Source organism: Antedon mediterranea, chromosome 1 (genome assembly GCF_964355755.1).
Source record: "Antedon mediterranea chromosome 1, ecAntMedi1.1, whole genome shotgun sequence".
Taxonomy (NCBI): domain Eukaryota; kingdom Metazoa; phylum Echinodermata; class Crinoidea; order Comatulida; family Antedonidae; genus Antedon; species Antedon mediterranea.
The window spans coordinates 12402916-12890502 of NC_092670.1; the positions used below are offsets into that span (position 1 = coordinate 12402916).

Here is a 487587-nt window from a genome sequence, read left to right on the forward strand (position 1 = left end):
AAAAGATGAAAATACGACCTTTTTTATTTAACTGGCCATATGATGACGTCACAACATCCGATTGGCAACATTTTAACATAATTTCGTATCTACAATCCAATAGCTTCCAGAAAAAGTTTTAATCGTGATTATCACATTTTATTCTTACGAGCTATAACAGATTAAAATTTACTGTAAAGATGAAATTGATGCCACACGTGATTTCAATTTTTAGGCATGATGACGTCATAAAAATTAAAATATTTTTCACTCATGCGAAAGATAGTTGATTGACCTAGACAATATCAAAATCGGGGTGAAAATGGAAAACGGATAAGTGGAGATGCGCTCTATTCAATGTGATGAGCTATGACGAAAGATACAAAAATCCTAAATTTTATATTCGCGTGGCCATACGATGACGTCACAATGTCCGGTTAGCCATATTAATACCTGATCCGATATCTACAACTCATCTACTTCCAGAATATGCCATCCACAAAAAGTTGACCGTCTAGTTTAGAAATTACGATTGTTTAAAAAAAGGCATATTTTAAACGAATTTTTTAACCTTTTCATAAAAAACGCGCGCAAATTGTCCAATTCGACGTGCTCGTATGACGTATCTTTAAGTCGAAATTGTTAAAAATTTGGTAAAATTACATGAAAAGGCTGGAAAAACATAAATCGCGCGAAAAAAATACGTTTTCAATGCTACGTGCGCACCGCACACGTAAAAATGTGCGCACGCGTGGGAATTTTTGACATGCTTAAAACGACATGAAACGCATAGAAAGTTGATTATAAATTAGTTTCGCGCATTTTGAAATTTTAAATGCGCGTGCGCGCGTAACTTTGTGTAAAACACGCAATTTTTTTTCAACAGAAAGTTAGCGCATGATATAAATTAAACTTTTGCAAAGTTTCAAGTTGAAATGTTATTTGGTTTTTGACATATGTTAAATACGAGAAAATCGTTAAATCGCGCGTACGTCACGTTGCGCAATTGTAAACATCATGAAAAGCTTCGCTTGACGACGTTACATAAATGTCAAAATGTTAACATAGTTAACAAAATGTTATGTTTGCAAGTTTCAGAGAAAAGCGTTACACAAAAATCATACAGAAAGAAAGAAGAAGAACTAGACATGTAACTCGTCACTTTGACGAGTTTGGTTATCCGCCGCGCAAGTGGTGCAACATTAACATTAAGGGGATAGGTTGAGGACAAAAGGAAGTGTTCACGTTGGCATTATGACCTGAACTGAAGAATATGATATGTTGTTATTGCTGAATTTTATCTATATATAAATTCATATATAGTATACACAGGATAATCTGTATCCATATCACATACAGTGTAGAATATGTGAACTTACGGGACCCGCTATTTATTGCAATTTTTAACATGTTGACGGTTTTAAAATGAAACGGGAAGGTAGCAATTCCGAAAGGAAATTATCTCAGCAACAACGTATTAGCGTGTAGAAGAAATTTGAATACGTGAAATATTGATGCGCGCTCTTTTAAATGTAATGAATTATGACGCAAAAGATGAAAATACGACCTTTTTTATTTAACTGGCCATATGATGACGTCACAACATCCGATTGGCAAAATGTTTACATACTTTCGTATCTACAATCCAATAGCTTCCAGACAAAGTTTTAATCGTGATTATCACATTTTATTCTTACGAGCTATAACAGATTAAAATTTACTGTAAAGATGAAATTAATGCCACACGTGATTTAAATTTTTAGGCACGATGACGTCAAAAAAATTAAAATATTTTTAACTCATGCGAAAGATACTTGATTGACCTAGACAATATCAAAATCGGGGTGAAAATGGAAAACGGATAAGTGGAGATGCGCTCTATTCAATGTGATGAGCTATGACGAAAGATACAAAAATCCTAAATTTTATATTCGCGTGGCCATACGATGACGTCATAATGTCCGGTTACCCATATTAATACCTGATCCGATATCTACAACTCATCTACTTCCAGAATATGTCATCCACAAAAATTTGACCGTCTAGTTTAGAAATTACGACTGTTTAAAAAAAGGCATATTTTAAACGAATTTTTTAACCTTTTCATAAAAAACGCGCACAAATTGTCCAATTCGACGTGCTCGTATGACGTATCTTTAAGTCGAAATTGTTTAAAATTTGGTAAAATTACTAGAAAAGGCTGAAAAAACATAAATCACGCGAAAAAAATACGTTTTCAATGCTACGTGCGCACCGTACACGTAAAAATGTGCGCACGCGTGGGAATTTTTGACATGCTCAAAACGACATGAAACGCGTAGAAAGTTGATTAGAAATTAATTTTGCGCATTTTGAAATTTTAAATGCGCGTGCGCGCGTAACTTTGTGTAAAACACGCAATTTTTTTTCAACAGACAGTTAGCGCATGATATAAATTAAACTTTTGCAAAGTTTCATTTTAAAATGTTGTTTGGTTTTCGACATATGTTAAATACGAGAAAATCGTTAAACCGCGCGTACGTCGCGTTGCGCAATTGTAAACATCATGAAAAGCTTCGCTTGACGACGTTACGTGAATGTCAAAATGTTAACATAGTTAACAAAATGTTATGTTTGCAAGTTTTAGAGAAAAGCGTTACACAAAAATCATACAGAAAGAAAGAAGATGAAAACTAGACATGAAACTCGTCACTTTGACGAGTTAGTTATCCGCACGACAAATGCCACGAGCACGTCATACGTTGGAATATTGCACACAGAAAAAGATTATGGCATTATGACAAGAACTGAAGAATATGATTATGTTGTTATTGCTGAATTCTGTTATTTTGTGTCATATAGTATATACAATATAATCTGTATACATATTACATACACTGTAGAATAGGTGAAATTACGGGACCCCCCGTTTATTCCTATTTTTAACATGGCGACGGTATCAAAATGAAAAACTAAGACAGCAATTTGGGAAGGAAATTATTTCAGTAACAACATATTAAAGTGCAGAAGAAATTTGAATACGTGAAATATTGATGCACGCTCTTTTAAATGTAATGAATTATGACGCAAAAGATGAAAATACGACTTTTCTTATTTAACTGGCCATATGATGACGTCACAACATCCGAATGGCAACATTTTTAGATGATTTTGTATCTACAATCCAATAGCTTCCAGAAAACGTTTTAATCGTGATTATCACATTTTATTCGTACGAGCTATAACAGATTAAAATTTACTGTAAAGATGAAATTAAAGGCACACGTAATTTAAATTTTTAGGCATGATGACGTCATAAAAATTAAAATATTTTTAACTCATGCAAAGGATAGTTGATTGACCTAGACAATATCAAAATCGGCGTGAAAATGGAAAACGGATAAGTGGAGATGCGCTCTATTCAATGTGATGCGCTATGACAAAAGAGAAAAAATCCCTATATTTTATATTCGAGTGGCCATACGATGACGTCTAAATGTCCGGTTAGCCATATTGATGCATGATACGATATCTACAACTCATCATCTTCCAGAAAACGTAATAAAAACAACTTTTACCGTTTAGTTTAGAAACTACAACTGTTTAAAAAAAGGTATAATTTTGACAAATTTTGATGAATTTTTGAACTTTTTCATAAAAAAACGCACATAAATTATCCAATTCTACGGGCTCGTATGACGTGATTTTAAGTCGAAATCGTTTAAAAGTTGGTAAAATTACTAGAAAAAGCTGGAAAAACCTAAATCACGCGAAAAAAAATTGTTTTCAACGCTACGTGCGCACCACGCGCGTAAAAATATTCGCGCGCGTGGGAATTTTTTACATGCTCAAAATGACATGAAACGCGTAGAAAGTTGATTAGAAATTGATTTTTTACATTTTTAAATTTTAAACGCGCGTGCGCGCGTAACTTCGTGTGAAACATGCCATTTTTTTTTCACAGTCGGTTAGCGCAGAATATAAATTTAACTTTTGCTAAGTTTCAATTTAAATTGTTATATGGTTTTTGATTAATGTTAAATACGCTAAATTCGTTAAAACGCGCGTAAGTCATGTTGCGCAATTCTGACGTCATTCAAAAATAAAAAAGCACAACTTCACGTGAATGCCCATATGTTGACAAAGTTATGAAATGTTAACTGTACACGTTTTTGAGATATGCTCTGCACAAAAATGACAGAAAGAAAGAAGAATACAGAAAAAAAAAAAAGATGATGAAACAGGACAGTTACAAGGAGTTATCCGCTCAATGCGGATAACTAAAAAAGATGATTTCGTACAATCACAAGAGGTTATCCTGCAACTTCGTTGCGGATAACCAACTAGACATGTAACTCGTCACTTTGACGAGTTTGGTTATCCGCCGCGCAAGTGGTGAAACATTAACATTAAGGGGATAGGTTGAGGACAAAAGGAAGTGTTCACGTTGGCATTATGACCTGAACTGAAGAATATGATATGTTGTTATTGCTGAATTTTATTATTTAAATCCATATATAGTATACACAGTATAATCTGTATCCATATCACATACAGTGTAGAATAGGTGAAATTACGGGACCCGCTATTTATTGCAATTTTTAACATGTTGACGGTTTTAAAATGAAACGCGAAGGTAGTAATTCCGAAAGCAAATTATCTCAGCAACAACGTATTAACGTGTAGAAGAAATTTGAATACGTGAAATATTGATGCGCGCTCTTTTAAATGTAATGAATTATGACGCAAAAGATGAAAATACGACCTTTTTTATTTAACTGGCCATATGATGACGTCACAACATCCGATTGGCAACATTTTTACATAATTTCGTATCTACAATCCAATAGCTTCCAGAAAAAGTTTTATTCGTGATTATCACATTTTATTCTTACGAGCTATAACAGATTAAAATTTACTGTAAAGATGAAATTACTGCCACACGTGATTTTAATTTTTAGGCATGATGACGTCAAAAAAATTAAAATATTTTTAACTCATGCGAAAGATAGTTGATTGACCTAGACAATGTCAAAATCGGGGTGAAAATGGAAAACGGATAAGTGGAGATGCGCTCTATTCAATGTGATGAGCTATGACGAAAGATACAAAAATCCTAAATTTTATATTCGCGTGGCCATACGATGTTGTCAAAATGTCCGGTTAGCCATATTAATACCTGATCCGATATCTACAACTCATCTACTTCCAGAATATCCCATCCACAAAAAGTTGACCTTCTAGTTTAGAAATTACGACTGTTTAAAAAAAGGCATATTTTAAACGAATTTTTTAACATTTTCATAAAAAACGCGCGCAAATTGTCCAATTCGACGTGCTCGTATGACGTATCTTTAAGTCGAAATTGTTTAAAATTTGGTAAAATTACTAGAAAAAGCTGGAAAAACATAAATCACGCGAAAAAAAATCGTTTTCCATGCTACGTGCGCACCGCACACGTAAAAATGTGCGCACGCGTGGGAATTTTTGACATGCTTAAAACGACATGAAACGCGTAGAAAGTTGATTATAAATTAATTTTGCGCATTTTGAAATTTTAAATGCGCGTGCGCGCGTAACTTTGTGTAAAACACGCAATTTTTTTTCAACAGAAAGTTAGCGCATGATATAAATTAAACTTTTGCAAAGTTTCACTTTAAAATGTTATTTGGTTTTCGACATATGTTAAATACGAGAAAATCGTTAAATTGCGCGTACGTCACGTTGCGCAATTGTAAACATCATGAAAAGCTTCGCTTGACGACGTTACATAAATGTCAAAATGTTAACATAGGTAACAAAATGTTATGTTTTCAAGTTTTAGAGAAAAGCGTTACACAAAAATCATACAGAAAGAAAGAAGAAAAATAAAAAGTTGATGTTGATGATTTCGTACAATCACAAGAGGTTATCCTGCAACTTCGTTGCGGATAACCAATAAAAAGTTGATGATGATGATGATTTCGTACAATCACAAGAGGTTATCCTGCAACTTCGTTGCGGATAACCAATTATTGTATATTTATTTTTTGTAACGTCTGTTCACTATAATAAAGGAATCAATATATTTTGGACGGTCTGAGGTACCCCCGTGACAGATTTGACCCCGTTATAATATAACAGTTAATAGATATCTATTTTAGTAGGTGCAATATATCACGGACTTTCTAGACTATTAGGTACCCCCGTGAAAGATTGCACTTGAAAAATCGATCTAAGAATGTTAATTATTTTAACACTAAACCACAATAGTTCAATTTGGTCAGATAAGATGGACATACCGCATTGTACCTATACCACTAGGATCTCGAAAACTAAACACTGTCTTCAATCAAATAATTTAATTAATAAATAATAATTCTTGGTTCTCCCCTTTTGTCATTTTTTTGCAAATGGATACAAAATCCTATGCTGAAATAGTGTATCACCGTGACAGATTAAACCCTACAGTAAATATATACATTAAGGGATACAATATATTACGGGCTGTCTACCCCCGAGACAGATGAGATTGGACCCCTTATATTATTACATTCAATAACTATCTATTTTATGGGGTGCAATATATTACGGACTTACTAGAATATTAGGTATCTCCGTGACAGATTACACTCCCTCTATATTATAACAGTTAATAACTATATAGGGGATAACATATATTACGGCCTTTCTAGAATTATTAGGTACTCCTAGCTACGAGCCTACATACAATATAAAGATGTCCGATTCTGTTAATGAATGTAGGTTGTGATTAAACTATAAATTAATTATTTATTAATTATTATTAGTACATTAAATTACGATATACTGTTATTTCATCGAGTTATCAAGTTCTCATTGCATACGTTTTGATTTGAGCATAGAGATATTATAGTTCACTTTATAACATCTCTATTTATTTGAGGGAGGGAGGCCAGGAGTGTCATCCCTTAGGAATGTTAAAATTTGATGGATTAGAGGATGTAGATTTCAAGGGAAAGGAGGTCGGGGGCAACAGGGGACATTGCATAAACCACGAGGAATGTAAATAAGGCTAAGGAACGGAAGGAAATCAAAATATGGATAATGCCCTACAAAAATGACAGGTTGATGAAACTTACCCACACTGTTTTGTTTGATTGATGGGTACGTACATACGAATCTGTTTCTTACAATTTGATTGGTTAGCAACCCCTAATTTGTTTTGCTAAATCTCTATAAATACAGATTAATTTATTAAAAAGTAGTAAAAAAAATGGTTGTTTCTTACACCGCATGCATTGCTGAAAATTTCGATATAAACTAAATAAAATAATTTAGAAGTTTGTTTGCTACCGTACCAGTGTGAAATTGCAGCACAGATGGCTACACCTTTCAGTAAGTAATGCTGTAGGCCTATTTATCCAATTTCTTATAATCAAGTAATAGAAACTGAATTTAGATAATATTCAATTGCTTTAAATATAATTTATCTTATATAAATTGATATTAACATGTTCCCTGTGATGAATAATATCATAAAAAAATGTATTTAAAGATACATTTGAGCATTTACAGGAATTTTCCTTAAGAGCTTGGTTTTTATAAAACGTATTTATTTTCTTTAAATATAATTTATCTTATCTAAATTGATATAAACATATTCCCTGTGGCCCTGTTTCTGCTGCCAAGAAAATACCGTATTTTATACGGTATTTTGTGAATACCGTATAGGCCTATAGACCGTATTTTTTTGGCTGCAGAAACTGCGCTCATAAAAAAATACCGTATTTTGTATACCGTATTTTCCCCACAAAATTTGTGGATAAAATACGGTATTTACAAATTTATACCGTATTTTTTGTAACTTTGGCCCTGTTTCTGCTGCCAACTAAATACCGTATATTATACGGTATTTTTTGAATACCGTATATATACGGTATATTTTTGGCAGCAGAAACTGCGCTCATAAAAAATATACCGTATTTTGTATACCGTATTTTCCCCACAAAATTTAAATACGGTATTTACAAATTTATACCGTATTTTTTGTACCCGTTTCTGCTGCCAATAAAAAATACCGTATTTTTTTTTTTACATGACAAAAGGTCACCATTCGTGTTTTTATTTTCTGTCGCTGTTAGCTGCTTTACACACATGTATAGATATATTCGGCGAAATTGTGGAGCGAATACGTCACAGTTTTACTAAATAAATGTGTGTGGGGAAGCTAAAATGTCTGACCAACTAAAAGGTAATAAAAGGGACAACCACATTTATAAAGACATTTCTAAAAAAATAAAGCAGGAGTATGGAATAAACTTGTCTCCAAAGCAAGTAAACTCAAAGCTGAAGAGCCTGCGAAAGCAGTACAACATTGCAAAATACAATAACTCGGGGAGGGAACGAATTAATTGTCCCCATTACGATGTTTTCTGTGCTCTCACAACATCTCTATCACTAGGGCTAGGCTGTTGAAAGTGAGACGTAAAACTTCCTTTATTTCGACTTTTAATTATCGATCAAATAAATGAATGGCAATTTGGGTAAAAAAGATGAAATTTAACACGACCACCCAAGAAGTATTGTTAGCAGAAACGGGGTACTAAAAAATACGGTATAAAAAATACCGTATTTTATACCGTATTTTTATACCGTATTTTGAGCAGTTGCAGCAGAAACAGGCCCTTTGATGAAAAATAATTGTTTTTAATAGCTGAACACCGGTTGAGCTCAAGTACAGCATCATAATGTTGAAGACAGGCTGATTTTCTTTAAAAAAAAAAACTATTTCGATAGATTTAATAAACGTTTATACAATTGTATTGATTTGCGATGAATGGAACATTCCAATCCCTCAGTCTGTCAGTTTGGTTTAACACAAGTAGGTAAATTTATGAGCCCTTAAGTATAACACATAAATTTATGGGCCCTTAGAGAATAAACTTGCAATAGTGGGACAATACTGTACTGTAAATATATATTAACCATTTTCTGTCGTCATTTGCATCGAAAATTTGCTTCTCAACGTTTGTATTATAATTAATAACTATAAAAAATATAAACGTCGTAGTGGTGTATTGTTACATACTTTACTATTTCAATTGACTATAAAAGGGACAGTTTTAACAAAGTATTAAATCGCAATTGTTTTACTGTATTTAGTGGTATATTAAATATTTATAGGCCTATAAAACATGAAACAATATTTCGTTACTTCACATCCTCTTCCCAATCCCTAAACATAGGCCTACATACAAAACACACATTTGGTTTATTTTAAGTCCAAAATTTGGACTCATTTTATGACAAGTTTCTCTTTCGGAAGTAATACCCAGGGTGCTAATTTTAGTTGACTACATAAATCATCGTGTCTATTTATTCGTTTTCTGACAATGTATTAGTCCGGTAGTACGTACATTATTTTAAAGTCGCCAGTTTTTTTACGCTGAAATTACTGTGTATTCCAGAACCATTGTGGACACGCCTCAGATGGTACGCGAGCGAAGCGAGCGTACAATCTAGTTAAATATAATTTATCCTATCTAAATTGATTTAAACATGTTCCCTGTGATGAATAATATCATATTCACTCAATAAAAATGTATTTAAAGGTACATTTGAGCATTTACAGGATTTTTTCTTGAGAGCGTGTTTTTTGTTGAACACGTATTTAATTGCTTTAAATATAATTTTTCTTATCTAAATTGATTTAAGCATGTTCCCTGTGATGAATAATATCATATTCACTCAATAAAAATGTATTTAAAGGTACATTTGAGCATTTACAGGATTTTTTCTTGAGAGCGTGTTTTTTGTTGAACACGTATTTAATTGCTTTAAATATAATTTTTCTTATCTAAATTGATATAAACATGTTCCCTGTGATGAATAATATCATATTCACTCAATAAAAATGTATTTAAAGGTACATTTGAGCATTTACAGGATTTTTTCTTGAGAGCGTGTTTTTTGTTGAACACGTATTTAATTGCTTTAAATATAATTTTACTTATCTAAATTGATATAAACATGTTCCCTGTGATGAATAATATCGTATTCACTCATTAAATATTTATTTAAAGGTACATTTGAGCATTTACAGGATTTTTTCTTGAGAGCGTGTTTTTTGTTGAACACGTATTCAATTGCTTTAAATATAATTTTTCTTATCTAAATTGATATAAACATGTTCCCTGTGATGAATGATATCATATTCACTCATTAAATATTTATTTAAAGGTACATTTGAGCATTTACAGGATTTTTTCTTGAGAGTGTGTTTTTTGTTGAACACGTATTTAATTGCTTTAAATATAATTTTTCTTATCTAAATTGATATAAACATGTTCCCTGTGATGAATAATATCATATTCACTCATTAAATATTTATTTAAAGGTACATTTGAGCATTTACAGGATTTTTTCTTGAGAGCGTGTTTTTTGTTGAACACATATTTAATTGCTTTAAATATAATTTTTCTTATCTAAATTGATATAAACATGTTCCCTGTGATGAATAATATCGTATTCACTCATTAAATATTTATTTAAAGGTACATTTGAGCATTTACAGGATTTTTTCTTGAGAGTGTGTTTTTTGTTGAACACGTATTTAATTGCTTTAAATATAATTTAACTTATCTAAATTGATATAAACATGTTCCCTGTGATGAATAATATCGTATTCACTCATTAAATATTTATTTAAAGGTACATTTGAGCATTTACAGGATTTTTTCTTGAGAGCGTGTTTTTTGTTGAACACGTATTCAATTGCTTTAAATATAATTTTTCTTATCTAAATTAATATAAACATGTTCCCTGTGATGAATAATATCATATTCACTAAATAAAAATGTATTTAAAGGTACATTTGAGCATTTACAGGATTTTTTCTTGAGAGCGTGTTTTTTGTTGAACACGTATTTAATTGCTTTAAATATAATTTAACTTATCTAAATTGATATAAACATGTTCCCTGTGATGAATAATATCATATTCACTCAATAAAAATGTATTTAAAGGTACATTTGAGCATTTACAGGATTTTTTCTTGAGAGCGTGTTTTTTGTTGAAAACGTATTCAATTGCTTTAAATATAATTTTTCTTATCTAAATTGATATATACATGTTCCCTGTGATGAATAATATCATATTCACTCAATCAAAATGTATTTAAAGGTACATTTAAGTATTTACAGGATTTTTTCTTGAGAGCGTGTTTTTTGTTGAACACGTATTTAATTGCTTTAAATATAATTTAACTTATCTAAATTGATATAAACATGTTCCCTGTGATGAATAATATCGTATTCACTCATTAAATATTTATTTAAAGGTACATTTGAGCATTTACAGGATTTTTTCTTGAGAGCGTGTTTTTTGTTGAACACGTATTTAATTGCTTTAAATATAATTTAACTTATCCAAATTGATATAAACATGTTCCCTGTGATGAATAATATCGTATTCACTCATTAAATATTTATTTAAAGGTACATTTGAGCGTTTACAGGATTTTTTCTTGAGAGTGTGTTTTTTGTTGAACACGTATTTAATTGCTTTAAATATAATTTAACTTATCTAAATTGATATAAACATGTTCCCTGTGATGAATAATATCGTATTCACTCATTAAATATTTATTTAAAGGTACATTTGAGCATTTACAGGATTTTTTTCTTGAGAACGTGTTTTTTATTGAACACGTATTCAATTGCTTTAAATATAATTTTTCTTATCTAAATTGATATAAGCATGTTCCCTGTGATGAATAACATCATATTCACTCAATAAAAATGTATTTAAAGGTACATTTGAGCATTTACAGGATTTTTTCTTGAGAGTGTGTTTTTTGTTGAACACGTATTTAATTGCTTTAAATATAATTTAACTTATCTAAATTGATATAAACATGTTCCCTGTGATGAATAATATCATATTCACTCATTAAATATTTATTTAAAGGTACATTTGAGCATTTACAGGATTTTTTCTTGAGAGCGTGTTTTTTATTGAACACGTATTCAATTGTTTTAAATATAATTTTTCTTATCTAAATTGATATAAGCATGTTCCCTGTGATGAATAACATCATATTCACTCAATAAAAATGTATTTAAAGGTACATTTGAGCATTTACAGGATTTTTTCTTGAGAGTGTGTTTTTTGTTGAACACGTATTTAATTGCTTTAAATATAATTTAACTTATCTAAATTGATATAAACATGTTCCCTGTGATGAATAATATCATATTCACTCATTAAATATTTATTTAAAGGTACATTTGAGCATTTACAGGATTTTTTCTTGAGAGCGTGTTTTTTATTGAAGACGTATTCAATTGCTTTAAATATAATTTTTCTTATCTAAATTGATATAAACATGTTCCCTGTGATGAATAACATCATATTCACTCATTAAATATTTATTTAAAGGTACATTTGAGCATTTACAGGATTTTTTCTTGAGAGCGTGTTTTTTGTTGAACACGTATTTAATTGCTTTAAATATAATTTAACTTATCTAAATTGATATAAACATGTTCCCTGTGATGAATAATATCATATTCACTCAATAAAAATGTATTTAAAGGTACATTTGAGCATTTACAGGATTTTTTCTTGAGAGTGTGTTTTTTGTTGAACACGTATTTAATTGCTTTAAATATAATTTAACTTATCTAAATTGATATAAACATGTTCCCTGTGATGAATAACATCATATTCACTCAATAAAAATGTATTTAAAGGTACATTTGAGCATTTACAGGATTTTTTCTTGAGAGCGTGTTTTTTGTTGAACACGTATTTAATTGCTTTAAATATAATTTTTCTTATCTAAATTGATATAAACATGTTCCCTGTGATGAATGATATCATATTCACTCAATAAAAATGTATTTAAAGGTACATTTGAGCATTTACAGGATTTTTTCTTGAGAGCGTGTTTTTTGTTGAACACGTATTTAATTGCTTTAAATATAATTTAACTTATCTAAATTGATATAAACATGTTCCCTGTGATGAATAATATCGTATTCACTCATTAAATATTTATTTAAAGGTACATTTGAGCATTTACAGGATTTTTTCTTGAGAGCGTGTTTTTTGTTGAACACGTATTTAATTGCTTTAAATATAATTTAACTTATCTAAATTGATATAAACATGTTCCCTGTGATGAATAATATCGTATTCACTCATTAAATATTTATTTAAAGGTACATTTGAGCATTTACAGGATTTTTTCTTGAGAGTGTGTTTTTTGTTGAACACGTATTTAATTGCTTTAAATATAATTTAACTTATCTAAATTGATATAAACATGTTCCCTGTGATGAATAATATCGTATTCACTCATTAAATATTTATTTAAAGGTACATTTGAGCATTTACAGGATTTTTTCTTGAGAGCGTGTTTTTTGTTGAACACGTATTTAATTGCTTTAAATATAATTTAACTTATCTAAATTGATATAAACATGTTCCCTGTGATGAATAATATCGTATTCACTCATTAAATATTTATTTAAAGGTACATTTGAGCATTTACAGGATTTTTTCTTGAGAGTTTGTTTTTTGTTGAACACGTATTTAATTGCTTTAAATATAATTTTTCTTATCTAAATTGATATAAACATGTTCCCTGTGATGAATAATATCGTATTCACTCATTAAATATTTATTTAAAGGTACATTTGAGCATTTACAGGATTTTTTCTTGAGAGTGTGTTTTTTGTTGAACACGTATTTAATTGCTTTAAATATAATTTTTCTTATCTAAATTGATATAAACATGTTCCCTGTGATGAATAATATCGTATTCACTCATTAAATATTTATTTAAAGGTACATTTGAGCATTTACAGGATTTTTTCTTGAGAGTGTGTTTTTTGTTGAACACGTATTTAATTGCTTTAAATATAATTTTTCTTATCTAAATTGATATAAACATGTTCCCTGTGATGAATAATATCGTATTCACTCATTAAATATTTATTTAAAGGTACATTTGAGCATTTACAGGATTTTTTCTTGAGAGTGTGTTTTTTGTTGAACACGTATTTAATTGCTTTAAATATAATTTTTCTTATCTAAATTGATATAAACATGTTCCCTGTGATGAATAATATCGTATTCACTCATTAAATATTTATTTAAAGGTACATTTGAGCATTTACAGGATTTTTTCTTGAGAGCGTGTTTTTTGTTGAACACGTATTTAATTGCTTTAAATATAATTTAACTTATCTAAATTGATATAAACATGTTCCCTGTGATGAATAATATCATATTCACTCATTAAATATTTATTTAAAGGTACATTTGAGCATTTACAGGATTTTTTCTTGAGAGCGTGTTTTTTGTTGAACACATATTTAATTGCTTTAAATATAATTTTTCTTATCTAAATTGATATAAACATGTTCCCTGTGATGAATAATATCATATTCACTCAATAAAAATGTATTTAAAGGTACATTTGAGCATTTACAGGATTTTTTTCTTGAGGGCGTGTTTTTTGTTGAACACGTATTTAATTGCTTTAAATATAATTTTTCTTATCTAAATTAATATAAACATGTTCCCTGTGATGAATAATATCATATTCACTAAATAAAAATGTATTTAAAGGTACATTTGAGCATTTACAGGATTTTTTCTTGAGAACGTGTTTTTTGTTGAACACGTATTTAATTGCTTCTATATATAAATTATGGTTAATTCTGACATAGGCGAGCACAATGCAAAAACTTCTCTACAAATCTCCGCCTTTGATACCTACCTTATCTATCCGAGATGTACCGCGAAACGTAGATTTGATAACATTAGTGTGCACGCCGACGCTATTGTTCCATATTTATATCTTAGGAAGATATTATAAAGAGTTTTTTAACAACATTTATGATTTCAACATTGGATTTTCCTCTCAATTTCAATTCTTCCCGGTCAAAGTAATTTCCGGGTTTAAGATAAGTTCACCTTAGTTTCAAATATTTTCTCTCATTTATACACAAGGGAGCAGTTAAAATAATAGATTTGACCCTAAAGGTGACTGGAAACAGGCACTTTCCATCAATCAATACAGTGTCCCTTTGGAAGACGAAAAAAAAATTGGCCATTAATGATAACCATTTCAGTTTTTTGTTTATTTTAAAACATACCACACGTGTGTGAAGGTACAGTAGTTAAATAATAGGAATTATACTGCAAATTAATAAAGATCAAATTAAATATACGCCATAAAGAATCAGAATATATTGTGGGGAATAGTATTATAAAATTACATAGGGAGATTTGATAAGACATTTTTCGAGTGAAATCCCGATAGCTGAGTTTTATTGAGTAAGCTTGCAGGAATAACTGTAGGCTATCTTCCTGTGTCCCGTTAGGACCGAGATGTCTGCCCATGTTGCAAGCCGTAATGTCTTCTTTCTTGGGCCCACTCTGTCACGGCAGTTAGTTTCAAAAGATGATTAAATTAAATAATGTATTAATAATTATTAGGATGGTATTCATTTGAATAAACGCCTCTCCAATAAAACATCACTTTGAATAATAACCCCCCCCCCCCCCCCACAACCCAACTATCTAATAAACGTCCATCCACATATTTATAATAACACAATTATACTATTTGTAGTAGAATTCACCGCACTGTTATCTGCAATTTACCAAGCATTTGTTATTCTTTTTTACCACTTTTCATATCTATGAGAGGATTTCATTTGATTATAAATGTTACCATATTATATTAGAACTAAAAAATTTAACATATATCCCTCGAATAAGCACCTCCCTCAAATGACCTCCGCCTCCCCAAAGGGCCCTACCAAACAATAAAAACTATACTTTAAAATGTTATTAATCATCTAAAACACTGTGAAACAAAGTAGTTCAGTTTTACGAATGTCAAGCATTTTCAATAATGGTAACCGACAGAAAATGTATAAGGAGAACATTATCATTCCGAGAACCATCGTCTACACTTCCTAGAGGGGGAGCGAGCGAAGCGAGCTCACCCTCTAGTTAAATATAATTTAACTTATCTAAATTGATATAAACATGTTCCCTGTGATGAATAATATCATATTCACTCAATAAAAATGTATTTAAAGGTACATTTGAGCATTTACAGGATTTTTTCTTGAGAGCGTGTTTTTTGTTGAAAACGTATTCAATTGCTTTAAATATATTTTTTCTTATCTAAATTGATATATACATGTTCCCTGTGATGAATAATATCATATTCACTCAATCAAAATGTATTTAAAGGTACATTTAAGTATTTACAGAAATTTCCCGTGAGAGCGTGTTTTTATATAAACAGTATTTGTTTATTTTAAATCTACTTTGATATTAATGTATACATGTATTATCATATCCCGTCCAGGTGTAGTCGTATTAGATATACAACATGCTATTAACAGCGTTGAGCGATGCACAGAAAATATTCACCCAGGATGTTTTGGATGGCATTGTTCAATGTGTTCGTATACTAACCTGAGATGGAGAGTTAAGAACCATATTAAAAGCGTTCACTGGGGTTCTCGGGTTGAGTTCGGTGGTAAGTAACATTATTGTTCTTGACCTTAAGTAGGAAAAAGATTGTGTGCGTTTCAAAGGCATGTATTGCACTTTATTGTAGTACAACGTATTAATGATAATTAATTGATATATCCACTTACATTTGCAGATTTTCATTCTCTTCTATGTAAGTGTAAATCTGACATACGGACGCACTGGCACTGTCCGCTTTGCTTGCCAACGTACCGTGCATTCATAAAGCCAGGTCATCTACAAATGCACATAATTCGTTCTCATAGACCAGAAAGCGAGGTAAAGAGATTTGCTTTTGGTAAATTAGTATACACATCGGTCACTAAAAAAACTGAAGATAGCCAAAGATGCTTGTTTGAAAAAGATGCACCGGTAGAAGAATCGTTTCTAAAGGAGAACGTTTGCGATGCCATAGCCCCAAAACAACCGTCATCCGTGAAAGAAGTTGCTTGTGATGACTGTGGTAAAATAATGTTTAAAAAAAATTTGAAAGTACATCGTGAAAGAGCTCATGATAAGAGACCGAATCACCATTTAGCCCTTCTGTCAACTGTATGTGTTGACCAAGATGAAGGCATTTTTTCCGTTAAAAAAAATGAGAAATCTGGTCATCACATCCATGTCGCAAAAAGAACAATTGCCGGGAAAGATATGCCAATGAATCTGTTTTGTGAGGTGGAGAAATGTATGATGTCAGCAAATCTCGCTCGTCACAGTGGTATAACATCATTCGAATGCGTACACCTTCTATCGGTTGCTGGCAGCGAACCTTATCGACAGCAAAACATACTAAATGAGAACAAGTTACAAGAGCTATCTCAACTACATTCAAAAGAAACATTGGATGCTGCAGCTTCCTTGAACAAAGCAGCCAGAATATGTGAGAAATGCAGCGTATATCCAATTTCAGAGCTGATAGAAGATAACCCTTTTTTGTTTTTTTTTCAGTTTATTGCCCTACAGTAAGCTACTACAGTAGACTGAAAAGAATAATAGTACATTATAAGGCGGTTGATAATTCATGGCATTGTAAATGTCCAATGGGTGAGCGGTCATGTATACATAAAGTCCTGTCAAAGTGGTACCTGCTAGAAAGTGCTCCGGAACTGTTGAAAAAAACTCCGATCACAACAACGCAAACGTCAAAACCAAGAACCAACATTTATCCTCCATCAGATGCAACGAAAAGAAACATGGTATCCTACTGGTTAAACAATACCAGCAAAAGAATACCCTATCCCGTTCCAAAGGAGATTACACAAATCAACGTACATTCCCTTGGATTGGACTTTATACCGACAGAAGTAAGATGTACAGAGTGTCCAGGGAACCCAATGCTTGGACCACCGAAACTCATAACACGACACGCTGCAATCATTACCATGCATGGAATTAATAAAAGTAGGTTTATAGTTACATATCAATATAAATCTGTAATAGAAAAACACCAAATATATTGACATGTTCGAAAGGGATAAGGTATTGTTAAATACAGTATAACAATAATAATGTAGTATTAGCAGAACAATACAAATATATAAATTTATTCATTTAAGATGTTAGATTGTACTTCAAACAATGCAACTTGTGTTCATTGACTTACCGATACCAAGAGTACACAGACGGAATTCATAATTACAACGACAACTGGTTAATATCCTTGCACCTACTTGTGTTTTTACGCCACAGTCAGATGGTAAGTTATCGTTTATCATTATTACCACCACCATCTTCACAACCACAAATAGCATCTATTGTTTTGGCCTACCTCAATTGGTTATAGCGTCGGGTTCGAATCTCGATTGGGGCGAAGTATCACCCAGTATGTATCTCTTTTTTTTCAGAGTCACACGGCTGCCGGTAGTGTCCTTAATGCTTTAGAAAACACCATAAACGAAAAACTACCATCAAAAGTATTACTACGTGGTTTGGAGCACTTCGAAGCCTTAAGTGACCGGTCTTATAAGTTTACGTGTGTTGCATGTGGTATTCATCCCCCTATCCTTATAACGGACTTGCAGAAAAAGGCATGTTTTTCATTGGATGGTAAGTTCATGGACTGACTATTCAGTAGGCCTATATCATTAGCAATTTAAAAAAAATGTGTGTAATCCCCGCCCAGTCTCATCCCACAAATATAAATGGAGGATACGTATAAGCAATTTAATTCAGATTATTAGAAGTAATACATAGCAAACCACCTTGAAATTGTAGTTTCAGAGTTGGAGCTGCCGGACCTTACAGATGAGAGCGACTCCGTTGACATTGAAGACTTTTGGACGAACGTAAAAAAAGAGAAGCTGATGAATGGGTTACTCACAGGTTAGTGTTTTTTTTTTTAATTGGATAAAATAATCAATGTTTGATGTGCTTATGCATTTACTTTAAACAAGGCCATATAGATGGCTGCAGTCGCGTGCTCATTAGTGTTTACCGACCGACCGACCAACCTACCAACTGACAGAAATTACTGAACATGTTTAAAAATGTTGAACTGTTTATATTTTTTTAATTTACACGTGCGTAGCCTGTCACTTTTTACGTGTTCGTATAACGTAATTTCGAGTTGAAAAGTAAGTCAAGAAAACAGAAATCGGGCAAAAAGAGTGCGCAATAACATTTAACGCGCAGTGCGCGCGCAACAATCTGCGCACTCATGGCAATTTTGTAAACGCTTAAAATTGCCTGAAGCGTACTCTTATTTCATCGAAAATAAATTTTGACAATTTTTAGCGCGCGTACGCACGCGTTACATACGCTACGCACGTAATTGTATTGCCATATGATGATTTATGCCCTGAAATTTATGAGTACCAAATTTTATTTAATTGTGATTCATGGTTGTGAAGATATGATTAAAACGTGATTTTGTTAAATCGTGCGTAGACCGCGTAATTTTTTATTGCGCACCGTGAAAACATAACCATACCGATTCCTGGCCATAAGGAATAATATACTGTGAAAATTGACTTAGCTAGATTAAACTGATATCAAGATAAGGTCAGAAAGCGATAAAACGCATAGTGATACCGGACCGACAGACCGACAGACAGACCGACCGACCGACATAGTGAACTATAGAGTCGCGTCCACGCGACTAAAAACATATTGAACGCATGTGTTTCATTAGAACGGTTGTTATAGCTATTTTATAACGTAAATAACTTATACTAAAATTCATCTTACAGAGAACGAACAAAATCCATTTACAGTCAAACCTGCATATACAAACTGGGCTCCGTTCATCGGTAGGCGAACCCGTTCTGAGAAAGCTATTAACACCGAACATCGAAAGGTTGTGCGCGACACCTCTCAACTAGAAGTTGATTGCAGGGAAACTTCTGAGGAACGACTTTTAGAAATGCTACATTCACGTCATATAAAGGCATGTTTTGTTTGAAAAATATACAAAAAAAATACAACATGAAAATCAAATTACGCTATTTTCTGGCCCTTTTTAATAATGTATATTATATCCTATATACAAAATGTAGAATAAATGAATGAATAAAAGTTAATAAGTAAGTAAATGTTTGAATCAAACGCGAAATAAGCATCAGAACAAAATAGTTTTTGTTTAAACACATCTTTTACCTCACAAATAGTCAATACAATAATCAACAAAAAATTTTTTTCAAACGATTCTTTTTTTTATGTCTTATGTGGGTTATTCCTACTTTTATTTTATTCTCTTTTAAAATATGGAAGTAAATTGCACGTAATAAATAAAATCAATTGGTTTTATAGGCATACATTTTTTTCATTTTTATTTATTTAATCATATTGAAATTTTTTTTATTCATTTGTTTTTCCTCTTAACTTGTTCCTCTTTTGAGACATCACCACGATGATTCATTTCAAACGATTCTTGTAGGTTAACCAAGTGAGGGACTTGTGCAGGTTATGTGGTGTGAAACCTACCGGCTCAAAACACGACATGGTTCTGCGTATACGGGGAAAGCTGCCAAATGACAACGTGTTCAATAAGGTGTTTAGTAGGGTATGGGGCGCCTCAGGTAAACAAGTTTATTTATTTTATTAAACAACAATTATGAAATGTGAAAATCTTAATCCGATACTAGAAATCGGGTGGTAGACTGTCTGCGCTAACAACATTGAGTGAAATTTTACCACAACTTACGACATTTCATTTATGAAACCCGAATATGATGTATCTTCCTTTCAATTTTACTCATTAGGTGGTTGGCTCTCTGCAAGTTGTCCACATCGGATCGTATATGGTGTGAAATTTTTGCTCCGCGCTGAAAGTCCAAGGGATCACGTTGACTTACTTATGTCGTTGGCTAAACAGCCAGCGATTGTTGTATGCGATATGCCTCAGATGGTTTCGAGACATGGAAATCGTCGTACAAACGGAGCAATGTTTTACCCAAATGACGGGAGACTTGCAGAACCAACAGAGGAAAACATAAATGCAGCCAAAGAGGGGACACTGCAAGTTCATCTACAGGTACTTGATGATGTATATCCCAAGATGAATTCTACAACAGTAACTGTAGATTCAAAATCAAAACTTTGTCTCTTCGATACCTTTCACCAATTTAATTCCAAAAAAGAAATCGAAATACTCAGAAGAGTTGGTCTGTGCCCTCAGTTAAAAGGACTGCTAAATTCGCAAGTCGCTGAACAACTCCACAGATCAAGAGTAAGAGATGTGCATTTCCTAAACAGCATGAACGCATCAACGCACATATTCTCTTTTCTGAACATACTGGATGGCCACAACACGTCACTAAACAAGAAGTATATTTTGAATATGGAGAAAATGTTTAAGAGGCAGATCATCATCGACGACTGCAATAAAGCAGTCATAGGAACACAAAGAGAGGTACGTTTTTGCAAATGCTGAAGCGGTTTTTGTCTTGGTAAAGTGCCGTGATTTTGTAGAAGAAATTTGCGTTACGGATTGGTCTTGGATTGAATAAAGAAATTAAAAATAAGGAAGTTAAAGTATTCATTTTCGATTTTCATGCAATCCTAAAATTGTGTATCACTTTGTCAGTGTTTAATGGTGATATTTTTGTTTCAGCTATATCAATGCCTACTACCAGTATAGAAACAGGGAAACCCACAGAACAGGTTAACGCTTCTCCCCTTTCTGGTCAGTTAAACTATATTTATCAATTAGTAAAAAGGTTTATCAAATTCAGTTAGTAGCGTATAGATTTACATAAACCACAATGTTGTGATGTTACAAATGAAATACAATAATTTTGAATTACATTGTAGAAACTGGAGAGAGTGATGTACATTCTGAGGATTCTTCAAGTTGTTTTTACATTCCTGAAGAATATATAAACGGTAACAATAAATTTATATAAACTATTAATAAAGCAAAAGGTATGATTAGAACGATCGTGTAAATGTTGAAATACCAAAAAAAAAAAAAAAAACCCCTTAATATACAAGGGAGCGTGCGTATACATCGAACTCTGGTCAATTAATCAAAGGTAATAATGTAATAAAAACAATTTTAATTGTAAGTGAAAGTTATGTCTATAGTTTTATATTTCAGATGATGTTATATCGTATGAGGTAATGACCGACGATAATGTAATGTTTCCACCCAGTTGTGTTAGCGATGTGACCATCAACAGTAACATGTCAGCTTTAAATGAAGAATGTAAAGTTTTAATTGTTGTTTTCCAAAATAATGTTTTTATACAATATAATTATAATAACAATTCTTTTCAAACGAAGATGTTTTCTTAATATGGCATGTATACACGGTGCCGATATTTAAATTAAATTGTTTCGACTATCCATTTTAGATGATATTGGAACTGATACCGTTATGATAACAGACGACGTCGATGTTCTTTCCGATTGCATCGTAAATGAAACACCTCAAACAAGGACAGAAGATTATGAAATCCTGTCGCTTGGAAGCGAAACAACGGCATCAATAGACGACAGTGACACTGTTGCCGTCAATTCAATGCCAACAACACAATTTCATCACGTCATTGACTCGCTTCCAGAATCTTGGGACGATGATATGAATGGTAAGATATTTTCTTTAAGATACTACTTCTACTACGCAATGATAAACTGTATGATGATATTTATATTTGTTTTTCCATTTAACAGCTTATGTTGAAGAAAACCTAAGTATAATTGATGCAATAAATGCGTCTCGTAAGACTGCATCAGATGAATCGAACTGGGTAGAGCAGTTAAAAGAAAAACTTGTGCAATGTGGTTTAAAGTTGTCAACACCGGCAACACCAGGTGATGGAAACTGCCTTTACAATGCCCTCGCATATCAAGCCAATACCTTTTTGAAATGGACTGGTGTCACGCACATTGATTTGCGAAATTCGATTGCTGAATTCCTTGAGGCACACAAGACACAGTGGCAGGTGAGTTTCGAATGCTATGCACAGTCGAGGCGGCTTATCTATTCAAATATTATATACATCTTATCATTTAAATTAAAATGATTTTAATTGCAGGAGAAAGTAACACAAGACATTTTAGATATGAATTTGACGTGGGATCAGTTCATCCGTAATGTAAAGACGCCTGGTGTCTGGGGTGACCAGATTGTTTTAACAGCGGCTGCTTGGATGTTACGGTGCAACATCAAATTAATATCGGCAACATTAACAAGAGAAATATGTCCTCCAAGTAAAACTAATCTACCAACCATTCACTTGGGTTATGTCACAGGTCTACATTATACGTCAATAGAACCGATAGGACAACATAACCTGAGGGCTTGTCCACCAAAGGTAGGTACACTACTATGATAAATTTCTGTAGTACCATTAACATTAATATAACATTCATACATAGTAAATTGGTCCATTGGATTGAAACATGTTGATAAAATAGCATATGCACGTACAAACATATAAATAGATTGACGAATTTTGAATGCTGTTGAAATAATAATAACGTTTAATTACAGAAACGGTTTTCAGATAATTGGGTGTGTGGCACAACTATTTCTAGTTGTACCCAGAAAAAGTCAACCAGGTAGGTACAGTGTATATTTCTCTTGTACGATTATCATCTCCTTTATTACACTATATTGTAAAATAACAACAATTGATACATTTTTTTTCAGAAACCATTCAAAAATAACTGAAGATTACATACTTTCAAAGGTGAGCAGCAACATAATTTCATGTGAATTCATTCAAATTTGTAATGAGAATGATTGAAGATAAACAGCATTAATTTATTTATTTCAGTTTGAAATTACAAGAAAAAGAATTCTTGAAATTATGCAAGGAAATGTTACATGTGCAAAGTAAGATACTTTATGTATAAACTATGATATATATAGCTGTAAAAAATATTAATAGCAAAATATTACAACAAACATTGCAATTACCACTGTATAATTAATATTTAAACAAAGTTAATGTAGGTAAATTATTCAGGAATTTGACCTTTATAGAGCTCGACACGACGAATTCCTGGAGAGTCCCCATGAAGTTAAACTTCGAGAAAAAAATATTGCTGGTTTTGCCGAAGATGTCTTTGAAGATGAGGTAAGTCTATGGAAAATATATAAGTTTTTTTTTTATTGATATACATACTGTACGTGTAAATAAATGATAGGCATTATACAATGTTTTGGTTCAATAGTAAAGATCATGTATGTCTTTTTCAGGCATATGATTTTTTGTGTGTGCATCTATTTAAGAAGATGTGTTACAAAACCTACACAGATGTAAAGTAAGTAACCACTTTTCCATACTTCAATACAATTAATTAATTCATACATTTTTATTAGTGCACTGTAACAGTGACTTTAATTGAAAAATAAAGCTCAGTTGTTGTTAAATGAAAAGTACTATGTGAATGGTTTGCATGTGTTTACTGAGTAGTAATTGCTCTTCTTTTAAGGAAGCCTTATACGTCTGAAACGTATACAGCAATTTATGGTTTACCAAAAAGTGCAGCATTGTATGAATTCTGCCGGCAGTCAGATACTTTGTGAGTATTGCAATAATATAGTTTTAAAAATATACATTGTTACCTTCCAACATTCTAAACATATTTATAATAATGTGAAAATAGATCAGTACATTGATTTTTATGTTATAATTCAACAACACATTAATAATAATAAACAGGTATAAAATTAAATTCATACAGTAGGTTATATAATAATGATTCCTTTGTGTTTGTGTAGAATTTTAAAAAGTATTTCCATCAGTTAAAGGTACTGTTCATGAATATATTATTATAATTATGCCTAATCAGCAATTAATTGAAATAAAATACCTTTTTTTCAACAGTAACACATTTAATTATATGATGAATGTTGCCTATAAAGAAGCTGCAGTGTATCTTGTGCAAACAAAATTTAACATTAAATATGAAGAAGCCAACAAGCTATGCAAGGCAACAGAAGTTGACCGCTCCGGTACACCTGTACGAAGATAAAAAAAACAAATGTATTAATATCAACAAGGAACCAGACTACCCAGAAAACACAATATATTGGCTGATACTCTTTGTAATTGTCCAGTATCTTATTTTTTCGTGCTTTTGTCTTGCTTTTTCCACAACATTTACACATAACAATTCGTAATCAGCATTTAGGTGAAGTTCTGCACGCCCAATGAAAAAATGTCAATGAATTATATATAATTATAAATATATCCACTCAAATATCATCCTGAATATATGTTTTATCTTCTATTAATTTTACATTTAACTTTTATTTGTAAACTGTGTGTATATTATTATAATTTTATCATCCAAAAGAAATTTAAGAAAATAAGTTTTTTAACTCTCTTTTCAATTACAGACCACATTTTAGTGGTCTTTAGTACTAGTAGCTTTGGTCTCTAATCAGAATCAGTCCAACTAAAGGCCGGAACGAAAAGTTTTCTTTAAATTATCCCATTTAAATGTCTTATCTAATTTTTAATGGCTAATAGTAAAAATGCATTAATTTCGAAAGTTAAGCTGACTTTAATTGGAAGAAAAGTTTGAAGGACAATGTTCAGTTTGGTCTTGACCCAAACTGTGGCCTTTGGTCTGTAATATGAGGGAGCCTTAAATTTGAGGGATTGATAATGGTATAAAGATAGGCAATCATCTGGGGTCACGATACAATTGTTTGATGTTTAATTGTTATGTATATACAGTATTTTAAACAGTATTATGCACATTGTAACTAATGGATATGGATATTGTCATTTATCCAAGTAGTAATAGTATTATTAAGTTTGGAAAAATAAATCTTGTCAACTGGACTAACTTGTTTGACAGCAACCCTGTCACGGGTCACAGACCAATCGCAAAATGTACTCCGTTACTGAAAGTGCAGAAATAATAAATAAATGCTCCAAATAACAATAAATATCGAGAAGTGATAAAAACAGTAAAAATTGTATAAAAATGCTTGGACATTGTATTGTTTATTCGACAGGCGTTTATTCAAATCAAAGCAGGGCGTTTATTTCAATAAACATTTACTTATTTCCTGTTTGAAACTTCCAAAATGCATGTTTTGATCTGTATTGGATTCAATTCAGAAGAATGTACAAATTTGAATTAACTAAAATTTAATGAAATCTTCTAGAAATTGAATTCAATTACGATACTAAATTTTACCAGGAATCGGATGACAAAACAACTTTTTTATAATTCAATCATCAGAAATGAGACCTGCCATTTTATAATAATCTATTTATCTATTAATGCAATTAGTAAGCTGTCTTTTTATGATCACTTCTCATTTAAAGAATAAGATTTTTAAATACTTATTTAACTTTATTGTATTATTATTTGTTGGGATATGTTATCTTGTACTTGACCATTTGTTGACTGTTTTATGCATATTGGATAAGAACAATATTGAAAACTAATGAACTAATATTTGTATTCATATTTGTTTACCAACAATGAAAGATGTGTTGTTGACAAATATTATACTTGATTTGCTTATATGCTTTATTGGTTTAACCATGGAGATTCTGCATGGTTAACTTTCATGTAAATGATAAGAAATGCTTATTACTATAGGCCTTCAAATTGGAAAAATATTTGAATTCAATTTTGGTTAATTTCATGGAGTACTTACAACTAATTCTGAGTAAAAAGTTCACAACAAATTTGTACTGAGCAGCGCTATGTTTATCATGTATGCATTAAAGGTAGAAAGTTAAAATGTTGGTTTAGTAGTTATTGTTATTAAAATTGTAGTTAATTCACTTGACAAAAATCATCCCAGTGTGTATATACAACAATTTTGGTATGGCAAAATGTTCGTTATCCTACAAAAGAAAAAAAATCTGCTCTACTTCATGATGAAAATCGGATTACTGCCTTTTTTAGATGGCCTAGCCGCCTACCTACTGTAGGCTGTCACCCCATAAACTTTCAGTAGAGCAACTAGTTAGGCTTAGAAGTAATAATAGAGTACCCTACCTAGACTTGCTCCAAGTCTGTATTGTTTTTTTTAATAATTTATTTGTTTTTATTTCGACCGCGATTTTTGTCTGAAAATACAGACTTGTGAAACACGTATAGAAATCGATTTGCAGACCGCAAACAACTGATAAGAATGACGTAGGTTATCATACCGTATTTGGCTATATGGGGCGGGCGGTATGTAAATATGGATTTCAAATCAACCAATGATCATTTTGTTTCAAAATGAAAAAGATCGAGTACGTACAGTGCTGAATGTACGATCGAGACTGTTGAAATAATGAAATCGTGTTGCCAAATTGTTTTGTTTATTAATTGTTTAGTCCTTAGCCTAGGCCTCGCACGTATGATCTGCCAAATAAAACGCCAATAAGAGGTAGGCGCGCCTACATACCACCACCGGCACACAACAGGATTCACACACAACAGACAGGGCTACGACACCACTACACATAACAGGACAGGGTCTAGGTGGGATTTAAATCAAATTATCTCCGCGTAATATTAAATGATCCATTCAATGTTTGATTTGCGGAGAAGCAAGACAGGTTTTCATGTTCTTGGGGAAAATCCCATCAAATGTTTACCAGACTACTACTAGGCATATAAAATCATTTCTAGCCTTCAGAAACTTTCATCAATGTCCCGATCAATGTACCCAAGTCAAAGAATATATATCACTAGAATGAGTAATCCGCGATTTTCCCTGTAACAGTAATATTGTCCATGTGGTAGGGCGCCGCCATAAGTGTGGATGTATCTGGGATGTATACAACTGTTTGTGAAGGTTTCACTAATCAAAGGCTGGACCACCGGTAGTATTTTCGTGATAAAAAATGTTATCAACTACATGCCAACATCATGTTAAATACTATTTGGATATTTAATTGTTCGTTTTATGCAATTTATTTAGTAAAAACTGCCGTATAAACAGTTTGCTTTATCAACCGGGCGCTACAATAGCGTGACCGGGCGTGTTGGTGTTTACGCGTTTTCACGTAGGATAGTTTAATAATATTCCTATATGTAACTTTTTTCTGGTAAAACAAATAAATGTTAATGACATTTAACATTTTTTCCTATTAATAACATGTATTTTATACTAATTTATATCATAAAAACAATACTTAATTTACCGGGCGTAGAGTAATACACGGGCAATGTGGTAAAGAATAGGCCGTGCTGAGTAACGATTCGTTGACTTTTGGTGTTGCTGTGTTAGGCCTTTTTTGTGAACTAACTAGCATGTTAGTAAATAATTGTCTGTACAAGTGAATGTACACTAGTTTGTTAATAAATATGTATTATAAAATAGTTTACAATTGCAAAACTATTATCATAATTCTATTTAATGTGACATGTATTAATATCTATTAAATCAAGTCTTATTTAGTATGTATACATCCGCCCTTATGAGGGCGGGCATCACTAACTGGAGCTCTCTGTTACAAATTTCTCATGCAAAAATCGCGGAATACTCATTCTTGTGATATATATTCTTTGCCCAAGTACATTGTCTAAACGTAACATAGCGCATGCGTACCATCTTAGTTGTTGAGTCTTTGAAATTCTGAAATATGAATATTAAAACAGTGTACGAGTGAGTAGCCAATCGCATGCAGCTGAAACTAGTCAACCGGATAATCTATGCACCAAGAATTCTTGGTGTCAAACCACGTGACTTTTGCGTGTTTCCCCAGACGGAGTATCCAAACTCAAGTAATACACGTATGAAACGCCATATGTGCAAAAATGTTTAATTTTTACTAATATTAAGAAAAAAACTCCGTCTGGAGCCCAGACTATACCCTACCCGCAATAATATAGATTATAGTACATATATAATTAAGTGCATGTCACCTACAGTAGCTTGTGCCAGGACATCCATCGATTGTAACAAAAAAAACCTCCATCCCACCATGGTTGGGGCTGGGTGGGGTAAGACAAATTTGAAAATACATGGAAAACTACACTTAAATACATATAAGTAATGTACCATTTAGAGTTATTTTTGAAGAAAAATATTATAGGCCTAGGCCTATAGATTTAGACACAGGCCTACATCCCAATCGATCCTAAATAGCGGTTTCAAAATTAATGTATAAAACAGTAGCATACATTAAAAATAGACCTACATTTGAAAAAATACCTAGCCTAAGCTAGGTAGGTTAGCTAAAACTCTGTTGAAGTCATTCAAATAAGGGCGTGTAGAATTATGTTGGATCGTGAATTTGTGTCATATAGCGAAGCACTTACAACAAGGTTGAATCTCCTTTTTCTCTCTGAGGGGAGGATATTCCATTGCCTGACGTTTGCCAAAGGTCTCTCTAATAACACTGCCCACTCTGCGGACTTGTTACCATCAACTTGTTTCCAAACAAACGGTAGAAACCTGCAAAACCGTAATAACATTTCATATCTGAAAACCCGCACTAAACAATTTTCCCGTTTTATATTGAACTCATTAACCGCAGGTTCTCCTCTCAGATTTTTTTTATTTATTCAGTTCTTTCTTTTTTTTACATTTTTTTTAACGTCTCTCTCTGTCTAGCTGTGCATTTAATGAATTTAATTTGTAACTACAGACAGTAGCAATTTGGCAACGAGATGTTAAATACATATAGATGTTAATGTTATTGAATTGAATAAAAGTGTAATAAGACAGAACCTAATTATTTAATATTAATTTCACTTACTTATTAGTCCTAGGCCCTAGCATGTGTGCTTCTGGCACAGATAGGCTAGCTTATTAGCCTAGGCCTCTATTTTCGGTGTCAGATGAAATCGGTCGCGTCTGAAATCGGTCGCGTTTGAAATCGGTCGCGATAAAATCAACTTCCGGCATTTTGTATGGCGCGCCGCTAGAGCTATACGTTTAATGATATCGGTCGCGTTTGAAATCGGTCGCGCTATTTTGCATGGGACGCACTAGATACATTTTAAATGTAAACGCTAATTATGTTTTTAGTTAATTTTGAATATAGAATTTCTAATACTATTAACAATTGTTTTACCTCGATCGTTATTATTTTTTTAGTACAGTAAATATAAATATTATCTCATTATTTATAAATAATTTGTGTTTTCATTTTATCTTACGTCAGGTGTCAATGAATAATTGTAATGTGTTTAGAAAATCGTTTTAAAAAGTGTTATTGAATATTGTTTAAGTTTTTGAAAAGATTAACATGCCACTGTTTAAAGTTTTAATAATGTTGAAATAATTTAATATTAAACAATTAGACGCGCCTATTGCGTATTTTTTAATCGCAGTTAATTACGAAACTAGTTTTATATCTGCAAGTGGATACCAGCTCAATGAGGTTTATGCAATAAAGGAAGATGATGTATGATGATGATTTTTACGTTCGATTTCCGCCACTCTTACGTGAGCATGGTTTTAGGATAATACTAATAAAATAATATGCCGTTATAAATCAATCTACAGGGCCTATACTATGACTATGCAGTATGCTGTACAATGATAGGCCTATATGTGATAATAATAATGGATGGATATTAAAAGGTGGGCACGATTCTCAAAGAGGTAATCTTGCACTGATATTTTAAACATTTAGATGTACGAACGGCGTACGGATGTGAGACACTGAGTGGTACTTATATTATTTACATTAAAGTGATTATTATAAATGAAGAAATATTCAAATTAAAAACTATAGTATCGCCGACGTAGGCCTATATACGTAAATTATATACATCGTTTCACCATGGAACTATGTTTCACAAAAACACGTGCAGTGCAGAGGCCTATATATAGATGTTTCAAACGTATGGTTAGTAATAGGCCTATACGTCATCTTTACATGGCCATGGACAACGATCGTAGTACGTGTTTTGTCCATGATTTGACACACTAGTGCGTGTTTTTTTTAAGGGGAATCCCCGTCAGCAAAATAACGTGCAGTTAACGTCGTCTGCACGATCATAGAAGGCGCATCCACGTTATGGCCTATTTCGGGGTTTATTTCAGTAACTCGTCTTTTAACGACCCGCATATAATAATCATTTTTACTAGAAACTATTTTAGGCCTAAACATTAGAAATAAAAATATACACGTGATTTTCCTCAACAATTATCATTATAGGCCTCTACTTAATCCTACATAACGTACGGACATAAATAAAATAGAAATTAAAATAAGGTGGTCCAATATATGATATATCTGCCACATTATGCATAAGTATAAAAATGGATACGCTGGCTTTACGGGTTATACATTGTAACGTTTATTGTTTTTAAATAAATTGTTCTCTTTTACGTAATTGTTTGCATAATACTGTATTACTAAAAGACACAGACGTATATTCTCTATACAGTATAATATATTAATTACAGTACATATAATAAAATAGAGGTAAATTATTATATGCCTAATAAAATATTTAAACGTGTTTAGAAATGGCCATTTTGAAAAGACACGGTCTTTCTTCGAGACCTGTGAAATAAAAAAAAATGATTGATAATAAATATTATTAACCAAAATAAAAAATATCCACATAAATAATCTGGTTCCTAAAAAATATCAATTAAATCTAGACTATATAAACGAAGAAAATGTAAATCCCGCTAGCATGCATCTCGCTCCATACAAAATAGCGCGACCGATTTCAAGGGCGACCGATTTCAAACGTATAGCTCTAGCGGCGCGCCATACAAAATACCGGAAGTTGATTTTATCGCGACCGATTTCAAACGCGACCGATTTCACACGCGACCGATTTCATCGTAAACCCTATTTTCTAGGCTAGGTAGCCTAGCTAGGCCTACTAATACTAGGCTAGGCCCTCTAGGCTAGGCTGGAATACTCACTCTATTTAGTAGGCCTAGCCTAGCCTCGGTCCTAGACTACTAACTAGCTAGCTAGGCCTATATAGGCCTAGGCGGCGCTACTGCAGTTTCGCACCACACTGTTATATCTTCGATTTCTACTGCAGTAGCGCCGCCTAGGCTAGGCCTAAAGGCCTAGTAGGCCTACTAGGCCTAGGCCTAGAATAGTAGTAGGGCCTAGCCTAGGCCTAGTACTAGTAGGCTAGCCTCTCCTAGCTAGCCTACTAGGGTATGTGACCTTCAAATAAAAATCTTTTTTTTTAAACTTATTTACTTACCAGTACTTTACTTAACTAGGCATCAGCAGTGTTACTTACTAAAAAACGCATTTCAGCGAAAAAATCGTGGATTGTCACTGTGTAGGCCCCTAGACTTTGACGACAAGTGAGTTTGAAACACTAGAGTAACGCCAATTGACGCGAAATGACAGTGGATAGCAAACACCCACGAACAGAATGGTACATGCAATACCTCAAGTAAAATGCAATATATGTAGGGCATATCCTCAGCGACGTGCTGCAGCAAACTGCCTTTCCTACTTTTTCGAATCTAGAGATTGTTTACGTTGTCAACATGTCGTCATATTGTAGTCGTTTCGTCCCTGAACGTTGTTTGTTAATTTAAACTTTAATTTAAACAAAATAAAATAATAGTAAACCTGAAATCATTATTAATATGGAAAAATATACTCACGGACGTAACAGTGTCACGGGCGTAACTTCCTTGACATTCACAGTGATTTCGCGGTAAGCTTTCGCTTGCCTGATTTTCCAGCCCTCAATTTTGCATTGGCGCGATAAGGTGAGAGCGGGAGAAAATGTCATCGCCTGCAAGACTCGCTTATCGCCTGCTTACCGATCTGGTGTGATGTTGGCTTTTCACGGGCGTAACATCAATTTTGACATACGAAGTTAACTTTATCTAATAAAGTTATTTAATAATAAAACAACTTGTTGTGGAATAGTTTAGATTATTTACCGAATATAATTCTTGTTAGACAATTATTTTGTCGCATTTTTGTATTACTTTTTATTTACTTTGTAGCAATAGTGGTTGTGTGAAATTGGGCTATTTTTTGACATACGACAGTTACGTCCGTTAATGCCATCTTTCAGTAACTTTTTTTCATTGTTAAATATGTTAGATTTTTTTGGTCTTTTCACATGATTTATTTTCGCTATTATTGTTGAATTATAATCATGAACAAACATTGTGGGTTTGGAGTAAAAATAAATATATGCCTTGTCCAGTTATAAGTATAAATCAATGTAAGGTTTTTCACAGTGAGAAAGTGACCAGTACTAGTTTGTATTCAAGTAACACAATGGGAAAAAAAGTCCTATGGTGTTTATATTGTTTATTTTATATATACATAAATGCCATAATAATAAAAAAAAAAAAAAAATATTCTATCATCATATTTTTTTAGTGTATTCAGTATATAAAAAATACACCTTTTATGTGTTGGTTTACCGTGAAAGGACTCATATATATTCTTTGCTTATGGTCATACACACCGCGCCATGGTTTTTTGTTTCGTTTTGGAAAACTATGGGGCGCCTTTTATTCTCGCAGTTTATTATACTAAAGGAAAGAAGCTGTTCACACGGTGGCTTGTAAATTACAAAAACACCTTTTTAATTTACAGAAATCACGACAAAAACAAGAAAAAACACACAAGCACACACACACTAACAAACAAACCCCCCCAAAACATGATTTCAATCTTTTTGGTGAAGTTGTATTATGAACCTAGAACGTTAATTGCACACACTGCTGCTGCGAGATAGCGGGATTCTTCAAGGAGATTTTGTTATTCACAAGTTTATGTCGCAAATTGTTTTCAATGTCACACATTCTGTTTACTCTGATAAAAAGTGTTATACTGTAATAATACTATGTCGATAAATAACTATATTGCTATAGATTTAAAAAGTTATTATGATTTATTGGTGTAGGCTACGCGTGGAGGAGAACAATTATTGAGGCACTCAAAAACTTACAAAACTATAACAATTAGGCCTATAGTCCAGGCATAATGGTTCTATTAATATTAAAATTTCCGCAAAAAAAGCATCCAAGCTTAATTCCTTCCTTTCACCTCTTGTATAATTCTCTATTTTTAAAAACAAAGCTATGCTCGTATCCTTCTCCATCTTCCTCCTACTACTAATTTAACTTCTTTCCACTTCACCATTGTTAATACTCTCTCTTCAGATTTCGATATCAACTTGGCTGTATTACTTTTAAAGCTCTCCATATTATTCTTGCTCCTCAATCTCCCAGTTATTTGCTAAGATCACATCTAATGGCCGCATGGGCACACGGCAGATCACTAACGGTAATCTCCTTATACCCAGACTTTACTTGGAACTTTTCAAACAGTCTTTAAGCTTCAACGCTCCAATTTTTTAAAATTCTCTTCCTTTTGATATCCGACTTCATCTTACTCTTCCTTCAAATTTTTGCTCAAGAACCATCTTCTTGTTTAGTTGCTTCCTTTTTCCTATCGTTTCTTCTGAGAGGCCAATTTAATTTAATTTATTTAATTTTTTATTCTAAATTGTTTGTGCTTTATTTTATCTTTTAAATTATATTTATTTTAATTTAATTTTTATTGTTACATGTTTATGTCTCTCGTCATGATGTATTTCTGTGAGGGTCCCTAATGATCAGCTTCGGCTGGATGGACCACCCTCGTAAAATATTGTTTAAATAATTTTTTTTTTAATGGATCACCAGTAAGCCCACTAACAAGAGAACCACCGTAAAAAAGTTTGAAACCATTAAATGAAATGGCATGTGTTATACACAGCCAAACAGATCATTTATCATTCTTGTACAGGAATTAGATACCGACCTTTAAAAAAAACATTATTCTTACATAACAGTTAAACATCTTATATAATTCTTGTAATCAACTATTGCTCATAACAAAAATATAGCGTAGTAAAATACATGTTGTGGCTTAGTTTCCATTAAGCTAAGTACCATCACAATACTGTTTTTATTTTATTGTTCGAACGGTGAATAATAATGTTAACAATTGCTAGTTTTAAAAATGGTATATGTGAGAAGCATTTATGTAGCGGGGTAACTATGTAAGTATAAACTATAGCAATTATTGTCCAGGCATTTATGGTTACAACTTTGCAAATAAATCACCCTAGAATTTGATCCTCGCACACTATCATGATGATTGGTTGTTATTGAATGAAACAGTACCTGTCGTCAGATGAAAAATAGCGTATAGTTTGTTTTTTGTGGTGTAATCAACCTAATTTATTCGTTCATCATAATTATTACAAATAAATATTAACATTCTTTTTTTTTCTCATTTATTATTACTATATTGGTTGGTTTTTTTCTGCCGTTTTTCGTCAGTACAATCGGTACATTCTATACTATTGTAAGTTGTTTGCAAGTCTGTTCGAAAAAAAAACGTATTGCTGGTCGGATAGCCGGCCCGAAAGATCGTGTTTGTCGATACCTCAGGATGCGACGGTCAGCTACTACTTCAAACGCCTGCATTTCTTTACATTGAAAATCAAATCAAATCAAATATTCTTTATTCATCAAACATAAAACATTGTGAAATACAACAATATATGAATACATTATATATAAAGATGAAAAGGAAACACATAAAAACTCAAAAGAGCTTGGAAAGTTGTGTCCTCCTACATCCCTAACTAGCCTAAAAACGAATACTTAAATAATAATAAGAAGATGAGTGTGAAAGCGTTCAATTATCTTCTAAACTATAATACTTTTTTTTTTAAATATCTGGTGGTTCGGCAGAATAATTTGTAATAGCTCAAAAGGAAAGTGAAAAAACACACCCGAAAACGTAATATTTAAGTTATTGCCTAGTCGTCTAGTTTCCATTAAGCTAAGCGCTTTACTGTTTTTATTTATTGTTCGAACGTCGTACGACGGGGTCCGATGACCCGTCTCGTCGGGTAAAAATTAAACATGATTAAAGTTCCCGCGACGACATAAAAACTACACCATTTTAGGACGACTCGTCTTGTCGGGATTCAACTCGGACAGCACCGACGAGTCACTACGTTTCGTCGGGCCTCACCGTACGACGCTGTCTGAGTTGGCCTTTATATTAACAATTGCTAGTTAAAAAATGTGTATATTTGAGAAGCATGTTGGTAGCGAAATAGAGTATTAATTAGCGCACTCACTCAAAAACTTGAAAAAAACAATGCCATATAGATGGCTGCAGTCGCGTGCTCATTAGTGTTTACCGACGACCGACCGACCAACCTACCAACTGACCGAAATTACTGAACATGTTTAAAAATGTTGAAATGTTTAAAAACATTTATATTTTTTTAATTTACACGTGCGTAGCCTGTCACTTTTGACGTGCTCGTATAACGTAATTTCGAGTTGAAAAGTAAGTCAAGAAAACAGAAATCGGGCAAAAAGAGTGCGCAATAACATTTAACGCGCAGTGCGCGCGCAAATATCTGCGCACTCATGGCAATTTTGTAAACGCCTAAAATTGCCTGAACCGTACTCTTATTTCATCGAAAATAAATTTTGAAAATTTTAAGCGCGCGTACTCATGCGTTACATTAGCTACGCACGTAATTGTATTGCCATATGATGATTTATGCCCTGAAATTTATGAGTACCAAATTTTATTTAATTGTGATTCATGGTTGTGAAGACGTGATTTCGTTAAATCGTGCGTAGACCGCGTAATTTTTTATTGCGCACCGTGAAAACATAACCACATCGATTCCTGGCCATAAAGAATATACTGTGAAAAATTGACTTAGCTAGATTAAACTGATATCAAGATAAGGTCAGAAAGTGATAAAAGGCATAGTGATACCGGATCGACAGACAGACAGACCGACAGGCAGACCGACCGACCGACCGACATAGTAAACTATAGAGTTGCGTCCACGTGACTAAAAATGGGTTTCAGGCCATTATGGTTCTATTATTATAATGTACAACCACGTATTAAACTACAACTGATTTAAGAAACTCATACAGACGTAAGTTTAACAGACTAAAACTTAAAACTCTCACAGATTTTGTTCACTCTCGTAGATTTTGTTCACTCTCACAAAATTTTTTCACTCTCGCAGATTTTTTTCAATGTTGCATATTTTATTCACTCCCGCAGATGTTGTTCACTCTTACTAATTTTGTTTACTCTTCGTGCAGATTTTGTTTACTCCAGCAGATATTGTTCCTACTTGAAGATTTTATATTTTTTATTAAATTTACGAAATTATGCGCATGTCACAGAACAATAATGTCACAATGGACATTTGGTAATTTTTGTTTGTGCATGTTCACTCCACTAACATTGTTGAATAATCGGGTCCGTTTGATTGTTTAGTGTGACATGCGCAGCGTGATGTGATTATGCGCAAATGATATCACTATGAGCATTTTGTAATGGTTTATCAATCATTTTTAATCAAAAAATGATGTTTTACTCAAAAAATAAGTAATTCAAAACTATTATATTTTTTTTAAACTGACATAATATGTGAGTTGTACACTACATGATTCAATCACTTTTTTATGGTTTCTTGGTTTAATTAGCAATACCCCATTTGAATGGTGTTCTTTGTACACGCGGTTAGTATATCAGATGTATTATACTTCCATCATCCAGATATGAAAAATAGCATCAGTAGACCATTTATACCTGATATTGAATACAGGTTTTCAAAAGACGTGGCTTATTCTTAATTTACTAATGTATTTAAAATGTTAGATAATTGTTGTAATAGAACTTTTGTTCATAACAAAAAATATAGCATAGTAAAAATAATTGTTAAGTAGTCTTACTTTACTTTTTTAGTATATTATTGTTCGAAATATTAACAATTGGATATTTGTTGTTATTTTATTGTGGAAAAAATAAATGTTGATTTGAATTGAATGTATTGTTAGCGAGGGGAGATTAATATGGTCGCCGCACTCAAATACTTATTTTCACTAATGGTTGGTATTAGATGGAACATTTTACCTGCCGTTGATGAAAAATAGATAATAGTTTATAAATGTAAGGCAACAGAGTTCGAGGCTAACTTTGATGCAGACTTTCTAAAACGACGGTCAGAATGCATTGCCCTAATATATTGGTTTTTTTTTTCCTGCCGTTTGTCGCCAATGTTATTTCGATTGGTACATTCTATACTATTGAGCCTGGTCAGACTCTAGAAGGATGGAGTTATGAATTAAAGGATATCAGTCGTGTAAGTTGTTTGCAAGTCTGTTCGAAGAAAACTTATTGCTGGTCGGTTAACTATAGCCCGAAAGATCGTGTTTGTCGAATCAGTAAACGTACACCTCTGGATGCGTCAGCTACTGTAAAGATAGATCAAACGCCTGCATTTCTTTACATCGAAAAAGTGAGTAAAAACGTTCAATTTCTTCTAAATTACGAAAATTGAACAAACAAAAATTATTTGTTTTTACATTATATGTAAAAAATATCATGAAGGTATAGGAAACAAGTAAAACGTGATATATATGAAAATACGTAATATATAATTTATATTGGTTTTCTGTTTCTGAAATGTATTTGCGTTTTTTTTAGATATAGAGCCTACTTATTTTCTCTATTTTTTTGTATTTTAATACAGGTCTTAGACAGTGACTTCAAAAGACGTGAGTATTCCCAAATAACTCTTCCAAATGTTTGCAACACAGTCATTTTTGTAATAGAAATATTGTTCAATACAAAAAGATGTCAGGCAATAATATATGTTTGTAGTTAAGTTTCCATTAAAGTAAAGTGCTTTTACTTGTTTAATATTATTATTCTAAATGTATTATTAGCAACATATTTATTGGGCCTATCGATTTATCGCATCACGTCAATGCAATTAATATACAAATAATGAATGTTTATGAGTGTAATGGTACAAATAATGGCACGAGGTGAATGATGAAAGGTTATATCAACGAGGGGATGAGCCGAGTTGATATAACCTTTCATCATTCACCAAGTGCCATTATTTGTACCATTACACGAATACAAAACATTCATTATTTGTTTTATATAACATCTAAATAAATTCTAGTTATTTGAATCAAATAAAAGGTAGCCCTAACCAAAGCTTACTACATTTCATTCACACACATTGATTAAAAACAGTAACATTTGGTTTTTAATAATTTTATATTATTATGTTATATTTATATGGATTTCGTAAACACACCTACTTTTGTGTTAATTATGTCAACAAACGACCAAACAATCCTAGGACTAGCAAGGCTAAAACGCCTAGGCTAGGCCTAGCCTAATACTAGCATGGCCTAGGCTACCCTAGTAGCCTAGTAGTAGTACTAGCTTGACTGAAAGGCAAAACTTCGACAGACAATTGGAACTTATCTAAGCTAATTATGGTTTTTCCAACAATTCCACGTCTTGTAGGGATGTCCCCATTAATTAATCAAAATCCTAAAAACGATCTAAAGCTAATTTAAATGCCTTTTTGAATGAAATTAGTACATAATGTCCAAATCGTACACAAATATCTGCTGCTGTTGCATATCTCGCGGTGGTGTTTACAAATGAAACTGAGACCAGACGACAGGTGGCGCTGTTGTATTTCACAGTACAGAGCCATATCATAGGATAATTTGTGTACTAGATTTTTTTTCATCCGCGAGACGTTTTTTTTTTCGTACACAAAAATGTTTCAAAAAGTACTATTTAACGATCGTTGAATAGTGCGTACTATTGCACGCCATGTGACCCATAATCGTCCAATCAAATGACAGGAATTTATTTAGGTGTTATATAATATTCACTATTTAACATCTGGTCACTAACTTGGTTCCCATTCTAGGCCGTAATGCAAGTGAGTTATCCAATGGCAAGCGACAGTTCAAATAATCTATCACTTGTGATTGGTAAAAACCCTCCCTTGCTTTTCGTCCTAATGGGAACCAATCTGTAAAGGTTTGCTTTAAAAAATGTTACATTTTACAAACACGTATCTATATATTTTATTGATCTTGTTGAGCTCATAATTCCTTGTTATATTTATTTAGTTTTCTTACATTTTATTCGTTACATATTTACATTCATTGATCATCATTTAGATGATATTGCTTAGAACGGAATATAATATAACTGTTTTCTTAGGGAAAAAATATAATAAACTGCCAATTTCAAATGATCAGTTTTTTTTTTAACGGATATGCCAAATGTCTTCTTAAAAAAAAAAATATGATCAAAGTGTCCCCGGTGCGTATATTTGAGGGGTGGGTTGGCGTTTATTCAAAATGATGTTCTATGGGAGAGGCGTTTATTAACCCCATTGGTCATCCGCATTTGACAAAGCCTTACTCTAATATATCTCTACACTAATCATTCACATTTTATACTAATATCAATTAGTTACTATCTATTATGTTAATTAACTCGGGCTATCAACGTTGGCAAGAAATCCGGCTTTATTCCCTGTATATCAGTTGACAATTGCATATTGTGTATTTTTCATTTTAACTATATCATAACGTACTTTTTTTCAGATGGCATAGTTTACTATTCGACTGAAGTAACATACGATGACGCTTCAGCTATATGTGAAGATAAGCTAGGTTCACTGGCAACATACGAGCAACTCTATAACGCATTCGCCGATGGTGCACAGTGTGCTAAAGGATGGCTTATCAGCAGAGAGATTGCCTTTACAGAAATCTCCTACGCGTGCACAATGAAACCACCGGTTGAAAGAAGCAATGTGTTTGTTTGTGGACAGTATCGTTTCGGGTTTTATTGTTTTAGAGAAAGAAACATAGTTTCGAGTACACCTACCGCCGATTACATTCCAAAATCTCAACGGATAATTAGAATAAGTGAGTCATTGACGACTAAGCTGTATCCTGAAGAGGCAGATCAATGTTGTACAGATGATTATTCTGGTAGAATGTCTACATCATTCGAGGCCTACAATGCCACTTACTCAATGAATGTTGATTTTTGTGCTCAAGGTTGGTATGCTGGTGGTCTTGATGGAGATGTATGCAATACAGATAATCAACCATCGAAATACTGGGATCCTGAAACGTTATGGTTGATCTTTTTAACTGAACCATCTTTCAAACAGTTCAGCTTTTGTTATATTCCTTTACATGGAGATGGTCTCATTTCTCTCCCTGATCCATACCCGCCTCATCGTGTCATAGTCGCGTCTGGGACGACGGGTGCATGGAGTTACACTTACGTGGAAGCTATAGCCAGGTGCGCGGTCTATGGCGGTACACTTGCAACGCGCGCTGAAGTTCAGAATGCATATAATATGGGTTTAGAGTGTATACGTGCAGGTTGGATTAAAGAAGGGTACACTGTGTATGTGTTACAAACACCAAGATCTTGGCAACCAAGTACCGGAATCATCAATCCGAATGACCCGCGTACTGAATCATCTGCTTATTGTTACATACCATAAAGCATATAATTCGCTTTAATGAAAGCGTGTACTATAGTATCATTTTGCTCTTTAAAATGTCAATATTCATGACAGTACACTGCAATTATAATTGTACCACACAACATGACATTATGGTTCACGATGCAAGATGACCCTGAACAATTAACAAACGAACAGTCCTAGGCCTGGACTTGCTCTCCTCTCCTTACAAACATTGCTGTATAAAGTGTGAAGCCACTAGAGAGGTTAAACGTTTCTGTGATGGTAATGGTCCTTCTCGTTTTAAAATGTTTTTCCACTGTTCCACTTTCTTTTCTTTCTCCTTTCTTTTTCTCACTTTCTTTTCCGCTTTTTTAATTTTGTTAAATTCTTTTTATTCTTGTTTTAAAATTTTTTTTTTAATCTATTTTTTTCTTTTCATGTTGAAAATTTTCCCCTATTTTACTTTCTTCCCTATTTTTTCTTAATTTTTTCTTCTCCCCATTCTATTTTTTTTTGCTATTTTTTCTTCCTTCTTTCATTTTTTCTTTCTTTTTTTCGATTTAATTTCTATTTTTTTTAAATGTATTTTCTTTCTTTCTTTCTCTTCTTTCTTTTCTTGCTTTTTTCTCTTCTTTCTTCTTTTCTTTTTTCTAATTTTGTTTTCATTTCTTTTTTTTAATATTTTAATTTTTTAATATTTCTTACAACATTAAATTTCCCGTTTTATCTTTTCTTTCCATTTTTTTTCGTTTTTCTTTCTTTCTTTTATTATTATTTTTCTCTTTCCCTTTTTTACTTTTTTTCTACCATTTTTTCATTTCTTTATTTGCTTTTTTTAAATATTTTGAATTGCTGAACTGCTACATTTGCTCCAACAATTGATAGGGCGTTACTGGTTACATATCATCCGGAAGGAAGCTTCTGTCCTTTGTGAAGATAAGCTAGGTTCACTGGCAACGTACGAGCAACTCTATGACGCATTCGCCGATGGTACACAGTGTGCTAAAGGATGGCTTATCAGCAGAGAGATTGCCTTTACAGAAATCTCCTACGCGTGCACAATGAAACCACCGGTTGAAAGAAGCAATGTGTTCGTTTGTGGACAGTATCGCTTCGGGTTTTATTGTTTTAGAGAAAGAAACATAGTTTCGAGTACACCTACCGCCGATTACATTTCAAAATCTCAACGGATAATTAAAATAAGTGAGTCATTGACGACTAAGCTGTATCCTGAAGAGGCAGATCAATGTTGTAGAGATGATTATTCTGGTAGAATGTCTACATCATTCGAGGCCTACAATGCCACTTACTCAATGAATGTTGATTTTTGTGCTCAAGGTTGGTATGCTGGCAGAATTTGTGGTGATATTTGTAAAACAGATAATTCAAATACTGGTATCCTGAAAAGTTAAGTTATATCTTTATAAGTGAATCATATTATAGGCCTAAACAGGTTTTTTTTAACTTTTGTTATATCCCTTTACATGGAGAGGAGCTTATTTCTCTCCCTGATCCATACCCGCCTCATCGTGTCCTAGTCGCATATGGAGAGTTACACTTACGACGACGCAATAGCCAAGTGCGCAGACTCTGGCGGTACACTCGCAACGCGCGCTGAAGTTGAGTACGCAAATAACATGGGTTTAGAGTGTATCCGTGCAGGTTAAATTAAAGAAGAGGATAAGGTGTTTGTGTTACAAACATCAAGGTCTTGGGAAAGCAGAACCGGAGTCATCAATTTTGTTGATCCGCGTACCGAATCATCTGCTTTGTTATATACCATTAGCTAGGTTATGTTGTTCACTCTGGCACGTTTTGTTATCCGCTTGTGAAGATGTTTTCATGTCAAAAAAATCAATTTAAAAATCTTTAATATTCTTCATAATACAGACCTAATTGACTATTACTGTATAATTATTAACTCTCTAACATGCAATAACTAGTCTTTATAGTAACCACTGAGGTGTAGTCATTCATATCGCATTACTGCCGCTGCCATTGACCGGTGTGTGTTGATTGTCACTATGTTCTGAGACATTTGTTAACATATTAAATTATATTCTCAAAAGATTATAGTATACTTTATGCTGTATATATTATTAGTCATATGTAATGTTTTGCTAGGTTTGCGGGGTTTGTGGGGATGGCCCCATTTGATTGGTGTTCTTTGGACACGTGGTTAGTATATCAAATGAACAATTTATACTGTCATTCAGATGAAAAATAGAATCATACAGTATTAGTTCAAATATATATATATATATCAAAAATATATTAAAACCATTCGGTTTGATGGAGGCAAATAAATAATATATCATTATACCTGATATTTATTATTACAGGTCTTCAAAAGAAGGTTAATAAACTACTCTATTTAAAATATTAGATAATTGTTGTAATAGAACTTTTGTTCATAAAAAATATAGCAAAGTAAAAATAATTTAAGTAGTAATAATAATAAGTGGTCTTACTGTTTTTTTATTATGTTATTGTTTGAAATATTACAATATTATTGGTAGCGTGGAGCAGATTAATTATTGACGCACGAAAACTTACAAAACTATATAACAACTACATTGTTATTGTTCTATTATTTTTTTTATTATTATTATTATTATATAATCATTCTGTAAATAATTTTCCTCAGAAAATGTGTATACATTTATATACTATATACTATTACATTGATTGGTTTACACATTTATTTTCACTAATGGTTGGTATTGGAGGGAATATTCTACCTACCGTTAGATGAAAATAGCCAATAGTTTATAATTACAATACAACAGAGTTTGAAACTCATACGAGGCTAACTTTGATGCAGACTTCCAAAAACGTCACAATGCACAGGCTAATTACTATATTGGTTGTCTTTTTTCTGCCGTTTTTCGTCAGTACAATTGGTACATTCTATACTAATGTTCCTGGTCAGACTCTAGAAGGCTGGAGTTATGAATTAAAGGAAATCAGTCGTGTAAGTTGTTTGCAAGTCTGTTCGAAGAAAACTTATTGCTGGTCGGTTAACTATAATCCGAAAGATCGTGTTTGTCAAATCAGTAACCGTATCCTGCAGGATGCGTCAGATACTGTCAAGATAGTTCAATCGCCTGCATTTCTTTATATCGAAAAGGTAAGAGTGAAAACGTTCATTTTTTTCCTAGATCACGACAAATAAAAATTTGTAATTAGGTCTATAATGTATGTTACAAAAACACTGAGCATGAAAACCATATAATGTACAGTAAACTATATAATGAAAGTATTGGAAATAGAAAACGTGTTATATATCAAAATACGTAATTGAATATTGGTTTAAACTTATTTAAGATGTTTTTCTGTTTTTAAAGCTCAGCTCAGCCAAACGTAAAAACATCTATTAGTAATCTGCTTGGTACAGGTATAAATTTCAGAAATAAGATATTTTTTTATTAAATGTACAAACATTACAAGTAATATGTGTAATGTAACAGAAATAATGAATTTAAAAAAATGATTTATCTTTAATTATTAAATACAGAATTTACATTAGTCTTTGGAGGTTGAAATATTGTCTTCACGATGAGTATCATCATCATTCAGGCGTATTGCATGACTTTATTAACTGTAGCATTTGATGGATTGTACTGTTAATTAATTTTTACAATTGAGCAATTGTGATAAACAAAATTTGCCGTTTCCGTTAAAGATATGTTGTCCCCCTTAACATTTTTTTTTCAAATGTTAGTGTTGAATATTATGCCATTTTGATGTTCCATAAATGTTTTTGGTGAACAATACATCTTTAAATGCATAAAACTAAATAAACCAAGAATAATTATCATATTCTATACATTTTTGTGAAGAAATATTCTTGTAAAAACTGGTAAAACTAGAGAAAATAGTATTATATAACGGTTGAAATAAGGCCTACCAAAAAAACCTTTATTTCCTATTCTATAAACATAATAATTTTTATTTCTATTGATATTTAAAAGAATGTACACTTGTATTGTAAATCGATACTTTGTGTATGCTTTTTGAAAAACAACATGGTCAATTTTAATTTTTTTTAAATTAAAAATAGCAAGAAAAATAAAACGATACATGTAGGCCTATTAGCATTTTGTTGAGATAGTTCGCTTATTTTCTTTATGTCACTCTGACTTTTTTTGTATTTTAATACAGGTCTTAGACAGTGACTTCAAAAGACGTGAGTATTCCCAAATAACTCTTCCAAATGTTTGCAACACAGTCATTTTTGTAATAGAAATATTGTTCAATACAAAAAGATGTCAGGCAATAATATATGTTTGTAGTTAAGTTTCCATTAAAGTAAAGTGCTTTTACTTGTTTAATATTATTATTCTAAATGTATTGTTAGCAACATATTTATTGGGCCTATCGATTTATCGCATCACGTCAATGCAATTAATATTCACTATTTAACCTCTGGTCACTAACTTGGTTTTCATTCTAGGCCGTAACGCAAGTGAGTTGACCAATGGCAAGCGACAGTTCAAATAATCTATCACTTGTGATTGGTAAAAACCCTCCCTTGCTTTTCGTCCTAATGGGAACCAATCTGTAAAGGTTTGCTTTAAAAAATGTTACATTTTACAAACACGTATCTATATATTTTATTGATCTTGTTGAGCTCATAATTCCTTGTTATATTTATTTAGTTTTCTTACATTTTACTCGTTACATATTTACATTCATTGATCATCATCATTTAGATGATATTGCTTAGAACGGAATATAATATAACTGTTTTCTTAGGGAAAAAATATAATAAACTGCCAATTTTAAATGATCATTTTTTTTTACCGGATATGCCAAATGTCTTCTTTTAAAAAAAATATGATCACAAAGTGTCCCCGGTGCGTATATTTGAGGGGTGGGTTGGCGTTTATTCAAAATGATGTTCTATGGGAGAGGCGTTTATTAACCCCATTGGTCATCCGCATTTGACAAAGCCTTACTCTAATATATCTCTACACTAATTATTCACATTTTATACTAATATCAATTAGTTACTATCTATTATGTTAATTAACTCGGGAATAATCTATCACTTGTGATTGGTAAAAACCCTCCCTTGCTTTTCGTCCTAATGGGAACCAATCTGTAAAGGTTTGCTTTAAAAAATGTAACATTTTACAAACACGTATCTATATATTTTATTGATCTTGTTGAGCTCATAATATATCTTTAAACTAATCATTCACATTTTATACTAATATCAATTAGTTACTATCTATTATGTTAATTAACTCGGGCTATCAACGTTGGCAAGAAATCCGGCTTTATTCCCTGTATATCAGTTGACAATTGCATATTGTGTATTTTTCATTTTAACTATATCATAACGTACTTTTTTTCAGATGGCATAGTTTACTATTCGACTGAAGTAACATACGATGACGCTTCAGCTATATGTGAAGATAAGCTAGGTTCACTGGCAACATACGAGCAACTCTATAACGCATTCGCCGATGGTGCACAGTGTGCTAAAGGATGGCTTATCAGCAGAGAGATTGCCTTTACAGAAATCTCCTACGCGTGCACAATGAAACCACCGGTTGAAAGAAGCAATGTGTTTGTTTGTGGACAGTATCGTTTCGGGTTTTATTGTTTTAGAGAAAGAAACATAGTTTCGAGTACACCTACCGCCGATTACATTCCAAAATCTCAACGGATAATTAGAATAAGTGAGTCATTGACGACTAAGCTGTATCCTGAAGAGGCAGATCAATGTTGTACAGATGATTATTCTGGTAGAATGTCTACATCATTCGAGGCCTACAATGCCACTTACTCAATGAATGTTGATTTTTGTGCTCAAGGTTGGTATGCTGGTGGTCTTGATGGAGATGTATGCAATACAGATAATCAACCATCGAAATACTGGGATCCTGAAACGTTATGGTTGATCTTTTTAACTGAACCATCTTTCAAACAGTTCAGCTTTTGTTATATTCCTTTACATGGAGATGGTCTCATTTCTCTCCCTGATCCATACCCGCCTCATCGTGTCATAGTCGCGTCTGGGACGACGGGTGCATGGAGTTACACTTACGTGGAAGCTATAGCCAGGTGCGCGGTCTATGGCGGTACACTTGCAACGCGCGCTGAAGTTCAGAATGCATATAATATGGGTTTAGAGTGTATACGTGCAGGTTGGATTAAAGAAGGGTACACTGTGTATGTGTTACAAACACCAAGATCTTGGCAACCAAGTACCGGAATCATCAATCCGAATGACCCGCGTACTGAATCATCTGCTTATTGTTACATACCATAAAGCATATAATTCATTTTATAGTATCATTTTGCTCTTCAAAATGTCAATATCCATGGCGGTACACTGCAGTCATAATTGTACCACTCAACATGACATTTTGGTTCACGGTGCAAGATGACCGCTAACAATATACAAACAAACAGCCCTAGGCCTAGCCTGGCTCTCCTCTCCCTACAAACATTGCTGTATACAAAATGTGAAGCAACTTTTTTCTTTTCTTTTTTTCTATTTTTTTTCATTTCTTTGTTTCATATTTTAATTTTTTTTTTTCACATTTCTTACAACATTAAATTTCCCATTTTATCTTTTCTTTCCATTTTCGTTTTCTTTCTTTTATTATTATTATTTTTCTCTTTCCCTTTTTTAGCCTACTTTTTTCTCTTTGATTTTTTTTCTACCATTTTGTTGTGTCTGTTAAGTGTTGGCAACGAATGGGTGATTGGCATCATTTTTCAATCTCCCTCTAACCTTCAGCACGCATTTATCTAAGACCGAGTTCAATTGCACAAGCCATTCGTTTTCTATTCTCGTATCTCTTCAACTGATGATACAAAATGAACGAAAATATTATTCAAATAATATCGATGTTTTGCTATTTATATTCAATAGTATTCGCTTTAAAAAAATGTATTAATAGATAATTGTGTAAAGACATGAATGTAAGTATAAAATATATATGTAACTATGTTAATAAGAAAAAAATGTTAATGGAAATATGTTACATAGATTGTATGTATAAAAAGAGTAAAGCAGTACAGTACTAGTATAAATTACGTAGAAAAAGATAAAAACAAAAAAACAATGGAAAATGTGATATGTAACGAAATGAATACAACTTTAAAAAAGCTTGTATAAGCAGATGATACAACAAACATTTTTAATAGAATATATGCATAGTGTACTGAAATGAAAATGAGGAACTTATGTATGGAAATAAAAGATGCACATGTAGATTTAAACAAACCACACTGACTTCTTTATTCTGGTATGAAGTTATAGAATGTTTTATTCAATATGGTAATGTTAGAGGTTGATAGTAATTTGTAAATAAACACTGTTTAATTTTCCTTCGCTCGCGTACCATCTAGGTCGTGTTCACAGATGGTTCTCGAATACACAGTAATTTCAGCGTAAAAAAACTGGCGATTTCAAATTTACGTACCGCAGGACTATAAATACATTGTCGTTTTCAGAAACAAATATATAGACACGATGATTAATGTAGTCAACTAAAATTAGCACACTGGGAATTTTTCCTACTTCCGAAGGCGAAACTTGTCTTAAAATGAGTCCAAAAAACTAAAACTGTGCCTGTTAGTCGATTAAAATAGTAAAGTACATGTAACGATACACCACTACGACGTTTATATTTTTTATAATTACTATAAATTAATACAATAAACAGTAACCACATTCACAGTAAGAAAATTTCGATTCAAATGGCGACCAAAAATGGTTTGTACAGTATTTACAATATTGTCAAAGTATTGCAATGCTATATCTCAGTTTTAAGTTTATTCTCAAAGGGCCCATAAATGTACATACTTGTGTATGTATTAATTTTTTTTATTTCATTTACATTATACTGTTTTATTTATTTGTACTGTATTTGGAAAGCAATAAATATTACTTACTTACTAAACTGGGAGTCTGTGAGATTGGAATGTTCCATTCATCGCAAATCAATACATTTGTATAAACGTATATTAAATCTATCAAAATAGTATTTTTTAAGAAAATTGGCCTGTCTTCAACATTATGATACTGTACTCGAGCTGTTCAACCGGTTTTCAGCTATTAAAAACAATTATCTTAGGAGGAGATAGGAAAATGCGAAGCAACCTCGTATTATTGTGTGCAGGTATTTTTTAAGAGGACATCCATTAGACAGTGTATACTACGGTCGAAAAACACCCCTATTTGGGGCAAATCGTTCAACCTAAGTTCGTTTTAATTGTCAATAACTAATTATCTAACTCAATTTAATTAGTAAACAGGGTTACATCTGGTGGTTTAAATCAGTACCAAGATTCTAACCAACTGTATATACCATCGAGTAAACATTCTAGAAATAACGCGCGATTTAACGAATTTTGCCCTTACGTAAATTTATATATAGATAATGTTTATATAGCGCAAAATACAGAGCGCCTCTAAAGCGTGGTTTTCACTAGCGACGCAACACAATGACGTAACGCAACGCAAGGAAATTGACCAATCACAAGCGATGGCTTATTCGCTTGTGATTGCTAACTGTCTATAACTTCGCTTGTCATTGGTTAAAACGCTTGCGTTGCGTTTACGTCCTTGCGTTACGTTCTAGTGGGAACCAAGCTTAAGCAAAAATTGAAAAGGTGTTATTTGGGGAGTTGTTTAAATGTGGAAAGGGCGCATTTTCCACACAATTTTGTGGCCGTGTAGGTATAGGCCTGATCAAAACCTCTGATGATGACAGTGTCCGTTTTGGCTTGTATGGAGAAATGATGTTGGATAGAAATGTTGCAGCCATGTTATGAAGTGATTTAAATGAGATGAGTAGAATCTTGTACATTACTCTCTTCTCAACTGGCAACCAGAGTGTAGCTGTTCCTATATTGGTGACATATTGGGATGCGAAGAACAATACGAGCAGCAATGTTCTGAATACGCTGGACCTTAGCGCTTAACATTAAACCTTCTAATTATCGTATATCTAACATTCTTATCGTAAAAAAACCATATAATTCACGACTGTCTACTAACTCACTTCCCTTTCACAACAACAGATGATGATATTCTTCACATTTTTAATCCTTTTCAAGATAAAAAAAAACCTACACCGATGATCCTTCTTCAAATTATCTTCTCTCCGTTTAATATTAATCTAAATGATATCGATACGGATTTTACATTGCGGAGTGTAACAATACCCTTATCTTCCTATAAATATACTCTTTATTATACAATGCATTAAGTACTTCCCTACATTTATACTGTAATATTGCATGGTCCGGTTCACTGAACAAGTTCGGAAACTTATGCCCATGGACAAGCTTCGAAACCCCCAAAAAGAGTCATTCGAATCAGTTCAGTGGGCTGAACTCTCATTTTTATAACATGAATATCCTAAATATTTGTGTCATCAATAAATTACAAACTGGTATCTTTAGGTTTCGATTATCACAAAACTCTCTTCCAACCCTGGAACCCATATCACTTTCCTCTTTACCAAACCATTCACTCCACAATCACTGCCTAGCGTCGTCGTGCCTGGCAACCATTGTAAATCGGTCAATCACTGTCTAGCGTCGTCGTGCTTGGCAACCATTGTTTAAATTGTACTCATACCTAGTTAAGCATATTGTGTTTGTGCACTTAGTGAATACTATGGCTAACAAACATAATAAAATGAAGCAAACGAAAAAGAAAAAGTTTATGCCATTGCTGAACAGGCATATATTCTCCTTCCTACCCTTCTATTATCCTGATGATGTTTTACCCCAAAGTAAACAACTATAATTTTGTTTTAAACTGACATACCAAGTACTACACTAAATGATTTAATCACTTTATTGTTGGTTCAATGAGGTTTGCTGGTTTTTTTAGGTTTGCGGGGTTTTGCGAGGTTGGCCCAATTTGATTGGTGTTCTTTGGACACGTGGTTAGTATATCAAATGAACAATTTATACTGTCATTCAGATGAAAAATAGCATTATACAGTATAGTTCAATAGATCAAAACCATTAGGTTTGATGGAGACAAACAAATATATCATATACCTGGAATTTTTATTACAGGTCTTCAAAAGTAGCTTAATAAACTACTCTATTTAAAATTATAGCTAATTGTTGTAATATAACTTTTGTTCATAACAATTATAGCATAGTAAAAATAACTGTTAAGTGGTCTTACTTTATGTTTTTTTTATTATGTTATTGTTCGCAATATTAACCAAATATTGGTAGCCTGGAGAAGATCCATTATTGACGAACTCGAAAACTTATAAAACTATAACAACTACATTCTCCAAAAATGTCATCTGGTTTCAATGGATATTAAATAAATACAGATTAACTTTTAGTTAAACCAGTTGACAAGTACTTACTTGCTACGTTTCAGCTACTTTCAGTAGCCTTGTTCACGCAAATGACGTTGACATGATGTTCTGGCATTAAAAACAAGAATAATCGAACACAAAACAGACGTGGAAAAAAATACGGTAGGGACAAGAACCAGGAGCGCTCGCCATTCACAATCTAAAATTATACACAAATCAGCTATCACAGATCACGCCACCATAGGAAATAACATACCGGATTTTGAAAATAAAAAAATATTAGACAAAGATCAACACTACTTATCAAGAAAAATAAAAGAAGCCATTTGGATAAGAAAAACGAATATGAACATCAACAGAGACCAGGGAGGACATGAACTGAGCCACATCTACGATGACTTAATAAAAAGGGACACCCGAGCATCCAAAGGGGGACACCAGCAGGAAGCTGAACATCAGACGAGAGGTGGCGCAATTCACCGAACTATGACGAATGACAGAACATCATGTCAACGTCATTTGCGTGAACAAGGCTACTGAAAGTAGCTGAAACGTAGCAAGTAAGTACTTGTCAACTGGTTTAACTAAAAGTTAATCTGTATTTATTTAATTTTATAACAACTACATATTATTGTTCTATTATTATGTAATTATTCCGTAAAGAATCCTCACAAAATATGAATACATTTATATAAATATCACTATTAAATTGATTGGTTTACACGAGTTATTTTCACTAATGGTTGGTATTGGAGGGAATATTCTACCTGTCGTTAGATGAACAATAGCCTAATAGTTTATAAATGTAATACAAAATAGTTCGAAACTCATACGAGGCTAACTTTGATGCAGACTTCCCAAAACGTCACAATGCACAGGCTAATTACTATATTGGTTGTCTTTTTTCTGCCGTTTTTTGTCAGTACAATCGGTACATTCTATACTATTGTTTCTGGTCAGACTCTAGAAGGCTGGAGTTATGAATTAAAAGATATCAGTCGTGTAAGTTGTTTGCAAGTCTGTTCGAAGAAAACTTATTGCTGGTCGGTTAACTATAGCCCGAAAGATCGTGTTTGTCAAATCAGTAACCGTATACTGCAGGATGCGTCAGCTACTATCAAGATAGTTCAAACGCGTGCATTTCTTTACATCGAAAAAGTGAGTAAAAACGTTAAATTATCTTCTATAACTATAATACCTTTTTTTTAAAGCTGATGTGCCATATCTGGTGATTTTGCATATTAATTTGTGATAGCTCAAAAATAAAGTGAAAAAACACACTCGAAAACGTATATATATATAGTTATCTCGTACAGAAATGGATTTCAGACTACTGTATATTTGGTAAAATGTACAAAAATAAAAAAAATGTCTAAAAGAAATTCTGCTATGAAAACCAGATTTGTCTTCAATAGTTCAATTAAAGTTCTGTAAAAAACTTTTTATTACAGGTCTTAGACCCCGACTTCAAAAGACGTGAGTATTCAATAATAACTCTTCAAAATAATTGTTGGGTTAACACAGTTAACAACGCAGTTGGGTAATTTTTGTTATTATTGTTGATAAATAAAGGCAATATAAATTGTATAGTTTCCATTAATTAAAGTGCTCTTACTTTTTTTTATTACTCGATATGTATTATTAACACAATTTTTTTAGTCCTATCGATTTTTCACCATTACCAATTTGTTGTTTTTGTTCTCAATGCAACCAATATATCATTCGATACTTAACGTCTAGTTACTTAAATTTGTGCTTTCAAGTTCATGTTACAATCACAATAACACATTTAATTGATCTTGTTGATCTCATCATTCATTGTTTAATTGTATTTATTTTGTTTACTTTAATAATGATAACTATAATAATAACTTTTTTTAGACGTACTTATTATTTTGCTTTTAGTCTAAAAACGAATCTTCTCACAGCCTGTTTTCCACTTTATAGACGATTTTTTGCGCGAATCATCGAAACTAAAGCCTGTTTTCCTGTCGACGTTAGTCGACGCTATCATCGTTAATCGTTAAAAGTTCAACGACGATCGTTTGAAAACGATCAAGTTGAAATGTTAACGATAGCGCGAACATTTGATTTCTAGCGTTGAACGTTAGAGTTGAAACTCCGGTCTTCTTTCTCGACGTCGTCGTAACGCGCAAAAATAAATAGAGGACTCTCCTGCCTCTAGCAGTAGGCTCACAGTGTAGGACACGTGGGGCCTAGGCATACTAATATCTCTATACTGATGGTTCTTCGTTTTCAGTAGGCCTATCCTAGTCCAAATAGCATTTTGGACTAGGCTGAAGACTTTGACCTACCTAATATCCCTGCGCCTACTTTCCAGAACATCATTTTATAGTAACTTTCCCAGCGGGCATACCGACGTTGGATCAACGTTGAAATTAGGTCGCAACGTCTGACAACCCGACATCAACGTCGGACCAACGTCGATCTACCCCCGTTGATACAACGTGATTAGTTCAACGTTGATATAACGTTGAATTCCGGTTGAAGCCTGACAATTCATGGTCGATATACCTTCGTCGGTACAACATCAGTATTCGACGTTGTATCAACGTTGAAATCCAGTTGATGTCTGACAATTCAAGGTCGATCTACCTTCGTCGATACAACGTCAATCTTTTACGTCGATACAACGTTATAGCCTAATTGGGTTGAAACCTGACCATTTAAAGTCAATCTACCATCGTCGATACAACGTCAATACTACAACGTTGATACAACGTTGAAATAAGGTTGATATCTGAAAATTTAAAGTCGATCTACCATCGTCGATACAACGTCACTATTTAACGTTAATACAACGTTGAAATATGGTTGAAGTCTGACAATTTAGGTCGATCTACCTTTGTTGATTCAACGTCACTATATGACGTAGTATCAACGTTGAAATCAGGTTGAAGCCTGACTATTCATGGTCGATATACCTTCGTCGGTACAACGTCAGTATTCAACGTTGTATCAACGTTGAAATTAAGTTGATCTCTGACAATTCAAGGTCGATCTACCTTCGTCGATACAACGTCACTCTTTAACGTCGATACAACGTTATAATCGTGTTGAAATCCGACCATTTAAAGGGGGGTTCCGGGTTTAAAATGAATAGTAAAAAATGTAAAATATATTTGTTTGTCTCTTGAACGGTAAAAGTTTCAATTTATATAAGCGCCCAGTGAAGCAGAACGAAGGCTGTGAAATCAGGCCAGATAACAAGTGCAGCTACGGCAAAATCACACTGTGGTTACAAAATAGGAAATTCGTGAAATGTTCCATCTTCCGACGACTCGTTATCATAAACCATATCAATTACTTTTGTAAAATTATACTTATCTGATGTAATTTTAGTCGGTCTTCCCATTTATAAAGTCAATTTTTTATGAAAATTCATCAAAACAGTGACAAATTAGATATGTTTGCACTTTATTTTTGCCGATTTTCGCACCGACTTAGGGAAAAATCAAAATCAATGAAGCGTAACGTATACTGTACATTCCTGCTGAGGATCGAGCGAGACGACGATACACGTGCTCTCTCTGCTGCCCATGCCTGGCATCGTCACGTGATAAGCAGATACAACAATACCAAACTGGTCGGGTCGACGAGTATACCCCGTCTATAATCACAACATGAACGATGTACAGTATTTGATTGAAGGTCGACTCGACCTACCGGAATGGTATAGATAATATAGCTCGAATGAGAGAGTTGGAATATTTGTGTAGTGCAGCCTATAGTCTAGTAAAAGGCCTGGTAGTATCAATTCGCATAGGGTCTACTACACTAGCTAGCTCAATTTTTAACTGGGCCGGATCGGCTAGGTCTCCTTTCTACTACCTGGTCTACTTGCTTGATGCATGAGTATCCGCTTTTTTGGAGAGTAAACTAAACCTATTTATTTTAGGCCTACTTAGACGATCGGGACACCATACGTGTGGACGGCGATCGGACCTTGTTTTGCTTCAATATTTACAGCCGATTTTGTAGAATGTTTTAGGTTTAGATTGTTTAGGAGTTTGGTTGATAGGATGGGTTTTGTTATTTATGGGCTAATCGTCTAGTAGTAGGCTAGCTAGGCCCATGGGCCCCATTGTTTTAACGTAGCCATCGTGGCATGGAATCCCTAGTCAGAATGGCTCTCGCCCATATTATTATTAGGCTAGGCCTAGTTAGAGTAGTATTGTACGTGAAGCCGATAATACGATCTGTACTATAGAGAGAGGTATAAAAATAGTATAATTTATGACTCCGTATCTGTACTAAATTTTGTATTTCATTAAATGTCAAATAAATATATGCTACTACTGTTATTATTACACTTTAGGCCTAGCTTAGAAAATCTACAAAAAATGTATTTCACAATGATCACAATGGTGGTCGTCGTTTGACAGGGGAGAGAGATGTAAATTAGTTGACAAACACAACGTACATGACGTCACGAGTTTGGAATCCACTGGTGACGTGATTTTGTGAATATCTCATGAATATTAATGAGCTTCCCTCTAAGCTGCTAAAAAACAGACTTTCCATGAATTTACCCTAAAATGTATATGAAATTTAATTTTTTTAATTTCTCGTTATTACTTCTTCATTCTGAAATGTCTATATTGTTATAATATTTTTTATTTAATAAATAAACGATATTTAAAAGCAATTTTAAACCCAGAATCCCCCTTTAAAGTCGATCTACCATCGTCGATACAACGTCACTACTACAACGTTGATACAACGTTGAAATAAGGTTAAAATCTTAAATATTAAAGTCGATCTACAATCGTCGATACAACGTCACTATTTAACGTTAATACAACGTTGAAATATGGTTGAAGTCTGACAATTTTAAGGTCGATCTACCTTTGTTGATTCAACGTCACTATATAACGTAGTATCAACGTTGAAATCAGGTTGAAGCTTGACCATCTGAAGTCGATCTACCATCGTCAATACTACGTCGCTATTTAACGTTGACACAACGTTGAAATCAGGTTGAAGCCTGACCATCTAAGGTCGATCTATCATCGTCGATACAACGTCACTACTACAACGTTGATACAACGTTGAAATATGGTTAAAATCTGAAATATTAAAGTCGATCTACCATCGTCGATTCAACGTCACTATTTAACGTTAATACAACGTTGAAATATGGTTGAAGTCCGACAATTTAAGGTCGATCTACCTTTGTTGATTCAACGTCACTATGTAACGTAGTATCAACGTTGAAATCAGGTTGAAGCCTGACCATCTGAAGTCGATCTACCATCGTCGATACTACGTCACTATTTAACGTTGATACAACGTTGAAATCAGGTTGAAGCCTGACCATCTAAGGTCGATCTATCATCGTCGATACAACGTCACTACTACAACGTTGATACAACGTTGAAATAAGGTTGAAGCCTAACCATCTAAGGTCGATCTATCATCGTCGATACAACGTCACTACTACAACGTTGATACAACGTTGAAATAAGGTTAAAATCTGAAATATTAAAGTCGATCTACCATCGTCGATTCAACGTCACTATTTAACGTTAATACAACGTTGAAATATGGTTGAAGTCCGACAATTTAAGGTCGATCTACCTTTGTTGATTCAACGTCACTATGTAACGTAGTATCAACGTTGAAATCAGGTTGAAGCCTGACCATCTGAAGTCGATCTACCATCGTCTATACTACGTCACTATTCAACGTTGATACAACGTTGAAATCAGGTTGAAGCCTGACCATCTAAGGTCGATCTGTCATCGTCGATACAACGTCACTATATTAACGTTGGTACAACGTTGAAATCAGGTTGAAGCCTGACCATTTAAAGTCGATCTATCTTCGTCGATACAACGTCACTATATTAACGTTGATACAACGTTGAAATCGGGTTGAAGCCAGACAATTTAAGGTCAATCTACCATCCTCGAAACAACGTCACTATATTAACGTTGATACAACGTTGAAATCAGGTTGAAGCCTGACAATTTAAGGTAAATCTACCATCGTCGAAACAACGTTACTATATTAATGTCGAAACAGCGTTGAAATCAGGTTGAAGTCAGACAATTTAAAGTCAGTCTGCCACCGTTGAAACAACGTCACAAAGTTAACCTTGATCCAACGTTGAAATCCAGTTGAAGTCTGACAATTTAAGGTCGATCAATCATCGTCGATACAACGTTCCTATATTAACGTTGATACAACGTTAAAATCCGGTTGAAATCTGACCTTTTAATGTCAATCTACCATCGTCGATACAACGTCACTATTTAACGTTGATACGACGTTGAAATCAGGTCAAAAGTTTGAAAATTTAGTGTCGGTCTGCCACTGTTGATACAACGTCACTATTTAACGTTGATACAACGTTGAAATCGGGATGAATACTGACAATTTCAGGTCGATCTACCATCGTCGAAACAACGTCACCATATAACGTTGATACAACGTTGAAAGTCTGACAATTTAGTATCGATCTACCATCATCGAAACAACGTCACTATATTAACGTTGATACAACATTGAAATCAGGTTGAAGCATGACCATTTAAGAACGATCTACCATCGTCGATACAACGTCACGATATTAACGTTGATGCAACGTTGGAATCAGGTTAAAGTCTGACCATTTAATGTCGATCTATCATCTTCGAAACAACGTCACTATTTAACGTTGATACGACGTTGAAACCAGGTTGAAGTTTGACAATTTAAGGTCGATTTACCATCGTCGATACAACGTCACGATATTAACGTTGATGCAACGTTGGGATCAGGTTGAAGTCTGACTATTTTAAATATCGATCTACCATCGTCGAAACAACGTCGCTATTTAACGTTGATACAACGTTGAAATCAGGTTGAAGTTTGATAATTTAAGGTCGTCTGCCATCGTCGAAACAACGTCACAATATTGACGTTGATATACCGTTGGAATTAGGTTGAAATCTGATAAGTTCTGGTCGATCTACTATCGTCGATATACGTCACTATATTAACGTTGATACAAGGTTGGAATTAGTTTGAAGTCTGACAATATTAAAGGCCGGTCTTCCCGTCGTTGATACAACGTCACTATTTAACGTTGATACAACGACAGAATCCGTGGTCCATTTTGCGTTATAATTTGCGAATGCTTTCATTCGCCTCTTTACCGGATTCCGGTCTCATTAAAAAACTTAAAGGTCGATAAAACTCCAAATTAGGCCTAGGCTAGGCCTATTCATTATTACATGCAATGAACGTATTAATAATTACACAGTAGTTCATTACATTACGTACAAACATGATTCAAGGTGATTAATTTTCCCCAATCACGTAGTAGAAGCATGCCGTACGCGCGCACACGCGTGAAATGTTACATACATTTTCTCGCCGTTCAAACGCTGCACAGCTTCGGATATGAGAGCAGTAAATGTAGGCCTACGTCGACGATACCTTGATTATTTACAGCGTTTATTTGTGCAAACTGTACGGTAAGTATTTAAATTGTGCAGGAGATATGTTGATTATATTTTGTAGGCAGGCTAGGCTGTCATCTACCCTAGGCTATCCTAGATTTAAAGCCTAAATTAAAATAATAAAATGTTTACAATTGTCTAACCTAAAAAGCGTACGTCATCGGCAAGCGCCTACGAACCAATTAAATATCAAATTACTATTTTGGCTAGCCTATGACTCGGGGTATGTAGGCCTATGCCAGACTAGGCCTAGGCTAGGAAGGCACCTACTAACTATAGTAATAGTACTACTTTATAGTTAGGCTAGGCCTATAGTATAGCCTACACATTTTGACAGTTTTTACAATTTATTTTTCAGCAAAGGTGCCTTCAGGGCCGGCCAGGAAGGTGAAGGAGTCGAACATTCATGAAATGAAAGACAAAAAAACAACAGAAGAAGAGAAACAAGTGGTGTCAACTGTTTACAGAATCTACAGCTGCTGCTATCAAGATTTTGCGCCTTAATCAAAAATACATTGAAGCCTGAACTGAAGGGAAATCTGTAAATTTAAAATTTAACCTATATTTTTAAAAAAATCAAAAAAATATCTCCTAGGCTAAGCCTAGCCTAGGTAGGCCCTAAGCCTATTATAGGAGGCCTATTGATTGTTTGTTTGTTGCCTATTATTATTATTTAATAATTTTATAATAATTAGTTGGATAGGCCTAATAAATATTTAATAATAATAATAATAATAATAATAATAATAATAATAATATACTTTGTCTTTAATACTGCATATAGGCCTAGGCCTAGAATTAGAACTGGTGTATCAATTATCTTGGCATGGCAATATCGCTTGTGTAGTCGTAAAGTTAAATAGGCCTAGCCTAGTTTTCTTTTCACACTAGTAAGTCTACAACAGTACTTTATTATTGATAATGTTGTAGCCTGGATAGTGAAACAGATCTAAACATATAGCCTAGGCCTATATTAGGCCTAGGCCTAGGTAGGCTAATTAAGTATATTATGTCATAATTTATTTTGTTTGAAGGATTATTTAATTTAATACCTAGGTAAAGTATCAGAAATTAATCGTTAGTCGTTTAATAAATATTTAAAGTCGTTTAATAAATAATACAAGAAGTGCAGGGATGTCACCAGCTTTTTGGAGTGCCGGTCGTCGGCAAATTTCCCGGGGGGGGGGGGTTTGTCGTTATTTCAGCGAAACATAAAGAATTATGAAAATAAATAACAACACATTGCGTCAGGTCTAGGCCTAACCTTGTACCACCGGGGAGTCGCTGTTATTATTCGCGAAAACAAAAACACGCTCACGAAATGAATAGCAATAGATCGCGTCAGGCTTAGGCCTAGCCTTGTATGTAGACACTACGACCACTAAGGCCTAGCCAAGGCTCAGATAGATGCCCCAAAACCCAAAATCTGAATTCCACAAAAACGGGCGCTTCTTTATTTAGGCCTAATCCCTAATCAAATAATGTAGATAAATGATTAGCCTAGTATAGACCTTACTACTTGTTGCTCGATATAATGTTCGTGTTCCTTTGCGCGAGAGTTTTTTAGCGTATTCGCGAATTCTGGATTTTTTGTTTCACAACTGTGCGGCAAGCATGTAGTGCATGGCCGGCAAGAACAGAGACACGTGTTTATGGGTTAACTGAAGTTCAGCAACCTGAAGTTATCCCAGGGACGTGTAATTATTGTACCATGCTCGGCGATCATAAACGAACGAACTTGCCCGGTCTCACTAAACCATGCGCATGTTTTTTTATTTTTTTTAATAGTTCGTAGAGTACAAAAATGTAAAACTAGAAGTAACATAATATAATTAAAGCAGGGTGACAAAACATTCAGCAATTAAAAATGTTTGGGTCTATGTAGTTATACATTTTTAATTACTGCGTACTTGTTTGTATTTTTAATCTGTGCAAAATAAAACGCTTGAATGGTCGCTATGTGAACTTTAAACTTGTACACTGTGCTGTGTAGCACGTTGTTCGCCATGACTCACAAGCTGTAACAATGAATACCAGGGCGCGATTTTTTTTTCCGTACGAGAGTTCCTCCATTGGTTCGTTTCGGACTCAATCGACTCTCTTCGGTATTCGGTAAAGTCAGCTCACTGATGCGTGACAATATAATACAATTTACATTTACAAACCGCGAGCTAACTTTCACACAGGCTCTCATATAGTAAAATGAATCGACACTAATACAAGTTTTGATGACATTAATTAATAAATACTAGGCCTACTTAGTAATTACATTAAGAACCCAATATTGAAGATACAGTATTTAGGTCTACGACCCAATAGTAGGTCGTATCAGATATTATTTTTTGAAGTTGAACGACCTTTTGTCACGAACGAGAGGCTCTTTTCTTATCGTTTATTATGGTATTGTAGCTAGCCCATGGCTAGCCTAGCCAAGCTTGTGTAAGCCTATGCAAGGTATTACTTTTGAATTTAAAATGATTATGTACAGTAGGAATTCCTATGCACAGTGTATGTTTTTTATACCTTTTAAAATAATATTATTAGATTAATATTTATATTGTAAGGTAATGGAAATTTTACGTTAAAGGTGTACGTATTAATTATCCCCAATCTTGAAAAATAAAGATTTCAGACTTATATAGGCAATTTGGAGTTTTAATTAAGTTATAGGCCTAATATTATTGTTTATTATGTGTATATGTAATTTGGAAAATCATAAAAAATACATGCAAAGTAAAAAACATTCAATTACGGTACTGACACGACTGCAATAGTACAAATACATTTAATAATACTGTAACACATTTTTCAGGAAGCTTATAATTATATGTGATACTATTATCTTGTCATGAAGATCGGTTTTCTGTATTCCATATTCTTGATTTTATTTTTTTTATTATGGTTTCTGAAATAATTTTTTTTTTTTAATTCATTTTAATTCAAAATTTCCACCGGCCAAGATATCAATAATTATTAAAAGCAAGCATGTGTTTCTATACATTACAACTTACAAGAATACATGTTACCAATAGGCCTATATGTATACAATTTTTCAAATGTTACACTTAAAAACCTGAAGAAAATTGTAATTTTCTTGATAAAAACATCTGTTAGTGTTACTTCTGTACATATAATTTCTAACCTACTACTTCATTTTATTAAAATAAAAAATAGTACTGAAGATGGAAATGTACTACATTGAAGCACACGTACGTAGGGCTAGGCTAGCTAGGCCTTGCTTGTGACGACCAACAAAGTGCTGCTGCTGTGTGTGTGTTACTGTTTGTGAATCTGATGGTACATACATTGGTTTGTGGCTGCCTATACAGTATTAAATTATTAAAATTCTAGGCCTATTATTATTATTACAATGACGTTCAGTACTACTATTAATATTTATTATTATATTTACAGTGAGTATAGTATTGGCCTCTAGTATGTATAAATCTGTCACTCGTGCAAAAAAGCTGCTCACGTTTTGTCTTGTGGTTGCTGTCACGCATCAGTGAGCATCGGTGGCTTACCGAAGAGTCGATTGAGTCCGAAACGAACCGATGGAGGAACTCTCGTACGCAAAAAAAAATCGCTACCAGGGCAGGGTAGGCCTGGTATTGTGTTACAAATAAAGTAACGTACGTAACCACGGGAACATTTGCTGTAGTCTTTTGTCTTATCTATATGAGGGTAGCTTGTCTGTTATTAACGATGTGCTAGGTAAAATGTTTTAGTACGAATTTTAGTTAGGCCTAGGCCTAAGAAATATCGTAATGATTAATAAATAATAGTGGTGGTCGGCAGCCTGTTAATCCTGGTCGGAAATGTTGAGTGCTGGTCGGGGCCGACCAGCGTAGTGACATCCCTGGAAGTGCCTCACTGACACTGAATTCTAAAAAATGTTGGAGAATCCTATGAACTGAAAATGTCTTTGTTAGTTTAGGCCCTATAGTTATATTATGCTGTATTAGTTATCACAATTTTGCATTTATAGTTGCTGCAATTTTTTTTATGAAATAAAGCGATATTACTTGGTTTTTCAACCAAAAAAATTGAACAATGTTTATTATGTGTAATGGTTGTAATTTGACGTCGATACAATGTTGAAACCGTGACGTTTAACCCAACGTTAATCCAACTTGTAATGACGTCGTTGCTCGACGTCGATTCACCTTTGAAATCCAAGTACATTTCAACATTGTACCGACGTCGTGACTGGACGTCGAAGTAACGTTTTTATTCGACGTTGACACAACGTCAAACAGACGACGTCGACAACTAAAATCCAACATTTTATCGATGTCGTGACTGGACGTCGATTTAACGTTGATATCCGACGTTGAAAACTGACGTCGATTCACCTTTCAAATCCAACTACAAAACAACGTTGTATCGACGTTGCGACTGGACGTCGATGTAACGTTTATATCTGACGCTGACACAACGTCACAAAGATTACGTCGATTCACCTTTCAAATCCAACTAAAATCCAACGTATCATCGACGTCGTTGCTGGACGTCGAATTAACGTTGATATCTGACGTTGACATAACGTCACAACAAAGACGTCGATTCACCTTTCAAATCCAACTACAATCCAACGTATCGTCGACGTCGTGGCTGGACGGCGATGCAACGTTGATTTCCGACGTTGACACAACGTCACAACGAAGACGTCGATTCACCTTTCAAATCCAACTACAATCCAACGTATCGTCGACGTCGTGGCTGGACGTCGATGCAACGTTGATTTCCGACGTTGACATAACGTCACAATGAAGACGTCGATTCACCTTTCAAATCCAACTACAATCCAACCTATCGTCGACGTCGTGACTGGACGTCGATGCAACGTTGATTTCCGACGTTGACACAACGTTAAACAGATGACGTTGATTCACCTTTCAAATCCAACTACAATTCAACCTATCGTCGACGTCGTAATTGGACGTCAATGTAACGTTGATATCCGACGTTGATACAACGTTGGCATAATGACGTCGATCCACCTTTCATATCAAGCGTCTATTCAACGGCGTGTCGACGTCAGGGTTCGACGTTGATTCAACGTCAATCCAACGTGTTTTGCCCGCTGGGTTGGTAAGGCTAGGCCTAGCGACCGCGCCGCGATGCAACAAAAATAAATGTAGTCAGCAGAATTTGCCATCAATTATGTGACGTCATGTGCTGTATCGCCATGATGATTGGTCAGTTCTTACGTTTTAGCGTTGCGATATCGCTAGAGTTGAACTGGATTCAACTCTTGCGATTGTCAACGATCGCGACTTGTAGCGTCGATTAACGTCGATTATTACACCTTTTCCTGTAAATCGCCGACATTTTGTATCGTCGTCGTTAGTTAAAAAAGTACCCTTTCCTATAAATCGTTAAAATGTTAATGTTTACGTAGAAGATCGCCGATTTTTGTTAACGATAGCGTCGAATAACGTCGACAGGAAAACAGGCTTGCGTCGACAGGAAAACAGGCGTTAAAGCCTGTTTTCCTGTCGACGTTATTCGACGCTATCATCGTTAATCGTTAAAATTTCAACGACGATCGTTTGAAAACGATCAAGTTGAAATGATAACGATAGCGCGAACATTTGATTTCTAGCATTGAACGTTAGAGTTGAAAACTTAAGCCTGTTTTCCTGTCGACGTCAGTCGACGCTATCATCGTTAATCGTTCAAAGTTCAACGACGATCGTTTGTAAACGTTCAAGTTGAAATGTTAACGATAGCGCGAACATTTGATTTCTAGCGTTGAACGTTAGAGTTGAAACTCCTGTCTTCTTTCTCGACGTCGTCGTAACGCGCAAAAATGAATAGGGGACGCCCTGCCTCTAGCAGTAGGCTCACAGTGTAGGAGACGTGGGCCTAGGCATACTAAAGAACGAAGAACCATCAGTATAGAGATTTAATAACTGATGGTTCTTCGTTCTCAGTAGGCCTATCCTAGTTCAAATAGTATTTTGGACTAGGCTGAAGACTTTGACCTACCTAATATCCACGCGTCTACTTTCCGGAACATCATTTTATAGTAACTTTGGTAAGGCTAGGCCTAGCTTTGACCGCGCCGCGATGCAACAAAAATAAAATGTAATCAGCAGAATTTGCCATCAATTATGTGACGTCATGTGCTGTATCGCCATGATGATTGGTCAGTTCTTACGTTTTAGCGTTGCGATATCGCTAGAGTTGAACTGGATTCAACTCTTGCGATTGTCAACGATCGCGACTTGCAGCGTCGATTACCGTCGATTATTACACCTTTTCCTGTAAATCGCCGACATTTTGTATTGTCGTCGTTAGTTAAAAAAGTCCCTTTTCCTGTAAATCGTTAACATTTCTATGTTTACGTTGAAGATCGCCGATTTTTGTTAACGATAGCGTCGAATAACGTCGACAGGAAAACAGGCTTAAGTTACAGTATTGAAAGACATTGTGAAATTTTGGTAATCATTGACATTTAACTTTTTGAGATATTTGTTAAACAAAAAGTGTACAGAAAGAAGAAGAAGAAAAAGAAGAAGAAGAAGAATAATAAAGATTTGATACAATAACAATAGGTGATCATTTTATTCTAAATGATCACCTAATAAATGTAGTAAGCAGAATTTTACAATTACGTGACGTCATGTGCTGTATCGCCAAAATGATTGGTCAGTTCTTACGTTTTAGCGTTGCGATATCGTAGAGTTGAACTGGATTCAACTCTTGCGATTGTCAACGATTGCGAATTGTAGCGTCGATTAACCGTCGATTTTTACACCTTTTCTTGTAAATCGCCGACGTTTTGTATCGTCGTCGTTAGTTCAAAGAGTACCTTTTCATGTAAATCGTTAACATTTCAATGTTTACGTGGAAGATCGCCGATTATTGTCAACGATAGCGTCGACTAACGTCGACAGAAAAACAGGTTTAGAGTTGACTAATGTACATGCGTATTGATATTTTAATCTACTTTTTGTAAAATCTACAACCAATCAGAACTCAGAATGTTCGATTCGCGCGAATATGTTTGCTCTCTGATGAGCATCGTATTATTATACTCTTTTCAGATGGCATACTGTTCAATTCGACTCAAGTAACATACGAGGAAGCTTCTGTCCTTTGTGAAGATAAGCTAGGTTCACTGGCAACATACGAGCAACTCTATGACGCATTCGCCGATGGTACACATTGTGCTACAGGGTGGCTTGTCAGCAGAGAGATTGCCTTTACAGAAATCTCCGACGCGTGCACAATGAAACCACCGGTTGAACGAAGCAATGTGTTCGTTTGTGGACAGTATCGCTTCAGGTTTTATTGTTTTAGAGAAAGAAACATAGTTTCGAGTACACTTACCGCCGATTACATTCCAAAATCTCAACGAGTAATTAGAATAAGTGAGTCATTGACGACTAAGCTGCGTCCTGAAGAGGCAGATCTATGCTGTAGAGATGATTATTCTGGTAGAATGTCTACGTCATTTGAGGCCTACAATGCTACATACTCAATGAATGTTGATTTTTGTTATCTAGGGTGGTATGCTGGTAGGCTTTATGGTGATATTTGTAGAACAGATAATTCACCATCGAAATACTGGGATCCTGAAACGTTAAGTCATATCGTTTTAGGTCTATCATATCATAGAGAGTTCAGCTTTTGTTATATCCCTTTACATGGAGAGAATCTCATTTCTGCACCTGATCCATACCCGCCTCATCGTGTCGTACACGCACTTAGTGAAAGGGGTACATGGCTTTTAACTTTAAATGACGCTACAAAACGCTGCGCGGTCTTTGGCGGTACAGTCGCAACGCGCGATGAACTTCAGTACGCATATAACAGGGGTTTTGAGTGTACACATGTAGGTTGGATTAAAGAAGGGGATAGGGTGTTTGTGTTACAAAGACCAACGTCTGGGGAGAGTAGAATCGGAATCATCGTCGATGATTATGTGCCTACGAGTCCTGAATGGTCTGCTTATTGTTATATGCCATAAGGCATATTGAATTATACACATCATCATCACCACTTACAAGTAGCTGCATAGGCTTAGGCTAGTTGTGTATTGTCACAAAGTTCCTATGGTATAGTTTTCTAACCCAACATCGTTTGATTATGTTGTTCATTCTGGCACATTTTCTCTCTCACTTGCTTGTGAAGATGTTCCGATGTCCATTTTGTTTCATTGTCCCCGCTTCTCCCTCCCCCCCCCCCCCCCAAAAAAATCAAGCAAAATGAAGATTAATAAAATCAACCAATTTTCTATCTTACTACACATCAATTAGGAATGTTACATTAGTATAGTTGAAAATACTGGGAGGTGGGCGGCGTGGAAAGGAACTCGCCATCCCACCATAATGCAAAGGCTTATTACCAGTTAATTCCCCTCCTACATTAAGAATGAACACAGGCTTCACCTCCGTTGTATTATTAGCAAAATACCTTTCAAGTCCAGTCCTCTTGACACTCTCCCTATGTGGCTGATGAAAGAATGTGTTGATCCACTGGTTCCTTTAATTACCCATTATTATTGCTAACTGCTCTTATGTGTCGGGGGAGTTTCCCCCTGAATGGCAGCAATAAATCCTATAATTAAGAAACCGACAGTAACCAACTTAGTAACTATAGACCCGTATTGAATTTACCAACGTTGAGTAAAATCATTGAACGTCCAATTGTTAAGCTATTTAATAATCATCTGCAGAAGAATAATTTAAATGGATGAACCCCTCCAATCGGCGTACAAATTAGCACATAGTACCGAAACGTCTCTATTAAAACAAAATCTGTGAGAGTTTTACGTTTTAGTTAAACTTACGTCCGTATGAGTTTCTTAAATCAGTTATAGTTTAATAAGTGGTTGTATAATAATATAACTATAATTGCCTGGAAACCTTTTTTTTTCAAGTTTTTGAGTGAGTGCGCTAATTAATACGCTGTTTCTCTACCAACATGCTTTTCAAATATACCAATTTTTTAACTAGCAATTGTAAATATAAAGGCCAACTCTGACAGCGTCGTACGGCGAGGCCCGACGAAACGTCTTGACTAGTCGGTGCTGTCCGAGTTGAATCTCGACAAGACGAGTCGTCTTAAAATAGCGTCGGGTGTAGTTTTTATGTCGTCGCGGAAACTTTAATCATGTTTAATTTTTACCCAACGAGACGGGTCATCGGGCCCCGGCGTACGACGTTCGAACAATTAATAACAAGAAATATTTCTTACAAAAAACGTCGCTCGACATTTTAAAATTAATCATTGTTCTTTTGATTAATTTATGGTTAATTATTTAAAAGATGTCCTTTAATCGCAAAGATACATACACATCACATAGTTCTTTAATTATGAATCACATGCCCATTTTTTCACTAGTTAATTGTATACACAGCATTTGAATGAAGACACGTGTACCTTTCCAACAATGTATTATTTGCAACAATGGTCAATTTTGAACTTTAAATGAGCTGTACCGGTAGTCTGTTTGTCTGTGACCTCAAACTGAACTGTAGGCATGCAACTGAATTCTTCCAAAATCTGTTGATTCGCGTCAACCAATCAAAGGGCAAGAAGCCAAAATCGTTCAACCGTGAGCCTCCATAGACGCTTTTCCTAGTCGTTTTTTGGATCCAGCAGCTGGGACCTATAAATTATAGTCTAGTTTCCATTTTCGCAAAACTACGGCCTTAGATACAAAAGCTACCGCTATGAAACAGCTTATAAATGAATTTGTCCTCATGGGACATAACTGGTTAGAGCAGCGGCGCGAAAACAGCAATTAGCTTAATGGAAACTAAGCCAAAAACGTGTACATTTAGTTCTATTACAAAAAATATATATATTATATAACTTGAATTGTTATGTAAGAATATTCGCGTCTTTTGAAGACGTATTGATAGTGAACCTGTATTAATGCTTGCCATAAAATTTAACGGCTTCAAACTTTTGAACTATATGATGATACTTTTCATCTGTATGACAATATAAATTGTTCATCTAATATACTTAATTATGTGTCCAAAGAACTCAATATACCCAATTAAAACGATCATAGTTACATTTGCATAATTGTCCGGGGGAAAATTAAACTGTGTTCATTACAAAGTTATTTTTAATGTACGAACAATTGTTTCTTTCTGTTCTGTTTTTCGCCAGATTCTCTATCAAAAAAAGAATAATGTCAACAGGAAAACAGGCTTTTAGAGCCAAAAATATAGGTATGGGTTGACCACAACAAGTCTTCTCGGATAAGGACTAAACCGTAGGTCTAGTGTACACAATAACCTGAAGCGGCGTGCACTTTAAAGAACCCTGTTCATCATTCGAGACGCGTAGGGGGTTACCCCGGTGAACTGGTTCACAAAATAGCCCGTGTATCAAGGGGATTGATTACCACCTATCTGATAAGACAGGACTGATATTTTGTGAAAACGTTCTGAAGGTCACCGAAAATCACTAAAAACACTGATGTTTTTGACACTATTGGTCACAACTTTGCTGATACTTATCCGAGATCCACAATGCTATGGTTAGCATACATTCTCTGCTCGCTTTAGTTACAGTATAACATAGTAGTAATTACATACACCATAATATTTACCGGGATATACAGGGATAAATTGCACGTAATATGGCTGCTATAATGTTCTCGTTGAGTAGAATATGGTTGTTAACGGCTTTTCCATCGAATTAGTAGAATTCGACCTTGTCTCTTTCACGGCGTAGACGACACCCATGGTGGTGATGGTGTTTCTCTTGATATGTTAAGTGTATGTATCCCCACTGTATCTGTCATGGAGGTAAAAAATATTTTTTACCTCCATGGTCTTATCTAAAACCCATACGTTCAACACCACCACTAAGAGCAATACGACGGATGGCTGGTTAGGGTTTTGTGATAGCACATGTTAATTATGTAGGAATTTTAATTGTCCAAACACATATACAGTAGACGTCTTAATCAATCGCTCATTCTTCGCGATTTTTGCATTGGAAAATTGTAACAGAGCATGGCTGCCTGCCCTCGTGCGTGCGGATGTACAGTATAGCGTACTTTCGAAAAGAAGTACTCCCCCTCCCTACCCCCACCACCTGTGGTTTGCAAAGGTAATCTCGATTAGATAGTATGGGCTGCTTTTGAGATAGACTGTATTTGAATACAAAAAGAATAGAAATGTATGATCGTGTTATATCAATATATTTTAATGACCTTACAACTCTTAATTATCTTAACAATCAAGTGCTATAATTTTATATTTTTATAATCCTATATTTTTATATTCTACAATTTATTGCTTTCCAAATGTTGCTTTGATTGCATATTGTTGTATCCATGGAGGTATAAAATTAGTTACATCCATGTTGTATCTTTATCTTTTCTGATTACTCGGCAAATATGTACAATTGGTATAGGGAATGTCTTGTTGTCTCAACAATCATTAGTACTAGCAATTCACAAAACTTACAGAATTCATTTTTAAATGAAGCCCCTGTTCAGTTTGAAAAATACAGCACAAGCAAAACTTTTACGACATTTAAAGCCTTCGACAGTTTGACACGAGGCACTATTCGGGTAACAATGAATAAATACAATGGTGGCAACGTAGTACTAGATCAGGAGAACGTTTGCGTAATGGTTTGTCACTTCAGTTGTGTTCCTTTCGCCTGCTAATACTTTTTAATATTTTTAATGTGGAACGCCGTTTACGCAACATTTCGATCACATGAATTTTATGACTTGATAATGTGAATGAAATGCATTAATATAAATTGCATGACGCGATATGAATGAAATGTTTTGAATGAAAGGTTTTGAATGTTTTAAATAATTGGCGGGGTATGTCATTCACGATTTTTTTCCTTAACCTCTTAAGCCTTTGCACTCTCTTCTCCTCTCTCTCTCTCTCTCCACTGTCATCAATTTATCTTTTATAGTGAATCCTAACAGACCTGGGCTGGATCCATTTAGTAGGGGAAAAAGCTAACGTGGAGAGGTTCGGTACGCTACCAAGAGAGCGCGGTGGGACATACGCCGCCAATAGTTTGACTTTTCAAAACATTTAATTCAATTCATTCAAAACATTTCATTCAATTCATATCAATGCACACATATCGCGTTATAAAATTCATATCATCGAAATGTTGCGTAAATGGCGTTCAATACAGGTCTAAGATCAACACATGGTTGTTTTTTGAGCCGTGCACATACAAAATACAACAATTTAAACAATGTTTTTTAATGTAAAGTATATACATATATATTTAAAAGGTTTAATAAAGTTTATGTTTGAAATATGTTATGCCTTAAACGCACCAAGAACTGTTAGTGTTGGAGGCGAACAGGGCCTAGTAATTTTCATATTTTGGTGAATGTGATTTCATTCACCGAATAACATTATTTGTACCATTCCACGAATTTGTTTTATATACAATCTACTAAGTAATTAATAGTTCAATTTAATTCAGATTGAAAGGTAGGCACGAACAGCAAAGCACCAATGCTCTCGCAAGACCGCGGTGTATTTATTCGGTGGAAAGGTATAAGACCTATTTTTTTTTTTTTTTTATAACATCTACATCGTCACACTCAACAGAGCAACATTTTGGAGATCGCCGTTTATTTTAAAGAAGATCGCGTATTTCCGTTCTTCCGCCGAATAGGCCTAAGTACACCGCGGTCTTACTAGAGCATTCTGCTGTTAGAGGGGTCACGTCGTCCGGTCTTCCGCCGACGACAAAAGTAGAAATACACCGCGCTTGCGAGCGTATAAATAGGGCATACTTATTTGCTAATCATGTGAGCAACCATCCAATTAATGACATGAATCTATTTATAAAGCCGGCAGAAAAGAGTACCTTGTCAATCTGGCGATGAATCCTTGACGTAACATCCAAGTTTGGCATAGAAATCAGTGCTAAAAAAACAACGACTGTATTACTACTGCTACTATAAAATGTAAAAACTGGCGGATATCCTCTTCAATAATTGGAGGAAGACTTTCGAGTGGGGAACAATTATTGTCATCATTAAATCTATTAATATTAGGGATAATTAGCAAACGAACAGTCCTATGCCTAGACTGGCTCTCCTCTCCTTACAAACACTGCGGTATACAAAATGTGAAGCAACTAGAGAGGTTAAGCTTTCTGTAATAGTAATGGTCCTTCTCTTTTTAAAATGTTTTTCCGTTTTTCCACTTTTTATTCTCGTATCTTTTCTTTCTCATTTCCTCTTCTGCCTTTATCTTTTTAATTCTTTTTATTATTTTTTTCCTTTAATCCACTGTTTTCCATTTTTTTTCTTTTTTTTGTTTAAATTTTCCCCATATTTATTAGCTTCTTATTATTTTTCTCCTTCCCTTTTGTTACTTTTTCCCTTTGATTTTTTTTCTACCATATTTTGTGTCTGTTAAGTGTTACCAACGAATGTGTGATTGGCATCATTTTTCAATTTCCCTCGAACCTTCAGCACGCATTATTTAATTGCACAAGCCACTCGTTTTCTATTCTCGTATCTTTTCAACTCGTCACTAAAGACATGACGTGTAAATATACGAAATGAACGAAAATATTATAAAAATAATACTAGTGTTTTGCTATTTATAGTCAATAGTATTCGCTTAAAAAATGTATTAATAGATAATTGTATAAATACATGTATGTAAGTATAAAATATGTATGTAACTATGTTAATAAGAAAAAAATGTTAATGGAAATATGTTACATAGATTGTATGTATAAAAAGAGTAAAGCAGTACAGTACTAGTATAAATTACGTAGAAAAAAGGTAAAACAAAAAACAATGGAAAATGTGATATGTAACGAAATGAACTTTAAAAAAAAATTGTATGTAAGCAGATGATAAATCAAACATTGCTAATAGAATAATATGCATAGTGTACTGAAATGAAAATGTATTTAGAGATGAGAAACTTATGTATGGAAATAAAAGATGCACATAGATTTAAACCAACCACACTGACTTTTTTTTTCTGGTATGACGGTATAGAATGTTTCATCCAATACGGTAATGGACATTTTCAATAACTTATAGAACCAAACAACTGTTGACTGATAGTAATATGGAAATAAACACAGTTTGATTTTCCTTAAGACATTTATGTAATATAATGTTTAATTTATATAGCGCAAAATACAGAGCACCTCTAAGCGGTGAACAATCATTAGAAAATGTAAGATGAAAGTTTAATCCATGTAATGTAAAACATATCATGAAGGTATAGGAAAAACGTGATAACATGAAATATATGAAAAAACGTAAAATAATTTTGGATTAAACTTAAGGACCCGTATTCATTTACTTTTATGGCTTAGTCCAGGACTAGTTAGTCCAGGTTTCATAAATAACATAATAAAGATAGTCCAGGATTATCCTTAGTCTTGGACTAGTTAGTCCAGGACTAAGGATAGTCCAAGACTAAGACTTTCTTGAATACGGGCCAAGATGTTTTTCTGTTTTTTAAATGTATTTGCATTTTGTTGAGATATAGAGCTCATTTAATTTCTTTATGTTACTGAACTTTTTTGTATTTTAATAAAGGTCTTAGACAGCGACTTCAAAAGACGTGAGTATTCCCAAATAACTCTTCAAAATGTTTGCAACAAATTTAGGTATTTTGTAAAATAATTTTACAAATAAATTTGATAATTACAAAAACAACATAAAAAAAACATGGCAAACAATCAATAATATCTTAGGGAAAAACATCCAAAAGACAACAACCACATTTTTTCTAAATGACGACATTAAATTAACTGATCCCATTGAAATTGCTACCAAATTTAATCAATATTTTACTGAAATTGGCCCGAAGCTTGCTTCAAAAATCCAATCCCACGGTGGAAATTTCTCTGACTTTCTCAACAACCCCACTAAAGACTCTATCTTCTTCTCCCCCACCTCTAGCAAAGAAATTCTCGACATCACATCAAAATTCAAAAACGGAAAAAGCTCTGGGCCGGATGACATTGACCCTAAGGTTTTAAAAGATATTGCACCATTTATTGCCGTTCCCTTTACTCATATTTTTAATCTTTCTCTTTCTACTGGTATTTTTCCATCCTCCCTAAAAACTACTAAAGTAATCCCCGTTTTCAAAAAGAACGACCCCCATTCTTTCTCAAACTATCGACCTATCTCTCTCCTACCTTGCTTTTCTAAAATACTAGAACGCATTATCTATGACAGACTTTATCATTTCTTCTCTACCCATAACATTCTTCAAAACAACCAGTATGGCTTCCGCTTACAACACTCCACTGATCTCGCACTTCTTGACATCCAAAATAAAATTTCTGTCGCACTACCAAAAAAACATCACACCATTGGCCTATTCCTCGACCTATCTAAAGCTTTTGACACTATTGACCATTCAATCCTCTTATCTAAACTTAACCACTATGGCATCCGTGGAATTCTATTATCCCTAATTACTAACTACCTTCAAGACAGAATGCAATTCACTTCTTTTGATTCTCACTCCTCTGACATCCTTCCTGTTAAATGTGGCGTTCCTCAAGGTTCTATTCTTGGTCCCCTTCTCTTTCTAATCTACATAAATGATCTGATTTATGCCTCAAACTATTTCTCTTATGTTCTATTTGCAGATGACACTAATATCTTTCTCTCCAGCCCAGATCCTAACACTTTAATTCAAACTTTCAAACGAGAAATCCGAAACGTTTCAAACTTGTTTAAAATCAACAAGCTTTCACTAAACATCAGCAAAACAAATTACATTCACTTCCGGAAATAAAAACAATAATAATGCTACAAATACAAATATCTATATCGATAATATACCCATCAAACCAGTTGACCACACCCATTTTCTTGGTGTCATTATTGATAATAAACTGAACTGGAATCTCCATATTAATAACATATCAAACAAAATTTCAAGAACTATTGGCATACTAAAAAAACTTAAATTGACTCTTCCGTCTAAGATCCTTTTTTCTTTATATAATACTCTAATACTTCCACATCTCTCTTACTGCAACATTGCATGGGCAGCCACTGACTCAAAACATCAAACTCTCTGTCCATGGACCACCACGGAAACAACCAAAATAGAAAAACTATTCAAACTCCAAAAAAAAAAAAGCCCTTCGCATTTGCACTCTCTCAAACTACCTCTCACGCTCTAAACCTTTTTTTCACACCCTAAATACCCTAAACATTTTTGACATTAATAAATTGCAAACTGCCCTCTTTATGTTTAGGTACTCAAATAACAAACTACCATCCACTTTCAACGGTTTCTTCACTAAAAATAACAAACTACACACATATAACACTAGGAACACAAACAACTACGTTTCCAAAAACTATAACAGTAAGCAAATACTTAACGCTATACTACATACCGGTCCCCTACTCTGGAACTCTCTTAATCCGTCAATAACTAATAGCAAAACAAATAATACTCTAAAAATAAACTACAAATCTTATCTAATATCAAAATATAAAGTAAATTAATTATTTTGATCATATTAATAACTTATAATTAAATTTAATTAGGCAAATCATATAAATACCGTTTGTCCTTCCTGTCGTGTTTGTATCGTCGTACATGCCCGTCCCTGTCTGTCAGTAGCTAACCTTCACCTTATGCTTATTATTATTATTTTTTAACTTTTTTATTCTTTCTGATGGATCCAGGCTTAAAGCCTTTTGGGGTTTAAATGGTATTCTCCAGGCATAATGCAACTATTATTTACTTAATTTCCAACCATTTGTATCTATTATATTTTGTATATGTTTGCATTATGTGAATAAATTTGAACTTGAACTTGAACTTGAAAAGAAATATTGTTAATTACAAAAAGACGTCAGCCAATAATACATGTTTGTGGTTAAGTTTCCATTAAAACGTGCTCTTATTTGTTTAATATTATTATTCTAAATGTATTTTTAACAACATTTTTATTGGGCTATCGATTTCTTTATCATTGCGCATTTTTCCACAACATCGCATCACGTCAATGCATTTAATATTCAATATTTAACGTCTTATAGTCACTAACTTGGTTCCCACTCTAGGTCGTAACTTTGATGCAGACTTCCTAAAAGGTCAGAATGCATTGCCCTAATATATTGGTTGTCTTTTTCCTGCCGTTTGTCGCCAATGTTAATTCGATTGGTACATTCTATACCAATGTTCCTGGTCAGACTCTAGAAGGCTGGAGTTATGAATTAAAAGATATCAGTCGTGTAAGTTGTTTGCAAGTTTGTTCGAAGAAAACTTATTGCTGGTCGGTTAACTATAGCCCGAAAGATCGAGTTTGTCGAATCAGTAAACGTACACCGCAGGATACGTCAGCTACTGTCAAGATAGTTCAAACGCCTGCATTTCTTTACATCGAAAAGGTGAGTAAAAACGTTCCATTTCTTCTAAATTACGACAATTGAAAAAAAAAAATAAAATTCAATCCATGTTATGTAAAACATATCATGAAGGTATAGGAAAAACGTGATAACGTGAAATATATGAAAAAACGTAAAATAAATTTGGATTAAACTTAAGGACCCGTATTCATTTATTTTTATGGCTTAGTCCAGGACTAGTTAGTCCAGGTTTCATAAATACCATAATAAAGATAGTCCAGGATTATCCTTAGTCTTGGACTAGTTAGTCCAGGACTAAGGATAGTCCAAGACTAAAGATAGTCCCCTTTCTTGAATACGGGCCAAGATGTTTTTCTGTTTCTTAAATGTATTTGCATTTTGTTGAGATATAGAGTTCACTTATTTCCTTTATGTTACTGGACTTTTTTGTATTTTAATAAAGGTCTTAGACAGCGACTTCAAAAGATGTGAGTATTCCCAAATAACTCTTCAAAATGTTTGCAACATAGTTAGGTATTTTTGTAAAAGAAATATTGTTCATTACAAAAAGATATCAGACAATAATATGTTTGTGGTTAAGTTTCCATTAAGTAAAGTGCTCTTACTTGTTTAATATTATTATTCTAAATGTAATATTAACAACATTTTTATTGGGCCTATCGATTTCTTTATCACTGCGCATTTTTCCACAACATCGCATTACGTCAATGCATTTAATATTCACTACGGTATTTAACGTCAAGTCACTAAACTTGGTTCGCACAAGTAAGTTATCCAATGACAAGCGACAGTTGGAATAATCTATCACTTGTGATTGGTAAAAACCCTCCCTCGCTTTTTGTCCTAGTGGGAACCAATCTGTAAGGTTTTGCTTTCAAATATGTGGCATTTACAAATTTATTTATTTGTATTTTATTTATAGATTTAAAGATGTATTGTCCTCCCGAAAATATAATTATTGACATCTTTGTTGTTGAATATGCCATTTTAATCTCATATAATAGTTATCCACTTTGACCAAAAAATAGATCAAAACAAAAATTATTTACCTTAAAAATTGTAATTTAAAGCAAAAAATAGTCAAATTGGCTGCTAGCCAATGGATTTTTGATTGAATTTAACCATTTATTTTGTCATTTTATAAGGGAAAACACTTTTTTTTTTTTCGTTTTTTTTAATTAAAACTACAAACTAACTTATTCAAAGTCTGGTTTAATTAATCTTCATTTTTCATGTTTTTTTTGGGAAAATACATCTTTAATTGATCTTGTTGAGCTCATAATTCCTTGTTTTAGTTTTCTTACATTTTACTCGTTACATAGTTACATTCATTGATTATCATTTAGATGAATAAAACGGAATATAATATAACTGTTTTCTTACGGAAAAATTAAAATAAACTGCCAATTTCAAATTATCAGTTTTTTTACCGGATATGCCAAATGCCAAAAAAAAAACATATGATCCCAAAGTGTCCGCGGTGCGTATATTTGAGAGATGGGGTGGTGATTATTCAAAAACGATGTTCTATGAGGGAGGGGGTAGGCGTTTCTTCAAAGCGGGGTGTTTACTCGTTTGTTTACTCGTTTACTCGAACCCCATTGACAAAGCCTTACTCTAATATATCTCTACACTAATCATTCACATTTTATACTAATATCAATTAGTTACTATCAATTATGTTAATTAACTCGGGCTATCGACGTGGGCAAGAAATAATAATAATAATAATAATAGTTCATTCTTAGCGCATATAAGCAAGCTCTCAATGCGCTGAAATCCGGCTTTATTCCCTGTATGTCACTTGACAATTGCATATTGTGTACTTTTCATTTTAACTATATCATAACGTACTTTTTTTTCAGATGGCATAGTTTACTATTCGACTGAAGTAACATACGATGACGCTTCAGCTATATGTGAAGATAAGCTAGGTTCACTAGCAACATACGAGCAACTCTATGACGCATTCGCCGTTGGTACACAGTGTGCTAAAGGATGGCTTGTCAGCAGAGAGATTGCCTTTACAGAAATCTCCGACCCGTGTAAAATGAAACCACCGGTTGAAAGAAGCAATGTGTTCGTTTGTGGACAGTATCGCTTCGGGTTTTATTGTTTTAGAGAAAGAAACATAGTTTCGAGTACACCTACCACCGATTACATTCCAAAATCTCAACGGATAATTAGAATAAGTGAGTCATTGACGACTAAGCTGTATCCTAAAGAGGCAGATCAATGCTGTAGAGATGAATATTCTGGTAGAATGTCTACATCATTTGAGGCCTACAATGCTACATACTCAATGAATGTTGATTTTTGTGCTGGTAAAGGTTGGTATGCTGGTGGCCTTGATGGTGATATTTGTAAAACAGATAATTCACCATCGAAATACTGGGATCCTATTACGTTAACATTTATGTTTTTAACTGAACCATCTTTAAAACAGTTCAGCTTTTGTTATATTCCTTTACACGGAGAGGGTCTAATTTCTCTCCCTGATCCATACCCGCCTCATCGTGTCATAGTCGCGTCTGGAACGGCGGGTGCATGGAGTTACACTTACGAAGAAGCTATAGCACGGTGCGCGGTCTATGGCGGTACACTTGCAACGCGCACTGAAGTTCAGAACGCCTATAACATGGGTTTAGAGTGTACACGTCAAGGTTGGATTAAAGAAGGGTACACGGTGTATGTGTTACAAACATCAAGACCTTGGACAACAAGTACCGGAATCATTATTCCGATTGACCCGCATACTAAATCAGCTGCTTATTGTTATATACCATAAGGCATACAATTCGCTTTAATGAAAGCATTATCATTTTGCATGACATTGTGGTTCACGGTGCAAGATGACCGTGAACAATTAACAAACGAACAGTCCTAGGATCTCCCCTCCTTACAAACATTGCTGTATACAACATGTGAAGCAACTAGAGAGGTTAAGCTTTTAAGTAATAGGAATGGTCCTTCTCTTTTTAAAATGTATTTCCATTTTTCCACTTTCTTTTCTATTTTTTCTCCAATCTTTTCTTTCTCATTTCCTTTTCTCATTTCTTCTTCCGCGTTTATTTTTTTTAATTATTTTTATTCGTTTTCCTTTAATCCATTTTGTTCCTGTTTTTTCTTTTCATATTTTTATTTTCCCAATATTTATTTTCTTCCTTATTTTTTCTTAATTTTTTCTTCTCCCCTTTCTATTTTTTTGCTATTTTTTTTATTCCTTCTTTCATCTTTTGCTCTTTCTTTTTCTTTTATTTAATTTCAATTTTTTTTGAAAATTTATTTTATTTTCTTTTTTTTATATTTCTTTTCTTAATTTTTTTCTCTTTTTCATTTCTTGCCATTTTTTTTCTCTTTATTTTTTTTCTTTCTTTCTCTTCTTCCCCCTTTTCTCTTCTTCTTTTCTTTTTGTTTTCATTTCTTTAAAAAAAAACGTGTATGTAAGCAGATGATAAATCAAACATTGCTAATAGAATAATATGCATAGTGTACTGAAATGAAAATGTATTTAGAGATGAGGAACTTATGTATGGAAATAAAAGATGCACATAGATTTAAACCAACCACACTGACTTTTTTTTTTCTGGTATGACGGTATAGAATGTTTCATCCAATACGGTAATGGACATTTTCAATAACTTATAGAACCAAACAACTGTTGACTGATAGTAATATGGAAATAAACACAGTTTGATTTTCCTTAAGACATTTATGTAATATAATGTTTAATTTATATAGCGCAAAATACAGAGCACCTCTAAGCGGTGAACAATCATTAGAAAATGTAAGATGAAAGTGAAAATTAACAAGGCCAACAGCCATTAAGTCGCGTGCTACAATGCATAGTGATACCGGACCGACCGACAGACAGACCGACAGACAGACCGACCGACCGACATAGTGAACTATACTGACCGAAATTACTGAACATGTTTAAAAAATGTTGAAATGTTTAAAAACATTTATATTTTTTTAATTTACACGTGCGTAGCCTGTCACTTTTGACGTGCTCGTATAACGTAATTTCGAGTTGAAAAGTAAGTCAAGAAAACAGAAATCGGGCAAAAAGAGTGCGCAATAACATTTACCGCAAATATGCGCACTCATAGCAATTTTGTAAACGCTTAAAATTGCCTGAAACGTACTCTTATTTCATCGAAAATAAATTTTGAAAATTTTAAGCGCGCGTACGCATGCGTTACATGCGCTACGCACGTAATTGTATTGCCATATGATGATTTATGCCCTGAAATTTATGAGTACCAAATTTTATTTAATTGATAAATTCATGGTTGTGAAGATATGATTACAAACGTGATTTTGTTAAATCGTGCGTAGACCGCGTAATTTTTTATTGCGCACCGTGAAAACATAACCACATCGATTCCTGGCCATAAGGAATATACTGTGAAAAATTGACCTAGCTAGATTAAACTGATATCATGATAAGGTCAGAAAGCGATAAAACGCATAGTGATACCGGACCGACAGACCGACAGACCGACCGACCGACATAGTGAACTATAGAGTCGCTTCCACGTGACTAAAAATGTGGGATTGGGAGTTGTTTGAATGTGGCCCGAGTGAGTCGGCTTTCCTGTTTGAGACCAGGAAAAGGCGCATTGTCCACACAATTTTGTTGAATGCCGTGTAGGTATATGCCTGCAATAATGACCCCAGTGTCCGTTTTGGCTTGTATGGAGAAATGATGTCGGATAGAAATGTTGGAGCCATGTTATGAAGTGATTTAAATGAGATGAATAGAATCTTGTACATTACTCTCTTCTCAACTGGCAACCAGTGTAGCTGTTCCAATATTGGTGACATTTTGGGATGCGAAGAACCAGACGGGCAGCAATGTTCTGAACACGCTGGACCTTGGCGCTTAACATTTTCTTTCTAATTATCGTATATCTAACATTCTTATCGTAAAAAGACAATATAATTCATGACTGTCTCTACTAACTCACTTCCCTTTTACAACATAACAGATGATGATATTCTTCACATATTTAATTTTGTTCTAGATAAAAAAAAACCTACACCGATGATGCTTCTTCAAATTATCTTCTCTCCGTTTGATTTTAATCTAAATGATCTAGATACGGATTGTACATTGCGCAGAGTAGAAATACCCTTATCTTCCTATAAATATACTCTTTATTATACAGTGCATTAGTATTTCCCTACATTTCTACTGTAAAAATATTGCCTGGTCCGGTTCACTGAAAAAGTTCGGAAACGTATGCCCATGGACAAGCTTCGAAACCACCAAGAGTCATTCGAATCTGTTCAGTGGGCTGATTTTAACTCTCATTTGATAATGAATATCCTAAATAGTTTTGTCACCAAGTGAGCTAGTTGTAAACTACATGATTCAATCACTTTTATGTTGGTTCAATGAGGTTTGCTGGTTTTTTTATTAGGTTTGTAGGGGTTTGCGGGGATGGCCCCATTTGATTGGTGTTCTTTGGACACGTGGTTAGTATATCAAATAAACAATTTATACTGTCATTCAGATGAAAGCATCACACAGTATAGTTCAACAGATCAAAACCATTAGGCAAACAAATATATCATATACCTGATATTTATTACAGGTCTTCAAAAGAAGATTAATAAAACTACTCTATTTAAAATGATAGATAATTGTTGTAATAGAACTTTTGTTCATAATACACCAAAGTAAAAATAATTGTTAAGTGGTCTTACTTTACTGTTTTTTTTTTAGTATGTTATTGTTTGAAATATTAACCAATTATTGGTAGACTGGAAAAGATCAATTATTGACGAACTCAAAAACTTACAAAACTATAACAACTACATTATTATTGTTCTATTACTATATAATCATTCCGTAAAGAATCCTCACAAAATGTGAATACATTTATATAAATATCACTATTAAATTGATTGGTTTACACAAGTTATTTTCACTAATGGTTGGTATTGGATGGAATATTTTATCTGTCGTCAAATGAAAAATAGATAATAGTTCATAAATGTAATACAACAGAGATCGAAACTCATTCGAGGCTAACTTTGATGCAGACTTCCTAAAACGTCAGAATGAACAGGCTTACTTTATTGGTTGTCTTTTTTCTGCCGTTTTTCGTCAGTACAATCGGTACATTCTATACTATTGAGCCTGGTCAGATTCTAGAAGGCTGGAGTTATGAATTAAAAGATATCAGTCGTGTAAGTTGTTTGCAAGTCTGTTCGAAGAAAACGTATTGCTGGTCGGTTAACTATAGCCCGAAAGATCGTGTTTGTCGAATCAGTAGACGTATACCTCAGGATGCGTCAGCTACTGTCAAGATAGTTCAAACGCCTGCATTTCTTTACATCGAAAAGGTGAGTAACAAGGCCAACAGCCATCAGTCGCGTGCTAAAACGCTTAGTGATACCGGACCGACAGACAGACCGACAGACCGACCGACATAGTGAACTATAGAATAAATTTTTTTAAATAAATTTTCAACAAATAAAAACTTGTAATTATAATGTATATTAAGAAAAAATCACCGAGCATGAAAACCATATAATGTACTGTAAACTATATAATGAAAGTATTGGAAATAGAAAACGTGTTATAATATGAAAATACGTAAAAGAATATTGGTTTAAACTTAAGACGTTTTTCTGTTTCTCAAAGCTCAGCTCAGCAAACGTAAAAACTACTTTAGTAATCTGCTTGGTACAGGTATAAATTTCAGAAATAAGATATGTTTTGGTTAAATGTACAAATATTACAAGTAATATGTGTAATGTAACAGATTCCCTCATCTTTATCGTTTCAAATTAATTAATTAAATTTCAGTATATCACCTGGCGGTTTAGAATTAATGTTCTTTGCCTGCTGTGTTTATATATATTTATATATATATATTGATTCATAAATAGATTCATAAATATATATATATATATATATATATATATATTCATAAACATTCATTCATAAACATTCATTCATATATATATATATATATATATATATATATTATTACCCGAAAAACTGTAATTTAAAGCTAAAAATAGTCAGTCAAAATGTTGGTTGGGTTTGTTGTTTTTTTATACGTTATACGTTTGTGAAGAAATATTCTTGAAAAACGGGTAAAACTAGAGAAAAAAGTATTATATTACGGTTAAAATAAGGCCTACTGAAAACCATATTTTAAAACAAATAATATACTATAAACATAATAATTTGTATTTTTATTTCTATTTTAAAGAATGTACACTTGTATTGTTAATCGATATATTTTGAGTATGCTTTCTTGAAAAAGAACATTGTAAATTAAACAAGGCCAACAGCCATAAGTCGCGTGCTCTCTGAAAAAATGAACTTTCAAAAAGTAATGTACATCAAAACAGTTCAGAAAGTACAGAAAAGCGATAAAACGCATAGTAATACCGGACCGACAGACCGACCGACCGACATAGTGAACTATTGAGACTAAAAACTAAACATTGTATTAAAAATAGCATAGTTCGCTTATTTTCTTTATGTCACTGACTTTTTTTGTATCTTAATACAGGTCTTAGACAGCGACTTCAAAAGACGTGAGTATTCCCAATTAACTCTTCCAAATGTTTGCAACATAGTTAAGTATTTTTTGTAATAGAACTATTGTTTATTACACTAAAAGATGTCGGGAAATAATACATGTTTGTGGTTAATTAATATCATTTTTCTAAATTTATTCAATTCAATTTCTTTCATTTAGGAAATTTATCCATATCAAAAAACTTTACAAAATTATTATTATTATTATTATTATTATTATTATTATTATTATGCCTATCGATATCCTCATCACTGCGCATTTTTCCACCACACACATCAATGCAATTAATATATTCACTAATTTTAACGTCGTCACTAACTTGGTTCCCACTCTAGGCCGTAATGCAAGTGTGTTGACCAATTTGCTAGCGACAGTTTAATCCTTCCAAACACGCAATCCTTTATACATTTAATTGATCTTGTTGAGCTTATCATTACTTGGCAAAATAGGATTTTGCCAAGTATGTACTTGCTTTGTTTGTTTGTTTGTTAGCACGATAGCGCCTACAATTGTCAAGTTATCCTTATAAATTTTTATTCAGTATAAGGTATATATTAACAGAATATACCTATTTCTGTACAAGAGGCAAGAGTTATAATTTGTGATTTGAAATTTTAAAACATCATTTGATTTAACGTTTTTTAATACGAGTATAGTTAACAAAAACCCACTTCTTTTCATATTCACCCACTTGTTTGTGCCTTTTGACAGGCTCGTCATTACACTATAGGGAACAGACCTTTGACTTTTCTTACAATTTTTGTTCTATTGTTAGTCAACTAAAACTATTTTTAGTTGATAAATTAATGTTATTCTATTACTATTTGCTGGATTGTTTAGTACCAGCATATGTGTCATTGTTTATTTAATTCTGTACATTTCAGAAAAATTGATAAATCGGTCACGGCTTGGTCAATAGCATCATGTGTACAGTATTTGTTTTCATTTTAACTATTTACTAGCATATACTTTTTCAGATGGCATATTGTTCGATTCGACTAAAGTAACATACGAGGAAGCTTCTGTCCTTTGTGAAGATAAGCTAGGTTCACTGGCAACGTACGAGCAACTCTATGACGCATTCGCGGATGGTACACAGTGTGCCAAAGGGTGGCTTATCAGCAGAGAGGTTGCCTTTACAGAAATCTCCGACGCGTGCACAATGAAACCATCGGTTGAACGAAGCAATGTGTTCGTTTGTGGACAGTATCGCTTTGGGTTTTATTGTTTTAGAGAAAGAAACATAGTTTCGAGTACACCTACCGCCGATTACATTCCAAAATCTCAACGATTAATTAGAATAAGTGAGTCATTGACAACTAAGCTGTATCCTGAAGAGGCAGATCAATGCTGTAGAGATGATTATTCTGGTAGAATGTCTACGTCATTCGAGGCCTACAATGCCACTTACTCAATGAATGTTAATTTTTGTGGTCACGGTTGCTATTCTGGCAGACTTTGTGGTGATATTTGTAAAACAGATAATTCACCATCGAAATACTGGGATCCTGAAACGTTAAGTTTTATGTTTTTAAGTGAATCATATTATAAACAATTCAGCTTTTGTTATATCCCTTTACATGGTGAGGGTCCCATTTCTGCACCTAATCCATACCCGCCTCATCGTGTCGTAGTCGCACTTGGAACGGCGGGTGCATGGAGTTACACCTACGATATCGCTATAGCCAAGTGCAAAGACTATGGCGGTAGACTTGCAACGCGCGCTGAAGTTCAGTACGCATATAACATGGGTTTAGAGTCTATACGTGGAGGTTGGATTGAAGAAGGGGATAAGGTGTATGTGTTACAAAGATCAAGGTCTTGGGAAAGCAGAACCGGAATCATCACTTTTGAGGATTACCGTGCCGAATCATCTGCTTATTGTTATATACCATAAGGCATACAATTAGCTTTAATGAAAGCACTATTGAGATTTTCTCACCATCTCCTAGGTTATGTTGTTCACTCTGGCACGTTTTGTTATCCGCTTGAAAAGATGTTTTCATGTCAAAAAATCAATTAAAAAATAGTTAATATTTTCTGCATAATACAGATCTAATTGACTATTACTGTATAATTATTAACTCTCTAACATGCAATAACTAGTATTCATAGTAACCACTAAGGTGCAGTCATTCATATTGAGGACGTTTGGCGCAGGTGCAGGCGAAGTTCGAATCCAACTCTCGCCGCATTGCTTGTATCCTTAGGCAAGATACTTTACTTACGTTTGCCTCTCTCCACCCAGGTGTATAAATAGGTACCCGGTTAGATCAAGACACAACTTTGCGCTGATTACTACGTGCATTATGGGAGTATGTTTCCATACGTATTTGATCCAAAAAATGACTGGGGTAATAATGTTCAGACCTTAGAGAAGCTTGCTTGTAGACCGCTATAAGAATGAACTATTATTATTATTATTATTATTATTATTACTGCCCTGCCATTAACCAGTGTGTTGATTGTCACTATGTTCTGAGACGTTTGTTCAAATATTAGGTTACATTCTAAAAAGCTTATATTATACTTTATGCTGTATATATTATTATTCATATGTAAGGTTATGTTAGGTTTGCAGAGTTTGTGGGGATGGCCCCATTTGATTGGTGTTCTTTGGACATGTGGTTAGTATATCAAATGAACAATTTATACTGTCATTCAGAGGAAAAATAGCATCATACAGTATAGTTCAAATACATATATCAAAAATAGATCAAAACCATTAGGTTTGATGGAGGCAAACAAATGTATCATATACCCTGGTATTTATTACAGGTTTTCAAAAGAAGGTTAATAAACTACAGTACTCTATTTAAAATGTAAAATAATTGTTGTAATAATAACATAGTAAAAATAATTGTTAAGTGGTCTTAGTTTACTGTTTTTTTATTATGTTATTGTTTGAAATGTTACAATATTATTGGTAGCGTGGAGCAGATTAATTATTGACGCACTAAAAACTTACAAAACTATATAACAACTACATTTTAATTGTTCTATTATTGTTATAAATCATTCTGTAAATAAACCTCCTCAGAAAATGTGTATACATTTATATACTATACACTATTACATTTATTGGTTTAGTTATTTTCTCTAATGGTTGGTATTGGAGGGAATATTTTATCTGTCGTCAAATGAAAAATAGCCTTATAGCTTAAAATGTAATACAACAGAGATCGAAACTCATTCGAGGCTAACTTTGATGCAGACTTCCTAAAACGTCAGAATGCACAGGCTTACTTTATTGGTCGTTTTTTTTTTCTGCCGTTTTTCGTCAGTACAATCGGTAAATTCTATACTAATGTTCCTGGTCAGACTCTAGAAGGCTGGAGTTATGAATTAAAAGATATCGGTCGTGTAAGTTGTTTGCAAGTCTGTTCGAAGAAAACGTATTGCTGGTCGATTAACTATAGCCCGAAAGATCGTGTTTGTCGAATCAGTAGACGTACACCTCAGGATACGTCAGCTACTGTCAAGATAGTTCAAACGTCTGCATTTCTTTACATCGAAAAGGTAAGTAAAAACGTTCATTTTTTTTTATAAATTACGACAAATAAAAACTTGTAATTATAATGTATATTAAGAAAATCACTGAGCATGAAAACCATATAATGTAGAGTAAACTAGGTTTTAAAAAATAAGAAAAAAAGGAAAAAAAAAGAAAGTATTGGAAACAGAAAAACGTGTTATAATATGAAAATACGTAAAAGAATATTGGTTTAAACTTAAAATGTTTTTCTGTTTCTTAAAGCTCAGCTCAGCAAAACGTAAAAACTACTATAATTAATCTGCTTGGTACAGATATACATTCCAGAAATAAGATATGTTTTGGTTAAATGTACAAACATTACAAGTAATAATGTGTAATGTAACAGAATGATAAATAATATCAAATATGAATTTATCTTTTATTATTAAATACAGAATTTACATTAGTCTTTGGAGGTTGGAGCCTTGTCTTCACGATGAGTATCATCATCATTCAGGCGTATTGTCTTCACGATGAGTATCATCATCATTCAGGCGTATTGTCTTCACGATGAGTATCATCATCATTCAGGCGTATTGCCTGACTTTATTAACTGTAGGCGTAGAAGTGTTTGATAGATTGTACTGTAAATTAATTTGTACAATTAAGCAATTGTGATCACAAAACATACATTTAGGAAAGGGATAAACAAAACTTGCTCTGTTTCCGTTAACATTTTTTTTCTTCAAATGTAAGTGTTAAATATGCCATTTTGATGTTCCATAATAGTTATTCCCTTTGACCAAAAATTAGATAGAAAAAAAAAGTTACCTGAAAACTATATATTTGCAAATATATATGTATTTGTATTTTAATACAGGTGTTAGACAGCGACTTCAAAAGACGTGAGTATTCCCAAATAACTCTTCCAAATGTTAGGTATTTTTGTAATAGAAATATTGTTCATTACAAAAAGACGTCAGGCAATAATACATGTTTGTGGTTAAGTTTAATATGCTCTTAATATCATTTTTCTAAAGTGTATTCAATTCAATTTCTTTTATTTAGGAAATATTTCATCCATATGAAAAAACCTATTATTTACAAAATTATTATTATTATTATGCCTATCGACTTCCTCATCACTGCGCATTTTTCCACCACATCACATTAAGGCAATTAATATAGGCCTATTCGCTATATTTAACGTATAGTCACTAACTTGGTTCCCACTCTAGGCCGTAATGCAAGTGAGTTGACCAATTGCAAGCGACAGTTCGAACAATCCTTCGCTTCCAAACACGCAATCTTTTATATATTTAATTGATCTTGTTGAGCTTATCATTACTTGGCAAAAATAGGATTTTGCCAAGTATGTACTTGCTTTGTTTGTTTGTTTGTTAGCACGATAGCGCCTACAATTGTCAAGTTATCTTTATGAATTTTTATTCAGTATAAGGTATATATTAACAAACCATGCCTATTTCTGTACAAGAGTTATAATTTGTGATTTGAAATTTTAAAACAACATTATTTAGTTTTAACTTTTTTTTTTCAACGATTAGTCTTTTCATATTCATTCATAGATATAAGCGAGCTTTAAGTCAACTAAGACTGGGCACACTTCAACTAGAGGTAGAAAAGGGAAGATGGAAAAGAATAGAGCGCAGCAATAGGTTATGTAAAATATGTAAAATAAATGAAGTTGAAGATGAATATCATTTTGTTACAGTTTGCTCTCGTTACAAGGAAATCAGAAAAAAATGTATACCTTCTTTATTTTTTGAAAATCCAAATACTTTTAAATTCTGCCGTTTAATGTCATCACAGGATCCAATAATTATTGATAATCTATCTAAATATATTTATCATGCTTATAAGTTAAGATATATGCTTTGCTTAGAGAACGAAATTAATTAATTCATTTATCTTGTGACCATAAATTGCTTTATTTTTCAATGTAATTATTATTTTGTTAATTATTAGGGGCCAGAGGCCTAAAGTAAATAAAGTCAGGCGATAAGCCTGAATGAATGAATGATATTCACCCACTCGTCTGTGGTCTTTTGACGGGATCGTCATTGTACTATAGGGAACATTTATTCTTCACATTTCAGAAAAAAAATGATATATTATTCACGTGGTCAATAGGATCTTGTGTACAGTATTTTATTTTTTTCAGATGGCATAGTGTTTGATTCGACTACATAGTAACATACGAGGAAGCTTCTGTCCTTTGTGAAGATAAGCTAGGTTCACTGGCACCGTAGACCGGGCGCCCGGAAGATTTATTCATGTGAAAAGATACAAAAGGTTTGATGATGTAGTTAGGTGCGTATTAGGGTGAGATGCAATATTCGACATTGCTGCCGGGTCACAGCCTGTACATAGGGCCTGTGGGGATCATAACATAGGGGGGTAAAAATGCATTTATTCATGTGAAGCGATACAAGGATAAACTTTTTTGGATATCATTCGCAGTGGGCTACTAATGATAACATCACCAATGACAGCAACTTTATCCTGTACGGGGCGCCAAACAGCAACATTTTAGGGCCACGCCCAAATGGGTTTATTCATGTGAAGCGATACAAGGTTGAATCTTTTTGTAATGGCAGCAGTACATATTGGGGATGACAAAAACACCAATGACAGCAACTTTATCCTGTACATAAGCTCAGACAGCAGCCCTAAAGGTCCGCAGTTTCCCCCTATTCGGCTATATACTCGGCGCGTATGTCGTCTTATGGCGGCTTTCAGCTGAGTTAGAAATACGTGATACGGACTCGGACTGACAATAAATACACAGTAGAATGATAAAACAATAAATAAAGAGAGCAGTTGTTTGCTGTACCAAATCATCAAACATCAAACTCTTAGGAACTCGCCCAAAATGGGTTTATCCATGAAGTATGAATCATTTTTTTTTTTTTATGTTGTTTTTTTCACGTTATCCGGTACACAGCAGCTCAAATGCCCGAGGCTCCATTGGTGATCAACAATGTCGATAATACAAACACATTCACGATAACGAGTGACTTTTATTTTATAATTGAAATATATCTTTATCTTTGAATAATAAATAACACCAACAAAAACACTTAAAATAACCAACAGCAGATTTGTATTTTAGGGTAACATTTTGAACAATCAATTTTATATCAAAATCATTATTTCGATCAAAATAATATAATTTAAGAATATTTTTCAGATAAACTAAATAATTACACTCATAATGATCGACACCGGTACCTATTATTGTACATTATTATTATAACTCGATTTAAATATTGTTTTAATTACACACTAGACACTATAGTGATATGTCTATATGACAGAAGGCAGCGAAATTTAAATTTGCAACATTTTTTAACATAACATAACATAATAGTAAAGTAAATAATAGTTCGAATTCAACATAATCACTTAGAGAATTGGTAAGGTATAGATTAGACTATCGATTGCACACTATTACTGTATTTTTAACTCAATTTAAATTTAAAAAAGTAACCGTTTTCATGTGAATTAGACTGATAAAAACCAACAAAAAACTTAATCTGCCAACATTTTAAACATCGTTGCTTGTCCATAATGGATCGACTACTGTATCGTTACTTATCCACAATGGATCAACTACTGTATTGATTATTGGACAGTATTTTACAACTAACATAAGAAAGTGATATCTGATAAAACGCAACAAACTGAATCGAATTAAATATCGTTACTTATCATAATGGATCGACTACTGTATTGATTACTGCACATTATTTTACTATAACTGCCCAAGTCAAATTTAAAATTGTTACTGTACTAACATTAGACAGTGATATCTGCAACATACTCAGGACCAAATTAAATATCGTTACTTATCCATAATGGATCGACTACTGTATCAATTATTGCACATTATTTTACTATAACTGCCCAAGTCAAATTTAAAATTGTTACACTAATAACACTGGACCAAATTAAATATCGTTACTTATCTCTAACTGAACCCAGGTCGAATATTTTACATTCATTCAGTGTAACTACCAACACACTGTAAAAGCACAATTGAGCAAAGACATCGAGGTTACTGGCTGTATGCATTAAATTACTAAATATTGTACATTCCTCATATTCCATTACTAGCTGAACAGAATACACGATATAATAAAACCAATAGGGGCTATTGGATTTCTTTTTACATGATTTGTGACAGCGTCATTTATAAATTTGATTATATCACACTGTAATGATACTGGATTTTACCGCAAAGGCAAGTCAATCCCATTTACATATTATTTAGTGAAAGACAAGAAACATATTGCTGCATTGCGATCGCTTTGTGGTGACAGGATGGACAAACCCGCAGTCACTGCCTATGTATGCAAGATATATGGGTTTAAAGGCATGAACAGTATTAATGAGGCCAGGTACCAATCGCTTCGCAAAATGACAACTGGAAAGAAGAAATTCAAGAAGATCAACTGTTCGTCATTGCCACCATGTGAAATCACAATCACCCAGAATCTGTTGAGGGCAAATTATGTATATCTATTATGTGGAGACACGCTCATACTCCTCAGCCAACACAAAACCTACACCCATTAAACTATGATGGGTTGATAATGGTGATGGAAGGTATGTACCTAAATGGTTTGAAGGAAATGCTCTACCAGATACGTTGACTAGTGATCCACACTCGGAACAAAGTGCTGAATCAAACACAGTTCTTGACGATACTTATGCAGGAATATTGGAACAAAGTTATGATGAAGAACTTGAAATAATAGATTTTGAAGCTGAAATCGATGATGACCAACCTTGGAGTGATGACAGTGAAAGTGACTGTGATGATGACGAATAGATAAACTCAAAAGATTATGCATTACGGCTGATTTAATAGTTTTTAATCGTTTACATAAAACATTTGAGAGTTTTGAAGTAAATATTGTATAATACATCAAATGTAAATACTGAACTATTTGATCCATAGATAGTTGGCAAGAAGAATCCAGTATCATTACAGTGTGATATAATCAAATTTATAAATGACGCTGTCACAAATCATGTAAAAAGAAATCCAATAGCCCCTATTGGTTTTATTATATCGTGTATTCTGTTTAGCTAGTAACAATGGAATATGATGAATGTACAATATTCAGTTATTTAATACAGCCAGTAACCTCGATGTCTTTGCTCAATTGTGCTTTTACAGTGTGTTGGTAGTTACATACACTGCATGTACAATATTCGACCTGGGTTCAGTGCAATAATCAATACAGTAGTCGATCCATTGTGGATAAGTAATGATATTTAATTTTGTCCAGTATTATTAATGTTGCCTTTTATCAGATATCACTGTATAATGTTAGTACAGTAACAATTTTAAGTTTGACTTAGGCAGTTATAGTAAAATAATGTGCAATAATCGATACAGTAGTCGATCCATTATGGATAAGTAACGATATTTAATTTGGTCCTGAGTATGTTGCATTTTATCAGATATCACTGTCTAATGTTAGTACAGTAACAATTTTATATTTGATTAGGGCAGTTATAGTAAAATAATGTGCAGTAATCAATACAGTAGTCGATCCATTATGGATAAGTAACGATATTTAATTTGGTCCTGAGTATGTTGCATTTTATCAGATATCACTGTCTAATGTTAGTACAGTAACAATTTTATATTTGATTAGGGCAGTTATAGTAAAATAATGTGCAGTAATCAATACAGTAGTCGATCCATTATGGATAAGTAACGATATTTAATTCGATTCAGTTTGTTGCGTTTTATCAGATATCACTTTCTTATGTTAGTTAGTAAATAATGTGCAATAATCAATACAGTAGTCGATCCATTGTGGATAAGTAACGATATTTAATTTGGTTCAGTATTATTAATATTAATCAATGTTGCCTTTTATCAGATATCACTGTCTAATGTTAGTACAGTAACAATTAAAAATTTGACTTTGTTTCAGTTAAAGTAAAACAATGTGCAGTAATCGATACAGTAGTCGATCCATTATGGACAAGTAACGATGTTTAAAATGTTGGCAGATTAAGTTATTTGTTGGTTTTTATCAGTCTAATTCACATGAAAACGGTTACTTTTTTTTATTTAAATTGAGTTAAAAATACATTAATAGTGTGCAATCGATAGTCTAATCTATACCTTACCAATTTTCTAAGTGATTATGTTGAATTCGAACTATTATTTACTTTACTATTATGTTATGTTATGTTAAAAAATGTTGCAAATTTAGATTTCGTTGCCTTTTTTCATATAGACATATCACTAGTGTCTAGTGTGTAATTAAAACAATATTTAAATCGAGTTATAATAATAATGTACAATAATCAGTACCGGTGTCGATCTTTATGAGTGTAATTATTTAGTTTATCTGAAAAATATTCTTAAATTATATTATTTTGATCGAAATAATGATTTTGATATAATATTGATTGTTCAAAATGTTACCCTAAAATACAAATCTGCTGTTGGTTAGTTTAAGTGTTTTTGTTGGTGTTATTTATTATTCCAAAATAAAGATATATTTCAATTATAAAATAAAAGTCACACGTTATCGTGAATGTGTTTGTATTATCAACATTGTTAATCACGAATGGAGCCTCGGGCATTTGAGCTGCTGTACGTGTACCGGATAAAGTGAAAAAAAACACATTTTTTTCAAAAATGATTACACACTTCATGGATAAACCCATTTTGGGCCAGTTCCTAAGAGTTTGATGTTTGATGATTTGGTACAGGAAACAACTGCTCTTTTTATTTATTGTTTTAGCATTCTACTGTGTATTTATTGTCAGTCCGAGTCCGTATCACGTATTTTTAACTCAGCTGAACGCCATTAGACGACATACGCACCGAGTATATAGCCGAATAGGGGGAAACTGCGGACCTTTAGGGCTGCTGTCTGAGCTTATGTACAGGATAAAGTTGCTGTCATTGGTGTTTTTGACATCCCCAATATATACTGCTGTCATTAAAAAAAGATCCAACCTTGTATCGCTTCACATGAATAAATCCATTTGGGCGTGGCCCTAAAATGTTGCTGTTTGGCGCCCCGTACAGGATAAAGTTGCTGTCATTGGTGATGTTATCATTAGTAGCCCACTGCGAATGATATCCAAAAAAGTTTATCCTTGTATCGCTTCACATAAATAAATTAATTTTTACCCCCCTATGTTATGATCCCCACAGGCCCTATGTACAGGCTGTGACCCGGCAGCAATGTCGAATATTGCATCTCGCCCTAATACGCACCTAACTACATCATCAAACCTTTTGTATCTTTTCACATGAATAAATCTTCCGGGCGCCCGGTCTAGTACGAGCAACTTTATTTCGCGGATGGTACACAGTGTGCTAAAGGGTGGCTTATCAGCAGAGAGATTGCCTTTACAGAAATCTCTGTCGCATGCACAATAAAACCATTGAACGTTGAACGAAGCAATGTGTTCGTTTGTGGACAGTATCGCTTCGGGTTTTATTGTTTTAGAGAAAAAAACATAGTTTCGAGTACACCTACCGCCGATTACATTCCAAAATCTCAACGAGTAATTAGAATAAGTGAGTCATTGACAACTAAGCTGTATCCTGAAGAGGCAGATCAATGCTGTAGAGATGATTATTCTGGTAGAATGTCTACGTCATTCGAGACCTACAATGCCACATACTCAATGAATATTAATTTTTGTGGTCAAGGTTGCTATTCTGGCAGACTTTGTGGTGATATTTGTAAAACAGATAATTCACCATCGAAATACTGGGGTGTCACGAAACCTAAGACCACGAAAGCTAAGACCCCCTAAGACCTAAGATCACGAAAGCTAAGACCCAAGACCTAAGATTACAAATTCTAAGATATACTACAGCTTAAAAACAATACTTGTTTATCCATACATAATTTTAAACACAGTAGGTTTCATTTATTACCATAAATATAATTTAATACTACCGCAAAACATAGATAAACTCACATTATTTTCGCCCGTTGAGTAAATGTATATTTTTTCTTTACAACAAACAAACTTGATGGGTTGTTTGTTGGTATATATTTAGTCCATTGTGTTGGTTCAGAGGATGTTTTTCTTACGCACCTGCCTTTCTTGTATTTTGACTCCAAATTTGTTGACTAACTTTATCCTGAATACCACACTTTAAAATTAGGACTTATAAGTACTTTCAGAAGGAGAAACACATAATAACAAATAAATAAATCCTTTAAATTAATGATTTTACAGACGCGTTTCTTTGTATACTGTAATGTAACTCCTCGAGCTCCCCATGCTCAATGTTTTTGTTTCTATGGAGCGCCAAAAGAGCAACAATAATAGTACAAGTATAAAAACAGAAAGAAAACGAAACAAAAAAACTTATCATGATTTTTAAATTAAAATTTATTTGCCAGTATTTATTTCTTCGTACTTGCATGATTATACTATTATCATTACAATTTTAATTTTACATTGTTCCATCCACACTGTAGATGGACTCCACAGAGTTTTCAGCCCTCTATATAATTTTTGCTCTTTTGACGTTCCATAGAAACAAAAACATTGAACATGGGGGGGGGGGGGGGTAGGCCTACAACTTAACTATACTGTAGGCTAGTCATTTTGTGTGCGAGAAAAACGTCTGTAAAATCATCAATTTAAAAATGTATTTGTTACTTTTTATGTGATTCTTTTTCATGAAAAAAATTCTAAGGTGTGGTATTCAGAATAAATGTTGGGAATTAAAATACAAGGCAGGTGCGAAAGATAAATATTTGTAATCTTTTTAGGCCTTTTGGGTTGGGTCTTAGCTTTCGTGATCTTAGGTCTTAGGGGGTCTTAGCTTTCGTGGTCTTAGGTTTCGTGACACCCCGAAATACTGGGATCCTGAAACGTTAAGTTTGATATTTTTAAGTGAATCATATTATAAAACGTTCAGTTTTTGTTATATCCCTTTACATGGAGAAGATCTCATTTCTGCACCTGATTCATACCCGCCTCATCGTGTCGTACTCGCATATGGAACGGCGGGTGCATGGAGTTACACCTACGATGACGCTATAGCCAAGTGCGCGCAGACTATGGCGGTACACTCGCAACTCGCGCTGAAGTTCAGTACGCATATAACATGGGTTTAGAGTGTATACGTGTAGGTTGGATTAAAGAAGGGGATAGGGTGTTTGTGTTACAAAGATCAAGGTCTTGGGAAAACAGAACCGGAGTCATCAATTTTGTTGATCCGCGTACCGAATCATCTGCTTATTGCTATATACCATAAGAGGCACACACTTAGCTTTAATGAAAGCACTTTTATGATATTCTCGCCACCCATTGTGTTATGTTATTTACTATGGCACGTTTTGTTATCCGCTTGTGAAGATGTTTTCATGTCAAAAAACTGTTACTGTATAATTATTACGGTAACTCTCTAACATGCATTAACTATAAGTCTTCATAATAACCATTAGTCTGGGTTCCAGACGGAGTTTTGTCTTAATATTAGTTAAAAGATAAATAATTTGGCACATATGGCGTTTCATACGTATACTACTTGATTTTGGATACTCCGTCTGGGGAAACACGCACAAGTCACGTGGTTTGACACCAAGAATTCTTGGTGCATACGATTATCCGGTTGACTAGTTTCAGCTGCATGCGATTGGCTACTCTCTCGTACACCGTTTAAATATTCATATTTAAGAATTTCAAAGACTCAACAACTAAGATGATGCGCATGCGCTATGTTACGTTTAGACAATGTGTACTTGGGTACATTTATGAAAGTTCTGAAGGCTAGAAATTATTTTATATGCCTAGTAGTCTGGTAAACATTTGATGGGATCTTTGAAACATGAAAACTCGTCTTGATATATGATAGGCTAGCTTCTCCGCAAATCAAACATTGAATGGATCATTTATTACGCGGAGATAATTTTGATTTAATTCCCACCCAGACCCTGTCCTGTTCTGTGTGGTGGTGTAGCCCTGTTGTGTGCCGGTGGTATGTAGGCCTACTTCATTGGCGTTTTATTTGGCAGGTCATACGTGCGAGTTGAGTAGGACCTACGAAAGAGGCCTAGGCCAAGGACTAAACAATTAATAATCAAAACAACTTGGCATTACTATTTTATATTTCAACAGTCTCGATCGTACATTAAGCACTGGTAGGCCTACGTACCTGATCTCTTTCATTTTGAAACAAAATGATCATTGTTGATTCGAAATCCATATTTACATACCGCCCGCCCCATATAGCCAAATACGGTATGATAACCTACGTCATTCTTATCGTATGTTTGCGGTCTGCAAATCGATTTCTATACGTGTTTCACAAGTCTGTATTTTCAGACAAAAATCGCGGTCGAAATAAAAACAAATAAAAAAAAAAAAAAGATAATACAGACTTGGGGCAAGTCTAACCATAGGTGCAGTCAGTCATATCACATGACTTCCCCTGCAATTGATCGGTGCGTTGATTGTGACTTTATGTTTTGAGACGTTTGTTCACATAACAGTTATTTTCTAAAAAGTTTATATTATACTTTATGTATATATTATTATTATTCATATGTAATTTTAGTGAAATGCACGTGTACATCAATTATTGTACTAATAACTTGAAACTATTGTGGCCCATGTTCACGATAATGTTATCATTTTGCTCTTCAAAATGTCAATATTCATGGCAGTACATAGACTTGCCCCAAGTCTGTATTATCTTTTTTTTTTATTTATTTGTTTTTATTTCGACCGCGATTTTTGTCTGAAAATACAGACTAGTGAAACACGTATAGAAATCGATTTTCAGACCGCAAACATACGATAAGAATGACGTAGGTTATCATACCGTATTTGGCTATATGGGGCGGGCGGTATGTAAATATGGATTTCGAATCAACCAATGATCATTAATTTGTTTCAAAATGAAAGAGATCGAGTACGTAGGCCTACCAGTGCTTAATGTACGATCGAGACTGTTGAAATATAAAATAGTAATGCCAAGTTGTTTTGTTTATTAATTGTTTAGTCCTTGGCCTAGGCCTCTTTCATAGGTCCTACTCAACTCGCACGTATGACCTGCCAAATAAAACGCCAATGAAGTAGGCCTACATACCACCGGCACACAACAGGGCTACACCACCACACAGAACAGGACAGGGTCTGGGTGGGAATTAAATCAAAATTATCTCCGCGTAATAAATGATCCATTCAATGTTTGGTTTGCGGAGAAGCTAGCCTATCATATATCAAGACGAGTTTTCATGTTTCAAAGATCCCATGAAATGTTTACCAGACTACTAGGCATATGAAATAATTTCTAGCCTTCAGAACTTTCATAAATGTACCCAAGTACACATTTTCTAAACGTAACATAGCGCATGCGCATCATCTTAGTTGTTGAGTCTTTGAAATTCTGAAATATGAATATTTAAACGGTGTACGAGAGAGCAGCCAATCGCATGCAGCTGAAACTAGTCAACCGGATAATCGTATGCACCAAGAATTCTTGGTGTCAAACCACGTGACTTGTGCGTGTTTCCCCAGACGGAGTATCCAAAATCAAGTAGTATACGTATGAAACGCCATATGTGCCAAAATATTTATCTTTTAACTAATATTAAGACAAAACTCCGTCTGGAACCCAGACTAGGCAGTACACTGCAATCAAAATTATACCACACAACATGACATTATGGTTCGCGGTGCAAGATGACCGTGAACAATTAACAAAGGAACCTTATAAACATTCAAGTACAAAATGTGAAGCCGTTTTTTTTCTCCTTTCCATTTCTCGCTTCCTTCATCCTCCCTCTTATTTTTTTCTTTTTCTCTTCTTTTTTCTTTATACTCTAGTAGCTTCATCAACTTTCGTATGCACTTTGAGGTCCAGAGAATTTGACTTCAGAAATTGGTTTAGGGTGGTCAAACAATCATTTTTGGCTTGGTTACACATTTTGAAAATGTGGCGAAAGGTCAAAAGGTCCGGGTGAAAGGTCATAAGACCAAACACCAATATGTCCTTAAATCTGAACAACCACTGGTCACAGCGAAGTAATTTTGGTCTCAAATTGATCAGAAGGTATACATTTATATTCAGTCTAATGGGACAAATGAAAATATACAAAATATTATTCAAACAATATCATTCATAAAATACCGTATTATATACAAATTTAGCATAGATATATAGGCTATACATCCAAAAACCAAAATAAAATGGGACACACAAATTAGATGGATTTATTAAACATAAAATGTATTAATCGATATTTGTATAAAGAAATGAAAGTATAAAATATGTAGATGAAAAAGACAAAAACGACCATTTTAATAAGAAAACATATTGGAAATTTAGTACTATTAGAAATTATGTAGGAAAAGGGTAAAACAAAAAACAATGGAAATGTAATAATATGTAAGAAATGAAAAAAATGTATGTAAGCAGAATATAAAAACAAACATTGTTAATTAGTATAGTGCAGAAATAAAAATAGGTTGAGAGAAAATGTTAATGTAACGAGATGAGGAATATATTATGTATGGAAATAAAAGTGTGATGAACCCACAAAAAAAATAGTATTACTATTCACTTCTTTGAAAATAAGCTTTAATAATGTTGAAAATGCGAGAAAACAAATTGTGAATGTTAGGGTGTTAGGATTACCCGTACCTCTAACGCCTTTAAATAACTGTCAATATTACTACAAGGTTTTTTTGTGCGTCATTCAAAATCGAACATTTAAAAGTGAATTAATCTCCTCAAAACTGCTACATCAAACAAAGTGATATAACTGCCTGCACGTGATTGCCAATGACGTAACGATCAGAGCATGACTTTCAAATCATCTGGCTATTTTATAAAACCGTTATGTTATTGGTCATTGCTAAAACTTCCAGGACGTCCACCCAATACACGCTATATAGATTATCAGCATACCCAATCACGTGACATATACAATGATGATATTTAAACTTCGACTGAAATACATGAACATCAGTCGTAGATACAACATAGCTAACACCGGACGCTGCAAAATATTAACACAAAATCGTAACATAACATTTACTTTCTTGAAATGGAGGCTAAACATCTGATGTTGGTTGCAATTCTGGTTTTGGGGATGTCAACCTTAACTCCGGGTAAGTTAAATATCAGTTTTTAATTTTGGTAATGGATACCGAATAAGTTATCTCAGAAAATCCTCATAACAACTAAAACAATTATGTACGATAGGAGATACTGCTCCCTATTATTGATAACTCATGGTATTCTCTAAATTTACCTCTGCCAAGGAGGTATATGATTGTAATCGATTGCGTGTGTCTGTCTGTTTGTTAGATTACTCAAAAAGTTATTGCAATATCTTTAGATTTGTGGTCAAGGGCCACTCTATTACATTTTGGAGGCCATCCGGACCACAGTCCCAATTCTGGACCACTTTTTAGTATTATTTTCAGACCTGCTAGTGTTGAAAGATAAGATAGCACATAAACTTAAAAAAGCCGGCGAGCAGTCTTAAGTAACAAGTAAACTTGAAATGTATTTTCTCGAGAGGCAAGAGTTATAATTTGTGATTTGTAATATTTAAAAATAAGTTGATTTAATGTATAGGTTTTTTTTATACGAGTAGAAAAACAACCTGTTTCTGTATTCACCCGTTTGTTTTTTGCGTTCCTGTTCTATTGTTAGTCAACTGATTGTTAATTGAAAGGCTGGTTACATAACTGTTACACTAAAATCGCATACACATGCTTGTAGTGAACATTTTGAAACCAATAATGATAATCAATTGGAAAATGTGTGAAATCAAGAGGGTTGTAAAAATGTCGAATGATCTCAGATTTCAAAATTGTGGGTGTGTGGAAAAGATCTAGAAACTCGAAAATGGAGAAAACTCAGATCTTGCAATCCAAACGAGTAACTTTATTACTATTTGTCGTTTTTATACAATTTTCAATTGCAAAGCGAAACCGTTGATTACTACCCCCACAACAAATAATGAAATAATAAATATATTATGTTAACATGAATTACTATCTTTTCTTGCAGCTTTGAATCAACGGTGTGCTCGTATTTGCATAGAACTTAGACTTTCTGGAGTCCAATGTCGCAGACTTTGCGGCATGTTCAAAAGTAAGTATATTAAACAAGGCCATATAGATGGCTGCAGTCGCGTGCTTAGTGTTTACCGACCGACCGACCAACCTACCAACTGACCGAAATTACTGAACATGTTTAAAAATGTTGAAATGTTTAAAAACAGTTATATTTTTTTAATTTACACGTGCGTAGCCTGTCACTTTTGACGTGCTCGTATAACGTAATTTCGAGTTGAAAAGTAAGTCAAGAAAACAGAAATCGGGCAAAAAGAGTGCGCAACAACATTTAACGCGCAGTGCGCGCGCAAAAATCTGCGCACTCATGGCAATTTTGTAAACGCTTAAAATTGCCTGAAACGTACTCTTATTTCGTCGAAAATAAATTTTGAAAATTTTAAGCGCGCGTACGCATGCGTTACATGCGCTACGCTAATTTTTTATTGCTCACCGTGAAAACATAACCACATCGATTCCTGGCCATAAGGAATATACTGTGAAAAATTGACTTAGCTAGATTAAACTGATATCAAGATAAGGTCAGAAAGCGATAAAACGCATAGTGATACCGGACCGACAGACCGACCGACCGACATAGTGAACTATAGAGTCGCTTCCACGCGACTAAAAATTGATAACCCATCTGCCAGCAACACAGTTGGACATAATACCTACAGTCCTGCAGTGAATTTGCGTTGCAGTGAAAAAACGTGGTTCTCACTAGAACTTAACGCAACGCAGTGGCGTATCGACGCAAAGTGATATATTGCGTAATCACAAGTGGGAACCGATGACGCAACAGTGCTGAAAAAATCATTCAAGGTTTGATTTCACGCAGGCGGGGGCAAACACAATGATTGGAAGGGCATTTTCTCACGTTGCGTAGGGAACCACGCTTTAGCAGTTGATAATGTAGTACGCGCGTTTTTAGACCGATGATGTATATTTATAGTAGTACGACTCTTTTCTATGTCATTTTTTTTTATTATAATATTGTAATTTTAGTAGTGAGAAATCGATGTTTTTTATACATAAATTTTAACATTTTTATGTCATTTTAATATTTTATTTGAATATTGTAATTTTACTGTAATTTTAATTGATAAACAATGCAGCAATTCAGCCTTTGGCTGAAATGTAAATATACAAAGATATAATCTTACACGCTAACATATCGCACTATTTTTTTACGCGAATTATTAGTGCAAAAAATATTAGTGAATGAATATGGTAGTAAAGAAGTATTACACACAGAGCATAAGTAAACGATTTGTAATTATGCCGTTGTGATCTGTTCATTTTTTAGCCAATGTTAGTGTTTGCCCGTGGAAACATAACCTCAATCATTGCCAATCATTTAAATACCTTTCGTATTAAATACGAATGTCTTTAAACACCAAGGATTACCAATGTATTACTGTCCTATAAGATGGTACCCCAACTGATACAGGGCTGTGAACCAGTTCACCGGGGGTAACCCCTACTCGTCTTGAATGATTAACTTGGTTCTTTAAAGTGCACACGGCACCACATGAGATGATTATTGGACGATGTCCTTCAGTTCCTCTGATAAACAGTTATACAAATCTAGGCCTATACGCAAAGATGATGCATCATTGCATACGTTTTATAAAATAAGCAATGTTATGAAATAGTTGGTATATTCATTTAAAACTCTTCTATGAGCGGCCTAATACATTTAGTATAATCAAAACGAGTGGGCATCTCATCAATGAAAAGGTAGTGCGGCATTTTACACTGCTGTTTATAAAGCGTGGTTCCCACTACCGACGCAATCTACGCAACGTAAGCAAATTCCCTTCTTAAGCTTGGTTCCCACTAGAACGTAACGCAAGGACGTAAACGCAACGCAAGCGTTTTAACCAATGACAAGCGAAGTTATAGACAGTTAGCAATCACAAGCGAATAAGCCATCGCTTGTGATTGGTCAATTCACTTGCGTTGCGTTTCGTCCTTGCGTTGCGTCGCTAGTGGGAACCACGCTTAATAATTGTGTTTGCCCCCGCCTGCGTGAAATCAAACCTGCAATTTTTTCAGCACTATTGCATCGTCGGTTCCCACTTGTGATTACGCAATACAGCACTTTGCGCCGATACGTGGCTGCGTTGCGTTCTAGTGGAAACCACGCTTAAGAGTTGTTTCAATGTAAAGGTTTCGTTAAAGCATCCATCGTTTTCTTTTTAAACACTTAGCTATGTAATACCTTTAATATCTAATACCTTTATTATTTGTAACGCGTTCGGCGTCTATTTTTTTAAAAACAGCCATACCACTATAATTAATACATTTTAATAATTAAAACACACTTGTGGCGTCTAACTGTTTGTTTTTTCTTGTGATTAGATTGACAGCTTTTGTTTTTTGACAATTGATTATTTACAAGAAACTTTTTTTTTATTTTTCACAGGAGGTGCATCCATTAATGGATTGATGGACAATCCAGAACAAGTTGAAAGGACATACTCGTCGGCAAACAATCGTCGTTAGTTCAACATTTAATAAACGTCGACAAGAGATTCAAATAATAACTTCATTTGATGAAAACAAACATGACAAATATTAAATGAGCAAATTAAATTAATACTCAGTTTAACGATTAATATTGTTATAATTTAAAATTTCATAAATAAGTTTAATTGCCACTTTTAAAGTTATTAACAAAATAAGCATCTATGATCTAAAGAAATATAAACTGCAAGCAAGACAACAAAAAACTTGCTATAAGACCCCTACAGAACTTATACTATTTTGTACTAATAATTTTAGACAGTTAAACTACATAAAGCTTGCTTTTAGATTGTATAAAAAGATATAATTTATTCAATGCCCCATTCAAACCCCCTTTAAGAACAACTTTACCGAGAACCATATTTTGAAACATAATGATTTCAAAATAATTGCGATATTTACAATTTCACCGCGCGCGTACGTACATCTTAAATACGTTGTCAAAATAATTAGTTCTTGGTAAAGTTGTTCTTTAAATTCAAATTCGTTTCATCTTTACCAGATATCTTTTAATGACTCAATATTTATCAGCCTTCCCATGGTGCATCACATGTCGTTGCTATAAGTTTAGAGAATATATTTCAACAAATAGTTTGCCACTTTTATACATATTTTAAAAATATTTATATCGATTTCTTGCATTTTAAATAAAATGTGGTATTACCACGTCACTGAAAATGTATATTTACGCAGCATTATTTTTGTAATCAACACGCCTCATTCATTGAAAAACATGTAAGCATACCAACACATTTTGACCTGTGTATTCATGTAGCCCGTCATAAAAATGATTGGTCGGTTTTTGGGAACCACGATGACCGTACGTAAAAGCCGTAAAATTGTTTTGAATGGAGAAGACTACATATACTTTCGGCTTAGAGGTATATTATAACATTTGAGATCCCTCGAAGGAATTATATTTATTATTATATATATATTCCCGAGGGGTTTCGAATGTTATAATATCAATAAACAAGGCCATATACATGGCTGCAGTCGCGTGCTCAAGTGAGTGGTTACAGACCAACCGACCGACCGACCAAACAACCGACATAGTGAGCTGTATAGTCGCGTTACACGCGACTAAAAATCAATCAATAGCATATGTTATATAGCCCAGGTGCTTTTTTCGAAATGAATGCTGTACATATCATTCTTTTTGTGAATTGCAACTACGACAATAGGATTGCCAAATTGACATATATTTGCCAACGAATCAGCAGACAAGAAGAATATACAAAATGGAGTTGTAGCTTTCCAATCTAGGGTTAAATGCCAGGGTCTAGGGTTAAATCCCAGGGTCTAGGGTTCAATCCTAGAGTCTAGGGTTCAATCCCAGGGTCTAGGGTTCAATCCCAGGGTCTAGGGTTCAATCTCAGGGTCTAGGGTTCAATGCCAGGGTCTAGGGTTCAATGCCAGGGTCTAGGGTTCAATCCCAGGGTTGTAAGCCTATTATAAAATAGTTTTTCCATACTGTAATTACATTAAGTTAATACGCTTGCTTAACTTGGTTCCTTTCCTGCTAAAAAAAAACAGGAATGTCTAGTTGTTACCTCTACAATAATGTAGTTTCTTGACTACACACTAAGCAGCATGTTATGGGAAAAGACTTGTCCTAAGTCTGTGGGTATTGTCCTTTTGAGTTAGTACACCAGTCGGCATTTATAATTTTTTTTCTGAAAACTGTTTTCGAGCTCAAATATTATACGTATAAAATGCCATATGTACCAAAATACTGATCTTTTTACTAATACATGTTATTCTATTTCTATTAATTTAGCCACCAATCGATCTTATTATGTTATCCATACATCTATCTACTTAGACTTGCCCTAAGTCTGTATTATTTCGCAGATTTTCGATGTTTGTCAAGTTTACAAGCTCAAGTATGAAACGCCAAATGTGCCCAAATATTTATCTTCTAACCTAATATATATAGTCAAAACTCCGTCCGGAACCCAGACTGCTATCTACTATGTTCTATATTAATTTCTTCGTATATGGGGTTACTAATATCTGCCAGATATATTCCAAAATGTGCCACGTTTAATAATAACATAATTGGACCTTTATCATTCGTATTAAAAAAATAAGTACTCAGTTCGTCAATCGTCAATTGAAGTATAATAAATAAACGGCAATTGATCACACAAAAAAGAAATAGAATAATCCAAATAAGAAGGAAAAATTTAAATTAGACAAACCTTGAGTCAGGGGTCGCTATATTTCACCGATATTAGAGCGTGCATCGATTATCGAAAGAGTACGATCGGATGAACAATACAACAAAACGCACTGCCAGCTACTTTTAAACTTACTGCACACGTTGTTGAAGCATGGACTTATAGGTCCATTGAAATAAGAATTCGTAAATTCAATTCTATTTGTTTAGCTCTCTTCGCTGTCAATGCTTACTAAAGGAATGTGATGGGCCGTTTCGTTCTCTAACCCTCGAATTGATTTTATTTTTCACACAACATTCATAAAAATATAAATAGAAAATTAAGTACAATAAAGTGTGAAAAACAGGATAACCACAAGCAAGCAAAGCTTTTAATCTGTGGCACCCTAACTTAAAATATAAATTTACAAATATATTACAAAAATGTTTTCATGTAGTAAATAAATGAAGGAAAATACAACGTACTATAATATATATATATATATATATATATATATATATATATATATATATATATATATATATATATATATATATATATATATATATAAACACAAGAGGCAAAGAACATTAATTCTAAACCGCCCGGTGATATACTGAAATTTAATTAATTAATTTGAAACGATATATATATATACATCACAGTCTCAGAATATATACGAAAATGTAATTAATTAAGTTAAAGTTAGACATATTTTACAAATGTTGTTTTCGCACAGATATATTGTTTCTTTATAACTATTAATGCATTTATTTAGTAATAGTTTTTTAAATATTGATAAATTTTCACTATCTCTTATCTTATAAGTTGATTCCATAGCTTAGGTCCTCTATATGCTATACTTTGCTGATCCATATTAGTTGAATTTAATTTTATACAATAATTGTCTTTATTTCGAGTGTTATATATATGATAATTATCAAATAAACTGAATAAAGAATTAAAACATTTTGGAAGTTGTCCTTTTTGGTATTTAAACATAAAATTTAAAACACTGTTTTTATACAAATCAAATATATTAAATGTGCCCGTTTTCACAAAGAGCTGAGAAGAGGGATGATGAAAGTCTACCTTACAAATGATCCTAAGAGCTTTTTTCTGAAGCAATAGAAGGCGATCCAAATTTTCTTTGTTTCCCGCACCCCTTACAATAATACCATATGTCAACACTGGTAATATAAGTGTCTTGTATATGGTAAGTAACACTTCAGTAGATACTAAATTTTTTATATGACACATGCATATAATGTTGCAATAGTGGCGAATTAAATTGAGGCCTAGGCCTATAGTTAACAATAATTTTATTGTCCACCAAAGTAATTATTATATGCTCAGTTTGCTTTGAATGTTTTATAAAAATAAGAGGAAATTTAATATCATTTACAACAAAAACAAGATTCACCAAAAAAAGAAAAAACTATTCAGAAGGTCATTTTGAATTTTTGATTTTACGTGTTGCTTACATTTATTTCAGTAAAACATAATACAGACAAAATGTTGCCAGTTATCTTGTACATCAATTAATTTTATTAATGTACCATACCAAGTATTTTCGTTTATTGCTGTACTGACCAGTTTGCTATAAATATTTTATAAAAATATTATATTTTAATAGCATTTACAGGTAGTGAAACAGATGGAACAGCAAAAACAAGATTCTATCACCAAAAATAAAAGAAAACACTGATCAAAAGATCAGTTTAAATTATTTATTATTAGTGATTTTACTACTTGCTTTTATTTTAAAGATTTATATATACAGACAAAATGTTGCCAGTCCTCTTTGAAATAAATTAATTTAAATAAAGTACCATACGGTACATTTACTTTACAGTTGTTTTAATGATGTTACTGTCTTTCCAAGAAGTTAAATATTTTATTCTAATATAACATACAAATAAATTTCCAATCAGACAACAATAAAAATGGAGCAAACCATTTTGTTCGAAGTTTGAAATGCGAAACATAGTACAGCGCACGAGGTAACGCCAGGTCAAAGTCTCTACTGCATGAACTAACGTTGAGATGCAACCTACTAAACATAAGAAAATGCCCTTCCAATACTTTGTTTGTCCCCGGCCCCGCCTGCGTGAAATCAAACCTGCGATGTTTGCAGCAGCACTGTTGCGTTGTCGGTTCCTACAGCGTGGTTCCCACTAGCGACGCAACACAAGGACGTAACGCAACGCAATTGAATTGACCAATCACAAGCGATGGCTTATTCGCTTGTGATTGCTAACTGTCTATAACTTCGCTTGTCATTGGTTAAAACGCTTGCGTTGCGTTTACGTCGTTGCGTTACGTTATAGTGGGAACCAAGCTTAAAGCGTGGTTCCCACTAGCGACGCAACGCAAGGATGTAACGCAATTCAAGTGAATTGACCAATCACAAGCGATGGCTTATTCGCTTGTGATTGCTAACTGTCTATATCTTCGCTTGTCATTGGTTAAGCGTGGTTCCCACTAGCGACGCAACGCAAGGACGTAACGCAACGCAAGTGAATTGACCAATCACAAGCGATGGCTTATTCGCTTGTGATTGCTAACTGTCTATAACTTCGCTTGTCATTGGTTAAAACGCTTGCGTTGCGTTTACGTCCTTGCGTTACGTTCTAGTGGGAACCAAGCTTATAGCGTGGTTCCCACTAGCGACGCAACGCAAGGACGTAACGCAACGCAAGTGAATTGACCAATCACAAGCGATGGCTTATTCGCTTGTGATTGCTAACTGTCTATAACTTCGCTTGTCATTGGTTAAAACGCTTGCGTTGCGTTTACGTCCTTGCGTTACGTTCTAGTGGGAACCAAGCTTATAGCGTGGTTCCCACTAGCGACGCAACGCAAGGACGTAACGCAACGCAAGTGAATTGACCAATCACAAGCGATGGCTTATTCGCTTGTGATTGCTAACTGTCTATAACTTCGCTTGTCATTGGTTAAAACGCTTGCGTTGTGTTTACGTCCTTGCGTTACGTTCTAGTGGGAACCAAGCTTTAGTGGGAAACACGCTATACGTTGCATAGATTGCGTTACGTTGCGTCGCTAGTGGGAACCACGCGTAAACAGGTTTAGCGACGTAATGACGAAAAGTGGGAACCGACGACGCAACCGTGCTGCAAACATCGATTTGTATCAGCTTTATTGCATAAAGCATGGATATGTTATCACATTGGTTAAACTACCCATGGAGGAAAAAATAAATTAAAATTTATTTTTTCCTCCATGAACTACCTAACTACTGAAAAAAGTCTGTCTGGCTTTCATAGCGGAATTTTACCAAATGTTGAAGTTGGCTATTTATTTAAAGTACATTTAACCAAATATTATATTAAAATTCATGTCAGTACGTACTTGAGCTCCAAACATTATAGTAACAGCGACCTCTATATATTGCCGATGTTAACCACATCCTGCATGCCACCTCCTACGTACTTTTATCGACAGGCGGCCTCCAGGCGGCCTAGCGAAACATTCATTTTCTTGTTGAGACGACTGAGGGGGATGTGAAATTTATAGCAGAGTATTTTGGTGTCTACTCGATCTAGAAAACTCAGATCTCACATATAAAGTATCTGCGTTTTCTAGAACAAAAAAACTCACCTCACACCTAAATAAATTTCTGTCATTTGATGGGACGATTGTGGGTCACATGGATTGCGTGCAATAGTACGCGCTATTAAACGATCGTTTAATAGAACTTTTTAAACAGTTTTGTGTACGAAAAAAAAACGTTTCGCGGATGAAAAACAAAATCTAGTGTACAAATTACTGTGAAATATAACAGCGCCACCTGTTGTCTTGCCTCTGTTTTGTTTGTAAACACCGCTGCGATATGCAGCACCAGCAGATTTTTGTGTACGATTTGGAGATATATATATGTACTAATTTCATTCAAAAGGCATTTAAATTAGCTTTAGATCATTTCTTTGATTTTGATTATTTAATCGAGACATCCCTACAAGACGTGGAATCGTTGGAAAAACATATTAGCCTATCAAAGTTTCGTATTGCTGCAGCCTAGTGGGCCTAGTGATGAAAGGTTATATTTCAACTCGGCTCGCGCCTCGTTGAAGTACAACCTTCCATCATTCACCTCATGCCATTATTTTTTTGTATTATTTGTGCATGGACATTTTACAAATATGACCAAATTTCAACCCTTTTATGTTTTTACATAGCTGGTTAATGACTCTATAAGATCTCGATAACACAATATATGTACATATATGAAAACATTATTGCATATTAAGTAAATTTTAAAAAGTCGATATTTTGGCCATTTCAGAAAAAAGGGAAATTTTCGAAAAATGACAAAATTTCGACCCTTTTACTTTTTGACATAACTGCAGGCTACTATACTCTATAAGATGATGATAATCGAAATTTTGGCCATTTAAAAAAAAAATCCTTGTAATATTATAGTACAGGGACATTTTCGAAAAATTACTAAATTTCGACTCTTTTATTTTTTACATAACTGGTTACTACTGTATAATAAAAATAATTTATTTGGAGATTACACTTTTACAACAGTGGCACTCGACCAAATGGAAGGTGCATCCAAGAGAAATATACAAAAAAAAAAACATGATATAGAAAATAACAATTACAATAAAAAGTCGACGTAGGTCAACATGTCAAAACAATTCAACTACAGTAACTACAATACCATTGAACTGACACCTAAAAATACAAAATTACAAGAAATAAACATATAGAATAGGTAGGAACTGTACAATATAAAATGAATTGGGCAACAACAATGTAGACCTAACACTATAATGAGATAGATATCAATCATTTAGTGAGATAGATATCAATCATTTAGTTTGATTGATATGAACATTACTCGCCTAGAACAATACATCTGTGTGCCCAAGCTCTTTTAACATAGTGCTTACAGTAACAATCAAAGATATTTGATATGGAATCGACGTCATACATATAATGATAGTAGTTATCAGTTCCACCTAATACAAGATTTAATTTGGTGTTCAGGTCACCAGAGATAAAATTTTCCCATACATCTAAATGATTGATATCGATTAACATATATTCTAATTTGGTATATTCTTCAATCCTTATGCCATTGAGTTGGTTACATGTGAATAGAAAATGTTGAATGTCTTCTAAACCATTCTTACACATTTTACAGATACCATCATATTCAGGAAGCCACTTACAACTCCTGTGACCTAAAGGAAGGGTGTTAGAACGTAGTTTGAATTTGAGGCTAGATCCTAGAAAGTCTGTACAATCCAATAAATATTTTTCAAGGCACGGATTAGAATTAATAAGAGAGTATGTCTCAATAAGATGATGATAACGTAATATGTGAATATATGGCAATATTATTGCATATTAAAGATGTATTGTCCCTTTGACTAATTCCAACAAAATAAAAAATAAAAGATATTGAAAAAAGTGGGTCATTTTGAAGTATTATAATAGTTATAGTTACAGACTATCAAAAAATTAGTTTTTAAAAAATCATTTAACTGAAATACAGACATTTTTTGTTACTATGACTCTATAAAATGATGATAACGCAATGTGCATGTATGGCAATATTATTGCATAATAAGTGAGTTTGATATTTTGGCCAATGTTATGAAAAAAACACTTGTACTATAATAGTACTGTACAGGGAAATTTTAGTACAGGAAAACCACACATGCAATGCAATGCTGCCACCACAACAAGCACCAACAACAGGGCTATAAATATATTATGTTGGTTCATTGACTCTGCAACATGACACCAGCATCGCTTCCCTAATCAGTAATACCCGTGCTGTGCGATGTATTTAAACAATTGTTTCATCTTCCAGATTGAGTAAACCATCTTACATTTACAATAGAAAAAGTGAACAATTGAAGACTATCAACAGAGACCGAGGTAAGGTAATGTTTTTATGTTTCTGGTGACAACATGAAATTATGATAATATTAATGATGAGGTGATAGTGATGGCAACAATGATGATGACGAAGATAATGATTATTGAGTTCAATATGTAATGTGTAGTTACAACAATGATGATGATAGATGTATAGAATACATAAATATAGATTTGATGGCGCCGATTTGAATAGGCAAATTTGCAGTTTAAATGAAGATAATCACTTTCGTAGAAAAAAAAATTAAAAAAAGATTTTTTGTTCAAAGTGAAGAAAAAAAAAATTTCTGAAATTTATTAAAATGGATATTGAAAAACTATTTTAGGGAGACGATATACTTCTTTAACAGAGGGTGAAAATTGAAAACTTTTCTAATAATTCAATGAAATAGTTGAAGCATGGAGGTATAAAATGTTATACCTCCATGGTTGAAGTAGGCATACCAACGGATCCAGGATGTTGGGCAAAGGATGAATAAACGGGGTATGACCACACTAATCCATATTGTACAACAGCACGAAGCACCCATCGTTCATACAAAACTAAAGTTCTAACTTGTGTACAATAAGCCTATGCAAGTTCAATTATGTTTCTATAGTAATACAATTACAATGTGTATCCTTATGTACGGTAGCAAGAAAGTTTGATTTATTATTTTGACCTATGGAATGCAAAAACGGGAAGAAATACCTGAGGTATGGTACGCCATAAACGTCTCTTAAACAGTTTGAGCTATAAACATTTTCTACAATAATATCCGGTTTGTCTCACAACTAAATACCTTTATAGTATTAAAATAAAAATGTATTGCAACACAGGAATGTTTGAATATGTCTCATAATTAAAGAGGAGATCTGAAAATCAAGAAGATAATATTTTTAAAAAGAAATAATAATCTTGGCACATCTTATATATATAGTGAATATACGAAAACAAACAATAGATGTTATGTTGTAAATACTTTTATTAAAATCATTCGTAACATTTTAAAAAATCGTACAGTACATACATAAGTCAAAGGCTGAACAATTATGCAATGACAATGTCCAAAGAACCATACAACCACACGGCAAAAACAAGTTATTAACAATAAAAGAATTACTGCAATTTTCATCTTATTTCAGGATAATTATGGTAAAATTCAACTGCATTGAACGACCTCTGAAAAGAGCGTATGCTAGATACGGTCGCTTCATATCCCATCACCCATTCGTATTCTTAATATTGCCTGTTATTCTTGCTGGTGGTCTTGGAACTGGAATATTATTTCTAGAGAAAGAATCAGACACTGAGTATTTGTTCACCCCAAGAAATGGAAGAGCAGTTGCCGAAAGGAGAGAAGTCGAAACGATATTCGACGGTAATCTCCAAGACGGACAACTTCCAACCAGACTTACGCATTTCGGACGCTATGGAAGAGCTATTGTCGTTGCTAAAGATAATTTGAATATTCTTAAGGAGGACGTGTTTGCTGACGTTCAGAGATTAAATACAGAAATACTAAACATAGTAATTTTAGACGAAAAAAATCATCAGGTTAGTTTTACTGATGTCTGCCTAATGTGGCAATATGAATGCATTGCGAATGACATTTTCGAAGTCTTTAATGACACGAATAATTACCAAGATTCTATAACATACCCGTATTGGGTTTCTACCGAAAAGAATAAAGTTTATTTTCTAGGCTCTGCAATTGGAGGAGTAATTCTTGAGAGCAACACGAGTGTGATCCTGAGTGGTGAAGCTTTACAGCTTCAGTATTTTCTTCGTGATGATTCAGACACCAATGAATTGTCTTCAGACTGGGAAGATGCTTTCTTAGTCTTGTTGGAAACGTTCCAATCTAAAGTTGTTGACGTTACTCGCTACACATCCCATTCACTTGAACAAGAACTGAATAAAGCTAGCGGGCAAGTATTTGGAATGTTTACCATTGCATTTACCCTGATTATCAATTTCTCTATCTGGTCGTGTACAAAGCTAGATTGGGTACAGAATAAGCCGTGGCTGGCATGTCTTGGAGTTCTGTCTGCAGGACTCGCCATCCTAAGTGCGTTTGGAGTCATGGGATTCTGCGGTATTCCTTTCATTGACGTCGTGGCAAGTACACCCATTTTGATTCTTAGTAAGTACACACAGTATTTGTATTAGTATAAATCATGTTTTGACTTCTATGTTATAATTTTAAACTTACGAGTTAAGTTGTCACTGCATGCTATTGATCGAATTTTACAGCTTGTTGCCAGTGTAGTGAAATGTGTATTTTGAAGATATTTTAGAGATGAGATTAAGCGGCTTTCATCTGTTCATTTTCTCTTTTGTCATCTCTTATGCCCTTAAAAGTATCTTTATCATTCTTAAATATTTTCTTAGCCTTTTTCCATATACATTTTTGGTCTCACTCTTGCCAAATACTCGCTAGATTAACAATGGTGAAATAAAATAGTTATTTTGTTGGTGTTTCTTCAGGTATCGGTGTAGATGACATGTTTATAATGCTGTGTTCTTGGCGAAGAACGAACATCCGGTCCAGCGTCGAAGATCGAATGTCAGAAACCCTCAGCGAAGCCGCTCTGTCCATCACAATAACATCGCTTACAGACGCCCTCGCTTTCGGTGTTGGGACTATAACACAGTTTCCATCTGTTCAGATTTTCTGCATTTTCACTGGTGTTGCTGTTCTCTTCGACTACTTCTACCAGGTTACATTCTTTGCTGCGGCAATGGTATTGACTGGTCGCAGAGAAGCTGCAAACAGACACTGTTCAGGCTGCAATGTAGTTCTCCCGTTGGACGAAGCACCAAGTACATCTTATAAAATCTTCTGCGCAGGTGGGCCATCACGTAAAACGCTTAACCATCAATCAGAAGACTCTGCACACGCGGTCATGTTGATATTCCGAAATTATTTTGCACCATTCGTTTGCCATCATGTTGTTAAATTTCTAACAATTTTATTTTACTGTGTATATCTGGCCTTCTCCATATTTGGAGTTACACAAATTGAAGAAGGTCTTGAATTGAGAAATATTGCGTCAGATCAATCATATGTCGTCCCGTTTTATGACTATGAAACCCAATATTTTAAAAATTACGGCCCGGCTGTTGCTGTAATTTTTGACGATGAGTATGAATATTGGAAACCATCTACACAAAATGAGCTGGACGCGGTAGTAAAAAAATTCGAAAATAGTGAGTATACATTTGATGATGAATACACATCATGGTGGTTACGGGATTATCTAGATTACCTCGAAATTCTTAAAATTAAAGACCCGCCTAAAGATGTTTTCCTTCACATACTTGAAAAAGAGTTTTTGAAATTCGAAATGTTCCAACAATATTCTTTAGACTTAGTTTTTAATGAAGATACTACTTCAATTAAAGCATCGCGATTCTATGTTCTAACTCGTTACGTCACAAATTCTAGCATGGAAACCGCCATGATGAACGCTATGAGAGAAATAGCAGACGATGTGGATGTAACAGTGTATCATCCGTCATTTACATTTACCGATCAATACGAAGCTGTCTTGCCAAACACCATACAGAACTTAGGCATTGCCATAGCGGCAATGTTTGTAGTGGCTTTGTTGCTGATTCCACAGCCTGTCTGCGCACTGTGGGTTACGTTCTCGATCATATCAATGGAAGTCGGCGTTGTTGGGCTAATGTCTTTCTGGGATGTCAAGCTAGATTCAGTGTCTATGATTAACATCATCCTTTGTATAGGGTTTAGCGTCGACTTCTCTGCACATATTGCGTATGCATTTTCTGTAGCTAACGGATCAACCAATAACGACAGGGCCAAGGAAGCGTTTTACGCTCTCGGAATGCCGATTGCCCAAGGTGCGTGCTCGACACTACTTGGAATAGTTGTTCTGACGTCATCTGACGTATATATATTCCGCACCTTCTTTAAGACTCTTTTCCTCGTTATGACATTAGGTGTTTTTCACAGTCTTTTCGTACTACCTGTTCTTTTGATGTTATTCACCCCGCAGTCGTGTGCGAAGACAGAGTTAACTCCGCAAGTTGCACCAGTCACTTGTAGATCCCTTCATGTTGACGTTCTGCGGCCAGACGGGCCGTCACCGACCTTATCTCATAAAAACACAATGGAAATGAACTGCAAACAAAATATAGATGCTGTATTAGTAGACAACGACGCACAAGAGCCTGTAACTGATACATCCTCCGCAGATGGTAAAGTTAACCCAACGTTTGAAGAAGAATAAACCATACACATGTTCGTTAAACGCACGCGGTAGGATTCTACGTTATATTCACTGACAGGCCTTATACTCTCCTTGTAAGAATAGTGCCGAAGTTAATCAACCACCAAATGTTCCGTAAATTAAAATCAAGTCCGGATTTTAATTACGAGCACCGCTATTTTCCATTTTATAAGATAAAAATATAAATTTTTACTTAAAAATCAAGAAACAAAATCTGTATTTAGAAAATTACACTAAATGAAAACAATGTTTAGTTCAATACACGCAACAACAAAAAACCGAAACAAAACAAGAAAACAATAAACTATGAAGGAAAATGGAAATACTGTAATTGGTTGTATGTACACTACAAAAGAATTACCAGCAAGTCTAAAATTACGTTCTAATTTTTAGCAAGGTTTGAGACTAAAATTAAACTGGTCACATAGCATTATGTACGTCAGCTTGTAAAAAATGACGTTAAATATACGGAAAACACTCGAAAACAGAACGACTAACAATATAAAAAAGACAATAACTACAGCGTGGGGCAAGTCTAGCTGGTGAACCAGACAAAATATCTTTTTCGATTTAATATAATAGTAAAAATATAAATATTTTGGCACATATCGCGTATAATACTTGAGCTCACATCTGTATTCTACAGATTTGGAGCAGGTATATGTCTAATACGTCAACGTAAGGAAAAGGAATTCCCGGATTATCTCGAGCATACGGACATGTGGCCAAAGTTAGATAGATTACAATGATTGCATGATGTCTAGGCCCATATATAGTGCTTTACAACGCCTCTTTGTACAACGTGTTTAACTGCATTCCAATTTAAACGTCAGCCATATGGCAAAAACGGGAAAATATGAGGTTAGAATTGGTCGACAAGGTCAATTTAAATATGTACATTAACAGTTTAAGTGCTAAATGTTGGTACACCACAAATCATAGATAAAAGAATATAGTTTATAATCGATATATATTACGAGGAACAGAAGGTAGGAGAGGTAGGGAAGCAGGTTCCCGGTGGGGATCGAAGCTTCACCTCAACCGTGTTTGACGTGGACCCTTCCCCTACCCCTCGTCCCGGCGCCATCGCTGAAAATAAGGTTAAAGATTTGAGTATAGGAACACAGTTTTTATTAAAACATTTTTACGAGCAAAAGAAACTGGTTTTCAATTCCTTTTAGGCATAAACAGTACTGTATACAATAAACACGTTACAAATCATAAACTTAACATTCCATTTACGAAACACAGACCTATCTAGTGATTTTGTTGCCATAACGACCGTTGTAACTTTGTAAGCTATCTTTAAAGGTCGGTTGTCATACCGACAAGAAGAAAACAAAACAACTTAATGCTTCTCAAATAACATTTAGGCCTATTCCCTTTTGCATACATAAACAAACGCGTTTTCAATAAACGCATTTTTTTAACAGTAAAATGGTTCATTAGGCACAAGTACAGTACTATAGTACACTGTAACAGGAAGAAGCCACTGTAGACCTACGGATACCGTGCGGCCATAAAGCAACAAAAATAGTGTTTGCTGTTCCACGGTGCAACTAAGGCACCATGAACTATATTCCAAACAATATAAAACCACATTCAATAAATTGTCGTAAAAAAATATTTTCTTTTTCCACTCCTTTTATTGGACTTTTATAATTGTTATCTATTCTGTATTATTTTGTATTTCCTTTGGAATATCTTATTTAGTACCTTTTTTTAATGTTTTCGTTAATAATGTACATTATTTAATCCGTGATCCACTGTAAAGTTTACTATGCTGATACTGAAATTTATCACGTAAACATAATATTGTGTAGGCCTAACTGTATACTACTTGTATTATTTTTAAGCTTCGTTCAGCCGTGAATAATTCATTACAGATCGTGTTTTGTTTTCATTATAACATATAACATTTTAATATAGCAGTATATAAATATTTATATACTGTAGTAGCATTGTTTACTGAAACCTAAACTAAAAAAAAATAATAAAATGAATTAGGTGACTAGCTACATGATACAGGAAAATGGTAATACTTGTTTAAATGTTCAATTAAAAATAAATTTAATTAAATTTTGAGAAAAATGACTATGAAATTTAATCAAATCACAGCATTTTTATCATGAATTTGCGTCAGCAGAAATTTGAGCTGAGCTGATTTAATGAATAATTTTTAATATTTATGATGTTTGTCGGCAGTAAATAATTAGAATAAAGAGGAAGGTATGCGAGTAAGATTATACCTTTAAAAGATATATTGTCCCCCAAAAACATGAAAAATGAAGATTAATTAAATCAGACTTTGAATAGGTAATTTTGTAGTTTTAATAAAGTTAATCACTTCCGTAAAAAACGGAAAAAATAATGTTTTCTCAAAATAAATGGTCAAATTCAAACAAAAACCCACTGACTGGCCGCCATTTTTTTTGCTTTAAATTACAGTTTTTCAGGTAAATAATTTCGATTCAATTATTATTATATATAATTATATTATTTATTATTATTATGTGACATTAAAATGCATGGCATATTAACAAATAAAAATATATTTTGTCAAGGGCACAATACATCTTTAAAATTAAAAGTAAAAAGGTTTTCTGATAGTGTTACTGTAAAATAATGCTAGTAAACAAGATAACTTCCTCGTAATACTAAACTAATATACTAAACATCCATCTTTCTTTCATTTTTCTTTTCTTATTTTCTCACTTCCGCTCTGACATTTTGCGCATAACAATACTATAAATTAAAAAAAAATTATTATGATATAGGGCCTAGATGCACGAGAATCCGTGACGATACAGTAACTATGAGTACCGTAAATCTTCTAATTGTAACCCTGGGTTATTATTCTTTGATTGTTTTTTAGAGTGGGTTACTATTAGAAGGGGGATTACTATTAGAGTAGTGGGTTACTATTACTAATCTTAAATTAGGCACCTGAAATAGTAACCCACCTCAACTTTTCCGGCCAGCAAATCATAGAAAAATAATAAAACAGTTCGAATAAATAATTTGTTTGAACTCTAACTTTATTTTATAAACTCAAAAACACTCAATCCTCCCCACTCCCGAGATCAACATGCATTATCTCCTTGTTTTCAAAATACGGCTGCATCGTAAACGACCAGACTTCATAAATGTCATTTTGTCAATAGTTTTTGTGACTCTTAAGCGTGGTTCCCACTAGCGACGCCAACGTAACGTAATATACGCAACGTAATCAAATGCCCTTCTAATAATTGTGTTTGCCCCGCCTGCGTGAAATCAAACCTGCGATGTTTGCAGCACTGATGCGTCGTCGGTTCCTACTTGTAATTACGCAATACAGCACTTTGCGTCGATACGTCACTGCGTTACGTAGCGTTCTAGTGGGAACCACGCTTTAGAGTAGTAGGTTATTATTATAGATTGACTTATAAGGTGGGTTACTATTATAAGGGAGGTTACTATTAGAGAGTGGGTTATTAGAAGATTCACGGTATGTACTCTTGTGTTGTATGACGGTTGGACGGCTTGGAGATGTTTTATAAAATGAATTTGGCGTACATAAATTCGTACCATGCGTTTTATCATAAAGCTTGGTTCCCACTAGAACGTAACGCAAGGACGTAAACGCAACGCAACCGTTTTAACCAATAATCACAAGCGAATAAGCCATCGCTTGTGATTGGTCAATTCACTTGCGTTGCCGTTACGTCCTTGTGTTGCGTCGCTAGTGGGAACCACGCTTTAGTGATAATATAATAACTATCTATATTGTTTTTTTTAAAGAGAGAGACATTGATGTAATTTCACTATTTCTTGTTGTTTTTCTCTTACAACTTGCAAATGATTTTTGTAAAACACAACAAAATACAGTAAACTCAATTTAGGTAAAAATAAACAAGTCGATTGCTAGCGAATATATTAGGCCTACAGACCCGGACAAAACATTATTTTTCTCAAAAATGCGTCGATGTTATATTTCAATTCGTTACAATTCTATTATGACTGATTTAAGTACACTGAGTACACACGAGTCTGTAACGTTGAAAGATGAGAATGGTTATAGGCATGTAGGCCTACGTTTTAATTTGGATATCTGCGTGAAACATACCGATGCCACGTGGAGAACTTACGCCTTAATCGTAGGCACACGCGAGACGGATATATCTGAAAATACTCATTTCATCCGGGTCGCCATGTTCGTGATATATAGGTCAGGTATGTATTCGTTTGATGTTTGTTTCGATTGGGTTTATTTTTAGCAAATTAGTACTTTACCTTAACAAACTCCAATGTTCTTTTATTTTCAGTGAAAGTGAATATAAATATTATAAATTAAGACTATTTAAGATGTGTTCACACGTACTAGAATATAACGAAGCTGATTTGAACTAATGTCCGAGTTAAAATCGAGTGAGTGCTCGTGTTAATTATCTTATACTCCAATACAACTCCGATGTACTGACGTACCTCCGATATAACTACTAAAGCTTGGTTCCCACTAGAACGTAACGCAAGGACGTAAACGCAACGCAAGCGTTTTAACCAATGACAAGCGAAGTTATAGCAAAGCGTGGTTCCCACTAGCGACGCAACACAAGGACGCAACGCAAGTGAATTGACCAATCACATGGCTTATTCGCTTGTCATTGGTTAAAACGCTTGCGTTGCGTTTACGTCGTTGCGTTACGTTCTAGTGGGAACCAAGCTTTAGAGGTTTCAGATCCGGCGACGTTTGAACGCATAACAAGCTAACCCACAAGATTGTCTGTATTTGATAGCTTGATAGAGAAAATATCGTGTAAACAAAGCTGCAGGTATGTCGTTTTATTACCGCCCGTATTTTGATTTGATTTTTACAATGTAATCATATAAATTCCAGGATGTATCGTGAGGTAAATTTTTAATTTACTGCCTGTACAGTATTATAATACTAATATAACACTAAATTGGTATACAGTAGAACTCATATAGGGGACATGCTTTCGTTACCTAACAAAGTGTCCTCTGAAGGGATGGCCCTTGAACATGGTTTGATCGTATTAGGCCTTGCATATTATTAATTCCCCTATGTTCGTTTCACGGTAAACTTTCCCCTAGGAAATAGGGGTGAACTCTGCATAAAGGGTGTCCTTCCATTAAAATAGACTTGTCTCAAGGACGCGTTATACTTTATAGGCCTACACATGTTATTACAGATCCCACGGTATTACTGCAACATAATGTAGGTTATTGCAAATAAGGCGAGTGTAATATTGATTCGAAACTCGTACTATTAAATAATTCCCGCTTTCATCTAAATCCTTGTATTATGTAGAATTATTAAGTTTCCGAGATACTTAATCATCTCTCTAGACTACCTCCTGAACTAGTTTAAGCTACTATGTCAATCTAATACTGTATGACTGTATAACTGGTGCATACTACAATAAACGACATATGCTTGTAATGCTATTGCCACTAGGATTCAATATTTTAAAATTACGGCCATATTGAGGAAATAATTATGTTCAATAAATCCAAAGGCTATGTAAAATACAATACAACATAACCCATCACGATTCAAAACCTTAATAATGACCAATTAAAATCGGCTAGCCTATTATGATGTATGTTCAAATCAAACCAATGGATTTCATATGTAGAGAGAATATTAGTGTAAATTGATATGATAATGAGAGAGCATTCTGAATGAATCCAAATATAGTGATATGACGTCAATCAGAGCATTGTCATTTCTTCTGTTTATTTTCCTTTAGCTTTATATAAATAAACGAAAAAATGATAAATTTGAAACGTAAGCAGCAAGAGAGAAAAGAAATCTTAAAGAAAACATTAATATTTTGAATGGATTCCGAAATAAAAGACCAAATTGAATTAAAAAGCAGAATTAATATTTAATACTTATATAAATATATACTAATAACATACCCGCCTTGTATCAGGTATACTTGTTTCAATATATGTTTCGATATTTCAAGTATTAAAAAAAATTCATTAACATAATACTGGCATTAGATATTCTGTACTACTAATATTAAATATCGATCATTGTTTGCTTTAGGTTCGATAAATTAATGACTATTTTTTAATATAAATAATTAAAATAAATTATAGTTCTATGTATATAATTATTCATCAGAAACATTATTCAAAATGTTTTTAAATACATCAATATATCCCTTCCTTAGTTATCTCCCACTCCCTTTTTTCTTATACCAATTTTCTTGCGCAACACGATTTCATAAAAAACATCATCCCAATATCAAATATTTGTTTCTTTTAAATTCCCAAGCCTAAAAAACTGTATATAAAATATCAGTTGGAACGTGGGAAGCAGATATGAAGAGATTTAAAATGATGTGCCCGTAAAGCGGATGTACTACTGTAGTGGTCCATACTAGGATTGAGAATCTTTTGAAAATTTCAAGTTTGAAGACATTTTAGCGTCGTGATATGGCAGTAAAAATACAGTATGTAAAAACATCATGTAAAAACAAAAAATTACTATATGTGCATAGCAACTTCCACAGACTATGCAGAGTAGCAAAGGTCGTTGACCTTACTGTATATATCAATATGAATATTATGGAGGAAGTATTTTACCAACAAATAACTTCCCTTAAATATTAGGAATAGAACAAGGTATTAAAATATAACACACATTTTTGGCATTATGAAGAACACATGTTATAGTACAAAATACACCAGCAATGCTGAATAATAAAATGATGGTGTCTTTGATGTCTTTGCACAAAGGATATTTAGTATTCTACCAATTTAGAAACCAATTTCGGACAATTAAGTGAGCTACAGAATGCTATAGTGTAAGATGTATGTAAATCTACACAAACTTGTCAAATATATTGAATTTATCGATGTAATTGATAAAATATAGCTTTTGATTGCTCTAATTGTGTAATGGTTTTAATGCCTAGCTTTACGACTACTAGACAAGTGGTGTTTTTATTGTTTTATTTTCTTATTTTAATAATATCCGAATCAATTTATTGGCAAACTTTATTGGTAAAATCTGCCTCGGAAGAACATTGGTATCTGAAAGGATTTTCCAAACAACTTAACTGAAATTAAAACTTAACTGAAATGTGTCTAACTGCCAGCACCAGCTGCATACAGCAAGTTGCATTGGAAAAATTGTAAATATTGTATTGAGCAGGATCGACTTTGAAAACTTCCTAGAAGTTCTAATGACGACGAAGATTCACTTCTGAGGAAAAAATGAAATTTAACAATAACATAATAAAAAAAAAGATTTTAATTAGGTTTTTGCGTAAAAGTGTATTTAAATCATACATAACCATGGAGATATGATAATCTAGATTGATATTAGGTGATGACAAAAAGGTGGATTATCATAATATTTTGAAAATTAATCACGATAAACATTTTTAATTTATATAGTTTGTGCTGCACTCCCTAAAACATTACAATGTAATTAATACATTTTTTCAATACAGTTTTAAGTACAGTTTACAAAATTAACTTGATTTTGTAAAATAGAGAGAGTACAGTAAAACAATAGAGACTTATGTGCGGGAGGTAAAGGTGTATTGGTGAGCCGGGTTTCAAACTAGCATATCTGATTGGTTGATTTTTTTTAACGAATCCAACAGCGACAAACTCTAAACTAACTAAAATTTATCATACTTTTTCAAAGAGTCATGAGTCAGTATTGAACCCTTGACCTTGTCATTGGAAGGCAAGTAACCACAAAGATACAGCTTGTCCATGTTGTTTAAATCGATTCTAGTGGATAAATTTTACAAAAAGAAAAAAAAAACTTACTGATTTTGTCTGAATGTATTGCGTACATCCCATAATTTTAGAATATTGTCACTTCCACCTAAAAAAAACATAATGAAATGCAAGTTAAACAAATTGATAAATCTCAGAAATTAAGTAATTTAAAAATCTATCAATGGTATCCTCACACCAATCCAACATCACTGGCATGGCAGCCTCATCATCATCTAATCACAATGGATAAATACCACTAATTAGTTTCAAATTACCTGAGGCAAGCATAGCACCATTGGGACTAAAACTGAGCCCATAAACTGTGTTTGAATGACCCCGCAGTTCTTTTAAAAGTTGACCGGTTGCTAGATCCCATAAACGAATTCTACGATCTTCACCTACAATAACAAATTAATTTTTTTCTGTAATTGTGCTGTTATAATAAAATTGTTCATTCTTATATAGCATATATAAACAGAAACAAAAAAAATGCATTAAGTATTCCAAAACCTTACCTGCTGACGCTAATACTTTTCCATCAGGTGAAAATTCAAGAGCATTAATTGAACCCTAAAAAGAATGGAAAAACAATATTAATACGACTATATAATTATGTTATCATCATTACCAGGATCTTTTCATCATTACACATATTGATAGTGTAGACAGAGCTTAAAAACATATTTATAATGATTGTGTATTATACAAATAATGAATGTTTATGAGTGTAATGGTACAAATAAAGATAACATGAGGTGAATGATGAAAGTTATATTTCAACGAGGCAAAGCCGAGTTGAAATATAACCTTTCATCATTAACCAAATGCCATTATTTGTACCATTACATGAATATAAAAAATTCATTATTTGTTTATGTAACATCTAAATAGATTCCTGTCATTTGAATCAGATTGAATAACCTTCACATTGTTAAAACAGTAAAATTTGGTTTTTAATAATATATTAGATATTATATTTCACGTCTATTTATTTAGATCCCAAAGTTTTATAGATGTTCCCATTAATTAATCAAGATCATACGAACGATCTAAAACTAATTTAAATGCCTATTTTGTCTAAATTAATAAATATATCTCTCCAAAAATTCATAACATTATATCGTCTTGGTGGAAGTACAAAATAGGTGGCGCTGTTGTATTTCAAAAGCAATAGTACAAACAAAAAATATTTTCCTACCAGATTTTTTTTCCGTACACAAAAAAAAGTACTATTGAACGACCGTTTAATAGTGCATACTGTTGCATGCCATGTGACCCAAAATCGTCCAATCAAATGACATGAATTTATTTAGGTGTTATATAAAAACTTTTAATACATTACCTTGTGACCTGTTAATATTCGCACACATTTCCCATCTTGTATACTCCACACACGAACAGTCTTATCACTCGACCCAGTTGCTAAGTAATTGTTGTTGCTATGAAACCTAATACACTGAAAAGTAATAATAAAAATGAACATAATTATTAATGTTTTATAAATTTAATAATTAATTATATTCATTAAAACTAGACACAACACATTATTAAAATAAAATTGCATTTCTTAAAAAAAAAAGGTTTTGACTGTGGCAGCTCATGAGATGTACCAATTGCTCAGATTGTCTCCCAATAACATAAAAAATGAAGATTATTTAAATCAGACTTTGAATGGGTTATTTTGTAGTTTAAATCAAGTTAATCACTTCCGTAAAAAAAAAACCGAAACAAATTATGTTTTCTCTTATAAAATGACAAAAATAAATGGTTAAATTTAACCAATTCAGCCAATTTGACTATTTTTTAAGGTAAATAATTCTTTTTTTTTTTATCAAATTTTTGTTCAAAAGTGGATAACTATTATATGATATTGAAATGGCATATACAACAAAAATTGTAAAAAAATTTTTTTCAGGGGGGGGGGGGGAACAATACATCTTTAATAAAACCAAATTTACTTTAAAAAAAAAAAAAAAATAACAGCTTACATCAACATCTAAAAAATGCCCTGCGTAAATCCTCAATGGGTACAATCGTTCCAGTGACCAGAGCCGGGCACTACGGTCCTTTGACCCGGTCGCAAAGTAAATCCCCATCGGTCCCGAGTCAATGCACCATACAGGATAATTGTGTCCTTTGTACGATGACGTGTTTGTGTATGTGTTCAGGTCCCATGAACGAACTAAATAAAATATATTTTTGATTTAACATACATTTTTCTTAATCTTTATAAATTGGACCCCTTTTTTATGGGAAGTTTATTTTCAGAATGTATTTTTAAGAATCAAAAAGAGTATAAAATTTATTTTTGGAAATTACAATTAACATACGTTTCTTTAATCTCTTATAAATTGGAAATTTATTTTCAGAATGTATTTTACTATAAAGAATATCCAAAAAACATGAAAAATGAAGATTAATTAATTCAGACTTTCAGAATAGTTTACTTTGATTAATCATCACAAATTAATCACTTCCATAAAAAAAATTCATTATATTTTCACTTATAAAATGACAAAATAAATGGTTACATTTAACCAAAAAACCCAATTGGAAAAATTCAATAAATTAATTTTATTGTAATAAAAAGTAATTAAAATAAAAAAATTGTTTTCTTTTATTTATCTAAAGGTTGATTGTGTTTATATTTACATACCTGTGGAGTCTTCAGAACATGAGAGTAGTAAATTTGAATTTTTTAGAAATGTACAATCGTATACAGGACCACTGTGTCCACGCAGAGTCTTGCTGTCACTGCCAACACTGTTAACAAATATAGATAGTATAATAGCATGTCTAGATTTACATATTATAGTACTTGGTAGATTATTATAGAATTTTTGACACATCAATATACAAAAAATACACTTTTTATGCGAGAAGGGTATATATATTTTTTGCCATAGTACCCCTTTTTCATTATAAACGTACGCATAAGCCTAAACGAGATCTTTGCCTATAACAATAATAAATAATAATAATAATTTATTAGGAAATGACACCTTTGCATCGGTGGCACACACAGAAGTGGTGCATCCAATTTAACATAATACATCAAAACAATACATTATATGACGGATACAGGTTCTTAAACTGTTTGCAAAAATATAAAAGAAAAATCATTACCAACATGGTAATATAGGTACTGTATTAAATTGTCCTACAGTATCATAGGTTTGAGTTGATAAAGAGGTATATAAAAATAAACATAAAATATAGTAAAGAGTTTACATTACAAACCATTGTGTTTCAACATCAGGTACTGATGACCTATAGTTGTTATCACAGGTGTATACTATTTACAAATCTAAATACAAATATATAAAAGCAACAATACAAAAGAAAAATAATCTATATATTGGGAGATTTAAGTTATGACCGTTTCTCCCATGCAGCTCTTGTGTATTGTTTACAAAACAAATCAAAAAAGGTCTCAGATTCTTTACAAATCGCGATAGAATCTCCACCTAAAATATACTGTAATTTATCATCAGCAGTTGCTGTTGTGTAACGATTCCATGTGTCATAATCATTACAGAGTACAAGATTATTTTGTAGATTGGATAATTCTTTCATTCTAATATTTTTTTGATAAATAAAATAAATATGTATTTATCTTTACCTTTCAGCTTCTAATTTCTCTTCTATAAATTCACCAGCAACATGAATTTTGCTAACATCTGCTGCCCTCTGTTGCCTCTTAAGTTTTTTGGACGTTAGACTCCACACCTGCAGGCTGGAGTTTTCAAATCCCCCACAGAGCAACTGAGCATCATGGGATAGAGATGTGCAAGCAAGTCTACAAGTAAAATCAAATGCTAAAGTAAAAACAAACTAAAAATATAATACTGTAGTAAATAGTTTTAATTTGCTTGAGAATTGATAAAACTGCAAATAATTATTCATTACATGAAAACTTTTATTTAAAGATGTATTTTCTCTTGAGACAAAAAAAAATGTCTATGCTGACAAACCCAAACTGCAAATACAGGATTTTGGGAAAAAAAGGGGAATAAGGGGTGAGGAGGAATAAGATATGGGGGAACCCATCCTAAAGGCCATTTTGTACACCTTTCTACAGCCAGGGCTTGATTGCCCTCTGATTCAACTATGATCTCAGCCTGTATCCACCCAAATAATACACTCACCTCTGATTTGTATTGAGTACTGTATAATGGCAGATGGATGGCATAGAAGGAGGCCCTGTCTGGACCTTATGAATTACATGATCAAGAGAGCTTGTGTGTGCAGACTTTTTCTCCAGACTCTCCTGTTTCTTTATTAGATGTGGATGCATTTTGCCTTCTTCTGGTGAAGCAGTGTTAGAAGAATCTGTCACTGAAAAAAATAACAACAGATTTATCAAACGTAAATTTTACTGTAAAAGGCAATAATTAAATGGTAGATTTGGGTTTAAAAACATTCAATCTATTGGATGTAAAGTAAAATAGTTTGATTCAACTAACCAATATTGGTACCCACTACAGGTTGGTGTACAGTGATCAAATTCTAAACATATTTATAAAAACTTCAACGCGCTATGTACTACCCCTAATTGTGAGGTTGGAGTCTAGCAATGCTCAGCATGTGATCAATCGTGTCAAACCATAAGTGTGTTCGGATTGTGGATTCGAATCCAACGCTCATTCCAATGCTCGTATACTTAGGCAAGACATTTCCATTCAACTTTATTCACATATAAAATACATACAGTACAATATGTGAAAAGGAGCTAAAATCTTATGTTGGTGTGTTATGTGTACAAATGGGTACCTTGTGCATTAAGGGATGAGACACAATTGGCACTTAGTGTTATAATATAGAGAATTGTTACCTTCTAATGCAATGTGTTGGTCCAGACATTTTATAAGTACAGTACTGTTACAACATTGGAGAAACCTAAGCAGGTAATCTAGTACTTGATTGTCAAACTTAACCACTGCTTTACCTTCCCTGCAAGATAACATTGTTATAAATAAATGGGTGTGGTGTTTCTCATTTAATAATTTACAGTAATATATGTTTACTCTTAACTGATAATCACATTAAATGTCTCTTCGTAATATAAATAAATTCAAACAACCAAAAAAACAAAACAAAGCGCTTTAAAAATTGTCCAATTTTGTACATGGTCGATATCCTTAACTAAAAAAAGTATTGGCATATAGGAGTGTCTCTAGAATAGTATTAGTAGTATTTTCACAGGAGGAGTTCCCTGAATATGGGTGTCCCTTTAATAGAGGTGTCCTAAAGGTGCGTTCCACTGTAGTAACTTAAATTTCAATTCACCTGAATGACTCTACAGCAGGATTCATTAAAATGTCCATGCGGTCAACGATTCCTGATAGCAGTCCGATGAGGTGTTGCTGATGAGGTTCAACGGCAAAATCTTGGCTGTGTTTCTCATAAAAAATTTTAGCTGTAAAAATGAGAAATTTGTTTTAAAATAAACATCATTTAGACTAAATATCTATAGTAGGAAACCAAGTGTTTTTTATGAAACAGGTTTTGCCAGTAATATTTGCAAGGCTAAGTTGGCACCAACCAGTATTAAAAATCACCTAGGATGTGGTACATATATTGGCAAAAACTCTGGGTGTTACTCTGAATAGGGCTATTTCAAAAGAGGGGTTCTTATGAAGTCAATTAGTGTCAACTTACCTGCTACTTTCTGTCCAGCGTAAATCATGTCAAGAAAAAGGTGTACAAAAACTGGAAAGTACAACTGCTTTAAAGAAGCCTAGGAAAGTTAATACATCCATGGGTTAAAGAAACATAATTCAAACACACCTAGAACATTATCATTTTTCTTAAATAATTTTTATAAACTTTTTTTCCAATACAAACCTTATAATCTTCAATAGCCCCATCAATAAAAAGTTTAAAACATTTGTACTGCTCTTCATAAACAGTAGTGTCATTTTCACTGAAAGAAAAAATGTTTCTTATTTAATAACACTCAATTTAATATCATAACATCAGGTTGTCACATTCCTGCAGGCTGCTCTGTGAGGAGTATTTAGCTTTTCATGTCGAAGAGTTCTAATGTTAACCTGGAACTGAAAATATCCAGGATTGGGAGAGCTTAGTCATGTTTACACATACCATATGCTTTGAAACATGATAGTTAAAAATGCATGTATGTCCACATAAAAAATGATCGCAATTGTCTCAAGTATAGATTATTTTCAGATTCCTAGAAAACTCTAAAAAAATGTCGCGCTTGACTGGTCATGACTGCTTGTCATCTCTGCAAGATGGCTTCCGTTGCACATCATGTATACCGGGATGGCCCATTTTAAGGTCCACAGAGTTTTGAACCCCCAAATTCCAAAAAAGTTGTGAAAGTTTGTATGTAAAAAAGGTTAACAATTATTACTGTACCAGGAGGCATTGGATATAGCCCGTGAAGCCCCAGCAATTCCCAATAGTAGCTCATCTGTTGCCATAGAAACAATGTCTTGAGCAAGGGGTATTTCAGTTTGATTAGAACCTTCACAATCCTGTAATAAGAAAATATGAAGTTATCTTTTCATCAATTGACCTACTACTAGCCTAGGCCTATAACCTTAGCCTAGCCGGATCAGGTGCCGTTTTCGGCCACCTCGACTTATATGGACTATACCATTATTATGATAGGGGTGTGGTGGATTATGTTTTATGTACAGAAGGTTGTCTATTGAATGGGAAGACAATACAATTGTTCTGTTATGTAACCTACAGTACAAACAACAAGGTAAAATACAGAACATCAAAAACTAGCAATGCATGTACTTTTTATAAGGCATGTTATTATTAGGTACTGTGTTATAGGGAATGCCAAGATCTTGTAACAATTACTATATTAACTAAAGATATTTTAAATAAAACAAATTTTATAGACAAATTTAATGAAGAACCATCTACTAACTGGATAAAGCCATTTAGGAAAAATAATAAACAAGTTGATCATAACAAGTAGGAAGTGTTTGACGTTTTGGCAGTGGCATTTGGAAGAGGTAACATGAAAAGTGTAGGCATCCCTTTGATTAGCTTTGATATTGTTTCTAAATAACACCTACACCCAAATTGCTATTCACAATAACACAATTAAATAAAAATTAATTGTCCAGCACTCCCACTTTACAATGGTAAAGTCCATTGTTGGGTGGCTTTTTACAATGGTGGCTTTTTACAGGGGTGGCTTTTTTCCGATTTCCCATAACAGGTGGTTTTCAAAGGCCCAAAGCAAAACGAAATTCCATGCAAAACAACGTTTAACGGAATATACTATGTATAAAGGAACCAAACCTTGAACAATATTTGTTAGATAAAACAAATTTTTTAAGAGTATCAATTTAAAATTTAAAGAAAGATCAAACTCTCTAGATCTTGAGGGTCGTAGACAATCCTGGTCAAATCATACGGTAACACAGGATTATGTAAGATGTGTACAGTACTAACGAAAAAGAAACCGTAAACAATTTTTTATTTAAATGTTCTTCATTAAACTCTGTTAGACAATAATTAAGTATGTTAATTGTGGACCTCAGGAATTAAAACACCACTTTATGCTAGACAATTTATTCACTGAAAATGAAACATTAGGAAAAATCTTTGATTTTTATTGTAAAAAATATTTAATGAAAGCATGGGTTACTAGATCTACAATGTTATCAGCATTACCTCTCTCAACAAATTGATTAATATAGTAACCAAGCTACAGACATCTCTATGAGGATGTATCTGTATGTTTTATTTATTTATTAGGCCTATCCTGTATTTTTGTTGTTCTGTTTTTATTTTTGTAGTTATATATATTGTACAATTTACGTATTATGTATTTTCATACAGATCTAATTAATTAATTTTTTTACATTTTGTTTTGATGTTATGTATTAGTATTTAGAACTTTGTGGCTTATGTTATTTGTAATTTTGTCTGTAAATTGGATGCACCATTAACTGATAAATGTGTGACACCGATATAAAGGTGATTCCTATGAATAAATAAATAAATAAAAAAACTATATAAGTAGGTATACTTACTTACTTATATAAAAACTAAACTAAACACTACAGTATAACCAAAATTAAAGCATATTAAATACTAGGCCTATGTTATTCCTATCTGGATTTAAACACTTTAAATTTTAGTACAATCGGATTCGAAATTAGAAAATCTTAAATACTACAATACAATCGGAATTAAAAAATCCTAAATACTACAGTACAATCGATATTAAAATATCCTAAATACTATATTACAATCGGTTAAATTACCTAAACTCTATAATGTTGTGAAATATGTAAAAGAATATTGGAAAATGCATTCCAATCGGCCCAATCCTATTGGTAGATAAATCATATTCAACTAAACATAAATAAAACGAAAGAAATAAGGATCGGATTTTCGAAAACATAATTGGTCAGATAGTATACATTAATTAAAGTAAAGGAAGTAGAGATTGTTAACAATTATAAGTATCTGGGAGTAGTGTTTGACTAAAGCTAAATGGGTGGACATGATCGTAGTTAAGAAGTTAATTACAAGGCTGTACTGCTTGAGGAAACTCGGTTCTTTGGGGTAAAGCAGGATATTTGTACTATAGAATGTTTATGTTTTTGCCGATGTATTCCATGCTATATTGGAAGACACCAATCAATCCTCTTCATGGCGACATTATCAGCTCCGTTTTGCATTCGCTATTATAACGTTTTGATGCAAATGTTGTTCAATTAGAACATGTATTTCTACACAGAAACGTTTAAAAACGTGTTTAAAACATTTTAGAAAGACCAAACCTAAAAACATGCAATGTCAAACGCTGTGTTTTCTGGGAACAAAATGGTACAGATTCATTGACAAAATTATAATGTTTATTTGTTTTACTGATTACCTAATAATCAGGGAGTATGGTCGAAGCGGCCGCCAACCAAAGCGGCCGCCAGTTTAATATCGTCATTTGTATGGAACGCCATGTGCGCTTTAATCTTTGATTGTCGTTGTCAACGCCATGGCCTATGGCGAGTTGAGTTACAGCTGTATGTATGGTCAAACCAATAAATATAAGCCAAATCATGTACTATCGAATCTTTATATTTCTATAATAATTAAGTTTGCCTGCCGATAAATCAATGTATATTTTATTTGTATTTTAATATTAACTAACTAAATATATTTACATATACTATCGAATCATTAATAATTTACGTTTGCATCATAATCTACATACTATATTGAACCTTTATGTCTCATTTACGTACTATTTATTTGTTTATTTATATCTCCTTTTTTTTAAATACATAAAAAATAACGTTGAACTGACATGACCTGACGTTTCTTGAGCACTCTCCTATCGAATCTTCATACAGTATTGCATTAATAATTTACGTACGGTATTGCCGAATATTTATATCTCATTTACATATTATCGAATCTTCATACAGTATTGCATTAATAATTTACGTACGGTATTGCCGAATCTTTATATCTCATTACATACTATCGAATCCTTATACAGTATTGCATTAATAATTTACGTAAGGTATTGCTGAATCCTTATATCTCATAGAATCTTTTTACAGTATTGCAATAATAATTTACGTACTACGGTATTGCCGAATCTTTATATCTCATTTACATACTATCGAATCTTTATACAGTATTGCAATAATAATTTACGTACGGTATTGCCGAATATTTATATCTCATTTACATACTATCAAATCTTTATACAGTATTGCAATAATAATTTACGTACGGTATTGCCGAATATTTATATCTCATTTACATCGAATCTTTATACATTATTGCAATAATAATTTACGTACGGTATTGCCGAATTTTTATATCTCGTTTAGTTTACACTGTACTATCGAATCTTGTTTTTATTGATTAGTAATAGGGTGTGTTATACATTTAAGTGTTATTCCATTGTAATACATTGTTTGTGTTTTCAATAAAGCAACGTAAAGACGAAAACGCGACCTTCTACAGCACTATTCCTAGCCGGCCGCCAGTCGAGTTATTAGCAGAAATTCGCGTAATTAATTACCGTACCGTACAGACACTTGCATCTTATTTTATTATTTAAAACTCATTTTAAATTGATCAATATTTATATATCTGAAGGTATAAAACAATTTAGGATATTAAATAAATAAATTGATGTCATCATGTTATTGTAATTAAATTATGTTTGCGAACACGTACTACTTTAGTTACTTTACTAATATATTAATATACAATAACAAATATATATATATTTTGTTATACTTTATTGAAAAAATATATATATTATTCTTAATAATTGGCTTATTATATTAATATACAATACAAACACCACAATGTATTTTATTGACTTTATTAAACATATAGGCCTATATCATTTAGAACAGTTAAATTAAGTAATCATCGATTCGCCATTTCGTTTAAAAGAACGTATCACATTCAATCTGTAAAAAAAGAGAATAAATTAGATAATATTAATAATGTAGGTTGTTATTTACGAAATACGTCCGAGGAAAAGAAAACCTGTCGATCGAAACAATGACAATCAAAAATTACAAAACAACGACAATCAAAGCGCACACGGCGTTCCATACAAATTACCGTTATTGAACTAGCGGCCGCTTCAACCGTAATCCACTAATCCATAATCAGTATGTGATAAATATACTACTGTCATCGTTATCAAATGTCTACTGTGTTATCGTTAGGTAAATTATATTTTTTATTTGTAACTGGAATAAAAACTTTCTTTATATATACTTTCTGTATCTATAAATCTGTAAAAATTATATAGGCCTAGAAATAAAGAGCCAAATAGCATAATATACTGCATTAACTTGAAAACTGAAATTAATTCTACAGCATGCAGGGCGTAGTTGTTTTCCCTTTGTTGCTGAAACAACAAGAAAAACAAAAGAACAAAAGAAGCAGTATTTTAACACACTCAATTAATAAATGGGACACCCTTATTTTCCCATCTTTTTATAATGGTATCGTATAGGCTAGGCCCTAGTCCATACAAGTCGAGGTGGCCGAAAACGGCACCTGATCCGCCTAGCCAAGTTTTCTATTGGCCTTGCCATGTGCTTAACAAAAGCACACAACTTCTCTGCCTACTCTCCTATGCGCTTAGCTAGGCCTAGTGAACCTTTCCTAAAATGGAAAGAAGCGCCTGCTAGAGGCGAGTCTAGCTACGTAACACAATCTCTCACATCACACTGTGTGTGCTAGTCCTAGCCTAGGCCTACATCCTACCATTCTAGCTCAAAATAAATCGGCTTTTATTGACATATGAATGTTATACTAACCACAAACTGTCTCTTCCTCAAATGAAGTGAAACAGCTGACTGGATGTGTTCTCCATTAACTCGTTTCATCTTCGTAAACCTGTTATTCTTTTCATGATTCTGCATGCAAGCTGTGGGCTGCCATTTTGTTCACGGTGGTTTTATGAAAAGCGCCACCAACGAAAAAATAAACTTTAAATTCTCTCTCAACATACATAACACCGGCTTATTATTACTGTATTATAGCATGGAGTATTCTTTACTCCATGATTATAGTCGAGGAATTTAAATTAAAAGTGTTACCTAAAATTAAAGCATATGTCAAAACGAAAAATATGTATTATAGCATTATTGGCTTTATGTTTTGTCTAAACTTCACCACAAATTTATCATTAGGGCCTATTAATAATTTTAATTGGATCTACCAATTAGGTCAGCTGCTGTTGATTCCTTGTTTTAATGTACGCAGCTCTCACAACATACAGAAATTAAAAGAGTAAACTTAATGTTTAAAGTACTTCCTTTAATATGCACCATCCACAATAATGTCAACATTTGCAAAGTAATTCCAAAACAAAGTAAAATCCCAGAGATATCCAATAGTAATAAAGTGTAAATAATAAACTGTAGAGCTAGAGAAAAATAATAATAATGGCTGCTTATGCACTTGCACAAACCTGGTACCCTTGCACAGGCAAACAACAACTGACCAGAACAAAAGAAAATTAGGACAAAGGAAAACAAAGGAGAAACAGCCCACTGTGCACACTTGGCAAATAATATGTAAATGAGAATGCAAATAAGAAAGTAACAGAAGAAATGAATATTCATAGGGCAGAAACTTCTAGAATATTATGAACTAAAGTAATATAAAATAAATACATGCACTCTGCAGTAACAATAATTTAATAATAGGCATGACATTTTTACAATGTAGGCCTAATTTTCGAAGTCGTTTCCGACATAGGCCTCTAATAATTATAAGTTCGTTCGATTTAAGGAAGTGGCAATGTTATGACGTAATAATATGTCCGCCCACTCAAGGAAATAATTAATTAAACTATATAATAATATGCTATTTGATTAATACAGTCAACTTTTTCCAAAACAACACCCACTCGGTAAAACATTTTATCAACCCGCAAAAACGTAATCAAATTGTTACCGGGCCGGCCTAAATTTAATATTAGGCCACTTCATAGTAGGCCTAATGCATCATGTCATTTGATGTTTATGTACTAGCCTGACAGAAGAAGAGTTATATACTACTGTATATACAGCTCAGTAGTTATCCTCATGCCGTGCTTGGCTTAGGAACAGACTCAACACAGCCACCATTCAAATGATATGAAATCTCCTTTTGGAAATGGTTTATAAGTGCTTTTGTCCATCTCTCTCTGTAAACATGTTTTTGTTAGCCGTGATTTCTTCCAAGTAAACAACAATAATTTTAGCTATAGGAACCGCGTGTAGAACCACAATGACGAATATTGGAATGCACGGACAGACAAATAGAATACCTACTGTATAACCGATTGTTAATGGAATGTAGGCCTAAAACACAAAAGCAAAATAGAATATGACATTCTTCGCGCCTCAGTGTGTGCTTAGTTATTTCATGGATCATAAAGTCAGAAATGTACAGATGAAGATGAAGTTACCGTTTATTTCTCAAGAGATTAATCGCCATAAATCACATTGACAACAATATAACAATACAAAAGCACTCTCGTGTTGCCATCATTTTGGTTTAAATTAGTGTCGGTATGATTTCCAAAACATTTCCATTCGAAGTTTGCATTTTGTATGCTTAGTTAATTCGCATAGGGGAGAGGGATCTAGAAATTAAAAGGAGCTTATATAGCTTAAAATCGAATAAAGCATACAAAACCAATACAGAAAAAAGAAACGTGAGTATTGGCCTACCTACCACACTAAAAATCATGTTTAATCTTTAATCGTTAAATGATTTGCATATGATACGTTTAGTTTCATCAATCTTCCCGGATGACGTTTGAGAAGTTTGTTATTTATGAAATTATTCAAGTTATTGAATAGGCCTAATTAAAATCTGCATTCTTCTGTAAACAAAACGTTTAATCTCATATCTCGTTTTTGACGCTCTACCTGTGAAATACAGTTCGCCTTTCGTTTTTCAAACGTGTGAGGTCTAACATTATATCAGATATACATCGAAGTTTGGAAGTTTGGACGTGTTAACATTTGGTTCCCCGTTTGGACGCAAACGCACGGACGTCAAACGCGCCGCAATTTGACCACTTAAAAAGCGATAGATCATCCAAGACCAATCACAAGTGAAGCGACAGGTAATGTGGATGAGCTATCTCGTCGTGATTGGTCAATTTTGCCTCGCGCTTGCGTCTTTGCGCTGCGTCCAAGTGGTAACCAACCTTTATTACTGATTACACACGAGTTCTTACGTATTTAACTAGGATATGATATAGTGCATGTGAACACACCTTTAGGAAAGAAGTTACACACATGATGCATTCATGCGATCTTCTGATCTGTGCGTGTCATATTATTTATTAATGCATAAGGACTCATCTCAGGGAAAGCATCTGTCTACAGGTTTCTTCACGCGCGACCATAAATCAGTTTCGACGTTCGTCATAACACTGTGATTGTAAGCCCGGTGTTTAAACCTTATTAACAATTTGTCAAATAAACACTCTTTGTGTGATCGGGCCATTAGTGTACATGTTAAAGCATTAAATAAACGGTCAATGTTTTCAACACGTCCATTTGTAGTACATATCAGCCGAGATAAGGAATAGTGTTATTTTAAAAGTCACTTTATTGAACTTCAACAAGTGTTGAAGCTGATTTTGATTAATACAGTTTATGATTATTATCAGTATTCCGCATCATAGGCTAGTTATTGTCTTTTTTATTTAAGTAGTATATTTATGAAACGTCGTGTGTGCCAAAATATTTATCACCGTCGCATTTGATTTTGTCATCGTCAGGCATTAGGGCTTTAAATTGCGACGACCAAGACTTTTGCACATGCGAATTTGGTTTTACTGTCGTTAATACTACTTTTTAAGTGGAGGAAAAATTAAAAAATAAATGTATTGTTCTTCCATGTTTATACCTACCTCTCGAGTGGGACTCCAACCCATCACTTCCAGATCACCAGCCAGGCGCAAGTCATCTAGACCATCTTATGATTCAACTTAACTCCCTTGGGCACAACTAGTTGGTTCTATAATAATAACAGTAATATAACAATTGTAATTAGAAATACCATTAAACTCCATCAACGTTTATTTTGTTTACTCAAAATATAAACAAAAACAAATGACGGATTTAACAACATTCACACGTGGCCCACACCTGACCTTCGACCTTCATAACGAACTGCAAAAGTAGCAAAAGGATTACTATTAATGAGGACTCGCAACCACAAATTAGAAAAATTACACAACTGTCGTTTTAACGTATATATCCTGTCGTACATCCATTCAAAAAAATTGTTGTTTTTTTTCTTAAAATTATTTAATAGATCAATTCACAATCATATTTTAAAATACAAGATACAAATCAAAATAAGAAGGAACATATTTCCAAACTTGATTTACGAGCATTTTACTTGTTATTTTAAAACATTTATTAATTATCAATATTAATAATGTTATCCGTTCATGAATTTGAATAATATGTTGTTGAATAAAACTTACAATATTGATTGTATTGCCATTTGGATTGTATGACAATTTAGTAGGGTAAACCATGAAGCATCCAAGGCCTGTTTATACAACATACTGATTAGAGGTACCGTGTGATTAAGAAAATTGATATGAGAGATAACGTTTATTTTTATGGCATATGATGTCAAATTAAACATTTGTTAATAAATATTATTTCAATTTGATCATGAATGGTATAAAATTGTTATCATTCGGGGCTCAGAATTTCAAGTTTTATTATCCCATACAAATATTAAGAAAAATTAGCAAGTAGTCATTCAGAAGAGATCCTGTGATACTTGGTAAATCAAGTAAGTATAAATAGCAATGAATTTGCGAGGGAGTAGTTGAAAAGGCTGCTGGCTTTTATTAAGATAATATGTCAATCGACAGATACATTACAGTATATTTTAAAGAACAACATACAGCAAGAAGGTATATTATTGATGATCTGATTTCAATTATGTCATTTTTGTTATAATTGTTCATGTCATTTTTGACGTCTGTAATCCTGTACTTGATTAAAACTTCTGGTTCGCGGAAGATGATCTAATACGTCACATGTGTAAACCCTAACCAAATGATTTACACCGAATTTAGCACCAGAAAATGTTGAGTTCTGCAACAAATCGAACTGTATACCTGGGTTGTTGGGAAACAAAGCAATAATGATCATTATGATATTGTGCATAATTAATCACTTAAAAAAAAACTATGTGACAACAAAATACCGTAAAAAGATGCCAATCTAAAAAAGGAGACATTTTCGAAAAGAAGCCTCCTCTTTGGTTTGCAAAATAAATCTCGAAAAGAAGCCCCTCTCGAAAAGAAGCCCACCCAAGATTCATAAAAAAAAAGAAGCCTGGGTTTTGCGGTATATCCACGCTTTATTCCCACTTGGACGCAATGCAATGACGCACCGACAACGCAAAGTGACACTTATGATGGACAGTCCTTATATGGAAAGTACCTATTTTGGACAACAACAGCGCCCTCAACACATATAAAGGACAGGAAAACATCATAATCGACAAAATAATAAATTCTCTATAATGGACAGATTTCACCAACCCCACTCAAAGAATATCTCCAATCATTATATGACGCAATGGATCATCCGTCAGTGTGAACCAAGCTTATTATTATGAGGTACACGCAGTTTTTCACAAATCATTCTCAAACTTTATGTGATATAGACACGATAACGCAAATCACACTTTTTTGTCAAACTAGTTTGATAGTGTGGACAGAGCTTTAGCATTGCATCCTAGTTTGAAATTTAGAATATTAAATATCCACTTTTTGAATGTGAATAAGATACATTGATCAAGTATTCGTTTTACGTTTTTAGCGAATTATGTTACAATATATTTTGTATCACTTTATTAAATTAGATTATAACTAACAATTTTTGAACAGTATATAACTGGTAAAATTTTAGGCCATGTCCGATTCAATTTTAACTAATTTACAGTGATACCACCCACTCAAATAAGATAGACTGACCAGCAATCACGAATGCGGCGAATAGGCCTATAGGTTCTGATCACAAATCAAAATGTTGCTGTTTTTCCTCTCTCTTTGAAATGTTAACACGTAAAAACAATTTCCAAAATCATCATCTTCCATAGAGTCTTACCCATTTGTCATAGAAATATCGTGACAATTCTCAAGTGACTCAATGAGTTGATTTACAACTTTACTTCTAATTCGAAAACTTGCACGATTTGAAATTTCTTTATGGACGCGTTGAAAGAAAGTACACTAAACATATCGTTTTTGCCTTTGTTTTTTTCCAATAAACAATGACGTCATTGATTAACTTTAATTCAGAGTATTTGAAATGTAAACTGATTTAAAACCTTATTTCTATACAAATTACCAACCTACGGTTTCCATTTAAGGTCATGCTTTCTAGAAAAATTATGGTAGTGATTAGCCCAGGATTAGAACCCACCCTCTCAGACTATCTAACAATGACATAAATGGGTATATTCGGACAGAGTAAAACCCGTCCTTTCAGGGGCCACCCGATTCGATGCACACCTGTGAAAGGAACCACCTCTGATGTTGAGAATATTGTGCACTGTTATGTTAAGGGTTATACTGTCTCAACGTTGTGTGGATTGTACCGTCCTTCATTTTCCACTTTCGGGATAGTTTTTCGTGAACAATCTCAACAACAAAACTGTTAAAATAAAGTACAGTAGCATTATTATAATGAAAGAAGTGAATTGAGTTTTCATTTTCGTGATGCGGCATTAGAAATTTATCTGTCCCCCATTTATAACAAAACCTATGTATGTTTAGGGGCGGCAGCCTCTTTTTATTGGACAGGGGCGGGGATTGATTTGGCATAATTAATATAATAGATCATCGTTGTAGAATACTATAATTAATGTCAGTATATATGATCTATACTGCAAATTTGTCATTATTTTGATACGCACAGTGTGAAGCTGTTAAATATTTAGTGATATGTATGTTTTTATTTGGTAATTGCCCTCCTTTGTTTGATACCCCGGAGTGGCAATAGTCCAATGTCAATATTAATCAGAATATATCCCAGGGAGTCTTTTTTGTTGGTAACGCATGGCTATAGTTATTATACAAGAACATTTTAGCAACAATGACGTGTGATAAAAAAAGAGTCATTGTTGTTACAAAAATTGGCATATTATGCTGATTTAGACTTGCCCCAAAGTATGTAGTTATTGTCTTTTTTATATTAGTTAACCAGTCAGGGTTTCGATTTTGTTTTTCTAAAAACTACGTTTACGACAAGCTCAAGTAGTATATACATGAAACGCAATATGAAGAATTTTCCTCATTTGTTCTTCATTAGACCTATATACCTTTAAACCACGAAATTTATTTAAAGGTAACCTTTAGAACGAAAATGTAATTAAAGTTCGTCTGTGGTTAGAAATAAATTAAATGTATATTATTAAACACGTCTTCTTCTGCACAATGCTTTCTTGTATACCAACTCCTGTATTCGACTCCGATAGAAAAAACTAAACAGGGATCGTGGTTATACGCCTACAATACGTGTTTTTGAACATTTACCATTTAAACAGTTTATCATTTATATTTTTTAGATTAATCAGAGAAGTGTGAAAGTGCATATATTTAATTTTTGTATTTTTATGTGAATTTTTTATTTTTTAACTTTGAACAAACGGAAATAATTTCAAGGCATGTACTTTACTGAATACAAAAATATACAAAATATGAAATATTGCTTGTACCTTTTCTAAAATATTTACGTTAATTTATTTAAGTCAGAGAAGAGTAATAATGGCATTTTACTCTTCACATGATCTTCTTAGTGAATTAAGAGGTATATAATAATAATAGGCATGCAATTTCAACGAACAGATTTAACTACACTGAAACTTGTTACCTATAATATATTGTAAACGTTTAAAAACTGTAAACATACCGTAAAGTTTTATTGAACATTTTTACTACTGTATTTAAGAGGCAAGATGAACAGGGTAAAGAATAATTTACTCAGCAGAAAGGGGAGCAACAAGTTTGTTTCTTCTCGTTATACAAAACGTTAACATGTCTGAAAAGTATATTAAGTCTACATTTTAAGCAATTGACTAGTGACAAAACAGAGTAGAATTTATTTAGCGGAAACGACAGTGTGTTAAACTCAGAATCGAAAATCCGACCTGAGGTTATTCAGGAGCAATGTATAATTGAATAATAAGCGAAAGGGAATTCATTTCAACAGCAGAGCATGTAGAATCTCTTCGTAGGCCTTACAAGTACAGAAAAAGCAACAGCAACAATGCTGTGACGAGAAGAATACTCCCCTCATAAGGGCTTGTGTAAAAGGTGTGGAGTAACATACACAAGAACTCCCCTGCTGTCAGGGTATGTTTTGTTCATTAGGAAATTCGACAATCTACCTGCTGTATCTCGTTATTTTTCAAGGTGGTTGTAACTCATATGGCGTTTTAGCTGAGTTACAATTCGCAAACGATACACAAGTTGTTCGGAAGTCGATCGTAAGGGGTCAAATGACGTACTGTGTTTTGAACACATGCATGTAAGGTGTTAGAGAATTCAGTTAGAAAAAAATAACAAGAAGCGTGGGAACAGTATAAAAAAAGTTGTGGATTTTTTTATAACGGATTTAACAGACTTCGTGATTAATGTTGTTGAATTGTCTGTCAACAAGTATATGTCTCATTTGCATTATAACGGAATTTAGAAAAGTGCGTGATTGTTCCTCCCTCTTTACTTTATAAAGAGTGTTAACACTTTGGAACAATAGGACGGGGAGGAGTCTTTGTTTTGTTATTATAAGGCAGCCTTCTTTTTCATTTTGCCACCAGTTGGCTCTTTCGTGTTCACATAATCATGGCGCTTGGAATTAAAGCAAAACAGTGTCTGTTTTTATTTTCATTTCTGTGTGTTTTTTACACAACAAATGCAGTATTTTATACTGGTCCTGTTTTAGATCGTTCAGCAAGGGATTTAAGCGAAATGGAATATGTTATTCTAAAAGGACAGGAGAAGAAAGATATGCAGCGGGAAATACTATCAATTCTTGGGTTATCGAGACGTCCACGGCCGTTGTCGCACCAGAATAGGGAACATACCTCCGCGCCAAAGTTTATGTTAAATTTATACGAATCTTTGAATACGTTACAGGAAGGGGAAGAAGTGGACGATGATGAAAGTTATATAATTGATGGCACGCCGCAACTTACCGTTGAAGCTATGAGTGGCACTCAATTTAACTACACTTATAACGAAGTTAACGCAGTGAATGCGGCTGATACAATCATTAGTTTACCAGGTATGTCCGTTATGTAGATCTCATGTTTACTGTATTCCCTTTTTGTAGACTTTATTTTCAGTCTTTAAAAATAATGTAAATTTTATGTTGACTTTATTTTATGTAAATGTTATGTACAGTTTATGCATTTTCTATGTACAGTAACTTTATGTAGATTTTTTTGTAAATATGCTGATTTGTATGTAGGTTTCATAGTTTTTGTTAAAGATGACAACATCATGTGACGTAGAAAAAGTCTTCTGAGGATGTTCTTTTTTAAAAACTATATTTATGTGTCTCTGTTGGCCTTCCATACTCACTGTAGCTTCATTTTTCTTGGATGATAAATATGTTTATAGCTGAAAAAAGAGTAGTGGGTATACCGTATGAAACACCGAATACCGTTAGGACTTATTACACCAGCATACTGTAGGATGTAAACTACTAAACTGTAACAGTGCTACGCGTCAGATTGATACTACCCAGTATGACGCGTTTGGATAATACCTCCCAGTGCGACGCGTTAGACACTACCCAGTATGACGCGTTTTTGACAATACCTCCCAGTGCGACGCGTTTGATTGATGGATTTTGTGTCAAATCATAGCAGATTTAAATTTATATTCTTGGTTTAAACAACGTATGGCTAAACGTTTTACATTTACTGGACGAGTTTGATTGGCCTACTGCTAGGTGTACCGTAAAATATAAAATGACGTAATCGGATAATAGGACTCCATCTGTTAGATTTTTGATGTATTTATGATTGCTGCTTTATATCATTTTCAGATGTAGGCCTATTGTATATAGTTTAAACTTGACGTGAACCCATGATTTGAACACCAATGAAATCTAGGTTAATAAGAAAGGACTGCCGTTTTTTGTAGAAGCCACTTGTGTGAATAAAGAGTTACAGTATCAGTTATTAAAGCATCATACAAGAGCATGTAGTCGGTTACCTATGTTGATCTTTTGGTTGAAGTTGCAAATGTCATAATATGCATTTCAGTGGGCTAAGGCGTTACTCCAAAACCATGGTCATAATGTCATAGACCTGGCCTGGTATTTTGTCATACCTAAAAAGAGCATTCTACAGTAATCACCAAACGCACAGGTTTAGAAAAACATTTACAACAAAATAAGATGGAAATTAATTAAATTAAATCATAAAAATACAAAATAAAAACACTTTGTACCTTTACCGGACCGTATATCACAGTGGGACCAATATCATTTTGGAAAAGATCCAATTGTACGAATTTCTTTAGAAAGAACAACTTCCTTTCTTTTATTAAATAAATATTAATTAATTATTTTTCTAAATATTATGCGAGAAACTGAATTTGCTGGTGATGTATTGTAATTAGTTACAAAGGTAATACAGTAACTACTGTATAATAACTAACGAAAACCCCGAGTGGTTACAGAATTAAATTGTAACTTCTTTCTTGACCAAATTTCCACTCATGGTTCCCGTCGAGTATATCCTGTTAGTACAGTTGTTTACGTTTGACCACTTTGACAGACCAAGGCCAGGTGCACTTTATCAATTATGATATTTTTAAAGATCATTTCTTTATTACCATATTTGTTATGTTTGCTTAGTAAAAAATGAGAATATTAAACGCAGCCAAGTACAGGTTACGTTCGAAGTTGAATCATTGGCAGGTTCTTTGTACATGTTTTCCAAATTAAAGACTTCCTCAAATTAGAAACCCATTTTCGGTAAATTGTAACCCTTTTAAGGACCTGCCACGACTGATCTAATTCGGAAATGGTGACATTCTGAAATATTTGGTACGATGTATCACAACCAAATTTATGCAAGTTTATTATGTCCATAAAATAAATATTTATATTCTTAGAAACAAACTTTTAGAAGCATTTGTAAAATCCTTTCCCAAATTTAATATGAATACCAGGTCAAACTCGAAAATCATATTGCTTCCTTAGTTCTCCTCAAGAGAACCTCTGATGGGACCGCTTGAGAAAGCTTACTATAATCTTGCATAGGCTAAAACCTGTTTAGCAACTACATACGTACGGGGATATTATCACGTACGCACAAATGGACCAATAACCTCGGATGTTGATGACTATAGATCCGAATTAACAAGTCTGAGAAATTAGAGTAACTTGAGAAAAAATTCAGTGAGAGAAAGTTTGATGGAAATGTTGGAAGCTATATATTGTTATCCAAGGGATTTGTAACAAGCGTGGTCTTGCGTCATAATACTTTAAAGATTAGTTGTATACATGGTGGTAATTCTTGGCCTGGAATAAAAATATGTGGAGCACAGGCAATATGTTGTTCATCCGTCGCGTTCCAACGCGTCTAAACCTAAGTCTAAAGATCTAGTCTACCGGGTGACCAGGTCATCATTCTATCATCTTCACACCCTTAATTAGATGCTGTCAAAGAAGGTTGCACACATTGCAGATTAAAGTGGTACACTATATCTATGAAACGCCGCCGCAACAATTTAATGATAAGATTCCAATGATAGAATACAATAATAAAAATAAAAACTGAAACTGATAAACCGATTCCTAGCTTCGGCGTCTGGCGCGGCAATTTGATTCTTAAAAACCTTGTCTAAATAATTATAAAATTGCCAACGTTTGAAATGTATTCGTGGCTAAAACTCGTTTCGTTGCTGATTATTATTATTATATGTACAAAGAGAATTTTAAAGATTAAGTTTACAAAATAGCAGATTAGTTTCCTTTGGATATTTTCACTTTTCACCAAACGGTACCATAACCTTTATTTCCTAAATTATATCACTTTGTTAATCTTGAATTACATACATTGCACACTATATACTATAGTATTTCTTTTTCACACTAGTTTGACAAAAATGTGCTCAAATATGGTAGTGATATACCCAAATATGGTAGTTATATGGCGTCATCTTGTCCATACATATATGGGCGCATCACATTTTTTATCACATACAGTTTGATAGTGTAGACAGAGCTTGTATTTGTAATGCCAAGTTACTGTATTTCAACTGGTTGATGCCTTTTAAAATTAGACCTTATACATTAACAAACCTCTTTCTTTTTGGAAACTTTCCTGACAATATAATTAGGCTAATCGATGTTATCCTTTTTAATTCCCCGGCATTTAGTAATATACAGTTATAAAATCCATTACATGTGTTTTTTGTTACATGGTGACTGTTTAGCCAACGTTTGAAATGTATTCGTGGCTAAAACTCGTTTCGTTGCTGATTATTATTATTATATGTACAAAGAGAATTTTCAAGATTAAGTTTACAAAATAGCAGATTAGTTTCCTTTGGATATTTTCACTTTTCACCAAACGGTACCCTAACCTTTATTTCCTAAATTATATCACTTTGTTAATCTTGAATTACATACATTGCACACTATACATTCCTCTTTCACACTAGTTTGACAAAAATGTGCCCAAATATGGTAGTGATATACCCAAATATGATAGTTATATGGCGCCATCTTGTCCATATATGGGCACATCACATTTTTTATCACATAAAGTTTGATAGTGTAGACAGAGCTTGTATTTGTAATGCCAAGTTACTGTATTTCAACTGGTTGATGCCTTTTAAAATTAGACCTATATACATAAACAAACCTCTTTCTTTTTGGAAACTTTCCTGACTATATACTTAGGCTAATCGATGTTATCCTTTTTAATTCCCCGGCATTTAGTAATATTACAGTTATAAAATCCTTTACATGTGTTTTTTGTTACATGGTGACTGTTTATCTTCAAAGTGTTCTTGATATAAGAGCTGGCATATAGACTAGCGAATTCTTTGTGTAACTACTGATTAAATTAGCTGTTTTAAAACTTTGTAAGTGGCTCTTTCATGAGTAGAGCAAGTTCAGTCTGTTCTAATCACAAACTCTAAAAAGCTCAGGGCGATAAAGAAACTAAAATACCTATTAGGCAAAAAGACTAAAATCTGTTCCTTTTCTAAGAAAACCTGTGTGCCTATGAATGTACAGTAGGCATACAGACAAAATGAAAGTTAGAATCCGAAGATTAACTAAATTCCACTTTGATTAGTAGGCTTACAGTACATGGGCGTATAATTGGTTTTAAACAAGGTGTATGGTGAAACTCAGTTCTAAGATGTACTGTTAATGTAAGATATATTGGTAAATTGTGAAGCCTTTCAGATCACATCGATCATTATCATTTCAATGGGTACAACAGTAAAACCTCTTTTATGGGGACACCTTTGAGACCGAACAATAAGGAATATAGGAATTAGCCGTAATTAAATCAAATCTTTTCGTTTTATGGAGAAGTGTCATTTTAAATGAAGGAATTAGGGCTATACTGTGATTACATTCGAAAATATTTATGCATTTTCTCTCTTTCTCAAAATGTGTGCGAACGTGCTTTTTGTAGCATGTGTTTTTAACAGATTTAGTAAGACATAATAAATATAAACTCCGTTGGGACACCCCTATTAAAGGGACACTTTCAGGGAAGTGAACGAGGGGCAATACTTGAATGTTTTAACACTCTAGGCAACCCATATTGAGGCGACACCTCTATGAAGGGGACACTTTCAGTGAAGTGAACGAGGGGCAATACTTGAATGTTTTAACACTCTAGGCAACCCATATTGAGGCGACACCTCTATGAAGGGGACACTTTCAGGGAAGTGAACGAGGGGCAATACTTGAATGTATTAACACTCTAGGCAACCCATATAGAGGCGACACCTCTATGAAGGGGACACTTTAAGACACTTAGTATTACGCCTACTAATTAGTGAGTAATCCTAAACTAGACATACTACGCAGTGGTTTAATTAGCGTTAACAACAACAAAAATATAACATTGATTAATTCAATGTTTGGGAACAATGGTGTTAGTTGTTTTTACTGTACGACTAGGGAAACCTGACACACTTTACAGAACCGATATCCAACCAGGTAAAACAATATTGATTTCAATTCAATAAGGTCAGTAACTCTTAAACATGTGTGTTGATCTGGTGTTAGGATTTTTAAATAGTTACAGTTGCTGTTAAAAGTAAATCCATTGTTTATGTGAATAAATTTGAGCTGGGATAACAATAATTCAAACTTTAAATTTAGCGTCTGCGAAAGCCGTGGAGGAAAAAAATAATAATATTATGTTGTGAAATCTTCTACACAAACATAAACGCGTCATAATTGAATATAATGGCGTTTAGATAGAACATAAACGCGTCATAATTGAATATAATGGCATTTAGATAGGTCATAAACGCATTTCCACTATAAAAAAAAAGAAGAATTTGACATAAAATACAGTATTTAAAACTATCACCATTTGTTGTCGTACTGTAGCTTTTCTTTCTGATACGCGCAGATGGACAGACGTGTTACGTTAATTTTGGGGTTAATTTTGCAACTTATTTAGTATAATTAATTGTAGGCCTACTTCGAGACATATATCTGGACTTTCCATAACAATTTTGGTTGACCTTGATGAAGAGTACACTTTCTTCAGAAGCCAATCCCATTTCAGTGTAATATAAAGTGAATAAAAAATTAAATTATTTTTTTTTTGGCCGAAAAATGTACAACTATGTAAGAAAGGAAGTAGGCTCTATTTCGTATAAAATAATCATGGTCCAATATTCAAGTCCAGAATTCAATTTCGCACCCAATTAGACTTTATTGTTTTATCAGAAGTATAAATTAAATACGCGATTTCAACAGTTTCAATTATTTTCGACACCTGTTGCAGACTCTCAACGTAACACATTTAAATGTGTTTCTTATTCATGACTTGTTGAAAGAAGCATTTAAATATAATTGCTACTCTTATGGCAATGCTAAAGGTACTGAATTTCTGCTAACCGACCTCATTTGTTCTATATAAAGTACAACACACGAAGTGTCCACAAGTTTATATTATTGGGGAAGGTACTATCTTATGTCTACGTCCAATTTCAAGTGTAACTGAACAGTCAACGACGGCCTGATGTTCTCATGAGGACGCGGGTTAACCAAACAAGTACTGTAAAACCCCTTTTAACAACATCAAACAGCTAATTTGTCAATGTTGATGCTCTAACTCGAGGCTTTATGTCGTTGTCGATTGACTGTGTCGGGGAGGGGAAGGGCGGGTCGCGATATTTCTTTTCGTACATAAGTTGGGGACCCCTCATGACACGTCACAAAATAAACATGAATATTAATTAATCATATCCATAAGGTTTGAAGGTAAGAATTGGGCTAACTACAATTCTCTAACGCAAACGCTTTTTGCCGAGCCGTCTGTGTAGTCGAATGGATTATACTTTACATGTCGGTGTCTGGGGTTCGAATTCCATGAGCAACTTCTTTTTACTTATAGTGAGAGAGATTATTTTGAGGATTAGGTTAGTTATATTTAGGGAGTAGTTCGGCTATCTTTCACATAAGGGGTCCCCAACTTAAGTATGGAAAAAAAATCGCAGGCGGGTCGGTCCGGTCGGGGACGTGGAGTGTAAACATGACGAATGCATTGCGTTGAGATACGCAATATAACCACCGAGAAGGGTTAAGTGGTTTACGTACTACAGTCATAAAAAAAGGAAATTTGCTAACCACATATTTTCAAACGAAGTAAACAATTAGGTCAAGCTAACCATACGGCATGGTCATAAATGATTACATTATTTGTAATGATAGTTATGCTGATTAGAAAAGAGACATTTTAATTACAAGTTTATTTGATAACAGATGTAATTAGACCGCAAATATGGCGATTACAAACACATGTTTCATACTAATCTATCCATCTATCTACCCACAAATTTATCGACCGGAGTACATTTCCCCCAGCCCTCTCATGGTTCCAAAAATAGTTTTATTTCCGTCCGCACTTGTAATTATAAACAATTGGTTAATACACTTGATTATTGAATTCAAATGTTTTGATCCACACTATTCTTATCAACTTTGTTTGTTTGATTGGGACAAGTATGAGCTTAGAAAATGTATACATTCGCTTGTTCGTGTTTGTTCGTTCATTTTAATGTAATTATTATTGTTAGTTATCCCTTTTTTTCGCAAAGGTTTTGCTTGGCAATAAAGAGCAAAGGAATTGAATGATTAATTATATGAGAATTTTAATTGTAACAGTAACTCTTTCATTTGCCTGTAGGCCTAAACTTGGTAAAAAATATATTTGATGTTCCCTTTATCGACTCAAACATGACAAACTGTGGTGAATAGACATCACAATTGAGCGATGCAAACATAAATTGCGCTGGTTATGCACCTGCCTAACTTGCTCACATTACCTGTTCGGCACATTTGATGTTTTTTTGTTACTACCAACTTCATTTCCGCTTGGAGTTTACCAATGGAATGTATATGCCCAAAGAATTTTGCATGTTTGTATCAATTCGGTATATAGGATACTGTTTGGTGTTTTAATCGGGGTTTAGGCCTATTTCAATACTCCGTCTCTAAAATAATGTGTGAGTTGACATTATTCTTGAAAGTTCTGTATAATACTTATCTTAACATGTTGTTGTCAGTCACGAGTATTGGTCCCGTTTCGGTTTTATAACACCGTTTCTGTGCAACGCGGATAATGTATTAATATTAAAGATGTATTGTCCAAATGAAAAGTAGATATGAATAATAGGCCATATTGTACTTTTTAATTAAGATATTCTCTTCCAACAAAAATCAAACTAAAATAATGGTTTTACTTTTAATAAAAAGAAAACATATCGGTAAATTTTAAAAACCTTCCAGTTGACTTTTTCCTAACAGTAAGCCTAATACAGTAGGCCTAACAGTTTTTGAGGTAAAAATGATTTCGTATCAATTTTCTTTCCATCTTTCTTTCTTTTATTTTACCCTGCACAAATAAATTATAACTGCGGTAAACATAAATAAAATGAATAACCATTATGTAGGCTAACTTTAAATTTGCATATTCAACAATTACCAATTTAATATAAAAAAGAAATTTCAGGGGAAACATAGGTACCATAAATACATTCATCATATAGAGCATTTCTCAGTTGGCTGGATAAAACATGAAACTATAAATATATTTTTTTTTAATGTGGTGCGACAATGGTTTTATTCTGAAACCTGTTACTATTAGTTAGGTCATACTTTTTATTTCTGATCTTTAGTACTTAGAAATAACAATTTCAGGCTTTTCTAGTAAGAATCAACCTGTTAATATGCACAGGAAGTAAAAAGCTGAACATTCATCGAAGTAAATTAGATGAGACAAGCAAAGGAAGTTGAGTCAGATGCCTTGAGTACACATGCACTCTAGGACGGTACAGTACTGTCAGAGGCCTAATGATGAATTCTTTTTTTGTTGTCAATATAACTAATATATAGGCCTATCTCTTACATGGGCAGATGGGTTTCTACGAAATAGCAAATTGTACATAATCAATCAATTAGTAAATCAATACCAATTAATGTGATTTGATAATGATTACGTTTTAATAAGAACAGAATATGATTTTTGTTGACTTCGTTTTCAATGTTAAATGCTATACTTTTATACGTGATTTTATGTTATTGTTTGTATTACGAATTATCTTCAAATCGCTACATACAATTGTATTCCTTCATTTAAATTTCAACAACGTTTTAGGGTGAGGCTTTATTTATCAAACCGATGCTAACTGGGGTACGACTTACACACTGATCCCCAGTTAGCGGTGATGGTGTATACCCATACTCCGGTTTGAGTGCTAGCTTGGTGTTTTTGTCTTTTTGTTCTCTTCCTTTTGGTTTCCAAACATCGTTTATTTGCACTATATAAATCTATCTATTATTATTAGTTTTTCTCATCTACAAAGATTTACAACTGACTGACTGTTAATTAAGATGTTTTTTCCTATTAACAAGTTTGTTAAATCTAGCTCTATTTCTTAAAAGAAGCTTAACATGTTATATTCATAAATTAAAATGGAATTATAAATATTATAGTATACCAAATCAGGAATGTCATATAATTTGATTTTTATTAATACAAATTACACTATCCTTAGAGTACCTATGCAAGGGGCACTAGAGACCACTACACCTTACTAGGTCGTAAAAAACGAAATTGGTTTGTATTTCTCAGTTGCCATAAAATGAACATCCTGTAGAGATGCTAGAATTTGGCAGGTGGTATTTTAAAAAGAATTGTGCCTTGAGCCAGTTTTTTCTAATTTAAATTATAATAGATCAATAAACACTGTGTGGTTGAAACAAATAACAAAATCAGCTCATTAAATTACTGTATTTCGTGGTATCGGATGACAGAGCGCAACCGGAAAAGAAGGCCTACCCAATTTTTGAAAGTTATATAACATTTAGAATTTAAACCACGAAGACTTTTTACTTTTTTCTGAAGTAAACATAAATCTAGGGTAAATGCTATAGTTCACTGGCAAGAAATGTCATCTATAAACTTACTTTGACAGATTTGTTTTTAAAAAAACGTTATTGAGCTATATAGTGGGGCTTACCTAGGCAAAACAAACTTGTTAATTAAAATGACTGTATAATCAACACTAACCTTGAAAAAGAACTTTCGATTAAATAAAATAAAATAAAAAAAAATAAAAAAAATACAGTAACTGTATTACAAGACAAACAAAAATGACATAAATAGTGGAATATTATATTATCTATCGCCATGATATGGGTGGATTGTAGGCCTTGTTAATGTTAAAGCAAATTTAAGAAACAAATAAGTATTCTTAATAGTAATACATAAACGATTATTATTGAAAATAAAATATAGATGAACATTATTAAAAATGTCAATGTAACTCATAATGTTATTATATGTATTTATCAATGAATGCTTAACTTGTGGTAACACTGGTTTCTTTTCAAAAGGACCGTTTTTTTATTGTATTTTTTTTATATTGTAGTTCACTACAAACCCGGATCGGTAGCTGAGCATGGCGAGTATCGATTTTATTTTGACGTCAGCGAAGTTTCTATGGATGATATTTTAACAACGGCGGAATTACGTCTTTATAAAGGTTTAGCAACGTTTAGTAATGAAATAACGGGAGTGTATACATTGACTGTTTACAGGATTGTCCAGGACGCCTATACGGGGTATGTTGCTTTTTTTACTTCAATAACTTTTGTAACAAACATGATATACTATTACTATTGCCTATCATTAGATTGGTTAATTACATACCACGTGCAGTTCAGTATTAGTTCTATTTAACGGAAAAGTGATATTTGATAGTGATATTGAACGGTATTGATCTGAACGTTCAGATTGTTAACATTTTGAGAATGTTATGCAACGCGTACATGACATTAAATCAACCTGTAATGTGTGCCATTCGTAACTTTCTACCAAAATCTGCCTCTTTAGTGGCCTAGCCTCCCACTATCATTTTACATTGATTCAAGATGGAAGCAGCGGATTAATTTAATAAAAGTTTACTTTAAAACAGTAGGTGTGAAAACAATCATTCGTTATTTGCATAATTCTTTTTTTTTCCAAATATTATTTACTTTAAACCTTTTGACACAATACTGTTTTCGTTTCCAATGTGTAAAGCTAGCCTGGTCTACTTTCTTCATTTTTAAATTTACAATATGTTTTGGGGTCATCCGAATTGTAACTGTTAACTATATCACACAAAACAAACTCTGTGTGAAAGATTTATTTACTGCAATTTTATTAAAGTAGTAAAATTCAGATCCCGTAAAATTCTTATTTCATTCTTAACCTCGGTAATTCTCATTCCAACAAAATTTTATTGAGTTGAGCTTACTGACCGAGATAAATATCACGTCACCTGACAGCGGTCAATGACCTCTATTCAATAATGATGCATTGTGGGATTGTCTGATGAACAACTGAAAGAATGATTCATTATAGTTAATGACGAACTGGCACGATCTTGCCAAGAGAAAATACATAATTTCCTTTTCCATTTGCGATAAGACACGGAGTTTTGACTTTAGTTGTTGTTTTGATGAATACGGTAATGAAAGGTTATGACAAAAAAAATATCAACCACCAAAAGTTGGCAAGTGTTTATTGTTCAACACCACGTGTTTTCAAAGAAAAAAAATTCAGAAAAAAAAGAGTAGTTTTATGAATACGATCTACTTTGAGAAACCATCAATTAAGGGTACTTCCTGATTTCTTATTGAAACATATACAGTAATATCAGTAGTCCTATTAATCCAAACAATAAGCTTAAAAGTCTTTTAGAATAAGTATGGAAACTTCGATTTCAATTTACGACCAAATCTATTGAGAAAAAAAGTTTCTTGACATGCGCAGAACGCTATAGAGAATGGCGGTAATTACAATAAAGATTAAAATAATTAATATGTTTGATTTGCAGAGAAAAAGAGAGGCTTTATCTATCAGACCAGGTCATCTCTGCAGACTATGAAGGGTGGTTAGAACTGGACATAACTGAAACCAGCTTTCTATGGCCATCATTACCACGTGGACATCTTGAACTAGAAATTATTGTAGAAAACTTTAGAGGTGAGTAGAATCTGGTTGAATCATCAGAAAACCTGTTTTCCATTAGAGAATATATTCGCACGAATCGTCGAACATTCCTGAATTCTGATTAGATGCGCATTTTCACGTCACATAAAGTACATGAAAATATTAATACGCATGCGCATTAGTCAACACTTGCGTTTGCGTGATTAAATTCAGAAATTTGAAAAAAAACAGTGCATTTCATTTATAGGCCACGAAATTCACAGTGATTATATCTCAAAAGTGGTAAACGATTTTGATAACTCCATGGTGATATAAAAACGGAAATTTACAATAGGAAATTAGACTGGACGATTGTTAATTTCCTTTCACGCATGGTCAGTGTTTAAAATACCAACAATTAGCCTACATCTGTTGACAAATGGCCATAAATCTGGATCTTATAGTCCTTTCCCTATTTGATAAAAAAAAACACCACAAAAGGATTGTGTATTCTTGTTATTGCAGGTGAAAAAGTTAATTCAAAAGATATTGGAATCATTGGGATTTCAAACGACGAAGACAACAATGAACCTTTTGTAGTTGCATTTTTCAAAACGTCACAAGAAACGCATTCACGGAGAACAAGAGCAGCAAGGAAAAGAAAGAACAAAAAATCAGAAAGCTCATTAAATGTAGAGGGAAAATCAAAAAAGGGTAAATATTTTCGAAAGGTACTTTAACTTATGCAGAGTCGAAAGTTAGCTCACATGATACTGCGGGATGTTTAATGGCTATAAATATGATATTTTGTGATTTTTTTTTTAAATTGCGTCATCATTCAGGAATAGTACAAAAATTAACTCAACTTCAAGTACAGTTGCATACTCCTTGAAGAGAAGTAATAGATGCCAGGAATCCAATATTTTGTAAATAAAAATTACGTCATCATTTCTAATGATGACGTCACTAATGCGTACTTTTAAAGTCCTGTTACAAATTATTGTCCCCGACACGTTCATTAAGTAATATACCGTATTTATTTTGCTTTAGGTAACAACAAGGCTCGACAGAAGGAATGCCGAAAAAGAAATTTATTTGTCAGTTTCAAAGATCTCGATTGGCAAGTAAGTATATTCAGAGAACAGTGAGTTTGTTTTCTAGACGTTTTAAGCGTGGTTCTAAACGTGTTTTATTTATTTATTTATTAACAATATTTAACCAGGGTGGCCCAATCATTCAAAAAGACTGGTCTCCCTTGGTAGTGGAGTCTGTTAGGGCTGAAATAAGGGTGTTTGGTTCAGTTTCTTCCAAAAGCACCAAATTTGGTATACAGGTTGCCCACCCTATACAAATTCAATTTTTGATGGGCGCCAAGCAAAATGACCCATTGGGTCACCTAATTTGCATAATTTAAAATGGCGGACATTTTCGCTTAAACAGTCCATATCTCTAAAAATACTGGTCATAGAGAGTTGATTTTTAGCCCAAAATGTTCACAACATAAACATTCCTATTTACTCTAATGAAGTTTTTTTGAAAAAAATGACCGGAAGTACCAGTTTTAACCTTTGACCCATATTTTAAGGCATTGCCATATCTCAGTAAATAGTTGTCACAGACAGTTTATTTAAGTGTCAAATTGTTCAGAATATATATGTTACTATTTAATTTAATGAAACATTTTATCCAAAAATGACCGGAAGTACTCAGTTTTGCCTTTGACCGTTACGATGTAATTACCAGCCTTGTTACGGTTAATATATTTTGATATCCATAAAACTACTTGTCATAGAGAGTTAATGTTGGTGTCAAAATGTTCAGAACATAAACATTTCTATTTACTATAATAAAGTTTTTTCTCAAATAATGACCAGAAATACCATATTTGACCTTTGACCTGTTTTTTCAGGCAAATTGCCATATCTCATTATTAGGTTGGAGTGGAAAGTTCATTTTGGTGTCAGATTGTTCAGAATATATATGTTTCTATTCTGCTTAATAGAAGACTTTTCAAAAAAATGTCAGGAAGTATAGTTTATTGACTTGTTAAATACATAAAATTTATAAATTTGTTCAGTTAATTGTATAGTTAACTGTATATTTATGATATTATTTTGCAACCCACTTTTGAGCACTTGTCGAAGATGGCTGCTTGCATGTGCAATTGAACAAAGTATACTGAACAAAGTTGAATAGATTGTCCTATTTGTAGTGAGTCTAGAGTAATGTAAATGAGAAATGAGAAAATTGTATATACAAAAAATACCCAATCTCATCTAATCGAGTACTTTTAAATGAAGTCTTCCACATATTTAGCAATAATGTGTAGGCCTACTGATGAAATCCAGTAAAAGTTTTGTTTTGGAAAGTTAGTGTTTCCGTCACTTGTGTTTGCTGTTGCATAACAATTTCATGTTGCTACATTTCTCTTTGTTGCCATAACACGAACAACCACTGAATGGGGAAAAGACACCGAAGATTTCTGTCCTCCAGACCTAAGTCATCCAAGGACCGTCCAGCTTGGTGGTTCTCAAAGATTTTCAACAACAAAAAAAGAAAAGAAATCGACCATATACAGTAATCATCTAGAAGAGATTGGATGAATAGGAACAGTTTTGTTACTAAGGACATGTTACGCTCTAGTATCCTCTTTTTCATATATTGCCCTTTTTTCAAACTTAAAATGAACTCTGTATTGCATGTCCTTGACTATGTGAACAATGCAAATTTTTTGAATGGAAATGTTGTGCAAAAATCAACAAAAAGGTTTAGCCTCATTTCTAAGAAACAATATCATACTCAAGCTCAGAACATGATGGGGCATTTCGTCTTTACGAGAACACTGAAAATATTACAATTACCATACATGTGCTTATGGTGACTGAACCAACCAGACTGTTCAAGGATTGCTAAAGAAGTTTGAATAAGCCATTATTTTCCAAATACTCGATATGAGAAAGGACACATCATTAATAATAATAATAATAATAATAAGATTTTTATAGCGCACATACCACTCCAGAGTGCTCAAGGCGCATAATTCTTTCTGCCATCATTCAATACTTTGAAAATGTACATAAAAGAAATGAAAGTAATAAAAGTAAATCTGTTCATGAGGTTAAAACAGCTCATCAATACATTATGTTATACAAGCCAAGAGTTGTTACCAATTCCAATATAACAACAATTTAACATTTACTAATCAACCAAAAATCAAGTAAAAAGGCAATAATGAAAAAGATGATACTAAGGCGTAATGTCATAAGTAACAAAACTGTAATACCCAAATCGTGTCCAGATGATGGCCAAATTTTTTAAAATTAAAATTCGGGAATTCTGCCAAGTTTGGCGGACCAAGGATTACTTTAGGTCTGGTGGAAAAAATATATTTTTCAGTTGTGGTTCGTGATATGGCAACAGTAGTCTAGTATTTATATTGTGCATCCCGAAAATGTCCATCCTTTTAATTAGTAGGTTATACCCCAGTTTGAAGGCCCTTTAAAGAAAGATACTCAGCGAAGAAATGCAATATAGGAAAATTACCCTGAATGTAACAACCAAACAAACACAAGTGATGGAAACACTAACTTTCCAAAACAAACATTATTGCTAAATGTGTAGAAGACTTCATTTAAGTACTCGATTAGATGAGAATGAGATTGGGTATTTTTTGTCTATACAATTTACTCTCATTTGCGTTACTCTAGACTCACTACAAATAGGACTATATTCAACTTCATTCAGTATACTTCGTTCAATTGCACATGCAAGTAGCCATCTTCGACAAGTGCTCAAAAGTGGATTGCAAAATAATATAAATATACAGTTAACTTGAACATTATAATTTTATGTATGTAACAGGTCAACTGTACTTCCTGACATTTTTTGGAAAAATCTTCTATTAAACATAATAGTAACATATATATTCTGAACAATCTGACACCAAAATGAACTTTCCACGCCAACCCAATAATGAGATATAGCTTTGTTCAGTATACTTTGTTCAATTGCACATGCAAGCAGCCATCTTCGACAAGTGCTCAAAAGTGGGTTGCAAAATAATATCATAAATATACAGTTAACTATACAATTAACTGAACAAATTTATAAATTTTATGTATTTAACAAGTCAATAAACTATACTTCCTGACATTTTTTTGAAAAGTCTTCTATTAAGCAGAATAGAAACATATATATTCTGAACAATCTGACACCAAAATGAACTTTCCACGCCAACCCAATAATGAGATATAGCAATTTGCCTGAAAAAACAGGTCAAAGGTCAAATAAGGTATTTCTGGTCATTATTTTAGAAAAAACTTTATTATAGTAAATAGAAATGTTTATGTTCTGAACATTTTGACACCAACATTAACTCTCTATGACAAGTAGTTTTATGGATATCAAAATATATTAACCATAAAAAGGTTGGTAATTACACCGTAACGGTCAAAGGCAAAACTGAGTACTTCCGGTCATTTTTGGATAAAATGTTTCATTAAACTAAATAGTAACATATATATTCTGAACAATTTGACACTTAAATAAACTGTCTGTGACAACTATTTACTGAGATATGGCAATGCCTTAAAATATGGGTCAAAGGTTAAAACTGGTACTTCCGGTCATTTTTTTCAAAAATACTTCATTAGAGTAAATAGGAATGTTTATGTTCTGAACATTTTGAGCTAAAAATCAATTCTCTATGACCAGTAGTTTCAGAGATATAGACTGTTTAAGCGAAAGTGTCCGCCATTTAAAATTATGCAAATTAGGTGACCCAAGGGGTCATTTTGCTTGGCGCCCATCAAAAATTTAATTTGTATAGGGTAGGCAACCTGTATACCAAATTTGATGCTTTTGGAAAAAAGTGAACCAAAATATCCCTAACAGACTCCACTATGGGGCCCTGGGTACAATAGTACATTTTAAACTAAAAATAACAGTAACACAATAAAACTTAAACTACAGTCCTAATGCCTTAAAGTTACTTTTGAAAACATTTAAATTAAGTTACTTTTGAAAACATTTAAACTGACCAATGGCAAGCGACAGTTCGAATATTCCATCGCTTGTGATTGGTCAAATCACTTAAGTTGCACTTACGTTCTTGTGTTACATCGAGCCTGGTAAGAACCAAGTAGTAACTATCGGGATTATGCTCACAAAATCGTGTATACATCACTCTCATTGGCCGGTTAGCCGTACAATTCCAGCTCCACATTAAATTTTGATGTATAGTAGATATATAGGTATACGTCTAAAATGTCCTCATGGACCAACTATGACGTAAATGTATAAAAGAGTTGTATGGGACAAATCAACAACTTCTGATTATTTGATTACATGAAGCAAAAACATTTATTACATCAATTATGTCTTGAATAAGTATAATATATAAAACCTAATGGACTGGCAAAACAATTTATTTACAATAATTTATGTGATGGATGTCATTGAACCTTAAGGAATAAAACATATACAGAATTTTAAATTGGCCCTCATGGCCGGCTCCAAATACTATTTATACCATCAGTGGCGTGGGTGTGTGGGAAGTTGGACCAATAGTGTCATAAGTATTCGATGTGATAATTTGTATTTCAACTATAATCACACATGCGCCAATTTGTTAAGTCCCTCTGGAACTACGTGGGAAGTAAAAAGGAAAATATGGGATAACCGTTGTAACCAACAGGGAACCGGATGAATATTCCAAATGCATCTTTTAAAGTGGTTTGACACAATTAAATCGGAGAGCAGATCTTGGTAGCTATGAAAATACTAAGTTTGAATGCCAGCACCAGACATTTCTCTCTCCTTGTCTCATTCTTAAAATGGTGAATTATGCTGTTTGTCCTGTGCACAAACAAGATGGTTTTAGATCAACTCCATCCTTTCACTCTGCTATTTAAGTTCCAGTTACTGTATGTTAGAAACCTTTTAAAAAAACCTAAAAAAAGAAAACTTTATATCGACTTGTATGACGACGTTTTCGTTTCACCATACCACGGGCCGCTATTAAACACTATTAACTTAGATTATAAGAATCAGATGGGATCGATTATTACAAATCAAAATGAAACTCTATACTATAGCCTACCGATTTTTTTTCCAACAAACCACTCCTTACCATAAAACATATAATTATACAAACGGTATAATTGAATATAAATAATAATACAATTATAAATATACATTAATTAAATTTAAGGGTTGGACGTCTGTAAGCCCTATAGGCTTAAGCAGAAGGTTCCGGGTTCGAATCTAGATTGGGACAAGGTTTTATCATTAGGGACATGGTTTTCTCTCTGAAGACAAGCAGAGCCACAAAAAAGTGGAAAAACTCAAACATTCCTAAAGTATGCGTCTTGTACACTTCTACTAATTCAGTTGTATTAATTTCACATAGAGGTTATATACGTATATCGAATGTACACTTAAGTGTTACTGAACATTCAACAACAGGATGATAGCTCATTTTGAACAGGAATACGATTAATTATTTAGCATTTTAGTAGTTCCCGTGAGCCAATCAGAGTTATTGCAGTCGTAATGCACTCGAGTTAAATGCAATTATGAAAATCATTCTCGTAACAAACCGACTGTAAAGAAATGTTAACACTTGGAACGTTACCAACAGGTAAATAATTGTACCTGTACGATATAAATGAACTTTAAAAAGTTATGGTCGTTTAGGGCTCAATGACGTCATTTACTAATCGAACGTAGTGTGAAGTTCAAATTATGATTCATCCCCCGTAGATGTACGGTGGGGCCGTGTTTCAAAATAGATAAGTGAAAAACTCAAATACTTAGGCAGATCTAGGCACAGAGTTTGTCTGGCCAGGAAGGCTCTTTACACTATTGTGTTGCCGAATTAATCACGTTTGAACGCAGAGGCTCTATTGTTTTGATGAAACAATTTCCTACTTAAATCAACATTATTCTTCTCTGAATAAAGTAACTGAAAGTCTATTAATGACATCTTTTATTCTATAACTAATTTCAAATACAGGCTCCGCTTTTAAAATAGGTCTCTGTGACACCTTAGGAACCACCGTTCTATCTGTATCTTGGGAGAGACAAATTTATTGTCCACACATAACCACAAGCAAGACATTAATGAATGTTTACGACATTAATGAATATTCACGACATTAATGATTACTCACGCCATTAATGAATATTCACGACATTAATTTTCTTTCAGGATTGGATAATAGCACCCGAGGGCTACGAAGCGTTCTACTGTTACGGCGAGTGCGCGTTCCCTCTCAACGGACATCTAAACGCCACCAATCACGCCATCGTGCAGACGTTAGTTCACCTCATGAGCCCCAGCAACGTTCCACAGCCGTGTTGTGCGCCAACAAAATTAAGCGCCATTTCTGTATTGTTCTTCGACGAAAGCTCAAACGTAATTCTTAAAAAATATAGAGAAATGACAGTGAAAGCTTGCGGGTGTCACTAGCGGATGGTAAAGTGCCAAACTTTAAATTGTATAATTGGTTCCTTTAATCGCAGCCCCCCCCCCCCCCCGCCCCACGTGAGTTTTTTTTTCAGTGTATCCACCGAGAGGCCAAAAAACGGCCAATCATCTAGAGTTCTATACAGATTTACTGAGGTAGCCGGTACAGGCCACGTTTTCGCTGATTATAGGGGACGGGAGTAGGGGAGTCATTTTGTTCCCATTTTGTCAACCGCTAGATCCGCCGCTTGAATTCATTACCTCAGCTGAGGCATACGTTTGAGCTGCTAAACATGCAAATTCAACTTTTATACTAGACATTTTATTTTGTATGTAATTACAAGTCTCCCTCTAATGTAAAGACCACTTTTGGGGCCCAGGTTTAGTATCGTTGGTCTCGCATTAGAATCCTTCCAACTAAAGATAGAAATGTCAGAATGGTTTCTTGCTTCCAGAAGCTGGAGCGTAAATGTAATCAGTGTTCTGCTCTTTTTTGTATGTATTTCATGAACTATAGTATCTGTCTGATTTTCAAATGTTCAATGGCTGTTCTACCTTAAAAATGCTTATTTATGTTTATCTTAAGTGGCCTTTAATTGGAGAGAAAACTTAAAAGAAAATTTTCAGCTAGGTTTACCCAACATGTAGTCTAATTAATTGGAGGGAGAGTCTATCGGAGGGAGACATGTACATTGTATCGCTTTAGTTATTTGTGAACATATTGAAAATATTTATATTAAAGTGACGTGTGTTATATTTTGTGGCTTATATTAATAATAATAATTATTATTAAAATAGTGTTAAGATTATTTTCTTTTTCTTGTTTGCCAAGCGTAGTAGTATTATTGAGCATGTACAATTCTATATTTTAATATATTATATTTAATTATCGCTGTTACAGAATGCTTAGTCCTCGATATCTTCTACCTCCCCGTAAGAATGCGGCTATCGGCTTAGTTGGTTTATAAATAGGCATATAACATGTCTTATGGACGTATTTAAAAGGCTATGTGAAAAGACGCCACAGGCTTTAGTTACTGTATATCTATATCGAAAACAGTCGCACGTTTAATGTCATGTTTAAGCCGAAGGATTTACAATGGAATGCAATCTACTCTCTTTCGTCCGACGTCTACATAGTTGGCTAAACCATGTTGGTGGTTTTCCTAAGCTAAGAATAATCAGGGAAAGCATCTCTGGAATGATGCTTTAAATGAGTAGGCCTACACATAAAAAACAATAGGTTAGGTGGCTTAGAATAAGAGTTTGAAAAGACGGTTATCCTCGTTTACATTCATATGGATCAAAAACAGTATGTAAATAAATATTAGCAAAGAGACAGCAAATAACATGTTATCATTGTTTTCATAAATTGATAATTTCAATTTTCAATTCTTTTTTTAATACACTGTACAGATAGTAATGACGAGTATGTCGAGTCTGATGTACATTAAATCTCAGTACCTACCGAGTGATGGCGCTATAATATTTTTAAATAAAAATAAGCTTTTAAAAGCTTAGATCTGTACTGCTACAAACAGTAAAAATGGTTTTGTGGTTCAACAAACTACAGTAAATATATTTAAAAAATACTGTCTGTATATAATTTCAACTGTTATACATGTATGTATTTATTTTTTTTTTATATTTTATTGTGAAACCAGCTCTATAAATTAATGACAATGTTTGTTTTCATAAATAAAGTACAGTATTGCAACCATACCGTTAGTAATTTTATGTTCAACATTTTTATCTAAGTAAACATTTAGGGGGCCGGGCGTGGGTAATGTTTGGAGTGAAAGTGCGTTCCCGCGCGTAAATATGCAAATGAGACGAATGACTCGACGCAAACTGACATGATTGAAAATAAATGCGACAATGGCGTGTCATATCAAAACACAAAAAATAGCGTCAAAAGCATCGCGCGAAAAAAACTAAATAATGTTCACGACGGAAGATGACGGCGATTTTAAGGAGACAGAAGTTGAAACTTGTGCTCAAGTTAGTGATTATTTTGAAAATATATATTAGTATATTATATTATTGTCTATCGGTAGTTATACACAGAAGTAGGTTCTGCTAGGCCTAGGCCAAGTCTTAGAATACTACAGCTCCATCCCAACCAAGCAGCACCTTTCAGTGTGCGAGCGATCAAATGGAGCATGTTGTTTTTACGAAAGCTAAAATGGCCTACCTAGGCCTAAAGGTCAAGATAATTTTTTTTAATTAGAAATAAATTTGGTAAGAAGCTATCTTAAATTGTAATAAAAAATACAATACCTCAGTCTCTTGTCATCTCACCAAGTTGTGTAGGCTACTTTGGAAGTTGGAAAAAGTTTGCCGTTTTTACTTTTGGTTTATGGAACGCCGTAAGGGATGTGGCAATAACAATTATGCAACACCGCCCTCTATGTTTTCATATTATTGCTTTTCTTTTTTTCCATTCAGCTTTTTCTAAGACTCGCGTCTAAACCATCTCTGGAGTTTCTGGATCGTCACCTATTTCCTTGCAATTTTCCTAAGCCTGGAGAAGTTATTGAAATTCATGGATCAAGTGCAACAGGCAAAACTGAACTTCTGATGAACCTAATGTCAAAGTGCATTCTTCCAAAACGTTGGAAAGGGATAGAAATTGATGGTTTTGAAGCTGAAGTACTTTTCATTGATACAGATTATAAATTCTCTGTGATGAAGCTACACCAAATGTTAAAGAAACAATTATTAAAAATCATTAATTTAAAATCTGTTGAAGAGTTTTCCAGTTCTAGTTCTGGGGACACAAAAAGACAAAAACAAACCGATTCAAGTTCTATGGGTGAAGCAGTAAAGGTAAAAATAGATGAGTCTGTCTTGGAAGAACTGGTTAAATCTAGTTTAGACCGGTTATATCTTGTCAAATGCAGTAGCACCAATCAGCTGCTAATTACCCTACATTCAATAGAAGCCATATTTTCACAGCATCCTCAATTGACTGTCCTGATGTTGGACAACTTATCGGCATTTTATTGGGAGGATCGAATTAGAACTGGTGACAATTGGACAAAATTTGAAGAATTAAATAATAAGGTTTTGACATTGTTACAAACATTAATTAAAGAGTACAATTTAGTTTTGTTTTTAACCAAAAACTCGACACCAATGCAGGGTGTGAAAGGTGGTAAAGCGTCTAGCAGTACAGATTTAGACCAAAACGAAAGCTTTAATACTAAATCTTGGTGCAAAATATCAAACTACAGGTTAATTTTGACAAGAACTGATTTTCCATTTCCCATTATGGTTGATGGAGACAAAAGGCATTCATCTTTTTGTGTGAAAGTATTTTATCAGGGGCAACAGCATCAATGTAAATTGTATATATCATCTGATGGGATATCATATGCATAATTATGTATGTGCAGTAATACCTCAATTGAAATTAAATAAAACTTTGTATAATTGGATTTGGTTTTCTTTATTATCATAAAATATCTTATTTTTATTTTAACTACTTAAAAAAGGTAAATTATGTCCATTTTAAAATTAATGTATCATAAATAAAAATAGCTATAATACTGCAGTAATTATTATTTGCTTATAGCACCACCAATTTTAAATATATTCTTTTATATAAATTAATATTAGTTTACATATTTAAGCAGTAAAATCAATTTCAATGTTCTAGAAGAATGATAGCCATTTATTTATTTTTAGTTTTCATCATATGATTATATTGGAAATTATACACTATTTTACCTCTTGGTTTAATTATCATGATTTTAATTTATTAATAATCATCACAGAATGAGAATGGGGAAATACATGTTAGGCTTGGTAATCCAATTAGAAAAACCTCTCAAACCCAGTAAAATCCCTGAGACTGGTTCTGGTTACAGTTACCAAATATAGCCAAGCCAAGATTTTTGGTATTTATAGCTTGCTAGCTGATTGACTTAGAGCCATTTGTTTTAACAGAGTACTAGGGATCCAATGCTTACTATTTTCTGAAAAATACAAACAAAAATGGAGGCTTAGAAAATTATCAGCGCTATTAAATACAATTTTTCTCTGTGTCACAATCTAGAAATCATTTTATTCCGCAAAATCTTTATTTACTAAAACTGTAACTTTGTCCAAGTTACTTAATCAGGTATAAGAAAGAATTTTATCTAAACATGACACGCTTTATCGCTTTTGAACAGTGTAAAATGTGATGAAAGGACCTGATTTTAATAGGGCACAATGGGCTACACATTTTTACAGTATTTGTGTTTCTTAAAATAGATTCAATTTTTTTAAGTAAACTATAATAAAAAAACTTACTGTAGATAGAATGGTAATGGCAGATCCTCTCGTAGACCTTTGGCAACCCCACCATGTTTTTTGCGTAGTACATTGGTCCTCCCATGTGCCTCGGCCAACCATACCCGTAAATCCTTAGTAACAACAAAAATTAAGTGCAGTGATCGTATGGTGTTAATAAAGATTTATACTATTACTATTGTACCTAATTTAACTTAACTTCAAAGAAAAGTGTTCCCTAAATAGGGATAGCACTTTGATATGGGTTGGTTTATTTTCCATCTTGTTCATTTCACTGCAAAGTGTTCCCTAAATAGGGATAGCACTTTGATATGCGTTGGTTGGTTTTCCCCTTGTTCATTTCACTGCAAAGTGTTCCCTAAATAGGGATAGCACTTTGATATGGGTTGGTTTGTTTTCCATCTTGTTCATTTCACTGCAAAGTGTTCCCTAAATAGGGATAGCACTTTGATATGGGTTGGTTGGTTTTCCCCTCGTTTATTTCACTGCAAAGTGTTCCCTTAGACGGAATTTCCAAAGGAGGGGTTTCACTGTATATTGAAACTATTTTTATTAAACTGTCATAAATGAATGAGCTTCGTGTAAAGAATATTAAAAAATCTATTGTTTTTTTATATTGGTTTTCTCGTATTGTTCATAGATTAAAAATAAAACAACAGACAATATTATTGTTTATATATGAGTTAGAAACTCCCCAAATGATGTCAATAACTCACCAGATGATGTCAATAACTCACCAGATGATGTCAATAACTCACCAGATGATGTCAATAACTCACCAGATGATATCAATAACTCACCAGATGATGTCAATAACTCACCAGATGATATCAATATCCTCATCCTTGGCAGCTATTCCTTCCTCCAAAGCCTTGAAGCCTTCATTGATCAGTGAGTATAAACACCTCTCAATAATTTCCTGTAAAAGAAAAAATAGAAAAATAAAACAAAAGAAAGAAGCATAATAATATAAGTACAGTAGGCTATATAAAAAAGCTGTGCGAGTGAGTGGCCGAGGGGTAAAGAGTGTGGAATCGTAATTAAGTAGCCATAACATCAGCAAGGGTTCCAGGCTTACTCGCTCTATGGTTCTGGTGGTACAACGATACTTGGATAAGGACTAGTAGTAAGGGTTACCCCGGTGTAGGCCTACTAGTACACACACATCCACTGTCACACACAGACACTGATTATAACTGGGCCCTCTGGGAAAACAGTCTTTGACTGAAGAGGCTACCCAGTATAACAAAATAATAATAATAATAAATAAAAATACAACCCAAAAAATGTTACATTATATGTAATTTGATGATATTCCCTTACTAATATTTACCTGAGGGGAGATACGTCGTCTTTTAATATCGTGTTTCTTGGAAAAATTAACAATAATTTCTTCCACTTCAACATCTCGCATATTGGCACGACCTCCAGGCTTACCATAGTTATACCATCCTTTGCCTTTAAATAAATTTGCAAAATAATTAATATTTATTAACAAATTATAAATGCCTATTTTATTGCTGTATATACACTGACTTTAATGTATTTTGTTAAAAATAAACCTTGTTTCATAGTTAAATGAAAAAATCCAAAATATTCAACAACTAATTCTTTACACATTTAAAGCCCCATTCCCTACGTTTTTTAGATCTAATTTAAGATCACAAACTATATTTAATGTAAAAATAATACTATATGGTCCTATTGCGGTAACTTTTTTCGTCTTTAAACGGTTAAAAATGTGAAAAATAAGTCGATTCTAATAATTATAGCGGCCCGCTATAAATCCCAAAATGCATTGCGCGCGGATTGATATTTTTGTTTTTCACCTGTAATTCGCCCACTTTTCGATCGATCGTGAGGCCAAAACAAATGGAAGACTCCTCTAACTTTTCAGCGAAAATACCGGGTTTTCCCCAATTTGTATCAACGGAGTCTGGCAAAAATAGAAAGACAATTAATGCAGCAACTATACAACGTCAGGCTAGGTATATAGCTCGCGTACGATGTTCGTACGTTACCGATGTTTACCAGCTAGGCCTACAAAACTAAGCCTAGCTAGGCTAGGCCTAAGACCGTCCACGAGAGGTCGATCGCCGCAAGCTACTTAGGTAGTGCATTGTTTCTCACTTTTTATCATAATTTACCATAAAACGTACATCTAAGACAAGAAATGACATGGTTTAATGTTTTTAAAGTGATATATATGTATTATTTTCCAAAAAACGTCCAAAATTGCAGGGAAGGGGTCTTTAAGTTTAATAACATAGAACCACACCAGTTTTTTGTCCAAGCCTTCCAGCCTCCACGATCATATCACCAAGAGGTGAGTATCTCTGGCCCATACGCAACCGTTCATCAGCCCAGCGTGGGCCAACTAAGCCTAGCTCTTTTCTGATTTTATAACCAATATCAGCCCCTGTAATAAACAAAAATATTATGTTTCTTTTATTTTGTATTTATTATTTAGCAATATAAAGTAATAGAATCATGACAGTAATAACTAACATTACAACTTATAATTTGCTTAGGATACTTTTTTGTGTTACCTGCTAAATCTGAAGTTTGAAACGCTCCCATAGCAAATCCAAAATCTCTTAACGCTTGATCTACATCTTGTGGGAAACATCCTTCCTCTAGTAAGAATCCAGCCTACAGATAAAAACATCCATTATGGTTGTATCTTTATAAAGTAACATTTTTCATGTCAACAAAAACTAAACTAGTAGTACCAATATTTAAAATGTTAAACATTTTAAATATTGGCATATCTAAGGCTAAAAATGCTCTAATTACAAACTAGTATGAATATGAATTATAAATTTTATACATTTAATGATCAGTTTTTTTGGAATTGTAGGCCTATTTTAGCAGTCGAATGGGAGACTCATGAGCATGATATCAGCCTGATAAATTACCTCTGCAGTGTAAGGCCCCATCATCCTGTTGCCTACAAATCCATGACAGTTGCCAACTAACACACTGATCTGTAAAAGAGTAACAAAAGGTCCTATATATGCAACAATAGTTCCCTCTAAAAACTATTTTTGAAAACTGATTTAATCTAAACTGATCTAAAGTAATACCTTTTTCATTCTCTGTCCAAGATCCATAGCAGTTGCTATGGTTTCAGACGAGGTTGCCTTGCCATAGATATTCTCAAGAAGTTTCATTATATGCGCTGGAGAAAAAAAGTGCATACCAACAACCTTGTCTGGCTGTGATGTCACAGATGCAATCTAAATAGAAAAACATAGTGAAAACAACAACTATTTTAAGAACAAACCAAAGATGTTACATATTTAACTAGAGAGTGAACTACTGTAGCTTACAGTATTACTCACCTCATCAATATTCAGAGTTGATGTGTTACTAGCAAGTATCGCAGAAGGCTTGCAGACAGCATCCAGCTTTCTGAAAACCTTCTTTTTGATGTCCATGTTCTCAAAAACGGCTTCAATCACAATATCTACGTGACTAAAGCTCCCATAATCCAATACAGGCGTCACAAGCGATACTAACTTCTCGGCTTGGCTCTTGCTTATTCTATTTCTCTTCACGCCTGAGAAGATTATATTCTTTAAGATCTCCATACCTCGATTCAGATACTGGGGAGAAAAATGTAATGTTTGTCTTTTATATTTTATACACATCCAACAGCTAGTACTGTAACTGAGGCATGGAGTGGAATACTGTTGAAACAGACATCAGTTACTGCCATGGTTATGATGCATGATTGTTTTGGGGGAGATGGTTGGGATCATGAGAAAGTCTAAATGTGTTTACTAGGGAAAGTAAAAAGTCTGACGCAGACTATGGAAGCCCAAAAAATCAGACATTTTTTAATTGTTCCAAAGAACAAAGCACTCTACGAAACAACAGGGGTACAACTCCTATCTTTTCAAACTATTCCGACGTCCAGCACACTGCGCCACATGCCCTTACATTATTATTTTAAAATATATCCACCAAAAAATTACTTTCTAGCAATAAAACAAAATATAATGGATATTTTACTATATATATATACTGTACCTCTTGGTTCTGTTCTGTCAAGAAAACTTTGACACCACATGATATAAGTGATACCGCTATGCCAACGCCCATTGTGCCTGCACCAATCACAGCAGCTGTTTTTACACGCACAGGCTTTGTTGTCTTGTAGCTGACACCATTAGGACGTTGCCACTATCAAGTTAAAATGTTATGTGTTCATTATATATAGGTACTCTATATTTACTCTATATATATTTCATATTGGTGACACAGAATGACCCAGTATACAATTTTTTTAAGATTATGGAGTGCACTGTAATCTATTGCCTTATGGCAAGGGTTCAAGGCTCACTCGCTCCATTGTTCTGGTGTAGAACAAGCCTTCTCAAATAAGTACTATAAATCGTAGGTCCAGTGTACACAATAATGCTTGTGTGTACTAACCTAGTAAATTTTTCGAGACGAGTAGGGGGTTACCCCAGTGTATTTGTTCACCCAGCAACTGTCGTGAGAAGAAACGTAATGGCGCTCTAGTTGGCAGCTGGTGGAAGAATGAGTCCACAAGCACATTTAGGTTATCAGATGCGACAATTCAACCATAAAATCGATGAAATCAGAAAAATTATACTTACTTTTGATACAGACCGTTCAGCAAAGAAGGCGTACTGTTGTGCTCGTGCTTGACCAGATTGCATTAAATAATACATCAACTCACTTTCCCTGTGAAAAGATAAATAACATGTTAAAAGTACACCTCTCTTGATTGTAATAGGAAACAATCTCTTAAAAGATCTCTAAAGCTCTGTCTACACTATCAAACTAGTTTGACAAAAAAAGTGTGATGTGCCCAAATATGGTAGTGATATGACCAAATATGGTAGTGGTAGTGATTTCCATATATAAACACATCACATTTGTTTGGGACATAAAGTTTGTAGTGTAGACAAGGCTTTACGCATGACTTTCAGGAAATGTTTTTCATTTTCTCTATTTTCACAAGGACAAACTTGACTTTCATCAAAACTTCTCACTGTGAAATATTTCTATATTAATAACATACTGAAACACTACTATTGCATGTCTTAATGTAATTGTAAAACCTTGCCAACAAAAAATGATCTATGCAAAAAAACTACAAAAAGAATCAATTCAAAAACTGTTTCAAAAACACCAATTGATCAGCAACAACCGTTCTTAAACTTTCCATGGAGACTCTCTGTGTAAATAATAATGACGTCATTAGACAACCGACCACGAACACAAATGTATTATTTTGAGTTAAAATAGGCTGCATTCGGAGAAAGCCGTTCTTTTGGAAATTTTCATAGAAACAGGCTTGGGAATTGAAAATATCGTTTTTTGACATTTTTATATTATCTACGGCAACATGAGTGACGTTATCAAGATAACAAAATTTAATTAAATTACATGATAGATTTATAAGTAATAAGATTTTGATGAAAATTAAAGTAAAATAAAATTCTAACTTTTGAACACCCTTCTCAAATGTAGGTTGCTCCACAGAGGCCTGTATCGCTTGGATGCACGTCAATGGCGCTATGGCCCCACGCGAACGTCTTATCGTCTTCTGTCTAGCCTCTAGAAAATTAATGAAAAAACACGACTAATAAATTGAATGCTTTTAAAACCTATTTACACTAAGAAAACGTGGCAGAATGCACTGTTCATAATATGAATTCTAAAAGGATTTTGAATAGACACAATCAGAGAATCTGACCTGTAGTCACGTGACACTTTAGGCCAGCTATACTAGTGTCTAGTGGTTTTGGGAAGTTTGACTGTACACATACGAGAGAACCAGTTACCTTCAAATATTGTTGAGGCATGTTCAATTCCTTTCACCGGCATGCTACTTACTCTTCTCGGACCGAGAGGGCGCATTACAATCGATTTAGCAAACTCACTTGCCTTGGAAACAACATCACTATCAACTATCTGGACAGAAAACAAGGTTTGAATCATGGTAGTACAATAATTATAAATACAAAACATAAAAGATGAAAAAAAATTAATGAAGTGAAAATGAAAAATGTTTGGACTAAGGTCTTCTGATAGTATGCAATACCATTAGGAACTGTTATGGTACAGTACTTTCAAGTAAACTTGGATAGCATAGCTATTGTTTCACTCAACACGGTAGCCTATAGGAAAACAGCAATACATAAAGCTCTGTCTACACTAAACTAGTTTGACAAAAAAGGTGTGATGTGCCCATATATGGTAGTGATACAGTTTGCCTGAATAAGGTAGTGATATGACATCATCATGTCCATATATGGGCACATCACATTGTAGTCAGAGCTTAAGAGAGGTATGTATGTTTTACAATTGTGCACACATCCATGCAAAATGAAGGTTATAAACTATTTATACATTTATACATACTGTAATGTACAGTACACAAGTTCAGATTTATATTTTAAACCGTTCTGCTACACAAAATCCTGCTAGACATGTGACTAACCTGGTCGACAATTCCAAGATCATATGCCTCAGAGGCGTTCACCTGGCGACCCGACACTATCAAATCAATTGCACTTTTCAGGTGTGTGACTCGTGGAAGACGTTGCGTACCTGTGGCTCCTGGTAGTATTCCTATATTAACTTCGGGGAAACCAACCCTTGAAAAAAGATATAGTGTTGATAATTATGTTGTCTATTATCTCCTTTATATATCATCTTCAAATGTACATCACATTATTCATATATTATGTTCTATTGGTTAAATAAATGTTAGGGTTGCTATAAAGCTGATCCCATTACAGTTCAGCATAATTAAAAGATACTTTTGTACTAGCTGGCTCCCCATAGATGTAGTTATACTTGAATATGTATGTCATGTTATGTTACTTTAGCAGTACTGTAAATATAAGGACTAGGTCCATCTTTTGCTCTGGTTTTGTACCAAAATTAGTCAATCATAGAGTGACCAAATAAATCAATACTGGGCCTAGCCGTCTCCAGCCCCAACTTTTGAAAGATAAAAGTGCCTTCTAGATTATGTTTTCTCTGGGGAGGACCTCGCACCATTGTGCTCTGTTTCCCCACGATCCATAACCAAAATCTTGGATCTACTCCTGATACACTCAATTTCATAATTTAGTATAGAAATTGTATATTTATAAATTATGAAATCATCTATTAGAACTGCAGTAGTTTATTCATTCAAACATATTTGAAGTTTATAATCAATTCATTATTTGTGAAACACAGAATTATTAATTATAGCACTTTTTTGCATTGTTTATTTCAGGACATACTTAGCAGATTTAGAGGCTATTCTGTAGTGGGCCGACAAGCAGAGCTCTAACCCGCCACCAAGAGCCGTTCCATGGATTGCTGCCACCACAGGTTTCGGAAAACTATCCAATTCTGTGCATATTTCTACCAAATGCGGTTCTGAAAAAAAACAGCACAAAAATTTGTAGTAGGGAAAAAATGTTTATATGAAAAAAAGGACTGTTATAGTTTCCAGAGGGAATGAGAAAACAACAAAAATGCTTATTTTTAGACTTACTTTTAGTTGCAAGATGAGATGCAAACTCAGTGATGTCAGCTCCAGCAGGAAATGTTCTTCCAGAACCACATAGCACAACTGCTTGGACGTTAGGGTCTTCTTTTGCTCTCTGTAACAAATGTGGCCATTTTAGTGACATTCAAACTTTGGAAAGTGTGGTGTGGGGTGGGGAAATTAAAAATGTATGGACACAATAAAAATATATGGACACAATAAAAATATTAGCATACCTCTGACATCATAATAAAATTAAAAATCATGAGATTCATTTCCATTATATACTGTAATAATAATATAATTATTGACTAAAATCAAAATTAGTCTACTGCAGTAACTCCGTTTTTTTATGCAAGTTATCTGAGTTTGTTTTAATGTAGAAGTTTATGAGTCAGTAACTGCAGTGAACAGTGTGTATGATTCAAAGAAAAAAAACTTGATAATTGGTTAAAACAGGTTAGACACAGTTAAACAGGTTAGACACAGTTAAACAGATTAGACACAGTTAAACAGGTTAGACACAGTTAAACAGGTTAGACACAGTTAAACAGGTTAGACACAGTTAAACAGGTTAGACACAGTTAAACAGGTTAGACAGAGTTAAACAGGTTAGACACAGTTAAACAGGTTAGACACAGTTAAACAGGTTAGACACAGTGTACTCATGTATGTATGTATTATTTCATGATATCATTGTAAAAAATAAATAGATAGCAGAAAAAAACAAACCTTCAAACCATTCATTATTCCTTGACGGACATGGTGACTATAAGAAAACAAGTTTAATATTAGAAAAATTATATGTTACTGATATTAAATGCCTTGATCTTGAGTTAAGATATTGTTTGTTGCAATGTAATGTGTTTAAATTTCATTTCAAATAAACATATATTTTCTTCTTGATAAAAAACAGACCATAGACATAAATTCAAAAGGTTAAAAATAAGATGATGGCCAAATATATAAGCCTATAATATGTGGCATATAAATTAAACTTCATCGTACTCGGTTACTGTAGATAGTGCAAGTCACTCCCATTATCATTTTTTATCAAAAAATCATTAAATAAATATAATTTCTTTGTCCCTCAAGTTGTCGGTCAAAGAAAGCCTAGTAGGCCTATGTATAGTCTAGTTAGTTAGGCTAGCAGGATCAAAAGAATCGCCTACTAAAATACACTATACAGTTTGACAATCATCATGGCAAAGGAGAAAACTCCACTACTGTAACCTACCACACACACTGACCGTTATGGTTTTACTACTACTAACCAAAGGCTAGTACTAGATAGTGGGTAGATAAGCCTACCTAGTAGAGAGGTGAGTAGGCTTGCCTTGCTTGCTCTTCGAGACAGCTTCTCCGTCTACTCTAGGCCTAGCTTGTGCTAAATAATACAGTCATCTATTAAAATTTTCTTATACAACAAACCTTAAAGCATTGACTGGTGGATTTGTGACTGAAATTAATGCAATTTGTTTTTCTGCACTGTAATTCGCCATTTCGTTGTGTAATGACATGCAGTTACACATAAAAAACGAACCAACACTGCAAAAACAAACAAAACACCGGCACCAGCAATTTTGCTGCCCTGGATGAGGGGGTATGTCTATTTACGAAGTATGGAACGCCTCCGTAAGCTGTTTATGCAGCGATTCAATCAGTGCCTACTTCGGCTAAATCTTAAGTTAAAATGACCCAAGTAATGTAATATTTATTGCGATCCATATAAAAAAAGTAGACAGCCTAGATCGAACAATTTGTACAACAATAATACAAGAAAAATAAGTTACAATAATATGGAATAGCAGAGGATAACTCTTTAAGCTCAAGAGCTTGTTTCAGAAAGGTTCCTCAATATTAACGTAAAAAGTGTTTTAATGAACAGTTTAAACATACTGTGAAGTTAACCGATTTCGTGTAATTTTACGTGTTTTAAAAATATAAAAAAATGTTCTTTCTAAGTAAGTAGACCTTAAGTTTGCTCTTGAGTAGAGCTTAAGTTATATTAAGTTTTAATCGCCGTAGACTCAAATACATAAATCAATTAAAAAATAAAAATCTATGTCAAATGCAAACATATGTGTTTCAAATACGCCTACGATATTTGTTACGTCTTTATTTTACGTCTACCAGAATCTAGGTCGTAAATTGATGCAAGCGTTCAAAAAGTTGAAACAATTTTTATCTCATACCGGGATGCGTAATTTTTTTTTCCAGGACGAACGTGGCCAGAAATCATGAATAATTCATGATTAATTATGACATAATAGGGAACATTATAGATGGCGCTGTATAAGAATGCAGAGAGATTAAATAATTAGTGTAAACAACGTTTGCCAACCGAAATGCTACCGGGATGTGTACGTGAACTTGTATCTGGTGTATGACGTCATCAACGATCTCAGGGCGCTAAAATAACGGTAAAATAACAATAGCTTCTCGTCTGCAAGACAAAGGTCTTTCAAACTAGGTTATACAACTTAAGGTAAAGATCACGTAACTAAACAACCTAAGCAACAATGATATATGAGGGAAGGTCCGTCTTTTTTGGAAATAGTACCAAAGCGGGCAATGCAGGGGGTTTCTCCGTTTGAATGGAGATGATCCTATGTTGCACGTAAACCATCATTCAATGGTAGTGCGGCGTGTCCTTTTGTGACCCCTATCGACACCTGTAAGCAAATCAGATTCCCTTATTTTCAAATGATGCTATTGATTAATCATCAAGTTAGATGTTTGTTGTAATATATCGTCGACTACTCGGCATCCTAAATCAATCGCTACAGTATCTATTAAGTAGGCCTAGAATATTGCTATGAGCTAGCAATTGACAAACTGATTTAATATTTCTTTGACATCAATTTTCATAGACATTTTAAAGTGTGCTAATGAATGACATAGATTTCTACACCCCATGAGTTATTTTGAAACCATTTGTGAATCTCCAAAACTCTCTCTCTCTCTCTCTAATATAAAGTCTGTTAGTTACCTACAATAGAGTCCACAAACTTGATCAAATTCAGAGCTAAAGTGTGACTTCTGAAAACTTGTTTTCTATTTGCCAACATTTGCCATCTGGTCTAGCAAACTCTATATTTTTTGACAAGTTTTCCTACACTAGCAAACTTTACCAACTTGTTTTAGCAGTTTGTCAAAGTTTGTCAACTGGTCTAGTAAACTGTTGACATCCAAATTCTGAGTTTTCTAACAAAAGTTTCTCACTTGCCTACACTAGCAAACTTTATTAACTTGTTTCTGCATTTTTTCAACTGGAGCGGATTACAATAAATGTCTTAAGTTAAGCCTCATAATATATAGTCTTAGACTTAAGCTCAAAGTGAAACCCTTGGCAACGGTGGTCTAGACCATTGCAATATGAAGTCTAAACCTCCTGCTAAATAGGCAGGCTTATTACTTGTCGCACGATGCGAGCACTTGAGTTAAACACCTATTGGCCCTAGTTAGTAATATCGTGGCGAAATTACTGCTTTAAAAACTGCTCTGTGAGCCAACTTTGAGAAATCTTTTCTGGACAAACTCCGAGTTTTGGCGATGATACACAAGAACGATTGCCGATAGTTCAATGCTGTACAAAAGTTCAGTTGTACTTGCATGACACATGTTTAAATAGAATAATTGAAATGTACATTAGATATTAATTAATGTTCATTTTCTACATCTGTGATTCTAGATTTATGTATTCATGACATATGATGTATGATTTGTCAGCTGATAAAATTCAGTCATAGAGATTGATGTAATTACACCCACACCAACACCAAGTACCACCACCAGTAACCAGGACGGCGGTCGAATATTTAAACTTAGAGAAAGCTGTGACGATGACCGATTTAACCAGTTCATACTGTATTCATTTTGTACTGTAGAATAAGTCTTGTTAATACACTTTTTTATTTCATAATCATCCAACAGCACAAACTCATTAATTACAGGATGGATAAATTATTAATTTTATAGTTTATCGTGCTTTTATAAACTAAGTCTTATTTGAGGCTTAGGGACTGGAGTGGAGTTGAGTCGTGCGTTACAACCGGACATGGCACTAGGCCAGGAATGAACCCTGGACCTTGGGATTGGAAGGCAAGTACGTTAACCACAAAGCTACAGTAGCTCCACTACATAATAATACCCTAAACAAATTTACATTATTTGCCTTGCTTCAGACTATTTTCTTGCGAAAAAGCTGAATAGCGAGTTCAAATCCATAATCACTTCTGCGTCAGAACACATTACCTCTTAAACATCGGAGTTATATCGGAGTTAAAGCGGTGATCACACGATCTCCGTTTATGTACGCTCCGGTGCGTATGAACCGGGGTGTGAACACACCTTTACTAAAGACCAATTTACAAAGACGGTAACGGTAAGCGGAAAAAAATATAGAATATGTGTTCTTATGATCATTTCACAAAATTCTGAGGGAGCGGACGAGCGGTTGAGGAAACCCGCAGTCAGGATAAGATAGGCCTACCGATTCTATGTTGGGAAAAGCTCGCTTTTCCCGCTAACCGTTACCGCTATTGGCCTATAAGGGCCCTGGAGTATAGGTTTACTGAAGTGCTACCAGCAAATCGGCGTTCCTCGTTAACCTTTCAGTGGGACCCTTAAGTTCCCCGTGAAACAAAACTTTCCAACAATTCCCTTCGTGGTTTGATGATCACAGCATCTTTACGTATTGCTCATTATGACTAATGACGCTTAATATGATATTACAAAATCATAACTGCGTGGGAAATGCTATTACACATGTTAATTTACGACACATTTGTCAAGCAAATACGACACGTCGATCACAATGTAACTCAATCTTAAACATAAGTGTAACTTGGACATATGTTTTACTACATTAATCATTATTAGCATGACACTATACTTCACACCTCCAAATCAGGCGTTTTGTTAATAGCTTTAGATCGGGACGTAAGTCTGATCATAGTAGGGGCCTAGATAGAGACAAACTGACGAGAATTTCATGGTGTATCTCCGCATGGAGTCATCATTAAATCTTGATTCATGTAACAGCAGGGACAGCTCACAGTTTAGGCCTAGCTTACTTGAATGTTAAACTTTATGAGCCCCCAACATTACATTCCATTGTACGTATTGCACTTGTTTTAATTGTTAAAGAAATACACGATTTCGTATCACTTGATTTGATGATTCACGACATGCAACCACACTGTCACTCAACTCATGTGATAAAGTATATCCTTAAAGATGTATTGTCCCTTGAAACACAAAAAAAATGAAACAAAAAATATTCTAAATATAAATTGGCCATATCAAAGTAATATTAAAGTTATTCACTTTAAGTCGAAAATTCGAGGCAAAAACAACAAGTTTACGTAAGTAACAGGTAAATTAATTTGATTACATTTCGTCTGGAAAATCGTCACAAGCGAAAGTAAACAAATTCAAGCCATTAGTATGCATTATGCATGATGCTAATTAGGATTGTTTGCAACTCGTCGCGGTTGGGAAGGTGTTTTCACACAGATCGCGAAGAAGTTTTATGATTATGCATACAGAGTAGCCAAACAAGCGCGTTGCATTATGAGATATGTTTTGATCGAAAACTTTGACTGGAAGTCAAAGTTATTTTTTGAACAAAAAAACGTCTGTATTTCGGTTAAATTATTTTTTTTCCCACTAATTTTTGGTGAAAGTTAATAACTATTATGATACTTCAAAATGACCCACTTTTTTCGAAATATGAAAAAAATTTGTTGAATTAGTCAAAGGGACAATACATCTTTTATGTTTAAATCATTTTAGGCCTATATTTGTTGGTTCTTTTACAGATGAGATTTGTACCTTGATCCTCCTAGCGGATGGAATCAAACCGTCGTTCCCGTTCGTTTCGAAACATTATCTTTAAGATTGCCTTGGGTGTGTCTCTTGAATAAATAGGTTGTGGTGTCTCCACCAGAGCTGCTACAACGATGTTACTAAAAGGTGGATTAAAATAAAGTCAAGAAAATAAAGTCGGATATTAAAGTATGCTATCATGTTGGGCTTGGTAAAATGTGTTTAATTTAATTTAGTGTGTAGAATGAAGTGTGTTGGTTGGAGGAGGGAGAAGACGTTTTCCACTTTTGTTCTGATGACGTCACTGTATGACTCGTAGATTTTATAAGTTTAAACTGTCCCATTTAAACTATTCTATACCAGACTGACAAAATAAACAAATGCAACGTCATAAACATGTAGAGACCAGTTATTGGTCATTTAATTTCTGTACAATTAGATCGACGAGTAGCTAAATCTACTCCATCTTCGACAAAGGTTCCTCTACATAGGAACCGTACTAACTACAATTGCTAGGCCTACTTATTCACCGAATGCATTTATAGCATTCACGGTTTACCTTGCAGATAGATCGAATGAAGAAAGATCGTATTAAAGATCTCTCGAATATAAAAATGACTCGGTATCTGAGCATTCCTACTCTTCCATACTATAGCTAAGCTTAGCTTAATTAACGGTAATATTTAATTAAGTGGAAGATATAATGTACTTTATAGCATGTGTCTACATTTAACTATCGATGTAGCAGGGCGGCCAATCAGATTCAAGTCATGGTCGCAAATTAGTGATTTTCAATTAATAATTAATCCATTAAATTATAAGTTATAGACGTTATCGCTCAGTTACAATTTTTGACCGACTCACGCGCGACCGATTGATCACGTCTGTGCCACTACTGGTGTATTGGTTAATTTCAATCTAAACCGACTAGAACTAGATGTTTTATAGTTATACTGTATATTATTTAAGAATTGTCCAAAAAGTCTCTCGTTTCAGTCATAGTTAGTTTAAAATTTCCATTTTCCAACATTTGTACAAAGTACAACTAGGTGCCAAAAGGTCCTCTTGCGAAGTAGTTTACGCATGGGAAATATACATTCGAGTCTGGCCATTGACAGTTTAGAGGTAGGCGATTTATGTGTTAGTTACTTTTTAAATATAAACATTAAAAACACATGAACAACCCTTCAACAAACATTTTCGCTTAAATCATAATTTTGAATAACAAAATGTAGTCGTTGAAAAAATATTAAGGGACCTTTTTCGAATCTTTTTTAGTCTACGTGGACATTAGGCCTATTTAAAATGCATCAATTTATGACGAATAATCATAGATGTTATGACGTCATTCATCAAAATGATTTTCGACATTAATGTATTGCAATACAAGAACTAGTACGTTACAATTATGGCATTTTAGTCACGAGACATTTCGACGACGCAATTTACTTATGTTGTGTTAATTAATGCATCAGTTATGACGCTGCCGTCAAAAATTTGACGCACGCGTACACAAGGCGCAGTACCATATTTGAATGCCGCAGGTACAAAGAATTATTTCATCTGCATTTGCACGCGTATCAGATTCTGCTCAATTAATTACATATAACCCGACGACTCTCTTTCCCAACAACTATTTTTTTCTGCAGTGTTATATACTCGTATAAAATATTATTACATAATTACATAAAATGGCATTTTCTAAATCTATAGCCAAGTGCATTAACCCCTAGTCACCACTAAGTACTACATTTTCTTAAATGCATAGTTTAATTATTTCATAATTGCATAGTTTGTAAATCTACTACTTAAACTAAATTAAAATAAGATTTTTAATTCTTAAAAATCTGAAAAAGTGGACGGTTCGGTTGAGGGCGCTGTAAAGCGTTCAAGGCTCTTGTTGTTACAAAAGGCACTAACACGAATATATTTGCATAAAATTACCATACATTACCAACATAGCAATGATTAAAACTCCTGGATGCTTAAACCATGTACCAGTGATGAAACATACAATCGGTAACAGAATTGTCACTATCTATTTTGTCTATTGTTTTTACTTTTAGGTATTTGTACAATAACCAATTAAGTACATTTTCAGACAGCCATATTAATTCACAATCCAATATCAAAGATGTATATAATCCATAAATACATTAATTATGAAACATATCACTATTGCTTTAAAACAACTAATTTAAAAAATTCAAAATGAGTAAAATCATTTCAGTATTTCCAATAAATGTTCATAATTTTTATCTTTTTGTGGAATATGACATATTTATTACAGTAATAACCCTTTTTATCCAGAAGAAACACAAATGATATGAATAATATACAAAAAATTGTTAATGAAATGGTAACATTGTTTGAAAGTTAAGTGACCAATCTACTTAAAAAGAAAAAATGGATGAATAATTGTACTGTACATTAAAATTAAATGAAAGTACATTATGAGTGAGATATTACTAACATGTGGTAACTTGCACTTGTACAAATCATTTTGGTAGACAAACGATTTTATTTGCTAGTGATAAATCTAGTTTAATATGCATTTAATCTGTATTTAAATATCTAAACAAATATTAAACTTAAAAATACATAATTTAGTAATATCCAACGTACAATTATACCTATCAATAACCAGGCCTACCCTACCCTTCCCTCCCTCCCAACCCCATTGCCAACTAACGTTCCCTCTCAACACTAATCTGGCTCTAATTAACATTATTAAATTCAAATTTAACATAAGTAATGTGTCCAATTTTACATTATGAAATTCTAAAAATATTTTTTAACATAAAACATCCAATATTATTATAAATAGATTCTAGTATCATTAAGCTCTGTGTACACTATCAAACTTTATGTGATGTGATGTGGCCATATATGGACATGATGATGTCATATCACTGCCATACTTTGGGTACATCACACTTTTTTTTCACACTAATTTGATAGTGTAGACAGAGCTTTAGATTCATAATTATTAAAATATTATTTATTATATCTACTATTATTCTTATTTTAATATTATAAAATCTACATGATCGTTATACTAACCAAATACAATAGTTAGATTTTTCTGAACAAGACGATGTTCAGCGCCAAATACAATGGCTTAAGATGAAATATAAAAACAATACGCTAAAAGTACATGCAGTTCTGACATCTTAGTTTATTAATAAATAGTAAGTGCATATATGTAGTCTATTTTTAGACATTTACCAATCAACTAAGTACAAATATACAGTACACATAAAGACAGGATTTTAATATTGATTTACAGAGCTGAACTTAGATACAGCCTCCAAAAACTTTGGCATACTTTATAATACAGCGGATTTAGCGAAATTAAAACTAATAATAATAAATTTAAAACTATTGCCCAAAAAATTTATTTATACATATAGATGTCGTAGTATCTACTGCATTACAAAACATAATGCAATTTGAAATTAAGATAAAAACATCATAACAGAAATTATGGATAATATAACACAATTTCTACAAGCTTAAAAATGTATATAAAAAAATAAAAAATGTCAAAATACAAATTTGCAAAAAAGTTATGTATCTAATATTTTTTAAAGAAGGGTGGGGTAACGATGATGAAGACTTAAAAAGGTATGGATGTGTGATGTGTCATTTTATACAGATGGTGTTAAAATACTTGTATGTTAGTTTTTCAAATGTAGGATGCTGCCCTCTGGATCTACCACTTTTATTGATTTAAGAAATCTTGTTGAAAATATTTGTAATGATAAGAACAAGTACAGTAGAACTGCTCCTGTATTACAGCATGTGCAGGGGGAAACCCCGTTCAGGGGACAACCCTATTAGCATATACAGGGGGACACCCTATTTAGGGGATAATCATATTATCCTATAAAGGGGGTCCCAAAGGTGTCCCCTTAATAGGGATTTCTACTGCATTACAGAAGCCATGGAATTTCTTTCAATGAATATGACAATACAAAACCTATCCAGTTACCACATTTAACAGACAGGAAAATTAAATACTCATCTAGTACTTTAAAGCGTTTTCCCTACATTCGCTCTCCTTACAAAATATTGCCTCTTTCGAAGGGACAGAATTGTTTAAATGGAATGATAGGATATGATCTGTATCTCCTATGTGGAATATTAAATAACCCTTTAGTTTAGTATCGTATAAAACTGTTCATCTCAACAAAAAAATCCCTGTTTGAAAATTAAATCTACATAATTTGTGTATCAGCTGTCTTATAATGTCCGAGAATTATTTTATCTCAACAACGCGATCAAATTTGTAATATAATTATGTAAAGCATCTTTTTATGGTATTCGTTCTGGTTGAACCTGTTGAGTGGCTTGATAAGCGGGCATGGATGATACCTGTTGTTGCGGGACGGTTGTGTATCCATAACCGGGCGTTACAAAACCTTGTGTTGCGTATGCGTACTGTTCATAAGCTGCAGCTGTATTGTAGTGCTGTGATGTCGAATATGCTCCAGGGTATTCCACGAAAGGCTGTGTTGCGGTAGGACTTGCAGGTTGCTGGTACTGCAGACCCGATTGAGAGATCAACGCCGGATGGTAATAAATGTACTGGGAAGACGGTGATTGCAGTGCTCTGTAAAAATAAAAATATTTAAAAATATAAATATTTGAGAGTGTACACTTTATTCAGTATGTTAAGTTAAAATGTTTTATTATAAAGTGTGAAATTTTATTTGCAGAAACTGCAGCATCATAACAATAATAATGTAACAAATTATTAATAAATAGTGTTATATACCGGTACTTAATTCAATTTTTTTCATGAAATTAAGTTGGTGTAATTAGTGAAACACCCCATTTTTCAATAAATTATATCATACTATATTGGTTTTTTTCCCGAAATTTAACTACTAATATATAATGTGTAAATGATTGGAATGAAAATAATATAATATTAAGTATATATTATACTGTAACTAACAGGGTTTTTGTTTTTGCTATATTGAAAGGACATTTTGGAGAAATATAAGGGAGACTATTTGGTATGTACTACCTCATATAGCCAAGATAAACATTAAAATAGTCTCTTCCTTTTACAAAAACCATGTAAATAAAATATGATGAATTACACACAACACTGCAAGGTAAAGAAATGACTATTATTATGAAAGAGGTTGCAGTCTTATAGTAGTTTGTTGCAAACGATTATTTTCTTCTTTTTTTTCATTTAATTCTCCTTTTTTTCCTCAATTTACATATTTCCTCAGCTTTTATTATCTAAATTTATTTTCCATTTTTATACATTTTGTATTTATTAAGTTTGCTTTTGACAATTCTTTGTCCACATTTTATCTTGTACCGTTTGGTGAGAAACACAAGAATCATGGTGTTTTTCTGTGAAACATGAAAAAACATAGAACATTTAAGGTTGCCACATTGTCAATAAACAATCCCGCCAGTTTCATAAAACAATTCTGTCATTTATCACATCCATTATATATCGAACATGCCACCTTTGTCCTATAATAATCTCACATTTGATCTTCAACGAAGGCTTGAATTTTAGATAATTCAATGTTTGCTATTGCTTCTGATCAAAGACTAAAAAAAAAAACTAAATTCAACCGAGATGAAAGTGACCTTTGTCAAAAGAACAAGTTGCGAGTACATTTTGTAAACTTTATACAGAGTCGTTAAGTGGTGTCTACCCTAGTGGTTTAAAAGCCTTCTCTACGACAAATAGACTTTTCACACTGATTGTAATGTAGAAAGACTACATACAGATTGAAACTAAATACTAGAGTTTAAATACATTACAGAAACTTTCAGACAGAATTAATAACCACATTTATACAACCACATTTTGCCATACATATATAAATTCTAAAATTCACACAAAGGGTGAGCACTACATACCCAATTTACAGGATGGGGAAAAACCCCATGCTTTCTAAAATACGTCTCAAGATAGGGTGTACATGATATGTTGCATTGTCTTGCCCATGAGCAGAGTCTAATTCGAACTTAGGGATTGGTAAAAGAGCATGGTAATCACCAATGTATATTTTTAACAAGCAATGTAAATGATCTTTGGCGTATACACCTTATTATGATTATTAAAATCAATTTAAAAACCGTAAACTGTAAACCGAGAGATTTATGCCACAAAATAAACTCATAGATGTTTCAACAGGTACATAATGCAGATCACGCCCTCAGTTCAACAGTGAAAAGAAAACTGTAGGTACATAGACTCAACAAGAGGTTGGGTCAGAGGTTACACATAAATAAGTAGACAGGCCAAGCTAAGAGTGGCTCTTCTGGGGGTCTTATAGGGCAAATACAACCAATAAGGTCAAAGGCAAAGTCTTCGCAAACGTGCAGTATAAATCGTACAACTTGCTATCTTGAAGGAAAAAAAACTAATATAGTCATAAATTTACATCTTGAGAAAATACAGTAATGACAACAAGTGTAGGGTATAACACAAACTAAACCTAAATTACCTAAAATTCTAATAAAACGGTGAAAATAAAGAATGAAATATTATCATTGCTATCATGTAGCCCTATCAAAAATAAATATACAGGTGACAAAGAGGGTTCGAAATTCCAAGTACACTTAAATTGCTACAATTGTGAAAAATGGGGAAAACAAATTGAAATGTCTGCTTTAACTCACATACCTTACAGTAATCACTTTAGTACAGGCGACTAGAAATTAATTACAGTATAAAAAAAAGCAGAGGAAAGGAATGATGTTTGGAGTGAGTTGATAAAAAATTGGAAGGAATCATAAATAACTTAATTTAATTTAATAAAAGATACGAATTAATCTCTAAATAAATACCAAATTAAGATCAAATCTCTGTTAGTGTATGGCAAAAGACAGATGCAGAGGCCAATGTCATTAATGTCATTCTAATGTTTTATTTTGTTATTAATTGTATGTTTTAAAGGACTTAGACTAAGTGTATATGATTTTATTTAAACAATGTTATATTTTGGTTTTATAGTGTATTTTTAAACGTTAGTTGTTTTTATATAAAAATAGACCATGGTGCACCTTTTAATCTTTGTAATTTTATGAATTTACTAACCAGTAAACATACTATAAAATCTAACCAATGAAACAAGAGTGTTGTACATTCATTTTATTTAAACAGTGTTTTATTAGGCTATTTGCAGTGTTAAATTATACTATAGTAGTACATAAATTATATTGAATCCCTTTAGACAGTTGATGACTGAAAATTAAACTTTCTTGAACCCTAAAAACTTGTATGACCTTTGAACCTGAAAACGGTGCAAAACCCACACATTTAGCCAATAAAATTGTGTTTTTATATTTAAACCTGTCAGACTACTGTCTGGTATATAATAAAACTATAATATGTAACATAAATAAAATAAAAATTAATACAAACAATGTTTTCAATGACAAAAAATACCAAAATATAGAAAATAAAAACATTTAAAGATATTGTAGGAAAAAAAGAAGAAATAAAATTAAAATGGGCAAGACACATACATTAACAAGCAAAACTGACAATAGATGGGTAGATGTGGGATGAGTATGGGAACCAAGAAGAAAAGAAAATGGTTACATCTACAGTACAGCCTCAATTTAACCAAAAACAGGAATATTGTACATTTCAGAAAACAACATTTTTTAATGATTTATATTAAATTTATACGTAAATATAAATTAGTGCGAGATAACTAATACTGTTTGAAATTTATAAAATAAAATTTTTATATTGCCTGCCGAATTAAACAAAAATATTATTCAATTGGAAAACAGCTAATATATTTTCTTTCATTTTTTGTGACCTCAGGGACAATTAGGTCTCCACGACTGTTTAAATATGCTTAGATTATCGTGTATTCTTGTCATCTTATACAACCACTGTGGTCTGTAAACCGTTCATTATTAGTTTAGCGCAACTGTATATCATATAAACACTGGTTCCGGCATTCTCCAGGCTTGCGCATGACCCATGGCCCATATATGTCTCGAAAACTGTTCATTATCTAAAATTCAATTGTGGAAACGTCCTTGTAAAAAGGTCCAAAGAAACAGGGTCATATAATAACCCCATTTTATAAACTCACTTTAAAAAAAAAAAGAATTAAGATTAACTTGTTTCAACGTTTCCAAATTTGATCATGTTGTGTCCCCCGGAGTAATGAGTATTGGTGGATGTGAACAGAGAGTCCCATTGCACCCAGTAACGGCCTTCAATCGCCCAACGCAGCGAAGCCTCCCTTAAGTACATCATTGATAACCATCAACTTCATAGGGTAAAGTTCTCACTTATTTCACCTGGACAAATGGTCTGTTGATTTTGTCTGTTTTTTACATTAACTCTCATTCTCATTCAAATCTTTAATGACATACACATGACATTTACCTACATAGTACACTAGATTTATGTTACTTTTTCTTAGAATGTTTAACAAAATACAGTAAAAAGTTTATAGTGTAGGGACACCATCTGTTAAAATTATGTTTTCTGTCTGTTTTTATAGTTTTATAAATAGATGCCAAAAATATCATTGAAATGGGTCAAAATATAACCCTTTTTTATTTTTATGTCATAAATTACTTTCAATGCCATATTTATTTTTTATAAACAAAAACAATATGTTACTGAAGTTGTAAACAAAAAAATTTCCATATTTGGTTCTTGTGTATTAAGCCCAGTTTTTAAGGGGTTGGGCATATAACTGAGTCGGTATTTAATTTAAAAGCTGTATCTACAGAGCCATCACAAATCCCATCCCACTATCAACTACAGAACTACATCAATCCTCAACGATTACTTACACAATTCTTAAATACTGTAATGCCAGAAGATCAGAAAATCCACTTAACGGATTATTCGAGATCAAATACAGATAACCTATCAACTGTATTACTTTACTAAGCTAACATTCTGGATTAACCCAGATCAACAATGGATTACTGATTATATGATTATTATTGAGATTATTAAGTTACTTATTTACTAAAATTAATGTTTTTATTGGTAATGTTATTGATTATTATCAACTTAAAATTAGAGATTTTATATTCTATATCTATACTTGGAATTCTATAGCCAATATTACTTTAGTACTTCTTACCATGTAAACATTTGAACAATATTATATTTATGAGTAAATACACAATTTTTACAACCGCTAAAAACAAAATTCCTGACCACAGTTATTGTCATTATTTCAATTAAAGTCTAATCTCCTCTTCTACAGTCCCCCCTTTAAAAAACCCTGTTTGCTTTGAGTTTTTTTTAATAAATAGTTTTGGTGAATCTTGCGGTAACTCTAACAACGAAGGTTCCTTTGTGACTTCTCTTTTATTTAAAAACTTTCTTTTCTTTAGTCATGAACTGCTAGAGCATAGGATCATAATGAAACACAAACTAAGACAAGTTTTGTTTGTCCATTTTATAAAATTTAACCCAACCTAAATAATGTTGAATATGTTGATGGAATATGAATACTATAGTATTTAATAATTTTTAAAACATATTAATTATCAATACTAATTTTAACTATTCACAAACAATAAAACATTGTTCTTTCTATTGGTTTTTTTAAATTTTAATATGTATTGTCATACCATCCTCAAACTAGTATCTAGTATAGTGTAGAATTATTTATTAAAGTACAATTTATTGAATAAATTATAATTCAATACAGATAAACAATAATACATTACATACATTTTCACATATTATACTGTATATACACTAATTAACTGTGGCTAATTTAACTCAACAGTGGTGGTATGCTCAAACAATTCCTCTCAATTCCTAATAAGGAATAGAATGCACACACAATACCATATAAGGAGATACTGTGACAGTACAGTTGCACAGCACATGGTCAGCTTGATGCTATACAGTGTAGAGTATAATTCACAAAAGTTAATGTGATAAGACATGAAAACATGGTATTTTAATAGAGTGTAGTACTTCTATCAGAGTAATTACCATAACTAATGTCAAATCTTTAAGGAGCAAATGTGAATCAAGTCAAAGGGCTTGTTTCAATTCAAGCAATTTAACAATTCAAATTGTGCATGAAAACATTCTCTATTTTCTTGGCATAAAAACAGAAAATGTTTAAATAACCAGTTAAATGGAATTTTTAGGATAACAGTTAAAAACATCAAAGTCAAAATATTATCTAACCGGTTTCACTGTGCAACTTTAAGCTGTAACAATGGTTTTATTATTACTGTATGGCCACTTATGATCACCTACTAACTTTAAGAACACAAATTTAGTACTGTAGGACTGGGTCTGTATATAAATGTTATTTTATATAGGCCAATAATAGTGTAGTGTATAACTATATTTAATTGGTTAGTTGATGTTATACAGAGGAAACAACTAAAAATACTATTTTTAACTTGTTTACAGGCTAAAGTTGTGCTCTTTGAGACTCCAGACAAACAAAATCTATTATATACGGTAATGATTTTTTTAGTACATCAAGTTCAAGTTTATAAAGAAGTTTAAAAGTAATTACATGTGTTGTACAATATGAAAGGTTATAAAAATAAAAACGAGCATGGGAACACACAATATACTTAATGAGTTACGCTTTTAAAATGTTTCATGTATTGCTAAAACATTATTATTATAACTCCTATTTAATTAACCTATTTCATTTACATTAGGTTTTGGGTGGTCTCAAATATAATTAATTTCTATACAATTATAGGGACACTTTGTGGACTTCTTTACTGTTCTGTTTACAGTGATTTCACAAACAATTACGGAGCTTTCGATTTGTGATGATCTACGCATATTATTTAAAGCGGTCTTTGACTAAAATCTGCCAAAATTGTGTCAAGGACTTCGGTCGTCGCAAAACCGAAAGCTCCAAAATATCACGACCTTGCAATGATGTTTAATACTGTACTAGTTCCGTTTCATAAAAAAAAGTCTTTTTACTTGAATGCCCAGTTTCAAAGTTATACTGAATATTTTAAAAAAATACATAATAATTATCATGTAGGCCTTGTACATGTTATTACTCGCTTATAAGTGTACTTAAAATACTTAGTCCAGAACATAACCAAACTTATATATTGACCGAAACTGTATTTGGAATGTTTTAAACTACATTTGAAAACTGCCACTGAGGGATTATGGATTGGGAGTGATAATAACATAATTTAATGTACTGAAACCGTCTTCAACACATTGAATTTGTCCATCACTGGGAAGAATTTGTTTTTAAAAAAGAGTATGGAGTGGTATTGAAGAGGGGTGGAGGTTGGTGAGTATAGACAGATACTGGCATCGAGTGTTGAGAAGGCTTTAAACTAATGTTAAAACCCGCCCTGGGGCGGGTATAATTGCTAGTATATTATAACTAGATTTTTCCATACAGTCTGCCTTTGCTAACAGCAAGGTCTTCTATGGGACTATAAGACATATTGTTATCATGGAATAATACTCTTTGAAATGTTATTATATAACCTTGGAGGTAAATATAACAATGTTGGCCAAATAACAGGATGAAATGTAAACTAATGTATGTCTCTGAACAGTCGGGTAGTGGCACATAATAAATATTCAATGATTTTAATTAAAAATCATTAATTATTATACAATCTTCACTATACTGATTTCCTAATTTTGAATCACTTGATTATACTGTACTGTATGCTTAATTAATTAGTAAATACTTCTCATTTCCTGAACATAGTTTATAATAACTCATCTCTTATAAGCATTAATGACTTCAAAATCTGTTCTTCTACATAACATATTTAACCTCATATTTCTAATGACATATCTCGGTTAATGACCTTTGCAAATATTTCTGGGTTTATAATAATAATAATCTAAAGATGTATTTCAATTTTATTCAACAATAGCATTGTACAGTACTGGAAATGGAGTTACACTACAGTAATGTATAGGGAATTTTTTTGGCTTTGGATTTTTTGTTATACAGTATTTTCCAACAACAAAAATAATATACTTACTATATAATCATTATATAAAATACAACTTTTGCCTTTTTTTTTATGTGGTTTATGATATGAATTTTGTATTAATTTATATTGCGACTTATATAAACTGGCACAGGTTTCATTTGGTTGTCGAAACAACAAATTAAAAAAAAACCATATGACTCTAATTGACTCTATAACAAAAAATTGTGGGACGAAAAATAAAACAAAACATGTGAAACCACTCAATGTACCAAATTGGTCTTGGCCATGCAAGACTAGGATAATGTACCTGTACCAAATTGGTCTTGGCCATGCAAGACTAGGATAATGTACCTGTACCAAATTGGTCTTGGCCGTGCAAGACTAGGATAATGTACCTGTACCAAATTGGTCTTGGCCATGCAAGACTAGGATAATGTACCTGTACCAAATTGGTCTTGGCCGTACAAGACTAGGATAATGTACCTGTACCAAATTGGTCTTGGCCGTTCAAGACTAGGATAATGTACCTGTACCAAATTGGTCTTGGCCATGCAAGACTAGGATAATGTACCTGTACCAAATTGGTCTTGGCAGTTTAAGACTAGGATAATGTACCTGTACCAAATTGGTCTTGGCAGTTCAAGACTAGGATAATGTACCTGGACCAAATTGGTCTTGGGCGTGCAAGACTAAGATAATGTACCTCTTCTAATCTAGTAAAATCTAAAGAAACCAGCACATTAACCAGTATCAACCAGTAACACAATAAGAAACGGTTCCAGAATGTTATACTGTATAACATAATAACTAACATTAAATTAATAATTTAATTAAAGACTGCTGTTGGATGTAAAACATTAAAGCATATGTTGTGTAGCATTGTTTATTATCGCTGTAAGAAATAATTAAATTATGTTTCAAACATGAATGGCATTATGGGTCGCTGGTTACTAAACTAAATTCCTATCAGTTGAAATTGTTACTTTAATAAATAATATAAATAATAATAAAATATAACTAAGAAACAAATGGCAAGAGATAATTTACAGAAAAGGAATATTTGTAAGATAGAAAATTAATAAACATCCCAAAAGTTGATTACAATCACACAAAAAACAAGGTTAATGACAATAAAGGCCCTAATGATGATAAGATTGATACTATAGTGTCACCCCAGAGCAAGAGTACAAAATGATAATTAGCCAAAAAAACTTGGGTTAACCTAATTTAAGCTGACCAGGTTTAACTCTGCCCTGAAGAACATGCAAAATCACACCTCCTTTACTGGTAACTTACTGTTGGGTGTAAACAATGTTATTTAATCACTGTGTTTAGATAACAATGACTTTAATAATATTACATGATGACAATTGGCTGTTAAACTAGAACAGAACAATAAATCATAGTAATTGATTCATGAAAGATCAATTGAGTTGTTGACAATATGGCAATAAATATCATTAAAGTGTGTCTAAACACAGCTTGCACACCCCCATAAAATTGGCAAGGTCTGTGTTCACATTAGTAGATTCTTACAGTGAAATAATCATTTTAGGATGTATTTTACACTGTTGTAAAAAGATCTTTTCTCTTTTGAAATCTAAGCAACATACACCCAATATACTACTACATCTTGACTATAGTATAATTTTAGTATATAATACATGACCTCTCATAGGTTAAAATATTATATAAATTGTGTATCTTGCTTGTTGAATGAATTATTTAAAAAAAAAATTTATAGGTCAATCAAATAGTTCAACTACTTTACATTTACTATATTTTTATTTTACTCCATATCATTCTAAAGTTACCAAATTCCTTCTTCTTGCTTTGTTTCCTTTTATTTTTATTGCTTTGATTTCTTAACTTTGGTTTACATTTCTTTTATATTCGTTTCTTTAGCTACACCTTAAGTTCAATAAAAGACTGGTATAGTGTGATCCTATACAATGTGCCACAAATACCACAATTTAAAAGAAAAACCAAAATATACAAATCGTTCAATACGTTCATAATATTTCCTCGGGCATGTTGTTCTAATAATATGCCAATCAATCAATCAGAATATTTATTCTAAATAAAATAAAAACCATGTATTTATATAAAATAACCCACTATTGAACAGCTGTGTTTGACAACCAAACCCATACCAAGAAAAATTTTGGTTATTTTTCTGTACCTTCAACAGCTTTAACAATCATACATACAAACATAATATTTAAAATATAATACAATTTTTTCCCTGCAAACCAACTGATAACAACAATTATAAATTCATAACATTTTATAGCATCGACGTACAGTAAATTATCACTAATAGGTTGTTGACTGTGCAAACGATGACAGTGTGAGGGCGAGAGTGAACAACATGTAACTAGGTAGTGCGAAAGTCACAAATCACATAGCGCGAACTTAATGTTTTCAGTAACAGCAGTTAACATTAAGTGAGTTATGGTAAATAAGTTAGTCTGTTAATTAAATGTTGCTCTCTGCTTAAACGATCGTTTGACTTTATTTGGAAATAGTGATTATGTAAAGAATGCGAAAGTTTATACTATATCTATTTAATATTGACATTGATAATAATAAATATTTTCTAAGACAATGTGCACACATACTGTACATTTAATATTTAACTTGAACCTCTGTTTAGAAGCTGTGGCTATTATTGATATAAAACGTTTTTGTATGTTGTTCATTATATATATTTTATTTCAAATATTTTGTGATTTTTTTCTTAATTTTCATAATAATTGTATTATAATTGTTTATATCATATGGTAATAAAGGCAATTAATATTTCAAAAGGCTATGGTTCACAAAAAAATATATTTTAACAATGGGTGCAAGTACCTAATAAAAATTGCTACAAAAATGTAGACTGGCCGATAACCTTAAACTGTAAGTTGTAGTATTAAAAAGTGTGTTGTTAATTTAAATTCTGTTTTAAGAGTAACACAGGGCAAATATTATTTGTTGATGTACTGGGAAACACTTCCTGTTTTTAATATTATTCTTGTTCTTTTGATCATAAAAATATATTAAATTTTACAGAACACTAAAGAATGTTAATCTATTTTTTGTATGGTGATAGGATGTGATTAAAAAGAGAGAAAATTGATGGAAAAGATTACTGAATTTCTTATCAAAATATATAAAAAGCTTAGGATGGTAATCAATGCGTAGACAATGTTCTAAAGCATCAATTGTTTAAATATAAATATTATATAAAACTTGGAAATGTGTGATTTGATGTACACGCATTTAATGTGATAAAAAATGTCATTTTCTCATAATATTTAGCACAAATCTTCAAAAAAGAAAACAAAAAAAGAAGCCAAATGTGATAAAAAAGCTTTTGTAAATATCAACGGAAGATATTTACAATTTCAAGCAATATGAAATCATGGTAGCAGTAATGAAACATTTTTAAAATCTTCAATATTTGCAGGAAAAAAAAAGACTTTTAAAAGCTGATAAAATGCCAGAAATTTTAAACAGTTCCACCTGATTTGAGATTTATAAACAATCTTAAAGTATAATAGTACATCATCATTGTGCCTACATCCTTAGGCTTGGCCTGACCTAACATTATCCATCATATCTTTCCCTTTCTTCCCCTAGGCTAACAAATTTGAGACGATGGGAAAAAACGGCACTATTAAAACTGCATTCATAAATAGGATACGACACTTGATTTTGGCTTGAAATTCAGCAGGTAAAAATACATTTAAAACCACTATTGCCTAGAGCAACAATGAAAAATTGATTATGAAGAGAAATTTAGCTTAGCATAGCAGACAACAATTACTTTCCTCCACTGAGACTACTTAACACACTTAGGTGTTTAATGAAGGAATTCGCAAGGGGATTCCCTCGTAAAAAATTGCACTGAGAAATTTATGCTGTAAAGATGCATTGTCCTGAATAATTAACTTCTAAATAATTTTAAGGCTCACAGATTTCAACTTGAAAATAGAAATAGTAAACATTGGTTTTGCTTTGCAAAAAATGAAAATACTAAAAAAAGGTAAAGTTTGTTTCTTTCTTCTGGAAAAAATGAAAAATTTTAAGATGCATTTTTCACAAAAACAAAAATAAAGATGTCTTTAATTTTAAATTAAGTAAATTTACTGTAACCCAGACATCCTTTTGTGCTTCTGGTTGACATTTTTCCCCTTTTAAATTACAGTTTTATCATTTAAATAATTTTTATTAAACAAATTTTTGTTCAAAATGAGCAACTAAACATTAAAATTTGAAAAAAAAATATCCTAAAATAATTTGATATAATTAATTTGTCATTTCAAGGAAAGGATAATTGGAAGCAATGTGGCTTCTAAAAGGTTATGAATATGTCGCTGGTTCATGAATGGTTTTTCCTTTGTTGTTGTAATTTAATGAAAGATGAGTGCAAGACTTAAAAGCAACATGCTGAGCTGTCACGCGCAGCATTTTTCATGACTCTTTATATTTTTGGTTATTAATAAAATAACAGCATATTTTGAGCAAAGTTCACGACGACGATCCTTGGAAGAATAACAATGAAAAATAAAAGGCTGCGATGCTTTTGAATCTATCACCTCACGTTTGTTGTTAATAAAGTAAGTTTTAATTACAAAAACATAATTGTAATTAAATTTTCAGTTAATATCAACTTCAATCTATTTATGTTAAATTTAATTCATCGGAACCTAGCTGTGAATTTGCCCGATAAAATACCAATATTCCTTAAAAAAGAATTTCAGCCAATGTTTCCTTTGCAGAACCTGCACCATACAGTTCGAGTTTGAATCTCAACCACCAGTAATCAACCTTAGTAATCAACAGTATGATTGCAGTATTTAATCTGGATATTGTTGGTTTAATCTGGATATTGTTGGTTTAATCTGGATATTGTTGGTTTGTTTGCTGTTAGAAGTACAACTTTTTTTTAACGGTTAAGATAAGGAAATTTGAGAAAAGGCCAACCCAAACCGAGATTCGAACACAGAACCTTGTGCTTGACATGAAGACATCCTACCATTAGACCACAGGGACTTTTTTCATTGCATGGTATTGACCTCACCGTTCCAACTTGAATATTTCTCTCTATCAAAAAACTGTGTGTGTATTCAAGGTTGTGTTGTAAGTCCCTTATAAATAAACTAAATGTAACAACATATTATATATCGCTATGTAATATCTTAGCTATGTGTGCGGCATATACAACTGTTAATAGACAAATACGAAAGCATCATTTCTAGGCCTAAGAAGTCCACCTGCTGGGAGTGTCCTTGTCCTAAACCATCACCGCATGATGACTGAAGTCAGCTGCTTGGATGCGCACGACAGCCTCGTGTAGCAGAGCCTAACCCCTAGTGGTAACGATAATACTGAAAAACACCTAAACTACTTTTCCATTTAAATTCACTAATTTACTTTTGATTCGGTTGAAAATTCTGATAGAGAGACGGCCCAACTGAATAAACAGTCTATTGATATCCTATACTGTGTATGACGGTGAAGATTTATGCTTTAATACCTGGATAACATTCTCAAACAAAGACAATTTCAATATCTCTATGAAAATAATTATAAATAATGGAAATTAAAAAGAAACTAAAGTATCATATTCCATAATTCAATATTTAGGAACCAACAAATTATATCAAATTATCATTTATTACATAGCAATAGAACAATTTATCAACGATTATCGACATCATTATCAGAATTTTTTGTTTTGATTAATGATTACATTACTTACAACAATGATAATCTAAATGGGGAAAATATAGAACAAACATACTACAGAAGATGCTACATAAATCTCATAATTATTATAATGGAACAAAACTAGATTTAAACCAAATGCTCTGGGAGTAGAAGTAGCACATTACCACCACCACCATAAACTCTATTTTTATAGTATTAAAGAACAACAACATTGACACATGACTGAGATGACGCACACATTTTTTATTGAGAAAGTTTCCATACTATTTTGATCTTTAGTGTTGGCAATGCATCTCGTTCCACAATTTCCCACAATCAAAGGTTATCTATGGCGCAGTGTTACTACTACTAATACTGTCTAGATCAGTCGTCATCTTCTGATGTTACACCTTTTACATACTCTATGAATTTTTATGATTTATCTTAACCTTTTTACACAGGAAATGTTGCTAGCAACATTTGAAATTGATTCCAAGCAGACGAAGAGATGTTAGGAATGCAATACGCAATGCCAGCCGAGCTTGTAATGCAACAGTGTGATTCAAAACATTTTTACTGAATCAAGCAACTTGATACACTGTGAAAACTAATAAAATTTAAATTATTAAAGAATAATACTGATTATGTTTTTCCCAATGTACCGTGCACAAAACTCTAGAAAAACTACTGTACAGTAAGGTAACTGTATGAAAAAAGGGTAGGTTATAAATCTGAAATTTGTTTTGTCTACTGTATGTACTCATTATTTTTTGATATGAATCTGAAATTTTTTAAATGTACTGAATATTTTGAAGCTACTGCAAAAGAAGCAGTTTTAGTAACTTTTCATTGAAGAGGTTGTTGTAGGAGTTACTGCTGCCATATGACCTATGCCCTTCCGTGGCAAAACTAAAGGCAACTAAACAGAGACCATCTGAACAGGGAGTTGTTTTACAACTCCCTTATCTGAATGAATTATGATGTGATAAAATAATAGTGATAAAATTCCAAATAACATGTGCTATGGGTGTGAAAACTGGATATGCCATTGCTCTAAACACAACACCACTCATCAGATGAATTGGCTACATCCAATGCTCTGCATTGAACAATTAATTAAGACATCCCGACTATCATACATTAGTATCACAAAATGCTGCAAACAAATCTACCACACATAAAACATCTTATTAATAGTAAGTACTGTAGGCCTAGGCCTAGATTTTTATAATGCCAAATGTTATAGCTATACCTACGTCTATGACCGTTGACTTTTACAGTAATCTGCCCAAGTGCTTTTGGCCTGTTCAGGCATATTGTAGTTATTTACCATAGCTAACTTTGGTGGGTAGATAGAAACCAATTTTCCCCACAAGCCCTTTGATAGTACTACTACTACTGTATGTACAATAAGCTGAACAGTTACGAGTACTGTATAAAGAAAAAATATTTCCTGTGGCTAGCAACAAAACTATGTATATCACCATGGTCAACTTGTTTAGAGATTATTTACTACTTTGTCAGGCACTATGCTAACATAGTGGCACATAAATGTTACATATTGCCCGACCTACATTTACAGATCACACAGATTAATTAAACAGAATATTTTAAGTTGGAAATCGATGGATTATTTGCAATTGAATAACCTTTGAACTCGGGAACCCTAAAGACAAAATAAATCAAGGAACTTGTTTAGTGCTATTTACTTGTAAGGTATGTTAAGAGCTAGTTGGTAGTTTATATGCTATAGGATACATTCTAAGATATGAGTCGGCACAAATACAAGTTCTTTATCACAGTTTAATTGAAATGTGTCGACATTACCACCATATATAGAAAAATTAGTGTTTTGTAGATGGTCTGTAAAAGAGTTAATGAAAGAAACGTGTCTAGTTTTATGAGGTTGAGATAAAAACTTAGCAATAGCTGAAGAATTTTGTGCTCTTAAAGATTTAGATTGTAAGACTAGAGGTACAAAATTGAGTGCTACTACAGTACTGTAATTACAGTAGTTCGACAAAACACAGATTTTAAACAAAAAGAGGTTTGTTGAAGATAAACGGAGGACAAAGGAATTTTAAATGTATTATGTTAATTAAAAAGAAAATAACACCACCTATAAAGTAAGTAATATGTCCAAGTGTAAAATGAGACCTCAGTGGTCTGAGGAAAATAATATAAACATCGTTGATCTTACTTTCCTTGAAACTTGGGAGGGCTGTATTCAAGTAGTTCTACTGCAGAAACTCTCTGTTTTCTGCAGTAATTTGAATACTACCAATTACTTATTATTTACTTTACATTTTACATACTTAATATAAAATAATACATTCTGTTTCTTTAAACTTCCTAATAAACTTTTTAGATACATTTTTACTACTATACTAAAAGTCCTACAAAGTTTAAGGATACAGTAGTTGGTGTAGATAGAAGAGAAGTTTTGTGATAATGAATTAAATAATCAACTATCAATTACAAAAATAAATTTAATTTTAAATATAAAGTTTGGAACAGAAGTATAAATAATTAATTAAAAAATGTATTTTAATTTATACAACAGACAATCCAGAAAGTTGTAATGTATAATAATATACAGTATATATTATCAGAATTATACATCCGCTTGAAAACTTGAAACTAACTCACAGACAGGAACAAAATGGCATACATCAACCAGTACATCCAGATGTACTAAATTAGACTAGATATCAAAAATAGAACATCAATTGGTAACACAATCATGGATATAGTTGTGTGAATTACACTTCGATGCGATGATATGCATGGCAGACGACGCAGACAGTTCACGGTACAGTAGCTGGGATAAAAATAGAAAACAAACATCCGCCTCTTCGCAGAGAATTATTTATTATTGTTTAGATGTAATGTTTACGAGAAAAGATTTTTCTCACTATTCTGAACATAAATGTTCTCCTAAGATTGTTTAAAATGTGTTTGTATTAAAAGTATATAATAATATAAATTCTCTGCCTCTGTTCCTCATTGGTCAACTTTTTATAGACAAAAACCAATAAATTTAAGCAAAATTATTTCTACTTCTAAACATTGGTTCTAGGACACCTACCCCCTAGACAGTTACCCCCCGGATGTTTACCACCCGGACAACTACCCCCTTAGGACAACTACCCCCGGACAACTACCCCCCGGACAACTACCCCCTTAGGACAACTACCCCCTTAGGATAACAACCCCCCGGACAACTACCCCCCGGACAACCACCCCCTTAGGACAACTACCCCCTTAGGATAACTACCCCCGGTCAACTACCCCTCGGTCAACTACCCCCCGGTCAACTACCCCCCCCCCCCCCATCCAAAAGTAGACAAATATATAGGACCGGTTTCTGTAAAAATGAAATCATCTGTTTTTAACGGGTGTTTCGAAACTAGAGACCCGAGACCAGAGACCTGACACGAGACCCAATACGAAAAGGGAGACCTATATTTGGGTCTCCCTTTTCGTATATTAGGGTCTCCCTTTTCGTATAGTGTGGTCTCTCTTTTCGTATAGTGGGGTCTCCCTTTTCTTATAGTGGGTCTCCCTTTTCTTATAGTGGGTCTCCTTTTTCAGATATTTGGGTTTCCCATTTTGTATATTTGGGTCTCCCTTTTCGTATATTTAGGTCTCCCTTTTCGTATATTAGGGTCTCCCTTTTCGTATAGTGGGGTCTCCCTTTTCGTATAGTGGGGTCTCCCTTTTCGTATAGTGGGGTCTCCCTTTTCGTACGTGGGTCTCCCTTTTCGTATATTTAGGTCTCCCTTTTCGTATTGGGTCTCGGGTCTCTGGTCTCGGGTCTCTAGTTTCGAAACACCCGTTTTTAACCGATTATTCTGTTTAACAGCACGCTAGACCCTAGATGTGCTAGATTTAAAGTACCGTATTTATTGAAAAAACGGCCTGGGCTGTTTATTGTTTAGGTGGTTTTTAGGTGGACATTTATTGGAAGAAAGTTGTTTATTCAATGGGAGGGGTATAATCTAATGGAAATAGACGCCGATTATTCCATATGATGTTTCATGGGAGTGACATGGTCACCGTTTATTTGAGGGGAATTTATTTAAAGATCGACGTTTATTCGGTGAGTGGTTATCGAAGCATTGTCCTGACGCAAAAATTATTATTATTATTAGCGAACCCAGTCTTTACAGTAAATACAGGGAGTACTATATAATACGTTCGACTATCCTATGATCATGTGTGACAATCTTCAGTTTATACCAGGCTATATTTATGTTCAATCTTTTACTTTTGTTTACAATAATGAATAGTAATTCGTCATTAAAATATAGTTATTAATTCCTATTATACACTGTTGCAGAGTCAGGTTGTTGAATGGTCTGGGTGGTTAGGGTGTTCTAAAGGGATAGTTTTCTGGGTGGTAATTGTCCGGGGGGTAATTGTCCGGGGGGTAATTGTCCGGGGGGTAATTGTTCCTAGGGGGTAATTGTCCGGGGGGTGATTGTCCTAAGGGGGTTGTTGTCCTAAGGGGGTTGTTGTCCTAAGGGGGTAGTTGTCCGGGGGGTAGTTGTCCTAAAGGGGTAGTTATCCTAAGGGGGTAGTGGTCCAGGTGGTGGTTGTCCGGGGGGTAGTTGTCCGGGGGGTAAATGTCCAGGGGGTGAATATCCGGATACGCTAAACATTATCTCTTTTGCGTCACTAAAATATTTCCACTTTATAGTATTTATAACGAATTCTGAAACCATGTGACTGAATGTATATCATTATGTAGACTAAGGCGAAACAACAGGAATTTGTGGGGAAGCTTATAGGGGCAGAGGGAGAAAGAACTTCTACTAAACATAGAGTACAAATGCTAAGTCAAACTTTCGGATTTGGTCTGTCAGTCAGAGATTTTTGGGCCAAATTAGAAATTTTGGTTTAATAGCCAAGATATTGTACCCACTCATTACACTTGCACTGTGCAGTCATTTTTCCAAACTCTTTATCTATCTATATTATTAATAAGATAATTAAAGAAGTAATCAATTTTTCTCTTTGAAAAAGTATGGTTATGATAAAACCGAAGTTTCAGATGACTAGACACTTTAAAATAAACCTTCCAAATATACATTACTTGAAATAATAAGGTGCAGTATACTTGATATTATAACTGAACTTGTTTACAATTTAATTCAGCTTTGTCAGAATTCTGTCAAAGCCATTTCTGCTACATGCACAAATATTGCATTGGACACAGACAAAGTGGAAATATGTTTTTAAAAAGATCTGTAGCGACTGACTATCTGTCACCGAGATAACTCTTGTGGCAATTCTCCTTTAACGATGACAGGTAAGCAGGTCAAAAAATGTTAACAAGGTATTGTTGATAACTTCAGAAGGAAGAAATAATAAGCAGGGATGATGCATACAAGCAAAAACACTGCATTAGCCAGAAAATGTACAAGATGGATGGATGAATTTGGAGCTAAAAAATTAGAAAGAACAATAAAGATTCAGCTTAATGCATTGTCCGACTCTAAATGTTAAATGAATGAAAGTTTAAAAATACAGTGTGCCTTAAAAATTAGCAATCAATACTAGATCCCGAATAACAATCAGTTGTTGACGGCAGTGATAATACAGTATTGTGTACATACACATATATTATGGATGATCTTATAATAATCCTGTGATGTTGCAATGCTTTGCTTGTAAAGTTAAAACAGGTAAAACCTTTTTATTAGTAGAGTACATTCCAAGCACTTTGGAATTCAAAAAGGTTTCCAAGTGCATTTATTATGTTTGGTAAGTCCATTATATACAAAAACTACTACACTAGTAGTCTGCTAGATCTTGTAAAACCACTTGCCAAAATGCTATCAAGTCTAGTCTATTTAAGGTGGGTTTACACTAGAGAGTTCTGATCCAGAAATTGGACTACAATCACTTGTATACTGTAGTTGAGTCAGCTATACAGGTAAATCTAAAACTTCAAAATAATATTATACAGTAGTATGAATTGGAAAGATAAACTAAATTAATTCCCCAACTCCTATTGCTCATTTATTGGGCAAATATCAAACAAAGAAGTCTGTTAAATCTTTAAACTAATAATGAAATATATATTTTTTAAAGCTTTTTTTCAGATTTTAAGTATTGTACACTACTGTATATGCAATTTTTTTTTTATGTTTTTTTAAAATACAATGATACTGTAGTCTGCTAACTTCATATCTCTCACACCTGTTTAATGTTTTACTACCTACAGTACATTTTTTTTTAAAGAATATTGGCAATTAGCCACAGAAAAGTACTGTAAATTGCAATTGCATCTTGAACAAGAAAGCATTCAGCCACAGTGTAAACAAGGAGTACCCAGGCTTTGTCCTGTTTGTTTATCATTTACCACTAAAAAAATATAAAATACTTACAATCTAATTTATGCCAAATTACACACAATACAATATTCAAATAAACAAGGTGTGTGGATCGTGACCAACAAAAAATGGTAATTAACTTAAGGATATGGTTTACAAGATAAGATGAAAAAGGTGAAGGATATTTTATAAAGAGGTATATTAACACACTGGAACCCACTATTAATAAAATGAATTTATGTTGAATTGCAAGAATACAAAGATAGCATTTTACTGTTTACGCCAACAGGAACGTGACTGGTAGTACTTATTTGTGGTCTATTATCATAATTTATGCAGGATACAGCCTGCCACGCTGGTAACACTACACTGAACCTCACGGGTCTGGGATATGTTGAGTACACACTTTCTATGCTACAGGCTTGATATATGATCAGAGACTTGTCAAAATAGATGAGCATTGCTAGGCCAGAAAAGTGGCAAACACATTATGTTGTTTTTAAAACATAATTCACACCAATATTTTGCTATTTCTACTTCTAGAGTAAAGTTTGCCTTTCATACAATACTTCATCATATCAAAGTTAAGACTTAGTACTTCATCACATGCACTACCAAATATTAATCTGGTTGATTACCTCTTAATTTCTCATTCAACTATGTAACTTAGGTCTAGTGACCCACCACAGGACACAATTATAAACACGGTTATCTATTTGCAATTAGACTGTTGATGGCATCTTTATGGATCCACAAGGAATTCCATTAGGAATTTATTACTAATTTTTAAAATAATATTGCTACCTTTGTTAATATAACAGTGGACATAAAACTTTATATTGCGATGTCCATTTAAGATAAATAGGGTTGCTATGGCCTAGATTCCTAGTCAGTCTTTGCACAACCAAACTGACTTTGACACACTGTATAACTATATATATCTTTGAATGTGGGGGAACCGTGGGCCAAGGACCAAAAAATGTATTAAAATGAAAAAAAAACCAGGAATACGTAGCCCAAAAACAACCAAAATAGTTTCACTATTAAAGGTATACAGTAATTTAGACTTGCATAATAAAAGAAAACACTCGTTTTTAAATTGACAAATTTGCTTCAGAAATCTGTCCAGCAAATTAAGCTAATATTTACTCAAATTCCAAGTACCACAGTTGTACATCCGTAGCACAATTCTATGTACCGCCAATATTTGAACCAACGTTAAAATGTAAACACAACTATTGTTGGGTATTATTACTTGTAAGAAGCCTCAAGTGACTAACAGACAGTAGAATGGTTGGTTTACTCAGTGCAATGAAAGAAAAGACACCTTGGTTTTAGTGATCCAGTCCACTGAGTAATGTTGGCTAATACTAGTTATGTCTATATCATCCTATAGGTCTTATAGCAAAAAGGCCCATTTACACTAGAACAACGATCAATGATAAATATGAATTTTTTTATACATTTACCTTTACTTATTACACTTACATTACAGTACTAACTTTGTGATATTTACCAGGCTAATGCAAGTGTACCCTTCAGTACAGTACAGATTGTCTTTTTTTTTTTGTAGAAGATTCAAAGAAACTTTGCCATTTATAAATAGTTGTTTTCCTAAACAAAGGTTGCTGCTGCAAATTAGAAATTTTAGTTAAAACAACATCTGAGAAACCTTGTGGAGAGAGTTACGACTTCAAACTACTTTTGTTGAAATGATGAGTTAATGCTGTGTAGCTGTTTGTGTGACATTTTAAATACAGTGATTATTAAAACGGGGAACAAAGATTGAAGGATATGAAAATAACAAATATTTAATTCTGCCATTCAAGTTGAAAATAAACGTTGGCCACCTGAAATAACAGTCTTTAAAACATTCTCAATTTAAATGATTTTGCAAATTATAGGACTAACACCTAGTCTGTACTATAAATAAACCTTTTTAAAATGTGCAGTATTATTTTGTTAAATTGATTTTTAATATAACAACAACACGCCTAAGAACATAGCAAACATCTTGACATAAGTACCTACTGTCAGAGATGACTAACATAAAGATGTCTATACCAACAATTATTTTGTGGATGACAAGCGTTAGTCATTGTTAATATACAGTAGACCATAGCAACAGACGTACAAATAGAAAAAATTTGTGGAAACGTACTTTAAATAGTTTATTGTTATATATTATTGGTTTGCTGGTTTGGGAGTCAGTTATATATAGAACTCTCATTAAGGGGTCAACTTCAATAAGGACCCAACAAAGTGTCTCCTTAATGGGGATGTCTCCTTAATATGGGCTAGCTTTAGTGTTAAACTATTACGGGCTAGCTTTAGTGTTAAACTATTACGGGCTAGCTTTATTGTTAAACTATTACGGGCTAGCTTTCGTGTTAAACTATTACGGGCTAGCTTTAGTGTTAAACTATTACGGGCTAGCTTTAGTGTTAAACTATTACGGGCTAGCTTTAGTGTTAAACTATTACGGCCTAGCTTTAGTGTTAAACTATTACGGGCTAGCTTTAGTGTTTACCTCTATCTAGGTTGCTTTACAGGAAAATACCCCATTAATAGGGGTCTCCCTGATTAGGGATTATATTGTTATGATATAAGAGTTGTGTACAGTAATTAAACCCTCATAGTGGGTACCCCCCAGTATAAAGAAAAAAAATATATAATCCACATGCCTAAGAGTCCTAGTCCGAGTCATACAGTAGATTATGAGGTTGAGCTAGTTAAAAATGATGTGTAGCTAGAGAAGACCTATGTTTATTAAGCGGCTGAGTGATGTTGGATAATGATAATTATCTAGATAACAAAAACGTACTTTGTATCAGCTATTTGTTTAGCACTTTATTCTTGCCTATAAATGTAACGATACAGTTCTGAAACACTACCAAATGTGGGCATTAAAAGGCCATCACATAACTTGTCTGTAATAGTAGTATAAGAAAAAGATTATAAGGGTACTATATTACAGAATAATTGTTCAGGTCACTAATATTTTATTCTGATTAATAGAGTATCATTTTCTGAGTAGGATGCCACATTCCGTATCTTACATTAATTCAAAAAACTTTTAACATTTCCAAGTTGGTATATGGTTCAATATTTTCACAAGAAAGTATTCTGTGATAAGCGGAGGTGGGCAGGAAAAAATGTGGGATATTTTAGACTTTAAATTATGGTTGTAAGAGAGACCTCAATTGCATTGAGTCTTGCACCAAAGTAAATGAGGTATGCATATTGTACAATCTGTTTTTTTGTAGCAACACTTATGCTTTTGACACCCATCGCTAGACATCCTTTTTTTTTCAAATATGACAAAACATTTTTAATTATTATAAATAAGATTAACATAATAATTGTTTTCACTATTGCTTTACCAGAAAACACAACATTCCACCACAATCATTTTCTGCCTACTAGTGTATACAGTAGGTAGACATAATCCATTAAAGTCATATAGCTAGCTAGGGTAGGGTTCAAGGCTATGATAGCATCTCACAGTGCCAGTTCTTACATACAGCTCCACGTGCCATTGTTGACATTCAGCCTACTGACCTGGCTAGGCTAACAAAATCAAAAGAAAGTTTTATAACTTTACCCCCTATCTATTTTATTGTATACTAATTAAGTATTTTTCTACATTTGTTAAGCTTGCACCACGGGGTTGGCCAGTTCTTCATTTTAACCAAAAATAAACAAGACCAAACCAAGAAACCCTACACATTTACCCACTAGTACAGTATACTGAACTACTACTTATTAAGTTTTTATTATTTGTAGGCCTGAAAGAAATTATTGCCCATAGTTGTAAAAATTTAGTTAAGTATAATTTATGTAAAAGGGGCTGGACTTGATTAGTGTTTACACTATTTTCTAGCTCCTTCCTTATGTTTTAAAATTTAATATTATTTATCATTGTAAAAAAACATTGGAAAATAAAGTTGAAGTTGACTACTAGGCCTAGACCTACGTACCTGAGCTTCTTTGGGCTGTAAAACATCAAGCTGTTTGGGGCCTAGTCTGCTAGGCAGGCTATACTAGCACTAGGCCTAGACCTAGCCTACTACCTAGTACTACTACCTAGGCCTCTAGGCCTACTAGAGTAGAGGCCTAAGCCATAAAAATAAAACAGATGCAAACAATACAAATTAAATATCATACTTTTTATATTATACAGCTACTTTATTATTATTCCTTGATGTATGAGCAACCACATCGCAAAGCTATTTGTTTCTGTAGGTTAATCTAAAGCAAAGGATAACTTCTATTCAGACTAACTTACCACGCTGCCATTTTGAAAAGAGTTATTTTTAGTATATTTTGGAAGAAACCATTTTGCTTAAAACGATCGTCCGTAATATTTTATTTCTTATTATCAATGCACATAGTTCTGTACTCATTTTACCAATATTATGTAAATGTTTATTATTATTATTATTCAACTTTGAGTACAGGTTAAACTAAATTATTTTGTTGACTGAAATTTAATTAAAGATATACCCCATGGTAAAATCGGTACAACCTGTAAACAATGAACCAATAGCAGGCGAGCATCTGTGACTAATGTTGTTATACTGTACTGCTATCCGACGGATGCAATTTTCATTATCATTTTTCTTTATTAAATGTATTTAAATGATCTGTAATAATTCATCGAATGCAAATACATTGTAGAAATGGAATGAAATTGATGAACTTAAGAATAATAATTGGTTTTGATTGTTTAAGTATTATTTTTGAGTATTACTCTTTTTTTAAAGTAATTAGCCTTATGAATCAACTCAGTCCGTTATCTTACACTTCAAAGCAATCAATTTAATGAAATGTAATGTTTTCATTTACGTGATATTATTATTGATTAGGCAACAAAATCAGAAGATCCAATCCACTTCAACAACAACAAAAATCTGCATAGATCAAACGAAAACTAAACATCACTAAACACAAGATGAGATGATAATATGAATATGCTCATTAGTGTACATGTCTGAATAATGGTACAGTCCAATTTCAATTATTATAATGACTAACCCGATTAACTTAGCGAATCGTTAAATTATAGCCTGTTTATTTAATCTACGAATAGGCCTAGATATCGGTTTTTTTACGAGCCAAAGATGATGTGTGTTCATGCTATGGTAAATCATACGAACAAGAAAGAAATGAATAAATATAATAAGGACACCAATGACAACACCAAGCAAAGCAAAGGGTCTTAACAATTTCAGACGACAAATCATCGTTGTTAAATTTAGATTGTTTCTTGTCAAGATTTTTTGTCACGATAAAAAAAATAAAAACACAACAATTACACACCAATGGAAGAAGTTTAAGACAGGAAAGAAACTATGATGGATAAATTTGAAAACGCACACCAGTACCACTAGACAAATAATTAATTAACCTCAATTTCAATTGCCATGTTTTCATTTCACAGTCAGTCGACCAGTGTTGCTGAGTAGTTATCTTTGAGTTCGTTTAAACTCAGCCTCTGCGGTGGAGAAGACAATGGTGAAGAAAAGAAACACATTTTTTTTTTCAGATTTATTTATAACTATACATACTTGCATTTATACGTACCAAATGCATAAATATTTGTACATTTTTAAACAATACTGTAACAGCAAAATATAAAACCGTCATCAATAATTTGTACCGATGATCAATTTACGTCGGTCAGTTTGCTAGCGTGTCCCGAATTAATTTAGGTGTTATTTATTTAGTTTATTTATTTTCCGTAAGGATTATCTGTTGCATCCTAAACTACGCACAGTGCATGCAGTGATCGTTTTTTTTTTACGAATTGTCTTGTCTTAAAATTTTGCAACGACCTATAGCATATGATATACCTATACACCAATTTCGTCGATTCCTCCAGGTTCAGGTAGCAACCCATGGCTAATTTTCATAGACTTGGGCCTGTATTTTAGTTGCGAGGGAAAAAATCGAAATTAATTTTACGGAGGTACGACGACTTGGGACAGATGACGTAACGCTAAAGATCGTCGCAAATCGTGTTTTTTTTTCTTTCCGTAATTCCTACAGCAACAAGACTGGAATATATAATATGACGTAGTAGATATTCTTCCCAAAATTATGCATTTTTAACAACGAATTATATACTTCAAAATTGTATTCATATATGAATAATATTTTATAAAATGTAACTTACCCATACGGAGATTGAACAAGTACTGGTGACTGAAACGATCGTGGATATACATCTGAAAAATTAATGGAAAACATGTAACATGTAATGTTAATAGCCAATTCTCGGTCGTACGTAGATTTAGTATCATAGGCAATTGTGTAATTCAGGTATGAATCACATGTGACCTTCGCCTGTATCATAATAAGCCATAAGCATAACATTAAGGTAACACAGTGTCACATGTGATACATGTCACACTGTATTACTTTTTAAATTATTATTGAATAATAGAGGGAAAAGAAGGGGAAGATAAAAATAAACGAACAGAAAGAAAAAAAATGACATGAAGTTTAAATCCTCTGCCATGACGGGATTATTGGTTAACAATGCACTCAATGCCATGAAGTTTCCCAATTCATTATAGGTATTCCTTGTCTTTTTTTTCCAAATTATTATTACCAAATTGAAAAACATCTTGGTGGAAAACCAGAGTCATACACATTAAAGATTTTATGTTTAGCTTCAACAGTTCAGTTTCACTGTTACAACAACAAACATTAGCCAGATGTTTTCAAACCATTGGACTTGATTTTAAACATAAAAATGTCTTTTCTGATTGAAATTGCGATGAAAAACATTCGTGTTATAAACATAAAGGTCGTGTCATTTATATATAATAAAAATGTAAAATCTACTTGGACGGATATGGGGAAGACCTATGTAAATATTGATGGCCTTTTCGGGGTAAATTATAGTTGAAACATTTAAATTGTATAACTCTGTATAACGTCCCACACATCAATCACTACTTTTGGCAGTAACTGTTGTTTCTCGTATAGTAAGTGTATCTCTCTTTCCAGAGTGCAGTATCTTTATAAAGTGTCATTTTAATCCATAAGGGCGGGTTCAAAGCCTGTAAGCTATATACCTGTATGATACTCACTGGCTGTTGTTGGGTTGTTTCTTGGTTTTGCTCCTAGGAAGGCTAGGTTCACGTTAGCTTTCCTCCCGTCGATTATTGGATTTGGATCTTTGCAGGCTGCGGCTGCTGATTCTTTCGTTGACATCGTAACCTTAAAAAAGAAGAAAGAAAAAGAGATATTCAGCCAAAAGATGATATACTATAATAGTAAGCCTTAATCAACTATCATAATACTGGTGATAATGTATATGAAGAAAATAAGAAAATATTTATATATTATTAGTCATGATATCTTGTTAATGATTTAAACTTGAACAGTTGTTTGGTACAGGCCTACATCTAACAACCTCATCGATCGCATGTTATTTTATCCAACAGTTACTAACTATAATATTTATTGCAAAAGGGAGGCCTGTCTAGAAGTTGGGAGTTTACAACTAAAGAGCAAATGCCTTAGCTCAATGTCTGATTTCATAATGTTATCTTTAAAGATAGGCTAGATTTGGTTTCCGGTTTTGGAAAGAAATGATGACTCTATTGAAGTTCAATTATTCTGTTTATCATCTTTTAGTACAGTAGATGACGGATCCAACAGCTCTTTAATATTGTCAAACAATTGTTATTATGACCAGTATTACAACGACGATTTACTGTGAATTTTAGGCAATATAAACAAGGGGAAATCTAAAAAACCTATACTATTTGATTGATGTACAAGGTTACGTTGGAACATGTAAGAACAACTTTAATACAACTACTCCGAATGTTTCCTTGTGTCATAAAAAAGAAAATCGTTAAATTTATATACAATATACCAAGATTTTGACATTTTACAAATTTGCCCGAATTCCTTAAAAATAAAGAATGCAAATTATTAACTTGTTTGTTAAACAAAACGTAGAATGTAAATCATAATACAATCATATCCTTGTTTACATGGAAAATATCAATTTCAATTAAATTCTGGTATTCGAGAAAAAAAATAGTATAAAATGTCTGCAAGGAAAATGTATTCTTTTTACTTGGAAAAAGGGAAAGTTCGATTCATCAGCTATGTTGTGTGATATGTATCGGTCACGTGATATTAAGTTGGATTCTCGCTATAATTAAATATGACAGCAACACGAATCTGAAACTTTTCGTACACAGCCGTTGCAAACAAATTGACCATATTTTTGGCAAAACGATTGATTGAGATTGTAATTGCAATAATTAAATGGGTCTGAGGTAATTGTGGTTTTAAAAGGACTGAAATGAGTTTAATTAATAACTATTAAATGGTATATACAAAAAGATGACGGCTAAATCATTGTATGACATTAGGAGTAGCGCTTGTAGGCCTACATAGATCGTACCAAGGTTTGAGGTAAGTTGACAGGAATCAAAATGTCTACTCCTTTTATCTATCAGTGTTTCTCACTTGGCATGAGATGCGATCATCGTGGGTATAAATTTACGCCGGTTGAAGGTCATGTGTTACATAACATAAAGATTTCATCCATACCGTTTTTATAATTTTTCTTGTTTAGTCTTGGTAATTCGAAGTTTTACTTTTATCCTAGACGTAAATGATGTATTTATAAAACAACCTACATATAAATTTAATTAACTATAGGCCTAATGAAATTGAAGTATATTTTTCAATAATTTGTAAAGGTGGTTTACCTCGACTAGAAAAATTTGTTGTTAACCTCCTATTTTGCCAAGTCAATATACTGACGGAGGTAAAATAGCCTACCTCCATGATAAAGTACTTGTAAGTCGACTGAAAGTGACAACATATAAATGCTTATAGAATCAATCCAAATGAACAAATTGATGAGAGAAATTAAACTGATTTAGTTTGAACATTTAAGTTTCTATTTTTAATATAATCAGTTTAATGGCACTTTAAAATAATAATCAGTACTTTAATCTCAAATATATTTTTTTTATGATTATTTGATCATATTTATAAGATAACAAAAACCTCATTAATATAGTTATTAATCTCGCATCTTATCCACGTGTGTTTTTCAAGTAGAGCAGTAACCACGAAAAAATGGAATCCCACACATCAAGTGTTGTGATAAGTACATAACGAACGAACTATCGACCCTTTGATATCCCTATCAGAAAAGTGTATCGGAGAAGGTGAACGCCATTCATGACTAGACGGTTTATCACTAAAAGTGTGTACTTCTGGACTTTAAATAGAAAATTTGTAGCACTTGAATTGTTCTCGTCAACAGCAAATATACTCATGTGTTAGAGTAGTCCTATTCAGCTGTTGTTTAGAATATTAATGGCTTATTAGATCGAATGTGGTGCAAGAGGAGATAAAGACATGATTTGCAGATCTGCCTTTCTTGAATTAATGAATACCTCCATTTAAGAACCACGAATAAGAACAAAATGGAGACTACCGTATTACAGTGTTACTTACATTCTTAGTTACATTGAAATAATATATATTGTTTGATGATGATTGTGTAACATCGTAAAAATAGAATCAACAATACAGTATTACTGATTGCATCTTTGCATCTGATATGTACATCTATAGTCGGGCCTAAATTTCGTAATATATAGTTATTCGGCCTTCGTGACATTGCACCCATCTAATATTATACGGTTTTTTATAATAGGCGTATAGTAGTACTGTAGATTAGATTGTTGGTAGGAAATATTCAAGTTGTATGTTAAAAGAAAGACGGAATACAAAGAAATCAATTGGTCGAATTTTAAGATGCTAATTGTTTCCGTCAACACATCAGGGGTATCTGTCCGATTTCGCGGTTCAAACTTCAAACAATTGCACAATTACCATGGTAACGGGACGGAACGGCATGGTATTGTGACCGATAGCAGTGGATGCTCACGCAGCATGCAGTTCTTTTGTGCTCACTTGTCCTCCAGAGGTATTCTTTTTTAAAGAATGCTTTCTTATACGAGCAATTTAAACCTCTTGTTTTTTGTAGGTACATAATAAGCAAGTGTTTTTACTTCGTGACATAGCATGGCTTGAACTTAATTGTAAAGAGATTAGTTAACCCACAACCAACAATGGACGAAGCAGAATAGCAATACATAGTAAACAATATTATGAGATAATCATAAATTATATATCTAATAATAATAAAGAAGTACACACAATTACAGGTTTACACAATGATGTATATATAAGTATATACAATAAGAGATATAATTTTTCAATATTGGTTCATTCCACCTACAGTAAATCAATTTAAGGCTTGTGTTAAATTATTGGAGAATCTAAGTAAATCCACGTCTATAAAAGTATATACACAATTAATTACAGATTTAAACATTATTATATATAGATTTGAAATATTACGCAATTATATGTATATAATTATAAGTATAAACAAGATAACAATAGAAAGTTTGTAATCACAGTGATAATGGTTTATTCCACCAAATAAATAAACTCATCGTGTTAAATTTGTTATAGGCCTAGGTATAGAGTGTCTGTTGCAAGAACACTACATTATAAATGTATATATGACGACCTGCATAACTATGTTAACCTTTACAACTTGATAGGCCAAGATATAATATGTATTGCCTATGTATTATACAGTATCTTGCAAAAAAAACATTATATATGCACAATATTATAAAGGTAATATGCTCAAATGAAGTATCGAAGTTCTAAAACATTTTTGCAAAAATTAATATGGTACACGTCACGTTACATTGCTTAAAATCCAAATTCAGAAAAGGAAAACTATTCAAGGTCGTAACTATTTTCTGGTTCGATAACAAACACATTTTCACCACAGTACATTTCTTGTTTCTATATAGTATGTACCGAGCAATACGATAGGATATTTTATGAGTAGACTTTGAGTATATTATTCACATGAATGAATACGGGTCTCATAGTGCTACTGATTTTGGTTTAATATTACGATCAAATAGTATAGCCGAATATAGAACGTGAGTATATACTTACAAATCCGTATCCTTTGCTTTTTCCCGTTGCTCTATCTGTTATTACCACTGCTTCTTCTATCTCACCAAATGGTTTGAAAAAGTCTTTCAGAGTATCATCTGATGTATTGAAAGGTAGTCCTCCTACGAAGATTTTTGTAAACGTTGTGTCTTTTTGTCCTGGTAGCATCTTGAGAGTTTTTATCTCCTAAAATGGAAGTAAATAAGTTCGCTAAAGCGGCTAGATGAGTTTGATTCCGAAAGTTGCGGTGGCGGCGCGGTCGATAAGCCTTGGACGAAGCCTTGTTAATTAATATTGATGGGACTAAAAAGAAGAAGCTGTAAGCCAAACGAAAACTGAACACAAACTAAACTGTTTCTTGAGTGAATGCCGGTTCTGTAGTGATTGAGTCAACACACTTCTTGCGCTCAGCAAGCCACTGTCGGAATGAATACAATAGATCGTTAGGTGATTCAAGACACCTTCAAATGTCAGCTCCGCCCATTAATGAATAATTCATAAACGGCACACGGCCCAGCGCGGTGTCTATATATTTGTTTGTATTGAGAGATATTTCTATCTATAGTTCTATTTCGTTAACACTTTTCCAACAACGTATACTAATTTTTAGCCTTGCTATCAAATGCATTTTTTTCTTCTTTTTTTTAATGAATTAAAAAATGACAAAAACTTATTTTCATTATGTTACTACAATTGAACTGCTGTTACCTTACAAGATCTTTATTCAAAATTACTTTATTCACGTAGGCATACAAATGAATCTCAATATCAGAATATCTGAACATTACATTTTTTACATTAATTGAAGAATCACAACAAAAAATCAAAAGGGCAACTTATCTCCAGCAGGTTCCTAGGTCTACTGTTACGACAGTAGACCTACATGAATCTCTATATCTGAAGATTACGTTTCACAAAAGTTTTATGTGGTTATAATATGTTCTAACCATTTAATCGATACATTCAATTCTCTTTTATTTTATACACTGTTTGCTTCACCAGTTCAACTCAGGGTTCAATACCCACTAAAATCAAAGATACATAAAATAAATATAATTCTTAAATGTAAACCTCTATTGACGTAAAACATTGAGATATCCAAAGTTCAAACTACAAACGCATGGAAGTAGGCCATTAAGTACATAAGTAAATAGGTTTCAATTCGTCTGGCCATGTTCATTTTGTACTCTTCTATTCTTAATATTATATACTGTAGTTACAAGTAGGCCTACTTACTGGTACTTGTCTTTTCACGTTCATAACTCAATGTAGCTGTTCGGAATTAACACAATTGTGATAATAGGAAGGTGTGAACGAGACACTGGGAACGAATACAATTATAATAGCTATAAACAACAATGTTTCAACTGCTTGAGGAACACCCTTTAATTGTTAGGCCTCTACCTTGATTTCACCAGGGAAGAATGAAATATCACCCTTCCCTGATTTCACACCTTACAGTAATATTCTATAACACAGATCTGTACTTGATTATTAACACAATTCTGTCTGAATAAAGTTTCATTTCCAGTCTTGTTTGCATTAGGACAGATCACACTCTCCTTGTTGCAACATACAGGACAGATTGAAAGTCACTCTTCCTCTTTCTTTCTCTCTATTAAAGAACCGCTTCTCATAATCGACTATCTCCCGTCACAACGACCTCTGGTAAGTGACCACCTCTATTGAACGACCACCGTCTCTTTTAAGGGACCATTTATTATAATCGACCACCTCTCGGAAGTGGTCAACGATAAGAAGCGGTCCCTTAACAGAGACAGTGGTCGTCGCAAAAGAGGTCGTCACTTACGAGAGGTGGGGTCGTTAAGAGAGGTGGTCCTTTAAAAGAGTCGTCACTGACGATTATGAGAAGCGGTCCTTTAGAGAGAAAGAGGTCGGGGTCCCTTAAAAGAGGTGGTAATTTACGAGAGGTGTGGTCCTTAAGAGAGGTGGTCGCTTACGAGAGGTGGTCGATTATGAGAAGTGGTCCCTTAGAGGAGGTGATCCCTTACGAGAGGTGGTCGATTATGAGAAGCGGTCCCTTAACAGAGATGGTTGGTTACGATATGTGGTCGTTTTAGAAAGTTGGTTGCTTAAGACTGATAGCTAAGTAAAGATCGATGCATTTGCACATAGGCTAAATGAGACATTTTTGTAAAATATATAACATTTTCTACATTAGCTGGCGATAGTAACTACATAAGCTGGAAGGCAATTTTCGTTACTACATAAGCTTTTGACTGTTTCTACATTAGCTGGTGTTGATTTTTATTTACTACATAAGCAGTGGGTTGTTCTACATTAATGGTTGTTTCGACATTAGCTGGCATTTTCTACATTAACGGTTGTAACAAAAATGATACGGCCAAGCTCTTCGAAAATGAAACATGATTCAAGTACAGTAGTAACGAAGTATATTTATCTGTTATTTGAGAACAGGCATCATTCACATATGACGTTGAAGCTACCACTATCAAGAATGTTACGCTTCACAAAAAGTAAAGCTACATATTTTAGTATCATTATTCATTATCTAATTTACTGGAAATCTTTCTCAACTAGCTATTCAATTAAAGTGCAAACCCAGTTGAAGCAAAACACCCTTTTTTCTCTGACGTTTCCAAAGTCAGGCGTTTTAAGGTTGACGGGATCGTAACCAAAGCCGCTTGCTATGCACGACTGAGCCACTGGATATGTTAGGCCGGTTAATTAGCACCTGGTTTGGGACGAGTAAGCCAATCTAGCGAGCTAAATTACTTTCTTTATGCACCTTAATTATATTCACTAGGCGTTCTAATTGAACAAGTTCCCATGCAATAGGTCAGCTTTTTGTGACGAGTAAACATTGTTTGTCTTTCAACTATTTGTATCAAATTTATCATTATTGCATATCTCATCCTTCAACACAATTGGCAACATGTATCTTAATTTGTATCTCAGAATTAATTTGTAAAGATACGTTGACGACATAGATTGTCGTCGATGGTACGCCTAAAATATTTACAACCAAAAGTGCAATTCGCCTATTTAAAACATGTCCTGGATTCTGTGTTGAGTACGATAGCATCGAATAACTACATATTTAAAATATTGTACAGATTTCGTTGAAAGATAATGATGAGTCGTTTCGACCCAAGTTCATGACTACTTATTGATACTCTATGTTTCATTGGTTGTTGTTGTTTTCATCTTCGTCATTCATTGTTTTGATGATATTCCGGACAACAATGATTCTTTTTTTTTATCTTAATTCTTTTTTTTTTCTTTAATTCTATAAGATGTTGCCAATTCTGGTATACGCAACAAGTCCTGGCCCTCCCGAAGCCGAAAATGGGACCGTATCAGCCAGCCATGGTCTCGTCACAAAACCACACTTTCCTAAAGCTTGGTTTTCACTAGGAATTGAAGCAACGCTACTTTCACGTAGGCCCATATTGTTTGCGTAATTATCTTCGTCCGTAATTCGGCCTAGTGTGAACCAATTTTACTGATTGATCGACGAACAGTATCGTCGTAATCATCGTCTGCAGCCCTTGACATATTGTGGTTGACCACCGACACCATTTTCCGATTGGTTTGCGCGAACCACCTCCTTCGTTATTTTAAATAGTCAACGTTATATTTATGATAGGCATATAGGTATGAACGCAATTTATCTAATTTAGTTTTTCAATCAACACTACTATGATCCTTCACTCACCAATCCTTATCGACAAGTCGTCAACCCACCACGTTCATCAAAAGTGTCCTTTAATAACTTCCTTAACTAATATAGTGTAATGAACTTGGACATTTATTTATAGCATTATTATATAAATCTTATCATTAAAAAAAGATTAATGAAAATTTCAAACATTTATGTGATTATTGAAATCGTCAATGAAGGTACAGGATCATCATAGTAGTATTTTAGTAAACACAATTTTCACAACACTATTTTATAGGCCTACTTTTTTTACTGACGTATATCTGAATAAGATATTTTTCTTTTTAATTTTCTATTATAATTTTTAAACGGTTTGTTTGTACTGTCTTTAGAGGTGGTTAAAGTACATCACAAGATGACATTTTTTTTAATTGTGCGTTTTCTTCCACCCCTGTGTAACTATAATTGTGTAGCAAGATTGAAAAGATAATGATTTTTTTTCACTATCACAAATTCAGTTTCGAATTAACACATTCATAATTCATCATTGTAGTGTTTTCAGAACAGATGTTCTGTCAGTTCACAGAAAAATTGAAATTTGCGAACAGGTGATAAAACACAGTTGATTAGAAAGGAATATTAATTATACACCCACAATTCCTATTTGAATTTTTATAATAATAATTTTGTTTGTTTACATTGTTCTACGATAATTTTGAACTGGATTAATAAAGTTTTGCGTCCAGTTTTATTTTGTAAAATATTTTCTGAAAGTATACAATCATTTCAGAATCTCAATACATGATAAGTTAGTAATAATATTGACTTATATTCAATTATTGTGTTCTCAAAAACTCAAAATATTTTTTATCTTAATTAACCACATAACGTACGTATCGGTTAAAACGTATAAGTTTATAGACACAAATCTAGGAGACATAGGCCTAATCATTTTTTTAAAAGTTTCCATGTTGTTTATTTGTTACCTGTTTTTTTAATTGCTTACCTTCTTGATGTGTTGTGATGCATTAATAAAGAATGGAATTAATCCAATGGATATCAAAGGATATCAAGTTTCTACATTGTAATATCATGTCCCCTTGTGTATGGACAATCTCAAAACCACAATAAATAAAATATGGGTTGGCAATGGTGTATTATACAGTTAATTAACACTGTTTTGACCTTGGAAACAAATCGTCAAAACAAACATGACCTTTAATTAAGAGCATTGCCGCAGAATGAATGTCAATGTGATTATTACCATTTGCGTTATCATTACAAATTGATAACTAATGACATCCAATGAATCAGTTATATTGTTGACTTTGGTAATAGCGCATGTATGCGCATGCGTGTTGGTACTGAAGATGGCGGTGGTTATTTATGTTGACAATGATTAAGAATACAATGATACAGATTTAGGATGAATGACGCTGATGATGACGATGATGATGATAATGATGATGATAATGATGACAATTTGACATTGAAGATGATATCATTATGATTATTACCATTATTACATGACGCATGATGATGATGCGAGTGGTGATGATATCAAGACAATCTAACAACAGGATGCTTAGTCCTGGAGATCAAAGGGGTTATCTGTGGCTGCGACACGATCGGTTTCACGCGGCGGAGAATAAGTACGTGCAGTACTGTTGGTATTTGTCGCAGCCATACATAAGATCAAAGGAAAGTTACGAGTTCCTATCTTGGCAAGGCGAGCTCAGTGTCCTGTTGTTAGATTGCCTTGATAATAGTACTACTAGTAGCAACAATTAGCCAAATGACCAAAAATACTCCATTACGGTTGGTTTTATTTCATTTTTATACAGTTCAAAGACATTTACATTGATGCGATGAAACTTAATAGTTGTTATATTGTCGTTATATCTTGCAACTAGCTCATCTTTGTCTCTCCGGGGCCTTATCTGGCCCCGACCTTGGCTTTCAACATCCTGCCGAAAAGCTCGTGTGTATCAGTCGAAGTGTGCCGTGTAATACGAGCCTTACACGCTTTTCGCGTGCTGGGTCTATAGAACACAGCCTGCTAAGAACTCAGTGATGTTGGGCCTGGCACAGGGCTTAAATTAAGCAACTTTATTGGAATTATAATATTCCACGCTTTCGCCAAACAACCTGTCACCTCTGAGGAAGGATAAGAGGCCATTCGGCAGCTGAGTCCTGCCAGCAAAATGACATTCGGCTTTTGAGTGATGAAAAGTGAGATTAAAACACGTCGCAAAGTTTACATCGGCGGCCCAAGCAAACAATTACCGTGTCATGTATTTATATTTAAAGTGCTAACTAATATTGATTGAACTTCATATAAATAAGGGAACGAACTATTCGGAGGCTCAAATTTCTAACTAACAGCAATCGTCCACGGTATTTTTCTGCTTACGTCACGAACCAATACCTATTTGGTCCCCCTCTTCAATAACCCTCCATGTTCGTGCTTAATTAATAGTACACGCATAGGCCTACATAGGCAAATTAAAAATTAGGAAACTAAGGTACTTAATGCTCGGTTATAAATTGGTAGGGGTTATTTTTGCTTGAAAAAATGGCTATTCTCTGGCTAATATTAAATGTTCTCGGGTTAGTTAGGTGGATCAAACACACCCCCACCTAAAGAATATCGTACGGTCCTGACATTTAACCAAAATATAATATACAACGGCCCATAATTATTCTCCGTTCACCCTCAACGTTGAAAACGGATAGATAAATATTTCTTTTGATTTATTTTCATGTCATCAGGCATTCATATTTCTATATTATTAAAACCTCATTAAAATTGCTTCTGCTATTTAAGTGATTTGACCTTACAATAATTCATAAATCACTCCGATCCGACTAAACCCTAATTTTAGAACTCCCCAGCATTAACGCGCGTGGGTTTCCCGTTTATTTATCAGCTCACCATCACTCATCGCGGGCTCCTGGTCCCGTCGACCCGTTACCAGTCGTAAGCACAGAGTTGCATATATTTTTGTATATATTCTTTTAAGCCAATAACTGTTTATTTTACGTAAATCTTGCTGATTGACATCTGATGATTTGGTCGTAGTTCTAAATCTAGGCCCTTTAGCCATCAGCTCTCATCAATTCTTTCGCCTGAAAAGACATCACAAATCTGCAATGTTTGTCTTATAAATGAGGTATGCTGAAAATCTCACTCAGGCCTTCAGATATTAAATAACTAGTTTTGTGAGTCTAATAGACAAATTCCTTCGCAACAAATTTTTAATAATTTCGATGGTGGCAATTAATCAGTGTATAACAACAGATGTAAAAAATGAAATATTTATGTTGCGAATTTGAAATATATAAGGCCAATTAAGAAAATCCGTAGGCGTCAAATCCACTCAAATCCCCCTCTTCAAACGCAGTAAGGATAAATACTGTATAGTATAATTATGACATTAATGTCGTTGCCCAAAAGTGAAGTAAATTTCCAAATAAATACTACTTATTAGTATAGTTTGTTCGTGACTTGCACACAAACAAACAAACAGAGATTGATGGTTCGACTTATCCGGAAAACGACCCCGTCTACAAAAACAGATAAGTTATAGTGACCACTATCATGACGTAATAACAACTTAAGCCTAAACAACAACTTATATCTTGAAGACGTGTTAACCCCTGAGCCTCATAGCAAAACCCCTGAGCCTCATAGCAACCGCCCTCCACCACCGTAAACACAAACATTGATTGATCGGACAACACGTCTTTTCAATATTAACGATATAAAACGTAGAACAATTATATAACACCCTGTTTCCTTTAAGGAAGAAAAAATGTCTTTGTTTCCTCTTTCTTGCTGTTAGGAGCAGACGATACCCTACCATATTTGGCGCTGGAATCACTACCGTTGAAAACGATAGTATTTGTAACTAACTAGTCACACTTCACTGCAAGGCGGCGCACGACGGCAAATTATTACAACGTCACAGTCGGTATTTTCATAGTATTATGAAAGGCATTTTATGATAACATTCTTAATACAATATGCTGTACTAACCGTAGTGTTAAAAGCAGTCAGACCATTTTTTGTCCATGCGAAAACAATATTTTTAAATCGGCCTCCTGTTACTCGTGGTGGCCTATTCAGTTATTTTAAAATTTATTTTAAATTAAAACAAAAATGTGGGCCTACAATTTACTTTTTATTCGAGGAAATAAAGGTCCCTCTAGGGGTGATGTTGATGATCATGATGTTCTATGGGGAGTTTATTCGGGGGAGGCGTATTCAAAGCGGAAAGTTTATTCGAATAAATACGGTAATGCCAATAAACCAGATTATTCATGCGGAGGCCGTGGTTCTTAATTATCACAGATATAGGCCTAATCATGATAACGATCATAGTGAAAACGATAATCCTGATGCGGAGTTATTAAATAATAAAATTATGGAAATATTGACGACAGTGACATGAATTACATGACGTAGGCCTAATATCACATGGTGGAGTGATAAAATAAATAAAATAATTTGGTGTAAATTGTATTAACCGGTAAGATTTCTAACGTCCAGATTACATAAGAGGGACATATTCCTACATTATGACCCTCACCACTCTGTACTTATGAATAAGAAAGGTATCGATGACAAAACCACGGGACGATGTTAATTATTAATCGTTAATTTCTTTTTTCTTCCAGTGACTACTGTGGCACGCCAGGACGGACATAACTATGTCAAGTTGACATCACGTGTGTTGAGTTTACACATCGCTCGTGTCGAGTTTGTACACATCGTGCGTGTGTCGAGTTTGTACGCATCGCTCGTGTCGAGTTTGTACACATCGCGCGTGTCGAGTGTTTACGTACACATCGACACGTACACAGGCAATGTGTAAACTCAACACGAACGATGGCGGTCCATAGACTACCGATAATCTGATCACAACCTGTTTAATTACAGTGAGACAGACAATGGGGAAATACGTACATATTCTACTCCATGGTCAGGTTGGAATTTAGTACTCACCCTTCCCTCCCCACAAACTAAAATAAAATCACAGGAACACATTGAGGCCATAGGCCTAGGCCTAACTGTAAAAAAAGAAACGGCTATACAGAAATGCAAACAACAAACGAGTTGGGTAAAAACATTATTACCTATCAATGTTATTAATAAATAACATGTCATTATTGTATCTACTGAATGGGATTTCACGGACAAAACTGGGCCTACTATTGATCTTGTCTTTTTGACACGATTATCGTTGCAAATAATCTCTAACAGTGTTACTATAGGCTGGTTCCAAAAGGATTGCAAAGGTGAAACAAATGAGTTGAAATAAAATAAAAAATATATTTTTACCTATTAATTTTATGAATAACATAACATGTCATTATAAAAAAAAAATATTTTGGATGGTCTACGTGACGCGTGCCTGCACTAGTTTGGTAAACAACTTTTTATTGCATCTTCAACGACCGGTTTATGAATGACACCGATTTGTAAGTGTTCAGAAAATGAATAAAAGAAACGAATTAAACGACTACGTTCATAATTGTAGTCGCAAACCTATACATTGATGACAATGAAATCTGTGGTTTCTGTCGTGGTACCATCGATTAGATGTCTACTCTTTTGTTTTCTACGTTTCTTTTAAGGAGTATTATTAATACACAATACTGAATAAAATAAAATTCTATATAAATTGATTTAGGAAAAAAACAGTTATTATTGCGCTTATTGTCTTTGACGTTAAACCGCTCTATGTGACCGGAAATATATTGTGTTTAAATGCATTATAATTTCGAACTTTTATAATAAAATCTAATAGTGTAGGTTTTTTTTTAATAAGTAGGTTAAAGGTATACAATGCATTAATAAACATCATCGCCTTAGTGTATCCTTGTCATTTGATTGGTTCATTTAATATCACATGTGCCATTCGGTAAAAGGTACGAGAAAGTTAGAACTTACGGCAATTTGTTTGTGTTGCGCGTTCGAAAACCAGTGTGAGTTGTGTGCGCCGTCAGTTTTTGTTCCATTCCGCGCCAATTTTTCATTGGTCTTAATAATGCATGGAATTAGGCCTAATTCAATAACGTGTTTAACTTTGTTCCGCCTTGTTAAATAAATCAGTCACTTTTCCAATTCATGATACTCACAAACATTCATTATTTATCCTTAAATGTAGGATTAAAAACACCTGTAGGCATACTTACAAAAGTAAAGTGTTTACATTTTTTCAAATAATATTAATCTATAAAACCTAAATAGGTATTGTTATAAATAACCCAAACACACTTACAAACAATGTTGTAAAATTTACAAGGCTTTAACAGATAAAACTACACAAATGTATTAACAATAAACGACAAAAACATTCGAATAAAATTAGTCTATCAGGCTTAAATAAGATTTAACCACACTTAGGATTAACTGTACTATTGTATTTATATGTTTTACAACGATTTCATTAATTCACTCACCTGTAAAATATTGTTAAAAGCCCAAAGTTTATAAACAATATCGTAAAATTCGCGAAGCTTATCGTATAAAATGGGATTTAACGGGAAAACTAGGCCATCTTGAGTTTTACCGTTGACACGATTGTAGTTCGTATTAAAATGAATTAGTGGTTTAATCTCAGCAATGTCAGGTAACAAAAAACTAGAAAGCGGTGCAAAATACATTCGCCCACATTATTGCATTATAAAAACCACATGATAAACAAGACTTTCAGTGAGCTATATAGAATTTATATTTTATAAAGATCATTTAATCCACACACGATACCTATGTTATTGTTGTATAACCCACAGTTACAAACAATGTCGTAATAATATTATCTTTACTGAGAAGGGATCGGACAAAACTACTATATTGTCTTTTATTTATTATTGTTATTTTCAATGCTTTCGAACATTGGTTACAGTAAGCCTCGTGACATTAAAATTGAATTAGTAGTTTAACCTGATGCTATTTTCAGGTAACAAACATCGCCAAGGGTGCGAACGTCCCTAAGGGGTTGATCTCATCATTCACCCAGTTTATCCGTATCGATGATCTTGATCCGCACGGCTCTGCAACGGATCACCCAAGCCTCTTATCAACCCTTTCCCAATCTTGGTTTTGTAATTAACGTGGTCTAGTACTACGCCAACCAATAACGATGAACCTGTACACGCATTAGATGGCAACACCTACATTGTGCGCCTAGATTAAATACGTATTTAAGTGTCGAGTGATGTGCTCAGTACAAACACGTTGACACGTGTCGAGCTTGCCTGTATACGATGCACATTTGAATGTGAATGGACGTGTATACGCATAAGTTGGCAATACATCGACATTGTGCGCCTTTAGAGTAAATGTGTGTGTCAAGGGATGCTCAGTGTAAACACGTTGACATCTTACATGTCGCGCTTGCCTGGCTGTATACGATGTACATTTGAATGTGAATGGACGTGTATACGCATAAGTTGGCAATACATCGACATTGTGCGCCTATAGAGTAAATGTGTGTGTCAAGGGATGCTCAGTGTAAACACGTTGACATCTTACATGTCGCGCTTGCCTGGCTGTATACGATGTACATTTGAATGTGAATAAACGTGTATACGCATAAGTTGGCAATACATCGACATTGTGTGCATATGATTAGATGTGTGTGTCAAGGGATGCTCAGTGTAAACACGTTGACATACCGTATTACATGTCGAGCTTGCCTGTATACGATGTACATTTGAATGTGAATAAACGTGTATACGCATAAGTTGGCAATACATCGACATTGTGTGCATATGATTAGATGTGTGTGTCAAGGGATGCTCAGTGTAAACACGTTGACATACCGTATTACATGTCGAGCTTGCCTGTATACGATGTACATTTGAATAGTGAATGAACGTGTATACGCATTAGTTGGCAATACATCGACACTGTGCGCCTATATAGAGTAAATGTGTGTGTCGAGGGATGTTCAGTGTAGCCACTTTGACATGTTACATGTCGTGCTTTCGTTTATGTAATAATTATTTCAATTAAGATGCTATCTCTTAAAAAAAACTAGATGTGTTTTCCTAAAGAAGACTGTTGTTATTTGTACATGCACTTGAATAGTATGAATGTTACTCAGCAGCGTAAGAGGTGGTATCAATCGTCAGCTGCAGATTTCGTTTCGTAACGCGGTCTCTCGGTGTAGGTAGCCTGGTGGGTGCCTCTCTGACAATACAAAGTGTCTATTACATGCAAGTGTGAGTATGGCAGCCACGTTCGACATGGATCTAGTTTCACAAACCCTGTTAAAGATGGGTTGTTAGACAACCGAGTAAAGGTGTTTTGATAACGAAAACACGACACGTTACAATATTGCATTGGTGATGGAAACTGGGACGCATCCATTGGTTCTCGTTACAACACACAGGACAGCCCTCTCCGTCGAAAAAAACACAAAGTGCATGTGCCATTTGCGAGAGGGGTTATCGAAGCTGTGGTGAAGGGGTAATAGAAATATCTAAGGGTTAGCCTATTAATAGACTTACGCGTGATCATGTTCATATCTTCTCGCTGATCGAATGCATGATGTTGGCATACCAGATGATCTTCGTCTGATTCTCGCAGATGTTCGATGTAGCGCAAAAACACTGTTGTGTTTTTAATAATAAAACCTTCATTTCATCCAACGCTTGGAATATAAATTCCTATTATGTGACTTAATCATGCCTGATTATTTTTATTTTCTTGTAATTGTGAGTTTTATGAGGAGAATTTGCAAGGGCTGCACGTGGGTCGGCATAAAAATGGTAACCTAAAAGGGAATAACAAAACTGAATAATATAATTCTCGAAATAGTCGTCTATATCAATAATATACGAGAGATAATTCGTGTTCGTGAAACATAAACTTTGTTGCCATGGTGTGGATAAAGCGTCGAGAAACAAATGTGACGGTGATTCCTGCGGTAGGGACAGACACGAAAACAAATGACGGTGCTCGGAAATAATAACATGATGGGGAGACAACCCACAGGACATGCCACCCATTTCAATACAGTGCAAATGTTCGAACCAGGTTAAAGTTAAAAAAAAAAATTCTTTCTTATTTCGAAGGTCTGAATCCATAATTCTGGATCCATGATTTTTTTTTAACACGACACTTTTGAAAAACGTAGCTGTTAATGTATAATATGTACATAACAGCATTATGCCTACAAAGGAACATCAGATAAGCACAAACTGATAATGATGACCCTATCGTCAATTTAAACATTCTACTCATCGAAATCTTGTCAAAAAGCACCGATTTTGTTTCCCATTTTGTGTTGTTTTGTTGCGTGTGGAAGCACATTTTTGATATCGAAAATTTGTCTTTGTTGCGACGCAACTTTGAAATATTTCCAATATGCCACATTTAATTAGCGCAACTTTCTACGACTGTGTCCGTTTAAACTACATTAGAAGGCACAGCGTGACGCATGCGCTGACATAGTTATGACGTCAGGCATAGGGTATCAATTTTAGTGCATTCATTTAAAGATAAGTTTAGTGAGATTGTAGGACAGCATTAACCTTGTTTTATGTAATGTAGAGATGTGTTACTTATGGCGTGACGTAACGACTATGTTGTTGTTATGGTATAGGTATTGATGAGGATGATGGCGAGATGGGACGATGACGAGATGATGGTAGTGGTAATTATGTCGTTATTGTTAATGGTCACGATGATGGCAGAGTATTAAGTTTTAATCACGTCATGCATTGTGGTATAACATGCTGTTGTACACCATTTTGTCACGGGCGTCTGGGCTTGTAGTGTCTCTTGATGGCCGACACTAGGCCTACACATTTATTAATAACATGCCTAAAACAAATTCGATCTTTTTATAATATCGGCCTATTTTTAAAATATAATATAGGCCTACATAATTTACTTCAACGAGATAGCATCACATACTAGATTGATACTTGTAGGCCTAATTTCGTTAATGAGATAAGTGCATTTGAAATTGAGAAAACGGCAATTAAACCATGCTCTATCGCTACATCTTAAAGAGCAGATAAAGATCTACCGGCTTAGATTAAAACGAAGAGATGATCAAGGATGCGCGCAGAAATACGATTGGCCAAGATAAGATCGTTAAATTCAAACCGGTCAGCGGCCATGTGTCCAAGCACTGTCGGTAGGTCTATTCACCCGAACAGGTGCCGATAACGAGTACGGTACATTATGGACAATATTCATTGAGGAATTATTCTATTTTGATCTAAATTTAAAACCATTTATTCAAATGCGCATAGGAAACGGAATTAAATTTAAATCGGGTTGTTTTAAAAAAGAACAATTTAAATATTGTATTGAAGAAAACGTTCCAAAAAAAAAAAAAAAGTAGGTTCAAAGAACCAAGTCAATTGACGATATACTATAATCCAGTTACTGTGTTCGTGGTTAATTATGGGAAATGAAAAAAAACGATTGCAAAAAGCAATTGAAAATAAATCAATTTTTTATTTGTCGTAGAGCGCGACCCAGTGTATCAAAAATAAAGTTATTGCTGTTGATGAATGATGACAATGTTAATAACGTCACAGCTGATGAATCAGATGTAAGCACCATGCCCATCGTATCATCTAAATATTACTCTGCTGCACGGCATGAGGCTTATCTGACCCGCGAGACCAATTACTAACAATTCCTAATCCTGCTGCCACAAGACGGTGGTGGTGCTCGCGTAGGTCGAGCGACAGTTCGCGTGGCCCATCTCCTCATCAAAGTAAACTCTATCACCAGAATACTCGCTGCATACCACCGGGGGGCTTATCACTTAGTATCTTCACTCGACAGGTAAACTTATGAACACTCGAATTAAAACTTCCACGTAGAAAATAATGAAAACGGTCCCGTTTTTAACCCGAGGGTGAAATAGCTTATAGAGGAGATATCAGCCTGACCTTACAAGAGGTCACATTGTATGAGTTTGTACATCTGCATCAACAAACAAGGGAATCTTTCCCGAGTCCATGCACTATACACGCGGATAATTACTGATCGTCTGCCAGATTTATTCAGGCGCGTACCGCATGCGATCACTAATTTACAAAAATCACTTTTACATGATCTCCAAAAAGTGCAAGTGTACACGACTTTAGTTTTTTTCTACACAGGACATCTTAATCGAGTCAGATCTCTGTTTGCTCAAGTGCAAATTATATTATACATTGTTAACGAAAGATATTATGCCGTGATGTTGTGATGTCAAACCTTCTGATGTGATACCGTACCAAAATGCGCTTTATTAATGTCACCGTTCATCAATCATTAAAATGTATTTAGGAAGATTTTATAGGATAATACAAATGTAGATCATTTGACTGCTGAAGTGATTATACGAATATAATATATAAATTAAAGTACTTAATAGGCCGTATTTCACCCATATTACAACCTTATGGGGTACGGTACCACATGCTTCCTTATCCTTCCAAATGAGTACCTGGGTAGCCTACAGGGAAGAGGTAGGGGTCGAGGAGGTGCACTTACCTACCAGTACCATATAGTTACTTTATTGCGATTGACGTTCATGGAAGAACAGACAGTGTGATAAAAAACACGATACGATATTTGATCAAGCTTGTGTACAGACAAAATCTCGAACGGAGAAAGTTTACAAAATTAGGTCTCACACAGACCTTAAATAAAAACGGTCACTTTTGAAACCTCACAACAGACATTTCAGTTTTTTCCTAGACGCATGCAATGTTTATTCGATCCGTATCAGACTTTATTCGACCCATATCAGACTGCTAGCCCTGTTACATGCAGCGAGTAAGGGCGGGGTTATACTGTAAATACCACAGGGGAACAGATGCACTTGTAGCGGGGTATGTTATGACGAATGTTAACAGACGATGGGCTAGTATCGCTTTGGTCTCGTCACTCACGCCGAGTTTGTTGATAGACACAGTGGATTGAGGGCACCCGCCTTTGTTACAGCCGCCAAAAATTACGAGGCCAAGTATTTGACAAGAAGATACGTTGTCAAACATTGATATAAAAACAACTTCCACAGTCAGCAATAACAAACACACACTTTTAAAAGGAAAGATGAAGACCCTGGATAGCGGTCGGGAACCGAACAGATATCGGCATGGAGGACAAAGACGAAAAGAAATTGTACACAAAAGGCATTCGCATGAATTTGTATTTCGAGAAGTTCCCCCTTATAAAATGACAAATGTCTGTACAATTTTTGAATGATTTGATTTACATCTGTTATTGCCCAGTTTATAATAAACAACATTCAAAACATTTGTCACCGTTGTCCCGTACCGACACTGATAAAATGTGAATTACTCGGTATACCGAAAGAAATCGGTAGATATTCGGAACGTTTTTTTTCTCTGGTACTGATATAAATCGGTAAAACGTAAAGAAACTAGTACAGTCAACTCTCCCAATACCGGACTCTCTGAAAACCAGAAACTCTCCCAATACCAGACTTTTTTTGAGGACCAAAAGGTCCCAAATTTATATTTACCATTAAAAACACATTCCGAACCAGATTTTCCGGAAAACCAGACTTATTTGGCCGGCCCAAAGGTGTCCGGTATTGGGAGAGTTGACTGTAGTAGGTAAATATTTTTAACAATTTCGCTCATTTCATTCAAACCCGTCCTCAGATTTAAAACCGAAAAAAAAAAACATTTTTAACGTCCGGTAAACATTTAAACTCATGGATATGTAAAATAATTGTCACTGAAAGAAAAGACCGATATGGTCTAAATCTAAACCGAACAACCAAAACACGTCACATCACTTTGATTCCCAATACGTTCAACGCAAAATCCTATAGACAGAAAAAGCTTAATATAAAATTTAGTGCTGCATGCACCAGACGTGGAGTTAAAAAAGATAAAAACGCAAGTTCGCGTCAACTTATTAACAAATACGTCAGAATGTAAACGCGATGCCAAAAAAGACATCAGCAGCAGTGAAGACAGACAACGTAATGCTGTTGGTGTTCTACTTTCTGACGTCAACACATCAATCATTTCAAGTCAACTTTACAGGATACTGTTATACAAATTAAAGTCCATTAGTATTTCAGGTATGCTAAAGGTGTATCGGAATTGCTCGATTCATTAGGCCTACCTGAACGAATTAACTACTGTGACGTCATTGGTCGAGCAGTTCATATGTCAGAGGTAATGCATATCCAGGGGCCATTATGATTGACAGTATCATCACGAAGTATTTTTTCAATACGGCATAAGAACAATAATTATCATTCACCATCATCATTATGACTGTCATTGTTTTAATATTGCAACACTCTGTTTTTAAAACCGGATTATTCTCAAAACTAAATCAACAAGAAGTAAATATATATTTTTGTCCTGAAACCTTGTATTGTATTCCTTTTAGCAAGAAATCGATAGCGTAATTATTGCAAGTGAGCTTAGGCCTAAAAAATAGAATCATGCAATTTTACTATTATTTTTTCTATTAAATAAAATGTAAAAACAGTAAGCCTAATTTTGTTTTATATTGTATGGTAATTTATTTGTACATTTTTATTTGTACATTTTTATTTGTACATTTTTATTTGTACATTCACGATTCTTTATACAGGTTTCTTTGGGTTTTCCTTTCTTAAAATATCATTTTAAAAAATGTATTAAGCCTGTTGGTGTCTTTGTAGAAAAAAAACCGTGTGCCAACGTGAAGATTCAAAATAACGAATATGATTGTAAATATTTGTATTTGTACATTTACGATTCTCAATAAATCAGGTTCCTTGCTTCAAATATCATTTGTTTTTTAAATGCATTAGGTCTATTGATGTCTTTGAGAAAACCGTGTACCACCGTGAAGATTCAAATAAAGATTATTATTGTAAAAAAAATCTAACTATTTCTAAAGATAAGAACAAAACATGATTCAATGGCCAAACCAAAAAAAATAGATTAAGAAGTTATATCAAAAAGGTCGAAAAAACATCTTTGTTCGCCTACAGAGGTTATAAAGCCAGGGGCACTTCCATCAAGACATAACATTTGTAAAATCTGTAGATTTTGAGACACACAATATAATATATAGATAGGCTATAGATTCCTATTGTTTGTAACGTAAAACTAGACTTCCGGGGGGCTTGGACATTGTTTGAAGTTCAATTTTTGTTGTTGAACTGTAGTAAGACCTGGTGCCAGTTTGGTATCAGTCAGTTTGCGATGGTTTAAGATATTTAAGGAGGGGTTTGTTACTTGAGCCACACGTAAACGTTGTAATCGACTGTGGACATAACAAACCCGATTGGGAAGGGTCTCGCCCTTTGGAAAAAGCAAAGTGTAAAATTAAGCAAACAACACAATTTAATAGGTATTTCATGGTGTCAATCTAATTTAGTCTTTTCACACATATTTGCCACTTTACCACGCAATACCTGTTTGTGTTTTTTTTTTGATAGCCTGATTTAGTGATCGATAAATGACCTTTCAGCAAATTTACAGAATGGAAAAAACTATAGGTTTCATTCCATTAGGAACAGAATTCAATCATGGTGGACCTTGTGATTGGGTTGCTAAAGTCCACTACAAAGTTTTATTTTAGCACAACACAAATTATCTCGACAATTACAGAATGGAGAAAATATTGTGCTCTTAAAAAGGTTTATTCGAGGAACAGGATTCAATCCTGAAACTCGGGATTAAATTGCTAAACTCCACTACAAAATGTTTATTTCAGCACATACAGTAAAACATGAATTTCAGAATTTATATTGTACTTTTAAACAAAGTTTTATTTCAGGAACATAATTAAATTCTGGACTGGGGATTGGATGGCTAAACTTCACTACAAGATATTCAGTTAATTCAGAACATCACACAGTCATAACTTGTCAATTATAAAACTATGATTCTGCTTTAACAGTTTCATTCGAGGCGGACAGAATTGAACACTCCAAAATAATAACATTCCTATTTTGTATCATTTAAACTATTACAAGCTTTACACAATGACAAACAAATTCGTGTATCCACATTAAATAACATACAATTGGCCTAATAAGATATCCAAAAATAAGAGGCCCCATTGGGGCTGGGGTAAACATGCGGATATCATATTTTACAGTTTTTCAAAGTGTTTCAATTTGGAAAACCCACATGATGTAAGGTAAGGCACGTGGATAAATTAAGAATCGCTATAGGCAGACACACAGGGTTTGTTATCCTCATTTCCACTATTGCCAATATTACAGGTTACCGGAAATTATTATGAAACTTTACTGACTTCAATGTAAAGATATGCACTGTTGTTGCACTCTTTCAGGAGTAAAAAGTAGTTACTCTGCCTGACTTTCACTCTTTAAAAGAGTGGTGTTCAGACACCTCAAACGAAGGCCATACTCTTATAACGAATGGAAAATAATAAATGAAGACGATAAAAATATATCAGAAGATGAATCAACACATTCTCTAACTGTACCACCAGTTTGATTAGAGTTAAGTTTTTTTTAATCTAAAGAGTTGAAATTGTCTGAATGTGGAATCATTTATTATAAATTAATTAGGGCTCTGTGACTAGTCCCAATCAAACTCCTCAAAAGAGTGACAATTCACTCTCTAAAATAGTGTATTTTCACTATTTTACTTTCAGAGAGCAATATATCCATCATCATTTATAGTGTTCATCGATTTGTGAACAAATCTCTTCGTGTCACACTTGTTTCTGGATCGATGAGTGTTCAATAAAAAGCCTGGATCCATAACAATTCCTATAAGAAAATGTAAGAGTAAATCTATTAGCAAACATAAACGAAGGAGAAGGTTTTATTTCTTTGGTCCAGAAGAGCTGTCAATTTAAGATATCGTGTTACAGAATCAATATATTAGTTTCATATTTATCACGCATTTCATGTATAAGTGTCATGTTTAAATCGAGTCATTATTGTATGTCTCAAGAAAAGCAAACACACCCTTTCGTTCACTTTTATTTACTCACATTCACAAATCACAACATCTCTTTGAAAATGTTCATCAGCAAAGTTTGCGTAACACCGTCCCAAATATTATATAGGCCTAACCATGTAAGAGATTAAAATCATTTTTTCCTCATAATTACTACTGTATCTAACCCTGGACTCAAGAATTCTTTAGTCCATGGTCTAACTGTATACCAACATTAAAATAATTTGTGTTAACCATTTGTGGCAATTATTTGGGGCAGTTTATTGCCAAAATGGTAAAGCAAATTTTATATAGTTCTTTTCCAAATAATTCAAAACTAAAAAATAATAGGGGCCGCCATTTTTATATAAAATGTGCATAAAATCAGACCTAAATAAGGTAGATACACAATCTTGGTGTCTACTTCAGACACGGAATCCATTAGGCCTTGTTGACACTTCAGTTTTTGCTGCGTATTGAAATGGCAGCCATTTTTTAAAATGGCTGCCACTTTTATATAAAATGTGCATAAAATCAGATTTAAATAAGGTAGATACACAATCTTGGTGTCTAAACACATGTACTTCAGACATGAAATCCATTAGGCCTTGTTGACAATTCAGTTTTTGCCTCGTATTGAAATGGCGGCCATTTTGAAAAATGGCCGCCATTTTTATATAAAATGTGCATAAAATCAGATCTAAGTAAGGTAGATACACAATCTTGGTGTCTAAACACATGTACAAATTACAGATTTTCGATTTCATGAACAGATTTGAATTTTGAAAAATGTTAGCTACTGTGCATTTAATCCTAAATAAAATTTAACTTAAAAAATTAATTAATCAAACTATTTAAATTTATTTATTATAGATTTAATGGATTCCTTGCCTGAAAAAACATGAGTTTAGACACCAAGATCATTTATCTAGCCTAATTAGTTCCGCTTTTAAGCACAAAAGCAAACAAAAAAAATTAGGCAGCCATTAAAAAAATTAGCAGCCAGTTAGGCCTAAATACAATTATCTTTTAACCTAGTCATATTTATTATAAATCTAATGGATTTCTATTTGGACACCAAGATCGTGAATCTACCATATTTAGATTTTAAGCATATTTTATATAAATAGGTCGCCATTTTGAATCCAAGATTGTGTATCTAGGCCTACCTTATTTAGATCCGATTTTAAGTACATTTATATAAAATTGGTCGCCATTTTAAAAAATGGCATCCATTTCATTATAAAGGGAAAAAGTTTCAACAGGGCCTAATGGATTCCGTGTCTGAAGTACATGTGTTTAGACACCAAGATTGTGTATCTACCTTATTTAGATCTGATTTTATGTACATTTTATATAAAAGTGGCGGCCATTTTGAAAAATGTCTGCCATTTCAATACGCGGCAAAAACTGAAGTGTCAACAAGGCCTAATGGATTCCGTGTCTGAAGTACATGTGTTTAGACACCAAGATTGTGTATCTACCTTATTTAGATCTGATTTTATGCACATTTTATATAAAAATGGCGGCCATTTTGAAAAATGGCCGCCATTTCAATACGAGGCAAAAACTGAAGTGTCAACAAGGCTTAATGGATTCCGTGTCTGAAGTACATGTGTTTAGACACCAAGATTGTGTATCTACCTTATTTAGATCTAATTTTATGCACATTTTATATAAAAATGGCGGCCATTTTGAAAAATGGCCGCCATTTCAATATGAGGCAAAAAATTAAGTGTCAACAGGACTTGAGTGATTAAAAGGGTTTAATTATGATATCTGGCTATGTTGACAGCCTCTAACATTCCACTCCCCCTAACTCATTTTTTTCACATTTTTTGCCTAGACTAATACTATACTTACTATATTTATTTGGAATTACACCTTTAGATCGGTGGCAAATTTAGCACAAAGGTACATCCTTCACAATAACAATATAACATATAACAATTAATTAATTTACATACAGAAAAGTATAACGGCAATAAACCTTTGTTCATCTCGATCTACAACACGTAAAAGTGTCTTGGCAAATTCGGTGATACTGAGTCACATTCAAGACATATGACAATGTGTGACTATCTAATGAAATTAATGGGGCATAACCTTCCTAATCCTACTACGATATGTATTACCATCTATGACTCTCAACAACTCGGAGTTTCTGATAAAACTTTTACCTATCGATTTTTTTTTTCATGCGGCATCCCAACAGCGAGCACATTAAAGGATGGATGAACCATGGAGGTATAAAAATATTTTTATACCTCCATGGATGAACTATGTTCATATTTATAAACTCATTAGAGGCTTAGAGTGGAGTTGAAAGAGTTGTGAGCTATTACAACAGGATCGAATCCAGTGGCCGTATTCACCAATCGCACTTAAGTGAGATATTTCCCTTAAATCCTAAGGATTTCCCTTAAATCAAGAAAATATTAAGGGTTTCACTTAAGTGGTATTCACAAAGGGTTTAAGGTTAAGGGAAACCCTTAACTTGGTCTATTTTCCCCTTAACTTTTAAGGGACCTCAGAGGTCCCTTAAAAGTTCCCTTAACTATTCAGTACCTTGGTTGTGCTGACGATTCTGTATGTGCGAGTACTATGCATGCCTACTTGTAGATGGCCCCAGTCTAGGCTAGGTAGAGATGTTGGTCTGCCCACTAACCAGCCTAGGATTCATGTTTGGTTTGAGTAGCATCTAGACCTTTTTTTGCTGATCCCCACCCATACAAATTAGTCTATGCCTATATATTGATTTATTTGTTTTGTTTTGACTGCCATTATCTTTGTGGAAGATGGCTTCCCATTTCGTTGTAATAGAAATTAGCCCCATTCTAGTATGCTAGGTAGAGGTGCTAGGCCCCCTGTTGGTCTGCCCACTAACCAGCCTAGGATGCATATGCCTCAATACAGACAGGTTTAGGCCTACACAGAATGTTGGTTTGTTAGTAGCATCTAGGCTAGACCTATTTTTCTTGATCCTCATACAAATTAGTCTAGGTTTAATATTCATTTGTTTTTGTTTTGACTGCCATCGTTTATACATTTTTCTCTTCATCCTCCCCGTCCCCCCAACCCCTTACCCTTTTTTTAAATATGCAAATTAGTTTTAGAGAGGAAAGTGATTGGACCATAGGGGAATTAAATCCTCTGTGATTGGACAATGGGACAACTCATGAATATTTATGATTATTTTTACCCTTAAGTTTTACCCTTACATTAAGTGTTTTCCTTAGGTAAGTGAATCCCTTAACTCATTTGTGAATACCCCTTAAGTGTTTCCTTTGTTATGGGAATTCTTAAATTTTAAGGGTAAGTATTTCCCTTAGCCTAAGTGAGATTGGTGAATACGGCCACTGGGCATTTGGGATTTGAATGCAAGCACGTTAACCACCAAGCTACAGCTCCACTATAGTAGACTTAATATAACTTGATAAAATGATAGGCTAAGAAAAAAAAATTAAAATCGATCCTGTGGTAGATAGAGCTTATACAGTCAGAAGGTTTATTGATTTTTAAACATGACTTAAAACATGACTATTCAACATTGGTCACAACAGTTACAAAGAATTGTCAATATAAAGCTACACTAAAGTTAAGAAAGGAGTAGCTATTGATATCAACATGTTAAATTCGATCCCAACCCATGAAAACCGTACAGATTATCGGCTTACAAACGGATTATTACAGAAACACGTTTAATACGATTCTTATATGTTGTGGTACAACGGATTAATCAAAGACTTGTTTTCTATCACAGATAATGAGTAGTTTGAGAGGTAAACACAGTAATTCTTACATAACAACATGGGTTAAAGCGATTATAAACTATTATTTTTTATAAAAAAACCGTATAAGAATAATTACAACTATAGTCGAAATAAATCCGAAGTCTATTTACATCGTCCTATTAACTTTCTCTACAAACTAATCTTTAAGTTCAGAGAGTAACATTTTAGCTGCTATAACGGTGCTGTGATCAGTAGACAAACTAAACTAATTAAGGCACATGAGTACACACGGCGTTTCATAGACCCAATTTTCTTAGGCCTATTCAATCAGCTAGGGCCTACTAAATGATTATTTCTCTTTAATGCATTGTGTTCACAATCGAAAAGGATTGAACACATTTATATATTAGCATTTTTTAAACGGTTGTAGTAATAATCACTATACTTCTAACCTCACATATTTGCAAACTGTTTTCCTTTTTAAAATGTTCAATTATTAATGTATTTTGTGTGGTAACGGTGTGAAATGTCAGACGTCTGTTTCGTTTTTTGAACCGAATTGTTAGAGTTATAGTCAATCTTAGAGGAGGGTTCCAGCTAACAAGTCAACCTTTACAAACTCGCCACCTTACCCTACTCCTGATTTATTATTTACAAATATAAAGCAATATTTTATTATGTTTTCCTGTATTTACTACATTATTGTATCTATTTGCCAAAGAAAATTAAGTCTAGTTTGCAGATAAATCTATCGACAGTGCAATGTAGCGGAACCATGTGCTCTCCCGCGGATGGTGCTATTTAGAAAAATAACCGTGTCGTGTACATAACGTTTGGAGACGTTACAAGTCATTGTCATGGTTCCTGACTTTGCACTTATCACGGAATAGCAAGAACCAATGCCTAAAATGCATCCTCGCGAGACTATAGAATACATGAATAGAATAGTATAGACAAAAAGTCCGTTGGTAAATATTATCGTTATACACTCACTAACATACTTTTGAATTTGTCATGAGTGGTTCCGCGTTAACAAGATAGCACGTGACTATCATTTAGGCCTATGAATATTTGAATTATATAAGATTCTCACTTCAGTCACGGGTTTGATTTGATTGCTTTGTAATTGACAAATATCGACAGGAAAACAGGCTTTAGGGGACATAAACTATTTATTAGTGGTCTCACCTTTAAGCTATTTCAACCCTAAGATCTACCACTAAGAGAGAAATTGGCCATTTTTAATAATTAATTAGAAGACATGGGGTTTTCCCCTCTCTTAAAATTCAATAGTGACAGTCGTTGACCGAATTGTATTATGTTGCTTGCCTATTGTGAGCACATTCTAATAAACTATTTACGATGTGTATACACACAAAATAAAAGCACCAAGGAGGTGTGATTTTATCTGAGAAAGATTGTGATCATAACAATTTAGGCAAAGTACGTATGCTGCTCAGACAGGCGTGGTGTTCCCGTCTCCATAGACAATAATAAGTTAATAATGAAATTGTGTATTATGGTTAAACTTTAAAAACAACTATAAACAGCCTGTATGTTTATCAATTTATCTTAAACCGTAATTCCCTGAAATTACAAATAAAATAGGTCTACCACGCATAATTAAAATGTGTTTGAAGCGATATTTGGGATAATACCAAATTATTTGAAATTACTAAAAAATGTATATTTCATTTGATTTTATTTGGCAATCTTATACAAACACATAGGCCTAAACCATTTAGAAGAGAAAATACAAAAATATTATAAAATGAATTTTTAAAAAAAGACATAATCAGAAAAAAAACTTTAGGCCTAAAAACAATTCTATTGGTGCATCCTACATTGATAATAATCAGATCTGGGCACTTCTGCATTGAGTCCGAAGGCAAATGACTGAAGTCATTTATGTGGCTTAATACACACTTCGGATCCTTTATAAAGTCTATTAATCGATACATTTTAATTGTTACATATTGTGTGTTTAAATAAGGAAAATTCATATCTCAAATGTTGGAAACTGAGGAAGATGACATTTGTAGGCCTAAATAATATGCACGTACGTCACAAACAACAAATAAGGGCATATACAATGTAATCAGGCGTATAATATAATACAAAAAGTAATATAAAAACCTATCACTCCGTGTGGTCCATTTAATTTGGAAGTACAGGTAAGTGATATGAAACCCATACAAGATTTGTGCTAGTGTTTTATTCTGTTAATATATCCTATTTATAAAAACAGTGAATATTCATTGTCGTCTGGGCTTAATTAATATCAGTGAACCATGGATTGAAAATTCATAATTTTCTGGGGATTGGACATTAAACTCATTAATATTTCGACCAGTACGTGCCCGAATGGTCCTAAAGAACCCAACGTAATATAGACCAATCACAAGCGATGGATCGTGACAACTGTCGCTTGTGATTGGTCAAATTATTTTTGTCGCGCGTGTGTCCTGAAAAATCAACGCTTTCTAAACACTAAAAACAGCTATTTTTGATTGAAATAAAGTACCCCACATTTGATATAAATTCTTAGAACAGGTGGGCATATCATTCATTTATAACGTCATTATTTTAAATAGATTTTAGTTTTATTTCCTGAACTGAAGATAGTTTATAGTTTATTATTAAAGATGACTTTTATTAAACATTAAAAATGGCCACCAGTGAATGTACCCTTGAGAGACATATTCCAACATTGTCATATTTCAATAATTTTACCGAATTTCCGTCAGTTTTATTATAAGGTTGGATACACTGTTAAACTCGTAATAAAAGAACTATAGGTTTTCTTATGCGTTTCAAACCAGTTTTTACGGAAAAGTTAAAAACAGATCCTAAAATAATTTATCTTTTACATTAAAACGTAAATATATAAGTTAATGTCACAATTAGTTCTAAAGCCAAAAAAAGTATAGGAGCGATTCTAATCTTGAAAATAACTATATATTATATAAATTCCTCTTTGTGTAAAATGAATTTGGCAAACTTATCTAAAATGTTTATACATTATCTAAGGCATGGAGCATCCTCAAACCCTAATATCGGTACGACCTGGCCTTTTTTCAAACTCCCTAACAAGAGGCCTTTAAATCGAGTACACAGTTCAGAAGGATATCCGCCCATGTCTTTCCAATGTTCGTAAAAAAAGCGGCAAAGTCTTTATTGTGAAGAATTCTAATCCGATAAAAGTTTACAATCCATGTCTGACAAAGACCTGGGATTCAACACTTTTGGCGCAAAAACGAAACACAGACAGACTTCACGTTGGATTAACGTACTTACGATGTTTTAATGACCATTTCAATGATTAGTGACACGATTAACAAACGGATCAGTGTACTAACTGTAAATATTAGGTTGATTTAATTAGGACTTTGTATAGGCCTATTCTTATACTTACTGCTATACTCAGAGCTATACCTCATAAGAAAATGTCATTAAAAAAAACCTGTTTCTACAGGACAGTTAAAATACTCAAGACAAATTATTGATGATCGAACAACGCAATTCAAAGTGGGAAATCCACGGAAGTCATTTATAGATCGCCAATCCAGGGCAGCCATTGGTGGATGGCCCAGGGTAGTCATTAGTCGACAATCAGGGTCATTTATTAATAAATAATTTCCTAATAAGCGTTAACACCGCTGTTTATTATTTTTATTATTTATTTTAATGAAAAGGTTCATCTGGATCTTCTTAGTATTTTCTAAGATTTTCTTTTTTGATGAAACTATAAGTTTTTATTCAATTGATTTATTTTATTTTACGCATACATAACACACTACGAAATTATTTTCCTATGCAAATAAAATATTTTTTTTAATTAAAAATTAAACAACTATCGATCACTTCGTTTATTTTAAATTGGTAAAACCGTAAATATCAATTTACATGAGAGATGAGATGAGATGAGATTTACATACTTTGCACATGCTCAAAAACGTGATAAAAAAAATAAAATGAAAAATGTTTTTCTGTAATCCCGACTAGACGAACGGTTCAACTGGTACTGGTTCCGCCAGTTTCTAGGAAACTAGAACAAGGTCATGCACCCATCTTTTAACAGTTTGACCTTCCATTTTAATTTAACCTAAACCGTTTATATTGGTTAATATTATTCTTGCTCTGACCAATTAGATGATTTATTTCTCCACACCAGTGAAGAGTTGGCATGGCGTTGGATTGTTGTTGTCCTTTCTGTTGATCTTGGAAACATGGCAGTTTTCGTGTACTTACATATTTACAATCTCAAGGTCATTATACTGTACATTAAAATTAGTAATATACAAGATCATATAACATTAGTTTGAGTAATATAGTACAGGCTAATGTAACCTATCTATTTACATTTTAGAGCCACGTGTATTATTTCAACATAGAAATAAAAATAACATTTCTTTGAAACTTTTTGTATATTCCTACAACATAATTTGTTATGTTACCGTATACAACCATTTTTCCTTTATTTTTCTAAAGGAAAAATCCAACTTTCTCTTGTAGGCACTAACACCTTCTCAGTTCAAGATCCTTAGTAATTATTAACTGCTTGCATGATGATTGCTAAATCAGGGGAAATTGTATTGTATCATAATGAAATAATATCTATAACAAAATAATGTGTTTCAATTTCTCCCGAAGTATAGATACGATTTCTTCCTGAAGCTTCGTCTACACTTCCAAACTGCATTTGACAAAAAAAATATGATGTGACCCACCAATGGATACGATGACTTCATATCACTACCATATTTGGGCACATTACACTTTTTTGTCTAACTAGTTTGATAGTGTGGACAGAACGTGATGTGACCCACCAATGGATACGATGACTTCATATCACTACCATATTTGGGCACATTACACTTTTTTGTCTAACTAGTTTGATAGTGTGGACAGAACGTGATGTGACCCACCAATGAATACGATGACCTCATATCACTACCATATTTGGGCACATTATACTTTTGTTGTCAAACTAGTTTGATAGTGTGGACAGAGCGTGATGTGACCCACCAATGAATACGATGACCTCATATCACTACCATATTTGGGCACATTATACTTTTGTTGTCAAACTAGTTTGATAGTGTGGACAGAGCGTGATGTGACCCACCAATGAATACGATGACCTCATATCACTACCATATTTGGGCACATTATACTTTTGTTGTCAAACTAGTTTGATAGTGTAGACAGAGCGTAAGCAGATACAATTTCTCCCCAAGTCCCTCTAAGAAGAACATAAAATACTGATGCATAATATCACGATACAATATCGAACCTTTTCAACGTCTAGTAATCTACTGTCTTTTGAATGACAAATCAATAACTTCTGATAATGTTTACTTACATTGAAGGACACACAATCTTTGAATAAAAAGAAAACTACAGACATTTCATTAATGATGTATATTCGTGGGATAGGTGTAATTAAATTGTATTGATTTTTGTTACAAAACAGTTGATTTTCCCACCCGTCTGATGAACATTATCTCCCTTACATTTATTTGCTATCTTGTTTACCTTTCTTTAGTTATTTGCGTGTAGGCCTAGGCCAAAATTAGCTTATGATAGTAGAAACAGAATCTAGATTTTAGGCCTAAATAAACATGTATCGCAACATTATAAATAATGGCAATCATAATATATCATAATCCAACAATCAACACTTATTTTATGGTTGAATAAAACAAATTCAGAGGGAGAAGTTTGGAGAGAAGCGCGCGGATGATGCAACATTAAAATAATAGTATAAATCAGAGTTAGTATCCACTTTAGTCGACTAATTAATGAACTAACGCTACCAAGTTAATAATGGTAATCATAGTATAATCACAATTTGATTATTTTGGTTGAATAAAATAAATCGAGAGGGAGAGTTGGGAGGGAGTCATGTGGAGGATAGCCTACGACGTGATCAATATAAATAAGCAGCTTCAGTATTTCACAGTCATTTTTTTAAATATATTTATTTAGCTCTAATGACTTAATTAACATTCATGCAAAACAGAATTTAGAAATACAGTGTTGTCTTTTAATTTGTTTGGTTAACAATTCATCTACACACAACATTCTTGTATTATATAAAGTTTCTTAAATTTAAACAGAAATCTGTTCCAGTACGTTTAGTTATGATGGTACTACCGACATACCGTACTTTTACATACATAAATATTGACATTTTACGGGTAGGCCTATTATTCATGACATGCACACCCCATCAACTCTGAACTTCACTGGCATTCGAAGACCCCACCGTTGACCGTACCCTCGTCAGGGAACCCATTACTAAAGGACATAGCTGAGCGTGCGTGCGTAACGACACAAACTCCCGATGGATTCTGCCGTTACATTCATGTTGTATGCCTATGCAACAGATATTAGGCTATATTATCATACCTTAACGTTTAATAAATGTGTGTCTTTATTCCATAGCACCCTTAGAAAAAAAAAACCCCACAGGGGACATCATTTAAGGGACTCTTCTATTCAGGAGACGCTTTCCCCTGAAACGAACAAGGGGGAAAATGGAAACGGAAAACCCCTCCTATAATCAGTGGACACATTAGGCCCGTTCATACTTAGTTATTTAACCGGGTAAGTTTGTGACCACCCACCAAAGTTAGCGATATACTGTGCCCATGAAACCAACTTAACCGAGCAAATAATTAAGTCTGAACTGGTTCTTAATTGTTGTAAATGAATTTCATAAATTTGGCCGAGGAGCGCATGAGCCCGCGCCTGATCCACCAATTTTGAAAATAGGTACGTTACTACAACTTTACTTAGCATTTTTATCACATACTGTATATCTATCCCAAGGTCAATTTTGTGGCTTATTCCAAATTATGCGCCGTTAGAATGTAGCCTCCTTATCGATTTCACCAACAAATCGATTTCAAGAAGGGGACATTTTATAGAATCAAGGTTACGTATGAAATGTTAATGAGGCTTAAGAAGGAACCATTGTAACGCTCGAGATTAGTGTAGAAAATCTCTCAAAGAGTAAAACAACACTTACGATCGATTGGTTCAATGTAATCCGACAATAACATTGGATTTTCAGGTTACAACTAATAGTACTTGCTTGCTGAATAGTGTTGTTTTGTCTGCTGCTTGGTTAATTTTTTTAAATTTACAATATTTTGGGACCATAATGGAACTTAAAATATTTGTTTTTTGTTGTGTTTTTTTTATCCAATTTATTATAACAAGAAAGTCATTATAGTACTACTTTAAAGAATGATGATGCTTATTTGACGATGCGTAGGCCAATTTACACATACGAGCGGTAACGGTAAGCAGAAAACCGCGTAGCTTGTCCCACGTAGAATCTGTATCTATCCGAAGCGCGGAAACCGCCCGTCCGCTCAGCGTTGTGTGTAAAAATGGTCATAAGGAATAAAATAGATTCTATATTGTATTACCGTTGCCGCTCGTCTGTGTAAATTGGCCTTTAAACGGAGGTCCAAGTGACATAAGACTTCAGGGTGTACGCATTGCCACCTCTCCTCAGTGTCCATTTGAGCTTGAGGATCAACATTAATAAATTTAATATTTACATATACTAAACATATACATCTATGACAAGCAAGCAAGGACAAAAAGTGTATATTGTTATTATACAATTATAATTAAATACTGATTCAATATTGAATGAAAAATGATTTGACGAATCCAAAACACTCATACTGTACACAAAAAAAGTAAAAAGAATTGACCAAAAATTAATTATTATAGAGGGCTCTCTTCGAATGGAGATAGCAGAGGGGTTAACTAGATCGGGTCAAATCACACTCCAAGAAACACGAATATCTATCTGGTACAATTATGATTTAATTAACACCATAATGACAAAAATAAAGATAACAATTTACTTATCCAAGACTGTTTTTAATTTATAATTCACAAATGGTTTATAGGGGCGTTATCATTGAGTAGGCCTAATTATTAGGTTATATGGGACGTCCCATGAGACTTTTCTTAATGGTAGCCGTAATTTTATAAGTTTGTACAACTTCGAAGAAGACGTGTTGAACACCAGGTCGTAATAATAATGTAGACCTCTGATGGAACGTGTCAATATCTATGATAGTCAACCTACATAAAGTTATACATAGTTAAATGTCATAGCTGTTGTCCAAACTAATAAATCAAATGATTTTAAATTCTTTGAACCGTAGCTAACCTGGCAAAAGTAGGTTACAGAAGGGACGCAACCAAGATCCCGCCTGGCAGATGGTCTAGACAAGCGCAGGTAGATTTGTGTAGCCTTCCTTAATTTTAGGGCTAAAGTAGACCTACATGAAAATGATTTCTCACCATCTATAATTATCACATTAATAGAATATTTCACGACATATCGTTACAGATTTGGCATCTAATAAATATCAATAAGACGAGATGTATTTTAACGAGCGATGGTGTGTGTTACTGTGTTAAAGGTAGCGGCATGAACACGCTCGAGTGTGTTGATGTATTAAGTAATACGGGCGATTAGTTGGGGAACATTAAACTTGGGAAAGTCCTTCCGAAGTCAATATAGACGCTCACTATGTTGATGTATTCAGTAATAGGGTCGATTAGGAGAACATTAAACTTTAGAATGAAAGTCCTTTCAAAGTCGATACAGACGCTCACTATGTTGATGTATTCAGTAATATTAGGGAACATTAAACTTGGGAAAGTCCTTTGGAAGTTAATATAGACGCTCACTATGTTGATGTATTCAGTAATAGGGTCGATTAGGAGAACATTAAACGAAAGAAGGAAAGTCCTTTCAAAGTTAATATAGACGCTCACTATGTTGATGTGTTCAGTAATAGCGTCAATTAGGAGAACATTAAACGAAAGAAGGAAAGTTCTTTCAAAGTTAATATAGACATTAATAGCACATTATGTTAGTTTCTTTGTTTCCATGACAATACAGCAATTCCTATTAACCTTAACAGTGATAACACGTAGGCCTACCCGTAATAACCGTATAAAATGTAGTAACAAAAAAGTAAGTACTGTAAAAGAAACTAGTATGTTATGACGTTCCAGAACCAGGTGTTTTTTTGTTATGGAACGCCAAACTATCATTTATTCGGAAAATAGAGATCCAGGTATCTTTTAACGAAGATATCTGTCCTCTTTTGTTTCTGAATGTTAAATTAAACATCAATTTTATAACTGAATTTCAATATAAAAGTGGGGCAAGACCGACAAAAAGAGGAGAGGAAAATCAGCAAATGATCAAGAAGATGTTCGAATAGGTATAAGGCATACTGATCAAACTTGCTTAAGGTATAAGTTCCAGGCACCTGCTGTTCGTCATGTCCACTATTACTTATATCTGACACTAATATTTATGTAAAGCCATAGTAAACCAAGAGCAGTGTATAGAAACAGACACTAACAAATTATCCAATTCGGTGTTAGATTCTGGATCCAAAGCCCCAAAACGTTTGTTTAACAGACATAAACTAAGTGCCTCCATAGTTAGTCTTACACGCAGTGCTGACTTCTTCTTTAGACTCAGAGTACAAATAAACAATTGTATTAGATGGAAGACTTCAGTCTTAGGTGTGGATGTCACGCAAACGATCTCGTTACAATCTCGTTACAAACACGCTTTGTAACGCGTGTGTTCTTCATTTTAATCGATGTACTTTTAAACACCGCCCTATAAAATAATGGCATTCGATGGCATGCATTGTTTTATCGCAGCGTGCTTGAATGACTTTCCAACATTCACGACCCGGTTAATATATCGAATGTTACTACAGTATTAAGTCGATTCTCGGTCTGTATCTGTAATTTAAAATAAATGTAATAAAAAATACACATTGGCTAAATATGATACACATGTATATCACATATGACGCCTGTATCATAGCCGGGAGCATAGCACAACATTAATCATAACACAATACAGGCATATGTGATGCATATGTGACACTGCATTATAGCATTTTTGACATGATACTGTACATTATAATGCGATTATTATTGTGGAGATTAGTACAATAAAAAATTCACCGATTTACCACCCGAGGCACCGTAACGAATCTACGTAGGCAAAATGTGATTTTTTCGACGATTGGAACAAAACATAAGAATTTATGATGACGTCATGACGGATCTGGCGGGGTATTCAAGGCAATATGAACATCAGACCACCGCGAAGAGAATGTTTCCTTTTCAGTATATTACCGTATTTATATTCTTTTATATTTGTTACTAATTTTCAAAAAAAAACATTACAATACCGACTTGACTGTATAAAAAAGATTTAGATTTAAATATATTAAACATTCCAATAGTCAATATTCAAAAGAAATTATTTTTGTTTTTTAACTAATAAGCAGAGAACCTAACCACTACAAGTTTTTGTTTAGAAACATCTCAAATTCAAATATATGTGTGTAGAGGCTACGTAAATTGACCAATAAGCGACAGTTGGTATTATAACCAACGCGTCGTCGTGATTGGTCAATACTGCGTTAGCCTTACGGCCTTTTGCTTTGGGTTTAAGTGCGAACCAAGCCTAAGATTTAAAAGAGAAAAATAAAGTGAGGTTATAGGTCAAATGAAACGGAAGTGACGTTTGTTTTTAGTCTCTTTAGTATTAATTAACATGGAGAAATATTATTTCTCCATGGTATTAATATCGATCGACACTTTGCGCTCAAAACTTTTGAGACACCAGAGGGCGGTCAACCATGAAACTACACTACTCTCGGGACTAAATTGTATCTTCAACTATAGTAAGGAGGAGTATAAGAAGGAGTTTATACTTTCTTTCAATTTGATTTACAGTAAATAATTTTTCACAAAGCAAATTTATCAAATCAATAAAACTGAAATCTAAATTTATATCAGTTTAGTTTAAATGTAAAAAAAAACCCATTTTTATTATTATTTTTTATGGCGTTCTCCCTTTTTAGGCCTATAAATTATAAATTCTACTTTTCTTTAAAATAATTTTTGAATTAAATAATTATATTAAGGACAAAATATGGATAAGACAATCGTTTCGTAAAAATAATTATTTATTTGATTTATAATATTCGTTTTCCAGTTCAGTTCAAATGTTTCTATCAATTTGGAAGACTTGTTGTGGGTTTGACTCCAAATGAACTTCCCTGAGAAAGAACAAGGCAGCGCATTTTTATTGATGTTGTCCCTAAATAATGATGTTAAGAAAAAATGATAGATCCCTGTTTACCGGTTTGTCTCTTTCTGGGGAAAATTGGCTCCGTTCGTCGGTCTTCTCTTTCGAGGGGAAGAAGTGTAAGGCCAATTTTTACAGTTATAATGTTATATTCTTATGGCCATCAAAACGCGGAGTGGACGGCCGGTTTCCGATCAGGATAGATACAGATTCTGTGCGGGACAAGCTACGCGGTTTTGCCGCTTACCGCCGTTACTGCTCGTCTGTATAAATTGGCCTTAAGTTTAATATTCCCAGCGCTAACTTTAAATACAACACTGTATCACAGAAACATTCAGTAAACAGTATCTCATGTGGCACCTGTGTTCCTAACTGGAAAAGAAATTTAGATACAGAACCGAGAATCGAGTGAGTTTGAAGCTGGTTTTGCAATTTTGTAAGTACTGAATTTCAAAATTTATACTTGATGCACAAAACTGTTTTATCACAATTTTTACTTTGTTATCATCCGGATTCTGTTTACAGAACATTTTAATTTATCACGTCAGATGATCTTTTATTATAATGTCCTCACACATAATATAACATTAATTCGTTTGATACGTCACTGCTATAATAAATAACACTGACATGAAGTCAAGTTCATGGCAATAATGATGCACTTCTGTATGCCTCTTGGACTCCCTGGACGGTAATCTAGCCTGGGAGCTACCCCCACCAGACTGTACGGTTCACAGAGGCGTGGCACCCACACGGATTTGCCAATCATCTCCGGTTACTTTATAGTACGTGATTGTTGGTAAATTATTCTAAGCGATGACTCAACACAATTTTAATAGCCTAAAGCCAGTTTGTAGGCCTACAATGCCGAGCGCTGCTCTGCGTTTGCGCAATAGTTTGAGGGGTAAGAAGTCACATCATTTGCGACAAGGTGACGCGTTTATCCGTCAGCGACGCTACGAAGTGACACTAACGATGGATAAATAGCACATTAATTTATGCTATAGCATACGCCACCAAACACTACGATACGCATGTGGATGAAATGGATTTTGTTTTTTCACTAATGTTTATCCTATATTTACACTCCTTAAGATTAAACTACACATTTTAATAGCTCAATTTTCTAGCTTTCGTCTTTACATTTAAAGTAAATATCTAAGTGACAATTTCATTATTCTGAAATTTAAGTTGTGCTAATAGGGGTTTTTTAATTAAGTAGTACTGTACTTAATCGCGTTTTTTCATAAAAACGTCATGTGTCGTCAACGCCGATAAATTGGGGACGCCAGGAATCTTTCAAATCTATGGAACGGCGTTCCATACAAATCAGAAATGATGTTGAAATAATGTGACGTTCATATTTCCATAATTTGTTTGCGAAATTTGAATTTTTCCGATTGAATTACAATTCATAAAAGCATTTTATATTAGGTGCACATGCGCGAAATTATCCCACATACATCGTAATTTACATATATGCGCGCGCAGCTCTAGATCGTGCAGACATAGGAATGTACGTGAAAAGCGTGCATGGTGAGGAGATTTAGGCTGTACATGCAACCAACATGCAAGTGTGTTTGTATACAAATAAAAAAAAACACAAAAACTAGGTCAAAGTACGTAATTATTTGAACCATTAAAATCACACCAGAACAAACGTGATTCTGTAATGTTCCCCCACGAAATTATAAACAACATTTCAAACAATCAAGAAAAACATCTGTTTTATGAAAAATATTTTCACCACATAGTCGAGATGTACATATTTGATCTTTGGAGTCAACTGTTTTCTCTTTGAAATAATTAAATTATGATTAAGGTGTTAACGCTATTTACACGTTATAAACGGGTTATGGAGCTATAACATCCGTGACTTCCAATCTATATTGAAAGGTTCAAGAAAAATGATGCCAAGCTTTGAAATTGACAAACACCGCACATGGAACAAAATCAATAAACACACCATCTTGCTGACATACATTTGAATGTAGGCCCTACGTCTTCGTTTCTACTACATAACACCACTTTAAAAACATCTAAATACACTCGACGCTAATTCGTTTATTTTGCTTCTTAACCAACGTCTTTTTTAAATGATTTTTTTCAATACATTTATACACATAATTGCGTATTGGTAGGCGCTAATCACAGTATCATTAGTCAAATGCCTAAACAGGATTCGAACCCAATCAAGTCTTTCAACGCGCCCTTAACCACAAGGTAAACAGGTGTGCACGATTCTAGTGTAAATAAGTGATCGAGAATGTCCGAAAAGTTCCAATAAAAACACGATAACGTACCTCATAATATAATGTAGACCTATTTTTCTTCTCACATGGCCTATACAATTGTACATTATGCTCAGAAAAGGTAGTTTTTAGAACGCATTTTTACCACGTTTTAAAAAATAAATTTTAAGTTTTTTGGTTAAAAACACGTGTTTATTACTAACCGTTTGAAACACGTGTTTCCGAAGAGAATTCCTTCTCGTTATATTGTATAGGTGTAATAAATCCTAAAACACTAACAATTAACTACGGCAGAAAGGTTGAACATGAATTTCGCAGGCCACCTAAATATTACCGTATAAGTAACGTTTGGATCAAGAGAGGTGACATAATAGATAGGGGGCTAATAATCGTTTCATAATTACTGGTTTTAGAAACGAGTTTGTTTTGGGGGTTTTTCGATACAAACTTGCTAATCCACTACACTGTTTACGAACTCCTCGCAGGCTAATGTTTAGAGTGTGTAAAGTTAAACTAAAATGTTCAATATCAATCACTCAAATCTTTCAACTGTTCAATAAATTCAATAAATATGACAGTTACATTTGTTTAGCAAAAAATATTCACCTTGTGTTATTAACATGATATACACCGGGGGAAAACTGGTTGTTTCAACTTCACACGTTGTTGAAACTTCGTGTTCACACGTTGTTGCAAGTTCGCGTTCACACTTTGTTTCAATTTTGCGTTCACACGTTGTTGCAGCTTCACATTCACACGTTTCGCGTTCACACATTCACACGTTGTTGCAACTTCGCGTTCACACTTTGTTTCAATTTTGCGTTTACATGTTGTTGCAACTTCACGTTCACACGTTGTTGAAACTTCGTGTTCACACGTTGTTTCAGCTTCACATTCAAACGTTGTTGAAACTTCGCGTTCACATGTTGTTGCAACTTCGCGTACACACGATGTTGTTGCAACCTCGCGTTCACACGTTGTTGCAACTTCGCGTACACACGTTGTTGTTGCAACTTCGCGTTCACACGTTGTTGCTATTAAGTCCAAAGGTCATTCTGTGTACTCTATGTTTCTAAGCGTACGCAGAATGACGTTTCGACTCGACAGTTGCGTAGTTGCTGGCGTTGCGAAGAAGAGTGCGGCTGTTTGTGTCGGAAATATAACTACTCTCTCTCTCTTACTGGCAAACACTTTTATCTTGTTTCTGCAATTCTTAAAACAAACCTATATAGTATATATTATCGTTCGGTTCCGTGATCGGTTTGAGATAACTTAAAAACCAACTTTATAAAGTCAAGCCTTTGACAAAAACGGGAAGTGCATAGTAGTTTCCCAGGCTTTCACTCACTGTACTCAATTATTAAGTTAGCTTAAAGAGTACTGTGGGAATGCTGCTAATATTAAACAATTAAATTAATGGCGGACCCAATATATTCCCAAAATAGGAATAAATTCAAACATTGTCGTTCTACAAATAGTATTAAAATTGTACAAGTCACATTATTTATTTATTTATTGACCATTGATATTTTGATAGAGAACATCAAAAAGTTTGGTGTCAAAGGACCAAGATAGATGGAGGAGAGTCGGAGGAATTGACATTAAACTGTGGTATGATGAAATAAACAAATCAATTTCAACTGACAAGCTTTAACAAATAACACTTGTAACTGTTTCTTTATGAGAAACATAAGAAGACCAATGGCCGATTAAACTTGAGCTTTAAGCTTGGTTCCCATTAGTGGACGCAACGCAAGGGTTTACGCGCAACACAAATGAATTAGCCAATTACGAAAGCGTGGTTCATTCATTCATTCTTTATTTAGCCTTCAAAATCGAAATACATTTATACATAGGTAACAAAATCAAGACACATGGAAATCTAAGGAGGCAAGGATAAGAGACGCAACGCAATGACTTACGCAAGCGAGTTGACCAATGAGCCACTGTTCGACATCGCTTTTGATTGGTCAAACCTTTTCGTCACGTCCTTGCGTTGCGTCGCTAGTGGGAACCAAGCTTTACGTTGTTGCGCCTACGTCCTTGCGTTGCGTCCTAGTAAGATCCAAGTTTATAAACGTATGTAACCTATTATAACGTTGGTTTTTAATTGTCCTTATGTTAGACAAACGATGGACTAGTTTGAGCATATAAAATAGAAACGAGGTACAGAAATTAATCTCTATAATATTTATACAATAATTATATTTATTTGCTTTTCTATTTTTTGGGCCCTACTACTGTATGTTAAATTCATTAGGATATTGGTTCAAGTAGTACAAGTTCAAATATGTTTCGTCATTAATTACTGTAGTTACTTATTCAATAAAGTTAAATTTTCTAATTTTGTATATCTTATAGTTATACGAAACTAAAAAAAAAATAATTCATAAATATTTCCGGTGTTGGGGCGGAGGTGAAACTCGACTCTAATCAAAGGGCAAACAAACGCCATTGGGCTTGTACGTACGTGTCATTTTTTTTAAACTGCAAATTTGTAAAATTTTGTATAATTCAATTTTTTCCAACAGTTATTAATATTATCGGATCCAAATAATTTAAATTTATACTTTTTCCATCCATTGTAGTCTGACTTTTGTTCTTGAGTGTCTGACTTTAATTTTAAAATGTCAATTCAACTAACGATTTAACTTTAAAAAAAAATAAGGAAAACTCACATTCTTTTGTCGGTCAAGGATTTCCCAAAAAAAGCAGTAAAAACTGGAAAAAAAATTGGTAAAATATTGCCTTTGACAGCAACCTGCAGACATCTAATTATTCTCTATGGTTTCATATGATAGTTAAAATCACTCCAACGCAGAGAATAAATGTGTTTTTAGGAAGCACGTTCAGTTTAGGCTAATGGTGTGATGTTATGTTTACTCAGACGACAAGCGAGAATCTTTTATGAACTCAAAATGAACATTTTCGAATCATACTATTTTGTCTTTTTTTGGATGGGAGGGGATGGGTAGGGGAGGACCTTTTCTTCAAGAGATAAAGTAAAATCTGGGAAGAGTGTAATTAACGGTCATCTTCATAACCTATTGATGGTTTGTAAAGTAATGCAACAGCAACGCAACGACAAAGCCATGGCGCGCCTTGCGTAGCTTACGTCTTGCGTGTGAACTAGACAGTGGCGTAACGCAAGTAAGATGACCAATCACAAGCGAAAGTTCGGAGAATTCTTCGCTTTTCAATTGGTCAAATTACTTAGAGGGGAGGGGTAACGTTCTTTTCGCCTCCAAGTGGAAACCAAACTTGATAAATAGGCCTACCGTAAGCTCAGATATTACAACATTTATTTATTTATATGGATTTACACCTTTAGATCGGTGACATACTCATAACACAAAAGTGCATCCTTCAAAATAACAATATAAAATATAACATATAAAATACTAAAGAGAAAAAAAAATTTAAAAAAAAGAAAGATCTTTCATATGTTTTCTTGTGCATGGAAAATAAATGTCATTAAATTGAAAACACATCACACTAGCATAAACAGGCCAGTTAGAATTAAAGTACATACGAATTTCAGTGAAAATCAAATAAAATTGGGACGGCGGTCGCGCGCGAATCAATGGAATCAATGCGTCATTTGGCTACCTGTCTAAGGCATACTGTACTTCAGTATTTTGATTTGAATTCATTTTTGTACTATCAAAATCTCCCATGAGGTTGATACAGGTACTCTGTGGGGGTAAACCAATTATTATGTTAAGATCAAAAGCGTTTATTTATTACATGACGTACGATGAAAACAATCATAAAGCATTGTCAGAAGATAAAATTAATAGTTTTGAGGTAGAAGTTGAAATCATTATTCCAACAATGGAGTAGAATAAAACAACCAGGATATAACGTACTTTTATTATATGCCTCTTTCATCAAAACATTGTGTTTTGCGGTTCAAACTGTCATAAAAATAATAGAAAATCGAAATCAATAAATTGTGAAACACAACATAAAAGACTCCTGGGTTGGTTCAAAACTAATCAGACGACATTTGAGATTAAATATTGTCAAATTGTTAACATAATTATGATAGTTTTAAATTGATCAATTTTAAAATAAGATACCGAGATAAATATGCATTTAATATTAAATATTATATAATATAACAATAATATTTTCACAAGTCCAATCAAATGACGTCATGATTAGTAAGAGCAATAATATCGTAACAATATGAAACAATGATTTTATTGTTCTTATTGATCATGACGTCATTTGAAAAAAATAATATTATAATTTTAGCAGCATAAATGGTTTTCAATAACAGTTAGCCTAATACTTTAATAAAAGCGTAATTTATATTGTTGTAAAGATTAAATTGTGTAAGATTGTCCAAAATGAATATTATGCAATTTTTATTTACTTTTCTTCGGCCACACTACCGATACGAAAGTTGTAAATAATATAAAATGTCGTTAAAAATTAAATGAAAAATATCTAAATTGACTGATAATAGGCCTAAAGCCAATTTCATTGCATCAATATATTATCTTCTATTTTGTATGCGAAGAACAAAACAATAATATTACATTGCAACCATACATACATAAACAATTTTAATAACAAACAATTTCTTTTTCCAAGAAATATCAATTATATGAAATAACCCCAACGACACTGAAGGACAAATACTGCTTGCATTGGTGGTTTTAAAGTTCAACTTAATAATATTACCTAAACGTTATGGCAATAGACTCTACTTGACAGGAGGCATTATAATAACATAATGATGATAATGATATGAAACCATCTACCTTGAAACATTAGACACTCATGCATTAATTGTTCACTTGTTTTGATCCTTAATTTGATTCTTAATTTCCCCTTTGACCGTTCCAACTTCCATAAGCAATATTGGAATGGCGCTATTGAATACAAAACAAATTTGACTAAGTAAAGATAGGCCTACAGCGGAACCAACCCCCCTCTTGTTGGACACGCCTGTTCATTTAACACCCCTATAGATATTAAGGGTGAACATTACCATGATACACCAACGAGGGCAATACTTTCTAACACTACGACCAATTCTACAGAGGACCTTCTATTAAGGGAACACAGTGTAAGTAAATTCTATAGATACATTTTGTGACGGCAGTCTTCCACATTGATATGTGACAACTAACAGAATTGAAACGAGTTTTCCCTAAATTTAAAAAGAATGTAGGCCTAAAAAAAGACAATCTGATGATACTTCACCTAACCTAAAAAAAGGCATCGAATTTATTTTTTTTTCTTATAATAAAACTTTCTTGGGATTTTTCGCACATAAAGTGTCAAATACTATAATGAGCTGTCTGCCAAGATTTACGCGGGCTTCTAGTACGATTACATTGTACGGTAATTCTAAAGCGTTGGGGGGATAAAACCGTAAAGGAAGAGTACAAACCGGACGGCTAGGCTAACCTGTTTTAAATTAAAGCAAGCGCGGGGGTTAGGTACTTAGGGAAAACACCGAACAACAATGGTCCAAATATTCTTTTGATTGATACGGACATTTAGTACTACAAACATAACACAGTGTGTATTTATTATCTAATTGGGCACTTATCACTATAAAGAAATCATATTGAATTGAATATAGTCATAATATATACATTTGGCAAGTTTCTTGCCAGCGGCTTTAGTGCGGTATCACGCAACTCACCACCTGTTCGACGTACCCTTTCATTTCCTTCTACGACACTGACATTCGCCAAGCTATTGTGTGTCCACACCGGTACAGTATTACATAAAGTAGTACTACACACTACATTGACATACATTATTGCAATGTCACCAACATCCGCATAAACCATTAGAATTTTGATCGTATTGTGTGCGAACATGTTGACTTTTACCGCTACGACGGATTACCGTACGGATTGCGTAAAGCTTGGTTCTCACTAGGACGTACCACAAGGACGTAAACGCAACACAAGCTAGTTGACCAATGACAGACTACATTTAATGTTCTACGGTATGTAGTAAAATTACTTGCGTTGTTGCGTTTACGTTCGGTACGGTTGCGTTTACGTTCGGTACGGTTGCGTTTACGTTCGGTACGGTTGCGTACTAGTGGAAAAACGCGGAGTCTACACATGTAAATGGTATACAAATAGGTCTATCGCCCATTATTACAAGTAACGCTAATCTATTTACGTATTGTATTTTTTCCTTTCGTACACTTTGTTTTATTCCATTTACGTCATGAATGTTACCACATTCACTTCGATTTTCAACAATTCAGGGACAGTTTTTAATTAAGCGCAATAGGAATTACACATTATTATATTATTATTATTATTATACACATTTATCATCCAAAAATGAACACAAATAAAAAATATACTCTCGAACCCGTGACTTCATTTCATACTATAACACCACGTTTACACTTCGATTGAGATGGAGTTTAAATAAGTAGCAAACTGAAAGTGTATGTACAATAGAGGGCTCACTTCTAAATTTTACAATTTTCTTCAACTGAACGATGAAACACACACGCACACAAACTCATGTTAAGTCTGCAAATTTATTTTAAGATACAATAAACAAAAACAATTCAGCATTTATTTAATGTGTACCATACTTAAAATGGCTGGTTCATCAGAGAAATATTTCCACAATTTCTAATTGCCAACCATAAGCATTTTTAAAAATGCATAGTACATGGCAAAAAATAGGCTTACAAGCTGAAAGAAAACTGGTTGAGCAAGTGCTTCCAGCTGTTATAAAATAAATTATTAATTTCTAAAACAGCACACATATGCAAGTGGTATAATAATTGATCATCTATACACAGGATCCCAATATTTTAACTATGGGACGTTTATCATTGTACAGTATAACAACATGTTCTTCTTAATTGTATATTTAGTCATAAAGTAGAACACCAACTTGGTGCCAATATGGTTCAATTTAGGGTATTATTTCTTGCAGCAATTTTGTAATTGATATGTTAATTACATTTTAAAATAACATAGCATAGTTTTCATTCACATCTACAGGGTACAGGTTAGAGCACTCTTCCCACTCCTCCGCCTACCATAAATAAATACTGCCAATCAAATACCATTACTATCTTGGTTTTCAGATGGCCCCCATTTCATCTAATTTGGTTAAATAAATTGGTCATAAACATTAGCAAATGCTACCGATGTTTTTCTTGTTTTTGTGTACGTTTCTTTTCTTTTTCTTTACGATCTAAGGCCGCTTGTTTTTGTTTTTCTTGTTGTAAACGATTCTGTTCTTTACGCTGTTCGTGTTGGCTCTTATCTTTCTCTCGTTGCTCTCGCTGACGCTTCGCTACGTCTTCTGCGTTCCTGTTTTTAAAACCTGCGACTATTCATAGTTGAGGAAAAGTATCAACATTAAATTTTAAAATCTAAAAGTGTAGTTTTTAATTAAGATCTGCTTCAGTAGTTACAGACCAAATGAATGGTAATAGTTTCAATTGCCATTGACTTATGTCAACTTTTTAGTTTTGTTTATTATATTTTGTTTATAGGTTTCTTGTTTATTTTGTTATTCTTTACTATGGATGCACTTTCCTCTTGTTCGAGTGCCAATGTTACAAAAGTGTAAACTCCAAATAAATTATTATTACCGGTATTAAAATAAAATGAAGCATTATTGGCCTATTTGATTGTGTAATTTTGTGCTCAATAAAAAATCTGTTATTTCATTGGAATATTAATTAGTTAATTAGTATTAATTACTCAAGATTAATGTTAAAAATAACTTAAATACTATGTTCAGGGTTTATAAAGGATACCATCATCGTTGCCATCCTGGTCTTCTTCATCCTCTTCAGTAAACTTTGGGTTAAGGTAAACAAATAAACAAAATCGTTTGCAATAAACCTATGTTCAATTATTAACTCCAGGTGAGGCGGGCTTATACCCACATTTAGTATCGCAATATAGATTCTCTGTATTGTATCACATATCATAGGCAAATTCTGTCTTATATTTATCACATGTGATGCCTGTATTATGTGAGGGATGTGATAGAGGTGTCGCATGTTATACATAACAGTGTATCACAAAATTTGTGGTGATGTATAACTTATAAATATATATAAAGTACAGATAATCTGCTATATAATTCAGTTAGTCACACCAAATCTACCGATAAACCAGATAATTTCACATTATTAAGTGACCAACAGTTTAATGTTCCATCTGAAGGACAAACTAAATTTTGTAAAATATGAATGAAATGAAGATAAAAGGATATTTGTCAGATATTTCAGCATATTGTGCTAATAGCCGTTGCTTTTCTGCAGTTGATTGGTTGCTAGCAACTTCTTTTTTCAGAACTGTAGTAGCATGTTTTTCCATTATAGAAGCCATCTTAGATTCTGAACTTTCCGAAGCTGGAAGAATAAAAAAAATGTATTCTCTTAATATGAAAGATTTCACAGTTGTGCAGATTTTATGTGCCTTTTTTTCGAAAACATTAAAGTACAAAGGTAAAGTTAGGCCTATGACTATGCACACGCACAGCCTTAACCAACCAGGCAGTTTTTATTATAACTTCTTTCATTCAATTGGGCCTAGGCCTAGCGTTATTATTCACCTCTATTAGACCACCGATTACCCCATTAACTGACCTGGAAAAAATACACTTGTGATGTCTAGCAGCAGTGACCAAAAGGTGATAAAAAAAAACAGTACAGACAATTAGATTAAAAAATAATACAAGAATAAGTATTATTATTATATATTAATATTAAATTAAAAATGACATGCGAATAAAAACATGTTTTAAACTTCACGGTCCAGTAAACAAATCAGGGATTTTCCCAAAATTTACTGTACTAAACTTACAATTGCCATTGTCAATTCCTGGTGTTGCTTGTTCAGTTTCATGCCATTTTGTTATTATTTCTTTACAAGTTGATTCTACAACCTCTTCCTCCTGTAAAATATTTTAAAAAGTAATGCCTATGTTGATGGTTGCAAAGATGATAGTTTACAGTAGTAGTAGCAGTTGAGTAGCTAGGTGATATTAATAATAATTAATTAATATAAATGTACTAATTGTATGTATCTAGCTAGTGTAGGCTAGCCTAGTTACTTAGTAGGTCTAATTTTTTAGCTAGAAATAATAATGACTAGGCTAAATGATAGAATTAATTCTACATTCCCTAAATAGGAGCATTGGTTCGCCCTCTATAGCCTAGCTAGGCCCAAGTCTTTCGGTGGTTTTTATTGACAACACACGGCCGGCCGGCCGCAACCAAAGCAGGCACCACTTTTAACTTCCTTCTCATTCATTCATTCATTCAATAAAATTGGGCTAGGCCTAGCGATATTTACCTCTGTTACACCACCGATTACCCCATATAATGCTTCTGATTTGTCTTCATCCGATATATCTTCTGTTTCCAAAATGCCTGTAATATAGCTACCGAAAACCTCATGGTCTATACTCAACTGTTCGAGTCTTTTGATGAGCCACGACCCGAAGTCAGGCTCACATGTCGCATTCGCCATGTTGATCATGACCAAATATGGACATTTAATATTGCCAGGGAAATATACAGGTACATAATTGGGTACCCAAACTTGGTTCTAAATTTATGAAAGGCAATCGTCGCCAAAAAGGCACAAGTTAGAAGGATAACTATATTAATCGATTTCACGAACGAAGCGCATTACGTAATATAAATCATCACTTGATATTGTCATCACCTCTAATCTTCTCTATATCAATCATTCAGTTGTTCTTACTATGTTTGATAGCAAAAGTTTGATATAAAAATCCGATACAGCAAATAAAACAAATTCAATTTTGATCGTCTTTGATTTGGTGCTATTCCGACAGGACGTTTATCTTGAAAATAATGATGTTTGGAATATGCCACAAAACTACTATTCTGTTTGAAATGTTATTTTTATATTGGTAGGCTACAACAGAGACCGTAACTATTATTTATGAAACTAAGGTAATTTAATTTATTTAACAAAGGCATAGGCCTACTTACCTTATACCTACAAGAACAGCATTAATCATTCAGACGTCGACAAAGTTTTCAGATCCTCCCACCATTACGGTAAAACCGTAAAAAGTATTGTATGAAGTATGTGTATCACACAATCAAAACAACGGCAGGAGAATGCCATTTCATTGGATATCGATCATTCGTTAATATATGCAAAGAATGTATACATCTGTAGGCTCAAATATTTGGTGATAAGCGTTTATTTTCTATGTAATGCATGCTATGCATCAGTTTAATGTTTTTTTAAATATAATATACTGTAAACACGTTTTTTTTAAATTACGCAATTAAAATGTATCGGGACGCGATATTTCTTTTCGTACATAATTAGTTAGGGACCCATCATGAAACGTCACAAAATAAACATGAATATTCATTAGAGTGTGACGTAAGAATTGATCTAATAACAATTCACTAATGCAAACGCTTTCTGTCGAGCCTCTGTTTTGACTATGGACTTTGCATGTAGATGTATGGGGTTCAAATCCCATGAGCAACTTCTTTTTACTTTATAGTAAGAGAGATTGTTTAGAGGGTTAGGTTTAGCTATATTTTATTAGGAAGTAGTTCGGCTATCTTTCACATAAGGGATAAGGGGTGCCCACTCATGTACGAAAAAACATCGCGCACGGGATCCCGTTTTTTGGGGACGGACTATGTCATTTTGCCGTGTCCCAAACGGCTCCCCGTAGAGAAGAACACAATGACGTAATGTATTAAAACGATCAATCCTTATTTCTGTATTTATTAAGTTCTTTTACTGTATTTAAATATCCTAATGTACATAATTAAAGTATATAGATGACACACTGCCTTTGAGGTAGAATGTCAGGAATTGTTGTAGGATCGTAGATGCAACGCGAGCGAGTTGACCAATGACAACCAATAGTTTGAATAATCCATGATTGGTCAAATCATTTACGTTGTGCTTACGTCCTTGGGCTGCGTCTGGGATCAATCATTACCATGTCTGTAGTTAGTTCACAGACCAATTATATACAGTGGAACCCTTAAAGAGCCATAAAGTGACTCTTAATTGTGTTGGCTGTTTAGTATTAAAACATATTATAGCCCCCTCATTCACAGAAAAGTTGTACAGTAATAGGTGTTGTAACTGTACCCATTACAATGCACACATGTATTCTCCGCCCAATAATACCCCCACCTCCTCCTTCCTCCAAACAAAATTTATTTTTGCGCCAATTATTAATTGTTCTGTTCTAATCTAAACTATTTACAGAGAATTAAATACAGTAAGATATATATTAACACTATTCTAAATAAGATTCTTTCTAAATATCTATTATTGCAACATTTCTAATATAATATACAATATGTTGTAACAAGTTGATTGCAAAAAAATATGTTTTTACTATAGCAGTAAATTTAAGAATTATCATTTCAGTTTAAAAAATAGTTTACATAAAAAACAGAATCATTTTACCATACCCCACCCTTACCCCATTACTTCACCCAATCTCTATACTTCTGGATCCCCTTAATGTTTTATCTCCAACCCCCTTTGTAGTATCTACACCTATACTGTTCATTTTCACCCCAACCCCTTTACAGCATCCCCATAAATATCTATATCCCAGCCCTCTTACCCTGCCCTTTGTAACTCCCATTAGCTCATTGTAGCAAACTACATAATGAGCAAGGCAATCTAACATTAACAACAGGATTCTTCGGAGACCTTAACACATGCCGTGCGCCACAGAGAATGTGTACATAGTGCAGTACTGTTGGTATTTGTTGCAGCCAGCCAGACAGCTCAGTGTCCTGTTGTTAGATTGCCTTGGTCTTCTTTTAATCACTAAAGGGCAATCCATCTCCATTTCTATTTAAACATTGAGTGCAGTTATTCATTGTTCTGATTGGACGTTGATTGCAATGAATTCTCCAACTCAGCAGGAATTATGCCACGATCAATTGAAAGACACCATTTTTTATACTGAAACAAAAAACAAATTGAAAAATAAGAAGAAGGAAAACAGAAATTACAGTATTTATTTATACTTTATTTTTATTTAGAGAGGCTAACCCTATAACACATAATATATGGTCCAATATTCTTAAAAATTACTTAATATTTTGCAATTTTACACTGTTCAAAATAATGGAAGAGCCATTACAATGTATAGAAATCCATAGCTAGCCCAATAAAACTATAGAATAGTATGGTTGTTTTTGTTTTCTGTGAGTCTGTGTGGCATTTATCATACATGAGTACACCTACAACAGTCACTGTGCATATCTATATAATAGCACTAACCCAAAATGTGTTATTTTTAAACTACTGCATGATCAAAACCTGCGCTATTTCAGATGTGGCACCTTCAAGGCCTACTGTACTGTAATTTAATTCTCCTTAAAATCCGGTTATATTAGGCTGATGACAGTTTTTTTGCGAAAAATGTATATTTTTACACCATGAATTCATTAATTGGATAGTACCTGTCTATTGAGACTAAAAACTGCTTTTACTTCAATCAATCAATAAAATATAAAAAAGACCTTTAGTTTAAACTCTACATGTAAGGTTTGCTCTCTGGATACTCACCAATTCAAGTTCTTCACGTAGAGTACAGATTGAACGTTCTTTATTTGCGACCATATCATCAAGGTACTTATAGCGTTGTTTTTTCCGAGCTCTACATTCTCGTGCACTCTGCCGACTTCGTTCAAGCTTCTGTTTCTGGTCAATTTGGGCTGGGCGGCGACCACGCTTGGAAACTTTTCTCGTCTTATCACCAGTGGTACTTTTTTTCTGGAAGAAAAGAAATTCAAACACTCTAATGATTAATGTCCAATCACTACTTGAAGAAAAAACAAATTTACTTTTCAACTTTTTATTATTACCTACTGGCTTACAAAATAATAATTACGTCGTCTAGTATTAAGCTAAACCTATCTGCATACATTATTGGTTAAGCCTAGACTTCAATATATGAGCTAGTGTAGGTACATAGGCTAGCACAGAACAGAGTACTTTCTACACACTTTTAGCACTGCAGCCAGCCTAGCCAGGTTTGATGTTGAGCATATTTTACTTACGTGATGTAAATCTGGTTGACGTTTTCTCACTGAATCATCGTGATCTTCATTATCATCAATATCCATAGCATCTATTGAATATTTCGAATCATCTTCGTGTGTCATTATAGAGGCTAATTTTACAAAAAAATGTAGTATAAGCCCAGCGTATTCGACCAAAACAAAAGACTATTTTGGAATGACGTAGTTTCAAAACAAAGATGACGTAACGTATGTACTGGGTATGGAAGGCAATCAACGCCAGAAACACGAACATCAGTTTTTATCGCGCAACCATTCATGATCACAACGATCCTCCGATATTAAATAATATACTATTGCTTTCCTATTTACGTTTCTTTATAAAATTTAAAGAATAATGTAAATATATATTTCCTTGATTGATGTATGATTTAATAAATAAAATGATTAGCGCCATCTATTGTTTATCTTCTATCGACAACCTAACATCCGACATAATGGAAATTTTGACAGGCTAAATTTTAGTTTGTGATGAGAGCACACTTATTTCGAACAAAACAGGCAACACATAATAACTTGTATTTACTACTCTTTCATACGGCAGCGTTCTATTTTTGTCCATATACTAAGTACCAATCTATAAATCGGGCAGTAGTTCCAAATTAATTAGGCTTCTTACTGTACTGGTTTTGTTTGCCGTTTTTTAAATTTAACAACCTGCCTCTCTCTAATTCCCTCTCAATGGATTTAGTTCTCATTCATGTGGTGAATTAAAATAGGACAATGCCCTTTTTTTTTAATGACGATTTAAAAGATTTATTTAAAAAGTAAGGTCATCAAAAAATTCCACCAGTATTTAAGATTTGACTTTTGTAAGTTGAAGTGCGGTTTTGTTTTGTACAGTACTTGTACTTTCAAAACGTATACCATTGTTTCAACAAAAGTATTTCTTGGGTTTGTTGGTTATATCAACTTGTCAGCCTAGTCCACTTAGCTACCTAGTTAGCTTAGTAATAGTTAACATTCTCCATGAGTTAACTAAGCAAACGTAGGTTATTTACCGTTAAAAGCAATCTAGTTAGCAAGAAAAGGTTGTTAGTTACTAGACAAGTTGACAACTTCTCTTCCGAAGAAAACTAGTTTACAACTGGTCTACTAGCAAACTTTTTAAAACCTCTGTTGCCTAACTCAAGAGTTTGCTTGGGTTTGCAAACTAGACAAGGTTAATGAAATTGATATGGGCTGGGCATACACTCTAATGTGAGTAGGCATACTTATTGTCTTATGAGACCCAACGCTCCATGAAGTGGAATTCCATTAAATACCACATTTCCTATTCAGCTTTCCTGCGTGGAAGTAGAAATCTACACAGATGAATTAATATCGGCGGAAGAAGCGATGATTATTGAAGACAATGACACTCATTTAATTAGAATATCATTTGCATATTCATGAGGCTGGAGATGCCATTGTTTAATGAAAAAACAGTGTGGGTAGAAGCGTTACTAGTGGGCAAAAAATGTACCAATGCATGACACGTTGATATACTTGATATTTCACAACTTGTCGCTGTATGTAGTATTCGATGTGAAATAACTATAATTTTGCATAATTATTTGCATATATATCCATATGTGTACCGCCAAACCAAAACCAGGCGTTTGTCGGCAGCAAGGGATTTCTGTAAAATGCTTCTGAATGTGTAAAACCTATATCTTGACCATTTTTAGTTTTTTAAATAATCTTACAGAAAATTTACCGTAGATTCCAAAAATCTAGGTATTTTAAAGAAATTATAAGTATAAATCAATGAAAATAACATTTTAATGAGACCCCCTTTTTCGTCTTTGGTGAAAAAATCAAGTTCTATTCTGTAATTTGTGTCTATTTCTAACCAACTTTTACCTCTTTGATTATGAGAAGACCCCTTAATGTGTGGTATTTTTAGAAAGCTCGTGAAAAAATCTTTCCAAAGATAAAGGTTGTAGGTCATGTAAAATAATAGTATAGCCAATCAAACACATTCTTTAATAACCTTTTGGTATAAGCAAACCAGTCTTGTTGCTACGGAATCCTGAAACAGGCAATTTGATTGGCTAACAGAGTGGCTCAAGTCATTGAAGCGTTAAATTTGCCTTTAACAGCTATTCAAAGTACACTGAGGAAGCGGTAAGGTTTTAACAAAACATTCTTACTGTAAAAAACATTTAATATTAATTTATACTTGCTATTTATGCATCCTAGATAATAATAAAACAACCTAGAATAGTTTAATGATTTATATAATATGAAAAGTAGAAATATTGGCTTCGCTAGCGAATCGTAAACAACAAGAGGTTAGAAAGTACGAAATGACTTTCTAGCGCGACACACTCAGTTTGGTGAACACAGAAACACTTTTGATCAAAATATTAGGCCTAGCCTAGGCATAAGATAAGAGATGAACTGTATGCCAGCTTAGTACTTCAAGTTAGCCTAGTAAAACCACCTAGCATACCTTGGTCTAGGCCTAGCCCAAAAAAAAAAGATTTTTAAATGTGTTTAAAAAAGTTTAATTTAATTTTCCATTCTGTTTTCAGATCTTGATTGGTAATTAATACTGTAAATGTATACCAATAGTTTTGACAGTGGTGGTGATGCTGTTGCTACTTTCTCTTCTCAAACAACTCCAATAATGGTGATACGGTGCTTAATATAACTTTACAAAAATGACTTTGATTCTGATGATACATGACACATGTATTCTATTATGCAACGTAACCCTGAATAAAACCGTGAAATAATTGTATCGAAAAATATGTATGTATTTAAAACTTAAAGACCCGGCACAAAAGATGATAATACTGTTGTAACACGCAGCCTGAAATGACCAAAATGTTATAATTTAAAGTGTACCAATTGTAAATAAATTTAAACACATATCAAACACAATCAACTGTCTGTGTATCATTAATTTTGGTTCATTTCTATATGTTGTATTTTTATTGTCACTTTATTAATAGTACTTATTTATAGTTATTACAAGCCTCGCACATAACATAAGTTTAGTAAAAAAAAGTTTACTAACGTATGTTGTTATTTGAAGTCTCATTTGACAATGTTAATGTTACTGGATTTCTTTGAAAATTTCAATGATTATAGAAAAATGTATTAGTTACATTTGTGCTAAATTTCAATGTCATAGGTATACTAGAAGTTAGCGTTGTCAAGGTGAACATGAGTCGCTGTCTGCCAGCACATTTAAACTTCCTGTTTGAACTATTGTTGATCTTTGAATGCATTTTTCACTGCTAAATAAAAATGAATTCTTACTTGTATTTCTTTACTTATTGTATCATAACTCTAAAAATACTTGACCAAATTGAATAATTTTTTCAGTATTTTAAAGCAAATTATGTGCTCTGTACAAATATCTTTAAAACTCAAAATGTCACATTTACGACAAATGCCTGGTTTTGATTTGGCTGTACACATATAATATGAGTTTTTGCATTGCACTATTTTATTAATTTTATTCTAAATATCTTGGCATTTTACTATTAATTCCAATAAGATTACAGGGGACACTTGAAAAAAAAAACAAACATGGGACCGGGGAAATATTAATTGTACACCATATACGACCAACTTCTATTTAGGGTACACGCCTAGGGGACATTTTGGGTCCTGTAAGGTTCACCCATATATTATGGGTTCTGTATTAATAATACAAAATACAACTCTTTTACAGCAATCCTGGTTTGATGAAAATCGGTATTGCTATTTTAAATCGAAAGTTATTATACTACTAGGTACTGTGTAGTGAGACGTTGACTATTTGAATGGTCACAATGATCAAATACTGTAATCGTTGAAAGTGAAACAAACACAATCAATATTTATTCTTAACTTCTGTCTACACTATCAAACAAAAAACGTGATGTAACCATGGACATGATGATGCCATGTCACTGCCATATTTGGACACATCACATTTTTTTGTGTAGACAATGTAGACAGAGATTAACAGAAAAAAGTTGGTTTGATTTAGCGGCAATATTGGTGGGCTTTCTGGTTGGGCGCCATAAGTTTAAATATTTGCATTGAAATCTGCAAGAGGAATCGATGGCATCAACATGAAATTAGACATTTGAAGATGGTCTTTTCCCGAGATGTTTTTCCCAAGACATAAGATAGCACAATAAAGAATCAAAAAGCATTCCTTTTTTTAAATATTGGAGATTTTATTCAACACGAGAATGTCAGGGCGTGCTTGTAAACACGTAGGAAAGGCACTGATGTTCTTCATAACACTTCGAGCGAATACATTAATAATTGTAAAGATCAAGACTGAGAAGGAATATTCAGTAACGGTTGCATGAAACAAATTACCAACAAAATGGAAAAGTTAGAACGATATAATTGGATTACAAAAGATGTAATGCTATTCACCTTTGACCTCAGTTTCGCTCCTCAAGACATTTCTAGTTTAGAACGAAGTGTGAATGTATGTTAAAAACACCTTATTTACTTAAAATGATGACAAAAATTAAGTTCCTCCAATATTTGATCAGTTTTTTTTTCAGTTAGTAATTGGTTTGCTTTTGTACAATTTGCATGTTAAAATATACAAAAATATGATTTTCAATAACTTAACAATTTAGCCTACAAGTTTTTTAAAGAGAGAAAAAAAGTGAAAATGGTTGACCACTACTTAGATTATTGTAACTACACCATCAAAGATATGACAGAAAAGAAAAAAAAAACACATTTTGAAAAGAAAGTGAACATCATGTTTCGTTTTGGTAGTCATAAATTATAAGTTTGTTTCGACATACCAATTATTTTCCATTTCTTAATATATATACTGTTTAATTTTTCTTAATTATGTAAAATAAAAATGAAAAGCAAATATACAAGCAAAAATAATGTTAATTCAGAAACAGACATTTTTATGAGAATTTGAATGTTGATCATTATCATGATTTGTTAATAAATGGATTAACCACAGATGACTATATAAAAAAATTATTGATGTACAGTTTATTCTGATATGTTATTAAGTTCTATGTAAGATAATGTATGTTTCACATGTTAGTTTAAAAGGATGTTGAAATGTGTAATTAACTTCTGAAAAAGAAAGTGATTCGTGGAATGAAGACCAGGGGCGGATCCAGGGGTATTTTTTGGTGACCATTTCTAGATGAGGAGCAGCAGGGTTTTAACATTGTCACCCCTCCAAAATGGCTCCTCTTTTTTTCCACCATTGGATCCGCCACTGATGATGGATGTTAACAATGATGTGGAAACTGATATTAGTGATAATGATGATAGTGAAGAATGATGATGTCATGATCATGCTGGTGATGATTGCAATGATTTGATGACGGACTATGACATCACAGATGATGTAATGATAATCATTCTGATCATGGTAAAATAGAGATTGTTGTTTTTTTTTGTATAACAAATAAAACTCATTATACCATCATTACAAACCAATCTGTCCAAATTCTCAATAAGAAACATTCAACACATGTAAATGAAACATATTTAAAGACAACACTTAATCTAAAATTACTTTTTTACATGCTTTTACTACCACCCAAAAGTTTACTTAAACATACCAAACTTTTTAAAATGTCGATAATTTTAGAATTAACTGTGGCATGCATGTTTTAAACTATTTTATATTTTTGAAAAAACGTCAGGTATACAGACTACGCATTATTTACAGAATGGCGGCGACAACATTAAAACTCTTTTGTTTTTGCACCAGCAATTTGACAAGAACACCGAAAGAAAAATTAGACAAATCAATTATGTGCGATATATTACAGACCAACGTGTTTGTTATATTAAAATAGCAAGTGTTTGTTATATAAAATACATTAAGATGTAAATGTTGAATGTGTTGGGTCTATTATAGTGAAAGATTTTATGCCCTATATTATTAATTCAAATATTTTCCATAGAATGTTCATTAAGTAGTGTAAAACTGGTTTAAACCCGTTCTCTTGGTAACTAAAAAGTTACAAAATTCATTATTCCACAGGCGATAGCACTCTAGCAGGTTGTATATAGTTTTCTTACTATGGGCGCACACACACACTAGTCATATCGTCAAGATTATAAAAGCGTACCTGTATTAATTTGTCACCTAATCTACTATAATCGTACGGCCTCTAGAAAATATAACGTTACTTATTCAAAGTCTAATCCATTATAAATTGAATAGAAAATAAATCACATTACTTAATATTATCTTACATAGCAAAATACATACATTAAACAACGAAAAATAGTTGATATACTTTAGTATGCTTCGATGTTACACCTTAAAATCGTTTTAAAAACCACATTAAAAAAAAATTTTTTTTGCAGGGGTTGTTTTAATACTACATCAAAAATTATCCGGTATTTGAAAATACAGTACAAATACACGCATTACATTTTCCTAATGCAGATTTAATTGCTATAGGGATTGTTAATAATAATACTTGGATAAATGAAGATAGAAATTTGCTATATAAATACCAAGAAAAAAAAAAGGGTTTTCTTCAACCAAGTTGCATAAATGGAGTACAATAACTGCATGATTTTGCTAAAATTATTATAAAATAACTTTGTCCAATTTGTTTACTTTTCATGTGCAATAGTAATATAGTATCCCATGTTTTTTTAAAGATGACTATAGCATTTATAGGCACAAAATAGTACTGCTGTGTACACAATGGTATATATTAGTGCCACAATAGTGTGCAGTATTGTGTATACAATAGTAATTTTAATTCCATGGTGGATATTCCATTCAAACCATGGTATAGTGCATACAAGGAATCAAAGGGTGTATTAGGAAGTGTGGATACTTATTTTGGCAACAAAGAAGGCGTAGAGAATGTAATTTATTTATTTATGCATAGAACTCCTTAGTGTCTTTCCAATAGGCTTGTGGATCCTTCTTGTTTGGTTCATCCAGCGAGTAGCTGCCTTCATCCTTCTTCTTGACGCGATAAACGATGAACATACTCAGTAAGATCATGGTGAGCAGAATAAGCACGGCAGCGCCAACCATACCTAAGGGGGGTGAATGACAGACATGTATTAGAGTTTATGGAAGAAATTAATATACTGGTAGGTTCTGATTTCATATTAAAATTATATTGTTTCACGTGGCCTTGGAGAAAATCATAAATCTAACAGCCTCAGTACGGGCTTATTCCCATAAACATTTATCTTTCATTGAAATTTACAAAACTATTCCTTCTTTTAACCCTCTCAAAATGCACTAGAACTCTGGACGCATAGCCGGAATTGTACAATCAAAAGCAAAACAGATGGTACTATTGGATTTCGGGATATTCACAGTTGGTCCCAAGGTACAGTAGTTTCCATGCGAGAAGAATTTTTTTTTTCGTACAAAAAAAAAATATGAAAAAATGAAACATCATCGTTTAACTATCAAACACCATGTGACCCACAATTGTCCAATCATATGACAGGAATTGATTTAGATGTTATATAGTATTCTATCCTTACCTGCAAGCAATACTGGGCTGTCAAATAATTTGTCAAAGAATGACGATTCAGTTATCTCGGTTGGTTGAACTTCAATCATCTGGGTAGTTGTCTCTGTCATTTCAAACACAAACTCGTCTGTTGTCCTTGCTTTTGGCTTCATATATTTTTTCGTTGTCTGTAAATTAAAATATATATAATATTGCAAAAATAAATTATAATATAAAAGAACTGTATATTGATATAATAGACTTTATAAATCTAAAGCTCTACTGTATCTACACTATCAAACTTTATGTGACAAAAAAATGTGATGTGCCCAGTGTATATGGACATGATGTCACATCACTACCATATTTGGGCGCATCACTATCATTTTTGGGCACATCCCACATTTTTTGTCAAACTACTGTAGTTTGAAAGTGTAGACAGAGCTTTATACTATATACAGTACTAAATTTTAGAGTACAGATTAATAATATCAAAACAGTGTTCAGTGATAAAGACATTCAGTAGAAAAAGTTGCTTCTAACAATGATTTGAACTTATACTTTTCGGGTTGATATGTAGGCACTTTACTGTTAGACCACTAGTATTTTGATTTATGATATATTTATATCCAATCCTAATTATATACATGATGTAGCAACTCTTTTAACCCTCAATACGGTACAGAGAAACTGTTTAATACGACAATATGTTAATAATACAGTATTATAAATTTAATAAAAACGATTTTACAAAATACCAATAGGCGTTGTGGACTATCTCTATACAGTAGCATGAAATTGAAATATAAAACTACATTTCACACGAATGGAAACTGAAGAACGCTTTTGGAATAATAAAATAGAATAGTCGTGCTATTAACTGGTTTACTTTTAACTAGTCTAAGTGGAATTGAAAATAAAAAGCGCAATAATGCCGTTTCGCAGACATCATGCTAGTTACCATGGAGACTAAGTTTTTTATGCAGATGCATTATCCTGGAGCTTTTAAACTAGCCCCTGGGGTGGGTCAGTAGAACCTTGGGGCTTTTGCACAATTATTTTTACATTATCAATCGAAATGCGAGCATGTTTATGTTGCATTGACTTTACAGGAGGAATAATTCCAAAGCGGCCGAAATGAAACAGAAAGATAATTAATTTGATTATAAAATAATAAAAATATGATTATTCTTATTATCACCACCAAATGTTATGGTAAAATGTTATAGTTTGCCTTTTCTTTTATTTGCAATGCATTCAGTTTCAAATTGTACATTGTTTGAAATATACTAACTTTTGATAATATTTGTTTCTTTTCTTTCACTACAAATGAACCTAGATGAAATTATTTAATTACATACTTTGTATTTATTTATTTATTATATTAATTATTTATTCAAGGATACCCGAGTACAAGGGTATCTCTTACAGCTGTACAGTACTACAGCTGACTTGAAGTTGAAGAGGCCATCTCAGGCCCTGTTCAGACCCATGGCGTTAGACCGTTTTAGCGTACAACGTTACTATCAAGGTCACGTTACAAACCGCAGAGAAAAAAACGAGGTGTTCAGACCCATAGCGTACGATTATCGTTACAACGGAAGTACGTCATCCAGGTTGTTTCTAGTTGCATATTCATGTGCTCTTACCCACGCGTTTTCATCATTATTTCCACTGTATATAGGCCTAGATCTCAGCCCTACAATTATGACAAAATTTGCCGTAAATAAAACATACCTCAGCATTTATTTAAGAAAAATATAGTAAAGCCAAATTTCTGTTTCTATTGTTTTTATTTTGTAGTAAAAAACATTTTCCCCAGGCTCTTGTGTTACGAAAATAAAGCAGGCCTCGTAATGATGAAGAAAAAAATGATTGTGATTAGTCTATCCAGTCCAGTCAAAGATATATATTCTTTGGTCCAGTCGGTTGAAAATAACCCTTAACTTGCTAATAAAAGGGACACAGCTCCCCTTGTTTGTTTACTGATTTTTTTAGGAGTTAGGGGGTTTTCAGCATTAAACTTGTCCAGTCTAGTCTGCCTTGTATGAATGAGTGACTTGATGTCCCACGCTAGTTTTTAGCTTGAATGAAATGCGTGAATGACTCTAGGCCTAGCTAGGCCTAAAAGCGGACGGGATCGTAGTCCCTATGTTTAAATACAAGGTGCATGTATTTATGTCATTTGTTAGAAAATATAATGGTAATCAGTTGATAATAGTTTGTAGCCTTTGTAACAGTTGTATTTGTAGTGTAGTTAGGCCTTATTTCATCCAGCAGACTTCTTCTAAAACCTGGACCCCGTTCCAGAACTCGGTTTTACGGTGATCGTGCTTTCGCTGTCGCAGCCCCAAAACTCTGGAACACTCTACCACTCGAAATACGCTCATCAAAATCTGTTTTCACATTTAAAACTAAACTCAAAACTCATCTCTTCAGAGAAGCATAATCGCACGCTACTACTTGCACTGATCTTGGAAAACACAGCGCTTTGAAACCTTTGTCTCTTGCGCTTTATAAATGTTATTTATTATTATTATTATTATTATTTATTCTGGCCTTTTTGTTATTGAAATCCATCTCACACAATGACGATACAAGATGTCAGCTCCTAGGTCAAACCTTGTTTCGCGTCATAACAGGAAACGTTCTGATTGGATACAACGTTGACTTACAGTAGCGTCGTACGCTAAAACGGTACTATCAACCGTTTTCCACTACAACGCTACAACCGTTGTACGACGCGTTGTACGCTAATCCCCAACTGTTCAGACACACATTCTTTTAGCGTCGTACGCTAAAACGGTCTAACACCATGGGTCTGAACAGGGCCTTAAACAATACAACATTATACAAATGACATTCAAACATAAAGATACAGTACAAGAGGATTCATATCTGAGTAAGTTAAAATTCTTAAACAGAAAAAAAAAAGTTAAAATTCATACATGTATAGTACAATAATTTAGACAAATGTTAAAATTTATTAAATTTCATATAACTGTTTATTCTATTTCAATGTTCTTTTGCCTAGCAACATAAACAACTAATTCTTTGAATCTTCTTAGGAGACATCATTAGCAGCAGTTGTGTTTGTCGTACAGTCACACAGGATGTACTATACAAATACCAGTTTCGGAAGTGAATATTAAAACAAACAGCTTATTATCAATTACATAGGTTCTTAATGACCTAGAACTTAGAAGAGTATCATTATACAATACAATATTACCCAATTAGGAAAGAGAGCATAATTAAAAAACGTTAGTTCAGCTGCTATGCTAAAGAGGGATCTTGTTTCAGAATATATTTATGAGAATTTTGAATTTAAAGGAAACATTGGCTGTTGATACAAGTCTGTGAGGTAGCACTAGTCTTCCATAGAGTCAATAGTGAGTTGATACACTCACTTGAATTATAATGCTTTGAGGCACACACTGGGCTTATATTTGAACTACTAGGATAAAACTATAACAGAATTTAATTAAACACCAGCAAAAACACCTCCAAAAGCGGTCTTTAATTGGAGTCACAATCACATGTGTAATGAATAACATGGTTGCAGTAGAACAATCGTGTGTGTTGGGTATTGTACAGTACACCAATTATTAATAATAATGTAGATCTTCATAAAAAATATTCTAATTTGCGACCACCAAAAAGAACAATAATGTTCCAAAAGCGGTATTTAATTGGAGTCACAATCACGTAATGAATGAATGGTTGCAGTAGAACAATCGTGTGTGTTGGGCAGGGAAAAATTTCATTTTAAAATTTTGTAATGTACAGTACACTAATTAATATGTAGATCTTCATAAAAAATATTCTAATTTTAGACCACCAAAAAGAACAATTTTGTTCCAAAAGTGGTCTTTAGTTAGAACCAGATGAGTCATGATATGTTAAACACTGATAATAAAACTGCATACCTTTAAAGTACAAAGGTACAATGTAGTTATCGCTGACATAGTGAGTAAACATTACAAATTGAGCATGCTTTTTTCAAAGGTTAAGATTGTCTGGCAATAATCTGTCACATAATCAGTCATTAGGAGTTGAAAAAATACTCTTTGAAAAAAAAAAACTATCCTGACAGTGAACATGTTGACTTGATGACATGCGAATGGTTGAATAAATACAGAGTAGTACACTGTCCAATGTTGATCACAAACTATGAGGATGATTTGCTGTTAGTATCGTAATGACAGGATTAATGAGATGTCAGAGTCTGTTGGCTGATGGCGACGCTTGGCTCGCTCACATTTGCCTCTTTGTAATTTCAAAACTCATACAATACCAAATGGATCACTTTACATCAGTAGCCTCCAACATTAGCATGTGATCATACACAATTACATCAGTTGAACAATTCTAGCATCCACTATATATTACCACTGACAATCTGCTTTCCGTATTGATAAAGCGTTTTACATAAAACTAATTTAAAATGAAAACTAAAATATTAATAGTCCCCGTAGTATAATTAATGTCTAAAAGATTATGCATACTATGCTATGAATATTTCCTTCGTAGCTTGTGTGTTACGATTTGTGTTACAATTCTTGTGGATCAATTAAATGTATTCTAATAACATAATCTGTTCGTTTATTAGTATGACAGGCTGTAATTTCAAAATATATTGTATATAATATTCTCTTTCAAAAGGAAATTTATCTGACTTTGAGTACAGTAATTTGTATTTTATATAGCGTTTTTTTTTTATATCAAAATATTATTTTAATATTTGATGTGCATGGCCCCAGGGAAGAAAATGAAAACCCTGTGTTGATCTTGGCTTCAGTAGATAAATAAAGGTGAACTGTACGATTCTGAATCTACTGTAATAAGCTCCACAGCAGTTTTTGTTATCATAACGTCTTCAAAATGGAATTTTTGTGTCTTCTACCCTATTCTCAGAATAGACTATCCATGTATTCTTTTTCTCAGTCCAGTAGGAAGATAGTTGCAGATCCCCTACATTTACCTTTTCTTTTTCTATTTTATACGTGAACATTCAATAGCGAGCAACTCAATTATATTATGAGGGATAAACTATACTTTATCGTGCTTATAAACTAAGTCTCGTTTGAGGCTTAGGGAGTGGAGTTGAAAACTACAACCCTGACATTACTGTAGGTCAGGATCGAACCCTGAACCTTGGGATTGGAAGGCAAGCATGTTAACCACCAAGCTACTCCACTCCACTTATGGTTCAACAATATTTTCTTTTTAATCTTGTAGTTATCAATTATTTGTAACTATACAGTAAAAAGTGTTCCATATTTTAGATTTGTAAAGAGCTACATATATTTTGATGAGCTATTTTTAATGTGTGTTTACCACTTGTACTTATACCGACTATCACTTGACAATGAATGCCGAGGCCAAAAATAAGGTTATGATAAAATGTGTCACACTGTACAACATTTATAAAATAAATTTACAATAACATGTTTGTTATTTTAGAGAATTAATCTTGAAATCATATTGATCATATTGAGATTTTAGATTAAAATTATTTGTTGTTTCTAGCTTTTAAACAATAATGGACATATGGCGAGATCTAAACAGTAAAATGGTAAAAAATTAATCTGACTGCCGTACTGTACATGTTGGAATGATGGAACTTGTTTCAACACTGTACATGTGTGTATAGAAGACAAAAGATCTTGCGTAGTGCATTGTGTTTTTGCTCTAGACAAGCCCATTGATACTTTTATAGTTAGAACACCTTCAGGACCAACAAATATTGCCCTCTGTATAGGTATTAGCTGTATTGTAGTGCGTACTGTACATTTCCCCGTCGTTCATTTCAAAGAAAAGTGTTCACTCAACAATGTGTGTCCTCTGAATAGGGATGTCTCAAAGAGGGGATTATACATTAAAATTAGTTTACTGTACTGCATCATACTTTGGCCAAGCCATCCGATGGACAAAAATGACAAAAAGAATGCATGAATGATAAAGACAGGCATACTGTATGTTATGATTTATAGACAGGGACATTTTCAAAAAAATGTGAACTCCTCTTTAAAGGGTGTCAATTACTACCAGCAGGCCTATGTAACATAACTTTTATAGCATGCTTTATTGATTTCATGCAAATGTTGGTTCAATGTTGTATTTTGGTATTGCTGTCAAGTAATAAAACACACTGGATCAAATGCCTGCATTTAGTGTATATTGCCAACATCAAAGTAATCCTACTCCAGTGTACCATGTACCAGTGATTGCATTCGGTATTGGATTTACTGTATTATCATATAATTTAATGAGAAGTCAGAGTGAAATAGTCAACGCTTTAGAGTTTAGAGAAATATAAACTTTTCCATTAGTTATAATCCACCTGTCTTTTAAGCCAAGCCGAACTCAGAATACCATTAACACAAAAATAGTAAGACAATAACCTTTGACCTTAGATAGTTCAAATGCACAAGACAGACGTAAACATTGTTAGAGACAGCATCCATGTTTATCACACACACACACAGCTTGGTTTCCACTAGGATCCAACGCAAGGACGTAAGCGCATGTAGTAATATGATCAATCCCAATTTGATGATTCCATCATTTCATGATTGTACACATTTTTTGTATTGTGGTTACGTTGGGTCTTTAGTGGGAACTACAGTACGCTTGAGATAGTTCTTAGATAGATATATGTGACTAAATATACAAAATCATGATTTAAAAGAATAAAAGACAGGTTTAAAGTTCAGCTAATATTACAGTTCAAAGTAAATGCAAATAATTACCGTTTCACTATCCATTTCCGGTGATCGAGTACTCGTCATTACTACTGTAGTGTATGGATCTGAAAAACACAATGATGGTATAAAATTTAATGTTTTAAGGAAGCAACATGATATAAGTTATTACACAAAACGAGGTGGGACAATGGGGTTAGGTAGCTTTTTCAACTTTAACCTTTGACCCCAAAAAGGACATCAGGCACAGGTCATCTTCTAAACCAGCCTACTGTACAGTACATGAATAAAACAAAATCTAAGAATTTCACAATAAAAACTGTTGGATGACCAAATACCTGTCAAATGGACAGCATTAATTTGTCTACACCTTTTAAGTTGTCATGCTTATAATTCGCAAAAAAAGGCATTAAAATCAATGGAGTCAAGATGTCATATGAGATTGTCTGCTTTTAATTTAGTGATTTACTACTGTATGGTGATGATAGCTGAGATGTTAAGATCTACAGTAAACTGCATATATTATAGTTGAACAGTATACAGTACTTATACAGTACAATGGAGATACTTTATTGGATCCTGAAAGTGGACCCTATAGGGATTCTACTGTAAATAACAAAACAGTTAACTATTTCATAAAACAGTTTAAATAGCAATTAATTGTAAACAAGCTGAAGCTGAAAGGAAACATACAGTAGTTTGAAATGTTTATTATACTACTGTATACTTTCTTGCTATTGTTTTATGAAGTGGTAGAAAAAAGGTAGTTATGTAAACAGTTTTCCATGCTACTGTACACTGGTGAAAACTGACATCTAAATCTAAAAAAGATGTTAAATTATTAAAATAAGTTTTTATTTATTTATTTTTTTTTTGTTTGTTACCGTAGTCATCTTTTCTATACATTTCTTTCCCTGAAGTGACCCCTACATTCAAATACTAAATCCAACACTAACACCATGATTTAGTGAGAAATTCAGCAAATGAGAAAACCAGAGGAAACTACTTATGATGCTTAGAGACTATATCCGAAGGCCAGAGAAGTTTTGGCTATATACCGGAAATAGTAATTTCAAATCCATTCCAATTTTTCTTCAAAAGGAAAAGTTTAAAAACCAGTCATTTAAATGGTATTTTTCAGGAAGGCGAATTCAGTGAACTGGAAAACTTCACAATAAAGGTCAAAGATCAAATTATGAGTGACAAAAAACTTTTTTGTTGAAAGATGTGTATCAATTGTATTTAATTTAATTCAATTGTGCTTCTTTAAATAACAGTATGGTGGGCCAAGCTGTTGTTTATTGAATAAAGATATATTTTGGAAATGAAATATTTAAATTTTAAATGGATGTTTCTATTAAAAAATGAAATAAAACTAAAGAAATCTATTTAATTAGAAAGCATTAAGTTTTTAAAAGAGATATATATTTATTCTCTATATCAACAGAAATCTATATTTAAAAAATATCTTTATTAAAACTAAGATACCTAACTATTAACTAACTCTATATCTCTATTTTCCAAATAAATGACAGTACTAGAGTACAGTATGATACTACGGTAATACTGTATGGTAAGTAAAATATAACTGTATTTTGAAGGACATAGTTTGTACAGTATTAATAACATAACAACTGTAGCCCTTTCAAGGTGCTATTTATTAGTAATGCCAGTTTAATTTAGGAAACAGACTTGTATCTTGTGAGAAACTTGGGCGTTCATTTGCAGATGAGCTTTAATATCCTTCCCACTGGAAGAGTGCCAAGCAAAAAGTTACTAAGTTTAACTTTTAAGAAGAATATTAAATGCAAAACACAAACAAATTATCTAAAATCATAAAACATTTGTACTGTATTGTAGGTGTTAGATAAAATTTGAAATGCTGTAAATACTAAAACGGAAATTAATTTGGTACAACCTCTCCAATATAAGTTTTGAGATAAACTTGGGATATTTAGTATTATATAACACCTATATAAATTCCTGTCATTTGATTGGACGAATGTGGGTCACATGGCGTGCAATAGTACGCACTATTCAACGATCGTTAAATAGTACTTTTTGAAACATTTTTGTGTACGAAAAAAAAACGTCTCGCGGATGAAAAAAAATCTAGTACACAAATTATCCTATGATATGGCTATGTACTGTGAAATACAACAGCGCCACCTGTCGTCTGGTCTCAGTTTCATTTGTAAACACCACCGCGAGATATGCAACAGCAGCAGATATTTGTGTACGATTTGGACATTATGTACTAATTTCATTCAAAAAGGCATTTAAATTAGCTTTAGATCGTTTTTAGGATTTTGATTAATTAATGGGGACATCCCTACAAGACGTGGAATTGTTGGAAAAACCATAATTAGCTTAGATAAGTTCCAATTGTCTGTCGAAGTTTTGCCTTTCAGCCAAGCTAGTACTAGGCTACTAGGTCTAGCCTAGGCCATGCTAGTATTAGGCTAGGCCTAGCCTAGGCGTTTTAGCCTTGCTAGGCCTAGGATTGTTTGGTCGTTTGTTGACATAATTAACACAAAAGTAGGTGTGTTTACAAAATCCATATAAATATAACATTTAATATAACATTATTAAAAACCAAATGTTACTGTTTTTAATCAAATGTGTGTGAATGAAATGTAGTAAGCTTTGGCTAGGGCTACCTTTTATTTTATTCAAATAACTAGAATTTATTTAGATGTTATATAAAACAAATAATGAATGTTTTGTATTGCCGAGTTGATATAACCTTTCATCATTCACCAAGTGCCATTATTTGTACCATTGCACTCATAAACATTCATTATTTGTATACTGTATGAGATAAGAGCAATATCAATGTTTCATTCAATACAGATTCGTGAAATTTATAAGTCTTGTTCCTCTGTATGTGGCTAATAAAGTTTAATTTTTATAAATTACTCGTGATATTAAATTGTTCACATAATTATTATAATACAACTTCCTTCTAACATGCTTACATAGGTTAGTTTCAGTTATTATTTAATTGTATTGTAAATTAAAAAAAAATAATAACTGTTAAGTCTAGTTGCTGAGTGGTTTATAGATGGATGCTCTTAGAACTGGAGAGTAAACAGAAGAAAAGAACAAGGGTTTGTCTGGTGTTCTGATCAATGTTATTGTTATCCCCTTGTTGTTTAGCACTGTGTTGGGCTACCCTACAAGTTTGTTATGGATTGGAAATTGGAAACCAAGAGTCGCCATATGTCGTAATAGAATGAAAAGGAAAAATGATAAACATAATTATTAATAGAACTACATTACTGTACACCAACTGTACACACTTTTGTTTTCGGTTTCTTTTTTCTAACAACAAGTTTAACTGGATGATAAACGTCATCGCTGTTTGTACAATGTTTAAATTACCATTGAGAAATGTAAACAAATTGTTCCTACTATACTTAAATCGTGCAAGAATTTTATTTTGTTAATGTAGAGAATCTGGTAGCTTTTTGAGGTAGGGTGGAGGCGATGGGGAAAAAGATGGAATTATGTTTCATTAAGATGAGTCTGGTATTGAGTTTTACAGTAGTTATAATGGCTGCCAGTGCAACTTATGAGCTCCCTTTACACCCAGCCAAAGTTCAACAATTGTTACTGGTTTATAATGCTCACATAAACTGTTCGCAGGACCAAATTTGGGCTTGTTTGAGAAGTGGAAATTTTGGCAGATATAAATAATGTAAACATGTCAACATTTCAATACATATTGCCCATAATAAAGATACTTTATTGGGCCAATTGAAAAAAGATTGATATCTCTGTGTGCTTTCATAAAGTCCATCAAAATAGGGGAATTACGTCAGTGGTTTTCCCTTTCCTTTTATACAGTCATATTTACTAATATGGTCAAAGTTTCAACAGTATTGGCCCACTAGTTATTATTCACTCCAACCAACTCAATACTAATATGTAACCAAAGTTGTAATGTAATAAACGTAATGAATTATCCCAAAATTTTTTTCCAGCAGAAATGGGACATACAGTATTTAAAATGAACAGGTAAATGGCAGACTGAAAATAACAGTTAAAAACACCAATGGGCTGGATTTAACCAGTTATCGTGCAACTTTTAGCTGTAACTCAAAATGCCGCATGAGCACATTTCATTACAAAAAAATTGTTATGTTCATCGCCGACGATCAGTTCCGATTCAAACATTTTTTGGGGAGAAATGCGGTCAATGTAAAAACTACATCTTCAAAAAATGTTGAAACAAACTGCTTATTCGGCGATATGCAGCAGAAAGAGACCGCATTGTGTCTATTAAATACTGAAGCCTCTGGGTTAACCAATCCCATCTTTCTTTGTTCACAGTGGATTAAGTAAAAAATAAACAAACGATCTCATTATCATTTACTGGGCAGTTTTCAGTGTGTAGACCTTGTACAATACAGGATCTGTTCATGTACAACCAATGCGGTTGCTAAAGAAATAGCAAGTTGGTTGGTAAATAATATACCAACCAAGTAGGCTTAGAAAACAATTCAATCAGGCCCCAGGCTTATACCTCTAATGGATTCCCAAACTATACATTGCGTGTACACTGGCAATAAACTTTGTTGTGATGCAACAATACAGTAGGTTGAACAACCATCAAGTTAGATAAATAATAGACATAGGGTATTAATATAGGCACTACTGTAAAATGGGTCTTTCCAAGACAGATTATTAGTACTGTTAGCAAACATAAACTTTGGCATACAAAGATATTAAATTATGATGTTAAATTATAACCTGGTATCATCAGGTCAGATAATAATTAATGTACAGTACAGGGCCGTAGCCAGGATCTGTCAAGGGGGGGTTCCCACCCCAATACCTCCCCCCCCCCTGGGGTGGGGCCTGAGGCGAAGAAAATTTTGTTAAATGACACCCCTAGATGGCCGGAAAAGACACTCTCATGCAGCATTCTACCAATGAGCAAAACGATCGTACTTGGACTCGTGGACTATTTAAACGATAACATTTGTTGCCGTATGTTAGATGCGCGTGTTCTGTGCGGAACCGCCGATTGTTTGATCATTTACTCGATATTTTGTTTTGCGTTCAAGTTCAATGCGAACGTACGTCTAGGAGAAGCCCCGAAAAAAGCACACTGGGTGAAAGCAAATGCAATTCTTATTATAGCTCTATCTATAATATTTATTTACAGCAATTTGTTGAGGAAATTAAATATGCCAATGTAAATAGGTGATATTGATACATTTGAGTACGTATCGGCGAAGCAAATTTTGTTAAATGACACCCCTAGATGGCCGGAAAAGACACTCTCATGCAGCATGCTACCAATGAGCAAAACGATCGTACTTGGACTCGTGGACTATTTAAACGATAACATTTGTTGCCGTATGTTAGATGCGCGTGCTCTGTGCGGAACCGCCGATTGTTAGATCATTTACTCGATATTTTGTTTTGCGTTCAAGTTCAATGCGAACGTACGTCTAGGAAAAGCCCCGAAAAAAGCACACTGGGTGAAGGAAAATGCAATTCTTATTATAGCTCTATCTATAATATTTATTTACAGCAATTTGTTGAGGAAATTAAATATGCCAATGTAAATAGGTGATATTGATACATTTGAGTACGTATCGGCTGGTGGTCTAGAAAAAAATAATCGGATGCCATAATGTGAACTACAGTACATGATACCATAGATATTATAGTGTAAAATATTAATATTCACTATAATCCTCTATGATACATTATACTTCATAGCCACACATAAATACTGATGTATGTCGGAAGGCTATATACTTTATGCATGCTGCCTGACTGCCAGTGATCTAAACAATTGGTACGCAGTTGTCTGGCGGTGTCCTTTGTACGAATCGTTCGTCCCCCAGCTCGCTGTGAGACGCGTCAATATCATGTTGAATGCAGGGACCAAACATTTATTTTTCAGGTTAAAATCGGCAATTCATTCGCTCGAAGTACGCTCATACAGGGAAGAAGGTACTGTATGAGTTATTCCGAACGAGTTTACGAATTTTTTTATTTACGAACAACTTTTTGTACTGTGGGGCACGTATTTGGACGATTTTCGGAGATGAGGGTGAGGTATTGGGCATGTCGGGGATGGGGGTTCGCAGTCGGTTAAGGGGGGTTCGCTGTAAAGGGGGGGTTCGCCCGAACAATAAAAACCCCCCCTGGCTACGGGCCTGCAGTACAGTATGTCAAGTGTTATTGGTAAACAAGTTATATCTTAACTGTACAATTGATAATGTTATAATTTATTAAACGTTGTATGGTTGGTAGGCCGAATGTAATTAATTAATGAATAGTTTTCGCACGTAAACCTTAATTTTAATTGATGACGTTAATAATCTTCTACTTATTAGTAGCGTAGTTCAGCAAACGGTTACGATAATGTACAGTACTTCTTCGTTTTGTTTTCGCTTCAAGTCGAATGCAACGCATGTGTCAGTCACGCAAACGAATTGTTTACAAAGTTCGCAGAGCTTGCTGCATGTTCAGAAAAATCTCTAAAGTTTAAATAGCATTTTCATGATTATTGGCTTTCCAATTTATTTGCAATGAGATGAATAATACAGTACTGTATGTTTTTGTAAAGTCTGTCTGGAATATGTTAACCTAAAAATGAACCTCTAAATACGTATCATGATATATTCAAAACATATTACAGGCTAATAGGTAGAAAATAATCATCATTAATATATTTCTACAGGTACGCTGTACGTTTTTTTTTATTCAGAGATAATCTAAACTAACCCACATAATTAAACCTAATTTGCATAATTTATTCAAAATTAACAAATGATATGAATTGTTGTTTTTAATACCATGTACTGTATGATTGATAATTCTTTTATTAATACATTTTCTTACAGGCACTTAATACTGTACTGTACACTGAATGAATGTTTGTTTTATTCTGGGATAATAACCCAAAAAAAAACTGACTACATAATTAACCTAATTTGCATAATTTATTCAAAATTAACAAATGATATGAATTGTTGTTTTTAATACCATGTACTGTATGATTGATAATTCTTTATTAAGACATTTTCTTACAGGCATTTAATACTGTACTGTACACTGAATGAATGTTTGTTTTATTCTGGGATAATAACCCAAAAAAACTGACTACATAATTAACCTAATTTGCATAATTTATTCAAAAATAAAAAATGGATATGAATGGTTGTTTTTACTAGATGTGTATATTGTATAATAATAACCAGCAATATTATCATATTATATTTAAGGGTTTTTTAAACCAATCGATAATCTACAGTAGTAATAATTTTTTACAACATTATTTATAGATATGGAAATGAAGAGGAATAGTCAGCCTTCATTTCTTCTCTTAGTCTACAATACTGTAAATCTGTATTAGCTTTGTACACTGTACTGTAAGCTCCCTTTATAACAAACCACACCCTTCTTTTGTTAAAATCCCAACCATTTTGAATTCACCTTTAACTTTGTGTGACCCGCACATCTCGGCCAAACTCTCTCTTTCTCCGAAAAAAGGACACTAGGACTTTCACTTTGTCCTATTTGTTACAAAAAAACAATCTTAAACAAAACTTAGCCAGACTTTTTACAAAAGCCTCATGACAAAAGTCCATTCTGAATCGTTTTTCTATTTGTGTTTAAATGGTACTTGTGCAGGCAGCGTTTCCTGTTGACAATATTCCATAATAGTTTTTGCAGTTATATAACTGGGATAGTGCCTTCCGTAGGGAATCAAGTGACACTGAGGCAACATTGGTGGAAGTAATCATTGCTGGTGGACTCGAATAAAGGGCAAAAGGAGGGCTAGGACCAAAATATTATCAAAATTGTTTGTAAAGTAAATGACTAGATTTGCTAGTATAGTACTACTATCTAAGTTAACTGGGATAATGTTCTCCAGATGCAAAACGTAGCATTGGCAATAGTTTAAGCTCCACTAAAGATTCATAATGGTCAGATGGTTAGGTCAAAGGTGGTATCTTTTTTTTACTGCAGTTTAATTAGTAATTTCCTATACTTTCCAGTACTGGTATATAACTTGGGATGATTTAGTGTTTCCGAGACGGAAACAAAGTTGGTAAACATTGCTAATGAAGATTGCCAAATGGTTTCAGTAGTTAGGTCAGGGGTCATAATTTCTCTACTTCTGTTCCTGTAATTTTCCATTGCGAATGCCATAATTTGAAAAGAGAAAATGAAACGTATTACGAAAAAAAAACAACCTATTACTATTACGAATTGAATTGGTTACTCTATAGATGGTCAAACAGGCTAGGTCAAAGGTCACAATTTGTTTACTTAATATTACCATTTTTTTTTTATACAATTTTTAATTTATAATTTTATTGAAGTTGCTGCAACATAACAGTGTTGTCTTCATAGTAAAATCTTTAATACATTATTGATAATATTTAACCTAGAAAATCTACTTATAAATGTAAAAATTCTACAATATATTTAAGTGGCTTGGCCTAGTTCTGAAATCCCATCAATGTCTCAACGAAACAATTCTACTCGCATATTTCCTAGCTAAAGAACGCCATTAATTCTTATTACTTTCATGAACAGACCATTATCAGAGAATTATTAAACAGACTACATTCATGTACAGCGTTATGGATCTTATTTTACCACAGTTAGTAATTTTAATATCAGATGTTGGCATTAATTTTAAATCAATATTTTTAGAATTTGTGGAGGAAAAACGAAAATCATTATTTATAAATTCAGAAAATAATGTGCAGTACTCTACAGGTAATCTGTAATGTTAATTCTGAATGTTCCTTATAACACATAACAAACTGCAAGAACATGACTCACATATTACAGGATGGGAACAAACTCATTTCTTTTAAAACCGTGTCCTGTACTAGGCTTCAATGGCTCTGTGTTGGCAATGAGAAAGGATTTGAACCTGTGACTAGGATTTCTAAAAAAACACCAGCAAAACCTATCAATTGGATTGTTAAATCCAAAAAACTCTGCAGACCTCCAAAAAAATAGCAAGCCCCATCAAAACCAATTAGTAATTCAATCATGTTTAATAATAATGTCTTTCGAATAGCGCCTTTAAAATAAACAAACATTTTCAAGCGCTACGATCAAAAGGCTCGAACTAGGTAAAAATTATGTTGTTTCAATGGGGTATCAGTGTTCTCTCGATGTAAAAATAAATTTTGGATAATTAGGCGAGGTAACAACAAATAATAAATTGTACTGTCAATCAATAAAATTTACAAATAAAGCCCCGCGATTACTTTTGTGTAATGTTTTTATTAGCCTAGCCTACCCTACAAAGACACTATTCTTTAAGGTCATATTTTCTTACAATATTTTTAATAATGGGTGGGAGAAATTTGTCCATGTTTTTTTTCTTCAGTATTTAGTAGAAAAACTCTGTTAATACTGTAACCACGAAGCAACAGTTCCACTAATATTCTAGGATATTAATTTTGTGTTTAACGCTACTTCAGTAAACCTCTAATTCAAACAGCATACACGACAACCTAAGGCGTTGCTTAGCATACAAAATCAAAAAGAGATCCGAGAAGTGGTTCACGAGAAATGAATATTGTAAACTCTGCTTTCGTGTTTCGAATTAATAAAGTCATTTCATCATTGTCATCTCTAGCATGATGACATTATAAAGGTTAAATAATCTTGTATCCCTATGAATGATTGATAATGTCATAATTAATTTTAGTTTAAAGCACTGTCTACACTATCAAACTAGTTTGACAAAAAAGTGTGATGTACCCAAATATGGTAGTGATACTATACAGTATGCTCAAATATGGTAGTGATATGACATCATCATCATGTCCATATATGGACACATCTCAATTTTGTGTCACATAAAGTTTGACGGTGTAGACAGAGCTTTACTGTAACATCAAAAACTAGTTAAGCCGTCCACTTACACTACTGTAAGTTCTGTGTTTATTACATTTACTCAGAAATCTTACAGATTATAATTAAATGAAAATAAATGAATACCTTCTTTGATTATTATTGTGCAAACCTCTTCTATTTAATTAAATATAGCAACTGCAATAGAATAATTTTGAGACGATTCCTTACACTTTTACAGTACCGTATTTTGTCTACGTGAAATGCGATTAATCGTGTACTGTATATATCAAACAACAGTATGAATGAATTAAGTGGTTACTTTGTTTTTAGTAGAGTATCATTAGAGAAAGTCGATGTCTATAGCCAAGGGGTAGTGCTTATTAATAAAACCACAGAGACTATTTCAATGATTTTACTATTACACTGCAAGGTGCATAAATTGTACGACTTTAAAACTTAATCTGTTATTGGGATCGATTCATATACCTGTAGTCGTTCACATTATTTGCCGAGCACAAAGCATGCTTGATACAGTTTACTGTACTGGCCCATGAATCTTTTTACTGTACCATAAAAAAAAAAAAGTCAATTCCCCTGAAATGAAATGGTCAGGGAATTTTGTTGATACGTGGGGCTACTGTACTACATTTAATTTAAAGTATAAAAATAGTATTTGGAAAAACTCAATTTTTCATAAAGTGGTACAGTAGAGCATCATGTACAGTTTTTGTATGTTATTGTTACAATATTATACTGTACTTTTTATGTAAAGTATGGCAAGGTAAAGTCAAATGTTATGTTAACCACGCTTATTATTTATAATAAAAGAGAATTTGTAAAGAATAATTGTTATGATGGCGTCAGAAATATCCAACAATTTTTCATGTTATGTCTACTTTTAAAGCATCTTTTTCTTAAGGCATTGTAGTAAATGTCGAATTACTTTAATTGCAAATTTTTCGTGGAATAATAAAAAACAAAACGATTTCTTTGTTTGGTAAAAAATCAGGCATAACAATGTTAAAAGCTGATAATTCTTTTAACTACCAAGAATAATAAAACTTCAATCTGTTGATTAAAAATAATGGAAAGTTATTGCAACAATGTATTAAACAAAGGAATCCTAAAACAATACCCAGAGGAACAAAGGAATCATAGATAAGAATAATAATCATTATCTAGAGACACCAGGAAATCGTAGAGACTGTAAAAATAAACGCATTTTTACAACATTGAAAATTACATTATGTTGTTGAGTTGCAACTACATTTAGATAAGATTTCTATCCATAGGGAAAAGGGCAGTTTTCCACTAATGTATGAAATGTCATCATTCCATGTCCAGTATAGAGTACGGTAAATGTAAATTATACAGTTGAAAATGTGAACTACTTTTTTAAAAAATAAATAAAAAATGCCACATTCAAATTTATCATTAATAAAAGACATTCAAATAACATTCTTCTCATTTCCTCAATTTTGAAAATAGATTAAATAAATGAATTTGGTAAAAAGAACCTCGACTAAATTGACCAATCTGAATGCTGGCTTCAATTTCTCAAGTTTAAATTCTAAGACCAATGGTCAATGTTATCAACCACTTCCACCCAGTAGAACTTACCATGGTCTTGGTAAAACAACCATGCTGGCTAAAAAGTACAATCTGAACAATGTGACTCGGGGTAAACCAATGGTAAAACCGAACGGAATTAGTGTGAACAATGATTAAAGTTACAGTCCCTGGTTTAATTTACAATTTTTTCAAGCCCAGTGCGAACAAGGCTTAAAATGTCTGCTTGCCATCTGGTAATTACATGTACTACAGTATATTATCACACCACTTGCAACTTGACAATATATTTACATGGAATATTTGTCCCACTTGGTACAGTCTGAGTAAGTACTGTAGTGTATAGTAATATATGGACGATTTATTCACCCTTGACCATTGATGGTCAGTACATGGAATATCTGTCATCAATAAAGGACCGCTACCTATCATCAAATACATTTAAGTACTGCTTATCTATAATATAATAAAAATTATAGAATATTTTCATGAAAAAAAACCCATTTACCTGTCCTAATATTTCCGGTAATAATTATTAATACTGTACTGTGTTATCTGAATTCTCCATTAACATTTGACATAATAATGATTGCGTCATTGGTGGAAAATCACGAGCATTAAACATCAAGAGAGATGGTCAGACGTGTGACTTGAGCTTATGGGCATGGTACAGTGGTCTAAAGCAATGTCGACACTATCAAACATTTTGTGACAAAAAAATGTGATGTGCCCATATGGACATGATGTCATATCACTACCATATTTGGGAATACCACTACGATATTTGGGCACATCAAACTTTTCTTGTCAAACTAGTTTGATACTGTAAGTGTAAGTGTGTTCTACCCACTGCATTATACTTACTTGATATTGAAACAGATTTAGGGTCAATTGTGAGGCTACCAATTTCTCCCTTATTTGCTGCATCTTTGATCACCGTCTCAAGTTTCTTAAGAGACAATGTTGAATCTTCAACTATTTTTAATTGTGTGGTTGCAACGATAGATCCCTCATAGAATTTTAGTACTCGGCATTCATGGCCATTTTCTCTGTTCACTATTGTGTATACCTAGAAAAAGTAAGAATTACTAAAATGATGCAAGTCCTATGTTACTACTGGACAGTCAGCATGAAAAATTGTTTTGATCCCTTCTGCTATCATTATTTTATAAAATAATGTTATGAAATATTTAAATTTTGTAAATTTGTATGTTAATTTTATTTTTATAAAAGATTTTCCACAAACAACTTTTAAAACTATAATTTTCAAAATTTTTTAGAAATTTGCAAAATTTAGTAATCACTATAAAAATTAAATACCAGAGCAGAATTAAAAAGTAATATACTCAATTTTGACATTTGAAAATATATAAAGATAATTATATAATTTTATATATACAGTACAGTTCATGTTTTTGAAACCTTTTCTTAATTCAATCAATTTCTCTCAGTTTACAATAATACAGATAAAAATATTTGGTAGGAAGGATAGCAGAACGTATTTTTTTCACAAGAAAGATTAAACAAAGAGTTCATGTCCCCGAGTGACCTTCGCAAAAACTAATCTCGATATTTATATTATTCAGAGTTAATACTTTAGAGGTTAGTTGGTATACTACAGTACATACTTATACAATAGTAAAACATTACAAAAATATATATAAATAATTGTGTAAAGTTAGTCTGTCTTCATTTCACTAAAAGACATTAGCATTATTTAATTATTCATGTCACGATGGGAAGTGTTAACATGAATACTGTAGCCGGCTTGCTGGGCTTTCGTCGGAGAGAAACAGCGAAAAGAATTAGATAATATGAGTAAGGGAACTACAGTCAGATGATGAAACTATCAGGAAATGAGTCAAGATCGAATGGACAGTTTCATTAAATCGCTTACTGTACAATTAATTTTTTTTTTAGACAAATAATTGTATTATTTGTAGTCGTTGGTATTGTACCTTCCAATTACTGGTGTCTTATTATTTTGATTTATCCAACCTCCCTCCCTCCCTCCCTCCCTCCCCCCCCCCCCCCTTGTACAAGGAGCATCCTTGGCCATGTTGACCACACTGAGGTTTTTAAGGAGCCAATGGAAAGATACATGTTTCCTCACCTTCCTTATCTTACCAAACTCATTTTTGGAAATTGAACAAGGTTAAATTTGGCACTTATTTTCCCATCTATAAGCTAGCCACAATCATTTATTTTTAAATCATGGATCCGTCATTTAAATAACAGAAAATGTCCACCATCGCCAATTGTCAGTGTTGCTTAGCTAGAGAATACGGGATTTTTTTAAAATGAAACAGGAATTGGCGATTAAACAAAATTGTTCGACAAATTGAATAAATCGAACAATAAGAATTGGCATGATGCCAATTAACCACCAGAACAACAACAATTTAAGAAACATGGGTTCTGTATGGCCTTGTTTACAAAGGCTAAATATATTCTGCAATTCTTCAACTGTGAAGGTCGGAAACATTGTTTTTTACAGTGAATTACACTTTGTTCAAACATTGCTGTACAGTACAACTTGTATTGTTTCTAAAGTTACTGCGTATTGTGGATTTCCATGTTTACTGGGGACGGTATTTAAACGCACTTTACAGTTAGTATAATTATGCTTACCCCATTACAAACAGTTTCAGCCGTTTCAATAAAAAGTGGCGATGTATTATCCAATAGTTCATCAGAGAATTTTGCTTTTTTGCCTTCGATGTTAGTAACTCTCAGGTTCAACACAACAATTTCTGTTTCTGTAAAATATTTTAATGAAATGTTAAAACAGGTTTATCCAGGTAAGTTAGGCAGAAAACAGACACAATTCAACCTAGAGAATAACCGATTATGAAAAAATGAAAGAACAGAAGAAAAATTGAAAAACTTCTTAGTCTGTTTCAACCATCTTCCTCCTTACATTTTTCTGAATTTTTTTATATTAAACTGTGCAATTGTTTCAGCATAACCTTGCATACTGTAGAGTAGTCTCGTATGTAAGTACATCATCCTACTACAGGCCTGGCTTTGAATGTACTGTACAAATAGTAGCCTACTTTATCCCTGCATACTGTAGTGTCATAGGGTTTAATATAAATTTAGTTAAAAAATGTGTTTACTACAGTACCATACCAAACAATGTTGCAATATAGCAAATATTTACAAGCTGATTTTTAAAATGAACATGGCATGCTACTACAAATCTATATTACTAATTAGGTCACCTAATTCTGGCTCATGGTAATTGGTATAGTACTGTACAGCACTGTACAGTACATGTAAGAACTAACTACTGTAACTACAGTACCTGTACTGTACTTTATGTCTTGATTTTAGGATAAATTAAACATCCTACAAAAATATTAAATACTCTATCAATCATCATCATGGAAGAACACTACTCTGTATACGGTACGGCAGTTTTTTTTTTCCATAAAGTGTCTCCTTGTATAGTCCTATTTGTGGTCTAATCAATATTAATTGGTTTGAAGGAGGTTTTCACAGATTGTTTGGGGTTTGTGCAAGGTTTGCATGCAACACCCTAGAAATGTCACATACAGTACCTTCTTCTTCAGTACCTGATCCATCCACATTATTATTTGGAGGTGGGGAGCCACTACCCTCGATGCTAATTCCATCCCCACTGCCTCCTTCCATTTCTTCATCAGGATTTATATCCATCGTATTCCTTACTGGTACGTGGTCTTCATCTTTCTCCCGTGAATATGAGTTTTTGTTGTTTGATGCGTTTGCAAGCTTCAGAAAAAGAAATAAAGATTAATTTATTGTTTTAAACTAAACCACAAACCAACAGTGATGTAAGTACACAGTAGTAGTCTATGATATGAGTACCACTTAAATTACAGTACCTGAATATCAAAATTAGCCTTTGTTTCAGAACAGAAAAAAATAAGAATTTTTCATTGAAACATCGTTGCCTGGAAATGTGACGGTCCACAAACTGTGGATCATTTATTTTCTCATTGCTGTGAGCATGTTTAAGTACAGTACAAGAATCAAAGGAACTAAAAGTATTCCAGGAATAGTATTACTGTACAATGAGTTGTTTTCTACACTTTGGATATAAGGGCTAATGTTGGTTTATCCGGGTAAGTTAGTCATGAAATAGACTACAGAATTTAATGTTCAGCTTTTAAAGTAAACTGGTACCAAAAAAATTTCGTTTAGTTTCGCTGAGGTACAATACTGTAGACAAAGATGTTAAAAACACACTTAAAAGAATTTAAAAATTTCACTGCATTAATAATCTTCTAAGAGAATATGTTAAGCCAGTACCTCAGTCAACTTTGGCTTAGCCTACTGCACAGGTAGGTTGTACTATTCTGTACAATAACAAACAATCAGGTCCTCCAATACTGTACCACACAATATAGTATTAATCTTAATCTTAGTACAGAAGTGTATTGTTTGCTCTTTCGCAATAAACTGTTCAACTTTCCCAAATTAAATACAGTTGAATATTATTACACAAACTAATGATTGAACCTTCAACCTGCAACTAATGGGCACAAATGGCTTGGAATTAAGAATCTATGCTATCATAAGTACCATTAAACGGGAGCCAGGGATTTGCAGAGGTCGTAATATGGTTGTTACTAAACCAGGTACATCATGCACTTAAAACTATTGAATTTACAAACGAACGCACATATAATTATCATCTCATTAACTTTGATAATATATTAAGTCTTTAGCGTCCGAAGTTCATTGCATAAAATTTTATGCGGTGCAATTAATTGATAGATTTACACGCCTTTGCGATTGGGTACATTATCCTGATTATCTAGTCGGGCAAACTTATCCATTTTTATTATTAAATGCCACCTTCAATCAATATTCGCAACGCCTTTGAACTTTTACACATAATTCTATCAGTCAGTAAAGAAAGTTTATACGACTAAAACTGTTCATTGTACTGTATTTATTATAAAATACGACATACTTCAGTCGGTGGTAAAATACAGTAGCTAATGATGTTAATCAGTAGTAACGTTAAATGTGTTGTGAATATTGATGCACATTAGGATGGGCTCTTCGGCATTGATGTTGTGTGAATTAGATTGCAATTTGAACCTTAAGGCACAGCTCAATAGTGTAACAGATATATCTGTCTGAATACATCTTATTAGTGTGTGAAATTAAGGCTCTGTCTACACTATCAAAACATGTTATGTGCCCATTATATGGCCATGATGATGTCATATCACTACCATATTTGGGCACATCACATTTATTTTGTCAAACTAGTTTTATAGAGTAAACACAGCTTACAGAATGTCTGCATCTGATATTACAGCAGTTAATAAAGATAAAAACATTATCCTTACTTTATTTATTACTTATTTCAGTGATGAATACAGTACATAAAAGGGAGCTCGGAAGAGAGACAAGAGTTGTCAAAGAAAACTACTCTAACACAATGTACCAATTCAAACATTATCAATGGCAGTAAACAAATTTAGCAAACTAAAAGCGATTTTAATATTGTTCAAAATGAATGTCATAGTTTTAAATGTGTTAAATTTATAAAGATTGGCACATTGGTCAATAAAAGATTCCTAAAGGTTCCTACTCAGAAAAATAAGGTTGTCCATAGAGCCTGTTTTTTGTTTAGCATTACTGTACAGTACAGTGTACAGTAGTTTAATAAATGATTTTTATTATTAATTATAATTTAATCAGATAACAATAGTTTGTTTTTAACCTGCTACTACACTACCTGTGACAATAACCACCACCCATATGATGAATTAACCATTGTTTAAACTGTGGTTTTGTACTGGGTGGTGGTAGTGTTGTAATGTCCAATTTCCTATTAATTATTAATTAAAACACAAGTTGAATAGAAATAGCTGGGTGTTGGATAAAATTGGCTGTGTGGAATCTTATTTCAAACAATACCCTTATATGTTCCTTGTGTTAAAGAATAACAGGTATTTCCCCTCAATAACGTGAAAAAGAAATATCACTGAAAAGGACCTTTAATAGGCCATTTCGCAGTTTTACTCAAGTTAACATTTCCATACAAAACAGTTTTCACTTATCAAAAGAACCAAAACCCATCGACTTCTATTCTATTTCTAATCAATTTAGCTTTACTTAACACCGTTTTTTACAGACAAATAATTTTTTCTCAATCCAATTTTTTAGTAACTATAGTAAATGTGACATTAAAATGGCATATTCAAACATTTAAAAAAATATTCTTTTAGGGAACAAAATATCTTTAGTTTCTGTACATTTACAGAATAATAACAATACTTAGAACTGTATACAGTTCAACCATTATTTTATATATTATTTTATAGGCACAAAGCAGAGAGCAAACAAAATAATAAAAGCTTATCATCATATCATAAACCATAAATATGGTCAATAAATGTTACAGTACAGTAATTGTTACCTAGTACCATGTCTCATAAATTGTTAATATTCTAAGACTGTGAATTGTATGATACTGTAAATTATACCAAACAATGATACAGTACTGCAGCCTGGGTACTGTACAGTATGGGTCGGTACTATCTCGCATATTACTGCAACACAGTTGTCAGTATCAATAGTTCCAGGAAAAAGTGAGTGAAAAAAAGAAGTTGATAAAACACTGCTTTAAACCAAAGTACTATATTTCCAGGAATTAGAAAACAAAATTGAATGCTAAATCACATCCATACAGTGTAACCACCAAAGGTGGCTCACATTTCATCATGGCCATTTGAAAATGAACTTTAATCTAATTACAGTAATAGATTTTCAATTCATCCATTAGAATAGAAGATATTTTATTTTAATACAGTTTAAGTTAAATTGGCTATAAACAAATTAATTACCTAAATAAGGCCACAACCAGAGGGTTTTAGGGGTTTAAACATACCCTTTTGATTTAAAACAGCCTAGTTCTTGACGAATTTACTTTTTAGCCCTTTTTGTAAAAAAAAGGAACTTCTCTCTACAGATCTGCACATTAATATCCTGGCTACATGTTTGCCTAATTCACTGAATATTCATATCGTATGATACTACTGACTGTATACCAATGATCAAGTACTGTAACTCTTCAAAAACTGGACAATTTTGGTGGTGCAATATTTGAACAAGATAGTATACTATTTACTCAATACTTTGTCTTTGTTCAGTGTATTGTTATTAATAATACTTGTCAAAACGTCACATCAATCACTCAATAAATACAACAGTTTACAGGTAATACTGTGTGACATTGTAAAGGTTCAAAATGTCACTAAAAATACAAGACTTGAAGCACCCTCAATGAAATTTGACCTCTGACCTTGGGTAAACATAGAAATACTTTGCCCTACATGGGCCTTGTACTAAAGATCTACTGTATTGTGACACACACCCATTAACTCATAAATTCAGGGTTGTGGGTCAATAACATGTGACATTTAATGTTAGTTTTCAATGATGATGACTGGTTTATTTCTGAATTACCCTAGCAACTAAACAGTAAACTGTACATTGTAATACTTTTGATGACATTTTCTTCAACATTACATGGTTCAATTCAAGGCCTGGGTTTGCAAAGTTTTTTGGAGGTTTTGATCATCTGATAATACTGTACTAAACTGAGTATAGTGTAACATACAGTACTACTATTGAATTGCTGTATACACATCGTAGAGACGAAGAAAACCATTGTTAATTAACAAAGTACAATACAATAAATAATAATATTCGTTCATAGTGCTATTTGCACAATGCATCTAAGTTACTAAGTGCGGGTATTGCTAAACACCGCAAACCCCGCAAACCCCCGCAAACCTCCAAAAAAACATAGCAAACCCCACCGAACCAACATAAAAGTGATTGAATCATGTAGTATACAACCCACTGGGTTTATCAATGTAAAAAAAAAATACATTTTTACTGTTAACAACTTATTTTTGGGGTAAAACATCATTTTTTCAAATCAAAAATGATTGTTAAACCCCGCAAACCTCCAAAAAACCATAGCAAACCCCACCGAACCAACATAAAAGTGATTGAATAATGTACAGTAGTGTACGACCCACTGGGTATATAAATTATTAAAATTCTACTGTTAACTACTTTTTTGGGGATAAAACATCATTTTTTGGTTAAAAATTAGCAATCATTTTTGACCAAAAAATGATGTTTTACCCCAAAAATAAGTAGTTAACAGTAGAAATTTAATTTTTTTTTTACATGGATATAGCCAGTGGGTTGTACACTACATGATTCAATCACTTTTATGTTGGTTCGGTGGGGTTTGCTATATTTTTTTGGAGGTTTGCGGGGTTTAGCAATCATTTTTGACCAAAAAATGATGTTTTACCCCAAAAATAAGTAGTTAACAGTAGAAATTTAATATTTTTTTAACATGAATATACCCAGTGGGTTGTACACTACATGATTCAATCACTTTTATGTTGGTTCAATGGGGTTTGCTATATTTTTTTGGAGGTTTGCGGGGTTTGCGGTGTTTAGCAATACCCCTAAGTGCTTCACATTATCGCCTCTGTCATTTTTTGGTAAAACATGTATGAATTGAAACCATAGTGTTCTCCCACAATGCAGCAGCTAGTAATCAGGTTAAAGTTATGTCTTGACCTAACCGGGCACTCCCATTATAAGCTCTGAAGAACCCTGTCTGTACACTTACTGTAACACAGTATAAAAGAACCCTGTCTGTACACTTACTGTAACACAGTATAAAAGCAACAATCATGGTTGTTCTTTTCATACTGTAGTTTAACTAGTATTACCAACACATAATTTAATCCACCAGTGATCTACTCTTTTGTCACCTGAATGAAGAAGATTTTGCATTTGTCATTGTCACACCATAAACTAACATAATCCCTGTCTATTGAAAATTTCAATTGTTCGGCCTAGTCAAAGAGGCGACAACACTAGTGATCGATCCTTTCGGGTGGATGAATAGACCCACAGGAAGTGATCATTGTGTGCAAAATAAAAAGATTTTCTTGATTTTAAACTAAAATGCTAAATCTTCTATGGTATTTACAGTCCTATATTTAAAATCTTTGATGAAATGGCTATGAATAATAGATGAAAAATACATGCTGATAAAGTAACTTTCACACCTTTAGGAATTGGTTTAAAACATGACTGATTTTGAATTCTTGTACAGTACAGAGATTGAACACTCTCTAAAACCTTTTAATAGACTAGTGTTTGGCAACTGTACATCTACATGTAAATAGTAAAGGTGAAAGACATGTACTGTATGTAGCGCTATATGAATAAATATTTAAAAAAAGAAAGTCCTATTTCTAGTAGCCCTAAAAGTATTACTATATTTTTGCTTACACCATTTTTAAAAATGTGTACATTTAGTAGCAAATATCGTACTACAGTACCTGTACTAATAAAGGTAGTTTATGTAGTATTTTGCTATCAGTATGCTACACACTTCAAAAATGTTACCCGACTAATACTGTACAGTATAGTTTTTATTAATACCATTCCATTTTGTATTAAAATTGTAATTAATTCCAAGCTGCACTTTACAAAAAACCATTGAAATAAACTCATGATTTATGTATCATAACAATACTACCAAGTAATAAAAACATAATTTGTTTATGTCTCACAATAAGAACTATATACAATAGTACTAAACTGAAAATACTATAGTGAAATGATGGCAATATATTTTATTGTGCAACAGAAACCACATACGGTAACTTTATTATTGTGTAGATTTACAATACAGCACATAAATGTAAATTAAATAATAAAGTACACATTAGCTCATGTCTGAATATAAATTTCTTAAGTTACTGTATAAGTTAAGTTACTGTATAAGTTACACAGTATGATTTTAGACAGTGAGTGACAAATAAACAATGCTTGATTTGAGGATCCAGAAATTATATGTAAAAAAATAATTATTAAATAATATTCACACTCACTGAACTGAGCATGGGTGGTACATTTAGGCATGAGGACTTATTTCAATGAAATACTGTATAATCCTACAGAACTGTACATCATTGTGATGATGTCACAATATGTAGTATGAAAATAAAATAGCTTTAAATTTAACAAATAAAAAAAGTCATTGACCCATTCAATAACCTTAAGTTTTCTTCGAAAAAAGATTTGAGCAATACTAAAGGAAGTAGTGATTTACTTTGTTAAGCACAATTTGTACATTTGTTTCAGTTCATCAGTGTGTGGGTGAGCTAGCCTAGAATATCATTCACCAGATACAGTTAATACATATCTCTATGCATTATATATTCAATAAACACAAGTTGTCACTGGACATGTACAGTATGTACAAAGTATAAAGTCTTGTCAATCAAGGTTTAACAGGAAATTTCAGTACCAAGCACATTAAAAGACAATTAGGGAAAAAAATTATTGTCTACACATTATCCATTCCCTTTTCATTGGGTGATTAGTCACACAGTAGACATTTTATCAATTCAAAGTAGAATGACTCATACCACATTAAATTTACCTATTTTCATTCAAATAAATTATTTTTAGATAAATTAACAGGTAGAACTCAACAAAATATCCCGATAGGGATGTCCCCTAAATATAGGTGTTGGCCGTAATGTTTGAAACAGTAATTTTTCCTTACTTTTACTATACTAGGCCCTTATATTATTTAATATAAATACTAATTATTAATATTACTATGTTTTTAATAATATACATATATATACCGGTACTGTATTTTAAATTGTTAATATCTTTTAAAAAATAAATAGGGGCCTAGGCCTAGCTAGGCCTAGAAAAAAAAATACCGCATGATTCGATTGTCCATCGTGATGCTGCGCGCCTAAACTAAAAAGTAGGGCGCGCTACACTTGGTTTGGTTCAGTTCCACCTCTTGTCTTCTAATAAAGAGCTAGGCCGGTCTAGCCCACTAATATTAATACTATAGGCTTTATCATTATTTATTGGAATACATCATAGGCCTCACATAGGCTAGGCCCACCACCACCATACATTAACGTTGATTGAGAAAACATTTTTTTAGTAACAAAGAGTGCAAGACAAATCAATTTGTGTAAAATAATACAGTATTATGAAGACTAAATGTAACGTATTATATACACATAACGGTACAGGATTATATATATATTTCCATTTTGTATAATAGATGCTAAATAGTCGTAACAAATCAATAACACAGATCCCACAGTCAGCCCCGGTACGACACGACGGCAGCAGGGGACTGTTTCATGCTTTCACAAATAATTACCTCGTCCAGGCTAAAAAGCGCCAAGAAGCACACGCAAACGTACAACCTCATTCTACGTCGATTTTGTGTATTATCCTTTAGGAATAAATCCAAAGTAAGAGTAAATAACCAACAATACTTATACTTCCAGTTGAGTACCAATTTAAACTTCACAAATGTCCAATAATAAACAAAACTAAACAATAAATTCTCTCAAATTTTGTTCACTGTACTTGTCGACGATAACCGAATGAAATTCCATACAAAACAACAACTGTGAAACAATTAGCGGATGAATCTAAAGTTCGCCAAAAGAGAGAGTTAGCACTTGCGCTGTGTGTGGTACGTTCTGCAAAAACTACACAATTCTAGAATAATTACGCAACAGAAAAAACTACTAACAAGTTAAACTTCATCCAACTTGTTTACATTTTCTATGATAAATTATCTATGTGTAATTTATTTTTCAAAAATTAGGGACTTTTTCGAACTATTTCTTATCCTGTGTCAAGGACTTAACTCTCCAATGACGTCATCTTCAAAAGTCACTGAAGTTTTTTATTTCCGGATGTGGTGACAGGATACTGACCCAATTATAAATTTCTTAATTTTACTTTTTAAACTGTGACGTAATATTACACTTGTCTGTGTACTTTCTTCACATATTAAAATCATAAAAACACGTGTGTAACTTTTGTTTGCAACCCAGTAAAATAATGTTGCAAAATTAATTAAATGTTTCCCTTTTTTAGATTTAATTGTGATTATGAAATGAAATAAACCTAAGATTGGTGTCCTTCACACCCACATAAATTAACAATACAATACTAGTCATACTTTTAAAATTTATTTAGTGAAATTTATTTTAAAAAGATAAATCTTTTAAAATCGTATACAATTTATATTTTCAGTCATTTCTTCGTTGAATCAATTTGTATTGTCGTTCTCAAGTTCATTTTAAACTACTAATTAATTAATTGTACTGAGTTTATTACTATTTATACATAAATTATATAATTCTCTGTCCAATATTGTTTTTCTAACGTCTTTTATCATCTTTTTTTCTTTGTTTTATTATCCCAAATATATTTCAGTTTTCTAATTGTTCTTTCTTTTTCACATTCCTCCATAGATAGTGTTTTAATTGGTGTGTATTTGAAATCGAATCATAATCTTCATACAGCATATTAACATTTGTTTGTCTGTGGCATGGTTACATAACACATACAACAAAAGTTACTAGTACAGTACTTCAAAATACTGTATACTAATATTATTATTCACTTTTATTTAAAATATCAAAAATCGACCAAAATTACAACTCGTGGCTAAGACTAAGAGCCAAATTGCGTGTAAAAAACATGTCATAGCAAAAATATATATAATACTACTGTAGTATATTTCCCAAAAAAATATGTGGACCTAATAATGTTAACATAGAGGGCGTTTTTAGAATTAATAAGTTCACTTCACAATCTATAATAATAAAATTAATATACAGTAGTACAAAACACACAAATACAAAGAAAATTTACTATTTATTTCAAAATAGTTTATTTCAAAAATTAAAATTAATTGCATCAAAAATTAAACATCAAATATTAAAAAAATATTTGATGCAAATAGGCCTATACATTATTTATTTAAAAGCAATAACAAAAATATTATTTCATAGATATATGTATTTCGTATTGTTATGTAACTGAAGTAATCCCCACATTATTAATATTAGCTTTTTTATCTTGTTCTAGTTTATCCTGCGTGGCAGTCTCCAATGCGGTTTGTGCTTCTGTGAAATGTGCTTCAGTTTCTAAACATTTCTTAAAGTCAGTAATTCCCAACGAAAACCTTCCTGAAAAAAATAATGTTTAAAGAGAGGTACTATAATAAATAAAATTCTGTATATTACTGGAAAAACGACAATGCTGTGGGTGGAAGTGTTGGAAAAATTGGGGATAAAATAAGCAACAAGCTAAATCAAAACGATAAAGTAAAAAAAAATCAGAAAGAAAAGAGATAGAAACAAATTGCAGAGCTTTTGGGTAAATTCTTAAGCGCAAATAAATAATATCCATGATATATAGCTTCCTTGATTCAATTTTTTTTGGTTAAAGTGTCAATAAAATGGCATATAACCACAATTTATTTTTTACTATTTTTCATAGCAAACAATATTTGTATTGCTGCTGCCGCTTCAACACTTTATTTCACACTTTATTTTATTATTCATAGCTGTAATTTGAATTCATTATATTATTTTTATTAATGTTTGTATTTATTTTGTATCTATTGCATTGTGTTATTTTACTGTTTGTTTACTATAAATATGGATCAATTGCAGAATATATTATTAGATCTTGTTTTTTATTCATCAGTTAATAAATATATTAATATAATTATTACCAATAACATGAACGTATTATATATTATAATGTTTAGTTAGGTTTTTTGAAGATTATTGCAGACCTCTTAACTTGGAAAAATGAAATATCGGAAGGTTTATGAAAGCGTGTCCAAACTATAATTGAGGCCACAATAACATTTTTGAAAAATCTATGAAAGAAAAATGGGTATATGAGGTGTGCCAACGAGCAAAAATTCAGTGCCAACTGATTATGTCATGTATTAAAAAATGCATGAATTTATTATTACGCATTTTACAGACCACAGTATATTTTCTATATTATTATTCTGATGAATAAAGTAATTAAAAAATCCTATAGTTTAAATATTATGCAATACCTAAACGATAGTGAATTTGACCTCTGTTATAATACGCAACTGCTAAGTGCTCATCATATTTGATTGCTTCCGTGTAATCGTCAACGGCTTCATCGAAATCTACGCAGAGATATCGAAGATGCCCTCTGTTGTTATACGCTAAGGCCAACACCTCGTTTCTGCCAAAGGAAAAAGAAAAGAATAAAATAAAACTAGATTTAATTCGTCACTATGACGAATTATAGGTTATATGCATTGATTTAAATAAAGATAATTGATTAATTTAAGATATTTTGATTGATTGATTTTCTCAGAATCTTTAGTTATTTATAATATGATAGGATCTTGCTAACGCAAATACAATAGCCGGTATCATAATCCGATCAAAGATCCTTCTGCGTATATAATGTCATAAACCACATTTGTGTTTTTATCTAAATTTCATTATAAATCATCTGTATAATCTATACACTAAGAAATACAATTGAACAAACAATACGGATAATAAAAAAAAATCTTATTTCGTTTCGTTTCCCAAGATGAGACTCGAACTCGGTACCTTGAATGCTAAAGACACGAGCAAAGACCACCGAGCCATACACAACTGACTAAAAGTTATGGAAAGATTCCTTCGTGTATTTAGTATGCAGTAACCACTTTGGTGCAGATAAATTATTACATACCGCAATGAATTATAATGTTTTACTATGACATCTTTAAAAATTAAAAAAAATGATGCACTGTCAAACTATATGCTTTTAACTTTAATATATGAACATCTTAAGGAAGAAAGTTAATGTTAAGTTTATTATTTTGGCCTAAGAAAATGTTATAATTTGTTTGATTGTCGAAATTAATTTTGTTAAATTTAATATGCCATTAATGATGACTTAATCAACTTTTGTTCTTCTAATTTCATAATAAATCATACATATGATACATAAACTTCAAGAAAATGAAATAAAAAATCGGTGTTCCCGAGCATTCTAACGATATATATTAATTTTAAAATTTAGCATATTTTCACCATTTTGTTAACTTACACGTGCGTAGCCTGTCACTTTTGACGTGCTCGTATAACGCTGTTTCGCGTTGAAAAGTGAATAAAATATGATGATATTATTAAAGAAAGGTTATACAACAGTAATCGGACACAAACAGTGCGCATTAACGTTTGACGCGCAGTGCGCGTGCAAAAATCTGCGCACTCATGGCAATTTTTTAAACGCTTAAAATTTCCTGAAACGTACTCTAATTTCATCGAAAATAAATTCTGACAATTTTCAACATTTTAAGCGCGCGTACGCATGCGTTATATGCGCTACGCACGTAATTGTATTGCCATATGATGAAATATGACCTGAAATTTACGAGTACCAAATTTTGTTTAAAAGTGATTCATGCTTGTGAAGATATGATTACAAACGTGATTTCGTTAAATCGCGCGTAGACCGCGTAATGTTTGATTGCGCACCATGAAAACATAACCACATCGATTCCTGGCCATAAGGAATATACTCTGAAAAATTGATTTAGTTAGATGAAACTGATATCAAGATAATGGACGGACAAATAGTGCTAAGGAAAGAATAAATAAATAAATAAATAAAGAAATAAATAAAGATTCTGACAGAATCAAGAGGTTATATGCATTAATAATTACCGTAAGTAAACTAAAAAACCGATATTTGAGCAGGGCGCTTATTCAAAAATTATTCAAATAAATACGGTTACTTAAAATAAGAATAAGACTTCCATATCAAATTAAAAAGACACTTGTTTCCATCCATTATTTTAAATTATAATAGGTATATATTAATATCATAGACTTATCACTTGGAGTGATCTAACTGATCGGCGGCCGAAACAATAATATATCAACATCACTCAGGCGGTATGATTCACTTTTTACCTGGTCTTTATCATTGTGGCTTCCTTTGAAAGTTGGCCTACAAGTATGTCGATTATTTCTGAATAAGCAACCTGTGCTTTTTTATTTTTTCCTTCTGTAGATAGAACGGTAGCATTTTTAAAAAGAGCATCTACATTCATATTGAAGAATAATCAGTTCATTTCAACATAAAACACCGAATCTTGCCTCTGTAAACTTTTAGGCCTCGGTCGCGCTTATCTGACTAGGGACTCTGACTACTAGTTGTTTTGGTGGTGGTGGTCGGTGTGAAAATTTAGCTCTGGTTCCCGACGCATTTTCGGTCATATTCTGAACTACAGAGGGCTCTCTTCCGAATTTCTCTCTCACGCAAATAATTATTTTATATTAATGAATACTTCGAGAAATAATAATTTATTAGGTCTATGAAATAATGATAATCATGACATTGAAGCGATTACTATTTATCATTATAATAATAATGATATTATTATCCGAACACAATGATGAATGATGTTGGTACAGCAGTTTAATGCGCATTAGACGACGGGTTATCATGAAGGTGCATTCGCGCGTACGTAATAATGGCGTATCATTATGAGCGCGCATCTCGTGTGATGCCGCTGATGATGGTCAAATAGATTAAACCATTTCTCAAGCAAATACTTCAAGTCGTTAGGACAACGGCACGAAAATGCACCGGTATGTTGATTCCATGTAAACAGAAAGATGGACAATTGTTAACAATAGATTCTATAATAAAGATTAACAATAGATTCTATAATAAAGATTAACAATAGATTCTATAATAAAGATTAACAAAAAAATCTAAGGTCTATTATGCATTAGCAAATAACCCTGGAACAGACTGGCAAATGTGAACGTCTTATGTTACTTCTCCGTTAGATTAATAGCGCACATTAATTCATTTCTTTGTTGGCGAGGTTGGGTCCAGACCGGCCTATGTTTTCTAATGAGATCGTGTTTGAAATTAATACTCGCGTGTAATTAATCTTCCTTGATTACTACATTTAGCTATAATCCTGGTAATATTAATACGCCAAATAGATGATCAATATTTTGTAATTATAATTTGTAAGTATACTATAATTTATTAAAGTCTAATATAGGCTGTATTTTTGTTGTGCGTGTTCGTAGTTGTTACTGCCGTGAATAATTAAAACCTTTACTTTAGATTTGAATTTATTTTATTTTGGTATTAATGTATTTAGATATTTAGAATGCTATCACTTTTTTCATAAAATTATTCGTATTGAAAGTCAACATTTTCAAGATTCAGACTGAAATAATTTACAACAAAACCCATCGTAAAAAATGAATAATAAATACTTTGACACATAGGTCTAATAATGTCAAAGAATTCATGGTGTAAATCATTTTGCGAATAAAATATTATCTTAAAATGTGTGGAATTTAAGAATGTCTTGTACAGAAATTATTGGTCTTCTCGCATATAACATTTGGTAGGCCTACAAAGGAGTTCCTATAGGCTTTATAGGCTTATATCGTGTTTTAGGAACAGCCTATATAAAGCCTAGCCTATTTACCATATTATTAACTCGACTCGACTGCGTAGAATTAATGTTATAGCCAGTTTTCTTCTCATTCTCTCAAGTGTTGTGTTTGAAGTGGAAACTTACAGTTTCGGCAGGATGGCAACTTCGGGATTTTCATACTTTGGAGGTACAAGACCAAAGTAGGTATTCATGGTGTGTTTAATTCTTAATGCAATGACAAGACGCAACGTAAGCGAGTTGACCAATGATGAGCAACAGGTCAAATAATCCATCGCTTGTGATTGGTCAAATTACTTGTGGATCCAAGTGGGATTAAGCTCGCAAGATTCACACTTGAACGCAACGCAAGGATTTAAGCGCACGCCAACTAATTTAATCAATCACGACGCGCAATGGATCGTCCGAACGCAGTGCGTGGAAACAAGCTTGAAAGGGATGATAGCTGAATTTAAGAATGAGTATAGGTTTGTATGTACCTGATGTATTATTAGTGCTGATAAATTTAAAAACGTGTTTGTCTACCCACCAAACCACACATAAACCTTTTTCCACCGTGTAATAAATGCACCTGCTATAGTATAGTGAAATCCAATAAATTCTTCGCAAATATACTCTCATGAAGAATAATTATTAATTCAAGTCATTAACCAATGAAATTAAGCCTTATGACGTATTTAGTTGGTCTCTAGTCACACTATAGATAGTTTACTGTGTTAGTATAATATCTATATGATGGTCACACTTACATCACAAACGCACGCATTCTCAGAATTATTTTGTCTGATGAAAGTACTATTTTGGATGTGGCTTATACAAATAGGGCAAAGGATTTAACGGTTTAAATCATATCGGTGGATAGCATTTACTTTTCGGTAAATTGGGGATGGACAGATACGATGATATGAGTAACGCCGAGCAAATGTAAGTATTCAGTGACATCACATCGAAACAAATTGTTCGCGCGCGTAAAATCATTGATAGACATTATTATAATGGCATACATTTCGTATATTAAAAGGGAACAAAAGCATTATGTGATGGGTCGTATTCACTTACATACTCAATACTCATTAGAAAAGGTGGGCCAATGAAATAACATCGTACGTGCACGTAAAATGATACCCCCGGATAACAAAAACATCAACGCATTTTGGTCGTACTCACCTCCATTACATTAAGAATGTTTTAAAGATCCGATTAGCAACAACACCGACCACCAAAATGTAGGAATTCAGCCATCATACCGGACCACGCGTGGCGAAGATATACATTTTTACGCGCGCGCGTACAAATATTGATAAAATAAAGGATAGCTACATGTTGGCTCAATTTAAATTAGGTTAAATTTAAGTTTAAAAAGAAGGAACAGAGGTTGAAGATGAATAAACGTGGTGTATTGAAGTACGAAATGTATGTTTTGCAGTAATTATAATCATTTTAGCACGATTATTTATAGGCCTATAACTGGGTTAAGAGAACGGTTGTCATTTTTACGTGGAATTACACATCTCCTAGGTAGATAGAACATAATGAGCATAATGACCTACGTATCTGTAAATAATTATCACGTTAAAAATTAACTTTAATGCACTAACATTTGTTCACAACTTATAGGAAAAGATATTATTTAATTAAACGCGACGATAAAATTAAAATGTCGAAAACATACGATAATGTGTTTAATATGTGCAACATTATATAAAGTTCACACGCATATTGTTTAATGTAAATAATTATGTTGAAAAATACACATCATAAAAAGAATATAGTGATAGTGCGCATGTCTGTGTATTGTTTCTTTCCTTAGCAACGATAGTGTAAACTTTACAGATCCACGGACACTTCATAGAAAAACTGATAAAAGAATCACTCATCTGTTTAGTGTCCTTTCAAAGCAAAACAATAGGGAGCGGGTCTCACCGAAATTTCAATTAGAAATTCGTGTGTATCGAATAGGCCTAATGCTTCATAATGCAGGAGGATTTTTTTTTAAAGATTGTAGACCTATTTATCATGTTATTTAAATAATATTATCGTTGACAAACAGTTCATTGGATGAGTTAATAAGTAATAATCTGGAGGGAGATAACGTGGACGATTACTTTAGGCTAATACTTTAATTATTTGTAATAATCTGCGAATGCCGAGAGTTTTAGAGAGATCAAATCGCGTGACCCCACCGGTGGAATTCACACTGAACTTGACTTACACTCGACTTGTCGTTAATAGCATTCACAGCACACCCATGGGTATAATCGCTGCTTTGTGGTAACATTTCTTCGTTGAATTTTATACACCAAAGAGCAAAACATAATGTCGAACATTCGTACTATGGACAGGGCTACGTCGGCTGGTTACCGTTTTCCTATTTCTTCTCGTGTATCTAGCGCCTATCATGGATCTTGTGTGCCCAAGGAAAGAAGTGTGTCCGCACCTCCTCAGAAGAATTACACAGACACTGAGATTGAGAAGAGTCATGTAGTTAATCAGGATAAAATCTGGAGGGAAACAGTGGGACGAGAACAAAACGCAGTTAAAAAATGGTAAGTCTATTCTGAACGTTTTTGTCATTTTTTGTAAATTATCTAAATGTTGGAACTATAGTCGTAACTGCTGATGAATTAGCGGATAATTTACCTCAAAATATCGATAAATATTTGTGGAATGTAAGTTGTAATAGGTTGACTGAACATACATAACAAGTGGTATCATCCTATACAATTTGTATATTTAACCACCTGATTCCCCGTACTGTATCTTAATTTTGCACCTGAATTTGGTTCAGTATCTTTATTTACAGGTTCGTCACACGTCACAACTGTATTATAGGTTATGTTAAAACTAAGGCAAAAATAATGACACATCATAAATACAGGTGATAGAGTATCAACTTCATAAGATACCAACCAACACTATACTTTAGCACAGTACGGAAAATTCAATTCATTCAGTTTTGTATCAGTATCGATATGATCCTTAATATGATTACCTCAATGCCTTGATATATCACAAATCCCGAGTCGATACATACATTCAGTTTACTAATAATAAACTATATTGGGTTAAAATTTAACTTTTTCCCTGACTTGTAGTTATGGTTACTGTTCTAATAAAACCGTAGACCTATTATCCCGTTAACCCACATAGGATTATAATTGACACACTGACAAATCAGCATGTGGTGGAATATATAGTTCAAAATATTAAAACCACTTCCTTCAATTAAGTATTATTATTTCCTCCATAACGTATGAACTATTACCGGTGGTTTTATATCAAATACATTTATATGATTATAATATTTTTAGTCATTTTTCGATAGAAAAAATCCTTATTGTGAGTGTTGGTGGCACACACATCAGTGTAAAATCAGAAGAGGATATACTCTCTACAATATACAAAATAATGTTTTTAAGTGTTTCAAAGGCATAAAATATGGTACCCATTGACAAACACTGTGTAGGTTACGTTTTACCAAAACAAGGGCCTAAAGCTCTGTCTACGCTATCAAACTAGTTTGACAGCGATGTGATGTGCCCCAATATGGTGGTGATATGCCTAAATATGGTAGTGATATGACATCATCATGTCCATATATGGGCACCCAGAACAATGGCCTTCCGTACTATATTTATGGTACATTTGGCGTTGGTATACAGCAGGGAAGCGGGACCATTTTATTTTTTAAGTAGAAGATGACAATTCTTTGCACAATGATGTAATAATGTTAAAAGACCTTTAGATTTGATTCTCCTTTGTTGACATGACAACCACCACTTCATTATGGATTTACCAATAACTTTAAATCCCAGCATCTTGCAACATTTTTGGTAGATGACTCAATGAAGAAATGTCATTAAAATAATTTATCCGAGAAGAAAATGAGTTAATAAATTCCTTTCCAATGCCTTTCTAGAGGTGTTTTTAAAACATCATTATTGGACGAATATTTTCAGTTTGTAATAAGACAGATGCATAATTGACCATTCAAGTTTTACGGTCGCCTATTTCTCCTTAGATCGACGCAATTTTTGTCATTATTTCCTGACTGAATGTAGATCATTATTTTTAATGGCGTTTAGTACATTATTTTATTCTAAAACATAGTTTTAAAGTATCATTAATTCTATGCATTTAGAGTCATGTTTTTCTAGAGTTTCTTGCATGCTCAGACTAGACATTTCAGAAACGGTAAATTATCACATCCAATAATTACACTGATATATCTGTATTTTTTATAAAATGAACTAAACCAATTTACTTTTTTTTCTTCAAATCCATAGGGAGCAAGGATGGGGTTTCCTTAAAGATTACGATCAAAAGGTAAGGTTAACCAAAACAAGAAAACGGTATAAATATATATTTCAATTCAATTCAATTCAAGTACACATATATAATCGAAGTGGTCTTTAACTAGAGGAGAATATCCAGTTAAAAAAAAGACAAATTTAAATAAAACATCAACAAGATAGAACTGTGCATGACACGGTATTCATTTGAGAGACTATGGTAGGCCTAATTAAAAATAATATAAAAAAATTTCTTCCTGTTACGAGAATAAAACTCCACTATTAAATAACAGACAATTGTTAAATAAAGGTATTAGCACAGCGTCGTCAAGAGGGGTAAAGTTCAACCCGAATACAAACGCGATATAAATATCGATTTTTTCTTAATGCGTTTATCATGTTATCTTCATAGCCACTTCATATCAAAGTCCTTAATCCTAACAATATCATTAATATGTATTTTAGGTGCATATGATCGACCAACGTGATGTTGAAGAACTCCTAATAAGGAGTTATGACAAACATGAGAGTCAAACGTAGTTCTAATTATTACACAGCCTTGAATATGTAAAACACAACATGGCATCGAACTTGTTTAAATCCGGTGTATACTAAAAATCTCTATAGGGGTAATAGACTTTAATTCAAAGAAATTAATTTAAACTTCCGACACTTACAAAAATGAAACGAATTCGACGATTGGAACTGTTTGATTTAACCACGAAAACATTTCAAACGTAGAGCAAAGACGCTGATCGGCGTCGACTTTATTGAAAGCATGACGTAACAACTATATTTAGAATTTCTAACCGGTGATTGGCAAGAATAACACGACGATGAGTTTAGTTTAAACAATTTCATTTTAATATTTAAATTTTATAGGGTAATATCAAAGAGAAGCCGAAACCGCCGAAGAATCGGACCGTTTTTGCCGACTCGTTACCGAATACAGGAGCACAGACGATTGGTCATTTACAAAAGACTGGACAATCAAATTCAATGGTCATGCTGCAAAATAAATTTAGTCAAACACATCGACGGAAACGTGCTAAAGATTTGTTATGTTACGACTGAATGTGTTATGTACGCTTTTAACTGACAATCATTGAACTTAGATGAGTAGGCACGTATGTAGCCTAAGACTTATGATGTCTTCACTGCAAGACACGATGACTCCGGTGGAAGTTGGACAACAAATGCATCTCGTCGCCTGACACGTCAGAGTAGGCCCACATAAACTCTTGGTTGCTACTGATTTCGATAATATTATTATCTTGTACAAAGTGTAAGATCATCTACCACATTCACAGATCTTTGTCTTAAAATGAATTTGTGATAATATAAATCATTTTTATCAAGAGGATATCAAAAACAAGAATATCTCAGATCACGGAGAGAATGGAAACGAAACAACAAGCTCACCAGAAATACTAAAGTCTAGGCCCTGTCTTAAAAATAGGAATTCTACGACTTACGAGAGAACCTCATTAAAATGATATGAAAGATTCCTAAAAACCGACGGATTCCTGAAAATCTAATTCCCCACTGGTGTGTTTCAATTGACAACTGTCCGACGTTATATAAATAATATTGGATTTCTTTGTAGCTTAACTATAGAAACCATTTTGAAAATATACTGTGTGTGTGTGTGATCATTATGTATATCTTAGGCCCTATCATCAAATGCTAATTTAAATGTTATATATAATTTAAATTGAAAACAGAAATACATTTGACGTAAGCAATTTAGTAAGTTAAAACAATTGTTAGTCGTAATAGCGTCCCATTGTCTACATGACGTAAGAGCATAGGTGTTACATTACGTTTGAGGGATTGCGACATTTACATTTTTGTATTCTTTAGTGAATGCCATACAATTCAAATATTATAATTATAAGATTATTGCTCGTTTAATGCGTTGCCATGATTATAATCTCAATAGTCTATCATTTGGAGGAGAGGAAGATATTGTATCTGATTTCCGACAAGCAGGTGTGATGGTTTTAACTTAGCTTGCCTGATCGCTAGATTTAATCAGTATCACTCAATGGCTATGGCCACTATTATTAATAATCAAAGTGGCTATACATGTTATACATAATGTTACGTAGGCCTATGGCGCGCCACATTAAAAAACAACGTGATTCCCACAGTGGATGCAATGCACGTAACGTAGGCCCACACACAACGCAAGTAACCAACAAGCGCCAGAATATCCAATGTCGCCTGTGATTGGTCAATTACTTGCATTGCGTATGTACTACGTCTTTGCGTTGCATCCCAGTGAGAACCAAAGCGTTTTAGTTTGTTGGGAGTTTATAAATACCAGCGCCCATTGAGGATTGGTAGGCCATATTATTGACAAAATAGAAATACAGTTTGATGCGATAGTTTGATTGGCCTAATGTGAAACACACAGACCGAAAGTACCAGACACAGGCCTAAATATAGTTGGTATACTAGAACTAGTTGTAAATAGTGTACACAAAATGTAATGTAAAGATGTTGATTCAAGTTCAAACTTATTATTGATATTTGCTATCTTCATTTATGGATTTAAATTCACGCATCTATCGAATTACAAAAGGCGTACATACTCTTGGACAGAATAACGAATGTCCCAAACGGCGCCCCGTGCGCATAGCTCTATAACTTTGAAAATTGACACGAACGTAATATAATTCAAAGATGTTGATTAAAGTTTAGACTTATTGATATTGGCTATTTTGATTGATGGATTTAAGTTTACGCATCATCAATTTACAAAAGGCGCACTCTCGACACACTTTTTTTGTACAGAATACCGAATGTTCCAAACCGCGCCCCGTATGTAACTTACATAATTGACCCATAATCCTTTAGGAGTGCAGATGTTTGATTTATGAGTGTCTGTGTTTGCATTTTGTTAAAAGTGGAAACATTCCTGGCGGCAGAGGTCGCGTTTAATCCAATTTATTTTGCTAATAATAATCAAACATGCATCTAATTACATAATTGGTTGTAATTTCAACCAATAATACAATACTCAGGTGTTTTTTCTCTTATTCTTTGGATAAAATCTAGTTTTTATGGACAGTTTGGCTCACCTAATAAAACACGAGAAATTGATTTAGCAGCTTCGAAGTTTGGGACGCAGCCAACGCACTAATATTATAATGTAAGTGGAGTGAGTTAGAGGAAGAATGCACTTGAACTATGTGGGCCATGCTGTATACGAAGCCGTCGACTTGTGGTCTTTTCCGGAAGACGTCATTACTAACACAATGCGAGCAGCTGGATCTGAATAAAACATTAAAATTAACATATTGTACTCACCAATTTATTCACCAATAATTCGTAAATCTACCAATATCGATTTTCGATAATATATTTATATATCCGATGACTTATATACAAAATATCACTGATTGATACATTAACAATTTATTTATCTATTACATATACATATCAATAAACATTTATGCAAATTATTTTTAACCTAATAAACGTAGATGTCATTTGGGTAACGCTATGTATGAGCTTTGGCAATATTGTGAAGATTTAAATATTTTGATGCAGGAAAGGGCATGAATCTAGCCAATGTTTTTGTTTTATTTTGCCAATATGTTCGTACAGTAGTAGATAAAATTATCTAAATGAGACAGACTGTACTGTAATCCAAAACAATTTTAAATTGAAATTGTTTATGGCATGCCGATCTATGATATATATATATATATATAAATCTAAAGGCAAATTACTGAAAAAAATGACAATGCTGTGGGTATCAGCATATATATATATATATATACCGGTATATAAACAAATCAGGCACAGAACATTAATTCTAAACCGCCCGGTGATATGCTGAAATTTAATTAATTAATTTGAAACGATAAAGATGAGGAAATCTGTGAGAATGAGAAAAAGTCGCCCCAACCGAGACTCGAACTCGGACCGCCTGCTTGATATGCAGATGTCCTAACCATTAGACCAAAAATAAAACCGGTTAACAATAAAATACAGATAAAATATATATATATATATGAAGTAACCAAGTTTTCTGCTGTTATTTTATTTATTTATTTATGCTCTACCTTGGTATTGAGCACTCTATCCTAACGGTCTGATAATTTCAACCTGAATATATATATATGTATATATATTTTATCTGTATTTTATTGTTAACCGTTTTTGATGTTGTATTGTTTTATGTTTCAAACCTGTTAGTGGCGGTATTTATCACTGTTGGTTTTGACTGAATAAAATAAAAATATACATAATCCAGGCAGTGGTAATTTATGAATCAAGTTAAAATGATAGTAATTGTTTTATTTTTTATTAATTATGAACGTTATAATTTGTTGTTCTCGGTTTATATATTTTTTAAAATAAGTGTAACATCCAATTTCATCGTCATATTAAAATGATTTGTTCTAGATTAAATAAATCCAATAGTGTAATCCATTCATTAGGTTAGTATTTCATTGTCTTTAGAGATATTTGTTGATTTAAATCGTGTCCCATTATAATAAACCTATTTTTAATAAATTACCACTTAAAATTACTTAAACTTCACATACAATAACTAAAAAATCCCTAAATATAAATTTATATATAATTATATAGTATATAATACTATGATTCTCAACTGGAATAAAATTGCATTATTATCTAAAATAATAATTTAGTAAATCCTAAATTAGCAATAAAGATAAATAGGGGGTTGGGAAGATAAATGAGGGGGTTGGGAAGATAAATGAGGTGTGGGGGTTGTTGTTTTCTTTCCTACTGGCCAGCGAAACTACCTCCAACTCCAACTAATGCTTGGTTCCCACTAGAGATGCAACGCAAGGATGCAACGCAAGTGATTTGACCAATCGCAAGCGATGGATTATTTAGACTTTCAATTGCCATTGGTCAAATCATTAGGCAACCATGCACTGCAGAACATAAATAACTCTTGTGATGATTCCGCCTTAAAGTGTCCTCTGAATATAGTTTAAAGCCATAGTGTTAAAATAATGACTGTCGCATGTTGTCTCAGGAACGTGTCCCTTAATAGAGGCTAGGGCCATTGCCTTATGTTTGTTTTACAGGAACGTTTCCCTTGAATAGACAGTATACCATTACAAATAGATGTGACAATTGACAACAGAGATATTAATTATAAGCTTGGGTATAATATGTGCAATAGTGTAGTTGCCTGCATAAGGACATATATACAAAATACATATACAGGATTTCAATGTCTGCAATACACCTCTGAAATATTCAACCTTGATATGTTAGTTTTCATTTTAGATTTGAAAGAGTTTACAAAGTTACCAACATTATTATGAAGTGCCCTGTTGTAGTTGTTTGCCTAGATATTCCCTGAAAGAAAAAAACAGAGGATACAAATTCCAGTAAATATACATAAAATTCAATTCATGCACACAAATACAACACAAAAAATTCATGTAGTAGCAGAGTTGAAGTTGATTCCCTACTATTTTTCGAAGAGTGTAGTATGCGTTCTTTACATCCACATGAGTCATGTTGCGCAGGTTATACAACTCAATATAGTGTGCTATTGTTTATACACTTTCACCTCCAACACATGGGAGCACAATGGGATTCGAACCAGGTTCTTTTTCAACATTACAGTTGCCTATCTGTGCCATACTATTATTAAAGTATTCTTTATATTCTACAAGTGACATATAACAGACATCAAAGAGTTTGATTTTGAATTGATGTGTTGTCGCGGGAACCTAGGAACCATCACCATGTGTCAATGTATTGAGCAGGTAAATGTGTCCTAATATCGACATATGCGCACAGTGACACACGTTGGTTGTCAGTCGTCGCAAATCAAAGCAGCCTACTACTTACCAGTTATGCACCATTAGTTTCTGTACAGCCAACAGCGCCTCGTATCGTACATTTGGATCCTCATGTACCATATACTGCATTACAAGGTGTTTTCCACCGAGTTGCTCAATTATGCTAAAAATAAAATAATATTTTATAATATATTTTTATTACAAATTAATGTTATGAGTAGTTTTAATTTAGTTTTAATAAGCTAAGACTAAAACTAGAACAATTACATGAGCAGGAAAGAATTTAAACTACCAAGTTTATATGAATATTTTAAATAAATGCTTACTTTTTTCCTCGTGGATAATGGCGGACATATTCCCCAAGATCGTGAGCAGCGACAGCCAGTATCAGTGGATCCTTGGACGTCTCAAGAAGTTTTGTAAGAATCCTACAATTGTGATAATAATAGTTAGTGTCTTGCAAACGTACTTGCTTTCCAATCCCAAGGTCCAGGGTTCAATCCCGACCTAGTGCCAGGGTTGTAACTCACTCTCTTTCTATTCCACTCTCAAATAAGACTTAGTTTAAAAGGATGATAAATTATAAAACAGTTTATCCATCCTGTAATTGGCGGGTTACCCTTTGTTGAATGTGTATGGCATAAAAAAAAATATATATCAAAGGTGCTATAGAAATTCAAGTCGTTAATAAAAATTTGATTAAACATCAGAGGGTCACCAGGCCACAAGTTGACTAACAAAATAAATACTTTTAGCTGTTTACACTTACTTTAACAATTCATAGTTCTTTTCGTTTAGTCTCATAGAATTCTCTCTCCAGAACTTCTCACTTTTGTGTACAGGGCTCCACTCAAGGCGACCAGATTTGATCTCCGACGAATATTCATCAAATGAGCTGTTGAAACAAAAATAATTTTGCCTAATAAATCAGTTTCTGGGAAAATATTGAAAGAAAAATTAACTGAACAGCAAGTGGTAAATAAAATTTTTATCTAAATTTTGTAAATTTTCCTCTTTGACGAAATAAATCAGGGGCGTAACCAGCATGAGACAGAGGAGGCGCTCGCCTCATCAGAAATTTTCAGTTTTCACCACACACCTCATATCCCTCAGCACAGCTCGTCGTTATTTTATAATAATTATATTTAAAGCATCTTTGCCTCGTCTGTTTTTAACCTCTCGCTACGGCCTTGTAACTTGAACTCAAAGCTTTGAGTGAAGTATGGCACTCACCTCAAGTCTTGTACACTCATCTGCAGAGTCTTAATGAGAAACTCAATGTCTTCTGTCACATCTTCATCTTCAATCTTTTGTCCTTCCAGAACGTCTAACTGTTTTAGCACCTTACACTGTATCATAGCTAATGCATTGTCTGCCTTTATTTCTTTTTCAGTTGGATTTTCAGTAAGATTCTGTATTAAAGCACACATTGTTACTTTGTTTGTAAGTTGTAATTCATTTGGAAAATGTTCCCCCGTGCTGCAGACCAATAACCTAACTATCTGGAGAATTTATTAAAATATGGCTAATCAATAGATTGGTGCAATAGACATTTTAAAAAATACATTAAACTACAGAGGGAGCTATTTTGAATCTTTGCCCTTGGTATCCCCAGAAAAAAATGGGTTTCCAAGTTTTGCCTTTAGCTAACAAACTAGGGCCTAGTAGTAGAGTTGTTTACTAGTAGTAGAGCCTAATTAATACATTTATACATTAGCAAGAGGCAGGAAATATCACAAAATTCCTCTTATTATGAGGAGAATATAGAGATGTCTATGTACTAGGCCCAGGCCTAAGAAATCTTGATGAACAGATAATTATTGTTATGTTCTGTGTTTTGGCAACACCTTTTAGGCCTTATTCAATCAGTAAAAAAGTAAATTACACAAATAAGGTACTTACTCTAAAGACAGCAAGTATAATACGACTAACTTTCTCCTTTGTCGTCTCTGTTAAGATGTCAGCAAGAACTGGCACAACATTATGTCTGGAAAAATGCAAAATAGAGTATCTGATAAGGCTGACAAAAATAGTTACATTGCCTAAACATTGGATTTTTTTTTGCCTTGAAAAAAATAGATAGTGCTATAATTCATGCATGTCATTTCTATAAAAAAAAAATTCCTAGATTTTATTGAATTTTTTGTCGGTTGGGCTTGGCCAACTTAAACAATTTTTAGGCTTGATAAATTTCCCTCCCTCATCACAATCATAGTAAATCCTCTCCTCAGGCCTCCCACTGACATTACCACTGTTAATTGAATGTAGGCCTAAGTTGAGTTAACAAGATTGCAACTTACTTGTTGATATGAGCACATAGTTCTGGATTGAATGACAACATCCATATACAAAATGTCAGCTGATATTGTATCTGAAAGCTCACCTTACCAGAAAGAACATTTAGAAGCCTGCAAAAGAAACATTTTGTTTAAGCCTGTTTTCAACTTGGAGAATTTGTTCTTCTTCCCTTTCAAGAATGAAAAGCTGCAATTTTCATATTGATTCATGCGTCTGCTTAGAACAATATGGTAAAGCACATTTGTGACTTTTTACCACTCAAAATTGAATAGGCAGATGTTTTCTCCAACCTCTGGCGAAATAAGTTCACATTCACTTATACAAGAACTTACAAATTTGTTCTCAAACTTCAAAACAATTTAAAAATATGGTCCAACACACACAAAAATACCTTAAACATATGTAACTCAGCATTCACACAAGAAGGTTGTACCATTGGTAGCACATAGTTTAATGACTTAGTAGTCATCACGTTTTGTACGACTCTGCAAGAACCTTGTAAAGTCAGACGCCGATATAAATTTCTTTAAAAACGTTTTACCAATTTTCATACTTACGTGACAAGGCCGTCATTTTCCATAAACGCCATTCGGTATTCGTTGTGTTTCAACATCTGTTGGAGACACAACGCCGTCGTCTGCATGTATTCGTTTCCCGAGAACGTCAACTGAGATCGTATCCAACTCAAGTAAAACTTTAAATCATTGCCACTCATTCTTTCACGTGTACAACATGCTAACTTTGTTATAACTCTTGATGCCTTAAAAAGGGACAGTTTATGTCGAATTTTCAATTTAAAAAAAAAAAAAATTTAATTTTAATAAATAAACATTTTATACAAGTATGCTGGTAATACTGTACATATAAAACTCATTTGCATACAGGTGGTACAGTATGCTAAATAAAATAAATATAATAGAATAAATACTGTTTATTTTGTAATAAAAATCTAGCAATATCCTATGTTTTTTAACATTTCTTTTTTCAATAACTAAATAAGTTAATACCTGATTAATTGTGAACTTATCCTCTCTATTCAACATATTGAGAAACTGAGACCATGCTGTGGTTTTTCCTTTTGACTTTTTAGCATTTTCAAAAAATATGCTGGCTCGTTCTGGTTTTTCCTGTCAAAATTAAATGTATTCATGAAAAATCTGATTACGGTTTAACTACTGTATGTACAGTTACTAGAGGTCCCAACTTAGAAGTTTATAGTATTGGGAGAGTTTATGAAAGCATACTCAATTAAGAGAGGGCGCTATAAAATTGACTATAGCAGGTGCTATTAAACACAATATTAGGTGCCTTGAATTTATAGTATATGTTACACACTTTCAGGACATTTTGTGTTGGGTTAGTAGTAGCCAAAAAAATTTTTGTTTTTTTCCATATTAAAAATAATCGGGAGAAATGTCTTCTTCTAAATATCAGGACCCTACCATGAATATTAAATTAATGTCTTGAAGACCTAACACAATGCATGCTGGGAAGAAAGGTAAAGGTCAGATTTTGGATAAAAAAATGTGGTGAGACCTACCTTAAGCAGGTCGTCAATAAGCGTGAGGAGATACCGCACAGTATGTTCTCTTGCAATGTGATTGATTAGACTTAGGAATATTTTGGCACAAGCGGCACCTCTGTGTTTTATCATTTCATCTCGCCGTTCACTTGATTGGTTGTTGTATTGAACTATGAACTCAAATTCCTCTTGCGTAATCATTTGGCTCCTTCAAAATAATAAAATAATTTAATATTAGATTTAAACTTTATTATCCTCACTCAATAGGGACTGGCCTTATCAATTGTACATAATATAAGAGTAAGACAAATACGAAATATAAAATGTATAGCCTAGCCCTAAATATTATTATTAAATAAAAAAATAAACTAAATTAAATAAACATTTACAGAATGGCAAATAATAATATAATAATAATATGAAACAAATAGCGGCGCTTATCTAGTAGTAGGGCAGCCTAGACTCTATTAGGCTAGTAGGACCGGTAGGCTACTTAATATTTTTGTGAATATGATGTTTTAAGTGACTCTAGGCCTAGCTAGGTACGGTATAGACTAGTATAGGCCTACCATTATTATTATAATTTATATGGTATTACTATATACATTAACCATGGAGGTATTATACCTCCATGCAATAACTAGGGCCTAGGCCTAGGCTAGGTTTAGGGCCTCTATCTCTATCTAGGCCTAGGTTAGCTAAAGAGGCTAAACTTTATATAAACATAGTAGTTAAATAGACCTAGTTCTGCCACCCAGCTATCCAAGCTAGGGGCTTTGGGGAAGCATATTTAGCCTTCTAGAGCTAGGCCTAGGCCACCTTGGCATTTCTAGAGAGTAACAACGGGAAGAAACGCAACAACTCACTGTACGTATGACTGCCAGTTAACCCTATTTTGCCTGACCTCGTTTGCCTCCTGATCAAACTTATTAGTTGGAGGTAAACCATAGGTTGCATTTCCAATTTCAGAATTGTCCTCTCTGTTATCTTCTAGAATTTGAGAATACGACATTTTGCTGATATGAACGATCTAAGAACTATGATTATGACAAATTTTAGTTAGGCTAGGCCACCTTACGCCTCTTTTTCCATCAAAGTTTTTCTCTCGTGACTGACTGCTGCCCTCTATACAAAAGTATTAATATTCGATCCTATTTATTTTCACGCTGCTGCTTTAGCCAGCAGCTATGTCCCGAGAGGACTACTCATTCAGAAGCTGAAAGCAAGCAGCAGTTATAGTACTAGAGGGCGACGTTTTTGTTTTTTTGTAAACTAGGACACGTCATGCTAAAATTTCAAATCCCAAAGCAAAGCTGTCAGATAATCATTGAATTATTATCAAAACAGTCCATTAAAGTTTTTGTTTGTAATAGAATACTTCACACTTGAACTATCTAGGCTTGATAAAGTGACCACCAGACTTGAACTTAGCAATAAAATAAACTAAAGTGACAGAAATTAAGCCTGTTTCATATCAAAGTGGGAATCTTGTTGTATTTTACTTCAAATACAAGTTATTCACTTCTGTAACAAAAAAATAATATTATTTATTTACGTATAAAACAAGAAAAGAAACGTTTATTTATAACCCAAAAACCATTGTCTGACAGACAATTTCAGAGGGACAATATATCTTTCAAACTGTTACGTCAATAAGCGAGCAGCGTTTTTTGTAAGAAATATTTCTTGTTTATTGTGCGAAATTGATTTTGTTCTACAATATGGACTCACATCGCCCTATTGATTGGGGGAGGGGGGCAGCTGTGTATGAGGAATGCGCCCCAATGAATGTCGGGGGTGGGTGTCGGGATGGTGTATGAGGTATGCGCCCAATTATTGTGGCATTCAATTGTTAAAATAAAAATCAGTCGGCTTTTATTAAACTTTATTTTTCATAAAATTGACAATAAATCCTATAAATTTGTACAATATAGTATATATTAAATATGATAACTAAGTACGTCACTGTTATAGTTTATATAATGTAATGTGATGTCACTACTAGGTGTTTGATAATAAACGAGTTGGTCAGGTCGCGTGTAATCAATACAATCGTCGTCTAAGATTAATTTCGCAATTGAGCTTTAACATTTTTGCGTAGCATATTGATCGACAATGGCCTTACATAACAAACCTGTATAGAAATTCTTATTGCACATGATTTCTTGTTGCTTTGATAATGTGTTCAATGGCCAAACAAACTGTCATTTTATTTATGGGGAAGAGAAGACCTACTGTGGGCCGCCTATAAAAAGTATATCGTATACATACCCAGGCATGACAACAATTTCTATAAAATATTAAGAGTAATTAGACCTATAGAATAAATAAGCATATTTAGTTCTATATTAAGCACCTCCGTCGGCAGAAAATTGCCCATTATGCGTTTAAAAGACATCACGTGACGTCAAAATACAATTATAGTACAGTAGCCTACTAGAAGTACAGTAGTACTATTTATATAAAATACCCTTTTATTTTAATACACTAACGCTAGGCATATTGTACTTTTAAATACGATTTCAATATATACAATTATTGAGAAGCCATTCTACCATTATTACCAGATCAATTCGAGGGACAGATGCTTAGGACGGCCATTGCACTATGTTACTATTGGACGGATATCAATATCTACCAACGGTACTGTGTAATTATGTGTAGATATATGTCTTTATTTATAAACTATTATATACACATTATTATATAAAAATATTTATAGCTATAGTATATTGCAAAACAAAATTAAAGGCTTCGTTTGAGACGGTACAACTCCCTTAGCTTAAGACACTTTCAAAACTTCATACAATAACTTGACACCACCTACTGGTCCAAATAAATCAACTCATGGTACATATAAAACATTGAGTTCGCCCACGATGGCGCTACGCGGCAAAGAGGCAAATCATTAGAGCCGTGGAAGCTATCGCAGGCTATCAATTTGTTGTACACACTAATCCTATCCATAACTTGTTACACTAACATCTAAAGCTTGTTTCCACAACCGAAATTGATATTTGCATACGTATTCATATTTAATCATTTTTTAGTTCTCAAGTCCCAACCCAGAGTCCTCAAGTATGATAGTGGAAAACAGGCCTTAGATCATCATAACGACCAACATTAACAGCAAAAGAACTATTTAGCTGTTATTATCTTGTATATTGTATTAAAGAATCAATCTTGCATTGGACAGTATTGTAACTGCATGCTTCCTTTACAAACATTCTACTAGGGCCTACCATTGGTAGGTAGAGTTGAAAGGTGAAAGCGGGACGCTAAAACAAGAGTATGACATGTTTTTCGAGAACTTTGTCGAGGACTTCATCTCCTTTCTTCAAAAACCTGGCACAATCTACAAATGTTAAACAACTTGGACACGTAGTATGCCCCGTATTTTATGCTGTCGCGTAGCGTCTCTGTCTTAATTCATATGTAATCACAGTAGGCCTAAACATGGAATTGAGTTCGGTAAATCTACCATCCTCTTTTCTTCGAAGTTTTCCTCTTTTCCATCAAAGAAAAATGTTTCAAGTTCGCCTTTTCCCTTGACCTTAACGACACCTCTTCGTTTAAATGTATATCCGAATTTACGAAGTATGTCTTTTGTCGCTGCTATCATCTAACATAAGAAAAACAATTTTATAAATATTTTGTTATAACTGACCAGCGCAAGTCCTAATGATATACATTTAACACATGTTATTTCTGTCACTAGATCCCTCGTGTGCAGACAAGGCATATTAACTATTCCAGCGATGCCTAATGAACCACTGGAACTAAATGTGTATGATGTTAAATGTAAATTTCTTATAATACACCGTACCTGGATTTTATCAAGGTCGCCTGTACTTTCCATTCTACTTGCCACGTTTACCGTGTTGCCCCAAATATCGTAATGGGGCTTGCGGGCTCCTATGACACCAGCTAAAATTGGACCATGGTTGATCCCTAATATATAATAACAAAAATAACGAAGGAGTTAATAGTCTAACATAGATTTCATCATATTTTTTTTAAATGTTAAAAATTTGACTTTTAAAATATAACAATATTTACACAATTGCTTTATTTGTTTAGTTTACACGTTCGCGGTAGTTTAATACATGTGGGATTAGAGAGGGTTCTTCAACGAAAACGGCCCGGTTTTCTTACCACATGCTTTTAGAAGGAAATGTAGGCCTACTTATTGGTCAGGTATTTTGTTGTACTCAATCAAAATCTTCATTTATTCACGAAATTATAAAATACAAAAGTACAAAATATAAAACTCGTTCACATAAAATAAAGGTTTTCTTCCACAAGTTCGTTATATGTAATGCAATATATAATATATACAAATAATACAGTGTATACACATTTATAGAAAAACATAAAAAAAAAGAATTTATAAAATAATACAGCATAACCTGTTTAAATATGTTTGCAATTTCTTTTTTAAATACGTTCTGAGATTGTGGCATTTTGTTGATGCAATTGTATAGGGTAACTGTATACTCTGTACAATGATAAATAAACATTTAGCTACAAATGGCGTGTCATACCTATACTTGAGCTTTTGTAACAAAATTATTAAAACGTAAAATAATACTACGTCCAACATAAAACAAGAAAACTTTATAAATTAAATTATATATTTGATAATTCTTACCTATCCTAAGAATAAAATTGTTGAATGACTGGTGATTTATCGTAGCCAGTGTTTCCTTCATCGTTAGAGCAAACTCAAGCAATTCTGCCAGGTGATGCCACGTGACTTTATCGTCTTGATAGACTGCACGGAAGTTGTCGGCAGCCAATCCAGACGCTGCCATGTAAGTACTGGAGATGGTCTTGATCTTTGTGACGTTCTTAAATTTGGGATCGTTCAAAAGCTGGGAAGGAATAACAGAAAAAGAAATTGCATCGATTAAAATACGGGTATGGTAGACTTACAATTTGGTGATAATGATATACAACGATATAGATCTTGGGATCAGACGTCAATGATAGTAGGCGCGCATCCATAATCATCCTTTTAACACAGTCGAAAATTAAAATAAGAATTTAATTATCAATTTGATAAATTATAGGTAATCTTTGTGATTGAAGATAATTTCTAGAAATCATCTCTGTTCCATAATCCAGTTAAGCCATCTTTATACTGACTAATGCACATGCGTGAGTATCTTTTTTAACGAGGGGGATCAGACAATACTGACCATGCAATTTACTTATAATTCTGATTGATTACCTAGTCCAAACATACGCAGTAGTCAGTTCTACGGTGGCTTCATTAGTTGTAAATTTCTCACAATAATTAAGAATCTTACCTCATCAAAATCACTGATGATTTCATTGAGAAATCGAAGACATTCGGTCCCCTGGTTGTTGTAGTCATCTTCGCTATAGAAATCAGAAAAATTTGGGATCGACGCAAACATAACCCCGACGCTATTGTAATCTTGTGAATATAATTCCTATAATTACAAAACCAGTAATGTATATGTAACAACTCAAGGTAATTTAAGACATGAAATAAATGTTCAGTGAAAGTATAATGATATTATTATCGTATTAAATTACAGTATCATAATGTCGCTGTCTAGGGAATATTTCTTGAGCTGTTCTGATTGACTAGACTATTCGTGCTATTGGTTAAAGATGCGTGTATTTTTAATTACGCGTTTCCTTGCGATTGGTTCAGACTGAAATAACAGTCAGACGGTACATACCTCATCTTGTTTCTTGCCACCCATAAAATGCTGTGCAACATGTGCTGGCATTATATTCCTAATAAGTAATTCATTTTTGGTACGAAGATCCTCTACTTTCTGTTTCTGGATTTTGGCTTCAGTTTTGAAGTAAAATAGTTTTCGAATCGTTGCATCAAGCTAAGTAAAAAAAAATGTTTATAAGTAGGCCTATATTAGTTTTGCCGTTGACAACTTATGAATGATAATTGACTCAGTATATCGTTTTTCTATTTAATGACAATTTTGCAATTTAATAGAAATTTGAGAAAGAAGCTGAATTTTAAAATCTTGGTAAATCTATGATTGAATGATATGGTCTACTATAATGGTCAAAAGGCAGCACATTTCTAACATTTGTAATAGGGCATACTTACATGTCGATTGAAATATAATAACGCAACGGTCGCCACTATGACTTGAAGTGTCAAAGCATATTGACTGGCACTTGGTACAAGTTGATTGCTATCTCTAAGAAGACAATTGTTAGTTAAGGTTATATTATTTCTGCGTGGATACTGAGTTCAAGCGAGTGAAGGAAATGAGTATGTAGTATTTTGATAGAGTTTTAACAAGCCCGTAGCCCGAGCCTTTTTCTCTAAGTGCCCGTTTCAAATTAGAAACCATCAGCGAAAGCTAAAATAGGCCAAATTTATCAAAATGTTATGGTCAATTGTACTTAGCCAGCAAAGGTTCGTCTACTAAATCTATATTTTCTTTAGTTGCTTAAATACCTTTACAACTTGCCTCTATGTGAAAACCCTATAACAATCCTGGCTATGGTCTGTCAACAGCTATAGCAGAAAACTACTTTATTTGTGGGATTTAGGATAAGTTTAAACATATTAGATGATATTTAGCCACAAATCATCTTAACCTCTTAGTCAATCAATTTTCTTTTTACTCGGGGTACCCGAGTCTAGGACTTACTAATTTTATCCTCCATCTGGACACTATTGAGTAAAAAGTGCGATTTTTAAAGTACTACTCCTCCCTTATTAGTTGTAGTATTGAGGTGAGATTTGGCCTGAATTATACTACAGGGACATGTCCTCAAATCTGTAGAGCCGGATTTTTGAATTTCAAACCGAATGCAGCCATATGACGTCTCGAAGATGTTACCATATAGCCGTATTTGGTAGGTTATTGATGTGTATGTGACGTCACATCTTGTCTTATGACGTCATTACAGCTTCATTTGCTGTACCCCGAGTATCGCACATTCGTGCTTTTTTGTTCATTAATTTGTTTAATTAAGAAGCCACAATGTGTGACACACACCACAGCATTATGTAGTTATATGCGGCTTCTTGGCGTAGTGGTTATCACGTTTGCTTAACATGCAGAAGGTACCTGGTTCGAGACCGGGCGAAACCTTTTTTTTTTAACTTTATGGTGAAAAGTACCTCAAAGCTATAGAGCCGGATTTTTTAATTTCATACCGGATGCAGCCATATGACGTCTCGAAAATGGTACCGTATAGCCGTATTTGGTAGCGCGGTTATTGATGTGTATGTGACGTTACATCCGGTCTTATGACGTCATTACAGCTTCTTTCGCTGTACCCCAAGTATTGCACATTCGTGCTTGTTTATTTAGTTAGGAAAATAACCTAAGCAAATATGTCGTATGTATTTTCTTTCTTAAATCTTAGAAGTTAATTCATTAAAGATAAAATAAACTGGTTTGCTAAACACCTAAAGCTCTGTTTACACTATTAAAGTATTGTGTGCCCAAATATGGTAGTTATATGACGTCATCGTGTCCATATATGTCACACACAAGTCACAAGTCACAAATCAGTTTATTTGATCCAAAAGAAAAAAAAAATACAAAGCAAAAAATATACAAAAGGACCAGGGAGACTTCCATTAAGGCCAAAAGCCGCATGCATGGAAGCCACCCGAACATTTTAAATAATATATAATTCTCATGTATATAATATAATTAAAAAATTAACAAATCATAACATTAACAGAATCATATCAGAACAGCTACAACCCATCTCTATTACATATATAACAATTTTGGATATAACATACATCATCATATTCTGAAATAAAATTATTTTTTAAATATGTAGAAAAACCTTTCAAAGAATGTGTATTTACCTTTTCAGTAATCAAATTTACAGTATTGTTAATTAATAAAGGTAGGCTATATGGGCACATCGCATAACGTTTGATAGTGTAGACAGAGCTTTAAGTAAAAAGTTTGCTGAAGTTTACTTACAAGAACGTGACAGCGTATTCATCATACCGAGTGTAAAGTTCAGGTTTTAAGCAAAGGTTGATGAGACAATAAGCAATGGTTGTGATTGTCATCATCAGTAATTTTACCAAGTGAGTTATCTGAATTAAAACTGTAATTCCAATCTAGTGATAGAAAAAAATGGAAAGACACTTTAACAAATATTAATGATATTTAAAAATATTTTGAGAAGTTTCAAAATTGATTCAGACCTGATCAAAGGAGTTTATAAATGAATAGGTTGAAAATAAAGATTTAAAAAATAAGTTGAAGACAGAGGTTGAAGGTATTCATGATTATGTTGATTAATAATAAAGATTGAAATAGAAATTGAAGAAATTTAATAGATGGAGGTTGGAGATAGACATAAAAAATGAAGGCTGAAGATAGAAGTTGAAAATAGAGGTTGAAGGTGTAAGATGAAATCCAATATAGATATTGAACATAGAAGATAGAGGTTGAAGTTGAGATTAAACTTAGAGATTGAACGTAGAAGTTAAAGATAGAGATTGAAGGTGAGATTGAACATAGAGATCGAACATAGAAGATGGAGATTGAACACAGAATTTGAAGACAGAGGTTGATTGAGGATAGAGATTGAACATAGAAGTTGAAGATAGAGGTTGAATGCGAGATTGAACATAGAGATTGAACATAGAGATCGAACATAGAAGATAGAGATTGAACACAGAAGTTGAAGATAGAGGTTGAAGGTGAGATTGAAGATAGAGATTGAACATAGAAGATGGAGGTTGAAGATATAAATTGAATATACATGTTGAAGGTGTAAGGTGAGATTGAAGATAGAGATTGAAAACATAGATTGGACATATAGCCTAAGATGGAGGTTGAAGATAGAAGTTGAAAACATAGATAGAAGATGGAGGTTGAAGATGGAGCTTTACCATATATAGATCGACCATTAAAAACCACCAAAGAAATATGAGGGTATTGTAGTTGACAAAAATTACTTACCAGAACAAGTATGGCGATATAGTTAAAATACTGGGCATATAGACATTCTTTGTCACTTGGTTTTGGCATTTCGCTTGTGTAGTTGCCACCAGTTTTACAATTAAGCTACAAAATTAAATACAATAATATTATGAAACCAAAGCGGGTTGACATTAAGATTTAGGATTTTAGATAGCTCATCCCAACCCACTGTGAAATCTTGGAGGACCATATCTATAAATAACAGTTTCCTTTAAAGATGTAATGTCCCACAAAAACATGAAAAATTAAGATTAAATTAAAAAAATTAGACTTTGAATAGGCCATATACAGGACAAAGTTTATGACTTCCGTAGTAAAAAGCAAATTAACGGTTAAATTCAACCAAAATCCCATTGTCTTCCAGTCAATTTTTGGCTTTAAATAACAGTGATAATATTTTTTTTCCTGATCCAATTTTTGGTCAAAGTATATGTTAAACAAAATGTCAGTGGGACATTATTATTATCTTTAATGAACTGAATATCAGTACAGTATGTCATTTTAGCGAAGACATTTTTTGGAGAAAATAACTTATATTCAATATAATATGTACTTAACAATAGAGTGGCTCATATTACCCAAGTATTTTGACATTAATGTTGAAGTCATGTACTCATTGTATCTCCATAACGCGAGAAGAAAAGTGTTATATCATTTTTTAACGTAAATAACTACACGCGCAAGGTGGTACGTGTCACCGTTTATCAAAATGAAGAAAAAAAATCAATTCGTACATTCATTATGTGCTAAATTCTACAAGATTCATTGTCGAGCCGTTTAAAGACATTGATTAATGACATACAATGTTTAAAGCTGTTTCCATAATATGTTAATTTGAAACAAACAATGGTTCACACTAAACGGACTAATTCCTTCTCTTAAACGCTGCAGGTGTACATTTACACGCAGAAGACATGTCATTAGCCTTTCTCCGTGATCTAAAAATATCTTTTTTTAACAAATTGAGTTGAAAAAGCTTGTCTCGTCTATTATTTTATTATAATTTGAGAAGCACATTGAAGAGAGACTTTCTTTTTAAAGGGAAACTTAAAACGCAACGCAAGCGTGTTGACAAATGACAAGCGACAGTTCAAATCATTCTTTTGATTGGTCGAATTTACTTGCGTTGCGCGCTTACATCATTATGTTGCAGCAAAGAAGTGCAACCCAAGCATTATGCTTGTAAGCCTAACAATAATAGTTTACTATACACAGCCAATTCTCTCTATACCTGTAGACGACAATATCAACTTAACTTAACCTAACCCTCTTAAAAAATCTCTCTAAAGTATATAAATACTAGGACGGAGTGAGTGACCGAGCGGTTAAGACAGTGCAACCGTAATTACGTAGCCATAACATCGGCAAGGGTTCGAGGCTCACTCACTCCAGGGTTCTGGTGGTAGAACGAGTCTTCTCGGATAAGGACTATAAACCGTAGGTCCAGTGTACACAACTAGCTCGTGTGCACTTTAAAGAACCTAGTACATCTTTCGAGACGAGTAGGGGGTTACCCCGGTGTATTAGTACATCACAGCCACTGATCACCAACTGGGTCCTCTGGGAGATCAGTCTTTGACTGAAGAGGCCACCCAGTATAAAAATGAACAAACAAACAAACAAACGGGTTTGGCTATTCGCACCAACCAACCGGCTGGCAAAAAAAAATAAAAATGCTTCGACATAACTCTTTTGAAACAGGTGATAGACCTACATCATTAAGAAATTCAACTTATTTCTCCGTATATACAGTATTACATAAATGGGACGAATGTTGCTGTCTGAAGACACGATACAGTTTGCTGTTTATAGCATGACACCGTACGTATATTAGTTGATGAATATGGCATTGACACTAGAATTAATTACATAACGATCCGTTTATATAACTATCAAAGCTAAGAAGGTTATTATTATATATATTTTTTTATTGGTATAGATCGAGTGGATATTGAAAGAGTATAACGTCAACGTAACCATGACGATAATGATTTAACAAAATAAAAATCAAACTAAAAACAAATAATGGTTTCCTTACCAATCTTATAATATTATAGGTTATGTATGATTGATCGAGGTTTTTTTTAATGTGAGTGTTCTGTTATAATAAGAAACGAGCAATATGTTACAAATTCGAGTGATCTGTTAGACTGTAACCTTGTGGCAAGTGATGACCAGTCATAGTCATAATAATCATAATCGTCTTGCCGATGTGTTCCATGCTATATTGGAAGAAACCAGCCATCCTCTTCATAACGAAATTATCGGCTTCGTTATCGTTAGAAGTGGTAGGATGAGGACTCGTTCTACCCAGTTGGGATAAGGCATTATAACAAAATATGTGTTAGATAATATAGTCCCCATATATTTATTTATTTTAGGCAAGCCAAGATAACTTATGAGCACTGTAATTTCCATTTATATTGGACAATAAATGAATCTGTATCTGTAATGTTAATGTGAAACATCATTAAAACACATAATGTATATGGACCTACTCAAGAATAGGCCTACATGTTATTGTAGGTAATTTAATAGGAGCTTTCGATCTGCAACGAAGAGATCACGCATATTGTATCGTGGTCTTTGGTTGGACATAGAATCTGCCAAACATTAAGCCAAGGAATCGATCGAAGAATAAAGACCCGATGTCCCCGTATGCGCAGTCCATTAGCGAGATTTCCTTCCAGGACAGTATGCGATGAACGGACGTTTAGAACGCCAAATAGGGTATCGATATTGGACATGCGCAGATTAAACTTGTGTATAAATAAAATTATCGTCCCTTCTACAGTTTCTTTCGGGCTGAAATTCTCAATGGACAATAAAGAATCAGTTTCAATAGTATATGACGTAACAGTTCATATGTCGTCGCAGATCAAAAGCTCCTTATTCACCATACACACACTTACCGTATCTATAACATCAGCGATGCTAATAGCGCTAATTACTAATGTTGCACACATAATCCTCGCCCACCTTGTTGTTTCTATGTCATTTGAGAATTTCACCATTCTAGGAGGAAATCGATTAGGGATATTCGTAGCAAGAGACACTACAAAAAGAATTCCTAGAACTATCATTGCCATGACGAAGGTGATAAACGTAATTGCTGACCTGCAAAAAGGAATAGAATTCGGTTATAGGCCTGAATGGAATTAATTAGGTTTTGTAAATATCTACATGATATTTCTGTATTTTGTCTTACAGTTTAATTCGATTCAAATGACATTATTCGTTTAACAGACAATATGAAAAAAAAACCATAGGCCTACAAACATACAAATTGAAATGTCAAAAATGGACGACGGCAGAATCAAAAATAATAAATCTTGTGCCGGCTTCAGACAGGTTTTTAGCAATAAAAATGAAAGAAACCACCATTCTCGTGTCTTGATTTGGTTAAATATTACTACTACTAAGGTAGGCCTACTAAAAAGGAAGATAACAAAAAATAACGATTGTGTCATACGGCTGTTATTAGAGAATCGACGAAAAACTAAAATGTTTTATTTGGCCTAGACTAACCAAAGCATTTAAACTAACTAACCGAAGCATTTAAACTAACTAATCGAATCATTTACACTAACTAACCAAAGTATTTAAACTAACTAACCGAAGCATTTAAACTAACTAACCGGAGCATTTAAACTAACTAACCGAAGCATTTGCACTAACTAACCAAAGCATTTGCACTAACTAACCGAAGCGTTTAAACTAACTAACCGAAGCATTTAAACTAACTAATCGAATCATTTACACTAACTAACCGAAGCATTTAAACTAACGACGGCAGAATAAAAAATAACAAATCTTGTGCCGGCTTCAGACAGGTTTTTAGCAATAAAAATGAAAGAAACCACCATTCTCGTGTCTTGATTTGGTTAAATATTACTACTACTAAGGTACTAAAAAGGAAGATAACAAAAAATAACGATTGTGTCATACGGCTGTTATTAGAGAATCGACGAAAAACTAAAATGTTTTATTTGGCCTAGACTAACCAAAGCATTTAAACTAACTAACCGAAGCATTTAAACTAACTAATCGAATCATTTACACTAACTAACCGAAGCATTTTAACTAACTAACCGAAGCATTTAAACTAACTAACCGGAGCATTTAAACTAACTAACCGAAGCATTTGCACTAACTAGCCTAACCGAAGCATTTAAACTAACTAACCGAAGCATTTAAACTAACTAACCGGAGGCATTTAAACTAACTAACCGGAGCATATAAAACTATCTAACTAACCGAAGCATTTAAACTAACTAACCGGAGCATTTAGACTAACTAACAGATGCATTTAAACTAACTAACCGGAGCATTAAACTAACTAACCGGAGCATTTAAAATATACTAACCGAAGCATTTAAACTAACTAACCGAAGCATTTAAACCAGGGATGTAATTTAACTCTTCCCTGTTTAAGCTAACTAACCGAAACATTTACACTAACTAACCGAAACATTTACACTAACTAACCGAAGCATTTAAACTAACTAATCGAAGCATTTAAACTAACTAACCGGAGCATTTAAACTAACTAACCAAAGCATTTAAACTAACTAACCGGAGCATTTAGACTAACAGATGCATTTAAACTAACTAACCGAAGCATTTAAATTAACTAACCGAAGCATTTAAACTATACTAACTAACCGTAGCATTTAAACTAACTAACCGGAGCATTAAACTAACTAACCGAAAAATTTAAAATATACTAACGGAAGCATTTAAACTAATTAACCGAAGCATTTAAACTAATTAACCAAAGCATTTAAACTAATTAACCGAAGCATTTAAACTAACTAACCAAAGCATTTATAACTAATCGAAACATTTAAACTAACCGTTACATTTACACTAACTAACCGAAGCATTTAAACTAACTAACCGAAACATTTACACTAACTAACCGAATCATTTAAACTAACTAACCGAAGCATTAAACTAACTAACCGGAGCATTTAAAATATACTAACGGAAGCATTTAAACTAACTAACTTTTACCTTGGTAGCACACACAACTGAGCAAAAAATGCAAACAGCATGATGATGACTGAACAAAAGATAGCAACAGCACTCTGACGCTCTTTCTCGTGGTGGAACCGGGACTCTAGTGCATTATCTTTGAATCGTAACGTCACTATGTTGACTGTCTTCTGCATGATTCTGTGAAAAGTTAAAACAAATATATTATAAAATCCCTGAAAAATGTCTATTAAACTATAATATTATGAGGATTAATGTTTTTTAAAAGGACGTAGAGGAAAGAGAGACAGATCGACAAATGACTACATAAATAATAGGAAAAACGACATATAACTGCATACCATTATGTCACTCCTGGACTTTAAATAAAATAAAAATTATGACATACAGTGTATATAATACTCTATTATTCAATTCAATTCACATTTATTTACTCATCGTTTATAAATATAATTTCATAACATAAATGATGGCAAGGAACCTGCATAGAGAAGTTTACACTTCAGTTTTCGCAGGACCCTTTTACATAAATAATATTATAAAAGATGCCATCATTTTGTAACAGTTATAAAAATCTTGAGTATAATTAGTGTTACACGATAAAGATGATAGTGGGGTTGCTTTGAGTACACAGTGTTAATTGCTATCCATAAAATACATTTATTGGAAATATTTTGAAAATCGTAATTAGTTTTTGAAATAGATTGTTGCTTCTGAAGGCTTTTATTATTGAATAGGCTTAATACAATTCAGAAGAAAATGATATTGGTATTACATAAAACAGAATAATAAATATTGTCCGGAAATTATTCTCGAGGTTAAAGTATATCAATGTTTTCGTATGTAAAAAATGTATGTAATAATATAGCGCTTTATATATAACAATTTTCAACTTACTGCTTCATCTTACTCACAGAGTCGCGTCAATGCAGCAACTCAGTGTAAACTTTCTAATCAATAATCCTCGACACGGGCCGAATAGTATGGGGCGCCATACGCAGCAAACTATTTATGACGCGTTTGTTGGCGCTCCATAGTGTAGACCATACACCGAAGTCTATTGGCACCTGATTGACACACAACTTGTAAACTGAACCTACTGCTTTAAGCCTGTTTTCCACTAGGTGATTTTTTTCGTTTCGCAAAGAGTAGAAACAATTCGAACTGCGAAAATCCCGAAAAGAACTGAGATTTGCTGCATAGAGGGATTTGGAAGATGGAAACATGATTACGCATGCGTATAATCTGACACTTTCGATTGGCGTGACCAACAAATTTACCTAGTAGAAAACAGGCTTTAACAGTGTACTATACATCGTATTCTTACTATTACCACAAAGCCCTTCTCAATAATGTTCCATTTGGTGGTCTATTATATTAATTAGGGTAGGAGAAAGTGGGTAATTAGCAATTAAACAAGACAACATCTTTGAGAAAAAAATATTTAAAAAGTATTAACTTACGAGACATCTTCTCTTTCAATAAGTGCTTCCCTTAGCGTGTTATCCTTGGAATCTTCTTTTTTGTTTGTTTTTTCTACTTCTTTATTAAATTTAACCATCTTATCATCCACGTTTTTATGATTCTGCAATAAATCAATAAAATAGTAGTCAAATTCTAAGTACATCTGGCTTGCAGAAAAGCGGTAATACAGGAAAATTGTTATTATTTGGAGACGCTATACAGTGGCCCATGTGGAAGGAGGGTACCGTCAGCATACCCTCATGATCGATATTTAGTAGGCCTACTAGATTTAGTTTTTAGTAGGCCTACTGTATATACTATAATTATGGTAGAGAAGTGACTAAACGTAGAATCGACGTAAAAAGTAAGAGGAAATATTGCGAGAGAAGAAAAATATGTTTAAATATTATGATAGAGATAGAAAATATAAAACACTTAAAACAAGACAAATAATACAGTTTAATTTCATAATCATTTAGAAAATATGTTGTAACAAATGGAGAATTAAAACTGGCACGATTTCACAAAAGACTGCATGAATTGCAAAAACCAAATCGAACGCATGCGCACAATACATTTACATGACGTCATATGCCAACTAGGTCGCCGCAAATTAAACGTTCTTTAAAATGATCACAGAATAAATAATTTTAAAAACCTTCAGATCGATAACTGGAATGCCATCCTCGTCTTCATAGTCAAGCATTGTATTCTGAAGAACAACAAAATTGCCATCTAAATATTCTGACATTTAACATATTATAGATAATACATTGTTCAAAAACCTTGATAAATTATCTCGACGTATCATCACTCAATATCAACCTAAACAAAAAATGAGATATCTATCTTTTTTATTAGAACTATCTACGTCACTGACTGTGAAGTGTTATTGTAATTCGTTTACAAATCGTTTACTATTCATAATACTGTTATTATTAATAACCGAATACGAGTGATATATGGATATAAACAATTTTGCAAAAAAAAACCACCGGAATAAAAGCAGACCCAATGCTGATACAACCACCACCGCATCTAAATATGTACACGTGCGTCATTAATTTACTATGTCTATTCGTGGTGTCTGACAATCTACAAGTAGCGAGCAGACACGCACAAACAATTACATTGGTACCTACCTTGGTCGATTCTGTAGTAGGGTTGTTTAAATCAATCACTGGGATGTTGTTGTCAGTGTCACTTGTTTTTACATCCGATAATGTTAACGATGGTTGCAGAAGCTTCTGTGAAAATTCACAACATTTTTCATTTTCATTGAAAACTCGGCGATTCATAACCCTTATCTAAAGACTTTAAAATATTTCTAGTAGGCATATTATAGAATAGAAGTTTGCTAGTGTAGACTTTTGCTAACTTGTTTTCTGTAATTTGCCGAAGTTTGTCAACTGGTTTACACTAGAAAAATGTAAAAATGTGCTAGTGTAGTAACATTGCATTCTTTTGTTTTATACCATTGGGGTCGTTTTGTACAAATGACAATAAAGAATATTTACCTTTTTATTAGAATTAACTGATTTTATCAGGTAAGTCTTGATATTTTGTAATTTAATATAATCTGATCTTGTTTCTCCTTCACCTGGTTCCACCTCAAACTCGTCACTAAGGCACTCGTATGTTGCTTGAGATATGTGTACCCTCCTAATTAAACAAATATCAAAGTTAAATAATTTAGCATAAAAATTAGCCTCTAAAAAAATAAATATGTACTTTCTAAACATTTTCGAAAGGGGATGATTTGAGAAAAGTTTTGCAAGTATAGTAAGACTTGCCAATAATTTATATTAAAATGTCCATAACATTATGATAATACGTACATAATAATTATAACAAAGTACATTAATTTAGAGGAAAACATATTGGAAAATACAATATTGTTAATCTGGTTACCGAGGGAAAAGTAAAGAAAATAATAATTATGTTATGTCTCACATTAATAAGTAATAAGTTGAGTCTAAAGGTCACCGCTGACGTAACACGTCTCTCATTGGTTTAATGATAGACGTAAATAAATATCGAATACAGACAAAGATTCCCCTAAGAGAGACTTAAGATTTTAACTTCTTACATAACATAAAGCTCTACTACACTATCAAACTTTATGTGACAAAACAATGTGATGTGCCCATACGGTATGGATAAGATGACGTCATATCGCTATCATTATTTGGACACATCACACCTTTTTTTTTTCAAACTAGTTTGATAGTGTAGGCAGAGCTGCTTTACGTTAAGTAAGGAAATGTGTGAAGGAAGTGAATGCTCAGGTAGACCTGACATGTATGTAATTAAACATTTTAATTTACCCTGGAATGCCACCAGATTCCATGCAGTTGGCCAGCTTTACTCCGTCACTCCATACGTCAAACTGCCATTGTTTCTGTCCCATTACTCCCGCCAGAACTGCACCCGTATGTATACCAACACGCATGTCTACACCGCTTTGAGTTTGCTCACGTACAGCTCTGTCAAAGACAAAATGAATAAGTGATGAGGGTTGGGTGATGTCAGGGATTGGTGATTGTCGATTTATGAACTAGGACTGGTGCATTTTACATTATGTCATTGTTCCCAAACCGTCGAAATCGTTCAAAATTCGCATGTTATTGTTGTGTCTTAGTGTCAAAGTAGAATAGCCTCAGCGAACGATGTCTTGCAGAAAATTGCCAAACAAAATCAATGTATGCGAACAGTACCTCCATTATAACAACCTAGGTCGCAAAAAATAAAAGCTCCATAATGATAAAGCTGATGATTATATTATAATAACGGTAATGGTTTAAAAATAATGAACTAAAGAATTAGTTTACAATGAAATTGTTTTAATTAGCTTCACTAATATTGGTCCTTCAATCCGTATACAATAAAATCACGATGTTAATGAAGATGGATAATGGGCCGACAATTGTATTAATTTAAGAAAAGGTTTACGATTCGCTTTACCGTGACAAAATCATTAAGTCGTCACGCGCAACTAGACATTTGACGAAATTTGGTTAGAGGACATGTCGACAATTTCGTAACCAAATTCAACGTATACGAACAGTACCTTCATATGTTGATGAAGATAGTAGGCCTAATGGACAGACAGTTGTATTAATGGTAGGCCTAGTGATAATACTAACTTAAAAGCACTGATCGTCGTCGAACTTCAATTTGGTCAATCCTTTGACAGAATCTGTAAGTCGTCACCCAACACGATTTGACCAAATTTTGAACCAAAATCAACGTGTGAACAGTACCTTAATTGTTGATGAAGATGGCAATGGGCAGACAATTGTATTAATGATAGGTCTAGTAATAATAATGGGTCAATGATGATGTTAACGTAAATATAAACAATTAGATTACGCTATGGCCACCACCATATCGAGTCCCATCTGAACACTGTAATCAGCGTGGAATTGTATTGGTTTTGGAACTCCACATATACAATAGTAGCAATCACCAAGGATCTTGATTCTCAATTGCTGATGTGTCTGTCAAAATAATGAACACGTTGTTAGCTTGTTTGTTTTCTTTTACCTATTTTTATATTTAGGCACCCAATTCTGTAGCTGTCACTAGATAGTGTCTAACTGACTAACGCAAGTCACCTAGAAACTTTAATCATTATACTTGTTGATTAAAATTCTGTCTTGTAACTTCGAGATAGGGTATCCTGTAACGAACATTGTACTGAACGTGTTCCGATGTAAGTATTACGCTATAAAAAGTAGGCCTATATTTTCGTATTAATGCACGTACAAGAATACAAAAAAATGTAAATTCCTTAATCTTTCGTTTGCCCTAAATTAATTTGCCAAAAAAGGTCATTAATAAAGAGATGCAAAAAAATATAAAAACTCCTTACAAATAAAATTGTGAATAAAACTTACCTCGGCAAGTTTGTCGAAATTTGCAAAAAGAGCGTTTAACGTCTTAACAAGTTCCTGAGCAGTCAGTTTTGACGACATGGCTGTAAACCCAACGATATCAGCAAATAGAATACTACGAGGTATAGAAATATATAATAATCCAATATTTAATATTGCTAAGATCGTCTGAAAGTTATAGTATTTAAACTTTACGATAATGTATACGCTGAATACATGTTCTTTTGTAGTAACGTTAACACAATATCAAAACTAGTAAGTAAGTAAAATGTCAGCTGAGAGTTATCGTAATTGTATAGTATCATACTTTTATATTACTTACCTTACACTCTCATGGCGACTGATGTAAATGCGACTGAACGAACCTTTATTTTTTTGACCAAATGTCTTTAACATGTCGTCTGCAATGTGTTTTGGTAGAACAGACAACATAAGATCTTCCTAAAAGGATGGATAGAATTGATACATTTCATAGGGCCAGTAAGCTTACATTCGGAATCAATTCACCATAAAACAGGTATTAAATGAATAAAAGAATAACATGAGAAGTAGCCAAATATAATGTATAAAAATAAATGTTGGATTTGTTTTTTTAGATTTACGAATTAGTTTAGTTAGAAAAGTTAGTTTTGTCTACAGGGACTCAAGGAACAATCACAGGCTTAAACTACAAACACGTCGATGAAGCATGATTATTAGGCCTATGTATGTAACTTCCTAAAGTGACCATAATTGAGTGATATACAATCAGGACCTCATTTAATATCGATTTATCACGTGATAAATAAATTACGTGGTTAATATTATACATAACCAAACACAATGGCAAATTGCACCTGAGAACCTGGTAAAACACTATGCCGCATTTTGTACACAATCAATATACTTCTCACATATGATTTGGTAATAAACAAGTTTAACCTGGAATCCTTTTGAAAACTAACATTATTGCAGTAAATAAAATGTAATAATATGTAATAGATACATAATTCCCTCATCTCCACTGATGGAAGTTTTGTTATAGGCCTATATCCTTCCGCCACAATTATACGAAATTAGTGCGTATCCACAATTGACCCCACAAAGACTGTACGGTAAATATTTGGTTTCCTCAAAAGGTTTGCATAAAGCAAAAATATGATAATATCGATTATGTTTTTTAAGTGAAACTAAAATGAAAATAAATGCAATCAATGAAATATACACCGGCGTATATCGTATAGAATACTGACATTCAATATTGTGATACAATTTATTATAATTTCCCCATGACACCTCTGTTAAGTGGAAATAGGGATTGGCTGTAGTGATAAAAACATTTTCCCCCATTTAATCGTTTCGTAATAAGTGTCCCAATGGATGGATTCTACACGTGTCATTTCTACCACTGTTTGTATTATTGTAAGACGTTTGATTGGAACATCATTTCATTGGACTGAAAGCTAGGCCTGATTCATCATTGAAAATATGCCAATATTGTACAGCTTAAAAGACAACATGTAAAGCCGACACATTTCAAAAGAACGATTTTTCTTTGGAACCGGTTGCAGCTAAAACATGGCCCACGGTTTTAAGCTCATCTGTCTACACTATCACATTTTAAGAAGTGATGTGCCCAAATATGGTAGTGATATTACGTCATCATGGGCACATCACATTTTCATAGAGTAGGCCTAGATATAACTTTAATCCGTTATTTGGTGATGGAGAGCGTATTTAAAATAGGTTTTTTTAGTGGATGTGGTTCTATCTATAATTGTATGCATTTGACCTTCTCCAAACCGGACCAATTACGTCTATTATCTTTTACCATTATTACACACACTGACCTGGCCGCCTATCTTTAGAAAGCAATCTGCGGAAATCGATAATCTAATATCTTAAAAATGTGTATCATTAGACGACTGCCTTGGTTCAATTTACTCTTCTATTGAGAAATACTTGCAATTTTTCTACGTTATTACATGACAGAACGATAATTGTTTATCACTGTATACTGAGCATTATGCGTTTAGGTCACAGACACACGTTCGCTGTTGCTATAGGCTTAACTACACATTAAATTAACGTTATTTATTTGCGTTATGATACCAATATAATGCAGCTGAACGGATTTGTTAGCTGTCACTAGATAAATCTTAAATGACTAGCGCAAGTCATCTAGATATGAGATATTATGTAACTTGAAAGCATTTTGAGCACATCATGTAAACCAATGTATAGTTCAATTAATGTCATTATAATGAATGAAGAGAATGAGAAAGTTTATTTCCAATAGCGAAAACAATGTTTTTTTAAAGTAAAAAGTTTAACAAGCGGGAACTAAATTATTAATAGTGAAAAATATAAATAACTAATATTAATATTAACAATATCCATTGGTTTAGATTAATTATAATTTCGTTTCTATTCTTATCTTGTCTCATTGACCAAAAAAAGCGATGGATTATTCTAACTGTCGTTTGTGATTGGTCAATTTGCTTGCGTTGGGGCTTACTAGTGGAATGCAACGCCTTAGCCAAACAATCTTGAACCATTCTTTATATATTATACATTATTATATCCGAAATATCATTCTTACGAATTAATCTGTGCTGCATTTAAATTATTCATTACGGTTAGGTATCTGCTAGCTTTTATTTGTATTTACTTTTTGTGATTATGTTATAGTAGGTGTATTATTCGTCTAAACATTTGGTCTCATTTTGAATGTTTCACTTCTGCAACTGTCACTAGATATATGTTAACTGACTAGCGCTAGTCATCTAGATATTAGGCATTATGTAACTTTGATACATTTGATACAATTTCTAAAGATTTCTGTATACAGACGTGTATACAATACCATTATTACCAAATTCACCGAGAATATCTAATGACAATGCAGAAATGAGAATAAACTATTATATACTGTATTATTAGTAATATGGTTATCACGCAGTATAGGTATGACACGCCATGTCTGAAAATGTTTTATTTTCTACGAATTCGACCGAATCGTCGTCTATAATTATTCTGGTTACTATATTCAAGACTACGCAAGTATAGTATGACACGCCTTGTTCAATGTTCAACGAATATGAAACCGAATCTTCATCATAACTATACTTTACTATATAAATATAAGGTAAAGTATTCACTCACCTGGCGTTCCCTTTCTGCATCAAGTTTCAACTTAAGCTCAAGTGAATTCTTAGTTTCCATAAATGCACGTCTTTGTTTCTTATCCAGCATAAGAAAACTTATAGAACCCACTGTTATGACACACGCAAATAGAAGTATATTTGCCGATAACTAGAAACAAAATTAAACAATGTATTAATAGAGGGAAATAGCGAATCAGACGTCTACAGAGAATTTGGTATATATAATCATAACACAGAAACATAGGGAGATCCGTTGCTTACAAGTTATTTTTATTTATTTTTTTATTTTATGTCTTTAGGCAATGTGGCCAAGGATTACCAATAGTAAATATTAATCACTGTCCTATCAGATAGGTGGAAATCCCCCTGATACAGAGGCTATTTTGTGAACCAGTTCACCGGGGTAACCCCAACTCTTCTCGAATAATGAACTGGGTTCTTTAAAGTGCACACATGTTATAACTGTGTACGGTTTATAGTCCTTATCCGAGTAGACTTGTTCTACCACCAGGACTAGGAACGAGTGGGCCTCAAACCCTTGCCGATGTTGTTTGCTCTGTAGGTATACGGCTCCCCTGCCTTAACCACTCGGCCATCGGATTAAAAAGGCATAGCCATCGTTAACTCGCTACTTTTTAGTGTCGACATACCGCAATTAAACATCTAAGGCCTACTTTTACCACACATTAACAATGACAACGTTTAACGTGTGAAGGTGACAGAGCCGCGGGGTGAAGATAAGTTGCCTCCACGAGCGAGACTGGACTTCCCTGCTTGAAATAAATGCTTCTTGCAATAAACTACTTGAGTTTAATGGTATATACTTAATTACGATTTAATAGAAACTCTATCATTAATGTGGTATGATGTGGAGCTGCACATCATTATGTTTTATGCCGGCATAGTATTTGTAATAACAATGTTGCTCTTTTTCTAAATTATTAAAGAGTAATAGATCTCTCTTCTCTTTTATCATCAAGGAGAATACAACAATGTGCAATGGTATTAAGGGCTTACAATGAAATGTTTTCTCTTAAATCACATGTTTCTAATAAAAACTTCAAAATATTATGTACTGTACTGTTTTTTTTTTTTGTGAACGTGAGAGAAATAAAAAAGAAAAACATTCAATTAGCATAATACGTAGGCCTACCTGTTGTACGATATATTCCCTGTCCTTGGCCAAAGCAGCAATGATGACGCAATGCGTCAACGCAGACAGTGCATTTAACGCTAGCACTATTGTTAGCTTTTGAGGCAACATTACAAAGAGTCCAAATATGAAAAAGATTTGCCAACCGACGCCGCTACTGGGAACAATGGGATGATAATAAATAAGCAGGTCGGCAAATGTCTGAATATTGATAAGACACCAAACGGCGTATGGCATGACGTATGTGAGAGAAAAATCTGATATCAAACGAAACTGACAGAGGAAAAAAAGCATGAGGTTAGCAACAAGAGCTATGCCCTGGACTGTAATCACGGCTCCTGCATCCAAGTTGTCATCGATACAATACAGAATAATAACAGCAATGTCGAATAAGAGAGCGAATGCTATTAACACGGGAAGTGAGCTCCAACGTTGTCTGATAAAATATTCCTGGTACATTTCTTCCATTCCATCTTCGGTAAACCGTCGGCTCATTACACGATTTTTAAAAACAGACAATAAAGATGGCTTCTTGATAATTGACGTGGTGCTATTGTTGTCTTTGCTGTAAAGACCACTTAGCATATTCGGCATTTCGAACTCGCAAGTGGAGTCGTAATCAGCCATTATGGGCTCGGGTTTATCCATTATGAATGTCTTTGATTCTTGTATTATAAAAGGAATCTATTTAAGCCCAACTGGATTTCCGGTACGATAGGGACGCTTATCCACAATCTCTCATCCAAGTCCTTATCTGTAAAATGAACGTTAAAAATTTAATATGAGAAATAATAACTGCAGAAGAGGATAATATTTATTACACAAAACTGATTTTCTAGTATGAAAGCTCGGCTTATGATCTAGAAGTCGTAGGTTCGAGTGCCACCCCAAATGATTGTTATGAAGGCTTAGTTATGCAAGAGCTTTGAAAAACACCTTTCAAATAAGACAATGTAACTAGATATATAAATGCATTAGTATAATTATATACCGCCTTGCACAAACATTAGAACCTCCATCTCAATGGCGCTGCATACTTAATATTATATTTCACATACAAATCGAATGTTCGTCCCCAATGTCATGTCCACACAACGCCACTTGTTCACTCTAACATTATCATCGACGACAGGGGTAAACACTATTGGTTGATAATAAGAGAAACAGTCAATCTACTCTCGTATAATCGCTTTTAGGACAATTCCGCAGAGATTACTACATAATAATATTACAATATATACTTCAGCCAGATATACAGTACTCCTAAATTGCAATGCAGAATTGAAAAAGTAGGCCTAAACCTAAAACGTTTAGTATTAAAGCAACATTTTGGTACGCAGAAGGTCAATTCAGCTATCTAATGTAAATATATTTAGGCCTAAATGGTCCTTACAGATTACGGAAAACTTATGAGGGAAATTCCCTAGGACCAATAAAGTAGCCATATAGTAGAGTTTCAACCTGTACACCCGCAGAAGATCCATGGTATTTCAAGATACTGTACTGTGTTTTTATAATGAATTATACACCGGTTCAACGGCTTAACGTTTTATTCAAAGGATGGTGTATTGAGAGAAAGGAATTTTGTGACTGTGCTGTGCATAGTATACAGTACAAGCCGGGTAACAATAAAACAAATGATTATTTAGATTTTTTAATCATCTGCATGGAATATTGAAAAGTTTCCAATGCAACAGAAGAACAAGTAGAATATTAGACCTAAAAATCGGTGCACACACTGAGCATTTATAAACGCGAAGCGACATGCGACACTGTCGAAGCGAGTCACGTCAAGTCAAGTTGCCCATACGTAGCAAATCACGCGAATTCTGTAAGCTTTCGCTCGCGAACTCAGAACTGGGCAATTGAAAATTGACTGACGCTTAAAGTCACATTCGATTTGATGTTCACATTTGACATCGTTGACGCTTGTGACAAGAAAGCAATGCGTTTGAGAATAATAGTCCGTGACATATGACGAGACAAACATGGATGAGTTGACGTGCACGTACTGAACGTTATTACTAATTACGGTATCACTTCGTGTGGTTCCACACTGACGATAGTAGAAGATAAAAGCATTTTGTATTACAATCTTGGGTTACGCTTTTGAACGGTATGTCCGGTATTGTTCGGCCAAAGTGCCAGCGCATTCGATTCTCGTTTATATGCCCTACGAAGGAAGAGTGAAATTTCTTCCTTTGCCCTAATCTAGTTATTATCTGTCCAGTATTTATATGCGAATTCAGTTTCACAGGTGATTCCTGTATTAGGCTTATGGCCTATGATACAGCATGACATGTGATATTTGGTTAGCATTATGGCCTATGATACAGCATGACATGTGATAATGTAACACTGTATTATGCCTACAACATGTCCTTATGATAGAACAAATTATAGATACAGTACATTATATTTAATCCTACTGTTTAGAGATATATAACAATAATAATTAATTAATTAAATTTCAGTATATCACCGGGCGGTTTAGAATTAATGTTCTTTGCCTATTGTGTTTATAATAATAATTGAGACTGATAGAGATGAATATTATGAATAATCGTAAAATATCTTTTCGAAAACAGCTTTGTACATGGGTTAAGCATTATAAAATTACCCTCACTCGTAAGGTTCGAAGTCTAAACAAACAATAACCCAAACATTTTATAATAAAGTAGTGATGAATAAACACATACCGACCGGACGTGCTAGGAAGTCCTATTTATTGCGAATCACCAAGCCGCGTTTGAAATTCAAAATGAAAGTCTCTAACTTACCAAAACCATTGTTTCTTGCAACGTAACGATTTTATTGTTGCAACAATTGACAAAACACACAATTCTTTAACATTTTGATGTTCCCAATCGTACTTTAATAGATGATTTTGAATTATTATTATCCACAACACAATCCGCAGAGCAATCGCAATCAACCATGTTTACATGGACTTGGCTTGTACCTAATTATTCTTGTACTGTTGTACACTGCGGGCTGTGTCGCTCTTGACACGGAATACGCGCCATCCAATAAAAATCTCGCATCTCGACAATGATCAAGTACATAAAAAGCTATTCTCTACTAGAAGATGTGGAATCAAATTAATTGCAAAATGTTATGACAACATCAACAGTACATCGTTACCAGGCAACGGTCAATCGATCGAGTTTTGGACAATAGAAATTTGCTAAAGACGAGTTTTGCTTGCAAAAAGAAAATGGAGAATAATTTCCATAATATATTGAATGTGGGCGATTTGATGATATCACTGAGACACTGCGGTCATTTGTCTTACTCCTTACATTACAACAGGTTGTTATACTGTGCAAAGGAATGGAAAGGTCTAATAGCGAATAATTTGAATCAATCATATGACCATCTATTTTTAAATTCTTTTCTTTATGCAGAATTTTAAATAAAAGTACAGGTGTTTGAAATGATTGATTTTAATTTCTTAATCTGGGGTAGCGTTATACTGGCTTTAATTAAGACATTTTTTATGGTTTGGCGAAAAATGCACCTAAGAATACAAATATAAAATCTTCATAAATTGAATATGCCAAGATTTTAGTGAAACGACATTAGCAGCCTATGTGGGGTGCACGGTATGTGCTTATTTAGGTAGCTTAGTACATAGATGGTTCACAAGCTATAAGAATTCACATAGATTTCTCATCTCTATCACACCTAGTTCTCAATAATGCTTGATTCTCACTAGGACGCAACAACACAAAGGACGTAAACGTAAGGCAAGCGAGTTGACCAATGGTCGAATAATCCATAGCTTGTGATTGGTCAAGTTATTGTGCTGTGCTTACGTCCTTGCGTTACGCTTAACATCGCAACGCAAGGGACGCTTAAGCGTGGTTCCCACTAGCGACGCATCACAAGGACGTAACGCAACTCAAGTGAATTGACCAATCACAAGCGATGGCTTATTCGCTTGTCATTGTTAACTGTCTATAACTTCGCTTGTCATTGGTTAAAACGCTTGCGTTGCGTTTACGTCCTTGCGTTACGTTCTAGTGGGAACCAAGCTTTACGTCGCAACGCAATAAAGGTGGTGAATAAAACCAACAGTTCGATTAATCAATCGCCTGTGATTGGTCAAATCACTTAAGCTTGGTTCCCACTAGAACGTAGCGCAAGGACGTAAACGCAACGCAAGCGTTTTAACCAATGACAAGTTAGACAGTTAGCAAACACAAGCGAATAAGCCATCGCTTGTGATTGGTTAATTCACTTGCGTTGCGTTTTGTCCTTGCGTTGCGTCGCTAGTGGGAACCACGCTTAACGTTGCGCTTACGTCCTTGTGTTGCGTCTATGGAAACCAAGCTAAAGTAACTGCCAATTTTTATTATACACAAATTCAAATCGCATAAACAGTGGATAAAATAAGGAAATGGACGTAATTTTAAAAAATAGAAGATCTTAGATAGATTAAACAATAATTTAAAGGCAAACAAAAAAATTCTATTGATCATACATTCCAATAATTATCGATCTATAGTTTCCCCTATGTTTCATAATTTTTTTGTATTTTATGTGTGTTACACGAGCTTGTTGAAAATAAGCACTTTCTTATCAGTGGGGGATGGTTCAAATTAAAAAGTAAAATCCCTATCCTTTTGTACACAAATTTTGTAAATAGAGGCATTTTAAAAAACTATGAAAAATAAAAGGTATCACAAAAAATGTTATCAGATGACTAAATATAGGTAATATAACTTTTAAATGTTACGTTTCTGGTATTTTTATTCAACTTCAGATTTTTATTTTCATGCTATAGCAAAAATTATCCACCATCTTTTTTCACCTTCTAGGGATTCACCAGACATGTTATTACATTAGGTTAAACTACCTAACTACTGAAAAAAAAGTATTTCTGGTTTTTATGGCAATTTTGCCAAATTTTGTATTTGACCATATTATTATTATATTGATTTCTGTTACAAATATTTGATTTATGTACAATTAACCAGATATTATATATATATATATATATATAATTCATGCCTGTACCTGAGATTTAAGTATAGTCAGAATGCGAGAGTTAAAAAAAAGTTCATGATGAGTATTAAAATATATAAAACAAATTAAATAAGACGAATCATGTTAATCATTATTTTTCACTCTTCATGTACATTAGTGGTGTGCTATTCATTGCTTGTTTTCTCAACAACTTATACAATAGCAGAATACTCGTAAAGAAAGAAATAGACGACGCCCAACAGTAAATATCATGATGTTATCAGGATAATTAAATGAACCTTTTGGTTTTATAGAGCTCTAACTGACTCATTTATTCTTTTATTGGAATCAATAGTTCTATTTTTAGACACACACACTGTATTCAGTCTGTCTGCATTGTGAATAGTGATCTGAATCTGATATGACCGTTTGACTATAGTGCCTTAAATAATAATTCATGGTGAAACTGTTTCTCTTTTTGTTTAGTGTATGATTTGTATATGGATGTTCTATCCGAAATAAAGAAAATCTATGAATGAATGAATAGCAAGCCAAGACAGGAATGGACAAACTTTATAATAGTAAAAATATATAACCAACATCATGCACACTATATTGCTAAAATAATTATTTACAAGCAGATCTAGGCATAACGTCAAGAATAAGTTATTGGAGAGTATGTAGTAGGCCTATGTGCACGTACGTTCTAATTCTTGACGCAGAGACGTGTACAATTGCTTTTGCCGTGTTACCAGAACTCTCCTAATTGTATGAAATAATTGTAATAAAACAAAAATAATAAAATTACAATTTATGTTAAATTGATGTACAGCCTTTGGCAAAGAAATCATCATTTTGATAATAAGTTTATTAATCAGAAAGGGATCGTCTTGCTAGCTTGAAAGATATCTGAAACTAACTAACTCATTTGCATAACAATACAATTTCAATGAATTATCAATGTAGGTATTTGTGCTCATGACAACGCCTCATGATTAAAGACCATCAACTGGTACTCGTGACAAACAGTGAGTATTTAGAGATATTAAAACATAGCAAGTTCATATGTCAACCTAAAAAATACATTTTGCTAAATGTAACTAACTGTTGACAAAAAAAAAGTGCGATGTGCCCAAATATGGTAATGATGCTTAAATATGGTATTGATATGACATCATCATGTCCATATTTGGGCACTCACAATTTTTGTCACATAAAGTTTGATAGTGTAGACAGACCTTTTAGTCTAGATGCTGTATGTCAAATTATATGTCAAACCGTTGTAAATCTTATTAGGCCTATGAATATTACATTTTATTGCGTATTAAACTAATTCAAGAGGCGGAATTTTTTAATTATTACATTTTACATTACAATGTTACACAAACACAGGATCCCTGCGCATTATTGTAAATTAGCTAAAATCTACCGACAAGCTACAACGTGACATTTCCCCCAGTTTGTTCCGTGAGAATGGAATACGTGTGAACGCAGCCTTGAAGCATAGAGATATTATGCTAATAGTGAACATAATACGACGTCGTTCAATTCCGAGTATTATTTTTTCATAAACAAAACGGCGCCGTTTTCCGTTTCTTTGAAGTCTCAAAATTTAGCTTTATTTTATTTATTTACCAGGTACCTGTAATTCTGTGCAAATGATATTCCTAAACGTTGTGTTCCCATATTCAATTATATCTATTATTAATATAGTAAGTCCAGTACAGAAAATAATTTTTTTTGAGAAATGTTGAGATAGTGATAACTTTGACAATGTAGTAAAAATATGAGTGATGACTTGACTTTAGACAACTCTCTGGATAGGCCTTACACTCTACGCACTTTGCTGTTATGATGTCGGAATAATTACATTTCTTAATTGTCTTTGTTGTTGCCATTATCATTTGTCTTTCAGCATACAAGATTGTTGACATAGTATAGATTGATCTTTGACAATACGCCAATAATAAGGAAAACGTATGTATTTTGCAATTTAAATGAACCAATGTTAAGAAGATTCTTCTCTGCCCACGCGAGGTTATTATAATAGCTTAACGAGACCTATTATTAGTTAATTATTACACAATGTTCACAGTTTTAATTGGTCAACATTAATCAAAGTGATGTATGTCAAATAATTCGCTTTTGTTTGCTTTCCTCTAACTCGGAATTTAACATAGCTAAATGGCATAATTTGAACTCTGACATTACCAGAAGAAGGAATCTTTGAGAAATCTGAATATTCAAAATTATGAATGAATTATTGGTTCCTAAATAATAGGTAGGCCTATGTTTACAACTTAAATTTCTTTGTGCTCATTCATCAACATCATGAATATGTAAAAACACATTCGTTTTCAATGTAGCGGCCTTTCTTTGCCCAAAACCTATACCGTAGTTATCAACATAATAATTACTCACTCACCTAGATTGTTAGTGCTATGGATTCTTTAATGCACTTAACAGGAGGTGATAGAGAGAAAGTAAAAACAATCATTCCATACAATCCAATACTGAGTGTCGACTCATTTATCTAAGAAATTGCCTAAAACACGTCACGGTGGTATCCTTAGTCCTGACGTACTAGCCTACTCTTCGGCCATAAACTTGAGATACGTTGTTATTAGTTTTATAACTCATTGATACTAAATTGCTAGCCATGTTGTTAAAAGATAATTGTTCTGACAATGTTTTGTTTTAAGTCGCTCAACCATAGCCCTTAAAGTAGGCCAATCAAAGGTCTAGAAACAATTATATTTAATTCAAACTCAACTTAGGTTCAATTCCGACTATTGAATACAGAATAATAAATGAAAGAAGCCAAATGTATAAGCCTTTGTCGTCGCCGAGCACCTTATTTAAAATAATAAAGCCAAACAAATAACCAATGCATGAGAGTAAATTTCCGTAAGGAACCAATATTCGGAAAGCCAAAATAATTTGCATAACTAAAGGTGGTCTTTTAAATTACAGAGGGCGCACTTTATTTTAAGCTTTTCCCAGACGATTACTACAAAACATCATCGATCATCGTCGACACACGATAGATGGCGGTTCGTTGCTAGGCTGTATGTTGAGTTGTTTTGATTTAGGATGTAACTACTTTTCTGTTTGAGTTCCAACGAAAATCATGATTGTAATGAAGGTATATTAAGTTATACAATTATAGTTATTGAGCATACCCTAAATTTGTTTCTTAGTTGATTAAATAAACTTGAATAAGCTAGGCCTAACTAAGGCTAGTTTAGCCTAGTAGTAGGCTAGGCCTACTAGCCTAGTTAGACTCTTAGAGGCCTCTAACTAACTAGGCTAGCCTAGGCCTAGCTAGCTAGGGGCTAGGCCTACCCTCTAGGCTACTACTAGGCCTAGGCCCTAGCTAGGCCTAGTACTACTAATAAGCAAGGACCAGAACTCCCTGTCTTGACCGACTGGCTGGTGCAGTGTGGTGATGACTGATGTGGTCTGGCTTATCATAATTGACATTATTCAATTCATATAATTAATACTAAATAGGCCTAACTAGGCTTGGTGTAGTGCAAGTGTTATGCGCGATTTGAACGATTTGCGCAATTTGAAATTGCGCAAAAAAAATCCTTGCGCAATTTGAATTGAAACATGTGTTTCAAATTGCGCAAGCAACGTATTAAATTGCGCAAGTAATCTGCAAATTGCGCAAGGTTTTTCGACAGATTGTGAAATCATGCACACCCATATTTTTATAGTAATTTCTAAGAATGATTCAAAATTAAAGATAAATATCGCATTTCCTTATTTTAGTAGTGCAAATATTGTTATAAGTTAGCATACCGTCGAAGAACCGACGAAGGAAAACGAAGCGGTGGTGTTCCACCAGGCGGGCGTGGCGCGGCCGGCCGGCTATACTACTCTAGCCTAGCTAGGGTCTGGACTACTGATACTGACTAGGTTACATGGCCTAGCTTAAACTAATATTAAAAACTTAATTTTTACATTTATTTTGATTTATTTCAAGTTACAGTGATAATATTATTTAATTGTAATAATAAATGTTATGTATTTATTATACACATGTTATCTTCGCATTTATTATGTTTTATTTTGAGTTATTTAGTTTCCAATAAATTATTAAAATACCGATTGTCTGGTAGAATTTTGTTGCGCAATTTGAAAATTTACAGTTCGTTTTCAAATTGCGCAAAGGTGTCATTTTGCGCAAGAACTATCTTGCGCAATTTACAAATTGTGCAGCGCAATTTAAAATTGCGCAAAGATTTTCTTGCGCAATTTGAAATTGCGCAAGTTGATTGCGCAATTTCAAATTGCGCAAAAAAATCCTTGCGCAATTTTAAATTGCGCAAGAATTCTTTGCGCAATTTCAAATTGCGCAAGGATTTTTTTGCGCAATTTCAAATTGCGCAAATCGTTCAAATCGCGCATAACACAAGTGTCAACTGTCACATTTCTTGTCATGTTAATTTATTCTTTTGCTTGTCTGTATATTATAGGGATCTATGTGGAGATAAGATCAGTTTACAGGCCCAATTCTATTTTTGAACAAGCAAGATGGGAGCCTCTAATAAAAGCAGAAATACTGAAGAGATAAAATAAAAGGATAAGGATTAAAATGACAACAAAAGAAGAGAGAGATGAAATAAAGGCCATCCTGACACGTGGCTTAGAAAACCTTGCAATTCAAACCGGCCAGAAGCACCTTCCACTTAGAAGACAAACCCACAAACCTATCCTAAAAAATGATCAACCAGCTTCCACTTCCAGACTCAACGCAGGGCCTAGGCTTCCACCCTCAGGCAAATACTTCCGAGATCTCTTCAACCCTGCACGGCCCTTACCCAGGCCACAGGTGTATTATGATCACACTACAAGTTCGTCGTTGTCCATAGAACCTAGAGCACCCCCCAGAGCTGCACCTATACACCCGCGACCCCATAGCAGCAGAGGACCTCGCTATGGCCATACAAATAAGTTTGATACACGATCTTTGCATGGGAGGTCTTTAGAACCAACAGTAAAAGCAGCAATAAAGAAAAACAAAGAACCATCTGTAAATGGTACTACTACTACTACTAGCAAGAAACCAAAGAAAATAGCAAAGTTAATTAAAGTTAGTGACGATGCTGCAGATGAGGAGACTAAAGAACAGGGAGAGGAATGGAGTGATATAGATGAAGAAGAGGATGAGTTTGATCCCAGAGATAGGTAAGTAGTTGCTCCTACTAAAAATGTCATGAATTGAAGACTTTTCAAATGACACAGTAATCAAAAACATGAACACAAGTTGGTCATACCCACTTTACCGTTTTATTTACAATCATTCGGAAAAACATCTCATAACAGTATATAAATGATTAGGTGTGTTGAGGTTGGCTGTAGTGTCAACAAATATATTTTGGTTGATTTCTGATCCTGCAAAGACACTCCCTGTTCTCTCTTCCATTAGATCGATATATTTTGAATATTTATTTCTGCTTACAGTGAAAGGACACCGGGAGACGGATCATCATTTGATAATTACATCGAAGAAGAGGATTTGATGGACAGACTGGAAGATGATGATATTGCTGCTGATGGTAAAATAGTGTTTTGTTAATAACTATTAAACTTGATTTTTATGCTACAGTGCCAACAAACAAACAGTATAACACACGTGGAGCTGTAGCTTGGTGGTTAACATGTTTGCCTTCCAATCCCAAGGTGCAGTGTTCAATCCTGACCTACAGTAGCACCAGGGTTGTAACTCATAACTCCCTTCCCTACGCCTCAAATGAGACTAATTTTATAAGGACGATAAATTATTTAAATATTTTATTTATCTCGCTATTGGATGCATATAAAAAAATATAAATGTAATGCGATTTTCTTCTCAAACAGTAAGACATCAATGATCTTAGTAATATTTAAAATTGACCTATTAAATTAGCGAAAGCATTATAAGAATATTTAATCCATGGAAAAATTAGCCTAATATTCATTAATCATGTTGTGTTTCAGATGCTTCAGATGGCTATTCTATAGCAAGTACTGCATCCAGAACGCATTCTGCAAAAGAAAGAGGGCGTGATGACACAATCAAGGATGACTTAGCGTCCCTTGCAAACAGGTAAGTGCTTCGATTTTATTTGGACACTTAAAAACGTGCATATATAATGTAAAGTGAAGTTCAAAGCTAACAAGTATACTGTATACAATAATATAAATAAAAAAGCTGCATAGGCAGGACATTTTTTTTTTTTTTTTACAATATACATACTGTATATATATAGACATTTTGGAAGAAATCAAATCTGTTTTATTTCAACAGACTGGATCATGCAAGTCTAGGCAGCAGAGCAGATACCAGAGTGTATGGTGTGCTCACTACAGGTACAGATGATGCTCAGCCTAGTCTTACACCAAGCTTGTTCAGTAACATACCACCGACTATCAACTTTGTTACAGAAGAAGAAAAAAGTAAGGTCTCAGGAGGTTTTGAATGTGGCCAGCGTGGTGGTGTTTGGAGAACACACATTGTTTAACTTGGAAATATACCAAAAATTAATTAATTAATACAGTAGAACCCCTTCTCTGGTACCCCTATTAAGGGGACACTTTCTTGTGAATCCAACTGTGTAATATACTCTCTGTGTATACATTTTTGACAACACCACAGCCAACCCCTATTCAGGGACAGCCCTATTAAGGGGTCACTCCTATTTAAATTTAATACGGACACTTTGTTGGGCCCAGAAGGTGTTCCCTTAATAGAGGTTTTCCTGTAGACAAAATACATTAATTTGTTGATTACGTTTTGGTTTGTTTATTTATTTATATTTATTCTAACTAAAAATGTGTGTTTTGCAGTAACACAGTTACCTTGGGATCTACGTAAGTTACTAAAATGGCGAATGAGTCCGGTCACACCACAGGTCGTCAAAGGATGTATTGCTAGGTCTGGTTTCAGAGCTACTAAAAGTAAGTGAAGTATTTGTGTTATAAAATGGTTTTATGCAGTGCATTTTTCATATCCATAATGGAAACTGCAAAAGAAATTACAATGTTTTATAATATTTCAATTGGTATAATTTGGATAGAATAGAGAGATATGTGAGTAAACTTCCAGCATATTGCAATACTATTTCTTTTAATTTTCTTTTTGGAAGAATTAATCAAACGAAGATGATGTCACCTCTGACATGTTTGTTTTACTCTCAAAGTTTCGCTGCTTAGCAACACAGCTTAGTAAATACGATGACATGACAAATTTTAATTGTTCCATGACAGACAATTTCAATTTGATCAGAAAATTATAAAGACAAATTTTGCATTGTTTTCCTCAAAGACGTTTGTGTGTTGAAAGTATTATTTAAATCCATTTAGCGGTTTCCAAGTTCTTTAGTACTTTTTGTTTACAACAGTGCACTATAGTATGGTATTTTAGTATAGTAATTATTTTAATTTTGTTTCCTTAGAAGCCAATGAGTGGATTGGTTACTGGGGCAAGCACATGAAAGCATCAGGATTCAAAGCTCTTAGAGATTATCAAAAGGTAACAATATTAGTTCATTAAAAGAAAACGTCCAAACAGTCCAAATGTTTGTACTGTATCTAGATTACTCCAATATCATAGGAAAATTCTATAATATAGCATCACATGTCTTTCACATGTATCGCTTAGTATCATAACACCATAACCTAACCCTTAATCATAACCTAACTGACAAAGGGACACATGGGATTCTGTATTCTGGAATTTTCCTATGGTACTGATCAAACATTGTCGTATGTGGAGATACAGCCCTGAGAATCAGGTAGACAATTCTATATTCAATATCATATTTCTTCTTGAAGCCATAATACAATTATTTGTATACCAACTATACACATACTGTAGTTATGAAAATACTTTACTGAATTGCACACAGGTGTGAACACTAAATTTAATATCATATTTCGTCTAGAAAGCCATAATAAAAATTGTTTGTAAACCAATTTACACAGTAATGAAAATGTAACCATTCTCATCCAATACTTTTCACTCATTTAATTTTTTAGATGAATCATTTACCAGGATCATTTCAAATTGGACGAAAAGATCGTCTATGGAGGAACCTGTCGCGTATGCAAGTACATTTTGGCAAGAAAGATTACAACTTCTTTCCGCAAACCTATGTGCTACCGTCAGATATGAAACTGTTGAAAAGAGCGTGGGAAGACGGAGGAACAAAACAAAAATGGATTATGAAACCAGTTAGTTTATATTCAATCTCAATTTCTGCATCTCAATTTACCGACTGTATTTATCATACTAAATTTGTTATTTTGTAATGGAGGCTCGTTCAGAAAATGCGTTCTTGCACAAGACCATATAAAAGAAATACAATGTAAAAACACAACACAATATTACATATTTTTTACTATTAAAATTTAAAAAAAAATAAATTATACCAAAACAATTTATGAATTAAGCTTGTAAAATAATAATAATAATTTTTTTTAAAGAGTTGAGTAAAACAAAATGCGGAGTGGACAGGCAGTTTCCACTCAAGATAGATACAGATTCTATGTGGGATAAGCTACGCGTTTTTTTGCTAACTGTTACCGCTCGTCTGTGTAAATTGGCTTTAAGCAGGTTTATCAGTACTCTGCTAAACTAGTCCTAGTAAGTGACTGTGGGCCTATATTAAATTGAGCCTATCTTAGGAGTACGAATATACAATAATATTATACTAATATTTTTGCATATTTTATTTCCAGCCAGCATCAGCACGTGGGATAGGCATTAAAGTCATTCACAAATGGACGCAGATTCCAAAACGGCGCCCTGTCATCATCCAGCGTTATCTAGCAAAACCTTTTCTCATTAACGGCAGCAAGTTTGATCTACGAATATATGTCTATGTAACCTCCCTAGATCCATTGAGAATATATGTGTACGATGACGGACTGACCCGGTTTGCTACAATGAAGTATGTAGCTTGTATTTATTTTATACCTACAATTATATTCAATTTAACATTAAAGCAAAAGGTATAGACCAATTATAATACCACAGGCACATAACATATTCTTAACCACCTGTGATATGCTGGAAATTTATTAATTAATTTGAAACGATAAGATAAGGAAATCTGTGAGAATGGCAAAAAGCCGCCCCAATTGATGTCCTAACCATTAGACCAATTATAATGTATATACATATATATTTGCATTCATGAATAAATATTTGAAATATGAAATTACCTCGAATTTCATTTCATTTTATTTAAACAAGTTTGTATTACGCTTCATTAATCTTATTATTTTACAGATACTCGTCTTCCATGAAAAGCTTATCAAACAAGTTTATGCATTTGACAAACTATAGTATCAATAAGAACAATAGTGATTTCACACCAAACGAGGATCACACAGCGTGTGAGGGACATAAATGGTAGGAAACATTGTTATTGCATCAGATCATTACAATTACCTCTAGCCCTGTAGTGAATAAGTCTATCCAAGACAATCACTGAGCTTGCCTTGTCAAGATAGCAACAGTCCTTTGATCTTATATCTGGCTGTGACAAATACCAACAGTACTGTACAGCATACATATTCTTCATGCTGTGTTTGGGTAAAGGGGCGTGCAACTGATCATGTTGCAGCCACCAATAAACCCTTTGATCTCAGGAGCTCATCATCCTGTTGTTAGATTGACTTGGTCTGTCCTTCCATTGCCTATCTTTTGACTACACCTTACAAACATGCCATGACTATGTAGCTGTTGAGTCAAAAAGTCATTCTGGGCACGTGAATAAGATGCACAGAAAATTGGTAGACTGTGTAATTGTGGTATGAATTTCTAAGCCTAACTCATATGTTCTTTGGTAGGAGCCTAAAAGCATTGTGGGGTTACATGAAACGAATGGGTATTGACACTGCTCCAATCTGGCAAGATATTCAGAGCCTGATTGTGAAGACAATAATCAGGTATGTACAGATTCAGTGCACCTCTAATTAAAGACCATTTTGGAGTCATTTATAGCAAATCTGGTCTATATTTAGAATCAAGTAATATTTTATTAGATAATGAAGGTATGATGCATTAATAATTTTATAATTAGAATCAATTAATATTTTTTGATTGATTGATTTTATTCGATATACATACATAAAAAGTTAAAATATACAATTATGAAGGTATCATACATTTCTAGTGTGTCACAGAAACATGTACCCTAATTAATAAAAAATAACATTTTCAGAAAATGTTCAATTAACGCTGAATAGTTTTTCTTTTAGTCTGTCTTTTGTACGTTTAAAAATCTCATATTAGTATTACTCATTATTATTATTAAATTAGATCAAGATTTTCAGCAGGAGATGAAACTTGTGTCTTTTTATGTAACTTATTGTGGTTTAACTTTTAGTGGGGAGAGTACAATGAATAGCATGACAAAAGCAAACGTTAAATATCGTTACTGTGTTCACGAGCTGTTTGGCTTTGATATACTACTGGACGAGAGTCTAAAACCATGGATACTAGAGGTCAATATATCACCAAGGTAACGTATGCTGTTGGCAGTTAGAGAATCGCAAACATCTTTAAAATATTACTTGTGGACAATTCAACTTGAGAGTATTTTCAATTAGGGCGTACTATATATTCCAATAATTGTATCTTAAAACAACATACTTGTCAATCATTAAATTGTTTAAACATTAGTGTAATTAGATCTTAACCAAGAATACATGAGTTTACATTTCAAATATAATTTAATATCAGAATAACTAATAACTATAACTTTTAATTATCATCACACCATTAGTAAATCTATTTTTAGTTTTTAGTCATGTTTAGGGGTGTTGTAGTGGGCAGAGATAGATGGATGATGTGGCCAGCCTAAAATTTATTTTAACTTGCCGTTTTGCTCACCTTGATTTTTACCTATAGTAGCATCCACTCTTAGTAGCGTTTATAACATCCAAGTACTGGGTCTTACAGCCTTAAAGCGTTGTTTTCACGACACCACATGCGGCTATGCGCCAATCGATATGCGCATAGAGCTGGAGCGTGTGAAAGACAACCCATAACACAGACCCTAGTGTTTTTATACATTTTTTGTTTGCAATTATTGATTTTTCACATTGTACATGCCTACATTAAGGTAACTCTATACCCATCCAATGTTTATGACTAAATTGAACCAATAGCTTTACTGCAAGTCACCCCGCCCCCCCCCCCCCCAACAACCCAACAACAAGATGTTTCCCCTTTTCCATAAGCAATCTCCCCACCCCTCTACAAAACTTCAATGATGTTTCAAGGAGCTGGTAATACAGAAAAGAAAGAAAACTTAACACACACCTGGCAATAGTCATTATAAATTTAATGCAACCATTGGGGGGAAAATCACAATAGAAAAATCATTCTAGTTCGATTTCCTCAGGATGAATAACAAAACATAATACCGCCGTAATTATATCGAATGTCATACATTGCAATTACCCATTAACCTTTCTCTTGTTATGGTAATCAAGTTACATGATACATGCTAATGGCATGGCAGGCAATAATTGCCACAACAGAAATTTGTGATTGAAATATATTATAATAATTTCCTTCCTTTTCTTTAGTTTGCATTCTAACTCGCCGTTGGATGTGTGCATTAAAGGCGGTATGATTAAAGATCTTCTCAACTTGGCTGGTTTTCAGATTCCAGATAAACGAGAGGTGTACCCGAACCTTGCATCCAATGGAAATAAGTAAGCTGGAATTTATTATTATTATTATTATTCACAATTACACAGTCTTTAGAGGATAGGAACCACCAACCACACATTTATTACAGGGAGAGATGTGTAAAAATAGATTGATAAGTACATTTTTTATACATAGATATTAACTATATTGAATTCCCAATAAAAGATGCAATTTCTTTGTAAATTAATGTGTAACTAACTAAGATGTAAAATAATTAGAGGAATCGCACATACTGCTCTTAACAAATATTTCTTGATGAAAAACTTCTATAATATAACAATACAACAACAATAATAACAACAATACTTTATATCTTATGTCTACACTATCAAACTTTATGTGACAAAAAATGTAATGTGCCCTTATGTAGACATAATGATGTCATATCACTACCAAATTTGGTCATACCACTACCATATTTGGGCACATCGCACTGCTTAGATATTGCATACCTGTACATTAAATATGTATTGAATTACAGTATTCCAATTTTCAGTATGAACTATAAAGATGTTATAATGGATAAACAATCATGGATCACACACCTTGAGAAGCATGAACGGGCTAAACATGCTTTCTACACTCAAAAACACATTGATGATGTAAGTTAATGTATTAGGCCTACAGGGTCCCATATTAACAGTTGTCCCGATTGTTTAAAGGTTATCCAAGGACAAGTAAAATATTTTTAAAGATGATGATTTTGTACATGCCAAATTCTATACACTTAGATTCCTAGTGGGGATATGCTGTGAAAGATAAAGTTTGTTTTTATTAATATTTTTATAGTATATAAATATATTTCAAACCAATAGCAGTAAGCTAAAACTGTTTATTTTACAATGAAATCTAGAATTGAGTACAGTAAAATATATATTTAAAACATGTTGGTAACAGAATTACCAACTACTTCTGTTCACAAACTTTACTAGGGCAGTTTAATTTGACCTGGCAAACATCCCTTTCAGACCACTCAGTAAACAACCCCAACAAGTCGTAGTAAAAAATAAGATATTACAGTATTACACAACAATTGAAGGAAAGCTAGCTAGCTTAATACTCTAACCTTATTTTCGAAACTTAGTACCAGTAAACATTTTTCATTACTTTTTTAGCAATGTCGTTCATCTGTCCTTGATTTACTAACACCCGATGATATATGCATGCTAATAGAATCAGAGGATGAATTCAGTCGTCGTGGATCATTTCAACGAATCTACCCATCACCGATCTCCGCAAAATACTCACGATTTTTCGAAACAACACGCTATTACAATGTTTTGCTTGAGGAATGGGTGAATAAATATAACCGGATGCCAGCCAGAGGTTAGCTAAAGCTCTGTCTACACTATCAAACTAGTTTGACTAAAAGTATGATGTGCCCAAAATATGGTAGTGATATGACATCGTCATGTCCATACATGGGAACATAACATTTGTTGTCACAAAGTTTGATAGTGAAAACAAAATGAAACTTGGCAAAACATGAATAACTATAGTATCTCTACTAAGGCCTGTTTTCCACTAAGTGAATTTGTTTGCGCCTGCTTGTATGTATAGGTGTTGGTATTTTCATCTTCCTTTCTCTAGTTCTAGTTTTTTTTCAGCAAAATGAGTAGTTTGAAAAGTTTATGCTTATTGCTGAGCGAAAAATTGAACAACCAATCAGAGCTCAGGAAATGACAGTTTCATGAGCATGACTCATGTGAATCCAAAAGCTCAGCAGACAGACGATGAAAATGAAAATTGCATCTATTCTCTCGTGTGTGAAAAAGCACAATTGTTTTCTCTGCAAAATGTTGGATCCGCGTGGACAAATTTTCGCCTAGTGGAAAACCGGCTTTGGTACTGCTGCCGCAGTGCATGGCTTATGGTAATTAAAATATGACATCATCATTTAATACGGTATACATACAATGCCAATGACCTAATTGTTGTGTTCATCATCATTTGTTTGTCTTAGGCCTTGCTTTGCTTGAAGGCTATTGTGCTGACAAAGTCCACTTTAGATGTACTACGGATAATTCTCATGTAGTAAGTAATCTATCTACTTTTTTGTAAAAAGAATTATGTGTTTTTTTTTATTCGAGCTTTTTGCCAGACTATCATATTATTTGGATAAAAACTGTGAGGATTGCTATTTTAATTCTTTCAAATCCAATTGGATAGCACTCTAATTGTGGTGCATTAATGTAATACATTATTTTTTTCTAGTGGACTCCTATCTCAACAGTACTCATAGTGAAAGAACAGCGTACACTAAGTGCGCCCTCTAAAGCTTTACAAAACAATGCTACTAAAAGGTAAGATGCTAAAAATATGTAAAATTAAACTTGACCATATAAATGGGGAAACCGCAAATACTGTACAAATATAATTTTTAAATTTTAACATAAAATGGTGATGCCATGAGCAATGAATGTTGGAATGGCGCTATATAAATCGAACGATTGATTGATTGATTTATTGATCTACTAAGTTTTCAATTTGAAATTGAAATATATATTTATACTGGGTAACCTCTTCAGTCAATGACTGGTTTCCCAGAGGGCCCAGCCGGGTGATCAGTGGCTGTGATGTACTAATACACCTGGTTAACCCCCTACTCGTCTCGAAAGATGTACTAGGTTCTTTAAAGTGCACACGAGCTAGATGTGTACACTGGACCTACGGTTTATAGTCCTTATCCGAGAAGACTCGTTCTACCACCAGAACCATGGAGTGAGTGAGCCTCGAACCCCTGCCGATGTTATGGCTAGGTAATTACGGTTCCACTGTCTTAACCGCTCGGCCACTCACTCACTCACACAGCATAGTTGGTAAACTTTCTCAGACCACCACTAAATATAACTCTGTGCAAATGGTCACATGTTTGGGATGTTTTACCTAGTCTTGTGAAATGAAGGTTTAGTATTAAAAGAAGCTTGTTGAATCAAATTCACTGACATTATTGCCAGAATTATATTCCTTATTTCTATGAAACCTTTTAAAGTTTTATCAACTTTCTGTGTTTTCCTGGTAATTTTCTTCCCTTATTATTTATTCATTAATTTTTTCTGCAGCTTTTCAGCTCATTCTCTTCCCAAGATCAAGCGAAAGAAAGGAAAGCATAGGGATCTATCATCTTCCAGTAGCTCGGCTTCCGTCAACTCTCTTCCTAGTCGTCGACCTCATCCACCGGTTCCGTATGGAGCAGACACTCACTCGCCTGGTTGATTGAAAACATGGAGAAATTCCATATACAGTATAATATAAATCATTTGTTTTGTGCCTTATCTTAACACCCTAGCGATTGTGACCAAATCATACTACAGTACAGTACTAGTAGTGAAAACTCTATGCTGATTGGTGATTTGTACCAGTTGGAATATGCATATTCATAAAGGCTTTGTTGGAATATGCATATTCATAAAGGCCTTGTTGGAATATGCATATTCATGAAGGCATTGTTGGAATACTACATATTCATGAAGGTGTTAAGAGGAAAAGCCTGAAAAACTATAGAGATCGGAACACATCATAAAGTCCAAAAAACTATGGATCAAAAACTGCCCCTACATACACTGCCTCCAATCTGGTATCCAAACATGCATTGTAAGTTCAGATAAATAAACCTATTTTTTACAACATTTTTACTGTTTTTATTTTTTTGAAATAATTGTTATTACCAAAAGGCTAGCTAGACAACACAGGGTAGCTAATGTGTGACGGTTATTATATATATATATTTGTATTATTTAATTTGTTTATAGGTAGTTTAAATGAAGTAGGGGTGTGTTCCATAGAGCAAAAGATGTATTGTATGTGGAAGTGACTAGTTATAGTCTAAGGTATAACATACAGGAAATGATGTCATACTACTGTCAAAGGTTAAAATGTAATATAAAATCGGACTGAGGATTTTTAGTAACAAAAATGATCTGTAATAGTTTATTTAAAACTCAGGGTTTTGCTGTATAGAATTATATATTGTTTTTTTTAGAGAAGTGTGCTTATAAACCCACCAAGAGTAGGCCTATGCTACTGGCATAGTAGGCCTACACAACTTCAATCCGCCCAATTAAATATGCCTCCAATTATTGAAATTATTATACATTTATATTATTTTGTTTGTTTGGTGTTTTTAAGTGAACAAATAGCGAGAGTATATTTTCTAGGGCTACAAGGTTTTTTATAGGTTATAAATGAATAGCCTGATGCAATTTTTAGCTATTGAGGGGTACACTATGCATTGGTGGAATATTTAATTATGCAAATGACCAGGTGGTCACTCAATTATTTATATTCCATAAATGTATTATATTTTATGCAGCTATGAATGCAAATATATATATCATATTGCAATTTCATCTACCAAAGAATTTTTATCTATACTATGCTTCAATGTGGTTCTAAATTAAATAATATTATGCATGATGTAAAACGACTTTAGTGCATGAAATGAACCCCATATGTAGATATCCTACCTAACACTTGGGCTTTCATCTTTCATTGCAAACAGTTATAGCATTATTTCTAGGCAGAATTCCAGTGGCCTAACAGCTATGACAGCTAACTGGCAGGACCCAGAGGAAAGGAAGGCACTAAAACCGTCCAGCGTTGGAGGGCCAATTAGCGTTCCTAAACCAGGGGCCTTGCATTACGCCACTAATTCTTATCATTTGTTGAGTTAATATGCAAGATTGAATGCTGGAACCAACAACCAATCTAATCATAATATACAGACTAGGCAAAACCTACAATTCCAGTTTTTAGTTTGTATGTACTACACGCTGTATGACCCTTTTTGTACCCTTTCTATGAAAAAGCCAAGATATGCATCTGTAAAAATTATTTTAATGAATATAATATTGAATATGTATATAATATTATGATTTATAGTCTGAAATATACTGTACTTGTTTAAATAATAAATTCTTCCAAGTATTTACAATATAAAATGTGTTAATTTCTATGAAAATAAATCTTTAGATATTCTTTTACATTTATGTATTCTGTTTTGTTTTATTTTCTGCTGATGATGCTTTAAATGCAACATCTGTCTATCTTTTATATTGTATATATTGTATTGGTCTACTACTCTGCTAGTGATTCAAGTACAATGTTCACCTAATTTGCATAAGCTTGTGACTTACTGGAAAGGAGGAAGACAAAACTACTATGCATTTTTAGTTTTTCACTTTCTTCAAAGACATACCTTTTGGGAACAACTAGTACACAATAACTTTTACATCATAATTTGGGGATTGAAATTGACCCACCCACAATGACACCAACTTTTTTTAAAATAATCTTTTCATGAAAAGACTAAATATGCAGAACATAAGTGCCATTTTCTTTACATCGGATACTCTATATTTTATACACTAAAGATAGAATCAAAAACACTTGCAGCTAAAAAAATAAATGTCATAGCACAAATCAAATGTATTATTCATCTATACCAAATATGAAAACAGACTTTACGAATGACATTTAAAAAGTATTTGATGTGTTTGGATTGCTTGGAATTATCACTTATTTATTAAGAAAATAGTTTAACTAGCCTCTGATGGCCAATGCTTCTTGGTTGATTATTGGCCAATGCGAAGTAAGTCTTGAATCTTGTGGGCATATTTTTTTTTATTTATTCAACCATATTTCACGAGGGTGACCCAGCCAGCGGAAGCTGATTTTAAGGGGCCCTCATATAGATGACACATCACCATCATCAATTATTTTATTCATAACAAATTTCTTAACCAAATTTTTCAATGTAAAAAAAATCACTAAGTATAGTTATATTGAAAAACAAAATACACCAAACTATTACAGTTGTTGTATATGTAGTTGTTTTTTTTTTATTTTGAAAGCCTTTTCTTTATAGTATAAGCGTTAACTTTTAAATCAAATATGACAAATAGTTCATGCATAAACAATAATTTAAAAAATTATAAAAATTCAAAATTATACTAAAAACATGTACATAGTACTGTATAAATACATGATAATTTCATAAATGTAAACTTCCATGTTACTGAATATCCATAATCATAATTAGTATAAACTGTGACCTATCTGATGACACATCAACATCATCAATTATTTTATTCATAACAAATTTCTTAACCAAATTTTCCAATGTAAAAAAATAAAGATCTCAACCCAGAATGGAACAGTGTCTTCACCAGTATTAATATATGTTGATGTTGTTTTTACCAAACAAATTAGGTTCACAAACAATTTCTGGTTTCTAGAATGCCTTCATAATAATTTATTAGGAAAGACTTAAGCCTTTGGTTTCATAGTACCTGTATTGGGAGAGTTGAGCAGAGAAAAGAAAAATTGTGACTGTATCCGACATTTAAAACAACATACATGTCGATTCCAAATGTATTAGATCAATTTGAGGTAGATAGAGGACTTATAGTTTAATGCCTACATCGCAGACCTTTATGGAGAACACTACTACTTGTCTTTCATACAATCTGCATTGTTTTAAACTGTGATGAGGAATGCTGACTTCCATCTTTAATTGTTTGGCAACCGTAGCCTACTGTAGTAGTCCAAATGTATTTCTGCTAGCCCACCCAATTACATGCTAATAAAAACATCATATAGGCAGTTGTGTAGAGTTGTTGGAGGTGAATCTCAATACTCCACCAATCAAAGAATGATGGATTGTTAAAGAGAATGGTTTTTACAAGACAATATGGATTAGTACTACACCTGGGCTAGTACTACACCTGGGTTAGTACTAAACCCAGGCTAGTACTAAACCAATCACTTTGGTATATCATCATACACACACAGTATACAATATTCATCATAAAGTATTTCTCTTTTTTATCTCTGTATTTATCTATACTTGATTGCAACTTTATCACTTGCCTTTATATAAATCATTTTAATATCAACTAGATTTTAGAAACGGTTATCATAGATCTTTAAACTTGTCAACAGCTTTTAAAAGCATAGTGGTGATGCCTGGTTCTCTGGATGAGTGCCCTGCATCAGGGACAATACACAGCTCGGAGTTCGGCCATCTCTATATATAAACAAAGATAAAATAATATATAATAAGGTTATATCGATACAACCATGTAAGGGTATCTGAACTTGACCCTGGCAAGACGAGGGAAGGAATTTTATTCTTGTATGCATTTTCAACCTTTCTTCTAAAGTCATATACCCATTATCTGTGTTTATACAACACTTCTTACTTTGCACGCTTACTATGTTGTATATGCATGTTTTCAAAGATGAAGGTCAATCCCCTAAACATAACCATGAATGTTACTGCCGTGTCATGAACAGGAATGTCAGTCAGAAAAGAAGCCAACATATAACTGTGTTGATTTAGCATGTTGTATAAACAGGCCCAGAGATTCCTACTGTACATAAAGATGACATACCTTATGGAGATCCCAAGCAGTAGCAGTAGGACATACCATATCATATCGCCCTTGAACTATACAGCAAGGTAGGTGGCTGATCTTATCAACATTGTCCAATAGATATGTAGGTGTTTTAAACCAACCTTTGTTGACAAAGTAATGGCTTCAAAAAGAGAAAACAAAACACATTAAGTCGTAAGCAACCTTCAGATACAGATATCCTGCATTTGGCCTCTTTCTCCATAAACTATAATTTATTTAAACTTAATTAAATCATTTAAAATGTCAATTCGAGATTTCAGTGTCCATAGGATAATTAATACTAATTTATCAACACTTTTGTACGTTCAACTTGTAAATATATTGTATTGTATGTCCACTTTCTACCAAATGAATTGAACATGTTTTTATGTCCTTTTCTGGAGATGCATACAGTGTTTCAAAAGTAGTGGAGATGTATCTTGGTAGTTAAAATGCTTGCCTTCCAATCCCAAGAACCAGGGATCAATCCTGACCTGGTGTTTTCTACTCTAAACGAAACTGGGTTTAAACATTATAGTTTCTTGCAGTTGGATGCTTACAGGATAAAAACGTAGTTGATTAAACAAGCTACAAATGAACTACCACTCAGTCTACACTATCAAACTTTATGTATTAACAAAAAAATGTGATGTGCCCAATATATGGACACGATGTCATATTACTACCATATTCGAGCACATCACAGATTTTTTTTGAAAAAACTACAGTAGTTTGATAGTGTAGACAGAGCTTTATATAATCTACTTTAAGCACTTACCATTCAATCCTTGAGATTTGCAAAGTCCATACTTTATTTTCAAGAATATCAATGCTCTCTTTATCTGGTACTAGTTTTGATGTACGGCACTCCCATCGACTGTACTCCTTGGCACATCGATGCTTCTCTTCCTCGTTATCTCCAGTCAACCGACGATAATAGGCTTGAAGAATTTCCCCACGTTCATTCTATGAAAAAGAATAGAGTTTTGAATGGGAATATAATAATAATAATAATATATTGTGGGACAATTATTAATATATTGTCCAAACCTTCTGCAGAGGAAACCTCTATTAAGGGCTCCCCCTTTTTTGGGTCCCGAAGACGTCCAATTAATAGAGGTATTATGGAAGATAGAAAAATCCTTCTTTTGTGCTTTTAAATCTAAAACTATAAGGGACATAGACTGTGTTTCATATTTTGAGAAGTTGTTTAATAACTTTAGGAAAAATGTATTATATATATTGCAGCATTCACCCCTTGCATAAATATCTAAAATAATATCTACCTGAATTAATTCTCAAAATAAATGTAATCTGTGGAATTGGTGGTTTACATTTAATTCACATTGTGTGCATAAAATATTAGTTACCTCTGGAATTGGTGCTATAAAATCCTTATAGAAATCGGGAAAAACATAACATGCACCATCCTGGTAAAGCCAATCGAGCTCTTGTCTAAAAGGAAACAAAAACATAACATGTACATAACACATAACATAAAAAGAAAGACACATATTTATACTTTTAATTTGTATTTTTAATACACAAATAAAATGCATCAAAAGAAAAGATAACATAAAAACCACTTTTAAACTGAGAATACATCATAATGGAATTCCAATCCAATAATATCAAAACTTTGTTTTTGACAAACTGGATTGCTGGATAGTATAATAAAAGTGAAGAAAAGTACATGGTAAACATTGTATATTCATCTGCCACAACACAGTATCATAAAGACCAAATGTATATATACGGTATATACATATTAATACATTAATGTGATATTAAAAGTAGTATTTAATCTTACTTTCTGAGTGTGAATATTCCACGTAAAATAAACCCTTTCACTGTGTCTGGATACACCTGTCCATAGGCTAGGCATAGTGAAGATCCCCAGCTACCGCCAAAGAGAAGCCATTTATCTACACCAAGATGCTTGCGTAGCGTCTCAATGTCTTCAACAAGGTCCCAAGTTGTATTGTTCTGTAGAAATACAATTATAGGATAGTTCCAGGTATATACAAAACTATCAAACATTCAGTAAGAGCTGCTTTTTCTCATTCTCACAGATTTCCTCATATCTATGGTTTCTAAATTAATTTTCAGTAAATCAACCAACATTTCTTCTCTGTTTGTGAAATCATATTGTATTGGTTTTTTATTGCATTTCTTCCCTTTATCTCCATTTTGTTTAGGTGTTTGGAATATAATTGGAATTTCTTTGGATAGCAAATCTTGTCACTATGTATGATCAGTGTATCAAACAGCTCTATAGGTAATTAAAAACGCCGTTGCTAAAGATACGGTACCGTATCCATGCTTTTAAAAACTAAAGATACGGTAATTATAGAGGGCGCTTCCGTTTGCTAAAAGTACGGTAAAATTGCATTCCTAGAACTCGTACCTAAATATAAAACTCGTTCCTAAATATAAAACTCGTTCCTAAATATTGAACTCCTTCCTAAATATTAAAAACCTAACCCTCTAAATAATCTCGCTTAAATTAAAAACTAAAAAAAAGACGTCAAGAAGAGTATCGAACCTACAACCCCGTAAATAAGCCAAAGCCTCACCACATGCCCACTAGGCTACACAGCTGGCTTGCAGAAAACCAATGCAATAACCTATTTGATTAACATCCACATTACATAGCGCCCTCTATAATTACCGTACCTTTAGTTTTTAAAAGTATGGATACGGTACCGTATCTTTAGACATAACGAATTAAAAAAGAAACATGATCATTTTTTATTTTTCAATAATTAAAATTGCTAATAATAAACTGATAATTTATACCTTTAATTCAGCTTCTGGGGTTGATTTACCACAGCCTCTTTGGTCGAATAAGATAATACGGAAAACATTTGGATCAAAGTAACACCTATCAAGGGTTTGAATGCCTCCTCCTGGTCCACCATGGCTATATATAAAAACATCAAATCTATCATTTATGATATGCATAGACTAGACCCACCCAGGCTTACAAATTTTGCTGTGGAATTACTATTATATAAATTAGTCAGTGTAGCAGGCATTTATTCGCTTCGGTCTTCGGTCTCGACTCTTGCAGGTGTAACCGCTCTACACACAACACAAAAGATTATCGACTTAGGGTTGAGGTGAGCGGGGTTCGAGTTGATTGGGGCAGCGGCACTAGACACACATAGATAATAAATAAAAGAGTACACAATAGTTGGCTTATAGTAGATGTGTTATTATTCTAAATCGTAATACAAATTATACAATATGCGACTTATAATTAAGTATGCTTAAAGATTTAGATAACAAGTCAAACTTAAGTTTGTTGACAACTGGCAGTGGTCGAGCTTGTCCCCTTTTTGGTGTGGTAAACCCGTTCGAAGTTTGATGCTTATACACTCCACCGATTCCCTCGTCTGGCTGTGGACTTTACACACAGAATCCAACTTGGGCAATCTTCCCTCAACCTGAATTTGTTGAGCAAGGAATAAGTGTAAATACAACTTCTTTCAGAACGTACAAAAAGTATCAGGGAGGACCTGACTGCTCTCAATAGATTTAGAGTTGAGTTGTGTACTACGGTAGCCTTTTTGTATTTAATTCCTATAACTACAGAATTCTCTATACAGGCTTCATTCAAGGATAATTTAGGATTAGCTAATAAATCATAGCCTAGTGAGTATAATGACAGGGTCTTATTACTACACTCTAACTTACATATAAACATACAATCAATACGATATAAGGTGGTCAAACATATAGTACATATTTACAATATATCAAGTTGTATCTAAGATAATAAATTCATTGCTGGACAACAAGCAATGATAAACATAAAAGTAGTATCCTATATGTAGTTAACAAGTACAACTAAAGGATTTAGCTATGTTACTTACGCTACAAAATAATAAGTTTATGTTGGTTATCTTACCTGAATTTGTTGAGCAAGGAATAAGTGTAAATACAACTTCTTTCAGAACGTACAAAAAGTATCAGGGAGGACCTGACTGCTCTCAATAGATTTAGAGTTGAGTTGTGATTTTTCCCAACTCTGCAGTCTTTTTTATATATCTTGGCCCCACCCTGTTGTTCCGAAATACATTCCTGGACCATTATCTAATGGTAGATGATGGTGGCCCTATTTCCTTATTTGGAGTTTGATCAGCTAATAGTTTATCCTTAAAATAATTAGCTCATACTTAAAGTATGTTGGTCAGTACTTTCTTTGTTTGTAAGGAAGTTGGAATGTGTAAGTGTTGCAATTTCCTTGGACTGGCACACTTTTGTGGCCTGGGTTACCCTTCATCTTCTTGGACTGGCCTACTTTTGTGGCCTGGGTTACCCTTCATCTTCTTAGACTGGCCTACTTTTGTGGCCTGGGTTACCCTTCATCTTCTTGGACTGGCCTACTTTTGTGGCCTGGGTTACCCTTCATCTTCTTGGACTGGCCTACTTTTGTAGCCTGGGTTACACTCACCCTGCCAAAATATTCGTCCGTCCCCGGACGACGCTCAACAAACTCAAGGGTAACCAACATTTACATTAAAAGTAGTGCTTAACTACGTCACCATTTAGTTTTTGATCGTAATTCACCTGTCTTAATACATAAAATATACAGTGAAAAAAAATATTACATTGAAAAGGAATCAAAATTGGCGTGTATATATAAACATATAGTAAAAATAACATTATAAAATTAATTCGGCTTAGAGCCTCTTAAAAGTGATAATTGAGATTGCATCATATCAGCAAACATTTGGTTTTGCATCCCAATGACTTGGACCACCATATTAGAAGTTGATGTAACTTGTTGGCCGGGAGCAAAATAACCTAACCTTTCTGGCTGTGTTCTTAGCCGTTTAGGACGTAAGGTATCATCTGTATTAGCCTGTGGTTCGTGGACATCAGGTTGAATATCAGGCTCATTATTAGCATTATCAATATTAACATTATCATTGTTGTCTAAATTATGAATAACAGCATCTTCGAAATCATTAATATCATGGTTAACTATTACATCTTCCTCATTGATCTGAGGTTCTATTTCGTTAACAATTGGGGTGTCAATAATAGTTTGAGCCACGTTTTGGTCATTACCCAGATTAGGAGGTATAGATGGATCTGTTGGTTGTTGAAGTGTGCGAACTGAATTTGGAATGTAATAATCTAAATCACTATCACTTGTTTCATGTCCAGATAGTTCTGGCTGTGGGACAGTTGACTTAGGCGTTTTGTGCCCTTGTCGAGTGACAGGCTTTCTCTGTCTTTGTTTTTCTTTAGTACCACTTTTAGGGGGAGTTTCCTTTTCTGTAGCAAACCTACATGGGAGTAGCATATTTCTATGCAATGTTCTAGTAGGGCCATCACTATCTTCAGGTTCTATCTTGTACACAGGGTTGTCCCCTATTTGTTCCAAAACCACATAAATAGTTTCTTCCCACCTATCAGCAAGTTTATGTTTACCCCTTAAGCGCACATTTTTTACTAGTACCCTATCACCCTTGCAAATAGTGCATTCACGCACTTTACTATCATATCGGGCTTTATTGGCATTAGCTTTCTTGGTTGCCATTTCCTGGGCTAATTTGTGTGCTGTTTCTAGGCGATGTCGTAATTTGTCGGCATATCCCCTTGGAGAAAGTGAACCATTTTGATTTGGGTCAATACCTAGTTGGATGTCAATTGGGAGGCGGGCTTCTCTACCAAACATTAAATAATATGGGGACATTCCCGTAGCATCATTCTTAGTACAATTGTATGCATGCACTAAGGGTGCAACATGGTCTCGCCAATGTTCTTTCTTTTGGTTTTCTAGAGTGCCTAGCATTTTAAGCAGGGTTTGGTTAAACCGTTCTACCTGACCATTACCCTGGGGATGGTATGGGGTTGTACGAGATTTTCTTACTCCTAAATATTTACATAAATCTTGGATAACTTTTGATTCGAAATCTCTGCCTTGATCTGAATGTAATTGTTTTGGAAAGCCATAATGTTGAAAGACATTATTCCACAGAGCTTTTGCTACTGTGGGGGCTTTTTGGTCCTTAGTTGGGATAGCAATAGCATATCTAGTGAAATGGTCAGTCACAACTAATACATTTCTAGTATCCTTAGAATCAGGTTCTATAGACAGAAAGTCAATACACATTAATTCCATAGGCATGGTGGTTCTGACACTAACTAGGGGGGCTGCTTTGGTAGCACGGGCCTTTCTTCGGACACATCGTTCACAACACCTACATTTATCTTCAATTTGGGAGGACATACGAGGCCAATAAAATCTGGATCGGGCAAGATCCAAGGTCCGTTCCATCCCAGGGTGACCAATGTCATCATGTAAGCCAGTAAATGCTTTATCTCTATAAGCGGTTGGGAGTACTAATTGCAATTGCATAGCTCCGATATTATTTACAAATTGGCGGTATAGAATATTATCTTTTACCAATAATTTATCAAACTGTCTCAGGAGTAGCCTAGTTTCCTCGGGTAATTTTGTGAGTTCATCTTGTGTAGGTTTCCGTTTGTTATATACAAATTTAAAAATAGGTTTTATATTAGGGTCTTGTTGTTGATGCTCTACCCACTCCGCTGCAGTAACATTAGGCAAGGTTGACTGCCCATCTATAGGCCTAATAGGGTTATAATAGATGGCGGGGATTGCATCAGGAGAATCACTAACTGACTCAACTAAGGGTGTTGTATCATTAGGTATAGTAGACTTATTAACTATTTTAGCATTACAGACTGCTGTGAACGAACAGGATGAAAATTTTACTCTACCTAACACTTCGTCAGCTTTCTCTTGATATTGTTTGTATTCAAAGTCATTGGAAGGGGGGTCATGTGGGCGACGACTAAGACCGTCTGCATCTTGATTGTTTCTACCTGCTTTGTATTTAATATCAAAGTTGTAATTGACCAGGGCGGCAAGCCACCTTTGACCTGTAGCGTCAAGCTTAGCTGTCGTCAACACGTACGTTAAGGGGTTATTATCGGTGTAAATTACAAATCGTTGACCATAAAGATAGTCAGTAAATTTCTCAGTCACCGCCCATTTTAGGGCAAGAAACTCTAATTTATGAGCAGGATAATTGGCTTCACTCTTGGATAACCCACGACTAGCATAGGCAATTACCCTCTTTATCCCATTTATCTCTTGATATAGGGCTGCACCTAACCCGCTTGTGCTAGCGTCGGTATGTAGAATAAATGGTGAATTGTAGTCTGCGAATCCTAATATAGGGGCTGAAGACAATTTATCTATTAGTACATCAAATGCCACCTGACATGATTCGGACCAGTTAGTACCAAATGGGGTATTAGGACTAGGGCGCCTTTCTGAGGGAGTATTGGATTTAGGTTTTTTGAACGTTTTACCTCGTTTACGTATTGGGTCATACTTAGTCATAAGTTGGTTTAATGGTTTGGCAATATGGCTATAATGCTGTATAAATCGTCGATAATAACCAGCAAAACCTAGAAATGATTTCAATTCTTTTACATTTGAGGGGCGGGGCCAAGATTTGACAGCCTCTACCTTATCTGGGTCAGTGCTTACCCCATCCTCTGAAATGACATGGCCCAAGCACTTAATGGAAGTTTGGGCAAAATTGCACTTGTCTGGATTTAGTTTCAAGCCATACTCTTCAAGCCTAGATAATACTTTGTCTAACTTAGCTAGGTGTTCGTCTAGTGTGGTTGAAAAAACTAGTAAGTCATCTAAATAAACTAGAACGTCGGAGAATGTTAACTCCCCCATGCACTTCTCCATTAGTCGCTGGAAGGTGGCGGGGGCATTAGTGATCCCTTGGGGCATTCGGTTAAATTCATAGAATCCCAATGGGCACCAAAATGCAGTTTTTGCTTTATCCTCCTCAGCCATTTCAATTTGGTAATAGCCTGATTTGAGGTCAAGACATGAGAACCATTTGGCACCACGTAAGGTTGTAAGGGCATCTTCAATGTTGGGGACGTTGTATTGGTCCCTAACCGTCCTAGAATTTAGAAGTCTGTAATCTATACATAATCGAATTTCGTTAGTCTTCTTTTTCCTGACTAATACTATAGGAGAACTATACTGGCTTTCGGACTCTCTAATGATATTCTTCCTTAATAAATCTTGAATGTGGTCCCTAGCATCATTGAAATCAGATGGGGGTATCCTCCTACAAGGTTGACGGAATGGGGTGTCATTAGTTAGGTGTATTTTATGTTTTACAGCCGAAGTTCTCCCTATATCTAAATCATTCTTTGAAAAAACATTCGGATGATTATTAAGTAAATTAATAAATTTCGCCTTATCTATATGTGAAATTGGCGAGCTATCAAAATTAAAATTGTTTGAGGTTGTACTTGAGTTACAGTGAACTTCCGGACTGCGATGCGTTATAGACTGGGGGATGAAAGCAGTGGCAATCTTAAAGTTTCTATTTAGCCTAATTTCTTTACTAGAATTTGACAAAGGAACTCTAAGTTTAACTGGGCCCATATGTTCTAACTTGACTATTAAGGGTGTGATTAAAAGCCCTCCAGGAAGTGGGGTATCCGGGGATGCTTCAATTAACACATCTAAGTTAGGGTGTACTGTGTTCTTTATAACACATTCTACCTCTACTATTTTTCCTCTAGGTATTGTCATAGGAGAACATATTTTAACGGGGCCTAGTTTATCTTTCTTAGCCTTATCCTCTTTATACACTTCAGCCCAAGCAGAGTGTATGGGGCCTACTTTCCTTCCCTTTTTCTTAGTATTTGTCCAGCCAGTGGCCAGATCCCGAACTATACTGGTGTTGGTGCCCATTAACATAGACAGTCCCTTCCCTAATTTGGGGCACACTAAAGCTAATGTTGGGAATTGTTTAGTATAGCCCGTCTGGACTTTAGGAAACGTTAAATTGACCTCTATATAACCTAGATAAGGTACGTTCTGACCGCCAGCACCAGTTACTATTAAATCGGTTAATGGGTATATAGGCTTATCCCTTAATTTATCTTTATAAAAGTCTTCACTGATACATGTAACCTGCGAGCCTGTATCTAACATTGCATTACATTTATGACCGTCAACAATTATTGTTACGACACTAGGGTCGCCTATAAGATTATTAGTTTGTGATATTGCACTATGGAGTAAATTATTGGATGTTTTTGTTCCAGTGTTTCCCTTTCTCTTTTGTTGGGACCTTTTTACTGATGGGGCAGACCGTTGTCCCTTCTTCCCGGATGCCCTCTGCCGTTTCCCGCCTGATTAAACCGTTTGACCAATTTCTGCTGTACTAATGTGGCATTAGTTGGGTTGGGACAACCCCTCATGTGGTGCCCATCCTCGCCACAATTATAACATATTTTAGGCCTAGTGTTTGGCGCAGGTGAAGAACGCGTTTTTGGGTTAGGGGTGGACTCTGGTGGGCTTGGTGTTGATTTGAGGTGATGTAGCTCAGTTCTAAGAACTTCTACCTCATGGCTAAGGGCTTCATAGCTACATAACGCAGCCTTGGCACTAACTGCCTTAGGTGTTCGCTTTTCTGCCCTAGCCCTACTATTAATTTCCTCACTTCTAACTTCTTTAATCAGTGTTAAATAAGTAGGGGGATTTGATTTGCGTTGTTTCAGGTTTAATGTAGATGATAGCATCTCGTCATATACTAGCCCACGGACAAATTGAGCTAGTCTCATATGGTCAGCCTTTGCTACCCCAACTGCCCCTGCCTTTGTTGCCCTAGTTAGATTTTCATCTAGGCGCATTAAAAATTTAGAGGGCAGTTCCCCTTCCGACTGATATGTCTCCCTAAATAGAGTATAGAGGTCATCTGCATCCACTGCCAAACCATAGACCTCATTAAGTACATCATGGCATTCCCTAGCAGTTGATTTATCAGTCACTTTATTTAGGATATTAAGTGCTGGAGGAAAGAGACTTTGACTTAAGATGCTCTTTTGTTCAGCCTGTGATAAGCTATCATCCCTTAAAAGTTGTTGGACTAGTTGAGACCAAGTCTCAAAGTCTACCTCATTTGAAGGGATTGGCACCCGTCCCGAAAACTGTCGTAACCGACGAACACCGGCCGTACGGGGCACGTTGTTGCCTATTAGGTGTTTTACTACTACTTCTTTGGTGTCGGAGGGGATGGAATCTAGCCTAAGATCGTTCAGGGTTTTCCCATGTTCTAAGAGAAATTTTTGTAGTTGTCCCTGGAAATCTGTGGGTAGGATATGGGTGTCCTTTTCTGGGGTCTTCCCATCCCATTTTATAATAGTCCAGGTTTCGTTATCTGTGTGGTCAATGGTTGTGGGGATATTTAGATCTACTACAGGTTTGGAAAACGAAAGTAGTAATTGAAAAGTGATATCTGTTTCATCTATAACTTCAACAACCTGAGATCGATCTATTTCTTTGAATGCATTAGGTATTCTATCGTTACTATAATTGGCCTTCAATACACCCCTTAATGCAATAGCATGACTAGGATCGACCTTGTGTTTAATACACCAGTCATATATATCCATGGTATACAAAATAAGAAGTTACAATTGTAAATTAAAATAAGTGAAATTACGATCAAATATTACAAATTGTAAAACAATAATTAGATATATAAGGGTACAAAAATATTATAAAGTAAAATTGAAAAGCATGAAATATAATACAATGATAAAAATATGCAATATAGTATATAATTATAAATTTATTATCTAACTAGTGCCTTTTCAAGCCCCACATTGGGCGCCAGTTTTTATGTAACCGCTCTACACACAACACAAAAGATTATCGACTTAGGGTTGAGGTGAGCGGGGTTCGAGTTGATTGGGGCAGCGGCACTAGACACACATAGATAATAAATAAAAGAGTACACAATAGTTGGCTTATAGTAGATGTGTTATTATTCTAAATCGTAATACAAATTATACAATATGCGACTTATAATTAAGTATGCTTAAAGATTTAGATAACAAGTCAAACTTAAGTTTGTTGACAACTGGCAGTGGTCGAGCTTGTCCCCTTTTTGGTGTGGTAAACCCGTTCGAAGTTTGATGCTTATACACTCCACCGATTCCCTCGTCTGGCTGTGGACTTTACACACAGAATCCAACTTGGGCAATCTTCCCTCAACCTGAATTTGTTGAGCAAGGAATAAGTGTAAATACAACTTCTTTCAGAACGTACAAAAAGTATCAGGGAGGACCTGACTGCTCTCAATAGATTTAGAGTTGAGTTGTGTACTACGGTAGCCTTTTTGTATTTAATTCCTATAACTACAGAATTCTCTATACAGGCTTCATTCAAGGATAATTTAGGATTAGCTAATAAATCATAGCCTAGTGAGTATAATGACAGGGTCTTATTACTACACTCTAACTTACATATAAACATACAATCAATACGATATAAGGTGGTCAAACATATAGTACATATTTACAATATATCAAGTTGTATCTAAGATAATAAATTCATTGCTGGACAACAAGCAATGATAAACATAAAAGTAGTATCCTATATGTAGTTAACAAGTACAACTAAAGGATTTAGCTATGTTACTTACGCTACAAAATAATAAGTTTATGTTGGTTATCTTACCTGAATTTGTTGAGCAAGGAATAAGTGTAAATACAACTTCTTTCAGAACGTACAAAAAGTATCAGGGAGGACCTGACTGCTCTCAATAGATTTAGAGTTGAGTTGTGATTTTTCCCAACTCTGCAGTCTTTTTTATATATCTTGGCCCCACCCTGTTGTTCCGAAATACATTCCTGGACCATTATCTAATGGTAGATGATGGTGGCCCTATTTCCTTATTTGGAGTTTGATCAGCTAATAGTTTATCCTTAAAATAATTAGCTCATACTTAAAGTATGTTGGTCAGTACTTTCTTTGTTTGTAAGGAAGTTGGAATGTGTAAGTGTTGCAATTTCCTTGGACTGGCACACTTTTGTGGCCTGGGTTACCCTTCATCTTCTTGGACTGGCCTACTTTTGTGGCCTGGGTTACCCTTCATCTTCTTAGACTGGCCTACTTTTGTGGCCTGGGTTACCCTTCATCTTCTTGGACTGGCCTACTTTTGTGGCCTGGGTTACCCTTCATCTTCTTGGACTGGCCTACTTTTGTAGCCTGGGTTACACAGGGTTAGCTGCTCACAGCTAGGCCTATTTTAAGTGATGAAAACCACAGGCTACATAATTCTGGGCTAGTTGATGACACATGAAATTGTTCACGACTAGAAATGTCAGATGGTTTAAAACTGGCTGGGTGGGAATGAGACGAAAGACCCCATTTCTAGTAGGCCCTCTAAAGACAGACCTACCCAGGGGAATTTTCATTCACTCCGAGTCACCCTCTGAAAATAAAGCAAAACCTAGGCCTACTAGGCCTAGGCTAGTATTCCCTATACTAGCCTCTAGTAGGCCAGTACTATAGTAGCTAGACTATTAGTTTTTCTACTAGGCCTAGATACATCTGGGGAACAGACGATCGGGACCACGGTTTGCGGTCCTGATGATCGTCCGATCGTCTTACCAGTTGGTCCCGATCGTCCAGTATTTGCGGAACCACGTTGGGCCCGATCGTCTTAGCGATGGGCCTGATACTAGCCTTTTGTGTTATACAGTATAAAATAATGTGCCACATACATTTCATTCCTAGTGCTTGTGTCAACGTGCATTTCTTGCGTAAAGTAAATTAAGATTTCAATTTAATTAAAAAGGTTTAATTAGATTTTTCTGATTTTATCATAATATTCCCCTAATTAACACTACTGGTTTTAAGAATTTCTTACCAAATACTCTCGATTTATGAATAAATGTGATTGATTTTGATTGTTGTAAGTAAGTTATAGGCTAGCTGCTACTATTGTGTTGTAAACCTGATTCGGTATAGGCCTAGGCCTAGGTCGGTCCTAATACAAATTTTAAATTTTCCGTGAATGTTTTGGGCCGATCGTCTATCACCCCCTTGATGGGCCAGGGAAGAGTTAAATTAATAACTCTTTCCTGATTAAACCATACATCTTTATCCACCACATGCATGGATGATGCACCACCGACAGGAAACGGCTCAAAAACTCTCCCGCCGTTGTTTTGGAAAGAGCGCGAAATGACCGGAAACACTGGAGCGAATCCATTCACCCGGAACCGAAAAAAATCAGCATTGAACCGTTACGTCACGTGAGGTGAATTCATTTCCCATAATCCACCAGCCAGCTGGCGGCGCGAAACTTGAAGTGAAGCAATTTTGTTTTGTGTTTGTTATTTGAAGTCGTTAATAATGGCAAAAGAAAGCGGAACTACTGAAAACAAAGGCAAGTTGAATTTACCCTAGTATGCCTACAGTACGCTAGGCAATAGCCTAGGCCTACCTAAATAATAAGCTAGCCTACCTACTGCTAATATTAATAATAATAAGCCTATCTAGGCTAGCTAGTAGGCCCCTAGCTAGTAGAGGCCTACCTCAGCCTACCTCTCTACTATATAGGCCTAGGTCCAGGCTAGTAGTAGGCTAGCCGGACTACAGTAGACCTTTATATGGCTGCCTAAAGGTAAGCCGCTAGCTAGGGGCGCGTTTATACAACACGCTATTACACACATATTCAACACGCCTACGAGAAGTGTGTTGTAATTTGTATAACAATAACATCGAAGAGATTCCGTGTTGACCGTGTAATGAGATTTTAATTGCAAAAAAAGGCGGGTTACTTCTTGGCTGAATCCTAAAATTTTGTGGATTGCCGGTTGCTGTTGCCGTGTTGGAAGTGTCCTCAGTCAGGGTATTGTTTTGACCTCTCGTTAAATAAAAGTATGTGCTGTGAAAATGTTGACCAAATCTAGTAGATAATTGTGATTTTTTTTGCATATTTTAACCTATTTAGCACTTAACATTAACGCTAATCAAATGTTGGCATAATTTGGCAAAATGTAGCATAGTTTTATCCTAATTCTAAAACATTTTTTTTCTAATTTCAAAAGCAGATTTAAAAAATCAATAATTGAATAAACTAAATTTTTAACGAAATCATCCTTTATTAAAATCCTTAATATAAACTCATATTAATTCATAAGGCATGCAAGTATATATACAACTTTAAGGATTATGAACTACGGTATAACAGGGTATTACGATTTCATGTGTAACTGCAAGGTTTTTGTGGGGTTGACCTCGGCCCGTGCAACACGCTAAAAATTAAAGACGTGTTCAAATTTAGGGTGTTGTATAAATACAGCCAAAGTCTCCTACCAGATCCAAAAGAAAGAGGTAGGCCTAATTAAAAAAAAATGGGAGGCTGTCAGTGTCCTGTAAAGTGTTATTATTATTATACTATAGACAACCATCATCATTTATTCATGTATTTTAACTTTTCTATAGGCACTTCTTAAATATTTCAGCTTAAGCAAAAATATAAAATACAGTCAACTCTCCCAATACCGGACTCTCTGAAAACCAGAAACTCTCCCAATACCAGACTTTTTTTGAGGACCAAAAGGTCCCAAATTTATATTTACCATTAAAAACACATTCCGAATACCAGACTTTCCGGAAAACCAGACTTATTTGGCCGGCCCAAAGGTGTCCGGTATTGGGAGAGTTGACTGTATAAGCAAACATTTATAAATGCCAACCCAGCCCTATAGTTACTGTACATGTATGTACTGCCACTGACTGTTAGTGTTGACTGTGCATGTTATTGTAAATTAGCATTTGATATTGGTTTATTTAATATTAATTTATATTGGTTTTTATATATATATGTAGCCTAAAAATGTATATTTATTTATATTATTATAATTATTGATTTTTCCCAGCACATGAATATGACTGTTATATAATATCTGAAGATCTAGAATGGGAGAACAAAATGAGCATACAATTGCAAGAAATTGGACACACTGTTTATTCTAGAAGACAATTTCGGCCAGGTACATTAATTTTAAAATCAAGACTTCGAGCTGTTCAGAATTGCAACGTGGTGATTATTGGATTTGTCTCTCCATCTAAGAAGAAAAATGATGTAGACAGTTATGTGTCAGGATTAGCGTTGACCAATTATAGGAATCGAAAGCCTTTGATACCTGTTTGTGTATCAAATGACTCTGTAATTCCAGAGGAATTACGAGCAATTCAATTAGTGCCTTATGGCGCGAGTGATTTACAAGCAAGTAGTATTTCAGCTACTATCAACAGTGTGAAGTATGAAAATGATACTCAAAACAAGAGCAATACAGGTAATTAAATGGCATTTTAATATATTAAAATATTATTTAATATTAGGTACTATTAGATGGATCAAGGTTTCACAAATTTATATGATTTTTTTTTATTTTTTACATTTTCATAGTTCAGCCTCATGCTACTACTAGTGAAATTGACAATTCACCACCACGAAAGGGAGATCATGCTACTTAACCAATATAGCAAAAACTGTATTATATAGATAATGAATGCGAGTTAGAATGGATAGTTAGAACAATTGAAAGGTGATGAGTTAAATGATGAACCGGTATAGTTACACAAAGCAGTAACAGCTTTAAATAATAAAAAGACATAAATACAATACCTTTTGCAATTCCAGACAACATCCCAAGAAATCCCCTGAACATGCTATACCGGCTAGACAATTTGCTAAATGTGTGTTTCTATTCTACCCACAGGTCACACAAAAACATCAAAGGCAGGGTGTAGTACCAGTCAACAAAAGATTAAGTGGAAACAATGCAAAAAATCCACACATGAACAAGAGAATCAAGTTCCCAAGCCCAAAAAAGTGTGTATTATTCAAGAAGAAGGACGGAGAGTCATGCAACCCATACAGCCCTCAATTGCAGACCGTGTAACAAGGGTTTCGGAATCGTCTAATATCGAGTATTTCCGTGATGGACAAATCAAAAGAGACAGTTACCAACGGACCTATGATACCCACACTGGGTCATAGTATAGTATTAGTAGGACCCCCCGGGTAACAGAGATGTTTACCGCTTTCACATGTCTTGATCATGTTGATTGACTGGCGAGCCATTCGATGTGAAATGACGACTGCTCAAGTGAAATAAAAAAGAATGCAATTTGATTATTAGTCGCGTGGAAGCGACTCTATAGTTCACTATGTCGGTCCGGTATCACTATGCGTTTTATTGCTTTCTGACCTTATCTTGATATCAGTTTAATCTAGCTAGGTCAATTTTTCACAGTATATTCCTTATGGCCAGGAATCGATGTGGTTATGTTTTCACGGTGCGCAATAAAAAATTACGCGGTCTACGCACGATTTAACGAAATCACGTTTGTAATCATATCTTCACAACCATGAATCACATTTAAATAAAATTTAGTACTCATAAATTTCAGGGCATAAATCATCATATGGCAATACAATTACGTGCGTAGCGCATGTAACGCATGCGTACGCGCGCTTAAAATTTTCAAAATTTATTTTCGATGAAATAAGAGTACGTTTCAGGCAATTTTAAGCGTTTACAAAATTGCCATGAGTGCGCAATCTTTTTGCCCGATTTCTGTTTTCTTGACTTACTTTTCAACTCGAAATTACGTTATACGAGCACGTCAAAAGTGACAGGCTACGCACGTGTAAATTAAACAACTATAAATGTTTTTAAACATTTCAACATTTTTAAACATGTTCAGTAATTTCGGTCAGTATAGTTCACTATGTCGGTCTGTCTGTCGGTCTGGTATCACTATGCATTGTAGCACGCGACTTAAGAGCCATTGTCTGTAAAAATCAAAGATTTGGTGGCAGATGTAAAAAAATGGATTTCTCTCAAATTTTTACCATGAATAGACATTTCAATAAAAAGCATATCTACAACATTCATTTTAATTTTTAGCCTCCGTTGCCATGACAACGGTCAATTATCCAAATTTTGATGTTTTTGCCATTTTTCACAGATTTTCTATAGTGAAAAAGTACAAACTTGTATACTTATTCTAACCAAAAATACTTACAGTATACAGTTTTTGTTTATAGCAGTGTAAACAACATGTATTGAGTTCCATTTAATGTAGAAAAAAAATAAATTACAAAATGGAGTTTGGTTGATACCATTATTTTAAAAAGGGGTGTTTTTAAAAAATATTTTTTTTTATAAAAGTATACCTCATAAACGTACCTATAACTTCCAAAGTGGTGTTTTTAAATCAATTAGGTTTTTTAATTTGATAGTCAATAGGTTTGTCAACAATAATCACGAAAAAAACACTGGGGTAAATTTCGTACATAGGTTTTGTGTTGCCAGGAAAATACGAAAAATACAAAAAAATATAACAAAATATCAACAAACAAAACATTGAAACACAATTTAAATATGGCTAATTCAATAATAAAATGTATATATGGCTTGTCATAATGCTACTAGAGTCATACGAATAGTTTAGATAAAATAGGAGAATGTGTTGCCAGGTTTATTTCAATTAATTGCCAGAAAAACAGTATTTTGCATTGAAATATTTAGTTGATGGAAAATAATGTTAAACTTGGAAATAATTGAGTCAATGGTTTTTATAAATTTTTAAATCTATTTTGTGTAAAGAGATACAAAGACCTCCCAAAAATCTGACCTTGTAAATAGGTCATTTGAGGTCAAAAGGGGTCAGAATGCAAAACAGGACAGGTCCCCACTTTACTACAACTATTAATGTTTGATCAAAATTTACAAGATAGTTCATAACAATTCTCAACAATTTTTATATTTTACCTATAGTGTTACCTTAGCAACCATTTCTATGTGTAACTAAGGAAAGTAATTTAAAAAAAAAACGTAAAAAGTGGCGTTTTTATAAATACAAAGAATTGATTGCATTTGTAATTTTTCCCAATTTGACTTCTACTGCATTCCATTAATGACAAACTTGACCTTGTAAATTCATTCATTTTGAGGTCAACATTTTACCATAGTAACTGTTTCTATGCGAACATTTAAAAAAAATAAGGGGTTTTTCATAAATACAAAACATTTTTTCTACATAGTTTTACATTTCTACTTTTTGCCAAATTTATTTTAAATACTGAATCCTAATAATCTCAGAAAGAAAGTCTTGACGAATCTGAATAAAGGTAAAAAAGCGTTTAGTGTTATCTTAAACCTGTTTACGTAACAAATGATATTTAAATATGGAGTTTCATGAAAAAAAAAAAAAATTTACATATTGAGGTAAAATGACATCAACGTTTTACCTATAGTGTATTGTAGCAACTGTTTCTATACGTAACTAAGTACAATATTTTTAATATGGGGTTTCATGACTACAAACAATTGAATACATAGTTTTACTAACTTCCCAAATTTACTTATCTAGAAAATGTCTGACCTTGTGAAAGGGTCATTTGTTGGGTCAAGTTATGTCAAAATGTATTATTTATGTTATCTTAGAACCTGTTTCTATGCGTAACTAAGGATAATTGTTTTTTTAAATACAGTTGAACCTCCCGTAAGTGGCCACCCTTGGGACCTGGAAAAGTGGCCGCTTACGGGCGGTGACCCCTTACGGGAGGTTCTGCCGATAAAGGGCCAAAATCACTTATTATGGCTATATACGATATTCTTAACGAAACGAGCGTCTCAATTTTCCAGCTAATTGTAGGCCTATTATTATTTATAATCAGGTGGTTTAGTATTTTTTAGCATTTTCAGACAAATTTTAAAAACTTTTATCATATGAAAAATGGTCGGTCAAAATCTGTGTTGTTTTCTCATCTCTTCACAGTAATGTTTTTAAAACCTCTTCAAAATAAAGCTAATATATAAAGAAATACAATAAACATGCACCTCTAATTCATAGGTCCATGCAATAAGTATCACATTTTTCGATTGGCCGCTTACAAAAAATCTCATTTTTAGTATAAAAAGGTGCCCGCAGCTGCTTACGGTAAGCACCAAATGCACTAATTAGATAGGAAGAACAAACAGGCTTTTCAAAGTGCGTCCGTTAAGGGAGGTGGCCGCTGTAAATAAAATATGGGGTTTTCATGAATAAAAATAATCACAGAAGAAAGTGCTTACGAATATGACCTTGTGAAACGGTAATTTGAAAATGCAAATAAGGCATGCCTGCTAATAATCTACAAATTTAAATTTGTATGAGATAAATATGCAAAATCTAAAGAATATCTCATTTTTAGTTACCATAGTAACTGTTGCTATGCATAACTAAGGGAAATTAAATAATTATCAGATAATTATTAATTAATAATTAATAATGAATCCAACCATCACAGTAAAAAAAATATAGAATTTAAAACCAATATTTAATAATAAAGTGTGATATTTTACATGCTGACCTTAAATGAAATGAAATTTCAAATCAGGGCTTCAATATTTGTTATGTAGCATTAACATACCTGAGTATATCATTGACTTTTGATTGGTTCTATTTTGGGGAGGGGAAAGTGGTGGATCAAGGACTTTTAAATAGTTAGGTGGTTGAAGGCGAGGGTCTAAAAACTTAACTTTATGTCCTATCTTTTGCATTGCAATTTTTAACTTGGGGTGGGTGGGGGCTTGGAGAAAGGGGGAGGGGTGGGATGGAGTGGGATGGAGGAGTTTGAATCCGTCTATTCATTGGGGCGATGGTAGCGGCAGTGTGGGTGGTGCTTGAATGCATGCATTTGACACTCTATAGTGGATGATCGACCAAAGTGTTGCAGTTTATCTTTTTGTGGTTATAGTCGGGGTGGGGGGGGGGGGAGGGGTGGTAGTCGAAAGTGGTGGTGGATGGGCATGTGAGATCTGCTTAGGTTAGCAAATAAAAGAAGTAAACAAATGAAAGAGGAGCTTCAAAATAAGAGAGGAGTAATCTGTTGCAAAGATTAAAATTCACAACGATCTGATAATTTATTCAAATTTCCAGAGGATATAACCTATAAAATGACATTAAAACTGGGAATTACAGAATCTATAATTAAAAATTAATTTTTTTTCTCACAACACAACTAGAACTATATAAAACATTAAGAATTTTTCTGACCAATGAGTTTCAAATCAAATAATCAAAGAAAATAAAATGTTTTTACTAATATACCATGTTTTTTTTTTATAAAAATGCCTATGTTTCTCGCAACACTGCTTGTAGATTTTAAATTTACCCCAGTATTTTATTTTAGAAATCAATTATTAAACATTAGAACTACCTATTTGTAATAAATCAGCTAAAAAAATACACCACTTTGGGCGTTATGGTGAAGTAAAGTTTAGTTGCATTGAACAATTTAAAAAAAGTGAAAAACACCCCTTTTTAAATAAATGGTATCTCCCAAAGTATAAAATAAAAAAAAAAAAAAAAAATTTGAAACAGGTACACAATGCATTGTTATTATGCATACACTAATTATTTTTTATAATTAAATGAACAACACAAAAATATCGTTCATCAAAGTAGTACCAATATCCATTTTAAAAAACCTTAAAAAAGGACAAAATTTGTCAAAAACACAAATTTGGCCGTTGCCATGGAAATATACGTGTGAAATAAAAAATACTTCATATTTGATTTCTCTTAACACATATATAGCTATGTGCAAAATTTGAAAGAAATCCATTTTTTTGAGTCTGCCACTTTTTTTGATATTTCTTTGATTCTTACAGACAATGGCTCTTAATGGCTATTGGCCTTGTTTTATCTAAATAAACAAATTCGTTCGCGATCCAATCGGCTCAAGAAGAGTACACTCAGTGTAAATGAAGTTATGTAAATTAGGTACTTAGTAATCATGTAATTTCTTTAATGAACAAATCCATCATCATTATTTTTTAAATATTTTATTAAGACTACCTTGTAAATAAATATAAATTTTTAATTAATGTATTAGATTTTTTAAATTTTAACTATATAAATTCTACTATTGTAAATAATTCCATTTTTTTTTATAATACAGTATCTTGTTTATTTTTCTCTTTGGTGAGCCACTTGGCAGTACAGTACACCAACAATAATTTTCATTTTGTTTTTTTTGTCCATCCATCCATGTAGATTTTACAAGTATTTATTATGCTCCGGTCTGATCACTGCAGTGTTAAGTCGTTTGAGCAAGATACTTTACCCACCCAGGAAAAAAATAGGTACCAGTATTACTATTAAAGGTATGGGAAGGTAATTCAGACTGAAGTAGGAACGGCGTACCACCCACAAACACACATAATAGTGGGGTCTGGCCCAAACGCTAAAAAAGGATATGGAGACGGGCACCATGGCCGTTGGCAATAAGCTTCAGTTTTAATTTTACCTTACCTTGTATATTTCCTAAATAAATGAATGAAAACAATGTTTCTTCTTGGATTTTGTGGATAATAATGAATATTAATTTTTACTAGAGAGCATGACATGGTCAACATCAACTGTGTGTAATAAGCTGCCTGCAATCGCATGGTATTCCAGAAGTGTATGCTAAACAGGGCCGTAGCCAGGATCTGTCAAGGGGGGTTCGGACACTAAATATTTGGGTCAACCCCACCCCCCCCCCATAATGTGAACTACAGTACTTGATACCATAGATATTATAGTGTAAAATATTAATATTCACTATAATCCTCTATGATACATTATACTTCATAGTCACACATAAATACTGATGTACGTCGGAAGGCTATATACTTTATGCATGCTGCCTGACTGCCAGTGATCTAAACAATTATAGGTACGCATTTGTCTGGCGGTGTCCTTTGTACGAATCGTTCGTGCGCCAGCTCGCTATGAGACGCGTCAATATCATGTTACATGCAGGGACCAAACATTTATTTTTCAGGTTAAAATCGGCAAATCATTTGCAGCTTTTAGAAATTTACAGACACGTATCACTAGTTGACGCTCATACAGAGAAGAAGGTTCACGAACAAGTTTACGAATTTTTCAATTTACAAACAACTTTTTGTACTGTGGGGCACGTATTTGGAGGATTTTTGGAGATGAGGGTGAGGTATTGGGCATGTCGGGGATGGGGGTTCGCAGTTGGTTAAGGGGGGTTCGCTGTAAAGGGGGGTTCGCCCGAACCATAAAAACCCCCCCTGGCTACGGGCCTGCTAAATAAAATACTCATGCTGCCAAAAAAAAAAACGATTTTGAAACCTTGCTATGTTTATACTTCCATTAAATCAATTAAGAAGCATGGTCCTCACTAGAGACACAACCAACGCAATGTAAGAAAATGCCCTTCCAAAAATTGTGTTTGTCCCCGCCTGCGTGAAATCAAACCTGCGATATTTGCAGCACTATTGCATCGTCGGTTCTCTTAGCGTCAATACAATGAGGGTCAAGTAGGAATCTGTAAAAGATGAGACCCGAGAACACAGAATACGCGAAATAGCAGTGGCACCAGTATGTTTCCGATAGACAATCAGGTCAGGGGATGCAACAAACAAGGAAAACTGAACTGAAAAAAGAACTGTAGGAAAAGGGTATCTTTCCACAAAAAGATCAAATTGTGCAACAGCACAGCCTTTTGTTGCAGGGAAGTCCTGCTATGCCTTTAGGAATAGGAGTCCTAAACTACTACAGTAGTTCGGCTAGGCCTAGACCCTAACACAGCCTCCTACTTCCTGTCTAGCTGGGAGCCTGACTGGGCCCACCACTTGAACTTTGTATAGCCTTAGCCTCCTAGGCCTAGAGCCTAGCTAGGCCGGGACTAGGACACATGGTTTGAGGAGTAAAACTTACACGAATAAAACCGGTTTTCCATCTGACCTCCCACTTTCTTCATAATAAACTTTATGAAGATCATCAACGGCCAGGAATCCGGTGTTAAATGGTTCGGGAATCGGGAAAAGTGTCATCGATTCTGCCATAATGTCCATCCAAACACATGAATAAATGAGGCGAAGAGGTCAGAGGTCGGATTATTCAAATAATTTGAATATCCCCCCCAGGGCCGGCCGCGATTTTTTTTTTCGTACATAAGTTGGGGACCCCTCATGAAACGTCACAAAATAAACATGAATAATTCATCAGTTAAATTTGTTGTTCCGTGTGCACCCAAGCGTATAGCAACAAGAAGTGATTACACGCACAACTGCGATACGATTCTTTCTACAATAGGCCTAGGATTCTAGGTCAATTCACGTAATTGCCTTCGCGCACTCTTCTTCACACACACACACACACCACTATGCAAAATGTGTCGAGGCTAATCGACAGCTAGGCAAGACATTAAACAAAGTAGTAATTGGACATAGCCCAAAGAAAGCTTAGACCCACAAGAATAAAGAATGTGTATAATTTGTGTACTGTAATTTTTTAATTCTGCTATTTTATTAGCAAACAATATGCATGAACTCGAAGGAACTTTAAAAATGCGCGTATATGAATACATGAGATAGGAAGATTAGACCCACGAGAATAAAAAATGTATTTTTGTGTAATGTTTATTGTTTAATTTTGCTGACTTATTACTCGGACTGTGTCATACATAACACACACACGTCACACACACCCACATAGCTACTACTAGAATAGACATGGGTTTAGAGACTAATAATTAGGCCTAATAGTATTAATAGAAACTATAATTTTAACACGTAATTCTTTAGTACTAAATGATATTAAAAACACCATAAACTAAAGGCTGATTATTTCGACAATCCACACAAAACGTCCCTATTCTTTTATGAAATCCCACGCGGCAACAACCACAGCGGAGATTAGGCCTAGAATCGTACCGCACTTGACGTGTAATCACTTCTTGTTGCTATACGCTTGGGTGCACACGGAACAAGAAAATTTAACTGATGAATTATTCATGTGTATTTTGTGACGTTTCATGAGGGGGTCCCCAACTTATGTACGAAAAAAAAAATCGCGGGCCGGCCGGCCGGCAGCAGCTAATTATTATAATACCAGTAAGAAAAATTTGAACTTGACGACTGATCTCTAAAACACTAGCCTAGGAACACAACTAAAAATAAATTAAAACTAAAATATGGTATTAGATTTAATACATTTAATATGTACAAAAGTACATTCTCTTTTATAGTTAAACATAATTCAAATAACAAAATGATTACAGACAACCAATAAATACTGCATTTCAAATTCAGTATATAATCTATGAAGACTTGTGTCCATGTGCTATTATTGTTCAAGAATCAAAATCTGAGTTGTTCTCTCCTGTGACAATCTTAAATGCTCATCCGGAATACAAGTATATTTTATTATTGCTTTTAGCATTGTAACTCTATACATATAATTATACAATGGTTGACTGTACTAGAAAATAATACCATGAAAGACCCAGTGGTCTAATGGTTTTAGAACACATCTGCATATCAAGCAGAAGGTTCTGGGTTCAAATCTCAGTTGAGTCAACTTCTAATTCTCGCAGATTTCCTCATCTTTATTGTTTCAAACTGAATATTAATTAATTTGAAACGATAAAGATGAGAAAATCTGTGAGAATGAGAAAAAACAGGCCCAACCGAGATTTGAACCAGGAACCTTATTCTACCATAGTATTGTTCAAATTTGATTGGATAGCAACTCTTTAACACCCTCAGCATGGTATTGTGGAACAGCACTAGTTCTCAATTGTATGTATGTGCAACAGAGATCAAATTGATAAGCCCTCATCTTTTAGTATATAAATATATATATGCCCACTATTTTTCAGGCTTTATACCATTTCTGTTTTTCTTTCTCAAATAGTATTGCATCATTCTTAAAAATTCATTCATAAAATTATAATATATATAATGATAGTAAATATTGTTTTATAATAATATTTATTATTATATAAGACTAAACTACTCTCTATTTGAGATGACACGATTTTTGTCTCATGTAAATTTATCAATTTTTTTCAATAGTCTTTCGAAGCAGCCTGTATTACTGGGTCATACGCATTTGGAAGTTTCCAATGGTTAGATCATTGTCTTGATTGTACTTGTAACTAAATTTGTCATGTGTATCTTAAACTTTCGTCATGATAATAATACATAATATTTAAAATTAACTTTGAGTTTTAATAAATTATTCAAATGGATTTAAAGATTTATCATAAGCATTGTCTTCATCGAACGGATTTGTACCGGAATCTTCTTCATCAAATGGGTTGTTGGAAGCTTGCTGGGCCGCCGAGTTTGGCGTTACTGCTCTAGGCTGTTGCCGTGATTGTGAAACAACCGGTCTTGTTTGCTGGGCTGGCTGTCTTTGAGGCTTCCGTGACTGCATTGTAGGTTGTGTCCTAGGTGGTTGTGAGACTGGAGGCTGCCTAGCTTGTGATGGTGGAGGCTGCCTAGCTTGTGATGCTGGAGGCTGCCTAGCCTGTGATACCGGTTGCTGTCTGGGCTGCTGCCGTACCTGCGGTTGCTGCCTAGCTTGGGAAGGTTGAGCCCTTGATGGTGACACATTTTGTGATGAGCTTTGTTGCTGCATTGCAAGAGGCGAGCTTGATCTTGTTATTGGTTTTATCTGAGCTGCAGGCAATGTTTTCATAGGAATAGTTTCAGGCATTGGTTTACGCTGATGTGAACTTGACGTTTCGGTGACTAAAGTTACCTAGGAAACAAATTATTTATTTATGAAATACTTAATTTTATCTACACTGATAACACCCATGCACATTGATGCAAAAATTCAATGCTGTATATCACAATAAATAAATGGAAACAGCATATGGTTTGTATTTAGAAAAGCAAATTTACACCGAAAAGCGGTAAACGGAAAACCACGTAACTTGTTCCAGTAGAATCTGTATTTATCCAGAGCAGACACTGCCTGTCCACTTCGCGTTTGTGTAAATGGTAATAAGGAATAACATAGATTCTATATTTATATTACCGTTACCGCTTGTCTGTGTAAATTGGCCTTACATGCTACTACAAAGCCAATAAAGAAAGGTTTACACTTGGATGCAACGACTTAGGAACAATACAAGTGAACTGTTCAAGTACAAGCAAGTTTGAATGATCCATCGTATTGTGATTAGAAAATATCTTTTGCACTTACGTCCTTACATTGCGTCCAAATGGGAAGCATGCTTTAGATCAGCAAGTTGTCTTTGCTTTTAAAATGTTAAAAAAAAACATAAAGAAGATTAACAATAATAATTACTTTGTTGAATACACCTCTTCCAAAGTAGTCTGCAACCACTGAGAAGCCATCGGTTGACTTTTCAAGCTGTGAAAAAAGAAATAAAACTTCCATTAATATATAAATTATTGAAAAGAAACAGAAATTATAGGAAGAAAAAGTGTGATGTCACGTTTCCTGGCTACCGACTGCACTGGGTACAAACATAGTTTGGTCAACCATCTTGTCCTATTCTAACACATTGATTTAACACCACTTTTTTGTATGGACATATATATATGGACATGATGATGACATACCACTACCATATTATTTGGGAATATCACTACCATATTTTGGCACATCATCACAATTGTTGTCAAATTAGTTTGATAGTGTAGACAGAACTTAAACACAGTTAGAAATTCCTGAAGCTGTTTGATACTAACCTGCCTATGGAATTGTTCATGGAGGTCACGACTTTGTTCTTGTGCGCGGATGATATCTTGCACTTTCTTATTTTCTGGAGCACAAACCGGGCATTCTTGATCATTCTCAGCATAACCTTCAAAACAACTGAGTAATAAAAAAAATACAAAATATTGATTGACCGAGGCTAATTAATACACAATTTATTTATATTCTTCCATTTTTCTTTTTAGGGTTTTCATCTTTGTAAATCATATTGTTCTGTGTATCAAAGAGTATAAAACAATTTAATGTACTTTTACAGTATTATGCAACTACTCAATAAAAAAAGGCTTAACTACTAATGGTAGTACAGTATCATTCACCTGCATTGATCTGTTATTGAAAAATATAAAATATAAAAAAATGGGGTTTATCTGCAAATACCAATTGAAAAAGTTTAAACTGGAATTTAAGAAGAATTTGCAGGTGTATGCGTTTGCATGGCTGGTTTGGGCATAGGGAAATATACATTTTAAATGCTCTCCATGTCCTTGCAACTGAAAAAAGATGGTTCATTTATTTTGGCAGAGGCAGAACTCTGTCCCAGCAGTACATGCGCACTTAGTACATCCTCTCAACCCCAGTTACTTACTGTTGGTGATAAGAATGTTGGCAGAGGAAGTGTACTGAAGGAAGCTCAAGTGGATGGTTACATATGCTACACTTGGATACTTGAAAGATCTTGGCACTGAAAACAAATAATTGAAAAATGCATTAGTGTAATCAATAAAACTGCATGTTCACTTCAATTACTGTGTCAAGTCAGGGAAGGCCATGGCATAACCTTAAATTTTATTTTTGGACAGTATATATTAGATAAATCATGAATGATTCCACCGAACTTTCGAGTTAAAATAACGATTGTGAGGCATTTGATAAATAGGCAAACTGCCTTAAAATGTGACATGTTTAGAGAAACTATTCTCATCATCAGAACAGAAAACGACGCCTAGAGTACTTATATACCAATAGGACAGGTTGTATGTAAATGAGGAAGTAATTACCATGATAAAACAACAAGGAACGTAGGCAACAAACAATCATATGGCAAGCGTGACGCCTAAGTTATAGATTTGTTTGTTCAAGGAAGGTTTACTCCACATGATGTGGAGGGCTTCCTACATATTACTTCTTAAGTTCTTTGTGTTAAAACCTAAAGCAGCACAATAATTACCTTGTCTTAAGGTCTTCAATCTGACCTTTCATTTTTTCTGTTTCCTGTTGATATTGCTGTATTAGTCGCTCATCCTCGTGTATCTGATCATTTTCTAGTTGCAGTCTTCGAATAATATAATCCTAATGAAATAAAAAGAAAAATTCAGTAGAATTTCCTTTTCCTTTATAGGCATTAGAGATTGATAGTGATACCAGAGTGAAGAAAATGAAGGAATATATATGTCTTTATGCACACTGCACTGGCTTGGCATTTTTGTCAAATCCCAATACCACTGAGAACCGAAAAAAACTCTCCCAAATATCCCTTTTTTAGGTGCAAACAGGCCCAAATTTGTTTTTACAATTTTAAATACTACAATTTCTGGATAAAAAAAAACCAGACATAGACCAGCCGAAGAATGTCAAATATTGGGATATTCAACAGTACAATCACCAAACGGTCATGTGTACACTACATTTATTGAATATGCTTAACAGTGAATACTTATAACAACATTCTAAGCTACCTACCTTGACTACTGATAATGTTGCAGTTGAATTGTGGGCTAGCGTTTGTATGACAAGCAAAGGCGGCATTAAGTTCATTTTATCAATGTGTGATAAGACTTCAGTAATATACTTTTTACAACTATCTTCTTTACGAGCAAAATAAGCTAAAGTCTGCACCCACAGATTGGAGTCTTGCTTTCTATGAAAGAAGATATAAACTGTAGCTTGTGTTCATATGTGCTAGAAAAAGGTGGTTTTATAGGAGGGGGTTTTCATTGGAGGGTCATTACTTGAAAGGAGTTTGTCATAAAAGGGAGCATTGTACTGAAGGGATTTCTTATTGTAGCAGTCATTCATTAGAGGGAACTTTTTTTTATCAGAGAAGTAATCATTGGAAGCATTGTATACAGTAGGTCATTATTAGAAGCATTTTTTTATTTGATGCCTACAGTAGGTCATTATGGAGGTTTTTTTTTTATCGGAGGGGATTTTTTTTATTGGAAGGGCATTTTTTTTTTTGAAGGGGCATTTTTTATTATTGGAGGGCCTTTTTTTTTATTGAAGGGTCATTTATTGCAGGGAGTGGGTAATTCACTGTAGGGATCATTTACTGCAGTAATCTAAAAAGAAACTTTTAAAATTTACACTTACCCATATCGCTTACATGTTGCCAAAACCTGTTCATATTCATCATGGTCCATATGATAACGAAGAATTTGTTGATATCTGAAAATAAAAAAAAAACAACTAATTAACAAAGAAATGGAACTAGATACTCATTGAATTTTACTATATTCAGATATGTGTCTATAAAGAGTTATTGATTATCTAAATATAAAGATTGAACATTTTAAAGAAAAACTTACAATTTTGCTTTTTCATACAAGTATAAAATTCCTTTTTTGAAATCGTGCATTTGACAGAGAACAAGAGCTTGGTCAATATCATATCCAGCCTGAAAAGAAAATGTGACATATAGTAAACAGTATCATTTTGACATAAGGCATGTATGCATAAAGCTCTGTCTACACTACCAGACAAAAAATATGAGGTGCCCATATCTGCACACAGAGACACCATATTACTATCATATTTGGGCGCATCACACTTTTTATGTCAAACTAGTTTGATAGTGTAGACAGAGCTTGAGAACAATTTCCAATAGTTTGGAAATTACAATCTATGGATGTGGTGGATGAGTACAAATCATTTTAAAGCCTAAACTTCACAAATGTTCATCACCATAATTTACTTACATCAATATGCTGCATTAGGTTCATGGACTTTTCCTCTAGGCGCACCTGTAGTCTAGAGTCACTCTCATGGGCCATGTCATGCAGGTACAGCTCAAGCAGAGTGTTGTAAATTATTTCGGGAGAATTAGGTTGAACCTAAAAAATAAAAACAATTATAGTAAAATGCAAGCGAGATGAGGGCAAAATAATTCAAATTTTTAAATGAACCTAATCTTTGTCAAATTTTAGACTTAAATTGAGGATTACCATATTCTATGAGAGATACAATTTTCACAGTAACACTAGTAATCACTAAAATTGTGTTAAAGATTTGATAATTTTGGACATGGTGGAGGAAAAGACAGCTCTTTTAGTTAGTTTACCCAACCCCTATTCAGGTGAAACCCCTAATTTGGAGATACTCCTAGTTTGTTGAGTCACAAAGGTGACCCCTTAATAGAGGTTATACTGTATTCTGTTATAGGTAGTAGTTAAAAGCATAACTTACAGTTGTCATGTGTTCTAGAAATTCCATAAGTTTACGTGAGTTGTTAACAAAGATGTGTATAAACTCCTCAGCAGCTGCTCTGTTTACTGTTGGTATACCCCCTGCCATCATATCTTGGTCCACAATTGGTGCTAAAGGTATACAAATATCAATTATACATCTGAAGTGTAATATTAAGTTTCATTTGTCGTGGATGACTGAAAGTGAGACTATGGTACATGATAAAATACAATTTCTTTTAGATAACCTTTTCAAATGGTATGTGGAACAACTTCAAAACTTATCTGGTTTCTTTCTCTTAAATTATGATTTTATTTATTATTCTTAGATAACAACTTAAAATGGAGATCCAGTGAAAAAATATGGCTTGTTTCCACTCAAGGCATCTTTCGTCATGAGTAGCTCTGATTCAAATTCATCTCCTCTTGATGTTACAGCAGTTATGAGAGCCTGCTGTTTATAACAGGTTCATTCTCATCCTAATCCCAGTATAGCTTTGTTTGAACTGCAATAGGGATTACCACACCATGAACCAAGAATTTATGGAAAAAGTGTATGATCAGAATTGGATGGGAGGACAAATGTTCAATGTGTAAGGTAAAGAAACTAGAGAGTTGGTAAAGTACCATGACTTTAATAATTATAACATACCATCTTTAGGTTTGTAATCAGTACATAATGATTTCAGCAGTTCTGTTGTCTCAGTTGGTACCTCGCTCATCAGCGTTTTGCCATATTTTTTCATATTGCTCTCAGCCTAAGTATAAAACAAAAACCAATCAATGACTAAACACCATTACTGACTTTTATTTATTTGAATTTAGGATTAGTGTGCAAATTTAAAAGTGTATTGTCCCTCAAAACATAAAAAAATAAAAGATGAAACAAATTAAACTGATAGACCATTTTGCAGTTTTAATATTTTTTTCAGTTGAAAAAAAAATTAACAAAAATAAATTTAAATTGAAAACTACTACTTTTTCAGGTAATTTTTCTTTCCAGGTAAATAATTAGACTTCCAATCAAATTTTTGGTCAATAGTGAACAACTGTAACATTAAAATGGCATATTTAGTATTTATTTTTTTCAGGCGGACAATATATCTTGAAATTAAAACATGTTAAAGCTCTAACCCCTTCAAAGTTGAGTCGTGAGATGTACTGGAGAGCCTTCTGCCAATCTTTGATGTCCTCCAATTGTATCTTTAGATACCAATCATGCTGGTCGTGTTTCTCAGCAAGAAAGAGGGCGTGCTTGTAGTAACCAGCTTGACGGCAAACCTTGATGGCAGTCTCCACATCAAAATCTACTTTATCTTTGGTCTGTGAAAAAATTAAATATTTGTGTGGTGAAAATTTGAAATCTAAAGCTTAGTTTAATTGCTTGTTCTTGATTATAGCTTTTACGAGCTACATGCCATTTTACTAGCCCAAAATAACTACTCCATTAAACTGTAGTGGAAACTGTTGTAGTTGTCACCAGCCGAATAAGCATTAATTGGTTTAGCAGCCCAGAATGGTATTTAAAAGAGCTTACATGGAAATAAATCAAACCTTATTATTACGAACACGATGAAAACTATGTTGAAAATGAATTTCTTTTCTTTATTTCATACACATCCAACAGTAACTCACCAATTATAAGTAGCTATAAGATGGGTAAACTATAGTATGCTTATAAACTAAGTCTCCTACAGTTGAAACAGTTACAACCCTAGAACTAGGTCTGGATTGAACAAAGGACTTGGAAGGCAAGAATGTTAACCACCAAGCAACCCCACTACGTTATAAGCAGATAATACTACTATACGTACCATGATGAATTCATCTAACTTAGTATTGTCTTTAAGTTTTGTGTAGCAATTAAGTAAAAGTGTTGTATGGTCCTCATTTGCCAGTGATTTCGTATGAAGAGCCTGCAAGTAGGCTGTTAGGTTGTGAATCCTCTGGGCATCTAGAAACTAATCATAAAGAAATATTATATATTTTATATACTAGGTTGTATGTTATTGGCAGGTGGTTTTGAGTGATGTGATTGGTTTAAGGTTTAAACATTCTATTCCTGAAACACGTCTGTAAAAATAGTTTGTTATAATTGCTTTACTACTACATAAATAGAATGAATGTCCCCTAAATAGAGTTCTAAATGAGGGACTTGATGCTTTTTAAAATTCTTGATTGGTACAATTATGGAAAAACATCATGCATACATGTTATCAATTTTAATTAAATAAATAGTGTACCTTTCTTATAACATATGATGGTTCCAGATTGCCAATTGTCCTAATATACTGTCCTATTGCGCCATCATGGTCACCTTTGTTGTACAAGTGATCTCCATATTGAGTAAATATATCCACTAGCCCATCCTCATCATAGTGCTGGCTTTTTGCCAAGCTAAATAAGAAATAAAAAGATGTCGCATCCATAGAAATGTCACATATTACATGTTGATGGTGATGGTAATGTTTAAATTGGTGGTATTGATTGTTTTAGAAGCTGATGTTAATGTTATTTTTATGTACAGCGCTTAGAGTTTGTTTCTGTCATTTTGAAGCGCTTTATAAATTTAATTTATTATTATTATTACTATGGTACGCCCATGTGGTGTGGGCATTTACAGGCGATATCTCATCCATTAACAGGAGATATGTGAACCAGATTTAACCGGATTAGGCACCTACTTGTCTCAAAAGGTGCATTAAAGTTCTTTTGAAGGTACAGATGCTAAATCAGAGAGGGATTGTCCTACTACTATGGAGCAAACTTGAACTCATGGCTTCAGAAATGTATAGCACACAGGAGAGGATCCAGTGGGGTAGTACTTTTTGATATTTATTTTTGAATGATAGCCATGGAAAAATGTCAGGTTAGTCAGTTTTTTGTCAAAAATTCTCCAATATAAATCAAATCAATTAAACCTTACTTGATTGCAACTACATATAGATTCTTCTTGAAAAGCATTTCTAGTTTTGTCTGAGTGTCTTTCTCTGGAAGTTGGAACAACTAAAATAACAACAAAAACATTTAAAATATAGACATTTTAGTCTTTAGTAATAAAGTGTAGTAGGTCCATAAAGTAGGGAAGTATTATCTTTTGCTGTTTTAATATTTTCCCATTAGTTTTGTATATCTAGGCTGTATTTTTTATTTGATCAGATAAATCATTTTGTTGGGCCTTATTTTTGTAGGCCTTACTGTTGATAGTTATTTGAATGCTCTTAAATACTTAAAGGACATAATACATGTTAATATTCTAACAATAAAATTGAATTACCTTATCACCGGCAATGACATAAAGGGAGCCCCATTCACAAACAACGTCAACGACTTCTGGAAAGGGACCGGAATAAGCTGAAACCAACAAAAAATAAATTCTGAAATACTGGTTATAATATTATAATTAAATGCATTCAACCAATGCTGGTCTTGAATGTTAATTTTGTAAATGAAACTTACCAATAAATTTATTTTGAATGTCATAAACAGTCACTATGTCCATATGTCTTGTTTGACCACTACTTTACATATATAAAAATAATCATTATTAGGGACCATGTCAAAATGATTCTACTGCAGTTACTGCAGTACTACAGTTTTTTGGGATAAAGATGTTTATTGCAGTGACTGACTAAAAGCATACAATATTGCAGTACAAAATGGAGTAATTTAGTGTTCATTTTTAACATGTAAACGTAAGTTAAAACATGCTAATAAAAAGCATTTTAATTTTTTATTTTTTTTGTAATTCCTGGGTTTAGTTCTATCACCCTGTTAAATTCAAGGAAAGGTTTAAGGACTGCATGATTGGTAATGCCAATAAATTGTATTTATGTAATCAAGTACTGACCTTGTTTGAACTCGAGGAATATTTTTGCTGTCTTTACCAACTACGATCAGATATCCGCGATACCAGTGTAGTAACCTTTTCTCACCTTCAAAAGCTAAGCAGGGACCACGCCCATCCAAGTGGTAGAAATATACTGCCTGTGTAATAATAAATACCGTTGTATACTTTGGAGATTCACGAACGAAAATCAAATATTTAATTAGAAATGACTGATGATCGGGCATGTTCCTGTTTCTGTGTTTAAACACATTTGTGTTGAGTGTATTCATTTCAATAGTTTACAAACTAATTTTTCTTACAAGGAATTCTACTGTACTTAAATATAAGTATATCATACTGATGACAAGAAATCAGAATGTTTACATTTATATAAGAAAGGAATAATTTTCTTACATCATGTCGACCAATGATTAACTGGCAATCTTGTGTACTGTCACTCATGACGGTGCATCGTTGTGAGCATCCATGTTGGTCTAGCACTTCCTAAAAAAATAAAATGTTAATAAATTGCATCTCATTTGGATTCCAGGGGTTGGCCTCATGGTCATGCCATAGAGGAATGACTCTAAGGCTCTGTCTACACTATCAAACTTTATTATAAATGTGTTGTGCACATAATATGGACATGAAGATGGCAGTACCATATTATTTAGACATATTACTACTATTTTTTTGTCAAACTAGTTTGATAGTGTAGACAGAGCTTAATTTCTCCATGGTCACACTAAAGAGTTAATACAAACAGTATGCACTAGACCTGCTGACAACATGGGGAAAAAATTAATTAGAACACCAGCGTAACCCCTTACACATCACAAATGATGCGCTGGATTCTTTAGTGTAGACAGAGCTTTAGTGTATACAATAATTTGTACCTTTTTAGCATCCTTTCCCGTAACATTGTATGATAGAACCATATTCTCAGTGACTACAAACAAGTATGTATTGCGTTGAGTGTGTCGGAAATAGAGGCCAGTAACAGGCTTACCACCGGAGTGGATAGTTTTAGTTTTGCTGTGTCTAGAAAAATGAACCAGATATAAATATTTAATATGCATCAGATTGATATCATTTGTGTTATGCATTCACCTGTGTGTAATGAAATGTTCGGCTTATAAACTGATTAGTAATGCTTGACTAAGCAACAATAAAGCAATTTATCTATCCACATTTCTTGGGCATGTGCAGTAAAACTTCTGGAACCATATATATATATATAGTCACCATTTACACTATAATGTAATATAACACTAGAATACATGCTGTTAATGTTTAAATCAGGTACAAATAATTATACAGTAGAGCCTTATAAAAGGGACATCTTCAGGAACCAACACAATTGTCCTCTTAATAGGGGTGTCTCCTAAAGGGATTGTCTCTGGTGTTAAAAAACAAATATTTCCCCTTTTTTTGTTTCACAGGAAAGTGTACCTTTATTATAAGGGTGTCCCTGAATAGAAGTGTCTCAAGAAACTACTGTACTGTAATTTATCACTTTCACACCTACCTTTCAACTGTCACATCACCCTTGATAAGGGTAACAGTACCATCTTCAAAGCCAACAGCCATCATGTTCATGTTATCACTAACACTAAGGGCAGTGACCCGTGAAGGGTTCATTGTTCCAGGTAACGCTCGAGTGATTCTGGAACACTTAGGAATTCCCATCCTATCAACCTTCAGAGAGACAAAATAATCAATTATTTGTATTGCCATCAATATGTAAATGTACTGTAAATGAGGAATAACCTACAACTTGCAGCCTACTGGGCTGAATTGCGCACAAGTGTGTACGACACATACCCCAATAGCATTCTCTGTGTGTTGGTACCCTTTCCAACATTGCAAAAATAAATGATAATGGTCGGGTTCATCCAGGAATAGGGGTGTTTTCAACTCTTCATATCATAACTCTCCTTCAGAAGAAGCTATGGTCGATTTATCCTGAAATCTACTACAATAATTGTATTGGTTTTTTTATATTACTGATTCTTAAGATAATTGTAAACTTTCCAATATTTACCTTATCAAAATTCCAGACTTTGATAACAGGATTAATGCCAGACTCATCTTGCTAATTAGTAGGAGAAAACAGAATAAATAAATTTGTCATTTATTTATTGTAATTGGTTTGAAAAAAAAAAAATAAGGTAGAAAAAGCAGAGATGAAAAGGTAAAATTTTGTCTAATCTGTGATATTTGACAGAGAAAAGTAATAGGTGTTTTGCATGAGCTAAAGAACGTGTATACTCAATTTACTTTATGTGACAAAAAAATGTGATTCAGCATCTGAACAAGGGCGGGGCAGCCTAATTTCAAATTGCAAAAACAGTTTAATTATACCCTAAAATACTGAAATATGGTTCTGAATTCAGGGGCATAGTCTTCAAATGTTATATAGTTTTGAAATTAAACGTTTCTAAATTAAAATAAATTGCATTACTGTTGTGTATGATAACTCACCCCTATAGTTACAAGGACGTTATGTTGTCTTAGTTGAAAGATTTGCGTCACTACTTGCTCATACGCAGGAAACGAGGAAATTTGTAAATTACGATCAATAAAATAAAGGTTGCCCTCATAGTCACCGACAATGATCTGACCCTTTCCACTAGTACACACTGAAATGTTTATCCCCTGAAAAAAAAATTTGCTATTTATTAAATAGGCCTAAATTAGAAAGGGGTGGGATAATGTGATTAAAATTGGTCATTATGATATTAGAGATTATAACATGGTAAATACTATTATACAGTCAATAATCAAAGGTACAAAGAAAACAAAGTAAAATGAGTTGGAAGATAGTGTTGCGCACTGCCGCGCCTGTTTCGAAAGCTTCCTAATGATAAAATAGACGGGGAATTGACTTACTTTAAGCTTATCATATGTCTGATTTGTATCTGGGTGTTTTACAACTTCTTTATCGAAGAAATTAAATCTCCGCCACTGAAAATGAAAAAAAAAATTGCCTGTCTTAAATTTTATAATTTTGGACTCATTATTCACTGATTGTTTGATTTTATTGTCATATTATTAATAATAATAAATATATGTTATCCATTCATACATGCCAATATAGACTAGCTTAGGCCTAGTATTATTACGTCCCCAAAACAAGCAAGGTTCTTTTCGATGTGCACTGTCATTGCCATAAATTCAAGGTAGACAAGTGAACAGGGCGAAACGACCTGGGATTGTTTTGTTTTGTCCATTCCGCTATCCAGGGACCAGCCTATCCGTCCGGTCGGGTCAGGTGCTGGAGAGCTAGGCCGGTTGGCCAACAATAAGTTCACCGGTACCGCCCATCAACTTGCGTATTATATTCAATCATAACGTTCGTTTTAAATAGACTAACACATACATTTAACCTAAAACTACAATTAATTTGTATTATTCTAACTAAATTGTACAAATATCGTGAAATTAACCTACTTGTTGCAAGAAAGCCATTTTTTTTGGATTTTTTAATCACACGACCTGTGTTTCCTGAGCCCACCTAAGCTGCTAAAATTATAATTCATTTTATATTCTTTATTTTATAAATTGAATACAATAATAACGATATTATAATATAAGATTTATTAAAAATAATTATAATAAATTAATTTACTAATTGCGTTAATTATTTGTCTTAAAAGTACTTTTTAATTTGCAATATTTATTTTTAGCAGGCTGGAGGGTAGTTACCGTTTTAGCGTCCTCACCAACTGCATTTCGGATTTGTTTATTTATTTTACAACTCCTGTTTTGCATGAAATTAAAGAACCAGTGTTCGATTGCTTCATCATGTCTTCCATTTCAAGTATGGCACGCTTTAAAAATCCAACAAAATCAGGAAATAGTACGTAAATATACTGATTTTAAGCCAATTTACTTTTAGGCCTAGCTACTAGGCCTAGGCCTACTACTAGCCTACACGAATACGATCGTCAGCAAAACACCAACGCCGAGTCAAGACGACGCGACGACTGGACCACACGTTGATTTTTTAGGATAGATTAGATTAGTTTAGGCTAGGCTAGCCATAGTAAATGGCTGATTATTATGAAGTGAAATAATATTTATTTCATGTTATGTCAATCACACATTAATAATTAATAACAACATAGCCTAAATATAATAAATTAATTTATTGAATTATGTTTAAATTAATAATGTGTGTGATTTGTTATTGTTAATTTATTAATATCATTCTATTGAATATTGTTTATTTTTATTAACATCTTTTCTGTATGTTGTTGCAGTTCCAACATTAAGCAGAAGCAGTAACATGCGTCGTAGTGGAAGTATGGGCAGTCTTCGACGTAGTGGGGGAACACCAACAGGCGGCTTGGCTCCAAACTTTAATGCCACGTAAGAAATTATTTTACTTTTCGATGACTAGACTTAGACTTAGACTTAGACTTAATGTTTGATGGAAATAGTTTAGGCTAGTGCCTATTAGATTCCATTTCTAGCCGAAAATAGTTGTAGAACAAAATTTAAAAAGGCCCTTTATACTTTAAACAATATTTACAATTTTTTTCATACAGTAATTTTGTTTCATTTTCCGTACAGTACTTCTCATTTTTTAGTAAAACTGTTAAATAATATGTTATATATTTTTGAAAACCTTTTTTATGTGTGTAACTGATTTTGCTAGTATATTTTTTATTTCCAGGAAAACAGTCAAGAGCACGACTTCTGCAGGGTACCCAAACTTGGAAGCTGAGTATATCAAGAATCTTCAACAGCAAATATACTTCCTGGAATTGGAGGCTAACTATCTATATCCTTCACATAATAAAGATGCTCTAAACAACAATCTCAAATAATAATCTAAAAAAATATATATTAAATCCAAACAATTGCTATTCAATTTGTTTAAATATTTCATCACTAACTTAACTTGCAACACATTAACTAATTAGCCCATCATACTCATAATGACTTTCATGTACGCACTTTAAATTTGATAAGTTTCAGAGAATACCCGTTTCAGAATGTATGTTAGACAAGTGATAGAAATATCTTCCCACTGGATTTCAATGAAAGTATTATTGGATGGTCTATTTGTTTTTTGCTTGACTGACTGTATTTAACACTGATAGAAAAAATCCCCGTAAACATCACAATTATATTAATTCTTTTTCTAGTGAGTATTAATTATTTTAATAATTAGTACTTACTAGAAAAAGCATTAATATAATCAATATAATTGCTTTAAAAAGCCTAATACATGACTGTAGCCTGGTAGTTGTGTTGGATGTTTATAATGAATAATGTAAGAATATTGTAAAGTAACTAATAAACATTTCTTAACGTATAAATACTCGGGATCAAACCAAAAAGGCGACTGAATTGCAACCACGAATGACAGAGGAGGCCACCAGGATGTTGGGTAAATTAAAGGTTAGTAATAGTAATACCCACCAGACTATGTTTGCTTATCTGTGTATATTTGTTTGGTCATCAAACAAGTTTCTTGGCCAAACATTCTTTCACATACTATTTGTTTTGCTTGTTTATAAAATAATGTCAATAAAAAATTGTTTAATAAAATAATAACCCAGTACTCTGTGAACTATGACAAGTTTTACCTTTGTTATATTAAAGCCCAACTCGCCAAACATTTGATCTCAAAATATTAAATTATTTATATTGTTTATTCAATGCAGCTTATTCTTAATTAGTGTATTTAATTATAACTTTGTTTTGTTTTTAATTATTTTCTACTACTTAGTTTTGTTATTTTTAGAGCAGTTTTCTGTTTGGGCTCAGGCCTATTACTTGCTCCTGGCAAGATGAAATGTAAAACATACTTTTTTTAAGAACTTTTGCCGAATAAATATTATTATTTTAATCCATACATTTTTTAGAAAAAAGAGGGATTTTATGTCACCTTTCACATTGTTTGAGGCAGCTAAGTTGAGGACACAGTAAATTCTTAATATTTTGCATTTTTGTTGGCATACTTGAAGACAGAGTAATGATAGGCAAATCGGTGATTATAAATAGTCAGCCATTTTTCTCATTTAGTATTTATGTGTTCTTTTCAATCTGATAGGAACTACAAGTTGACGTTGATAACATGACACTTGAAATAAAGCGTAAAGAGTCTAACTTGGACTTGGTCAGTTCTGAAAAGGAGAGACTTGATAGCAGATTGAAAATGCTGGAAGGTGAGGGAGCTAAATTGCTTAAAATTTGTCAGTAGTAACTGTCAGTGTCTTGAGTAAAAGTGTTAATATCTTTTAAAATCAATATTTTATTTAACGTTACAATCTGTGTTTTATCATTTATATTGAAAAATTTGTGTAGTGCTTTACTTTATTTTTAAACATAATGTTAGCTTATACAGTAGTTTGCTTTGTGTAAGTAATTTGTCTTATTTGTTTATGTATTGTCCTGTCATTGTCATGTTTTTATTGTTATTCTTCTTTTTATATGTATAAGTTATAAGGATAGCCACACAATTGTTTTTTTCCTCTATTTTACTTTATTTTAAATATTTACTTTGTTATTTAATCTCATGCAATTTTGAAAATAAATTAAAGTTGAATCATTTACTCTATGGGGTGGGCTTTTTTTTTTACTACTGTACCAAGCTAAAGCATGTGCCGTTACAGATTTCAATACTATGATTTCATGTCTTTCATTCTAGATACACACAGCAGAGACAAAAAACTCTTAGTCGAAGAGGTAGTGATGTTGAAGAAACAGAATGAAATGATACAGCGCGACATTGCAGAAAAAGATCGCGACATTCTAATAGCAAAGGCAGAGATTGATAAGAGAGCATCATCATTAAACAATGCTGAACACCAAATACAAATTATCAAAGCACAGGTAAGTTGGACTTTTAAACTGTTTCATCTGTTATTGCATATATTAAACTTTTGTGAGAACAGTCATTAAATTACAGTATTTTCTTCGAATACAAACGAATACGAATAGACCTTTATTGCAATCAAACGAAAGATTTAAGTTTAACAAAAGCGTTTCACTCAGAAAAATAAAATGCAATATCAAAATATAAAAGACATTTAGAAAGGTAGAACATACAATCAAAATATTAAAACAAAATTACAATAAAATATCACTTAATATAAAAACAATAAATATATATTCAAAATGTTAAAAACACGTTTAACTGAAAACATCAGAATATTGATATAGGCGTGCATTATAAAAATTTAAAAGTTTTAAACATTTTTACAAATTTAAAAAATGTTAAAAACTACGCAAATTTTCACAAATATTTACACACAATGGTATGGAAGGTCGCGGAAACATAACACATAACACCTTGTATTTAAAGCTCTGTCTATACATGTGCCTAAATGTACCCAAATATGGTAGTACTGTAATATGACGTATAATGTCCATATATATATGCATTGTCACATAAAGTTTGAGAGTGTAGACAGAGATTTACACAAGAAAATGCACGTCTGTCATTACTGTCTGATTGATGATGAAGTTAACAGTGGCTACAAACTACAATCATCAATTTTAGAGAAGATATTGAGGAAAGAACTTAACGTAAAACCAACATAAAACTACAAAATAGCAATTTCTTCTTTTGGAGATATGACAAGTTCCTAAAAAATGCTTGCTTCTAAGACTACTAAAAAATAAATGCTAAATTGCTATCTCTATCACTTTTTTATTCAAAGTTGGATCAGAAGAGTGATCAGTTACGATCTACACAGACTGCATTGGAAGAGAAACGTACTGACCTTGTCAAGACACAGTCACAGCTGCATGAGATGGAAGATAGGTTTTATTCAAGTACTGCTGCACTCCAAGATAAGGCAGTGGAAGACCATAAAGTATGGAAATCAGTGATATTTGTTGTGTATACTACCACTGTACTCTATGACTGGTGTAGATTAAGAAAGATTTGTATAGTGCCAATATCAATAAAAGATATAAATATTTTTGGGCCACAGCATTTACGGTAATTACAGTAATTTGTTTGATGAGATGAAGAAGGCAAGCAAGAAATAAAATTGTTAGAAATAATAATTATGAAATAATTGGTTTACATTTTTGTAGAATCATATACGAGTATTACAACAGAAACTGAGAGAGGCAGAACTGACTGCGGAACAAGACAGATACATGAAGAATAAAGTAAATATATGTTTGTTTATGTACAACCTATAGTATATTGTAAAAAACACATTGGTAGTTTCATTTTACCTTAACAAGCAGACTGGGATACAGTCTTGATAGGATATTAATCTGTAGTTCAGGTAATCTTGAGAAAAGAATCATTTTCATATACTGCCCAATTTACCATGAGAAAAACCTGACTGGATTCTGGTCTTTACAAACCTAGGTGTCGAATAAATAAACCCTAACTTACATTTGCATAATATCCCTTTCATAAATATTTACTGTATTTTCATTGCCTTTGAACAGATGTCAGATGATTGTGGTAATCTTGTAAAAGAGAATGCTTTATTTGGAACTCAGGTACTGGAACTTCAAAAACAGTTAGAAAGAGTAAGTGCAGCTTCTACCATACACACTTGGTAACTAGTTATATTTAAGATAGTGGCTATCAGTCCAGTCGACCATAGATGTAATCTCTTTTGCCACAGTTCACCATGTGTCTACTGTACATTTTCTATCCACAAAGTCATTGATAGCCTTCGACAATGTAAATGTAGCCAAAAGTTAAATACATCTCAGCTTTGTACACCTTTGTGCACTAAGAATTCTGGATCTGACACACCCAATAGCTGAATGTCTTTGGCAGCTCTTGTCTGTCCTCACAGTGCTCACTTTATTATACGTATCAATGAACGGAACAATACTTCAGAACCAGAAGTGATTGAATTAAGTTTATTGTTCCATTTCAATTATTGCACAATAAACACTTCTTATTTAGGAGCGTGATTTGAGAGAAAGTCGGGACAACACACATGCTAGTAGCATCACAGAACTGGTGAGCTTCCGAGACAAAGAAAAACATCATCATTTTGAGTTAAATCAACTGAAGGATCAACTACGATATGAAAGAGAGCGTGTAGAACATCTCATGCAGCAGGTAAATGTCTGAATGTTTAACCTGTCTGGAGGGTGAAAGGAGACTAGGGCACAATAAGAGATTATGGCTAAGTTCTAACTTCTACTTTACTTATGTTAAGTGCCCAGGCTGCTACAAAAGAAGGAATTCCACTGTTGAGATAGACTAGAGTTAAACACCATAATAACATCTTGGATCTACATTGTGCATATCTTTAAAAATTGGCTTTTAGCCGTAACGATTTATTTTACTACTTTTTCATTTGTTTCTCTTTCATAGCTTTCAAAACAGGAGCACCAGAACACAACTACTACTTTAGGCCACAACACGACAAAGAGCAGGCTAGCAGAGATTGAAGGGCGCTTTGGAGGGTTAGAACAAGACAACACAGCCTTGCGTAGGGACAAGATGTTACTGGTTGATCATGTATCAGACCTCCAACGACAGGTAAAGAAACAACATTTTGTGATTATGAATTAGTCCTCCATAGCTATTATAGTAATTAATTACACCAGAGTTATTACTATCAATGTGGTCAGCTGGATCCACATTCCTTGTAAACCTTCATTCCATTTTAACCTAATTTCATTGTAACTTGTTACAATGACAGTTAAACAGTTAATCTGTGCCGCTATAGTGAGTTTACAAAACAGGATGGTTTGACGGACTACTTAATAACGCAATTGCACAATAATACTATCATGGTAATTAAAGGACAGTTGAAAGTCTGTATGTAACAAAAGGTATATGCAAATGCAATCCTCCTCATTATACTGTCCTTTTTCATATATCCACTAATATGTGCCATAGTTCTGTACTACAAACCGACACTATGCGAAATACATACAAAGTTGTCTTCCAACACTTTTATCAATGAAATGTTGCTATATTTGCATAGCTTTCAGAGAAGGAGCAAGCAGTGATCAGCCTACAGACTCACATGCGCACATTAGAACTTGAGCTACAAGGTTACGAGCGCAAGTCAAAACTAGAATCCACAATCCAGACACAGAAATGGGAGGAGTTTGAGAAGATGGCAGAGAGTATGAAGATGTTGTCTCACAGTATGACAGCAAGATCAGGTGACCTTGACTTTGCATAATCAGGTGACAAAATGGTGGGTTGTATTACGAGTGTTGTCAACATGTAACTACAGAACTAAAGAGAGTATGTAATCTTACATGATCAAAACTAACAAACATTGTTGTGCAACCTTTTTTTAATTGAATATGAATTATTTACTTAATTAAAAATTCACACATTGCCTAGGTCTCTCTTGGGCAAACTGTTTAGTTGCAAATTTTATGCATGAGTGATTTTTCAATAGCACTCTCAATTTGAGATCTTGGTAAGAATTCATACTGATGTCAGTAACACAAAATAATATCCAACCGACCAAGTTTTTAAATATATTTTTTTAGGCCTCATCAGAACAATACATTTAAAGAAGTATTTTAACTTTGTAGTATTTAGTCTATGCATTGTCTTAAAAGTAGTTGAACTAACATTCAGAATATAGCAACCACCAAATACAGTCAAACAGTAAACTGCAACCATGAAGGTATAAAATATTGTACATCTCCATGCTGCAACACTAATACTTATGACACAAGGTCAGACTTCCCACAATCACATGATGTCAATTTGCCTCTTTCCCACAAATTTTCTTGCACATGCAGAGAGCACAGTAAATATCTATTTGTTCACTAATAATTCGCATATTTTATAGTTTATAATATTTTTGTAAGTTAACTTTTAAATATTTATATTTCTTAAACGCTTATATTTATTTTAGTTGTATTTCATTAACTTCAATACTTCACAGAAAGTTAATTTTAATGTTTACGTAGAAAGCTTTAGTTTATAAAAATACTTGATATTATTTTGAAATGCAACAAATAAAACATAATGATGACTGTATGTAAATATTTTATATTCAAATTGTTAATACAATAATGTAGTAAGTAGTTACTGCAGTAACTGCAGTTGAATAACCTTGACATGATCTCCGTGTCCTATTTTGGTTACATTTGGCTGTAACTAAAGGAGTTAATTTTAGTCACCTGTTATAGCTGGATATAATACTAATAAAATAATATTAATTTCCATTATTATTACAATGTAATATAAGTATGATTGCTGTGCTACAGTATAATTAAATTTTAAATAATAATTTGCAATATTTATTACTGTATTTGTATAGGAGCTATTGACGTGAAGACTCTTTTTATATGAGCAAAGAACCAAATTAAAACTTTAAATAATGTTGTAAAAATTACTTACTAATTATAATGTTTCATAATGCGTTAGTTTATCATTGAAATAGAAAAGGCCAGCAAAAGGCTGGACGAATGTTTAACATTTTTAATTATGTTTTCTGTTTGATTTCTTGCTAACGTATGTTAAAATTAATACCCAATTTCAATAAAATTGTATTTAATAATAAAAATGTGTGTGTGCGTGTCACTTTGGCATTAACATAATTAAAGTATTCAATTCATATAAGCTCATGCCACATTAAATTTCTGCCCGTTCTCTATAATGTTTTTAACTTTGTTATGATTTTCTTTTAAAGAAAAACCTACCAATAAATTTCATAGTAAAATATACCTAATTAATTTAGACTTCTATTGTTCTGGGGCTTTTTCAAAGCCATGCTGCCATTCTGGTTTTCTTTTCTTTATAAATGCATCTATACCTTCTTGGCCGTCTCGTAGGCCTAAATTTTCAACCATCACTTGACTTGCCTGCCTGTAACAAAATAGGAAAAGTTCAACCTTGATAGATCTATTTAATTATGTCTATTAATAAATACAAAGCTTCAGTTAATTTTGTAGCTACAGTAGCAGAGAGAATATTATGTGGCTTTGTTATGTTAATAGTGCTAATATAGTTGGCATTATAAAATTAAAATATGCTGCATCAATTACAGTATAACCTAAAAATGTATGCTGTTCTGTCTCTTTAGTGCTAAACACTCATAATTTAGCTGATGGATTTGAAGTGGACATTGTTATATTTCTGACCTTTGTTACTCGACTCTTAAGCTCCTAATGCCCACTGTAATAATTTGACCAATCACAAGACGATAGATCGTACGAACAGTTGCTTGTGATTGGTCAACTCACTTGCCTACAGTATGTTGTTGTGTTGCTTCCAAGTGGGAACCACACTTTTGAGTACCTGATTCTCAGTACTGTATCCAGTATAATATGTCATCTATATTAAGGTTATGCTTTGGGTCTATGATTACAGTTATCACATGTGATGCATATGTAACACTGTATTACAGAATTTGCCTATGATACTAGAAAGAAAATGCCAAATATGGAGAAACAGTTTTTAGAGTGACTGAACACAAAGGAGACAGAGGTGAAAGGTCAAAAACAGGAAAACTTAGTACCTATAAGCTGAGTTTCTATCTTTTGTCATCTGACCATTAAAACAAGCTTTGCCTAATGCTGTTACTGATCTGCTGGCTTTACAAATCTTTTGTGCAATCTGCAAAGTCTGCAAAAAAGAATAGTATTATTACTGTAAATCATCTTATTAATGACAATTATTTTTAATAAAAAGACCTTAAAATGGAATAATCTTTCAAGTATTTTATAAATAGTCGACTCTCACAATACCGGACTCTCTAAAAACCAGAAACTCTCCCAAAACCAGACTTTTCTTGAGGTCCAAAATTCATTTTTACCATTACTGAAACACATTCCGAATACCAGAAAGAAAATTAGACATATTAGGCCAGACCAAAGGTGTCTGGTGTTGGGAAAGTTGACTGCATTACCATGTTAACAAGGACACACCAATGGTGAAACAAGCTACAGCAGTATCACCATCACATATTTAAAGAAAGTAATCAAAACAATACTAGGTTATCACACCAACCTGTTCTTCAAGTTCTGCTTCAGGAACAACACGGCTAACCAATCCATGACGCAAAGCCACTGAAGAACAAATAAAGTATAATAATAATTGCTAGTGTAGGTTTCAAATTTAAGATTTACAGCCTAGTAATGTACGGTAATATTATACTGTAACCAGGGAGTTGTTAATTCTGTAATATTTTGCTTTATTTAACATGTGTCTTCATTACCTTCAGCTGTGATTGGTTCACCAGTAAACAACATCTCCATAGCAACCTTCCGAGGGACTGCCCTTCCCAATGCAACACCAGGAGTTGAGCAAAATAGTCCAACATTCACACTAAAAAACATAAAGTTACACTGTTTGTAAACACATATAATTTATTCAAAACCAATCAAATCGCAATAATTAATTCTCTTTTTGTTTTAAACTATACATACCCAGGAGTTGCAAATCTTGAGTTGTCTGCGGCAACTGCTATATCACAGCTTGCTACCAGCTGACAGCCTGCAGCTGTAGCGAGTCCTTGTACCTGTGCAATCACTGGTACAGGTATATCCTGAACTAACATCATCACCTCTGAACACCTGTCAAACACCTGTGTATGGTAATCTCTGCCTTCTTTTGATGTCTGTAATTACAATTCATGTGTCATTCTGGTTTCAGAAAGTGTTGACTAAAAATTGCTGATAATGATATTATCCCATTATTGCTCTCACAAAGGAACAGTAAGAAATTGGGTTAGTAAATAGTCAGTGGGCAGGTAAAGTGATACCTAGATAACTAGATGAGTTATAAGTAAAACATAAACAAAATCAAGCACTTTTATCATACAAAATATTGATAAATCATGGAAATTTATTTAGAAACAATATTAACACACAGACTCTGAAATAATCGTTTCATAAACAACATAGGCCTAAACTCAAGGATTATGTTGCTTTTTTACGAAACTAGGAGTTTAGGAGAGTATTTAGTATATTTCAAGAAAGTGTAGGCCCTACATCAGTAGCCCTTCAATTTGCAAGCAATGTTGTTCACTAATGTCATCGAGAGTCAACCAATTGCAATGTTACTTACAAGTTCTTTGAGGTCATGACCTGAGCAAAACACTGGACCAGCAGACGACAATATAATTACACGTAATTCTTCATTCTCTGCATCTTCTAACAGGTCAGATTTTAGGCTATTCAGCATAGATAATGACAGAGCATTTCTGAAATAAAAATATTACCATACATCAGCAAGTAATCTAAAAAAATGAGACAGGAAATTATATAATAATAATAATATATATAATTTCCAATCTCATCATTTATATGATAGATTATTTTATTAATTTATATTATTTTCTATTGACAATTAAAGCTTTATTAGGTTTTGATTGTGAAAACAGAAAATAAGTTTCACCTTTTCTTTAGATCATTTAAAAATATTTTCTTGATTCCATTTTCAAGGGATGAAATTGTGTACTGGTGGTTTGATGATGTATTAGAATATTGACGAAACAATTTCTGCAAAACAAATAACAGAAAACCTGACTGAATTAATATATATAGCCTCCTCCTAGCCTAGCTACACTACGGCCTAGTAGAGTAGTGCGCCTATTTAATATTAAATTATTATTTGTTATTATAAAGTTACTCTATAAATTTAATATCTTTAATGAACTAATTATTGCGTGCGTATATCTTTGTGTTTAATTTAATTTGAATATAACATAACATTAATGAAAACTTATTTAGTGTAGGCCTAGCCTAGGACCTCATCGTCAAAACGGTGGCTGACGACCACACTACAGTCTCTATTCGGTAAATTTCTACAGGACTAATCTGACGAAGACTGGCCTAGCTAAAATGTCAATAGTTCTACTGGTTTAAATCGCTCTAAAATAATATTTTTAACATTAATATAAATTAAATACATCGTAGTCTATACTTATACTAAATTAAAATCACATATCATTCAACTAACATTAGAAACCCGGAAGCCTGTTAAGTTTAAAACTTTTAACATGGACAGCGCCATGTTTGTTTTTGTGACATATCTTATAGTGATTCTGATTGGCTGAACGATGATTGATTAATTGCCAACGCAACACCAATAAACAATCCTGGAACGTGTCTCCATGGAAGTCGGACGCGCATATTGTATTTTATCGATTGAGAGTAGATCATGTTCAACCGTTTATAAAAGTAAATTCTTAGATCATTGTTGCTTATTTACGACAGTTTATTGCTGTGATAATCGAAGCACGATTCTTGTGGATTACAGACCGTTGATTACTATAGTATAGACTAATTTATGCCTGATGTTTTCTTCTACTAGGCTCAACCTGGAGATGTCCGATAGTCAATCTTATTCAGATTTCACCGTGCTTAATTAACCGGCAAGAGCGAATTTTCCTAATTCATGACACTGGACAGACATAATTCGTTTTAGCTATCTTATTGGATTTATTAAATTTAATGTCCAGCTATTTTTCTACTTTTCTTAGAGAAGAATGAAGTAGTTATTATATTCTTTAAAACCATACCACCACCGAGTTTTAAGTCGAGTGATAAATTGTGAACTTTACACAAAGTTCGCAGATTGAGAAAGATGGTATTGAGGACGATAAGAAATCAACATTTTTTATGAATATTATGTCAAAATGACGTTTATGAATATTTATACGTGTGTTATATTGTGTGCAATAGTTCTTAATCAATTCCTGTTAATTGAAACAGCTGGATCGTGCAAAGGTGAGAAATTAATAAAAAAAGAAATGAAAATGGTATTAATATATTTAAAATTTATTAAGTAGCACATTCCATGGAATTGGACTTTTGGCAAGAAATAATCATGATTTCTTTATAGGCCCTAAACATATTTTGCATAAGAAATATTAATGTTTAGGTTAATTTAGCTTCTTCAAATGTACAGTATAATATAACTATTTAATATATAAATCCAAAGGCAAAATACTGAAAAAATGACAATTCTGTGGGTATCAGTGACTAGATCTCATTTTAATAGTCTATTTTTATTTAATGTGCGCTTGAATTTCATTTTATTAATGCTTTATGCTACCTGTATTTAAATTGTATCATATTCACAAATCTATCTAATCGATCTAATTTCCCTGGTAGACTTACAGTATTAATATTTTCCTTTGGTATCATGACCCTTAACCATGAGTTATAAGTACTATATGCTGTAATATCATGTACTTCATTATGTACTTTTGGATTTGTTTAACCATGGATACTGCACATGTAGTAATAATTAATATCTACATCTTAAATTGTTGGCACATGATGGATAATCAGTTTCCTTTTATTGTTTTACTTATGAAAAATAATGTTTAATGTTATTATGAATGAAAATAGTTCTATAAAGAAGTGAATGTATGAGAAAGGTGATTTTATAGGCCAACCAGTGACGTGTTGTGGCGAGATTTTAATTTTATTTCATTTACATCCAGCAGTGAGAAACTTGCAAATTACAGATGGATAAACTTTTTTAAATTGATCATGCTTAAGTCTCATTTGAGGCTTAGGGAGTGGAGTTGAAAGAGTTAAATGAGTTACAATCCTGGCACTTTAGGATTGAACCCTGCACCTTGGGATTGGAAGACAGTATCTTCAATTTTGGTTTGTCCTAAAAGAAAAGGACAGAACCAAATACATACTTTTAAGTAAAACACAACTGTCTCTTTAAACAATTGAATGTCCTTTTGAAAAAAAGAATTACTTTAAATCACAGAGCCTATCTCTGCATAGAAATAATATCTGTTATATAGTTAATTACCACTGTTAATTCTATTATTATTTGTTTACAGTGTATTAATGTGTTGTTGTTATTGTTATTTAACAGATGAAGCTGTAGAAAACACTATTGAAGTTCTCTTTAATAAAGATGGAAATATTCTACGTTTAGATGAGGTCTGTATTTATATTTAATTTCTACTCTTCATTATTATTATTATTGATGCTCATAAATAATATACACAATATAGACAGTTAATATTAACGATACCTTTAATAGTGCTGCTGTGAATTTACAATAAATAAACCATGGTTCTAATTTTACCTCTGTTGCACAAGATATATTTGTTATTAAGTTACTATGGCGATGGTAAAGTGTAACATACATTGGGTTTCTATTTCTCTGGAGTCAATTTTTATGGTTAACTGGTTAAGTTTTTTCTCAAAGAGAGAAATTGGTTTTATTTTATTCATCTTTATTTATCATGGTTTGGAGAACAATACACCTTTAATAAAGTAAAATTATGTTTTATCTTTATGAAGAGTAAAAAATAAATAAATTAGGTATTCATTAGAAAGAGAAATGATGCATGCATCAGTCAATTGAAAGTCAAAATTTGTGAATGTCAAATAATTCTGTTTTTTTTTAGTGGAATGACAAAAGCTCTGATATAAAATTCCAATCAGTTATGGCCAATGGAGCAACAAATTATTGCCGAAGTCAACCATCTCTGTGTTCCCTGATAGAATACAATGAAACATCTCAGTAAGTATATACTGTAATATACCCTTGATTAATAGTATATACTGTAATATACCCTTGATTAATATATTGGACACTGTTAGTACAAACCTGTAGCCAGAGATGGGGACAATGAAACATCTCAGTAAGTATATACTGTAATATACCCTTGATTAATATATTGGACACTGTTAGTACAAACCTGTAGCCAGAGATGAGGACAATGAAACATCTCAGTAAGTATATACTGTAATATACCCTTGATTAATATATTGGACACTGTTGGTACAAACCTGTAGCCAGAGATGGGGGAAGGGGAAGGGAAAGTGTGCACCCTTCTTTTTTTAGAAGTACCCTTTTCAAAGTAGAGAAGTGCCTAACTTAGGGGTGTTTTACATTTTGCACTAAAAAGATGTTTGTATAGTTACTAAAGAAGACTACATTTCTAACGAAAATGAATCATTAAAAAAAATGAAAAACTTTTTTATTTAATTTCGTTTTCATCATATCATATTTTATTGTCAATTTATTTTGAAATTTCTAAGATCATGATATACTACTGTATATCATTTTTATTTATTATAAATCATAATGGACAATATGAAAACGTTCTTTTTTGTCTAATTTTACCATGCAATTACAGTAATTGGCAACAAATTGGCTAAAAAACTGTTTTAAATAAACAAAACAATTTTTTCTCTGCTTATAATTATAGTTAGAGTTATTCATTTCACAGTCTGATTATGTAATGGAGATGTTGTTATGATATCAAATGGACATCATACAATACAGTATAGAAATTGTAATTGGTATTTGTTATTGTTGCTATAGTCACAAATAGAATGTTACGTTTGTTTGTTATCTACGCCTCCATAAGTGGATTAAATTGACACCCTTTTATATATATTTGAATTCGTGAAAGATAAACTATTGATTCTATAAACATTTTTTTTTTTGGTTGTTTTGTTCACTAATTTATTTTATACGACTCTTACTTTTATTACTCAGCTCTAGAACCTTATTGTAATCATTCATTTATCACTCAGTCGGATTATGTAATGGAGATATCAAATGAACATCATACAACACAGTATAGAAACTTTGTATGTTTGAAATAATAATAATAATATAACTCAACATCCTTTAAAGATGTATTTTCTCCCTGAAAAAATAATTCTTAAAAAAATTCTTTTTGAACATTCCATTTTAATGTAACATAATAGTTATCCATTTTTGATTGAAAAGAAAATGTATTTACTTTAAAAAATGGATTTTTTGTTGAATTTAACCATTTATTTTGTCATTTTACAAGTGGAAACATTTTTTTCCTAGAGAAGTGATTAACTTTATTAAAAATAAAAAATAACATTCAAAGTCTGATGTAATAATCTTCATTTTTCATGTTTTTGGGGGACAATTACATTTTTAATATTTAAATAAAGTAGGAGGTTTTTTTTAAAAAGAATATGGAAGTCATATTATGTTGTATCGTAGACTATAGACTTATCTATGTTGTTTCAGTTCAAGTAATTACATATGAAAGGATATGTGTGCCAATGTTTATATATTACAAACATTAGGTCAAAATAGGTCAAATCGCCATCTAGAACCTATTCCTTGGAAACACAACAAATTGCATGAATAGGATAAGCCAAAATTTGATAATATACACAATATTAATAATATTGTACCTAAAATTTTTAATATCTTTCTGAGCATGCAATGTCATTTATAGCTGAATGACTTTAGATTACTCTAAATTAGTGATTGTTGATATTGGTCAAAATTAAGAAGCATAACTTAATATAAACATAACTTAATTAAATTTTAAAATTAAAAGCTTTAAAAAAGGAACCATTCAGATGTTTTTAAAATGTTGAATTTGAAACACTGGCAAAATTTAGTAATATTTGATTGATTTTATCATGGAAGAAATGATTTTATTTAGCACCTTATGCTTACCTGGATAAACCAATATGAGCCCTTTCCCTTCTGGGGAGGACATCCTCAACATTATTCTTTTATTGTCTCAACCTTGAATCTTTCAACGGTAATTATATTGCTGCAGCTAATTTTATTTTCATATCAATAACTGAAGTAATAGAAAATCGAGAAAATAAATTGTTTCTTATTGACTGTTGACATTTCCTGAGTATCAGCAATTTATTTCCATAGCAACATACATCATATATAGGTACTAATATTACTGTGGCATTGTGCGATTTTTTATACAAAAGAAAACGTATACAGTAGTAATCATCATAGGTAGATAGACTTAATGCGGTATAAATTGTGGTTTTATCATGTTTATTACAATACCAGTAATTTTGTATTTATTGGAAACATTTTTTAAAAGGCTATTTCAATTTTGTATTATACATTAAAGTAGCTTATAATTGAGTGCACACTTACCAAGTGTGCTGGTGTCTTGTTGACGATATTAGTTTCTAGGTTACTGTTACCAACACAGATTGTATTCTCTGGGACAAAATTTCCATAGAAAATTAAAACAATCCAGGAGTCAACTGATTTAATAGGCCTAATGTTCTTGCTTGTGTAACCACAACTACTGGTACAGTCAACTCTGCCATTACCAGACCAGAATACCATAATTTAACAACCTCATTACACTTTTATCCCAATATACAGAAATTGGTCTTTAAACAAATCAAAAAATTAAAAATTAAACTAAATAATTAAAATAAATAAATTATTATTTTCAAACTTACTATAGTAAAATGTTTTCTTTTTATAGTCCTTTTGAGGAAGATAACGTTGTTTTCATTGGCAGTACACCGACCTATTCAAATGGTTACGTGAAAATAGAATTTTATATTAAATTAACTGGAATAGAAACTGTGTTTGATGGTTCCCTGACAACTTACGTCCTTCGAAAATCAACTCTAAAAAGTAAGTATTTATAAATATCTTAAATCATTGAATCTTCTCAGACAGATCCTTGTGATCATCCATCCTCTGTATGTGATCATTCAAAAGAAGTGGCAATATTGCTATTAGAACTGTGAGGTTGTTATTATACATACTGTACATAGGGTGCTCAAGATCATTTTAATACACCGATGTATTTAATACTTCTAAATAGTAGCTTCTCAACATTTCCATAGTAAAGTGAAAAGTCTCAGTTGGGTTCCAAATGTGAATCATAAGATATAAGACAAATGTTATTATCTCCAAACAGAAGATACAGGAGCTTGCAGTCAAACATACAAAACAAACCATATTATAACCTTTCATTATCTTCATTAAAGCAATAAACGAATTAAGATATCTGTTTGTAATAACAATAGGAACTCGCATACATCCATTTCTTGGGATAATGTGACTGATAAAACAGGGCTGATAGTGAGAGGTTAAAAACATGAGCCAAAGATGCTTTTAGATATAATTATTAATGGTGTGAGCCCATCGTCTGCCTCATTCTGGCTATACGGACAGCCCTATAAAACCAAACAATTTTTAACCAGCCCAAGAAAATTCAGTTTTGAAAAAGAGCATGTACAAATAAAACCAAGCTTAATGAGTACAGTATACTACATTTTACCATTCTCCATGTGTTATACTATTGTTAGTAGAACATTAATGTTTACATTGTTTCCACGGTCACCAGTCATCATACAACAAGTTATTGATCAAATACCTATAACAATTTCAATAATTGCACATGCATCTTTGTAGTAGTTGGTTTCATAATATGTCCAATTATTTCTCATTTATTACTATGGCAACTAATTTAGTAATTTACAAAATTATTCAGATGAACAATAAATTACCTCGTATTATTTGTTCTAATTTCTATGGTTTATCATAATGGAAATTATAGACAGAAATACTACTAGATATTTGAAATGTGTTTTATTTTTTACCATTCTTATTTCTATGTTGATTATAGAGTCTTTTATTTTAATTACTTCTCAATAATGGAAATTACAAACAAATTACTCTATTTCAAGTTACTTCTTTTTATTGACAACATAATTTAGTTCACATTTAAAACGGCTCTGAGTGCAATACAGTAGAATAAAACACAGAACAGAGAAGAATTTTAATTAATCCTATTTTGGGCACTTTCACCGTTTTATGAGTTTTGAGATTATTCAATGAAAGCTTGTAATTGTTTCCACTCTTGGAAAAATAGTAGATATTAGTAGAATATAAATATAGTTTACTTTGACCAATAATTTTATTGAAAAAAAAGTTAATTACTGTAAAATCATTGTCTGTCAAACAACATGTTTTTGGTTAAATTAAATATTATTTTGCCTTGTTGTAAGTAAAGTGACATCACAAAAGTTTTATTTCATTTATTTTTAGTTTTCATGAACAATATACTTTAACTTCTCAAAGTGGAGTACAGTATTCATTTTAGACCTTTTAGATGTCTACATGACATGTAAAAGTCCCTTAGATACTTGAACCAAGATTAAGAGCTTTTATTACACTCCTCATCAGGGTATATGACTGTAAATTTATCTAAGGGACTTAGACGTAATGATTTCTAAATGAGATCAGTACATGCATTTAGAAGCCCATCTACCTTTTATTTAACTGCGACTGAACAATTAATTTAAATTGAATGAATAATAAACTACTGTATAATCATTTATTTCAATCAATAATTTTATTTCTTACAGATATAACAGTAGAAAGTGTGGACAATTTGAATTTTAATTTGAACTTCACAACCGCATTTGTTGATGGTGATTTGGTTACTGTGGCAATTGATAATTCTCTTGATAAGATAATCATACCAATAGCTGTTGCTGTGCTTTTGATTCTATTACTTATAATGCAAGTTTTAAGAAAAACTCAGTAAGTACTGTATGTCTAGGTTCTAGACATTGACAACTTTTGTAAAAATAATAAATTGGCATACTTGAGCAAGAGACTTGGAGAAAGTCTACAGGATGGCCATTATATAATATTTATTTGGATCAATACCTTTTTAACAGTGGCATAGATGGTGCGTCCATACAATTACACAATTTGAACAACAATAACAATATTAATTAACGTTCATGCTCAGCATAAAATTTGATTGGCACATTTTCCATACTCAAGATTATTACAAACCTTTTTTTTACAAAAACTATACTGATACAACAATAAAACTACTGTACTCATTATGCAACAGAAAAGGAAAAACAACACATTTTAAAGTTCAGATAGAATGGCATTTGGGTTCCTGGTACTGTACGCATCTCAAAATTTATAATTTGAAATTTAAAACACTTTTTTTTATTGTTTTAACCGTATGTATGTTACATTTTTTTATTATAGCGACGAATTAGAAGAATTGAAAAGAAAACATGGATATGGAAGTCGAACCAAAGTGTCTCCTGGAATTATTGAATTACAGAAAAAGGTTGAGCACACCGAAGACAAAGGTGAGCAGAGTTACTAGAGTTACTTACAATTTTTATTTAGTTACTTGTTAGATTTTCATTTATGCTATCTTATTCCGACCAACTCTCCTCACTTTAAACCCCAACAATTTTACAATACATTTAAAATTTCAAAATGTACAGTTTGCGGTATGAAGCCAAATGCTTTACCGTCCATGGAGTTCAGGCCCCATCTGTCCACATCACGCCTTTTCTTTTTTATATTAGTAAAAATCATTTTCTTTGTATGTATGTGTACTTTTCCTATATTTTCTTGTATTTTTAAATAGTTATTGCACCTAATATTACACTATATAGTTTGTGCAATAATGCGTGATTGCTGTTTAATAATGATCTTATACTACTGTATCTTCTGTTTATATTAGGGGGAGGGGGTGGGTGAGGTGGTAATACCTTGATGGAAAGGGTGCAAACAACCCTCTTTCGTTTTTGTTCAGATATTTTCAACATATTTTCTTGCAAAATTACCAAGGAACACTGTACTATAGTTGTATGTGATACTTTGAATTCTTTCTATAGTAATTTTTAGATGCTTTTTCTACAATTAATTTGCATGACACTTCTTTTGATATTTTTAGAGTAGTATGTATTTTTCTTTTTCTTCTGTGCACTTATAGGCTGCCATATGTCAGCTATGAAATAAAATTCAAGCATTGCATACTGTAGGTAAATGTCTATAAACATTTCTTTTTTGTTGATCTAATATGACTACTGTACCTACTACTACGTTTTGTAAATCTGTTGTCTGAAGGAGGTATTCTCATTCATCTCTGTAAAAGTAGTAGTACTGTACTTCATTTATTTTCAAATGCATCAACAAAAAAGAAATTTACTTTATCATAATCAATTATTTGAATCCAAATGAAATTATTACACTCATTTTCATTAATTATAATAAATGCACATCAATTTTTAATAAATTTACCCTTCATAAAATAATGTATTAATTTATCATTGCCATCTAATATCAGTGATATTTCTAGGATTTTAAAATAGTGCCACGCTAGTGTTGCTGAACCTAAACCTAATGTACGATTTTTACATCGACTTTCGGGTCCATTTCTTAATTAATATCCTCTGAGGCAAACAAATGTATACTAGAAACATAGCAAATTAAGATTTCATTCCTAAATTGTTTAATCCAATAATACATAATAAAACATAAACATATTTACAATAGAAAGGTATATTGAATCTGTATGTTCAAATAACTATGATAGTGTGGTATTTGAATATTTTCTATTTATGTTTTCTTTTTATTATTTAATCAATTTAATAGCATTTGTATGCATTACTAATCTCGTATTCATTATTGCACTTGTGCACATATCTGTACTACTATTAGGCTATTTCAGGGGAAGACTCAAAGTAATACACTGTAGGAAATTATATATTATAACAACTGTATTTACTATTTGGATAGTGGCTTTAAAAATGTCAAATGCAATATTGATTTGAAGCAGTAAAGGAATCCATAAAATTAATCTAGCCTTTTCTAAAATTAATTTATTACTGTTATGTTTTCAATAACCTGAAGGTAATCATGTACAAAGTGGAATGATATAATCTCATTTTACTTATCGTATTATTGGCATTATCATTACTACATGATTATTTCTATTTTGAAGAGAAATGTTCTAAAGCACATCCTAATAATTAAAGTTTTATTTTCTGAGTAATTGCATAGGCCAATACAAAGTTTAATGCCCATAGTATATATTATATTTATTATGTATTTTGTAAAGCACAAAACCACCCTTGATTATTATCATCATCATCAATATTTATCTTCATTTTTCCAGGACCATATGTAAAACAGGTGCTATCTATACCTAATATGATTTTATCCTGTATAAATATGTTTGAAATAAAAAAATTATATGTTTATAGCAGTATTTCTTGCCTTTTTCAGAATTCTCAACCCTCCCCACAATGATAAATTATCATTAAGAATATCTTACTTGTGTCTTCATTCTGAACTTTGACATTAATTGTTTCTGCAGATCTTAACCCAGAGTCAAAGTACAACAATAGTGCTTATGGCCATCATGGACATGTACCACGGATTGGGTTACCTCAAGGCCCAGCTCCGTATGCTTACCCTAGAAGATCCTTCAAAACGAAGCCTATGGCGCAAGAAGCACCATCAACAGTGAATGAGGAGGTACCACCACCTGCCTATGAAGAATCACTACAGAAGACATTATCTGAAGATGCATCTGCTAGAAATCAAGAGAATGAGGAAGATGCACAAAAGCAATCAATAGAAGATGAAGAACCAGTTACAGTTCCAGAACCAGTTATAGTGTCGGAACCAGTTCCAGATGTCAGTAGAAGGCTACCACCACTGGTTCCAATCACAAGAAAAGATCCAGTTGGAAAAGAAGATGACTTTTCCAATAATAATTTACAAACGGTTGAAGGTATACCAGGTATAATTAAAGTTGAAAAAGAACACAATTATAAACCTTCAATGGAAAAAGAAGAGAAACAGATCACATATGAAGAGAAACCTGAAGAAAGGAAGGAAGAAGTTGACCCTATTGTGAAAGACACACTGCCAACAAATGACGTTTCTGTTGTGAAAGATGGCATTTCAGAGTTTCAAGAAAATCAAAAACCTGCAGATGAGATAAAGAAGGAAAAGAAAAAGAAACACAAAAAGCACAAGCACAAACATCGGCATAATTCCGATGGAGAGAGTGAGAGGGATGGCCACGATAGGTCAGCAGATGAAGGACACAAACGAAAGAAACATCGCAAGAAAAAGAAAAAGCATCGTCATAAACACTCAGATAATGAAGAAGATGAAGAAAACAAATAGATTTCTTTGATATTACTAGGGTGGTTCCTTTGATATTACTGGAGCTGTTCCTTTGATATTACTGGAGCTGTTCCTTTGATATTACTGGAGCTGTTCCTTTGATATTACTGGAGCTGTTCCTTTGATATTACTGGAGCTGTTCCTTTGATATTACTGAAGCTGTTCCTTTGATATTACTGGAGCTGTTCCTTTGATATTACTGGAGCTGTTCCTTTGATATTACTGGAGCTGTTCCTTTGATATTACTGGAGCTGTTCCTTTGATATTACTGGAGCTGTTCCTTTGATATTACTGGAGCTGTTCCTTTGATATTACTGGAGCTGTTCCTTTGATATTACTGGGGATATGCATAGGGTGATTTACTCAATTATTGTAAATTTTTCATCTTTAGTATTTTACAGTATTTCAATTTACTTATAAAGAAATAATTTATATAAAAATATTTTTTTATATTTTCAAAGCTGGGTTACCTAAAGCCTGCTTGATCTGTTTTGTCCAAACACACTTTAGAAGACTATGTGAACACGATTTGTAAATTAATATATAGAGTTTAACGAAATGCTTTTAAGGGTGCTTTTTAGTTTATATAATTACTGCAAATACTACACATTACACTGTAATTTCTATAATTTTTATTCATACAAATTGTAAATACTAAATATAGAATTTGAAAGTGAACTAAGTTTACTCTTAAAGCTTGGTTTCCAACTAGGATGCAACTCAGGATGTAAACGCAAGCAAATGATGAAAAGCAACAGTTTGATCAAGTCATTGTTGGCAATATGTTGTGCTTATAAAAAGAAAACTCATATTTCTGCCGAACAAACACTTTATACGTTGAACATGCAAGTTTGCTTACAGTAGTCTTTTATTTTATACTTACCCAAAAACATGAAAAAATGAAGATTAATCAGACCTTTAAAAGGTAATTTTGCAGTTTTAATAAAGTTTATGTAATGTAATTATTGAACTCAATTTGTTATAAAGCTAGTAAGATACTTTAAAATGTCACAATATTTATGGAGAATATTGATTAAAAGAACCTTCATTAAAATGTATATTATTCATACTCTGTTGAAATGTTCTATTACAGGTATAGGGCTCTGTCTAAAAAAACATTCCCTTTTTTTGCACCTATAAATTAAAAAAGTTGTAAGGTAGAGGTGCTCTACCCTTCTTGAATTTAATTGTGGACACAGAAATATAGCAGAGCTCAGATAGCAATGAACCATCCAGCGTCAAAGGTTGGGTTAAAAAACAACCCTAAATTAATCCACCATGTTTGTGAAAAGTTCTGCTTTCAGACAGATATAAGATTTTGTGAAAGTGAAAAAAATTGGAACAATAAATACCAAATAGGAAAACGTGAATACCACAGTGTATAATTGGCAGACTGATATGGCTACAGGGCGATTACAAGCATGCTCTGGCCCTTTATCTTGAAAGGAGAAGACATTATAGGGACTTACAGGAATGTTTTTTCTTTTTAGCAACATACACCCTATCGCCACCCCAAATGCACACTTTCCAACATACTTGAAAAAAATACTCCAAAAAATCAAATTAAATGTAGAGATGAAATACGTCAATCCAATACAGTACACCAACATAAACCATATCAAATTACAGCTATTATTAATACCTTGACGAATGCTCAGCAACCAGATTCAATATATTAAATGTTTGGTGGCAACCAAAATATTTTAATTAATTCGGCATTCTTCAATTAATTATGCAAGAATTGATTTTGTTTATATTATTAGATGTTGTATTGTACAATACATTAACCTTCTGAATTGACATAAAAACCATGATAAATTCTATATACTTAATCAGAGCCATGAGACACTAACTCACTATAATTGTACATTTTATTCAATATTTTATAAAATAGCGAATTATTATGCAGAATAGCTTCAGCATTGTTAAAAGCTAAGTTAAACCAAGGCAATCTAACAGGACACTGAACTCGCCTTCTCAAGATAGGAACTCGTAACAATCTTTTGATCTTATGTCTTGGCTGTGACAAATACCCGCAGTACTGTACTATGGTCATATTCTCTGCGACGCATGGTGTATGTAAGTGGCGTGGCACTGATCGTGTCGCAGCCATACATAAACCCTTTGATCTTCCAACTTCCTTTAACCCTCCTGTTAATGGCAAATACAATTTGCTGTTTGGGTTTTTAAAATAAAATAGCTTTAATTCTTGTAGGCAATTGTCTAACACAGCATTAATATCATTATTGGTCAAACATTTATACAGTTAACACATTTTAAAAATTCATCTATTAAATAAAAAATACTAAATTTCTGTTATGAAAATCTATATAAAACTTTCTATATAATAAATATAATCTGTTTCTTGTATATAAATTTAAATATTCGGCAATTCTAAAAGATATAAATTATGAAGTAAGCAAGCAATATTTATGTTGTGCTTAAAGACATGCATTTTAAAAATATTATTTAATATGCTTTATTTAAAATATAATTTATATATGTTTTGGTCCTATAAAGTCAGACCCCACAATAAAATTACTCTTGGTTAGTTTTCTTTTCCACTTCTTCATCCTTTTTTTCTGGTGAGTTTCTACGACAACTTTCTACATTAAAGCAAGCCAACTTTTCTTGAAGTGATTCCGGTAAAATCATTAGTATAAACCCACCAACAATTAACACAGTGCCACCAATTTTTATCCAACCAAACGCATCATCTCTGAACACTAAATCAGCAACTGTAATGGAAACAAAATATTGTACAGTAGTATGTATGTGTAATACAAACAGGTGTTATGTATAATAAACTGTGTATGTAAAAAAACACCAATATCATCATAGGAAAATGTAGAAGTTGGTATCACTAGGGCCAGGCCATGAAATTTTGATACTTGACATATCGGAGAGAAATCATGAATAATTACTTATGGCATAAATTAGGACATTATAGAGGGAGCTATATATGCATAGATGCTATAGAAATAGATCGAATAGGTTGTACCAACAGTTTTCGGCAAGCCATATTGTGTGATGCAATTAAGATCAAGAGTTAAAATCAAACTTTTGGAACGTAATTAATAACAAACTCTGATAACAAACCTGCATTTAGTGGTATACCAACCACAGTACCGAGAGCAATGAAGAGTGGGTATGTCAACGCAATTCCAAAGTTCACAAGGAAGTTAAACACTACAAAAGAGAAGAGAAAGTAGTTTCAAATTACAAACAAAATCAAATCGCAAACTTGCATTCCTCTGCGACTCTTATTCTTTCTATGTTTTGTACATGGTTATCAAATTAGTCCTATATGTACCCGTATGTACACCTCTATTCCTTTAACATGTTCTTTTTGTTCGCTTTTTTTTTATTTGATAGTTTATAGTAATCTGAAAGGATGAATCCTATTGAGAGGAGTTCAACACCCTAATTGCATGCTTCGTCTCAGTGCTGTAGCCACACGAAATAAAGTGGTGCAGTTGACGCAAGAAAAGGGAACAACAATCTCTGTTCAAGCCACTGGGTTGTCAAAGGCCTTTGTGAAAAATAGGTCAGGTTGAAACCTTACCTACCGTTCTGGTTGAAACCTTACCTACCGTTCTGGTTGAAACCTTACCTACCGTTCTGGTTGAAACCTTACCTACCATTCTGGTTGAAACCTTACCTACCGTTCTGGTTGAAACCTTACCTACCGTTCTGGATGATATAATTTTGTCCACCAGCATTTCAAGATGTATGACAACCAATAACTACTTACCGACAGACAGAGCTGCACTGCCGCACAGATAGTCCCATGGCATAGTGTCCCAAGACCATGTTTCAACATCAGTGTAGTACAGGATGAGCATGATAGGCCAGAACAACACAAAGTCACAAAGACCAAGGACAGTAAGGAACAATGATACCTGTCCAGAAGTAGCATCCCCAACATACTTCTTAAACAGCACCTGAAAGATGATGAACAATACTTGCTTTTGTAACCCACAATTTTGTATGGTGGTCTCTAATGGTATACATTGGAGTTATGTAATTGGGCAATGGGGGGAAGCACTTGTACATTATGAAATAAAGTGCTAAACTTAATGCAGTAGAATCCCTATTAAGGAGTTATCCTCGAAACCTAACAAAGTCTCCCCGTAAATAGGGGTTTCCCAAAGAAGGGTGTTCCGCTACAAATTAGGAGGTGGTTGTTAAAATACATTTGGGGTGTAACTACCTAAAGAAGTGTGCTTATGAAAGGTCCATTATAAGATGTTGAAATAAATGGTGAAAATAATGGACAAGACAGCCACTTGGATGAGGCAAGTATTACCTGGGAAGGGTCAAATTGACTAACCTTGTAGACTGCAGCACCTATGGCGGACCCTATTGAAAGGAGAATCCCAAGCATCGTTGGACCACCAAATCCATCTGCATACGATATCAATACAATGCCTCCAGTTGACAAAACAACTGACAGACTCTGAAACATAAATATCCGAAATAATAGGAGCATCATTTTCAGAATGCATTTTAAAAGGGAAGCATTTGGGACCTACTGTATTATTTTTATAGGAACATTTAATCAAATTCCAGTTTTGTGCACGTTAGTGTAAACACGACAATAATTGAGTGTAAAGCCAAAAAATATTATTAATATTGAATAATGTTCCTATAAGAGGACCCCTTCAGGACCCCTATTAAGAGAAACTTTTAGGACCTCAACAAAATGTCTCTTGCCTACTTAAAGTACACCTTCAGGACCTTAAAGTATTTAAAGGGGTACTACTGTAGCTACATTGTATACACCTAAGCTGTTATTGTCCAGCCTCTATGTTCCACTCAATGACTTACCCTTACTGGAAGGAGTGACAGTTTTTCTTCAAGCCACACCCATGACAGTATGTATATGAAAGCAGTGTTAGAAGCAAAAAGAGCTGTAACATCTGCAGCTGCAATCACTCCCAAAGCCCGCACATACATGTAGTTGGTGATGCCCCAGCAGATGGCGAATGGTAAGGTCAGCTTTAAGCCTGTCACAATGGTGAGACCTCGACTGCCATAAACTGCCTGATCTTCACTGAAATATAACCAAATATAATAAGAAATATCTATAAATGGAAAGTGAAAAATAACAAGATGATAATGGACCATGTCAAAATTATTCTAATGCAGTTACTACAATTTAGGAGTATCAGTCACTGGTCACTTACAAGCTTGTATAAAAAACTCTAGATCTCCTCAAAACAAATCAGTCTGCCTTTGTATTTACTCTTTTACTCAAACCTAAACTTATTTTCTGGGTAATCATACAATGACTGCCTCTTCTACTTATTCTTGAAAGAAAGTAAAATCATGTTACAACTTACAACATAACCGGCCAAAAAGTGTTTTTTTTTTTAAATAAGTACAAACCGTGATGACGAATCCAGGAAGTTCAAATAGGGTGGGGGATCCTCTTCCCCTATGAATCGGCCTATGCCCAGATAAGATTACACAGGTAATATTTGTCTGGGGCTCGTATAATACCTTTAATTCAAGTACTTACTTATAGACAGCTTTCAACCCAGCACGACGTTTATCTTTGGAGAGTAGCACAACTCCAAGTAGGTAGCCTGGATAACAAACTAACATCCACGTAGTTGAAAACCAGATTGTAAAAAACGGCGCGTCGAACGTATCCGAGTACGTACTCTTGGTAAACTGTGTAGAGCCGACCCACGACACGCCAATTCCTATCACGACAATGAACCCCAAGAGAGTCTTCTGTACACTGGAAGCACCATCGGGAATGACATCCGGCTCCTCTGGTTCAACTAACTGTACATCCACTAAATTATTATAAGAAAAAAATAGAACTATGATACAGATCTGGGAAATGCTAGGCTTTGAAATTAGGGGTTAATTAGCCAATTTCATACTCATGTGGGTTTCCTGAAAGTCCTGATGAGGGATGACTTAAATCAAACATTAAATGGACATTAGTTTAATACACATGCATGACTGTCATTTTATTATCTTGAATTTATGTTAACATTTGATTTGCATAGATTTGTTAATATAACATTTGACCAGGGAGTTGTAAAATAATTATTTTACAACTCCCTGATTTGACATACCCATACTGCATGCATGTAGGCCTAGGAAGTGTCCTATACTATGGATCATTTATAATAGAATGGTATGAATCGAGTACACTTACTTTTTCAATGGAATGCATGCAATACAATAATAATAAGACTTGGTTGAAATGATGGTGAACATGAAATTAGTAATGTTGAACTGCAAAAATAATGATTTTAATTTATTAAAACCTTAGCAAGAGAATATACTTGTTAAGCGCCCACCTCTGAATAAATTTAAGGGGAGAGAGGGGGATTTTTTTTCAATTAATATTATTTTACTATATTTTTATTAGGTCAACAACGTTGATTTATGCTAGTATCACTAATATCAGTTTATTAGAATTTTGTTTTTAGAGGTGACTTGAAAATCAGGGGAGATGGGACACTACTCAATATAACAAGTATATTTTGTTTGCCCTTAGTGTTGCAATTGATTGACATGGCAATTATACAAAAATGTCAAAAACCTAATCAAAAACAAATAAATCATAAATTGTATCGTCATTGAAACACTATTTATACCTTTTCCATGATCATTGGAGAAGCTTTTGCTTGTTGGCTGTGACATGTTTGTATCTAGGCCTACCTCTGCAGTGACAGTATATTTAGCGCTCATTTTTTCTCTTTATCTTGTGCCTCTTAGTCAGTCAGTCTATATTAAAAATGCAAGTCACCGAGTCCAAAAACAAAATATATGTCTCGTCCTCAATGGGTTAGTCTCGTCCTAAAATAATATTAAATACTGTATAAGATAACTACATTTTGATATTGAATTTGAAAGAATATTTAGTATAGTATTACCCATTACTGGCCATGTATATGTTTGCCCATTTGAAAAATCCTGAAACCTTTCAAAAAAGGCCTACTAATAATATAAGCACACATGTCCTGCTTATGATTAACACTTCTTTATCAAAGGGTGGACTAGTCTATACTCACTAGCACTAGGCCTAGGGTCTAGGCTTGATAACTGTTGTAGGCTAGCCTATTCTGTGCTAGACTAGCCTAGTTCTACAATACCATTACTTGAGTCCTTTCTATAGGCCTAGTTATAGGATATCACTCTAACTAGCCTAGACGAGGCCTTGCTTATCTACTAAAACAGTACTACTACACTTAAGGCCTACTACTAGCTAGGCCTCATCATGCCACTACTACAAGCTAGGCCTAGAGTCTGAGACACGCACATTTGCTTCAAAGTTCACTCTGTGAGACAGCCGAGATATTATTAAATTATTACTATTAGCTTACATTCTAGCTAGGACCTGTGTTACTTTGAAAGAAGTATACAAGAACAATATCACGGGAATGCCATGATTACACCATTACACTATATCGCAAAAAAATAAACATAGCTTCCGAGGTTCGTATTCCACCACACATTAAACAAACAGGAGGCACGTGCTCTCCGGCTGATTAACATGGTTGAATGCGTGCGACGTGGTCGATCCACCTGGTGATTATCTAATTTGCATAAAATATACAAACTACAATCCCACCCAATTTGTTATTTCTTGAAAATCTTTTTTTTTAAGACTGGTAATTCTTTTTTAATATTTGTTATTTCTGCATAATAATTGGCGGTTAAACTGTAAATAAATAATTGAAAACAACACAAATAAAACTTCGAAAAAAAGTGTACAACAATACGACCTTTATTTATATTAACTTTTTAATGAAGCTACGTCTCACCAGAACGTAAAATGGTATGATAGCATGGGAAGATTACTCTTCCAAGCATCAGTTGCAGGGTAGGCTATACAATGTTATCACCACCAGTTTCCATTTTGTTCCATTAAATATTGTTATTCGACCCTTGTGCACTGATTATATCACTAAACGGTAGAAGCCATTTCACTCACTCAAAGATTGATCGTTCCATATTTTTAGTCGCGTGTGCATGCAACGTGACTCTACAGCTCACTATGTCGGTCGGTTGGTCGGTAAACACTAACTTGAGCACTAACTCGGCACTAACGCGGCTCCAATATATATATATTTACCCTTGGTTTAGTACGTGCACTGTGTAATGAGATAACAATTCATTGTTGTACCTCACACCCGAAAAAATCACATTTATATATTTAAATTGAACAGATAAAGAAACACAATGTTGGCTTAAATTGAAAAAGTAATGACCATGCGTGATAGAAAATCTCCCACCTCTGCAAACACCTCACAAGCAGCATACAATCGTCGCCCGGAGCCTGCAATTATTTCACCCGCAGAGAGCGAAAGCTAGTACTTAATTGCTTGTAGTCAAACAATAAACTTTCGCATCTTTCAAGCAATTAAGCGTGACGGATAGGAAAAATTGCTTTAAAAAAAAATACGAATAGCTGCTAAAATTAGGCTCATGCATCATTATTCATAATCTATTCCTTTAATTTATCCTACATTAGGCCTAATGTATTGAAATTAATGCCTTCATATGAGTTTCCGTACCTAGCGCACGTTGTCGGAAATTTTCTGTCAATATTTATCAATTTTTTTATATGATATAATGTCTACATAGGAATATTAATATAATATTATATTATTATTATTATTTCGGAAATTGCAATGGAAAAGACAGGGTTGGCTCTTCCATTCCACCATTTTTATAGTGTCTCCATTAGTCTGGGTTCCAGACGGAGTTTTGTCTTAATATTAGTGAAAAGATAAATATTTTGGCACATATGGCGTTTCATACGTATACTACTTGATTTTGGATACTCCGTCTGGGGAAACACGCACAAGTCACGTGGTTTGACACCAAGAATTCTTGGTGCATACGATTATCCGGTTGACTAGTTTCAGCTGCATGCGATTGGCTACTCTCTCGTACACCGTTTAAATATTCATATTTAAGAATTTCAAAGACTCAACAAATAAGATGATGCGCATGCCTAGTAGTCTGGTAAACATTTGATGGGATCTTTGAAACATGAAAACTCGTCTTGATATATGATAGGCTAGCTTCTCCGCAAATCAAACATTGAATGGATCATTTATTACGCGGAGATAATTTTGATTTAATTCCCACCCAGACCCTGTCCTGTTCTGTGTGGTGGTGTAGCCCTGTTGTGTGCCGGTGGTATGTAGGCCTACTTCATTGGCGTTTTATTTGGCAGGTCATACGTGCGAGTTGAGTAGGACCTACGAAAGAGGCAAGGCCAAGGACTAAACAATTAATAAACAAAACAACTTGGCATTACTATTTTATATTTCAACAGTCTCGATCGTACATTAAGCACTGGTAGGCCTACGTACTCGATCTCTTTCATTTTGAAACAAAATGATCATTGGTTGATTCGAAATCCATATTTACATACCGCCCGCCCCATATAGCCAAATACGGTATGATAACCTACGTCATTCTTATCGTATGTTTGCGGTCTGCAAATCGATTTCTATACGTGTTTCACAAGTCTGTATTTTCAGAAAAAAATCGCGGTCGAAATAAAAACAAATAAAGATAAAAAAAGATAATACAGACTTGGGGCAAGTCTATGTCTCCATTAGAAGAGGAATGTTTTCGTTAAATTCTGAATTAGATGACTCTGTTGTTTCCTCCGTTTTACCAAAATTCCACTGAATAAATCTGTAAGAGAAACAAATATAGTCATAATCTAGAGGATAATGCATAATATATTTATGTAGTAGGCCTAATAAATTATATTCTTAACCTAATAACTCCTTTGATAGACCATTTATAATTGCAAACACAAGAAAATTTATTTCTGTATAGGCCCACATGCCTTTGGCAATTTTTGTACATTATGTTAACTACTGAATACAAAAAACATTCTCTTTATTTTAGGAGAATACTTACATTACCACAAGCATATTCAACAATGATCCAATAAACATTATATAGAATATTAAACTTGGCTGGCTTTCAACACTAGCCGCATAAGTGACACCAACCCAAATAGGTCCCAGCAAGAATCCAATATTGTCAAGTGCACCAGCCTGGGCAAATACGGCTCCTAGTTACATAAAAATGATAACATTAATTAATTTGTTTGAATGTTGTGTAGTAGGCCTATTTTTTAGTGAAATATTATGCTTATGATGTGATGATATTTGTGAATACAAATGATGTTTAGACCTACACCACAAAAGAGAAAAAAAAAACTGTTGAAAATCTGCCAACGTTTAGAACCAGTTTCGACTGAAAACAAATCTATAGGCCTATACTTGCGTTTATTCGTTTCGATGGCTCTTTGCCAAATCAGAAATTAAAAACTTAACTTTGACGATTCCAATCTGTTTTTCTACAAAAACATTCGGCTGCATTTAGACTAACCTTGTTCGTTTTGTTCTACCAGTTTCGACAAACGTGCCTCTACGATTGCCTTTGGTAAGACTGCTAAAACTGCCAATGGTATTGCTAAATAAAAATTACAATTAAAGTTAGGCTTTAGTATAGAAAAATAATGTTCAAACAATTTAGGCCCATACCACGCATGATTTAATAGACGAAATATTTCACTTCTTACCGTAGGCATATTCTGGCAGCTTAGTTTTTAAATGTGTGTTCACATAACATTCGATTTAGATGTTATATTATATACATTATAATGAAAAACAAAATATTCTATCATCACACTTACATAAGTACACTAAGGTGTCAGAGGTCACGGCGATGACTATTGATGATGCCATTGCTGATATAGACCCAATATAGAAAAGGGTGTAATCGTTTGTTTTAAACAACTTTTGCAATAATTTGGTAATACACAACATTCCTGAAAAATAAAACAGCAATTATTATTCCTATGTACCAGGCACAGAAACGTCATTATTCTATTAAGCTCTGTCTATACACTATTAAACTAGTTTGACAACAAAAATTGTGATGTGTCCAAAAATAAAGTTTGATAGTGTAGACAGAGCTTAAGTCTGGTCCTTTTGCAGTAATTTTCGTCTCTAGTGATATCAATTCAAAATTCAATCTATTTCTAAAGAAAACACAATTGTAACCAATTCTGTTATACCAGAAACCTAAGTTACCGCACTGAAAAATAATAATATATTTAGCAGATCAAGATCCTAACAGTATATATGACTGACAAAATGGGTCTACATGTCAAAGGTCATGTTTTTAAGCTGCATAAAAATGTAGGGAAAGCGCAACAACAGGATTTGAACCTGTCATGATTTACGCATGAAAACATTACCTCATTTAGTTTAAAGTATTTTAATAAACATAATTTGTATCAATTAGAGAAATACTTACCTACGGTGTTGGATAGAAAATAGGATGATGTGAAGTAGCCGGCGCCGCTAGTTGACATATTCAAAGGTGGACCGATAGCATACAGTTGAAGTCCATGAAACAATGCATTTACCATCGAAGAGTTTAAGATACGAACAAACATCCACAGTAACATTATCTTTCGACGATTATTTGTATTATTTAATATTACATTTATCATATCAGCTACTACATTCTTGAAAGAATATTTCTTTGTTAATACCGTCGTGTCAATAGACTCTTCTATCATGAAAACGATGTAGAAAATAGAAAAAACTAATAGGACTGTTATAAATATAAAAGGCTCAATAAATCCATTATTGTCTATCCAAACGGAAAAAACTAACTGTCCAAGTGCAATACCCAAAAAGTTGACGCCAAGCAGTACGGACATTCGAAAGGTAAAGTTTGCTGTGTTCGAGATATCGCTAAGATACGAACCAACACCAGATCGGAGTAGGATTGTATTACCGGTAAGTCCAATTGAAAGATTACCAATAAGTAGATATTCGATTGGTAATCGATACACTAAAACAATAGTGAAACTGATCGACGTTACAAGCATCCCTACCGTCGGTAAAATCATTGTAATCTTCCTGCCGATACAATCACTCCATGTTGAGATGTATAAAATAACAAAAACCGCCGGAAGAGATTGACATATCAGAAATATTGTTGTCCAATTTGCTAAAAGTATCTGGGCGCTACTTACTTCCACGTCTCTATTACTCGAATTAAGTTGCAGTTGAAGAATATACTCCGTGAACACCACTCCTTGTATGGAGAGAAGGGCGAACGCCAGGTAAATTACCAGAACAGAAATTTCTGTCAGTCCGCTGATTTTTTTAAGTAGGCCTAGGGAAGACATAATAATGGTATTCGGCTTGTCGTCAGTAAATGACAGCCATTCTAATTCGACTAAAGATGAATAGGTCTACTACCAGTGCTTATTATTTATGATTATAGTCTCATAAACCTATAGGCACGGTTCCACAAAGAGTACCAGCGTTTAGTGTATCAGGGCTACATCCATAATCAGAAAATATGGGATGTTTCATAAGGGTACCTCAAGGAAACATTAAGTAAACGTTTGCAACTGTTTCAGGCATGCTCGGGAAAAAAACTGATGAGCACCACATTTAAAGGCTATTTTCACAAGATCAATCTACCTCTGTATTACAATGTTATAGAAAATACTTACAAGGTAACAAATTATTATTACAAGGTAACAAATGCAATAGGCCTAATAGTTAACATTGAAAAAAAACTCAATATAATTTTATTATTATATAATATAAACCCGGATAGAAGATACCATCCATTCTATACACTCTATTTCTGGAATGATAATAAACACATTTGGCAAATGAAAATATTTAGATAATAAATGATATAGATCGTTTAATTTTCCTACTCTACCGTTTCGAAGCCCTATTAATTTCAGTCGGACAATGATGAAAGTCCACGAGGACGGAACACACTACAATAGAATTTTAAGAACTATTGTATCTTCCAAAGGTTAGTGCTAATTCCAGCAACGACTTTCCGCGTTTTCTTTAAATAAGACATAATTTGGATATTTTACAAGGAATTTCAAATCAGCGGAACTATTGCCAATGACTATTATTATTGCTAGTACAAATCATACCATTATTAAATAAATAGATGTTTCATTACAAAATGCTTGCCAAGAAAATGTAACTCTTATACATTGAAGTAAGTTTATGTAACGAATTGAAATTAAATTCTTTCTGCTAGTCTCTTTTCATTTCATTTTAAAATGATATAAAAATGATGTGAATGATAATAAAGAAGCAAATGTCTAAAAATATACCATGTTGTTAAGCCAAGGCAATTTAATCAAGGCACTGAGCTCGCTTTGCCAAGATAGGAACTCGTAAGAACAGCCCTTTGATCTTATGTCTGGCTGCGACAAATACCAACAGACGTACAATGTACATATTCTCCTTCTCCTTGTCTGCAAGGGGCGTGGAACTGATCGTGTCGCAGCCACAGATAAACCCTTTGATAACCGGAGCCCAGCATCCTGTTGTTAGATTGCATCCAGACTATTTCCCACTATGTCTTTTTGTAGGCTTGAATGGATATCGATTCTTCGAAGATGGTTTGCATTTTTTATTCCACCATTCTCCATTAATATTATGGTCTTGTTTTGGAGGTTTAACGTCAAGTAAAGAGCATATTCGCGATGGCGAGAAGTTATCGTTTTCTTTAACCACACGACCCATTTTTTTCCAATCAAAGAATGCATTATACATCTCCACATCATTTTCAATTAGATTAATATATTTAACAAAATCTTTCAAAGTATCAAAATCCGAAATATGAATAAATGAATTTGGTGGTGCTACTTTTTCATAATCCTTTCTTGAAGGTCCATATACAATAGGGACAACATTTAAATCGTACAAGAAGGGCCATTCCCAAAACTTTTCTGTAATATAATCATTACATTCACTGTTTTCAAGAGCAAGGAAAAATTTGTAATTTTTTAGAGCTTGACACACCTGGTTCCAACTGGTACAAGTTAGATTGCCACAATGTCCATATATATCAATTGGCAACTGTGTCTGAAGATATTTTACAAATTCGAATCGGTTATACGTCGAGCTTACGCAATTGTGCGCGATCCATGCCATTAGTTTTGTTTTACCGCGTAACCAGTTTTTGCCCGTTGCCACATTATTCGTTTGAGGATGTTCGAAAGGTATATATCGACCGTAAGGTACGTGTATGTCCGACTCAAAGCTGTATGACATAGTCAGGTTAAAATGAAACCAACTCGGTGGAGCTTTGACCATTCCTAACAATCGAGTCGGGCTCTCCCACGTCTGCCAAATCCAAATTTGAGCCGGTGATCGATTCTTCTGAAATAACTTATATTCTTGGTTACGAGTATGAAAACTTGCGTGGAATATCACAATATCAGCGTTGGCCAATTTAGACACATTTTCAGAATATGTTATGTATACAGAACATTCTAAATCTGAGCAATTTACTTGTCCTTCGTTACCGCCATAAGCAAAGTGTTTACGCGCAATTTCTGGAATCCACCATATCAAGACTGTTTTCATACAACGTGGTACGTTCGGCTGAGATAACTGCTTGACCAATGTGGTTTCAAATCCCACTGATTGTGTGATAGGGTTCGAATCAGACGAAATCTTTCGAGATAATCCTGTGTCAATAGATTTTCCATCCAGTGATACATTCGTTATACAACCGGCATTATTGTTCAAATTGAGTAGTACGTTTGTTTTGGAACTATATCTTATCGTTGGCATCGTATAGAACATTCTGTTATAGTACACAATAATTGATAGTAAACAAAGTGTAATTACAAAAAGGAAGCGTTTGCTGTACATCTTGTTGGTAAGCATTGTTTACCGAAAAATTCAATCATATCATTTAACAGCATAACAAGTACGGTATAGGACATATATTTGCTGGCCGTGAGAAGCACAATACCGTGTAAGTAAATGCAAACAACGTGATCTGAAAATATATTTCTAGTCTTAGGCTGGTAGAGTACTGTTTCTGTACTTTCTGTTTGACCATCTAGAAAAATCACAATAATATATTTTAATTATATTGACCAGGTAGATGCAGTAGTGGGGAACCAGGCCCGGGTGGAAAATATTGAATCTGTGATTCTACTGTATCGTCATACCCAGCGTTAAAGTTTTGTGGGGAAAAAGCAATAGGCCTATTTAGTGGAAAAAAGGTGGAGACAAGAAACTGTGGATTCTATTTTCACTAAAATTCCTTTTCAACAACACACAGTATTCTTTATGTAAATGGAGGTTATATTTAATTTAAGGGCCTACTAATTCTTGTGAACAAAGAGTATACCTTTAAATACTTACATTTTACCTTTGAAAAATGCAATATTTGTAAAGATCCAATTTGTGTATGATTAACATATACACCACGTTATTGGTCTTGTTCCAAAGCTTGTTTAATTCAAAAATTAGATTGCCTTATTTAAAGCAATATGGACTTGCTTGCTTCTTCTCTCTAATATTAACTGCACATGCACAACGCATACAATGGTGTTTGTTAAGGAGTGGATGGTTGTTGTACACTTATCTTTTAGTGGTGCGTAACAATAACGTCTGACTGAAAAAAGTCCGGTGTCCCATCAGACGTAGTCCCCCTATCTTTATGAACTTATTTTTATGAGGCAAACAGTGATTAGTGAGGGTTTAAGTTTTATTTATGAATTTTGTATTGTGTACACATATTAATTTATTGACGAGTAGCACACTTTTGCCACCATCATTATCCTTCCACACCACTCTGTTTTCCATCCACATAACCGATAGAACGACGCGAGTCAGTCCTCCATTTTATCTACGTATGATTTACCGAAAACCAAACTAAAGACTTCTTTATAAATCAAAGAAACAGAAACGCATTCGCGCTACGCCCTCTAGAAAAATAGACGGAGTTTTGACTTAATATTAGCAAAAAGATAAATAGTTTGGCCCATATGGCGTTTCATACGTATAATACTTGAGCTTGTATTTTTTTTTTTTAGATTTTTTTTAAATTTATTTATTTGTATATCTGAGAGCAAACACAATGTCTATGTTTATTTTATATGCAAATGAAAATAAATGGAGATAATTCACAACTGATAAATGAATGAATGAATTGCCTCATATTCTCGTAGATTTTATTGATATTCCTCAGTAGGAATTTTATTATGAAAAAAGGTACTTTTTTAATATAAGGCAACCTTTATTTTGTATAAATGGTATACGGGAACGTAAGAAGGTACAATCAGATTACTACTTTACTACTACTAGCAGAAATTTCTAAAATCAGACTCCAGGGAGCCTTTTACAATACAAGAACAATTAAAGAAACAGCACAATTATGAATTAAGAAGAATTTATTTTTTTCTTAAATAACAGGAACAAAGAAGAAAGCTCTTAAGTAATATGCTAAAAATTAAGGTTTCTGAATATACGTCTGTGGCTCGTAAACGTACAATTGGGTCTAATAAAACAGGTTAGCATTGTTCACAAACATAGGCCTACTAATCCACTAATATGTAGCCTACGTTTTATAGTCAGTTCGAAGATAAAACTCTATACCCCCCCCCCCCCCCCGCAACCCGGATAAATGTTCGTTAAGAAATGTTTTCGAAATATAATATTTACATTAGTAGAATTGAATGAGTTCAACAGTCTGAGTCTCTACAATATAAATCAACTGCACATAAAGGCTATAATTAAATCAATTATTAATATTTTTGGAGTTTTAAGATAAAACTATTAATTTAATAAACTACATTAGGGTATTGGAATTCCAAAAGGGAATCCAGATTCTGTGTTTACTACACCCATAAACCATTAAACAATATTATAGGCCTGGTTAAATTTTAAAAACCTTTAAAGATTTTGCTATGGACAACTAATGTTATATCAATTAAAAAGAATAAGCTTCGTTAGGATTCGATAATACACTACATCACAAATCCTAATGCTATCATTGGCGTTTCATATCTCCAACGTGGTAGGCGGTCCATACATGATCAAAGTGGTCTATATATTGGAGCACGTTTGATGAATCCATGCCTTTGCTTTTTCTATAGAGACAACAGTTAGATTCAATTTGTTAACGAAATGCATTGATTAATAGACCAAATAAATATAATTATACCAAACCGCAATATGGTAGTGATATGGGCATATATGGTAGTGATATGAAATAGTCATGTCTATATATGGGCACATCACATTTGATGTCACATAAAGTTTGATGATGTAGACTTAATAGACGCGTAATGGTCGCAAAATAGAAATCCTGGTTAAACAAGACTATTCATATAATAAATGTAAAGCTCTGTGAAACTTTATGTGACAAACCAACGTGATGTGCCCATATATGGACATGATGATGTCATATTACTACCATATTTGGAAACATCACTCTTTTTTGTCAAACTAGTTTGATAATGTAGACAGACTTTAGCTTTGCTTACCAAAGAGCTGATCCGAATACTACAAAGAACGATGGCGAAAATGGAAATAACGAGTTCGTTGGCAGCACCAATCAACAGTATTTCTTCCAATCGGAGACAATCTGACTAAATTATAAAGATACAGAAAATAAAGTTTATGTAATAAATTACAATTAATATGCGTCATGGAAGCAACACAATATTTCATATATTTTACAGACTTGTGGATTTATAAAATACGGTATCATTTTCATGTTTGATCTCTGTCAAAGATAGGCTACATACGTTTTCCTCCAAGACGAGAGCATACGCCTTCAGTACAATCGCTGCAATGGAGGCCAACGAAGCAATGCATGACATCGTGAGATATGTAATAACCTATAGAAGAAAAGTAAAACTCCAGGTATTAATAGAGATAATTAATTAGTAGTTTAAAACCATGGAGAAATAATTCTCCTCATGATATTATAGAGTTGAGAAATGCAATTACGGATAAGTAGTAGAAAGTGCAAGATGATTGAAACTTGTTCCTTTATTTATTAGCTCTGAGAAACACCAAGGCTATAAACTCAAAAGTAATTGTCGATTCTGTATAATATTTTTCTACTTATTTTAGTCGGGATTGATTGCATCGTTGGATATTCATACGCGGGGTTTCACTAACATCATGATGATTGTGGTACAATAATGTACAAAGTGTAAACATAGAAACATTTTGATTTGTACATAACTTACCCAACCTCTGGACACTGAAGTGGCAGCAAAGAGTCCCATCCATCCAGACAATATGAACTACAAATTTACAATAAAAAAAAACCCAAAATATTTAATAAAGATAACCGTTAATTAGTCAGATGATTGCCATATACTCGATCGTAAGTAGGCCTATTACTCAGGTGGGACTCGAATCATCTCTCACTCCATAGATCACAAGTCTGGCGTTCATAAACAGTACATAATAAACAAATATTCTCAACAATCCAACTAACAGCAGTTTACATTAGGTTACTTAACTAAAAAAACAAAAGCTCATTCCATTTGTCTCGACTAATCTACTTTCAAAAGTTCTGTTTATCCTAGATGTAAAATTACGCCAACAAATATGAGTCCACAGGTGACAAGTCAAAACGCCCGCTGGTGGCGCTACGTAAACACTTTTTCCCCTGACTTGGAGAACTATGAAACAATTGTCGTATTCGATTTAGACTTTCACCGTTGAGTACAGTTTTTATGTTGAGTACTTCTTTAACGGAATATTTTGAGCGTTGAGATTGTTCTTAACGAAAAAGCTTTCGTTGTCAACGTTTTCTATTCAAATGACTTTCTGTTAAGCACAAATTTAATTACAATTCGAATACAAAAAGTACTCAACGGATCTTTACGTTGACAACGAAAGTTCCCAATCGAATATGACAAATGATTAGTAAAACCAGGGAAATCCAACAACAGAACTCTGAGCGCGCCTTGCCAAGAGAGGAACTCATAACCGTTCTTTGATTTTAGGCCTGGCTTCGACAAATACAAGTACCCTGTGGACATTATTCTGTAAAGGGCGTGGAACTGATCGTGCCGGCCACAGATAAACCCTTTGATCTCCGTAGCTCAGCATCCTGTTGTTAGATTGCTTTGGTAAAACAATGTGTACACACCCATGCACCACTCCAGACTCCGACATAAACTTGAGCAAACTGGCAATCCACAAACAGCAGGATCAGGACACCACACACAAGCATAAGTACACCTAACATCACCTGCAGAATGGCAGAGCCTTTCAGGGTACGTGGATCGGGCTTACTAGCGCCTTCACGTTCAACGGTGTAACATACGTCTCCATATGGGTTCACATTAGCCCCTATTAACGACGTTCTGTCATAATCGACTTGCCTGTTAATTGAAAATCAAAGTAAAATTAACACGGAATATTATTTGCATTTCTTAAAATATAATATTGATACAAAACAATGTTTATAATGTTTTTAGTCGAATCCTCGTGTATTCTGGGTGTATTGAAACTGCCCTCTCGAAATGTCTATCATCAAACATGCGCGTGCATCATCTCTCGAGATGTTACTGTTGTATACAGTACTATATAGGTCTATACAATAGAACCACACTTTCGGGGCCTAATGATGTCCCCCATTAAAAGTGTCTCATGGATAGGAATTGTCCCCTTGTTCGCATCCTTTCATTGGAAATTCTCCTCTTAGTGGTCTCCCAAAGAAGGGGGTTTTACTGTTAAATTGCTTGTATAGCTACTTGAACGTCGCAACAAAATGACGTAACCGCACCACAAGCAATTGGACCCAATCACGTCACAATGGATCATCCGAACTGTCCCTTGTGATTGGTCAACTCATCTTGTGCGTTGGCTATGTGTACGGTATTATTTTATTTAAGCTATAGCATTATAGCATTGTATAAAGAACAATTGCACACAAGAACCTGTAACGAGTGTTATAACAAACACTGTGTAAGTAATTGTAAACATAGGTAGTATTTTTGTTTAACGAAAACGTTGACATTTCAAGTCATTCCAAGAACACAAATGTAACCATAACAGACGTCAATCGTTTTCCGGGTATGGTATTGTTAATAGTAAAAGTATTGTTCCGATTTGTATTGCCCTTCGATGACATAAGGTCCTATATGAATCATCACAAATCGGCAGAAATTTGGCAATAGGGAGAGAGAGGGGGGCGTGGGTCTTAGGTAAAAAATGAAATGTATAAATATATAAATTTAATAAACTAGGCCTATATTAAATCCAAAGGCAAATTACTGAAAAAATGACAATGCTGTGGGTATCAGTGGCTGGATCTCAATGGAGATACAAAAAAAGCTAAATCAAAACGATAAATAAAAAACAGCCAGAAAAGTTAGCAGAGCTTTCGGGCAACACATAGCCCTTCATCAGTGCTAGGCCTATATAAATATAGGCTAACTAAGAACATCAAAAATAATATTGAATAGGCCTACATGTTCGTACATTTTTGTGACTGTCGTGGGCCCGTCAGGGGTTCGAGGAGTTCTCTATTGAAATTTTCTTAAAATTATTATTATGGTAAGATCGTCCTGGGAAAAATGTATCTATAATATGTGATTGTGATTTTAGGCGAGACTGTTATGAACTCGTGGCCACTACATGATATTTTTAGTTTCACTGACCATATGAAACGAAAATTGATGTAAAATATTGTCGACGTAGGTCTAGGCCTATCCTACGCTGTCTTTTAATAGGCCTTTTTCTTGGCTTAGACGGGGTCGTATCATAACCTTTGTGTAATTATTATGGTTGAATGTGTAAATACCCAAGCGTTATTTCTCGTGTTGCAAATATAAAATATAAAATAACTCAGTGTACTTCCAAACGTATTATAACTAATAAAACGCATACTTTAAATTCACATAAACAAATTGAAAATAAATTGTCTGTACTTACGTTTTGTTATCTATGTACGTATACATTATTATTTCATACTCCAACGCCAGACAGGACTGTTCTTTCTTTAATATCGGGAACTGACTCGGAATAAAATGTTGTAAAATGGCCGATATGCTTGTTTAGAGTGCGTGTACTTTGTCCCTTTGTGCTACAACAATGTTTACTTTTTACGATACATAATAGTGGTAATCATTATACTTAGTACCGTGTTCCTATAGCATTGTATTATTATTCTAGGCCTATTATGTTTTAATTTTATGTCCAGGGTATGTTTTAGTCACTAATAATCTAGACTTCCGTAGAGTTAGTCAGGCTGCAGTGTGAGGAGGTGGGGATGCACAGCGCACACTCACTTCAGTGATGGAAAATTCGCCTTCCTGTGTGTAAACCATAGTCTTCAACTAAAAACGGAACTTTTTCAGACGTTATGTAGCTCAGCTCTCATGCTGTCTCTGCTTATATAAAAACAAATTATGAAATAAGGAAACTAGGCCTATATCGATAATTATGTGAATGTATGATAATATCTTATTAATTTTTTTGACATCATTTGGTAGAAATCTGACGAATCTTTTCTTTCGCAATATACCATTTATTCGAATAAACGCCTCGAGGCGTTTAAAGTTGGGGAAGGTTTTTAGAGGCAAGTTTATTCGATAGAGGCGTTAAAAAATACAACAATTGATATTAAGAAGTGATAAAATACAGTAATAATTCCGCTTGGTCAATGCTTGTAGATTCAAAAATTCTTTGAAGGTGAGTTTATTCAAACGATGTTCTTTATGGAAGAGGGGCCTTATCGCGGGAGGAGTTTATTCAAAGCGGGTACGGTTTATTAAAATAAATACGGTACGGTATATAAAGAAACTTCGAGAAACGTTAACACAACATTATTAGACAGATTTATATACAGAGTGCACATTGTTCTGCTCCCATACTACATCAATGTGATTACTCGAAAACGTACCGGTACATCAAAGATTATTAACGAATTTTGGTCAGAGTGTTCAAGGTGTGACTTATTTTTTTTCGTTTATGGTTCATTCTTTTATTACGCAACCAAATTAGTTATACTGGGAATTCATAATTAATAATTAAGTTAGATCGATCAATCACCTAATATTATGAATCATCCATCATTAGTAAAGGTGATACTTGTGTCCGCGTACAAATGTCGGTGGAAAGGTGCGATTCTCCGCCCTGAAATGTGTGAGAAATGAGACAATACCGTATTTTGTAATGTGAAAATAAAACGTTATATAATATATAAGTTGAGAGCTAAAAAGTAAAAGTACTTGATTCAGTATCCCTATCTTTAATGATGATTCAACACGACCTATTGTCAGAATTAAATTACATGTTGCAATAACTGAGTAGTTGGCCTATACGTGTGCCCAAGCATGACCATTGGACCACTTTTTTGAAGTTTTTCAAAAAGGCTTATGTATGCCTAAAGGCGGCCTAAGAAATGCTATCTAACGATAAACTCCTCACAGTCTGAGAACGGTGGTAGTGAACACTCTGATATGACCAAGTATTAGGACGAGCAGGGAAGAGAGGGTCAAATCTGGGACGAGGATCAATTTTAGGCCTATACCTGTTAAATATAACTATGTGGTGAATGTTATTCAAGTGAAATTCGAATGAACAAATTTCTGGTCCTCGGTACATTTTAATTTTATTTGTATCGAACATTATGCCTGTTAGGTCCGGAACAATGGCCCAAATGTTTCTTTTTATATTCTGAGTGCCAAAACCAATCATTATGCTGAAATCCGGCCTATTCTAAATAAATATATTTTTCAGTTTGTCAGTTAACGACTGTACGACCACTTTTAGGGAGGCCTATGGAATTTACCCAGAGGTAAAAACAGGTAAAAGGTATTTATTCTGGTCCTCAAGCTTAACCAATGTCATGTGAACAACATTCGGAAAGATTGTTTCCGAAATATTAATACTACAGTCTTAATAGGCCTATAAATTATCTACCAACAGGATGAAGAGATTACTGTAGTCCCTGGCAGTCATCCAAAAACAGAATTCCGATTTCATAACACCAACTGCCATCATAATATTAAAATGATTGTAATGCTTATCGTTATTGCATCATATCCCCGCAAAAAATCGAACCACTTTATTCAAACAATTATTGCGCAATACAATACGATAACCCTGAACTATTTTTCTTGAAGAAGAATGGAATTATCAACAGCGCCCTCTGTTTTAAATATCAGTTCCAACTTCTATTGAACGACGCTCCCCTAATATAACTTTTGGCAACCGCGCCAAGTAAATGTGTCGCATAATTCGATAGGGTTTATTCACGTTCCGAGTGCTGAACCAAGGTCAGATTCAGCCCAGTGGTTACATATCAACGGTAAAAATCACTATCCGTTATGATTCATTATTTTTAATCACGATTTTCAGGATTTGGTACAAAGGGTTCAATTAATGAGTTGGAAACATTTCCGAAGTTTTCCGGATCATTTCACAGATACACACGTTTTAATCATGGCTATTGTAAAGCATTATTGTAGGCAAATTTAATAACATGTAACATGAAAACAATGATGTTTGTTTGAAATCACGTGGTGTTTTTTTCTATTCTTTTGTACGGATGACTAGTTCCAGAGGCAAAAGATAACATACATTACTACTATATTATAACTTATAGTAATTAAAACTAATGAAAGCGGCAGTCTGCCTGACATTAATAATCAGAAGAAATGTCAATGATTTTTTGCAGATTGAACAATTTGATTTAATATTTTCAGTAATGCTCTTTGCTCTTCAAATTACAGTAGGACTAGAACTCCTGCTTTTGGACACCCTTAAATCTGGTCTACACTGTCAAACTGACCAAAAATGTGATGTGCCCATATGGACATGATGATATCATATATCACCAACGTATTTGGGAATATCACTACCATATTTGGACCCATCACACATTTTTGTCAAACTAGTTTTGATAGCATAAACAGAGCTTATGGTCTTCTTATTAAGGGGAACTTTTTCGAACGTTGGGCAATACTGTTGTAATACAGCCAACCAGGGGACAACAACCCTATATATTAAGGTGACACTTTGTAGGACCCGCTTAAAGATATTCTCCTGTAATTACAAACCACAAAAATAAATCATTCAAATTAATTATGCGACTTTTATATTTTATTCAGTTTACTTTGACGATATATTACCTCCTTGGCGTGATAAGTTTACGAGAAGGTAAAAAAAAAAGAAAAACCAAAATATGCAGATTTGTTATACGGAAGAATCGAATTCCAAAAATAATCATATAATGTAATATAAATATTTTATTATTATACTAGAATTTTAAATTATACAATTTCTTTTACTTTAATGGCAGCGATAATAAATGTCCTTTAAAAATTAACATTTCTAACTGGAATGATTTCACACTTTTCCCATGTTCTTGGCAACAACACCATAAGTTTGTTGAAAATATATGTTATTTATTGTAACTCAGTTAAATCATGGTTAAATCAACATTCAAATTAAATTCTTTCATTCCTAGATTTCTGGTGGGTAAATGGATGGACATTTTTTGAAAAATTTTCCCCTTTTTAAAAACATTCGAGTACTGTACGAGTTCAAATTATTGATTGGATTTGACAATTCGGTAATAATACGAACACAAGCACGAAAGTAAATTAAATTTTGAATGCACGGTACAGTATGAAGTGAATAACCTAAATTTATTCATTATTCTTAGCCTGTGTAAAAATGGAAACCCTCCAATTGCTGTACGGTTTATAAACATAAAATGCATCATGCGAAAATCGTTTGGAATCATGTTGGTTAGATTTAAATTGATCCCTCCCGCAACAAAATAATATGCTTCAGTGCACATATGCAAATGAGAAGGAAACATGACACAAATTGATTTTGCACCTACAAACAAATATTGCGATTGTTACAATCAGTAAGTTTTAGCATCGTCTGAACAATACATTGTTTCATTATTCATTTAAATTATTAATTTATGGTTGCGTCCTCGTCAAAAGACGCCTACAGACAAGGTAGCGAATACAACATGGTTATAAGGAGGGCGAGGGAAGCAGATACATCAACATCCAGGGACAATGGAAAACTGTTTATAATGTACTCTGAACAGTCATGGACACAGTACAACCTTTGTAGTGTACTACACAGTCCTGAGTACAGTAGTACAACATGCACAGTAACCATTACAACTGGATACTAAACACATCCGTTAAGCTCACTTTTTGATAATGTTTGTATTTGGTGCAGCATTGATAAGACGCCAACTTCCGATACTATGTTAGAGCAGACAATACCACATCGGGTATCAGGGTGAACGAACAAAGCAGGAAGATAAACGCCTTTTCAATAATACGCCGGATGTTGATAATACAACATTATCGTTCTGGTTGCGCTATTATTAGAAGAAACATGCCTCATCTGGAAACACCGAATCGGGCACCAGCTGGTCTTGACATTTTCTTGAATTCGTCGATGGTGACATCGGTGTGGTCGGACACTTAAACCATGGATGGTCAAGAATCTCGGCAGCGGTCAATCGTTGCGATGGCTCGACTCGCAGCATGCTACGAATCAAGCATTTCGCCTGTGATGATACGCTGTCCGGGAGTGTGTATTTGCCACGCCGAATCTTGTCGAATAGCGCCGTAGGATTGGAATCGTGGAATGGGTATCGGCCCACAAGCATGGTATACAGCATAATTCCGAGGCTCCAGACATCTGCACAGCGACCAGAGTACGTAGTACTGGTGGTCAAGATCTCGGGGCTGACATACGCAGGACAACCATGTTTGTCACTCATTGCATCTACTTCAACATTCTCCAATAAATAAGCATCATCGAGTTTATCCAGCTTTAATCTTGTTCTGCAAAGATAACAAAAAAATTACGTTAAATATTTATTTACCAATCAAATTCTAGTTTGTTTACCTTCATTGTAGAAAACAAAATAAAAAACCCCAATCTGATTATAATCTAAATATAGCAGAACATTGATGTCATTAAAAGTGTGGTTACAATAGGCAATAGACACAATGGTATATATAGTAGATATATACAATCAGGAAGTCAATAGATAAAAATATTATCCTAGTATCAGGTGATGGTAGTGGCCATGAACAAATGGTGATGCAATAACACAGTTCATTTAGGATGCAAGTGTATTGTGGGAATACACAAACTTTTGGAATTACTATTTATTAATATCCAAAACTAAACTCATTTTTTACATTTATATCACAAGAATTTCTTACTGTAAATAAATTTAAATGTTTTATGTTTGAGGTATACGGGTTTATTTTCCAATCGAACAACTCCAAACAACATCACATCATACTGAAATAAGTTTATATACTATTTTCAGAATATGAATTTTCATTTCTCATTTATTTATTTTATAATTTATTTTTTGTTGTTCACTGTGTAAAATCAACCTGTTAATTACTATTAATAACTAACTGGTTGACTGGTAAATATGAGTTCAACAAGTACTATGGGTTAGTCACAAGTTAGTGACTAGAGAAAAAAAAAAATGATAATTTGATAAATAATAATGTTCATTCCCTTCTTAGGGTATTACAGTATATACTATAGTGTATCATATAAATAAGCAGGCTCTCAATGCACTGTACATAAAATTGAGAGAGTAAACATGAACAACTTTAGCAATATTGTTTTAAATGGAAACACACATTTGCCTCCTACACTGTACTGTACCTACATGGGACAGCACAGTTAGACAGTCCTCATATTAAATTTAGGTTATAAGGTTACTGGATAGTGTCATGTTACTTTAATGTAGGATGTGAATGTGTGAGTCATTATTGTGTTCCTTTGTTCCCTGTTTTCTTCTAATTTGAACCATGTGAATATCATCAATAACATAAGACAGGAAATTGTCTGGGACTAAAAAGAAAATTAATTTAGTGTGCAATTAATTAGCACAGGTAGGGTAACCGGATTTATTCAATTTACACGGATAAATACAGCTGCCCAACAGCTTATTTATGAACTAAACCCCTATTTAAATAATGGTTTCTGCCATTCAATATTTTTTCTATGTTGAAAATATGTACAGTTTGTTCACCAGATAAATGAAAAGCCTATAATTATATAACTGTTGGCCCATCATTGAAATTCCTATTGAATAATGGATTATTCTATTTAGAATTCTAGAGTGAGATCAGGTCAACCATACCTTTGCCTATGGTTCAACCATAGTTCAACAGAAGCCTATTTCAAACAAAATCCCCTATTGCATAATGGGCTCTCCCAATCAGTATGTGGTACAGTTTAGTGAGACTGGAGACTGCACTGTAAATTGTGCAATCATTTTGTGTGCAGTGTACCGTGAGCTATTTTGGCATGATGGAATTATTATGGTATTGCATAAGACGAAGACGAATCATACATTATCAATACACTCTCATCCATAATATGTTTCTGCTGTCCATCACGACTGTATTGAGTAACTTTTTAATTATAATTGTGAAAACGAATTGTCTTTCATTTTAATTAATGTACTGTAATATCAGATAGTCCTCATAAAATGGGAAAAATAAATGGAATGCGAGATAGTCAAATTCTTAATTCAGGTCTAGCTTTATCAAATTCTTCATCGAATAAAGAAGTGTTGCAAGTACTGTTATAAATGTACTCAACATTGTGTAATAAATCTATTATTTAACAACCCCATGCAATAGAAAGTTAATGTCAAATTTCAACAGCATGAGGTCTATGTTAAATTTACCTTCATCTAAAAACATCCTTCTATTAACGAGCATAATGCAAGTGGATGACTGTGATAAATTTACAGGATTCACATGGATACAGAATTTAAATGGTTAGACAAATCATTTTTTGACGTCCTCAAATCATCATTACAGTTACTGTACAGTACATCTTTAATTTAATAACATTCCATGATAATGATACCTTAAAAGTAAGATGGCTAGACTATACCATGGATTAAAGAATAGAAGGATATGCATCGACGGTGACATCAAACGATTTTACAACGCGCTTGCCTATACTAAAGCACTGCTGCCAATCAAACAAACACGTTCATTGAACTCCGTGTCTCTAACCGCGGCCCTCTGTAAAACGCTGCGAATCAACTGTTACATTTTTTGAGACCAAAACGTAACCATGTAGAAATCGTATGCGCAGTCTGAATGTTCTATTGACATGTCTGCGTCGATGATTAATTGATAACAAACATATATTGCTGAATAATTCTGTTTTAGTTTCATCACAATCGGACTACGAAAAGTTCACTTTCTTACGACTGGTAATTTTAGGTAGTTGGTAATATTAATAAAATATGCCATTTTTATATTTGAATTATCATTATTTGCCTGCCATCTTCTGTCATTAAAAATTGCGTTAATCTATAGAATATTAAATTATGCATTTGACCATGTATGTTGTTAGCGTGGCCGGTGTTCAGACATACAACAATCGTGTTTTTTAATATATGGCTAAGCAGTGGTTTCTTCATAAATCTCCTTAATTATCGATGTGATTATATTTAAACTGTAGTGCCTGGTGATTGGCTAGGGGTTATGTCATCCACATCACATCCAATCACCGGGCCTAATTGAATGAAAACAGCGATCCCTGATCCGGGATTGGCTGGCTATGTATAGTTGCGATTCGTTACCTAGCGGTCGTTTTGAAAAGTACACGCAGGGCAAACTTGATCACGAACAAACGAAGTAGGCCTACCTATTATTATTATTCACACAAGAAGTAAGACAACGGTGAGTATTTAAGATTAGCCTAGGCCTACCTAGGCAGTATCAATGTCGGCAAATCATAGGGTTTACTAGCCCAGTTTAGCCTAGTTAGTACAAGGCCTGGGCCTAGCTAGGCTAGCATTCTTGCTGATTTTGTAATTTTACAACAAATGAGACAACTAATAGTTATTGTCTCAGATGTAGGGCTACTACAGGTCATAAAATGCTACTTTAATCATCATAAAAAAATCATTAGCGTAGATCAATCGCGGCAGAAACCAACATAGTCAATAGTTGACCATCTACAAACATCATGCCACCAAAGAACGCGCGAAAGAAGCGTAGTAGCCAACAAGGTTAAATGTCGTTGCACATGTGCAGTAAACAATATATTAGGCACGCGACCGTTTCGTTGTTACCATGCGGTTAATTAAACTGTAACATTGTGGGCGGTCCGCGGTCTGTCGGCGAGAGTCAAGGAACCCTTGATCTCACGTCGATGCATATCCTTCTATTCTTTAATCCATGACTATACCTGCCAACTCTCGCGCACAATGGACAAGTCTCATGCACAAGGGCCAATTTGTTATGCCTCAAGCGTACGTGGCTATTTCTCACGCATCCATAAAATATTCAGAAAAAACATTTTTAATTTAATGTCTCGCGCATTGGCCACTGTAAAAGTTAGCAGGTATACCAATTAACTTACTGCACGTCAAAAAATATTTATTTAATTTTCTCTCACCTTTGTGAATCACGAAAAACAAACTTGCGGAGCTTCAAATCACGAAGTACAACACCTAAACTGTGACAGTGCGCTACAGCTGCGACGATCTGCTTAAAATATTGCTTTGCTTCGTCCTCTGGTAGCTTTCGGTTGCTACGGACATGCGAGTGCATGTCCCCGTAGCCACGTTCAAAGAATGCGTAAGCGTATGAATCTCCTAGTAATATTTCTAGCACCTGGTTAATGTTTTCATGTTGTCCTACGTGAAAATTAGCTTTTAATACTTCTTGGTATTTCCGAATGTCTATTGCCTGAGAATGAAAAATAAACACGCAATTTTTACTGCTATACCGTTACATTTATAGTTCACTACTACTGTCAAAACGATAAATTATAATGTTAATTCATTTCATGTGACACTGACAGATCTTTTCAGTTACAATCTGTAATGATTTTCTCCTAGCAGTTTTCATTTGCATACAACATTAACATTTGTACTTAAATTTGAATATGAATAATCTCAACGACAGGTCCAAAACTTAAAATTGTGAAATGACGATAATGGAGTTATGTTGCAAATAGTTTAAAAGGATGAATTCATAAATGTTATTAATATTATTTTACATAAAAACATACCTTGCACACACATTCTTCTAAGGTTAGACTGTTTACGGCTTTGAACAGCTTACTATCCACTTCGTCCAGTAAAACATAGTTCCCAACTTTACAAACTACATTCGGTTGCTGTGGCGTAAAATTTGGTGGTGTTGGCGCTGATAAGTTCGGACTAAGAGAAGCGGTAAAATCTCCAGGTGAATCTACAACATGGCTATACGCCTTGTTATTATCGCTTTGGATTGCAATTGGTTGAGATCTTTGAACGCTCATTTGGAATCAAGGGTTTTATATTGTTTTGTAATAAAAAAATTTTAAAACAAAACAAAACCTTTAAATTTCTAGGTATTTTTAAATGTGTTCACTCAGCTGCTGTGATACTGTTCCTTCCTTATTATAATTAAAATTATATATTATATCAGGTGACAAATTTTAGCAGTTTTATTCTTTACTAGAATAATTAGTCTTTGGTATAAAAAAGTATGTACAATGACAAAGTCTTCTTAGAAATATTAAACAATAACATCGGTCCCTGAGACAAAAACATTAAAATCTCGCAAAAGATAGTTCATTCATAAAATATGACGAAACAACTGAACTGATGTTGAACTAATATTGCTGAAAATCAAACTTATCTTCGTATAATTTGATTAACAAATGTCGATAAAACTATTTACACTGTTTAGCCTTCAACTAAGGTTCATTTAAAATAAAATAATTTTCCTATTTTATTTAATTTGACTGACGAAAACCTCTTTCACGCCCTTGATGTTTACGTTGATGTATGTTGGTGGGGCGGCGGTTCTTTAGCGGCACGGTTGCTGTTCAAGGTGGAGTCGACTTCGCAGAATCACCAAGTATTTTACTTACAATTTGTGTTATTACTTCAAGGTAGATTTGCTCTTGTCTGCTTGGATACTAGCCTAGTTGTTGATGTTTTGAACAATTTCCACCTATCTGCCCGCTAAAGGGGACGGATTTACCGTCAGTCTTTCTCGCTAGTTGCGAGAGTTTTCTGTTTCGCAACGATTGCAGGCCATTTTGCAACGTGTGAGTGTGTCATGAATGAGTACAATGTCTTTCATATACCACTTCTACAAATCTGTTTACTTGTATTAATACGCGCCAGGTTATAGTATTTCGCAATAAATTCTTACTTATAAATTATGATATTTTATCATATTATATATAAAGCAACTATTCATAAAATATATTTAAAAACCTATATCAAATAATTTCTTGTCTTAGTTAAATATGTGCATAAAACAACACAAACTAAATGGGGACTATGTTTTTCATTAAGATTGTAAATTGGCTAGACACAACAAAAAATTGGCAATGGAATATTTCGGGATGTTGCAATCTTAAAAATGACGCAAGCGAGGCCGGTCTCAGTTTACCAAATATGGGCATTCAACTTCCATATTTGGTAATGTAATCGTGACCTAATGACGGGCGTATCCAATCATCACGTTCCAATGTAAATGCGGATATCGTACGGTTTTTCATTGTTTACAGTATTTTGTGTGTGTAGCTAGCTGCTGATACGACGACGATGAATCAGGCAGGAATTTAGTGACGTAAATTTAGAGGAAACCGCATGCAAACGATCAAAAGAACAGAAGGGATTTTGCGGGACGGTTACCCTCTTTCTAACATCATCATTCTTTTGTCTTCGTCGTTCAGAATATTTGGCTAGCCTATTTATTTATAATATACGTCAACCGGTGTACCTACCATTTATAGGTACCTAGCCATAAGCCTAGGCCTATTGATATTTGTCATGAGCTTTGCACAAATCAACATTAATAGTAATAATACATAGTTTTAGGCCTATTTCAGCCCCCAGTAATTAAATTCATCAATCAACCAGGGAGACCCTGGCTATATTAATTTCTGCATAGGCATGTGCATTCCTCCTAGGCCTATCTTATTGCTGGAAGATAAAAATAAAAACATCATAAAAAAACAAGCGATTTTATATAATTTACATACCAATTTCGTTTATTAAAATCACGATTGAAAGGCGGTCTGAATATCACACGCGCGCGACTCATCACGTACACGGATATGTAAAACGCATTGATAACAAACAAAAATCAAAAGATATTCCATAATAATATGAAACACTGATCCATTTAAAAAATGTAAAATCTGCTTTTTAAAATTTACCATTAATTTTATTCTATACTATACGTACGCGCGCACTTCCTCGTCGCGATCGATCGAATTGACGTTTCATTCATGTGCGAGAGGAAGATCGGCGCGCGGCGCAAATACGATGCACCAAGTGGGCGTACAGTATTATTATATCAAAAGATTGTATAATTATTTATTATGGACATGATTTGAATAGCGGCGCTATACAATATTTGCTTTTATAATGATAGAAAATTACAATACTGTATTGTAATTTTGCATCTTCAATACTATTTTTGTTAAAAACCCTATTATTAACCGGCTAATTGTCATCGCAAAAAAGTCTAAAATTGCAATGAAAATAGAACATAACATTTATTTAACAGCAGTACTTAGAATCTCCAACTTGCACGATTGTAAATGGTCTACAAATTGTGTTTGTGTAGAAGAAGAAGCTGCGTGAGCATTTAAAAAAGTGGTCTGCTGTCCTCTATTTTTTTAGTCGCTATTTAACATCGGTCTCTGAATTGCCTTTTTTTAGGCTTATGATAACTTAACAGATAGTAATACAGTACTAGTACAATACCGTATATGCATTATTAGCATTAATGGCATATAAATACAACATTTTATCTATCTAAACTCCTCTATAAAAGGCACTAATATTATTTGGCATGCATAGAAAGTACATACATATTTTTTAAAAGTAAAGTTTACCTATATAATAAACTACAAGGATTCCTTAAACAAAAAAAGGGTTATCTATACTATCAAAAAAAGTGTGATGTGGCCAAATATGGTAATAATATGACATCATCATGTCCATATATGGGCACATCACATTTTTTTAAACAATTGATAGTGTAGACAGGGCTTTAAAACTAAGATGTATCTAATCTAATACAACAAACTTAAATATATTTTACTTGATAAAACCAATTGACTAAAATTAGCCTCCGATTGCTCTTGGTCTATGTTTTTAATGGCTAAGCCTAACCTACCATTACTGAACAATTTATTTTATGTTACCATTTTCAAAAATACCTGTTAAGCTCTGTCTACACTATCAAACTTTATGTGACAAGAAATGTGATGTGCCCATATATGGACATGTCATATCACTACCATATTTCACACTATTTTTTGTCAAACAAGTTTGATAGTGTAGAAAGAGTTTTAAAAGCAATTTATTGTAGTAAATCTAACTGGTAAAACCAGTAAGAACACTGAATATACATGCTATACTAATACAAATACTTTCTGAAACTAAAACCACAACTAGGCATAATATCAAAATCAACGTAATACTATGTAGAAAATAAATATTATGGATTGTTTATTTATTTCCGTCATGGCCAATGTATTAATTTTCATATTTTTTCAGGTGTATAAACTTTCTTTGGCGTAAAATTCTTTTTATTCTTGACATAAACTCTAAGGCACTCTATGACGATTTTTTCGCTGTATCATCAATCGTAATTCTTTATCTTCATTTAAGTCTTCCATTTTCAAAGGGTTCTGGTTTCCACATCCACATACTGGACACCTGCAAAGAGACAGGAAACTTAATAGTTATTTTATCAGTGAATTTATGACCTCTCTGTGACCCGATTGTAATGTAAACAATATGGCCAAGAATGATTGAATAACTGTAAACATAGCGTTTGGACGTCGCAATGAATTTTTGTTTAATAATTACATTTGCCATAATCCCATTACAAATTACCTTTTTAACATACCAAAATGGCTAAAGGAGTGAGTAAGTGGTCTTGCTAGAGATAGAGTAACACATTGAACCAAGATGAATTTCTTAGATTCTTTTAAAAACACTTTTTCTAATCAATTCAGAGAAAAGTACCAAAAAGCCAATTTATTTAGATTGTGGTTTACCATCTCCACATATAAATACGTCTATATTTTCTGGGAAGTGCATTCATATGGCAAACCTGGACGAAATGACCCACCATAGACATTCTCCCAGGCGAAAGCCTGTTTCATAGACATATAGATCTAGTAGGCCTAGCATGTAAAAAAATCACTTTAATTTGGAATTTCAAAACTTTATACAGTTCAAATCAGATTGTATACAAATGCCTATCAAGAAAAATTGTTTGTTCTTTCTGAATTATTATTACTTAGGTAATAAATAAGAAAGAAATACTGTACTACTATAAGGAATAAATACTACTACACTCCGAGTTCATAAGTTCTAATAAACGCAGCATTATATAGAGTACAGTACTTACATAACCTTTCTCCTAGAAGTCCTAATATAGTTGCTAATGGCTGCTTTCTCGTAGCTGTGTCCGCAGTGCTTGTTTTTCATTGGTTCCGTCATCTCAGACTGTGTTATTGGACATTTGAGACTGATCTCCATTTGTGTCATCACAAACTCCTGGCTATCTTCAAATTCAGTTTCTGATTGAGATGGTTGGTATACAGAACCTATAAAACCAATGAATACATAGTAATAAGTCAACTGTCCCAATACAGGACACCATGTTACAGGCCAGAAAAACCAGTAATATTTCACAGAAAATGTTTGATGGGCAGTAACACTTAATTATATAGGCTCAATAAAATATGGGTTAAAGGACAAAATAAAAAATAAAGCCTTCTTTACGCTGATCCAGAGAGAATGAAAGAGGAAGAGAACGGAAAGAGAATGACGGGAATGAAGGAGAAAGAAAATAAATGGGGAAGGAAATGAGAAGAAGAGAATAAACAGAATGGAGGAAGAAATAGAAGAAGGAAGAGAATAGACAGAATGAAATAAGTTTAAAAACTCTCTTTATATATTTGGTAAAATCAACTGGGGTAGGGCAAAACATTTTGAACAAGTCAACTTTTTTCAAATACAATTAAAATAGGAACACTGAATGTAAATCTTTATATAAGGTTTAATTCTCTGTATACTTCATTGCTTTATCATATTTTAGACATAGCGATTTTTATCAAAAATACCAGTATTATCTATAATATAACATTATTGAATGACCTGTGCAGTGGGTTGTCCCCCAAAAAAAAAAGAAAACAAGGCCATATACATGGCTGCAGTCGCTTGCGCAAATTTGAGTTAGTGTTTACCAACCGGCATAGTGAGCTGTAGAGTAGCCTAACAATAGGAACACTTGTTTACCTGGGTTTTGTACCTGCCAAATTTGCTTCTGCATATCCTGGTAATGATCATGTTCCTCTAGAGGCGTCTTGTTGTCCTCTGCTTCAAGTTCCTTTACGGTACTCTCTAACATTTTAATAACACTTACTTCTGAAGAGCCAATATTAGAGTCATTGGCAACCTTAATATATGAAAGATTGTCATCAAAATGTTATAAATAATTATCATAATTATAATCTTATTATTTAAAATGTCATATACAAATTAATAGCTATAATATAGAGACAACACATTTCTTGGAAAGTAAAATTAGAATGTTTTAAGCCGGAGGAGATTGTAGCCTGCATTCATATTAGACTTAGCCCTGGCTAATCAATTTTGCAGGAAAGATATGTTGTCCTGAAAATGTATTGGTTCGAATGCCACTTTAATGGATTGTCCCATATTAGTTCACTTTGATCAACAATTGGATGGAAAAAAAATATTTACCTAAAAAAAATGTAATTTAAAGCAAAACATTGTCAACTGGCTGTCAGCCAATAGGTGTTGAATTTAACCATTTGTCTTTTCATAAGAGAAAACATTGTTTTTTTATATTAAAACTACAAAATGGCTAATCTTCAGTTTTCATGTTTTTGGGGGACAATACATCTTTAATATTTAGGGTCAGTGTGATCAAGGCTTAAGCTATAATATGTTATATTTTACGACTTTCAACCCTGTTAATGGTGACGTTTGGTCACTGTAGGGTGATGATGAAATAAAATTAAAAAAAAGCTAACCATTACTGGATCCATTGGTTGCTATACATTATTTACAATGGTAAACTACACACCTGTTGTCTTACTGTATCAACTGCTTGTTTAAACTGATCCAAACTTCTCTCTAGAGCTATCATCTCAAGCATTGTGTTTTCCATCTCTTTCAACTGTTCTGATTTGCCTGTTAAAATAATCAATGCAAAATTAAATAAATAGTTTTGGCAACAGAATCATTTCTCCCAGTACAGCAGTAAATTCAAATAATATTTTTAATCAATTCAAAGAAGCATAATTAATTGTTAAGGATCCCACAAGTATGTAAGCGCAATGCAAGTAGTTGACCAATCAGGACGCAATCATCATCCATTGCATCATGATTGGGCAAATTAATTTGTTGCTAATGTGTGACGCACCTCTAGTAAACATTGAACAACCGGTTGCGCGAGGTAGTTTGTGATGTGTTTAAAACGTGCAAATCTGTTAAAATGCATCACACTTGGGGGTTGGAACATTACACTAACACAGTACATGAATTAATGATGCTAGTCAGATTTTTTACCATTCATTGCGCAATATCATTGCCTAAAAAAAAGAAGATAATTAATTAATCAGACTATACCATCATACTCTACCAGGTCCAGTGCTACCTCTATAGTGTTCTGCATCCCAGATGGTATCATTTCTTTGGTTCTATTCAGTTGAGACATGGTAGAATCTAAAACTGCAAAATGTGCTTGACTAGACATTGTTGTTCTGGATTTCAGATTATTACTGTAAAAAAACAAAATTTTTATTAATTAATTATTATTATAGCATATCTTTATTATATTAATATATTATTATAATTATTATAGCATATAATCTGATATATGATTGAAAGTAAAATTAAAAAACCTAGGCCTAGGCCAAGCTACTATAGGCCTACTAGGCCTAAACATAAATAAATGTAGGGCCTAGCCTTATTTTATTAAATTATCATTTGTTTTTTTAGATAGGAAGCCTTTTTAATTTATTCTCTGAAAAAAGGCCTAAAAATAAATAATCAATAAATTATAGCAAGAGAAATGGATGGATAAGCCGTGGCTCATATATAGGGCTTCTAACCTAGACTTGTCTTGGCTAACGTATCTAGTTATCTAGGCAGGATGGCTTTTAGGGATGCTTCTCCGGGGATAGTAGGATGTAGGCTAGCCTGGCCTCTAGGCCTATAACCACCTCTACTCTAGTCTAGACTAGCCTAGCCTCTAGCCTCTCCTAGCTAGTGTAGTAGGCCTATCTAGGCCTAGCCTAGCTAGGCTAGGTGGGCTAAAATAAAAAGGTACTAGCCTAGGCCTATCTATAGGGCCAGGCTACTGCCTGCACTAGACCGGTTGTTGGATTATTCATAAACTCCTTATCATTAAAAACTAATGAAATGAGGTGTAACATGATTAGGAGAAAAAGTAAAACAGAACACGTCGGTCAACCTTTTTTAGCAAAACACCGCAATTCGTCAAAATGTTTTTTTTCCATCATAAAATTTTGTTTGGCGCGTTAAACTAACGCCATCTACGGCCATTTTAACTTTCAACTTTGTAAAACTTAACCATGGAGAAAAAATAAACATGGATTGTTGTTGTCTCTATCTCGGGGGCCGGTGCAATATTTCAAATTTTGGGTTATGTAACAATCATTATATGGATGGATTCGATTCAAATACACTCCTACACTAACTGTAGTAGGATACTGCAATGATAATTCCAAAAAATAAAAAACTGTAATACCATTTAGGATCGGAGAATAATAATTATTATAATAAATAGAGGACTTTTGGGATTTAAATTAAATTTAGGGGGATCGGAACAGACGATCGGGAGTAGTACGAACGATCACTCCAAGACGATCGTCCGTGGTCCCGACCCTCTGACAACGCATAACAATAACATTAAAAAGTTGCAATCAATAATAAAACGGTATTAATAATAAGTACACACCGATTATTATTATTATGGTTTAGTCGAAACGACGGAAAAAAAATACAACACCAGACTAATTAATAACTTTTTATTCTGAAAAAGCATTTATTGGTTTCAAATTTTAATTTAAATATTATAAATTATTTAAATATTAATCATCTAAGCGTAAAATTAATGTTAGTTTTATTCTTGAAGCTGAAATCAACTTCATTTGATCATCTTGTTTTTACTTTAGGCCTATGCACGATAAACAACAAAAGATAAAACCAAAAAAATTAGAACATGAGTTTTAATTCAAAGTTTAACCGTTTATCACTATTTTCGATGAATAATAATTGCATTGACGATTAAATGACGTCGTTATCAGTAATGCTGTAACAATTAGAAATTAAATTCAGTTTGTTGTATTGACCGCTGGACTGCGAGAAATGAGTATGTTGCTCAATTGATTACATTTTATTCATTGAATATTTGATTTGATAGACACAGAGAACCGTAATTGCGAGTCAGGGGCGAATCTAATCAAGTGACGTCATGAGTTTTTAAGTAAATCGATTTAAATAATTAAAATTATCCACAATTAAAAAGCGAGAAAAGTCGTCAATACGAATAAAGTTTGATAAAGAAAATACATCTTTGATCCAAATTGTTAAGGACCAAAATGGAAATATATTATTTAACTTTCTTTGGTTATCCTGGTTCAATATTAGTTTCGTTTATTATTGTTCCATTGTGCCATTTTATTCATGTTATGTTTTTTGAAATGAACCAAATAAATAAAATCAAATCCGGCGCCCTCTATCATCTCAAAAGAAGAAAAGGGGGAGGAGGAAGAAATTAAAATCCAAAAGTTGTGTTTGTTGTTGTTTTTTGTTGTTCGTCGGCGGTCGGTATCTCGTGCGTTGTGTCAAACATCACTTTCGATAAGTTCAATAATAGTACTGTGCTTAGGTCATATGAGATCCGCACAATCTAGTATGGATAGCTTTCAGTTCGTGTATATATATACAAAGAATTGTAATTAAACTTATGCTGCTATTTAATTCTCTCTCTTTAATTCTAGCTAGGCCTCCTCTTGCTCTTTGATTGCTGTGTGTGTCGACTCGAGTGTGAGGGGGTACTCTGCGCGTTTTTTAAACATTTTCCACCACACGACGTGGGCTAAAGTTGGCCTAGTCTTCTACTCCTTGCCTGTATTTGTATATCAAGTGTCAACTGTTGTATTAGGTCAATGATAAAATAAAATGGACGATTCGACAACAATGCAGGTAAATAGTAAAAATATTTTTTTTCAACTTATAACTAGCTAGGGCCTAGCTGGCTAAGGCTACTACTACTACTAGGCCTACGCGAGTACTAGCTAGTGTATACTAGTAATTATTAGTAGGCCTAAATAAGTGTATAGCCTTGTAGTACTTCTACTGTATAGGCCAGTAAGTATTATTTATAATAATTAATATATTCATTCAGCAAGCAAGTAAAGAAAAAAAAGAAATTTCAATCAATGCTTTTTTTGTTTCTACATTCTATTGAAAAATGTAGTTCAAAGAAAAAGTTATTATAAATGATGATGTACCTACCATTCGACCAGTAATTTTGCATATAGACTTCACAACACATGAAGATAAAAACTTTAATTATACACTATTTTTTATATTTTATAATTAAATACTATACATTAGGCCTATTCCTTTTAAACAGACTTCACCACCACCAGGTACTTTTAAGTCTAAAGTGGGACTTGTATTATCATGCGTTGGTTGTATGGTTGGAACTGGAAACATATGGCGTTTTCCACGGATTGTTGCAAACAATAGTGGAGATGAAGGTAATATTTAATTTCTGCACAGTGCATCAATTCTATACCTAAATACCTAATATTAGCCTCATAAGGGTCCTCATCATTAAAAGATGCCACTGAATGTGAAGAGACAACTGTAAAAGTAAAGGACAATTTTTAGAATTGTTTTTTAGTTTTTGGAACTTTTTTAGAATGACCTCAAAGTGGGGAACAGGAGGTTGATTTGCAGCAATTATTAACATACTTGTTTGTATATGTTTCAAATATCAATTTCTTTTCTCCTTTCCTCAAGTGTGTGCAGTTTTATTTCTGTTTGAAAAAGTCTTCCTACTTGCACCTTTTCTAATTTAGTGATAGTGTTTTGTATGTGATGAGCTTCCATATAATGAAGCCATACTCAAGTCTTCAACTCTCTTTTGCGATTGTAACACTGTGTTTCCGCAGCCATAACACAAATTATCGGTGAATTTTTTTTTTAGCAATGAGATACTGTAATTAATACAAAATCAAGTTGAATGAAATTGGTTAAAGCTCAGGTACAGGCATGAATTTTAAATATAATATTTGGTTAATTGTACATAAATCAAATATTTGTAATAGCCTCACTATTTACAAAATTTGTGTACAAAAGAATAGAGATTTTACTGTGTAATTTGAACTATCCCCGCACTGATAAAAAAATGCTTATTTTCAACAAACTCGTGTAACACAAATAAAATCTAAAAAAATTATGAAACATAGGGGAAACTATAGATCGATAATTATTGGAATGTATGATCAATAGAAATTTTTTGCCCGCACCTGGCCTTTAAACCCTTACTGTTTTCAGAGAACCTTTAATCGTTAAATTATCGGCGAATTATTTTTTAAAGCAATGAGATACTGTAGTCAATAAAAAATCAAGTTGAATGAAATTAGCTAAACCCTTTACTGTTTTCAGAGAACCTTTAATTGTTAATTATCAGTTTTTTAAATTAAATTTTGGCTCATTGAATTCTAATTTATGATAAAATAAATATTGCATTAATTGTATATTATACAAAGCTAATTATAATTTCATTCAATTCTATCTACGTTTGCATATTTTATTAATTTATGCCCCTTTTGTATAAATAATAAAATGTTTACTTTCCAAATAAAGTTAATTTTATCTGAAAACTACTGTACCGGTACAGTATATTAAAATTTTGACATTTTCTAAAATGGATTCATAATTCTGTAAGCATTAATATATTATACAATTTACATAAATGCATTTAATTCTTGGGTGAGATTACTATACTACTGAACTATGACCTCCAGATCAATCAATCTTCCTCTGATGGCTAAAGCTCTGTCTACTGATGTACACTATCAAACTAGTTTGACAAAAAAAGTTTAATGTGCCCAAATATGGTGGGGATGCCTAAATATGTTAGTGATGACATCATCATGGGCACATCACACTTTTTGTGTCATATAAAGTTTGATAGGGTAGACAGCTTAAGGTTAGATTCGAGCCCAAGTGCGGTTAGTTATAAATTGACCATCTTTTTTGTGCAGTAAAGTAGGCTGTGGTTCAAGTCTCAATCCTAAAAAGTTTCCTGTTTTACTTTTTCCTAAGTACAGAAGAAAGTACAATTTTTGAATAGATCCTAATAAATTTTTGTATAACTGGAAAATTATTACCTTTTTATTGAACCTTTGTGACATTTTGTTGACAAACTACTGTGTGGAATGATCTATACAGCGCTACACAGCGTCTCCAAGACCATTCTAAATAGTTTGTATTGTTCTTTTAATACTGTAAATTGTACTTAAAAGGTAGAGTAGGGCAAAACATACTGACCAATTATAAATGTATTAATTATTTACTGTAGTCATAGTGCAGCCAGATTTGCTAATAATATCAAGCATTTTATGATACCATAAAACTTGAAACTTAACATCATAAAGAATTAATGTACATTAAAACAGTTAAAAACAAGACAAAACAAATCTGGATTTGAAGGGTCTAGATGGGAATTAATAAAGAAGTGGAGCTGTAGCTTGGTGGTTAACACACTTGTCTTCTAATCCCAACGTCCAGGGTTTAATCATGACCTAGTGTCAGGGTTGTAACTCCTACTATTTCAACTCCACTCCCTAAGTCTCAAATAAGACTTAGTTTATAATATAAGCAAGATAAATTATAAAATAAAATAGTTTATCCATCCTGTAATTGGCGAGTTGCTCGCTGTTGGATGCAAAAAAAAAAAATTATTTTAGAAATATAATATATTATTTTTAAACAATTGGAATGGAGTTGTGTGGATTCTATGTACATTAAAATAGATTGAACCTGCAGCGCCACAAGACTGGGATTTTTAGACTTGAACTCCACTTCAATTTGTAATGTGAATAAAACTGTATTTTTAGTTTTTCAGTATTTAAAAAACAATCAAACATAATTTTTGCTTTACTACTAATAGTACTATACTAATTATTTTATTTTTATTCATACGCATCCAACAGCAAGCACAAACTCGCCAATTAAAGGATGGATAAACTATTTATAATTTACCGTGCTTACAGTAAACTCATTTGAGGCTTAGGGAGTGGAGTTGAAAGAGCTGTGAGTTACAACCCTGGCACTTGGTCAGGATTGAACCCAGACACAGACTTTTTGGATTGGAAGACAAGCACTACTAATAAATAAATGTATTTTGTTTTGTTTTCTCCTGTTTCATTTAATATTTGTAATACTGTTTTTGATTTTGTTGTTTAACATTTTAAATGTACATTATTGATGAAGTCCTGAGACAAGCTTTTGCTTCTATAAGTGAGAGGGCCCCATGGATTTCATTGTTATCCTGTAAATTAAACAAAACAAAATTCACATTGTTTACTTCACCTGATCATTTCTGTTGACACAAATCGGCGAATTCATCTGAATAAATAATGAATTGATTAGTTGATTAAATATTGCACTCAATTTAAAGTATAGGTAGTGCTGTAGGTCAATCTGTCCTAATAATTTGAAAATATCAGAAAGAGCTGGTATCGTTTGGGATTTTTAAGCCTTGGACATTTAGGCCCTTTGCTGTTGGTATTATAAAGCATGATGATATGCATTATAAAGCTTATACTCGAATGAATGCACGTGAAGACACATAAAAGAATAAATACAGAAAACATATTGTGACCTGTGACCTATACAAACAGATTATCCTATTCATACCTAAAACCTCAGTTTCACTGTATTTATTTATTCTCTCAGCATAATAATATGACAATACAATAACATAGCAGTACAATGAATTGTTTAACTTCTCAAAAACTGAATTACAGTATATAAAGTTTGTATTTAATATTATAGACATTTTGAATGGAATGGTTAAGTTTGAGAATGTTGTCTAGTCCAGATTGTGATGATAACTTTGATACCTCTCTAAAGAAAAATAAATATCTATTTAAAATCATGTGACAGACAGAAATAAATAGAGAAAAATTGTTTGTGTTTAGCCCAAAAGTTTGTTTTTATAATTGGCGTATACCACTTACTTAAATCAATCCAATCAATGTATTTCTCAAAATAAAAATAATCCAATGTAAAACTTAACATCACTGATATTGGTAATCAATTGTTGCCAATACAGTAAGTTACCAAAATATTACTCTGTGGTAGGGGCCTAATTTTTAAAGACATAATTTTTTTTTAATTGCAATTTGTTGGAGTTCTTTGATTTGTTAATAATATTTTATAATTGATTGATTGATACATTTGATTTTTTCAGGCTGCCTTCAATTCATCCTTGTGTGGATTTTGTTCCTGTTCATATGGTCAATACCCATGGTGCTTATAGAGTATGGTGCGGGTCGTTTCACCAAAGTCTCCACAATATTGTCATTTAAACGACTAGTAGGTCTTAAAAGCTCTTGGTGTGGTGCTTGGGTGGCCCTCGTTGACTTGGGAATTGCGTAAGTCTATTTGAATTTTTTCATACAAGACCATAAGAAACTCGCTAATTATACTAAGGTTTAATGTCCCCTGAATAAGAGTTGGCTGTTGTGTTAACATACATTGGTCCTTGTTTGTTTTGTTTCACAGGGAAGTGTTCCCTTTAAGGCCAACCACTGACGAGTGTTAACATTAAGCAGAAAATCGAGTATCTTGTCCCATGTACAGTCTCAATCTATCCTAAGCGGAAACCGTCCGTCTTCTAAATGTTGTGTGTAAACGAAAGGTCATAAGGAATAAAATGGATTCAGTCTATATTTGTATTTACTGTTACCACTCGTCTGTGTAAATTGACCTTAATAGTGTTGTCCCAAAAGACGGTTCTACTGTATTATATTGCATAAGTTAATTTAAAAATGTGATAATTTCGTGTTGTTTTTTCCAGATCATATTACTCAGTTGTTCTTGGATGGTGTTTCTACTACTTCTGTTATTACTTAGTCAATGATCTTCCAACATCATATGAGCAGAGTTATGCCACATTTAATGACTTTGCTGTGGTGAGTTTGATTTAATATGCATTTTATTATTCTGTCCTTTCTTTTTAACACAATACAATGTTTTTTAAAAGTTTGAATTAGAAAAAGCTTGAGAAAACATTTTTAAAACAGAAAATCATATGAAAGCTTGGTTCCTACTATGATGCAACGCAAGAACGCATACGTAATGCAAGAACGCATACGTAACGCAAGAACGCATACGTAACGCAAGAACGCATACGTAACGCAAGAACGCATATGTAACGCAAGAACGCATACGTAACGCAAGAACGCATACGTAACGCAAGAACGCATACGTAACGCAAGAACGCATACGTAACGCAAGAACGCATACGTAACGCAAGAACGCATACGTAACGCAAGAATGCATACATAATGCAAGAACGCATACGTAATGCAATTTAGTTGACCGATGATAGGCGACCGTTTGAATAATCCAATAATCGCTTGTTATAGGTCAAATCAATTGCGTTCCACTTAATCTCTGTTTACACTATCAAACTAGTTTGAAGTGTGATGTGCCCAAATATGGTAGTGATATACCCAAATATAGTAGCACTACTATATTGGGGGTATATCACTACTATATTTGGGCACATCACACTTTTTTGTCACATACAAAGTGGTCTTGGTTTGTTGTAACTGCTGTTAGATTATGTTTATTTTATTTTCTTTGTAATGTGTGTAGGATTCTGCATGGCCTGTTTTCTTCCACTTTTTGTCTGTGAGTTTAGCAGCGTTAGCCATAGCTTGGGGAGTCAAGTCCATTGAACTTGTCAACACTGCAACTGTGCCAATATTTCTCTGTTTGATTCTTTTCACCCTAATCTGGTCTCTTACTCTTGAGTATGCCGGTGAAGGGCTTAAGTTTCTCTTCAGTCCTGATTGGGGTAAGTTTTTTAAAGTTTATTCGTTTGGTTTATTTTATATTAGTATTCAGTGTATATAAAGATCATGATACCAGTTGACTGTACAGGTGTAAACTTTAATTTTAATAAAACTGTATTTGTAAATTTGAAATGTAATGTGGTTTCAATGTATTATGTTCATATAAACCAATAATGAACTTGACATCAAACAGAGTTTTGTCTAACTAACCAGCTTGACTGATAGATCAACTGGTTATCTAGGCAAAACTGTCTTTTACAGTAAATTGATGTGTCATACTGGAGGATAGCATATGGTACATTAATTTCTGCACTCATAATTTAACGTGTAACTTTTATGTTATGTTCGCGCATATAACCATACATTTTGTGTACCCTTTATCTCTGTTTTTATCTTTAATCACAAAGATCACACCTATATTATTCGTCAAAATTACTAATTTAAATCTTGTTTAAATTGGTTTATATTTTAATGAACAATACCATTTGTAAAGTTGTGTTAGTTAATATTATACACTATATCATTATTACACTAATAGTATCTTACCATACCAGCATTTATAACCCTAAGCATTGTTATTCTTTGTCTATTTATAGATGTGTTTATATACTGTATGCCTCTGCACTACCACTAATGCATAATTGTTAATAATTTATTATAATTTAAGTGTTAATTTATTCATTATACTTTCTGCATGTTTGTACATTGCATACTTATAATTAATATAAATTAGAAACTAAGACAATTGTATACTATGTTTGTGATACTTTTTCTATAGATGAATTAGCAGAAGCACGATTATGGATCGATGCCGTAAGTCAGAACGCATTTGACACTGGTGCAGCCAGTGGTCTGTTCTTATCTTACGCGGCTTATATGACAGCCGAGCACAGTATTGTTAAAATCGGTTTTCTCATTCCGATTGGCAATAACTTGGTCAGGTACTAGAAGAACAAATTGCTCTAAATTTAGTGAATTCATTATCTTTACATTCTTAGATAAACCTATTATTTTCCAGTTCTCTTTCAAGATAGAACACCTCTCTAAAACAATGGGAATGCCGATTGTGAAGCAAGAGGCGTATTCTGACTGGTTACCCACAAACATCTCGATGTGACCTTAGCCCACTGCTCGCATACTAGAAAAGCAAAGTGCTAGATCGGCTGATTATCTGCTCAAAACAGCCCAGTCGAATATGCCTAGTATGTCAGAAATGCACCATCCCATTATTACTATTAGAGGAGGGTTTTAATTGAGAGAGGACAGGAAATGATTTGTTTATTCAGAGAGGTGGCACCTCATTCTCACTACTTTTATGCATTTTTATTGCTAGAATTTCAATTTATATTTATCAGGCTTTCAAACAATTGTAGGCATACATGCAGACCCAAACATCTTTCCACATTTAGATAAACTCATTATTTTCATGTTCTCTTTTAAGATATTTTAATACCCCCATAAACAATGGAAGATGCCAAATGTTGTGCAAAATAATGTAAAAAAGGACTGTTCCATTATTAGATGAGGGTTTTACTTGTTAATTGGTTTATTCAGGGAGGTGGCACCTCATTCTCACTGACATTTAAATTATTGTGATATCATTTATCGAGCTTTTCAACATTTTTTAAGGCCTACAGGCAGACACAACGTATTTACCTAGTAAACAAACATCATTTTCATGTTCTGTTTCAGATTTAGTTAATAGTTTTGTGTTTTGTTTTCAAATTCATTTGATTATTATTGTTGTGTATCATGAATTTGAATTAAATAATGCATTTAATGCAACAGTTAAAAAATACAAATTTTATTAGACAATCAAATAAAATGGCATAGCAGATATCTACAGCATATCTGGGAAGAAGTGAATTCTGTTACTGTTTATAGGAGACTTATATTCAGTCAAATTAGTACTGGAAGAAGTGAAGTATATGCCTTTAGCCATAAGTGAAGAAATAGATTCAGTCACATTAGTACTGGAAGACGTGAATTATATGCCTTCTTCCATTAGTGAAGAAATAGATTCAGTCATATTAGTACTGGAAGATGTGAATTATATTCCCACTGCGTATAGATGAAGAAGTAGATTCCATTAAGTACTGGAAGAAGAAGTATAATATGTCTGCTGCCATAGAAGAAGAAATAAATACAATCAAATTAATACTGGAAGAAGTGAATTATATGTCTGCTGCTATAGGAGAAGAAGTAGATTCAACCTACCATCTGGACATATTGAGTTGGGTGCTGTATAGGCCGGAGAGTGATGATGTCATGATACAGGAATCTGACTAGCATGTGATAGGCATGGGTTTGAGCCTGTCTCTGTACCATATTGATTGTATCCTTAGGCAAAATGCTTTTGTTCTCATTGCGTCATCAATTTGATGGCACATAAAGCTGTTGGTTTTACTGTATGTACAAAAAAAATAAAGAACTTTGTACACTATTCGAAAAGAAGATTATGGCATCCTCTCCTGGTGTGCTGATCTTGACTCCTTGCTGCCGTGGATCCGTACAGAGCTTATTTCGAATTGACTCAGTTACCAGTTAAGCCTGCAGACGATAAAAAATACTTTTATATTTCCAGCCAATATATTGATATAGTTCACATATTAATTGGAATAATTGAAATATCATTACAGATAAGCTTACTGACGTAGAAACCTGGAAAGAGGCGATAGTCCAGAATGCGTATGATGTTGGAGCAGGCTTCGGTCTCTTTCACACATATGCTACATACATATCAGACGAAGTTGCCTTAGTCCCTTTAGGGGTTTTCACGCCCATAGGAAATAATCTAGTCAGGTACACTCCCAAAATATTTCTCAGTAACTTGGGTGCATGCGATGAAGTCATCTTATCCTCTTTAAATGTATACTGGTGGAAGTCTTCCATCCTTCATTTTTTTTCATCTAACTCCATCCTAAAGAGTTGAAGAGTTTTATTAATTAATATCATTGTGCATGTTATTCACTCACCTTAACCGCTTTAAATACAATGTGATTATAATAGTGGAGGTTTTTCATCATAACTTTTGGTCTGTAATTGATGAATATGCCTGTTTCATTTTAAATTTTTATAGTACCCCAACCCCACAGTCTGAAGAGTAAAAATCAATCAGAATTAATTTATTTTACAGTTTATTTCTTCAACATAAGACATACTAAAGTGTAGTATAATGTATAGGGAATTGTATCAAAATGGCTTAATAAAGCAGCAACTGATAATATCCAGTATCATAGGCAAATTGTGTAATACTGTGTCATACTGTATCACATGTGACCCCAGTATTATGTTAAGGTTAGGTTTATGACCTATGATACATGTCACATGTGATACATATGACACAGTATTACACAATTTGCCTATGATAACATTATAGACATAAGAATCGGCTGAATACTATGAGAATGCCATCGACTTTGACAAAATGTTGTGTTTGTTATACAGAAGACAGTGTCTATATTCAATTGAGCAAGAGTTTATAACAGTGCTGTGACAACTCGGTCATCATTTTATTGTCTGTCTGATAGAGTTTTAAAGTCAGCTGAAGTTTATTGTCTCATAATAATTTTATTTTATTTGGTTTACCGGTTGCCGGTACTGTGTTGATTTTGCAATTTCTCTTATTAATTATATACTGTATAAATACAAGCTTTTCTTTTAACCTTTGACTTTAACATTAACAATATGCCAAATATCTATTCTGTCTCAAGCATGCCTGTTTTTATACTGTATCATTTTTTTCTATTGGGATTCTGTACCAGTACACCTATGCATAATAAATAATGCATTGACACTTTGTCACTACAATTTGCATGCGTCGGAGGTAAATTTAAATACACATCTACCTGCACAAATTCAAGGCCTCAGAAACATGCATGTAAGAGAATCATGAGGAACGGATGCTAATGAGAAGGGGAAATATCATATGCATATTTTATTCTGTGTTATTAATTATGTTTTCTTTAGCCCCAGCTTTGCACAGATCAAAGTGCTTTACAAGAACCAATCATTTATACCCAAAAATTGTGTTTAAATGACTGTATTTTAATCATAGAATTACTGTTTAGATGCATCACCACCACACACACACCCACCTTCCCTAGTTTCCTCTTTTTTAAAGTTTGCATCTGCCAAGAGTGCACCCTATTTTTAAACCTAAAATGGAATTATGAACTAATTATTGACATCTATTTTTGACAACAGACTATTATTGTTTTAAACTCCCCTGTTCTTTGGTCTGCTCTTGTCTGCACATGACTATAATATTGGAATATTTGTATTGTATGTTACTAGCACAGTATGACCTACTATTCATATGCTATATGTTTGGTTAACTATCCATAACTAACCCACTAAGCTTCAATATATCAACCATTATCTATTTGGGCCTATTTTTGTCTTGCTATTATTGGTGACTATAGGCCTAAGCATATCAGTTTTATTACCGGTCACGGTACCTTTCATATCAAAGTTCAATAATAATTGAATACTACACTGCAATCATATTCATGTTTACTCTGTAGCATTTCAGTAGAACCTAAAGGAACACCTTTGGGAGCCAGCCAAGTGTAACCCCCGAATAGAGGTTGACCATAGTGTTAAAAGACATATTCAGCTTGTTTGTTTTACTGCAAAATGCCCCTTAATAGAGGTGTCCGAAAGGAGGGGTTCCACTATACATTTTGCATTTACCATAACAAAATTCACTCACATTTGGTTATTGTTATAACCGTATTGCATAATATTTCTTATTCTATGCATGTTATTTTTTTTTAAATAACATTCAAATTACGCTTAGTAATATCTAATATTTAATAATTAGTGTATTTAATTCATATTTTAATCACGTAGGCTGAGAGTTCATGTGTGCCCTCCTATTAAAAATTTTTTGTTATATATCCATATAATAGTTATATTTATATATATTTTTGTTGATATAAAAACAGTTGCTTTATCTATCGTTTTAGAATTTGTATTCGCTTTAATAAATTAATCATTTATTTTATCCAAATATTAAAGGGACACCTTTGGGACTGAACAAATTGTCCCATTAGTAAGGGAGTCCAGCGTTAAAACATATTTCCCCTCATTCATTTCACAGGAAAGTGTCTCCTTAATAAGGGTGTACCTTGAATAGGGGTTTGTTTTTGTGTTAAAACATAATATATTTCCCTTCATTTGCTTTAGGGGTGTCATGTCCTTCAAATAAGAGTTCCCCCTCCCACAAATAAGGGTGTCTCAATGTAAGGATTTTATTGTAGTCATAAACAATTCATTATGTATCACTACCAATTTTTATTATTTTTTTACCCATTTCAGCTTATCCTGTGGGATGCTTACATTTGCTACAGTGTTCGCGACACGTTTACAAGCAAACGACACAATAGAAGAAATTGTAGATATTCTAAAAGACAACGGACCAGCCAACACTGGCTTAACTTTTATATGGTAAATATTTAAAGACAATAGCAGTCTATTTTTTAACCCTCCAATTGCCATTTTTGTTTAAATATCATGTTGTTTTTTCTGGCAATAAATAAATGAATGAAAACAATTATGGTATATTTCTTTTTATTTTATCAACCAGCCAGCCAATTTTTTCTGGAGAAATAATACTCAGAATTGTTCTGTTCTCTTTCCAAATTTTCTATTCTTTCTTCTTTCGTTGTTCGGGTCTGAAAAGTGTTCCTCAAATCCAAAACCGGTCCGTTATGTGGAATTGGCGTTAAACTGACTTCCTCATGTAAAAGAAACTGCAGCAGCATTGATTGTTGATTATTTTACATTTTTGTTCATAGGTTTCCCTTGCTGTACGAGACAATCACCGGAGGGCGTGTTTTAGCTGTGTTGTTTTTCTTTGCTCTGTCGTTAGCTGGATTGAGCTCCATGATTGCTAATGTTGAGTTGTTCGTTCATAATGTCAAAGATCTTGGAGGTACTGTAAATTATTTATGAATAGCATCAAAAATGTTTTTGTATTTTATTTTTAATATATAATACCCTCTATTTTCTATTTGGGTTTCTATGAGTTATTTTGAGAAATCACTTGATATCATTTCATCTCTGTACAACAATTTTCGGTTTCAACATCTATTTACACTAGTAATTAAAAGTAATAAAGTTGTTAAGTATAAAATGAATTAATGACGTGATACTAAAAGTAATGGAAAATGAGTTTTTATTGTTATCTCATGATCAACCGTCGCCAACAAAAGATAAAATTGAAAATAAGCTGATAAAATGTTGTTTTGATATAGAAAACAAAATTAACAGTTTTCATTCATATTGATTGTGCCATGCAAACCTTAAAACAATATATTACAGAACTTTCTCTACTACATGTGAAATAGACAAAGTCATTGAAACCTTCTCATAAGTCCTTGCTCAGGTTCGAGTCTCTTCTTGTTGTTCATAGTTATTGCGGTTCTTTCTAAGCTCTGTCTGCACTATCAAACTTTATGCGACAAAAAAATGTGATGTGCCAATACAGCATATGAACATGATGATGTCATATTATTACCATATTTAGACATATACAGTAACTACCATATTTGGGCACTTTTTTTTGTCAAACTAGTTTGATAGTGTAGACAGAGCTTTAGGGAGGGTAAGCACTGGAGGTCCAGTGTTGTATATCTCTGCCTTGCAGCTTGTAAATACATCTCTCTGGAGAGTGAAAGGGTGTTATTCCTGTGTTCTCAGTACCCTGTCCTGGATAAAAACTTTTTGTCACCTGAGTGCTAAGGGGAGAAGAAAGTTGTCTGGGCTGTTTTTTTCTGTAGGATACAAGTCACAATTCATTCCTACCTACCTTCACATTTACATAAAGTATAACATATTTTTTTTTTCAGTGAAACGATGGCAAGCCACGATTGGATGTACTATTATCATATTTTTAATAGGTGTTGGTTCAGCTGTCAACTTGCAATTCTTACTTAACCAAGTAAGATACCACACAATTTTTCTACTAAATGGCTTTGCATAGAAATGATGAAAGTATTTAATTAATTTAACTCATTGAAATATATTACAAAATAAAAGGTCACTGCTGTAAACATAAACAGTTTTTCCAAATAATTGTATGTGTACATAATTTGTAGTTACTGCAGTAACTGCAGTAGAATAATTTTAAACAGCGTTCATAGAACTTTTTACTCTCACCTGCTTCATACCACTGTAGAACATTTCTGTAAAATATTTCTGTTTATGAGAAGTTACAAATCTTTGTCATAATTATTAAATTATTATTTACACAATTTTCTCTTTTAAAGGATTTTGTTTGGGGATTCGCATTAATTATATCTGGAACCTTGTTCCTGTACATGATTTATAGATATGGAGTTAGAAATTTCCGCCAAGATATGTTTAATAACTACAGCATATCTGACTGGCAACTTCCTTTAGTTTGGGAATGGATTGTTAAGTAAGTCTGTGTTTGGATACTTATTCTAGATGTGTTTTTGATTTCTGATGACTGACGACCCAACTATATAATGTTAGTTCATTGTGCGCATACAAGAATATTGGGACTTGCTTTCTCGCTCCCCCCACTTTAAGACAGGTTTAATGGTTTCTAGGTCCAGGCGATGACAGACGACACATTCATTGATTGACCTGACCTAGTTAGATTGTTGGTTGTCACATATTTTCCCTATTGTTTCATGCAGTACCTTTTTCCCTTCAACAACAATGTCCTCAAATTGCAAACAAACAATACAACAACTTACTGTAAATTTCTTGAATTGAAAGTTTAATTATAGAATGTCCAAAAGCTGATCATGCATTAGAACAATTGATTAGAACTTCTACCATAAAATAGAACTAAATAACATCACTTGAAACAAAATAAACAAATTTCATTGATGATAATTTTAAATATTTTATATTTATTCTCTACTTCTCTAAGATTCATTGCACCTATTGAGGCAGTTGGACTGTTGGTGTGGTGGGCAATTGATACCATTTCAAATTCTGACGGTGAGGAACCGTGGTATGGGTTTTCACCTGAGAGTTTTATGGCGTGTATAGTTCAGGTGAGATTTTATACAATTTGGCCCTCTATAAATAAACCTATAGTAACAACAAATCTTCTATACTACGAGTCGTCTGTCGAAAGAACTTTAAACATGTTTAATTTTCTCCCAGGGCATATGGTAGACACTGCATTGTGGATGCTGTGGGGGGTCATAGGCCTTATCTGTATTAATATTTGTTCATTTCCAGTTAAAATTATTTTTTTACATTGGTTACTTTACCGTACTGTAGCAATGCATTTTCTTTTTGTAGGTTAGTTTTAACCAATGAAACTATAAAATTATGTATAAATTATTATTTTTTTTTTTCATAAGTGGGTTGGTTTCATGGCAATATTGGTTACTATTAATCTGCTGTATGTAAAGTATTGGCTAAATGTGAAACAAGAAAAGGAAGATAAAAACCCTCTGAGCTCTCACGACACACATGCTAACTCACACTTAAGTCTACACTCAAGTCTACACTCAAATTCCAATCCAAGTTATGGTACGTACGGAGACGAAGAAACCAAATACTGAAGTTTAGTAAGATCTGATATTTCTGAAAGGCTAAAAGAGAGTTTTTAAAAAGCCTAACGAAAAAAAACTTAAACTTTGACCTTAACTCCTTGCATCCAGTATGTAAATGCTACCTTTACATTCAACTCAAATTGAATAATTGTACATCACAAAGTTTTGGTTTAAATTTAAGATCAGCTAAAAACAACAAACATGTCTGTAAGTGTACATATTGAGAAATCACAACTCTATCCTATAGAATAACTACATCATATGAAACATATTTTTATAAGATTATGTTTATATTATAATATATAGCAATTATATTTGATAACAAGAAAATGGAGAAACAGTATGTAATACAATAATACTAATTAATATTGTATATTATGATTATGCAATGTTTTAATCATTCCATTATTGATTCAAATATTCTATTTTATTTTGGCAATATCAAACTGCAATATTATGATTTTATTTTGCAATAGATAATCATATATTAATTATATATAATAGGACTAATAATATAAAAATTTAATTAGTAAAGTATTGACATATATTTTTAAAAATTATTAATAATTATTATACTGACTTTGTAAGCCAGTCTGGTGTAAAAAAAGTAAACATGAGTAAGGTATTCTTTATGAACGTGAACGTAAGCTAAAAAACAAACAAAAATAGAATTTAAACAAACAAAAATAGAATTTTTGCACACAGACGGTAGAGCAGAAACCTGCTCAGGATATATACAGATTCTATGTAGGACAAGCTACTCGGTTTACCGTTACCACTCATATTTGATTGATCTTCATTTTGTACTTCATTTCCATGCCGCTTTAACCTCCCATTATTTTTCGACCAGGCTCTCATTTTCAACTGAATGAACTTCAAAAAATTGAACTCTGCTCTTTCTGTATGATAGGTTTTCTGCTTACTGTTACCGCCCATCTGCATAAATTGGTCTTCATTTGGTACTTCATTTCCATGCCACTTTAACCTCCCTAGTATTTTTCAACCAGACTCTCATTGAATTGATTGGACTACACGAATTATACTCTTCCCTTTCTGTATAATAGTCAAATGTCTTAACCACTCGGCTACCTTAACTCTATATGGTTCCAATCTTATCAGCCATCCATGTGTGTATATTTTGGTCCACTTAACCAGGAAAGAGTGACTAACTTAATAAGGTGGTGATTTTAATTCAAGTCAATGCAAATGCAAAAACAATAGCAATAATTCTACTCAGGGTTAACTATGCAAATCTTTGTTTGTAAATTGAGTAAAAAATGTCAATGAACTGTGTGTCTTGACAAAATCATAGAAGCTGTTCAGCCATAGTTAGTTAGCGATAAACTGTGCCCATGAAACCAACTTACATGGAGAAATAACTACAGTAAGTCTGAACTATCCCTCCTTTTGGACACCTCTATTAAGGGGAAACTCATATTCAAGAAACACCTCTTTTCAAGAGACACCTCTATACAGGGAACACCACTATTCATGGTAAACCTCGATTCTGAAGGTGTCTCCTAATACAGGTTCTACTGTACTACCACCTGCATTTAAGTATTGTGCAATTGTGTTTTAGGCTGAAGTTATGATTAAATATTTAATGAACGTTATACGGTTACGACGGTCGTTTACTATGGAAAAACAATCCACCATGAAATATGCTAAAAATTAACAAAATAAACAAAATAGAAAATATCCTCTGCATACTGCACTGATAAAGGTTTAACTTTATTAAGAATAATTATAAACAAACCTTCTTTTGCATTAAACCAGCTATACATTATTGTAACTTTATATCGAATACGTAAATAAATAAATAATAAAACTTATCATATGGTTTTAATTGTTTTTGTCTACGAAATTACAATATTATAAACATAGGTAGATTGACTATACTGTATAATAGGAATAAATACATTGTTTTTTAAAATCTAAAATGAAATCCACTATTACACAAACTCACGAATGAGAACAGATTCGGCGAACCTGGGTTAATGTATTTGAGTATTTTTAAAGTATATTCGAACGTCCGCTCTCGGCGCTGTTTTCGAATCAAATATTTAATTGTCACTCACTAATATTGTTTTTTTATTATTATATCTATTCTGATAAATAATGATTTGTTGTTTTATGGAAATGACGTAGCAAACGTGATAAGTAACTCCGTTGTTGACGCGATCGTCATAAATATTCCAAATAGAAACGCAATGACAGCAATTGTAACGCAAGTGATAATTTGAATATTTGACATGTACTGGAATTTAAGTTTTATATAAAATATGCAGGGACATATGAAGCTCATCCAGGGACTAACCAAACTACCAATGAACCCCATGAATTTGGCGAAATGTGGAACTATCACTGCAAAAAATAAACAACTTAGGACGATGACAGCTCGGAAAATGGTAGCCCAAACTGGAGGTGGGTCTTTTGGGGTGGGACCATAACAAGGGGGTAACGCGTTGACCCTTAGTAGGTCAAAGTTATCAATGATAAAGAAAAGAAAGAGAGGATAAGTGAAAATAGCTTTGAGAACCAGAAGCAAACTAACCGCAATGAAAACCGGTCCTGCGGGCATATTATACACAATGAATTCTTTTACATCATTTCCGAACGCAATGTAAGGTGTGATTGAGTAAGCTAATAGAAGAATTGTACAGAATCCATACGAAAAGTTAATCATAGAATCGAACTTTGACCGATCTTTCATAGTTTCTTCAACACCAGCAATGGCAAAACTCGCTTCAAAGTTGAATAGGAGTACTCCACAGCTGACAGTGAACGCCCGGATGCCAACGTTCGGTGTGTATTCAAATTGCCAGGTGCTTGAATTAATCTCCATGGCTGAATAGACTATGACACTTATAAACATACTAGAAATGGCAAGAATGGCTATGAAACTGCTGATGGAGATCTTGATTAAAGTCCTTAAGAAGATACTCGGTAAAACCAACACTGTTGTTACGACAGTCCACCACAGTTTGGAAAGTCCGAGTTTTGGAAACGTTTCTACCAACATTGCTCCTGCTAGTTCGAGATACAGAGTTGCCACAGCCATACAGTATATGATTTGAATGATAACGATGAACCGTCTGCCGTGTTCTCCCCAGCATGCCTGTGCTATATCTGCATAACTTGATCTGGTCCTTACTTTCTTAATCTTTCCATCTGGTGTTTCAACATCATCGTACAAACATCGTGCAATCAACTGAATAGAAAATCAAAACTGTCATTATTCGTAAAGGCACATTAACTTATTTAGCTAAGGTAACAATAGATACATACAGCAGAACGATAAGCCTTCTGACATATGCCTATTATGTTATGTTCAAGTTTTCTGTAAAGGTTCGCGATTATATCAGGTAATTTCTTTTCCTATTTTAAGACAACATGAAAAATAATTCAATATTGATGCAGACATAACCAACTTTAATTGAATTAGCCCTATAGACAAATGACTAAATATAGCTCAAATATTAACCTTTTTAAAATAAATTGCGCATGCGCACATACAATTAGTAAGATTCGATGGATGATGACGTACAAGAACTGTAACTAACAATCGTTAAACACTTACCTTACTCGTGTATACTAAAACGATACAGGCTAAACAAAATATTACGATTGCTGCTACAAGTCCACCCTCCTTAAATGCGTAAGGAATACTCAATATACCGACACCAAATATGCAGTTACATATATTACAAGCAGCCTGAAAGGCGGAGCCTTCTCCAAAGTCTCCAAATCTTCCACTATTTACTGCAAAATATAAATGATCAAAACCTGTCTACACTATCAAACTAGTTTGTGATATATCCAAATATGATGATATGACATCATCGTGTCCATTATTATGGGCACATCACATTATTTTGTCGCATTAAGTTTGATAGTGTAGACAAAACTTTACATATCGAATCAGTTTATTATCACTTGCAATCATTTTCAGGTCCAATTTATCATTAACAGAATGTAATCACCAGTTACAGCATTAGAGAGCTTAATAATTGCAGTCCTTCTTTTGTTCACACATTTCAAGTTTTCAAGTTCAAGTTTATTGTTTCACACAATACAATACAATAGAACAGTAACATAAATTAATAAAAACAATTGTGTGAGGAGGACGCATTAAGCCAAGGCTTTAAGTTTGGTCCTCCAGATAATTAATATATTTAATTATTTAATTTAAGTTAATTGACAAGTTAATATTTTATAGTATGTCAAAACGTTACGTCTCGCAGGAAGAATTACGAAGGCTTAGAGAACATAACTCTACGTAGAGTTCTATGCAAGCCATTTTAAGCTTCCGTATAAAATGAATGAAACTTACTTCCATCAAAGTTGATAAAAAACGTTCCGTTGGTTTGTGAAAAATGTACAGTTGGATCTTGACTACTTGCAGGAGATTTTTGTTTCGTTGTATCACAAGTGATTCCGTTTGAGGTTTCGTCAAATGTTGAAACGAGTTTTGTCTTTTCGTTGTAGTCATCTAGCTCCATAGTTTACCTGTGTGTAAAGAGAATAAACTTCATGCAACGAGAAAGTTCTAAAACAAAGTATTCAGATTGATAACAAAGAAAGGTCTGTCTACACTATCAAACTAGTTTAACAAAAAAAATATGATGTGCGCAAATATGGTAGTGATATGACATTTTCACATAAAATTTGATAGTGTAGACAGAGCCTAAGTCAAGTAGAATAGTTTATTGAAGGCAAATAGTATAGTATGTAAAGTCATTGACATCACGAATAAACACGCACCGCGTATTACCATTTTATCAACTTTTGAGCGTGCGCGTAAAAAGCCGCACCATTACAACATTGTTTAAACGCATTGTTAAGATCAATT

General features: G+C 33.5%; 30 protein-coding genes and 1 long non-coding RNA gene across 46 annotated transcripts; 12 read left to right on the top strand and 19 right to left on the bottom strand.

Moving 5' to 3' along the window:
* The first annotated feature begins 6893 nt into the window (after positions 1-6893).
* LOC140041675 (uncharacterized) lies at positions 6894-23765 on the top strand. Its single transcript, XM_072087651.1, has 18 exons — positions 6894-6981; positions 16316-16489; positions 16619-17362; positions 17446-17786; positions 18231-18528; positions 18697-18804; positions 19671-19867; positions 20357-20498; positions 20682-21327; positions 21531-21604; positions 21733-21804; positions 22019-22126; positions 22275-22508; positions 22594-22865; positions 22959-23237; positions 23417-23484; positions 23576-23615; positions 23703-23765. Exons 1-18 carry the CDS (start codon positions 6894-6896, stop codon positions 23763-23765), a joined length of 3948 nt encoding a protein of 1315 aa, XP_071943752.1.
* Positions 23766-82355: 58590 nt separating this feature from the next.
* On the top strand, positions 82356-86743 carry LOC140046642 (uncharacterized). The gene is made up of 3 exons (XM_072091342.1): positions 82356-82667; positions 83852-83876; positions 84859-86743. Exons 1-3 carry the CDS (start codon positions 82383-82385, stop codon positions 85776-85778), a joined length of 1230 nt encoding a protein of 409 aa, XP_071947443.1. The 5' UTR covers positions 82356-82382; the 3' UTR covers positions 85779-86743.
* A 592-nt stretch (positions 86744-87335) lies between these two features.
* Positions 87336-89394, top strand: LOC140046647 (uncharacterized). The gene is made up of 3 exons (XR_011844820.1): positions 87336-87400; positions 88237-88261; positions 88943-89394. It is a non-coding gene; the product is annotated as an uncharacterized lncRNA (long non-coding RNA).
* A 22654-nt stretch (positions 89395-112048) lies between these two features.
* Positions 112049-118626, top strand: LOC140041691 (patched domain-containing protein 3-like). Its single transcript, XM_072087652.1, has 3 exons — positions 112049-112075; positions 113201-114201; positions 114546-118626. The coding sequence occupies exons 2-3, from the start codon at positions 113208-113210 to the stop codon at positions 116312-116314; spliced, it is 2763 nt and encodes a 920-aa protein (XP_071943753.1). The 5' UTR covers positions 112049-112075; positions 113201-113207; the 3' UTR covers positions 116315-118626.
* A 3436-nt stretch (positions 118627-122062) lies between these two features.
* On the bottom strand, positions 122063-165105 carry LOC140056796 (TAF5-like RNA polymerase II p300/CBP-associated factor-associated factor 65 kDa subunit 5L). 2 transcript variants are annotated; one of them, XM_072102293.1, is made up of 16 exons: positions 165045-165105; positions 138468-138574; positions 130451-130569; positions 129914-129992; positions 129728-129806; positions 129356-129485; positions 128901-129019; positions 128215-128404; positions 127689-127865; positions 126723-126829; positions 126055-126248; positions 125409-125522; positions 124582-124636; positions 124342-124464; positions 124115-124172; positions 122063-123536 (listed from the first exon to the last, which is right to left on the bottom strand). In XM_072102293.1, exons 2-16 carry the CDS (start codon positions 138489-138491, stop codon positions 123419-123421), a joined length of 1686 nt encoding a protein of 561 aa, XP_071958394.1. In that variant the 5' UTR covers positions 138492-138574; positions 165045-165105; the 3' UTR covers positions 122063-123418. The 2 variants fall into 2 exon arrangements, with proteins under 2 accessions (XP_071958394.1, XP_071958386.1); XM_072102285.1 differs by lacking the exons at positions 138468-138574; positions 165045-165105 and adding an exon at positions 135367-135495.
* On the top strand, positions 142639-164486 carry LOC140056813 (protein DVR-1 homolog). The gene is made up of 6 exons (XM_072102300.1): positions 142639-143877; positions 153750-153942; positions 155202-155350; positions 155822-156010; positions 156347-156420; positions 162507-164486. The coding sequence occupies exons 1-6, from the start codon at positions 143436-143438 to the stop codon at positions 162765-162767; spliced, it is 1308 nt and encodes a 435-aa protein (XP_071958401.1). The 5' UTR covers positions 142639-143435; the 3' UTR covers positions 162768-164486.
* On the top strand, positions 164561-166148 carry LOC140041707 (DNA repair protein XRCC2-like). Its single transcript, XM_072087653.1, has 2 exons — positions 164561-164765; positions 165213-166148. The coding sequence occupies exons 1-2, from the start codon at positions 164706-164708 to the stop codon at positions 166146-166148; spliced, it is 996 nt and encodes a 331-aa protein (XP_071943754.1). The 5' UTR covers positions 164561-164705.
* Positions 166149-166351: 203 nt separating this feature from the next.
* On the bottom strand, positions 166352-176152 carry LOC140046662 (peroxisomal bifunctional enzyme-like). The gene is made up of 18 exons (XM_072091370.1): positions 176023-176152; positions 175324-175360; positions 174598-174706; positions 174341-174479; positions 173545-173701; positions 172886-173015; positions 172547-172658; positions 171692-171779; positions 171099-171251; positions 170408-170671; positions 170150-170302; positions 169982-170050; positions 169613-169715; positions 169342-169482; positions 168397-168521; positions 167885-167982; positions 167064-167176; positions 166352-166744 (listed from the first exon to the last, which is right to left on the bottom strand). Exons 1-18 carry the CDS (start codon positions 176121-176123, stop codon positions 166671-166673), a joined length of 2166 nt encoding a protein of 721 aa, XP_071947471.1. The 5' UTR covers positions 176124-176152; the 3' UTR covers positions 166352-166670.
* Positions 176153-180814: 4662 nt separating this feature from the next.
* LOC140056784 (RNA-binding protein 38-like) lies at positions 180815-215855 on the bottom strand. Of its 2 annotated transcripts, none has more exons than XM_072102273.1 (4): positions 215445-215855; positions 211508-211637; positions 210586-210637; positions 180815-185038 (listed from the first exon to the last, which is right to left on the bottom strand). In XM_072102273.1, exons 1-4 carry the CDS (start codon positions 215610-215612, stop codon positions 184741-184743), a joined length of 648 nt encoding a protein of 215 aa, XP_071958374.1. In that variant the 5' UTR covers positions 215613-215855; the 3' UTR covers positions 180815-184740. The 2 variants fall into 2 exon arrangements, with proteins under 2 accessions (XP_071958374.1, XP_071958366.1); XM_072102265.1 differs by having other exon boundaries at positions 211493-211637.
* Positions 215856-258691: 42836 nt separating this feature from the next.
* On the bottom strand, positions 258692-261675 carry LOC140056822 (coiled-coil domain-containing protein 43-like). Of its 3 annotated transcripts, none has more exons than XM_072102321.1 (6): positions 261497-261675; positions 261005-261095; positions 260788-260811; positions 260412-260550; positions 259948-259985; positions 258692-259508 (listed from the first exon to the last, which is right to left on the bottom strand). In XM_072102321.1, exons 1-6 carry the CDS (start codon positions 261671-261673, stop codon positions 259324-259326), a joined length of 654 nt encoding a protein of 217 aa, XP_071958422.1. In that variant the 5' UTR covers positions 261674-261675; the 3' UTR covers positions 258692-259323. The 3 variants fall into 3 exon arrangements, with proteins under 3 accessions (XP_071958422.1, XP_071958415.1, XP_071958430.1); XM_072102314.1 differs by having other exon boundaries at positions 258692-259514; XM_072102329.1 differs by lacking the exon at positions 260788-260811 and having other exon boundaries at positions 258692-259514.
* Positions 261676-262909: 1234 nt separating this feature from the next.
* On the bottom strand, positions 262910-265427 carry LOC140056839 (cAMP-responsive element-binding protein-like 2). The gene is made up of 3 exons (XM_072102340.1): positions 265240-265427; positions 264746-264952; positions 262910-264136 (listed from the first exon to the last, which is right to left on the bottom strand). The coding sequence occupies exons 1-3, from the start codon at positions 265342-265344 to the stop codon at positions 264044-264046; spliced, it is 405 nt and encodes a 134-aa protein (XP_071958441.1). The 5' UTR covers positions 265345-265427; the 3' UTR covers positions 262910-264043.
* Positions 265428-269402: 3975 nt separating this feature from the next.
* On the bottom strand, positions 269403-302321 carry LOC140056867 (uncharacterized). 2 transcript variants are annotated; one of them, XM_072102388.1, is made up of 7 exons: positions 302067-302321; positions 294397-294574; positions 293450-293577; positions 291683-291887; positions 279443-279501; positions 272719-272875; positions 269403-272256 (listed from the first exon to the last, which is right to left on the bottom strand). In XM_072102388.1, exons 1-7 carry the CDS (start codon positions 302115-302117, stop codon positions 272093-272095), a joined length of 942 nt encoding a protein of 313 aa, XP_071958489.1. In that variant the 5' UTR covers positions 302118-302321; the 3' UTR covers positions 269403-272092. The 2 variants fall into 2 exon arrangements, with proteins under 2 accessions (XP_071958489.1, XP_071958481.1); XM_072102380.1 differs by having other exon boundaries at positions 294382-294574; positions 302067-302320.
* A 1304-nt stretch (positions 302322-303625) lies between these two features.
* On the bottom strand, positions 303626-306930 carry LOC140046673 (uncharacterized). Its single transcript, XM_072091380.1, has 3 exons — positions 306679-306930; positions 304788-304945; positions 303626-303897 (listed from the first exon to the last, which is right to left on the bottom strand). The coding sequence occupies exons 1-3, from the start codon at positions 306816-306818 to the stop codon at positions 303740-303742; spliced, it is 456 nt and encodes a 151-aa protein (XP_071947481.1). The 5' UTR covers positions 306819-306930; the 3' UTR covers positions 303626-303739.
* Positions 306931-308940: 2010 nt separating this feature from the next.
* On the top strand, positions 308941-315016 carry LOC140056881 (ciliary microtubule inner protein 5-like). 2 transcript variants are annotated; one of them, XM_072102408.1, is made up of 4 exons: positions 308941-309116; positions 310583-310738; positions 312479-312518; positions 313367-315016. In XM_072102408.1, the coding sequence occupies exons 1-4, from the start codon at positions 309079-309081 to the stop codon at positions 313556-313558; spliced, it is 426 nt and encodes a 141-aa protein (XP_071958509.1). In that variant the 5' UTR covers positions 308941-309078; the 3' UTR covers positions 313559-315016. The 2 variants fall into 2 exon arrangements, with proteins under 2 accessions (XP_071958509.1, XP_071958501.1); XM_072102400.1 differs by lacking the exon at positions 308941-309116 and having other exon boundaries at positions 310158-310738.
* A 691-nt stretch (positions 315017-315707) lies between these two features.
* Positions 315708-323230, bottom strand: LOC140056854 (V-type proton ATPase subunit H-like). Of its 2 annotated transcripts, XM_072102368.1 has the most exons (12): positions 322978-323230; positions 322130-322319; positions 321597-321716; positions 321147-321349; positions 320592-320699; positions 320194-320278; positions 319525-319703; positions 319061-319186; positions 318618-318719; positions 318341-318454; positions 317796-317839; positions 315708-315763 (listed from the first exon to the last, which is right to left on the bottom strand). In XM_072102368.1, the coding sequence occupies exons 1-11, from the start codon at positions 323121-323123 to the stop codon at positions 317800-317802; spliced, it is 1413 nt and encodes a 470-aa protein (XP_071958469.1). In that variant the 5' UTR covers positions 323124-323230; the 3' UTR covers positions 315708-315763; positions 317796-317799. The 2 variants fall into 2 exon arrangements, with proteins under 2 accessions (XP_071958469.1, XP_071958460.1); XM_072102359.1 differs by lacking the exon at positions 315708-315763 and having other exon boundaries at positions 315775-317839.
* A 731-nt stretch (positions 323231-323961) lies between these two features.
* Positions 323962-348601, bottom strand: LOC140056896 (adenylate cyclase type 3-like). The gene is made up of 21 exons (XM_072102419.1): positions 348527-348601; positions 345747-346500; positions 344592-344741; positions 341770-341888; positions 341451-341562; positions 340924-341051; positions 339879-340037; positions 339069-339213; positions 338694-338798; positions 338210-338263; positions 337551-337672; positions 336106-336267; positions 334002-334206; positions 331069-331173; positions 330076-330218; positions 328221-328314; positions 327826-327984; positions 327424-327570; positions 326763-326985; positions 325938-326062; positions 323962-325733 (listed from the first exon to the last, which is right to left on the bottom strand). The coding sequence occupies exons 2-21, from the start codon at positions 346392-346394 to the stop codon at positions 325551-325553; spliced, it is 3288 nt and encodes a 1095-aa protein (XP_071958520.1). The 5' UTR covers positions 346395-346500; positions 348527-348601; the 3' UTR covers positions 323962-325550.
* A 5168-nt stretch (positions 348602-353769) lies between these two features.
* LOC140056905 (tubulin monoglutamylase TTLL4-like) lies at positions 353770-367402 on the top strand. The gene is made up of 18 exons (XM_072102431.1): positions 353770-353862; positions 355202-355913; positions 356190-356284; positions 356706-356814; positions 357016-357164; positions 357555-357665; positions 358163-358239; positions 358746-358940; positions 359448-359659; positions 360001-360123; positions 360564-360662; positions 361103-361237; positions 362310-362438; positions 362933-363038; positions 363552-363762; positions 364400-364470; positions 364651-364739; positions 365499-367402. Exons 2-18 carry the CDS (start codon positions 355321-355323, stop codon positions 365650-365652), a joined length of 2658 nt encoding a protein of 885 aa, XP_071958532.1. The 5' UTR covers positions 353770-353862; positions 355202-355320; the 3' UTR covers positions 365653-367402.
* Positions 367403-367892: 490 nt separating this feature from the next.
* On the bottom strand, positions 367893-392621 carry LOC140056914 (probable proline iminopeptidase). The gene is made up of 7 exons (XM_072102442.1): positions 392464-392621; positions 372633-372756; positions 371644-371819; positions 371204-371288; positions 370612-370799; positions 369831-369975; positions 367893-369463 (listed from the first exon to the last, which is right to left on the bottom strand). Exons 1-7 carry the CDS (start codon positions 392598-392600, stop codon positions 369353-369355), a joined length of 966 nt encoding a protein of 321 aa, XP_071958543.1. The 5' UTR covers positions 392601-392621; the 3' UTR covers positions 367893-369352.
* On the top strand, positions 383387-386514 carry LOC140046680 (uncharacterized). Of its 2 annotated transcripts, XM_072091389.1 has the most exons (3): positions 383387-383601; positions 384606-385025; positions 385452-386514. In XM_072091389.1, the coding sequence occupies exons 2-3, from the start codon at positions 384659-384661 to the stop codon at positions 385730-385732; spliced, it is 648 nt and encodes a 215-aa protein (XP_071947490.1). In that variant the 5' UTR covers positions 383387-383601; positions 384606-384658; the 3' UTR covers positions 385733-386514. The 2 variants fall into 2 exon arrangements, with proteins under 2 accessions (XP_071947490.1, XP_071947499.1); XM_072091398.1 differs by lacking the exon at positions 383387-383601 and having other exon boundaries at positions 384575-385025.
* A 1112-nt stretch (positions 392622-393733) lies between the features above and the next one.
* LOC140056926 (vacuolar protein sorting-associated protein 11 homolog) lies at positions 393734-407023 on the bottom strand. 2 transcript variants are annotated; one of them, XM_072102459.1, is made up of 25 exons: positions 406969-407023; positions 406408-406482; positions 406000-406173; positions 405560-405610; positions 405044-405213; positions 404412-404556; positions 403930-404019; positions 403537-403673; positions 403146-403204; positions 402964-403040; positions 402613-402692; positions 401930-402083; positions 401501-401647; positions 400821-401009; positions 400339-400444; positions 399688-399818; positions 399201-399335; positions 398811-398899; positions 398596-398670; positions 397966-398143; positions 397454-397575; positions 396872-396967; positions 396258-396384; positions 395851-395916; positions 393734-395295 (listed from the first exon to the last, which is right to left on the bottom strand). In XM_072102459.1, exons 1-25 carry the CDS (start codon positions 406984-406986, stop codon positions 394768-394770), a joined length of 3219 nt encoding a protein of 1072 aa, XP_071958560.1. In that variant the 5' UTR covers positions 406987-407023; the 3' UTR covers positions 393734-394767. The 2 variants fall into 2 exon arrangements, with proteins under 2 accessions (XP_071958560.1, XP_071958554.1); XM_072102453.1 differs by having other exon boundaries at positions 403146-403207.
* Positions 407024-407231: 208 nt separating this feature from the next.
* LOC140056940 (uncharacterized) lies at positions 407232-415965 on the top strand. 2 transcript variants are annotated; one of them, XM_072102480.1, is made up of 13 exons: positions 407232-407377; positions 407781-407889; positions 408197-408304; positions 408849-408927; positions 409583-409697; positions 410180-410364; positions 411195-411350; positions 411577-411654; positions 411946-412029; positions 412418-412576; positions 412835-413002; positions 413454-413672; positions 415524-415965. In XM_072102480.1, the coding sequence occupies exons 1-12, from the start codon at positions 407323-407325 to the stop codon at positions 413655-413657; spliced, it is 1500 nt and encodes a 499-aa protein (XP_071958581.1). In that variant the 5' UTR covers positions 407232-407322; the 3' UTR covers positions 413658-413672; positions 415524-415965. The 2 variants fall into 2 exon arrangements, with proteins under 2 accessions (XP_071958581.1, XP_071958573.1); XM_072102472.1 differs by lacking the exon at positions 415524-415965 and having other exon boundaries at positions 413454-414269.
* Positions 414419-418477, bottom strand: LOC140056954 (enoyl-CoA hydratase domain-containing protein 3, mitochondrial-like). The gene is made up of 8 exons (XM_072102490.1): positions 418403-418477; positions 417839-417942; positions 417509-417644; positions 416869-417059; positions 416658-416767; positions 416450-416508; positions 415959-416065; positions 414419-415306 (listed from the first exon to the last, which is right to left on the bottom strand). The coding sequence occupies exons 1-8, from the start codon at positions 418454-418456 to the stop codon at positions 415183-415185; spliced, it is 885 nt and encodes a 294-aa protein (XP_071958591.1). The 5' UTR covers positions 418457-418477; the 3' UTR covers positions 414419-415182.
* Positions 418478-418678: 201 nt separating this feature from the next.
* Positions 418679-430373, top strand: LOC140056966 (uncharacterized). Its single transcript, XM_072102499.1, has 7 exons — positions 418679-419172; positions 420287-420354; positions 420828-420943; positions 423675-423829; positions 425572-425749; positions 426218-426324; positions 428346-430373. Exons 1-7 carry the CDS (start codon positions 419082-419084, stop codon positions 429164-429166), a joined length of 1536 nt encoding a protein of 511 aa, XP_071958600.1. The 5' UTR covers positions 418679-419081; the 3' UTR covers positions 429167-430373.
* Positions 430374-431019: 646 nt separating this feature from the next.
* Positions 431020-436753, bottom strand: LOC140056977 (solute carrier family 35 member F4-like). Of its 4 annotated transcripts, XM_072102526.1 has the most exons (9): positions 436519-436753; positions 435790-435991; positions 435345-435424; positions 434691-434973; positions 433997-434222; positions 433500-433625; positions 432921-433110; positions 432266-432355; positions 431020-431904 (listed from the first exon to the last, which is right to left on the bottom strand). In XM_072102526.1, coding segments are annotated over exons 3-9 (1116 nt in total). In that variant the 5' UTR covers positions 435346-435424; positions 435790-435991; positions 436519-436753; the 3' UTR covers positions 431020-431704. The 4 variants fall into 4 exon arrangements, with proteins under 4 accessions (XP_071958627.1, XP_071958635.1, XP_071958619.1 ...); XM_072102534.1 differs by lacking the exon at positions 435790-435991; XM_072102518.1 differs by lacking the exon at positions 435345-435424 and having other exon boundaries at positions 435790-435919.
* A 1399-nt stretch (positions 436754-438152) lies between these two features.
* On the bottom strand, positions 438153-441565 carry LOC140046696 (proton-coupled folate transporter-like). Its single transcript, XM_072091407.1, has 5 exons — positions 440492-441565; positions 439866-440000; positions 439559-439642; positions 439082-439238; positions 438153-438850 (listed from the first exon to the last, which is right to left on the bottom strand). The coding sequence occupies exons 1-5, from the start codon at positions 441375-441377 to the stop codon at positions 438757-438759; spliced, it is 1356 nt and encodes a 451-aa protein (XP_071947508.1). The 5' UTR covers positions 441378-441565; the 3' UTR covers positions 438153-438756.
* Positions 441566-441844: 279 nt separating this feature from the next.
* On the bottom strand, positions 441845-443837 carry LOC140046708 (alpha-(1,3)-fucosyltransferase 7-like). The gene has a single exon (XM_072091415.1). It carries the CDS (start codon positions 443824-443826, stop codon positions 442579-442581), a length of 1248 nt encoding a protein of 415 aa, XP_071947516.1. The 5' UTR covers positions 443827-443837; the 3' UTR covers positions 441845-442578.
* A 1572-nt stretch (positions 443838-445409) lies between these two features.
* On the bottom strand, positions 445410-450194 carry LOC140046716 (uncharacterized). Its single transcript, XM_072091421.1, has 6 exons — positions 449941-450194; positions 448151-448385; positions 447237-447293; positions 446787-446879; positions 446523-446627; positions 445410-446126 (listed from the first exon to the last, which is right to left on the bottom strand). The coding sequence occupies exons 1-6, from the start codon at positions 449964-449966 to the stop codon at positions 446073-446075; spliced, it is 570 nt and encodes a 189-aa protein (XP_071947522.1). The 5' UTR covers positions 449967-450194; the 3' UTR covers positions 445410-446072.
* A 2898-nt stretch (positions 450195-453092) lies between these two features.
* LOC140057008 (tribbles homolog 2-like) lies at positions 453093-461176 on the bottom strand. 2 transcript variants are annotated; one of them, XM_072102551.1, is made up of 4 exons: positions 461044-461176; positions 459070-459220; positions 458452-458744; positions 453093-454835 (listed from the first exon to the last, which is right to left on the bottom strand). In XM_072102551.1, exons 1-4 carry the CDS (start codon positions 461103-461105, stop codon positions 454370-454372), a joined length of 972 nt encoding a protein of 323 aa, XP_071958652.1. In that variant the 5' UTR covers positions 461106-461176; the 3' UTR covers positions 453093-454369. The 2 variants fall into 2 exon arrangements, with proteins under 2 accessions (XP_071958652.1, XP_071958645.1); XM_072102544.1 differs by lacking the exon at positions 461044-461176 and having other exon boundaries at positions 459070-460104.
* A 1388-nt stretch (positions 461177-462564) lies between these two features.
* Positions 462565-466609, bottom strand: LOC140057023 (E3 SUMO-protein ligase NSE2-like). Its single transcript, XM_072102562.1, has 6 exons — positions 466533-466609; positions 465686-465837; positions 465141-465247; positions 464327-464486; positions 463434-463632; positions 462565-462733 (listed from the first exon to the last, which is right to left on the bottom strand). The coding sequence occupies exons 2-6, from the start codon at positions 465810-465812 to the stop codon at positions 462622-462624; spliced, it is 705 nt and encodes a 234-aa protein (XP_071958663.1). The 5' UTR covers positions 465813-465837; positions 466533-466609; the 3' UTR covers positions 462565-462621.
* Positions 466610-467916: 1307 nt separating this feature from the next.
* On the top strand, positions 467917-484538 carry LOC140057032 (uncharacterized sodium-dependent transporter YhdH-like). 2 transcript variants are annotated; one of them, XM_072102573.1, is made up of 12 exons: positions 467917-468289; positions 468723-468849; positions 472578-472761; positions 473187-473301; positions 473990-474191; positions 474968-475130; positions 479512-479640; positions 479991-480127; positions 481044-481135; positions 481464-481615; positions 482099-482225; positions 482541-484538. In XM_072102573.1, exons 1-12 carry the CDS (start codon positions 468266-468268, stop codon positions 482742-482744), a joined length of 1656 nt encoding a protein of 551 aa, XP_071958674.1. In that variant the 5' UTR covers positions 467917-468265; the 3' UTR covers positions 482745-484538. The 2 variants fall into 2 exon arrangements, with proteins under 2 accessions (XP_071958674.1, XP_071958681.1); XM_072102580.1 differs by lacking the exon at positions 474968-475130 and adding an exon at positions 476829-476991.
* Positions 484539-484575: 37 nt separating this feature from the next.
* LOC140057044 (vesicular inhibitory amino acid transporter-like) lies at positions 484576-486644 on the bottom strand. The gene is made up of 2 exons (XM_072102592.1): positions 486316-486644; positions 484576-485946 (listed from the first exon to the last, which is right to left on the bottom strand). The coding sequence occupies exon 2, from the start codon at positions 485794-485796 to the stop codon at positions 484867-484869; it is 930 nt and encodes a 309-aa protein (XP_071958693.1). The 5' UTR covers positions 485797-485946; positions 486316-486644; the 3' UTR covers positions 484576-484866.
* Positions 486645-487587: the final 943 nt, after the last annotated feature.

Coding starts and splice junctions, on each gene's coding strand:
- LOC140056966 (XM_072102499.1), top strand. CDS start 419,082: ATGACGTTTATGAATATTTATACGTGTGTTATATTGTGTGCAATAGTT. Junction 419,173..420,286: donor AACAGCTGGATCGTGCAAAG/GTGAGAAATTAA, acceptor GTTATTTAACAG/ATGAAGCTGTAGAAAACACT. Junction 425,750..426,217: donor CAAGTTTTAAGAAAAACTCA/GTAAGTACTGTA, acceptor TTTTTATTATAG/CGACGAATTAGAAGAATTGA.
- LOC140056867 (XM_072102380.1), bottom strand. CDS start 302,117: ATGAGGTTGTACGTTTGCGTGTGCTTCTTGGCGCTTTTTAGCCTGGAC. Junction 279,502..291,682: donor TAAATCTGTTTCAATATCAA/GTAAGTATAATG, acceptor TGTGTTTTTCAG/ATCCATACACTACAGTAGTA. Junction 272,876..279,442: donor CGGAAATGGATAGTGAAACG/GTAATTATTTGC, acceptor TTTAATTTACAG/ACAACGAAAAAATATATGAA.
- LOC140056881 (XM_072102400.1), top strand. CDS start 310,509: ATGTCGAACATTCGTACTATGGACAGGGCTACGTCGGCTGGTTACCGT. Junction 310,739..312,478: donor CAAAACGCAGTTAAAAAATG/GTAAGTCTATTC, acceptor TCAAATCCATAG/GGAGCAAGGATGGGGTTTCC. Junction 312,519..313,366: donor TTAAAGATTACGATCAAAAG/GTAAGGTTAACC, acceptor TAAATTTTATAG/GGTAATATCAAAGAGAAGCC.
- LOC140046642 (XM_072091342.1), top strand. CDS start 82,383: ATGAACAGGCTTACTTTATTGGTTGTCTTTTTTCTGCCGTTTTTCGTC. Junction 82,668..83,851: donor CATTTCTTTACATCGAAAAG/GTGAGTAACAAG, acceptor ATCTTAATACAG/GTCTTAGACAGCGACTTCAA. Junction 83,877..84,858: donor AGACAGCGACTTCAAAAGAC/GTGAGTATTCCC, acceptor ATACTTTTTCAG/ATGGCATATTGTTCGATTCG.
- LOC140056813 (XM_072102300.1), top strand. CDS start 143,436: ATGGCGCTTGGAATTAAAGCAAAACAGTGTCTGTTTTTATTTTCATTT. Junction 155,351..155,821: donor TATTGTAGAAAACTTTAGAG/GTGAGTAGAATC, acceptor TTGTTATTGCAG/GTGAAAAAGTTAATTCAAAA. Junction 156,011..156,346: donor AGAGGGAAAATCAAAAAAGG/GTAAATATTTTC, acceptor ATTTTGCTTTAG/GTAACAACAAGGCTCGACAG.
- LOC140056854 (XM_072102368.1), bottom strand. CDS start 323,123: ATGTCGTATTCTCAAATTCTAGAAGATAACAGAGAGGACAATTCTGAA. Junction 321,350..321,596: donor ATAAGTTCACAATTAATCAG/GTATTAACTTAT, acceptor TCCCTTTTTAAG/GCATCAAGAGTTATAACAAA. Junction 319,187..319,524: donor ATGAGTGTACAAGACTTGAG/GTGAGTGCCATA, acceptor TTGTTTCAACAG/CTCATTTGATGAATATTCGT.
- LOC140041691 (XM_072087652.1), top strand. CDS start 113,208: ATGGTAAAATTCAACTGCATTGAACGACCTCTGAAAAGAGCGTATGCT. Junction 114,202..114,545: donor TACACCCATTTTGATTCTTA/GTAAGTACACAC, acceptor GTGTTTCTTCAG/GTATCGGTGTAGATGACATG.
- LOC140057008 (XM_072102544.1), bottom strand. CDS start 459,321: ATGAGCGTTCAAAGATCTCAACCAATTGCAATCCAAAGCGATAATAAC. Junction 458,745..459,069: donor TAGAAGAATGTGTGTGCAAG/GTATGTTTTTAT, acceptor TTTCATTCTCAG/GCAATAGACATTCGGAAATA. Junction 454,836..458,451: donor GTTTTTCGTGATTCACAAAG/GTGAGAGAAAAT, acceptor TTATCTTTGCAG/AACAAGATTAAAGCTGGATA.
- LOC140056926 (XM_072102453.1), bottom strand. Junction 405,214..405,559: donor AAGTCTGGAATTTTGATAAG/GTAAATATTGGA, acceptor GTCTCTCTGAAG/GTTGATAGGATGGGAATTCC. Junction 400,445..400,820: donor CACGACTCAACTTTGAAGGG/GTTAGAGCTTTA, acceptor TTTTATACTTAG/GCTGAGAGCAATATGAAAAA.
- LOC140041675 (XM_072087651.1), top strand. CDS start 6,894: ATGTTAAAATTTGATGGATTAGAGGATGTAGATTTCAAGGGAAAGGAG. Junction 22,127..22,274: donor GTCAGCTTTAAATGAAGAAT/GTAAAGTTTTAA, acceptor TATCCATTTTAG/ATGATATTGGAACTGATACC. Junction 23,616..23,702: donor AAGATTACATACTTTCAAAG/GTGAGCAGCAAC, acceptor TATTTATTTCAG/TTTGAAATTACAAGAAAAAG.
- LOC140056822 (XM_072102314.1), bottom strand. CDS start 261,673: ATGGCGAATGCGACATGTGAGCCTGACTTCGGGTCGTGGCTCATCAAA. Junction 261,096..261,496: donor TAATCGGTGGTGTAACAGAG/GTAAATATCGCT, acceptor AATATTTTACAG/GAGGAAGAGGTTGTAGAATC. Junction 260,551..260,787: donor CACAAGTGTATTTTTTCCAG/GTCAGTTAATGG, acceptor TTATTCTTCCAG/CTTCGGAAAGTTCAGAATCT.
- LOC140041707 (XM_072087653.1), top strand. CDS start 164,706: ATGTTCACGACGGAAGATGACGGCGATTTTAAGGAGACAGAAGTTGAA. Junction 164,766..165,212: donor AAGTTGAAACTTGTGCTCAA/GTTAGTGATTAT, acceptor TTTTCCATTCAG/CTTTTTCTAAGACTCGCGTC.
- LOC140046662 (XM_072091370.1), bottom strand. CDS start 176,123: ATGTGTAACTGCATGTCATTACACAACGAAATGGCGAATTACAGTGCA. Junction 170,051..170,149: donor TTGGACAGAGAATGAAAAAG/GTATTACTTTAG, acceptor ACTCTTTTACAG/ATCAGTGTGTTAGTTGGCAA. Junction 168,522..169,341: donor AAGGCTTGGACAAAAAACTG/GTGTGGTTCTAT, acceptor ATTTATTTAAAG/GCAAAGGATGGTATAACTAT.
- LOC140046708 (XM_072091415.1), bottom strand. CDS start 443,826: ATGTTCTATACGATGCCAACGATAAGATATAGTTCCAAAACAAACGTA.
- LOC140056954 (XM_072102490.1), bottom strand. CDS start 418,456: ATGGCGCTGTCCATGTTAAAAGTTTTAAACTTAACAGGCTTCCGGGTT. Junction 417,943..418,402: donor CAGGCTTCCGGGTTTCTAAT/GTTAGTTGAATG, acceptor TTTGTTTTGCAG/AAATTGTTTCGTCAATATTC. Junction 416,509..416,657: donor TGAACCAATCACAGCTGAAG/GTAATGAAGACA, acceptor TTTGTTCTTCAG/TGGCTTTGCGTCATGGATTG.
- LOC140046680 (XM_072091389.1), top strand. CDS start 384,659: ATGAGCATACAATTGCAAGAAATTGGACACACTGTTTATTCTAGAAGA. Junction 385,026..385,451: donor TCAAAACAAGAGCAATACAG/GTAATTAAATGG, acceptor TTCTACCCACAG/GTCACACAAAAACATCAAAG.
- LOC140056796 (XM_072102285.1), bottom strand. CDS start 135,471: ATGCAGAATCATGAAAAGAATAACAGGTTTACGAAGATGAAACGAGTT. Junction 127,866..128,214: donor GTACTCAATACAAATCAGAG/GTGAGTGTATTA, acceptor TTTTACTTGTAG/ACTTGCTTGCACATCTCTAT. Junction 125,523..126,054: donor GGCATTTTTTAGATGTTGAT/GTAAGCTGTTAT, acceptor ATTACTTTTCAG/TGTATTAGGTTTCATAGCAA.
- LOC140046716 (XM_072091421.1), bottom strand. CDS start 449,966: ATGTATACGTACATAGATAACAAAAC. Junction 448,386..449,940: donor ACGTACATAGATAACAAAAC/GTAAGTACAGAC, acceptor TTCAATTAACAG/GCAAGTCGATTATGACAGAA. Junction 446,628..446,786: donor CTCTCGTCTTGGAGGAAAAC/GTATGTAGCCTA, acceptor TTTATAATTTAG/TCAGATTGTCTCCGATTGGA.
- LOC140046696 (XM_072091407.1), bottom strand. CDS start 441,377: ATGTCTTCCCTAGGCCTACTTAAAAAAATCAGCGGACTGACAGAAATT. Junction 440,001..440,491: donor TTTTCTATCCAACACCGTAG/GTAAGTATTTCT, acceptor TTTATTTTTCAG/GAATGTTGTGTATTACCAAA. Junction 438,851..439,081: donor TTGAATATGCTTGTGGTAAT/GTAAGTATTCTC, acceptor TTTCTCTTACAG/ATTTATTCAGTGGAATTTTG.
- LOC140056839 (XM_072102340.1), bottom strand. CDS start 265,344: ATGACACACGAAGATGATTCGAAATATTCAATAGATGCTATGGATATT. Junction 264,953..265,239: donor GTCAACCAGATTTACATCAC/GTAAGTAAAATA, acceptor CTTTTCTTCCAG/AAAAAAAGTACCACTGGTGA. Junction 264,137..264,745: donor TACGTGAAGAACTTGAATTG/GTGAGTATCCAG, acceptor TTTTTGTTTCAG/TATAAAAAATGGTGTCTTTC.
- LOC140056940 (XM_072102480.1), top strand. CDS start 407,323: ATGTCTTCCATTTCAAGTATGGCACGCTTTAAAAATCCAACAAAATCA. Junction 410,365..411,194: donor TACAAATTATCAAAGCACAG/GTAAGTTGGACT, acceptor TTTTATTCAAAG/TTGGATCAGAAGAGTGATCA. Junction 412,030..412,417: donor TTCAAAAACAGTTAGAAAGA/GTAAGTGCAGCT, acceptor CTTCTTATTTAG/GAGCGTGATTTGAGAGAAAG.
- LOC140057023 (XM_072102562.1), bottom strand. CDS start 465,812: ATGTCTAGTCAAGCACATTTTGCAGTTTTAGATTCTACCATGTCTCAA. Junction 465,248..465,685: donor GGACCTGGTAGAGTATGATG/GTATAGTCTGAT, acceptor TTATTTTAACAG/GCAAATCAGAACAGTTGAAA. Junction 462,734..463,433: donor ACTTCTAGGAGAAAGGTTAT/GTAAGTACTGTA, acceptor GTCTCTTTGCAG/GTGTCCAGTATGTGGATGTG.
- LOC140056896 (XM_072102419.1), bottom strand. CDS start 346,394: ATGGATAAACCCGAGCCCATAATGGCTGATTACGACTCCACTTGCGAG. Junction 338,799..339,068: donor CAGTTAATTCTAATAAAAAG/GTAAATATTCTT, acceptor GAATTTTCACAG/AAGCTTCTGCAACCATCGTT. Junction 326,986..327,423: donor TCATCAGTGATTTTGATGAG/GTAAGATTCTTA, acceptor ATTCCTTCCCAG/CTTTTGAACGATCCCAAATT.
- LOC140046673 (XM_072091380.1), bottom strand. CDS start 306,818: ATGAATGTAGATGCTCTTTTTAAAAATGCTACCGTTCTATCTACAGAA. Junction 304,946..306,678: donor GCCACAATGATAAAGACCAG/GTAAAAAGTGAA, acceptor TTCCTTTGGCAG/AAACGAGGTGTTGGCCTTAG. Junction 303,898..304,787: donor TCAAATTCACTATCGTTTAG/GTATTGCATAAT, acceptor TATTTTTTTCAG/GAAGGTTTTCGTTGGGAATT.
- LOC140056905 (XM_072102431.1), top strand. CDS start 355,321: ATGACAACAAAAGAAGAGAGAGATGAAATAAAGGCCATCCTGACACGT. Junction 357,666..358,162: donor TGGTTTCAGAGCTACTAAAA/GTAAGTGAAGTA, acceptor TTGTTTCCTTAG/AAGCCAATGAGTGGATTGGT. Junction 361,238..362,309: donor GAGGTCAATATATCACCAAG/GTAACGTATGCT, acceptor CCTTTTCTTTAG/TTTGCATTCTAACTCGCCGT.
- LOC140057044 (XM_072102592.1), bottom strand. CDS start 485,796: ATGGCTGTGGCAACTCTGTATCTCGAACTAGCAGGAGCAATGTTGGTA.
- LOC140056977 (XM_072102518.1), bottom strand. CDS start 435,883: ATGAGCGCTAAATATACTGTCACTGCAGAGGTAGGCCTAGATACAAAC. Junction 434,223..434,690: donor GGGTTGAAAGCTGTCTATAA/GTAAGTACTTGA, acceptor GTTATATTTCAG/TGAAGATCAGGCAGTTTATG. Junction 432,356..432,920: donor CAGTGCAGCTCTGTCTGTCG/GTAAGTAGTTAT, acceptor TCTCTTTTGTAG/TGTTTAACTTCCTTGTGAAC.
- LOC140057032 (XM_072102573.1), top strand. CDS start 468,266: ATGGACGATTCGACAACAATGCAG. Junction 468,290..468,722: donor ACGATTCGACAACAATGCAG/GTAAATAGTAAA, acceptor CCTTTTAAACAG/ACTTCACCACCACCAGGTAC. Junction 475,131..479,511: donor ATTGGCAATAACTTGGTCAG/GTACTAGAAGAA, acceptor TACCCATTTCAG/CTTATCCTGTGGGATGCTTA.
- LOC140056784 (XM_072102265.1), bottom strand. CDS start 215,612: ATGCTACCAGGACAAAAAGACACAACGTTTACAAAAATCTTCGTAGGA. Junction 210,638..211,492: donor AGCCAGTGAGTATCATACAG/GTATATAGCTTA, acceptor TTAATTTTTCAG/ATGTATATCCACGATCGTTT. Junction 185,039..210,585: donor CTTGTTCAATCTCCGTATGG/GTAAGTTACATT, acceptor TTATTTTTACAG/AGCACTGCAATCACCGTCTT.
- LOC140056914 (XM_072102442.1), bottom strand. CDS start 392,600: ATGGACATTATGGCAGAATCGATGACACTTTTCCCGATTCCCGAACCA. Junction 369,976..370,611: donor CAAATCTCAAGGATTGAATG/GTAAGTGCTTAA, acceptor CTCTTTTTGAAG/CCATTACTTTGTCAACAAAG. Junction 369,464..369,830: donor CTGCTTGGGATCTCCATAAG/GTATGTCATCTT, acceptor GTTTATATATAG/AGATGGCCGAACTCCGAGCT.